Source organism: Neoarius graeffei, chromosome 20, assembly GCF_027579695.1.
Source record: "Neoarius graeffei isolate fNeoGra1 chromosome 20, fNeoGra1.pri, whole genome shotgun sequence".
Taxonomy (NCBI): domain Eukaryota; kingdom Metazoa; phylum Chordata; class Actinopteri; order Siluriformes; family Ariidae; genus Neoarius; species Neoarius graeffei.
In genome coordinates this window covers 55,938,288-56,515,003 of record NC_083588.1, presented here as the reverse complement: position 1 = coordinate 56,515,003, position 576,716 = coordinate 55,938,288, and the positions used below count along the sequence as shown (strand labels likewise).

General features: G+C 42.3%; 1 protein-coding gene across 1 annotated transcript; it reads left to right on the top strand.

The window, feature by feature from the left end:
* The first annotated feature begins 138,290 nt into the window (after nucleotides 1-138,290).
* Nucleotides 138,291-573,309, top strand: asic2 (acid-sensing (proton-gated) ion channel 2). The gene is made up of 10 exons (XM_060902047.1): nucleotides 138,291-138,959; nucleotides 443,999-444,149; nucleotides 482,027-482,154; nucleotides 514,912-515,056; nucleotides 518,606-518,662; nucleotides 538,926-539,079; nucleotides 554,606-554,697; nucleotides 554,811-554,890; nucleotides 560,923-560,991; nucleotides 571,193-573,309. The coding sequence occupies exons 1-10, from the start codon at nucleotides 138,291-138,293 to the stop codon at nucleotides 571,292-571,294; spliced, it is 1,647 nt and encodes a 548-aa protein (XP_060758030.1). The 3' UTR covers nucleotides 571,295-573,309.
* The last annotated feature ends 3,407 nt before the right edge of the window (nucleotides 573,310-576,716 follow it).

Sequence of the window (576,716 nt, the reverse complement as noted above, 5' to 3'; positions counted from 1 at the left end):
GCAGAACCTTTGTGTGTGCCTGAAATGCTAAAGTTATAAATAACCACTGATATACATTACCAGTCAAAAGTTTGTACACCCCTATTCATTGATAGGTTTTTCTGTATCATGATTGTTTTCTATATTGTAGAACAATACTGAAGACATCAGAACGAAGGAATAACATCTGGAACATGTATGGAATTATGTGGGCAACAACAAAAAAAAGTGTTAAACAAAATGTGTTTTATATTTTAGATTCATCAAAGTAGCCAGTGCTTCCCTTGATGACTCTTTGTACACTGTTGGCATTATCTTAACCAACTTCATGAGGTTGTCACCTGGAACGCTTTTCAATTAACAGCTGTGTCTCATCAAAAGTTAATTAGTGGATGGGTTTCTTTCCTTCCTAATGCATTTGAGATCAAACAGTAAATAGTAAATAATAAAAATACCCAGTTGTAAATAACCCTCTTCAACACTACAGCTGTAGTAATCCATACTGTATTATGTCAAGAACCACTTGACTAAGTAAAAAGAAACGATGTCCATCATTCCTTTAAGACATGAAGTGACTTTTTTAATTAATAAAAAATAAAGAAAAATAGATTAGAAGGTGTGTCCAAACTTTTGATTGGTATTGAATACTCACCGGCCACTTTAATAGGAACTTGTTCTTGATTCTAACACTACGTTCAGACTGCAACCTGAAACGACCCATATCCGATTTGTTGTGAAATCCGATTTTTTTGTTAGGCCATTCACATTACCAATTATATGAGACTTGTATGCGATCTCCAATATGAACGGAAAATGACCCAAAAGCGTCCCGCATGCGCAAATTGACACGTAATAAGCACATCTACGTAATACATAAACAAAAAAAAAGCGCACTCTTCAAGTTTGCAAGTAAAGCATGGAGATGAGGCGAGACCTGGCGATGTGGTTTTTGTAGCGGCGGCGGAACTCACACAATAATCTGATTAATGTGGGCAGCAGACTAATGAGACCGAAGGTGTCAAATTACTGGAAATTTCCAGAACAATCTTATAATCTTGTAATACAGGATGGTTTAAGTTATAAATCAGTTATAGAAACTGTTTTATTTAATCAGGCTAACAGATCAACATCCAGGTCCCTACCAAATCCACCATTAGCTTGATCAATTCTATAAAAGTCTATTTAAATTCTGAAAACTGTACAAATGTTGATGTTTTCCACCAAAGAGGCGGGATTAGCCAACGCAGAATAGTGACGTTTGTCTCTTGTTGATGACGTGTAGGTCGCATGAATGCGACCTGTCCGGTCAGACTGCAGTCGCATGTAAAAATAACGGCTATGCATCGGAATTAGGACCACATATCCAAGCGGCCTGGGTCGCATGTGAAAAAAATCGGATCTGTGTCATTCAGATTGTCAATAACAAATCGGATACAGGTCGCATATGGGCAAAAAAATCGGATATGGGTCGTTTCAGGGTGCAGTCTGAACGTAGTCTAAGATCCCTGTTCTTGGCTGCAGGAGTGGAACCCAATGTGTTGTTCTGCTGTTGCATGCTGAGATGCTTTTCTTCACACCACGGTTGTAAAGAGTTGCTATGAGTTACTATATCCTTCCTGGCAAAAAAAGCTCGAACCAATCTGTCCATTTTCCTCTGACCTCTCTTATCAACAAGGCGTTTGTTTCCACCCACAGAACTGTCGCTCACTGAAAGTTTTAGTTTTTCGCACCATTCTGTCTGTGTAAACTCTAGAGACTGTTGTGTGTGGAACAACCAGGAGATCAGCAGTTTGTCAAATACTCAAACCAGTCCATCTGGCTCAAACCAACACCCATGCCACAGTGAAAGAAAGTCACACTTTGAGATCACATTCTGATGTTTGAATGAAGTGAGCATTAATTAGCTGAAGCTCTTGATTTGTATCTGCATGATTTGATGCATCGTGCTGCTGTCAAGCGATCGGCTGATTAGAGAACTGCGTCAAACAGCACAGCAGGTTGGTGGATGGATGGGTGTTCCTAATACAGTGGCTAGTGAGTGGACATTGAGTATATTAATACAATCCTGAAATTTGCCTTGGCATCTTCATCTGCCCTGTTCTTGCTGTTATAAAAAGAAAGTTGCACCACATGACTCATATTCTGGCTAAATTCCGCTTCTGAAGCCGACAGTGATTTTGACTTCATCATCAAACGACCTTCAGATGATCTAATGAAGGAGCACACGGTCCTTATGATGGCAGGACCAAGAGTGCAGACATACAGACTCACAAAACTAACCTTCTTCATCTTCTGATTACACTCACACCTTGTGGTGTGGAGATATCAGCCCGGGTGACGTCTCATTTTCTTTGATAGGACTTTAATACTTTCTGGCAGCCCAGAGTTCTTGGTTTGAAATGATCCCTTGTATTGAGAGACTTAAGCTTCTTTTGCTCTCTCTCTCTCTCTCTCTGAGAAAATCTGAAGTATAGCCTCATTCTGCTCTCAAAGTATCTCACTCCATCTCCAGCACCACTCATCCCCTCACTTCAGTCCATTAACCCTTATCCTACCGTGTGGGGTCCGTTTGGACCCCGGACACTGTTTTTTGCCTGCCAAACTCTTATCGGCTATGCGATCCAGCTAAAATTTTATGAATTTGTCTGTCTTTCTAATCTTATTATGTAACCTATAGAAAAGTGAATTCGGAGCAACAACTTCTATACTATAATAATATCCTCTCTGGGGTCCAAACGGACCCCAGCAAAATCTCATCTCATCTCATTATCTCAAGCCGCTTTATCCTTCTACAGGGTCGCAGGCAAGCTGGAGCCCATCCCAGCTGACTACGGGCGAAAGGCGGGGTACACCCTGGACAAGTCGCCAGGTCATCACAGGGCTGACACATAGACACAGACAACCATTCACACTCACATTCACACCTACGGTCAATTTTAGAGTCACCAGTTAACCTAACCTGCATGTCTTTGGACTGTGGGGGAAACCGGAGCACCCGGAGGAAACCCACGCGGACACGGGGAGAACATGCAAACTCCGCACAGAAAGGCCCTCGCCGGCCCCGGGGCTCGAACCCAGGACCTTCTTGCTGTGAGGCGACAGCGCTAACCACTACACCACCGTGCCGCCCCCCCAGCAAAATATCATAGAAAACATAATATTACTTGATTATAATCATACAATTTTTCATTTTGTTACAGTGAATGATGGCTGGTAGGGGAAGAAGAGCAAGATATACAGTAGAGCAAGCCTTAAGAGCTGTTATGGAAGAGGATGATGATTCAGAGTTTGAAGATTCTGATTTTTCAAATGACGAAGTTGACCATTGCTCTGAGCCCTCTGATCAAAGTGATATAGAAACAGCAGAACCAGCTGCTGAAGGTCAGGCTTGAGTGTGCAGAATGCAAACGGGCTGTATGCTCAGACCACAGCAAGCAGCAAGTAGTCTGTAATGATTGTGCCTAAACTTTCTTGTACAGAGCTCAGAAACTCCCATCTCTGATTACTTATTATAGACCTTGTTATAGACAAGTGTGTGTGTGTTCTTTTCATATGTGTGGTTATGATGACATAGTTGTCAAGATCGACAACCACAAAACTTGAATTTAGTGACATTGTTTCAGTAATCAGACCATTTTCTTGGCTAATTGTTCTTTAAGTGTGTTCTTTATGCCTTGGGCCCTTTAGTGTATTGCTGTTATTAATACAAGATGTTCTGAACAAAACTTATCTGGTGATTTTGTCTTTATAAGCTTTAATTTTAAAGAAAAGTATTGGGGTCCAAACGGACCCCACATGGTAAGATTAAGGTGTAAAATAGCATGGTAGGATGAGGGTTAAGTGCACACTGTGGTGTGAGAGATACTGAGTGAGTGGAAAGGGTTTCAGTTCTAACATTGCTGACTAAATGCACACTCATTTCTGCTGTCCACTTCTTTTGACTGCCTTAAAAGTAGGAACCGTGGTTATAATATTTATATATTTATTTATTTTCTGACATAGACATGCCAAATGTTTTGACCTTTAAATGTGTTCGAAGTGTGGAAAATCTTGTAATTGCTTGAGTTGTGTATCCGCTTAGTTCCTGTTGTGAGAACACGTCACAGGGAAAGAGGTTTTCGGCGTAAGACACATCTGACATGCCGTCAGTCAGGGTCACTCGATTCACACCTTTCAGGATCATGAACTTATTAGGGATGGAACTGAATGTGAATCCGCGATCTGAAAAGGACACGTGTTCATTTGAACAAATGTAAGGAAGATGAACAAGTGTTTAAACAGGTATAAAGGGGAGACGCACTATTACACAAGCGAAGCTCAGGGGTGTAGGTATCATGCCGCCTTCTTGTGTCAGAACTACAATTCCCAGGCAACTTCCGTGTGACCCACGTCACGCGTGGGCGGGATCATCTACGTCATCATACATGCACGCATAAATCCAAGCGGAAGCTCTTCCATTTGGTCTCTCACGTCTAGCTTCCGATGAATCTGGACGTATAAAGAGGCGCGCTCTCCACCCCAAAAAGACGTCTTCTTTCTTGCAAGATCCATCACTCAGCGCGATTTTCCTTCTTACCCTTGGCAAAGGTAAACTCTAGAGTCGCGCGATCTTTAAACTCAACCTGAGTTACAACCGGTTTACTTGCATTAGAAGTGACGTCACGACTGCAGCCCAGGCAGTCAAAAGTTAAGAAGCGATTGAATCCTTTTTAACTCAAAGCGCTGTGCATCTTATTCTGATCAGAGACTTTTCCTCACGAACGCTGAGGTTCGGACCAAGAATCCTCTGCTTTCCACGGGAACCACCCAAGTGCTCCGCTGGACCCGAAAGTTTTCTCCGCCTCCATCCCGAGCGGCTCACGTGCTCCCACGGCGAGGCCCGAGACTACACCGGCGAATAGTTCTTCATATCTTGCTAAAGGCAGGATTAAGTAAGATTTTGGCATTTGGGCATAATTAGGATAGTCTTAGGAATTTGTTTTATTTGAAATAGTGTGAATTTAAACCCAGGTTTATCTGTTACACTGTTAGACACGCAGCGTGTTGATTTATTTTGGTTCTATGTTCTCTCAATTGTTTAATAGATAGGCTGCGCATGCTTCTCTCTCTCTCTCTCTCTCTCTCATTCTGACTAACACTAATTTCTTTATCATACATTTTGACCTTATCAAGGTTTCAGTGAGTTTGGTAATGTTATGAGTGTGGAATCTTTTTGTTACTGAGAACACGTGCTCACCAGGCCTGATACACTTTAGATAGCTTCCCTTTGTCTTTAGCCACACGTGCTCAGTAGGCCTCACCAGGCCTAACAAACACACTTTAGCTAGGCCATAGGGCCTTTCACAAACACACTAGCAACACAAGGCTAATCTAGGCCTCCACCACGTGTAGTTAGCTACACGAGGCTAAACACAGAGCTAATCCTTTGTTCTGTTTAGATAACATTATTTTGTTTAGCTACCAACAAGCTAGGCCTCCACCACGTGTAGTTAGCTACACGAGGCTAAACACATGGTTAAGTCCCACACACACACACACACACACACACACACACACACACACACACACACCTCACTGCTTGTATATATTGATTTATTGATTTATCTTTTTATCTTTGTATAATAAATTCATTTATTAAACAAACTGTTTATTTGTGTGAACAACAATATCTGAAGTCCCCAATTTTCTCAAAGAATTCAAAAAGGGTGCAAATGTTATATAATATGGTAAGTGATCTTAATAATTTGGAAATGTACCATAATTTAGCTGTTTGGTAACTTATTATTAAGCACCAGGATTAATGGTATGATTCACTAAATGATTCATTGAACGATTCACCAAATGATTCACTAAACGATTCATTGAACGATTCACTAAACGATTCATTGAATGATTCACCAAATGATTCACTAAACGATTCATTGAACGATTCACTAAATGATTCACTGAATGAGACTGATTCTATGGTATGATTCAATTCAAACGAGTCAAATTAAACGATTCAATGGGATTGATTCATTTTAATTATTAACCTTCAAAATTTAATGAGACTGATTTAACGAGATTGATCACTTAATATCAATAATTAACTGATTGCACCCACAGGGGACACACAAAGATCACATTATTAATGGAAACACAGCATTCATTCATTTCTCCTGAATATCCAGCTCTTCTTCTTCTGCTGCTTCTCCTCCTCCTTCTCCTCCTCCTTCTTCTGCTTCTTTTTCTCCTCCTCATCCTTCTCCTCCTCCTTCTTCTTCTTCTCCTCATCCACCTTCTCCTCCTTCTCCTTTTTCTCCTCCTTTTCCTCTTTCTTCTTCTCCTCCTTCTTCTCCTCCTTCTTTTGCTTCTTTTTCTCCTCCTCATCCTCCTCCTCCTCCTTCTTCTCCTCCTTCTGTTTCTTTTTCTCCTCCTCATCCGCCTTCTCCTCCTCCTCCTGCTTCTTTTTCTCCTACTCATCCTTCTCCCCTCCTCCTTTTTTCTCCTTCTTCTTCTCCTCTTTCTTCTTCTCCTCCTCCCCTCCTCCTCATCCTTCTCCTACTACATCTTCTTCTGCTTCTTTTTTCTCCTCCTCACCCTTCTCATCCTCATCCTCCACTTCTTTTTCTCCTCCTCCTTCTCCTCCTCTTTTTTCTTCTGATTCTTTTTCTCCTCTTCCTCCTTCTCCTCCTACATCTTCTTCTGCTTCTTTTTCTCCCCCTCATCCTTCTCCTCCTGCTTCTTTTTCTCCTTCTTCTTCTTCTTCTTCTTCTTCTTCTCCTCCTTCTCCTCCTCCTTCTGCTTCTTTTGCTCCTCCTCCTCCTTTTCCTCCTCCTCCTTCATCTCGTCCTCCTCAGTCATCTTCTTCTACCTATTTTTCTCCTCCTTCTCCTTCTCCTCATCCTCCTTTTTCTTTTTTCTCCTCCTCCTACTACTTCTTATTTGTCTCCTCCTCTCTTTTCTTCTTCTCCTCCTTTCTTTTCTTCTTCTTCTTCTTCTTCTTCTTCTTCTTCTTCTCCTCATCTTCACCATATCCATAAAGCTCATCTTTGGTCTTCCTTTGGTCTATCAGGCAAGAATGGGACATTTCACCCTAATCCTGTTTTTGGCATCAAATTCAAAATGAGCATACATTAAAAAAAAAAAAAAATTGTCAGTTTCAACATTTGACATGTTGTCTTTGTGCTATTTTCAATGAAACATATGGTTTCCATGATTTGCAAAACATCACATTCTGTTTTTCTTTATGTTTTACGCAGTGTCTCAACTGTTTTGGAAATGGGGCTGTACATGCACATGCAGATTTTGACATACAGAGCAATCGAGTGACTGCTTGATATGTTAATGTTTATGATCATGACAGGATGTCGATATTCAGTGTATAAACAGTGAGGCAGATCAGTTACATGTGCTTGTATTTTCTGTGAGACAGGATTGGACATTTGGAGCATGAAACAGATAGTTTCATGCTCCAAATGTCCATACATACAAATATAGATACAGATAGTGACATCACAGTACACCCTGAGTTCTTATATAACAGATCAGCTACTTAACGTTTGGTCACTTTTTATGCTTGAGGGCAAATATACAGAGTTTGACACTATACATTTTACTCTCTAACTTGTATCATTATCCACAATGCGAGAGCAGAAATGGTGTTAAGAAAAGGTGGTGATGGGGAATGTGTATTTTTGTTAGGGATTAAGAGATGAGAGACAAAGGCAGAGTAAACCACCTTTAGATTTATCATATGGAGGTGCAACAACAAAATATTTACCAAGACAAAAGTTTTAGAGGCTTTACAACTGTTCTTTACAAGCATGATCTGATAGAAGATAATATTTAGATGATATTTGATGAACCATTAAGCTGGTATTTCATTTTATTTCCTTTGTTTTTTTACATTTTCTTTGGAGAAGCTTATGAGACGTTTCACAGAGCCTATCGACAATGCAGAGATGGACAACAAAGAAAGAGAGAAGGAGCAGGTGCTCTTTGAGAAACACAATGAAAATGGGACTGGTGGAAGCAAATATAGAAGCTACACAGCAAAAAAAAAAAAAAGGAGGAAATGAAGCTAATCAAACTGACAGATGTATAGACAAATGCCATCATAGCAGCTTGCATGAGCCAGATGGGAAAAAAGAAAGACAGAATAGAAGTAGAGAAAGAAGGCTGAGGCTGAGGAGGAGGAAATAATTCAGATTAAAAAAAAGAAGAAGAAGAATGAGAATGCATTTCAGGGTTGAACATGAAAGAGAACAGCAACGCTAACTCTGGGATGGAGTTTCCTGAAACATGTCTCTGTCTGTTGCATGTGATTTTGACCTTGGGCTTGAGCTCATTTTTCTTGCATGATGTTGGCTCAAGAGTCTGGCACTACTAGCTGACGGCTTGTTGTAAGCACGATACAGTTGTGGTCAGAAGTTTACATACAGTGACATGAATGTCATCTTGGATATGGATGTCATGGCAATATTTGGGCTTTCAGTCATTTCTTTGAACTGTTCTTTTTTTGTGGCAGAATGATTGTACAGCGTACATCTTTAATAATAAAAAAAACACTAGAATTTGGTGCACAAGTTTTAATTTTCTCTGGGTTTTCTGAAATCAACACAGGGTCAAAATTATACATACGGGGTCAGAAATTTACATATGCTCACTTAGATTATTAATCCAGAGGTGCTGAAACTTCCAAAATGTCTCCAAGGCCGAGGTCTCTTAACTTCCTGTTAGTGATCATGATTGACTACAGCTGGTAGCTTCTCTGTGCCTTCATAAAAAGGGTTTGTTTACAGAACTCATTAGATTGACCAACACACAGTAAAATGGGAAAGTCCAAGGAGCTCAGTGCAGATCTGAGAAAGAGGATCGGAAATGTACACAACTTTGGAATGTCTCTTGGAGCCATTTCTAAACAACTGCAAATTCCAAGATTAGTTCAAACAATTGTATGAAAGTTATTGTGAGGTGTAGTCGCTTTGCCAAGCCACTTTGCTTCAAGAAAACCCAAAATGTCACCCTCAGCTGAAAGGGAATTGGTTCGGATGGTCAGGAACAACCTGGGAACCACCATGGCACAGCCCTGCCATGAACTGGAAGCTGATGGATCACTGTCTACAGTTTAGATCACCATGAACTAAGAGGCTGCTATCCAAGAAATAACACCCTGTTCCAAAATTGACACCTTCAAGCTTAACTAAAGTTTGAAGCTGACCACACGGACAAAGAAAAAGTCTTCTGGAGGATATCTGTATGGTCAGATGAGACAAAGATTGAGTTGTTTGGCTATAATGACCACCATGTACAGAGGGACACTGTACCAGCTGGTGATGGTGGTAGGATCATCATGCTCTGGAGCTGTTTTGCTGCCAGTGGAACTGGTTCATTGCACAAAGTGGATGGAATAATGAAGAAGGAGGACTACCTCAGAATTCTTCAGTATAAACCATCAGAAACTTAAGCACGACTTGGAACTTGGGAGTTACAACCGGACAATGAACCCAAACACACATCAGAGCTGGTTGTGGAGGAAAAAGCAGGCTAACATTAAGCTTAAAACAAGTCCTGACTTGTTTTAAGCAAAAATGTTTGGTCAAGGTGAATCTTGCAAAGAGACATTTTACCCAAATATTAGGTGTGTTATATGTATATTTCTGACCCTGTATGTATAATTTTGACCCTGTGTTGATTTCAGAAAACCCAGAGAAAATTAAAACTTGTGCACCAAATTGTAGTGGTTCTTTTTTTTAATTAAAGATGTATGCTGTACAATCATTCTGCCACAGGGGAAAAAAAAACAGTTCAAAGAAATGACTGAAAGCCCAAATATTGCCATGACATTCATATCCAAGATGACATTCATGTCACTGTATGTAAACTTCTGACCACAACTGTATATCACAAAGAAATGTATGCTTTGGGTAAAAAAAAGAAAAAAAGGAAACTATGGATATCAAGGTCATTAAATGGACTACTAATATTTAATAGACAAGCATGACACTATTCAGTAGTTAATGCTATCCTCCCTTAAATAAGTGAAGATGGTGTCTCAGATGCTTCTCTTCAAGAAGAAATCTGGCTGAGGTATGAACTACCCTGGCATAATTTATAGGGCTACAACAACGGAGCTTGGCAGGATGCAGAAATATGACGAAGTGCTTTGTGGAAATGAGCATTCTGTTCATTAGAGATCGAATGCAGTTGCACCGTCTGAACACCAGACTGTGACTCAATCTGCCAAACCATGGAGTTAAAATATATAGAGACCACGCTGGTCACATGATCACATTCTTTCATGTACAGCCTGTTTCATTTCCTTGAATCATCTGTGCTTCCAAAATGACCGATAGCATGGGATCACAACACTGGACACAAATAATAATAATAATAATAATAATAATAATAATAATGATAAATATTATTATTATTATTATAAATTTGATACTTATTTCACTCAAAATAACATTTAAATATGACCAAATGCGCATTACAGACATTAATAGATACATTATGAAACATTGTCTATTGTACAAAAAATATACAAAAAATCCTATTTTTAAAAAATCACAAATCCTGTAAAAAAAAAACAAAAAAAGTCTAAATCATGATCACATGTGATCTTGGTCACATGATCACATTCTTTCATGTACAGCCTGTTTCATTTCCTTGAATCATCTGTGCTTCCAAAATGACCGATAGCATGGGATCACAACACCGGACACAAATAATAATAATAATAATAACAATAATAATCATAATAATAATAATAATAATAATAATTATTATTATTATTATTATTATAAATTTGATACTTATTTCACTCAAAATAACATTTAAATATGATCAAATGCGCATTACAGACATTAATAAATAGATAAATTATGAAACATTGTCTATTGTACAAAAAATATACAAAAATTCCTATTTTAAAAAAAATCACAAATCCTATAAAAAACAAAAAAAGTCTAAATCTTCTCTTCTAAAAAAAATCCCATATAAACAAACTATCTAAAGCAAAACAAATTTATATTGATAATTGTCGAAAAAAATGATTTATTTATCTTTATCTTCATATAAATATTACAGTTGCAAAATTAATTAATAAAATGTTTCTATAAAAGAAAATCAGAATACGATGGAAATATCATAATAAAATATAATGATACATTAATATGATCAAATGTAATATATATTAAATTTATTCATAAGCAGCCTGAAACAAATACGTTTTAACATTAACATTTAACAGGTTATATGGTCATGCAAACATATCAAAAGTGCTCCTCTTTAGTTTTCAAATAAGAAATTCAGGAAGTCAAACACGGAAGATGGGCATTTTAGCCGACCTTGGAGCTCTATTTCTGGTTAAAGAGCTTATGATGTTTCACTCCATCATTTCCACTTGGACCAGGAGATTGTTTTTTCAATTTTCTGGGAGAATTTATAAATTCATTGATTTATTTTTAATATAATGTGAACCTGTAGTACATGTTCTTTCTAATATTAAACATTTCTTTGGAGTATTTTTTAATTAGTTGTTTATACAAACAAAAATGCAGTTTGTTGTACATTGTTTATGACTCAGAAATAATAATTTAAAAAAAATAGTGTCAGTGAGGCTGGAGCTCATACCGGCAACTATTGTTGTGTGCAAGTTTGAAATCTGATCAATCCTGTAGGAGGAGTCACAATTTTCGTGAAATTGCACGTGACCCCTGTGTAGCCTCAGCCATGGCAGGTGGTGCCACCTGGTGAACAATTATTGTTAGAATATGTCTTTAGAGTCTTCTGGGTGAGTTTCAGTGAAAACATCCTGACAGTTTACGAACAGTAGTATTTGGTGTGACGAGTCACCCAAAATTTTCAAACACCCATAAAATCGTAAATATGACAGGTGGCGCCACCATCTTGACAACTTTTATATACACCTACCTGCGGAACATTGTATGAGTTTGATCAAAATCTGATCAATCCTGTCGGAGGAGTAGCGATTTTTGTTAATTGTGGACGGACGACACGTGATCGCATAAGCTCATCCAGCCCGGCCTGCAGCCGTATGAGCTATGAGTCTTTCCAGTTAGTTTTTCCTCACACTGGTTTTTCTTCATTCAGATTTTGTTCGAAATATTTCAAGAATCTAATTGAATCATATCAAATCATCACCAGAACGTATCATTACCCCTCCAGAAATTTGCATATTCTGTATGGCACAAATCGACTTCAGACAGCTCATGGGAATAATACATAATTATCCCCATGTAAATATTAAATATTGAGGTAATTTTTGTACTTAAGTTACGAACACTGAACACGAACCAAAGTTCAACAGGGACTTGGTGTCGTAGTCTTTATCTTTATTGCTCTTATCAAATCCTCAACCTGCACATTGTATCTGTACCAACAGGAACACAGCTGGAGTTTGATGATCCATGTGCAGAGTAATTTTCTCATCTCATCTCATTATCTCTATCTTTATCCTGTTCTACAGGGTCGCAGGCAAGCTGGAGCCTATCCCAGCTGACTACCGGCGAAAGGCGGGGTACACCCTGGACAAGCCGCCAGGTCATCACAGGGCCAGAGTAATTTTATTAAAACTAAATAATAAAAAAATAAATACACCCAAAGCTAAAGAAGGCGAGACACAGCTAAGCGAGGTGAGAATTGACCGCAGAACTAAAATGTAACGGTGAGTCCAAGACAGAAAATGACCTAATGAACAGGAAACAGTATTGCCAGAGGTGCTGACAGGACCAGGAAGTACAACTGTGTCAAAATAAAAGCTCATTAAAATAAACATCACCATGTAGAGTACGAAAAAATGAAATGGTATCGTGATCTCAGCGTACATCATCATGCCAGGGTCTGAGAGGTGGTCATTGGCGTGTGCAGGCCCGCCAACAGGGGGGGGACAAACGGGTATGTTGTCCCGGGCCCAGGAATGGGGAGGGCCCAGAACTGGGCTCTCATGAAGTTGCGATTAAATTATTTTATTTCATTTCAAAATGTGTTGATTTGGGGGAGAAATGTGCTATATTTGCATTCAATAAATGATTTCTAGATCTTTTGCCTTTATTGTCTTTGAAAAAGGCGTCAAGAACTCCCTACCACCCCAATGCAAAAATGGTTTGGTCTGACTCTTTGATTAAGGGGAAAAAAACAACATCGTTCGATCATAGCGCTTCGACAATCAGCGTGCGTGCCATTTGCCAACATGCACAAGTCAGGAGCACAGAAAAGAAAAGAAAAGAGAAAAAGAGAGGAAGAAACCAAGAGACTCAGGGGCTCACTGCATAAACATTTTAAAAAAGATTCGGATGATGCAGCAGGTACTAGCAAAGGCAGTGGGGCAGCTGAGCCAGGTAAGACACAGCCAACTTTTTCCAGCCCCGTAAAGTAACCCCAACCAAGGCACGCGCGGCATGCAATTCATGTTACAAACGAGGGGAGAGCAAGTCACACTGAACACCATATCAAACGCACAGGGCATTGAATCATTTCATAACCACAACGGCTTAATAACATTGTGTTTCATATATCTGATTGAAGCTAAGAATATTCACATTAGCCCGCAATCATATCCCGCCGTTTCTCGAGCGGTGTGGTGTTCTCTGCTTTTCACACTGGACAGTACGCACGCACAGTATACTATGTTCGCCCCCAGCCCTGCCCGAAATCCCCCGTCCATCGCTGCTCCTTCAAGAGCACCCCAATCGCGTGATTATAGTAGACTATCCACGAGTTTAGGAAGGCATTGTGGGGCATTGCTGTCGCATGCAGGCTTGGGGCGTAACGGAATACATTTAATGGCGTTCGGTTAAAGGATACAAAATAACAGTAACCGCTTATTCCGTTACAGTACAGGGGGGAAAGATTCAGTGAAATTGGGGATTACTTCACAGGATCACAATGTGTGTGAGGTTGCTGGTTTTGGGCTTTTTTTTTGTTAAAATGTTAAAACTGTAAAAATGTTGAAATGCTAAAATGAAATGGTTGTTGACCGGTTGAATGGTTTTTGAATACCTGTCATTTAAGGGCTGGAGTGAGTAGAGACTGGGATAAGAGAGGTGGGTGGGTGGGTGTGTGTGTGGGTTGGCCCGGGGGGGCCCATTCAGAGCATTTTGTCCCGGGCCCAGCCAAAGCTGTCAGCGGCCCTGGGCGTGTGTGTGTGTACTAATAGGTTGCGTATAAATTCTCAAATAACTAATGTCTGCTTAAAGCTACTAATTAATTTTCTGCTTATCTCCTTTTTTTCATGCTTCCTTATCCATGAAATAACTTCTGTTCAGGTGAGTACATGCTTTTTTTTTTTTAACGAAGCAGTTTAAACTTATTTAAAAAAAAATAATAATAATTTGCTTGGAAGATATTTCTTCGTGCAAAACATACAAACCCTCCCAGAAACCAGGTTTTCTTACATGTACACTAGTGTTGTAGTGCATGAGAATGGTCTCAAGACCATTTTTTGAACGTCTCGGTCTTTATTCGACCACATTTTTACTCGGTCTTGTGTCAGTCTCAGACTGGGAGGACTCAGGATTTTATTTCAAGACCAGTCAAGACCATAAGTGCAGAGGGGATTTCACTCAATCACGTGTGCATTGTCTGATTTATTTGTGAACATCATTACTGTGATTGGATGTAAAATTTCCTTCTTCAAATGCGACCAGTAACGTGAATCATTACTAATCTGAAATTTTTCTTCCTGTTAACGGCTGCCACCCCTTCACACACACACACACACACACACACACACACACACACACACACACACACACACACACACACACACACAGGGGCACCGCTAGAAATCTTGGGCCCTATGAAAGATTAGAATTTAGGGCCCCCCCGGTAAAATTTTCAAGCTCAAGCAACTGAATTTGAAGTCTGTTTTTGGCTGGCACTTCTACTTTACTATGCATGTGATCAGCTACCTAGCAAGTTTAGGTGATACAATTATTTGGTATATGAACATTTTAAATGCAGAACTGTCAGAATTAGACTGAATAGACTGTTGCCTTAAAATGAAAATTCCATGATATATATGGAAGATATATTAGTGCTGTCAAGCGATTAAAATATTTAATCGCGATTAATGTTGCGACTGTCATAGTTAACTCGCGATTAATCGCAATTTAATCGCACATTTTTGTCACATGAAAAAACATGTAATTCTCTTATCAGCATAAAAAAGTGAATGGGCTTGCTCACCGTTCAAACTACGGGGGTACTCGGGGGATCCGAGATCCCCTGAAACAGACATGAGATCCCTTGAAAACATGATTTGGGAAATGTTGGGGGGTCTCTAAAATATTGGCAAAATGATGTTTATTGACATAGCAATCGTGTGTAATGGGAAGCATTTGCATATCCGAAGTGAGCGCGTGATGAAGATCCGTGCTCTGAGACAAGCGCAAGCACCCCCCCAAGGGAAAAAAGGGACCCCCCCCCGAAAATATTGGCATAGTTCAAACACTGGTTGTACCAATGTTTTTTTTTTTTTATTGCAGAGCATAACACGTCTTGTCATAGCCACTGCAAAGTGGGGCTGGAGCCGCCGATGGGAAAACGAAACCTAAGCCGAGCACCGTGGCTCTTCGGGGGAGGGCAGAGGACTCTGGCTGTGCGGGGCGTGGCATTACAGTCTAGCTGCTATCGTTTTTCTAAGCAAAGTCTCTGTTCCAAGTTCCTGGCAGTTTCAAAAGCTTATGAAAAACCTACATCATGTAACAGAGCATTAATCTCGCGATAAAAAAAAATTATCGCCGTTAAAATTGAGTCAAGTTAACACGTTAATAACGCGACATTTTTGACAGCACTAATATATATATATATATATATATATATATATATATATATATATATATATATATTTTTTTTTTTTTTTTTTCTTTTATGAGCAACTATTATTAGGCCACTCAGTAACCTATGGAGTTCATTCAATCCAAATGTTTGTGTTGAGAGAAATTGCATGCATCACTGTATCAGTATGGATTTATAACATTCTGTATGCACATTATGGATACTCCAGAGCCCTCCAGCAAACATCATCAATAATCAGGATTACAAAATGTATTCCTTTGTTTCCTCCATTTATTGAATGTGATCAAATGTATGCCTTGACGAATAACTACACTAGTTTTTTGATACAATTACCGAGTGCACTGCAAGAAATCCACCAAGTGTTTTTGGTTTCTTTTAGGCATCACACATTTATTAGAAAACACAGCAAATGTTCAAATATTCAAGTTAAATACTTAGCAACAGTATCAATAAATCCACACATGAACAATAGCAATGATATCTCTGACCACAGCTAATGTGCAAAATATTAAAGTTAAATACTTAACAATATCAACAAATCCACACATGAACAATGGCAAAACATCTAGACTTAATTATACAATAAAGATACCTATGAAAACAGGTGATTTTTTTTTCACACACAGTGTGATATCCGGACTTCATAATTCATCACACCTGCTCCTGCTTAGCAACTTCTAGAATGTTCACCTCTGTTGCGCGCAGAGAGAAACTGACAGCTGCTCTAAGCTGCGCTAATAGCGGCGCTGTGCGCACACGGAGCTACACATTTCACGTGTCCCGCGCCCAGAATCAGACTGTACCATTAGTAAAAAGGGTGGAGGGGTGAAATGACAATATCATAAATAATTCAAGAAAAATGTGATAGCAAATCATAACCATGTATAATTTGCATATTTTAACAGATGAAATGAAATATTTTATTTCAAAAACTTACACAAGGCAATACTATTAAAATAATATTAATTTACCCTCACAGGCCCCCCTGTCAGTACCAGGCCCTTAGAATCGTCCTAACTCCCCCCCCAGCGGCGCCCCTGCACACATACACACACACACACACACACTGGTCTGGTCCTGGTCTTGACTTGATCTCAACCCCTCAAAGTCTTCTTGGCCTTGTCTGGGTCTCAATACACTTTGGTCTCGGTCATGACTTGGTCTCGGTTTAAGTGGTCTTAAACCTCCAACACAAATGTACACACGTACACACACACACACACACACAAGGTTGTAAAAACGGTGTTGATATTGGTGGGGACATAATTTGGCCAAGCACCCCAGTGCATCATGGTTGTCGCACGAAATGTGGCCTACACTGTACAAATGATTGGTTGTCCATTCCTTTGTGTTATTTTGATTTTTAGCACCAGGTACACTTAGACTTAGGCTAACATCTGCATGTATACGGGCAATACATTATCACACAGAGAAAGTGGACATTGAAGTTGCTGTGAATTTCGCTGTAGTGGATGACCTACCCAAAATACAACAACACAATCAATCAAAATTATGTGCTGCTGCTTCATTTTCACACAACTTTTACTATTTTCACACATTTGAAACATCATGTGCTTCCTTTTGAGTTACTGCAATTTCAGAATCTGGAAGTAATGTAGGTATGGGTGGTAGAAGTGTGAAGAGTTTTGGTAGTTGTAGTGCATTTTGCAAAAAATGTTTATTCATTCAGTTGAAAGGGTTAAGTGACAATTGTTTCACATTTTTACATTTTCACATTTTATTGCAGAGGTTACATACATACGCGCATACACATGCATATATGCATATACATGCAAACGATGAGCAAGAAAAAAGTAAATATAAGTAAACATTTAGCATTACCTACAAGCATTTATTAGTGTGTGTGTGAGAGAGAGAAGGCTATTTTGTTTTGAATAGCTTACCGTTGACTGAGTAAAATAATGTCTTATGTCCTCCTTACGTTTTCTTTTATTGCCCGACATCACTGCCTGTGTGCTGTTTTGCTGTAGCAGCGAGCTGGATGCTGATTTTACCGCTTGCTACTGCTTACAGCCAGTGACAACAAAAAACCATAGCAATGTCAAGGCAACGGGAGGTGGGCCAATCAAAGCTTCATAAAGCTTTTTTACCCGTCCCCACCAATAGTCAGCCGTCTTTGAGAGGTCTGTTCACAACTGAAAATCAGCTGGAAGCGATACCACGTTTGGTGTTTTTATTCAGCGTTTCCCGCATCGCAGCTTCTCCATTCAAAAATGGTATGGACATTTTAAACTCAGCTGAATATTGGTATGGACGCATCCATACCGTCCATACGCATTTTTACGCCCATGCACATACACACACAGCATATAGCATGGTGTGAAGAGTCCACATTAGACAAAGTGCTTCCACTTGGCACTTTTACAACCGGCATCATTGGTGATTTGTGGGAGTCTGTAGTTCTGTCAGTCGCAAGTCAAACATTCTTTATGGCACCACATTGATGTAATGGTGCTCACTGAGAGTCGTGTGTGTGTGTTGGCATACTTGGGCAAAATATTGTGATTATGATTACACTATTAACTAATGAGCTATCGATATGCCTAGAACCGAAGCCAGACCTGCATTATTTCCTCCCCCCCCCCAAAAAAAAAAAAAAATTATTTCCATTTGTTGGATCATGCGAGTGTCATGATTCACCCAAACACACTCACACACTTTTCGAGTGTCTAAAATCGGTGATCACACAACACTACAAACGCTTCCTAATTGTTTAGAAAGTTTATTTTCATATTTCAGCCTTTTACCAAAGCCATATTGCAGTAATCCTTCACAAATTGTCTTCGTGTCGTTCTTTTTTCCACATGAACACATTGCTGATAAACACGTACAGTATATCCCCCAGTATACATTCTCAGTAGCACACATTTGAATTTGTCATGTCTTCCAGGCACAGATTGATTATTATGGATTAGTAAAATACGGAGTGAAAAATACTGCTCGTACGCTCACATTTGAATAACAGTAATGAGGTTATGGCACAAATCTCACTCACAAACCTCATTCATTCCCCTGAGACAGGAATACACACAAACTCACAGACTTAGATTAAGATCAGCATCCTGAAGAACATCCCATGTAAATGACTATGTGGATATTAAGGTGCCGCTGTATTATTAGGTAATATCAGGACAATATTCAAAACTTAAAATGCACAGGGAGCAAACAGCAGGCATTCAACATTATACAGCTGTATAACAATAAACCCAAGAGGTCTTTTATCATTATTGTTAAGGGAAGTTGGTGTTCTGTGTGGAGAAAACTGGAATCATCTTTTCAAAATGGACTATTATTTATGCATCTGTCTGTACAAACAAATACAAACTGCACCAGGCGGCACGGTGGTGTAGTGGTTAGCGCTGTCGCTTCACAGTGAGAAGGTCCTGGGTTCGAGCCCAGCGGCTATTGACGGCCTTTCAGTGCGGAGTTTGCATGTTCTCCCCGTGTCCGCGTGGGTTTCCTCCGGGTGCTCCGTTTTCCCCCACAGTCCAAAGACATGCAGGTTAGGTTAACTGGTGACTCTAAATTGAGCGTAGGTGTGAATGTGAGTGTGAATGGTTGTCTGTGTCTATGTGTCAGCCCTGTGATGACCTGGCGACTTGTCCAGGGTGTACCCCGCCTTTCACCCGTAGTCAGCTGGGATAGGCTCCAGCTCGCCTGCGACCCTGCACAGGATAAGTGGCTACAGATAATGGACAGATGGATGGATGGATGGATGGATGGATGGATGGATGGATATGGTCTCCCATTCAATGAAAATGAAAAAGTGAAGCTAATTTGGGACCCCAAAATTCAGACAGACAAGGTTTTAGAACACTGTAGTGGTGGAAAAAGAAAACAACATCTGTGCTGTCATAGGCGTTGCCTGCCCTTTTGATACACGGGTAAAGGACAAAGAAAAAAAGAAAGCTGGAAAAATATAATGAACTGAAGCATGAAATAAAGATAATTTGGCATTGCAGTAATGTTCTCATTATTCCTATCATTATAGGGGGACTTGGCACAGTGAGTACAAACTTCTCAGTTTGGCTAAAGAAAATTGAGTTGAGCACGAAGTTTAGCACGATGCGGAAAGCTTGTCTTTTGAGATCAGCAAGGGTCATAAGAAAGGTGCTGGATACCTAAGGTCATGGGAAATGACTTGATATCCAACAAAAGCAAACGCCAGCAGTTAATATCAAACGCTGAGGTATGGAATAATAATAATAATAACAATAATAATAATAATAAAGCTCTACTGGCAGCTCAAGTTTAACTTTTGACAGAACTCACTCTGTGACTGTGTTAGCCAAAAGGACACAGAGCAGGGATGCAGTCATTGTCGTACATTACAATTTCGGTTTGGATTGTACAACAATATTGACAAATTGTTCCTTTTTTTAAACCAGTAAAATTCTGAAATAATTCAGAATTGAGGTTTTAATGAAAAAAAAAAATTCTGCTGTCTGCACAATGCATAAATGCATTTTTTTAAAACATTTATTTATTTATTTATTTATTTATTTATTTATTGGGTCTGTCAGTAACAAAAAAAAATCACAGGAAAAAAAAAAGGATTTTAACAGACAGGACTCGTGAGATGGTTGAGGATCAATATGCAGGAGGATTTATTTACAGAGCCGAAACATAGTTCAAAAGCAGAGGCATAAATTCAGCCAAGGGTCAAACACAGAGAGGTACAATTTAATCAAATGGAGCTGGAATCCAAAAGAGGAGTCAGAGATCATTCAGCTCAAATCTCACACTCAGTCTCTGTGGTTGGCAAGACTTCGCAAGGATGCATAGCAATGCCTGAGTTAAATTTATATACTCTTCTATGAGGAAGTGCCAAGAGAGTGGTGAGACAACCGATCTCTAAGTACTTACCCAGAAAATCTACTTCTGCATCCTTATCTTTAAAAATGCAATTCTGTAAGTGCGGGTACATTTCAAGCGCTGACTCTATTAGTCACTGTCAGCTCTGTTATCGTTAAACTGGGCAATCCATTTTGCGTCTTAACTCCACACGCTAACCTCAAACTAGTGAACACACGGCATGTATAAAAACAGAATTTTATGGATTTTAATCATATTATTGTTTTTTTTTTTAATGAGTGAGAGATTCACTCCAATATCACAATAACAGATTTGATGAATGATTAACCTACTGTTGGTGTATCCTCAAGATTTTGTTCAAATTAATGAGAGAAGAAACAGAACGTACCTCACTGCCTTTCTGAAGTTTCCTGCCAGAGGAAGTGACCTCACTCGGTGCAGGTGTCATGTGTATTATTAAAAGTCTTTGTAGAGTTTATGCGGTTTTTTAACAGAGTTAACAGAGTTGACAAGAACATTGGGACGGATTAAAAAAAAATGAATAAAATTCCACATAATACAGAAAATAGACTTTCTGTGCAATAACAGTTAATAGAATAAGCCCCCAAAACAGATTGTTAGACTGAATCACTTCCTGTTTATTCGCGTTCAATGTACGAATCAGGAGTCGAAGACATCCAGTAGTGTGGGGGGAGGGGTGGGAGTCATTTAGTTAATGTTTTATGGATTAATTGGGTCTAAAATGTATATCAAGCACCGCTATTGGCGAAAGTTTGACATAATTTGCATTATTGTTCAAAACTGATTCAGTAAATAATTATTTTCTGGAAAATAACAAAAAGGATTATTTCAGAGATGCGAAATGTACCAAGAATTCGAGAATGACCCGTATATTTGCATTATATAATGCATGAGTAACTGCAGTAGTTTATGAGATCCCAAAGATAATAAAGGTAAAATTTCCATTAGAGCACTTCCTCAAGAGAGTGATGTTCAGAAGCAGTTATAAACGTAGAAGAATCATTAAGTATCAAGATAATTAAATCCAGTTACTTGTGTTTTTAAGCTGTAAAAGAGGATCTGGGGTGTGCAGGAAGCCAAACAGGATCAGACTGGAAGGGGGGGGGGGGGGGGGGAGCATAAATATGGTGCAAATTTAGTTCATTGTCTTTCATTACAGCATACATGCTAGTCAAGAATTTATTCTCAAAGACCTATGAGACAAAGATTTCAAAAAGCATTCGCGGGACGAGTGTCTGTGAAGGTTCTCAGTCATCCAGGTCTTCGTAAACCATAGGTGCTAAAGAAGGCATACAATCCTGGCATAAAAAAATACATAAAATCCACAAAGACCTTTAATAATACATATGACACCTGCACCGAGTGATGTCACATCCTCTGGCGGGAAACTTCAGAAAGGCAGTGAGGTATATTATGTTTCTTCTCTCATTAATTTGAACAAAACATTGAGGATACACCAACAGTAGATTAATTATTCATCAAATCTGTTATTGTGATCATTGGAGTGAATCTCTCTCATTAAAAAAAACATTAATATGATTACAATCCATAAAATTCTGTTTTTATACATGCCGTGTGGTCACTAGTTTGAGTTTAGCATGTGGAGTTAAGACACAAAATGGTGGAAAATGTCAATTCTGTTATTGTGATATTGGAGAGAATCTCACTCATTAACAAAAATAATAATAATATGATTCAAATCCATAAAATTCTGTTTTTATACATGCCGTGTGGTCACGAGTTTGAGGTTAGCATGTGGAGTTAAGACGCAACATGGTGGAAAATGTCAATTCTGTTATTGTGATATTGGAGAGAATCTCATCTCATCTCATCTCATCTCATTATCTCGAGCCACTTTATCCTGTTCTACAGGGTCGCAGGCAAGCTGGAGCCTATCCCAGCTGACTACGGGTGAAAGGCGGGGTACACCCTGGACAAGTCGCCAGGTCATCACAGGGCTGACACATAGACACAGACAACCATTCACACTCACATTCACACCTACGGTCAATTTAGAGTCACCAGTTAACCTAACCTGCATGTCTTTGGACTGTGGGGGAAACCGGAGCACCCGGAGGAAACCCACGCGGACACAGGGAGAACATGCAAACTCCACACAGAAAGGCCCTCGCTGGCCACGGGGCTCGAACCCGGACCTTCTTGCTGTGAGGCGACAGTGCTAACCACTACACCACCGTGCTGCCGGAGAGAATCTCATTCATTAAAAAAATAATTAATAATAATAATAATATGATTAAAATCCATAAAATTCTGTTTTTATACATGCCGTCTGGTCACGAGTTTGAGGTTAGCATGTGGAGTTAAGCTGCAACATGGTGGAAAATGTCAATTCTGTTATTGTGATATTGGAGTGAATCACACTCATTAAAAAAAATAATAATATGATTAAAATCCATAAAATTCTGTTTTTATACATGCCATGTGGTCGCTAGTTTGAGGTTAGCATGTGGAGTTAAGACACAAAATGGTGGAAAGTGTCAACTTGAAGCCAAGGATTTGTGGGAGGAGCTAACTTCCTGGCTGTCTTGGGATTTAGAAAAAAAGTATCTTGTATTATCAGGTTATGTTTAATGTTCCATGATAAAGCTTTTTCGACTGAGATTTTCTTGATGAATTTTCATCCTGCCCTTGGTCACTCTGTTCAATGAGTCTGAGCCCTGCCAGGTGTTTGAGCTTGTGAGCCCATGAGTCGAGCTGTCCTGGCCTCCAGCCCTGCCCCCCATGTTAAAGCTCGTGTCATTTTCAGATGTTGAATTCTCAAGCGTGTACAGGCTGATGACACGAGTCCTGGAAACTTTGAGACACTTTTCAAACAGATGGGAGAAAGAATGCATGCCCAGAGCAATGCCAAAACAAGGTGCCAACTCTTTTTCATCAATACTGCATCACGCAGGGGAACAACAGTGCCACAGGAATGGAGGAGAGGAAATGAAACGGAAAGAGAACGGCTTTGAAACAGGTAGACGAGCAGAGAACGAGTTGAATTCTCCTCTGCTTTATGGCAATGTCAGTAATTACTTGGAGGTGAGAGAATGTAGTGGATGATCAAATCAAAAATCAAAGTCCTTCCCACGCCCAGTACCTGGTATTCCTAGGCAGTCTCCCACTCAAGTACTAACCAGGCCCAACTCTGATATGGCGCATCGGGCGGCGCCGATCTCCGTAGCCCTCGGCCTCTCACATAGCTAGGGTTACAGTGGGGGCTAGTCCTCTGGTAACCACAAGAGTTTGACTCCCCACTCACATCTGTATTGCAGCGTGCCTTGCCAGATGGTAGTAGGTACCATTTTTATGATGGTCTTTGGTATGACCAGACCGTGAATAGAACTCCCGATCGAGAGGCGGACACGCTACCACTAGGCCACTAGCTGGTCATGTAGTGGATGAAGGGATGGTTAAATACAGTATGCTTACACCCACATGCACCCAGATATATCTCTACCACCTTCCTTCTGTCGATTTAAGAATGGAAATGTACCCCAGAAGTGCTTTATTGGATCTAATTATCCAAAGTAGTCCTTGTGTTGTAGTAAGTGAATATTGTGATCCTGTTGTTGATGTTTTTGATCCTGTGGCATATCAAGATGATATTTACAAGAATAAACACATGGAAGCCTGGCAAATTTACTTTGCTGGTAGTTACTGGAGACCCGGAACTTTGATCCTACTAATACTTTCAGAAATGAAGCTTATTTTAGCAGAGTGTGTGGATGAGTGTGTAAATAAATAACCAGTAATGTGTTCCATCAGTGCCTTCGAGAGCAGGCACGCTTAATTAAATAATCCTGGACTGTTACACCATCTTTGATCTCACACCCCACACTTGTGTGTGTGTGTGTGTGTGTTTATAGTGCATCTCAAAAAATTAGAATATTGTGAAAAAGTTCAATATTTTCCATCAGTTATTTAAGAAAGTGAAAATGTTACATATTATAGACTCATTACACATAAACTAAAATGTTTCAAGCATTTTTCTATTTTAATTTTAATCAGTATGGCGTATAGTACAAAAACAAAAAAAAAATCTCAAAATATTAGAATATTTCATTTCGAGTTTGAGTAAAACAGTATGAACACAGTGTATCTCTCGGTCTAGTTCAGTACACACAACCACAATCATGGGGAAGACTGCTGACTTGACTGTTGTCCAGAAGATGATCACTGATGCCCTCCACAAGGAGGGTAAGCCACAAAAGGTCATTGCTGAAAAGGGTGGCTGGAAAAGGTGCACAAGCAACAGGGATGGCCGCAGTCTTGACAGGATTGTCAAGAAAAGTTGATTCAAGAACTTGGGAGAGCTTCACAAGGAGTGGACTGAGGGTGGTGTCAGTGTATCAAGACCCATCACGAACAGACATCTTCAAGAAAGGGGATACAACTTTTGCATTCCTAATATCAAGCTACTCCTGAGCCAGATACAATGTCAGAAGTGTCTTATCTGGGCTAAGGAGAGAAAGAAATGGACTGTTGCTCAGTGGTCCAAAGTCCTCTTTTCAGATGAAAGTACATTTTGCATTTAATTTGGAAATCATGGTTCTAGAGTCTGGAGGAAGAGTGGAGAGGCACAGAATCCAAGGTGTTTGAAGCCCAGTGTTAAGTTTCCACAGTCTGTGATGATTTGGGGTGCCATGTCATCTGCTGCTGTTGGCCCACTGTATTTTATCAAGTCCAAAGTCAACACAGCCATCTACCAGGAGATTTTAGAGCCCTTCATGCTTCCATCTGTTGACGAGCTTTTTGGAGATGCTGATTTCCTTTTCCAGCAGGACTTAGCACCTACCCACAGTGCCAAAACTACTACCAAATGGTTTGCTGACCATGATATTACTGTGTTTGATTGGCTACCCAACTTGCCTGACCTGAACCCCATAGAGAATCTATGGGGTATTGTCAAGAGGAAGATGAGAAACACCCTGTAGCATGCCTGTATGTGATGCAGTGCTGTCTAAGGGCCCGAAGATCACGGGCACCCAGTATGGTTTTTGGGCCTTGGCCCTTACGCACAGAGATTCTTCCAGATTCTCTGAATCTTTTGATGATATTATGCACTGTAGATGATGATATGTTCAAACTCTTTGCAATTTTACACTGTCGAACTCCTTTCTGATATTGCTCCACTATTTGTCGGCGCAGAATTAGGGGGATTGGTGATCCTCTTCCCATCTTTACTTCTGAGAGCCGCTGCCACTCCAAGATGCTCTTTTTATACCCAGTCATGTTAATGACCTATTGCCAATTGACCTAACGAGTTGCAATTTGGTCCTCCAGCTGTTCCTTTTTTGTACCTTTAACTTTTCCAGCCTCTTATTGCCCCTGTCCCAACTTTTTTGAGATGTGTTGCTGTCATGAAATTTCAAATAAGCCAATATTTGGCATGAAATTTCAAAATGTCTCACTTTCGACATTTGATATGTTGTCAATGTTCTATTGTGAATACAATATCAGTTTTTGAGATTTGTAAATTATTGCATTCCGTTTTTATTTACAATTTGTACTTTGTCCCAACTTTTTTGGAATCGGGGTTGTATCCGTCTCAGAAACTGGTCTCTCATTTGGGACATTATGATCAAAAAATAATTTTTCTAATTTTACTTTTTTTTTTTGCATTTACCTAACACTCAATGTTTCTTTTGTCATGTTTAATAAGAATAAAGATAGTATCTTGCTTTATCTGGCCTCCACTGTGGAAATTTTTTTTTGATTACAATTCAAATGCTTTTGTAAAATTGATTTTCATATAAAATAACTACATCATGAAGAATTAAAGCCCCTCCTTCACAGATGAGTGAAAATATTGAATAAATTTCCTCTTTTTGATTGCTTGGGTTAAAAATGCCAAGTTATAATGAATGAATTGATTATTCACTTAAATATGAATAATATGATACATTTTGGGTATTTGATATGGCGAAATAGGACACAATGGAAAAATCAAGAACACACCGGAAAGATGAGAATAACGGCGCTGGTAAAGAACAGCGACTGTACCGGCTGAAGGTCGTGCGGGTCTCTGCTGCGGCGCGCGAGCAACAGGACATCACTACCGCACCGGACGGAGCACGAGGCGGGGGCGGGGCAAAATGACTGGCCGTAGATTCTATCAAAAGTTCAATCTAAATTGACCATGGTTGCAAAATATTGGCCAAAAATACGCAAACACTACGAAATATGAAAGTAAGATGAAAAAGAAACATTCTATTGCCCTATACTGCAAGACTAAAACAAAATAAAACTATCAAAACTCACCTTTTCAGTGATAACGTCCGAACAGATCACCCGCGTAACAGAAAGACCGCAAATGGAAGCACAATCAACTTCTAACTGTTGGAGTGGAAAATTCCATTCTACACATGCAAATTGTTAATGTGTGTCCTTCCCTGCACACAAATAACACGCTATGGTAAAAAATAGACCACAACTCATTTTATAGCTCAGAAATTCATACAAGACCAGCTACCATCGTAACATATTCTGTAAGAAACATATTCTATACCTAACTTTCAGCTTTCGTTTTAAAAAACAAAATCGCAGATTTATAACTAAATTTTTATATGGTGTAGTGATTTTAAGTTACTGCTTTTGGTGAGGTCGTGACCTCGACCCTGAGGCTTTACGTTTAGATCAAAACACACAATCGTATTGGTTTTGGGTATGCGGAAAATGGAGTTACAACGGCGATCAAATATTTTGCGTGATGTTTTATTACAGTTATGATTATTCTGTGAGCGCACCAATCCTTAGGTGTATAAAGTTACAGCTTAAAATACAATTAGTGATAACTGTAGACTATTCAGTGGACTACAAGCTTTTTAAGGGAATGCAATGTAGTCGACCATTTATCATGTCCCAGATCAAGCCGCCATTTTTCCACAAATTTGCAGAATTTTTGCCAAATTCTGAATAGAGTATTCACATCAAAGATTTAGTTTTATCTGTATTGTTTCTTTCATCATTTTATTTCAAATCAAAACCAACATCACCATTCAAAACCGTATAGTTTATTGACTGTGAGTATATTTAGTGTGGTACCCCACAGTACCCAGTTTCTGAGACAGACCCATATATATTACACACTCAGCAGCTGCTTTAATAGGAACTTGTTCTTGATTCTAAGATCCCTGTTCTTGGCTGCAAGAACACATTGGAACCCACTGTGGTCTTCTGTTTTCTGTTGCATGCTGAGATGCTTTTCTGCTCACCATGGTTGTAAAGAGTTGCTATGGGTTACTATACCCTTCTTGGCCAAAAAGCTCAAACCAATCTGTCAATTTTCCTCTGACCTCTCTTATCAACAAGGCATTTGTTTCCACCCACAGAACTGTCACTCACTCGCTCGATGTTTTTTTTGTTTTTTGCACCATTCTATGTAAACTTTAGAAGCTGTTGTTTGTGTGTGAAAACCCCAGTAGATCAGCAGTTTCTGAAATCCTGAAACCAGTCCATCTGGCTCAAACCGACACCCATGCCCCAGTGAAAAAATGTCACACTTTGAGATCACAATTTTTCCCATTCTGATGTTCGAACGTTGTGAATATTTAACTGAAGCTTTTGATTTGTATCTGCATGATTTTATACATCAAGGGATTGGCTGATTAGAGAACTGCATCAAACAGCAGGTGGATGAGTTCCTAATCGCCAAATAACATGGCCAGTGAGTATGTACGTATGCATCTATGTATGTGTATATATACACAAACACCAACCCCATTTTTAGAAAAGTCGGGATATTGTCCAAAATACAATAAAAACAAAACTCTGTGATTTGTTCATTCACATGAACCTTTATTTAACTGACAAAAGTACAAATAAAAGATTTTCAATAGTTTTACTGACCAACTTAATTGTCTCATCTCATCTCATTATCTCTAGCCGCTTTATCCTGTTCTACAGGGTCGCAGGCAAGCTGGAGCCTATCCCAGCTGACTACGGGTGAAAGGCAGGGTACACCCTGGACAAGTCGCCAGGTTATCGCAGGGCTGACACAGAGACAAACAACCATTCACACTCACATTCACAACTACGGTCAATTTGGAGCCACCAATTAGCCTAACCTGCATGTCTTTGGACTGTGGGGGAAACCAGAGCACACCCATGCGGACACGAGGAGAACATGCAAACTCCGCACAGAAAGGCCCTCGTTGGCCACGGGGCTCGAACCCGGACCTTCTTGCTGTGAGGCAACAGCGCTAACCACTACACCACCATGCCGCCCAACTTAATTGTATTTTGGAAATATAAATGAAGTTAGAATTTGATGCCTGCAACACACTCAAAAAAGCTGGGACAGAGGCAAAATAAGACTGAAACATGTATAGGATATTCAATAAGCAGGTTAACTGGTAACATGATAGGGTATAAAAGGAGCATGTACCAAAGGGTCAGTCTTTGCAAGCAAGGATGGGTCATGGCTCACTCCTTTGTGCCAAATTTCATGAGACAATTGTTAGTCAACTCAAAAAGAACATAACTAAATACAAGATTGCAGAGAATTTAGGTTTTCCAAAATCTACAGAGCATAATATTGTGAAAAGATTCAGGGAATTCGGAGACATCTCAGTGCGTAAAGGGTGAGGTCAGAAACCACTGTTGAATGTGCGTGACCTTCTGCCTGAGAAACAGTCATGCTAATGTGACAAATATAGCCACATGGGCTTGGGAGTACACATTATAGAGTCTGTTGCTGAATCCAGAAATGCAACCTGAAACTGTATTACACAAGGAGGAAGCCATTCATCAATTCTGCACAGAAACACTGCTGATTTCTCAGGGCCTGAACTCATCTCAGATGGACTGAACAACAGTGGAAACATGTTATAGTCAGATGAGTCCACATTTCAGCTAGTTTTTGAGAAAACCGAGTGTCAAGTTCTCAGTACCAAAGGTGAACATGACCCTCCAGTTTGTTTTCAGAGAAAAGTGCAAAAGCCAGCATCTGTGATGGTATGGGGGGCATCAGTGCTCACAGCATGGGTGAGTTGCATGTGTGTGAAGGTACCATTGACACGGAGGTGTATATTGGGATTTTAGAGAGACATATGTTGCTGTCAAGGCAAAAGCTCTTCCAAGGAAGTCCATGCTTATTTGAGCAAGACAATGCCAGGCCTCATTCTGCATGGATTACAACAGTATGGTTTCATAGAAACAGAGTGCATGCGCTTGACTGGCCTGCTGCTAATCCAGATCTGTCTCCTTATTGAGAATGCATGGCACATCATGAAGAGGAGAATCAGAAAACAGAGACCACAAACTGTTAAGCAGCTGAAGTCTTGTATCAAGCAAGAATGGACAAAAATTCTACTTGCAAAAATGCAATACTTAGTAAGCAATCCTTAGATCCCATGCAATTAAAACATGTTATTAAAAGGAAAGGTGATGGAATGCAGTGGTAATAATGCTTCTGTCCCACCTTTTTTTTTCCTTCTAACTTTGTTTATCTTTACAAAATACAATTAAGTTGGTCAGTAAAATGATTGAAAATCTTTTCTTTGTACTTTTGTAAGTTAAAGGAGAACCAAAGTCATTTTTAAACTTGCTTTATTTCTTAAATAACGTTATTCAATTACGTTTTTGGTTTTAGTAACCTTATATCGTGACTCGTATTGGCAACTAATTGCAATTAAATATTATACTTATAAGCCTATTTGGTCTTTAGGCATGTTGAATTTAGTTCGTTTGGTCCACAGCAGGCGTCGCTTATCCACGCAATCTTCACGAGACTTGTGCGAGATTTCGAAATGTGAAGTGTCAGCCAGGTGTCAGTGCCGCCATTTTGAAAACTGTTTCCAAACGAAATATTGCACAAAAATGAGTTTAAATGACGATTACTGCATACTTTTTTCAAACTTTCCTGATTGCTATAAAAACAAACAAAATTTCCGGCTTGATTACGTCAGCATTCGAAAGAGGGCGCGTGGGTCTTTTGACAACGTTGGCAGATGTTGGTCACTTTGATTTCCGCTGTACGTTTTACTTCCGTCCTACGGTGTCTTGCACAGGTCTCAACGAATCTCGTTTACGGCCGTTGCTTTGACATATGGACTGATATATTACATAGCATATTTCAAACACTCATAACTTGCTATAGCAGCGACAAAATAGCGATCAAAAGTGCATTCCTATATTTAATAAAATGAGAAATATAATTTTGATAATAAAAAAAATGCTTTCAGTTCTCCTTTAAATAAAGGTTCATGTGAATTAACACATCACAGATTTTTTTTAAAATTGCATTTTGGAAAATATCCCAACTTTTCCTGGAATGGGGTTTGTATATTTATATATTTGTATATTTGAAAATTGACAATGTCAAAGAAAAATGGCTGTAATTCCTTGAATTAAAGCTGAAATTCTACACTTCAGTCACATCTTCATTGCGTCATTTCAAATCTGCTGTTGTGGTGTACAGGGGCAAAATAACAAAAAAAAAAAAAGTCCAAATAATTATGGACCTGTATGTTTGTCTCAATCAGCTTTGCACATCTGGATCCTGATCTTATCATGACGTAATGTATCGGTCAAGGTTGTCACAGTACACATGTTTGAACAGGTTAGCTTGGGTGAATGCTTAACAAAGGCACAGTTCGATAACAGCACCAAGCACGATCTTTAATGGCTAATGGGGTGAAGTGAAGTGGGTTGCTGAAGTTAAAAGTCAAATGCTGGCTTTTCAGCACAGCAGTTGCTGTTGTATTACACATTTCTGACAAAATTGTACTCTGATTACAAAGATTTGTAACTATTTTAAATGAATGGCTGCAATAACTACAGTGGTTTTCAATCAAAGTGCCTTGTTCAAGGAAAATTAATTTATCTATTCAGAAACTTGAGCGGTCACTGTGGAAAGTGGTCGAAAATTGCCTCTCAAATTGAAAAAAGAAAATGTTCTTTCAACCCAAGAACTGAAAGCAAAGAAATGTTTGACGCACATTTTCGGAGAGGAGAGTTGGTGTTTTGTGTATTCAGATCTCATCTCATCTCATCATCTCTAGCCGCTTTATCCTGTTCTACAGGGTCGCAGGCAAGCTGGAGCCTATCCCAGCTGACTACGGACGAAAGGCGGGGTACACCCTGGACAAGTCGCCAGGTCATCACAGGGCTGACACATAGACACAGACAACCATTCACACCCACAGTCAATTTAGAGTCACCAGTTAACCTAACCTGCATGTCTTTGGACTGTGGGGGAAACCGGAGCACCTGGAGGAAACCCACGCGGACAACATGCAAACTCCGCACAGAAAGGCCCTCGCCGGCCATGGGGCTTGAACCCGGACCTTCTTGTTGTGAGGCGACAGCGCTAACCACTACACCACCGTGCCGCCCCCAGCTGTTTAATCATCTTCAATAAAAGAACACACATACACCATACATACAACATGAAAAAAGAGCATAAGGACGAGAATGTTTATACTTTTCAGAAATATATAAAGTTGAATATGTAAGAATTGGACTGTGTGAAGGGTTTTCAAACACCACCCATATACATACAGTACTGTGCAAAAGTCTCAAACTTTGTTATAGATTTCTCTTTTGTGACTTCTACATTATCGAGTCACAGCATTCAGAGGTGGACAGTACCGAAATACATTTACTTGAGTCCTGTACTTAAGTACACTTTTTGAGTATCTGTACTTTACTTAAGTACTATTTTTTTGGAAACGTATAACTTTAACATCACTACATTTGAAAGACAAATATCGTACTTTTCACTCCACTACATTTCTATCAAGGTCCTCGTTACTCATTAAAATGAAGCAGCTTTGAAAGTGGATGTTTTTTCTTTTCTTTTCTAAAATATGATTGTTTTTTTCACATGTGACACTGAGACACCCTATCAGTAATCACTAGGGTCACGTTACGTCCATAGACTGTATAAAATCAAGATCAGTGATTTCTCAGCAGCGTCATTTAAACACGATCAGTTGATGGAGGAATGGAAGGAGGTGGTTCTTCTGGGGAATGCACGCACTCATGGCCAATGAACCCATATTTCAGTTTTCTGAAAGGGTTAAAGATTAGTTTTATTTAAAATGTTGGCTTTGTTTGCCAAAAATGAACCAGATCACAGCCTACAAAAACTCGCCGTCCAACCTGCGGAAGCATATTGAGGTCTGTAAATGTTTTATTCCAAGAGAAAGCTTGCAATGAAGTTGTCTCTGTTTTTAGAGCTAGTGATACCGTTGCAATAGCTATACAGTCTGGTTAGTCAAATGACTTTCTATGGATTTGCCTACCAAGTTGCCATTGCCTTGTCCACAGCTAACGTTAACACATAGCTAGTTAGTTAGCATGTAAACACGGAGTTACACTAACATGAATAACGTTAACTTATCCGAAGTCCTTTCGGAAATGTTTTAGCATAATCTTGCCAAATAAACAGAATGTAGAAATCTTTCTTTTCTAGTAACATTAGCTACCCAATATGATTTTGAGTTTGAAAAGCATTTGCTACCATGTCAGGTGGCGCGTCACTGACTAGCTAGCTTAGCGTTAAACCACCATGATGGCACAGCATGCGTTCATTTTGTGAATTCACATTTTTGTCATTGGTAACGGCATTAGGTTTTGTAAGCGTTGTGGCAATAATCCAATGATGCACTGACAGTATTTTTAAAAGCAAGTACTTCAGTACTTTAACCTAAGTAAATTTTGACCAGTGGGATCTGTACTTTGACTTAAATAATGAAGTTGGGTACTTTGTCCACCTCTGACAACATTACAAAAACATTTTAGAGTTCCAAACGTTCGCTTTTTTCCAGTACAAAATTAAATGTTACAGAAGAAAAAAAATGTATCTGAGCAGCATATTCCATAAGAGAGCATATTTCAGATTAAAAAAGAAAACAGAATGAAGGCTGCTGGGTTTTGGTGCAAAATGAAGAAGCGAGTGTGACAGTCAAAGTGTCCAGAAGAACTGCGGCTGGTTCTGTAAGATGCTCAGTAAAACCTACAGCTCATTTCCGCATAAAACTGCACTCACTGGACCTCAGACTACTATATATATATTTTTTTAAAGCAAAGGGTCGTCTCACACCAAATATCGACTTTGTTTCCTTTATTATGGCTGACTGATTCCTGTTTATAGTATTTCTTTTTAATGTTGAAACATTTCATTTCATTATTTTTAAAGTGCCATCCCACCATTGGATGTATTCTTTGGCATAAAATACAATATATTTTATGACAACATGACTAGACAGAGAAATCTTTTAGCTTCAAAATGATATATCAAACATAATTTTTTGACAACGACAAGTATATTAATTTTGCGACCAAAGTCACCTACCCTTTTAATTTCCATGTGGTAGTGAAACGTGATGTCATCGGCAGGTTCCCCTTCTTGTGTACCACGTGTCGGTCTATTTTTAGACCAGGAAACCCCCAAAGTGAGAGAGTCATTTCTCCTCGTATATGGGGGCCAAAAAAATTGCGAAAAATTTTGAGTTAATCTTTCAGTTAGCTAGATTTATTGGTATTCGCTAGATTTATTGGTATTATTTTTATCGCGTTCTATCCGCCATTGCTGATAATATGTGCCACGTCACACGTCACGTGGTACACAAGAAGGGGAACCTGCCGATGACATCATGCGCGGAAATTAAAAGGGTAGGTGACTTTGGTCACAAAATTAATATACTTGTCATTGTCAAAAAATTATGTTTGATATATCATTTTGAAGCTAAAAGATTTCTCTATCTAGTGATACCATTTATATATGTTGTCAAAATATATTGTATTTTATGCCAAAGAATACATCCAATGGTGGAATGGCACTTTAAGGCATCTTTGGTCTACAGCATTTCTTTACATGTGCCTCAGACTTTTGCACAGGATAAAATAATGAAGGCTACATATAATTAACAGTTATTCCACGAAATCGAGTCGTACATGAGCTGAGTGGAATAACTGTTTTACTCTATTCACTTTCATTGGATTTTGAGAAACAGAGTGGTTTTATTTTTATTTTTTGCAAATTTGATAAATAAAAACTTTATACAAAACGTCTGACAAAATAATTTCCGCTTAGAATGTAAACAAACCGGCGAAGTGACAGGAGCGATTTGTGAAAAATGTGATAACAATAATAATTCTTGAAAAAAAAGTATTGATGTATTCAAATACATCAAATACTTCCATTCCATATTTTGTTGCTTTTTTGTGGGTTTGTTTTCGAGTAGAGTTTTTATTTTAATCCTCGGTTGGTTCAGCAACACGCTCCGCCATTTTGTTTTTCTCTACTCACAGTATATGAGCTGATAGCCTAGTAGTAGAGTAGCCAATCAGAGCACGTGATTGCTCATATCCAATGAATGTGTGTGTGTATATATATCATCTCATCTCATTATCTCTAGCCGCTTTATCCTGTTCTACAGGGTCGCAGGCAAGCTGGAGCCTATCCCAGCTGACTACGGGCGAAAGGCGGGGTACACCCTGGACAAGTCGCCAGATCATCACAGGGCTGACACATAGACACAGACAACCATTCACACTCACATTCACACCTACGGTCAATTTAGAGTCACCAGTTAACCTAACCTGCATGTCTTTGGACTGTGGGGGAAACCGGAGCACCCAGAGGAAACCCACGCAGGCACGGGGAGAACATGCAAACTCCGCACAGAAAGGCCCTCGCCGGCCATGAGGCTCGAACCTGGACCTTCTTGCTGTGAGGCGACAGCGCTAACCACTACACCACCATGCTGCCCATATATATATATATATATATATATATATATATATATATATATATATATATATATATAAAGCTGTGTCAGTATATTGAAAGAATATGGCATGAACACAGTATAGCCTCTGAAATAATCAGGAAGGTGTTTCATTTACAGCGGTGGAGGAAAGTAAGGTGTTAGCTGGGTCAGACGTGCCAGGAAAGTTAAAGGTCTCATGGGTGCATGCTCTTCATGGAAAAGCTGTTCAGAATGTCAGGATGATGCATGAACAGGTAATGGCAGTCATAGATAATGTGATGGTGGCAGAGAGAGAGAGAGAGACTGAGTAAGATTGTGAGAAAAAGTGAGAGTATGTGATGGTGAACATTAAGTTTGAGAATGAGAGAGAATTGTGAAAAATCGAGAGGGCTTCTGGGCTTAGCACTTTCCAGTTTCTCAGTAACATGAGATGAGAATGTTTCTCAGTGACTTTTTTTTTTTGTCTTAGGATTGATAGAAGAAAAGAGAGGCTGGTAAGGGAGTGGCTGTTTACAGCTGCTCGAACATAAGTGATATCAGGAGCGAATTCTTTTGCAGACGTTCCATACCATTAGACCTAAAAATAACTCAAAATATTTTTTTTTTTTTACTTTTTTTTAAAAGCACTTGGTTAGTCATAATTCAAAAATGGTACTCATTGGCGAATTGCTGTAGTGGATGAGAAATAAAATACTTCAGGACCTGCGCTTGTTGGAGAAACGTCAAGCCGTATCACATCCCACTGTTGTGGATTACTTTCCTGTGAGAGCATGCCCTGTTGTGTTTTCTGTCTTACTGTTATGCTCTTATTAAATGAAGATGCTCATACCAGAACAAGGTCATGGTGTGGAGGAGGGTATTGCTATAGCTGACATGCCAGTTGGTTTTATGTTAATGTGCTCTAAGGTCTCTACTGTGGACTGAATAATTTACTTTGAATAAATTTGCAAATTACAAATAAGTGATATTCTAGTTTCTTGGTTGACTGTTGTACCTGTACCAGTAAAATTTAGATTATGGAACTGAAGGCAAATTTTTTATCATCAAAATTCTATTTCTCTCATTTTATTAAATCTAGGAATGCATTTTTGATCGCTATTTTGTCGCTGCTATAGCAAGTTATGAGTGTTTGAAATATGCTCTGTAATATATCAGTCCATATGTCAAAGCAATGGCCGTAAATGAGATTCGTTGAGACCTGTGCGAGACATCGTAGGACGGAAGTAAAACGTACAGCAGAAATCAAAGCGACCGACATCTGCCAACGTTGTCAAAAGACGCGCGTGCCCTCTTTCGAATGCTGACGTGATCAAGCTGGGAGTTTTATTTGTTTGGATAGCAATCAGGAAAGTTTGAAAAAGTCGTCAGTAATCATCATTTAAACTCGTTTTTGTGCAATATTTCGTTTGGAAAACAGTTTCCAAAATGGCGGCACTGACACCTGGCTGACACTTCACGTTTCGAAGTCTCGCACAAGTCTCGTGAAGATCGCGTGGATAAGCGACGCCTGCCGTGGACCAAACGAACTAAATTCAACACGGCTAAAAACCGAATAGGCCGATAAGTCTCATCTCATTATCTCTAGCCGCTTTATCCTGTTCTACAGGGTCGCAGGCAAGCTGGAGCCTATCCCAGCTGACTATGGGCGAAAGGCGGGGTACACCCTAGACAAGTCGCCAGGTCATCACAGGGCTGACACATAGACACAGACAACCATTCACACTCACATTCACACCTATGGTCAATTTAGAGTCGCCAGTTAACCTAACCTGCATGTCTTTGGACTGTGGGGGAAACCGGAGCACCCGGAGGAAACCCACGCGGACACGGGGAGAACACGCAAACTCCACACAGAAAGGCCCTCGCCGGCCACGGGGCTCGAACCCGGACCTTCTTGCTGTGAGGCGACAGTGCTAACCACTACACCACCGTGCCGCCCTAGGCCGATAAGTATAATATTTAATTGCAATTTGTTGCCAATACGAGTCACAATATAAGGTTACTAAAACCGAAAATGTAATTGAATAACATGTTAATTAAGAAACTCCCCTTTAAGGTCCATGCAACAAGCAAATGACAAAGTAAGTGACTTCTCACAAGCAAGTAATCAAATGCTTCATTTAACTCTTTTTTTTTGTAATTGTATCTTGAGAACACTTGAGTAGCTGCTCATTTATTCAGTTCTCCAATCAGCCAAACATGTAGCAGATACAGATCAAGAATATCAGTTAATGTTCACATTCACATCAAACATCAGAATGAGGGAAAACCTCAGTGACGCAGTGATCTCAGTCACTTTGATCATAGAACAGTTTTGGGGTGGAGGAAGGGGGAGGCTTCTGGGACTCAAGCCCCATTTCCCCTCAGCTAGCATCCACAGAAAGTGGTTCAGCTTCAGCAACATCACCGTCAACCAATGAGCCAGAAAAAGATGTTGTTTCATGTTTGTGAATTGGTGATGTGACTAGCCTAATGGATTGCTGCTTGCTAGCTCACTAACCTGAGCTGATCGATATATACAGTAGATGACAGATGTCACATGAAGCTTGTGAGATGCGTTTGTGCTGCTGCTGGCTTGTTTCTTCAAATGGAAAATGCCAGACAAAGCAAAGTGCTGCTTTTGCATGTTCTCATGAAAGAAATGCCCAAACCAAGCAGCAGCTAATAAAGTTCCACAGGTATGAAGTTATTACTGTACCTCACCAGAGACGGAGTAAGCAGGGTAAGGTTTTGTAATCAGTGCGGTCTGTCTGTCTGTCTGTCTGTCTGTTAACAATCTAGCATCTAGACAGTTGGACTGATTGACTTCAAATTTTCAGGGTTGGTGGACGATGGTCTGTAGATAACCTGATTAAATTTTGGGGGTAATCAGGTCAAGGTCACCGGAAAGATTGGTCAAAATAACATATTATCCATTATAACTCAAAAACAGTTGCCGATAGACAGATATTTACTATTGTGAGCATATAGGAACTACCATATGGCCTTTCATTTGGCGCCATGATCTTTGACCTTGAGTGGCCTTCAAAGGTCAAACTCAAGGTCACGGATTTTCAGAGGGCTGTAACGTGAAAACGGTTGATGATGGACAGATATTTACCATTATCAACTTATAGGAAGTGCCATATGGGCTTTCATTTGGCACCATGATCTTTGACCTTGAATGACTTTGAAATGTCAAGCTCAAGGTCATGGATTTTCATAGGACTTTAACCTGACAGCTGATGACTGAGAAATATTACCATTATCAACATATAGGTATAAAATAAGTGCTGCTGGGCGAGGTTTGTTTTGCCTGGCAACACTTGTATTAGAATATTTTACTGTTATGAACATGATGAATCTTATATATGGCAATAAGTTATCATTATTTTACACAAACATAAAGTTATTGTCCTGATACTAAGTTAAGCTAACTTGGATTATGTCAGGTAAAACAAGAAGACAGTATCATCTCTATCCCCCGCCCTATATATATATATATATATATCAACTATATACCAAGTTTCAAGATATTATTTGTCACATTTTTCAAGTTCAGCTGCAGGAAACCAACCCTACTCTTTACACTGAACTCAGTAGCCCATGGCATAAACCCACCGGACCTTTGGTCCAGGTGAGCTAAAAAATAACATTTATCACATTTCTTAGTATCAAAAGGCACTTATACATTACTTAATCAACACATATACCAACTTTCAAGACCAAACCACTCATAATTTTCAAGTTCCGCGCCGGGAACAAAACCTACCCCTAAGACTAACCTGAGAGATTAAGTCTGAAATTGTTTCCATGGAAACATCTCATCTCATCTCATTATCTCTAGCCGCTTTATCCTGTTCTACAGGGTCGCAGGCAAGCTGGAGCCTATCCCAGCTGACTACGGGCGAAAGGCGGGGTACACCCTGGACAAGTCACCAGGTCATCACAGGGCTGACACATAGACACAGACAACCATTCACACTCACATTCACACCTACGGTCAATTTAGAGTCACCAGTTAACCTAACCTGCATGTCTTTGGACTGTGGGGGAAACCAGAGCACCCGGAGGAAACCCACACGGACACGGGGAGAACATGCAAACTCCGCACAGAAAGGCCCTCGCCGGCCACAGGGCTCGAACCTGGACTTTCTTGCTGTGAGGTGACAGCGCTAACCACTACACCACCGTGCCACCCCTCCATGGAAAAATTTAAATTTCTTAGTATGAAAAGGCACATCTACATCACCTTGTTAACATGTATACCAAGTTTCAAATCCATAAGGTTGTAAGATTGGACTGGAGAAATGTCACACTACGATTCTGCACAACCCCGCTGATGTGTGTGTGCGTGTATATATATATATATATATATATATATATATATATATATATATATATATATATATATATATGTGTGTGTGTGTGTGTGTGTGTTGACATAATGTGTGACTTAAAAGTAAATTAGCAAATAAATGTCATTAAGCCAGCTTGAAATCATTTATCTTTACATCCTCTTTTAACTTTAATGCTTGTTGTTATCATATCTTTTTTATCCATTAAATGTGTTTGGAAACTAATTACCTTGGGTAAGTTAAGCTAAAACATTATATTATAAATTGATTAAACAAGTGTTACTATTTACATCAGATAAAGTATTTTGGTATGAAAGTCGCATTTGTAATTCCCATGCATCCTATATCATAAATACATGTCTGGCATTTGTAACAAACTAACCCTCTAGGTTTGGGCTGAGCCCTGAATGTTTACATCATGTTCCACCCCTGGAGTGTTTCGGAAACTGCTGATCTCCTGGGATTTCCACACACAGCAGTCTCTGGAGTTTACACAGAATGGTGCAATGAATCAATGAGTGGACATTTTGCACAAGAAAATCTCATCTTGTGGATGAGAGAAGCTAGAGGAGAATGGGCAGCCTGGTTTGAGGAAGTCTATGGTAACTCTGATAGCCACTCTTTACAAACATAGTGAGCAGAAAATCAGGCTACAGAGGGGAAAAAAAACAAGAACCCCCTGATGCACCTAGAAAACATTAAAACATCGGTGTCTTATACAGGGTCAGTGTATTACATTTTATTCTATCCACATTCACTGGAGATGAGCAATCACGCACTCTGATTGGCTACTCTACTACTAGGATATCAGCTCATATACTGTGAGTAGAGAAAAACAAAATGGCAGAACGTGTTGCTGAACCAACCGAGGACGAAATAAAAAACTCTATTCGAAAACAACCCCCCCCCCCAAAAAAAGCAACAAAATATGGAATAAAAGTATTTAATGGTAAGAATATATCTCTTTTTATTTTTGAAGAATTATTATTATTATATAATTTTTCACAAATTGCTACTGTCATTTCACCCGTTTGTTTACATTTTAAGAGGAAATGACTTTTTTGGACGTTTTGTATAAAGTTTTTATTTATCAAATTTGCAAAAACTAAATATAAAAATGCTGTTTCTCAAAATGTGGATAGAATATAACAATTATTCCACTCAGTCTCGTCGTACATGGCTTATCGCTGACTCGCCTCGTCAGCTATCAGCTCATGTACCACTCGATTTCGTGGAATAACTGTTAAGTGGCTGAAGTAGGTAAAATAATATGATGTAACTTTTTGACGTTGTAAGTAAAGGTATTTTCAACCCATATTTTATTATTAGTAGTATTCTTTTACTTTATGAATTTATTTTGTACTATGTCGTTGGTGTGAAATTCTCCTGTAGTGAGTCTGGGCTGATTTTATTGACTTTAATTCTCAGACATTTATATTGATTTTGTCTGACTCAACTCAATATGGCAGTGAATTGTAACTGATTCAGATGCCACTGAAGATTGATTATGTTTTCATTAACCTATTCACTGAAATCTTATGTCCCATGTATTATCATTGCTTCCCAAGCAGTTGAATCCACCACGTGAATCCAGAGGCTGTTGCTTGGACAGTTGATGGGAAAAACATCAGCTATGGGAATAGATTGGCATCCAAACAGTACTACACTAGAACTTTTACAGGAACCAGAGCCAGCCCTTTTACAATGAAGAGGTCAGATTAGAGCTAATGAAATTATTGGGGAGGGAGTCTGGGGTAGGGCTAATACTAAAGAACAGGCATAAAAAAGGGAATGAAATAAAGAAATCCAAAATTATGTGTCCAAATGGTGAATATTCCTGTTTGTTTGAATGCGTGTAGTGGGTCCATGAGATTGGTTTTGGGTTAGCTAGCTACACTTGTTCTTGAACAAGAATGCACTTCATGGCAGTCTTTATCACTGGATAATGAACTTTCAGATTTTCCAGAGAATGTTGGAGACATTGTGGGCTCTCTTTTTTAATTTTTTTTTTTTAAAGTCAATCTAGGCCCTGTCCACACGGCAACGGATTCAGGTGAATCTGATAAAATTGTTTATTGTTTCGGCCTGGCATCCACACGGCACCGGCGTTTTGGGTGCCCCAAAACGAACTCTTTTGAGAACGGGTTCCAGAGTGGAAAAATCTGGCAACAGTGCCGTTGCGAAGTCGTCTAGATGAGTAGAACGGATTTGTTTACGATGACGTCACAACCACATGACTGTGAGTGCTTGGGTAGAAGTGTAACGAACTCGATGCGAGTTGTCAACAAATCCTATAACTTGGTTCATGAAACACGCTTACAAAATATTTTCACTGTGAATATGTATTGTGTAATGGTGCAAAGTGAGAGAGAGAGAGAGAGAGAGAGAGAGAGAGAGAGAATAGCCCTTAGGGCAGAGTCTTTAGTCCAAACACTACAGAAGCAGTATAATCAAAACCGCGTACCACCCGTGCGCTTTCCAAAAACAAAAACAATCCCGCCAGCAAAAATAGGGAAAAAAAGGAGCGATCTCACCTCTTCAGATGTTGGTTTAAGTCCGACAATACATTCCTCAAAAAGGGCATAGAAGAACAAAGTAATCCATCAACGTGTAGCATTCAATTTATTCTGGACCATTAAAGAATTCTGGAGGATATCAGAATGTTGGCATACCGGCTTCCATCTACCCCCGTTCATTCCTCTTTCCGCGTCTCCATTCCAAAAACGAGCACGTGATTTAAAGGGACTATAGCCATAGGATAGGGAGTGAGAAGGTGTGCGCGTGTGACAGTGACAGGGTGAGTGACAGGGAAGAACCCTATAGACTTCCTAGGCTCATGCTCACCCTGAATTTCTCTTAAAGTGAAGGCAGAAGAACGTTCAGCGCCTGGCCAGGCTTTCTATGTATTAATTTACATAGACGTTTTAATATGAAATATAAATAAGTGTCTTAGACAATAGATACTATTTTACGCTACTGATTAATAATCAAAACTTTATGTGGCTGATGCTACAGAAGAAGGGGTTTATGCGCATGCGTCCTACTTCTTCTATTGTTCTGGTGTCTCCGATGGGATCGTCTTACAGCGCACATAGAGGTGTGGTATGTGTATTGCATCGTTTTCAGCAAGCGTTGCGTTGCCATATGTACCTGATATTTTACTGATCCGTTGCCCATGTGGACGCGATATTAAAAAAAAAAAAATCTCGTTGCCGTTGTCGTGTGGATGTAGCCCTAGCCTCCCAGCAAGATTGCTCAGTCACTCAGTTTTGCATTATATGGCTGTGTTAACTGTACTGAGTACTTCTAAAGAAATAAATAAGGATGATGATGATGATGATGATGATGATGATGTCTTACTGGGGTGTCCAAAGGAATGGCCATTCCTTAGCGATGCTTGTGTATTTGAAACATTTTCACATCTCATTGAGTCTCCTTTCCCTCCCACTGGTTTAACATTTTCTCTCCTGAGCTCATTATTCACTTTGCCTTTCCTTGTTCATGACTGCTTATGATAATCTTGCTGATTCATGTCAGTTTTCCAGCTGTGATCTCTCCCCCTGTGAGTCTGGCTCCATATCAGTCTCTGCATTGACAAATGGGTTACACCTTTTTTCATTGGCTGTGCTCCAGTTGCATTGCCCGGACCTTTTATCTAACCCAAGATTTTAATCAGTCTTTTAGGATAATGTATGTATCTGTACTCTTTGGGTTTACTGCACATCTTCTCAGTGAATTTCAAGGACGGATCCAGAAAGATGCAATCAATGCATGTGCGTTGGTCAGAAATAGTGCACCACTTGGCATCAGTCACGGGGCGTTTGTTTACTTTACCGCTAGCCGGCTACATGGGCTATACGGTAGCCATGCTCAACCAACAGACCAATGGTTCAGGATCTGACCACTTGTGGTAAGTGGTGATGCTTACCTGACCTAATTACCTGCATTCTCATGATGCTTTGTATAGCATGACCTGAGACAAAGAATCTAGGTCAAAACAATAAAATGATCCAGAAAGAGGTCAAAACTTATTTACACATAGCTAGTTAACTTGAACGCTGTTAGTTAGCATGTAAAATCGGAGTTTTGCTAAGATGAATAACATTAACTTATCTGAAGTGCTTTCAGAAATATGTTTTAGCATAATCTTGCCAAATAAACAGAATGTAGAAATCTTTCTTTTCTAGTAACGTTAGCTACCCAATATGATTTTGAGTTTGAAAAGCGTTTGCTAGCATGTCAGGTGGCGCTTCACTGACTAGCTAGCTTAAAGGTCCCATGGCATGAAATTTTCACTTTCTGAGGTTTTTTAACGTTAAAATGAGTTCCTCTGACCTTCTTAAGTCACCCCAGTGGCTAGAAATTTCATAATGTGTAAACCAAACTATGCCCAACATTTGAGAATGGCGCGTCAAAACGGCATGTTGATAAGCTCTTCCCTTTACTACGTCAGCAAGGGAGATGATCCCCACGCCCCCCCCCCCCCCCCCCCCGGATTCCCACCCACTGTATGGATTGCCCCGCCCAGTTGTAGTGAGGAGACCATAGAGGACACAACAACATGGCATCACCTAAGCGAGCGAAACATGGAAATTGCACTGTACATGGATGTGACAACACAGAAAAGAGTCTGTTTTTACTGCCAACGGGAGAGCCCCTGAAGACGCAGTGGCTTAATTTTATTTACTTCAATAATACGCCGTCGAGTCTACCTAAGACGGTGTATGTTTGTCGGAAGCATTTTCCTGAGGAATGTTTCCACAACTTGGGACAGTACAGGGCAGGTTTTGCACATCAACTGTCACTGAAGCCTGGGTCCGTACCAAGCATCCCTGCCGCATCAGCAACAAACACCGAACAAGTAAGTGTATAACTGGTCGTTTTGCCATGTTTTAAAATTGGTGCGTTAGCCTAGCAATGGCTACGTTAGCTGTGCAGCTAACCGCTTCCTGCAGTTAGCCAGGTAATCTGCGCTACAAAACTAAAGAGCATGCAGCATGCTCTGTTAAACTGAGTTTAGTCTGGAAATTGACTGTAACTTATGAGCTTATGTTTGACTATTGCTCCACAATGCATGTCTTCTGTTGGATAAGCGATATGTTGCTGTAGTTGCTGCTTCTATCCTCTTTGGTTATGGAGTGTGTGTTCAAGCCTAGGGTATTATACGTTCGTAAACTACCACTCCAAACACTCTCACTCTCTGTTCTCTGTGTCATGTTGAGTTTACGAAAGGAGTCCGAGGGAGAACGGGGTTTTGTCTTAGCAGCGTGGCTACAGGCGCTGATAGCAGCGAGTATGTGTGTGCGCAGTTTGGTCAAGCCCCTCCCCCTCCCCCCATGGCCTGCCCCCACCCTCTACCCTTCCCCGCCTCCTGCTTCTCATTAGCAAAACGATGCACTGGGAAAAGCGCTGAAATGGGGCTTTCTCCCAGGAGGCTATATTTACGTGCCGAGGGTTCATTTCGAGAAAGGCTGCGGATATAACATCCAGAAACCTCCATGAGCCCGTTTAAAGCATCAACAAACCACCATGCCATGGGACCTTTAATGTTAAACCACCGTGATGGCACAGCATGCGTTCATTTTGTGAATTCACATTTCTGTCATTGGTAACGGCATTAGGTTTTGTAAGTGTTGTGGCAATGATACAACGATGCGTTGACAGAAAACATACTTTTAATACTTAAGTATTTTTAAAAGCAAACACTTCAGTACTTTAACTTAAGTTAAAAAAAAAAAAAATTACTGTACAACTTTCACTTGTATCAGAGTAAGATTTGACCAGTGGGATCTGTACTTTGACTTAAATAATGAGGTTGGGTACTTTGTTCACCTCTGACATCCAAGTGATTTGATGTTGATGTTGATAACATTGCTTGGTGGAGGTATGGATTCTACTGAGTGCCCTTCTAGTCTTCTTTTTATTTCATGGGATTTTCTTGCTAGCAGTGCATGCACCTCTGCATATAGCTACGTGATGCTTCTGGCCAATTGTAATGTGATTCACAAAGCTCTAAGAGGCAGTTTGTTAAATGTCATCAGAGCAAAGGATTTCTTTCATTTCTTTCTTTCCCTTCCTCCCTGCTCATGGCCACTAGTTATCTGATCAATACCATTACATCATTTGATGCCACTGCTTTTTCCCTTTCACTATAAATGATCCATGTTTTTAATCTTGTGGTTGTATATCTGACAACTGGTGGATCGTTAACACATAAATTTAAATGCTTGCCTGTGGCCTTTTCAAGTCTCTGAGCTACACACACTCTCAGTCTGTGTCTCTGTTTATATGTGTTAAGTATCTTATGTCTTTTTTTCATCAGTTATATCCCTTATGACCACTGACAAGTGAAGTGAATAACATTGATTATCTCATTACAATGGCACCTGTCAAGAAGACAGAAATATTAGGCAGCAAGAGAACTATCAGTTCTTGAAGTTGACGTGTTGGAAGCAGGAAAAATGGGCAAGTGTAAGGATCTGAGGGACTTTGACAAGAGCCAAATTGAGATGGTTAGATGACCGGGTCTAAGCATCTCCAAAACATCAGGTCTTGTGGGGTGTTCCTGGTATGAACTACTAAAAGTGGTTCAAGGATCCAAAGGACAACCGGTGAACCGGTGACAAGGTCATGGGTGTCAAAGGCTGGTTGATTCACATAGGGCACGAAGGCTAGCCCATATGGTCCAACACGGGCGATTGCTCTAAGACAACGAGGGAGGCTCAGCCTCCTCTAAAAATTCTGGATCTGAAATAGCAATGTTATAAGTTATAACATTGCTATTTCAGATCCAGAATCATAGAAATATATGTGCTCAATCCAACTACAGTGCGAAATCATTCTGTTATAACTTTCTCCAGTTCGCCTAATGTGCGCGTGAGTTTTTCCCCCTCGTGACAGCGCGATGCAGCCCAGCCTCAGTGGACTTCAATGGCATTTGGGAACTATGCGCTTTTCAATCTCAAAATGCAAGACGATTATTGGACAAATACTGCGAAAACACCCGCCCATGGACTCCCACGGACTTCCAGCCTCAGTGGACTTCAATGGCATTTGGGAGCTATGCGCTTTTCAATCTCAAAATGCAAGATGGTTATTGGACAAATACTGCGAAATGCCCGCCTATGGACTCCGAGCCTCACAGTGGGAGGGACATGGCAGTTTCCGCGAGGAGACTGGTGATTGATGAAAACGGCTGGATATTTTCTTTGATTGACAGCTCGTTTCAACTATAGACAGGCAGCGGTGAATTTCAGTTCAGTCCCATGCGGATTCGCAAGTGCTGTGGTGTATTGTAAGAGATCAGCTTACATTTCAATTTCATTCATTACATACGGTTTCTACCAGCTTTTTTAGTTTGTATATATTTTCATTGTAAATAAAGTGTAAATATAGTGTTGTCAAGTTTGCTATCTTAGTTCCAGAAATTTTGTTTATTTGAGTGACTGAACTTGAACTTGAGGGGGCTAGTCAGCTAGCAAGAAAGCTGCACATGGATGCCGAGCATTGCTGATTTAATTTTGGCGAAGCCATTTGCCAGTCTTCCTTTCGAGGAAAAAATTAAAATTAAAGAGCAGGGTAGACCAATGCCTCAAATTGACGTGGTGAAAAAGGTAGGGGATAATACTCGTTCCTTTCAGCTCTCCTGGTACGAGAAAGTGAATTGGCTAACAGCAAGTGACCCACATCAACAACAGTAAATAGGCTACTTTAGTAATATGTAATGGATGGACCAAAAATATAGAATCTATTTAAAATGTTTATGCTGAGTATATTATATTGGAATATATATTTCTCTGGATATGAATTAAACACAGCTACAATTTGGAAAACATTTTTAAACAAAAACACAGCCAAGAACATTTCACACTACAGATCTGGATTAAAAGTGAAGGGTTATCAAAATTGTCAATAAAACATTTCTCAGTCAAAATAAGTAAAATATAGGGAAAGTGTCATTGAATGAAATGTGTGGCACCCAGCTCTATGTTTGGCTCCCCAAGGTCAGTGCTTGTGCCTATTCCAGAACACTCTGCTGTTACTGCTGAGGTTCCTGACAAACAGCTGCTTTCAATAATGATCAATTTTTAAACAACATGCCACAATTTTAAAATATAAAATGTTAAAATATACCCCTCCCCCCCCAACACCACCATCATGTATATTGGACAGTAGGCTAATGGGCCAAAAGAACCTGTTATTTCACAGTTTGTGACCCTGCCAACAATCAGCCAGATCAGAGGCAAGAGTATGGGCAAAATTGAAGTGTTTTTTCATTTTTCTTTTAAAATCTGGAAATATCGTAACCGACCAGCCTCCCCTGTTTGAGAGACTACCAGCCGCCACTGTGGTCCAATCCGACAGAAGAGCTATTGTAGCACAAACTGCTGCAAAAGTTAATCCTGGAACCTTTCTGTTTTAGCCAGTATTAAATTTTTCAGCAGTTTAGCACCCCTTGACAGGTGCCATTGGAATGAGATAATCAATGTTATTCACTTCACTTGTCAGTGGTTTTAATGTTATGGCTGATCAGTATGTAAACATCAGGCTTGTAGTACTCGAGTCCGACTCATGCCCTAATTTTAAGGACTTGTGACTCGACTTGGACTTGAGCACCGATGACTCGGACTTGTGCATTAACTGCATTCGGACTCATAAATTGGAGACGAGGACTCTGATTTTTTCTTTATTTTTTGTAACATGCTATAATAATTTGACAGAAGACATTTATATCTACACTAATTTTGTACTAATTTCATGCAAGAGTGTCACACCTGCACACCTTGGCGTGTGCATCAGATAGACTCTCAAGCACGCTCTGGACAGCGCACGCGCCAAGCGGACTCGCGTGTGCCGTAAACGACTCGCACTTGTACAGGGTTAAAGCGCAATCAGTGCGCCAAAATAAAAACTGTGAAAACACACTTACTTTGAGAAGTATTGAGTTGTGTTGCTGATACATTACCGAGCCTTATTTCCTTGTTTGGTTTCCTGATCCCTGATTTCCTGTTTCTCATCTTTGATTCTGCCAAGTCTACTATAGCCTGTTTGTGACTCGCTTGATCGATTGCCTGTTTCACAGTTTTACGATTTTGCCTGCCATTCTGGATCGTTTACCGTCTTCACTTGTATTAATAAACACACCTTCTGCACTTACATCCGTCTCCCAACCATCTCTGACAGAATACTTCACACTCCCTGATAAAGAGAAGCACATTCACCTGTTCATATGTCATGTTCAGGAACAAACTAATGTTAATGGCGCTATCAATTTTGTGCCAAAATGTTCATACAATACTTTTGAAATATCAAACAAAAACGATAAATCAAAATTCAAAAAAAAAAGTCAATTTTTTTAGACTGGCAAACAAATTATTCGTGTAATCGTGCAAAATATCAGTCTATTACTTTTCAGAAACCTTTTATTTTTGTTCCGCGTCTTTCTCAGTTTTGTTTGACGTAATTTATTTTGGTTGCGATTCCAGCTTTCTCTTTTGTGCTCCCTGACTTTTTGCTTGCAGTTTTGGCACAAACTTCACACGTGGGTGGGCTGTCCAGGAATACATTCCCATTGGCTAACTTGTGTTTGACTGACAGCTACGCTTAGCCATTTCCTACTCGGATTCTGGCGGACTGTTTGACGAGTGACCGATCCATTGACGGTAAACAAGGATCGAGTGGACTTCAGTGGCAACTATGATATTGAATTAATTCAACAAAGTGTAAGTGCAGGACAAATGTGTTGTATGTGTTGCAGTAGGACACATTATACAGGTGTGTTTAATGTTAGCAAGACAGCTATTATATTGGGTAGTGGAGCTAAGCCTAACATTTGACTTGCCACAAAACGCCTGCATAATGTGTACTACTGCAACACATACAACACATTTGTCCCGCACTTACACTTTGTTGAATTAATTCAATATCATAGTCGCCACTGAAGTCCACTCGATCCTTGTTTACCGTCAATGGATCGCTCACTCATCAAACAGTCCGCCAAAATCCGAGTAGGAAATGGCCGCAACAGCCTACAGGGAATGGCTGAGTGTAGCTGTCAGTCAAACACAAGTTAGCCAATGGGAATGCATTCCTGGACAGCCCACCCACATGTGAAGTTTGTGCCAAAACTGCAAGCAAAAAGTCAGGGAGCGCAAACGAGAAAGCTGGAATCGCAACCAAAATAAATTACGTCAAACAAAACTGAGAAAGACGCGGAACAAAAATAAAAGGTTTCTGAAGAGTAATAGACTGATATTTTGCACGATTACACGAATAATTTGTTTGCCAGTCTAAAAAAATTGACTTTTTTATTTATATTTTTTGAATTTTGATTTATCGTTTTTGTTTGATATTTCAAAAGTATTATATGAACATTTTGGCACAAAATTGATTCCATAGACTCGACTCAAAAATTTTTCCCTAATGACTTGGACTTGAACACTGGGGACTCGAGACTGGACTCAGACTCGAGGTTTAGCGACTCGACTACAACACTGATAACACATGCAAAGAAAGAAAATCCCATCCCCATTATTTTTGATAAATACGAGTCCCTTTTTATATTCCACAAAATTCCATGAAATTAATAGTTAGCTGAAATTTATTGATATTGTTTACTGATTAAGCTCTTGCTCTGGGTGTGAGCACCATAATAAAGCCAAAGTTACAAGTATGCTTTTATGAAAAAGAAACTTCAAAACCAGCTATTTTCAAATTGTATGATTCAAGAAACGAGGTCAGCTCAAGGAGAGATGCAAATGCATTTCCTCTCACTATTAATTTCACACTGTACCGAAAGAACGGGAAGCAAAACTCTTATTGGATATTTATCATCGAAAGTCTTTAGTTGTTCTATTTTTACTGCTGTCTGTCTTTTTTCTTGGCATCTTTTCAACTTAAATTGTTTCCAGCCACTGTGTCCTCAATAAGGCACGTACTGTTTTGAAAGGTTAAAAACCAAATACTGGTCATATTTTCTTTTGGAATGACCTTTCCTGATAGCTTCTATTATTGCTGGTATTTTTAAAGACACAGTCATGTGCACTTAGTGGTTGCAAATAGATACACACCTGTGCAAATCTCATCTCATCTCATCTCATCTCATCTCATTATCTCTAGCCGCTTTATCCTGTTCTACAGGGTCGCAGGCAAGCTGGAGCCTATCCCAGCTGACTACGGGCGAAAGGCGGGGTACACCCTGGACAAGTCGCCAGGTCATCACAGGGCTGACACATAGACACAGACAACCATTCACACTCACATTCACACCTACGGTCAATTTAGAGTCACCAGTTAACCTAACCTGCATGTCTTTGGACTGTGGGGGAAACCGGAGCACCCGGAGGAAACCCACGCGGACACAGGGAGAACATGCAAACTCCACACAGAAAGGCCCTCACCGGCCACGGGGCTCGAACCCGGACCTTCTTGCTGTGAAGCGACAGCGCTAACCACTGCACCACTGTGCTGCCCCCTGTGCAAATCTTTCTGTGCTTAAACTTAATTCAGTATTTTCCCTGGCTAAGTGTCTAATTAGCATGTCGATCATGTCATGTAGATGTGTGATCTGCATGCAGATGCTGTTCGTCTTTATACTTTAACAGAATGATATACTGTAAATAAAACACCTTCAGATTTAAGCCTGTCACAGACTGTAGCCATGGTACACATAGCAACCTTCGTTAATGCATGATGCTCAAGGCAGCTAATCATACTCCTTATCTAAAGTTTAATTACTTTCACAGTATAACTTTGAACTGTAATAGAGTTTTAGTGATGGTGAAACCATGCACACACGAGTGAGCTTCATTTTCATTTACTTCGATTTATCTTTGGTAAGGTTGTGCCTTTAAGTGCTGATTAACCTCTAAGCTAGTCTTTTGACATCAAGTCAAATTAGCTCTCTTTAATGATTATGTTGTTTCACTTGCTCTGGTCTCTCCACAGACTAATAGCAATTTCTAAACGCATTGTGTCATGTGGAGGGGTCAGTACTCAACATGCTAAAGCTCTGTAGCTTGTTTAATAAAGGTTCATTAATGAGCAGGCATGTTGGCCGCAGGGTTCTCAGCGTAGGTGCTGCTTTTTCCTCAGATTAGCCTGTTATTGTGATGAAGACATGCGGAAACCTTTGATATGCAACTAAACAGGGTCTCAGGTGGTAATGAACTTGACAAAAGGATGTCCACCTGGGTCGAAACGAACAACAGGCTTTTTAGGTTAATATCATTTATATGCACTTTTTATGCACTTCTTGAATCATTTATATGCACTGGTTGAACATGATATTAAGCTAAACTGCATTAGTTGTGTGTGTATATATATAAAAAAGAAGGAAGACAAAAAAACAACTGGGGCAGCTAAAAAAAAGTAAGGCAGTTTTTGCTGCTCCTGCAAAATAATAATAATACATTAAAAATAAAGTATCAAAGTGTAAACACGGCGGCACGGTGGTGTAGTGGTTAGCGCTGTCGCCTCACAGCAAGAAGGTCCTGGGTTCGAGCCCCGGGGCCGGCAAGGGCCTTTCTGTGCGGAGTTTGCATGTTCTCCCTGTGTCCACGTGGGTTTCCTCTGGGTGCTCCGGTTTCCCCCACAGTCCAAAGACATGCAGGTTAGGTTAACTGGTGACTCTAAATTGAGCGTAGGTGTGAATGTGAGTGTGAATGGTTGTCTGTGTCTATGTGTCAGCCCTGTGATGACCTGGCGACTTGTCCAGGGTGTACCCCGCCTTTCGCCCGTAGTCAGCTGGGATAGGCTCCAGCTTGCCTGCGACCCTGTAGAAGGATAAAGCGGCTAGAGATAATGAGATGAATGAGATGAGTGTAAACACATCTCAAACAAATGTACAAGAATTGTAATAACTTAAAGTAAATTTCTTAAGTTAATAGAATGAGGAGATTCTGAGATAAAGTTTGGTCACCTGACACTTACTAACTAACTCTCCCCTATCACATGACAGCTCCCAACTGGAGAGGGTGAATGCAAACCAATGCACGTGTAGTATCACAGGGTAGCGTAATAACATGGAAAGGAAGTGCCCTCTTCCACATACTGGAGTTCACAGATGCCCTTGATTGGCTAGTGTCACTGTGATTGATGGTTGGGAGTGATGTATGCCCCTCCTACCCTCTGAGCACAGCCAGTTTTGCTGTGGATGGCTGCAGCATCATCAGGATTCGAATTCATGATTTCCTCATGTTTGTCTCTGCGTGTTAACCCTGTGATGACCTGGTGACTTGTCCAGGGTGTACCCCACCTCTCACCTATAGTCAGCTGGGATAGACTCCAGCTTGCCCGTGACCCTGCACAGGATAAGTGGATATATAAAAAAAAAATCTCCTTCTCACCCCCGGCGGGGGGGTGGGGGGGGTGGTATCCATGTCATCCTCAAGCTCGGGTCCTCTACCAGAGGCCTGGGAGTTTGAGGGTTCTGCGCAGTATCTTCGATGTTCCTAGTACTGCGCTCTTCTGGACTGAGGCTTCAGATGTTGTTCCTAGGATTTGCTGGAGCCACTCTCCCAGTCAGGCCCGGCGCCATGGGGGGGAGAAAGGGGGCGTCGCCCCCTCGTGGCTACAGCCCCGCCCCCTCAACGGAGACTCAGATCACTTAATTGTTTTCTTATGAAAATATAATGTATTATAGACGTATTAATAATTAGCATTTTCAAATACGAAATATTAAGTGGTTGCGCATTGCACAAAAATACATTTCACATAAATCACTACTAAAACTGGCACGGTAGAACAAATCTGATTGGTTGTTATGATTCTTACATTGCAGTCGTAGAATTCAACTGTATTAAGGTAGGATTATTTCAAAAAGCCTGAATTTAATATTAACCCTGTTTTAGACATGTGTATCAATCCTAACTACTGGGGACTAGTTATTGTGGGTGTATGTGTGAAATGCTGACACAGCCGCGCACACACAGACCTGTGATAAGGACAAGGGGCGGGGTCGTGCGGGCGGGGGGTTTACATGCACACTTACAAGTGCACTGTCTCTGCAATATCCTGTAATATGCAGTCAAATTTACGGGAGTAGTCTTCCCCCTCCGAATTAAACGAATTCAATCACAATATTGTGAATCCATTTTCTTTCTTTGTAGGCTAAGTTTATCTCCGTTTATGTTGGTGTATGGTCCGCTTTGTGCGCAAATAGCGTAAAAATATGTGTCGTTGACGTCACCCCCCTTGCAGCGTGGGTGAAAATTCATCACTTCAGAGTGTTTTGTCCCCACACGCCTAAACTGGGATCGCGGATTAAGTGGTTAGCATTGACTCGGTGCGAGTCAGGAAGGCTATTACTGGTGCAGCCGCGGGGTCTGTTGATTTTTTTAAATTATGATTTTGGCCGCCGAGCCAAGTACCTTAGACTTGCATTGACGTTTTGTTTTCATGCCGCGGAGCTATTTGTATGTATTTTAAATTTAAAGGACTTGCCTGTAGGTTTGTGTGTGTTGTTTTATGTTTGGCATCTTTCCGGTTGTAATGCGTGTCTGTGAGAAAATTGGAGGGGAGGGTTAACAGGTGGGCACGGGTGTTGATAAAACTGCCCTGGTCATATGCCACATGATTTTCCCGGACTAAAGCAACCTTTGGTGCCGTGGTTTTGTGGTTGGCGCAGTTAATTGTTTGAAACACGTTGTCAGACCGCCATCACTACTACACACTATATGAAAAATATTTGCCCCCTTGCGATTTCTAATTGCCCCCTTAGTAAACTGCTCCTGGCGCCAGGCCTGCTCCCAGTTTGGGGGTTACTGCCCCAAGTGCCCCCACTACCACGGGGACCATGCAACCCTTGACCTTCCACATCCGTTCCAGCTGCTCTTTCAACCCTTGATACTTCTCAAGTTTCTCATGTTCCTTCTTCTTGATGTTGGCGTCAGCTGGGATCGCCACATCTGTCACCACCACCCTCTTCTGCTCTTTGTCCACAACCACTATGTCCTGTTGGTTAGCCAGGATCTGTTTGTCAGTCTGAAAGCTGAAGTCCCACAGAACCTTGGCCCTGTTGTTCTCAGCCACCTTTTGTGGTATGGCCCATTGGGACTTGGGTACTTCTATTCCATACTGGTTACAGATGTTCCTGTATACTATCCCAGCCACTTGGTTGTGCCTCTCCATGTACGCTGATCCAGCTAGCATCTTACACCCTGCTACTATGTGCTGGACTGTTTCAGGGGCTTCTTTGCACATCTTGGGTCTGATCTACTCTGGTAGATCCTGGCCTCTATGGCTCTTGTGCTTATGGCCTGTTCTTGTGCTGCCATGATTAGTGCCTCTGTGCTGTCTGTCAGTCCTGCATTATCCAGCCACTGGTAGGATTTCTTGATATCAGCCACTTCCTCTATCTGACGCTGGTACATGCCATGTAGGGGTTTGTCCCTCCAGGTTGTCTGTTTCTCCTCCAGGTTGTGTATATATATATATATATATATATATATATATATATATATATATATATATATATATATATTTACGGTCCCCATCAATACTCAATACTAATGATGGGGGACTTTTCAGTGTTGTCAGGTGCTCCGCTCCTCAGCTTGCCGTTGAAGTCTCTGCTTACACAGAAGCTTGCCATTGGCTATGTGGTGCCTCCAGGTGGGATGGTTGGCCATTAAGTTATGCCAATCATTCTCCAGGTCAAAGATCTTGATGTCCTCCTTAATACACTCCTTCCACCTTTCCTTTGGTCGGCCACATGGTTTATTTCCATGAGCTAATTCACTGAAGAGGAGCTGCTTTGGCAGTCGGTAGTCTGGCATCCTACAAATGTGGCCAAGCCACCTTAAGCGATTGTCACAGATCATGGTCTCTATGGTTGTGGAGCTAGCCCTTCTCAACACTTCGACGTTGGTCACCATGTGCCACTACTTTATCTTAAGGATTTGTTGAAGAGTCTTTAGTGGGTTTGACAAAGTTTGCTGCAGTAAGGGTGCTGACCTTGCTGCTGCTAGCAAGCAGGCTGCCCAACTTCCGTACTTGTGCCTTTCTTCCAGAAACACAAGGAGTGGACTCACAGGGAGACAAAAATCGCCGGGTGCGGTACTGGAGAGAAGCGGTCAAAGGTGATATTCACCATTTGAGTCAGATGGCTGAACCTTGGCTTGGTCTGACTCAGGCAGGCTGGCCATTCTGACTTCCGATATGTTGGTGTCTCTACACCCTAAGGTAGCTTGCCCAGTACCTTTTTATATATATATAATATATATATGGGGGATTTGCATTCTGTCAGCTGGATTAATTGCAGCCTGAAAGTCTTGTGTACAAATTAGGACAACCAAAGGGCAGGCATTAAATTTGCAAGAATACAAAATTATACCATTTACCAAGGCTGAATAATTTACATAAAGTTGACATAAAGTAGGCCTTATTTGCATCTCAAAAGAAGCAGCTTCTCAAAATGATGACTAATTGTTGCCTTGGTAATATCGGTTTCATATGAGATACTCAGCACTTGTTGATGTATCACATCCTCATAGTATTAAACCATTTGGTTCTCTTAATGAAAAATCATGTTTATAAACTTTTATTTGACATCCATTTTTATTTTCCAATGTATTTTGAAGATTTTCATGCTATGTATGGGGGAAGCCATGGCCTAATGGTTAGAGAAGCAGCTTTGGGACTGAAAGGTCACTGGTTTGATTTTGTAAGCCAGCAGGAAAAGTGCCCTTGAGCAAGGCATCTAACCCCCAACTGCTCCCAGGCTGCTCTCGGTACATTGTATGTCACCCTGGATAAGAGCACCTGCTAAATGCCTTTGATGTAATGTAATGTGTGTCATTATTCATAACTGGTGTTATACTTGAGTTTCAGAGCATTCTCACTACGGTTATTGAGTACCAGAATAGCAAAAGACTAATATAATGTATCATAGAAACTATAGAAGAAATCCATTACAGGGTTTCCTTTGAATCTGCTGTCAAGATTTAATTACTTAACATCAATCCAGGCTTCTCATACTTTTATCATTTCTAATTTTGTGACGCACTGTGGTTGGACTTTAAATAATTGAGACATAATGAGACATAATGGGCTTGAATGTGAAAAAGACATCCATCTTATTTCCTCCTTTGTGACCTTCTGGGTATTACTCAGATGAGTGAAATTGCAGAACAGGTGAGTTCATTTCTTTTAAAGGATTAAGCATGAAAGGTTTAGCTATCTCCCTAATTCCAACCCCAAAACAGAAAGTCAAGACGTTATGGAAAATTCAAATAAAAAAGAAAGCAGTGATTTCTAAATTGACTTTGACTTGTATTTCATTGTAGACAGAATGAACCTAAGATATTTTATATATATTTTTTTTTTCTGGTCAATTTCATTTCATTTGTGAATATGCATCCATTCCTGCATTTCAGGCCTGTAAGGCATTCCAAAAAAAGTTGGAACGGGGCAAATAGGGCTAGTAATGAGGTAAAATCATGAAATAATGATGAGGTTTGAAATAGGTGATGTTACAATCATGATTTGGTACAAAGGCTTAGTTTTTGATCATTTGTTGGTCACATGACCATGGCATGTATGTAGGCTATACCTGTGCTCGGAACTCAGTAACTTACCTAAAGCCCTTGTAAGCATTGCTTCTCTGACAAACACATCGACATTTGATGGTTCTGTGTTTTAAACTTGGCCAGCGCTCGGAGTATTCCTGGATTGTCTTTATACTGAAGAAAAAGTACAATTCCTCTTTTCTCACAGGATATAACAGAATATTTTACACTTGGCCAAAAGGTGGTTCTCTTTTAGTTTTGGTATAAGATGAAAAAGAAAAGAGCAAGCACTTCCTGGAGTGTCTTTATACCAGAGGTGGACAAAGTACCCAACTTCATTGCTTAAGCCAAAGTACAGATCCCACCGGTCAAATGTTACTCTGATACAAGTGAAAGTTGTACAGTCAATATTTTTTTTTTACTTAACCTTCATCCTACCAAGTGGGGTCCATCTGGACCCCGCACCTATATGTTTGTTTGCCATTTTAAAAATATGTGACATACTGCCTCACCGTTTTATGAATTTGTCGGAATTTATGTCTTAATTAAAACACTAAAGCACCGGAAGATCAGCTTTTTGCATTGTGAAGGTATAATTAATTTGTTACTGGGGTCCAACCGGACCCCAGAGTAAAGTTTATCTGTCTTTCATTTTATAATTGAATAGCACACTGAAAGTTAACTTCTTTTATTTCTTTTATGTTCCATAATGAAACTACCAAGGCATTCCTTCTTGGGGTCCGTGTGGACCCCACTGCTGCAATAAGCACAGGCTGCAAAACAAAAGCCCTAAATTATTTTACAATTACTTTTTTGTTTTAAATTCTGTAAGAAAAGACCTAAGTTGTAATCCAGAATGTTTTACAGCTGCATGAGCTGCAAAAATCATGTATATAATGCCAATTTTTTTTGTGGCGCTATAATTTGCTACATGTATGCTAGTTATTGCAATATTATTGCAATGTTATTGCATTTATAATACATCATTGATATTCAGCCATAGTGGATTTTGTTCTTCAATAAAGTTATGTCTGTTTGCTGCATTGAATTGGTTCTTACTGCATTGATTTCAAGGTATTCCCTCCTGGGGTCCATACGGACCCCGCCTGGTAGTTTGTGTATGTAAAATTGGCTGGTAGGATGAAGGTTAAGTGTGTTCTTTATGCCTTGGGCCCTTTAGTGTATTGCTGTTATTAATACAAGATGTTCTGAACAAAACTTATCTGGTGATTTTGTCTTTATAAGCTTTAATTTTTTTTTTTTTTTTTTTTTTAAAGATATTTTTTTGGGCTTTTTGCACCTTTATTGGATAGGACAGTGTAGAGACAGGAAATGAGCGGGAGAGAGAGACGGGAAGGGATCGGGAAATGACCTCGGGCCGGAATCGAACCCGGGTCGCCCGCATTCATGGTATGGCGCCTTAACCACCTGAGCCACGATGCCCCCATAAGCTTTAATTTTAAAGAAAAGTATTGGGGTCCAAACGGACCCCACATGGTAAGATTAAGGTGTAAAATAGCATGGTAGGATGAGGGTTAAGTTAAAGCACTGAAGTATTTGCTTTTAAAAATACTTAAGCATTAAAGGTACATTTTCTGTCAATGCATCATTGTATTATTGCCACAATGCTTATAATACCTAATGCTGTTCCCAAAGACAGAAATGTGAATTCACAAAATGAACACTATTCATGGTGGTTTAATGTTAAGCTAGCTAGTCACTGAAGCTCCACCTGGGGTGCTAGCAAACGCTTTTCAAACTCAAAATCATATTGGGTAGCTAACGTTACTAGAAAAGAAAGATTCCTACATTCTGTTTATTTGGCAAGATTAAGCTAAAACCTGGGCTGCCAACTCTCATGCAATGAGCGTGAGACACACGCATTTGATTGTTTTCACACGCTCACACGCCATACCTCCAATTTCTCACGCTAGAAAAAAATCTAGTTTATCTATCTGATCTAGGCTACCCATTGCGTTGCGCCAACCACTTGCGATTGATCAATTACACCTTACGCACGGCTAAACAGGCAGATGATGCTGCACTTGCCGGAAGTTGGATAATTGCCTACCGTCAATTTAGAGGAAGAGGAGAGAGAAGAAGGTATCCGAGTTGAAGACGGGTCTCTCAGACAGGTTTGTACATATGCACGCCAATGTGTGGTGTTACTGGCGTAATTATGAACTTATATAAAGTTTCTTAATCGTTTTAGCCTATAAGTGTTGTAAGAATATTTAATGCCATATCGAGAGCTGTGTACTAGGCATGCTAAATCATTATAGGCCTCCTGCCGTGCCACAGCCTTTATCTTCCCCAACAAGCAGCACGGGAGAGCACCTCCTTAGCACACATTTATTAAGGCACATTTTTAGTTTGTTTACTGTATGTTATCATACTTTATGACTTTATTTGAAGCCATACTGGAAATGTTGTAAAATAAAGCAAGTAAGAGATAATATTACAAATGCAAGAAGAGCCATTAGCCACCATACCTATTGTTTATTTACAGGGTATTTATTTTTAATTATTTATGATGTATGTAATTGCTCAGTTAAAGTAAATAAAGCATGGTCACCTGTAATATCAAAGAACTTGAACTTGTGAATAATTAAAAAAAAAGACAGAGAACAATATACTGAGGAGACAGGGTTTCAAAGAGGACAAGACAGGTAGAGAATATTTGTCAGATAACAGGCCCTGACGAATGCTCTATTACCAATAAGAAACATAGATAAGAAATAAATTAATAAGAAATATATTAATATAGCTTATTTAAGTATGACCAGAATTTTTAAGCCCAACTTTGTGTGCACATTCCCACCTATGGCCAAGGTTCAGCTTTTTGTGTTTCAATACTGTTTAAACTTAATAATTTTAATGTTTCTTGTAGCACATGCACATTTTGCTTACTGTTTAAGCATTTTATTTGTTCTTTTGCAGTTGATATTTTTCCCCATGCCAATCTTCTGCTGAACCCAGTGGTGGGGAAAGCCCTTAAATGCATAATGAATAGTCAGTGAGGGACAATCTTATTTTTTGCAACAGTTATTAAAAACTTAACATTTAGTTTCAATTCAGAAGGTGTTTAGGCTTAGCTGATGAAATATTTTCAAACATGAACTTGCCTTTAAATCTGAAACACAGGTCTATAGGGCTACAGGAACATTGGCAGTCATCTGTAGTTTTCTAGTGTGGGGGCTTTTAAGCCAAAACTTGGTGCTTTTGTTGGCCACAAGCTGAAGGCCTGGCAAGTCAGGGTGTGTAAGAATGTAGGTATGGCACAGCAGGCCACTCCAAAAATCCACCAGAATGCAGGAACATCTACTAAATCCAAAATCTCAACACCCCTCCCCCCATTGTCCATCTCCAGCTGGACGACCCACAAACAAAACACTAGAATGCAGGGGGACAAGTGAATATCAAACTGAATACAAAATTCCCACTTACTGCATGGTGTGCGGAAAAAATGTTGCCGTCGACACCCCCCCCCAAAAAAAAAAAATCTCACTCCAAGGAATTTCGAAAAGTTGGCAGCCCTGCTAAAACGTATTTCTGAAAGGACTTCAGATAAGTTAACGTTATTCATGTTAGCGTAACTCCGTTTTTACATGCTAACTAACAGTGTCCAAGTTAACTAGCTATGTGTAAACGTTAGCCGTGGACAAGGCTACGGCAACTTAGCGGGCAAATCCATAGAAAGTCATTTGACTAACCAGACTGCACAGCTATTGCAACGTTATCACTAGCTCTAAAAACACAGACAACTTCGTTGCAAGTTTTCGCTTGGAATAAAAAGTTTACATCCCTCAATATGCTTCCGCAGGTTGGACAGTGAGTTTTTGTAGGCCATGATGTGATTCGTTTTCGGCAAACAAAGCAAACATTTAAAACGAAATGAATCTTTAATCCTTTCAGAAAACTGAAACATGGGTTCATGGGCCATAGGTGCGTGCATTCTCCAGAAAAAAACGTCTCCTTCCATTCTGCCATCAACTCATCGTGTTCAAATAATACTGCTGAGAAATCACTGAACTTGATTGTATACAGTCTATGGATGTAACATGACCCTAGTGATTACTGATAGACTGTCTCAGTGTCACCTGCGAAAAAACCCAATCATGTTTTAGAAAAGAAAAGGAAAAACCCATCCACTTTCAAAGCTGCTTCATAGTATCAAGTAACGAGGATCTTGATAGAAATGTAGTGGAGTGAAAAGTACGATATTTGTCTTTCAAATGTAGTGAAGTTAAATTCATTAAAAAAATAATACTCAAGTAAAGTGCAGATACTCAAAAAGTGTACTTAAGTACAGTACTCAAGTAAATACCCAGGGTCAGCTCCCCCACCGTATTGTTTACTTTCGCCTTTGTTAAACACTGTATTGTTCTGTCTAACCAGTTTTAACCATGCCTAAAGTGAACTGCTGTGTGCCTTATGCCCAGATCAGACAGCAGAAACACGCATGCTGCGACCTGCGATTGGTCAGGTGGTGACCAATCGCCGGTGGATGCAGGTGTTTTGCATCAAATCCTTCATTGTGGTCAGACGTATTGCAAGACGCAGAGATTTTAAGCTGTTACGACAGGACGCAACCAGTTGGAAGCAGACGCAGCTAGACGCAGGTGGACGCAGCACATAGAAAACCTTTAAAAGATATAAGGCCATCCATAAGACTGTTCGCAGGTTGTTGTAAACTATTTGCAGCTGAAATGCAAACAGATTGTGATCCACTTGCGACAACCTGCCCCTAATAAAGACCCTCTGCAACACTCTGCCATTATCTGCATCGCCGTGCGTCGATGCAAGACCAGTCTTGCACCTACCTGTGATTTTGTTATCGCAGGTAGACACAAGTAGTTGAAAACTAGTTGCAGCCTGCCATGAAAAATAAAGAGAACACCTAATTTGAGCTTTTATCAGCTGCCAGTCGAGAAGAAGAGAAGAAAGAAATTGATAAGTTTAATCCGCAATGACAACCATCCATCCATCCATTATCTGTAGCCACTTATCCTGTGCAGGGTCGCGGGTAAGCTGGAGCCTATCCCAGCTGACTATGGGCGAGAGGCGGGGTACACCCTGGATAAGTTGCCAGATCATCACAGGGCTGACACATAGAGACACACAACCATTCACACTCACATTCACACCTACGGTCAATTTAGAGTCACCAATTAACCTAACCTGCATGTCTTTGGACTGTGGGGGAAACCAGAGGAAACCCACGCGGACACGGGAAGAACATGCAAACTACACACAGAAAGGCCCCCTTCGGCCACTGGGCTCGAACCCAGAACCTTCTTGCTGTGAGGTGACAGTGCTAACCACTACACCACTGTGCCGCCGATATGAAAACCTTCAAACTGAATCAAAATGGACAAGTGTTTGTAGCTTACATTTCTCTAGTGGGGAAAAAGACGTACTTAAACTGTGACCCAGCAATAGGTCCATGGTCTGTGGAATGGTCTTCAGTTATAGATGATTATAACAATTGACACTGTTCATCATCTGAAACTAATGATATTCCAAAGCCTGTAAAACAAAGAAGCATTCTTCGGCCATTGCCTCTCAACATGCCGAAGCACTCGGCAGCCGAACGATCCTGTCGGACCTATAAAACTCCCAAACCGCGAAGGGTTCTCTTTCTGGTATGTATAATGTTGTGTACCTCACTAGCAGCATTTATTAACACGTCACCATCTAGGTCGCATACGTATTGACTTAATCCACTGTTTTTTAAGTCCTTCACCCCGTAAAACACACCAAAAATTAAGTTCAATCCGTGTTCAACAAATAAATCCAGATTAGATGTACAAAATAGTTTATTTCTTAAGACTACATTTAGCGAAATGATTCAAAATTAGGAATGACATTATTTAGCATACAAATTATTTATGTTGTTCGCACATTTTCGTTGATTACACCTATAAAGTTTTGCTATACCTGGCCACCAGACCTGGCAGTCAGCCTAACATGAATGTAACTTCGCCATGAACACTTTTGACATGACAGCCAATTTTGGACAGGCAACATACAATTCTCAATATTCAGATAGATTTTTTTTTTCCTCGATTAAGTTTAGCTGGTGCAGTATACGTCCTCAGAAATAAGACATTCTGAGATTTGATGTTGTTGTACAGTGTGGTAGACTCGGTCTAGACTCTTACCTTCTCACCAAGCTTGATCTGGATTCCGATTTTCCTGCTGTAAGCCCTCGACATGTTTTCCACCTCTTTAAATCACCAACTTCATTGTCTTTCATGGCAGAGCACGGCACAATCACTCTCACACCGCTGTCATGTAAAATTAATCTGACATCCGTCATATCGTTCAACTACCGACCCCGGCTATCCCCCACTGTGCATTGCGGTAAACAAGTGATGTAGTTATGCTTGGGGGCTACTTACAGAAGGTCACAAAATCATCCTGTACACCAAATACAATGACTGCAGTCTTCTTTCTGGGTGCTAAAAGATGGGATTATAGCATAATTATAACATGGATAAATATCATATTCTATCCCTGCACCATACCGGTATGTTGAATGTTAATTTAGTTTTGACCTTTTGCATTCATGCTGCTGAAAGAAAGAACATACCTTTTAATTTGCATGTCTATAACATCCATAAGGAGCTTTTTTGTTAATGATAATTCTCCTGAAGAAGTAAACTTACAAATATATTATATGAGTGATTCCACGCTTATGGGTACTGAAATGGGGACATGAACTTATTTTTAAAAATTCACCTAAAACCATTTCTTTTTTTACCATCAGGTCACAAAACATGTAATCTTTAATGAATGATATGTTAAAAGATAACTTTAATTTTCTGAGATGTAATAAAAACATTTATATGCCAAAGTCAGAACGTAACAGAAGTGTTGTGGACATATATATTCTCAATTTTAACAATGTAGAATTACTTTTTGAAACATAGGAAGGTGATGTTTTAGCAAATATAATTAATAAACATGTGTAGTAGAATAAACATACACATTCTTTCAATAAGATTAACATGGTATATAGCTAGATTGTAATTAATTTGTAACAGACGCGAGATGGACAATCATAACAGAAGTAATGTAACAGACATCATTTTGGAACTCATAGGCTTGACTTTGGCATATAAATATGTTTTTATTACATCTCAGAAAATTAAAGTTATCTTTTAACATATCATTCATTAAAGATTACATGTTTTGTAACCTGATGGTAAAAAAAGAAATGGTTTTAGGTGAATTTTTAAAAATAAGTTCATGTCCCCATTTCAGTACCCATAAGCGTGGAATCACTCATATATAGAAATATTAGCACTGAGCTGTGTGTACTAAAGAACCTTCCTTCTGAACAGTTGCTTATAATGTGTTTATAATTAAAATGTAACTACACAAATCATTTGTATTCACACAGACTTACATGGAAGCTCTAGTCAGTTTTGTAATGTATAGAATATTTAACAGTTATTCCACGAAATTGAGTTGTACATGAGCTGATAGCTGATGAGGCACGTAGCACCGAGTTGGCTATAAGCCATGTATGACGAGATTTCATGGAATAACTGTTTTATTCTACCCACATTCACTGGATTTTGAGAAACAGAGCATTTTTACTTTTATTTTTTGCAAATTTGATAAATAAAAACTTTTTATACAAAACGTCCGACAAAATAATTTCCGCTTAGAATGTAAACAAACCGGCAGAATGACAGGAGCAATTTGTGAAAAATGTGATAATAATAATTCTTGAACAATTGAAAAAAATAAGATATGTGCTTACCATCAAAAAATTTTATTCCATATTTTGTTGCATTTTTTTGTATTTTTTAAGGGTTTTTTTTTCGAGTAGAGTTTTTATTTTGTCCTCGGTTACTTCAGTGACACGCTCTGCCGTTTTGTTTTTCTCTACTCACAGTATATGTGCTGATAGCCTAGTAGTAGAGTAGAGTAGCCAATCAGAGCATGCGATTGCTCATATCCAAGGAATGTGGATAGAATAAAACAACATATCTCTGTCATATCACTGTGTGCTCCTAGAATTGTTTTTATACTATAAGGTATGGAAAAAAGTATAGCACAGTTAACATGGATCATGTAAAACTCAGACGAAGTTTGTTTCAGTTTGCCAGACCTTTGTATTAAAGTAAACTTTATCAAAATATCCTGTTCACTTACCATCCATCTTTATATTTGTCATGATGTACATTTTATTTCAAATGAAACTGCATGACATGCAGGGTCAATTCTGCAACTCTGACAAGGATAAAGCGCTTACTGAATATCAATCAATCAAACAATCAATCTGCGATTTTGTACAAAGGATACTTTTTTGTGTTGTGCCCTTCAATTACTAAAAGCCAAGTTCACTGAGCAAAACCTGTGGAGAAGGCCAGATGAACAATTATAATGAGAAGTCCCCAAAAATGAGCAATAAAACCATTAAACTTAATTAATTGCGATAAATTAAGTAAATATGATTTGTTTGCGTAAGATGTTGAGACAATTGATTCTCTGTTATAAGTAGGGAAGCATAGTAGAGTCACAGCTCGTGTTGTTTTCAGAGTCTGGACTATGTCACATGATAAGAGAGGATAGTTAAAAATGCAAATTCTGCCCACTCGCTCTTTGATTGTGCTCGAGGTTAAAGAGGAGTCGTGATTTTTTTGATTGTGGGGATTTGTGCTCATTCAGCCACAAGAGCATTAGTGAGGTCAGGCTGGAGGTCTAGTGTAAAGTTGGTGTTCCAGTTCATTCCAAAGGTGTTCAGTGAGATTGAGGTCAGGGCTCTGCGCAGGCCAGTGGGTTCTTCCATACCAACCTTGGCAAACTTTATGGATCTCAGGCTGTGCAATGGGGCATTGCCATGCTGGAACAGGTCTGGCACAAGCCACTTAGTTCCAGTGAAGGTGCAGCACACTGATGCCAGGCAAAGTGGCCTGGAGAGGGCACAATTGGCATTGCGATTCATCCCAAAGCTGTTGGTTTGAAATCTGGGCTTTGTGCAGGCCACTGGAGTTCTTCCACACTAACCTTGGCAAACCATGTCTCTATGGAACTCACTTTGTGCACAGAGACATTGTCATGCTGAAACAGGTTTTGGTCTTGTAAAGCCATCCATTGAAAAAAAAAACTGTAATGCTACAGCATGCAAAGATGATCCTATAAAACTATGTCCTTCCAACTTTGTGGGAACATCTTGGGGAAGAACTAAATATGGGTCTGATGGTCAGGTGTCCACATACTTTTGGAAATATAGTGTATAGTCAGTACTTGGACATCCCTATCAGATATACAGCCACCACCATGTGGAGAACCGACAAAGGCAAATAGGTTGGGAGATGAAGCTTGGCTATGGTCAGCATTACATTGCATTACAGGCATTTAGCAGACACACTTATCCAGAGTGGACATACAACATACCCAGAGCAGCCTGGGGAGCAGTTGGGGGTTAGGTGCCTTGGTCAAGGGCACTTCAGCCATTCCTGGTGGTCCAGGGAATTGAACCAATGACCTTTTGGTTCCAAAGCTGCTTCTTAAACCATTAGGCCATGGCTTCCCTCAACAAATGTGTCAGTGCCAGTCGTGTCCCACCACTAACTTCCTATAGATGGTTGCATTTGTTTGAAAACCCTGATACTTGCTTTTAAAATATATATATATATATATATATATATATATATATATATATATATATATATATATATATGGACCAGTATTCACACCGCTAACCTCCACACCAACAGACAGCATTGGTCAAACCCCATCACATTAAAGGAAAGAGCTTGGACTTATACCATCCATAATGTCTCTTTAAGCCAGAAGTACAGCTCAGCCTGACCTGGCCACCTTCAAGACACAAGAAAGATGGACATGAAGACTTCTCTATGCTTTTACTCAATGATGGATTCAGTCATCTCAGCCCTTTCCTGTCTTCAAATTCTGGTTGAAGACCAATCTATACATGAATAAACAATAGCTTAAGTTTTCCAAGTCCAAATCTTGATAACTTGATCTGATTGCCATGGCAATCAGGTTAAAAAAGTGTATCTTTGTGGCTTCGGTGGAATCTATTCTCACCTACAGATGTAAGGCCTGGACACTGACAGTCCAGGAGGAATCAAGACTGGATGGTTGCTACACACGCATGCTCTGAAAAGTTCACAATGCCACCTGGTGGGACCGAATTCCAAATGAAGCACTGTATGGAGATTTACCACCATTCTCATTAAAGATAAGATCAAGACAATTGCGTTTGGTGGGGCACTGTGTCCGCCACAGCGATGAGGCAGCTCACAACTTGGTTCTGTGGGAACCATGCCATGGTCAGGCTTCCCGGGGTGGACAGTGCCTGACATAGGTCAACTAGCTGATGCACGATACTGGTCTTGCTTCAGCAGATGAAATCCGAACTGTTATGGGTCACAGGCCATCCTGGCATGCCATCGCCAGTCATTCCCGAGGAGACTCGACCTAGCAGTAGTAACTTGGTCTGGATAAGAATATCTGCAAAATGCTATAAATGTACATGTCTAGGAAATTAAAGCTTGTGTGTGTTCTGAAACCACGGTGAGGAAAACAGACTGAAAAAAATGCTTTTCATCTAATACAGATAACCTTTAGGGTGTTTCATTACTAACAATTCCCTCACCAGCATCTCTGATCTAGTCCCCTGAGGCCTTGAATAATCCGGTAATGAAAGGAAAGAATGAGCCAAGAAACCGGGGGAGGAAGAGAGAGAGAGAGAGGGGAAAAAACATTTTTGAAAGGTTAATAAACATTCCTAATGTGACACTTGTATTTAAACATCTTCGAAATTATCACAGCGTGATCTCTGTTAGCAGAGTAGTTCAGAGCATAATGTTGTTTATTAGACACATGCTGCTAACATAGTCATTCATCCACTCCACAAATTGTGTTTACATGAAGTCGTTCATCCAAACTCCAATTTACAGTGCCTCAACAAAGTGCCTCAACAAGCCTTGACACCTTTCAGCGATCCTTTCCATTGGCGTAGCTATTCATTGTCAGCTTGGAGACAGATGCTATGCCCTTCTGCTTGGGATAAATAATTTCTAATCTTGTCAGTAACACAACAGGCATGTTTCTTTTGCATGATGGAAAGATATTTCTTCAAAGATCCACCTTGCTCATTCACCCTCAAGCCTTTTCTTTGTCTGGGATCAGTCCCAGAGTCAGAGTGAGTGTCAGTGGCATACACAGACTGGTACTGTTTGAGCAGATGAAGGCTCTGCTAACCAGATATCATGGATGTGAGCTTGGCATAAACATCCACTACTTTGTGGGAGCAGCTCCATGGAAACACTGTAAGGGTGGAACTATTCCAGGAATGTGATTTTATGCCTCATTTCATCATGTGTGCTGAGCTCTGGGTTGAAACTTTTCCCAGAGTTCACTGCCCCTCATTGACCTCTGAGAAGTAGCACCTCCAACCCAATCTTGGCTTTGCAGGCTGATCTGCTTCCACAGTGAAAGCATTTTGATTCGACCTGGCAAACTCTTTCAAAGCGAGTGAAAACTAATGTGGGCTGCAAGATCAGGGTTTTTTTTTTTTTTGGGGGGGGGGGGGGGGGTATTTTGTTTTTTTCTCCTGAGCAGCTTGTGAGGCACAGTTATGACTCGAAGTGTTCCTAAATTTGTATCAAGCACATACAGTATATTTCTGCTAAATGATGAAGAATGAGCAATGCAAATTTTACATCTATGGCTCTTAACATATTTCATGTACCTGAGGCAATGTTTACAGTGGTGCTTGAAAGTTTGTGAACCCTTTAGAATTTTCTATATTTCTGCATAAATATGACCTAAAACATCATCAGATTTTCACACAAGTCCTAAAAGTAGATAAAAAAAACCCAGTTAAACAAATGAAACAAAAATATTATCCTCGGTCATTTATTTATTGAGGAAAATGATCCAATATTACATATCTGTGAATAGCAAAAGTATGTGAACCTTTGCTTTCAGTATCTGGTGTGACCCCCTTGTGCAGCAATAACTGCAACTAAACGTTTCCGGTAACTGTTGATCAGTCCTGCACACCGGCTTGGAGGAATTTTAGCCCATTCTCTGTACAGAACAGCTTCAACTCTGGGATGTTGGTGGGTCTCCTCACATGAACTGCTCGTTTCAGGTCCTTCCACAACATTTTGATTGGATTAAGGTCAGGACTTTGACTTGACTATTCCAGAACATTAACTTTATTCTTCTTTAATCATTCTTTGGTAGAACAACTTGTGTGCTTAGGGTCGTTATCTTGCTGCATGACCCACCTTCTCTTGAGATTCAGTTCATGGACAGATGTCCTGACATTTTCCTTTAGAATTCCCTGGTATAATTCAGAATTCATTGTTCCATCAATGATGGCAAGCCATCCAGGCCCGGATGCAGCAAAACAGACCCAAACCATGATGATACCACCATCATGTTTCATAGATGGGATAAGGTTCTTATGCTGGGATGCAGTGTTTTCCTTTCTCCAAATGTAATGCTTCTCATTTAAAGCAAAAAGTTCTATTTTGGTCTCATCTGTCCACAAAACATTTTTCCAATAGCCTTCTGGCTTGTCCATGTTATCTTTGGCAAACTGCAGACGAGCAGCAATGTTCTTTTTTGAGAGCAGTGGCTTTCTCCTTGAAATCCTGCCATGCAAGCATTGTTGTTCAGTGTTCTCCTGATGGTGGACTCATGAACATTAACATTAGCCAATGTGAGAGAGGCCTTCAGTTGCTTAGAAGTTACCCTGGGGTCCTTTGTGACCTCACTGACTATTACACGCCTTGCTCTTGGAGTGATCTTTGTTGGTCGACCACTCCTGGGGAGGGTAACAATGGTCTTGAATTTCCTCCATTTGTACACAATCTGTCTGACTGTGGATTGGTGGAGTCCAAACTCTTTAGAGATGGTTTTGTAACCTTTTCCAGCCTGATGAGCATTAACAACACTTTTTCTGAGGTCCTCAGAAATCTCCTTTGTTCGTGCCATGATACACTTCCACAAACATGTGTTGTGAAGATCAGACTTTGATAGATCCCTGTTCTTTAAATAAAACAGGATGTCCACTCACACCTGATTGTCATCCCATTGATTGAAAACACCTGACTCTAATTTCACCTTCAATTAACTGCTAATCCTAGAGGTTCACATACTTTCACCACTCACAGATATGTAATATTGGATCATTTTCCTCAATAAATAAATGGCCAAGTATAATATTTTTGTCTCATTTGTTTCACTGGGTTCTCTTTATCTACTTTTAGGACTTGTGTGAAAATCTGATGTTGTTTTAGGTCATATTTATGCAGAAATATAGAAAATTCTAAAGGGTTCACAAACTTTCAAGCACCACTGTAGTTGTCTTTGTTATAACCTCAAAGAACAAATCCAGGTGATTGAGGCAGCAACATAGTAAAATTAGCCCTGAAAGAAAAAGGAAGAGATGAAGCGGAAGTATATGAACGAGACCATCAATGACGGTGTAGCTCACTCTGGGCCCGTCTAGTCAAGAAAGAACCAAATAAAGTGGGCCACCTTGCACAATAAATGTTGCCAGCTATATACACTATATACAATATATATATATAAGCTCTATACACCCTAGGAATACCGATCTATTTGCCAGAAAGAATCCCAAATGGCAAGGAATTGACCGAGAAGAAACAATTTTTGTTGAACTGCTCATTAAGGCTTAATTAGTCCATAACTTCATTAATAATTGTAATGAAGCAAATCTGGGTAGAAGTTATGGTATATGCACCCTGGGTACCCCTACCTTCATGCCAGAAAGAATAAAAATCGGTGAAAAATTGAGAGAAAAGATGTGATTTGTGTGGAAACTGCTCATTAGGGATTGATTAATTACTCCATATCTTCATTATTAATTGCAATTATGCAAATTTTGGTAGGAGATACAGTATATACACCCCAGGCAGACCTCCCTTCCTGGCAAAAAGAATAAAAATCGATGAAGAATTGAGAGAGAAGAAGCAATTTTCATGAAATGTGGACAATGCCAGATGGACAGATGACGGACAAAACGATGGCATAAATAGATGTTTATTTTCAGGATAAAAGTTCTGAAATCCAGTCACCAAGAAAACAGACGACACAAACATCTCCGCAAGTAATGCACTGTGAAAGCATGCAAACACCATCACAGATAAACACCCTTCCTATTATGGGGAGTTAGCTATCAACTCCAGTACACCACTCAAATGCTGCAAGACACACACAGACTAAATATTGCCAATTGGCCCACTGGTGCCGTATGTGCACCCCTGCTCATTTTTTATCCACCAGGCCCTGATGAGGATCAATTGAGTACTGATGGGCTCGACCAGTCATCTCACTGGTAGAAAAATGGAAGGTGGTACCTGGGGAAAAATACAAGCAGAAGCAAACATCCATCCATCCATTATCTGTAGCTGCTTATCCTGTACAGGGTCGCAGGCAAGCTGGAGCTTATCCCAGCTGACTATGGGCGAGAGGTGGGGTTCACCCTGGACAAGTTGCCAGATCATCACAGGGCTGACACATAGAGACAAACAACCATTCATACCTTTGGTCAATTTAGAGCCACCAATTAGCCTAACCTGCATGTCTTTGAGGGAAACCAGAGCACCTAGAGGAAACCCATGCAGACATGGGGAGAACATGCAAACTCCATACGGAAAGGCCCCGTCGGCCACTGGGCTCAAACCCAGGACCTTCTGGCTGTGAGGTGACAGTGTTACCCACTACACCACCCAGAAGCAAACATCACAAACTATATGATGTAATGGAATGAAAGAACATTCTACACAATCAAGCCAGTGACTGGTCATTACAAGTGAGGCACACCCAATCTAATTTATTCCAAGTAGTTATTTCATATAGGATTCACTAGCATATTAAACTCACCGTTCTTAGCCATTTATTGATTTGATGGTTTCATGTACAACCTGTGAAACCACAGTTTATGCTGTTGGTGCTTTGCTCAGGCAAGCTTCATGTATTTAAAGAACTTGTCTTGTTTTTAGTAGTGCCACCTACAGTAATGGAGCATTTATATGCAATGGGTATATGCAAGTTTGCACGTAGCAGCACGGTGGTGTAGTGGTTAGCACTGTTGTCTCACAGCAAGAAGGTTCTGGGTTTGAGCCCAGTGGCCCGACGGGGGCCTTTCTGTGTGGAGTTTGCATGTTCTCCCCGTGTCTGCATGGGTTTCTTCCAGGTGTTCCAGTTTCCCCCACAGTCCAAAGACATGCAGGTTAGGCTAATTGGTGGCTCTAAATTGACCGTGAATGTGAGTGTGAATGGTTGTTTATGTGTCAACCCTGTGATGATCTGGCGACTTGTCCAGGGTGTACCCCGCCTCTCGCCCATAGTCAGCTGGGATAGGCTCCAGCTTGCCCACAACCCTGCATAGGATAAGCGGTTACAGGTAATGGATGGAAGTATGCAAGTTTGTAAGGTTAGTTCCATCTTTGGGAAAACCACACATATGTCATCTATACAGTAAATATTCTGGAGCTTTATTCCAGTCAGTAAATGAGCTGGCAGTATGATTTGATCAAAGGCTTATTTCATTGTTTCTGTCTGAGTCATCTTAATGTATTTAATATAGCTGCATAATGATCTTGAAATGATAGAGCTTGAACATGGGCCATCCACCCATGGATGCTTCCATTTTTTTCTTTCTGTTTTTCTGCTTTATTTGTGTTCTCCCTTTACTCTGCTGCCCCCCCCCCCCCATCTGAATGTGACACTGAATGTCTTCAAAAGATACCTCTTGTCATTGAGTGTTGGCTCTGAGATTAAAATCTGCCAAGCATTCTGCTTCTCCACTGCTGACGTGGGTTGACTTGGAGTGCATCATGGATATGATGGATTTGCAGGGATAAACATTTGATTTGGCTCTAGCGCTGGTGCTCTCAAGCTATTCTTCAGCAAGACATCAGTCACACGTAGATGTCTGCAAGGGAACTGAAATGAAATGAAAAGAAAAGACAAATATGGTCCCTGCTTTGACAAGCTGTGCTTTGTTTTAATTATCACACCATACCACACTTCTTTCTTTCTTTCTTTCTTTCTTTCTTTCTTTTAACTTCCTGGCCTAGATCTTATGCTGTGCCGTTCTTCTTACCTTTACTGGCTCTTGTGTTGGAACTTGCTGAGTCTCCAATCTGGGCTCTTTGACAAGTAACCGCAGTTGTCGTGAGATGCTTGTCCCTCTGTTCCTCCACATGACGAGATGTGACTGTCAAATACTGTCCTCCTTTTTACATTACATGTATATCAAAGGAAAGACAGGTGGCTCTGTTATGCTGTGGGAGGCATTTATTTTCTTTTATTTTTTTAATATATTTTCCTGGAAGAGGGATGCATCAATGTGAATCATTCCTTCTGAATTACCTTTCTCCTTTGATAAATCATTTCTATCTGGATGCGAGTAGTCTTTTCCAGGACAACTCCATCCCTATCCACAGGACATGAGGCCTTACTGAATGATTTGGATGAGGGTGAAAATGATATAAATCAATTTTGGCTGTGACCTTCACAGCCTTTAAATCTCAACTCAATTGAACACTTATGAGAGATTTTGGAGTGACATGTTAGACAGTCCTTTCCACCACCATCATCAAAACATCACCTGAGGGGAAATATTTTGGAAGATGTGGTGGAATGATTGAAGGCAGGATGCAAGTGTGAAAATTGAATATCAGTTTTATTATGCCAAATCTGAATGGCATATCAAGTCCATAGCACAGCTAAAAGACACAGGCAGATGACATTAAACTAAGATGAACCATAAATCAGAAATCAGGGAAACAGCCAAGGTAAAAACCAGGAAACAAAGAACAGGGAACGTAGAAAAAATATAGATACAGAAATGCATAATAAGTCAAGTTTATTTGTATCGCGCTTTTAACAACAGACATTGTCGCAAAGCAGCTTGACAGAAAATTAAAGACTTTCAACATAAGACAATTTTATCCCTAATTTATCCCTGATGAGCAAGCCTGTGGTGATCGTGGCGAGAAAAAACTCCCTCAAACGACACGAGGAAGAAACCTTGAGAGGAACCAGACTCAAAAGGGAACCCATCCTCATCTGGGTGATAACAGATGGCGTGATTATAAATAACTCACTTCTATAACAGTGTCCTATAAAGTCACAAAGTATAACTGTGTAACCAGGAAATTCATTATAGTTTTAACATGAAGTCTGTTTTGTTGAAGTTATAAGCTGTTCATTGATGAAGACTTGAGTGCAAAACTGTTCATGACAACTGCAGTCCTAAAGTTAGCAAGTCAACTGTAGTCCTCGGGCATAAATGCATGACTGTACATGCCTTCCAAGTGTGAATTTCGACTGTCCATATGGGGCCATGGAAGTCAAACTCTTGCGGTTACCAGAGGACTAGCCCCCCCAATGCAACTCTAGCTGTATAGGTGAAAGGCTGAGGGTTATAGAAACAGAGATTGGCACCGCACTCATACGCCTTAAAGAGTCGGTTAGTACTGGGACAGGAGACTGCCTGGGAAGACCAGATTCTGGCATGAGAGGGACTTTGACTTTGATATGGGGCCGTCCTCTACAGGAGCGATGCGATGAGACCCCAGCCAGAAGTAGGGCATCAGGATAGATCAGGCAGATCCTAGGTGTCTCAGGATCGACATGGAACTCAACAGACAGGGACAGACAATAATAAGGCGTTGTCTTGAAGCACAGAAAAACAACAGGGAATAAATCGACAAGCTAATTAAATGCTTAACATGGAGCATATAAACACAATTGGGTCACACACAAATGACGGGATTGGAACAGAAATCAAAACAATAAAAACACATGCCCTGAACTTAAAACAAAATGAAATCCATCCATTATCCGTAACTGCTACCCTGTACAGGGTCACAGGCAAGCTGGAGCCTATCCCAGCTGACTATGGGTGAGATACACCCTGGACAAGTCGCCAGATCATCGCACAGCTGATACACAGAGACAAACAACCATTCACACTCACACCTATGGTCAATTTAAAGCCACCAATTAACCAAACCTGCATGTCTTTGGACTGTGGGGGAAACCAGAGCACCTGGAGGAGACCCACGCAGACATGGGGAGAACATGCAAACTCCACACAGAAAGGCCCCCGTTGGCTCGAACCCAGAACTTTCTTGCTATGAGGCGACAGTGCTAACCACTACACCACCATGCCACACACACAATGACATGAGATTGGGAATTTGTGACATCATCCCTCCAGTACAGTTCCCAAGAAGCCATTCTGGCAGTCTAATACCTTCATCCAAGAATGTACCGTATCATATTAGATTTTGCTTTAATTTGTCACCGTGGCAGCGAGGGCGTGGTCGAGTGCTGACTCGACTGTGAATGACGAGGAGTTAGGTGAACCAGCAAGTAACATGTTATGAGTTTCACCTGTGATGGTAATTTATCCTATCAGCTATAGTTTTTTAGTTGAGTACTAGGATAATTTTTATGCTCAGACTGTTTAAGAGAGGCTTTTTATTAGGGAAACAAATGACCAGTATGCTGTTTTACTTTTCCATGTTAGAGAGAGGACAGAATTGTTACTGGGCACATTAGCTACCAGGCACGCCTGTCAATAGAACATATACACACCCACATACACATGCCTTCACCTAGGAACAAGTCCCAATTGATCCATGAGTGAGTAATTTCCTCTCTGCTGTACCCAATATCCTCACTCGAAATGACATGCATGCTTTACACTAGCTTGCTCTAATCATCAGCATGATTGATCGGGAACCAGTCACAGAAAAAGGTAATAACATCGACACTGTTAGAGATGTTTTAACCCCATGCTGTTGCCTTCTGGAACATTTTCAGTTTTCTCTTGTTGCTGCTCTCATAAGATCAAAAGCATGAAGCTTTTCAACTGCTGATTAAACATCCTCAACCTAGCGACCTTATCATAACCATGCTCGATATGCTAGATGTGGCTGGTCATTTCTAATGTGCTTTTGTAATATTGCAATTATATGCAAAATGCTCTATAATTTCATGAAACAACCCAGGAAGTCACAAATACAGGTCACAAGATTTATTACATTACATTACATTACATTACATTACATTACAGGTATTTAGCAGTTGCACTTACCCAGAGTGATATACAACATACCCAGAGCAGCCTGGGGAGCAGTTGGGGGTTAGGCGCCTTGCTGAAGTCCATTTCAGCCATTCCTGCTCATCCAGAGAATCAAATCAGTGACCTTCTGGTTCTGGTGGGCAAAGCTGTCGGCACTCAGACTGTGGGAGAACTTGAACCACAACATGGTTGTCATCTTGGAGACGCTTTCGGCTTTATAAGGAATAAGTGTTTCGGAGACGAAATGGAATTGAATTGAACAGAATGGACGAAACGGACAGATATGGACGAGTGGAGTGGACGTGTAAAGACTGCGTCTGTTCGAAAGACCAAACAATCTCTATCTTATCGACATTCGGCTCCCTGAATAGCACCGGCCTCGATCAAGGCCGTTGCTGGGAAAACATTTCCCCCAGAAGGTCACTGCTGGAAGACACTCTCGCATTCTTCGCATTCCTTCCCCAATTTTCTGCGGTCGCCGTTTTTCACCCCCAGTGTGACAAGCGGGTGCATGACCAGCGCCGCTTGCATAGCAGCAGGAGCGGACGGCTGCTTGCTTGTGCTGGGTTACCTCGACCTCCTCCTCTCCCCTCCTTACCCCTTCCCCCCACCCCTGATTGCCCCTCCTTCCCCCCTTTCCCCCCCTCAAGTCCCATGTTTTAAAGTGTACTTGTGTTATTGTGTGCTTGTGCGGAGGTTTTTAAATGCTCCCACACTGTCGTCCTGATAGGAGCATAGTGGGGGGGGGGGGGGGGTGTTCTTTTTTCCTCATCTTTCCTCATGTTACTACTGTGTTTCTTTTTCTTATATCCCTGTCTTCCTGTCCTGTTCCCCCTCTGTAAGTACAGGTTGATGGTCAATTTCACTGGTAACATTGACAAGGGTTCATTCATTCAAAGCTGCTTCTCTAACCATTAAGCCATGGCTTCCCTGTTTAACCCATACATAAACCCTGTAGGCTTGAAACAACACATCATTCCTCATGATCACATTTCTCACCTCATCATACATCTAGCTAGAGAAAATATTAGCAATGTCCTATTGCTGGGTTTCAGTTACATGACTTTTCTTAGCAGTTTTACCGGAAGTGAAATAGCTGGTGGTCTAAACAGCTGCCGTAGTGCAAACAACTAGCGATAAGTTATCAGAGTATGCTCGTAATCTAGAAGCCACTGCTCACTTTAGATATATTCAGAAGATTGCTATGTGCAATGGAATCGACCCCTACAGTCTGGGAAAGAAGGATTTGTCATACGATCTCGAAAACTACCCTTCAGTCGAGTTCCCCGACATCTCGAACTATCTGGTGTTGCAGACGTCCTTCTACACCGCAAAACAGATGAAAGCGTGGAAGAGTATGGAGGCTTACGTACAACTTTTTGTATGTGGCTGGGTAAAGGACCTCGGTATCAAGTCGCTGCCGAATGAATCCTGGATTGTTTTTGCCCATGTAAGTATGTTTTTTTAAAGCGTTTTGTCCACGTCTTTACAATGAAGCGCTGCAAGTTGAAGTGTAAACAAACAACAGTTGGCTTGATTCTCACTTGTGTTGGCTCTTATCTCTCAGATAAATCATTCACAAAGATCATCAGAAACCCCTTTAAAGACCTGGATCTTAGTTCAACAAGACGGAGAAGTGATCACGGCGCATTGTAACTGTACGGCTGGGGAAGAATTTTGTTGCGACCTTCATGCATGTGGACTTTGTGAGGAGTAAACAAAGAAACAGCTGGGGACTTTAGCACTTTGTGGCTAAAAAAAAGTACTGTAAAATAACACATGGCAAGAATAGTACTTGGAAAACACTAAGGCCATAGCTGAGAGGGAAATACAAACCTTTCACCAAGGGATCACTGCAAACTCGAGCATGCTTCAACTCGGCTCCCTTCGATTTCAGTGAGAGGTTCAAAAGCCACCTTTCTCGACGTCTTTTTTTGAAATCCTGCTTGTTCACACTTTTTTATTAGTTCACGGGGAACCCTGAAGAATCTTTTAGCAGTTTCGTGGTTTGATCGATTTGAACAACCTAAAACAACGCGAGCGTAAAGTAGTTTTCATGCGAGCAATGCACCTTCTCCATATAAACGCTTTTTCAATTGAGCTTTGGTAGACCACCAGCTAAAGTTTTGAATAACTAATGAGGAGGATGTGACATCACATGAAACCCAGCAATACCCAGAGCACCCTGGAGTTAGGTACCTTTGCTCAAGGGCACTTCAGCCATTCCTGCTCATCCACGGAATCAAACCAGCAACCTTTTGGTCCCAAAGCTGCTTCTCTAACCATTAGGCCATGGCTTATTAACACTAAAGTCGGAACCCTGTATCATGTTAACAGTATTATGTGAAATACATGTGCTGACATAACTCCATAGCAACACAGCAAGACTACAGTTATAGAGATTATCAGCTTCCAATGTTTTTATGGTTTGAAAAATCAAACCTATTATAGCTTATCTTTTGGCACAGCAGGATAGTAATTAGATAATTATGAGTGCTGTGTTTGTTTTTGTTTGGCTACAGATTAAGTCTTTACCTCTTGAAAATGTGCACAATATCAAAACCAATCAGTGCATTGCACGAGCTCATTTACTGAGAAATAAGAGAAAATGAATAAAAAAATAAATAAAACAGTGTATATTATAGGACAGGTACACAACACTTTGCTTGTATGTAGTAATAATAATAAGCAATATTTTTTTGTATTACTCTGGTGCTGAGAACAATCTTGTTCTCATCTCATTATCTGTAGCCGCTTTATCCTGTTCTACAGGGTCGCAGGCAAGCTGGAGCCTATCCCAGCTGACTACGGGTGAAAGGCGGGGTACACCCTGGACAAGTCGCCAGGTCATCACAGGGCTGATACATAGACACAGACAACCATTCACACTCACATTCACACTTACAGTCAATTTAGAGCCACCAGTTAACCTAACCTGCATGTCTTTGGACTGTGGGGGAAACCGGAGCACCCGGAGGAAACCCACGGGGAGAACATGCAAACTCTGCACAGAAAGGCCCTCGCCGGCCACGGGGCTCGAACGCGGACCTTCTTGCTTTGAGGCGACAGCGCTAACCACTACACCACCGTGCCGCCCAGAACAATAATCATTTGAATAAATGTCTTTTTGTGTTAAAAATCTATTTTTGTGTGCGTGTGGGAGATAATTTCTTATTTTGATGGTGGCAGCTGTGAAGAAAAAAAACCTTTAATCTTTAAGCTTTTATTAAAATTCATCTGAATTTTTTTTTCATTTTGTTAGAGAACAGGCTGATAAGGATGCCGATGCAGATTAGTGTTTTAATTAAGATCCAAATGAGACAAATGCAAAATTTTAATCAGTGGCAAAGTCAAAGTCAGGCAAGGATCAGGCAATATACAGTACCAGTGAAATATCTGGACACACCTTTTAATAGTTACAAGTTTGCTTTTTTATTTCATGAATAGGACTCATGAAAATAATGGCAGGATTTTGCATTTGGTATATGAAACTGAGTTGTCTTTTCATGTTTGGCTGTTTGTGGCATGATTATTCATGTTTATCTCAGTCTGTGTGTGCTTTTTCAAAGAAAGATGCTTTTTTTTTGCCCCTCCAGTTTTATTTTCACCGTTCAGGAGAGCAAGAACCAAAAATTTGTTTTTCTCAGATTTCAGGAGATAGAAATTTCTATTTTTTCAATCCTGTATGTCTTTAACATCAAGGCTGGATATGACTGAACTGATATAATATGTATGATTGTATATAATCTTTGTACAAGTGATAACCAACATTATTCTATCCACATTCACTGGATATGAGCAATCACACGCTCTGATTGGCTACTCTACTACTAGGATATCAGCTTATATACCGTGAGTAGAGAAAAAAACAAAATGGTGACTTTATCAAGTATTTCTGGTCAAAGAAACTTAAATAGCTAAAAGAAAATCCCCCCCCCCATTATCTCTGGTTCTACACTCCAGCCCAGTCGGTGGCGGCAATGAACCTTTAAGTTGGCTTGCCAATCGCCAAAAAATCCTAGAAACATTGGCACATTAAAATTTGAGAATGCTATTTTCCAGAACTATCAGACAAATATTGATATTTGCAACCGTAAAGCTCATGTCACAGTATAATACACTTTCCAAATACGGCATCAACAAAAAACACCGATAATGACTTTTCACGGCATCACATATGTTGTCCAATATAATTGACGTGATGCATCTGCACATTTATTCTTTCCACATTCACTGGATATGAGCAATCGCTTGCTCTGATTGGCTACTCTACTACTAGGCTATCAGCTCATATACCGTGAGAATTTAAAAGAAACACAAATAGCTAAAAGAATATAGTTGTGTTTTTTCCCCCCCAATATCTCCTGTTCTACACTCCAGCCCAGTCGGTGGCAGTAATGCACCTTTAAGTTGGTTTGCCAACCGCCAAAAAACCCTAAAGAAGAAGAAAAAGAGGAAAACGGTGGAGCGTGTTGCTGAACCAACCGAGGACAAAATAAAAACTCTACTCAAAAACAAAACCCCAAAGAAATATGTAAAAAAGAAATAACGTATGGAATGACTGTATTTCATGGGAAGAATGTATCTTTTTTTATTTTCAAGAATTATTACTATTATTATCGCATTTTTCACAAATTGCTCCCGTCATTTCGCCGGTTTGTTAACATTCTAAGCAGAAATGATTTTGTTGGACATTTTGTGTAAAGTTTTTATTGATCAAATTTGCAAAAAATACAAAACAAAAATGCTCTGTTTCTCAAAATCCAGTGAACGTGGATAGAATAAAACCATTATTCCACTCAATCTCGTCGTACATGGATTACAGCCGACGAGGCTTGTAGCGCCGAGTTGGCTATAATCCATGTACGACAAGATTTCATGGAATAACTGTTAATTATGTTTGTAAATTATACACTATATGGCCACCCGACCATTACACTCGTGTGGACCTTCTCCAAACTTTTTGGCAAAAAGTCTTTGTAGAATTTTCTCAAATGTCTTTGTATGCTGCACCTTCACTGGAACTAAGTGGCTTGTGCCAGACCTCCAGACCTGTTCCAGCATGACAATGCCCCAGTGCACAACCTGAGATCCATAAACTCTGCCAAGGCTGGTATGAAAGAATTCACTGACCTGCACAGGAGCCCTGGCCTCAATCTCACTGAACACCTTTGGGATGAACTGGAACACCAACTTCACAACAGACCTCCTGCCTGACCTCACTAATGCTTTTATGGCTCAGTGAGCACAAATCCCACCAGCCACACTTCAAAATCTAGTGAAAAGCTTTCTCAGAAGAGTGGAGGCTATTACAAGAGCAAAGGCAAAACAACTTGATATTAACATCCATGGTTTTGGAATGGAGATGCTCAATGGTCAGGAGTCTACATATTTTTGGCTATTTAACAGTTATTCCATGAAATCAAGTTGTGCATGAGCTGACAGCCAATGAGGTACGTAGCACCGAGTCTGCTCTAAGCCATGTATGACAAGATTGAGTGGAATAACTGTTTTATTCTGTCCACATTCATTGGATTCAATCAACAAAAACTTTATACAAAACGTCCAACAAAATAATTTCCGCTTAGAATGTAAATGTGGCAGCGGGGGCGTGGTCTAGCATCGGTCTGTGACAGGAGGGCGGAGTCGGGGAAGTTAAGTGGCAGAATCATTTCACCTGTTGTTAATTGATGTTTGTGTGTCTTCCCAGGGACCGCGCCCTTCTTAAGGAGAGAGAGTGAGAACAGAGGGACGCTCTCGATAACCAGACAGCTAATGTGTGTGCGTGTGTCTGTGTGTGCGTATTTACAGCTGAAAAGCTGAATAAAGAGAGTTTTGTATGCTCAGTTCTGTCCTGCCGTCCTTCTGTGCTCCACCCCTTTACACGAACTGCCACAGTGGTGCCAAAACCCGGGAATGAGCACAGAAGACAACAGCCCCATGGAGTCCTCCACCTTCGCCGACCTGATCCACGCCTTCGCCACGGCCCAACAGAGCCAGCACCAGGGGCTGCTCGCCCTCCGAAAGGAGCAAGAACAACGGTTCGAGGCCCTGGTGCTGGCGCAACAGGAAGATCGTCGGGCGTTCCGGCACCTCCTCGCGTCGGCGGGGTCCACCAACTCCACCGCCGCGGGCCCTTCCCCCCTCACCCTCACGAAGATGGGCCCGCAGGACGACCCCGAGGCATTCTTCACGCTCTTTGAGCAGGTAGCAGAGACCTCGGGGTGGCCGGTGGAACAGCGCGCCGCGCGCCTCCTTCCCCTGCTAACAGGAGAGGCGCAGCTGGCCGCGCTACAGCTCCCCGCCGACCGCCGGCTGGCCTACGCGGACCTTCGCCGGGCCGTCCTCCAGCGGGTGGGACGCACCCCAGAGCAACATCATCAGCGTTTCCGCGCTCTGCGCTTGGAGGAAGTCGGCCGGCCGTTCGCGTTTGGCCAGCAACTCCGGGACGCCTGCTGGCAGTGGTTGAGGGCCGACAGCTGCGACGCCGAGGGACTCATCGACCAGGTGGTACTGGAACAGTTCGTCGCGCGTCTACCAGCGGGAACCGCAGAGTGGGTCCAGTGCCACCGCCCGGCGTCGCTGGATCAGGCAATCGAGCTGGCGGAGGATCATCTGGCGGCTGTCCCGACGGCAGGACAGCAGACGACCTCTTCTCTTCTCTCCTCTCTCTCTCTCTCTCTCTCTCTTCCTCCTGTGTCTTCTCCTCGCCCCATTCCCCCACCGCGGAGACGGGGGCCGGCGCCACCTCAGCCGGCCCGCCGCACCCGCGGTGCCCTTCCGTGTCTCCCTTCTGTGTCTGTCTCTCCCCCCCCTCAGGTGAGTGAGCCCCAGAGCACTAGTGCAGAGAGGAAGCCTGGGCCGGTTTGCTGGCGCTGCGGGGAACCGGGCCACCTCCAACAGCAGTGCTCGATAATGGAGGTGGGCGCGGTGGTTCGGATCCCCAACGCGCCAGGAGCCGCCCTCGATCGGGCCGGAGCGTATCGCATACCGGTGAGTATCCAAGGGGATACATATCAGGCGTTGGTGGATTCTGGCTGTAATCAGACCTCAATCCACCAAAACCTGGTGCAAGACGAGGCATTGGGGGGAGCACAATTGGTGAAGGTGTTATGTGTGCACGGGGATGTTCACAACTACCCTTTAGTGTCGGTCCACATTATTTTCAGAGGGGAAAAATTTATAGTGAAGGCGGCGGTTAATCCTCGCCTTACCCACTCTTTAATTTTGGGGACTGATTGGCCGGGATTTCGGGGTTTAATGACGCACTTGGTCAAGAGTGGGTCCTGCCATTTGACAGGGGGAGGTCCCAGTGTCGCTTTGGCGGGAGCAGCTGTCACAGAGCCGTCTACGTCATCTCCGCGCCAGAGTGAGGAGCCGCCGGCTCCTCCTCTCTCTATTGGGGAATCCCTCGCGGATTTCCCGTTAGAGCAATCGCGAGACGAGACTCTGCGGCATGCTTTTGACCAAGTGAGAGTAATCGATGGTCAAACGCTCCAGCCGAACGCCACCCCGTCCTTCCCCTACTTCGCGATTATGAAGGATAGATTATACCGAGTGACGCAGGACACTCAAACTAAAGAGCGAGTCACGCAGCTGTTAATTCCGAAGAGCCGCCGGGAATTGGTATTCCAGGCGGCTCACTTTAATCCCATGGCTGGACACTTAGGGCAGGATAAAACACTAGCCCGAATAATGGCCCGATTCTATTGGCCGGGGATTCGCGGCGATGTCCGTAGGTGGTGTACGGCATGCCGCGAATGCCAGTTATGCCGCTTTTCCACTACAAACGCGGCTGAGCCGTGCCGTGCCGAGTCGAGCTGAGTCGGGCTGAGCGGGGCTGTTGGAGTTGCATTTCGACTACAACCGGGCTGAACCGTGCTGGCTGGAAGTGGGTGGACACATTGGGTGGAGTTAGCGAAAGTGGGTGGACGTCACGTGATGTCGTTAAGCAGCGCAAACAGTGACATCAGTGACAGTGGCGGAACAAGTCAGAGCCGGGCCGGGGGCGGGGCAAATGACCGGGCACTTTATTAAAGCTTATCATAACATCATTTTAGGCTACAAAATGTCCGCAACTGCGGTGTTTACCAATTTCAACACTACCGGGTGCAACTATGTTATTTAGTACATCAAGTCCTTCAAACGAACATGTAACTCAGAAACAAAAAACATTAGGATACTGTACATGGCTCATAATAAAACATCAATAGCCTATACTGCGCACGTTATTTGAAGGGCATACGAATGAGCGCTCAGAGTGGTGACAGGAAGAGTCAGAAATAAAAGGAGGGCGGTGCAAACCTCACTGAATGCACTGTGTTTACCAATTTCAACACTACGGGGTGCAACTATGTTATTTTGTACATTAAGTCCTTCAAACGAACATGTAACTCAGAAACAAAAAAACATTAGGCGACATACTGTACATGGCTCATAATAAAACATCAATAGCCTACTGCGCGCATTATTTGAAGGGCATACGACGAGCCTTGCGCTCCGCGAACTCGTCCACGATGCTCTGTATGTCACTGATTCAGTGATCTTTTCAGCGGTAGTCTCACGACCCGAATAGTAAACAATAAACATGGAGGACATGGAGTCGTTAGTGTTGCTGGTCTTGGTGCTGTGGCTTGTTGTCACCGACAACACGGACAGATACTGGCAAGAGCGTATAGATGAGGCGAGGCGCATAAGGCTTCAGAAATTCTCGTAATTCATAATTATTCTCCTTCCGGGTTTGCGGTGTTTACAGATCCCAGCGCGCTCGTGGGGCGTGTGTGGGCATGTGAGGACACTCCTCCTCACCAATCAGTGCACAGGGGAGTGTCTGCTCACGCCCCCAACCTCAGTCGGCACGGTTTGGCTCGCTTCAGCCCCACTCCAAAACGGTGCGAGTTTTAGGGGCTAAGCAGGGCTGAAACGAGCTGAGTCGTGCTGGTTTTTGGTAGTCGAAACGCGAGCCGTGTCGGGCTGAAGTGAGCTGAAGCGAGCTGAAGTGAGCTGAAAAAGGGTAGTGGAAAAGGGCCATTAGTAAACCCAGCGGCCATTCCAAAAGCGCCTTTGCGCCCTCTCCCGTTAATCGAGACCCCGTTCGAAAGAATTGGCATGGATCTCGTCGGGCCATTAGATCGGTCAACACGAGGGTACCGCTTTATATTGGTTCTGGTGGACTATGCAACGCGATACCCGGAAGCAGTGCCTCTGCGCAATATCTCAGCACGCAGTATTGCGGAGGCGCTCTTCCGCGTCATCTCCCGAGTTGGAATCCCAAAGGAGATTCTGACTGATCAAGGCACCTCATTTATGTCACGAACACTGAAGGAACTGTATGGGTTATTAGGTATTAAGCCGATCCGCACCAGCGTTTATCACCCACAAACGGACGGCTTAGTGGAACGGTTTAATCGCACCCTTAAAAACATAATTAAGAAATTTGTAAGTGAGGACGCGCGTAACTGGGATAAATGGCTCGAACCCTTGCTCTTTGCAGTGCGAGAAGTCCCCCAAGCCTCCACGGGGTTCTCCCCGTTTGAATTATTATATGGGCGTAAGCCGCGCGGCATTTTAGATGTGCTGCGAGAAAATTGGGAGGAGGGACTTTCACCAAGCAAAAATGAAATTCAATACGTTATTGACCTGCGCGCAAAACTCCACACACTCACACAACTAACCCAGGAGAATTTGCGGCAGGCCCAAGAACGGCAAACCCGCCTGTACGACAAGGGTACGCGCCTTAGAGAGTTTGCACCGGGAGAGAAAGTACTCGTACTGTTGCCCACATCGAGCTCTAAATTAGTCGCCAAGTGGCAAGGACCCTTTGAGGTCACACGGCGAGTCGGGGACGTCGACTATGAGGTGAAACGAACGGACAGGGGTGGGGCGCTACAGATTTACCACCTCAACCTACTCAAACTCTGGAACGAGGAGGTCCCCGTGGCATTGGTGTCGGTGGTTCCAGAGAAGGCGGAGCTGGGGCCGGAGGTTCAAAAAGGAACATTAGCATCACGTCCCTCTCCGGTCCCCTGTGGAGACCACCTCTCCCCGACCCAACTCGCGGAGGTTGCCCAGTTGCAGACCGAGTTTTCGGACGTGTTCTCACCCCTGCCCGGCCGCACTAACCTCATAGAGCACCACATTGAGACGCCCCCGGGGGTGGTAGTGCGTAGCCGCCCTTACAGGTTACCCGAACACAAGAAAAAGGTGGTTCGGGAAGAACTCGAGGCCATGCTCGAAATGGGCATCGTCAAGGAGTCCCACAGTGACTGGAGCAGCCCGGTGGTCTTGGTACCCAAGGCCGACGGGTCGGTCCGGTTCTGTGTGGACTATAGAAAAGTCAACGCGGTGTCTAAATTCGATGCGTACCCAATGCCTCGTATTGATGAGTTGCTCGATCGGCTAGGCACGGCTCGTTTTTACTCGACACTGGATTTAACAAAGGGTTATTGGCAGATCCCCTTGACTCCATTATCCCGTGAAAAAACGGCCTTTTCCACACCGTTCGGCTTACACCAATTCGTCACACTTCCTTTTGGGCTGTTTGGGGCGCCTGCTACGTTTCAGCGGCTGATGGACAGGGTCCTCCGCCCCCACGCCACCTATGCGGCCGCGTACTTGGATGATATCATTATTTATAGTAACGACTGGCCGCGGCACCTACAACACCTGAGGGCCGTCCTTAGGTCGCTGAGGCGGGCGGGTCTCACGGCCAACCCGAAGAAGTGTGCGATTGGGCGGGTGGAAGTACGGTATCTGGGCAGGTGCGTCCCCAAATTAACAAGACTGCAGCAATTGCGGCCTGCCCGAGGCCCCAGACCAAAAAGGGGGTGAGACAGTTCCTGGGGCTGGCTGGCTATTATCGTAGGTTTATACCTAATTATTCGGACGTCACCAGCCCACTGACTGATCTGACTAAAAAGGGGGCACCAGATCCGGTCCAGTGGACGGAGCAATGCCAGCGGGCTTTTTCTAAGGTTAAGGCTGCACTGTGTGGGGGGCCACTTTTACACTCCCCTGACTTTTCTCTCCCTTTTATGTTGCAGACGGATGCGTCGGACAGAGGGCTGGGGGCCGTTTTGTCCCAGCAGGTGGAGGGGGAGGATCGCCCTGTCTTGTACATTAGCCGCAAGCTGTCGGTGCGTGAGGGGCGCTACAGTACCATCGAAAAGGAGTGCCTGGCAATCAAGTGGGCGGTCCTCGCCCTCCGGTACTACCTGCTGGGACGCCCTTTCACCCTCTGTTCGGACCACGCGCCCCTCCAGTGGCTCCACCGCATGAAGGATGCCAATGCGCGGATCACCCGTTGGTATCTGGCACTCCAACCCTTTAACTTCAAGGTGATCCACAGGCCGGGGGCGCAGATGGTCGTGGCGGACTTCCTCTCCCGTCAAGGGGGGGGGGGGAGTCGGCTGCGGGCCGGACGGCTGCCCGGCCTGAGTCGGGCGGTGGGGGTATGTGGCAGCGGGGGCGTGGTCTAGCATCGGTCTGTGACAGGAGGGCGGAGTCGGGGAAGTTAAGTGGCAGAATCATTTCACCTGTTGTTAATTGATGTTTGTGTGTCTTCCCAGGGACCGCGCCCTTCTTAAGGAGAGAGAGTGAGAACAGAGGGACGCTCTCGATAACCAGACAGCTAATGTGTGTGCGTGTGTCTGTGTGTGCGTATTTACAGCTGAAAAGCTGAATAAAGAGAGTTTTGTATGCTCAGTTCTGTCCTGCCGTCCTTCTGTGCTCCACCCCTTTACACGAACTGCCACAGTAAACAAACCGGCGAAATGACAGTAGCAATTTGTGAAAAATGTAATAATAATAATTCTTGTAAAACATTAAATATATGTTCTTACCAGGGCGGCACGGTGGTGTAGTGGTTAGCGCTGTCGCCTCACAGCAAGAAGGTCCGGGTTCGAGCCCCGTGGCCGGCGAGGGCCTTTCTGTGCGGAGTTTGCATGTTGTCCACGTGGGTTTCCTCCGGGTGCTCCAGTTTCCCCCAAAGACATGCAGGTTAGGTTAACTGGTGACTCTAAATTGACCGTAGGTGTGAATGGTTGTCTGTGTCTATGTGTCAGCCCTGTGATGACCTGGCGACTTGTTCAGGGTGTACCCCGCCTTTCGCCCGTAGTCAGCTGGGATAGGCTCCAGCTTGCATGCGACCCTGTTGAGGTTTTTCACCCACGTGACCAAGTCATGTGAGGCTGCCATTTTGGACGTCACGGCTCGAATCAGTTTGAATGTGAGGAAGGCGACAAACGAAAAATATAAAAGAAAAAGGAGCGAGATGCAGAAAACACCTTCACTATCCAGCGACGTAGGGCATTTACAGGGCGAGCAGAGGGAGAGGTATTTGCAAAAATTGAGGTTAGCAGGCTTAGAGAACGACGTTTACCTGCTTCCACCAGGATTGTTCACTGACAGCTAAGATTTGTTCACATTTTCATTTACTTTCGGTCCTCAGAATAAACAAAATGTTATTAAATGTCATTGAAATAACTTCTTAGTCTGTTGAGACATGGCCCATTATAAGTTTTTCCTTTACTGTATTTACTAGTTTACTGAGCTAGCGCGCTCTGGGGCAGGCTGGCGCTAGCTAGCGCGCTCTGGCACCGGCTGGCTAGCGCGCTCCGGCGCCGGCTGGCTAGCGTGCTCCGGTGCCGGCTGGCTAGCGCGCTCCGTGGCTGGAGCGCGCTAGCCAGCCGGCGCCGGAGCGCGCTAGCCAGCCTGCCCCGGAGCGCGCTAGCTCAGTAAACTAGTAAATACAGTAAAGGAAAAACTTGAGACTGAAAGGTTTTAACAGTCATCCAAATGACTGAACGTAAACGTTGCTACAGTAACATACTAGGTACTATGTTGACATTAGCTAGCTTGACGTTCAAAATGGCGGACACCGGGGCGTCACGTGACCCTGTGACGTCAGGTGAAAAACCTTGTAGAACAGGATAAAGCGGCTAGAGATAATGAGATGTTCTTACCATCAAATACTTTTATTCCATATTTTGTTGCTTTTTTTGTTTTTTTGTTTTTTTTTTTCTTTAGGATTGTTTTGCCGGTTAGCAAACTAACTTAAAGGTGCATTACCACCACTGACTGGGCTGGAGTGTGGAGCAGGAGATTTGTGGGAGAAAAAAAACCCCCAAAAAACAACTATAGTCTTTCAGCTATTTCTTTTCCTTTTAAATACTTGATAACAATTTTTGTGGTTTTGTTTTCAAGTGGAGTTTTTATTTCGTCCTTGGTTGGTTCAGCAACACGCACCGACATTTTGTTTTTCTTTACTCATGATATATGAGCTGATATCCTAGTAGTAGAGTAGCCAATCAGAGTGCACGGTTGCTCATATCCAGTGAATGTGGATAGATAAAAAGTCTCTATCTGAGATACTGCATATAAAGAAAGTAAAAGAGAGCCTGAAACAGAATAATACTGCAACAGTATTTGTTCCCATTTCACTTTTTTTTTTGCCTCCAACAATTATGTATATGAGAAATGTTAAAGTAGTATATGCGAGGTTAAAAAAAAAAAAAGAAGTGTATGTGAAAGTAGAGCAGAGTAAAATAAAAGAGTTACATTCATCTCATTATCTCTAGCCGCTTTATCCTTCTACAGGGTCGCAGGCAAGCTGGAGCCTATCCCAGCTGACTACGGGCGAAAGGCGGGGTACACCCTGGACAAGTCGCCAGGTCATCACAGGGCTGACACATAAACACAGACAACCATTCACACTCACATTCACACCTACGGTCAATTTAGAGTCACCAGTTAACCTAACCTGCATGTCTTTGGACTGTGGGGGAAACCGGAGCACCCGGAGGAAACCCACGCGGACACGGGGAGAACATGCAAACTCCGCACAGAAAGGCCCTCGCCGGCCACGGGGCTCGAACCCGGACCTTCTTGCTGTGAGGCGACAGCGCTAACCACTACACCACCGTGCCACCCTAAAAGAGTTACATTTGAATATAATTTACAGGTATTGTATAAAGAGATACAACTTTTTGCCCTTGCTATGGCAAGCTGTCTGTGTCATGCTTGGGTTTTGTGATAACGCGGTGTGTGAGTGTTAACGTGATGGTGTAATGATACAGTTGTCAGGAGATGCAGTCATGGAGAGACAAAGAGATTTTCAAAAAAGGCAGAGAGACAAAGAGAGACAGAGAAGGTGAGAAGAGAATGAATAAATCCATAGAAATGGCTGTATACAGAACTTTTGCTTTATTTCTTTCTAACTTCTCCTCCTCGTACCTCCCCTGTGAGAGGAACAGTGTAGTGATTTGAAATGTCTTGAAAAGGTCAGTTGAGACAAAGTCTGCACCATGAATAGACTTCTGAACGCATCGGAGTGTGAGTGTGGTCAGCTGGAAAAACTCAGATCGAAGACCAAGCTTTTTTTTTTTTTTTTTTTTTTGTTTTCCCCAAATCTCCAACTATCCGGCTGACGTAGCTTTGAGCAAGGATGTTTAAGAACCACGGGAAACTCTTTCCTGAGAGTGATGCCTTGCTCGTCAGTCAATTTCATTAATTGATCTCAATCGTACAATTTTTTTTTAGGGTGTATTCAGACCAGGATAGTTCGATAGTTCACTTGCTTTGGTCCGAACCAAATGTTTTTTTTATTTTTTCATTTTGGTGCAGTTCGCTTTCACACTGTACATTTTAGTAAGTGGACCAAAATCTGTCAACAAAGCCACGCGCCCTGAGGTCGTTCAGCTATTGGTCAGAGACGACACGCGCACAAAGCGTTAAGTTCAAAAGTAGTCATGGAGGCTTTCCGTGCTGTTATTCTTTTTAATGTCATCAAAGCTATATGTTTTTTCCAGCTTTTACTGTTTTCACAATTGTGCGATTACTATGCTGTTGTACAAGTAATTTACCAACGACGACGACAAAGGGCAAGGCGGCTACGGAGGATAGCGCTGATGAGCGCACATCATGTTGTGACAGTTCTGGCTCTTTACGCAATAGATGAATTTCTTTTTTGCGTCGCTAGTACTGCCACTTTTTGAAAGAATGTCCCTGATTTTAATGTAGGTCTGACGGAGTTTCTTCACTTTTAGCCGACGTTGTTCTGGGGAGCGCGTGAACCCCTTCTCCTTCATTTTCTCACTGAATACAGCAAACACGTCGGCATTTTTGTGTGTTCTCTCCAAAAGCTCAGATACTGTATGTGGACATCTGCCCATATATCCACAAGGGTATGCGTTTCTTCCTCGGCCCACGTTTGCCCCCTACTCATTTTTTGTACTTGCCTACCACTGGTGACTGAACGACCCTTGACAACCGAAACAGTGTTTGCACTTTGCGGTGGAGTGTCAAGACTCTGTTTCCCATAATGCTCGACAAACAACGGAAGCTCCCGAGGTACAAAAAAGCAAAACTGTCAGATTAGGTCCGGTCTGCTTTCACACCTCCAAAAGATCTGCACCAGGGTTCCTTTGGTCCGGACCAAGTCCGACCTTGCAGCTCGGTCTCGGTCCGCTTGTTTGGTCCGGACCAGAGTTCGGTGGTTTGTATTCAGACCAACCCAAAAGGTCCGGACCAAGGGAAATTTGGTTCGTTTGGTCGTTTGGTCCGGACCAAACAACATACTGTAGGTGTGAATACGCCCTTAAAGAATATGATAAAATGCAGCATCCATGTGCACAGTGAAGTCCTTTCTAATTTAGCATTTTTATCAGTAAACATTGGGACATTAAAATTTGAGAATGCTATTTTCCAGTGTCACCTCACGGAATCCAGGGACACGTGTCGGCCGAAACGAATCCGAGAAAATCGCAAAAGAAGCATTTTTTTTTCGAAATTTGTGATTTTCATTTTTTTTCCATAATGTGCAAGTTGAGATCTTGAAGAATGCAATCAGTATTTCAGATAATAGATTGTTTTGTTGGAAAAGCATACATTTTTTGTTGCAAATTGTCTCATTTTTGTCAGGACTGTAGCCTGCTGGGGCGGCACGGTGGTGTAGTGGTTAGCGCTGTCGCCTCACAGCAAGAAGGTCCTGGGTTCAAGCCCCGGGGCCGGCGAGGGCCTTTCTGTGTGGAGTTTGCATGTTCTCCCCGTGTCCGCGTGGGTTTCCTCTGGGTGCTCCGGTTTCCCCCACAGTCCAAAGACATGCAGGTTAGGTTAACTGGTGACTCTAAATTGACCGTAGGTGTGAATGTGAGTGTGAATGGTTGTCTGTGTCTATGTGTCAGCCCTGTGATGACCTGGCGACTTGTCCAGGGTGTACCCCGCCTTTCGCCCGTAGTCAGCTGGGATAGGCTCCAGCTTGCCTGCGACCCTGTAGAAGGATAAAGCGGCTAGAGATAATGAGATGAGATGTAGCCTGCTGGGGGCAGGGCCGTAACTACCATTGAGGACACTGAGGTCATGTCCTCGGCATTTTTTCCCACAGTATTTTTTTTTTTTCACTCAGAAATGTGAAATTAATATATGATGAAAATCGTTCTGACTTTGATCGGTGGAAAATTCTAAATTCAGCTTGCATCCCCCTGCTCTCATTTGTTTGTCTAAAAATAAAGTCCACATAATCATTTTTAAACGAAGCTGAAATATCCGACATTGGAAACATTTCATATCAGGCAGCCTCGCGATAGTCAGCTAAGCACCACGGGATATACAAGAGTTGAGAAGTGTTCTCATCAAGGTCCGACTCCGCAGCCAGTCAGTTTGTCAATTAGTCGTGGAATCTGAAAATTGGCATAAGATGAAGAAGTCTACTACACTAAAACAAACCAAACTCAGCTTTGGAAAGTCAACAAGTGAGAGAAAAAGAAAGAGGGAAGAAGGTGAGTTAATTTTGCCAGTCACTGACAGTTATGTGCCGGAATGCTTATGATCATTAACAGTGCAATTTTAATTAGCATTTCAAGCAACAACAGTCGAAGCCACTTAGCTAGATAGGATTTTCGTTTTCCAGGCGGCACAAACTCTTTTATTCTCTCTCTCGATTTGATTTGGTGCGTTTCAGATCAGAAAAGGCTGGACAGTCGTGACCTGTTGTTTATGAAGTTATTGGGTGCTGACGAGACTTGAGCTATTTTGCTAACTTACCAGACTATAGGCTAACGTGAACACAAGACACTATTGTTTTGATCATTGGTTGTATTTTTGAACGGAAATGAAAACGGGTAGCAAACTTATTATGTTCACATTTTATTTACAACATGATGTACCACCTCTGACTGCTTTCTGTCAATCATGAAGAGCCCAGCCGCGTTCACAGCTCCTCCTCCGATCACCAGCTGGAGATGAGCCTCCTCTCGGGAAGTCTTGTCCCGCCCCTCTTATTGACTCCCATCTCCAGTGAGGCTCAGTCTCCGAATGTAGCGTTTTAGTCGGTTTTGTCCAATAACCGTAAAGTATTTTGCTATTGAAAAGGGCATATATTTTTTAAAAAGCAATTGAAGTCCATTCAGGCTCGGCTAGATTGCGTTGTCACTCTCACTCACTCTCACTCACTTATTCTCACTCACTCATTCTCACTCACCCACACTCACTCACTCATGCACACACAAAATACTTTTGTGATCGTGCAGTTTTGAAATTGTTAAAATAAACATGTTCACCTACATGTTCATCTTGTTGGGCTTGTGATTTTGACTCGTTTCCAAAATGTATGAAAAGTCACCATATTAGGACTTTTTTTTTTTTTTTGGCAAATAAGATGTATCGCAATGTTTGACCTCGGTATTTGAAAAATCCTGGGTACGGCCCTGGCTGGGGGGTGTGGGTAAATTACCATATGGGCCATTCACGTGACGATTTAAGTCTTTTTTTTTTTTTTTTGGGAATCAGCTGTATGATATGAGCTGAGCTCGTGGCTACTTAAGCTGCATACAGGCATATAATTTCACTATTGAATGAATATGGAGCAAGCTAAACAGAGCGCAGAGGAGCTGAAACACTGCGAAGCAAACAGACGCACGGTATTTACATCGGAGATGACCATTTCTAGCAAAAAAACCCCAACCAAAAGGAAGTGTTCTAGGACTACATTCCATCGGAGGCATTGATGTGTGCAAGGCGACGTTTCTCTTTCTGATGGGGTAAGTTTATTAATCTAAGGTTGTGTGGTTATTTTTGCATGTAACGGAGAGTGTTGTGGTTTGGTTACATGAAACTAGCGTTGTGTTAGTTGTGTCATCATCGTGCTATCTTTCTTTCTTAGGGTGTGAGTAATTTTTCAACCACAAAACATTAAAGTATACTTTAGGACTTATTTTTGTACTTCTTAATTGTGTTGGGCATACTTTGCATGGAAGGAAAATTGACGTGGTGATCTTTGTTTACATGAAAGTAGCATCGTGCTAGCTAGTAGGGGGTAGGGCTTTCCTTAATGTCATGCAGATGAGCACCATTATGTGCCCGCCCTACACCCAGAGTAGCTGAGATGGAAAACTTTGAGGGCGATTTTCTCCCTTTCCTGTTTTAAGAAGTATACACTTTCAAAAGGCCACACATTCTTCAAATATTGTCAGATCTCCACATGGAAGGCATCATTGGAAAGCTTAGAAACTGTACTTTCTGAATCTGTCAATAACTCAAAATGCCCCCGGGCAGACATGTGTCCCTGGATTCCGTGATCTGACAATACTGATATTTGCAACCATAAAGCTCATGTCGCAGTATAATACACTTTCCGAATACGGCATCGGCAAAAAACACCGATAACGACTTTTCACGGCATCACATGTTTTGTCCAATATAATTGTCATGATGCATCTGCGCATTTATTCTTTCCACATTCACTAGAGATGAGCAATCGCGTGCTCTGATTGGCTACTCTACTACAAGGCTATCAGCTCATATACGGTACCGTGAGAATTTAAAAGAAACAGAAATAGCTAAAAGAATATAGTTGTGTTTTTTTCCCCCCAATATCTCCTGTTCTACACTCCAGCCCAGTCGGTGGCAGTAATGCACCTTTCAGTTGGTTTGCCAACCACAAAAAAAAAAACTGAAGAAGAGGAGGAAAATGGCGGAGCGTGTTGCTGAACCAACCGAGGATGAACTAAAAACTCTACTCGAAAACAAAACCCCCAAAATAAAAACAACAACAACAATAAAATATGGAATCAATGTATTTCATGGTAAGACGTATCTTTTTTATTTTTAAGAAGTATTATAACTTTTTTCACAAATTGCTACTATCATTTCACTGGTTTGTTTACTTTATAAGTGGAAATTATTTTGTCAGACGTTTTGTACAAAGTTTGTATTCATAGAATTTGCAAAAAAAAAAATGTTCCGTTTCTCAAAATCCATTGAATATGGATAGAATAAAACAGTTATTCCACTCAATCTCATCATACATGGCTTATAGACAACTCGGTGCTACGTTCCTCATCAGCTATCAGCTCATGTACAACTAAATTTCATGGAATAACTGTGAAACAGCCATAATTGCCCATTTAAAGCTAACTTCTTTACCAGGTGTGGTGCTTTTTGAGGCATTTCTTTATGTAAATGAGTGTGTAAAAGTTGAGCAATTTAGTAATTTAGTGTAAGATTTATCATTGTGTGTCACATTATGTGCAGCTGTGAGTACGCATGTGTAATAAATACCTATTTTCTCATGTGTACTGGTGGCTCTGATGGAAAATTGCCAATAAATATATCACATTGCATTCCACTGCAGTCCATTTGGACCATTTTGTTTTGGATTCATTTTAATCTCCGTGTTCTGTCACTGTTTTACATCCTAAACATTTTATGTGTATACGTACGGTATATCTTCACCACCATCATCATCATCATCATCATCACCGTGAAAAGAGGATTTCTTGAACTCTCCTGGCTCTTACTCTCCATTCATCTCTATCTTCCATCAAGGTTGGTAAGTCTTCAACTATGCACCCAGCATCTTCTGCTAACTGATCAATGAATGTCTTCTTCGGGTGACCAACTGGTTTTTGGCCATGCAAGGGTCTCCACAGAAGGACATCACTAACAACTTCATCTTTGCTACAGTACAACATGAATGACCAGCTAGGCATAGTCTTCATTCTCAAAGAACACAAGTTAATCTTGGAAGGTTTCCATAGAACTCTTCAACTGTAGGGTGTGTTCTCCAGCAAACATCTAAGATGGCTCTTAGCTTTCTTGTGTACGGTATGTCCCATCTAGAGCTTTTTCTAGTTGATGGGTCAGAACCCATGATGTTGAGCCGTACAGTAAGTAGCACAGATTCAACAGTAGGTCTAAAGAACTCCCATTTCAGGTCTTTAGGGAGATTTGACTTTTCCAAAGATTGTCAAGTTGATCAGAGCAGTCCAAGACTTTGACTTTTTGTATCTCCATATCTTTTTCAGAGGATTATATATTGCTGCCAAGATACACAAAATCATCAACAGAATTGATTTTGCTCCCATCCATAGATTTCATCGCTCCATTTTGATTAAAGCTGATGGATTAGAAGTTCTTCATTAGTTTTTCGAGTTTAACCTCTGTATTGTGAGGTCACGTCGTTCTTCTAGTGTACAATCTCACACTTTTTCATGTACTTTTGTCTGCATCATTAAAGACCATCTGTCTTTTTCATCACCTCTGCCTTTTGAAGTATTGACTTTGGTTGTACTGTATTTCACATGCTCAGACAATTCTTGGGTTTCACGTGACGTCACATCCTCCTCATTAGTTATTCAAAACTTTAGCTGGCGGTCCACCAAAGCTCAGTTGGCAAAGCGTTTGTACGGAGAAGGTGCATTGCTCGCATGAAAAATGCCTTACGCTTGCGTTGTTTTAGGTTGTCTGAATCGATCAAACCATGAAACTGATAAAAGTTTCTTCAGGGTTCCCCGTGAACTAATAAAAAAGGGTGAACAAACACAGGATTTACCAAAAAGACGTCGAGAAAGGTGGCTTTTGAACCTCTCACTGAAATCGAAGGGAGCCGAGTCGAAGCATGCTCGAGTTTGCAGTGATCACTTGGTGAAAGGTTTGTATTTCCCTCTCAGCTACAGTGCTCAGCGTAAATGAGTACACCCCCTTTGAAATGTAACATTTTAAACTATCTCAATGAACACAAACAATTTCCAAAATGTTGAAAAAATAAAGTTTAATATAACGTGTTTAGATTATAATGTGAAAGTAAGGTTAATAATATAAACTTAGATTACACATTTTTCAGTTTTACTCAAATTAGGGTGGTGCAAAAATGAGTACACCCCACAACAAAAACTACTACATCTAGTACTTTGTATGGCCTCCATGATTTTTAATGACAGCACCAAGTCTTCTAGGCATGGAATGAACAAGTTGGTGACATTTTGCAACATCAATCTTTTTCCACCCCTCTTAGAACTGCCACCTTATTGTGGTGGAGGGGTTTGTGTGCCTGAATGATCCTAGGAGCTATGTTGTCGGGGGCATTATGCCCCTGTCAGGGTTTCCCAAGGCAGACAGGTCCTAGGTGACAGGCCAGACCAAGAGCAGTTCACCAAAACCCTTATGGAGAAACCATCAAGGACCGTGACGTTGCCCAGTATGGTGCAGCCGGGGCCCTACCCTGGAGCCAGGCCTGGGGTTGGGGCTCGTATGCAAGCGCTTGGTGGCCGCTCCTTTGCGCATGGGGCCCGGCCAGGCTCAGCCCGAAGAGGTGACGTGGGCCCGACCTCCTGTGGGTTCACCACCCACAGAGATAGCAGTAGGGGACTGGTGCAGTGTGGATTGGGTGGCAGTCAAAGGCAGGGGCCTCGACGACCTGATCCCCAGACACAGCGGCTGGCTGTTGGGACATGGAATGTCACTTTGCTGGGGGGGAAAGAGCCTGAGCTTGTGTGGGAGGTTGAGAGGTACCAGCTAGAGATAGTCGGGCTCACCTCCATGCACAGCTTGGGCTCTGGAACCCAGCTCCTTGAGAGGGGCTGGACTCTCCACTTCTCTGGAGTCACCCATGGTGAGCGGCGGTGGGCTGGTGTGGGCTTGCTTATAGCTCCCCAGCTCAGCCGCTATGTGTTGGAGTTTACCCCAGTGAATGAGAGGGTCGCCTCTCTGCACCTTTGGATTGGGGAGAGGGCTCTTGCTGTTGTTTGTGCCTACGGGCCAAATAGCAGTATAGAGTATCCGGCCTTCTTGGAGTCCCTGGGAGAGGTACTGAGGGGTGCTCAGACTGGGGACTCCATTGTGTTACTGGGGGACTTCAATACTCACGTGGGCGATGACAGTGACACCTGGAGGGGCATGGTTGGGAGGAACGGCCTCCCCGATCTGAACCCGAGTGGTGTTTTGTTATTGGACTTCTGTGCTAGTCACGGTTTGTCCATAACGAACACCATGTTCAAGCATAGGGGTGTCCATAAGTGCATGTGGCACCAGGACACCTTAGGTCGGAGGTCGATGATAGACTTTGTTGTCGTTTCATCTGATCTCCAGCCCTATGTCTTGGACACTCGGGTGAAGAGAGGGGCTGAGCTGTCAACTGATCACCACCTGGTGGTGAGTTGGATCCGCTGGTGGAGGAGGAAGCTGGACAGACCTGGCAGGCCCAAATGTATGGTGAGGGTTTGCTGGGAACGTCTGGCCGAGCACTCTGTTGGGGAGGTCTTTAACTCCCACCTTCGGGAGAGCTTTTCCCAGCTTCCGAGGGAGGCGGGGGACATTGAGTCTGAGTGGACCATGTTCTCTACCTCCATTGTGGACGCAGCTGTTCGGAGCTGTGGCCGCAAGGTCTCCGGTGCCTGTCGTGGCGGCAATCCCCGAACCCGGTGGTGGACACCGGAAGTAAGGGATGCCGTCAAGCTGAAGAAGGAGTCCTATCGGGCCATGTTGACCTCCGGGACCCCTGAGGCAGCTGATGGGTATCAGCAGGCCAGGCGTGCTGCAGCTCGGGCAGTTGCGGAGGCAAAAACTTGGAACTGGGAGGAGTTCAGGGAGGCCATGGAGAAGGACTATCAGTCGGCCTCGAAGAAATTCTGGCAAACCATCCGGCGCCTCAGGAGGGGGAAGCAGTACTCTGCCAACACTGTTTACAGTGCGGGTGGGGAGCTGTTGATGTCGACTGGGGACATTGTTGGACGGTGGAAGGAATACTTTGAGGATCTCCTCAATCCCACTGTCATGTCTTCCATTGAGGAGACTGAGGCTGATGACTCAGAGGTGGACTCGTCCATTACCCAAGCCAAAGTCACTGAGGTGGTTTGCAAGCTCCTCGGTGGCAAGGCACTGGGGGTGGATGAGATCCGCCCTGAGTATCTCAAGTCTCTAGATGTTGTGGGGCTGTCTTGGTTGACACGCCTCTGCAACATCGCATGGCGGTTGGGGATAGTGCCTCTGGAGTGGCAGACTGGGGTGGTGGTCCCTCTTTTTAAGAAAGGGGACCGGAGAGTGTGCTCCAATTATAGGGGATCACACTTCTCAGCCTCCCGGGGAAAGTTTACTCTATGGTACTGGAGAGGAGAATTCGACCAATAGTCGAACCTCGGATCCAGGAGGAACAATGCGGTTTTCGTCCTGGTCGCGGAACACTGGACCAGCTCTATACCCTTCATAGGGTGCTCGAGGGTTCATGGGAGTTTGCCCAACCAGTCCACATGTGCTTTGTGGATCTGGAGAAGGCATTCGACCGTGTCCCCCGTGGTATTCTGTGGGGGGTGCTTCGGGAGTATGGGGTTCAGGGCTCTTTGCTAAGGGCTGTCCGGTCCCTGTACGAATGGAGCAGGAGTCTGGTTCGCATTGCCGGCAGTAAGTCAGACCTGTTCCCAGTGCATGTTGGACTCCGGCAGGGCTGCCCTTTGTCACCGGTTCTGTTCATAATTTTTATGGACAGAATTTCTAGGCGCAGCCAGGGGCCGGAAGGAATCCTGTTTGGGAACCACAGGATTTCATCTCTGCTTTTTGTGGATGATGTTGTCCTGTTGGCTTCTTCAAACCAGGACCTCCAGCATGCACTGGGGCAGTTTGCAGTCGAGTGTGAAGCGGCTGGGATGAGAATCAGCACCTCCAAATCCGAGGCCATGGTTCTCGACCGGAAAAGGGTGGCTTGCCCTCTCCAGGTTGATGGAGAAGTCCTGCCTCAAGTGGAAGAGTTTAAGTATCTTGGGATCTTGTTCACGAGTGAGGGAAGGATGGAGCGTGAGATCGACAGGCGGATCGGTGCAGCCTCCGCAGTGATGCGGTCGCTTTACCGGTCCGTCGTGGTGAAGAAGGAGCTGAGCCAAAAGGCGAAGCTCTCAATTTACCGGTCGATCTATGTTCCGACTCTCACCTATGGTCATGAGCTTTGGGTAATGACCGAAAGAACAAGATCGCGGATACAAGTGGCCGAAATGAGTTTCCTTCGCAGGGTGGCTGGGCACTCCCTTAGAGATAGGGTGAGATGCACAGTCACTCGGGAGGAGCTCGGAGTAGAGCCGCTGCTCCTCCACATCGAGAGGAACCAGCTGAGGTGGCTCGGGCATCTTTTTCGGATGCCTCCTGGACGCCTCCCTGGGGAGGTGTTCCAGGCATGTCCCCCCAGGAGGAGGCCCCAGGGAAGACCCAGGACACGCTGGAGGGACTATGTCTCTCGGCTGGCCTGGGAACGCCTCGGTGTTCTTCCCGAGGAGCTGACCGAGGTGTCTGGGGAGAGGGAAGTTTGGGCTTCCATGCTTAGACTGCTGCCTCCACGACCCAGTCCCGGATAAAGCGGAAGAAGACGAGACGAGACGATCTTTTTCCATTCTTCAGCAATAACCTCTTTTAGTGACTGAATGCTAGATGGAGAGTGATGCTCAACTTAATTTCCCAAAGAAAATAATTTCTTTACACCACAAAGGTGAAGGCTACAAGAACATCAGCAAAGCTTTACTTATCAGTCAGAATACTGTAGCAAAAGTGGTACAAAAATTTAAGAAAGATGGAACTGCAACCATCTCACAGAGACGTCCAGGTCGTCCATGGAAGTTAACACCTCAACAGGAGCATCTTCTGATGAGAAGCATTGAAGAAAATCGGCATGCAAGTTCACTGCAGTTATCTAAAGAAGTAGAAAGCCAACCTGGGGTGACTATTTCCTGTGACCCAATACGGCGTACACTGCAGAGGAATGGCATGCATGGATACCGTCCATGAAAGAAGCCTCTCCTAAAGCCCAGGTACAAAAAAGCCCGCCTAGAGTTTGCCAGGGCCCATGCTGACAAAGATGAAGACTACTGGGACTCTATACTATGGAGTAATGAGACCAAGATAAATGTTTTTGGAACTGATGGCTTCAAAACTGTATGGCGTCGCAAAGGTGAGGAACACAAAAAAAAATGCATGGTGCCTACAGTGAAACATGGTGGTGGCAGTGTCCTTATGTGGGGCTGCATGAGTGCTGCTGGTGTCGGGGAGCTGCATTTCATTGATGGCATCATGAATTCACAGATGTATTGCTCTATACTGAAAGAGAAGATGCTACCATCACTCCGTGCCCTTGGTCGTTGTGCACTTTTCCAACACGACAATGATCCTAAACACACATCTAAGGCCGCTGTTGGATTTCTGAAGAACAGGGTGAAAGTGATTCAGTGGCCACGTACCATATCTCTCCTGATCTGAACCCAATCGAACATCTACATATGGGGAATTCTGAAGAGACAAGTTGAGCATCACTCTCCATCCAGCATCCAGACACTAAAAGAGGTCATTGTTGAAGAATGGAAAAAGACTGATGTTGCAAAATGTCGCCAACTTGTTCATTCCATGCCTAGAAGACTTGGTGCTGTCATTAAAATCATGGAGGCCATACAAAGCACCCGGAAGAAACCCACACGGACAACATGCAAACTCCACACAGAAAGGCCCTCGAACCCAGACCTTCTTGCTGTGAGGCGACAGCGCTAACCACTACACCACCGTGCCGCCCCTTAATTGGCATTATGATTTCAATTTATTTCAACTAAACAATTTGTTGGACTGAACTTCTAAAGGCAAGGCAAGTCAACTCAACATAAAATACTCTTCTATGTGAACTTAAAATAACATTTTGGGGCATTGTGGCTCAGGTGGCTAAGACGCCATACCATAAATCTGGGGACCTGGGTTCAATTCTGACCTAAGGTTATTTCCTGGTCTCTCTCCTGCTCATTTCCTGTCTCTACATTGTCCTATCCAATAAAGGTGGAAAAAGCCCAGAATAATAATTTAGGATAACTTAATATTTTTTGTGCCAACTTGCTTTTCCAAGTTAATTGGAATGATTATTTCAATTTATTTCAACATCACAATTTGAATGCACTGAACTTGCTAAATAAAGTAAGGTCAACATAAAATACTCATCTGTGTCGATTTAAAAGAGCAAGTCAGCACAACTATTTGGCCCGGATTTGAGTTTACTCAAAATCCTTTGGCAGCAGGTTGTGTTACATTTTTAAGTTGGCCTGACTATATTTTTTTTTACAGTGTACTTTTCAAAGGGGGTGTACTCATTTACGCTGAGCACTGTATGTCCTTAGTGCTTTCTAAGTACTTTTATTGCTATTTGTTGTTATTTTACGGTACTTTTTTTGTTTTAGTCACAAAGCACTAAAGTCCCCAGCTGTTTCTTTGTTTACTCCTCACAAACTCCATATGCATGAAGGTCAAGACAAAATTCTTACCCAGCCGTACAGTTACAATGTGAATGATTTAGCTGAGAGATAAGAGCAAACAAGTGAGAATCAAGCGAACTGTTGTTTGTTTACACTTCAACTTGCAGTGCTTTGTTGTAAAGATGTGAATGAAAAGCTTAAAAAAATAAACATACTTACACGGGCAAAAACAATACAGGATTCATTCGGCAGCGACGTGATACCGAGGTCCTTTACCCAGCCACATACAGAAAAGTCGTAAGCCTCCATACTCTTCCACATTTTCATCTGTTTTGCGGTGTAGAAGGACGTCTGCAACAATCTGTAGCCAAACAAAACGTCTGTAATCTGTAGCCAAACAAAAACAAACACAGCACTCATAATTATCTAATTACTATCCTGCTGTGCCAAAAGATAAGCTATAATAGGTTTGATTTTTCAAACCATAAAAACATTGGAAGCTGATAATCTCTATAACTGTAGTCTTGCTGTGTTGCTATGGAGTTATGTCAGCACATGTATTTCACATAATACTGTTAACATGATACAGGGTTCCGACTTTAGTGTTAATAAGCCATGGCCTAATGGTTAGAGAAGCAGCTTTGGGACCAAAAGGTTGCTGGTTTGATTCCGTGGATGAGCAGGAATGGCTGAAGTGCCCTTGAGCAAAGGTACCTAACTCCAGGGTGCTCTGGGTATTGCTGGGTTTCATGTGATGTCACATCCTCCTCATTAGTTATTCAAAACTTTAGCTGGTGTGCAGGGGCGTCGTAGTGGGGGGAAAAGGGGGACGGAGTTACCAGGGCCCCAAGTGGGGGGAGGGCCCTTGAGGAGTCTGTAATTTTATTTTCCTTTAAATATCAATACCATTTAAAGATCACAATATGTGGCAGATCACAGAATCCAGGGACACATGTCGGCCCGGGGGCATTTTGAGTTATTGACAGATTCAGAAAGTACAGTTTCTAAGCTTTCCAATGATGCCTTCCATGTGGAGATCTGACAATATTTGAAAAATGTGTGGCCTTTTGAAAGTGTATACTTCTTAAAACAGAAAAGGGAGAAAATCGCCCTCAAAGTTTTCCATCTCAGCTACTCTGGGTGCAGGGCGGGCACATAATGGTGCTCATTTGCATGACATTAAGGAAAGCTCTACCCCCTACTAGCTAGCGCGATACTACTTTCATGTAAACAAAGATCACCACGTCAATTTTCCTTCCATGCAAAGTATGCCCAACACAATTATGAAGTACAAAAATAAGTCCTAAAGTATACTTTAACGTTTTGTGGTTGAAAAATTACTCACACCGTAAGAAAGAAAGATAGCACGATGATGACACAACTAACACAACACTAGTTTCATGTAAAGCCTCGGTCACAACCGGCCGTACCGTGCTCTTACGGCCGGTCTACATGCAAAAAACGCAAGAAACACACAGAGAGCGCGCATGAAACGCACGAGAGCGCGCATGAAACGCACGAGAGCGCGCGTGTGAAACGCACGAGGGCGCGCGTGTGATGTGCTGATTTTCGAGCCGCAGACCGGCCGCAGAGGTTCTTTGTCATGTCAAACAAACTCTACGGGCGCTTACGTTTTTTTCAGGTTGCAAGACAAACTTACGGCCAACGCGCGTCTTTCTCCGTGAACAAAAAAAAAAAGCAGCGATTTGGGAAACGCCAAAAATCACACGGCCAAAAAATCGTACGTCCGGTTGTGACCTTGGCTTAACCAAACCACAACACTCTCCGTTACATGCAAAAATAACCACACAGCCTTAGATTAATAAACTTACCCCATCAGAAAGAGAAATGGCGCCTTGCACACACCAATGCCTCCGATGGAATGTAATCCTAGAACGGTCCGTGTATCATCCAATCATTCAAGTATTCCATTCAATCTGGAAAACGAGGTTGCGGTTTTTTTTGCTAGAAATGGTTATCTCCGATGTAAATACCGTGTGTCTGTTTGCTTCGCGGTGTGTCAGCTCCTCTGCGCTCTGTTTAGTAACTCATTCCATAGTGAAATCACACACCTGTATGCAGTTAAGTAGCCATGCGCTCAGCTCGCATCATACAGCTGATTCGCAGAAAAAAAAAAAAAACAAATGACTTAAATCATCATGTGAATGGCCCATATGGTAATTTACCCACACCCCCCAGCAGGCTACAGTCCTGACAAAAACGAGACAATTTGCAACAAAAAATGTATGCTTTTCCAACAAAACAATCTATTATCTGAAATACTGATTGCATTCTTCAAGATCTCAACTTGCACATGATGGAAAAAAACAAAAATCACAAATTTTGAAAAAAATGCTTCTTTTGCGATTATCTCAGATTCGTTTTGGTCAACATGTGTCCCTGGATTCGGTGAGGGGTCACATATATGTTGCTAACTAATGTAAATGTAATGTTTTGGGTAAATAAATCGTTTGATTAATGGATTGAATTGTGTGTCCTAGCCTACATATCGTGTCTGGGGACAGGCACCCCCACCCCCACCCTTTGCACGAAATGGTTTAGTCCGCTTTCACCGGGCTTTTTAACTAGGCGCATTTAACGTAATGTTCATTCTGCTGAAGCAGCACTGCGCATTGTCGGCTATCTGTGCTATGGAAGATGATGCACAAGAAAACAAAATTCGGTTTTCAGAAACGAAAAGAGAGGCAGGAAAGAGACAAGAAAAGAAATGAGGGAAAGCAACTGCTCACAAACTTCTTTCCCAAGAAAGGTGAGCCCAAATGTGACAAAGCAAATAACCTACATTAAAAAGTTGTTAGATACTTTCAGCATTGTTAACTGCTGAGCTTTTTTTGGGGGGGCCCATGGCCACTGCTTGTGCACAGGGCCCAGAATTTGGTGCTACGCCCCTGGTGGCGTGCACAGACATTTTGTGGGGCAAGTGCTCTGGGGGGAAAAAGGGCACTTTTTTGCGCATGTGGAACACCTTATTATAAAAGTCTGAGATTTAACCCTCCTCTTGTGTTCATAATCATATCAAAGTTTTGGGTATTTTTCTGTAGTTCCATCTTTAAAAAGTCTGATAAAGTCTGAAAGTCTGATCTTCCCGTCACTGACTTGAGTCTCCAGACTGTGTTTATTCACAGATTTCCGTGAGATCATCTTAAAATTTGTAGCGAAATATATACACTCAATGGGCTCAATGGAGCTCTCCTTTATTTGCATAACGGCGTGCATACTAGCATAACGTGATATTCTTAATCATGTTATAAAAACAGGTCGGAATTGATGGAGAGTGGGGTTGCCTCAATGGTTTAGGCTACATTTAAAATGTTGTTCAGTTTGTTTCTCCATATGGAAAGAGAGCAAATAAGCTGGCAAAGGCTGCCATGTGCAGTTGTTTCTGTATGCGACGGGGTACTTCACGACAAAATAATTACAGCTTGGGCTTAGAGGGCAAACAATACATTTTCACTCGATTCATGTGTTACCTGGCTGGTGGGGCAGGGGAAGAGCTGACTGACTGCCCGATGTGTTGTCTGTGCTACGACAAGGCCGTGGCTTCCAGGACGCTATGCTGCTGCAACCTCACATAGAATGCACTGCACGCTTGTTCCCGTGACACAGCAAAAGAGACAGAGGTCCGGTGTGTGTGCGGAGGGGGCACACATCGGGACATTATTTTCACACACGCTTTTAATGCCGCGGCTTTTCTAAAAGATCATGTCGACATTGGCCTCAGTAAACTGTAAAAAAAAAAATTCAAAAGGGCACTTTTTTGGACAGAGGGCAGAGGGGCAGGTGCTTGAGCACCACCTCGTGTCTATCTGTGCACGCCACTGCTGGTGGTCTACCAAAGCTCAGTCGACAAAGCGTTTATATGGAGAAGGTGCATTGCTCGCATGAAAAATACTTTACGCTTGCGTTGTTTTAGGTTGTTCGAATCGATCAAACCATGAAACTGCTAAAAGTTTCTTCAGGGTTCCCCGTGAACTAATAAAAAAGTGTGAACAAACACAGGATTTCACAAAAAGACGTCGAGAAAGGTGGCTTTTGAACCTCTCACTGAAATCGAAGGGAGCCGAGTTGAAGCATGCTCGAGTTTGCGGTGATCACTTGGTGAAAGGTTTGTATTTCCCTCTCAGCTCTGTCCTTAGTGTTTTCCAAGTACTATTCTTGCTATGTGTTGTTATTTTACAGTACTTTTTTTTAGCCACAAAGCACTAAAATCCCCAGCTGTTTCTTTGTTTACTCCTCACAAAGTCCATATGCATGAAGGTCGCGACAAAATTCTTCCCCAGCCGTACAGATACAATGCCCCGTGATCACTTCTTCGTCTTGTTGAACTAAGATCCAGGTCTTTAAAGGGGTTTCTTATGATCTTTGTGAATGATTTACCTGAGAGATAAGAGCCAATACAAGTGAGAATCAAGCGAACTGTTGTTTGTTTACACTTCAACTTGCAGCACTTCGTTGTAAAGACGTGGACAAAAAGCTTTAAAAAAACATACTTACACGGGCAAAAACAATCCAGGATTCATTCGGCAGTGACTTGATACCGAGGTCCTTTACCCAGCCACATACAAAAAAGTCGTAAGCCTCCATACTCTTCCACCTGTTTTGCGGTGTAGAAGGACGTCTGCAACACCAGATAGTTTGAGATGTCGGGGAACTCGACTGAAGGGTCGTTTTCGAGATCGTATGACAAATCCTTCTTTCCCAGACTGTAGGGGTCGATTCCATTGCACATAGCAATCTTTTGAAATCTAAACCGAGCAGTGGCTTCTAGATTATGAGCATACTCTGATAAGTTATCGCTAGTTGTTTGCACTACGGCAGCCATTTTGGTTTGCTAGACCGCCAGCTGTTTTACCGGAAGTGAAATCGCAAAGAAAAGTCACATGACTCAAACCTGAGAATTGTTTGCTTTGGATTTGTGACAACACTGGGAAAACGAGACACAACAATACCCTCTACCCCACCCCACTCCACACATACACACACACAAAAAAAAGAGAAAATGATCAGATTGTAAATCCTAACTAGCCAGACAGCCCCCCCCCCTTTTTTTTTTGTAAATTGTCTATCCTCAGAAGGAAAAAAGTTTGTACAAAGAGCTTGAAGTACACTACCGTTCAAAAGTTTGGGGTCACTTTGAAATGTCCTTATTTTTGAAAGAAAAGCACTGTTCTTTTCAATGAAGATCGCTTTAAACTAATCAGAAATCCACTCTATACATTGCTAATGTGGTAAATGACTATTCCAGCTGCAAATGTGTGGTTTTTGGTGCAATATCTCCATAGGTGTATAGAGGCCCATTTCCAGCAACTCTCACTCCAGTGTTCTAATGGTACAATGTGTTTGCTCATTGCCTCAGAAGGCTAATGGATGATTAGAAAACCCTTGTACAATCATGTTAGCACAGCTGAAAACAGTTGAGCTCTTTAGAGAAGCTATAAAACTGACCTTCCTTTGAGCAGATTGAGTTTCTGGAGCATCACATTTGTGGGGTCGATTAAATGCTCAAAACGGCCAGAAAAATGTCTTGACTATATTTTCTATTCATTTTACAACTTATGGTGGGAAATAAAAGTGTGACTTTTCATGGAAAACACAAAATTGTCTGGGTGACCCCAAACTTTTGAACGGTAGTGTATCTCCTGTTAATTAAAATGGTTTACAGCATTTCTGTAGAGTCAAAGAAAGCGATTGATTTATCAACTTACGTGCTTTCATTACTGGCACTTTTGTGTAATTACCATTCCACAATCCACCTCTGCACAGACTTTAATAGTAAGACATTTATGAACACAAAACACATTACATTCTCACACACTGCTCATTAGCAGTGCCAGTAATTGGCCCAATGTATTTTGTTCTTCTCTTGTAACTTCTGGATTTTTGATTGATTTTGCATGGCTCTGCCCTTTAAAACAAGTTTACTCATTAAACATTCAAGGCACAGATTGAAGATACGAGTGCATGTGTGTATGGAAGGCTGTTGTATGGTTGCACCCATCCACTGCCTTCCCAGTTGTTCTGTTATTGTTACCTTTACTGTCCAATAAGCAGAATGACAAAGAAAATTAAAAATCCAAGGACTCACATGTTTGCTCCCTATGTTAGCTTCTGGTTGTTGTTGTTTTTTTTCCATCAGTCATTGAAAAGAAAAACACTTTTTCATGTCTAACTGAGCTGTTCAGCAACCTTTTCATCACCCCATAACATTTAGCATTTAGACAAGAGCCAATTTCAGAATATCGGGATTGGAACTGAAGCACCTAATTTCCCAGTGTCAGGTCCAGCAATTTGCTTGAGTATGTAGGAAATTCTGCATACCAAACGCATCTTAAGTGCATAGACATTACCAAGACAGAAGTTTAATTAACCGGATTACTATACAAGGCGAAAGAGAGAACATACTGTACCAGCGTGAGTATGCATGCATTAAGCCTAAGAACAATGACAAACACAAGACATCTCATCTCATCTCATTATCTCTAGCCGCTTTATCCTGTTCTACAGGGTCGCAGGCAAGCTGGAGCCTATCCCAGCTGACTATGGGCGAAAGGCGGGGTACACCCTGGACAAGTCGCCAGGTCATCACAGGGCTGACACATAGACACAGACAACCATTCACACTCACATTCACACCTACGGTCAATTTAGAGTCACCAGTTAACCTAACCTGCATGTCTTTGGACTGTGGGGGAAACCGGAGCACCCAGAGGAAACCCACGCAGACACGGGGAGAACATGCAAACTCCACACAGAAAGGCCCTCGCCGGCCACAGGGCTCGAACCCGGACCTTCTTGCTGTGAGGCGACAGCGCTAACCACTACACCACCGTGCCGCCCAACACAAGACATTTCACAGTATATTTATTTTTTTGTGTGAACTCTGTAAATGTCAGTTCTGTAGTGTAGATTGTGCAAGACAGATCAGCAATGATTACAGCTCAATACTTCATCTGAAATGGGGTGTTTGCAGGCTGGGGATGATGCTTCAGCAGAAAAAAAAAGCATTGTGAAAAGAATCATTTAGGTAGCTGTTAGTCTTGCTTTTGAGTGCCGCAAAAGGTTTTCTGGAGGAGAAGTTTAGGAATAAGTGAAATCCAGGGAAACAAGAATTTAGAAGAATGCTGGTGGTCTGATTTGAATTCCTGCAGATCTGTGAGGGATTGAAAGGTGCAGTGAATTGCTTTTCTAAGTCTGTCTTGTCAAAGTGTGATAATACCCCAGGGTCCTTTTTGATTGTCCAGTACTGGATCCTATTTTCAATGGTTGCCCTATACAGTAGATGACTTGCAACCACGTGATCAAAATGTGCTATGTCATGAGCATCCGCCATGATGGTGGATATACAAAGCAACTAGGATGGCAGCCATTGAAAGTGTGTCTGTAAACAATGCTGAATTTTCTCAGTATTACCACGATTTGAACGGTCAAGAGAAGATTCGATCCAAAGAGAAGATAGATATGTGTGGTTTTGACCCATATTATTTAAAAAAGTCAGATCTTCCTGAGGATAAGATGCTTCTACCGACCATAGAGTACGCAGATCAGTTTGGAAATCTTAAATTTATGGAAGTTTCAAAATAATATTACTTTGTTTCAGTCAAAATTAGCTGACCTGGTATTAATTTCTCAACTTTAACCGTGGTGTTTTGGATGTCTTGGAACTCCATGGGTGAGCTACCACATGCAGCTTCCACAAATTCAGCTGTCTTTCTCCTCCTTTGAGCTCTTTGGTGTTGTTCGGCTGCCGCAGAATCAAGTCCGACCTTGGATGAAACAGCCCATTTTCTGAGTGGGTGCCCAGTCTGGATTGATTCTATTATATAATTTTGCTGGTGCTCCTAGAAGCAAAGTGGTAATACACGTGTTAAAATTATAACAACAACCGAGTGAACCATGACAAGAGAGAACGCTCATTTTATAGCAAAATTCTGGCAACAGGAAATAAAATTCTTCCATGATGTTATTGAGAAAACTTTTGAATCTCACCTGAGATAAAATGATTACTGCAAACATGAGCTGTTTTGGTTTTAGTCTGTGTTAGATCAGCCCTGCTGATGTTGTTCAGCCGTGCTCATCTCCTCTCCATACTAAGCCTCAGAGTTTCCTCGCCCTCTTTCCGAATCACAGACAGAATTCTAAAAAATCGGAACATGCCATGGTCACGAGTACTGTTGTGACCACAACCATATACAGCACAAAGATATGGCATAGCTAAAAGAATGCTTAAAGCAGTGGAAAAACAAAGAGTGACTATGGATTGTTGCTGGACCCTGCATTTGTATATCCACTAACATGGCTGACATCAGGGTTTCTATTTTGCTTTGACATTACTTGCAAGTCAAGGATAGAACTGTTGCATAATTCTGAGTTTCTTTGTGTCAGGAAATGCATCCGTTTTTGTCCTTTGAAACAAAAACATCTTCTGAAATCCTGAAACATTCATGGTTCTTCTTGCCTGTGTGAACCTCTTGGGTAACAAACATATGACTATCTTCTTTTGCCTCCTTGTCAAGCACTATTGCCAGGTTGGGGTCTCTGTGGACCATACTGATCCACATTTCATATTCACGTCAGTTTTACACCTTCCTGCTGCAACAGTCCCATTTCTGGGCTTGGGAAACAACCATTCACACCTATGGGCAACTTAGAGTAGCCAGTTAACCTAACTGCATGTCTTTGGACTGTAGGGGGAAACCCATGCAGATACAGGGAGAACATGCAAATTCCACACAGAAAGGCCCCTGTCGGCCAAAGAACCCAGAACCTTCTTGCTGTGAGATGACAGTGCTAACCACTACACCACCATGTCGCCAATATACAGTAATAGTTTTGTCTCATTTATGTAATTGGGTTCTCTTAATCTACTTTTAGGACTTGTGTGAACATTTGATGATGTTTTAGGTCATATTTATGCTGAAATATGGAAAATTCTAAAGGGTCCACAAACTTTCAAACACCCTGATCTTTTATTTGGTTTCAGGGGGCTCTGTGTGCATGGCATCAACAATATTCCACAGACGGCTGGCATACTCATGGTAACATGCCTCAACCATGACAATCATCCATAGTCAGGTGGAGAATGGGGTCACAGAGAATAACATCGCTGTATGCTTGAGCTCGGTGCCTTCATGCTGATTCTTCTGACAGGCTCTTGGACTAGGTTTCAATTGAGGGATTTGCCCAATTTATTTGTGCAAACTCCCTGGCCACTGAACTTGCCTCCTGGTGCATTACATTACATTACATTACATTATGGGCATTTAGCAGACACTCTTATCCAGAGTAATGTACAATTGCAAAAGTCAGGTATAAGAAGTGCTTAATTCTAGACAAGAAAGTTTTAGTGCCAAATGAACAAGTGACAGAATAACACTTAGTGCAGAGATTCTCAAACTGTGGTACGCGGGCTCCATTCTAGTGGTACGCCAAAGAATCACTTAATTAAATATAAATAAAATTTAAAAAATTAAATAAAACGTGAAATACTATCCATAATATCCGAATGGATGAAAATATATTATCAACCGATGACAAGAAAATGAAAGGAGATACAAATTAAGTTAATAATTTTAAAAAGTTTGCAAGTGCTTCTGGGTAGCCATATGTAGCGTATGTATGCATTCCCGCCGGTTCCGCTGACAGACGGTTATCCGCCATTGGTAGACTAGGCTGTGATGGGAAAAGGTGGAGGTGGCTTTGCTAATTATGACGAGTACGACAAAATTACTGTCGTGGCTTAAATCCGCGAATGCGAGCGTGGATCAGGAGAGAGGGAGAACTGAAGAGGACGTGTGTGAGCCGAGCGCGGATGCTAACGACAGTGGCAAAACCAGCCCCAGAACTGCTAGCAAACGGCAGAAACCAGTAAGGAGGAAGTATGATGAAAAATACATAAAACTGGGATTCATTTGGAGCGGGACAGAGGAGCTGCCCAGGCCGCAGTGTGTTGTATGCGGGGACGTTCTGAGCAATGAGTCCATGAAACCATCGCATCTCAAATGGCATCTTACAACCAAACACACAGCACTAAAGGACAAACCAATGGATTTTTTTTTTTACGAAAACGTGATGAACTGAAGCAGTCCAAGTCCACCATTCTGTCCTATGGTACACCCGTAGCCAAAGCACAGGAAGCTTCATATCGTGCCAGCCTCCTGATCGCCAGAGCCGGTAAGCCGCACACAATCGGGGAACTGCTGTGTTTGCCATTAGCCAAAGAGATGACACGTATCATGTGTGGAGAGAAAGCTGCCAGAGAGTTAAACTTGGTGCCGCTTTCAAATGACACCGTGTCAAGGAGAATAAACGACATGGCTGACGATGTTAAAAAGACACTGATTGAGCGCATTAAAAACAGACCCAGAAGTTGCAGGACTGTGTTCACAGAGGCATGCACACCCATCACATTAATCTCAGTAAGTTGTCAATCAATAGTCAATCAGTCAATAGTCTGTCTATATTTAACATTATACGCTGTTATTCTTAAAGGAATACGCCACCCCCAGGTGAAATTGAGTCAGTCCCTGCAGTCCCTAGAGTTGGGTGAGTGAGCCAAAGCGTTTTGTAGCCGACCCAGCCATTGTCCTGATCTAGAAACGCCCCAGTTAGCTTTAGCTTAGCGTAGTCGCTGTAATCCGGCGTGTCCAGCTAGCATTGTCGTTGCAAAAGTGAATCAAATAACTCAAGATTTTTTATAATTATTTCTCATGACCTGTACATTCACATCGAGTACACATATCAATGCAAATTAACACGAAGGGATTTACTAGACCAATTTATATCTGGAACTATTTTCGGCCACAGCACAGGCAAAGCACCGCTGCAGGCGCAAAGACACCACGCAGCACCACAACTTCCGTCAATACACCAGTGTTACCAGCATGTAGTTGCGGTAAGAGGAGAAGAGAAGAAGTTGTAGTAAGGTTGTTACGTAAGTAGTTTGAAGTTAGTTTCACATCTACTGAGGAAAAATGGTTATTTGCTGTGTGAAGGGCTGCAATAACAAGCAGAGGACGTACACAAACATAATGTTTCACAGAATTCCAAAACCAGTGGAACGAAGAAATCTTTGGCTTGCAGCCCTCGGCATTCCTGCAACAACACCAGTGGATAAAATCAATCAATATCGTGTTTGCAATGAGCATTTCAAACTGGAGGACTATGAAGAAAAAATGCAGTATGCTACGAGAAAGGTGTTGCTACATCTGAAGGATACGGCCGTTCCATCCATTTTCAGTACAGAGGCAGAACAGAGTTCATCATCCATGCCTGTAAGTATAATTTCGATGTCATCATCTTCGTCTGTCGTGTAATCTTCCATATTCATCGCCATTACAACTCGAGAAAGCACACCTGTCAGTGTCAGCCTAGTAGCAAGGCAAGGCAAGGCAAGTTTATTTATATAGCACATTTCATACACAATGGCAGTTCAATGTGCTTTACAGAAGCAAAAACAGTAAACAATAGAGAAATAAAATTACATGAAATAATTTTATTTTTAATCTAAAACAATTAATTAAAAGAATTAAAAGAAAATAATAAGAATTAAACAACAGTAGAACTAAAATAATAAAATGCCAAAAAGAAAAAAGGAGAAAAAGAAAAAGAAACCAGCGGAATAAAATAGAATAAAATTAAAGTAAATTTAAAACATGCAGAGAAAGTAAAGATTATAAAAAAATGTAAAAATATTAATTATTTAACAGAAAGCATCTGAAAACAGCTTGGTCTTTAACCTAGATTTGAAGCTGCCAACAGCAGGAGCATTTTTAATGTCCTCTGGGAGTTGGTTCCATAGATGTACTGCATAGTAGCTAAAAGCTGCTTCACCACACTTTGTTTTAACAACTGGTTTTAATAGTAAATTTTTCTGTTGCGATCTGGTAGATCTGATTGGGTTAGGCTGCTGCAACATATCAGAGAGGTAATTGGGCCCTGCACCATTTAGAGATTTGTACACCAGCAGCAATGCTTTAAAGTCAATTCTGTAGCTTACTGGAAGCCAGTGAAGGGACCTTAGAATTGGAGTAATGTGCTCTGTTCTTTTTGTTCGTGTGAGAACCCTCGCCGCTGCATTTTGAACCAGCTGAAGTCGTTTGATGGTCTTTTTTGGCAGGCCTGTGAAAAGGCCATTGCAGTAATCAACCCGACTAGAGATGAAGGCATGTATTAGTTTTTCCAGATCATTTTTTGACATAAGTCCTCTTAGTTTGGAAATGTTTTTTAGGTGATAAAATGCCGTTTTAGTGATTGCTTTCATGTGACTGTCAAAGTTTAGCTCGCTGTCAATGAAAACACCAAGATTTTTAACCATTTCTTTAGTTTTAATCCCTTTTGTGTCAAGAATAGTGGTAATCCTGAGTCTTTCATCTTTTTTTCCAAATAGAATTACTTCTGTTTTATCTGTGTTCAACTGAAGAAAATTTTGTGACATCCAGCTATTGATTTGATCGATGCACTGGTAGAGACATTCAAGGGGGGGCATAGTCATTTGGTGATAGAGCAAAATAAATTTGGGTATCATCTGCATAGCAGTGATACAAAATTGAATTTTTATTGATAATTTGCCCAAGTGGGAGCATATAAAGGTTGAAAAGTAATGGTCCAAGAATCAGCAGTAGCAGAGAACTTAATAGTCACGCTGGTGTATTGACGGAAGTTGAGGGTTTTCAGGTGCTGCGTGGTGTCTTTGCGCCTGCAGCGGTGCTTTGCCTGTGCTGTGGCCGAAAATAGTTCCAGATATAAATTGGTCTAGTAAATCCCTTCGTGTTAATTTGCATTGATATGTGTACTCGATGTGAATGTACAGGTCATGAGAAATAATTATAAAAAATCTTGAGTTATTTGATTCACTTTTGCAACGACATGCTAGCTGGACACGCCGGATTACAGCGACTACGCTAAGCTAAAGCTAACCGGGGTGTTTCTAGATCAGGACAATGGCTGGGTCAGCTACAAAACGCTTTGGCTCACTCATCCAACTCTAGGGACTGCAGGGACTGACTCAATTTCACCCAGGGGTGGCGTACTCCTTTAATGCTTTTCCTCACTTTTGTTTGATTCTTAATCTTATTGTTCTTCCTCTGTTTGTGGGTGTGTGTTTCTGTTTCAGAAAGCAATCACTGGAGTTAAGAAACGGCAAGAACTGCAGCTATGCATAGCCTGTTTTGATTTTTTTTCAAGTACATCAAGTACAGTACTTTTTTTTACTTAACATTTAAGTACAGTACAGTTATTTAACTTTTAAGTACAGTTTCATTTAATCTTTAAGAACTGTCTTTTAATATTTATTTTAGTACAATGTTTATTTCACTTTTATGTGCAATTAATTTTATCTGATTCATTATTTAAGGACAGTGTTTTATTTTCCTATATTTAAACACAGTGTTACTGTTCAAAGTACTGTGCGTAATGTTACAGTGGCCAACAATATTAAATATACTTGTTAAATAAAACCTCCGCCTTGTTTTTAATGAATACTTAGGCCTACTACGCTACTGTATTTTAATGTTGGTCATTATGGTGGTACTTGGAGAGCCAAGTATTTTCTGAGGTGGTACTTGGTGAAAAAAGTTTGAGAACCACTGGACTAGTGTGATATTCTGTTGAAGTAACAGTCAGCAAACAGCCAAGGCAAACAAGCCAATCATACAAATGAGCTGACAAAGTACAATTAAATAGAGAAAAATAAAACCCTAATGGCTAATGCTAAGTCAGCATGACCAGGCTAGATAGTGCACAGCCTGGGTTGGTCAACACGGTTACACAGTGGGCAGGGAAGCAGAGGAGAGGCGCAGCCCGAAGAGGTGGGTCTTGAAGGTGGTCAGCTGTTCTGACCTCTATGGGAAGGTCATTCCACCAATGGGGAGCCAGGACAGACAGCAGTCTTGAGCGGGTTGGACAGGGGCAGAAAGGAGTTGGAGGGGCCAAGTGACCAGTGCAGAAGTAACGTCAGATGACAGGCATGTTTTGCCAGCAGCAGACATCGCTGTGTGCGGTCACCATAATGGAACAAGATTTTGATGACTTGACACTCCCAGAGGCCCTTTAGCACTAGGCAATTCATACACTTAACCCTCAGTTTAATTAGACTAATAAACAGAGTTACATTGGGGCTAGAATAGACATGAAAACCAGTGAATAGACCATCTGCCCAGCCATCTTACCATGCCTACCTCCAGTCCTCAGACAGAATAATCCACTTCCTAACCAAGTGATACTTGTCACTGAAGAGCTGGAGGTTTGTCATTACCTATGTTAGTTTTTTAATAAGACCAAGTCAGCTCTCCTTCCTTATACTAAATTGCTGAAAAGCCCATAGGCATGTGGTTGTTAGCTAGGCCACCACAAGATCATGACAGTACTCCACAGACAAAGGCTTTGGAAGATGAATCCATTCTCAGTGAGGCAATTCAGAATGGACTGATAAGTCCTACTTCATGGGATTTGGATGGCTTTTTCTTTGTTCCTAATAAAGATGGAGGGCTACGCTCATGTATTAAATACCGAGGGCTCAACCTAGCTGCAAATAATAAATAAATGCCCATTCAGGCAGCGTTCAACCGACTGCAAAGACACTTGCCAGTCTGAGTCTAGTATGGCACCTTTGTGCATTCTAAATGTCTGAATGTCAATGAGGATGGCACGGTGGTGTAGTGGTTAGCACTGTCACCTCTCAGCAAGAAGGTTATGGGTTTGAGCCCAGCTGCTGATGGGGGGGGGGTCTTTCTGTGTGGAGTTTGCATGTGTCTGTGTGGGTTTCCTCTGGGTGATCCAGTTTCCCCCACAGTCCAAAGACATGCAGGTTTGGTTAATTGGTGGCTTTAAATTGACCGTACGTGTGAGTGTGAATTGTTGTTTGTCTCTATGTGTCAGCCCTGTGATGATCTAGCGACTTATCCAGGGTGTATCCTGCCTCTCGCCCATAGTCAGCTGGGATAGGCTCCAGCTTGCCTGTGACCCTGCACAGGATAAGTGGTTATGGATAATGGATAATGACTTGCTGAAGGATTGCATCCAAGTGTATAGTTTACAAAGGTGTTGAAAAAATATATTCATAATGCTAAGCTAGAGAAATATGTAGTCAGGGAAGCACCTTCAGAAGGAAAAGTTTGCTGGTTGGATTCCCTGGACCAGCAGGAATGGCTGAGGTGCCCTTGAGCAAAGCACCTAACCCCCAACTACTCCCCAGGCTGATCTGGGTATGTTGTACATCGCTCTGGATGAAAGAGTCTACTAAATGCCTGTAATGTATCCCAAGCACCTGAAATTCCACAGCATTTTTTTTTTATTATTTGATGACATTATTTTTAGGGAGCAGTCCACTTGTTTTTGGTTTGATTGAACACTAGAACATCCAGTACTTCAGAAAAGCTAAACATACTGCATAAAACCAAGTCTGGCAAGGTGCAAAATGTCTGTCAGGTTTTGCTTCTGATAGTTTTAACATGAGAGAGGGTACGGTATGTCTGTTCATGTTCCATCTGCACAGCCCAGCAGGCTTTCAGTCAGGCCCCAGCGAGTCTTCTGCAAACCCTACCAATACACTTCCACTTATGGGCCCACATCTTCCTGGACTTTGTGACAGGTCTACCATCTCTGTCATTAACACCAATATTTTTGTCAATATTTTTCCCCAAGGCTTCTCACTTTGTATTATTATCTGAACTCCCTAAATAAGGAAACGTGTGGAAAAAATACTGAGTTACTGTGGTCACAGCATTCCTGCTGACATAATATCAGGGCCCACAGCATGCCTTCAGCTACTTGCAAGCTTTTTGGTTTACCATCCCTATTAGCGGCTTTCCCGATTATTACCCCATAACACATAAATTGAAAATTGCCTGTTTTGTGTTGCTCTGGTAGCTCTGAGACCTGAATATTTACACAAACAATTGGTCTGGATTTTGAAAAGCATTTTGTTTCAGTGGCATTTGGATTACTTGAGGCTGCCTGGAGGCAGTCATAAAGGTAAGAGATATTATCTTGGGTTGTTGCTTGATCTTGATATATTCATGCTGATTATTCTGCCACTGTCTTGGATGAAGGTTTGACTTATTTTATTTTGCATACTATTTGCACTTTGAACTTCCCTGGTGGATTGAGAGACTCATTTCTGGGACTGTGTTTAGATTCACTCATTTGTGAAACAACTCATTTTTTTGGAATTAATAATCAGAAATGCTCTTGATGGTGGTATGGTGGAGTACTGATTAGAACTGTTGCCTCACAGTAAGAAGGTCCTGGGTTTGAGCCCAGCAGCTGACGAGGGCCCTTCTGTGTGGAGTTTGTATCAGGGGCGATTCTAGCATCTGATCTTTGGGGGTGCTTAGCCCCCAGAGCTGACAGAGACACCTGGCTTGAACAACAGTGTTTCCACGTTTATTCCGCATTTAGACTAGACTTAACTAGACAAGAAGACTAGACAAGACTAGACTTATGCAATGTTTTAACAGAAGCTGACCCAATAAACTATGATATCTACACATTTACAACCACAAAGTATCTCGATATGGATGATAAATGTCGTTTTTATCATTCTGTTCATAGACCAGGGAACATCAATATTGCATTATGCATATTATTGTGTTGTGTTTAACAATTGTAACTCCAGTCCGTACCTTCACATCTCGCTATGCCAGTAATACTCAGGTGCTACTTCGAGTTCCTCATTGGCGTGGGATCCAGTTAAAAAAACCACCATGTCGTAGCAAGCACTCGCGCGGACAGGCAACCCAATCAGAGGGGACGCAAGGAGGAGAGGTATTTTACTGGTCATAGAACTATCACGTAACAGGTGAATTCAAGAACACACACACGCCCAAGCACACATTCATTGCGCAGTGCGCAAGGGCACTTATTTCTGAAAATTACGTCCAAAAGCAGTGTTTTTGAGGTTACTGAGCTCGTTTTTGGGGGTGCTTGAGCACCCCCCAAAATAGGCTAAACACGCCCCTGGTTTGTATGTTCTCCCCATGTCCGCATGGGTTTCCTCCGGGTGCTCTGGTTTTCCCCACAGTCCAAAGACATGCAGGTTAGGCTAATTGGTGGCTCTAAATTGACTGTAGGTGTGAATGTGAGTGTGAATGGTTGTTTGTCTCTATGTCTCAGCCCTGCGATGATCTGGCGACTTGTCCAGGGTGTACCCCGCCTCTTGCCCATAGTCAGCTGGGATAGGCTCCAGCTTGCCTGCGAGTCTGCACAGGATAAGCAGCTACAGATGATGGATGGATGGATGGATGGATGAAATGCTCTTGAGACCTATTTACCAGGTAGTGTATTCAGTGAACTAGGAAACTTGCTCATCTTCTATGCATTTGCTGACTGGACTTTGCATTAAATGACCTTTTCTGCTGCTGAGAACTTTGTGTCTTGCAAGCATGCTTGTACATAAACAAATTTAACTTTGTATTCATTGGATGTGGTACTTTTGATTTATTTAATGTTTTAATTGCATTATCTGAAAGTATCTTCAGGACAGTATTCGTTAGGCCAGCACAAAACACCAATGGTGACATTCCAGAAAATGTCAACACGAAATCACGAAAAGAGCCAGAGGCTGGAAAATGAAGGGTGGCAATGAGCTGTGTCAATGCACAGGCCTTTAGCAAAGATCTCAACCATCTAACACCTGTGAATAGAACTGCATGTGTCTCTGCCCTAAAGCTATATACTCAGAGAGACTATTCATATGCTCTGTTCTCTTTTAATGTTTTATTTATAATAAATTAAAATAAAATTAATATTAAAAATATGATGTGTGAGAAAAGAAAGAAGGCACAACTTTATTCATCACTCACTTGTGAAATTCCTCTCTGCATTTAACCCATCTGAAGCAGTGAACACACACATGCACAATGAGCACACACACATACCCAGAGCAGTGGGCAGCCATGCTAACAGCACCAGGGGAGCAGTTGGGAGTTAGGTGCCTCGCTCAAGGGCATCTCAGCCCAAGGCCATCCCATATTAACCTAACCACATGTCTTTGAACTGTGAGGGAAACCAGAGCACCCGGAGGAAACCCACCCAGACATGAGGAGAACATGCAAACTCCACACAGAAAGGCCCTCGTCAGCCACTGGGTTTGAACCCAGAACCTTCTTACTGTGAGGCAACTATGCTAACCACTACACCACCATGCCACCCAGTGTCGGTGTACTGTGCGCAAAAGTTCTTCTAGTCCAGTTACTGCAATTGATTTAAAACATGGTTGAAAATCTATTGATTCAGGTTTGGCACAGTAAAGACCTGCACATGCCAAACCTAAAATGGCCAAGCAAAAGTGCAACATAGACACAAAAATGAGAAAATATAAGTTTAAAATGAAGTCATTACTTACTGTCAGTTTTTTCCCCCTTTCAAAGAAAATACAGCATTATTGTACAAATATTTACTCTGATGAGTTGATAATTAAAGATGGCATTTTCTGAGGGAATCAAAATATGCTGTGATACCTGAACTGAAATGAATCATTTGAAATTTGAAAATGCTATTACTTAAATAATACTGGCTGGCTTTTTTCATGGTATATCAGATATATTCCATTCAGCTATCATGATACTGAACAAGTCAAAGATGAGTAGATGAATGGAATATATCTGATATACCATGAAAAAAAGGCAGCCAATATTACAACCCCGATTCCAAAAAAGTTGGGACAAAGTACAAATTGTAAATAAAAATGGAATGCAATAATTTACAAATCTCAAAAACTGATATTGTATTCACAATAGAACATAGACAACATACACTACCGTTCAAAAGTTTGGGGTCACTTTGAAATGTCCTTATTTTTGAAAGAAAAGCACTGTTCTTTTCAATGAAGATCACTTTAAACTAATCAGAAATCCACTCTATACATTGCTAATGTGGTAAATGACTATTCTAGCTGCAAATGTCTGGTTTTTGGTGCAATATCTCCATAGGTGTATAGAGGCCCATTTCCAGCAACTATCACTCCAGTGTTCTAATGGTACAATGTGTTTGCTCATTGCCTCAGAAGGCTAATGGATGATTAGAAAACCCTTGTACAATCATGTTAGCACAGCTGAAAACAGTTGAGCTCTTTAGAGAAGCTATAAAACTGACCTTCCTTTGAGCAGATTGAGTTTCTGGAGCATCACATTTGTGGGGTCGATTAAATGCTCAAAATGGCCAGAAAAATGTCTTGACTATATTTTCTATTCATTTTACAACTTATGGTGGTAAATAAAAGTGTGACTTTTCATGGAAAACACAAAATTGTCTGGGTGACCCCAAACTTTTGAACGGTAGTGTATCAAACGTTGAAAGTGAGACATTTTGAAATTTCATGCCAACTATTCATGCCAAAAATTTCATGACAGCAACACATCTCAAAAAAGTTGGGACAGGGGCAATAAGAGGCTGGAAAAGTTAAAGGTACAAAAAAGGAACAGCTGGAGGACCAACTTGCAACTCATTAGGTCAACTGGCAATAGGTCATTAACATGACTGGGTATAAAAAGACCATCTTGGAGTGGCAGCGGCTCTCAGAAGTAAAGATGAGAAGAGGATCACCAATCCCCCTAATTCTGCACCGACAAATAGTGGAGCAATATCAGAAAGGAGTTCGACAGTGTAAAATTATATCCAGGTTCCAGAGCAACATATGCTCCCAGTGTAAAATTATATCCAGGTTCTAGAGCAACATATGCTCCCATCCAGACGACGTCTCTTTCAGGGAAGACCTTGCATTTTCCAACATGACAATGCCAAACCACATACTGCATCAATTACAGCATCATGGCTGCGTAGAAGAAGGGTCCGGGTACTGAACTGGCCAGGCTGCAGTCCAGATCTTTCACCCATAGAAAACATTTGGCGCATCACAAAACGGAAGAAACAACAAAAAAGACCTAAGACAGTTGAGCAACTAGAATTCTACATTAGACAATAATGGGTTAACATTCCTATCCCTAAACTTGAGCAACTTGTCTCCTCAGTCCCCAGACGTTTACAGACTGTTGTAAAGAGAAAAGGGGATGTCTCACAGTGGTAAACATGGCCTTGTCCCAACTTTTTTGAGATGTGTTGTTGTCATGAAATTTAAAATCACCTAATTTTTCTCTTTAAATGATACATTTTTTTTCAGTTTAAACATTTGATATGTCATCTATGTTCTATTCTGAATAAAATATGGAATTTTGAAACTTTCACATCATTGCATTCCGTTTTTATTTACAATTTGTACTTTGTCCCAACTTTTTTGGAATCGGGGTTGCATTATTATTATTATTATTATTATTATTATTATTATACATGCACATTCCTTTCGGGTGTTCAACATGCCTTTCGCTTTCAAAATTCTCTCAAAGTCTTCTGTATTCAATGAAGCAAACCTGGCAGCCATGTTTGTTTACAAATTGTCACAGTCTCTCGCTAGTGTGGAAGTTTTACATCTCTGACATGTGACGTCATGTTGTCTTGATAACCATGCAATATCGGAAACCATATTCAACGCTTATTCTCCATTGGGTAGAGCAACGTAATACATGTAGGATAAGTGATATGCTAACAATATTGCATGCTATCGAACCAAACGAATGAAACCTGCTGGAAGGGAACAGAACATGTGTTTTTATTCCACTGAAAAAGTGTCCTGTATTTATATAATAATATAGTTTAATCTATCCACATTCATTGTATATGAGCAATCGCACGCTCTGATTGGCTACTCTACTACTAGGATATCAGCTCATATACCATGAGTAGAGAAAAACAAAATGGTAGTGCACATCAAGTCCGATATATCACTTTCAAGTATTTAAAAGAAACTGAAATAGCTAAAAGAATATAGTCCCCCTCCCCCCATACCTCCTGTTCCACACTCCAGCCCAGTCGGTGGCAGTAATGCACCTTTAAGTTGGTTTGCCAACCGCCAAAAAATAAATAAATAAAAACCTGAAAAAGAAGAAGAAGAAGAAAATGGTGTGTTGCATGTGGCTGAACCAACCGAGGACAAAATAAAAACTCTACGTGAAAACAAAACTCCAAAACATACAAAAAAAGCAACAGAATATGGAATGAAACTATTTGATGGTAAGAATGCATTTTTTATTCAAGAATTATTATAATAGCATTTTTCACAAATTGCGACTGTCATTTCGCCAGTTAGTTTACATTCTAAGCAGAATGTCTGACATTTTGTGGCAGATCACAGAATCCAGGGACACATGTCGGCCCGGGGGCATTTTGAGTTATTGACAGATTCAGAAAGTACAGTTTCTAAGCTTTCCAATGATGCCTTCCATGTGGAGATCTGACAATATTTGAAGAATGTGTGGCCTTTTGAAAGTGTATACTTCTTAAAACAGGAAAGGGAGAAAATCGCCCTCAAAGTTTTCCATCTCAGCTACTCTGGGTGTAGGGCGGGCACATAATGCTGCTCATTTGCATGACATTAAGGAAAGCCCTACCCCCTACGAGCTAGCACGATGCTACTTTCATGTAAACAAAGATCACCACGTCAATTTTCCTTCCATGCAAAGTATGCCCAACACAATTATGAAGTACAAAAATAAGTCCTAAAGTATACTTTAACGTTTTGTGGTTGAAAAATTACTCACACCGTAAGAAAGAAAGATAGCACGATGATGACACAACTAACACAACACTAGTTTCATGTAAAGCCTCGGTCACAACCGGCCGTACCGTGCTCCTACAGCCGGTCTACATGCAAAAAACGCAAGAAACACACAGAGAGCGCGCATGAAACGCATGAGAGTGCGCGTGTGATGCGCTGATTTTCGAGCCGCAGACCGGCCGCAGAGGTTCTTTGTCATGTCATATCGCTTACGTTTTTTTCAGGTTGCAAGACAAACTTACGGCCAACGTGCGTCTTTCTCCATGAACAAAAAAAAAACGCAGCGATTTGGGAAACGCCAAAAATCACACAGCCAAAAAATCGTACGTCCGGTTGTGACCTAGGCTTAACCAAACCACAACACTCTCCGTTACATGCAAAAATAACCACACAGCCTTAGATTAATAAACTTACCCCATCAGAAAGAGAAACGGCGCCTTGCACACACCAATGCCTCCGATGGAATGTAATCCTAGAACGGTCCGTGTATCATCCGATCATTCAAGTATTCCATTCAATCTGGAAAACGAGGTTGCGGGTTTTTTTGCGAGAAATGGTTATCTCCGATGTAAATACCGTGTGTCTGTTTGCTTCGCGGTGTTTCAGCTCCTCTGCGCTCTGTTTAGTAACTCATTCCATAGTGAAATCACACGCCTGTATGCAGTTAAGTAGCCATGCGCTCAGCTCGTATCATACAGCTGATTCGTGGAAAAAAAAAACAAATGACTTAAATCTTCATGTGAATGGCCCATATGGTAATTTACCCACACCCCCCAGCAGGCTACAGTCCTGACAAAAACGAGACAATTTGCAACAAAAAATTTATGCTTTTCCAACAAAACAATCTATTATCTGAAATACTGATTGCATTCTTCAAGATCTCAACTTGCACATGATGGAAAAAACAAAAATCACAAATTTAAAAAAAAAATGCTTCTTTTGCGATTATCTCAGATTCGTTTCGGCCGACATGTGTCCCTGTATTCAGTGAGCGGTCACTTTTGTATAAAGTTTTTATTTATTGAATTTGCAAATAATAAAAATAAAACTGTTCTTTTTTCTCAAAATCCAGTGGATGTGGATAGAATAAAACAGTTATTCCACTCAGTCTCGTCATACCGTACATGGTTTATAGCCAACTCAGTGCTACGCGACTCGTTGGTTATCAGCTCATGTACGACTCGATTTCGTGGAATAACACTTAAATCTGTGGAGGCGGGGACATGGTCACATGCCGGCTTGTGAATGGAGACCAAGGCCAAGGGAGGTGAGTGCCAAAGAGATCACACCTGAGTTTGATTAATGTTTGATTTCAGTGACGAGGGAGGGCTTAAAGGAGGAGAGGAAGAGCTGAGAGGAGGAAGAAATCGAGATCCAGTACAGAGCTGTTTGTGTGTGTCTCTCTCAGTGAGACAGTTGAATAACAAGTTAGCTGAAAAGTCCATCCATCATCCATAAACGCTTATCCTGTGCAGGATCGTGGGCAAGCTGGAGCCTATCCCAGCTGACTACGGGCGAAAGGCGGGGTACACCCTGGACAAGTCGCCAGGTCATCACAGGGCTGACACATAGACACAGACAACCATTCACACTCACATTCACACCTACGCTCAATTTAGAGTCACCAGTTAACCTAACCTGCATGTCTTTGGACTGTGGGGGAAACCGGAGCACCCGGAGGAAACCCACGCGGACACGGGGAGAACATGCAAACTCCGCACAGAAAGGCCCTTGTTGGCCGCTGGGCTTGAACCCAGAACCTTCTTGCTGTGAGGTGACAGTGACAGTGCTAACCACTACACCACCATGTCACCTAGCTGAAAAATGAATAGTAAAAATAAAAACACCCCTCAAAATACCCATCCGTCAGTGTTCCAACAGTCCTACAGTATATTATGACATCTCGAAGCTTTCAAGAGGCCCTTTTCCTCCTGTGGTTATTAGCGTGGGTGTATGTTTGAGTGTTGATGTGCTACAGTACGAGTGCATACAGCAGGTTAAGTGTTGTTTGGTGTTTCTGTTCGTCTGCTATGACTGTGACTTATTGAGATAATTTCTCTGTGGATGATATAAATACGGAATGTCATACGGTGGTTAAAAATGGCAGTAACCTTGAACAATGTGCTCTGGCAAAGCAGAGTGTGGATATGTCTCTGAAGATGTGTTCCCATGTTGTGTTCTATGTTCAGGACAGAACATCGCCTGTCTTCAATTTTATGTTTGGTCTATTTTATATTATATACAGTGGTGCTTGAAAGTTTGTGAACCCTTTAGAATTTTCTATATTTCTGCATAAATATGACCTAAAACATCATCAGATTTTCACACAAGTCCTAAAAGTAGATAAAGAGAACCCAGTTAAACAAATGAGACAAAAATATTATACTTGGTCATTTATTTATTGAGGAAAATGATCCAATATTACATATCTGTGAGTGGCAAAAGTATGTGAACCTCTAGGATTAACAGTTAATTTGAAGGTGAAATTAGAGTCAGGTGTTTTCAATCAATGGGATGACAATCAGGTGTGAGTGGGCACCCTGTTTTATTTAAAGAACAGGGATCTATCAAAGTCTGATCTTCACAACACATGTTTGTGGAAGTGTATCATGGCACGAACAAAGGAGATTTCTGAGGACCTCAGAAAAAGCGTTGTTGATGCTCATCAGGCTAGAAAAGGTTACAAAACCATCTCTAAAGAGTTTGGACTCCACCAATCCACAGTCAGACAGATTGTGTACAAATGGAGGAAATTCAAGTCCATTGGTACCCTCCCCAGGAGTGGTCGACCAAGAAAGATCACTTCAAGAGCAAGGCGTGTACTAGTCAGCGAGGTCACAAAGTAACCCAGGGTAACTTCTAAGCAACTGAAGGCCTCTCTCACATTGAGTCCCATCAGGAGAACACTGAACAACAATGGTGTGCATGGCAGGGTTGCAAGGAGAAAGCCACTGATCTCCAAAAAGAACATTGCTGCTCATCTGCAGTTTGCTAAAGATCATGTGGACAAGCCAGAAGGCTATTGAGAAATGTTTTGTTGACAGATGAGACCAAAATAGAATTTTTTGGTTTAAATGAGAAGTGTTAGATTTGGAGAAAGGAAAACACTGCATTCCAGCATAAGAACCTTATCCCATCTGTGAAACATGGTGGTGGTAGTATCATGGTTTGGGCCTGTTTTGCTGCATCTGGGCCAGGACGGCTTGCCATCATTGATGGAACAACGAATTGTGAATTCTAAAGGAAAATGTCAGGACATCTGTCCATGAACTGAATCTCAAGAGAAGGTGGGTCATGCAGCAAGACAACGACCCTAAGCACACAAGTCGTTCTACCAAAGAATGGTTAAAGAAGAATAAAGTTAATGTTTTGGAATGGCCAAGTCAAAGTCCTGACCTTAATCCAATAGAAATGTTGTGGAAGGACCTGAAGCGAGCAGTTCATGTGAGGAAACCCACCAACATCCCAGAGTTGAAGCTGTTCTGTACGGAGGAACGGGCTAAAATGCCTCCAAGCCGGTGTGCAGGACTGATCAACAGTTACCGCAAACGTTTAGTTGCAGTTATTGCTGCACGAGGGGGTCACACCAGATACTGAAAGCAAAGGTTCACATACTTTTGCCACTTACAGATATGTAATATTGGATCATTTTCCTCAATAAATAAATGTCCACGTATAATATTTTTGTCTCATTTGTTTAACTGGGTTCTCTTTATCTACTTTTAGGACTTGTGTGAAATTCTGATGATGTTTTAGGTCATATTTATGCAGAAATATAGACAATTCTAAATGGTTCACAAACTTTCAAGCACCACTGTACTATATTCTGCTTTTTATGTGGTCAAAAAAAAAAAACATTTTCCTCGGCAGAGGAAAACAATGATGAAACCTAAACTGAAATAGCAAGGAACAAATCCAAGAGTCTAAAAATGGAAAAGGAAATACTGAAAAAGACATAACTCATGGATGTGACTGAATGAAATAAACTCATGATAGTATTTCCGAATGAGACGCTGATGCAACTAAATATGGTTAACACAGTCGCCTCACAGCAAGAAGGTCCTGGGTTTGAGCCCCGGGGCCGGCGAGGGCCTTTCTGTGTGGAGTTTGCATGTTGTCCGCGTGGGTTTCCTCCGGGTGCTCCGGTTTCCCCCACAGTCCGAAGACATGCAGGTTAGGTTAACTGGTGACTCTAAATTGACCGTAGGTGTGAGTGTGAATGGTTATCTGTGTCTATGTGTCAGCCCTGTGATGATCTGGCGACTTGTCCAGGGTGTACCCTGCCTTTCGCCCGTAGTCAGCTGGGATAGGCTCCAGCTTGCCTGCAACCCTGTATAGGATAAGCGGTTATGGGTAATGGATGGATGAATAACCAAATGTACAATAGTAAGTAATATATAGATTTAGGCCATGCCTAAAAGTGGAGCTCCCATCTGTTTCTGGGTTATAGAATTTTCTTATATTATAGCCAGCCTCTTTTGTTTTATTTCTTAACCGTTATAGTTAATATACTGTTTCCTTATGTCATACAAAACGTTGGGCGGCAACAGCGGCAAGTTACTCACTACTATACTGTCCCGACTACTGCTCTACTTCACACTTTACTACTCACTTCACTAGTTGTTGGGTTTCCTGTGGTGGCAGGCACACACGGGACAGAAACCATCAGAAAACAACTCGATGGGTTTCTTTATGTATCCACACTCTATGCCTATGGGGCTGTGCGCAGGAGCTCTGCTAATACCAAAGATCAAAATAAACAAATACTATTTCAGGCATACAAAGCTATTGTTCATTTGGCCAATGCTTAAAAAAAAAAAAAAGGGGAGGGGATAATTGCGGAAAGGCCAATTTGGTAGCCAGATATCGTCTTTCTAATTATCATTTCACGTTCCCATATTACTGCCTTTTGCATTTCATTGCAGGGTTTTTCTATTCCATTTTCATCATCAAACAGTTCTTTAATATCATCTTTCAGTTGTTTTATTCCTCCTAAACACCTGATTATATATATATATATATATATATATATATATATATATATATAATATATTTTTTCCATATCATCTTTATTATCTCATCTCATCATCTCTAGCTGCTTTATCCTTCTACAGGGTCGCAGGCAAGCTGGAGCCTATCCCAGCTGACTACGGGCGAAAGGCGGGGTACACCCTGGACAAGTCGCCAGGTCATCACAGGGCTGACACATAGACACAGACAACCACTCACACTCACATTCACACCTACGGTCAATTTAGAGTCACCAGTTAACCTAACCTGCATGTCTTTGGACTGTGGGGGAAACCGGAGCACCCGGAGGAAACCCACGCGGACACGGGGAGAACATGCAAACTCCACACAGAAAGGCCCTCGCCGGCCCCGGGGCTCGAACCCAGGACCTTCTTGCTGTGAGGCGACAGCGCTAACCACTACACCACCGTGCCGCCCATCTTTATTATTATTATTATTATTATATATCATCATGTGTTGTCCATCATCTGTCTGTCATCATCCACATTTCACGAAAATTGCTTCTTCTCTATCAATTCTTCACCGATTTTTATCCTTTTTGGCAGTAAGGTAGGTCTGCCTGGGGTGTATATAGCTTCTATCCAAATTTGCATAACTGTAATTAATAATAAAGATATGGAGTAATTAATCAATCCCTAATGAGCAGTTTCCACACAAATCTCTTCTTCTCCCTCAGTTCTTCACCGATTTTGATTCTTTCTGGCATGAAGGTAGGGATACCTAGGGTGCATAGAACTTCTACACAGATTTGCTTAATTACAATTATTCATGAAGTTATGGACTAATTAAGCCTTAATGAGCAGTTCAACACAAATGACTTCTTCTCGGTCAATTCCTCGCTGTTTTGGATTCTGTCTGGCAAATAGGTCGGTATTCCTAGGGTGAAAATATATATATATCACTTGTATACTATTGTGTATGTGGGCGGCACGGTGGTGTAGTGGTTAGCGCTGTTGCCTCACAGCAAGAAGGTCCGGGTTCGGGCCCCGTGGCCGGCGAGGGCCTTTCTGTGTGGAGTTTGCATGTTCTCCCCGTGTCCGCGTGGGTTTCCTCCGGGTGCTCCGGTTTCCCCCACAGTCCAAAGACATGCAGGTTAGGTTAACTGGTGACTCTAAATTGACCGTAGGTGTGAATGTGAGTGTGAATGGTTGTCTGTGTCTATGTGTCAGCCCTGTGATGACCTGGCGACTTGTCCAGGGTGTACCCCGCCTTTCACCCGTAGTCAGCTGGGATAGGCTCCAGCTTGCCTGCGACCCTGTAGAACAGGATAAAGCGGCTACAGATAATGAGATGAGATGAGAAAATTCATAGTTTCATCAAGTCTATAGCACCCTTTAGTCACAACAGTTGTGTCTGGTTGATTTTTAGAAACACAATCATTGTGTTTGTATCACTGTAATAGCCTTAACAGCTGTAGGCTGAAATTGGTTTGAGTAAAAGTGTCTGCCAGATCAATAAATAAAAATATGAATGGAAATACAGTGCAGAGCATTGGCACGGCATGCACTGAGAGCAGAATCTGTCGTTATGTATTCATATATATATATATGAATGTGGCTTTATGGGCTACTGGAACAAGACATCGATGGACGAGGACAGAAAATACGGATTTGCTGGAATGCTACTATACAAGCAATCCCAGAGAGAGGGGATACATGCAGAGAATGTGGGACCATTGGATACTTCGAAACCCACAATCAAGGCTAACAAAGAAACAGCTATTAGCCCAGTGTTCCAACATCCGTAATCGAAATCTGCTATCACAACTAGAGATTAATGAAATACAACAACGATGCTACGGCAAGGGGGAGCCAGGAAGACAGGTCAGCGGGGAGATGTCATCATCCCCACAACCAGAGATTGGGTACCAAGCCCCAACAGCTAACAGCCTCAACACAAGAGCTGCTGACCTGAGAAGGAAGATCGTGACCCAACTGGAAACCTGGAGCCCCCGACGAATACCGAAGCTGAGTTGCCAAGTACCTTCAGAAGATCTACTAGTAGATGTGAATGCTGCTCTGAAGACAATCTCCACAAGAACCATCACTGAGACCAACAAGCTGATACACAGTACAGCAACAGTAATCATGGAGATGCTTGGACACAAGGTGGGCTCGGGACATAACAAACAGTATCCACCATGGAAGAGACGATTAGAGGCCAAGATAAAGGCAGCAAGGAGAGAAGTTAGCCAGCTAGCTGAACTACAGAAAGGGAACATGGTGAATAAAGGGGCGCCCAGGAAGTACAACTCACTCTCCATACCAGAGGCACTCGAAACTGCCAAACAGCGACTAACAGCTCTGGCCACCCGGTTGAGGAGATACACCAAGGAAGGAGAGGCCAGGAGAATAAACAAGCTGTTCTCCACTGAACCAGCCAAGATGTACTCTCAATGGCAGGGGAACATCAACCGGTCAGACCCACCAAGAGCTGAGGTGGAAAAATACTGGAAAGACATATGGGAAAGAAAGGCATCACACAACACCGATGCCCAATGGTTAGTGGACCTAAGAGCTGACCACAGCAACCTCCCAGAACAAGAACCAGTAACCATCTCAATGGCAGACGTCCAAGAAAGAGTGTCAAAGATGAAGAGCTGGACAGCACCAGGCCCCGATATGATCCATACGTACTGGCTGAAGAAGCTAACTGCACTCCATGAACGCCTAGCAGCACAGATGAACCAGCTGCTGAGGGATGGAACCCACCCAGAATGGCTAACCCAAGGCAGGACAGTCCTAATCATGAAGGACCCCCAGAAGGGACCCATCCCATCCAACTACCGGCCAATTACCTGTCTCTGCACAACATGGAAGGCCCTGTCAGGCATCATTGCGGCAAAAATGAGTAAGCATGTGGCTCAATACATGAGCGAGGCACAGAAAGGAATTGGCAGTAACACCAGAGGAGCCAAGCACCAGCTACTGGCCGATAGAACAGTCGCCCGAGACTGTAAGAAGAGACAGACTAACCTGTGCACTGCCTGGATTGACTACAAGAAAGCCTACGACTCAATGCCACACACATGGATACTGGAATGTCTGGAACTGTATAAGATCAACAGGAACCTAAGGACCTTCATACAGAACTCAATGGAAATGTGGAAGACAACCCTAGAGGCCAACTCAAAACCCATTGCCCAAGTCAACATCAAGTGCGGCATATACCAAGGAGATGCGCTATCACCACTGCTGTTCTGCATAGGCCTGAACCCCCTCAGTCAGATCATCACGAAGAGCAGCTACGGGTACCGATTCCGTAGTGGGGCAACAATCAGCCACCTGCTCTACATGGATGACATCAAGCTGTATGCCAGGAATGAGCGAGAAATAGACTCGCTGATCCACACCACCCGGATCTACAGCGATGACATAGGGATGTCATTCGGATTGGACAAGTGTGGCCGGATGGTCTCAAAGAGAGGCAAGATGATCCGGACTGAAGGGATTGACCTACCAGAGGGCAACATAGGTGATATCCAAGACAGCTACAAGTACCTTGGCATCCCACAGGCTAATGGAAACCATGAAGAGGCCACAAGGAAGTCAACCACAGCCAAATACCTCCAGAGAGTAAGGCAGGTCCTGAAAAGTCAGCTGAATGGTAAAAACAAGGTCCGAGCCATCAACATGTACGCACTACCAGTCATCAGATACCCCGCTGGTATCATAAACTGGCCAAAGGAGGAGATAGAAGCCACAGATATCAAGACTAGAAAGCTCCTCACCATGCATGGAGGGTTCCACCCCAAGTCCAGCACCCTGAGACTATACACTAAGCGGAAAGAGGGAGGCCGAGGGCTAGTGAGCGTCAAGACCACGGTCCAGGATGAAACATCGAAAATCCGAGAATACATCAGAAAGATGGCCCCAAAGGATGAACTGCTAAGTGAATGTCTCAGGCAGCAGAACCCTGATGAGAGTGCAGAGGAGGAGGAGGAACAGACAACCTGGAGAGACAAACCCCTACATGGCATGTACCACCGTCAGATAGAGGAAGTGGCTGATATCAAGAAATCCTACCAGTGGCTGGATAATGCAGGACTGACAGACAGCACAGAGGCACTAATCATGGCAGCACAAGAACAGGCCATAAGCACAAGAGCCATAGAGGCCAGGATCTACCAGAGTAGATCAGACCCAAGATGCAGACTGTGCAAAGAAGCCCCTGAAACAGTCCAGCACATAGTAGCAGGGTGTAAGATGCTAGCTGGATCAGCGTACATGGAGAGGCACAACCAAGTGGCTGGGATAGTATACAGGAACATCTGCAACCAGTATGGAATAGAAATACCCAAGTCCCAATGGGCCATACCACAGAAGGTGGCTGAGAACAACAGGGCCAAGATTCTGTGGGACTTCAGCTTCCAGACTGACAAACAGATCCTGGCTAACCAACCGGACATAGTGGTGGTGGACAAAGAGCAGAAGAAGGTGGTGGTGATAGATGTGGCGATCCCAGCTGACGCCAACATCAGGAAGAAGGAACATGAGAAACTTGAGAAGTATCAAGGGTTGAAAGAGCAGCTGGAACGGATGTGGAAGGTCAAGGGTTGCGTGGTCCCCGTGGTAGTGGGGGCACTTGGGGCAGTAACCCCCAAACTGGGAGAGTGGCTCCAGCAAATCCCAGGAACAACATCTGAAGCCTCAGTCCAGAAGAGCGCAGTCCTAGGAACATCGAAGATACTGCGCAGAACCCTCAAACTCCCAGGCCTCTGGTAGAGGACCCGAGCTTGAGGATGACATGGATACCACCCCCCCGCCGGGGGTGAGAAGGAGATTATATACACAGTGCTGAGCGTAAATGAGTGCACCCACTTTGAAAAGTAACATTTTAAACAATATCTCAATGAACACAAACAATTTCCAAAATGTTGACAAGACAAAGTTTAATATAACATCTGTTTAGATTATAACGTGAAAGTAAGGTTAATAATATAACTTAGATTCCACATTTTTTCAGTTTTACTCAAATTAGGGTTGTGCAAAAATGAGTACACCCCACAAGAAAAACTACTACATCTAGTACTTTGTCTGGCCTCCATGATTTTTAATGGCAGCACCAAGTCTTCTAGGCATGGAATGAACAAGTTGGCGACACTTTGCAACATCAATCTTTTTCCATTCATCAACAACGATCTCTTTTAGTGACTGGATGCTGGATGGAGAGTGATGCTCAACTTGTCTCTTCAGAATTCCCCATAGGTGTTCGATTGGGTTCAGATCAGGAGACATACTTGGCCACTGAATCACTTTCACCCTGTTCTTCTTCAGAAATCCAACAGTGGCCTTAGATGTGTGTTTAGTCATGTTGGAAAAGTGCACGACGACCAAGGGCACGGAGTGATGGTAGCATCTTCTCTTTCAGTATAGAGCAATACATCTGTGAATTCATGATGCCATCAATGAAATGCAGCTCCCCGACACCAGCAGCACTCATGCAGCCCCACATAAGGACACTGCCACCACCATGTTTCACTGTAGGCACCATGCATTTTTCTTTGTATTCCTCACCTTTGCGACGCTGTACAGTTTTGAAGCCATCAGTTCCAAAAACATTCATCTTGGTCTCATCACTCTAGAGTATAGAGTCCCAGTAGTCTTCATCTTTGTCAGCATGAGCTCTGGCAAACTCTAGGCAGGCTTTTTTGTGCCTGGGCTTTAGGAGAGGCTTCTTTCATGGACGGTATCCATGCATGCCATTCCTCTGCAGTGTACGCCGTATTGTGTCATGAGAAATAGTCATCCCAGTTTGGCTTTCTATTTCTTTAGATAACTGCAGTGAACTTGCATGCCGATTTTCTTCAACCCCTCATCAGAAGACGCTCCTGTCGAGGTGGTAACTTCCGTGGATGACCTGGACGTCTCTGTGAGATGGTTGCAGTTCCATCTTTCTTAAATTTTTGTACCACTTTTGCTACAGTATTCTGACTGATAAGTAAAGCTTTGCTGATCTTCTTGTAGCCTTCACCTTTGTGGTGTAAAGAAATTATTTTCTTTGAGGAATTCTGAAGAGACAAGTTGAGCATCACTCTCCATCCAGCATCCAGTCACTAAAAGAGGTCATTGTTGAAGAATGGAAAAAGATCGATGTTGCAAAATGTCGCCAACTTGTTCATTCCATGCCTAGAAGACTTGGTGCTGCCATTAAAAATCATGGAGGTCATACAAAGTACTAGATGTAGTAGTTTTTGTTGTGGGGTGTACTCATTTTTGCACCACCCTAATTTGAGTAAAATTGAAAAATGTGTAATCTAAGTTATATTATTAACCTTATTTTTTCTTAAGTTAAACAGATGTTATATTAAACTGTCTTGTCAACATTTTGGAAATTGTTTGTGTTCATTGAGATATTGTTTAAAATGTTACTTTTCAAAGGGGGTGCACTCATTTACGCTGAGCACTGTCAGAAAAATGTATTCGAGAGACAGATGAGATGAGATGAGATGAGATCACAAGCTCTGGCACTTTCTTCCATTCTCCGTCTTGTGTCTAAATGTTTAAAGGTTATGTGCATGTATGACTTTGATGTCTTTACTTCATCTACATGAGGAGATAAGAACATAGTGTGTGTGTGTATGATGTGATATATATATACATATGGCGGCACGGTGGTGTAGTGGTTAGCGCTGTCACCTCACAGCAAGAAGGTCCTGGGTTCGAGCCCCGTGGCCGGCGAGGGCCTTTCTGTGCAGAGTTTGCATGTTCTCCCCGTGTCCGCGTGGGTTTCCTCCGGGTGCTCCGGTTTCCCCCACAGTCCAAAGACATGCAGGTTAGGTTAACTGGTGACTCTAAATTGACCGTAGGTGTGAATGTGAGTGTGAATGGTTGTCTGTGTCTATGTGTCAGCCCTGTGATGACCTGGCGACTTGTCCAGGGTGTACCCCGCCTTTCGCCCGTAGTCAGCTGGGATAGGCTCCAGCTTGCCCGCGACCCTGTAGAACAGGATAAAGCGGCTAGAGATGATGAGATGAGATGATATATATATATATATATATATATATGAGACAAGGGAGTAAAGAGACTGACACTGTGGAGAGGAACTGAGCGAGGGAGAGAAAGAGGAATGGACCACGTGAATGATTAAGTAAGTGAGTGAGTAAGAGAGAGAGAGCGAGAGAGAGTTGGCAAGGAAAGAAACACTTGCTGTGTGAACACGGACAAGACCAGGAGGAGGAGAACAACAGTGGAAACATATTGCCAAAGAGAGCGCGAGCAACACAGTGCAGCAGCAGTAGCGGATCACTGAAGCACCAGAGCGAAGATGTGAACACGCACGCACGCACGCACCAGGACAAAAAGCTACTAAATCACACCTGAATTGCTTTGAAACAGCAAAGAACGGAGCAAAAGCAAAGGAGGACTCCTTTTTGATTGACATGACAAGGAGGTGGGGCTTAAAGGCAAGTTGATGAATTTGTTTTTCCAGTGTGATGTCCTGAAGCGTGATAATCCATGGATCAGGACTGAAGATTGCTGCTGATGGCGAGGAGCAAAAAGAGAGCAAAGAAAGAAGCTAGAGTGTGTCAGAACAGATTTCATATCAGCAGCGGTCAACGCTCTGCAGGCGGTATATGTGTGTGTGTGAGCTAGCGTGACGTGCAGCCTCCCGTCTCACACCAGGCAGCTGTCCTCACTCACTTGCTCACAGGAGAGGGCAGCCAGGGAGAGAAAGAGAGATAGTGGAGAAAGAGTGCTGAAGGAGAGAAGGAAAGAGAGAGACAGATGGCACAGATGGAAGTGAGAAAACAAACACAGAACAGGCAGGAGGAAGCCGGACAGAGCGACACTAAATGAGGATCAGCGATAGGCACTGAAGTGGCACCGTGGGGCGAGCTCTGAGGGACACGTAGGCACAGAAACCTGACACAGGAAACGGATGGACGGAGAGAGAGAAACCACAGTCACAGACAAGACGGATGGACAAACCAGTCTGGACTGACTCTGTTTCTCACGCTTCCTCTGCTCAGCGAGCTGGCACTAAGCCGCCCTGCACTCGTCTTCTGTTCATCATCTTTTCATTGTACCTTTCTCGTTCCTTCGTTCAAACTTTCCATATTTGCGTCCACTCGTGTATATATTTGTGTGTTCATGTCCAAGCTTGGCCAGAGGCTGCTTCTGTCCTTTCAGTCTAAAAGAGACATAGTTCCTCAGGACACGCTAATTAGATGGACTGAATGAAAGACACACGAGCAGAAAGAGAGACCGAAAGAGGGAAAGAAAGAGGGATAGGTTAGAGGTGTTGCCACTGTTCAAGCTGAATCCTCGGGGTCTTAAGTAAGGATGCGAGACCTTTTACTTTTCTACCGTGTTTGGTTTTGAGCACTAAAGGAGCTGTCATGAATGCACTTTGTCACTTCAGGGTCGGTGTAATGTTATTAGCAGAAGTAATAAACATTAGATAGCCTAGTAATGGAGATGAATGATAGATATGAAGAATACAATCGTGACTTATTCTCCATGGTTTAATCACTGGCAGGTTCTGCAGGGTGATTGGATCGGACCAGGGCGGTTCTCCTAGTTTTGTGCTCTGATTTTCTTGCTGGTGTCCTGATCAAGAACAAGAAAGAAACGGGTAGTTTAAAGGTCATGCCAGGAGGTTCACAAACAGGAGGTAGAGATGGTAGGGAACTTGAACCAGCAGTCTAAATGAGCTAATTCTTCTTTTTCATCTTAGTTTATTTAGTATCGAGCTTCAGAAAAGCAGCTCCGAATCAGAACTTCACAATGTCTGATTGAAGCATTAGTACTTTTTGGGCATTACTTGTGTGGATTCGTTATCCCTTGGGCATCCTCTTGCTGCCTGCTGCCCCATGATTGCTCCTGGCACGGCACCCTGGCTAGGAAATGAAGCCGTACCCTTTGCCGCTCTAGCAACACTGTGGACATTCATGGCTCGGGAATTCCCGCGCCCTCGCTGGTCCTCGTCCTCGGTGCCCAGTAAAGTGCCCAAACGTCGCCGCTTACCATTGGCACTTCGTACCCGCCTCCATGGCCTGCGCCACGCCTGCTCCCCGGCCTCTTCTCCAATTCGGAGGGCACTGTGGACACTGGTGCTGTGCACTGCACTGGGCCTGCTGCTGTCATGGTCCTCAAACCGTGTCCTGCACTGGTTGGCTTTGCCCACGGCCACGAGAGTACAAATGCAATGGGCACGCCAGCTTGACTTTCCCACCATCACGATCTGCAACAACAACCCAGTACGACTCCCGCACCTCACCAAGAGTGACCTGTACTTCGCTGGGCACTGGCTTGGCCTGCTGCATGCTAACGGGACAGCGCGCTCGTTAGTGCTGGAGCTGCTGCACGATGAGCGTCTTGCTTGGTTTCGCAAGCTGTCTGACTTTCGTCTCTTTCTCCCACCACGCCGCTTCCCAGGGACCAGCCTAGAGTTCCTCGATCGCCTCGGGCACCAGCTGGACGACATGCTGCTCGCCTGCAAGTATCGAGGAGAACCATGCGGTGCTCACAACTTCTCAACTGTGAGTTGATCTTTTTCTTCTATTTTTGTTCCTCTCTTCTTTTCCAAGTTTGAGCTCAAATTACAAAGGCTTCTTCTTCTTCTTCTTCTTCTTCTTCTTCTTCTTCTTCTTCTTCTTCTGCTCACTGCTTTGAAATGCTTTATAAAATTTGTTGTGAAATGCCTGATATATTTGGAGGTTCCATTTGTCACAGCATAAAGAATGTTGTGTGGTTCTTACAAAAGTTTTCATGTTCAAGTAAAGCTTCACATATTCATGTTGGAATAAATGAATATTTAACACTTTTAGCAAAAGAAGAAATAGCAAAGGAGGAATTTTGCCTTTTAGTCGCAATGGCAATGTGTTGATGAACCTCCTATACATTTGTACAGGAGAACAGCATGTTTTCATTTGGCCTTTAAAGACATTTAAAAGCATTTATATAAAACCAGTGTCGATTCAAGATTAACAACATATTTACGAAATATATTGTGAATTTTGTGTGGTTAATTTTGTGATGAGCTTTTACACTAAGCATTTGTGGGGCGGGTTAATGTTGTGTAATGCAATACACCAAACTCAGGGGCACTGCCATGTTGGTTTTTTTAGTGATATTCGTCACCGGTGCATGTGTTTTCTTGTTGTTTCCAGTTCACTCACTCAGTGTTGGTTCAATCAGCTTGAAACTCATGATTCCCACCTGGTGGTCGAATCCCTCATGTTGAATTGATTTTCCATTAAAATCGCCTGAACACTTTGCTGTCTAGTGGCCGCGAAAGATCGGAAAATACACTGAGGAAAATGTTGTATCCTTCCTAAAAATAATTCATCTCATCTCATTATCTGTAGCCGCTTTATCCTTCTACAGGGTCGCAGTCAAGCTGGAGCCTATCCCAGCTGACTACGGGCGAAAGGCGGGGTACACCCTGGACAAGTCGCCAGGTCATCACAGGGCTGACACATAGACACAGACAACCATTCACACCTACGGTCAATTTAGAGTCACCAGTTAACCTAACCTGCATGTCTTTGAACTGTGGGGGAAACCGGAGCACCCGGAGGAAACACACGCGGACAACATGCAAACTCCACACAGAAAGGCCCTCGCCGGCCACGGGGCTCGAACCCGGACCTTCTTGCTGTGAAGCGACAGCGCTAACCACTACACCAACCTGCCGCCTGAACAAAAGTTTGACGCTCTTATTTATACACAGTGCATTTGAGCACCGCCATCATTAGTCACACTTGGTGTCAACTGTTTAAAGTGAACATACCCAATACATTCTGGCATTTATGTTTAAACCCAAAGGATGGACCAATTTCATTGATGCATTACTTTTAAGCCTTCTAGGTGCATAATTGTGATCTACAAGAAGAAGCCTTTATCTGTAATTCTTAACCTGATACTCAAAACTCTAAATCTTTATTTTTGGCTTTTTGGTCTGTAAATTTCTGATTGATGGTTTTTTTTTTTCCCTCATGAATAGAAAATTAAACCAGTGGAAAACGATTGCTGGTTTGTTTTTATAAAACACTGGATTGTCAAATGTTGATAACTTTGGTTTTGTTTTTAGACATTTACACAATTAAGCAAGTTTTCAATTCAGATCTTCACACTCATTAATTTGATACATAACACAACACCATGACAACTACTTTAAAAATGGCCTGTCGTTGCTACTTTTAGTTGAAGCAGAACATAAGGCTTGAGAGACTCTCACGCCAGATCTTCAATACGAGCTATAACTTTCTTCCAGTCCTGCTGGATTCACTTCGTGACCCTTCGTTTACAGTAGGGTTCCTTCGTTTTCTATGTACGTGTGTGACATGGCAACACGATTTCAGCGGCTGCAGCAAGCGACAAAGCGACAGAGCAACAAGTGACGCTGAACTGGGAGCTCCTCGATTTATTTAATTTTTTTTAAACCTTAATTTGCAGTTTAAAATTTTACACGTCACACACACACCACACAATATGGGGAAACAATGGTGCCATATATCCAGTTCAACCTCCGATTAAATATATACAGTACTGTTCAAAAGTCTTAAGCACCATATATGCTCCATTTCTCAAAATCCATACACTACCGTTCAAAAGTTTGGGGTCACTTTGAAATGTCCTTATTTTTGAAAGAAAAGCACTGTTCTTTTCAATGAAGATCACTTTAAACTAATCAGAAATCCACTCTATACATTGCTAATGTGGTAAATGACTATTCTAGCTGCAAATGTCTGGTTTTTGGTGCAATATCTCCATAGGTGTATAGAGGCCCATTTCCAGCAACTCTCACTCCAGTGTTCTAATGGTACAATGTGTTTGCTCATTGCCTCAGAAGGCTAATGGATGATTAGAAAACCCTTGTACAATCATGTTAGCACAGCTGAAAACAGTTGAGCTCTTTAGAGAAGCTATAAAACTGACCTTCCTTTGAGCAGATTGAGTTTCTGGAGCATCACATTTGTGGGGTCGATTAAATGCTCAAAATGGCCAGAAAAATGTCTCGACTATATTTTCTATTCATTTTACAACTTATGGTGGGAAATAAAAGTGTGACTTTTCATGGAAAACACAAAATTGTCTGGGTGACCCCAAACTTTTGAACAGTAGTGTATATCCATACAGTATATCTATAAACTTGGTTATAGATTTCTATTTTATGACTTCTACATTATCAAGTCAAAAAGCATTACAAAAACATGTTGGAGTTCCAAACGTTTGTGTTCCAGCACAAAATTAAATGTTACAGAAAAAAAGTGTGTGTATCTGAGCAGCATATTTAACAGTTATTCCATGAAATTGAGTCGTACATGAGCTGATAGCTGACAAGACGTTATGTTATCCATGTTCACTGGATTTTGAGAAATGGAGCATTTTTATTTTGTGTAAATTCGATAAATAAAGACTTTATATAAAACGTCCGACAAAATCATAATAAGAATAAGAATAATAATCTCTCATCTCATTATCTCTAGCCACTTTATCCTGTTCTACAGGGTCGCAGGCAAGCTGGAGCCTATCCCAGCTGACTACGGGCGAAAGGCGGGGTACACCCTGGACAAGTCGCCAGGTCATCACAGGGCTGACACATCGACACAGACAACCATTCACACTCACATTCACACCTACGGTCAATTTAGAGTCACCAGTTAACCTAACCTGCATGTCTTTGGACTGTGGGGGAAACCGGAGCACCCGGAGGAAACCCACGCGGACACGGGGAGAACATGCAAACTCCGCACAGAAAGGCCCTGGCCGGCCACGGGGCTCGAACCCGGACCTTCTTGCTGTGAGGCGACAGTGCTAACCACTACACCACCATGCTGCCCCCCTAATAATAATAATAATAATAATAATAATAATAATTCTTGAAAAATAAAAAAGATACGTTCTTCCCATCAAATATTTTCATTCCATAATTTGCTGCTTTTCGTGGTTTTGTTTTTCAGTAGAGTTTATATTTATTTCATCCTCTCTTGGTTCAGCAACACACGCCACCATTTTGTTTTTCCTCTACTCACTGTATATGAGCAGATATCCTTGTAGTAGAGTAGAGAAGCCGATCAGAGCCCGCGATTACTCATATCCAGTGAATGTGGATAGAATATTCCTTAACAGAGCACTTTTCAGATTAAAAAAGAAAACAGAATGAAGGCTACTGGGTTTTGGTGCAAAATGAAGAAGCGAGTGTGACAGTCAAAATGTCCAGAAGAACTGTGGCTGGTTCTGTAAGATGCTCAGTAAAACCTACAGCTCATTTCTGCATAAAACTGCACTCACTGGACCTGAGATTACTATAAATCAAGCTTGGAGGGAAGTAGCAGAGATCATTGATGCCTCTGGTGACTGTATGTAACAGATTAGCCTGTTAATTTGCTCACCTACTTGGTAGTGCATGCCGTAAGTGACCACTCCCATCATTTTCCCCATTGACCATTAATTAGTGTCAGTGTTAATAATCATAATCAGCAGTGATTGAGGGGTTAAAGTTCACCACTGACCAGATTACCAGTCAGCCACTTTTAGATACTTACAGTATGTGAGACACTTGCTGCACTACTGAATTGCTGAGCTATAATATTGTATTTTGCTTTACTTGTAATCCGCTATGGATAAAAGCATCTGTCGAATGTAGGATATGAACAGAATTGTGGTCCTGCATGTGTTTTGGTTTTTCCTTTCTGTTTCTCACCACCTGTTAGAGACAAACAGAGACAAATGTTTTCTCTGTACAACCGTGATCCTGTTCTCGCTCTGTGTGTGTGCGCGTGTGGGGCATGTAGGCTATTTTCTTTCATGCTTTTAATTCACTAGTTTAACTTGTTGAAGGATAATGTCGGTGTTTAGTTCAGTGTGCGCTCCTTTAAAGAAAATGTGACCACTGTTTGAAGGAAAAACTGACCAAGTATTCATCTACTACAGCCTACATATAATTAAAGGGGAACTGAAGGCAATTTTTTTTTATTATCAAAATTCTATTTCTCCCATTTTACAAAATGTCGGAATGCATTTCTGACAGCTATTTTGTCACTGCTATAGCAAGTTATGAGTGTTTGAAATACTATATGCTCTGTAATATACAGTGGGGCAAAAAAGTATTTAGTCAGCCACCAATTGTGCAAGTTCTCCCACTTAAAAAGATGAGAGAGGCCTGTAATTTTCATCATAGGTACACTTCAACTATGAGAGACAGAATGGGGGGAAAGAATCCAGGAAATCACATTGTAGGATTTTTAATGAATTAATTGGTAAATTCCTTGGTAAAATAAGTATTTGGTCACCTACAAACAAGCAAGATTTCTGGCTCTCACAGACCTATAACTTCTTCTTTAAGAGGCTCCTCTGTCCTCCACTCGTTACCTGTATTAATGGCACCTGTTTGAACTTGTTATCAGTATAAAAGACACCTGTCCACAACCTCAAACAGTCACACTCCAAACTCCACTATGGCCAAGACCAAAGAGCTGTCAAAGGACACCAGAAACAAAATTGTAGACCTGCACCAGGCTGGGAAGACTGAATCTGCAATAGGTAAGCAGCTTGGTGTGAAGAAATCAACTGTGGGAGCAATTATTAGAAAATGGAAGACATACAAGACCACTGATAATCTCCCGCGATCTGGGGCTCCACGCAAGCTCTCACCCCATGGGGTCAAAATGATCACAAGAACGGTGAGCAAAAATCCCAGAACCACATGGGGGGACCTAGTGAATGACCTGCAGAGAGCTGGGACCAAAGTAAGAAAGGCTACCATCAGTAACACACTACGCCGCCAGGGACTCAAATCCTGCAGTGCCAGACGTGTCCCCCTGCTTAAGCCAGTACATGTCCAGGCCCGTCTGAAGTTTGCTAGAGAGCATTTGGATGATCCAGAAGAGGATTGGGAGAATGTCATATGGTCAGATGAAACCAAAATAGAACTTTTTGGTAAAAACTCAACTTGTCGTGTTGGGAGGAGAAAGAATGCTGAGTTGCATCCAAAGAACACCATACCTACTGTGAAGCATGGGGGTGGAAACATCATGCTTTGGGGCTGTTTTTCTGCAAAGGGACCAGGACGACTGATCCATGTAAAGGAAAGAATGAATGGGGCCATGTATCATGAGATTTTGAGTGAAAACCTCCTTCCATCAGCAAGGGCATTGAAGATGAAACGTGGCTGGGTCTTTCAGCATGACAATGATCCCAAACACACCGCCCGGGCAACGAAGGAGTGGCTTCATAAGAAGCATTTCAAGGTCCTGGAGTGACCTAGCCAGTCTCCAGATCTCAACCCCATAGAAAATCTTTGGAGGGAGTTGAAAGTCCGTGTTGCCCAGTGACAGCCCCAAAACATCACTGCTCTAGAGGAGATCTGCATGGAGGAATGGGCCAAAATACCAGCAACAGTGTGTGAAAACCTTGTGAAGACTTACAGAAAATGTTTGACCTCTGTCATTGCCAACAAAGGGTATATAACAAAGTATTGAGATGAACTTTTGTTATTGACCAAATACTTATTTTCCACCATAATTTGCAAATAAATTATTTAAAAATCAGACAGTGTGATTTTCTGGATTTTTTTTTTCTCATGTTGTCCCTCCTAGTTGAGGTATACCTATGATGAAAATTACAGGCCTGTTTCATCTTTTTAAGTGGGAGAACTTGCACAATTGGTGATTGACTAAATACTTTTTTTGCCCCACTGTATCAGTCCATATGTCAAAGCAATGGCCGTAAACGAGATTCGCTGAGACCTGTGCGAGACATCGTAGGACGGAAGTAAAACGTACAGCGGAAATCAAAGTGACCAACATCTGCCAACGCTGTCAAAAGATGCACGTGCCTTCTCTTGAATGCTGATATAATCAAGCCGGAAGTTTTCCCTGTGTCCAAAATCGCTCCCTACTCACTATATAGGGCACTATATGGTGTGGACGCCATTTTGTAGAGCCGTCCGAAACCTTAGTGAGGATTATGTGGGAAATGCGTTCAGTATAATACATATTTATCACAAAAATACATGCATGTATTTATTATTTTGAAAACCCACCAGCCGCCTGATCTGGCACGGTTTAATTGTGCGACAGTAATGATGTAAATACCAGCACGACGGACTCGTCCTTATCCTGTCGTCTTTCCAACTCTTCTCTACTCCATGTTGGTTTGAAGTCGTATGGAATAATCTCCATGTCACGTAGGCAAGGGAGGCGGAGCTACAGTATGTGCAGAAGTATACAGTTTAATAAAGTGCAGAATATATATACAGTGAGACAATATATACACAGGCGAACAATCCAAAACCGAAGGCTAGATCAAAAACGAGAAGACGGGCAAAAGGGTCGGTCGAGGCGCAAACAGTACATCAAAGGCTAAGCGAGGACAAGAACGAGAAACGGGCACAAGGATCATGAACCAGGAAATCAAGACAACGGGTAGAAACATTCGGTCATGTGTATCGTAATACTTCGCGATGCAAATGCATCAGCACAGACCTTAAATAGGCAAACACATAGTTCCTTAATTGAGCTCAGGTGCGCCTTGTTCACGGCGCATGCGCAGCCTAAGGCGTGCCTTCAGGTGCACGCGCTACAGCACGCAGGACTGACACTCCATCATTGATGAAGCTGGCAAATCTCAAAATTAATCTAAATTGGAATGATATGGCGATCTGTCCGCTGTGTAAACAGTTTTCAAAATGGCGGCGCTGACACTTCACGTTTGAAGTCTCGCACAAGTCTCGTGGAGATCGCATGGATAAGCGACGCCTGCCGTGGACTAAACGAACTACATTCAACATGGCTTAAAAACCGAAAAAGTTTTAATAAGTGTAATATAATATGCCAATATGAGTCACAATATAAGGTTAATAAATAATTGAATAACATGCTAATTAAGAAATAAAGCAAGTTTAAAAATGACTTCAGTTCTCCTTTAACAGTTATTCCACGAAATCAAGTCGTACATGAGCTGATAGTCGACGAGGCATGTAGCACCAAGTCAGCTATAAGCCATGTACGACAAGATTGAGTGGAATAACTGTTTTATTCTATCCACATTCACTGGATTTTTAGAAACGGAACCTTTTTTTATTTTTTTGCAAATTCAAAAAATAAAAACTTTATACAAAACATCCAACAAAATCGTTTCCGCTTAGAATGTAAACAAACCAGCAAAATGACAGGAGCAATTTGTGAAAAATGCGATAATAATAATTCTTGAAAAATAAAAAAGATGCGTTCTTCCCATGAAATACTTTTAGTCCATATTTTTTCTTTTTTTTAGTATTTTTTTGGGTTTTCTTCTTCTTCTTCTACTTTAGTTTTTTTTGGGTGGTTGGCAAACCAACTTAAAGGTGCATTACTGCCACCAACTGGGCTGGAGTGTGGAACAGGCGATATTGGGGGGCGGGGACACCCTATATTATTTTTGCTATTTCTGTTTCTTTTAAATACTTGATGACAATTTTTGGGGTTTTGTTTTCAAGTAGTTTTTTTATTTCATCCTTGGTAGGTTCAGCAACACGCTCTGCCATTTTGTTTTTCTCTACTCATGGTATAGCCTAGGTCACAACCGGACATACGATTTTTTGGCCGTGCGATTTTTGGCGTTTCCCAAATCGCTGTGTTTTTTTTTTTTTTTTGTTCATGGAGAAAGACACACGTTGGCCATAAGTTTGTCTTGCAACCTGAAAAAAAAAACGTAAGCACCCGTAGAGTTTGTTTGACATGACAAAGAACCTCTGCGGCCGGTCTGCGGCTCGAAAATCAGCACATCACACGCACGCCCTCCGTGCGTTTCATGCGTTTTTTGCACGTAGACCGTGCTCCTACGGCCGGTTGTGACCGAGGCATATATGGGCTGATATCCTAGTAGTAGAGTAGCCAATCAGATTGTATGATTGCTCATATCCAATGAATATGGATAGAATAAATACTGTTATATATCGAGGTTACATTAAGCTGTTAGGCAGTGCGTGCTCCTCGCTTGAGCTGGTATCAAACAAGAAAAATGTGCTTAAAACCAAAAAAAACCCCAAAGTAAACTCTTTTATACTGACAGATAATATCCGTACAAGCCATGTTCAACTGTTCACTCATTTACATTCGTACCTGTACACTGTGTGCAGATTTTATTTTAAAAGAAAAGCAAAAAACGTCCCATGGTGCTGCCATCTTACTCTCTCTGAGGTTCAAATATTGTGCTCTGAGAACAAATCGTGATGTCACCGAGTCCTAACATGACTCACCGAGGCTAGTGGACCTTGTGGATACGTCGCTCTAAATTGTTGCAAACAACCCTAAAAATGCCCAAGTGTCAAGTGTTTGGGTGTAAAAATAAGCAGGGCTCGACATTAACGGTTGTCCGCTTGTCCGGGACAAGTGATCCTTTATGTCGGACAAGTTCATTGTCTCAGTCACTTGTCCGATTGGACAAGTGCCAAAATACGCTGATATTCGGGTTACATATCAAATTTATCAGTTTATTCACATGATTTCCAAAGCATCTCACTCAACATATTGTTTTGATGAATCGCCGGATGTTTCTCTTCGGAAAGAGCGATGTGCACATGCGCAATATTCCGCTTGCAAAACCGGCCAATACCGCTTCATGTATTTGAGCTGAAAAGTAAACGGTCATTTAGCAGACCCTCCAGGATTTTGCGATGTTGCGATTTGCAACTTCAATGCAAATTCAACCAATCCCCGCGAATTCAGGGCGGTGTTGCAATTATATCCAATCACCGCAACTTTCCCGTAAATTTGACCAATCGTTGGCGTCGTCTTGAGGTGACGTCGACAAACTACTTTCCGCCTTACTTCCATGTATACGTACAAGAGAAGCAGCATGTGCGAGTCAGTGTTTATGTAGGCTTAAATTCTGTTACTGAAAGTGTGTTATGTTTACAGTGAAGGACTGATTGATTGGTTGATTGATTGATTGATTGATTGATTGATTATGTCTTTATTCGCAAGATAAAAAATACATTTCAAGCGTTACAAATAACAGTTAAAAATTAATAGGACAAAAAAAAACGTCTGCGCTAAGCAAGAAATATACAAGTGGCTATTTACATATATCATACTCCCGAGTTATATCTAAAAATAAGCCTATTAAAATAGCAGTTCTTAAAACGTTCTGTGTTAGTGATAGGTCTTACAATATGTTTACTGCGGAGGCGCTGTGTTGAATATATAGAGTAAGGTGTAAGAAATCCATGAAGAGGATGCGTATTTACACTTATCAAAGAGGCGCTGATCGTGATGTTGCAGTAATTCATGTATGTTATAAGGTATCGATGTGTAGCACCTCTTGAAACACCTTCTCAAAAATTGCTGTACTACATTAAGATCCGATGGACTAGCTCCGTAGACGGGCAGGCCATAGATAATCTTAGGCATAACGATGGCCTTAAAAAGATGGTCCACTTCCTCTTGAGTGTAACCCTCTTTACGGAGACTTCTAATCACATACAGGCATTTATTAGCCTCACTTAACTTAGACCCAATGTGTACACTAAATTTAGAATTTTCCTGAAAAGTTACACCCAAAAGCTTTATACTCTGATGCCGCTTTATGTTGCTAATGGCTGGATAGACACTATTGTTGCCTTTTTTCCTTAAAACCAGCTCTTTGCATTTGGCTGTATTACAGCTCATTCCATTATTTACGGTCCAATTAAAAAACTGTTCCAAAGCTAAATTCGATTTATCTGATTGGTCTCTTGGGACCTCTACTACAATTGTGGTATCGCCCGCATACTTAATTAAAGTGATTTCCGGGTGCTCTATATCTAAATCATTTAAAAATAAATTAAATAAATAAGGCCCACTCACACTTCCTTGTGTTGTGCCTTTATTTACCGATTTCCACTCGCATATTATATTATTATAGGCAACCCGTTGTTTCCTATCAGCTAAAAAGCTAATATACCATTTAATCATGTGAGGATTAAGCGGACAAAGCTTAAGTTTTTCAACCAATAGGTCATGTCTCACATTATCGAATGCCTTAGAAAAGTCCATTGTAAATAGCCTAACCGCTGCATTTTCCCTCTTATCTAGGGCTTTTAAGCTTACATGTTGCAACTTCAATAATGCATTTACACAACTGCCACCTTTACGGTAGGCAAACTGAGAATCACTTAAAAATTCCTCCACATGTTTCTTGTTAAAAGCCTCGTAAACAGGGCGGCACGGTGGTGTAGTGGTTAGCGCTGTTGCCTCACAGCAAGAAGGTCCTGGGTTCGAGCCCCGGGGCCGGCGAGGGCCTTTCTGTGTGGAGTTTGCATGTTGTCCGCGTGGGTTTCCTCCGGGTGCTCCGGTTTCCCCCACAGTCCAAAGACATGCAGGTTAGGTTAACTGGTGACTCTAAATTGACCGTAGGTGTGAATGCGAGTGTGAATGGTTGTCTGTGTCTGTGTCAGCCCTGTGATGACCTGGCGACTTGTCCAGGGTGTACCCCGCCTTTCGCCCGTAGTCAGCTGGGATAGGCTCCAGCTTGCCTGCGACCCTGTAGAACAGGATAAAGTGGCTAGAGATAATGAGATGAGATGAGCCTCGTAAACAGTTCTTTCAAAAGACCTAGCAATTACAGGTGTAACATTTATACCTCTAAAGTCCGCCTTTACCTCTGGGATATCGACCTTGGGAATAGGGCTAATATCCGCCTCTTTCCATATCTTGGGCCATGAGTGCAGACTAAGGGATGAGTTCCAGAGCGCTTCAACTACAGGTGTAAATATTGCCGCATGATCCCGCCACACCCAATAGGGGATGCCGTCAGGGCCAGTGGCTGTGCGCTTTATCTTAGACAGAGCCTGGAAAACCTGCCTTGTTGAAAGCTGTGGGATCGAGGCATCACCCGTTTGAGCTGGAATCGGGGTGATGTAGTTCTGATCTGAACAGAGCTCTCCAAAGTAGTCATTCAGTCCCCTTACAAACTCTTGATCTAGACTTGAGCTGTGATTGTTTTCCTTTCTACTACTAAGACAATCAACCTTTCTCCACCAAGCACGTGATCCAAGGGGGCCTGAGACCAGAGCGCAGCGATTTTCTGCAATTAATTGTGCAGCCTTCCTAGACCATTTTTCCAAGTCCCTTCCTCCATTTCTTTGCGATCTTGCCTTTTTCTTTAAGATAAATTTTAGTAACGGGCTCATCCAGGAGGGATCTCTCGAGGACATACACACAGTTTTGGCGGGGAAGCATTCATCCATTAAGTTTGTGATGGTAGAATGGACGGATTCCACTGCTGTTTCGAAATCATCATTGTTAGAGAATACCAATCAAGCTCTAAGAGCTTACGATGGAATGCGATTTTTCGATGCTCCCGATAATCGCGCATTGTCCGTTTTATCCTCAAGGGTTTAAGCTTGACGCCCGCTGGAGGTATGAAACCCTTGTGATCTGTTTTCATTTGCGCAACAAAGGGATAACACTTGGAGAAAAGAGATTCATTGTTCGTTAGACAGTTGTCCAGGATTGCATCACCTCTCGTAGGGAAATCAACCAGAACTTTGAGACCAGACAAAGTTGATAATTTATCTAGGTCCAACCGATTTATATCACCACCACATACAACTAGTCCATCAGGATGTAACTCGAGAAAGTCATCTACAGTGTCAATGATGTTGTCTATAAGATCGTGCTGGGAGTATTTGGGCTTTGGCGGATTATAAACTCCGCACAATAGCATTTGATGACCAGACAGCAATTCTATTTCTAAACTTATAGACTGTGTGCACTTTACATTATTTTTTTTTACTTAATACAAGAAATTAATGGATGCCAACATTTTTGCCAAAATGGTATTTTATTTTCCATTGTTTAGGCAGCTTCAGCATCATACTGTGCGATTCTGTTCAAATTGTTTTTTTTTCTTCTATGAAGCCTGAGCCATTTATTTTATTAGTTTATAATTATTGTTTAATTTAGTCTTCAGGAGAGACTGCCTGCACACAGTACTAGTATTAATAGTTTTTTTTTTCTTACATGAAAGCTGAGGCATTTCTATTATATTTTAAGGTAACTTCATGTTGTGCTGTGAGGTTCTCTGCACTTTAACTTTTGAACCAACAGGAGCATTTGGATAAGTAAAGCCTATTTTTCTGCATTTTTGTAGCCCTGGTAATCTTTTATATTGGTAAAGTTGTTTATAGGACCATTTCTCAGTGTATTTGTTTTTTTTTATCAATAGTTTTTCAATAATAACTTAATATTTAACATATCACTCAATTTTAATCACAAAAAGAGAAAATCGCAACAATTTCTCGCAACTTTCACTTCCTCCCGCAATGTAATCGCAACAAAAACCTAAAAAACACCGCAACTTTCATCGCAACCATTAAATACCATACAGAAGCCACAATGAATAATTAGACAACAACAATTAATCAGTGGAGGATATATATTCAAAGTTAATAATTTAAAAATGAAAATATACTGCATAATTTTAATTTTCTGGTTTTCAATTTCTCATAAATAACTTAATGATTGATGGAGTCCAATTTTTTTTTTTTTTTTCTGCAGTGAATAGATTGTGTTAAAGTAATTCTGGTGAAATTAGTTTATTACAAATAGTTTTTGTGTTTTTTTTTTCCTCAAAATTTTCTTCGGATAAGTCAATTTCACATTCCGACAAGTACATTTCCTTTCAACTTGCCCGACAGGACAAGTGGTTTCAAAATTTCATGTAGAGCCCTGATAAGCTCAATCATTGACCATTTTATGTGACATGCTTCTGAGACATCTTTTTAGATGGTAAGAATCACATTGCTATGGTAACGTGATTGTTTCCTCATATCTCTTTCAGTACTGTGTATAGGTTACAGGTCAGCACTGTAGGTCAGGTGGAATTCTTTAACCTAGGTTAGAATTTTTAACCCAGTTCATAATTTGCTACTTGTATTAAAGAAACTTATGATATCTAGGGGCGGCACGGTGGTGTAGTGGTTAGCGCTGTCGCCTCACAGCAAGAAGGTCCTGGGTTCGAGCCCCGGGGCCGGCGAGGGCCTTTCTGTGTGGAGTTTGCATGTTCTCCCCGTGTCCACGTGGGTTTCCTCCGGGTGCTCCGGTTTCCCCCACAGTCCAAAGACATGCAGGTTAGGTTAACTGGTGACTCTAAATTGACCGTAGGTGTGAATGTGAGTGTGAATGGTTGTCTGTGTCTATGTGTCAGCCCTGTGATGACCTGGCGACTTGTCCAGGGTGTACCCCGCCTTTCGCCCGTAGTCCGCTGGGATAGGCTCCAGCTTGCCTGCGACCCTGTAGAAGGATAAAGCGGCTAGAGATAATGAGATGAGATGATATCTAGGATTTGGGAAGATTTTGTATTTGAAACTACTTGATGACGTAATAAGACTCGACTCATGAATAAATTCAAAATATATCTCACTCCTTCCATTATAATCATTGCTGGTTGAGTGGTTAAGGTGTTGGGTTAAGTATCAGAAGGTTCTGAGTTTGAATCTTGGTTAAATATGAAAAAAGATGTTTTAAAAGATGCTGATTAGGTAGACAGACAGACAGACAGACAGACAAGAAGAAATACTTGGTGGGTGTAGACAGAGAGGAAGTGCATGGAAGAAAGAGAGACAAAAGAAGTGATGGAAAATCATTTTTTAAGAATCTTAGCTCATCCAAAATTTTACCTATGTTTGGAAATTATGAACTCAGTTAAAAATAAAAATAAAAACAAATTAAAAATCATTGAGGTTGAAATTTTTTGACTTCATAAAAGTGAAGTCGGGGCGTCACGGTGGTGTAGTGGTTAGCGCTGTCGCCTCACAGCAAGAAGGTCCGGGTTCGAGCCCCATGGCCGGCGAGGGCCTTTCTGTGTGGAGTTTGCATGTTCTCCCCGTGTCCGCGTGGGTTTCCTCCGGGTGCTCCGGTTTCCCCCACAGTCCAAAGACATGCAGGTTAGGTTAACTGGTGACTCTAAATTGACCGTAGGTGTGAATGTGAGTGTGAATGGTTGTCTGTGTCTATGTGTCAGCCCTGTGATGACCTGGCGACTTGTCCAGGGTGTACCCCGCCTTTCGCCCGTAGTCAGCTGGGATAGGCTCCAGCTTGCCTGCGACCCTGTAGGACAGGATAAAGCGGCTAGAGATAATGAGATGAGATTTTAGAATTCTAAACCTTTCTTTCCTTTATTTATCACGTACACATGACAGCACAGTGAAGTTCTTTCAGGTAGGATCATATGTATTTAAGACACGCCTCTATTTACAGTAAACTCCACCCCTTGTGCACAACTCTCGCATAACATCTGAATAGTGCTTAAGTTTGTATTTATCTCTGAGGTCTGACAAGTGGTAAGTGCAATTTCGCTAATAACCCTTAGTCAGCATGAGTAATACGGCCCTATATCATTAATACAAGGCTGAGCAGTGCAAATTACACGGAAGGAAAGAGAAATCAGCTGACAACTGCAGCTCTGTCTCATATTTTATATATATATATATATATATATATATATATATATATATATATATATACACACAGTGTATTGCAAAAGTATTCATCCCCCTTGGTGTTTGTCCCGTTTTGTAGCATTACAAACTGGAACTATAATGGATTATATGGCGGGTTAGCACCATTTGATTTACACAACATGCCTACCACTTTACATGGTGGTGTAGTGGTTAGCGCTGTCGCCTCACAGCAAGAAGGTCCGGGTTCGAGTCCCATGGCCGGCGAGGGCCTTTCTGTGCGGAGTTTGCATGTTCTCACCATGTCCGCGTGGGTTTCCTCCGGGTGCTCCGGTTTCCCCCACAGTCCAAAGACATGCAGGTTAGGTTAACTGGTGACTCTAAATTGAGCGTAGGTGTGAATGTGAGTGTGAATGGTTGTCTGTGTCTATGTGTCAGCCCTGTGATGACCTGACGACTTGTCCAGGGTGTACCCCGCCTTTCACCCGCAGTCAGCTGGGATAGGCTCCAGCTTGCCTGCGACCCTGTAGAACAGGATAAAGCGGCTAGAGATGAGATGAGATGAGCCTACCACTTTAAAGGTGCAAATTGTTTTTGTTTTTGTTTTTTAATCGTGACATAAGCAATAATTAAGATAGAAAAAAAAAAACAGAAATCTGGAGTGTGCATAGGTATTCACCCCCTTTCGTATGAAACCCCTAAAATAGAGCTCCAATTCACGTCATAAGTCACATAATTAGTTGATTAAGATCCACCTGTGTGCAATCAAAGTGTGACATGATCTGTCACATGATGTCTGTATAAATCAACCAGTTCTGGACGGACCCTCGCTGTGTCTGAAATCGGTCCTTACTCACTATATAGGGCACTATATAGTGAGGACGCCATTTTGTAGCGCTGTCCGAAACCTTAGTGAGGATTATTTACACCCTATATAGTGCGCTCAAAGTATCCCACAATGCATCACGAAAAGCAGTGTACAACGATGGTCACTAACCAAAGCAATATATCCCATCATGCATTGCGGCCGTGCTGAAACAAATCAAATTAAAAGTCTCAATAAAAGGCAGTGGCAAAGAAGAAAGTATTCAGCCTCGATTAAAAAAAAACTGAAAGGTGCAGGTACTTTGTATTGATTAATGTGGGAAATGCGCTTAATATAATATGGATTTATCACAAAAACACATGCATATATTTATTATTTTGAAAACCCACCAGCCAACTGATCTGGCATGTTTTAATTGTGCGACAGTAATGACGTAAAATCCAACGCGTTGGACTAGTGTCCGAAAGTGTTTTTTTTTTTTTTTTCATTTTCCCAATGAGCTCACGATCTTATCTCATTATCTCTAGCCGCTTTATCCTGTTCTACAGGGTCGCAGGCAAGCTGGAGCCTATCCCAGCTGACTACGGGCGAAAGGCGGGGTACACCCTGGACAAGTCGCCAGGTCATCACAGGGCTGACACATAGACACAGACAACCATTCACACTCACATTCACACCTACGGTCAATTTAGAGTCACCAGTTAACCTAACCTGCATGTCTTTGGACTGTGGGGGAAACCGGAGCACCCGGAGGAAACCCACGCGGACAACATGCAAACTCCGCACAGAAAGGCCCTCGCCGGCCATGGGGCTCGAACCCGGATCTTCTTGCTGTGAGGCAACAGCGCTAACCACTACACCACCATGCCGCCCTGAGCTCACTATATAGTCCTCAATATAGTAATTCCCTATATAGGGGATAGTCAAGTCAAGTCAAGTTTATTTGTATAGCGCTTTTAACAATAAACATTGTCGCAAAGCAGCTTCACAGAATTTTAACGACTTAAAACATGAGCAAATTTTATCCCTAATCTATCCCCAATGAGCAAGCCTGTGGCGACGGTGGCAAGGAAAAACTCCCTCAGACGACATGAGGAAGAAACCTCGAGAGGAACCAGACTCAAAAGGGAACCCATCCTCATTTGGGCAACAACAGACAGCCTGACTATAATATTAACAGTTTTAACATGAGGACAGTTTCGTTGATGTTATAAACTCTTCATTGATGGAAACTTGAGTGCAAAACTGTTCATGATAACTGCAGTCCTAAAGTTAGCAAGACAACTGTAGTCCTCAGCCATAAAAGCATTACTGTAAGAGTCCAGAGTGTCCTCCAGGTATAACCCTCAACTGTCCTCATGGGGCCGTCCTTCACAGGAGCAATGCGATAAAACTCCGACCAGACACAGGGCACCGGGATGGACCAAGCAGGCCCGAGGGGCAGAAGAGGCCAGCATCTCAATCCCAGGACCAACATAATAGGGAATAGGGAGTGAGCAATTTCAGACACAGGGCCTGACTCTGCAACACTACTAAGCAAGCAACAGGAGAACCAAGGAGCATTTCAAAGTTGTGAAGACGTATCGGGTTATAAAAAATATCCCGAACTCTGAGTGTCCCATGGAGCACCATTAAATCCATTACAGCAAAATGGAAAGAATATGGCACCATTACAAAACAGCTTTAAAGTGGTCAGCATGTTGTGTAAATCAAATGGTGCTAACCCTCCAAAAATCCATTTTAATTCCAGCTTGTAATGCGACAAAACAGGACAAACACCAAGGAGGATGAATACTTTTGCAAGACACTGTTTCGTTCTAAGAAGTCCTGTGCAGAGTTTTGCAGAAATGTTGCCATCTTGAGCTGTACTCGGGATGATTTTTGACACCATTTTGTTGATAATCCTTGGTGTCATGGCTAAATTTCACAGTGTGAGAGGTTAAATTAATGTCTGTTAAATGTGTCGTCGTGAGCTAGTTAGAGGTCGTGACAAATTAGCGTTATGGCTAGTTAGCATGGCCAGGGTGGGTTGTTTTTGGCTGAATTCAGGATGATAATTAACAACTCATTCACAGGGGCTTACATGGTGGACACTTCACATAATCTAAGGTTAATAATAAACAGATTTTTTTTTTTCAATGTTCACGTCCTGTGAGATTTTCTAGAGAGGGTCTTAAAGGAACAGCTGTTTCTAGCTATTATGATGTCAGTGCTAACAAAAACTAACTTGTCTCATAACTAGAGCTGTTGAAGTTGGTGCGATAATAATGCATTAATGCAAGTTCCATTTAACGCCATTCTTTTTTTTTTCGTGGCACAATTTACACTTGCACGTTCTATGCCCCTCCCCCATAGTTTGTTTAATCAGGAGGCGACGTAGTGCGAACGAGCAAGTGATGGATGTAGCGCTTAACTGGTTGGCATAAATCGTGATAAAGTGCACTTATGTACAGAATCAACTTATATTGTTGCATTCTGACTCATCTCATCTCATTATCTCTAGCCGCTTTATCCTGTTCTACAGGGTCGCAGGCAAGCTGGAGCCTATCCCAGCTGACTACGGGCGAAAGGCGGGGTACACCCTGGACAAGTCGCCAGGTCATCACAGGGCTGACACACAGACACAGACAACCATTCACACTCACATTCACACCTACGCTCAATTTAGAGTCACCAGTTAACCTAACCTGCATGTCTTTGGACTGTGGGGGAAACCAGAGCACCCGGAGGAAACCCACGCGGACACGGGGAGAACATGCAAACTCCGCACAGAAAGGCCCTCGCCGGCCGCGGGGCTCGAACCCGGACCTTCTTTCTGTGAGGCGACAGCGCTAACCACTACACCACCGTGCCGCCCTGCATTCTGACTGTTTTACATAAAATGTGTGTATTGTGAATATACTATTGATGATCCAGAGGGAAGAAAAGACGACGTGTTAAGATCCAGGTGAGAGTGAGAGAGCGTTTTATTCTGAGAAATGTGTGAGTGATGTGAAAGTGTTTTTATAAATGCAGCTTTTGCTCATGAATGCACTGTATATTTAACAGTGAGTTACTGGAAAATGTCTTTGAGCTGTACGCCTGAACAAATGGATTTATTTGGGTTTTGTATTTTTATTTTCGTTATGTAAAGATGCCGGGCGGCACGGTGGTGTAGTGGTTAGCGCTGTTGCCTCACAGCAAGAAGGTTCTGGGTTCGAGCCCTGGGGCCGGCGAGGGCCTTTCTGTGCGGAGTTTGCATGTTCTCCCCGTGTCCGCGTGGGTTTCCTCCGGGTGCTCCGGTTTCCCCCACAGTCCAAAGACATGCAGGTTAGGTTAACTGGTGACTCTAAATTGAGCGTAGGTGTGAATGTGAGTGTGAATGGTTGTCTGTGTCTATGTGTCAGCCCTGTGATGACCTGGCGACTTGTCCAGGGTGTACCCCGCCTTTCGCCCGTAGTCAGCTGGGATAGGCTCCAGCTTGCCTGCGACCCTGTAGAACAGGATAAAGCGGCTACAGATAATGAGATGAGAATAATGTAAAGATGCCCACTACTGTTGTCCAGAGTCCACACGACCATATCAGTTTGTTTAGTTTATTTTATTGCATAGTTTGAGGCTGGAAGTTAAGTACAGAACTAGAGTAAAATACTGGAGCGGCAGCTACAATTATCAATACCTGAAGGATCTTTTGGCCGTTGCAAAAGTAGAAAAGACTTTCAGTACGTAAATTGTGCATGAATAATTACTCAAACTTCCACTGGGAAAAAAAAAAAAAAAAAGAGTTGATTCCCGATTACTTGGCGTATCAGATCACGTGACACCGTTCCACAATTATCAACACCCAGATGATTTATTTCTATGAAGATTAAAAAAATCGGTATGTGGTATTAAGTTAACAAAACATAGGTTTTATTTAAAATTTGTTTTACATACCTGTAGACTTATATTCAGTACAAAATATATTTTATATAAATATATTGATGTTGGTCCTGACGTAAATGAGGAAGTCTCATCTCATCTCATTATCTCTAGCCGCTTTATCCTTCTACAGGGTCGCAGGCAAGCTGGAGCCTATCCCAGCTGACTACGGGCGAAAGGCGGGGTACACCCTGGACAAGTCGCCAGGTCATCACAGGGCCGACACACAGACACAGACAACCATTCACACTCACATTCACACCTACGCTCAATTTAGAGTCACCAGTTAACCTAACCTGCATGTCTTTGGACTGTGGGGGAAACTGGAGCACCCGGAGGAAACCCACGTGGACACGGGGAGAACATGCAAACTCCACACAGAAAGGCCCTCGCCGGCCCCGGGGCTCGAACCCAGGACCTTCTTGCTGTGAGGCGACAGCGCTAACCACTACACCACCGTGCCGCCCCCTAAATGAGGAAGTAATTCTAATATTTGTGAACAAATGAACTGATAATGTTTAACCTGCGTCAGAAAATCTTTGTTCCACTTTCTAAGTATTTTTGTAGATCACATTTTGTTAATCATTTGTTGTTGCTTGTATTAATTTCTAGTTTTGTAGTTTACCAATAAATATCAACAGGGAATTGACATTGTAACCGCATGAAAATCCAGTTAAAGGTCGCATGTCATTCCTCAAACCAAAAATATAAAATGTCTACTGATATTATAATATGTGGTAGATATTTACAACAAACTGCAGGAAAAAAAATTCTGAATGGAATAGAAAAATCTGAATATTTCAAGTATGTAATTTTTTTTTTTATATGCTAGGAATTTAATTCTCGTCTAATTCTATTTATTGCAATCGGATTCCAAATACTCTATCACAGCACTTTTATTTTTTACAGTACTTCATCTACTTCAACAATGTTACACAAAGATCGATCCATAACAGTTGTAAATGTCACTTAATTCCACAGGGTGTCGATAATGGTGGACACCAGTGAAAGTGATCACTATTATCGACACCTCACACACGTGACTTCTCAAACGTGCGTTTAGATACAAAACGGCGACTGTCAAACGAAAGAGTAAGAAACAAAGTAGGTTTCAACAAAGATGTCATGAAATATCGGTTAATTTGAGAAGTAAAAACATGTCCATGATCTTTCCACCATGCTTACCTGCGATGATAACGTCCGGGCTTTCTTCAAATTGCTGATCATGCTGAAAAAAATTCCATCTCAGGCAAGGATGCGTTATCCTAATGCGCTTCATGGGCAGCTGCCCGGGGCCTCGGAGGTAGCGAGATCGGAAAATATGAAACGATATTTTCAGAAGTTTTGATCATATTGATAACATTTTTGATGCATTTCGCCACCTGTAAGGAAGCCCACCTTGTCCCGTCGCATAAATCACCCGTCATTGTCAATATGATCACTGTCCACCATGTCTTCACACGCTACGCCAGCTTGAGTTCAATGATTTAATTAATGACTTCGCTTTCCAGAAAAGTAGGAAAGTGCCCTTGTAAGTTGACCCATGGCTGTCAAACTGAATGCGCAAAGCTGTGTGCCACTGCTGTTTGGGACATTACGTGTGTGAAAGGATGAAATGTTTCACACAGCCTAACATTTTAAGATTTATTTCTGAGAAGCAAGATTTTTTCTTTCTTTGTTATCGCTCTTTGTTTTCACAAGTTAAAAGTCGCCTGGATTCCAAAATGAAAACGAACGGTTATATTGAGGTTTTTCACCTGACGTCACAGGGTCACGTGACGCCCCGGTGTCCGCCATTTTGAAGGTCAAGCTAGCTAATGTCAACATCATAGTAGCTAGTATGTTACTGTAGCAATGTTTACGTTCAGTCATTTGGATGACTGTTAAAACCTTTCAGTCTCAAGTTTTTTCTTTACTGTATTTACTAGTTTACTGAGCTAGCGCGCTCGGGCAGGCTGGGAGCTAGCGTGCTCGGGCAGGCTGGGAGCTAGCGCGCTCCGGCGCCGGAGCGCGCTAGCTCCCAGCTTGCCCGAGCGCGCTAGCTCCCAGCTTGCCCGAGCGCGCTAGCTCCCAGCTTGCCCGAGCGCGCTAGCTCAGTAAACTAGTAAATACAGTAAAGGAAAAACTTGAGACTGAAAGGTTTTAACAGTCATCCAAATGACTGAACGTAAACATTGCTACAGTAACATACTAGCTACGATGTTGTTGACATTAGCTAGTGCTAACAGCTAGCTGCTAGCACACTGCTACAACACAGACACCGACCCTAATAATACAGTTCTTGGTCATTGCCTGGGAACAGCAAATTTATAACGGGCCATGTCTCAACAGACTAAGAAGTTATTTCAATGACATTTAATAACATTTTGTTTATCCTGAGGACCGAAAGTAAATGAAAATGTGAACAAACCTTAGCTGTAATAAGATGGCGACCACCGGCTCCAGGGACGACCCGCTGATGTAGGCATGTTACCCAGCCTGATACAAAATATTTGTAGGCATCCAAACTCTTATACGCTTTCAGATCAATACGTGTGTATGGCGATGGGTTTTTAACGACATAGGTATACAGATCATGTGGGCCGAAGTCAGGTAAAGACGAGGGCTTCGTGTACTTCCGTACGTCAGTGAACAATCCTGGTGGAAGCAGGTAAACGTCGTTCTCTAAGCCTGCTAACCTCAATTTTTGCAAATACCTCTCCCTCTGCTCGCCCTGTAAATGGCCTACGTCGCTGGATAGTGAAGGTGTTTTCTGCATCTCGCTCCTTTTTCTTTTATGCTTTTTGTTTGTCGCCTTCCTCGCATTCAAACTGATTAGAGCCGTGACGTCCAAAATGGCAGCATCACATGACTTGGTCACGTGGGTGAAAAACCTCAATACCAAATGAATGTTCTTGTTCTGAATGCTAAAGAAACTGTTGTAGGCCGAGGTTATGTTCTTGACATGTTGTTCATTGACTCACTCATTCAAAGGCTTCTTGAGGCTAAACTTTAGTTAACCAGACTTGTTAACCGTGATGTCTGATGGATTTTTTCACCATGCAATTGCCTATTTCACCATTGCTTTTTCTCGATTAAATAGGTGTTGATGGATATAAAGTTTTATCGTTCAATAGTATTTCTGATTGTGCCACTGTCATTATTTAAGTTTCTGTGTCTAGTTAGACAGGCACGTCTGATATGGAATCAATTTTGTGCCAAAATGTTCATACAATACTTTTGAAATATCAAACAAAAACGACAAATCAAAATACAAAAAAACAAAAAAAAGTCAATTTTTTTAGACTGGCAAACAAATTATTCGTGTCATCGTGCAAAATATCAGTCTATTACTCTTCAGAAACCTTTTATTTTTGTTCCGCGTCTTTCTCAGTTTTGTTTGGCGTAATTTATTTTGGTTGCGATTCCAGCTTTCTCGTTTGCGCTCCCTGACTTTTTGCTTGCAGTTTTGGCACAAACTTCACATGTGGGCGGGCTGTCCAGGAATGCATTCCCATTGGCTAACTTGTTTGACTGACAGCTACGCTCAGCCATTCCCCCAGAGGCTGTTGCGGCCATTTCCTACTCGGATTTTGGCGGACTGTTTGACGAGTGACCGATCCATTGATGGTAAACAAGGATCGAGTGGACTTCAGTGGCGACTATGATATTGAATTTACACTTTGTTGAATTAATTCAATATCATAGTCGCCACTGAAGTCCACTCGATCCTTGTTTCCCGTCAATGGATCGAAAATAAAAGGTTTCTGAAGAGTAATAGACTGATATTTTGCACGATTACACGAATAATTTGTTTACCAGTCTAAAAAAATAGACTTTTTTTGTTTTTTTGTATTTTGATTTGTCGTCTTTGTTTGATATTTCAAAAGTATTGTATGAACATTTTGGCACAAAATTGATTCCATAGTCTGAGGGGGTGAATTTGCTGAGCGCAGTTGACAACAGGCGGGGGTGAGGCCTAGGGGGTGTGTCTGCCCAGGGCCTCGGCAAGGGTTAACGCGGCCCTGATCTCCGGTAACGAGCTGTGTCATCAGACAATAAGATCAAACAGCGATGGGGGGGTCTTCCGGTTGATTAATTAACCAGTAATAACTTGTAACTGAAACTCACCATTGTAAAATAGTTTGTTTTGTTTTTTTTATTGGTAAATCAGGAAAGGTGTCGATAATTATGGACTGTTGATAATTGTAGCCGCCGCTCTATATTTTGTTCACACCGAATTGTTCTAAACCCTCAATTATAAAGTTAACCCTGCTTTATTATTTTTATTTTTTTTCTGCAGTGGGGGAATAAAATATCCACAAAAATAATTTTTGCTGTGTCCGGTCTTATCCTTCTTGCCCCGGCCACATAGATTTACATAAAGCAAGCGTTTGTCCACTCCCACTCAGCAAAAATATGAAAAATATCCTTTAAGGTACATTTAGAACAGATGTGAAAATGTGATGAATTTGTGATTAATCATGAGACAATAATGTGATTAATCACAATTAAATATTTTAATCGATTGGCAGCCCTACTCATAACTATGAATTGTAAAAATAGATGGTTAAAATAAATGGATGAAGAACTTGCTGTTATGGGAAGGTGAATTATTTTTCAATCACAGTGCATTGTGTTGTGTTTAATTTCTTACACATCATACACCTTAAATTCTCTTATTTATTTTATTCATTTATTTTTTGTCTTATTTCTTCCCATAAAATGAGAAGTTTAAAATAAAGGTTGAAAGAAAACTGAAGTAATTTTTAAACTTGGTTTATTTCTTAATTAACGTGTTATTCAATTATGTTTTCAGTTTTAGTAACCTTATATCATGACTCATATTGGCAACTAATTGCAATTAAATATTATACTTATCGGCCTATTCGGTTTTTAGCCGTGTTGAATTTAGTTCGTTTGGTCCACGGCAGGCGTCGCTTATCCGCGCGATCTTCACGAGACTTGTGCGAGACTTCGAAACGTGAAGTGTCAGCCAGGTGTCGGCGCCGCCATTTTGAAAACTGTTTTCCAAACGAAATATTGCACAAAAATGAGTTTAAATGACGATTACTGCCGACTTTTTTCAAACTTTCCTGATCGCTATCAAAACAAACAAAACTTCCGACTTGATTACATCAGCATTCGAAAGAGGGCGCGCGCGTCTTTTGACAACGTTGGCAGATGTCGGTCACTTTGATTTCCGCTGTACGTTTTACTTCCATCCTACGATGTCTCGCACAGGTCTCAACGAATCTCGTTTACGGCCATTGCTTTGACATATGGACTGATATATTACAGAGCATATTGCAAACACTCATAACTTGCCATAGCAGCGACAAAATAGCAATCAGAAATGCATTCCTATATTTAATAAAATGAGAAATAGAATTTTGATGATAAAAATTGCCTTTAGTTCTCCTTTAACCTCTGCATTATTATTATTATTATTATTTTTTTTTTTTTTTGTCTCCAAGAAACAAGTTGACACTGAACGCTTCATCAGCAGAAATGCATCTGTAAGAAGTGAGGGAGCGAAAACCAAGCATGAGATTAATATGCAGAAATCAAGGCTCACTTTCCTGAACATATATTGTCTATGATTTGATTTATTTACTCATTACTGTACTTGGAAGCATTTATCCTCCTGTTCATGGCGTAAAAATTCCCATAGCAACTAGAAAAAGGTCGAGCTGAGTGTAAAAAGAAACACGTACACCTCCTACAGAAAAGCAAGATGTTGTACAAGGGTGTCCAATTCATGAAAGAAACATTCTGAGTAAACCTGAATATGAATCATGAATAAATAAATAAAGTGACAGTCAAAAATAGAAATGCATTTAGTCAGTGAAGTCTTTGTGAACCTTTCAGTATTGTGTTCTGGAGGAAATAAATTAACATATTGGAACAAATTAGTGGCTTGTTATGGAATACACTAATAAAAACAAAAGAGTAAAATACATCTTCAATCTCTGCACAATATCAAGATGGACATACACAATCTGTTTTTAACAATTTGACACTTATAATGCAAAGAAGTTTGTGTATCCATATTAGATTTCACCTTTCACCCAAGTCAACGAATGAGCAAATTCATAGAAACATATCTTTCCTGTTATGAATCGAGAATTCTCTCTCTCTCTCTCTCTCTCTCTCTCTCTCTCTCTAATGGTGTTTTTGTGTATAATTGTTGTAGCAGACTGTACTGTATATTAGCTATCTCTTACATACAAATTAATTACATCCATTTACATTTTTTTTCCTCAAGTACACACAAGCTAACCTCAAGCAAATCATTTGAGACATAATGATTGGGATAACACACAAGGCGAAATAAACATTGCAATTGAATACTGTTTTTTGTTTTTGTCAGATTTCAATTATTTAAATTTCAGCTAGCTTTTATCAAGCAACTAACATCGAATCTGTCTATGAACCCAGATCAGATTACATCATGGGCTACACAGCTATCATATCACCAAGGCAACAACCCGATTGTAACATACCGTACTTTATTCTATCCACATTCACTGGATATGAGCAATCGCGCGCTCTGATTGGCTACTCTACTACTAGGCTATCAGCTCATATACCGTGAGTAGAGAAAAACAAAATGGCAAAGCGTGTTGCTGAACCAACTCAGGATGAAATAAAAACTCTACTCAAAAACAAAACCCCAAAAAATAAAAAGCAAAATATGGAATAAAAGTGCTTGATGGTAAGAACGTATATTTTTTTTAATTATTTTTGAAGAATTATTATTACAGCATTTTTCGCAAATTGTTCCTGTCATTTCACCAGTTTGTTTACATTCTTCATTTTTAAACATTAATTTTTTTTTGTTTTTTTTTTTGACTGGTTACAAAGCTCAAAGAAATTTGAAAACTAGAACTGTGAGTAAACTCACTATAGAATAGTGGAACTGTGTGTGAACTTAACTGATACCCCTGCAACACCATGATTCAAATTCCTATTGGTCATTCATCTCAATAATACATAGGGTTTAAATCCATTTGGTACAATTTCATGGAGTGGAACATCAGCCACATCACCACATAATGACATATGTAAGAAATAAGTATCTTTAAGACCTTGGTTCAGATTATTATTCTTCATGCACATCTTCAGGTGGTATACTGCAACCATGTAAAGTTTCATCAAAATCCATCCATCTATTATCTGTAGCTGCTTATCCTGTTCTACAGGGTCGCAGGCAAGCTGGAGCCTATCCCAGCTGACTACGGGCGAAAGGTGGGGTACACCCTGGACAAGTCGCCAGGTCATCACAGGGCTGACACATAGACACAGACAACCATTCACACTCACATTCACACCTACGCTCAATTTAGAGTCACCAGTTAACCTAACCTGCATGTCTTTGGACTGTGGGGGAAACCGGAGCACCCGGAGGAAACCCACGCGGACACGGGGAGAACATGCAAACTCCACACAGAAAGGCCCTCACCAGCCGCTGGGCTCGAACCCAAGACCTTCTTGCTGTGAGGCGACAGTCCTAACCACTACGCCACCATGCCACCCTTCATCAAAATCCACCAAACCGTTTAGGAGGAGTTGCACTGGATAGATGGACGCCTATATACACCCCCAAACTTTGTTTGCAGGGGGTATAATTACACAACTGAAATGTCCAAGGAAGAATTAAATAAATATTTAAAGCTATTCTATAGGGGCGGCACGGTGGTGTAGTGGTTAGTGCTGTCGCCTCACAGAAAGAAGGTCCGGGTTCGAGCCCCGTGGCCGGCGAGGGCCTTTCTGTGCGGAGTTTGCATGTTCTCCCCGTGTCCGCGTGGGTTTCCTCTGGGTGCTCCGGTTTCCCCCACAGTCCAAAGACATGCAGGTTAGGTTAACTGGTGACTCTAAATTGAGCGTAGGTGTGAATGTGAGTGTGAATGGTTGTCTGTGTCTATGTGTCAGCCCTGTGATGACCTGGCGACTTGTCCAGGGTGTACCCCGCCTTTCGCCCGTAGTCAGCTGGGATAGGCTCCAGCTTGCCTGCAACCCTGTAGAACAGGATTCAACAAAAAATACAGCACTTTCAACAAAAAATAACACTAAAGTCAACTTGTGCAGCTATCAATAGGTTTTTAAGAAGTCAACCTAAGTGGAAATGATTTTGTTGGACATTTTGTTGTAAGTTTTTATTTTTTCAAATTTGCAAAAAATAAAGATGCTCTGTTTCTCAAAATCCAGTGAAACGTGAATAGAATAAAACCGTTATTCCACTCAATCTCATCGTACCCATACATGACTTATAGCTGTCAGCTCATGTATGACTCAATTTCGTGGAATAATTATCAATTATATCATGAAATGTTTGGTTAGATGAATATGGACCATTCACTCGGTCAACAGCAACATAAGTTGAAGTGATTTTGATCATTCTCTCTCTCTATGTGGTATGTCACTAAAGTGGCGTGGTCTCGCTGACTTCCTTCTGAGTTTTCTCTCTTTTACTGTACAGTACAATTTTTATGGTACAGATTTCCCGTTGACTTCTACTGGATCAAACAACCAGTCTCACACACACATTCATGTCAAGTTCGTGGCAGCCTTCAAACATGGCCACTATGGACTACAATTCCCAGGCACCACAGTGCCCTCTGTCTTCAGAGTATTGATTGAGAGCACACCTGTTCCTCACCAGCTCTCCCTATTGAAGGACTGCACACACTCATGCTCTCTGCGAAGTATCATTCTGTGTCCCCGTACCTGACTATATGGAGTCGTTTGTTGGTTAATTCTAGTTATATTGACCTTCGCTACGTTACTATTCTGACTCTGAGACTGTGATTTACACAGACTCTGATATCCTGTTCACACATAAACTGACCTTTGGCTTGTTCCTGACTTTGATTCTCATCTCATCTCATTATCTCTAGCCACTTTATCCTGTTCTACAGGGTCGCAGGCAAGCTGGAGCCTATCCCAGCTGACTACGGGCGAAAGGCGGGGTACACCCTGGACAAGTCGCTAGGTCATCACAGGGCTGACACATAGACACAGACAACCATTCACACTCACATTCACACCTACGCTCAATTTAGAGTCACCAGTTAACCTAACCTGCATGTCTTTGGACTGTGGGGGAAACCGGAGCACCCAGAGGAAACCCATGCGGACACGGGGAGAACATGCAAACTCCGCACAGAAAGGCCCTCGTCGGCCATGGGGCTCGAACCCGGACCTTCTTGCCGTGAGGCGACAGCGCTAATCACTACACCACTGTGCCGCCTGACTTTGATTCTCATTTCACAATTTGGATTAGTTCACCAGTTTGTGATGCACCCGCTCTCCCTTGCAATTGCATCCCTAAGTGCCTACACTCCCTGATAATTCACACCTATGGGCAATTTAGAGTAGCCAGCACCCAGAGGAAACCCATGTAGACATGGAGACAGCATGCAAACTCCACACAGAAAGGCCTCACATCAGCCACTGGGATCAAACCCAGAACCTTCTTGCCAGGCTTGTAGTACTCGAGTCCGACTCGTGCCCTAATTTTAAGGACTTGTGACTTGACTTGGACTTGAGCACTGATGACTCTGACTGGTGCATTAATTGCATTCAAACTCGTAAATTAGAGTAGAAGACTTGGATTTTTTCTTTCCTTTTTTGCAAAATGCCATAATAATTTGGCATAAGATATTTATATCTACATTAATGTTTATACTAATTCTGTGCAAGAGAATGCACATTCACCTGTTCATACATCATGTTCAGGAACAAACTAACGTTATTGGCGCTAAAATGCCTGGAGAGACGCCGCTAGGATTGTCCGCTTTGCTTATACAGACTTCTCGTGCAGTGGGAAAAAATGCACTGCTATGTGTTCCATATGTAGAAGAACTATTGAGGAGACAACGGGGACAACCACGAACTTCAATCATCATTTGGTAAGACTCCACCCAGAGAAGGAGGTGACATGCTATGTTCATTGCTCTGTTGATGGTGTCAGCTTCCTTGCTGAGTGATGAACTAGCTAGTGTTAACCCTCTCTCATGTTATTTGCCCTGTTGATAGTGGGCGGGGCTTGCTGAGCAATGAACAGGCTTTTATTTGTAGCCTGTTAACTAAAATGGGGCAGTCGAGCAGTAACGTTCATCCAACGCAGTAGCAGAGACGTTTTCACATAAAGGCAGCAACAGCCACCGTTCAATGGTGCGGTTGGAGTCTTGTTCTCGGACTCAACTCGAAATTTTTCATGACTCGGACTTGAACACTGGGGACTTGAGACTGGACTCGGACTCGAGGTTTAGTGACTTGACTTTCAACACTGCTTCTTGCTTTGTGAGGCGACAGTGCTGACCACTGCACCACCGTGCCACCTTTTTGAGCATTTACCTCCCTTTTACTGAACTTGATTGGCTCTTATTTATTTTTCCTACGAAGCACAATTGGACCTTATTGTTTCTGAACATGATTTTGGTTCTTGCACTCCGTCACACCATGGATACAAGTAGAAGCTTGAAGCTGAAGTTCATGAATGTGCTGGAATGTCTTGTTTTTGTTTGTTCCTTAACAGAGCTTGACAGAGTTTCTCCAAAATTGAACCACCAAGGTCAGGAGGAAGTCAAGTTTCATACACTTCATTATATTGTTGTGAACTTAAGAACTTCAGCCATTAAAAAAATAAAATAAAATAAATAAGCACTGTATCATACGGTACATAAAGGAATCAATATATTGAACCTTGAGGCAGAAGAGCTACAAAAGCAAAAGCCCACATCTGGTTTCACTCTCTGTCAGACAAAGACAGGAAACCAAGGCTCCAGTGGGCACAGGGTCACTGAAACTTGGAAGGTTGAGTACTGGAAAAAAAAAAAAAGACTAGGTTATTTGTTCTTCAATGGTCCAGTTGCAGATATGTTATTCCCTCTGTAGCCTCAGGTTCATGTTCTTGGCTGACATCATGTGGTCTTCTTCTGCTGTTGTACCGTAGCTCATCCACCTCAAGGGTCAATGTGTTGTGCATTCTGAGATGTTTTTCCCACTCACCACACTTATAAAGAGCAGCTATTGGAATAACTGTGGACTTCCTGCCAGCTCCAAACAGCCTGGATAGAGCCAGTGATGTGTTTATATGTTATATAGACACGAGTGTTTAACTGGGAAATACACCACTCATATATATATATATATATATATATATATATATATATATATATATATTTTTTTTTTTTATATGAGCTTCATCCAGGACATGGAGAACCAAAACCATGACATAAATCTCTATGACAGTTGTGAGGAAATCGATGAATTGTTTTGATACATTTGGGGACTTTTTGATTGTGAATGTGTCTATCTAATAAAAAGAATCATTTGTTGGCTTGAAGATATGATGCTTATCTTCTCATGTTGAAAAACTCACATTTTTCATATGAAATACATCACAGATCTGAGTGACATATTTAAATAACATGCGACGCCATATAGTTTTGAAGCCATCAGTTCCAAAAACATTTATCTTGGTCTCATCACTCCAGAGTATAGAGTCCCAGTAGTCTTCATCTTTGTCAGCATGGGCCCTGGCAAACTCTAGGTGGGCTTTTTTGTGCCTGGGCTTTAGGAGAGGCTTCTTTTGTGGACGGCATCCATGCATGCCATTCCTCTGCAGTGTATGCCGTATTGTGTCACGGGAAATAGTCACCCCAGTTTGGCTTTCTACTTCTTTAGATAACTGCAGTGAACTTGCAATGTGATTTTCTTCAACCCTTCTCATCAGAAGACGCTCCTGTCGAGGTGTTAACTTCCGTGGACGACCTGGACGTCTCTGTGAGATGGTTGCAGTTCCATCTTTCTTAAATTTTTGTACCACTTTTGCTACAGTATTCTGACTGATAAGTAAAGCTTTGCTGATCTTCTTGTAGCCTTCACCTTTGTGGTGGAAAGAAATTATTTTCTCTGGAGAATTCTGAAGAGACTAGTTGAGCATCACTTTCCATCCAGCATCCAGTCACTAAAAGAGGTCATTGTTGAAGAATGGAAAAAGATTGATGTTTCAAAATGTCACCAACTTGTTCATTCCATGCCTAGAAGACTTGGTGCTGTCATTAAAAATCATGGAGGCCATACAAAGTACTAGATGTAGTAGTTTTTGTTGTGGGGTGTACTCATTTTTGCACCACCCTAATTTGAGTAAAACTTAAAAATGTGTAATCTAAGTTTATATTATTAACCTTTGTGGTAAGTTCCCTATGGGTGGGTGGAGCACAGAGGACGGCAGGACAGAGATCAGGATTCAATTCAGGCTTTATTGCCACACTTTTCAGTAGACAATTTCAAACAGGAGACAGAGACAAACACACACACACTGCAGTCTCGTCCGGGGAAGCTCTCCCTCTGCTCTCCCTCTGCCTCCTTAAATAGGGCGCGGTTACTGGGAAGACACACAAACACAGGTTAATTGCCGTCAGGTGTAGTGATTCTGCCACTCACCTTCCCTGACTCCGCCCTCCTGTCACAAACCGGTGCTTGACCACGCCCCCGCTGCCACATACCCCCACCGCCCGACTCAGGCCGGGCGGCTGTCCGGCCTGCAGCCGACTCCCCCCCCCTTGACGGGAGAGGAAGTCCGCCACGACCATCTGCGCCCCCAGCCTGTGGACCACCTTGAAATTGAAGGGTTGGAGTGCCAGATACCAACAGGTGATCCGCGCGTTGGCATCTTTCATGCGGTGGAGCCACTGGAGGGGCGTGTGGTCCGAACAGAGGGTGAAAGGGCGCCCCAGCAGGTAGTAACGGAGGGCGAGGACCGCCCACTTGATCGCTAGACATTCTTTTTCTATGGTGCTGTAGCGCCCCTCACGCACCGACAGCTTCCTGCTGATGTACAGGATGGGGCGGTCCTCCCCCTCCACATCCTGGGACAACACCGCCCCCAGCCCTCTGTCCGACGCGTCGGTCTGCAACACAAAAGGGAGAGAAAAGTCAGGGGAGTGTAATAGTGGCCCCCCACACAGTGCAGCCTTTACCTCAGAGAAAGCCCGCTGGCACTGCTCCGTCCACTAGACCGGATCTGGTGCCCCCTTTTTAGTGAGATCAGTCAGCGGGCTGGTGACGTCCGAATAATTAGGTATAAACCTACGATAGTAGCCAGCCAGCCCCAGGAACTGTCTCACCCCCTTTTTGGTCTTGGGCCTCGGGCAGGCCACAATTGCTGCCGTCTTATTAATTTGGGGACGCACCTGCCCGTTGCCCAAGTGGAAGCCCAGATACCGTACTTCCACCCGCCCAATCGCACACTTCTTCGGGTTGGCAGTGAGACCCGCTCGCCTCAGCGACCTAAGGACGGCCCTCAGGTGTTGTAAGTGCCGCTGCCAGTCGTTACTATAAATGATTATATCATCCAGGTATGCGGCCGCATAGGTGGCGTGGGGGCGGAGGACCCTGTCCATCAGCCGCTGAAACATAGCAGGCGCCCCAAACAGCCCAAAAGGAAGTGTGACGAATTGGTGCAAGCCAAATGGTGTGGAAAAGGCCATTTTTTCCCGGGATAATGGAGTGAAGGGGATCTGCCAATATCCCTTCGTCAAATCCAGTGTCGAATAAAAGCGAGCCGTGCCTAGTCGATCGAGCAGCTCGTCAATACGAGGCATTGGGTACGCGTCGAATTTAGACACCGCGTTGACTTTTCTATAGTCCACACAGAACCGGACCGACCCGTCGGCCTTGGGTACCAAGACCACCGGGCTGCTCCAGTCACTGTGGGACTCCTCGACGATGCCCATTTCGAGCATGGTCTGAAGTTCTTCCCAAACCACCTTTTTTTGTGTTCGGGTAGTCTGTAAGGGTGGCTACGCACTACCACCCCTGGGGGCGTCTCTATGTGGTGCTCTATGAGGTTAGTGCGACCGGGAAGGGGCGAGAACACATCCGAAAACTCGGTCTGCAACTGGGCGACCTCCGTGAGTTGGGTCGGGGAGAGGTGGTCTCCACAGGGGACCGGAGAGGTACCTGATGCCAATGTCCCTTTTTGAACCTCCGGCCCCAGCTCCGCCTTCTCCGGAACTACCGACACCAATGCCACGGGGACCTCCTCATTCCAGAGTTTAAGCAGATTGAGGTGGTAAATCTGTAGCGCCCCACCCCTGTCCGTTCGCCTCACCTCATAGTCGACGTCCCCGACTCACCATGTGACCTCAAAGGGTCCTTGCCACTTGGCGATCAATTTGGAGCTCGACGTGGGCAACAGTACGAGTACCTTATCTCCCGGAGTGAACTCTCTAAGGCGCATACCCTTGTTGTACAGGCAGGCTTGCCGTTCCTGGGCCTGCCACAAATTCTCCTGAGTTAGGTGGGTGAGTGTGTGGAGTTTTGCGCGCAGGTCCATAATGTACTGAATTTCGTTTTTACTTTGTGAAGGTCCCTCCTCCCAATTTTCCCGCAGCACATCTAGGATGCCGCGCGGCTTACGCCCATATAATAATTCAAACGGGGAGAACCCCGTGGAGGCTTGGGGGACCTCTCACACTGAGAACAGCAAGGGTTCGAGCCACTTATCCCAATTACGTGCGTCCTCACTCACGAATTTTTTAATAATATTTTTGAGGGTGCGGTTGAACCGTTCTACTAAACCGTCCGTTTGTGGGTGATACACACTGGTGCGGATCGGCTTAATCCCCAACAACCCATACAGTTTGTTCAGTGTACGTGATATAAACGAGGTGCCTTGATCAGTCAGAATCTCTTTCGGGATTCCAACTCGGGAGATGACGCGGAAGAGTGCCTCTGCAATACTGCATGCTGAGATATTGCACAGAGGCACTGCTTCCGGGTATCGCATTGCATAGTCCACCAGAACTAATATAAAGCAGTACCCTCGTGCTGACCGATCTAATGGCCTGACGAGATCCATCCCAATTCTCTCAAACGGGGTCTCGATTAATGGTAGAGGGCGCAAAGGCACTTTTGGAATGGCCGCTGGATTTACTAACTGGCATTCGCAGCATGACGTACACCACCTACGGACATCGCCGCGAATCTCCGGCCAATAGAATCGGGCCATTATTCGGGCTAATGTTTTATCCTGCCCCAAGTGTCCAGCCATGGGATTAAAGTGAGCCGCCTGGAATACCAATTCCCGGTGGCTCTTCGGAATTAAAAGCTGCGTGACTCGCTCTTTAGTTTGAGTGTCCTGCGTCACTCGGTATAATCTATCCTTCATAATCGTGAAGTAGGGGAAGGACAGGATGGCATTCGGCTGGAGCGTTTGACCATCGATTACTCTCACTTGGTCAAACGCATGCCGCAGAGTCTCGTCTCGCGACTGCTCTAATGGGAAATCTGCAAGGGATTCCCCAATAGAGAGAGGAGGAGCCGGCGGCTCCTCACTCTGACGCGGAGATGACGTAGACGGCTCTGTGACAGCTGCTCCCGCCAAAGCGACACCGGGACCTCCCCCTGTCAAATGGCAGGACCCACTCTCTACTAGGCGCGTCATTAAACCCCGAAATCCCGGCCAATCAGTCCCCAAAATTAAAGAGTGGGTAAGGCGAGGATTAACCGCCACCTTCACTATAAATTTTTCCCCTCTGAAAATAATGTGGACTGACAACAAAGGGTAGCGGTGAACATCCCCATGCACACACAACACCTTCACCCCTTGTGCTCCCCCCAATGCCTCATTTTGAACCAGGCTTTGGCGAATTGAGGTCTGATTACAACCAGAATCCACCAACGCCTGATATGTAGCCCCTTGGATACTCACCGGTATGCGATATGCTCCGGCCCGATTGAGGGTGGCCTCTGGTGCGTCGGGGATCCGAACCACCACGCCCACTTCCATTGCTGTGCATTGCTGTTGAAGGTGGCCCGGCTCCCCGCAGTGCCAGCAAACTGGCCCGGGCTTTCCCTCTGCACCGGTGATCTGGGGCTCACTCACCTGAGGTGGGGGAGAGACAGACACAGAAGGGAGAAACGGGAGGGCACCGCGGGTGCGGCGGGCCGGCTGGGGTGGTGCTGGCCCCCGCGGTGGGGGAATGGGGCGAGGATGGGACACAGGAGGAGGGGGAGAGAGAGAGAGAAGAGGAGAGAAGAGAAGCTGCCATCTGCTGTCCTGCTGCCGGGACAGCCGCCAGATGATCCTTCGCCAGCTCGACTGCCTGATCCAGCGACGCCGGGCGGTGGCACTGGACCCACTCTGCGGTTCCGGCTGGTAAGCGGGCGATGAACTGTTCCAGTACCACCTGGTCGACGATTCCCTCGGCGTCGCGATTGTTGGCCCTCAACCACCGCCAGCAGGCGTCCCGGAGCTGCTGGCCGAACGTGAACGGCCGGCCGACTTCCTCCAATCGCAGCGCGCGGAAGCGCTGGCGCTGTTGTTCCGGTGTGCGCCCCACGCGCTGGAGGACGGCCCGGCGGAGGTCCGCGTAGGCCAGCCGGCGGTTGGCGGGGAGCTGTAGCGCGGCCAGCTGTGCCTCTCCCGTTAGCAGGGGGAGGAGGCGCGCCGTGCGCTGCTCCATCGGCCACCCCGAGGCTTCGGCGACCTGTTCGAACAACGTGAGGAACGCCTCGGGGTCGTCCTGCGGGCCCATCTTGGTGACAGTGAGGGGAGACGGGCCCGCGGCCGGAGCGCTGGTGGACCCCGCCAACGCGAGGAGATGCCGGAACGCCTCGCGATCTTCCTGCTGGGCCAGCACCAGGGCTTCGAAGCGCCGCTCTTGTTCCTTTCGGAGTGTGACGAGCGCCTGGTGCTGGCTTTGCTGAGCCGTGGCGAGAGCGTGGACCAGGTCGGCGAACGGGGAGGATTCCATGGGGCTGCTGAGTTGGTGCTCCACTGTCCCGGGTTTCGGCACCACTGTGGTAAGTTCCCTATGGGTGGGTGGAGCACAGAGGACGGCAGGACAGAGATCAGGATTCAATTCAGGCTTTATTGCCACACTTTTCAGTAGACAATTTCAAACAGGAGACAGAGACAAACACACACACACTGCAGTCTCGTCCGGGGAAGCTCTCCCTCTGCCTCCTTAAATAGGGCTCGGTTACTGGGAAGACACACAAACACAGGTTAATTGCCGTCAGGTGTAGTGATTCTGCCACTCACCTTCCCTGACTCCGCCTTCCTGTCACAGACCGGCGCTTGACCACGCCCCCGCTGCCACAACCTTATTTTCACGTTATAAGTTAAACAGATGTTATATTAAACTTTGTCTTGTCAACACTTTGGAAATTGTTTGTGTTCATTGAGATATTGTTTAAAATGTTACTTTTCAAAGGGGGTGTACTCATTTATGCTGAGCACTGTATATAAATATCCATTCACCACTTGAAGATAAACTTCATATCTTTGCGACCATGTAATATCCTCTATGTGAAGAGTTTCAGAGATTTAATGACCTGAGCATTCATTCCTCTTTAATAATTGCTTCATCCTGGGAGCACCGTGCATGAGGCAAGAATGCACCCTGGATGGGAGGCCAGTCCATCCCAGAACACCATACAAGAACACTTTCATACCTCAGCACAATTTCACATAGTCAGTCTCCCTAGCGGAGTTGGAAGGAAACTGGAGAACCTGGAGAAAACCCCTTGGCAACAGGAAGAATGTGAAACTCTGAACCTCATGTCAGGTTTGAACTCAGGGCTCTGGAGCTGTGAAGCAGCAATCAGACCTACTGCACCACCATACCATCCTGACCCGAACATCATATTGATTACATATATTGAGTGCATTAAGTTTTATTTTGGTCTTTTTATTGCCTTTTTATTATGGCAGTTCTGCCCTACAGTACGAGTCAGAAGTTTGTACACCCTTATTCATACTAGGTGTTTCTCTATTTTGTATTTTCTTCATTGTAGAACAATATTGAAGACAACAAAAGTATGGAATAACATGTGGAACATGTATGGAATTATGTGTTAAACAAAACAAAAATATTTTAGATTCTTCACCATATCCAGTGTTTACATTGATGACGCTTTACGCACTATTGGCGTTATCTTAACCAGCTTCATGAGGTCGTCACCTGGAACACTTTTCAATTGGACGAGTTTGTTTCTTCTTTATGCGTTTGAGATCAAATAGTAAATAATAAAAAATACAGTAAATAGCCCTATTCAACACCACAACTGTAGTAATCCATATCATGTCAAGAAGCGCCCAGCTAAGTAAAGAGAAACGACATCCATCATTACTTTAAGACATGAAGTGACTTTCAGTTTGTTTCAGTCAGGCACCACCCCAACTGATCACATTATCAGCGTTTCTTTGGCTAATCAGACACAAGGTACACCACCACTCTTGCCAGAGCAGTTGGGGGTTAGGTGCCTTGCTCAAGGGCACTTCAGCCAGTCTTACTGGTCCAGGGAATTGAACCAGCAACCCTTTGGTCCCAGAGCTGCTTCTCTAACCATTAGGTCATGGCTTCTCCTTCTTTTAACGTTTAAAAAAGAAAGAAAGAACGCAAAAGGTGAATTTGAAAGTGTGTCCAAACTTTTGATTGGTCCTGTATACAATCTATAAAGATGTCCTTGTGTTTCTAGTACTGAACTCAACGTTAGAGTAGAGGTCACTAAAGTTTGCAGACAAGCAAGGTCTTCTTTCAGGAAAAATCCAACTCACGTTCCAGTCACAAATACACTATAACATGGCCTCCTTTGAAATCAAGTATGAGGAAAGCTCAAGTGGTTCTGGCATGAAATATAAATGCATTGCCTTGCTCTTACCTCGGATAATTTTTTTTTTTAAAGAGTTCAGGGTTCATAACTAAGAGAAACATTCAAGGTCTTAGTTATTTCTCTTTTATTCAGTGTACTGTTTGCTTGTTCTGAAACCGAGAGCAGTCATAACTCTGAAAATCAACAGGGAATCTCAGGATCGATGTTGCTGCCGATACACTGACCATGTGCTTTAATTTCAAAGCTGATATAATCTACCATTAGATTTGTGGGAGTCTTTTCTCCTCAGAATGATTTGATATAAAGGCATCAATGACATCTGGAAAAAAAAATACGGCAATTCAGGCTTAGTCAACTAACCAGGTTTAGTCAACACAAATTTATTTCCATACATAACTCGGGTTACTTTGCCATTACAGTGATAACAGGAGCATAGAAACTTGGTAGATCAGGTTTTGATCAGAAGAATATAGGTTCCTTTCCTAAAAGGAGAAGAGACCATTGGGCTGTCAAACAACCATTAACTCTTATTAAATGTGCATAAAAGTTCTTCTGTTTGTTAAATTACAGACATTTAGCAGACGATCTTATCCACAGCGACCTGGGGAGCAGTTGGGGGTTCGGTGCCTTGCTCAAGGGTACTTCAGCCATTCCTGGTAGTCCAGGGAATCAAACCAGTGACCTTTTAGTCCTAAAGCTGCTTTGCTAACCATTAAGCAATGACTTCCCCCTTTAGCAGTGTTGTAGTCGAGTCCAAGTTCAGTCTTGGGTCCCCAGTGTTCAAGTCCGAGTCAAGTCCAAGTCATTAAAGAAAATTTCGAGAACAAGACTCCAACTGCACCATTTGATGGTGACTGTTGCTGCCTTTATGTGAAAGCATCTCTGCTGCTGTGTTGGATGAACGTTACTGCTCAACTGCCCTATTTTAGTTAGTAGGCTACAGATAAAAAGCTTGTTTATCACTCAGCAAGCCCTGCCCACTATCAACAGGGCAAATAACATGAGAGAGGGTTAACACTAGCTAGTTCATCACTCAGCAAGCAAGCCCCGCTATCAACAGAACAATGAACGAAGCGTGTCACTTCCTTCTCTGGGTGGAGTCTTGCCAAATAACGATTGAAGTTCGAGGTTGTCCCCGTCGTCTCCTCGATAGTTCTTCTACATATGGAACACATACTGTAGCAGTGCATTTTTTCCCACTGCATGAGAAGTCTGTATAAGCAAAGTGGGCAATCCTAGGGGCGTTCTCTCCAGGCATTTTAGTGCCATTAACGTTAGTTTGTTCCTTAACATGACACATGAACAGATGAATGTGCATTCTCTTGCACAGAATTAGTATAAAAATTAGTGTAGATATAAATATCTTATGCCAAATTATAGCAATTTACAAAAAAAAAAGAAAATCTGAGTCCTCGTCTCCAATTTACGAGTCCGAATGCAGTTAATGCACGAGTCCGAGTCCAAGTCTGAGTCATCAGTGCTTGAGTCCAAGTCAAGTCACAAATCCTGGACTTGAGTACTACAAGCCTGCCCTTTAGTAATTGCTTTATCCTGGTGAGGGGGTGTAGGTCCAGAGTTTGCTCTGTGAAGTCAGAATACACCCTGGATGAGACGCCAGGACATCTGTGTCTGATTGTGAAGGTGTACGATTGGTGCCTCATTGGACTTTTGGGAGAGCTCTCTCTCTCGCATTATCTCTAGTGACTTTATCCTGTTCTACAGGGTTGCAGGCAAGCTGGAGCCTATCCCAGCTGACTACGGGCGAAAGGCGGGGTACACCCTGGACAAGTCGCCAGGTCATGACAGGGCTGACACATAGACACAGACAACCATTCACACTCACATTCACACCTACGGTCAATTTAGAGTCACCAGTTAACCTAACCTGCATGTCTTTGGACTGTGGGGGAAACCGGAGCACCCGGAGGAAACCCACGCGGACACGGGGAGAACATGCAAACTCCGCACAGAAAGGCCCTCGCCGGCCACGGGGCTCGAACCCGGACCTTCTTGCTGTGAGGCGACAGCGCTAACCACTACACCACCGTGCCGCCCTTTTGGGAGATCTCTCTCTTTTTTTTTTTAATTAACTCACATACAAGCTTGCTTTTGGCTTCAGGGTCAACGTTTTCATCCTGCCTTCACTTCCAAACCATTTCCTCAACTTTGTAATGAGTGAAGTCAGTAAGTGAAGACAGGATGCAGGTCTGATTTATTTAGGGAAATTAAAAAATCATAATTGGGGTCAAAACACAGGCATGGACAACATAATTGTTGGCATAGGTTTATAAGTGGTTTTGTGGTGTGGGTGTGCGCATGCACGCATGTGAACTACTGACCTAAGGCTAATTGGTTAAAGAAAGAAAAAATATTTAGTGATGCAGGGTTTTTTTTTTGTACAAATCTCAGTTTGATCTTGAATTCTGTAGTATGTGGATGGATGGATAAACTGCTGAAGCTATGGCTGTAACTGATCAGTTTCGACTCTCCAGCTCACTCCTCTTACACAACTCTCATCCAGTTGAGATATTTTGGAGCATGGGAAACCCCTCAACACCCCTCACAGTGCAGGAAATTGTCCTTGATCAGGATTGGTCAAAGTCATAGACGTTTGAATTCTGGGAAGGATTTATAAATCTCCTGCCATCGTCACATTCACAAAAGCCCCAGAGCTCTCATTACCACTCCATTGTAACTCCCGAGCATTAAACAGTGAGGTGCAATCAGTCAGCTTTAGAACCTCTTAGACTTTACTGAGAACTTGCATCATTTTCTGGAACGTGTGTGTTGCTCCGAGGCTAATAGGAATCCATCTCTGGACTCTCCAACTAATGTGTTTTCTGTTTTTGCTTCAGAGATGCTGTGCAAAAGCAATACAGTAAGGAGGAGTTTGGGAACTGCCTCACTATCTCATGGACAACACTACCAAATGAGAGCAACACAGCTGCTAATAGCCGAGTAATAGGAAAAATTACAACACTCAAGGCCATACTCAGAGTGGGGTTATGCATGTGGAATGAGGATTTCGGGAAGAAATTACATTGGTCTTAGCAGGAGGTGGCACGGTGGTGTAGCACTGTTAGCCTCACAGCAAGAAGGTTCTGACAGGGGCATTTCTGTGTGGAGTTTGCATGTTCTCTGCGTGGGTTTCCTCCAGGTGCTCTGGTTTCCTCAAAAGACATGCAGGTTAGGCTAATCGGTGGCTCTAAATTGACCGTAGGTGTGAATGTGAGTGTGAATGGTTGTTTATGTGTCAACCCTGCAATGACCTGGCGACTTGTCCAGGGTGTACCCCATAGACATATAAACATAGACGCCGCATTCTGCGTAGAATCATACGTCATCCTCGCCGCCATATTGGATGTGGCAAAGTGGAGATTCTTCAACCGTCTCTGGTATAGCGTCTAGACAGTAGCCGAGAATAAAGATGCCTCATTCGTGTGCTGCGTTTAACTGTACCAACAGGTTTACCGTCCAAACGAGATCACATGGGATTACCTTTCACAGGTGAGACTGGAAAAATACTTTTCATTGTATTTGGTCATTATAACAATTTTACGAACAGATTTTTCTGACTTTGTGGCTAATATGAAGTCTCGCGCATAATAGCCGCTCGGTGAAACCTGTCTCCAAACAACGAAGTATTTCCTTCGTAACTACGCTGATTGTTGTTAGTTGCTTAGCTAACTTTTCACATACTATGTAGGTTTCCCAAAAATAAAGACATGAAAAAGCAGTGGGAGACAGCTGTGCGACGGGAAGGGTTTTCTGCTACTCCGTCATCCATGCTCTGCAGTGAACACTTCAGAACGGAGGATTTTGACAGAACAGGTCAGACAGTCAGGATCAGAGAGGGAGCTGTTCCTTCAGTCTTCAGTTTCCCAGCTCATCTCCACCGGGTAGGTGTAGAGTTATAAGCAGTGAGAATTAGATAATACAGTGTCACACTACGATGAACGTTTTTGAACGTATGATGAATGTTTTTAACCTTTCTGAATGTGAAGGAATCAGTGATGTATTTTGTTTTGCTATGACGTTAGAACCTGGCCGAACTCAGTTTGGCGGTCATTCAGCTCACTTTATTCAACGAGAGTAGGTCTGTGTGGTGACTCAATAAATAAAACAGTAAATTTTTATTTTCATTCACTATTTCCAGTTTTTCCACTATTTCCATCATTTATCATATTCAGTCTTGTAGGTTGGTTATTGTGGCCTCAGGTTTTGGTAGCTTGCTACGGTATGCTGACTGATTAGCTTACCTGAGCTATGTATCGCGTATCTGTCACTAGTTTGCAGTGTACAGGGTACTTCGCACACTATTTATAACCATCACATTAAAAGTTACATATGTTGTTTTGATGCCTGTTTGTTTCCCAAATATATACGTGTGTGTCTTAATGGGTGAATAAAAGGCATCGAGTTAAATATTATTGTAGAAAGGGGCTTTATGAAGTTCAATCCATTTACTTGCATTGGTTTACGGGGAAGATTTGCCACATCCAATATGGCGGACACTCTGACGTATCCCAGCAACGGGGCCACCAATTCAATGCGGCGTCTATGTTTATATGTCTATGGGTGTACCCCGCCTCTCACCCATAGTCAGCTGGGATAGGCTCCAGCTTGCCTGTGACCCTGCACAGGATAATCAGTTACGGATAATGGAGATATATATGGAATTCCATATATATGGAACGTCACGTGAAACCCAGCAATACTTGTAACTTGAGGACTCAAGTCGTCAATTCTGAATCTGGCCCTCCAAGAACCGTGAAGCAAACCAGTGAATGCAACACTGTGAAATCCACTCAGCTAATGAGAGAAAAGGGATTACAGAACAGTTGGTGAACTAAAACAAACTGAAAGGCACTTCTTTAACTTCACAGGACATCAGCTCATCACTTGTTATTTAAGATGAGGAGTGCCTCACACTTCCCTTCCTCCTTCTCCCAAAGCAATGTTTTTGCAGATGAGCTGTGTGTATCTAGAAGCCAGCTGACTGTTTGTAGACACACACTTCATATTTCACAGCAATCCAAGCCAAACATGGCACTGACTGATGACAGCATGCAATAATCTGTCCTTACCGTCTCAAGAAGCTCATTTGGTTGCTCTGTTTCACAAATACTACGAGAAGAAGGTATTACCACAGCAACAGGAGTTAAACTACCTGGCTGTACAAAACCTCTGCGGCATTCTTAATACTGTTTAGCATTCACAAGCAGGGCAAACTCTATGTGTTCTGTGAAAGCTTTTTTTTTTTAATCATAAATCTCTGAAGGTTGCTTAATTTACTTTCCTCTTCATTAATTATAAGGTCACCTTGAGTCAATGAGTCAGCTTTATTACAAGATAAGTATTGTCATTATCACATCGTATATGATCAGGCAAGACTTTGGTATTGCCTGGACAGAATGGCAACTTAAAACTCTCCACTTTACCCAGATAGAATGATTAAGTTTGTGTTATACTGTATGTACGGTATGCACATCTGCTCAGCATGTACGAATAATGACCTGGCAAAAATGATTAAGCTCTGACTAATTTGCATTTAAGCTTAATAGTGCAGATGCAGCGTTTAATCTTAAATACGTTTACAGCACTGTGCTGCAAAGTGACTGGGGGCAGGGAGATAAAGAAGAGTGGTGGTACAGCATTGCGGATTTGCATTGCAGCGGACAGCCACTGTCGTAATCAATATTTCAAATAGAACAAAATCAGAAACACTTGAAACTATGCTTGGGCAACAAGGATAAAAAAAGCTTACTGTGCACCTTTGATATAAGACAAAGGCAAGAGCACTGCTTCTCAATGCACCAATTGATATTTCCTTGCCTTCTTCATCTAATAATTGATCACAGGCCACCATAAGTAAGGACACAGTGATTGTTTAAATATATATGGTGGAATCTGAGAAAAGAGGCAGAAGAGAGGCGACTCAATGAAAGACAGATTTGATATAAGAATATAATATGAATTCCATACCACAACAAATAAATAACTAACAATTACATTACAAACGCCACCAACACCATCACCACCACCAATCACCAACAACCCTAACAACACCATTCACACTACCAAACATCAATAACAACACCAAAAACAACACTGCTGCTGACATCAATAACAACACACTACCACCACCATCACCACCAATAACACCAAAAGCACCATTGCTGCCACCACCACAACCAAACATAACACCAACACTGCCACCACCACCACCACCACCAGCAACAACCCTAAAAACACCACCATCACCACCACCCAAACCAAAACCAATAACAACACACTATCACCAACAACACTATCACCAACAGAAACCTTAACACCACCAGTAACACCACCACCAACACTATCACCAACAACAGCAACCCTAACAACAGCAGCAGCACCACCAATAACAATACCAAAAACAACACTGCCACCACCGCTGCCAACCATAACACCAACGCTGCCACCACCACTATCACCACCAGCAACAACCCTAACAACAATACCACCACCAATAACACTAAAACCAACACTACCATCACCAAGAACAGAAACCCTAACACCAAAACTAATACCAAAAACAACACTGCCCCATCACTGTCAACCATAACACAAACACCATCAACGCTGCCACCACCACTATTGCCACCAGCAACAACCCTAACAACAATACCACCACCAATAACACTAAAACCAACACTATGAATGAATGAACCCTTTATTATCACTGTACCAGTGAAATTGACCATCATCCTGTCCTTACATACATACATACATACACATAATTGACAGAGGGGGCGTAGACAGGACAGGAATACAGGGAAAAAAGAAAATTACAGAGTAACAAAAGGAAAGGAGAGGAGAAAAAAGCGACCCCCACCCTATGCTCCTGTGAGGAGTACAGTGTGGGAGCATAAAAAAAAACCTCAGCACATAATAACAAAAAAAACCCACAAGTACACTTTACAACATGAAAACCACATAAGCACAAAATAACACAAGTACACATTACAACATAACACTACCATCACCAAAAACAGAAACCCTAACACCAAAACTAATAACACCAAAATCAACACTGCCCCACCACTGCCAACCATAACATCAACACCATCAACACTGGCACCACCACTACTGTATCTCCACCAGCAATAACCCTAACAATACCATCACCACCCCCACCAATAACATTAAAATCAACACTACCATCACCAAGAACAGAAACCCTAACACTAAAACCAATAACACCAAAAACAACACTGCCCCCACCACTGCCAACCATAACACCAACACCATCAACACTACCACCAATAATAATAATAATAATAATAATAATAATAATGATCTCATCTCATTATCTCTAGCCGCTTTATCCTGTTCTGCAGGGTCGCAGGCAAGCTGGAGCCTATCCCAGCTGACTATGGGCGAAAGGCGGGGTACACCCTGGACAAGTCGCCAGGTCATCACAGGGCTGGCACATAGACACAGACAACCATTCACACACACATTCACACCTACGCTCAATTTAGAGTCACCAGTTAACCTAACCTGCATGTCTTTGGACTGTGGGGGAAACCGGAGCACCCAGAGGAAACCCACGCGGACACGGGGAGAACATGCAAACTCCACACAGAAAGGCCCTCGCCGGCCACGGGGCTCGAACCCGGACCATCTTGCTGTGAGGAGACAGCGCTAACCACTACACCACCATGCTGCCCTGATGATAATAATAATAATAATAATAATAATAATGGGTTACAAAAAACACCCTGTGAATACGGTATCAATTGTTCTGTCTTCATATCCTCAGAGGGAGGAAATGAGTAGAAACCATTGCTATTGGGTTAACATCAAAATACTAATGCGAGAGGTGAGAGATCCTGCTGGGGATAATGCACAAAATGATCAGGTCTAGCCAGCTGGGTACAGGACCCATGGAAAATAGTGAAAAACACACATGAGTGGCTGGTGTAGGTTGTTATCCTGTTTTTGGTTATCCTGTATGGCAGGGGTGTCCAATTTCATCCACAACATGCCTGCAGGTTTTCTTTCCAACTTCTGCAGAAGCTATACCTGACCCTGACATCAGTTATCTGAAAACTGAGACCAATCAATTAAACCAGTGAAATTAGGTGCAACTCTTGCCTGGGTTTGCCTTTTGCAGATAAAATTAGACACCATGCCTGAGGCTTACATAACTCCCCATCCTTCTATTTTGGGTAAGTCCTTTATCTCAAAAGTACTGTTACATTCTGTATGGTAGGACCATCTTAGGAAGGTTCAAGTAAGCATGTTAAGTGGGATTTGGAGTACCACATATGGCTCAAGTCAGCTTAATTAAAGTCTAGTGTAGCAGATTTCAATTTCAGGGGCGCAGATAGGATTTTTGAACTGGGGGGGAATGAGCTGTCAGCAAATGATTCCATTTTGTGTGTGTGTGTGTATATATATATATATATATATATATACACGGCGGCACGGTGGTGTAGTGGTTAGCGCTGTCGCCTCACAGCAAGAAGGTCCTGGGTTCGAGCCCCGGGGCCGGCGAGGGCCTTTCTGTGTGGAGTTTGCATGTTCTCCCCGTGTCCGCGTGGGTTTCCTCCGGGTGCTCCGGTTTCCCCCACAGTCCAAAGACATGCAGGTTAGGTTAACTGGTGACTCTAAATTGACCGTAGGTGTGAATGTGAGTGTGAATGGTTGTCTGTGTCTATGTGTCAGCCCTGTGATGACCTGGCGACTTGTCCAGGGTGTACCCCGCCTTTCGCCCGTAGTCAGCTGGGATAGGCTCCAGCTTGCCTGCAACCCTGTAGAAGGATAAAGCGGCTAGAGATAATGAGATGAGATGAGATATATATACACACTACCATTCAAAAGTTTGGGGTCACTTTGAAATGTCCTTATTTTTGAAAGAAAAGCACTGTTCTTTTCAATGAAGATGACTTTAAACTAATCAGAAATCCACTCTATACATTGCTAATGTGGTAAATGACTATTCTAGCTGCAAATGTCTGGTTTTTGGTGCAATATCTCCATAGGTGTATAGAGGCCCATTTCCAGCAACTATCACTCCAGTGTTCTAATCAGGGCTTTGAACCAGAATTTTTTTCCTATTGGTTCGTTCCCAACAGAAACGGAATTTTAACGTTTCCAGTTTTGGGTTCCACCATTAAATAGACGTTCCCGAACCGGTTAGAACAAAAAAATTTCGTTCCCGGAACGGTTAATTATGTTCCCTGTCAGCTGTTTAACAAATGGCTATAAAATTATGTCTCTGTCTCATCCAGCTTAAGCCAAATGTAGGCTAATTCTATTACAACCTTCATTAAATAAGACAAGAAATAATTCAAAACAATTATTATTTCAAATGTTGGCGATTTGGATTCTCAGTATGTCTTCCCATCTACACAAACAGAAAAAGTGCCAAAAATGAAAAGATAATTCGTTTAGTGTGTTACCAAAGGCTAGTCAGGCCCTATAGAGGGCTACCGCATGACGTCACCGCGCCGCGAGATTTTGTTAGGCGCCATATTGGAAGACCAAGTACACATCTATGCAAGTACATACATACATAAAACAAACTACACCTGAAATGTAGCCAGGGCCGGTTCTGCCCTAATCTGGACCCGGGTGCAACATCGCGCAACCCCCCCAAAAAAAAAAACACCAGTCTAAATCAGGACAACCATCACATAACTATAACTATAAACATTTTATATCAACTATTTTAACTAAATGGGCTATAATAAATAAGCCTGCAGGCAGCCACGGCGGGCTGCCTCAGAAAAGTAACCATTCAATGACACAACTGAAAGCCTGCAGCCACGGTGGGCTGTCTTAAAAAGTAACCATTTGTCCTACCTTAAAACTTGTTTTGCATTTTCTGCCTCCTTTTTTGTATTTTCGACCCTCCGTTTATTTTCTTTCCTTTTCTGAAAACCCGATTTGTGTCCAGACATTTTGTTCTGCTACCAACGAACTAACTCGTCAGGTCTCGTCTCTCGAGCCCGCGATGATTCCCGTGGGAAGGGCAACAATTGATACATTTTTACAAACAGCCAATAGGGAGGTTGCATCGTTCAGGCTCTTCTTTGCTCAGACACTCAGTAATGCAATTACTCACTTTATCACGTGGAGACGTGATAGCAGTCCACCCTCCCGCTCTCTCCATTCAGTCAGCGAACGTCACACAGGAAGTGAACCCCAGCGGGTCATACAAACTTGTGCAGGAGAAGAATGGCTTTTTTATTTGTAGGCTACGGAAACTTTGAGGAACGAAATAAAACCCGGTATTAACCGGTTACCATTATTTTTAATAAGCATTTCTGTTCCGGAACATAAAAAATAATAAAGTTTCTGGTTTCGTTTCTGTTCCATGTGAAATAGAAAAAGTTCCCGGTTTTCGTTTTCGTTCCTTGAACCGGTTCAAAGCCCTGGTTCTAATGGTACAATGTGTTTGCTCATTGCCTCAGAAGGCTAATGGATGATTAGAAAACCCTTGTACAATCATGTTAGCACAGCTGAAAACAGTTTAGCTCTTTCGAGAAGCTATAAAACTGACCTTCCTTTGAGCAGATTGAGTTTCTGGAGCATCACATTTGTGGGGTCGATTAAATGCTCAAAATGGCCAGAAAAATGTCTTGACTATATTTTCTATTCATTTTACAACTTATGGTGGTAAATAAAAGTGTGACTTTTCATGGAAAACACAAAATTCTCTGGGTGACCCCAAACTTTTGAACGGTAGTGTGTATACATGTTGTTATTTCACCTCCCTCACTGCCATCACCAGGAACTACCTGCAGGCCAGGACAATGATAACATTTTAACATAGCCTATGGAAATCCAAAGTTTACACATTATCATCACGCACAGAAATTGCAAAACTGCAAAACTAGTTTTAAAACCGCTAAGTTCCAACTGTTAAACATAGCGAGAGGCTGGGCTACGTGTGTGTGTGTAAAGTGTAAACCAGTGCATCCTGACTTTCTAACTATGCCTGTGTGTTGCGTGAGCGGCAGTCAGTCAACAACTCTTCGCAGAGTTTCCTTATGAAACAATATGCTCGCTGAAATTATGGCAGGGAACGCCAGATTAAACATTAAAACTGCCTTCTGAGCACTGTATCTACAGGCTACCACCGAAAGAAGGAGGCTACCAGAAAGGCATCTCTACTCTGTACGATTTTACTTTCACTACGACATTACTTTGAACAGACTATCAAAAAATTGCAAGGTGATATGATAAAGTAAGGCACAGTTTACTTACAGTCGTTTTTTTTTTTTAAAAACGATGCAATCGTTTTCTGCCTTTTGGCACCCTTCATCATGCCGTGTTGGGGTCCTGAACTAGGAGGAGCTGTCCCCGATATGCCTGTCAAACTTGTGGGTAACCATAGCAACCAAGCTCGAGCTCGCAACCTGTGCAGTCTGCGCAGTTGCAACTATGTATGTACTGCTGTGCACCTCAATAAACCGAATGGTAATTAGTCTTTTGATTTTTCCGTGAGGTTTGCCTTATGCAAAGAAAGACAGCATAGACGTTTTTTCCTCCCTATAAGTGGGGGGGACCGAACGAGGTGAATTTAAATCTGGGTGGGACGAATCCCCCCCGTCCCCCCCTCTATCTGCGCCCGTGTTCAATTTGTTTTACAGGAAGACCTGTCCCAGTTCTGACATGCCTTCAAATAAAATACAACTATAATCTGATATCTTTAGTATAATATTTATAATGATTAAACATTGTCTTATTGTACCAGAACTCCTATTTAGCACTTAGCGACAAGGCTTGACTACTGTATTACAAGTCTATACCACAACACTGTTTAATTCTTAAATCTGATTGGTCTGAAGGTGTTGATTCATTTTCAATAACATTCATATCGCTCTTATCATTTCTATAGTAACATCTCATCTACGGGGACTTGTATAGTGGACACGCTACAGTCTCCAGTATCAGAACTATGTAACAGTTAGTATGATTTCCTCTTCAGAACAGAGGAGTTTGTGCTGCCCAGTTTCTTGCAGAACAAATTGTAGTTCTTTGTTTTATTAAAAGCAAGTCTGATGAACGATGACGGGAAGAAACTTGTTTTCAAAGACAACCCGCAACATTAAAGGTTGATGTTTTCATTGGCAAATTGCTGTGGGCTAAGAGGAATAAAATACTTCAGGACATGCTCTTATAGAAAAACAATCAACTTTGGGTGGTAATAATCATTTTTGTCTTGTGTCAAGCTGCATTCGCTCCACCTTTTCTTTGATTATTTTCGTAAACATTTTGCTGTTGTTCCGATAACATCATTCCCCATTGCATTTCATCCCTTTTCTAATAGATCAAGAAAGAAAGACATTGCAAGAGAAAAAAATGTTGGTATTAGTATATCAGAAATGAGTTACTTAAAATCCTGACGACTACTTTACAGATAGGTGATGGAAGTTCGATATTTGGAACTTAAAGGTCCCATGGCATGAAATTTTCACTTTCTGAGGTTTTTTAACGTTAAAATGAGTTCCTCTGACCTTCTTAAGTCACCCCAGTGGCTAGAAATTTCATAATGTGTAAACCAAACTATGCCCAACATTTGAGAATGGTGCGTCAAAACGGCGCGTTGATAAACTCTTCCCTTTACTACGTCAGCAAGGGAGATGATCCCCACGCCCCCCCTCTGGATTCCCACCCACTGTATGAATTGCTCCGCCCAGTTGTAGTGAGGAGACCATAGAGGACACAACAACATGGCATCACCTAAGCGAGCGAAACATGGAAATTGCGCTGTACATGGATGTGACAACACAGAAAAGAGTCTGTTTTTACTGCCGACGGGAGAGCCCCTGAAGACGCAGTGGCTTAATTTTATTTACTTCAATAATACGCTGTCGAGTCTACCTAAGACGGTGTATGTTTGTCGGAAGCATTTTCCTGAGGAATGTTTCCACAACTTGGGACAGTACAGGGCAGGTTTTGCACATCAACTGTCACTGAAGCCTGGGTCCGTACCAAGCATCCCTGCCGCATCAGCCACAAACAGCGAACAAGTAAGTGTATAACTGTTAAGTCGTTTTGCCGTGTTTTAAAATCGGTGCCACGTTAGCCTTGCAATGGCTACATTAGCTGTGCAGCTAACCGCTTCCTGCAGTTAGCCAGGTAATCTGCGCTACAAAACCAAAAAGCATGCAGCATGCTCTGTTAAACTGAGTTTAGTCTGGAAATTGACTGTAACTTATGAGCTTATGTTTTGCCGTGTTTTAAAATCGGTGCGTTAGCCTTGCAATGGCTACATTAGCTGTCCAGCTAACCGCTTCCTGCAGTTAGCCAGGTACTCTGCGCTACAAAACCAAAAAGCATGCAGCATGCTCTGTTATAATAGCCAATCAAAACAGTTTTTACAAAGACACCCACATTCTTTTTTTAAGTCACTCGTTCATTTTATTTGTTTGTTTGTTTGTTCAGTAAAAACCCAAACATTTGTTGAATTTATTTTATTTCCTCGCGTCGCACCTTAATGACGTCAGCGCGCAGTATTTTTCCCTTCGCGGTTTGTTCCTTCTCTCTCGCCATAGTAAGACACCCACATCCGCTTGTTCTGACCCACTGGAGGTAGCGTCACAGTGCTGTTAGCCAATCAGAGGTAACATGTTTACATGTCATGAATATTAATGATAAGACCCACCCCCACCCTCTACCCTTCCCCACCTCCATGCTTCTCATTAGCAAAACGACGCACTGGGAAAAGCACTGAAATGGGGCTTTCTCCCAGGAGGCTATATCTACGTGCCGAGGGTTCATTTCGAGAAAGGCTGCAGATATAACATCCGGAAACCTCCACGAGCCCGTTTAAAGCATCAACAAACCACCATGCCATGGGTCCTTTAAGAAAAACAAATCTCAAAGATTGATTCATCCAACCACCCCCTGCAAAATGTAAGAGCTCCCAAAGTTAGGTCAATGTACTTCCGGGTCAGTTTAGCAATGTGGAAGCGGGGCTGTACTGGAGGGTAAAGGCATAAATGTTTTTTTATGCACTTCCTACTTTCTGAAAATAGAGTTCATGCGACTTTTAATTCTGCTAGCATTAGCATTCCCTATTGTTTTACCAGCACAAGCTGGAGTATATTCAAAACCATGCTGCATTATGAGCATTTACTACAGTGGCCGGGAAGTGCAAAACAAAATTACATTAGCAAAACACGTTTACCAAGGACAAAACAAATTCACAACTTAGAAAACAAACTGACAAGACGCGAAACACTTTTACGAGCACTGAGACAAATTTACAAGTGGCAGAACACTTTTACCAGTCCCAAAACAAATTTACAAAAAAATATTCATGGAAGGGGAATGTACCAAATGCCGCAAGCAACCCGGAAGTGATAGGGTGAGTTGTCAATTCGTGTTGTCTTCTATGGAGTTTATGGTGACGGAACGTCGACTGTGACCGAATGATGTTTTGCCCCTTTTGTGGAGAACACATGAACCGCTTAACATAGTTCATGTGGACAGTCTGGAGAATTTTTAAAGGACACGGACCAGACCGAAGGACCAAGCACATTCCGTTGGCTGTGTCCGAAATCACTCACTCATTCACTATTCTTTACTCACTCTATAGGGAATTCTATATAGAGGACAATATAGTGAGTAGTGAGTGATTTCGGACACAGGGAACACAAATTGACCGCTAACTCTATCGCTTCCCAGCCACCGTACTTCTGGCATTCGGTACGTTGCCCTTCCGTGAAGATTTTAATTTGTAAATTTGTCTCAGCGCTCGTAAAGTGTTTAGTGTCTTGTCAATTTGTTTTCTAAGTTGTCAATTTGTTTTGTCCTTGGTAAAAGTGTTTGCTAATGTAATTTTGTTTTATAAAATGTAGTGTTTCACATTTTGTAATTCTGTTTTGCACTTCCTGGCCACCGTAATTTAAGGTTTCTAGACTGTGTGACTAATCACATCGTCTCTTGTTAGAGGGTATGCATGTGATGTCATCATATGCAGATGTCACTGTGGCTCCACTCACTGAGTGGCAGAATGTCTCACTTATTGAGTGGCACAGTTAGCATTCAATTCGAATGCTGTGAAAATGCACAAAAAAAATTACAAAATGGATTTCATGTCTTTTTTTTTTCAGTTGAGGCCAATTTCAAACTTCTATGAACCTCTCCAACTGGTGTGTGTACTTCATTGTTGTGGTTTCCATGTTGCAGAACTGACCTGGAAGTACACGGACTTAAACTTCATCTCATCTCATCATCTCTAGCCGCTTTATCTTGTTCTACAGGGTCGCAGGCAAGCTGGAGCCTATCCCAGCTGACTACGGGCGAAAGGAGGGGTTCACCCTGGACAAGTCGCCAGGTCATCACAGGGCTGACACATAGACACAGACAACCATTCACACTCACATTCACACCTACGGTCAATTTAGAGTCACCAGTTAACCTAACCTGCATGTCTTTGGACTGTGGGGGAAACCGGAGCACCCGGAGGAAACCCACGCGGACACGGGGAGAACATGCAAACTCCACACAGAAAGGCCCTCGTCGGCCACGGGGCTCGAACCCGGACCTTCTTGCTGTGAGGCGACAGCGGTAACCACTACACCACCGTGCCACCCCAGACTTAAACTTGAATGAAAAAAAAAAAAAGTTTTGCAGGATCTTGCAAAATACATATTTATTTTCCCTCCATGTCCTTTCCGGGACTCTGTACTTTAAAAAAAAAAGTATTCCAGAAATTACACCTTGCTCTGACCTTGACTCTTTTTGGATGAATTCCAAACGCGTGTCAGCAAACTAAGCATTGAATATTCGCAGACAGGTTTGGGAATACTTCCCGAAGTTTGGGGAAGAATCGCCACCAAACGCCACATTTTCATCGATAACCCATTGCAAAGCATTGCGAGCTATAGTGTGATTGTAGCCTAAGAAGCTAGCTCGATCCAGTTTTTTTTTTTTTCCACTTGCTTCTCTTGATTTTTTCTTATAAAATGTTGATGGCCTGGAGTGTGCGATGCTAGTGTTGCACAGCTGAGCTGACAAAACATGCTCTAACTACCTAAACATAGCCTAAAAGGGGTGAAGCCATGGCCTAATGGTTAGAGAAGCAGCTTTAAGGCCAAAAGGTTGCTGGTTTGATTCCATGGACCAGCAAAAATGGCTGAAGTGCCCTTGAGCCTTGAACCCCAACTGCTCCCCAGGCTGCTCTGGGCATGTTGTACATTGCTCTGGATAACAGTGTCTGCTAAATGCCTGCCATGCTGGTGACATTGAAGAGTCCATATAAATCCTACAAGCAATCTATCACTCATTTTTAAAATGGTGTGCTAATGAGAATCTAGGATGGATGGATAGACGGACAGACAGAGAGACAACCTGAAAACCTATTGCTTCCACTAATCAAAATGATTAGATGATCCACCTACAGTATTGTGTACCCTATGTATGGTAATCTTGTGTAATCCAATCAATCTTAATTAATTTCTTTTCTTTATAACCCCATTGAACCTTTGTGTATCGATAGCTTTATTTGTTTTCTTCTTCATTCTGTTATTTCAGTTTAAATGAATAGTTGTGCTTTGGCTTATATCTCCATGGCCTACCCTGCTCAGCCCCACAATTAATCAGATACTCATTCAGCCAAAAAATATCTCCGTTCAACATCACACTTCTCACTGGCTTCGATACAGCTTAAAACTTATTACTCCAATGCCACTCACTTCATTTTCATTTCCTCGACTCATACCTCCGTCAGTGTTTGTTTCAATTTTTACAGTCCGTATGCACTCAGTGTTGGCACTTCATTTTACTTCAGCCAGCCTGGATATGGTTTGACCTTTCAGTCCAACAGATTCCGTTCCAGCTGATCTTTTGCCATCTGTGTTTGTGGTTGGGCTTATCAAATCAACAGCTTGCCTCATGGTCTTCTGTGTCCTTGAACCTGTGCCACCGTTCTGCTTAAAAAATATCAGTAACCAGCGAGAGAATATCAACTATAGGATTTAGATTTCTGATTCTTGCTGAGTGGCAGCATGGTGGTGCAGTGATCATTACTGTTGCCTCATAGCAAGACAATTATGAGTTCCAACCTTGTGGCCAAATGGAGCCTTTCTGTGCAGTTTGCATGTTCTCCCTGTGCTTGTGTGGGTTCCCTCGGAGGGCTCAGGTTTCCTCCCACAATCCAAATATATGCCGATCAGGTCAGCCCAAATTTGTCTGCAGGTGTGAATGTGAGTGTGAATGGTTGTTCATCTCTGTGTGACCTGCCCAGGGTGTACACCACCTCTTACCCAGAGGTCAGCTGGGATTGGCTCTGGCTTCCCACATGATCCCGATGGATAAGTGGTATAGAAAATGAACTGTGGATGGATTCTTGCTGAAAGTATGGGTGAGATATTCTGTGTCAGGGTGAGATTTAGCGGGTTAGGATACTTTGTAGGCGGCAGAGTGGTACAGAGGTTAGCACTGTCGCCTCACAGCAAGAACGTTCTGGGTTTGAGCCCAGTGGTCGACAGGGGCTTTTCTGTGTGGAGTTTGCATGTTCTCCCTGTGTCTGCGTGGGTTTCCGGCGGGTGCTCCGGTTTCCCCCATAGTCCAAAGACATGCAGGTTAGGCCTGTGAATGTGAGTGTGAATGGTTGTTTGTCTCTATGTATCAGCCCTGTGATGACCTGGCGACTTGTCCAGGGTGTACCCCGCCTTTCGCCTATAGTCAGCTGGGATAGGCTCCAGCTTGCCCATGACCTTGCACAGGATAAGCAGTTATGGATAATGGATAGATGGAGGATACTTAGTGGGTGGCACGGTGGTACAGAGGTTAGCACTGTCACCTCATAGCAAGAAGGTTCTGGGTTTGAGCCCAGTGGCCGACGGGGGCCTTTCTGTGTGGAGTTTGCGTGTTCTCCCCGTGTCTGTATGGGTTTCCTCTGGGTGCTCCGGTTTCCCCCACAGTCCAAAGACATGCAGGTTAGGTTAACTGGCTACTCTAAATTGTCCATAGGTGCGAGTGGTTGTTTCCCAAGCCCGGAAATGAGAGGACTGTGGCAGGAAGGGCATCCAGTGTAAAACTATGCGCCAGTTAATGATGTGGATCAATCTGGTCCACATGGCAGCAACCCCACACACATAAGTGGGACAAAATGGAAGAAGTGAGGATGCTTGCTTTGTGGGTTTTCATGAGACTTAGACATAAATGATTCATGCTCCTCTTGCACTGTATAGATGTAGAATAGTCTGCATTAGCATGCACACATGCACACACAGGATACTGCAACATTTTGCTTTGCTCCTACACAAATCCACATGATTTTATAATTCACACCAAATGCTAATCCGTACCAGCCTTGTCACTCGCCATTTTTTCACGTCCTTGAACTGAAACACAAATCTGTTTTCACTGCGTGTGTGTGTGTGCCTGGCTGAGTTTTTTTTTTTTTTTTTCTGCACAATCACATGAGACACACTACACTAGATATAAATCCAGTCATCTTCAGGAATTATTGGCGCATTGATATATTTACATGAATAAGTGAGAACACACACATACCCTGCAGGATTCTACAGAATAAATAAAGCAATGCTAATTACAGTATGTGTAAATTGACATGGATTTGGGTTTGTTTACAAGTGCTAATCGTCATCTAATTGCCCAAAACTCACATATGGAAATGCTATCTTTGTGAAATATTTGTCTTTACATGATAGCTGCATGTTGCTGACTGTCTTTTTACACAGTTAGGCTAAATATGAAGCAAATTTTATTTTTTCACGACTGTTAATATGACAGTGGTGCTTGAAAGTTTGGGAACCCTTTAGAATTTTCTATATTTCTGCATAAATATGACCTAAAACAGGGGCGGCACGGTGGTGTAGTGGTTAGCGCTGTCGCCTCACAGCAAGAAGGTTCTGGGTTCGAGCCCCGTGGCCGACGAGGGCCTTTCTGTGTGGAGTTTGCATGTTCTCCCCGTGTCCGCGTGGGTTTCCTCTGGGTGCTCCGGTTTCCCCCACAGTCCAAAGACATGCAGGTTAGGTTAACTGGTGACTCTAAATTGACCGTAGGTGTGAGTGTGAATGGTTGTCTGTGTCTATGTGTCAGCCCTGTGATGACCTGGCGACTTGTCCAGGGTGTACCCCGTCTTTCGCCTGTAGTCAGCTGGGATAGGCTCCAGCTTGCCTGTGACCCTGTAGAAGGATAAAGTGGCTAGAGATAATGAGATGAGATGACCTAAAACATCAGCAGATTTTCACACAAGTCCTAAAAGTAGATAAAGAGAATCCAGTTAAACAAATGAGACAAAAATATTATACTTGGTCATTTATTTATTGAGGAAAATGATCCAATATTACATATCTGTGAGTGGCAAAAGTATGTGAACCTTGAGGATTAGCAGTTAATTTGAAGGTGAAATTAGAGTCAGGTGTTTTCAATCAGTGGGATGACAATCAGGTGTGAGTGGGCACCCTGTTTTATTTAAAGAACAGGGATCTATCAAAGTCTGATCTTCACAACACATGTTTGTGGAAGTGTATCATGACACGAACAAAGGACATTTCTGAGGACCTCAGAAAAAACTGTTGTTGATGCTCATCAGGCTGGAAAAGGTTACAAAACCATCTCTAGAGAGTTTGGACTCCACCAATCCACAGTCAGACAGATTGTGTACAAATGGAGGAAATTCAAGACCATTGTTACCCTCCCCAGGAGTGGTCGACCAACAAAGATCACTCCAAGAGCAAGGTGTGTAATAGTTGGAGAGGTCACAAAGGACCCCAGGGTAACTTCTAAGCAACTGAAGGCCTCGCTCACATTGGCTAATGTTAATTTTCATGAGTCCACCATCAGGAGAACATTGAACAGCAGTGGTGTGCATGGCAGGGTTGCAAGGAGAAAGCCACGGCTCTCCAAAAAGAACATTGCTGCTCGTCTGCAGTTTGCTAAAGAGCACATGGACAAGCCAGAAGGCTATTGGAAAAATGTTTTGTGGATGGATGAGACCAAAATAGAACTTTTTGGTTTAAATGAGAAGTGTTATGTTTGGAGAAAGGAAAACACTGCATTCCAGCATAAGAACCTTATCCTGTCTGTGAAACATGGTGGTGGTAGTATCATGGTTTGGGCCTGTTTTGCTGCATCTGGGCCAGGACAGCTTGTCATCATTGATGAAACAATGGATTCTGAATTATACCAGTGAATTCTAAAGGAAAATGTCAGGACATCTGTCCATGAACTGAATCTCAAGAGAAGGTGGGTCATGCAGCAAGATAATGACCCTAAGCACACAAGTCGTTCTACCAAAGAATGGTTAAAGAAGAATAAAGTTAATGTTTTGGAATGGCCAAATCAAAGTCCTGACCTTAATCCAATGGAAATGTTGTGGAAGCACCTTAAGCAAGCAGTTCATGTGAGGAAACCCACCAACATCCCAGAGTTGAAGCTATTCTGTACAGAGGAATGGGCTAAAATTCCTCCAAGCCGGTGTGCAGGACTGATCAACAGTTACTGGAAATGTTTAGTTGCAGTTATTCTATTGCTGCACAAGGGGGTCACACCAGATACTGAAAGCAAAGGTTCACATACATTTGCCACTCACAGGTATGTAATATTGGATCATTTTCCTCAATAAATAAATGAACAACTATAATATTTTTGTCTCACTTGTTTAACTGGGTTCTCTTTATCTACTTTTATGACTTGTGTGAAAATCAGATTATGTTTTATGTCATATTTATGCAGAAATATAGAAAATTCTAAATGGTTCACAAACTTTCAAGCACCACTGTATTTAGTCTGGTTTATAGTCCTTGGATTTGAGGGTATAAAAGGTACAATCCCCTCCAAGTGTTTTGCAACAGCAAGACCAATTCTTTAGTTTTTGCTATAGCTGAAGCCATGTGGGTTTGAGATCAAATGATGGATGTTATATTACATTGCAAGCATTTAGCAGATGCTCTGTAACATCCAGAGTGATATACATCATATCCAGAGCAGTATGGGGAGCAGTTAGGGGTTTGGTGCTTTGCTCAAGGGCACGTCACCCATTCCTGCTGATCCAGGGAAGCAAGCCTGTCACCTTTTGGTCCTAAAGCTATGTATTTCTCTTACTATTAGGCCATGGCTATAGCACATTGCTATTGTGCAAGAACTCCAGTTTTACCCATTATACACTTTAAACACAACTCTAAAATGGTGTCAGCTTGTTTAGTGGGTGTACCGGCTAGCTCCTTTTTTAGTACCCATTTGCAGGCTGATGGTAGTTTGGTCATAAGCCTGGTCTGTTTGGGTCATGAAGATGTCTCCAGGTGCCATAAGCAGTCATGGTTCGTACATTTGTTAGTCCCCATCTGAAGTCCAAGAACATGAGACAATGGAGCAGAATCCATCCATCCATTATCTGCAGCCGCTTATCCTGTACAGGGTCACAGGCAAGCTGGAGCCTATCCCAGCTGACTATGGGTGAGAGGCGGGGTACACCCTGGACAAGTCACCAGATCATTGCAGGGCTGAGACAAACAGCCATTCACACTCACATTCACACCTACGGTCAATTTAGAGCTACCAATTAACCTAACCTGCATGTCTTTGGACTGTGGGGGAAACCGGAGCACCTGGAGGAAACCCATGCAGACATGGGAAGAACATGAAAACTCCACACAGAAAGGCCCCCATTGGCCACTGGGCTCAAACCCAGAACCTTCTTGCTGTGAGATGACAGTGCTAACCACTACACTACCGTGCCGCCCCATTAACAAATAAATTAAAATAAATAATACTTCCGATTTGGTTGCATACCCCTTGCTTGCAGTAACTGCATCAAGCTGGTGACCCACTGACATCATCAAACTGTTGCATGATTTTCCAGGCTGTGTTTCTGCATTCCTTTCCGAATTACAATCTGGCCTACAGAGTCTTAATGCTGATGAGTGGGTTGCGTCTTGTGGTATGTCCTCTATATTTCTGCTCTCAGAGTGGATTGTATACCTTCTCTCCTGCCCTGTGGACGTTGTTGGTGGTGCCATTGACTCCTCTCCCCACCCCCAGTTCTCAGAATATTTCAGTCATCAACTGCTGTTGCACTTGTCCAGGGTGTACCCCGCCTTTTGCCCATAGTCAGCTGGGATAGGCTCCAGCTTGCCTGCGACCCTGTTGAACAGGTTAAAGCGGCTAGAGATAATGAGATGAGAACTGCTGTTGCTTTCCTCAGCCGACCTGTTCTTTGTCTAGTTGTTAGTCCACCAGTGGCTCCTTTCTTTTTCAGGACATCTTAAATTGCTGTATTGGCTGCACAAAATACTTGTCCAGTGACTATGATTTGATTTTTTTTTCTCAACTCCCTTATATTCACAAATGGCTTCCCAAAGACAGCTCACTGGTCTTCATGTTGGTTTATCTTTCTTTTTTTTTTTTTACAAATGTAGTCTTCACAGGAAAAAATACCAGGGCTCAAGCCATGAATAAGCTGTCCATCCATCCATTAACTATAGCCGCTTATCCTGTACAGGGTCGCAGGCAAGCTGGAGCCTATCCCAGCTGACTATGGACGAGAGGCGAGGTACACCCTGAACAAGTCGCCAGGTCATTGCAGGGCCATGAATAAAATATTACTTGTTTGAAATGTTGATATGTTTGGGCCTTCTCTGAAGGACTAGAAGGTCTTGACGGTTCCCCTCTGGTGGTGAACAGAAAAGCATCTCAGCATGCAACAGCAGAAGACCACATTGGGTTCCACTCCTACAGCCAAGAACAGGAGTAGAATTAATCCCATATATAAACTTTATACCATGGACCTGCTCAAATCACTTCCAAACACTATCACATGTCATTTTTTCCTCTTGCTCTGCCATTCAGTTATTTTAAACAATGAATCAGTGACATAAATGCTTACTGTACTCTCTGCAATCTCGAACTTTTTGTCCCCAGGGATGCCATTAACACTTAAACAAATTCCTCAGCACAGGTTTATTTCATGAACATTGAAATATACAATAAGATTTGGGCTCTAGCCATAGCGCTGCCTACTAACAGGATACATTAAACCCAAGTGTACATTATTTATGGATCTGCCTGTGTTTGATTAACTGAGGTTTGGAGTAATTCATGCTTAATACCAGACAACAAAACAGTTTTATTTTGGTAATTCAGAGGAAGATTTATCTCCTTAATGAACGGGCCAGAGGTATTCAATTTACATATGCTTCATGGATCCTTGCGGACCCCAGTGTCTCCGACAGTATTGGAATGGCAAAGCCGATTATTTTCTTTTTCTTATAAAATGAGGACATTTGAGTTTGAGATCAAGCGACGAATATGAGATGACAGATCGGAATTTCAGCTTTCATTCCCTGATGTTTACATTGACATGCATTAAACAACTTAAAGCATGGCACCTTTTGTTTGAACCCACCCATTGTTCAAGTGATCATAAATATTGGAACACATAACTAGGTGTTTGGTACCCAGGTGTGCCCTGTTAGATTGACTGCTTAAACGAGTAATAGTTTATTCATGGCCCTGCGATGACCTGGCGACTTGTCCAGGGTGTACCCCGCCTCTCGCCCATAGTCAGCTGGGATAGGCTCCAGCTTGCCTGTGACCCTGTAGGACAGGATAAGCGGCTACAGATAATGGATGGATGGATTGTTTAAGCAGTCAGTCTAACAGGGCACCCCTGGGTAACAAACATCCAGTTGTGTGTTCCAATATTTATGATCACTTGAAAAAATGGGTGGGTTCAAACAAAAGATGCCATGCTTTAAGTTGTTTAATGCATGTCAATGTAAACATCAGGGAATGAAAGCTGAAATTCCGATCTGTCATCTCATATTCATCGTTTGATCTCAAACCCAAATGTCCTCATTGTATAAGAAAAAGAAAATAATTGGCTTTGCCATTCCAATACTGTCGGAGACACTGGGGTCCGCAAGGATCCATGAAGCATTATGTAAATTGAATACCTCTGGCCCGTTCATTAAGGAGATAAATCTTCTTCTGGATTACCAAAATAAAACTATTTTGTTGTCTGGTGTTAAGAATGAATTACTCCAAACCTCAGTTAATCAAACACAGGCAGATCCATAAATAATGTACACTTGGGTTTAATGTATCCTGTTTGTAGGCAGCGCTATGGCTAGAGCCAAAATCTTATTGTATATTTCAATGTTCATGAAATAAACCTGTGCTGAGGAATTTGTTTAAGTATTAATGGCATCCCTGGGGACAAAAAGTTCGAGATTGCCGAGAGTACAGTAAGCATAAAAGAATTGAATGGCAGAGCAAGAGGAAAAAAATGACGTGATAGTTTTTGGAAGTGATTTGAGCAGGTCCATGGTATAAAGTTTATATATGGGATTAATTCTAAGATTCCTGTTCTTGGCTGTAGGAGTGGAACCCAATGTGGTCTTCTGCTGTTGCATGCTGAGATGCTTTTCTGCTTCCCACCAGAGGGGAACCATCAAGGCCTTCTAGTCCTTCAGAGAAGGCCCAAACATATCAGCGTTTCAAATGTTATATTACATTTCTTTCATAATTTTATTACAATTCTCTTCTAATTATAATTTGGCCTCATTTTCTATCAAATTTGCTTCAGAAATGAAAGGGTTACTGTCCTGAAAACATTAAAATCGAGTTATCCAGTGAGATTTTTTTGTTTGTTTGTTGTGTCTAGGCTGAGAAGAGTTTAGAGCTGGCTCACTTCATTGCCGAGACAGAAGGCCATGGTAATGTATGTTTATGTAGGAAGTGACAGATGAATTAACCAATCAGATTTTGACTTATAGTTGGAGGGACCAGAAACTTCTCGAAGGCCAACGTGAGCTTAACCGCAAGTCGGCGCCGTCAGCGCAGCAGTGAAGTCTCCTTCCAGCCGGTGTAGCGTTCATCAGTAGTGTTAGCGAATGCTAATAAAGTGGTCAAGCCAGTGCTATCGAGAGCAAGTAGCACAGGCTGACGACCGAGAAACTAAGATTTCTGTCTCCAGTCTCTTCTTCCACGCTGCACGCTCGCTACAGTATTTTTCACTCAGATTTACGTATTCATTTCCCTGTGTAGTTTATTTAGTTACTTTTAAAATCATCAACAGCTACACACAACAGAGCGACCTGACAGCCTGCCGCTAATCCCTTACAAAATCCTTTGCCCTGTTGCTTTTTTTTGGTGTGTCTGGCTAAGTTTTGGCTGAGCTCAAGTCCAAGCTCTAATAGTAATGGTTCACTACTGCTCACCACGGTTGTAAAGCGTGATTATACGAGTTGCAATATCCTTCCTGGGAGCTCAAACCAATCTGTCACTCACTCAATGTTTTTAGTTTTTCGCACCATTCTGTGTAAACCCCAGGAGATCAGCAGTTTCTGAAATACTCAAAACAGTCCATTTGGCTCAAACCAACACCCACAGTGCCACAGTGAAAGAAAGTCACACTTTGAGATCACTTTTTTTTTTTAATTTTCCCATTCTGTTGTTTGAAGTGAACATTAACTGAAGCTCTTGATTTGTATCTGCATGATGTGATGCACTGTGCTGCTGTCAAGGGATCGGCTGATTTGATAACTGCATAAAACAGCTGCAGGTGGGTGGGTGTTCCTAATAAAGTGACCTGTGTGTGCAGCCGCAAAAATCAAAGGCCAATCTCATGATAATGAACAAGAAATTACACAAGTTACAACTGCTAAAAGATATTGTAGTCAATTTGTCATACTATTATATACTAGTATGCTCATTATATTTCCTGTTCATATTTTATTGTTTGCCATTACGTTGGTGAGAAATGAGGTAAATACCTCATTTGTAACACCGACTGGATGCTGAATAGCTTTTCCCCGTAGATTTCTCTCTCGCTCCACGTAAATGTTATGTGATATTTCAACCCATTTTAATTAAATCTGCTGCTTTACATAACCAGCAGCGAACTTCTTTATGTCTCAGAGAAAGATGGAGAAAGACAAAAAACATCCACATGCACAGATTATGTAGTTAAGTCCCAGTTGGGTATTTATTTATTTACATCCAGGAGAGGTTGGAGATGTAAGTAGTTCCCAGTGAGTTCAGGGACTTTTGTTAATGAATTCTTGAGTGATGATACCGGTCCATCTTCTATGATACTGACGTTCCAAGTCTTTTATCCTTCATTTCTGTAGGTGTCTTTGAGGCTGTTTTCACACTTTAACCTTTTTCCTGTTCAAGTGTGAAAACTTTGGGGGAAGCCATAGCCAAATGGGGGGAAGCCATGGCCAAATGGGGGGGGGGGGGGGAGCCATGGCCAAATGGGGGGAAGCCATGGCCAAATGGGGGGAAACCATGGCCAAATGGGGGGGAAACCATGGCCAAATGGGGGGAAACCATGGCCAAATGGGGGGGAAACCATGGCCAAATGGGGGGGAAACCATGGCCAAATGGGGGGGAAACCATGGCCAAATGGGGGGGAAACCATGGCCAAATGGGGGGGGGAACCATGGCCAAATGGGGGGGAACCATGGCCAAATGGGGGGGGGGGGGGGAAGCCATGGCCAAGTGGTTAGAGAAACAGCTTTGGGACCAAAAGGTTGTTGGTTTGATTCCCTGAACCAGCAGGACTGGCTCAAGTGCCCTTGAGCAAGGTACCTAACCCCCCACTGCTCTGGCAAGAGTGGTGGTGTACCTTGTGTCTGATTAGCCAGAGGAAAAACTTACGATGTGATTATCAGTTTGGGCAAGAACCTGGCCATAACTAAAACTAAGTGTGTGTAGTCCTGGTAACTTGGCTCTAACTGAAAAGTGGTATGGGGTTTGTTTGAGACAAATGGGGTACTGACTGCACAACATGTAAAAGTGGTTAGTTTAATTTTTTCTAAGTTGCTTACAATTTCAGGTTTCACAATGCAGGTCCTGTAGATGAACAAGAATGCCTGTCTTCTCATTCTTATTATACCCTGTAGAGTGAAGAAGACACTTACATGCAGCTTTATCCACAACAGAAAGCCATTTGTCTTGTCATTGGGATATCACAAGTTTGAATCTTGATGGTGCCACAGCAATCTGTGGTTGAAATCCAAGGAAGCAAAGTTGGCTTGGTGGGAGAGATTGGATCAACATGACAAATGTGAGGTCATGTATGGAGAAGAGGGCAGATAGTGCTTTCATTTGAATTATGCTGTCCTGTGAGGCAGCATGAGAAACCGTTAAAGTTGCAGTTGACTGGTTTCATGTGTCTCGGAAGAAGCATATGTTCACTGTTTGTTCAAAGTAGAGCCCTGCACTCCTGCGGGAGTCCCGCGGGACTCGCGGGACCCTCTGCAAAGCAGTGCGGCGCGGGACAAATTTTGAAAGCTCATTGCGGGCGCGGGCGGGACCGGAAGTGCACATATGCGCGCGCGGGCGGGAGCGGGAGTGCACATATGCGGCGCGGGCGGGAGCGGTGATAAGCTGCAGTCCCGCTAACTAAAAACGTGTTTGAAATAAAATTTATAAATTATTAATTTATGTCTATCATATATAATTTGTGCTGGATATTTTATTTGACATTAATAAAAACATTTTAAGATGCCTAAATTTGCAGAGAGAGTCAGATTGCCAGATTGAGTGAGGAATGGCATCTTAAATTTGCCATTGATCACTTGCCTTGCCTAACAGGAAATCCTTTGATCACTCTAATGACTCGCAGTTCACACCCAGCCTCCAATAACCCACACTAACATGATGCCTCAATGACACCTTAGATGAGCTGGTCATCAGAATTATGATTCTGATTCTGATCCAGGAGAGGATAAATATCTCTCGTTCGTTTCTCGATTCTTTTCCTCTTCCGTGTTTGAGATCTCCGATCATGGCAGAAGAGCAGAGCTCCTTTACTGAATCTCACAGTGCTTCAAAAGTTATTATTATTATTAGTGCTGTAAAAAAAATGTTGCGTTATCGCATTAACTTGACTCAATTTTAACGGCGATAATTTTTTTTTATCGCGAGATTAACGCTCTGTGACATGATGTAGGTTTTTCATAAGCTTTTGAAACTAGTAGAGATGGGATTTATGGCTCTTTGATGGGATCCACATCTTTGTGATCCGTTCTTTGAAAAGAGCCATTCAAAAGACTGGCTCATTTGGCTCTTTTTAAATATTTATTCAGTTTTAAGAAGACAGCGTCTGTAAACTCAATGCTATCCCAGAAATCCTTCCTGTAATATGCAAATTTGGCCGCCTCTGATTGGACAGCGCGACGCATCAACAGGCAGAAAAAGTGTAAAAGTACGAAATGTGTTAAGTGAGATGAAACAGTAAAGATCAGATTCAATGCAATATTTATCAACGAACAACTTAAAGTTAATATAATAGTGTATATTATAATCAAGCATGTCAAGCCTACCGTCACTGTGTAACCTACAGTGTCTCTCTGATAGAGCTGTAGACTAACTCAAGCGGTAAATCACTTCACTGAGTGAAGTGGAAGAAGAGTGAAGTTCAATTCTCTTGCTAGCTCTGCTTTGCGATAAAAAAAAAAAAAACTACACCCTTGGTACAAAGCAAGCCCATTCACTTTTTTATGCTGATCAGAGAATTACAATGGTTTCTCATGTGCTAAAAATGTGCGATTCGCGATTAAATATTTTAATCGCTTGACAGCACTAATTATTATTATTAGAGACACTACATGCTGAATTCAGAAACAAGGTAAATAATAATAAACGTGAACGTGAGCTGTAGATATTTATGCTCAAATCCACTCAAAGTAGGGGGCGGGGCACCATCACGCTGTGTCAAGACAAGAACTTTCCTGAGAAATAACGCGAACGTCTGCATCATGCGGGATTTGCGGGCGGGAGCGGGACAAAATATGGCAGGCGCGGGCGGGAGCGGGACTGAAAATCATAATTTTTTTGTGGGCGCGGGCGGGAGCGGGACTGAAAAATCCGACCCGCGCAGACCTCTAGTTCAAAGTCCCTTCCATGCTAGAACCTGATCTTCCCAGGAAGTCACCCATCCCAGGACTAACCTAACGCTTACTGGTGGTGCCAATCTCCATTTCTATAGCCCTCAGCCTCTAGTCTATTACATAGCCAGGGTTACATTGGGGGGCTGGTCCCCTGGTAACTGAATTTTACTCCCTACTCACATCTGTATTGTGGAGCCTCACAAGATGGCAGTAGGCAGCATTTTTATGATGGTCCTTGGTATGGTATGGTTGAGAGGCGGACTTGCTAACCACTAGGCCAGCTCACGGCTCACTATGTGATAGCTGGTGTATAACAGAGAGCTGGCTGTATTGTGGAGAAAAATTGCGGGGATTAAACAGCATAAAGCCAGCATGCTCTAGTAGCCCAGGAAATTCAGGCAAGAGTGGTCAATCATCCAAAGCAAACAAGTCCATTTTTTTTTTCTTATAGATCATGCACAGGCAGTGCTGTTTGTTCTTCTTTTTTATTATTTCAAAACCAGTCCAATAAAAGTTCTCATCTTTATTCTTTCTGAGCTAAAAATATTTTGACTCAAGTCACCCGTGTCACTGATGGATTCCTATTCAATGCATAATATCACTTAAAGTGCACCTGACACCAAAAAACATGTTAATTTGTTAATTTCCGCCATATTAAGTTGAATAAAATGACAGATTTACTTCACACATCGCGCGACAGAATAGTAAGAAACATTGTTTTGAATGGCCCGCCACGCAGATAAATCGATATCACGGCGAGCCAACCCACGGCCGAGGAAGAAGGCGGATATGACATCACATGCAGAACCGCTGACAGACATTTTCTCAGCTTCTCGTTGTTCACCAGTGCTTTTGCAAGTGAATATTTTTGCATCTGACTTGTGGATTTTGGTGAATATGCCTGCTCGTTGTGTGGCTGGGTTTTGCTCCAACACCAGGGAAGCCGGGTATAGTCTGTATACCTTTCCCAAGGATCCCATCAGATGCGAAGAGTGGGCAAAACAAGTGCGCCGGACACGGGACATGTGGACTCCCAATGACAGGTGGGCCTCTGACAGACTTGTGACACTTGTTTGATTAGCTGTTGATTGATGATTTTTTGGTGTAGATCTCCATCTTGTAATGAGATATTTACTACTAAATAATAGCAGTAGGTGAATTTGTTCATGATTCAAAGTTCTGCCACAGTTCCGCTGCAATACCGTGTTGGCTGGACCTTATAGGCCTAACATGCAATTGCATTTCATCAGTTCATAGAAGTTTTTATTCTTATCAAATAAAAATGTGACAAAATAGCCAAAATCTAAAAGACCATGAACTTTCAAGAGAGCATATTTTTTTAAAAGGAAATCAGTGCGGTAATATTGTCAATGATTGTCAATTTTATATGATAGAAGTATTTTATCCTGTTATCATTTACCACCTAAAGCCTAGGTCACAACCGGACGTACGACTTTTTGGCTGTGCGATTTTTGGCATTTCCCAAATTGCTGCGTTTTTTTTGTTCATGGAGAAAGACGCACGTTGGCCGTAAGTTTGTCTTGCAACCTGAAACAAACGTAAGCGCCCGTAGAGTTTGTTTGACATGACAAAGAACCTCTGCGGCCGATCTGCGGCCAGTCTACGGCTCGAAAATCAGCACGTCACACGCGCGCCCTCCGTGCGTTTCTTGCGTTTTTTGCACGTAGACCGGCCGTAGGAGCACGTATGGCCGGTTGTGACCAAGGCTTAAGACACGGCCAATTTTTCAATGAAAAATAACATTTTGTATTATGAATATTCATAATAACACAATAATTCGCAAATTACTGAATCTTCAAATCTTCAATCTTCAAATTTGACGTGAATCGAAGGGTTTGTATGCAAACCTAAGGCGATTTTTGGTAATTATATCAATGAAAACCAATCCAATGCATACAAATAGGATGTTGTCGTATAAGATATGGGCAATCTTACTACTTGCATGGATATTTCACAGTATTGTCTCTTGAGAGAAATCTTGAGAGAATTCAACATACTAACTCTGTTTAACAGGAAGTGATTAACACAAACAAGTGAAATGACCTAATCATTATCACATTGCCATTGATGGCAGGATGTGTAAGGTAAACAAATCCCGCTCAGGCGGCAGACGGGATGTGTAACTCACCAATCCCACTGTCAATGGCAACCAGGAAATTGTTGCAGAATAATACTATTATTCTGTATTAATAATCCGACATGTCCAGCGTCAACCTCAAAAAGGGCCTCAGTTTCTGAAGACTGATCAGAAAATCGCTCTGTTTCGTCGGCCATAGCTGCATAGAAGGCCGAGCAGTCGTTCTGCATGTGATGTCACGGCAAATATGGCGGCCACTGACAGCGGCTTGGTGCTTGGCCAGATTGATGCAGCTGCGCACAAAGAGTTTCGTTCTGTTGGTGGTTAGTTCTATCATGAAAGTGATCAGTGGTGTTTGTAGTTTTATTACAGAAACCTATTTTAGAACATGGCGGCACGGTGGTGTAGTGGTTAGCGCTGTCGCCTCACAGCAAGAAGGTCCGGGTTTGAGCCCCGTGGCCGGCGAGGGCCTTTCTATGCGGAGTTTGCATGTTCTCCCCGTGTCCGCGTGGGTTTCCTCCGGGTGCTCCGGTTTCCCCCACAGTCCAAAGACATGCAGGTTAGGTTAACTGGTGACTCTAAATTGACCGTAGGTGTGAATGTGAGTGTGAATGGTTGTCTGTGTCTATGTGTCAGCCCTGTGATGACCTGGCGACTTGTCCAGGGTGTACCCCGCCTTTCGCCCGTAGTCAGCTGGGATAGGCTCCAGCTTGCCTGCGACCCTGTAGAACAGGATAAAGCGGCTAGAGATAATGAGATGAGAGATGAGATTTTAGAACATAATTTTGCTGTCAGGCGCACTTTAAATAAACATGAAACTGTAGAGTAGGAGTCCATTTCTGTCCCCCAAGATACAGTCTACACTAATATACCCCCTAGGGCTCATTACTAGAGCTCAAGGTAACTTTGTGTGCCTTTTTAAGGACAAAAATGTACACATGTTCCCAAGCAGTATATAAAGGGTGCAAATTCATACCAGTGTTGTAGTTGAGTCACTGAACCTTGAGTCCGAGTCCAGTCTCGAGTCCCCACTGTTCAAGTCCGAGTCAAGTCCAAGTCATTAAAAAAATTCAGAGTCTGAGTCGAGTCCACTATTGATCTGAGTCAAGTCTGAGAACAAGACTCCAACCGCACCATTTGACAAGGGCTGTTTTAGCGCCATTAACATTAGCTTGTTCCTGAACATGACGTATGAGCAGGTGAACATGCTTCTCTTTATCAGGGAGTGTGAAGTATTCCGTCAGAGATGGTTGGGAGACGGATGTAAGTGCAGAAGGTGTGTTTATTAATGCAAGTGAAGGCACATAAACAATCCAGAATGACAGGCAAAATCACAAAACAGCGAAACAGGCAATAGGTCGAGTGAAGCACAAACAGGCTATCGTAGACTTAGCAGAATCAAAGACGAGAAACAGGAAATCAGGGATCAGGAAAGCAAACAAGGAAATAAGGCTCGGTAATGTGTCAGCAACACAAGTCAATACTTCACAAAGTAAGTGTGTTTTCGCAGTTTTTATATCGGCGCATTGATTGCGTCTTAATCCTGTGCAGGTGCGAGTCATTTAGGGCGCGTGTATGAGAGTCCACTTGGTGCGCGCGCTCTTCGGAGCGCACTTGAGTCTATCTGATGCACGCGCCAAAGCACGCAGGTGTGACACTCTTGCATGAAATTAGTACAAAATTAATGTAGATATAACTATCTTATGCCAAATTATTATGGCATGTTACAAAAAATAAAGAAAAAATCTGAGTCCTCGTGTCCAATTCACGAGTCCAAATGCAGTTAATGCACGAGTCCAAGTCCGAGTCATCAGTGCTCAAGTCCAAGTCAAGTCACGAGTCCTTAAAATTAGGGCACGAGTCGGACTCGAGTACTACAAGCCTGATTCGTACCTTAGAGGGTCCTGCCCCAGCGACAAGCCATTGTACCCCTAAAGGTACAATAATGTACTTTATTTTCTGAGCGTGTATATTTTACTAACAGTTTAAACAAACCACTAATAGTAACTTTCTTGAAGTGAACTCTTCTCTGAATCAGTCCTGGGTATTTGGACTTGTGTTATACAGCATACTTGCCAACCCTCCCGATTTTGACGGGAGGCTCCCGATTTTAGCCTCCGTCTCGCGCCTCCCGATCGTATTTGTTAAAAACTGGATAATCTCCCAGTTTGGGTAAATCCCTACCGCCAAGTTAAAAATACTCCCGATTATGTCCAATCAGAATCGTATGAGAAACACTGCTGACATCAACTGATTTTTAACCAATCAACGAACAGAACGACAGTCACTTCCGTAATGTAGGATTCACCCAGGCTGTCCGACGTTTTTTACAAGCAGTCATTCATCATGGCCACTAAACCAAATACCCAACGGCAAAAATGTGAATGCAAATACCAGGTTGCATGGGAGAATGAATTTCCATGGATAAGCAAATGTTTGACCAGCTAGTTACACATTTTAAGGTAAAGATGCCTTAAATCAGAATATAATGGACATCTGAGTGTGAAACTAAACTAGTCTTCCATACCATTTCAGAAACAAACTGTACAACTTCTAAAGTGTTTAGTGAAATTTTGCATGACAGAGAATTTGTTTGGTGAGTGTATTTGAATAGTGTCATAGTGTCTTAGTGCTATTTTGAATTTATGTTTGAAAGTTTTAAGTGAATGTTTTAAGACTACGTTCAGACTGCACCCTGAAACGACCCATATCCGATTTTTTTGCCCATATGCGACCTGTATCCGATTTGTTATTGACAATCTGAACGACACAGATCCGATTTTTTTCACATGCGACCCAGGCCGCTTGGATATGTGGTCCTAATTCCGATGCATATCCGTTATTTTCACATGCGACTGCAGTCTGACCGGACAGGTCGCATTCATGCGACCTACACGTCATCAACAAGAGACAAACGTCACTATTCTGCGTTGGCTAATCCCGCCTCTTTGGTGGAAAACAACAACATTTGTACAGTTTTCAGAATTTAAATAGACTTTTATAGAATTGATCAAGCTAATGGTGGATTTGGTAGGGACCTGGATGTTGATCTGTTAGCCTGATTAAATAAAACAGTTTCTATAACTGATTTATAACTTAAACCATCCTGTATTACAAGATTATAAGATTGTTCTGGAAATTTCCAGTAATTTGACACCTTCGGTCTCATTAGTCTGCTGCCCACATTAATCAGATTATTGTGTGAGTTCCGCCGCCACCACAAAAACCACATCGCCAGGTCTCGCCTCATCTCCATGCTTTACTTGCAAACTTGAAGAGTACGCTTTTTTTTTTTTAATGTATTACGTAGATGTGCTTATTACGTGTCAATTTGCGCATGCGGGACACTTTTGGGTCGTTTTCTGTTCATATTGGAGATCGCATACAAGTCTCGTATAATTGGTAATGTGAACGGCCTAACAAAAAAATCGGATTTCACAACAAATCGGATATGGGTCGTTTCAGGTTGCAGTCTGAACGTAGTGTAAGTGAATTATCTGGAAAGTGATTGATTTTGATCGAGTTTTGAGGTTTTAAGTGAAAGTTTATTAGTGAGTGTATTTGGGTCGTACTAAAATTTTGCATTCGAGTGAATTTCTTTGTGGAGTATATTTTGATATTATGGTCGTATTTATAGAGCCATTTTTAAATTTTGTTTGAAAACTTTCAGTCAAAGTTTGCAAATGAGCAAATTCCTTCCATGCATTCCGATAGGATTTCTAGTGCTTTTTAAAAATTCTGTTGGAAAGTGTTTAGTGAGAGAGATGCATTTTAGTCGTAGTAAGACAGTGCAGCATTTATTTAATTGAGTTGTTACTACTTTGGTTAAATCTTATTAAAATTTTATTTAATTTATATATGATATTATAGTTCTCTGTATTTTTACATGAGCTTACAGAAGGAAAACACATTTGATGCAATCTAATAATACTTTCATTCACTGTGACTATTTTAAGAAATGATAAACATTCTGGGTGGCACGGTGGTGTAGTGGTTAGCGCTGTCGCCTCACAGCAAGAAGGTCCGGGTTCGAGCCCCGTGGCCGGCGAAGGCCTTTCTGTGTGGAGTTTGCATGTTCTCCCTGTGTCCGCGTGGGTTTCCTCCGGGTGCTCCGGTTTCCCCCACAGTCCAAAGACATGCAGGTTAGGTTAACTGGTGACTCTAAATTGACCGTAGGTGTGAATGTGTGTGTGAATGGTTGTCTGTGTCTATGTGTCAGCCCTGTGATGACCTGGCGACTTGTCCAGGGTGTACCCCGCCTTTCGCCCGTAGTCAGCTGGGATAGGCTCCAGCTTGCCTGCGACCCTGTAGAAGGATAAAGCGGCTAGAGATAATGAGATGAGATGAGACTACTTTGGTTAAATCTTATTAAAATTTTATTTAATTTATATATGATATTATAGTTCTCTGTATTTTTACATGAGCTTACAGAAGGAAAACACATTTGATGCAATCTAATAATACTTTCATTCACTGTGACTATTTTAAGAAATGATAAACATTCTGGGTGGCACGGTGGTGTAGTGGTTAGCGCTGTCGCCTCACAGCAAGAAGGTCCGGGTTCGAGCCCCGTGGCCGGCGAAGGCCTTTCTGTGTGGAGTTTGCATGTTCTCCCCGTGTCCGCGTGGGTTTCCTCCGGGTGCTCCGGTTTCCCCCACAGTCCAAAGACATGCAGGTTAGGTTAACTGGTGACTCTAAATTGACCGTAGGTGTGAATGTGAGTGTGAATGGTTGTCTGTGTCTATGTGTCAGCCCTGTGATGACCTGGCGACTTGTCCAGGGTGTACCCCGCCTCTCACCTGTAGTCAGCTGGGATAGGCTCCAGCTTACCTGCGACCCTGTAGAAGGATAAAGCGGCTAGAGATGATGAGATGAGAAAAACATTCTTCTAAAGCATCACTTGTGTTATTTTCTGTGGGTCTCTGTATGTATACAATATTCAGGCAGGAGATTTTTCAGCTAAAAATCTGATTTAAGACTTCCCTTTCATTGTTGTTATATTAAAATTCAAGACAAGTATTATTTCAGATTTTTCACTCCGAGCTATCTCATGCCTGATACATGAATCCCATAACCTAGAGTAACTGATAGAACAATATCAACAATTCAAGAACTCTTTAATTGTATAAATTTCAAATGGTTTGCAATTAATTGGGATCCACTGTTTTTATCGTTTCAACTGCGCATCATACCCTCGTCCAATTGAAAATGTCGTTCACGCACTTTTCTCCCCCATGAGAATTTTGAAAAGTTGGCAAGTATGATACAGACTCGAGTGTTTGCACCAAATGCCCTTAGTCATCTCAGAACTGACTGCCAGCGCGGAAGGATGATTCAGTTGATTACTCTTCAAGCATGTCTGTTTCTGCATTTGTTTACATTCTTGTGGGAGGTGGTACCCTTGAAACTCAAAATATCGCAAGTACGGCACCGATCTCTTCAGCTGATCTACCTACAGTCCCTTCCCAAAGATCCAACATTGCAGCTAGAGACCGTTTCATCAAGTGGAGAGAGGGGGAAAAAAAAGTCAGTTGTTGTATGGCTGCTGAGTTTATTTTCCTGTTTTGACAGTCAGAAAAATGCTAAGTCACCAGCTCACTAAGTATCTTCTAGCTACACTCAGCTATTTCATCAGTGAAACTAAAGCATCATCATAAAAGTACAGTTTATACATAATAAAATGTAATGCTGTATACGTTTCCCTAGCTCCCCTCCACCTTGTTCATCGTTGAAAAAGGACCACCACTTGCCAGATATTCTTACGACAGCAGTAGCAATGACATGGTGTGTGTGTGTGTGTGTGTGTGTATGTGCATGCATGTTTTTTATATACTACTGAGGATCAAATGTCCCCGCAAAGATAGTAAAATCTGACAATTTCAACCTTGTGGGGACATTCGGATGGTCCCCACAAAGACAAAGTTTCCTTTTCATTATTGACATTAAGGTTAGGTTTAGGTGCAGGGACAGCATTTTAATTAACGGCAAGAATAATTATGTCAATGGAAGGTCCTCATAAGGATAGTGAGGTGTGTGTGTTTATATACTACTGAGGACCAAATGTCCACACAAGGATAGTAATATCTCATCTCATTATCTCTAGCCGCTTTATCCTGTTCTACAGGGTCGCAGGCAAGCTGGAGCCTATCCCAGCTGACTACGGGCGAAAGGCGGGGTACACCCTGGACAAGTCGCCAGGTCATCGCAGGGCTGACACATAGACACAGACAACCATTCACACTCACATTCACACCTACGGTCAATTTAGAGTCACCAGTTAACCTAACCTGCATGTCTTTGGACTGTGGGGGAAACCGGAGCACCCGGAGGAAACCCACGCGGACACGGGGAGAACATGCAAACTCCGTACAGAAAGGCCCTCGCCGGCCACGGGGCTCGAACCCGGACCTTCTTGCTGTGAGGCAACAGCGCTAACCACTACACCACCGTGCTGCCCTGGATAGTAAAATCTAACAATTTCAAACTTGTGGGGACTTTCGGATGGTCCCCACAAGGAAATTGCTGTTGTGTGGGTTGTTTTGGGGTTTTGTTTATTTCAACAAAAATTGAAAAAAAATAAGAGCCAAAAAGTTTCCTTTTTATTACTGACATTAAGGTTAGGTTTAGGTGCAGGGACGGTATTCATTAACGGCAAGAATAATTGTCAATGGAAGGTCCTCACAAAGATAGTGAGACAAGTGTGTGTGTCCGCGCATGTTTTTATATACTACTGAGGACCAAATGTCCGCACATGGAGAGTAAAATCTGACAATTTCAACCTTGTGGGGACAACTGGACGGTCCCCACAAGGAAATTGCTGTTTTGTGTGTGTGTGTGTGTGTTTAAACAAAAATTGAAAAAAAAAATTAAATAAGAGCCAAAACGTTTCCTTTTCATGACCGACGTAAAGGTTAGGTTTAGATGCAGGGACAGCATTAATTAACGGTAAAAATAATTGTCAATAGAAGGTCCTCACAAGGATAGTGAGACGTATGTGTGTACACGCATGCATATGCTTCATATGACTAGATTATGTTTAGCAGTGGTGCAGAGTGTTACTCTTTTTTCCCCCAGATCAACACCTACTAAAGCCAGCCATGATGTAATGAGCTAAATCAGGTGTGTTCAAGCAGAAAGCTCATCTTTGACCTACAGAACCCCTTTCTGTGTTCACTGAACTGTGGAAATAACTCTAGTAGCAGCTCAGGCTTTGAGTAACTCATTCTCGGGCTTGTCACACCACACTGTTACTGGGGGAAAAAAAAGCATTAGTCTGCTTTTAATTACACCAGTACTGCAATGAAGCATGACAAGGAGAGAGAGAGAGATTTGCTTATTAAAATGATCCAAAGAGTTGGATAAAAATGATCTCAGCTTCCACGTAAACCAGTCACTATTTTGTCAGACTGCAGGACGTTGCTGGAGTTACAATTCATCTTTGATTCCAAGCATTGTATGTGCTTTAGAGGATAATGTACAGCAACCCGGTCGCTGATGCAGATAATGAATCACCATGAAGGGTTTTTATGCAATAATGACCAGCTTGCTGTAAGTTATCCCGATTATTACAAGGCTACTTACCAAAGAAATCAAGAGTTTGAGACTAAATAGGTATTCAAAAGATTGTATTGCTTATGCTAATGACATAATCCATAGCAACAATCTGTTGCTAATGACATGGTGACATAGTCTGTCGCTAATGATGCGGTCTGCTGAAGTTTGTTGCTAATGACATGGTCCATAGCAACAGTCTGTTATTCATAGGAACAGTCTGTTGTACAGAAATAACAGGCTGGCCAATTAGGGCATTTGACAATCAGAGTTGAGTATTGAAACAGCCATGTGATAAGTTATTCCACGTAATCGAGTCATACATGAGCTGAAAGCCAATGAGGCGCGTAGCACCGAGTCGGCTATAAGCCATGTATGACGAGATTCAGTGGAATAACTGTTTTATTCTATCCATATTCACTGGATTTTGAGAAACAGAGCATTTTTCTTATTATTTTTTTGCAGATTCAATAAATAAAAACTTTATAAAAATGTCTGACAAAATCATTTCCGTTTAGAATGTAAACAAACCAGCGAAATGACAGTAGCAATTTGTGAAAAATTTGATAATTCTTGAAAAAAATGTTAGGACTTGGGACTATCTGGGCCTCTAGAGGCCACTATTTTACCCTTGTCTTATGTTTGTTTTGACAGCTAGAGGCCGCTATTGTTTCTGTGTTTTGTGTTTGTTTTTGACAGCCATGTGCTCCTTTGTTTTCATGTGCCTTTTGCCCCACCTATTCTTTATTTTCTGCCCCGCCTAGTTTCTTAATTACCTTGGGTATTTATACTTCCTCAGTTTGGTCTCTGGGGCGGCACGGTGGTGTAGTGGTTAGGGCTGTCGCCTCACAGCAAGAAGGTCCTGGGTTTGAGCCCCGGGGCCGGCGAGGGCCTTTCTGTGCGGAGTTTGCATGTTCTCCCCGTGTCCGCGTGGGTTTCCTCCGGGTGCTCCGGTTTCCCCCACAGTCCAAAGACATGCAGGTTAGGTTAACTGGTGACTCTAAATTGACCGTAGGTGTGAATGCGAGTGTGAATGGGTGTCTATGTATCAGCCCTGTGATGACCTGGCGACTTGTCCAGGGTGTACCCCGCCTTTCACCCGTAGTCAGCTGGGATAGGCTCCAGCTTGCCTGCGACCCTGTAGAAGGATAAAGCGGCTAGAGATAATGAGATGAGATGAGTTTGGTCTCTAGCTACTGAGTCTTTGTTCTGTTTATGGCTAGTCTCCTCTGTTCTGTGTGCCTTTGCTTGTGTTTTTGGGATTTTGTTTTCTTGGGACTTTTTGGACTGTTTATTTGCCATTTTGTATCTTCTGAGCATTGGGATTTTTGCCTCTTCTTTTCTTGTTTTGGATTCTTGGACTTTGAACTTTTGGATGTTTTGTTTTTCCTTGTATCTCCTGTAAGTTTGGATTTGACTTTTGTGGATTTTTTTTTTTTTTTTAAAGACTTTTCTGATCTAAGCATTGGCAATAAACTGTTTTTCACTCCTCTGCACTTGAGTCATTCCCCTGGTGGCTTAGTGGGGGTTTGCTGGATTACCACACCAGCGACCCGGGTTTGATTCCCAGCAAAACGTAACAAAAAAACATATAATTTTTATTCCATATTTTGTTGTTTTTTTAATTTTTTTTTTTTTTTTTGGGGGGGGGTTTGTTTTCGAGTCGTGTTTATTTCATCCTCGGTTGGTTCAGCAACACGCTCTGCCATTTTGTTTTTCTCTACTCACGGTATATGAGCTGATATGCTAGTAGTAAAGTAACCAATCAAAGAGTGTGATTGCTCATATCCAGTGAATGTGGATAGAATAAAAGGAGACATCAAGGTGATTTTGGTGAAAAGATAGAGAATGGAATGTTAAATATAACTCCATGGGGGTTTCTATCACCTTTATCACTAGGAGAGAGAGAGAGAGAGGTGGCAGAGTTGAACAGGTCGCAGAAAGTATAACACACACACTGATTTGTATTTTGGGGGTCTTCTTCAGGGTTTTTTGGCAGTTGGCAAAACAACTTAAATGTGCATTACCACCACTGACTGGGCTGGAGTGTGGAATAGGAGATATTGGGGGGGGGACGGGACACTCTTCTTTTAGCTATTTCTGTTTCTCTTAAATATTTATTTTGGGGGGTAGAGATTTTTTCATCCTCGGTTGGTTCAGCAACACACTCCACCATTTTGTTTTTCTCTACTCGCGGTATATGAGCTGATAGCCTTGGAGTAGAGTAGCCAATCAGAGTGTGCCATTGCTCATATCCAGTGAATGTGAATAGCATATTTTATACAGCTTTGGGTTAAGTTGAAGATTAGTTAAGGCTTAGGCCAGGGATTATCAACTGACAAAGTGCAAAAAAAAAAAAAAAAATCAGCAAACCAAGCATGTGAAAAATACTGTATATAATTGTGTAATGAATATACATAAATTCCTGCTGATCATTCTTGTTTTTTGTTTTTAAAGATGAACCATCAGTGTTTCTGGAGCAGATCTGTTGTTTTGGCTGATTACATGCATCATGTAACCTATTTAACAGAAGGCAGCCAACGTGGCTTGTTTAAAAGCATGGACAAAAAAGCCCTGATTGTTTAAAAATGAGAGAGAGAGAGAGAGAGAGAGAGAGAACAGACCTCTGCCAATGCCAAATGCTGTATATTGCGACATTAGCAAAAGGGAAAATAAATTTGTGTCTCCGTACTGTGACTCGGAGGTACTCCAAAATGTACTGGGTTCTTCCTCGTCCCATGCCACATCCTTCCACCAAGTTTCATGAAAATTGGCTTGGTAGGTTTTGTACAATTCAGGCAAACAAAACGCATTCAGAAACATTCAACCTTCTTGGTGGAGGTAAATGTGTTTATTTTCCTGTTTTGAGATCACGGCACTAGTTAAAATTGCTCACGTGCAAAATTGCAGCTACAAACACAACATAATGACTTCAACTTGTCTTTATTACTCAGCATGACCTATTCACTCATGGTTAAACATTCAATGTTGTCATCAGTCAATCAGGTTAGTTGCTCAAATGGACCTTTGTAAGGAAGAACATTTATGTCTGTGGATCGTCACAAACTTTAGTTGAATACCCCCAAGTCTTAATTTATTTATTTATTCAATATTGAAGTCTAGCTATTCTGACTGAAGTTATGATGAAGGGGAAAAATGATACCCTTTCTGGTGTGCTTTTTCATTAAAAATAGAAAGCAAGAACAAAACAAAACATGGTTTCAGCAAAGGAGAAGGTCGAGACCAGAATATCAAAGCAAATGAAACCAAACTTAAAGCAGGCAAACTGTAAAACTCTCTAAACAAGCAGACATGGTCATCACTATCCCCCACCACGAGCATTTTATGAAGACCTCTGAACACTTACGTCCTTCTAAGCCCATTGGTTTAATATTGACTTATGATGTAAGTGCTATGACACCTCCATAAAACGCTACCCAGCTTTTTCTCAGTCGTTTGAGCACGCAAAGTTTCATTGATGGAGCTTATGTAGTTTCTGAGAAAACTTGTCCAGATTGAGCCCACTTGTACAAAGTCCAATAATGAAAATCAAGGGCCATAACTCTGAAAATAATAATTTCTTGTAAATGATTTTTGAACTCAACTTAGATTATGAATAGTAATATGAGCACGCAAAGTTTCATTGATGTAGTTTCTGAGAAAACTTGTCCAAATTGAAATGGAAGGGTGGACGGACTCCATTCCTATATCCGCCTGCGCACTTCGTGGCAAGGGATAATAAGCATAAAATCAGGCACATTGCACACCATCTTTGTTGGCTGTGAAAGTAATCAGAGAAGTAGCTTATTTTATAACTGTTTGCTGGCTTACACTGATTGCATCCCATCCACTCACAAAATACTTGTGGCTTTCTGTGGCTGATAAAAGGAAAGACGGGCTTACAATTTTGTTCAATTGCATACAGGATTTTCTGAAAGGTCGATAACAACATGACTTTAGAGGTGTCGAGGATGAGCCATTAGCAGTGTTGAAAACTAGAACAAAAAGAAAACATTTCTGAACAGCCCTATTTCTATGATCATAATGAAACGGTAGTGAAATAAACATCAATTTATATTTTAATTGCATTCCAAATCTACGATTAAATACAAGTGTTGCCAGGCAAAACAAACCTCACCCGGCAGCACTTATTTTATACCTATATGTTGATAATGGTAATATTTCTCAGTCATCAGCTGTCGGGTTATAGTCCGATGAAAATCCATGACCTTGAGTTAGACATTTCAAAGTCATTCAAGGTCAAAGGTCATGGCAGCAACTGAAAGCCCATATGGGACTTCTTATATGTTGATAATGGTAAACATCTGGCTATCATGAACCATTTTCAAGTTATAGCCCTTTGAAAACCCATGACCTTGAGTTTGGCCTTTCAAGGTCACTCAAGGTTAAAGATCATGGTGCCAAATGAAAGCCCATATGGAAGTTCCTATATGCTCATAATAGTAAACATCTGTCTATCATGAACCATTTCAAAGTTATAACCCTTTGAAAACCCATGACCTTGAGTTTGGCCTTTCAAGGTCACTCAAGGTTAAAGATCATGGCGGCAAGTGAAAGCCCATATGGGACTTCTTGTATGTTGATAATGGTAAACATTTGACCTGTCATGAACTATTTTCAAGTTACAGCTCTCTGAAAACATGACCTTTCAGGTTTTTGACCTTTCAGGGTCACTCAAGGTTAAAGATCATGGCGGCAAGTGATAGCTCAAATGAGGCTTCTTATATGTTGATAAGGGTAAACATCTGGCTATCATGAAGCATTTTAAAGTTATAGCCCTTTGAAAACTCATGACCTTCAGTTTGACCTTTCAAGGTCACTCAAGGTCAAAGATCATGGTGCCAAATGATAGCGCATAGGGCACTTCCTATAAATTAATAAGGGTAAATATCTGTCTACCACAGGGGCGATTTCTCAGAGACAACAAGGGAAGCCGAGCTTCCCCTAAAATTCTCTCCCCAAACTGCGGCGTCTACGACGTTGAATTCTCATTAAAACAATAACTCGCATAACATAATATATGCCCAAGATTGTATTTACGTTCATAACTATCCTGTAACTTATTTGAGTGATGTCTGACGAACTTGCAGTTCGCTACGAGAATCACCTTTGCTGCCAGGCTGTAATCAGCGTTGCCAGATACTGCTGACGTTTTCCAGCCAAAATGTGTTCAAAACCCGCCAAAATGCACTTAAAACCGCCCAATCTGGCAACACTGGCTGTAACCTTTCTTATTTCAATGGGCTCTATGGCTGGCAGCCGGGTATCCGTTGCAGTCTATGAGAGGGCTCTGAACAGCCAATTTCGGCTAGTTGTTATTGGTTAAAATCGACAAAATCGTCACTTCCAGGGAAGCCGGGCTTCTCTGGGACTAAACGAGACAGTGGGAGGGACAAGAAGCCAGGCTGATGAAGGATTATTGGAGGTAGTGTTTGAAAGACATGAGGAGGGCGGGCTCTGTACTTCGGCGTCGGCGAGGAACACGGAAGTATGATCAGTCAGTCCCTAGCGGATGTCGAGAAAGTGTAGTCGTGTGCTAAAGTGCTGTCCGACTTTCTTTTCATATAAACGTTTCTTCTCATTGATGTCTCTGTACATTACTCTGTAAATAAATGTAAATATTACTCGTTGTGCTCCGTTAACTTTCATCCATTCTATCAGTTTGATCATTCGCGAATTCACTCATTTATTTCATTTGTAGTTCAATCTGGTTGTAGGCTAGCTTGAGCCTTATTGGGATCTGCAGTGCTAGCTGCTAACAGAAATTGGTGAAGTCTCTGGAAAGCACAACCAGCTGGTATGACAGGGTCACAGACCATTTTCTGGAAAAGGAGCGGAGGGCAGAATTTGTGTATAAATAGTGTTCATGTTCATGAATCTGAAGTGTGTATATTGTTCAGTAATGTTAAGAGAATGGTGGGCTCTGTGTTATAGGTTATACCTGGGTATGATATTCAAGGTTCTGTGTGTTGCATAGCCTACCTGGTTATGAATTTCCAGACTGTGTTGCAGAAGATGTTCAAGGATGTGTTGCACAGCTGGGTGTTGTGTTAAAGACTCTGTGTTGCATATCAGGGTATGATGTTCAAGGCTCTTCGTTGAATAGCCAGTGATTTTTGGATGTTTGATATTTTTGATTAAGGATATGAGGCACTAGCCTGGCAAGCCAGACTATAACATGAAATGTACAAGCAAAAATACTTTCTGCCACTAGGTAGCGTTGTCTAGTTCACTATGCTAATGGGGCACACCTTTCTATGCTTTGATATCCGGCCTACAGGTTTTACGATGAATGCGTAAAATGGGCTTCCCCTGTTTTAAAAACCAGCAGCCGCCACTGGTCTACCATCAACCATTTTCAAGTTACAGCCCTCTGAAAATCCTTGACCTTGAGTTTGACCTTTTAAGGTCACTCAAGGTTAAAGATCATGGTGCCAAATGAAAGGCCATATGGGAGTTTCTGTATGCTCATAATAGTAAACATCTATCTGTCAGCAACCGTTTTTGAGTTATAATGGAAAATGTTATTTTGACTGAAAGGTTGACCTTTCCGGTGACCTTGACCTTCACCTTGACTCCCAAAATTTAATCAGGTAATTTACGGATCATTGCCCACCTACCTTGAAAATTTGAAGTCAGTCGGTACAACCGTCTAGACGCTAGATTGTTAACAGACAGACACACAAACAAACCACACTGATTACAATAGGTCGTCCCGCTGACTCCGTCACCGATGAGGTAACAAGGATTTCCTCAACAAATAAAGTCAGTATTGCTCAGATATCCGAAAGCACATTGTGAAATGTTTTGCATTAGTTGTCGTTCCGTTAATTTTCCACCTGCAGATCACTGAACCAGCTGTCCTGACGGGGATGTTTTAGGTCTTCGCTGTAGTTCTGTTGTGTTTTCCGTTCGAGCGTTACTAATAACGTTGTCCCTGAGAGCTGTAGGAAGCTTCTTCACCTTCAGCCTGATTGCTGCTGCTTGCTGTGTAAAATCTTCTCAACCAACAGCAACGTCTTATATAATGACACCATTTCCATGAGAACATTTTTTGCACTATTTATATCTAGAATTAGATCTTTGTACATATACAGATCTCTCGAAGCTGAGATCATTTCTTTAGGCGTCACGTTAACTGATTTCTGCTGCTGAAGGAGCTGTACAGAGCTTTAGGAAACATTGAGTCGTTCCATCTGTGTTTGTTTATTTGTACAGCAGAAGCAGGAAGACAGAGGAAGGCTGCAGTTATTTCAGAAGGTGTATCATCTATCATCACTGAGTCTTTTCTGCCCTCTTCGTCTTCAATGGTGCCACCCACGGCGACCCATAATGCACCTGTCATTTTGTTCTCCAGAGAGAGAGAGAGAGAGAGAGAGAGAGAGAGCGCACTAGGCAGGGTGAAGATCGTTCTGTCATTCTCTTCAGCTCACTGATCATGGGGTTACGGATTTACATCGTCCCACCTTCTCACTTATCCGACTCACTCATTCTCAGTGTTCTTCAGCTACCTTTAACCTTGAGCATGTCAGTCTGGATGCTTTCCATTCTCTCTCTCTCTGTCTCTCTCTCTGTCTGTCTGTCTGTCTCTCTCTGTCCCTGTCTCTGTCTGTCTTCCTGTCTCTCTCTCTTTCTCTTTCCCTGACTCTTTCTGTCGGTCTGTCTGTCCGTCTCTCTCTCTTTCTGTCCCTGTCTCTCTGTCTCTCTCTCTCTCTGTTCCTGTCTCTCTGTCTGTCTGACTCTCTCTCTCTGTCTCTCTGTCTGTCTGACTCTCTCTCTCTGTCTGTCTGACTCTCTCTCTCTGTCTCTCTGTCTGTCTCTCTCTCTCTCTGTCCCTGACTCTGTCTGTCTTCCTGTCTCTCTCTCTTTCTCTTTCCCTGACTCTTTCTGTCGGTCTGTCTGTCTGTCTCTCTCTCTCTTTCTGTCCCTGTCTCTCTGTCTCTGTCCCTGTCTCTGTCTGTCTTCCTGTCTCTCTCTCTTTCTCTTTCCCTGACTCTGTCTGTCTGTCTGTCTGTCTGTCTCTCTTTCTGTCCCTGTCTCTCTGTCTCTCTCTCTCTGTTCCTGTCTCTCTGTCTGTCTGACTCTCTGTCTGTCTCTCTGTCTGTCTGACTCTCTCTGTCTGTTTGTCTGTCTCTCTCTCTCTCTGTCCCTGACTCTGTCTGTCTTCCTGTCTCTCTCTCTTTCTCTTTCCGACTCTTTCTGTCGGTCTGTCTGTCTCTCTCTCTCTCTTTCTGTCCCTGTCTCTCTCTCTCTCTCTCTCTCTGTTCCTGTCTCTGTCTGTCTGACTCTCTCTCTCTGTCTGTCTGTCTGTCTGTCTGTCTGTTTGTCTCTGTCTGTCTGATTCTCTCTCTCTGTCCCTGCCTCTCTCTCTGTCTGTCTGTTTCTCTCTCTCTCTCTCTCTCTCTCTCTCCCCCCTCAATTTTATTCTTGAGTAAAGTGATCTTAAAAGAATTTCCAAAATAACCAAAAAAAAAAAAAACATTGCTTTTTTCCTGGACACTTCAGGAGGGGGAAAAACAAAACAACTTGTAAACGGTAAATTATTGAATTATTGGCACCCTTCATGTTATGTACATTAAATATATTAAATTAATATTTTACACAATCCACCCAATCCACACTGCACCGGCCCCTGGTGAACCCACAGGAGGTTGGGCCCACGTCACCGCTTCGGGCTGAGCCCGGCTGGGCCCCGTGGGCAAAGGCCCGGCCACCAAGCGCTCGCATACGAGCCCCAACCCCGGGCCTGGCTCCAGGGTGGGGCCCTGGCTGCGCCATACCGGGCGACGTCACGGTTCTTGATAGATTGTTATCCATAAGGGGTTTTGGTGAACTGCTCTTAGGCAGCTGGGCCATAGAAGGTTCACGCTGCACGCTGCATGCTGCACGCTTCACGCTACATGCGTGTAAAGAAAAGTGGACAAACGTAGCATGACTTGCTCTGGGCCATAGAATGGCGTTCACGTTGCATGCTGCACGCTGCACACTTCACGCGTGAAGCGTGAAATGAACATGCACACTTTTTTCTAGGCGTGAAGATGGAAATTCCAGTCAATGCATGCGGTCACCGCCGCGCCAGCCAATCAGAACGGGTCTAGGGAGATAACTCTATGCTTTCAGGGAAAAACTTCAGAAAAAATATAATTGAATGGTATAATTGAAAAATAGTTCTTCATCGGGATTGTCAAGCAGATTATAGAATGTTCGGTGAAATTCACCACGGGTTTCTCTCAGAAGGAAGTGTTCTCGGCTCCAAATTCTGTTCCTTTTTCTCTTCCTCTGTCTCAGTAAAAGCAGAATGAGGCAATCGTCGTCATCCGAAGAGTCCATATTGTTGGTTACTCGGTCAAAGTAGAACAGACGCAACACGTGAACATCCAAGCATGAAGTTTAATGGCCCAGGGTCCGGTTCTTCACGTGAACGTGTAGCGTGCAGCGTGCAGCATGCAGCGTGAACCTTCTATGGCCCAGCTGCCTTAGTCTGGCCTGTCACCTAGGACCTGTCTGCCTTGGGAGACCCTAACAGGGGCGTAATGCTCCCGACAACATAGCTCCTAGGATCATTCAAGCACGCAAACCCCTCCACCACAATAAGGTGGCAGTTCTAGGAGGGGGCTGGTGCAGGGTGGATTGGGTGGATTGTCACAAAGTTAAATTATTTAGATTTCCTTTAACCGAACACAATTGTCTAACTTCTGGGAACATGTCAATCTAAGGTTTGGTAATAAACTATTTTTAAATAATATTGGCTGGTCTTGTCCTGCGATGACCTGGAGACTTGTCCAGGGTGTATCCCGCCTCTCGCACATAGTCAGCTGGGATAGGCTCCAGCTTGCCTGCAACCCTGCACAGGATAAGTGGCTACAGATAATGGATGGATGGATGGATGGATGGTCTTGAGTGGTATCAGGTTTATTCCATTCAGAATGAATATATCTGATATACGTACCATGAAAAAAGCTGCTATTATTATTATTATTATTATTATTATCCATACAGTACACTTTTTTTCCAACGGAATAAAAATGTGTTCTATTCCCTTATAGCGGGTTTCAGTCATGTGGTTTGATAGCATGCAATATTGTTCGCATATTGCTTATCCTACGTGTATTACGTCACTCAATTGAATGGAGAATGAGTGTTGAATATGGTTTACAATATTGCATGGTTGTTGAGACATGACGTCACACGTCGGAGACGTAAAACTTCCGTGCTAGTGAGTGACTGTGACAATTTGTAAACAAACATGGCTTCCAGGTTTGCTTCGTTAAATACAGAAGATTTTGAGGAATTTTGAAAGAGAAAGACGCATTGAACACCCGAAAGGAATGTGTATGGATAATAATAATAATAATAATAATAATAATAATAATAATACTGGCTGGCTGGCTTTTCATGGAATATATCTGATATACCATTCAACACCAACCAATATTATTAAATTATTCTGTCCACATTCACTGGATATGAGCAATCGTGCGCTCTGATTGGCTACCCTACGACTAGGATATCAGCTCGTATACCACAAGTAGAGAAAAACAAAATGGCGGCGCGTGTTGCTGAATCAACCAAGGATGAAATAAAACCTACTCAAAAACAAAACCCCAAAAAATACAAACAAACAAACAAACAAGCAAAAAAATATGGAATAAAAGTGTTTGATGGTCAGAATGTGACTTTTTTTATTTTTCAAGAATAATTATCACATTTTTCACAAATTGCTCCTGTCATTTCGGCAGTTTGTTTACATTCTCAACAGAAATGATTTTGTGAGACGTTTTGTGTAAAGTTTTTATTTATCAAATTTGCAAACCTTAAACATAAAAATGCTCCGTTTCTCAAAATCCAGTGAACATGGATCGAATAAAACAGTTATTCCACTCAATCTCGGTGCTACGCTCCTCGTTGGCTATCAGCTCATGTACGACTCGATTTCATGGAGTAACTGTTAATTATGTACGGTAATACTTATCAATCACTAATGAACGATTAATATTAATTCGTGCTTACGGAATTGATTTATCAGTCATTACATGGTGCAAGTATAAAATTGTGTTTATAAAGGTTTTGTAATTTATTGAGCGTTGTATCTGTAATTTGTGGTTAAATAAGTTTTGTTATTTGTCAGGCTTAACTCCAGTCTTAGAAACCAACTGTCCTGCACATTTTCAAGCGTCCTCTGATCCACACACTCCTCAACATCCTAGTAACGATATCAAGAAGGAAGATTTCATGAGCCAGATCAGGTGTGGAAAAGGAAAGAACAAAACAAGCAAACAAATGATAGCTTGAGTACATTCAGTACTTTTGTCTTGTTAACTTGAATAGAAAGGAAAAAAATGGAGGCAGGAGAAGGATTTCCTGTTTTTGTCAACTATAATGGCCCTTTTCCACTACCCTTTTTCAGCTCGCTTCAGCTCACTTCAGCCCGACACGGCTCGCGTTTCGACTACCTCAGAGCAGCACGACTCAGCTCGCTTCAGCCCTGCTTAGCCACTAAAACTCGCACGGTTTTGGAGTGGGGCTGAAGCGAGCCAAAGCGAGCCGAGTGAGGCTGGGGGCGTGAGCAGACACTCCCCTGTGCACTGATTGGTGAGGAGGAGTGTCCTCACATGCCCACACACGCCCCGCGAGCACGCTGGGATCTGTAAACACCGCAAACCCGGAAGAAGAAGAATTACGAATTACGAGAATTTCTGAAGCCTTATGCGCCTCGCCTCATCTATACGCTCTTGCCAGTATCTGTTGGCGTTGTCGGTGACAACAAGCCGCAGCACCAAGACCAGCAACACTAACGACTCCATGTTTATTGTTTACTATTCGGGTCGTGAGACTACCGCTTAAAAGCTCACTGATGTCACTGTTTGCGCTGCTTAACGACATCACGTGACGTCCACCCACTTTCGCTAACTCCACCCAATGTGTCCACCCACTTCCAGCCAGCACGGTTCAGCGCGGTTGTAGTTGAAATGCAACTCCAACAGCCCCACTCAGCTCGACTCAGCACGGCACGGCTCAGCCCAACTCAGCCGCGTTGGTAGTGGAAAAGCGGCATAACAGAAGTGATAACAGGAAGTAACTTATTTGACTTGTTCCATAATGTCAAATGTAACTGTAAATGGATAAAAATCATATGTTTAAAAAAAAAACTCTGTGATAAGACAAATAAAACAGTTCAGGGTGTGACGTTACAGGAAGATAATTAACTTCTGAATGGGATGAACTCTGAATCCTACTGTTGATTTTCTTCCTAAACCAGCGTGAACCCTAAACCTCTCACATTATATTTATAGGATCATCTCATCTCGTTATCTCTAGCCGCTTTATCCTGTTCTACAGGGTCGCAGGCAAGCTGGAGCCTATCCCAGCTGACTACGGGCAAAAGGCGGGGTACACCCTGGACAAGTCACCAGGTCATCACAGGGCCGACACATAGACACAGACAACCATTCACACTCACATTCACACCTACGCTCAATTTAGAGTCACCAGTTAACCTAACCTGCATGTCTTTGGACTGTGGGGGAAACCGGAGCACCCGGAGGAAACCCACGCGGACACGGGGAGAACATGCAAACTCCACACAGAAAGGCCCTCGCTGGCCCCGGGGCTCGAACCCGGACCTTCTTGCTGTGAGGCGACAGCACTAACCACTACACCACCGTGCCGCCTTCTTCTTAATATATATATATATATATATATATATATATATATATATATATGTGTGTGTGTTCCAAAAGTATGAGTATACTGCATGACAAAAGTATTGGTACCCCTAAAGAATACAAAACCCTGTCATCATGGAAAACATTGTGGCTTTAAAGAAGTGAATTATAATTAATAGGAAAAATATTTCTTTCACCATGTACTGTATTTATTTATTTATTCCTCTCTCTCTCTCTCTCTGATCTCACTGAGAGGATGTGACACTGCCCCGCTGCTTCTGCCCAAATTGCCAGCAATCTCTGTGTATCCCTGGCAACCACCTCAAAGGGTCCGGCATGCAGGGTGTGTGTGGTGTGTGAGAGAGATGATCTGAGGTTCTAACGGTCCAAGAAAGCCAAATTAACAGGATCAGGAAAAGATTTACTTAGTACCGCCTAACGTACTGTGTGTGTGTGTGTGTGTGTTTTCTCTTGCCTGAACTAATCCTTCCCCTCCATAAAAGTGTCTCTGCAGGCTGTAGTGTGTTCTGCAGTGTTTGCAACTTTAATCGGCTTTCAGAGCTTCGTACATTTTAATTAATGCCAATAATCTCTCTCTGTCTCTCTCTCTCTCTCTCTCTCTCTCACCCTCACTTGCACCTGCCTCTTTGCCCTATAATCTCTCCTGATATTAGACACGGCCAGTGGGACACGGCTGTGTTTAATAACAGTCAGTTAGAGGTTATGGATTTGAGAGGCAGTGATATGGTGTGTGTGTGTTCAGTATAATAAATCTCATGAATTAAATTGACACTTAAATTGCAGTAAAGTGATTAAGAGCGATCGGAATCACATTTCACTCTGATGAATTAAGGTGGATAATGAGTTGAATAATTGATTGAAGAGAAGACTAATCACTGAAGAATCTGATTTTCTCAGACACTCGGGATCTTTGATGCGTTCTGTCTGCGTATTTGTGTTACGATTTACGCTGATCAGTGTGAGCTCTGTGTTTTTGTGCGATGACGGTTGGAACTTTCAGCTCACACTTTGATTCCGATTCAGAGCGGCTAACAGTTTGTTCAGTAAAGTGTTTGGGGTTTTTTTGTTTTTTGTTCCTCTATCCTGATCCAATCCAAGCACTTACTGGATCAGCGTATGAGTGCACTAGTGCAGTGTTGCAGTGCTGTCTAACACAATACACAGTGACATTTAGTTTTACGATCTGTTCAGGGATTAGTGAAGTGAAGCTCATGGAAGAGTGTTTAGTACTGCGACAATTCCATTAATTGTCATAATTGTATTTCTCTCTCTCCGTTTCTCTCTCTGTTCCTCTCTCTCTCTCTCTCTCTCTCTGGGCCAGATGTGATAAGCTGTTTGCACCTGTTTTGAGGCATAATTAGATGGTTTTCTCTGAGAGAAAAAAAAAAAGCAGCTTGTTGTGTAATAAACTGATGTATGAGTCTAAACATGCAATTTAAGCACTGTCCACATTGCAGCATGTAATTTGCATTTTAGGCAGCATCACACAGTAAACTCAGCAGATTATATTAACATAATAAACTCTAGCAACTTGTTTCAGGTGTGTGTGTTTTATATATATATATATATATATATACATATATATACACAACCCCGAATCCAAAAAAGTTGGGACAAAGTACAAATTGTAAATAAAAACGGAATGCAATGATGTGGAAGTTTCAAAATTCCATATTTTATTCAGAATAGAACATAGATGACATATCAAATGTTTAAACTGAGAAAATGTATCATTTAAAGAGAAAAATTAGGTGATTTTAAATTTCATGACAAAGACACATCTCAAAAAAGTTGGGACAAGGCCATGTTTACCACTGTGAGACATCCCCTTTTCTCTTTACAACAGTCTGTAAACGTCTGGGGACTGAGGAGACAAGTTGCTCAAGTTTAGGGATAGGAATGTTAACCCATTCTTGTCTAATGTAGGATTCTAGTTGCTCAACTGTCTTAGGTCTTTTTTGTCATATCTTCCGTTTTATGATGCGCCAAATGTTTTCTATGGGTGAAAGATCTGGACTGCAGGCTGGCCAGTTCAGTACCCGGACCCTTCTTCTACGCAGCCATGATGCTGTAATTGATGCAGTATGTGGTTTGGCATTGTCATGTTGGAAAATGCAAGGTCTTCCCTGAAAGAGACGTCGTCTGGATGGGAGCATACCGTATGTTGCTCTAGAACCTGGATATACCTTTCAGCATTGATGGTGTCTTTCCAGATGTGTAAGCTGCCCATGCCACAAGCACTAATGCAACCCCATACCATCAGAGATGCAGGCTTCTGAACTGAGCGCTGATAACAACTTGGGTTGTCCTTCTCCTCTTTAGTCCGAATGACACGGCGTCCCTGATTTCCATAAAGAACTTCAAATTTTGATTCATCTGACCACAGAACAGTTTTCCACTTTGCCACAGTCCATTTTAAATGAGCCTTGGCCCAGAGAAGACGTCTGCGCTTCTGGATCATGTTTAGATACGGCTTCTTCTTTGAACTATAGAGTTTTAGCTGGCAACGGCGGCTGGCATGGTGAATTGTGTTCACAGATAATGTTCTCTGGAAATATTCCTGAGCCCATTTTGTGATTTCCAATACAGAAGCATGCCTGTATGTGATGCAGTGCCGTCTAAGGGCCCGGAGATCACGGGCACCCAGTATGGTTTTCCGGCCTTGACCCTTACGCACAGAGATTCTTCCAGATTCTGTGAATCTTTTGATGATATTATGCACTGTAGATGATGATATGTTCAAACTCTTTGCAATTTTACACTGTCGAACTCCTTTCTGATATTGCTCCACTATTTGTCGGCGCAGAATTCGGGGGATTGGTGATCCTCTTCCCATCTTTACTTCTGAGAGCCGCTGCCACTCCAAGATGCTCTTTTTATACCCAGTCATGTTAATGACCTATTGCCAATTGACCTAATGAGTTGCAATTTGGTCCTCCAGCTGTTCCTTTTTTGTACCTTTAACTTTTCCAGCCTCTTATTGCCCCTGTCCCAACTTTTTTGAGATGTGTTGCTGTCATGAAATTTCAAATGAGCCAATGTTTGGCATGAAATTTCAAAATGTCTCACTTTCGACATTTGATATGTTGTCTATGTTCTATTGTGAATACAATATCAGTTTTTGATTGAGATTTGTAAATTATTGCATTCCGTTTTGATTTACAATTTGTACTTTGTCCCAACTTTTTTGGAATAGGGGTTGTGTATGTGTGTATATATATATATATATATATATATATATATATATATATATATATATATATATATATATATATATATATATATACACAGTGGTGCTTGAAAGTTTGTGAACCCTTTAGAATTTTCTATATTTCTGCATAAATATGATCTAAAATATCAGATTTTCACACAAGTCCTAAAAGTAGATAAAGAGAACCCAGTTAAACAAATGAGACAAAAATATTATACTTGGTAATTTATTTATTGAGGAAAATGATCCAATATTACATATCTGTGAGTGGCAAAAGTATGTGAACCTTTGCTTTCAGCATCTGGTGTGACCCCCTTGTGCAGCAATAACTGCAACTAAATGTTTCCGGTAACTGTTGATCAGTCCTGCACACCGGCTTGGAGGAATTTTAGCCCATTCCTCCGTACAGAACAGTTTCAAATCTAGGATATTGGTGGGTTTCCTCACATGAACTGCTCGCTTCAGGTCCTTCTACAACATTTCGATTGGATTAAGGTCAGGACTTTGACTTGGCCATTCCAAAGCATTAACTTTATTCTTCTTTAACCATTCTTTGGTAGAACGACTTGTGTGCTTAGGGTCGTTGTCTTGATGCATGACCCACCTTCTCTTGAGATTCAGTTCATGGACAGATGTTCTGACATTTTCCTGTAGAATTTGCTGGTATAATTCAGAATTCATTGTTCCATCAATGATGGCAAGCCGTCCTGGCCCAGATGCAGCAACACAGGCCCAAACCATGATACTACCACCACCATGTTTCACAGATGGGATAAGGTTCTTATGCTGGAATGCAGTGTTTTCCTTTCTCCAAACATAACGCTTCTCATTTAAACCAAAAAGTTCTATTTTGGTCTCATCCGTCCACAAATATCTTTCCAATAGTCTTCTGGCTTGTCCACATGATTTTTAGCAAACTGCAGATGAGCAGCAATGTTCTTTTTGGAGAGCAGTGGCTTTCTCCTTGCAACCCTGCCATGCACACCATTGTTGTTCAGTGTTCTCCTGATGGTGGACTCATGAACATTAACATTAGCCAATGTGAGAGAGGCCTTCAGTTGCTTAGAAGTTACCCTGGGGTCCTTTGTGACCTCACCGACTATTACATGCCTTGCTCTTGGAGTGATCTTTGTTGATCGACCACTCCTGGGGAGGGTAACAGTGGTCTTGAATTTCCTCCATTTGTACACAACCTGTCTGACTGTGGATTGGTGGAGTCCAAACTCTTTAGAGATGGTTTTGTAACCTTTTCCAGCCTGATGAGCATCAACAACACTTTTTCTGAGGTCCTCAGAAATCTCCTTTGTTCGTGCCATGATACACTTCCACAAACATGTGTTGTGAAGATCAGATGTTGATAGATCCCTGTTCTTTAAATAAAACAGGGTGCCCACTCACACCTGATTGTCATCCCATTGATTGAAAACACCTGACTCTAATTTCACCTTCAAATAAACTGCTAATCCTAGAGGTTCACATACTTTTGCCACTCACAGATATGTAATATTGGATCATTTTCCACAATAAATAAATGACCAAGTATAATATTTTTGTCTCATTTGTTTAACTGGGTTCTCTTTATCTACTTTTAGGACTTGTGTGAAAATCCGATGATGTTTTCGAGCATATTTATGCAGAAATATAGAAAATTCTAAAGGGTTCACAAACTTTCAAGCACCACTGTGTGTATATATATATATAAATATAATTTAATTTTTTAAGTATTTACTCGTCACTCCTGAGTCTGCAGTGATGAGTGATTTACTGTAGTTTTTATTTTGCAATTTGCACTTAATTTTCACAGGCGTGTGCCAGGCACAGTTTGCATGATTATCTCCAACCTTACTAAACTGAAAATTAATTTATGATGCACACAGAGCGTATTTTGTGGCCAAGCTGTGTTTTATGCTGCACATTTTCATATTTATTTGCATCTGGCCTCTTTTTTTTCATTTGGAGTATTTAAGCAGGCAGCTCTTATCGTTTTCCATACACAAATAAACTCAGATTATTTGCTTCTTAAATAAATTTGTTTCTTGGGGATATTTAATTGCTGTAATGGTCTTGTTACAGTTGGCTAAAAGTGTGTGTGTGTGTGTGTGTGTGTGTGTGTGTGTGTGTGTGTGTGTGTGTGTGTAAAAGAGAGAGGGAGAATGGTGATTTGCTGATAAAGTAGCATGCTGTTTCCCGGAAGTTCACCTTGAGACATGAGATGGTGACTAATACAGCTGTATTTCATACACAGACGAGATATTGCGCTACACTGACTACGCAACTCTCTAACAATGGCTGAAATTCCCATATACACTCACTCCTATTGCACACACTCCTCTCTGCAGCTTTTGTCAATAATTATTGTTTGTCTGTTTGGGTCTAAGGGTATACCCTCACCGGCCAGTTTAACGGGAACTTGTTCTTGATTCTAAGATCCCTGTTCTTGGCTGCAGGAGTGGAACCCAATGTGTTCTTCTGCTGTTGCATGCTGAGATGCTTTTCTGCTCACCACAGTTGTAAAGAGTTGCTATGAGTTGCTATATCATTCCTGGCCAAAAAGCTTGAACCAATCTGGCCATTTTTCTCTTTTATCAACAAAGCGTTTGTTTCCACCCACAGAACCGTCACTCACTCACTCGATGTTTTTTTTTTTTTTCACACCATTCTATCTGTGTAAACTCTAGAGACTGTTGTGTGTGAAAACCCCAGAAGATCAGCAGTTTCTGAAATATTCAAACCAGTCCATCTGGCTCAAACCAACACCCACAGTGCCACACTGAAGGAAAGTCACACTTTGAGATCACAATTTTTGCCATTCTGATGTTTGAAGTGAACATTAATTAGCTGAAGCTCTTGATTTGTACGGTATCTGCATGATTTTATGCATTGTGCTGCTGTCAAAGGATCGGCTGATTAGAGAACTGCATCAAACAGAACAGCAGGTGGATGTATAGGTGTTCTTAAGAAAGTTGTCGGTGACTGTAGTAATTGATTTTTGGAGGAAATGAGCTATTTGGAAAGGAAATTAAAATAGAAACCTGTAGGTATTTCAGTGCACATGGTAGATGATGTGTGTTCGAATGAGCTGCAGGTCTCGTGCACTTTTTTTTTTTAAACCTTCTGCAAGCAATTAAATAAACCAAACCTACACCAGCACTCACAACTCACTGTTAAGTGAGTCCATTTTTCTGCAGATGGATATGTTAAAGGGCTAATGGACCGAGAGATTGGATGACAGTCCAAGCTTCGTCATGTCACCCAGCTATCCTTCAGTTATGATCCTATTCACCCTTAATTTTTATCCCCCGCAGATATAGAAGCTGGGTCCGTCCGTCTGGTGATGGTTTCATTTCCAGACCATATCTTTAAAACTACTGAAGATATCTTCATGAAACTTTTGTATACATATCAAGCAACATGTGAATAGCCTTTTGCTAATTTGGATTTTTGAAAAAAAAAGTATTTTTCAAATATTAACATAAAAAAATAGATTTTGACTCAGTTTCTAAGAGTAGTGTTCGTTCCCGGAGCATATATCCAAAACTATTCATGATACGGATTTGAAACTTGGTATGCATGTTAACAAGGTGATGTATATGTGTCTTTTCATACTAAGAACTTTGAGAAATTTTAATTTTTCATGTTTCCATGGAAACAATTTCAGACTTAGTCTCTCAGGGTAGTCTTGGGGTAGGTTTTGTTTCCAGAGCAGAACTTGAAAACTATGAGTGGTTTGGTCTTGAAAGTTGGTATATGTGCCTTTTGATACTAAGAAATGTGATAAATGTTATTTTTTTGCTCACCTGGACCAAAGGTCCAGTGGGTTTACGGTATGCCATGGGCTGCTGAGGTCAGTGTAAAGAGGTAGGGTTGGTTTCCTGCAGCCGAACTTGAAAAATATGGCAAATAATATCTCGAGACTTGGTATATACAGTGGTTGGTATACAGAGCAGAGGATATCGATGACTCTGTCTTCTTGTTTTTTATTCTTGTTATTTATATTACAACGTTCATCCATTCTCCAATGGCTCCTCCATTTGTTATCCTGTTCATCCACTTCCTGTTAGTGTACATTAAAATGTCACTGTGGGATTTAGTTTTTACCTCCTTCATAATCTACAACGTTCCTGTGTGGCGAGTCGTGATTTTGCTTTTATTTTATTTGAGCTGGGCTGAACTATCGGAAATAAATCCTGACTTTTTATTCGAGCAGGTTTTATCTATGGGACACACAGTTACAGTAGAGCGACAGTATCGCCACCAATAGTGCTGCAATTAATCATGTGTGAAGGGTTTCCAGCTTTAGTCTTACTTCTAGTTGGTTCGCTATGTTCATTTCATACCGCAATGCTTTTGTAGCGTGTGTAACCCACTCCTGGTTTATACACTGATAATCAAGGTTCGTAAGGAGCTAAGGGAACGGACTGTAATAACCACACAGGAAAGCACACGGACGACAAGGTAAGTTGCAACTGGTATATTTTAGTATAGTGAACTAACAGGTGATTCACCCAACAGGGCGGCACGGTGGTGTAGTGGTTAGCGCTGTCGCCTCACAGCAAGAAGGTCCTGGGTTCGAGCCCCGTGGCCGGCGAGGGCCTTTCTGTGCGGAGTTTGCATGTTCTCCCCGTGTCCGCGTGAGTTTGCTCCGGTTTCCCCCACAGTCCAAAGACATGCAGGTTAGGTTAACTGGTGACTCTAAATTGACCGTAGGTGTGAGTGTGAATGGTTGTCTGTGTCTATGTGTCAGCCCTGTGATGACCTGGCGACTTGTCCAGGGTGTACCCCGCCTTTCGCCCGTAGTCAGCTGGGATAGGCTCCAGCTTGCCTACGACCCTGTAGAAGGATAAAGCGGCTAGAGATAATGAGATGAGGTGAGAATTCACCCAACATGAAGATGAAGAATACAAATGAATGACAATAAAATAAAATGGGCCCTTCAAAGTAATTAGTCTGGTCTGTCAAAAAAAAAGTCAGTTGAGTCTGTGTGTACTGTGGTCACTGTCACAGTAAAGTGTCTTTCAAATCCATCCTCTGAAGATTTATTATTCAAGTGTCCGGTGTTCTCATGAATGTTCCTGGGATATGAGTGAATGTATGTAAATGTATGACAGCCCTGGCGACTGGCACCACCCTACCACCAGGTGGAATATTCGAGGGAATCAGTTCTGAGCTCCAATCAGGATCACGCTGGGAAGCTCGCCATCAATTTGAATGGCTCTCCTGCAGAACTCTCACTCCATCCATAAGACCTGACCTGTTTGTTTACAAAAAGGAATTTAACATCTTATCTAATCTATTTGTTGTACAACTATAACCGAAGCATAACAACAAGGTAACACTAAGCATAACAAAGTATAATACTTAATCATTACATTTTAAGGCCTTTCATTACACTTCAGTTCAATAACTTTAAATCTCAATCAACATCTGAATCATTGTTCAGTAATATTATATAATCAGCATACATTACTGTATTTTACCGTAATGATTGTAGCTGTGGGCGGCACGGTGGTGTAGTGGTTAGCGCTGTCACCTCACAGCAAGAAGGTCCTGGGTTCGAGCCCCGGGGCCGGCGAGGGCCTTTCTGTGTGGAGTTTGCATGTTCTCCCCGTGTCCGCGTGGGTTTCCTCCGGGTGCTCCGGTTTCCCCCACAGTCCAAAGACATGCAGGTTAGGTTAACTGGTGACTCTAAATTGACCGTAGGTGTGAATGTGAGTGTGAATGGTTGTCTGTGTCTATGTGTCAGCCCTGTGATGACCTGGCGACTTGTCCAGGGTGTACCCCGCCTTTCGCCCGTAGTCAGCTGGGATAGGCTCCAGCTTGCCTGCGACCCTGTAGAACAGGATAAAGCGGCTAGAGATAATGAGATGAGATGAGATTGTAGCTGTATACTGGCAAATATGGCTCTGCTGACATTTGCAGTACCCACTTTCAAGTGAAAATACAAATGCATTTAAATAACTCACATTCCTCACAAGAAATTGTTTAACCATTCACATATTCCAAAGAATAACACAATAAAATGAACATGTTATGGTATTTCAATACCCTCTTCTCATATAATACTGTAAAGTTGACTAATTAGCAGCATTTGCATTTTGTTTGATATTAGCAACTAGGCTGCTAGCATCGACCAATTCACAACAGCCAGGCTGCTTAGCATGGCATACACAATTAACAATGCTGCTATCTTACCGAGATCGACCGAGGAAAAAACAAGACTTTCCCCCTCTGGACCCTCTTCAGGTAATTGGCTAATTTTCCATACAGATTCACTGGTAACTATGAGTTTTAGCAACCATAAACATAACTTAATTTTCTTCTCTTCTCCTCATTTCTTTCACACACACACACACACACACACACACACACACACACACACACACACACACACACATCGGATCATGGCTGCCCACTCCCCTCCCTGATGGACATTTACACCTCCTGCTGCCTTAGCAGAGCTAAGAATATTATCAAGGACAGCTCCCACCCTGGCTTTGATCTGTTCGATCTGTTGCCCTCAGGGAGGCGCTACAGGTGCTTCAGGGCAAAGACAAATCGATTAAAAAACAGCTTCTTCCCAAAAGCCATAACCGCCCTGAACTCAGATATGCTCTGACTTTATAGTCTATTTTATTTTACTATTTTACTACTTTATAAATGTGCAGTACTTTATAAGGCGACTCTCTATACAATACTTTTTATAATGTGCAATACCACACCCCAAAATGTGAAATGCAACACATGCACCTCAGGACTGTGCACCTTACACACAACACATACACCTCAGGACTGTGCATCTTACACACAGCACATACACCTCAAGTCTGTGCACCTTACCTTACCTTGCAATAATTCAAATGTGTAATATTTTATCCTATAATGTGACTCTCTCGTGCAATAATTTATAATGTGACTATCTCTGTGCAATACTTTATATGTGCAATACCTCACTCCATAATGTGTAACACAACACATACACCTCAGACTGTGCACCTTACCCCCCCTTTTTTTCCTTCCTCTTCCCCCCTTCCTCTCTCTCTCTCTCTCTCTCTCTCTCTCTCTCCACGCTGTTTGCACTGTAATTGGAGATGCTTTAATCTCATTGTACATGTGTATAGTGACAATAAAGGCATTCTATTCTATTCTATGCCGTGACCTGTCTATCACGCTCAGACGGAGGCGGAGCATAGAAATAGCACACCTAGATTTGCATAACACCACCCCCAACCCATTTTCTCTTCACTGGGTTACACTTTTAAATTCCAAATTCTGATTGGCTGGAAGATGTTGATTCGTTTTTTGCAATAGCAATTAAAACCGGGCGGCACGGTGGTGTAGTGGTTAGCGCTGTCACCTCACAGCAAGAAGGTCTGGGTTCGAGCCCCGTGGCCGGCGAGGGCCTTTCTGTGCGGAGTTTGCATGTTCTCCCCGTGTCCGCGTGGGTTTCCTCCGGGTGCTCCGGTTTCCCCCACAGTCCAAAGACATGCAGGTTAGGTTAACTGGTGACTCTAAATTGAGCGTAGGTGTGAATGTGAGTGTGAATGGTTGTCTGTGTCTATGTGTCAGCCCTGTGATGACCTGGCGACTTGTCCAGGGTGTACCCCGCCTTTCGCCCGTAGTCAGCTGGGATAGGCTCCAGCTTGCCTGCGACCCTGTAGAACAGGATAAAGCGGCTAGAGATAACGAGATGAGAATGAGCAATTAAAACCCTGATGGGTTGGTTTTTTTTTTTTTTTATTTAATTTAATTTTTTTTAGTGCTGCAAGGTGAAGCATAGTTTGAGGTTATCCTTTCTATAGGAACTGACTTCTCTAGACTTTTATGGCAAATGTTCAAGTCATGGCATGGTTGGAGACTGATGCAAGGAGTATTTTATTTAAAGTGAAACACAAGCATGATGCAAGAAACGCAGACAGAAACAACAACCCCAAATCAGAAAACAGTTGGGACGATATGTTGAAATTGAAATTAAAACTGAAAACGATGATATGATTTGCAAATAATCTATGACGTGAATTACACTCAAAACAGTTGAATTATTTTTCTAAAACAGTTACACCCCCCCAAGTGTTTCATTCCTGATTTAATCCTCTCTTATTGCTCCATATTGAATACACAGTTCCCAAAGTACACAAGTCCAGGTGGACAATAAACCGTGGCAATATTTCTCTCAGACTGTCGCGAACTAATCCTGGGCTTTTCCATCTGTTTGCATCCCTTTCAGATATCTGCTATAAATCTGATACAAGACGTCTCACTCTAAAAGTGTGAGCAAGCATCAATCAAAAATCAGCGGGATGGAAAATTATGAAACGGTTCAGTGAAGGTATAAAGAGAGAAAGGTGCGAAAGCAGAAGCTGGTCTCAGCGATGAGAGGAAGAAAAAAGCTCTGCATGTTCTCTCTTTCTTTCTTCTTTCTTTCTTTTCTTTTCTTTCTCAGTGTCTCTGATGGAACTGGAATTTATCTGCAATGTTATATTTCTTCGACATTCCCCACAACCCGGCCCCAAATCCCCTCAATCCCTTCTTTCTCAAGTGACAAAATTTCTCTCCGAGCCTTTTCCTCTCATCTCATTATCCTTCTACAGGGTCGCAGGCAAGCTGGAGCCTATCCCAGCTGACTACGGGCGAAAGGCGGGGTACACCCTGGACAAGTCGCCAGGTCATCACAGGGCTGACACATAGACACAGACAACCATTCACACTCACATTCACACCTACGGTCAATTTAGAGTCACCAGTTAACCTAACCTGCATGTCTTTGGACTGTGAGGGAAACCGGAGCACCCGGAGGAAACCCACGCGGACATGGGGAGAACATGCAAACTCCGCACAGAAAGGCCCTCGCCGGCCACAGGGCTCGAACCCGGACCTTCTTGCTGTGAGGCGACAGCGCTAACCACTACACCACCGTGCCGCCCCAGAGACTACTCGAAATTATTAATTTGTGGACAAGTAAAAGTCACACAGGCTTTTTAAGGGGCGGTTTGTAATATTTAAAGCTCGGCCACCTGCAAGGAATTACAATTGCACTGAAAATATTGGCACACTTTTTTTCTTTCCTGAACCCTCTGTTGAAACTACAAATCATGAAAAATTGAAAGGATTGAATTGGATTAAATGGAAATGGATTCCAGATGGGTGTGGAGCTTCTTTCTGGGCTGGAAAAAATATAGTCAGTGATTGAGAATTAAAATGAAGGCCCTGGACACGCTATAGCTCATGATGAGTTTGTGAATACTTGGTGATGAAAAATTGGTAGCGTTGCCACCAATCATGCGATGCACAGCGAATGTTCTCTGAGCTCCGCAAGTTGTTTTTTGGTGTCTCCACCTCATGAGTGGCCAAAAACATCACGAAAACCTTCATTGAAATTTGGTAGCGAAATTTGGTTTTCGTCGGCAGATACTCGCAGATGGATTTTGGAATACTTCCTGAAGCTTTGGGAAGCATCGCCAACAAACGCCTCATTTTCATCAATCAAACTGTGGTGTGACCGGAGCCGAAGAAGCCAGCTAGATCCAGATTTTTATTCTTTTGATTATCTTTTTTTAAAAATGTTGATGGTCTGGAGTGTGCTCTAACAACCTAACCATAGCCTAAAAGAGGTGAACCCATGGTTTAATGGTTAGAGAAGCAGCTTTGGGACCAAAAGATCGCCAGTTTGATTCCCTGCACCAGCAGGAATGGCTGAAGTGCCCTTGAGCAAGGCACCTAACCCCTAACTGCTCTCCAGGCTGCGAAACATATGTTGTATGTTGCTCTAGATAAGAGCATCTTATTGAGACTTAAGGCCCGGTCCCACTGCACTTACGGATGCAAAGAGGATGTAAAACGTAAAAAAATCTTTGCCATCCGTTGGAAAACGCTATGCATCCGTTGTGTACTCATTGCATACGTGCTTCATACGCTCTATCCATCGAGCATCCGTCCCCTGTGATTTCATCCGCGCAAAGTTTTGAGCTGCACAAAACTTTTAGAACGGATGAACTTTCCGCCGTGTACGATGTAAATCCGCGACATATACGAGCAACAAACGTTCTATGTCCGTTATCATCCGTTAAACGTCTGCTGTATCCTCTCTGCATCCTCTGGGCATCCTCGCAACTCACATCCGCTGCAGCTGAAAACGGAAAGAGGGAGGAAAGATAAGGTACATGAAACGTCTATTCATCGTTAGTAGCACGGAAATAGAAAGGATGTAAGCGTATGCATCTCGTATATAAAGTATTCAAAACGGACAAAGCGTTTATATCTGGGATGTATCTCGTATATTTAGGATGTCTGGAGTATGTCTAGAGTATGTAGAAGGACACCTAGCGGACAATCGATATTTTGTATAAAAAGGGGGAGAAAATCATCTGGATCTCTCGATGTAGCCGCCAGCACGTCTTTCCGCTTTATGCTGACGGCGTGCGTGCTGCATCCCTTTATATCCACAGAGCAGACGCAATTCATACCCCCCGCATGCGCAGTGAACGGTCTGCATCCGATATACATCCGCGCAACATCCCCTTTGTTTCCGTTAGGCGTATGTGATGCATCCCCTTCAATCGCTATGCATCCGCTCTTTCTGCTATGCGTCCGCTTCTCAGTTATCACCGGTAACCCCTTCGGAGCTGTCATCCACTTCCATCCGCTTTCATCCGCTAGGCTTCCTATGAACATGCGTTTAACATCCACGCTATATACTACCCACGTCTGTTTCTGTTTTCGCCAATTTTGTCCATTTCTGGAGCGGATGAAAACGGATAGAGCCACCCCCGAAATTTTGCTCGTCCGCTGTGTCCTTTTTGCATATGTTTTGTGTCCATCGGTCAGTGGGACCGGGCCTTTAAACGCTCCTGCCTCTTGCAACGCATGAGGCAGTCACGCTTGTCCAGTACTTTCAGTCCACAGCCAGTGTTATCGCGTCTTTCCATCCTCTACCAACTAGTTGCAAGTCTGTCAATTGTTTGGCGCCAGTTCATTTTTGGATGTCCCCTCCAACGTTGTCCCTAGGGATTCTATTGTAGAACTTGGTTGGCAAGTCTTGTTTTCGGGAGTCTAACAACATGTCCCAGCCAGCTCAGTCATCCTTTACAGATGATCATGGATACTGGCTGTTGGTTGGGCCGAGATCTGACTTCCTTGTTTGTGATGAAGTCACTCCATTTGATGCCCAGGATTTTTCGGATGCACTTGCTGTCAAAAGCATCTGCTTTCTTTTCTTGACTGATCATGTGCCAAGTCTCACACCCATACAAGAGGGTCGAGAACACATTGCTGTTCTAGAATCGCATCTTAGTTTTGAGTGAGAGTTTATTACTTCTCCAGGTCCTGCCAAGCTGGTTGAATGCGGCTGAGGCTTTCCCATTCTACAGTCCAGTTCTTTATCCCTGTTTCCTTCGCTGTTAATGGATCTCCCAAGCTTTGTGAAGTTGTCCGCCACCTCCACTTCATTCTTCATAAGAGCGCCTGCTAAATAAATGCCATTAATGTAATACAGTGGAATGTAAAGTAAAATGCTCTATCTGTCCCTCTCTTTCTCTCTCTGTCCCAGCTCTCTCTCTGTCCCTGTTTCTCTCTCTGTCTGTCTCTCTCTCTGTCTCTGTCTGTCCCTCTCTCTCTCTCTGTCTGTCCCTGTCTGTCTCTCTCTCTCTGTCTGTCCCTGTCTCTCTCTCTCTCTCTGTCTCTCTCTCTGTCTGTCCTTCTCTCTCTTTCTCTTTCTGTCTGTCCCTGTCTTTCTCTCTCTGTCTGTCTCTCTCTCTGTGTCTCTGTCTCTCACTCTCTCTCTGTCTGTCCCTGTCTCTCTCTCTCTCTCTCTCTCTCTCTCTTTCTCTCTGACTGGATCTCTCCAGGCTTCCATCTGCACTTTAACATTCCGCATAACCACAACATTGGCTGTGTGAAAAAACGAAATTGAGTTCTGTCCTGAAAAAAGACCGTTTTTGAGTCTCCATTAAAAAGTGAAGTGTGAAAAAGGAGCACTTGAGATTTCCATAATGTCTAAGTAAAAGCATTAGTCTTGTCCTCTCATGCGCTGTCTCTCTTTGTCGACTTATCTTTGTAATACACTGCCCTATAGGCTGAGCTGTACTCAATTATTGTGTTTTATGTAGAAAGACTTTGTCATGTTCTGCTGATTTGGGTTCCTGGAAATGTAAAAGGAATCAGGATAATATGTCGATGTCAAGCTTTGTGTGAGTTCGATACTGAACCTGTAAGGTTCTTGGTGGTATTAATCAGTAGATCAAACTGTGTAATGTTTTCAAAATAAATTGCCTACGCAAAAATGTGTGTCAACTCCAATGTGGTTACAGTGTTTGGAAAGGCACTGGTGTTTTTAAGATGTGTCATCAGGACAGGGCTTTCCCAGTATTCAGACTGTAAAATCGTCTCACTCCACTGCAAAAAAATGATATCTTAGCAAGGGGAAATATCTTGAAAATTGTTGAAACGATCTCGCATTTCCTATTAGAAGAATACAAGACACCAATTCTGAAATTATTAAGCCTAGTTCTAGATCGCAACCAACTTATTCCAAGATGTCTTATCAAGTAAAAATGTCTGTCCATGCAACAAGATATCACTAGTATTAAGTAATTTTCTCCTCAAATTCAGTTTTAAATTTTTTGCAGTGTCTAGAGGACCACAGTGTCAAAGCTGTAAGAGACTGTTTCAAGGTAATCATGTCTGAGGGCTGTTTTACAGAAGGGAACACACCAGGAGTAGAGAGGATCAGAATGACACGTTTAATAAACCCAAAACTGTAGGTATTATTTATAGTCAAGTCTATTTATTAATCTATTATTATTATTATTATTATTATTATATTCATGGGGCGGCACGGTGGTGTAGTGGTTAGCGCTGTCGCCTCACAGCAAGAAGGTCAGGGTTCGAGCCCCGTGGCCGGCGAGGGCCTTTCTGTGTGGAGTTTGCATGTTCTCCCTGTGTCTGCGTGGGTTTCCTCCGGGTGCTCCGGTTTCCCCCACAGTCCAAAGACATGCAGGTTAGGTTAACTGGTGACTCTAAATTGAGCGTAGGTGTGAATGTGAGTGTGAATGGTTGTCTGTGTCTATGTGTCAGCCCTGTGATGACCTGGTGACTTGTCCAGGGTGTACCCCACCTTTCGCCCGTAGTCAGCTGGGATAGGCTCCAGCTTGCCTGCGACCCTGTAGAAGGATAAAGCGGCTACAGATAATGAGATGAGATGAGATAAACTCAAACATAGATGTGCAATAAATGAATGGATGAATGCCTTTACTGTCATTGTATAAAGTACAACAAACTTAAATTTGCTAGTTGTCCCCTGGAACAAATGCATATTCTGTGTAAAAATATTAAGTGTCCTGGTTCTGACACCAAGCACTTCACCCAGTTAACAGAACCCCACACTGGTCCAGGTTGTTCCAACATGGCATCCTTACCCAGTCTCCAGCCTGGCGTCTCTGAAAGCGAGTCGGCTCATTGACTCTAAAGGCCATGAAAGCACTCCCAGGCTCACGTGCTTAACTTCAATGAGCTTTCAGAATCCCCCGTTTGCACTTTCTCGGTTTGATTTGGGGATGAGCACATTAGATGTGATGAGGATGATGTAATGATCAGCAGGAAAGAAAGGTGAAAAAGTGCCCTCGTCATCCCACAGCACATTGTGTCTTGTTTAAATTCACACTGCATCACATTTTCATCACATGGGCGGCATGGTGGTGAAAATGTGACGCAGTGTGAATTTAAACAAGACACAATGCTGACTAGACACGCGTTGTCGAAATGGCGAACCGGTTCAAAATTAAAATTCGATTAACTTGCAGGGTGGCGCGGTGGTGTAGTGGTTAGCGCTGTCACCTCACAGCAAGAAGGTTCTGGGTTCAAACCCAGCGGCCGGCGAGGGCCTTTCTGTGTGGAGTTTGCATGTTGTCTGTGTGGGTTTCCTCCGGGTGCTCCGGTTTCCCCCACAATCCAAAGACATGTAGTTAGGTTGATGTGGGGTGGCCTTGGGCTGAGGTGCCCTTGAGCAAGGTACCTAACCCCTGACTGCTCCCCAGGTGCTCTGGTGTGGCTGCCCACTGCTCTGAGTGTGTGTGTGTGTGTTCACTGCTTTAGATGGGTTAAATGCAGAGGATGAATTTCGCTGTGCTTGAAGTGTGCATGTGACAAATAAAGGTTTAAAAAAAAAAAATCACCAAGTTTTGAAGTGAAACTTGACCAGATGCGTGTGAGAACATAGTTGTAAACTGCATTTCATTCTGGAGAGAAAGTCTGAGCTTATTGCACACAAAAAAATTTTTTTTTTTTTTTTTGGGGGGGGGGATAATCAGGGCGGCACGGTGGTGTAGTGGTTAGCGCTGTCGCCTCACAACAAGAAGGTCCGGGTTCGAGCCCCGTGGCCGGCGAGGGCCTTTCTGTGTGGAGTTTGCATGTTCTCCCCGTGTCCGCGTGGGTTTCCTCCGGGTGCTCCGGTTTCCCCCACAGTCCAAAGACATGCAGGTTAGGCTAACTGGTGACTCTAAATTGAGCGTAGGTGTGAATGTGAGTGTGAATGGTTGTCTGTGTCTATGTGTCAGCCCTGTGATGACCTGGCGACTTGTCCAGGGTGTACCCCGCCTTTCGCCTGTAGTCAGCTGGGATAGGCTCCAGCTCGCCTGCGACCCTGTAGAACAGGATAAAGCGGCTAGAGATGATGAGATGAGATGAGAAAATAATCAGCTCTTTTATTTCCTTCGGGGACTTTTCAGCATTCCGATGTAACCTGCTTGTGGAACACAGCCCATTATGAGTAACAAATGAGAATAAGCAGCTGTTCACATCTTCAGCTCTTTCTACAAACCTGCTTCCTTTATTTCTGTGTTTCGTGAGCTTTTGGCACAAAACTGGTTTGAACAAGGCAGTGTGGGGTTTTTTTTTGTTTGTTTGTTTTTCCTCTCTTTTTCTGTGTTCAAATTTCAGAATGTGAACGCTGTGTGTATTTTGACTACCACTTCTCACCGGAACTTTTTCTTTTTCTTTACCTGGGGGCGAGGTATTGTAATCAGTGCTGTTTGTTTGTTTGCTTGTTCGTGTGTGTGTCTGTCTGTGAACAATCTAGCGTCTAGACGGTTGCACCGATTGACTTCAAAATTTCAGGGTAGGTGGGCAATGGTCCGTAGATTACATGAATCAATTTTGGGGGTAATCAGGTCAAGGTGAAGATCAAGGTCACCGGAAAGGTCAACCTTCCGGTCAAAATAACACATTTTCCATTATAACTCAAAAACGGTTGCTGACAGACAGATGTTTACTATTATGAGCATATACCATAGGAACTCCCATATGACCTTTCATTTGGCACCATGATCTTTGACCTTGTGTGACCTTGAAAAGTCAAACTCAAGGTTATGCGTTTTCAAAGGGCTATAACTTTAAAATGGTTCATGATAGACGGATGTTTACCATTATCAACATATATAAGAAGTCCCATACGGGCTTTCAGTTGCGGCCATGACCTTTTGACCTTGAATGACCTTTGAAATGTCAAACTCAAGGTCATGGATTTTCGTAGGACTATAACCTGACAGCTGTTGATTGAGAAATATTACCATTATCAACATATAGGTATAAAATAAGTGCTGCCAGGCGAGGTTTGTTTTGCCTGGCGACACTTGGTTTTTTTGCTTTTCCCCCCTCTTTTTTTTTTGTTCTGTGTTTGTATGGTTTGATGTTTGTTCTTTGTTTGAGTGTTTTGTCCGCCGGTTGTGGCGTAGCTCAAGACCCAGTTTTAGGTGCCTGTTCACTTCAGGCCTTAGTCCGCTGTGGGTGATGCCTGTGCTCCTCGCTATGGATTGCAGTGAGCTCATTGATCTTTTTAACATTGGGGTTATCTAGCGCTCTGTGTGGCGGTGCTTCTGTGCTTGGTGCGGTGTTCCGAGCGATGTTGCTTGGTGGCATTGTAGGGGCTATGGAAGCGGTTTGGGACGTATTAGCGCTCTGTGTGGCGATGCTTCTGTGCTCGCTTTGTGGATCCATGGCGCGGTGTTCCGAGTGATGTTACCTGGCGGCGTCACGGCGGCTGCGCAGGCGGTGTAGGACATACCTTTGGGTACCTTTTGGTGGGACTGTGAGCAGCTACACCACTGGAATTCCATACTGACCCTCGTATGGTGGAGTCTTTTTTTTTTTTTTTTGCAATTGTAAAGTGACCATGGGTGTGAGAAAGAGGCTATATAAGTTGAACTTGTTATTAATTTGCGCTAGCAGTGCTGCTGCAAATTGTTACTCTCACTCAGGATCTTTCTTTCTTTTTTCTTATTCTTTTTATAATAATAATAATAATTATTATTAGTATTATTATTATCCTAACAATTTTTTAGGATGCTATTTCTCCCTCAGTTTTCAACCAATCATCACCAAATTTCACATGAAGAATACCTCTGGGCTGAATTAAGTTGCTCTGATTTTTGGTGCTGATCCGGATAACCAAACCGGAATGACCCATGAAAAATGGGATTTTTTTTCTCCTCATTAAGCATCATTCTCTATCTCTTACCGTTCCGGATTTATAGGGCACGGTGACCAGACATCCAGGTTTGTAAAAGCTAGTGCAAATCACTTTGACTTTAGTCACAGTCTCCATCTAGTTATTATTATTATTATTATTCATCTCATCTCATTATCTCTAGCCGCTTTATCCTGTTCTACAGGGTCGCAGGCAAGCTGGAGCCTATCCCAGCTGACTACGGGCGAAAGGTGGGGTACACCCTGGACAAGTCGCCAGGTCATCACAGGGCTGACACATAGACACAGACAACCATTCACACTCACATTCACACCTACGGTCAATTTAGAGTCACCAGTTAACCTAACCTGCATGTCTTTGGACTGTGGGGGAAACCGGAGCACCCGGAGGAAACCCACGCGGACACGGGGAGAACATGCAAACTCCGCACAGAAAGGCCCTCGCCGGCCACGGGGCTCGAACCCGGACCTTCTTGCTGTGAGGCGACAGTGCTAACCACTACACCACCATGCAGCCCCTTATTATTATTATCCTAAAAAATATTTAGGATACTATTTCTCCCTCAGTTTTCAATCAATCATCACCAAATTTCACATGAAGAATACCTCTAGGCTGAATTACGTTGCTATGACTTTTGGTGCTGATCTGGATCGCTGAACTGGAATGATTCATGAAAAATTGATTTTTTTTTTCAATCATATAACTCTGTCAATTTTCATGTGGTTTTTTTTTTTTTTTTTTTTGTTCAGGGCAGCAAGGTTCAACTTTTCTTCACTAAGCATTATTCTCTATCTCTTACTGTTCCAGATCTATAGGGTACAGTGACCAGACGTCCTGGTTTGTAACAGCTAGCACAAACTACTGTGACTTTAGTCACAGTCTCTATGCTGCTGCTGTTGTTTTTGGCACGGACTTTCTACACTTTCAGAATAACATAGAGACCATTTCAGAGCTCTATCTGATTTGAATGAGTGAATGAAGTGTACACGATTGGTCAAGGTGGATAAAGGCCGAAGAGTTAACCTGAAGTGTTGAAAACACAAAGGACTTTGTCTCATCATAGGACCTCAGAGAGAAAATGAGGGAGAGTGAAGTCCTTTTCCTTTTGCTACATCCTCCACTCATTTGCATGCTTTTGTCCATTTCAGTCTGTTTTTCTCACCTTTTTTCCACCTGTCTCTCTGTGTGACCTTCCTATCATTATCTCCTCGCATCTGCTTTCACCGACCACACTTTAACTCACTTACTTCCTTTCACCTTCTGTCTCTTTCAATCTTTTACACAGCCATTGCATTTGTCTTCTCTCTCTCTCTCCGTCACATAGTATGAAAGTAACACACATGATGGAGATGCTCTCCTCACACATCATTCACAATAAACTAACTCAGTGCACAGGACTGCAACTGGTATCTAATAAACCCCCTGGAGATCTTCTACCTTATTTACATACCCCGCGTACATCTCATTCTCTGCCTCTCTCATCCAGCAGACCGACTCCAATTTAAGCTGAGGAACTCTAGGGTGATTTTTGTTCAACTTCATACCAATTCAAATTTGAAGAAAAGCTACGACTGCTTTGTAATGTGAGATACTTAACAACACGTTACCTTGATTTCCTTAACAAGGTTTTAGAATGCCATGTGACAGCAAACAACACTTTAGTTTAAGAAAAAATACTCATTAATTTCATCTCATCTCATCATCTCTAGCCGCTTTATCCTTCTACAGGGTCGCAGGCAAGCTGGAGCCTATCCCAGCTGACTACGGGCGAAAGGCGGGGTACACCCTGGACAAGTCGCCAGGTCATCACAGGGCTGACACATAGACACAGACAACCATTCACACTCACGTTCACACCTACGCTCAATTTAGAGTCACCAGTTAACCTAACCTGCATGTCTTTGGACTGTGGGGGAAACCGGAGCACCCGGAGGAAACCCACGCGGACACGGGGAGAACATGCAAACTCCACACAGAAAGGCCCTCGCCGGCCACGGGGCTCAAACCTGGACCTTCTTGCTGTGAGGCGACAGCGCTAACCACTACACCACCGTGCCGCCCACTACTCATTAATTTATTAAGCTCAAATAACTAAATCATTCTAGCTAGCGCTTAGCTATCTTAAGGCCCAGTCACACAGCCAAAACTTACGATTTACGCATGAATTGCGCATAAATTTCGAGTTGTGCGCGATTCATCAGTGCTGTGCGTAATTCATAAGTTTTTTTGACGTGGAGCATCAGTAGTTGTCAGTGGATGTTCGACGAATCGGGTTTGTGCGCGATTCCAGGTTTTGAGCTGCTAAAAAATATTGATCACGCACAAGTATGCACGATTGTGCGCCGTTTAACGTAATTCGTGCGTCCTTTACCGTAGTTCTGACGCGGACAATGCGCGACATATGCGTGGACCGTTAGTGGTTGATCGCAAGAAATTTACCGCTACCGCGCACGTCGATGACTTTTCACTGACGAATAATGCACATATCACGCATGTCTCACTGTAGTAACACGTACATTTCACTGATATCCACTGACATGCGCGCTCTATGCGTCGTTCATCAGTGCTAGTGTGCGGTTCATGCGTGCTTATACGTGGTTCATACGCAGTTTATGCGTGGAGTGTTCGTCAATAAAAAACAGAAATTGTCCCTCTCTTGACCCTATGCGCTGATGTGCGTGATTTGTAAGTGATTGTAAGTGATTTGTACGTAGTTCATGCGCAATTAATCGGTGATTTTCGACCATGCACACCCCCAAAAAATGGTCAATTTCTCCACTGACAATCACGCACAAGCCAACTTTATACGTGATTTATACGTGATTTATGTGTGATCGGCTGTGTGACTGGGCCTTTAGCCTTAGAATGCATGGGCTCGACTCCACAGTAGCGAGTATGGAGTTATACACCTAATGGTTTGATCTTGCAGAGAAAGAAATAACACAAAAGCAGGAACAGAGAAAAGATCTGTTTATTCATCTTTTGTTTCACAGATCTATTCACGAATGTCAATCACAAAGTACATCCCTGCGACTCACAACTCTCCGAGGTCGATGCAGAGTCACAGTGTTTTCCACGTGTCGCCATCTTGGTGTGACGCAGTGCCATAGTTATGCTAGTTAGTTAAAGCTCCTTGCGTTCGGCTGTTTCCTGTTTCCATAGAGCCGTACTGTTTAGCTCAAGAGGGAGGAAAACGGTCCCAAAATGGAGAAAAGTGACCCTCAGGACATCAAAATGATCACATCTCGTCTGCATGATATCGTTCTTGCGAGACAAAAGAAAATGCCATGCAGAATAAGAATAAACAAATTTCAGATGACTTTGCAGTCAGCACCTTTTAATTTCCTGTTAGTGCTCATGACTGACTACAGATGGTAGCTTCTCTGTTCCAAAATAAAAAGGGTTTGTTTGACAAGTTCAAATTATTAGGAGGTGTAGCCACTTTGCTAGGATCTAGAAGAAGGCACATATTCTTCTAAACCTTAGCAGCATCTTCTAGACCTTAGCAAAGTGGCTACACCTCCCAATAACTTGAACAGTCATGCTCTGCTGAGAGGAACTTGGTTCGATTGGTCAGGAGCAACTCAAAAACCACCAAGACCCAGGCCTGCCATGAACTGGAAACTGCTGGAACACCAGTGTCACTGTCTACAGTCAAGTGAATTTTATATCGCCACAGACTGAAAGGCTGCTGTCCAAGAAAGAAGCTCCTGAGATAAATTCAATATCATCGAGCTTGACTGAAGTTTGTATCTGATGACATGGACAAAGAAAAAGCCTTCTGAAGGAAAGTTTTATGGTCAGATAAGACAAAGGTTGAACTTTTTAGCCACAATCATGATAGGTATGTCTGGAGGAGTAAAGGTGGGGCTTTCAACCACAAGAACACTGTACCACCTGTTTCACAGCTATTAAGCATGGTTCAACAAAGTGCATGGAATAATGAAGAAGGAGGGCTACCTTGGAATTCTTCAGCATAAACTCAAACCACCAGCTGGACATTTGAAACTTGGTCATAATTGGGTGTTCCAACAAGGCAATAACCCCAGTCACATCAAAACTGGTTGGTGAATGGATAAAGCAGGCTAACATTAAGCTTTTGGAATGGCATTCCCAAAGTCCTGACCTCAAACATATTGAAAATATGTAGACTGTACTTAAAAACTGGGTCTATGCCAGTGCTGTAGTAGAGTCAATAAACCTCGAGTCAGAGTCCAGCCTCAAGTCCCCAGTATTCAAGTCCAAGTCATTCAATAAAATTTCAAGTCAAGTCTACTATTCATCCAAGTCGAGTCCAAGACTCCAACCGCACCATTTGACGGTGGCTGTTTCAGCGCCATTAACATTAATTTGTTCCTGAACATGACATATGAACAGGTGAATGTGCATTCTCTTTATCAGGGAGTGTGAAGTATTCTGTCAGAGATGGTTGGGAGACAGATGTAAGTACAGAAGGTGTGTTTTTTAATACAAGTGAAGACAGTAAACAATCCAGAACAGCAGGCAAAATCATAAAACAGTGAAACAGGCAATAGGTTGAGCGAGGCACAAACAGGCTATTATAGACTCGGCAGAATCAAAGACAAGAAACAGGAAAACAACCAAGGAAGGAAGGAAGGAAGGAAGGCTCAGTAAAGCATCAGCAATGCAACTCAATACTTTGCGAAGTAAGTGTGTTTTCACAGTTTTTATATCGGCACACTGATTGCACCTTAATCCTGTGCAGGTGCGAGTCGTTTATGGTGTGTATGTGAGCGTCCACTTGGCGTGTGCGCTGTCCGGAGCGCACCCGAGAGTCTATCTGATGCACGTGCCAAGGTGAGCAGGTGTGACACTCTTACATGAAATTAGTACAAAAATTAATGTAGATATAAATGTATTATGCCAAATTATTATGGCATGTTACAAAAAAATAAAAAAAACTGAGTCCTCGTCTCCAATTTATGAGTCTGAATGCAGTTAATGCACGAGTCCGAGTCCAAGTCTGAGTCACCAGTGCTCAAGTCCAAGTCAAGTCATGAGTCCTTAACCCTTTGATGCAAAACATACGCACACCCCTTCTAATGCACAACATGGGTCAAAAATGACCCACATTCATTTTCCAGGTTATTTCATGCTGACTGAGTTTTTCTTTGCTCTGTCTTTTGAAATCAATTTATTTTATGATTGAATGTTCCAAGTATTCTTTAAATATCTTGTTTTTAATTACCACAAATCATTCATTTATTTTTTTTCTTTCCTACTTTATGAACAAAAATACTTTTTATATTACTACACATGGGTCATCCAAGCGTGATTTAAAATTAAATGTCTTAATACTATAATAATAATTTGTTCCAAGTAATTACTTTAGCGGGGCGGCACGGTGGTGTAGTGGTTAGGGCTGTCGTGCGGAGTTTGCATGTTCTCCCCGTGTCCGCGTGGGTTTCCTCCGGGTGCTCCGGTTTCCCCCACAGTCCAAAGACATGCAGGTTAGGTTAACTGGTGACTCTAAATTGACTGTAGGTGTGAATGTGAGTGTGAATGGTTGTCTGTGTCTATGTGTCAGCCCTGTGATGACCTGGCGACTTGTCCAGGGTGTACCCCGCCTTTCGCCCGTAGTCAGCTGGGATAGGCTCCAGCTTGCCTGTGACCCTGTAGAACAGGATAAAGCGGCTAGAGATAATGAGATGAGATAATTACTTTAGCAGTGAATGGGGCCAGTTATTTATTTATTAACTATGTAGTTAGCTAAGCCAACTACAATAAAATTAGCTAACTAAAGTAGAATATGTCAACAGCTCGGTAGCTAATAGTAATTACTTGTAACTTTCTGACAAGTAATCTACTCACTCTCAAGGGAACCTAAAAATAATCAGTTTTTTTCTAAGGTAATGTTAGAACAATTGAAAAACATTACTTCCATGTATTAGATGGGCAAAGGGCGCTGTGCTGAGCTGTGAAATGTCTGACACAAGCACAATTCACAGTTCCCACCAAACGCTGGAGTAAATGCATGCGGGTCGGTTCTGACCCATGTGTGTAAACTTGATGTAGAATTACAAAAGCTGTGCTTGTTCATAACTTAAGAAAGGAAAAATAAAAATGATGATTTGTGCGAAACAAAAACAAGATATTTACTGCATATTTGGAAAAGTAAATGACAAAATGAATTTATTTCAAAAGTATATCATAGAAACACTCAGCCGTACATGAAACAACCTGGAAAATGAATGCAGGTCGTTTTTGACCCATGTTGTGCATTAGAAGGGTAGTGATACAAAAAGGGTTTTTATTCAAAAAGTACGAAAGGAAAAAATAAAATAAGGATGTATGATGATCAAAAACAAGTTAATTGAGGAATACCTTGAATACTGAATGATGAAATTAATTTATTGCAAAGATATAGAAGATAAAAACTCAGCCGGGTCACTTTTGACCCATGTTTTGCATCAAAGGGTTAAAATTAGGGCATGAGTCGGCCTCGAGTACTACAAGCCTGGTCTATGCCAGGAAACGAACAGGTTTACTTGAACTCTACTAATCCCACCATGAAGAGTGGTCACAGATCCAACCAGAATTCTGCCAGAAGTTTGTTGATGGCTACCAAAAGCATCTGTTCAAGGTGAAAGGATGTTTGCCAAAATATTTGGTGTGCCGTATGTATATTTTTGACCCTGCATGAATAATTTTGATTTCAGAAAACCTAAATAAATTATTAAAACCATTGTACCAAATTCTTGTTTTCCCCCTATCAAAGCTCTATGTTGTACAATCATTCTGCCACAGAAAAAGAGCAGTTCAAAGAAATGATTGAAAACTGTGAATTATTGCTGTGTCCTTCATGTCCATGATGAGTCCTGAAATTTAAATATGTTCTCTCTGACGATGCTGTGAAAGTGTTTCAAGCTGAATTGGAGGTTAGAGAAGTGAAATTTTACTCCTGAATGCCTGAAAACCTTTCTCTATTTTGCACAAGAGTTTGACAATTTATGCTAATGTGAGTTATCATTCATAAAAGAGCAGTAATCTCTTTGAAAATGGCAGATGAGTGAATCTGGAAGGATTGACAGTTGCACAGGTGTTTTGAATGTTCCAGTGTTGGTATGATGATCTTATTTTGGAATGCTGTGATAGCCTTATGCCAGATGTACCAGGACCCATGTCTTCCAAAAAGTTCTATTTTTGACTCATCAGTCCACAGAATATTATCCCAAAAGTATTGGGGTCATCAAGATGCTTTTTGGCAAATGTGAGATGGGCCTTTGTGTTCTTTTGGGTCAGCAGTGGTTGGTTTGCACCTTGCAACTCTCCCATGGATGCTATTTTTGCCCAGTGCCTTCCTTATTGTAGAATCATGAACACTGACCTTAACTGAGGCAAGTGAGGTCTGCAATTTTTACATGTCTGTTGGGGTTCTTTTGTGACCTCCTGGATCAGTCATCGAAGCACTTTTGGTTGAATTTTGGAAGGCTGGCCACTCCTGGGAAGGTTTGCCACTGTTCCAAGTTATTTTTTTTTTCCATTTGTAGATAATGGCTCTCACTATGGTTCACTGGAGTCCCAGAGCCTTGGCAATAGCTTTGTAACCCTCTCCAGACTGCTAGATTTCAGTTATTTTGTTGCACATCTGTTCTTGTAACTCTTTACTTGCGGCATCTTTTTATGATCTATAAGCCTACCTAATTGCCATCCTGGTTCTATTTATGTGATATTTAGATTGAATATGTCTGGCAGTAATCATGCCTGGGTGTGGCTAGTGAAATTGAACCCAATTATCAATTAAATTTGGTGAATTGTTTGTTTGGTTGAGGTTGATTGGTTGAGGGGGTAATTACTTTTTCACATATGCCCAGGTAGGGTTGGGTAACTTTTTTTTTTCCATCAATATTTAAAAACTGCATTTTGTGTTTACTTGGGCTATCTTTGTCTAATCGAACAAATCAGTAAGGGGGCAAATACTTTTTCACAGCACTGTATATACAAGGATTTACGGTAACTTCAGGAAAGCTGGCAAATTTTGTCTGTATTAGTTAAAGCTAAAGTCTCACGTAGCCAGAATCACTTCACGGTAAACGCCAGTAGACGATTGAGCCTTCTGGGGGTCAACCGGCACATGTTCCAGGCCCTTCCGTCAGAACATGCGATAGCTGGGGAGCTACCGTCACAACTACCATGGCTTTATTTACATATTTACTCTACCCACATTTCTGCGACGGATCACCTCCAAAATCTGCCGAAATGGCCACAGTAGCCCCAACTACGGTTCTCACGGATCAACCAGCAATGCGTGACCTTACCAGGGGCGCAGATAGGATTTTTGAACTGGGGGGGACTGAGCTGTCAGCAAATGATTCCATTTTGTGTGTGTGTATATATATATATATATATATATATATATATATATATATATATATATATATATATACACACTACCATTCAAAAGTTTGGGGTCACTTTGAAATGTCCTTATTTTTGAAAGAAAAGCACTGTTCTTTTCAATGAAGATCACTTTAAACTAATCAGAAATCCACTCTATACATTGCTAATGTGGTAAATGACTATTCTAGCTGCAAATGTCTGGTTTTTGGTGCAATATCTCCATAGGTGTATAGAGGCCCATTTCCAGCAACTCTCACTCCAGTGTTCTAATGGTACAATGTGTTTGCTCATTGCCTCAGAAGGCTAATGGATGATTAGAAAACCCTTGTACAATCATGTTAGCGCAGCTGAAAACAGTTGAGCTCTTTAGAGAAGCTATAAAACTGACCTTCCTTTGAGCAGATTGAGTTTCTGGAGCATCACATTTGTGGGGTCGATTAAATGCTCAAAATGGCCAGAAAAATGTCTTGACTATATTTTCTATTCATTTTACAACTTATGGTGGCAAATAAAAGTGTGACTTTTCATGGAAAACACAAAATTGTCTGGGTGACCCCAAACTTTTGAACGGTAGTGTGTATACATGTTATTTCACCGCCCTCACTGCCATCACCAGGAACTACCTGCAGGCCAGGACAATGATAACATTTTAACATAGCCTATGGAAATCCAAAGTTTACACATTATCATCACGCACAGAAATTGCAAAACTGCAAAACTAGTTTTAAAACCGCTAAGTTCCAACTGTTAAACACAGCGAGAGGCTGGGCTACGTGTGTGTGTAAAGTATAAATCAGTGCATCCTGACTTTCTAACTATGCCTGTGTGTTGCGTGAGCGGCAGTCAGTCAACAACTCTTCGCAAAGTTTCCTTATGAAACAATATGCTCGCTGAAATTATGGCAGGGAACGCCAGATTAAACATTAAAACTGCCTTCTGAGCACTGTATCTACAGGCTACCACCGAAAGAAAGAGGCTACCAGAAAGGCATCTCTACTCCGTACAATTTTACTTTCACTATGACATTACTTTGAACAGACTATCAAAAAATTGCAAGGTGATATGATAAAGTAAGGCACAGTTTACTTACAGTCGTTTTTTTTTTTTTTTTGGAAAAAATGATGCAATCGTTTTCTGCCTTTTGGCACCCTTCATCATGCCGTGTTGGGGTCCTGAACTAGGAGGAGCTGTCAATATGCCGGTCAAACTTGTTGTGGGTAACCATAGCAAACCAAGCTCGAGCTCGCAACCTGTGCAGTCTGCGCAGTTGCAACTACGTCTGTACTGCTGTGCACCTCAATAAACCGAATGGTAATTAGTCTTTTGATTTTTCCGTGAGGTTTGCCTTATGCAAAGAAAGACAGCATAGACGTTTTTTCCTCCCGATAAGTGGGGGGGACCGAACGAGGTGAATTTAAATCTGGGTGGGACGAATCCTCCCCGTCCCCCCTCTATCTGCGCCCGTGGACCTTACCATAAGATATAAACGCTGGAATTTGTGCAGACACAGTCTGTGAACAAGAGTGCACAGTGTACTGAAATAAATAGTAGGTGTCGTGTCTGAGCAATCCTCTCCAGATATAAAAATCAGATGAAGCAGCAGCACCCTTTGACATAGGCAGGTTTGCGACTGTTCCCCTGCATTAAGCTTTTATAAAGGGTGCTTTCTAGAACATGGTGTTTCTTTCAGTATTGTTTGACCTTTCGTGTGTCAGCATGTTTCTTCGCTAAGGATTAAAGTGTGAAGACATTTGTCCCTGGTGTACCAAAAAGCTTCCTTTTCAGGATTGAGGATTGCTATCTCAGGCTTTCCGTGTCAGATGCCTTTCTTCAGGTTCTTTTGTGTTGGATGAGTGACCTGGTAAATGAAGAATGGCAGATACATAAGGTTTGGTAATCGCACACTTGTACAGTCAAAAAGTCAAAGTCCCTCCCATGCCAGGATCTGGTCTTCCCAGGCAGGCTCCTGTCCCAGTACTGCCCAGGTCTTTGAGGCGTGTGGGTGCAGTGCTGATCTCCATTTCTGTAGCCCTTGGCCTCTCACCTGTTATATAGTTAGAGTTACAGTGAGGGGTTGGTCCTCTGGTAACCACGAGAGTTTGACCCCCTACTCACATCTGTATTGCGGCATACCTTGCCAGATGGTAGTAGGTACCATTTTTATGATTGTCTCTGGTATGACCCAACCACGAGTAGAACTCGCGAGCTCCCGGTCAAGAGGCGGACACACTAACCACTAGCCCAGCTCACAGTCACTTTTACAGGACTGTGCAGAAATCTTACACACCCTATTATTAGCTCATCCGGCTGATAGGTGATGAGCTTATGCCATCTTGTGTTGTCTGTCCAGCACCCGGTGTCGTCCACATTTCACAAAAATCGCTTCTTCTCTCTCAATTCTTCACTGATTTTTATTCTTTTTGGCAGGAAGGTAGATCTGCCTGGGGTGCATATACTGTAGCTTCGACACAAATTTGCATAGTTGCAATTAATAATGAAGATATGGAGTAATTAATCGATCCCTAACAAGCAGTTTCCACACAAATCGCTTCTTCTCCCTCAATTCTTCACTGATTTTGATTCTTTCTGGCATGAAGGTAGGGGGACCTAGGGTGCATAGAACTTCTACCCAGATTTGCTTAATTACAATTATTCATGAAGTTATGGACTAATTAAGCCTTAATGAGCAGTTCAACAAAGATCGCTTCTTCTCAGTCAATTCCTCGCTGTTTTGGATTCTTTCTGGCAAATAGTTTGGTATTCCTAGGTTGGATATCGCTTCTATATAGTGTATATAGCTTGCAACATTTATTGTGCAAGGTGGCTCACTTTAGATCGTTCCTTCTGGACTACAGTGGTGCTCGAAAGTTTGTGAACCCTTTAGAATTTTCTATATTTCTGCATAAATATGACCAAAAACATCATCAGATTTTCACACAAGTCCTAAAAGTAGATAAAGAGAACCCAGTTAAACAAATGAGACAAAAATATTATACTCGGTCATTTATTTATTGAGGAAAATGATCCAATATTACATATCTGTGAGTGGCAAAAGTATGTGAACCCCTAGGATTAGCAGTTAATTTGAAGGTGAAATTAGAGCCAGGTGGTTTCAATCAATGGGATGACAATCAGGTGTGAGTGGGCACCCTGTTTTATTTAAAGAACAGGGATCTATCAAAGTCAGATCTTCACAACACATGTTTGTGGAAGTGTATCATGGCACGAACAAAGGAGATTTCTGAGGACCTCAGAATAAAGCATTGTTGATGCTCATCAGGCTGGATAAGGTTACAAAACCATCTCTAAAGAGTTTGGACTCCACCAATCCACAGTCAGACAGATTGTGTACAAATGGAGGAAATTCAAGATCATTGTTACCCTCCCCAGGAGTGGTCCACCAACAAAGATCACTCCAAGAGCAAGGCGTGTAATAGTCGGCGATGTCACAAAGGACCCCAGGGTAACTTCTAAGTAACTGAAGACCTCTCTCACATTGGCTAATGTTAATGTTCATGAGTCCACCATCAGGAGAACATTGAACAACAATGGTGTGCATGGCAGGGTTGCAAGGAGAAAGCCACTGCTCTCCAAAAAGAACATTGCTGCTCGTCTGCAGTTTGCTAAAGATCACGACAAGCCAGAAAGACTATTGGAAAAATGTTTTGTGGACGGATGAGACCAAAATAGAACTTTTTGGTTTAAATGAGAAGCGTTATGTTTGGAGAAAGGAAAACACTGCATTCCAGCATAAGAACCTTATCCCATCTGTGAAACATGGTGGTGGTAGTATCATGGTTTGGGCCTGTTTTGCTGCATCTGGGCCAGGACGGCTTGCCATCATTGATGGAACAATGAATTCTGAATTTTACCAGCAAATTCTAAAGGAAAATGTCAGGACATCTGTCCATGAACTGAATTTCAAGAGAAGGTGGGTCATGCAGCAAGACAACGACCCTAAGCACACAAGTCGTTCTACCAAAGAATGGTTAAAGAAGAATAAATTTCATGTTTTGGAATGACCAAGTTAAAGTCCTGACCTTAATCCAATGGAAATGTTGTGGAAGGACCTGAAGCGAGCAGTTCATGTGAGGAAACCCACCAACATCCCAGAGTTGAAGCTGTTCTGTACGGAGGAATGGGCTAAAATGCCTCCAAGCCGGTGTGCAGGACTGATCAACAGTTACCGGAAACGTTTAGTTGCAGTTATTGCTGCACAAGGGGGTCACACCAGATACTGAAAGCAAAGGTTCACATACTTTTGCCACTCACATGTATGTAATATTGGATCATTTTCCTGGATAAATAAATGACCATGTATAATATTTTTGTCTCATTTGTTTAACTGGGTTCTCTTTATCTACTTTTAGGACTTGTGTGAAAACCTGATGATGTTTTAGGTCATATTTATGCAGAAATATAGAAAATTCTAAAGGGTTCACAAACTTTCAAGCACCACTGTAGATGGGGCCAGAGTGAGCTACACTGTCATTGACGGTCTCGTCGTTATTATTATTAGTAGTATAAACTTTGTTATAGATTTTTATAGTTTTCCAAACATTCGTTTTCCAGTAAAGTAAAGAAAGCAGCATATTACGTAAAAGATCACTTTTCCAGCAAAAGCATAATAAAGGCTCCTGAGTTTTGCTGCAAAAAATAAGAAAGCAAATGTGACAAAGTGTCCAGAAGATGTGAGTCTGGTTCTGTACGTTGCTCAGTAAAATGTCCAGCTCATTTCCTCATCATAAAACTGCACTAATTATACCTGAGGGTTATAAAAAGGGAAGAAGGGTCATCACACCAAATATTGACTTCATTTCATTTATTACTGTTGACTCCTCATTATAGTTTTTTTTTAATGTAAAATGTTTAATTTGATTATTTTTGATGCCATATTTCCTCTACAGCACACACCTAAGACTTTTCCACGAGACTCTGTACACTGAAGAGCTTTGATCTGCGAGTGCTTGAAGCTTGCTGTGTGAAGGAATACCTGTTCTCTATCGAGAGATGAAAAGAGAAAGAGGAGAAAAAGCTGATGGAGTGGCAGCGTTTTCATTTAAAATGTTCTCACAGCGTGGAAAAGTTGCCTCGTACGTGATGCGCACGTGTTTGTGGTGAACCACATCGTAAATCATTCACCAGAAGAAGTTTTCTTTCTCACGGTTTGCTTTGTTCTGACATCCTCCAGGAGTCGACAAAGGAGGTCAAAGAACGAAAATAGATCCGGGCTGAACTTATTAAAAACATATCATTCTACAATTACTGTACATCCCAGAATGCATCAGCAACAACAAAAACAGTCCGTGTAACCCGGATAAAACCGTGAGGTATTAAAGGTAGAAGGAGGATGAAGAGCTCTCAGTAATGTCACTGATTATTATTATTATTAATGGGGCGGCACGGTGGTGTAGTGGTTAGCGCTGTCGCCTCACAGCAAGAAGGTCCGGGTTCGAGCCCCGTGGCCGGCGAGGGCCTTTCTGTGTGGAGTTTGCATGTTCTCCCCGTGTCCGTGTGGGTTTCCTCCGGGTGCTCCGGTTTCCTCCACAGTCCAAAGACATGCAGGTTAGGTTAACTGGGGACTCCAAATTGACCGTAGGTGTGAATGTGAGTGTGAATGGTTGTCTGTGTCTATGTGTCAGCCCTGTGATGATCTGGCGACTTTTCCAGGGTGTACCCCGCCTTTCACCCGTAGTCAGCTGGGATAGGCTCCAGCTCGCCTGCGACCCTGTAGGACAGGATAAAGCGGCTACAGATAATGAGATGAGATGAGATTATTATTAATGGTTTATGTCAGTGACTGATGCATGTGGAAGAAACAGAATACTTTATCAGCTTGTGGTCTATTCAGTATTTCAGGCCATGCAAATAAATAACTCGTTTTCTCGACAGAACGTGAAACTCACTTTTTCTTTCAATGAGCATCAGACTTCAAAGACTGAGAAGAGTTAATTCTCTCATTATTTTTCCATTTCATTGCCTGCTTTAGCGCAGTGTTCCACGGTGTTGCCCAGATACACTGTGTGTGCTCAGAAATGTTCAGAGATGCTAACTACAGATAATACTTTGAAGATCTCCTCATATTCTGCCAGCTGTCCATAAAATATCTTTTGTTGAAAAATGCACAATGGTGATGGTTCTGTTTCATTTTGGTCAGTTGGTTTTCTTTGGATTTCTATTACTTAAGACAGTGATGCAGCAGTGTTTTAGTACTTTACTCTGTCTAGGCACATGGCTCCAGCAGATCAGGTTCTAAAGTTTCAACAATCACACTAAGGGCCTCTGCATGCTCTTGCGACAAGGCTTTCGCAGATAGCTTTTCGCAGACAGTTGTAATTTATCGTTGAGCGGGGAGTAATAGGCGTGCGCGATGTTATTCACCGCTACAACGCAAGGGGGCGCAAAGTCGCGAAATCGCTAGGAGTAGTTGGTGGGTGTGGTTAGTGGAGTGTTTATCCTCCGGTTACTTATAATGACTAGAACTGGAGTCGTATAGATGTACGTACTTCCTCACTTCCTCGATCAACCGCTCTTCGTGCTGCTCCATCTTCGCTTGTGTTTTTAAAAATGCCAGTCGTGAAAACAAACCAAACCGGGAAAGTAGGGAAGCGGAAGTGCGTGTACAGTGGATGTAGAGTGGACCAATCAGAGCCCTCTTGTCTGCGACGCTGTCTGCGAGGCTTCTGTGGTGGTCACAATTTTTGGGAGGTGCGCGCAGAGCGTCTGTGAAGGTGGGGGGGCTACGCAGACACTATCTGCGACGCCGTCTGCGAGGACTGGGTTGTCAGCATAAATTGGCCTTAACACTACTGTAAGCATTACATTACTTTACAGGCATTTAGCAGTCGCTGTTATCCAGAGCAGCCTCTGGAGCAGTTGGGGGTTCGGTGCCTTGCTCAAGGGCACTTCAGCCATTCCTGCTGGTCCAGGGAATCGACTCAGTGACTTTTTGGTCCCAAAGCTGCTTCTCTAAACATTAGGCCAGGGGTTCTCAAACATTTGTGATCTGGGCCCCCCCGACTGTAGCAAGTGTACTTTGAGGGACCCCCCCCCCCCCCCCCCCGAAAAAAGATAGATAAGCTATTATTATTATTATTCATCTCATTATCTCTAGCCGCTTTATCCTGTTCTACAGGGTCGCAGGCAAGCTGGAGCCTATCCCAGCTGACTACGGGCGAAAGGCGGGGTACACCCTGGACAAGTCGCCAGGTCATCACAGGGCTGACACATAGACACAGACAACCATTCACACTCACATTCACACCTACGGTCAATTTAGAGTCACCAGTTAACCTAACCTGCATGTCTTTGGACTGTGGGGGAAACCGGAGCACCCGGAGGAAACCCACGCGGACACGGGGAGAACATGCAAACTCCGCACAGAAAGGCCCTCGCCGGCCACGGGGCTCGAATCCAGACCTTCTTGCTGTGAGGCGACAGCGCTAACCATTACACCACCGTGCTGCCATTTATTATTATTATTATTATTATTATTATTATTGGGCTGTTTTTTTATTGTTGTGTATCATTGTATTATTACGATGCTAGACAACACAGTCCGAGACTGAAACTGTTCAATTTTGCCCTATATCCTTTTAAAAATTTCTGGATCCAGACGTGGTTCCGGATCACCACCAGAATTTAAGTTCTTCATTGGGCCAAGACACGTATCTCATAAAATTTTCATGAAAATCTGTCTGTACCTTTTTTTTTTCTGCAAAGTGGCTAACAAACAAACATGAACAAATAAACTCTACCGGAGTACCGGAGGTAGTGTTAACGAATGTCTCAGTGTGACACATGAGCCTGCTTTGTTTGGCAGAGTTCTTGAATTCTCGGCTCAATTTTAGCTAAACGCAGCCTCAGGTCATCCTCAATCTGTGCACAATTACAGTACACGGTGTTTTGAGCACGATCAGTTTTGAAAAGCCTGCCTCACACAAGTATGTTGACGAGAAAGGTAGGAGAATTTTTTAAGGCAGCATCACAGAGCTGGGGGTCCTCCTGCACCACTGTTACCCAGAAGGATGTAAGAGAGCAGGTGCTAAGTAGGTGCTTCAGCCTGCTGTCACTCTTCAGCACAATAAGCTGCTCTTGCATTTGCAGTGACAAATCATTTGTGGTGCAAACAAATGGGTCCCAAACCCATGAAAATGACCGATAGTCCTCCTTGAAATAAGAAACTAACTGATGCTGAAGCCCAGACAAGTGTTTCATGCTGTCACTGGCAAGCACCTCTGCACAAATAACACATTGTGGACGTGGTTCCAGTGTGCCAGGAACAGAAAAAAATGTATTGTAAATAACTTTCGTCATATTTGCGGAGTATGGGCGGCATGATGGTGTAGTGGTTAGCGCTGTCACCTCACATCAAGAAGGTCCGGGTTCGAGCCCCGGGGCTGGCGAGGGCCTTTCTGTGTGGAGTTTGCATGTTCTCCCCGTATCCGCGTGGGTTTCCTCGAGGTGCTCCGGTTTCCCCCACAGTCCAAAGACATGCAGGTTAGGTTAACTGGTGACTCTAAGGCTACGTTTACATTACGTCGAATCAGCGGATCATCAGATTAACGTTCTTAAAATGATTCGCGTTTACACTAAAACCGTTAGCCGTGCACACAGCAACACCAATACGCGGATACGCTCGGCTCCGCAGGCATCCTGCGCTCCAAATCACTCCACCCGGAACAGCGAGTGCCCTCTGGAGGGTGCGCACTCCGGCCCTGCGCAGCTCACAGAGTGCGCGAGTGAAGTGAACAAGCCACGATTCGGGACTGAGCCGCTGTGTGTGTGATCCCAGCGCATATCACTTACTACTTGCAAGTGGAAGGATGGCAAGCCTAAAGACAATCATAACTACACAGTGGGCAGTATTTGCATCAGTATTTGCAGTATTTTCATACTTTTATACTCTTTAATGAAAGGTGATACAAGGCGGAAGTCCGCGCCGTTTTTCAGCAGTCGCGTCACATGACCAACGCCAGCGAATCAGGAAGGTGGATGTCACAGTGACGTTGTCCAATGAGACGCCAGCTAGAGCTCAGCACAGCGTATTCGCGTATTCTGAATGTTTACACAGCACCGGAGCTGATACGATCTAGATTGAATACGTGGACGCTGGCGGATTCCCGTTTCCCCGCTTTTCCAGGGGGGTTAATGTAAACGGACAGTGCATCCGCGAAGAAAACGAGACAGATACGGTCTAGTGTAAACGTAGCCTAAATTGACCGTAGGTGTGAATGTGAGTGTGAATGGTTGTCTGTGCCTATGTGTCAGCCCTGTGATGACCTGGCGACTTGTCCAGGGTGTACCCCGCCTTTCTCCCGTAGTCAGCTGGGATAGGCTCCAGCTTGCCTGCGACCCTGTAGAACAGGATAAAGCGGCTAGAGATAATGAGATGAGATGAGATGAGATATTTGCGGAGTTTTGTTTTTTTTGGGAACTGGTGCATCAGTGGGACCAGCTCTTTTTTCACGAATTAGAAATTTGTCCATATTGTTTATTAACCCAATAAAAGATCGTTATACTGTAAGTGTGAATGTAGCAAAGGGACTTGCTTAGCTAAGAATGCTAGCACCTTACCACCACGTACCAGACTTAGCTCCGCTAAAATGAGCAATCTACAAACCGTGCTTAATGTAAGTAAGTTAAAATATAATTAACTGTGATACGGTGTTGGACCTTACAATTTTTAATCGAAGAAAAAAGGTGGAGGAAAGAGAGAAAAAAGTAGGAGAAAGATTAAAGAAAGGAGAAAGAGTAGGTTGACAAGTAGGCAAAGGAGATGAAGGAGAAAGTAAGTTGAGAAGTAGGAAAGAGAGATGGTAAGATTGGATTTAAATGGAGTTTTAAAGTCAGACAAGAGGGCTGAAATAGTCTTTAAAAAGACTGTTTAAATTATTACTGCAGTAGCAGTGCTGGAAGGCTAGCTATATATGTAAGGATATAGGCTGTTGGTAAAAGGTAATTGAAAAGCTAATAGTAGGCTATATGAACGCTGCAATGGTACGAGCTTGACTTGATTGCAAAGTGGTGTGTGTCCGATGTCTGTGATCACTTATGTACTTGAGGTGTGTCTATAAAAGTTCCTTGCTGAGATTTCAAATAATAACTCTCCGTATTCATTGGCTGGACTGAAGACAAAGATGTTCGTTATTTGTTGGTGCAACTGTAAACCAGCCCCTTGCATTTGCCACTGAGCAGTCTGTGACCACACGCCCCACTCACCGAGTGTCCGCACGCCCCCCAGTTTGAGAACCACTGCATTAGGCCATTGCTAATCTCCATTATTTCCTCACTTGTTCCGAGTCTCTGCTGTAACTCAGTGCTCAATGTTGAATAGCTGCATTGAATTCTGGGACGCTGAGTCCAATATTTGCTCCAAACTCTCCACTATTTCTACATTTTTTTTATCTGAGTATTGGTATGACGGCATATTGGGGTCACTGTAGGCTGTGGTACCGTATATTTAAAAAAATAATGAAAATAAATAAAGCAATTCAAAAAACAGAACTAAGGTGGGGGATAAGATTCTGAGGGAAAAAAACTCAGAAAAAAATTATGAGATTAAAGTTATTCTCCAAGATTAAAGTCATAAACTTGCAAGGAAAAAAAATCAGGAATTTTGAGATTAAAAAGTCAGAAATTCCAAGATTAAGAAGTCACAAATTTATGACAGAAAAAAAAGAAAAAAAAAAGTCATGCTTCCTGGCTGCAGTGCATTCTGGGTGATGTAGTAGAAAATCTCTTACTGCTTTTTTTTTTTTTAATATTGTAAGATCAAGGAGGAAAGACTTCATTTCCTATAAATGCTCAACCATGGCTTCTGTGGTGTGATGTTAATCCAACCTCACACAGTCAAGTGATCTGATTCCTTGACCAAAACACGCACTTTATTTTTCCAAGGTTTTTTTTTTTTTTGGTGACTTTATGATCTCCGATAACATCTGAGGCTTTTTTTTTCTTCTCATAAATATTTGACTTTAATCTTGGAAATTCTGAGGGTTTTTTTTTTCTCTCCTCAGAATATACAGTAAATGACAATAAAAAAGAAGCTGTCATTCTTTTCTTTGGATGAGCAAAACCTGACTGTTATTCCGTAAATTTGAGCTTGTTGTATTTTGATCCTCCTGTTAAAAGTAGACGGCCTTTCGATTTCATAAAATCGGTGAAATTTAGTTCCCTTTGAAATGTGGTCATTGTGATATACGTTTTTTTCTGTCATATCCAGGCTTTCGTCTAAACGGGGGAACAGGGGCGCTGCGCCCTCTTACTCTCGGCGTGCGCCCCCTTACCGACTCCGTGAAAACATCCCAGCAACACCACATGACAATGTGTCTGATCATCAAATACGTTATAATTGCTCCAAAAATATTCCAATCATAGTAGATACACCGCCAGACGGTGCAAAAACAATCCGAATTGGCGTTTTCCAGACCGAGGCGCCATGTTGTTTAGTTGTTTACTTGTCGCGGCTGCTCTCGCGAGATTTGACATGGGTTGCATACAAGGTCAGCTGACTTGTAGAGTGAGATTTCTCGAGACTGAATGACCTTTCACCCACCGGCATGGGAGCTTTTGACAGAAGTAGTTCGCGAGTTGTTTTTGTTGACACTTGGGCATTTAAAGATGTCATCCCGCGGCACGAAGCGGAAGAAAGCCAAAGACTGTCCGGGGCAGAAGATGATTAGGCCAAAAAAAAAAAAAAGTGTGTTTCCGGTAACATGAAATACTAAAATAAGGTCAGTAGGTAGGAAAGTTTTTTTTTTTTTCTTAATTTTTTTTTATTTTGTTCGAAAAAATTAACACAAGTAAACATCTTACAAAATAGTATTTTGGCACAGAATCCTTTATACCACACATCATAATAAAATAAGTGTTTTAAATCTGTAAACGAATAAAAAAATATCGCGAGAGTTCGAGTTATGATCTACGGAAGCGATATTTCATGATATTTTCATGTAATAACGTGAAAATAACGTCCTAGGCTAGGCTACTTCCATTAAAAGCAGACGGCCTAGCCTAGCCTACTGTAGAACTTGGGTCGAGCAAAAACATGGCTGAATCCTGAATGACTCCTATTTGTATAAATAGGGGACTACATAGGCGGCAAAATGTAGTGTTTTTCCCTGCCATGGAAGTGCACTTGTATACTGAAAAGGAAGCAATTTGCATTACAGCCTTGAATGAGGATTCAAAATGGCGGCTCGGCTCAGTTTATGCAGGAGGGCTGATAGAAGTGGCGAAACATTTTACTTTTTATCGTTTCTTTCACAACTTGAATGCGTTGAAACAAAAAATTATGACAAACCAACGCCGCTTACACTAAAATATCGAGGGAAATTTGTAATAAAAACTTTACGGTCGGCAATTTCGACGCGGAAATTCTCGATTGGTCGGGTTACCGGAAACACACTATATTTTTTTTTTTATTTGGCCTTACTTCTTTCTTTTTCAATGTTGACAGACAATCTGTTACAATTTCCCTCTCAGATAGCCTCAGAATGTCCCATTGGAGCATTTTTCAAAGGCTTTGCACGGCGGGGGGGGACAACCGGCCCCCCCATGGTGAGCGCCCTCATACTAAAATTTTCAAGAAAAAACCCTGATATCTAAAAAAAAATTAAAAAACCAGGCCATTCTGTGGCTGGAAAGCTATTTAATTTGATGGGATTAAAGCAAATAATGTGTATGAAATTGCTTGCTTTGCGCAGTCAAGCAGACAGAGGAAGTCCATGTGCGCATGCGCAGGTTTACCTTTCGGCGTCATCGTCTTCTTCTTCTTTTGGGTTTTACAGCAGCTGGCATCCACAGTGTTGCATTACTGCCATCTACAGGTTTACCTTTGACCGTGCACTGAGAGTTCCATCATTCTGTCGCTTAACGAACAGCTGATCATACCGAGGTGCTCGCTGACCGCCAATATTTATTAGTTTGGTGCTGTGTTTCCTTTCCTTCATATATAACAAAGTATTTTCTTCTTGCTTTCTGTTTACTGTAGTCGGTCTTTCATGTTTTATTCGCACACTCACGTCCTCCATTTTTCTCTCCTGTTTCAAATTTGTATCCCACAATGCCTTGCACGAACGGGGAAAGCCCACCAAGTCACACATGACGTATTATCTTGTATTGCATCATGGTGAAGCAGGAAAAAATAGCTGAGAATTTACGCCCACGTGGCTCTAAATTCATTAATTCATCTCATCTCATTGTCTCTAGCCGCTTTATCCTGCTCTACAGGGTCGCAGGCAAGCTGGAGCCTATCCCAGCTGACTACGGGCGAAAGGCGGGGTACACCCTGGACAAGTCGCCAGGTCATCACAGGGCTGACACATAGACACAGACAACCATTCACACTCACATTCACACCTACGGTCAATTTAGAGTCACCAGTTAACCTAACCTGCATGTCTTTGGACTGTGGGGGAAACCGGAGCACCCGGAGGAAACCCACGTGGACACAGGGAGAACATGCAAACTCCGCACAGAAAGGCCCTCGCCGGCCACGGGGCTCGAACCCGGACCTTGTTGTTGTGAGGCGACAGCGCTAACCACTACACCACAGTGCCGCCCAATTCATTAATTGTTCTATTAAAAAAATAATAATAATAAAATTGGAAGTCTGTGATTCGAATTCAGTAGCTTTCGGTCCACTAAACAAAAATAATTAGGTGTCGGGGAAAATTCTTTTTATGGCCTACACTTGAAAAATCTGAAAGGCAGTCTTGCTTTAAACATCGTTGTAACAATGCCAATCATAATCATGACTGCTAACCTCACCCAGAAATAACGAAAATACTGCTGTAACTAAACAAATTAGCGCCACAGTCACTAAACACATCACAAATACTTAAATATAAATATGTGTAATGTATTTCATAGTGGCGGCACGGTGGTGTAGTGGTTAGCACTGTCGTCTCACAGCAAGAAGGTCCAGGTTCGAGCCCCATGGCCGGCGAGGGCCTTTGTGTGTAGAGTTTGCATGGTGTCCACGTGGGTTTCCTCCGGGTGCTCCGGTTTCCCCCACAGTCCAAAGACATGCAGGTTAGGTTAACTGGTGACTCTAAATTGACCGTAGGTGTGAATGTGAGTGTGAATGGTTGTCTGTGTCTATGTGTCAGCCCTGTGATGACCTGGCGACTTGTCCAGGGTGCACCCTGTCTTTCGCCTGTAGTCAGCTGGGATAGGCTCCAGCTTGCCTGCGACCCTGTAGAACAGGATAAAGTGGCTAGAGATAATGAGATGAGATGAGGTGGAGTTTTCCATTATCGACTACGGATGAGGTGGTGGTGAAACGTCTTTTTTTTTTTTTAGGTGATTTTTTTTTTTGAGAAATGGCAATAGCAGGAGATAATTAGGTTTGGATTTGGTTTTAGTCACATAAGACATTACTTCTAACGTTATGCTTGAAAAAAAAAGACTCAGAGGTTTTCACAGGTTAACTGTGGGTGGTAGAAATGGGCAACTGGACTTGCTTGAAGATCCTTGAAAACGTTTCACCTCTCGTCCAAAAGGCTTCCTCAGTTCTGTCTGACTAATAGGGAGTATCAGATATTTATCTTCTCCTGGATCAGAATCAGAATTCTGATAACCAGCTCAAGGTGTCATTGAGGCATCATGTTGGTGTGGGTCACTGGAGGCTGGGTGTGAACGGCGAGTCATTAGGGTGATCAAAGGATTGCCCGTTAGGGTGATCAATGGCAATCTGACTCTCTCTGTCCTCCTGTGAGAGAGAGTCAGCTTGCCATTGATCACCCTAACGGGCAGTCCTTTGATCACCCTAATGACTCGCCATTCACACCCAGCCTCCAGTGACCCACACCAACATGATGCCTCAATGACACCTTGAGCTGGTCATCAGAATTCTGATTCTGATTCTGATCCAGGAGAGGATAAATATCTGTAAACCCACAGTTTACTATGACCTGGATGATTGAGAATCTTCACAGACATGTTTTCACAGGTTGTTTTACATCTTTTAGTCCAGGCTTTAGTCCTTGACCTGCTACCTTCCTTCATTAGCTTTGAGCTGATGAAGAGGTGTAATGGCGTACATGAGATAAAGGAAATTACTTTTAGTTCTCTGAAAGAATGATACGATACAAGACAGCTGCTCCTTTGTCACAGCATGAGTCAGGATCCAGTGTCTGCACAAGAAGAAATGTTCCACCGCACATGATGAAATTGTCACTGATGTCTCATCGCCTCTCTGTTCTTGTTCGTGACATGTGGCTTCACCATTAACGTAGTAACAGAGGATTAGAGTTAACTGTCCCTCAAGTATCAAACACAAAGCTGTCGAACACCCTCGGGCAGTATTCCCTTCTCCACAACCTTCCCGACTTTAATTATTCCGAGTCGTGGTTCTATAATCAAAGCTGTGAAACATTTCACAGCAAACTTCTTCCTTCATGAACACTAATCCAGTTGTAGGCTTAGATTCCTCGGAGCTATATTTACCATCTCACGAGCTTTTTTTTTTTTTCTGCCTGTCTTCATTATTCCTCCCTGCTTCCTCTAGCACATTCATAACAGCAAAATAAATAAATAAATAATTCTGTATTTTTAAATATCCAGAAATATACTGAAGGTTTTTTTTTTTAATTCATTTCTTCACAGCGGTGCTAATTAGAGAAGGACAGAACCTTATTATGCTTCTCTCCAGCATTAAACATCCCTTTGCATTTCAATTTCATGTCTTGTTGAATATTTAAGGTGTTGATTAATTTTCCAGAACAGCAACTCTGACAGCAGTTCCATCCATAAGGAAGGATCACAAGTTTATATTCATGGACTCATGCTAATTGATCACACTGGTCTACAGCCAACATGCTTCTGAAATAAATATAGTCAAACTTTATGAATTCTGGGTCGCTGAGAATGAAACTTAAAATTGTTCATTGGCTCTAGTTTTCAAGATTGGCTCGATGAATAAATCTATGATTGGGTTTGGATAGTACTTTCTTTTTTGGCAAAACAATGAATGATGTGATCTGAAGCCGGTGTTCCATCATACATGATATCATGTTACTCCTAGAAGTCACTGATGATGCAATCATAAGTCAACTTATATCACTCTGCTGAACAAATTGCCCTAAATCAGCTCAAAAAAAAAAAGACAGAGTCATCTATACCCCCCGCCCGATATACCAACTATATACCAAGTTTCAAGATATTATTTGTCACATTTTTGAAGTTCTGCTGCAGGAAGCCAACCCTACCTCTTTACACTGACCTCAGCAGCCCATGGCATAAACCCACAAGACCTTTGGTCCAGGTGAGCTAAAAATTGAAATTTCTCACATTTCTTAGCATCAAAAGGCACATATACATTACTTAATCAACACATCTACCAACTTTCAAGTCCATACCACTCATAGTTTTCAAGTTCTGCTCCGGAAACAAAACCTACACCTAAGACTAACCTGAGAGACTAAGTCTGAAATTGTTTCCATGGAAACATGAAAAACTAAAATTTCTCAAATTTCTTAGTATGAAAAGGCACATCTACATCACCTTGTTAACATGTATACCAAGTTAGTAAATCTGTATCATGAATAGTTTTGGGTATATGCTCCAGAAACGAACATCGCTCTTAGAAACTGAGCCAAAATCTATTTTTTATGTAAAAATTTGAAAAATACCTTTTTTTTTTTGTAAATATCCAGAATAGCAAAAGGCACCAGTTCACATGTTGCTTGATATGTATGCAAAGTTTCATGAAGACATCTTCAATAGTTTAAAAGACATGACCCGGAAACAAAAACGTGACCGGACAGATAGATGGACGGACCCAGTTTCTATATCCCCTGTCAAACCTTGTTTGGGTGAGGGATAATCATACAGTGCTATGCACTCGAGATTAAGTCTTTGCTTGACAAGTTTGACAAGAGATGCTCCGTTTCATGAATACAAGAGACAAGCTGCCAAAAAGCACTGAGTACACACTGAATAAGGACTAAACCTAGTTATGCATAATTGTGTTTTGCCATTTGGTTCATAATACATTTTATTATCCCCCGCCCAAATGAAGTTTGGCGGGGGATATAGAAACGGGCTCCGTCTGGTCACGTTTTCTTTTCCAGCCCATATCTTTTAAAACTACTGATGATATCTTCATGAAACTTTGTATACACATCAAGCAACATGTGAACTGGTACCTTTTACTATTCTGGATTTTGGAAAAAAAAAGAGTATTTTTCAAATTTTTACATAAAAAATAGATTTTGACTTAGTTTCCGGAGCATATATCCAAAACTATTGAGGTTTTTCACCTGACGTCACAGGGTCACGTGACGCCCCGGTGTCTGCCATTTTGAAGGTCAAGCTACATACTAATGCTGCAGACAGAGAGGGAGAAACAGCTTGAAAAAAAAGTGTTACAGACACCGGATCCAGTGTAAATAGCTGCCGGAGCGCGCTCCGGCTTGCTCCCCCTCAAATTAAGCAGCGCGCTCCGGCTTGCTCCCGGAGCGCGCTGCTTAATTTGAGGGGGAGCAAGCCGGAGCGCGCTCCGGCAGCTATTTACACTGGATCCGGTGTAAATAGCTGCTGGATCATAATTACAGTAAACTAGTAAATACAGTAAAGGAAAAACTTGAGACTGAAAGGTTTTAACAGTCATCCAAATGACTGAACGTAAACATTGCTACAGTAACATACTAGCTATGATGTTGTTGACATTAGCTAGTGCTAACAGCTAGCTGCTAGTACACTGCTACAACACAGACACCGACCCTAATAATACAGTTCTTGGTCATTGCCTGGTAACAGCAAATTTATAACGGGCCATGTCTCAACAGACTAAGAAGTTATTTCAATGACATTTAATAACATTTTGTTTATCCTGAGGGCCGAAAGGAGATGAAAATGTGAACAAACCTTAGCTGTAATAAGATGGCGACCACCGGCTCCAGGGACGACCCGCTGATGTAGGCATGTTACCCAGCCTGAAACAAAATATTTGTAGGCATCCAAACTCTTATACGCTTTCAGATCAATACCTGTGTATGGCGATGGGTTTTTAACGACATAGGTATACAGATCATGTGGGCCGAAGTCAGGTAAAGACGAGGGCTTCGTGTACTTCCGTACGTCAGTGAACAATCCTGGTGGAAGCAGGTAAACGTCGTTCTCTAAGCCTGCTAACCTCAATTTTTGCAAATACCTCTCCCTCTGCTCGCCCTGTAAATGCCCTACGTCGCTGGATAGTGAAGGCGTTTTCTGCATCTCGCTCCTTTTTCTTTTATGTTTTTCGTTTGTCGCCTTCCTCGCATTCAAACTGATTCGAGCCGTGACGTCCAAAATGGCAGCCTAACGATGCATCACATGACTTGGTCACGTGGGTGAAAAACCTCAATTCAGAGAGGAAGAGAGACAAAGGGAGAGAGACCAAGAGAGGGAGAGAGAGAGACAAAGAGAGAGAGAGGTGGCAGAGTTGAACAGGATGCATGAATTCAGAGCAGAAAGGAACACACACACACACACACACACACACACACACGGCATAAAACAATTATACTGACATAAAAACTAATATTCCACATATATAGGAAACCACTAAAAGATAAAGTGAAGAAAAAAAACTCTCATTGAGAGAAAGGAGAGGCTGGTGAGGGAACGAGTGTCTCTACTGATAACAGGAACGAACTTGTTTGACTTGCATTAAATGTAATTAGAAATGGATAAAAGGTACAATGTGTGGCAAACTGCTGTAGTAAGAGAGGAGTAAAACTGTCAGACATGGCTTGTATTGGAAAATAATCAACATCAACTCGGCAACAGTAACGCCAATTTATTTGTTTCAGGCCACACCACCCCATCACTGATTACTTTTCTAGAACAGCATGCCCCCAAGTGTTTTATTCTTCACGTACGTTATCTGAAAAATACCAAAAATTGTATTTCGAAGAGCGCCATCTTCACTCAGACAAGATATTTACTTTTGATTTCAAAATACAGTTACAACACATTTGAATAAAGAAGTCACAACGTATCCAGATAAATAGGGATGAAACATCAGGTGGTTTTTTTTTTTCAAAATTTTAAATAAGCATGTAACAATGAACCCAATTCACAATTCAATTTGATTCACAATATTGGTCTCACGATTCAATTTTCCCATTATCTCATCTCATCTCATTATCTCTAGCCGCTTTATCCTTCTACACGGTCGCAGGCAAGCTGGAGCCTATCCCAGCTGACTACGGGCGAAAGGCGGGGTACACCCTGGACAAGTCGCCAGGTCATCACAGGGCTGACACATAGACACAGACAACCATTCACACTCACATTCACACCTACGGTCAATTTAGAGTCACCAGTTAACCTAACCTGCATGTCTTTGGACTGTGGGGGAAACCGGAGCACCCGGAGGAAACCCACACAGACACGGGGAGAACATGCAAACTCCACACAGAAAGGCCCTCGCCGGCCCCGGGGCTCGAACCCAGGACCTTCTTGCTGTGAGGCGACAGCGCTAACCACTACACCACCGTGCCTTTTCCCATTATATTTTTGAAAAAAAAAAAGTAATGAAAATTTTATTCCCCCCCCAAAAAAGGCGACATTGATTTGCTATTCTTTATTAATTTAAATATTCGTTTCTCATCTCATCTCATCTCATCTCATTATCTCTAGCCGCTTTATCCTTCTACAGGGTCGCAGGCAAGCTGGAGCCTATCCCAGCTGACTACGGGCGAAAGGCGGGGTACACCCTGGACAAGTCGCCAGGTCATCACAGGGCTGACACATAGACACAGACAACCATTCACACTCACATTCACACCTACGGTCAATTTAGAGTCACCAGTTAACCTAACCTGCATGTCTTTGGACTGTGGGGGAAACCGGAGCACCCGGAGGAAACCCACACAGACACGGGGAGAACATGCAAACTCCACACAGAAAGGCCCTCGCCGGCCCCGGGGCTCGAACCCAGGACCTTCTTGCTGTGAGGCGACAGCGCTAACCACTACACCACCGTGCCTTTTCCCATTATATTTTTGAAAAAAAAAAAGTAATGAAAATTTTATTCCCCCCCCAAAAAAGGCGACATTGATTTGCTATTCTTTATTAATTTAAATATTCGTTTCTTAAATTAAAAAAAAAAATGTTCCGTTTGTAAGCGATGGAGTAAAATATAATAGCCTGTTAACTAAAATACTCATTTGATTAAAAATGAAAAAGTTTAATAATGAATAGGCCTTTTCTTCATAAACTTTTAAGAACATTGTGTACTATCTCTCTTTGCTTCTCTTTTCTTTATCTTTCAGCAGTCTGTAAAAAGAGAGTTCTGATTTCTTTTTAAATCTGTTTGTACAATCACACAACAGCTCTGTCCCATTTTACATCTCTTTTTTTTTGTGCGTTTTCATGGCATTAGAGCTGTGTTACTTCCACCTACAGTGAAGCCATATGCATTCCTGTTGTTTAAATAATATTGGTTAGCATTGAGTGGTCTATCAGAAATATTCCATTCAGCTAACATGATATTGAAAGAATCAAATATATCTGATATACCATGAAAAAAGCCATTATTATTATTATACATTCCTTTCAGGGGCGGCACGGTGGTGTAGTGGTTAACGCTGTCACCTCACAGCAAGAAGGTCCGGGTTCGAGTCCCGTGGCCGGCGAGGGCCTTTCTGTGTGGAGTTTGCATGTTCTCCCCGTGCCCGCATGGATTTCCTCCGGGTGCTCCGGTTTCCTCCACAGTCCAAAGACATGCAGGTTAGGTTAACTGGTGACTCTAAATTGACCGTAGGTGTGAATGTGAGTGTGAATGGTTGTCTGTGTCTATGTGTCAGCCCTGTGATGACCTGGCGACTTGTCCAGGGTGTACCCCGCCTTTCGCCTGTAGTCAGCTGGGATAGGCTCCAGCTTGCCTGCGACCCTGTAGAACAGGATAAAGCGGCTAGAGATAATGAGATGGAGATGAGACATTCCTTTCAGGTGTTCAACATGTCTTTCTCTCAAACGCTTCCATATTTAACAAAACAAACCTGGCGGCCATGTTTGTTTACAAATTGTCCCAGTCACTCGCTAGCACGGAAGTTTTACATCTCCAATGTATGACGTCACGTTGTCATGACAACCATGTAATATCGTAACCATGTTCAATGTTCATTCTCCATTGGGTAGAGTGACATAATACACGAAGAATAAGCGATATGCTAACAATATTGCATGCTCTCAAATCAAATGACTGAAACCCGCGAGAAGGGGATAGAACACGTTTCCATCGAAAATGTGTCCTGTATGTATAATAATGTACGGTATTGCACCCTGTACTGTCTAAAGAACACAATTACAGCTAGAAGAACATAAGCGAGTATGCAGGCTGATAATAAATGCCATTATTTTTTTTTTTTATTTCATTTATTTCAGTAAATGTTTGATTATGTTCTGAAAAATGTTCAAAACCGTATCCCCTGTTGCCATGGCCTCTTCACGACTTGTTCAGTGTGTGAGCTCAACAGTTCTCTTATTTCCACATAATCGTCTTGTTTTCTTGGCCAGGTTGTTACATTCTAATACGATTATTGGATAATTACTGAAATTACAGTTATTGACCTCAATGCCTCCTGTTATTATTAATGCCACATTTCACTGATTTGGCTGTCTTTTTTTGTATCATTCAGTTATCAGCAGAATACAAATGTGACCTCATTTCTTTGAGACCACGGGTCATGTCCTGTATAATTTAATGATTATTTTGGTTGTTGTTGTTGTTTTGTTTCAGATTTGCTGGCTAATCACAGGAGCATAAAGATTCAACTGCACTTCAGTTGGTGCATTTGAGTCCAAGTCTGCTTCTGATTATTGTTTTTTTTTTCCTCCAACTTTTTTATTTATCGTTTCAAAGAACATTTTACGACTGCATATAACAGGGGTGGGCAATTATTTTTTCCATGGGGCCACATGAAAAACAGAATTTTGTGGAGGGCCGGACCAAAAGGCTGAACTAAATTCTGCATAATATTAATTGTATTTCTTTATATAAAGCAGTAAATAACATTGTTTTTACAAGCTGCTAAGACTGGTAAGAGTACGGAAAAAACGAGGTTGCCTTACAAAAAATGTCATTTATTCAATCAAATTTCCCAAAACAATGGTTAACAAAATGTGAACGTTTGTACCATTTTTTTTCAGTCACATTCACCCCAAAACACAATAAAGACATCACAATATTGTCTTTCTACTCCAAATATCAAGCAAGATACATCATATTATAATAATGATGCCCACATTTGTAGTCTAATCACCTCATTTGGTGTTTTTCATTTGGTAATGCCGACTCAAATTGTAGTCTTTGAACACTGCGATCTGCTCTCCGCAAACTAAACACACTTCTTCATCTCTGACTTCAGTAAATAAAATACTTAGCAGTCCATGTTTTGTCGAAAGCCCTGCATTTGGCATCTACCTTTCTTCTTTTTGCGGACATTTTGGGGACTAAAGTCTTCTTGTGATCTGCTCGCAACAACTTCGATTCGGTGTAGGTATCAGATCTACAGATCGGCTCGGGCTCCAGCGCCTGCTAGTGACGTCACACTATGTGATTGGCTGGACCGTTTGAAGGATGACGTACAAGTTTGTGGTTGGTCTGGACAAATTACGGAAGTAGTTATTGCGGGATTAGGTTTCGTGGGATTTCATGTCATGCTCATGTCGTGTGCATTGCGTTTTTGTTGAACACAACTTCAAAATAAAAGCAATGCACATTCAGTCCTTGCATGAGGTAAAATTAGAAAATACGTTTATTTTGTAATTTCTAATTAACCTTACGCGGGCCGGTCAGAATGAACCAAAGGGCCGGATGTGGCCCACGGGCCGTAAAATGCCCAGGTCTGGCATATAAGGACCATTTTAGGTTAAAATAAATAAATAAATAAATAAATAAATAGTTCATGGAAGGGGAAATATTCCAAGAATAACTGAGGGGGGAACTCAGAAATTATGAGATGAATTTTCACAAAAGAAAAAAACTCTGATTCTCTTTCTGAGGCAACAATCACATGCTTCCTGTATGCAATGCATTCTGGGAAATGCAGCTGAAATCTCTTCTCTTTATTCTTTTATATTGCATGATCTAGAAGGAAAGGCCACATGTCCTTTAAATCTCGGCTCAGCCGGGCGTCTATGGTGTGATGAGGTTCATCCAATCTTGCGAACTGATATGATCGGTTTCCTTGAAATTTTTTACTTGTTTTTTTTTCTGTAAATTTGTGATATTTTAATCCTGGATTTTTGTTTTCCTCGCAAATTTATGACTTTACAATCTCAAAGAATAGTCAAGTGTTTTTTTTTTTTTTTTGGTAGTTTTTTTATGTCAAAGTGTAGCCAAGTCTTTTTTTTTTTTCTTTTAAATTTATGACTTTCATCTCAGAAATTCTGAGGTTTTATTTTTCCCCCCTTTGGAATATTACACACACACCCTGTTTCGTATTTCTTTTTTTTTCTTTTTTCCCTTTTTTTTTGTCCTTTTGTCCCCCCTCCCCCCCTTTTGTTTTTCTTTTACCTACAATAGCCCTAAGGGTAGTATCTCACTGGGCTGCAACAGCCCGCGACTAGTTGGAGACATAACAATTGCGATAAAATATGCGAATTAGTGACAATTTTCACTTGGAATCACACTGAATTGATATTCGCATATTTTACCGCAATTGTTGTGTCTCCAACTAGTCGCAGGCTGTCGCAGCCCGGCTTTCCCTCGGCAGGCAGGGAAGTAAAGGAAGCCTCATGGAAACTTACTTGAGAAGGGTTCGCGACGGCTTTGCGACACCAGCGACGCATTTTCGGCTATTTTGAGAGAAGTTTTGTCGCACAAATTTTTTGAACATGTTCAAAATTTCAGCGAAGAAGGAGCGACACTTTGCGACTCATGTGAGGAAATTGAGAAGCCCCGCGAATGTTTCAAGACACTTTTGAAACTCTCTCGCGAATGACGTTCGCAATTTGTCACAAGCTGTCGCAGCCCAGTGAGACACTGGCTTAACATCCCATTGTAACTTTCAGGTTCTGTCTCCCCCCAACTTGTGCTTTCTGAACTTGACGAATGTACTTGCTACAGTGTTACTGCCTCACAGCAGGGTTTGATCCTAAGTTTGGATTACAGTTGTGTTCACATGGGTTTCCTCCAGGTTCTCTGGTTTCCTCCCTGTCCAAAAGCACGCATGTAGGTGGATCAGCGATGTTAAATTGCCCCTAGATGTGAATGAGTGTGAATAGTGCTCTGCAATGGACTGGCATCCCATCTGAGGTGAATTTTCCCACCTTGCTTGCAGTGTCAATGGTAATGATTAACTATATATTTCTTGGCGTATATGAATATTAAAATTCAGCAGAAGACAAATCTCTACTTATGACAAGAAATGTACTTTTAGTGACTGTATGAGATGGGGCTCTAGGAGACAGTATGTGACCGCCATTATCCCCATCGTTATACAGACACTGTCATGGTGTGCCAAAAAATACTGATTTGATTTCCATGAGAACATTTACCATGCTAAAAGATGTCCAAGTGTTCTGTTTCTCTGCATTCAGATCAGGAGTGAGAGAACAGTTCATGGCAGTGTTGAAAGCACAGACAGAGCCAGGGGGGAAAAAAAACCTCACTGTAATGGCGGGAGCCCAGAAAGTATGTTCAGCTGTACAACAGCCATCAGCTAAAGTGCAATGGATTGCTTGACAAAAATACACTCTGAGTTCTGGAGAGAAAAAAAGACTAAGAGCAAGGAAAATAACCGGTTCAAGTGGGTATCCACCTTTTGAATGCAGCCATCTGCCAGAACACATCGATGACTGCTTCCAATGTTTTACTGACACAACTCAGGAACAAGTAAAAGGAGACTAGTAGCAGCAACTGGTTAATGCGGCTTCAAATACACGTGTCTTAGCCTACTTTAGGCCAAGTTTACATTAGACCGTACCGTATCTGTCTCATTTTCTTCGCGGATGCACTGTCCGTTTACATTAAAACGCCGGGAAACGGGAATCCGCCAGGGTCCACGTATTCAATCCAGATCGTGTCTGGTCCGGTGCTGTGTAAACATTGAGATACGCGGATACACTGTGCTGAGCTCTAGGTGGCGTCGTCATTGGACAACATCACTGTGACATCCACCTTCCTGATTCGCTGGCGTTGGTCATGTGACGCGACTGCTGAAAAACGGCGCGGACTTCCGCCTTGTATCACCTTTCATTAAAGAGTATAAAAGTATGAAAATACTGCAAATACTGATGCAAATACTGCCCATTGTGTAGTTATGATCGTCTTTAGGCTTGCCATCCTTCCACTTACAAGTGGTAAGTGACGCGCATGCCCGATATGCACTGAGATCACACACACAGCGGCTCAGTCCCGAATCACTGCTCGTGCGCTTCACTCGCGCGCTCTGTGAGCTGCGCAGGGCCGGACTGCGCACCCTCCAGAGGGCACTCGCTGTTCAGGGCGGAGTGATTTGGAGCGCAGGATGCCTGCGGAGCCGAGCGTATCCGTGTATTGGCGTTGCTGTGTGCACGCGAATCGTTTATTGGCATTGCTGTGTGCACGCTAATCGTTTTAAAAACGTTAATCTGATGATCCGCTGATACGGTCTAATGTAAACCCCACCTTAGGTACCGTCCTTATTTCTTAGCTCTAGTAAACAAAGCAGCTAGATGTACTTTGTTGATCTGAAAATATTCCCAGACTACATGAAGCCAGTTATACAGCTAACAGGTCGACTTTTTTTTAAGACTTTGATTTCATTTTGCATCAAATGGAGAGGCGTCCATAAGATCCTGATTCCGAAGGATTTCCTCCAGCATTTACTTTTGGTTTTATTTTCTTTTAAAGCTAAAAAAACAAGCCGCTAAAAATCCTTCTGCCGTGACCGTCACTGTGTGAAAGAGCACTTTCCGAGCAGTGGGTTGCTTTAACTAGCTTCGAGTCAGATCAGCAGCACATGCCAGCTCGGAGAGATCTAAACCAGACTTGTGGAAAATCCTGCCAGATGCTGCTGGATACATCACATCCTCCAACCATCATTAAACTATAAGGAGCGTCCATGCTGCGCGCTCTCAGTTTCAGAATCAACAGTGTGCGCTGAGCCACCAGTTGAACCAAACAAGTGCATTTGAAGAAGTGGTACATCCTTAAGTAGTGTAATAGCAGAGTTCCATACTTCAGAGAATATAGTAATAATGCATCGACATGATGAATGACGTACGTGTACCACCACAGAGAACCCGACCGTAAATGCAAGGTGACATATCTCGTAAACACTTGACCACTGGAAAATGAAATTTGTATCTTTACATAAGATAGATGGGTTTTTATCCAGAAGTTATTTTTAATTTGCTTTTTAAATTAACTTGGAATTATTTACGAAAACATTTTATGGAAAATATTCATGACAGTTTCATATAAAACTAGTTAAAGCAGTTTTATTACTCCACTAGTTTGTTGGACAGTTGACAGTTTGTGTCATGTAAGGGTGATAGACGGATGTAAGTGCAGGAAGAGTTTTAATGAAAACTTGCTTGCCAACAGATCCAAAATGGAGACAAAGGCAGAGTTGAAAAACACAGATAGGATATCAGAAGTAATACAATAGTCAGAAAAGTCCAAAAACACAAGCAGGGTTAAAACCAGAAACATGATACAAAATACAAGGCTTTCGCAAAGTCTGTGTGTTATTCACAGTCCTTATACTGTATGTATGCGCTGTGATTGCACTCTAATCAAGAACAGGTACATGGTGATTAGTCCTAATGGCGTGCACACACTCTGCAATCTGTGGCTGCACTCCGAACTCCAAAGCACATGGATGTGAGAGATGTAACCAGACAACTGTTTGACATATAAAGTTTAATATTTAAATAATATTGGCTGGCTTTTGTTCATGGTATATCAGATATATTCCATTCAGCTAGCATGATATAGAATGAGTTGGAGAGAAGTTCGGTATCATGCTAGCTGAATGGAATATATCTGATATACCATGAAAAAAGCCAACCAATATTATTATTATTATTATTATTATTATTATTATTATATCTACACATTCCTTTCGGATGTACAACGCATCTTTCTTTTTCAAAGTTCTCTCAAAATCTTCCATATTTAAAGAAGCAAACCTGGCAGCCATGTTTGTTCATAAATTATCACAGTCGCTTGCTAGTGCGGAAGTTTTACATCTCCAACGTGTGATGTCATGTTGTCTTGACAACCATGCAATATCATAAACCATATTCAACACTCATTCTCCATTAGATAGAGTGACGTAATACACATAGGATAAGCGATATGCTAGCAATACTGCATGCTATCAAACCAAATTAATGAAACCCGCTAGAAGGGAATAGAACACGTTTTTATTCTACTGAAAAAGTGTCCTGTATGGATAATAATGGATGGTGACTAAATAGTAATGATGTAAAGTGAAAGTGCTGCTTCACTGCTGTCCACCAGGCACCCAGCAGTGTCACCATAATAAATGTCGCTGTGTCAAAGAAAGGAATGAATATGTATTTGTAACTGTGATGTGTATCTCATTATTGGTATCATGGTGACAAGACAATGCAGCGATTTATTGATGTGAAATACATGACACTACGCAGCTCCATGGTTCATTCATGGCACTATAATATTATTCTATTCAGGTTGATTTTGTCCCCTTGCAAATATTTTGCTCATGCACTCCACTTATCAGGAGCTCTGCTTTTAGGCAGTAATTACGTATCTATATTATGATACACAGATTTATTATTTTGCATTCTTATTGTACCGATTTATATACTTACATGATGAACAGTGTAGCCAAAAAAAAAAAAAGCAGTCAAGTTGGAAATGTAGCCTCTCACCTATGTGGCTGTTAACTGTTTGACGTATTCTTTGCTACACCAAAAAGTAATGATAAAATTAGCATTGTCCTGAAGGTTTTTGCTTTAACTATGGCTTACTTATAAAATATATTTGTGCGACCGTTACTTGTCACACTACTTTATGTTAACATCCGTAGGATCCGCCCTTTTCTTACCACCTGCTCAACTCAGCTTCTGGTCCAAGCGCTGATCCTCTCCCGCTTGGACAACTGCAACTCTGTCCTTACTGGCCTTCCAGGTTCTTCCATCAGACTCCTACAGCTCATCTGGTCTACAACCTCCCTCGTTCTTCCCATGGCACCTCTCTGCTTGGTGTCCTGCACTGGATACCTATCGTAGCTCGGATCAAATTTAAGACATTGGTGTGAGATTACCAGGCTGTCAAGGGGTTAGGGCCAGCATACCTCCAGAGTCTGATCCACCCTTACACCCCAGCCAGATCCCTTTGCTCCACAACTACTGGTTGCCCGGCCCCTCCTCCTCTCTGCTTTGGCCCAGCCTGCTCTAGACTGTTGTCTGTCCTGGCTCCCCGTTGGTGGAATGACCTTCCCATTGAGATCAGAACTACTGACTCCCTGACCACCTTCAAACACAGACTGAAGACTCGCTTCTTCAGGCTGCACCTGTTCCCTGCCCACTGTGTAACCACAGTTTAGTCTAGACCAACCCAGGCTGTGTTCTGTCTAGCCTGGGGTTAGCCGTTTGAGTTCTCTCTTTAGTTGTACCTTGTATGGTTGGTTTGTTTCCTTGGCTGTTTGAGTATTGGTACTTCAACAGAACATTACACTAGGTATTGCTGTCACTTGTTCAGTTAGCACTAGAACTTTCTTGTCTAGAAGTTATATGTGGAACTCATTGTATGTTACTCTGGATAAAAGTGTCTGCTAAATGCCATGTAATTTAATGCGAAGTTTTGTATTGTCTGTCTAACACGGCCTTCACCGTCGGATTGGTATTAGATGCTCTTGCCCAGAATAAATCAGAAATCCAATCAGCTTTGCAAAATCGTTTGTGCTCTAATAGACAAGGCTCTAGCCAGACTGCATTGATTATTCAAGGACAGATGTCTGTTCAAAAATTCTTACCACTACTTGAAGGCAAAACAAAGTGAATCTAATCTAGCCTTGCTGACGTATTACATACAAGTCTTATGTATGAGTAAACACTGCTGTGCATTATAAATTTGCTATTTATATCTTTAGTTAACATTGATTATGCATTTTTTTAATTCTATAGGTGACCAATTAAGTCTTTATTCTTAAAATGTCCTGCGTTTGAGATTGTTAGCATAAGGTACTGAAAAGTACGGAAGCCGCGAGAGGCCCTTCATTTAATCTTTTTTTATTCACCTTGTTATCCCGAGATAACGACATAATTAATTCAGGATCTCGAGAAAACAACACAACTAATTTGAGATCTCGAGAAAACAAAACAATTATTCCGTGATCTTGAGAAAACAAAACAATTATTTCATGATCTCAAGAAAACAGCTGAGATTTCTAGCAGAGCTGCACCCCCTGTGGGTCAGACAACGAAGACTTAGAAATTGGCGAACATGTAACAGAGCAGAAACAGAGCAGAAATGGCTTTTTACGATGCCTTGAGAGAGAGGTGGGCCAGTCTTGGACTAATTTTGAAATGATCCCTTATTAAAAGACTTAATGCAATCTCTCCCTGTGTCAACCCCTGATCAAAATATTGCCTTATTAGGTGATCGATTATTCCAGACATTCTAATGACCAAAGTTGCGTCTATGGACCCTTTTCACGTGACGTCACGACAAACGCGGCCGCCATTTTGGACATGTACTACCAGTAGTTTACCACAGCCAACATTGAGGAACGGCAGCAAAGAAAGTTTTTACTTTCAGCAAGACTTCCATCATGCCACTATATTGTTGTGCACCTGGATGTAGTAGCCATCAACAAACAAGGCAAGGTTTATCATTTTATCGGATCCCGACAGCGAAGATGGATAGCGGCCATTAACAGCAAAGATTGGCAGCCCTCGGCATACCAACGCTTGTGTAGTGACCACTTTGTTGGAGGTAAGACGAATAAAATTAGCCAGAAAAGGCATTACATTGCTGTTAACATTCTGTGGCGGCGAGTGTGTAACCAAATAGGTTAAAATAACCCATTGTAACCTCTTTGTTCTTCTGTAGTAGCTATTGTTGACTAGCTAATATCAACAACATAGTAGCTAGTATGTTACTGTAGCAATGTTTATGTTCAGTCATTTGGATGACTGTTAAAACCTTTCAGTCTCAAGTTTTTCCTTTACTGTATTTACTAGTTTACTGTAATTATGATCCGGCAGCTATTTACACCGGATCCAGTGTAAATAGCTGCCGGAGCCAACGTCCGAGGTTCCGGAGCGCGCTCCGGCTTGCTCCCCCTCAAATTAAGCAGCGCGCTCCGGCTTGCTGCCACTCAAATTAAGCAAGCCGGAGCGCGTTGCTTAATTTGAGGGGGAGCAAGCCGGAGCACTCCTGGAGCAAGCCGGAGCGTGCTCCAGAACCTCGGACGTTGGCGTGTATGTGTATGGCGATGGGTTTTTAACGACATACAGTAGGTATACAGATCATGTGGGCCGAAGTCAGGTAAAGACGAGGGCTTCGTGTACTTCCGTACGTCAGTGAACAATCCTGGTGGAAGCAGGTAAACGTCGTTCTCTAAGCCTGCTAACCTCAATTTTTGCAAATACCTCTCCTTCTGCTCGCCCTGTAAATGCCCTACGTCGCTGGATAGTGAAGGTGTTTTCTGCATCTCGCTCCTTTTTCTTTTATGTTTTTCGTTTGTCGCCTTCCTCGCATTCAAACTGATTCGAGCCGAAGTCCACTACATGTCCAAAATGGCGGTCGCGTTTACGAAGGTTACGTGACTGAAAAGGGTCTATACAGAATGAGAAATAGCCCCAAAGTCAGCATATCACAAGTCTCTTGGCGCACCCGAATGAACCATTTCTCAGCTGTTTACTCGAGATCATGAAATAATTGTTTTGTTTTCTCGAGATCATGGAATAATTGTTTTGTTTTCTTGAGATCTCGAAATAACAGTTTTGTTTTCTCGAGATCTCGACTCAGTTGTGTTGTTTTCTCGAGATCCTGAATTAATTATGTCGTTATCTCGGGATAACAAGGTGAATAAAAAAAAGGATTATATGAAGGGCCTCTCTCGGCTTCTGTAGAAAAGAAAGCAGACTTGGTTGATTTGATTGTGTTTTAATGAGGAACAGAGTGACCGATTTCTGGTTATTGAACATTTTCTGCTGCAGTGTGGTAAATGCTGATACAGAGCAGCTAATGAGGATCTTCTCAAGGCTGGACAGTTACAAACTTGCTGAACGAACAACCAAAGTCTGAGTGAGCAATTACAGATTCGCTGAAGGGTTGATGTCAAAGTGTTTACTTACTTCACTTCGTTCCAAATGTTAGTTCCACACTCTCAGAAAATGGCACTACACAGGGCTGGATAAATTATAAATGCATTTGATAACCTAAGCAAGTAAACACTACGGAGTGAATGCCCAGGTCCATGATTTGGTGAATCCTAGCTGACTCAAAGAAGGTAGCTTTTTTTTTTAATTATACCAACACAAAGGTTACACAATATAACAAAACAAAGATGATAGACAAAGACAATAGTGCATAGACAATGAATACAAGATTTGTAATGAACCAAAGGAAGAGGTAGAGTTTTAAAGTGCAAATTAAGTCCTTAAGTGATTTACACAGTATCAGTGATTTGTAGTATATATGCCACACCAGTCAAAAGTTTATACACCCCCCTTTGTAGGAACTATGTGACAAAAAGTCTCATCTCATTATCTCTAGCCGCTTTATCCTGTTCCACAGGGCCGCAGGCAAGCTGGAGCCTATCCCAGCTGACTACGGGTGAAAGGTGGGGTACACCCTGGACAAATCGCCAGGTCATCACAGGGCTGATACATAGACACAGACAACCATTCACACTCACATTCACACCTACGCTCAATTTAGAGTCACCAGTTAACCTAACCTGCATGTCTTTGGACTGTGGGGGAAACCGGAGCACCCGGAGGAAACCCACGCGGACACGGGGAGAACATGCAAACTCCGCACAGAAAGGCCCTCGCCGGCCACGGGGCTCGAACCTGGACCTTCTTGCTGTGAGGCGACAGTGCTAACCACTACACCACCGTGCCGCCCGTGACAAAAAGTATTTTTAAAAAATATATATATTTTAGATTCTTCAAAATAGCCACTGTTTATCCCCTCTTCTTCTTTGCCAACACCTTATTATTCCCCTGGTTGGGGGTCGGTGGCCATGATCCCCCTCCTCCATTTCTGCCTCTCCTCGGCGTCCTGTTCGTTCAACCCTAGTTCTTCCAGTCTCTCACTCAGTCCATCTTTCCATCTCTTCAACTGGTGCCCTCTGCTCCTCTTTCCCCTCACTGGCTCTTCCCATGCCTGTTTCACCACCTCCTCCTTCTTTTTCCTTAAAATATGACCGTACCAGCGGAGCTTATTTTGTTCTATTACCGTTACTACACTTGCCATCACTGTTGTTCTTCGTCTCACTTCCTCGTTTCTTAGCCTGTCACACAGTGTCACTCCCAGCGTCTTCGGAGCATGCTCATCTCTGTTGCTAGTAGTTTTCTTTGATCTTTCTTCTTTAAGCCCCAGCATTCTGACCCATAAGTCAACACTGGCCTGACTACGGTTGTACTGTATAGACCTTTGCTTTCAGTCTCATTGGCATCCTTTTGTCAATTATAAGTGGCTTAACCTCCTTCCATTTCATCCAGCTGGCACTCACCCTCGCTTGTACCTCCTTTTCACACCCTCCTCTATCAGCGACTAGCGATCCCAGGTATTTGAAACAATTTACCTGCTTCAGTTCCTCTCCATGTCTGTCTCTGATGGTAACATTCTCATCTCCTTTCTTACTGCACACTAACACCTCTGTCTTTTTAGCATTCACCTTCAACCTGTATCTTTCCAGACTCTCCTGCCATCTCACCGTTTATCCCCTAAACGATGGATAATATCCCCTAAATGGGGGGAGGGGTATAACGGTAGCTATCTTAATATAATAGCATATGATATAGCAAGCTGGTTAGGAAGAAAATAATGGCTTCAGGTTTATTACCTTGGTGCCAGCTAGCAAACTAGCTCATGTTTTCACCAGAACTATTGTAATAAAGATATATGATGGACAAAGGGTGTTGCACAATACACAACTGGAGTAAACAGCCCCCTCCCCCCCCCACACACACCAGGATCTGGTCTTCCCAGGCAGTCTTCTGTCCCAATACTAACCAGGTCTTTGAGGCGCATGGATGCAGCGCTGATCTCTGTTTCCATAGCCCTTGGCCTCTGGCCTATACAGCTAGGGTTACCATGGGGGGCTGGTCTTCTGGTAACCACCAGAGTTTGATTTCCCTACTCATACTCACATCTGTATTGCAGCGTGCCTTGCCAGATGACAGTAGGTACCATTTTTATGATGGTCTTTGGTATGACCTGACCATGAGTAGAACTCGCAATCTCCAGATCAAGGTCTCTGTATTTCTCTGGGCTGCATGGTGATGTAGTGGTTAGCAGTGTCACCTCACAGCAAGAAGGTTCTGGGTTTGAGCCCAGTGACTGACAGGGGCCTTTCTGTGTGGAGTTTGCATGTTCTCCCCGTGTCCGCGTGGGTTTCCTCTGGGTGCTCCGGTTTCCCCCACAGTCCAAAGACATGCAGGTTAGGTTAACTGGTGGCTCTAAATTGAGCGTAGGTGTGAATGTGAATGGTTGTTTGTCTCTATGTGTCAGCCCTGTGACGATCTGGTGACTTGTCCAGGGTGTACCCCGCCTCTAGCCCATAGTCAGTTGGGCTAGGCTCCAGCTTGCCCGCACCCTGCACTGGATAAGTGGTTACAGATAATGGATGGATGGATATATTCCTCTGCTTACTATATTTTCTCCTGATCTTTCAAAAACATGCCTTGATTAATTACTTTCTCGGGGGGGATTTCCAGAATTCTTTAACTCTAAACTTTAATGACAGATTATATCCCTGAGGGTGAGGTCACCCATAACTGTTGAATCTACAGCATTGCAGTGCAGGGGTGGGTTTCCCAAAAGCCTCTTAATGCTAAGAGCCTCTTCACGAGGAGAGAGAGTGTTCGTTATGCTGCTCGCTCTACCATTTAATGATGATCTTTGTGCTACAATGCTTTTGGGAAACTCAGCACAGAGCAGTTGCTCATGCTCTGTTTCTCTCTCTCTCTCTCTCCAGGTGATCTGTAAATGCTTTTGAAAAGGCTTTACAATGTACAAGTTCCTGTGGTTATTGATTTTGTGCTTCGTTGAGCAGCTTTCCTTTTATTAGGAATTATATCACTTCAGGGCCTGCGCTCATTAGCATTTTTCAAGCAAAGCTCGAGTCAGATTTATTTAGTGGTGTGGTACATTAATCTCTCCATCCATATTCTGTCCTTTTTATTCGATAAATTATTCATTTATTCTTGTTTAGTAACCGACTCTTCCTGGGCTGTGGAGCAGTGGATCTGGAGATTATGCCAGAGACACTGTGTGTGAGGTTACACATTCTTGGGTTAATTCACTGACTAGCATGTTTAAGCTCAGGGTTCGAACCAGGAACCCTCAAGCTGGCAATTTTCAGTAAACAATCTCATAATTCCTCTGATTATATCCTCCATGTTAGTCACTTTTCCTGAGTTCTTTTTTTTTTAACTCACAACATTTACTTCTTCAACCTTTTGCCCATTTAACTTACTTTCCGGCGGCATGGTGGTGTAGTGGTTAGCGCTGTTGCCTCACAGCAAGAAGGTCCGGGTTCGAGCCCCGTGGCCGGCGAGGGCCTTTCTGTGTGGAGTTTGCATGTTCTCCCCGTGTCCGCGTGGGTTTCCTCCGGGTGCTCCGGTTTCCCCCACAGTCCAAAGACATGCAGGTTAGGTTAACTGGTGGCTCTAAATTGAGCGTAGGTGTGAATGTGAGTGTGAATGGTTGTCTGTGTCTATGTGTCAGCCCTGTGATGACCTGGCGACTTGTCCAGGGTGTACCCCGCCTTTCGCCCGTAGTCAGCTGGGATAGGCTCCAGCTTGCCTGCGACCCTGTAGAACAGGATAAAGCGGCTAGAGATAATGAGATGAGATGAGAACTTACTTTCCTAAACTCTAGTGATCTGAATCACTTTTCAGAGATGTTATACTAAATTAAGACCTAGAAATGTGAACAATTTAAAATGACTCAGAATTCTTGGGTTTCAGTCACATGACTTTTCTTAGCGATTTCACTTCCGATAAAATTGCTGGTGGTCGAGCAAACCAAAATGGCTGCCGTAGCGCAAACAACTAGTGATAACTTATCAGAGTATGCTCATAATCTAAGAGCCCCTGCTCGCTTTAGATATATTCAGAAGATTGCTATGTGCAATGGAATCGACCCGTACAGTCTGGGAAAGAAGGATTTATCATACGATCTCGAAAACTACCCTTCAGTCGAGTTCCCCGACATCTCGAACTATCTGGTGTTGCAGACGTCCTTCTACACCGCAAAACAGATGAAAACGTGGAAGAGTATGGAGGCTTACGACTTTTTTGTATGTGGCTGGGTAAAGGACCTCGGGATCAAGTCACTGCCGAATGAATCCTGGATTGTTTTTACCCGTGTAATTATGTTTTTTTTAAGCTTTTCGTTCACATCTTTACAACAAAGTGCTAAAAGTTGAAGTGTAAACAAACAACAGTTGGCTTGATTCTCACTTGTGTTGGCTCTTATCGCTAAGGTAAATCATTCACAAAGATCATCAGAAACCCCTTTAAAGACCTGGATCTTAGTTCAACAAGACGGAGAAGTGATCACGGCGCATTGTAACTGTACGGCTGGGGAAGAATTTTGTCGCGACCTTCATGCATATGGAGTAAACAAAGAAACAGCTGGGGACTTTAGCGCTTCGTGACTAAAAAGAAGTACCGTAAAATAACGACGCATAGCAAGAAAAGTACTTGGAAAACACTAAGGACAGAGCTGAGAGGGAAATACAAACCTTTCACCAAGTGATCACTGCAAACTCGAGCACGCTTCGACTCGACTCCCTTCGATTTCAGTGAGAGGTTCGAAAGCCACCTTTCTCGACGTCTTTTTGTGAAATCCTGTGTTCGTTCACCCTTTTTAATTAGTTCACGGGGAACCCTGAAGAAACTTTTATCAGTTTCATGGTTTGATCGAGTCGAACAACCTAAAACAATGCAAGCGTAAGGCATTTTTCATGCAAGCAATGCACCTTCTCCGTACAAACACTTTGTCAACTGAGCTTTGGTAGACCACCAGCTAAAGTTTTGAATAACTAATGAGGTGGCTGTGACGTCAGGTGAAACCCAAGAATAAGGCTTTTTCAAAAGAAAATGGTTTCCTTAAAGCTGTCTGTATTGATCACAGATCTTTCTAATGAATCATAAAACATTGCGAAGTCCAAACCAGCAGAATTGTATCGTTCAAAAAACTGAACACACGGCTGCTTGACACCGCCCTCCCCCCACCCCCATTGTTATCATACCTCAATTTAGCTGCTCGCTCATACATCATGGAATTATTCAAGTGGATTCTTTAAACAGCACGAGGCGTGAAACATGTGTCGGATGAAGGTAGCAGCTGTGCTGATGATCCAGTCGAAGGGCTGCAGCCGATAACTCTGAGTAAAGAATGTGTCCCTGAGCTGCTTTCCATCATAATCAATTGATGTGGAAGACCACTGTGATCAGGAAAGGAGATGGAAAGAGGAAAGCGTGAATGAACACAGGGGAGATCAGATGATTTCCAATTTACCAGTGAAGATAGAAATGGGATAGGGGTTTTAAAATATTTTCTGTATTTTTATACGCTCTGTATGCTGAAGAATCGATAAAGTTTGGAATATGCTTGCATCAATCAGATGAAAAATAAATGCGCATAATAAAGAACAGCTTTTGATTCCTGTTCCAAAGGTAATATTGTGAGGGGGGGAAAAGAGGGAAGGATAAGGAGGGGTGGAAAAGTTGAAATAAAATGAAGGGATGTGGAGTTTGAACAACTCTGAAATATTTTATGACCGGTACAAATGCTGTAGATGTGCTCAAGACACATACAATACAATGCAGCAAGTTACTATGTCGCATATATATTTTTCTATCGACATTCACTAGATACGAACAATCGTGTGCTCTGATTGGCTACTCTACTACTAGGATATCAGCTCATATACCGTGAGTAGAGAAAAACAAAATGACGGCGCGCATCAAGTCAGATATATCATTTTGTTGTCAAATATTTAAAATTAACAGAAATGGCGAAATAAAAGAATATAGGGGTTTTTTTCCCTCCCTAATATCTCCTGTTCCACACTCCAGCCCAGTCGGTGGCAGTAACACACCTTTAAGTTGGTTTGCCAACTGCCAAACAAAGAAGGAAAGAAAACGGCGGTGCGTGTTACTGAACCAGCCGAAGACAAAATAAAACCACTACTTGAAAACAAAACCCCAGAAAATACAAAAAAAACCCAAAAAAGCAACAAAATATGGAATAAAAGTATTTGATGGTAAGAACGTTTTTTTTAAAAAGAATTATTATGGCATTTTTCACAAATTGCTCCTGTCATTTCGTCGGTTTGTTTACATTCTAAGCGGAAATGATTTTGTCGGACGTTTTGTATAAAGTCTTTATTTATCAAATTTGCAAAAAAAAAGAGAAAATATAAACGCTCTGTTTCTCAAAATCCAGTGAATGTAGATAGAATAAAACAGTTATTCCACTCAATCTTGTCGTACATGGCTTATAGCCAACTTGGAGCTACGCGCCTCATTGGCTATCAGCTCATTTACGACTCAATTTCGTGGAATAACTGTTAATATATATATATATATATATATATATATATGGAAATGAGTGTTTTACTGGGAAACATCTCATTATCTGTAGCTGCTTTATCCTGTTCTACAGGGTCACAGGCAAGCTGGAGCCTATCCCAGCTGACTACGGGCGAAAGGCGGGGTACACCCTGGACAAGTCGCCAGGTCATCACAGGGCTGACACATAGACACAGACAACCATTCACACTCACATTCACACCTACGGTCAATTTAGAGTCACCAGTTAACCTAACCTGCATGTCTTTGGACTGTGGGGGAAACCGGAGCACCCGGAGGAAACCCACGCGGACACGGGGAGAACATGCAAACTCCGCACAGAAAGGCCCTCGCCAGCCACGGGGCTCGAACCCGGACCTTCTTGCTGTGAGGCAACAGCACTAACCACTACACCACCATGCCGCCCACTGGGAAACATGCCACTTGTATTTTTCATATGAACTACATCTGTGACATAAATCTCTTATCATATGACCCGTACGTACACGCGCACACGCTCTCAATAAAACCACTGGGAAAAGTTACATGACTGGGCAGATACGGATTTTTGAATCTAGTCCAGAAAAATCCGTATGCGGCCCTGGACCCATTTCCTCTCGCTTCCATCGTTTTCATTTTGCTCTGAATTGTTACTTTGCAAAATGAGCGACACAATTGAGCACAATGAAAGTGAATTTTCTTATCCAGATGATTTATCAGACCCAGATCGAATTGAACAAGCTGAAATTGTCAAAGAAAATGAAAAAAGGTGCTTTCAAGCAAAGTAATTCACTTGTTTATATAAGGACAATAACAAGAAAACACTGTTTAAAAAAAGGCATCTAAGTACGACATGAACGTTTTCAAAAGATTTCTTGCTGAAGTGAAGGAGGAAAGAGATATAACTCCCTCTAAGGAGCTCGACAGCTTGCTATGTAGCTTCTGCACTACCGTTCAAAAGTTTGGGGTCACCCAGACAATTTTGTGTTTTCCATGAAAAGTCACACTTTTATTTACCACCATAAGTTGTAAAATGAATAGAAAATATAGTCAAGACATTTTTCTGGCCATTTTGAGCATTTAATCGACCCCACAAATGTGATGCTCCAGAAACTCAATCTGCTCAAAGGAAGGTCAGTTTTATAGCTTCTCTAAAGAGCTCAACTGTTTTCAGCTGTGCTAACATGATTGTACAAGGGTTTTCTAATCATCCATTAGCCTTCTGAGGCAATGAGCAAACACATTGTACCATTAGAACACTGGAGTGAGAGTTGCTGGAAATGGGCCTCTATACACCTATGGAGATATTGCACCAAAAACCAGACATTTGCAGCTAGAATAGTAATTTACCACATTAGCAATGTATAGAGTGGATTTCTGATTAGTTTAAAGTGATCTTCATTGAAAAGAACAGTGCTTTTCTTTCAAAAATAAGGACATTTCAAAGTGACCCCAAACTTTTGAACGGTAGTGTATATGCAAGCGAAGAAAAAAGGAAATTTAGACAATGACTCTGACACTTTGTCTTCCTTTTCGCGAAGTATTCAAGGCTATCTTGACAACAACAGTAAGATAAACATCCTGAAAGCCAAAGACTTTAAAAACTCCAGGGAAATCCTTACCGGTAAGTCCAAACACAGAGAGCTCAGAAAAAAATGGAAAAGGCAACAAACTAAATGCCACAGAAGCCTTGACTGGTGGAAATAAATTGATTGGTTCATTTTTCACACACCGTTGTTCATTGTTTTCCACTGTGTATGTTAGTTAAAAAGGTCATATGATAAAATGCTTATTGACCGAGTTAGGTCGGGCCGGACGGGAAAATATTTGGCACTTGGTCATTTGTACGGACCTCACTGAGCTCCTATGATTGATATGATTGTGACTGTGTACCACCACCACGGCCTCTGCTACTGTCTTGCATTTAATCACAAAGCAGTTGTACAGATCACATATTGATTTTACACACACACAGCTGCACAAAGCCATATTATAAGGCTACAATGGATATAAAAAGTCTACACACCCCATTAAAATGATAGGTTTTTCTGATGTGAAAAAATGAGACCACGATAAATAATTTCAAAATTTTTCCCACCTTTAATGTGACCTATAACCTGTACAATTCAATTGAAAAAAATCTGTTTGGGGGGGAAACATCTCATCATCTCTAGCCGCTTCATCCTTCTACAGGGTCGCAGGCAAGCTGGAGCCTATCCCAGCTGACTACGGGCGAAAGGCGGGGTACACCCTGGACAAGTCGCCAGGTCATCACAGGGCTGACACATAGACACAGACAACCATTCACACTCACGGTCAATTTAGAGTCACCAGTTAACCTAACCTGCATGTCTTTGGACTGTGGGGGAAACCGGAGCACCCGGAGGAAACCCACGCGGACACGGGGAGAACATGCAAACTCCACACAGAAAGGCCCTCGCCAGCCCCGGGGCTCGAACCCAGGACCTTCTTGCTGTGAGGCGACAGCGCTAACCACTACACCACCGTGCCGCCCAGGGGAAAACATAAAAAATAAAAAATGTACAATAAACTGGTTGCATAAGTGTGCACACCCTTAAACTAATACTTTGTTGAAGCACCTTTTGATTCAATTACAGCATTCAGTCTTTTTGGGTCGGAGTCTATCAGCCTGCCACAGCTAGACTTGGCAATATTTGCCCACTCTTCCTTGCAAAAGCGCTCCAGATCTGTCAGATTGCGAGGGCGTCTCTTGTGCACAGCCCTCTTCAGGTCACCCCACGGATTTTCAATTGGGTTTAGGTCTGGGCTCTGGCTGGGCCGTTCCAAAACTTTTTGGGGTCACTGTCATGCTAAAAGATGAAATTCCTCTTCATCTTCAGCTTTCTAGCAGACACATGAAGGTTTTGGGCCAAAATTGACTGGTATTTAGAACTGTTCATAATTCCCTCTACCTTGACTAAAGCCCCTGTTCCAGCTGAAGAAAAACAACCCCAAAACATGATGCTGCCACCACCATGCTTCACCGTGGGTATGGTGTTCTTTTGGTGATGCGCAGTGTTGTTTTTGCACCAAACATACCTTTTGGAATTGTGGCCAAAAAGTTCAACCTTGGTTTCATCAGACCATAACACATTTTTCTAAATGCTTTTGGGAGAGGTGATGTACAGTATTTTTTTTTTTACAAAATTTAGCCGGGCCTGGATGTTTTTCTTTGACCCTACCTCATAGTCCAGACATATGGAGAATACGGGAGATTGCTGTCACATGTAGTGCACAACCAGTACTTGGCAGAAACTCCTGCAGCTCCTTCAGTGTTGCTGTAGGCCTCTTGGCAGCCTCCCTGACCAGTTTTCATCTTGTCTTTTCATCAGTTTTGGAGGGATGTCCAGTTCTCGGTAACGTCACTGTTGTCCCATATTTTCTCCACTTCTTTATGATGGTCTTCACTGTGCTCCATGGTATATCTAATGCCGTGGAAATGTTTTTGTACCCTTCTCCTGACTGATACCTTTCAACAATGAGATCCCTTTGATGCTTTGTAAGCTCTCTGTGAACCCTGGCTTTTGCTGGAGGTTGCAACTGAGTAAATGTCTGAACTTTATTTGGGGTTAATCAGAGTCATTTTAATTGATGGTAGGTGTGAATCCAAAAAGACTGAATGCTGTAACTAAATCAAAAGGTGCTTCAACAATGTATTAGTTTAAGGGTGTGCACACTTATGCAACCAGCTTATTGTAGGTTTTTTTTTTTATTTTTTATGTTTTTCCCCCGTAACAGATTTGTTTGTTTTTCAATTGAATTGCACAGGTTGTAGGTCACATTAAAGGTGGGAAAGTTTTTTAATTATTTATCGTGGTCTCATTTTTTTTTTTTACATCAGAAAAACCTATCATTTTAATGGGGTGTGTACACTTTTTATATCCACTGTATATAAGGTTTACCCATTTAAAGCCGCTGTAAGTTATGTTTGCAGTTTTGCCAACTTCCGCCAAATTTAAGCGAAGTCTTTCCCTTCTGTTCCACGCCTGCTGTCCAAACCTCTCTCTAAACACAGCTTCAAAGACAGTTACTACATACGGTATCATTATATAAAATGATGTAAGTGCAGGCTTTGGTTCCTGGTAAGAAATCACTCACCTGATTCCAGATAAAAAAAACAAAAAAACATTGCAATCCATACACTGATTAAATTCATGATGTTAGCTTGGCGGGCTAAAAAGTTTCTCCCTACAGCTACAGCCAACCAAGTGGGAAAAACAAGCCTGGTTAAAAAGAATCGATTTACAGCAGTTTAATCTTGGAATGAACTTCAGATTAGATAAATTCTGTGAATGAAAAGACATGACCACTCCTCATTTCTGTATACAAGACTAATAAATGATCTCTCAGCTTCAGAGCATAAAGCAACTCTTCATGAAATTATAACAAAATGGAACTTTCAAACCCATTGCTGCACAGAGCCTATTGTTCTCGCTCAGCTCCTGGAATCTCATTTCTCTCCTCATGCTCTCATCACACACTACATAACGGTGAGCAAGCACGAATTGAACTCCATGTTTAAATCACGCTGATCTATTACTATTGTACTCACACACCCAATAAAACCATTACCCTGCATCGTTCAGTATCCACTCTTGCTTTCAGTGCTTTGAGCTTTCTAATTTGGTTTGAAGATTCAGGAATAATGGCTGAGCCACATGCACACTTTATTTATTTATTTATTTATTTATTTATGTTTAAGTAATTTGATTCCAAAAAAAGAAAGAAAGAAATGCTGTGAAGCTCCATGCATTGATCTAAATTTTCACGAATTGAATTAGTTCATTAACATATTTTTCTAAGAGGAAACGTGGAAGTCTTCATCTCCATTTTGATGATTGTGGAGATTTTCATAGCTCCTAATAATGATTCATTTGAATCATTCAAGCAAAATGAATCAATCGCTCTGAAATCTCTCAGCCATGGGGAAGCCATTTGCCTAATGGTTAGAGAAGCAGCTTTGGGACTAAAAGGTCGCTGGTTCTCTCCCTTGGACCAGCAGGAATGGCTGAAGTACCCTTGAGCAAAGGCACCTAACCCCCCTAACTGCTCCCCAGGCTGCTCTGGGGATTGGACATTGCTAATATTTTCTCTTGTTAGATGTATGATGAGGGTGGCATGGTGGTGTAGTGGTTAGCGCTGTCGCCTCACAGCAAGAAGGTCCGGGTTTGAGCCCTGTGGCCGGCGAGGGCCTTTCTGTACGGAGTTTGCATGTTCTCCCCGTGTCCGCGTGGGTTTCCTCCGGGTGCTCCGGTTTCCCCCACAGTCCAAAGACATGCAGGTTAGGTTAACTGGTGACTCTAAATTGACCGTAGGTGTGAGTGTGAATGGTTGTCTGTGTCTATGTGTCAGCCCTGTGATGACCTGGCGACTTGTCCAGGGTGTACCCCGCCTTTCACCCGTAGTCAGCTGGGATAGGCTCCAGCTTGCCTGCGACCCTGTAGGACAGGATAAAGCGGCTAGAGATAATGAGATGAGATGAGATGTATGATGAGGTGAGAAATATGATCATGAGGAATGATGTGTTGATTCAAGTCTACAGGGCTTAAATACAGGTTAAATGGGGAAGTCATGGCTTAATGGTTAGAGAAGCAGCTTTGGGACCAAAAGGCTGCTGGTTCAATTCCCTGGACCAGCAGGAATGGCTGTAGTGCCCCTGAGGCGAGGTGTGTAACCCCAGGCTGCTCTGGGTGTTAGAGATTGCTAATATTTTCTCTTGTATGATGAGGTGAGGAATGATGTGTTGATTCAAGCCTGCAGGGCTACGTATACAGGTTAAATGGGGAAGTCATGGCTTAATGGTTAGAGAAGCAGCTTTGGGACCAAAAGGTTGCTGGTTTAATTCCCTGGACCGGCAAGGATGGCTGTAGTGCCCCTGAGCGAGGCACCTAACCCCAGATTGCTCTGGGTGTTGGATATTGCTAATATTTTCTCTCGTTAGATGTATGATGAGGTGAAAAATGTGATCACGAGGAATGATGTGTTGATTCAAGCCTACAGGGTTCATTTATGGGTTAAATGGGAATGCCATGGTTTAATGGTTAGAGAAGCAGCTTTGGGACCAAAAGGTTTTCAGTTCAGTTCCATGGATGAGCAAGAATGGCTGAAGTGCCCTTGAGCAAGGCGCCTAACCCCCAACTGCTCTGGGTTTGTTGTACATCACTCTGGATAAGAGTGTCTGCTAAATGCCTGTAATGTAAATGAATAGTCATTTCATGTTGCAGATATGGCATGGTGCATAAGCAAAGCCATGAAAATCATCTAAGAATATTAGCTTTCTGCATCATTGTAAAGTATGATACAGAACAAGGTGGATTATTGTACAATATGTCTCCTTCAGATGTATAATGTCAGGTTATTAAAGATTGAAAATTAACACAGTGTTCACTTGAGACTGACTGAATGACAGATTAATACTGGCAAACAAGTGAAGCATTTCTTTCCTCGATATTAAACCTCCTGCTTCAAAACATCCGGCGAAATTAAATAAAAATGAGACATTCTCAATCTCACAGTACCATGGTGGGGTGGGGGAGAAAAAAAAAGCCACCAAGTTTCTCAGTTCTTATTGGATTCATTTTTATTCTTGTATTTTTTTAATCTAATTAGGTTTATTTCAGTGGATGGGTGATGCAGTTTTAAAAAGGGTTTATTAGAGTTAATTTTATTAGAATATATATATATATATATATATATATATATATATATATATATATATATATATATATATATATATATATGATATTGTCAGTCCTGCGTGCTGTGGCGCGTGCACCTGAAGGCACGCCTCGGGCTGCGCGCCTGCCAAGTGGACTCCAGCACGCACGCCGTGAACAAAGCGCACCTGAGCTCAATTAAGGAACTATGTGTTTGCCTATTTAAGGACTGTGCTGATGCATTTGCATCACAAAGTACAGTGGTGCTTGAAAGTTTGTGAACCCTTTAGAATTTTCTATATTTCTGCATAAATATGCCTAAAACAACATCAGATTTTCACACAAGTCCTAAAAGTAGATAAAGAGAACCCAGTTAAACAAATGAGACAAAAATATTATACTTGGTCATTTATTTATTGAGGAAAATGATCCAATATTACATACCTGTCAATGGCAAAAGTATGTGAACCTTTGCTTTCAGTATCTGGTGTGACCCCCTTGTGCAGCAATAACTGCAACTAAACATTTCCGGTAACTGTTGATCAGTCCTGCACACCGGCTTGGAGGAATTTTAGCCCATACAGAACAGCTTCACCTCTGGGATGTTGGTGGATTTCCTCACATGAACTGCTCGCTTCAGGTCCTTCCACAGCATTTCCATTGGATTAAGGTCAGGACTTTGACTTGGCCATTCCAAAACATTAACTTTATTCTTCTTTAACCATTCTTTGGTAGAACGACTTGTGTGCTTAGGGTCGTTATCTTGCTGCATGACCCACCTTCTATTGAGATTCAGTTCATGGACAGATGTCCTGACATTTTCCTGTAGAATTTGCTGGTATAATTCAGAATTCATTGTTCCATCAATGATGGCAAGCCGTCCTGGCCCAGATGCAGCAAAACAGGCCCAAACCATGATACTACCACCACCATGTTTCACAGATGGGATAAGGTTCTTATGCCGGAATGCAGTGTTTTCCTTTCTCCAAACATAACGCTTCTCATTTAAACCAAAAAGTTCTATTCTGGTCTCATCCATCCACAAAACATTTTTCCAATAACCTTCTGGCTTGTCCGCGTGATCTTTAGCAAACTGTGGATGAGCAGCAATGTTCTTTTTGGAGAGCAGTGGCTTTCTCCTTACAACCCTGCCATGCACTCCATTGTTGTTCAGTGTTCTCCTGATGGTGGACCCATGAACATTAACATTAGCCAATGTGAGAGAGGCCTTCAGTTGCTTAGAAGTTACCCTGGGGTCCTTTGTGACCTCGCCGACTATTACTTGCCTTGCTCCTGGAGTGATCTTTGTTGGTGGATCACTCCTGGGGAGGGTAACAATGGTCTTGAATTTCCTCCATTTGTATACAATCTGTCTGACTGTGGATTGGTGGAGTCCAAACTCTTTAGAGATGGTTTTGTCACCTTTTCCAGCCTGATGAGCATTAACAGTGCTTTATTCTGAGGTCCTCAGAAATCTCCTTTGTCTGTGCCATGATACACTTCCACAAACATGTGTTGTGAAGATCAGACTTTGATAGATCCCTGTTCTTTAAATAAAACAGGGTGCCCACTCACACCTGATTGTCATCCCATTGATTGAAAACACCTGACTCTAATTTCACCTTCAAATAAACTGCTAATCCTAGAGGTTCACATACTTTTGCCACTCACATATGTAAAATTGGATCATTTTCCTCAATAAATAAATGACCAAGTATCATATTTTTTGTCGCATTTGTTTAACTGGGTTCTCTTTATCTACTTTTAAGACTTGTGTGAAAATCTGATGATGTTTTAGGTTATATTTATGCAGAAATGTAGAAAATTCTAAAGGGTTCACAAACTTTCAAGCACCACTGTATTACGATACGCAAGTACGCATTACTGAGCCTTTCTACCTGTCTTCTTAATTTCCTGTTTCTTGATTTTTGTGCCTGTTTTCCGTTCCCCTTCTAGATTTGCCTCTGATATCCTGCTTGCGCCTCGCCCGACCCTTTTGCCTGTTATCACGTTTTTGATCTAGCCTGCCATTATTTGGATTGTTTGCCTGTGTGTATATGTCTCTGTATAGTTTTGCACTTTGTACATCACTGCACTCATCATTAAACTGAAACTTCTGCATTTACATCCGCCTCCCTTGCATACCTGACAAGTATTCATATATTCACTGGATATGAGGAATCGCATGCTCTGATTGGCTACTCTACTACTAGGATATCAGCTCGTATACCATAAGCAGAAAAAAAAAACAAAATGGTGGAGCGTGTTGCTGAACCAACCGAAGATGAAATAACAACTCTACTCGAAAACAAAACCCCAAAAAACACAAAAAAGAAAGCAACAAAATATGGAATAAAAGTAGTTGATGGTAAGAATGCATCTTTTTTTTATTTTTCAAGAATTATTATTATTATTATTATTATTATTATTATTATTATAGCATTTTTCACAAATTGCTCTTGTCATTTTGCCGGTTTGTTTACATTCTAAGTGGAAATTATTTTGTCGGACATTTTGTATAAAGTTTTTATTTATCGAATTTGTAAAAAAAAAAAAAAACAATAAAATGCTCTGTTTCTCAAAATCCAGTGAATGTGGATAGAATAAAACAGCTATTCCACTCAGTTTCATTGTATATGGCTTATAGCCGACTAGGCGCTACGCTTCGGCTATCAGCTCATGTACGACTCGATTTCGTGGAATAACTGTTATGCAATATATATGTGCAGTGGTTCATACTATTGCCTCACAGTAAGAAGGTTTTGGGTTCGGACCTCATGGCCGACTGGAGCATTTCTTTGTGGAGTTTGCATGTTCTCCTCGTGCCTGTATGGGTTTCCTCTGGGTGCTCCGGTTTCCTCCGACAGTCCAAAGACATGCAGATTAGGACATGCTATAAATTGCCCAGAGGTGTGAAATCTTGCTCTCTGTGTTAGCCCTATGATAGATTGGTGACCTGTCCAGGGTGTATCCCACCTCTCACCCAAAGTCAGCTGGGATTGGATCCAGCTTTCCCCACGACCCTGATGGATAAGCGGCAGAGATAATGGCTGGATAGATGATCCAGCTCCTTGCTGCTTGCTGTTGTTGAATGTCTTTTCATTTGTATGCAGTTTTAGTCTTGTAATCGTAGTCATTGCATCCACGAGCAGCAGAAGCCCGGATAATTCTGATCGGAGCGTTCTGAGAACATGTGCTTCGAGCTATTTCAACAAGAGTTTTGCTTTGAGAACAACACTTCAAGTAAAATCAAAAATCTCAATGGGCAACTTGGTTTCTTTCCATCCACGGGAAGCTCTGAGTGTGTGGTGTGACTTTGTTAGTACTCACACACCTGCTGAAGCATTGTGCCAGGTTACACTGTCCAGCCCAATACCTTTTCTCACAGGTACATGGAAAACTCTCAGGCAGACAGACATTTTTAGACAATAGAGAATGATTGTGCCCATTAGATGAAGTTTTTTTTTTCTGTTTTCCTGGCTTTCACCGGGTGTCTGTCATCATCCATTCAGTGTTTATCACTGCGGGGAAATAAAAATGTTTCAAAATCCATAATCATGTGGTCAGATAAGTTGTTGAAGGCAGTATAGGAAGAAGAAATTGTGTAGTAAACTAAAACCTCCTGGTTTAAATTAAACATAATGTCATGATCTGCCCCGGACGTCCACTCTGTAGATTTACTATCTCCCAGTTCAGCGCAATCTGGATCCGGGACAGGACTTCCATCTTGCCGGCATTCACTTCCTGGTCTGCTCTGCTGTGTATAAGTAGGCCGTTCTCAGAAGGGGACTTTGCCAGAATGTCTTGTTTGTTTCTCATGTTGTCTCTGTGCCATTTTTTTCCTCCTGGATTTTTGCTCTCTGTTTTGCCTAGTCTTAGGTACAGTTTTTTGCACTCACGTTTTGTCAGTTTTTCATGTTTTTTGCTCTACATTTTTTGTCTCCAGTTTTTGTCAGAACTATTTTTCATGTTAGCACTTTGTCTACCTCGTTGTTCTCATCTCATCTCATTATCTCTAGCCACTTTATCCTGTTCTACAGGGTCGCAGGCAAGCTGGAGCCTATCCCAGCTGACTACGGGTGAAAGGCGGGGTATACCCTGGACAAGTCGCCAGGTCATCACAGGGCTGACACATAGACACAGACAACCATTCACACTTACATTCACACCTACGGTCAATTTAGAGCCACCAGTTAACCTAACCTGCATGTCTTTGGGGGAAACCGGAGCACCCGGAGGAAACCCACGCAGACACGGGGAGAACATGCAAACTCCGCACAGAAAGGCCCTCGCCAGCCACAGGGCTCGAACCCGGACCTTCTTGCTGTGAGGCAACAGCACTAACCACTACACCACCATGCCGCCTACCTCGTTGTTGTCTGGATTATTTTTGCTATTTTTGTTCGTTGACTCTTTTTGGACTTTAATTAAATCATTTTTTCTTCATTGGATTTTCTGGTTTGTGTTCTGCTATTGGATCCTAACTCTCCACATCTCGCCACCCTTAACAGTACATTCTGGCCAACATGGATCCAGCTGAACTTAACCATCTGAGAATGGCTATGCAGCAGCAAGGAGCCCTCCTTGGGACCCACCAACAGGAACTCAGGCAGGTCACTCAGAACCTGGCCATCCTGTCCGACTCACTCAACCTCCTAGCCACACAACTCCAGCACTCCCAAGCCGTGCCTACCCCTGCCCAGCCATCTCTTTCTTCACCTCCCACCACCGCCACTCTCCATGAACCAAGACTCCCTTCGCCTCAGCCCTACAGTGGAGAACCAGGTACCTGCAGATCTTTTTTGTCAGTGTTCGCCGATCTTGGAGCTTCAACCTCTGGCTTTCCCCGCAGAACGCTCCCGGGTAGCCTATACCATCACGCTCCTCACCGGCAACGCCAGGGAATGGAGGAAAGCAGTCTGGGACAACGACATGCCCTGTTGTTCCAGCTTCAAGGAATTCTCTGAGGAAATGAGGCGAACATTTGAACATTTGCCGGGAGGCGGCAAGAGAGCTCATGGAGCTGCAGCAGGGGTCCTGATCTACCTCGGATTATGCCATTGAGTTCCAGACATTGGCAGCATCATGCGGTTGGAACGAGCATGCCCTGGTCGACGCGTTCCTACATGGCTTATCCGACGCCATCAAGGATGAACTCGTCTAGCAGGAATTGCCGTTGGACCTCTCCAGCCTGATGGACCTTGCCAATCGTATTGATGCGCGGGTCCAACAACGGAGGAGAGAGAGGAGTTGCTGCAACTTCAACCCCTCTCCACCACCCGCCTCATCCATCGAACCCATGCAGGTAGATCGGGTATGGGTGTCAGCGGAGGAACGAATGCGCCGACGGAGCATGGGGGCTTGTTTCTACTGCAGTCAGCAGGGACACATCTGCCAAGCCTGCCTGCTAAAAGGACGAGCCCACCAGTGAATCAAGGGGCCCTGGTGGGCAATTCTCGGAACCAGTCCCCAGCCGACTGACCGTTGCTCCCCGTCATCATCACTCTCAACAATAGGCAATCACAGAGCTTTGCTCCATGCTCTCACGGAAGGTGGTCGCATTTCTCTGCCTCTCCCTTCCCTCATCTTTCCTGCTTCTGCTTCTGCTGTCTCGTCTGTCTATTGTCTATACTTTTGAGAGACTCTCTCCCCACTGCTCTCCAAACTAAAAATCATGGAATTGATAAACTGGTCTCTTCATGCAGTTGACACAATCTTCTCGACAAGAAGTCTGGGTTCGGGGGAACCAGCCTGTCCTGCCGGAACATTCGCAGCTGGCTATACGATGGATGCATGGGAGAGGTGGCGGGTCGTGTGCCTGGTGGTTCTTTCTGTGGAGGACATTGAAGACATCTACCTATTCGGAACCATGATTACAGGACTTTTGCTGATTGGATTAGGCATTGCCCTGGTTTATTGAGGAAATCAGAAAATGGTGACAGCTGTCCAAAGCCGCATAAAGCTGCCTGACATGATTGAAGCGGTGGGCAGAGCTGTCAGCACTCAGACTGTGGCTATTCAGAACTTGAACCACAACATGGATAACATCATGGAGAAGCGTTTGGCTTTGCAAAGGAAAATGGATCGATTCAGAGACCAGAATGGACTGACAGAGTAGTCGTGTAAAAGAATGAGTCTGCTCACCCCAAGACCAAACAATCCCAATCTAATCTGCTTTCGGCTCCCTCAGCCAGCACTGGCCTTGGCCAAGGCCATTGCTGGGACAACAACTCCCCTGAAGAATACTGCTGCTTAGACTCTTTCATATTCCTTCCCCCACTTCCCGCGGTCGCCGCTTTTACCCCCAGTGTGACAGGCGGGTGCGCTTGTCAGCGACCAGCACCATCATGGCTGCAGGAACGGACAGCTGCTTGCTTGCGCTGGGTTACCTCTACCTCCACCCTTCCCCCCCACCCCTGATCGTCCCCCTCCCCCCTCAAGTCCCAAGTTTTCATGTTGTAAAGTGTACTTGTGTTATTTTGTGTTTATGTGCTGAGGTGTTTTTTTTTAATGTTCCCACACTGTACTCCTCACAGGAGCATAGTGTTGGGGTTGCTTTTTTCTCCTCCCCTCTCCTCATGTTACTCTGTATTTTTTTTCTTTTTATCCCTGTTTTCCTGTCCTGTCTACTCCCCCTCTGTCAATTGTGTGTATGTGTGTATGGACAGGTTGATGGTCAATTTTGCTGGTACTTGTGACTAGTGACAATAAAGGATTCATTCATTCATTCACCATCTTCAGGCGCTCATCAACTCGAGGGTGGGTGGAGAGGAACCTGATCTGCTCCGCCCCCGCCAAGAATCTTGGAATCCCGTTACATGCCCTCGAGGTCCCTCTCACTGTCCTGACACTCAGTGGCACTGGCTTGACCACCATCACTCACCTCACCACCCCGCTCACCCTAAGGATTTCAGGCAATCACTCCGAAACTATACAACTTCATGTCATGAACAACCCTCACGTTCCCGTTATTCTTGGATTACCCTGGTTGATGCAGCACAACCCCCACTTAAACTGGACTGACCACACCATCTTAGGCTGGAGTCTTTCCTGCCTGGCTTCCTGCCTGAACTCTGCTCGGCCTCCTGCCAAACCACCTCAGCCCTCAGCCAGCGAGTTTCTCGACCTTTCTCATGTGCCTCTGGAATATCTGGACCTCAAGCCTCTCTTCAGTAAGACCCGAGCAGTGTCCCTTCCCCCTCATAGGCCCTATGACTGTGGTATCGACCTCCTGCCAGGGACAACGCCATCCAAGGGACGTCTCTACTCTCTTTCCCCCGCCGAGAGACAAGCCATGGAGAAATACATCACTGAGTCTCTGGCAGCTGGGATCATCCGCCCTTCCTCCTCCCCAGCAGTGGCGGGATTCTTCTTTGTGGAGAAGAAAGACAAGTCGCTCCACCCCTGCATTGACAATCGAGGTCTCAACACCATCACAGTCAAGAACCGCTACCCGCTACCGCTCATGACTACAGCCTTCAAACTACTCCAGGGAGCTAAGGTGTTCACTAAACCGGACTTATGCAATGCCTATCACCTAGTTAGGATCAGGGAAGGGGGCGAGTGGAAGATGGCCTTCAACACCACCACAGGCCACTATGAGTACCTCGTAGTCCCTTTCAGCCTGACTAACGCGTCCGCAGTATTCCAGGTTTTGGTTAATGATGTCTTGAGGGACTTTCTTAACACCTTTTGTTCTTGTTTACCTGGACGATATCTTGATTTTCTCTCGCTCCCTGGAGGAACATCAGGGTCACGTCCGGCAGGTTCTTCAACGCCTGCTGGAGAATAAGCTGTTCATTAAGGCAGAGAAGAGCGAGTTCCACCAAGGCTCTGTCTCATTCCTGGGGTTCATCATTTCATCAGCCAAGATCCAGATGTACCCCCTCAAGCTGGAGGCAGTCGCTGACAGGCTCTCAAGAGCTCCAGTGCTTCCTGGGGTTCACCGTCTTTTACAGGCATTTCATCTGCAACTTCAGCACGGTGGCCGGACCTCCGGTTTCCCCCACAGTCCAAAGACATGCAGGTTAGGTTATTTTGCAGGTTAAATTGACCGTAGGTGTGAATGTGAGTGTGAATGGTTGTTTGTCTCTGTGTGTCAGCCCTGTGATGATCTGGTGACTTGTCCAGGGTGTACCCCACCTCTCGCCCATAGTCAGCTGGGATAGGCTCCAGCTTGCCTGCGACCCTATAATGGATGTATTATTTTAATACATTTAATGTTGTGGAACATCCACAAAACAAGTTAGTTCTTGTTATCTCTTACATCATAGCAGCTACAAACAGTCGTTCCTTCACCATACTCTGTTTTCCTATCTCTTGAAGTTAACAAGGCAGAAGAACGTAGCTTGTCATGTTACCAAGAAACCACAATGCCTAAACTCCTGCACTGGCAAACTTTGAGTTACAGTTGTTGTTGTTGTTGTTGTTTTATTATTATTATTATTATTATTATTATTGGCATCATTTAGCATTTGCATATTTATAAACACTTTTTCCTCACTTGCCTGGTGTTTTTTGATGTTTTGCAGCTTTCAAAGGATTAGCTGCCGAATCTTTCATTAATTCAGGATTATACAATACATAAAAAACCAAATGATTCATACCGACTACTTTGAAAAAAATATCAGAGTAGTATTTCATACTTCAGGGTGTCTCAGCAAGCTATGTTATAAGCAGGTCTTCACTTCAAACATTTTTTTTCTCCCTTTCTGGATCTGAATCCTGCACGAGTCAGAACAGTTGTTCCATTTCAGACACAGTGTTTCTCTGTCTCCGATTGTGTTTTACCGTGTGTCTAAAAACTAGCACTGTTCTGTGTGCTGAGTTAAAATCTAAAGGGCAGTAAGAGTGTGAGGACAGACAAGTTTCTGAGGAAGGAGACTGAGAGACAGACAGAAACTGATGGAGCAGGAAATTGTTGTTTGCCCATGTCAGTGCTCAATTTGTCTGGAGCAGCAATGCTCACACATACTAAATGCTGAATGTTTACTTCAAGTGCTAGTCATACATACATACATACATACATACACACACATGTGCACTGCTGCCTGCATGCTTTGCACAATTGATTGTGCTGTAATTATACTCTTCTAAAGCAGAACACAGGTGAAAAGCCTCCAGCATAGAGAGACCACTGTGTAATCATCTCAGCAAATGAAATGTGAAGTTTTATCAACATGTCTGTGAAGGTTCTCCGTCATCCAGGTCATTATAATCTGTAGGTGCTAAAGAAGGCAACTGAACTTGCTTGAAGTCCTTGAAAACGTTTCACCTCTCATCCGAAAGGCTTCTTCAGTTCTGTCTGACTACTGGGGAGTTCCAGGTATTTATCCTCTAGTGAACCAAATGCAACCGTAAGGAGAGTCATTGAGGTCATATGTCAGTTGTTGAGGTCTCTCAGTCATCTTGTAGGTTCTTTGGGTCACTGAAGGCTGGGTGTGAATGGTGTTAGCAGCCTATAGGGAAATCACTTCAACACATCAACTGTAGGTGGTAAAGCTGATTACAGGATTTATTCTGGGCTATTCTTATCCTGTAGGCTGTGAACGCCATTCACACCTGGCCTCCAGTGACCCTAACAATCTACAGGATGACTGAGAGGGTCAATGACCCATGTGACCTCAGCGACTCTCCTTAGGGTTGCTTTTGGTCCACTAGAGGATAAATACCTGGAACTCCTCACTAGTCAGACAGAACTGAAGAAGCCTTTTGGATGAGAGGTGAAACGTCTTCAAGGATTTCAAGCAAGTCCAGTTGCCTTATTTTGCACCTACAGTTTTGTCAACATGTTGATGTGATTTCCCAGCTTTTGGATGCTGCTTTCCCACTGGTTTTGATTGGTTTAATGGGCTTCTAGAGGGTCATCAAGTGAGACCTGCTCTTAACTATATTAGTCCTCCTGCTTGTTCTACACATTTACCTCTTTCCATCTCAGCAGAGAGCTGGTAGCTGAAAGTCACCACTCCAGTATGCAAAATCTGGTGTGTGTATGTCTTGTTCGAAGCTGTGAGTGCAACAATATTCTCAGATGTTCAAGTGCCTATGGGTGCTACCCAGGTAAAGTTTTTACTGTATGTAACTCCAGGCACAGGGGATAGTGCAGTAGTTCTAAGGTCCCTGGTTTGATCCTGAGCTCAGATTACTGTCTGTGCAATATTTCATCTGTTCTCATATCTTTGGGTTTTCTTCAAGGTTATTCGGTTTCCACCTTCCAAAAATATACCAGTTAATATAACTTTATCCTGGTCAGGGTTGACTATTCTGAGAATCCTGGGCACAAAAGGCAAGGACACACCCTGTATGAGATACCAGTTCATTATTATTATTACCAGGTTACCTGCCTGAACTGATAATCACATCAACAGTTTTTCTTTGGCTAATCAAACACAAGGTACACCACCACACTTGCTGGAGCAGTTGGGGTCAGGCGCCTTACTCAAGGGCACTTCAGCCAGTCCTGCTGGTCCAGGGAATCAAACCAGCAACATTTTGGTCCCAAAGCTGCTTCTCTAACCATAAGGCCATGGCTTCTCCCAATTCATCACCCCTGATTATCAAGCAAGGGCTAACTATGGTGAGGAAGCACATCTCAGAACTGAAGAAGCCTTTCGGGTGAGAGGTGAAACATCTTCAAGGATTTCAGTCAAGTCCAATTGCCTTCTTTAGCGCCTATTGATTACAATGACCTGGATGACTGAGAACCTTCACAGACATCTTTCTCTGGTCAACTCTAGGTGAAACCAGGTATAATCAGGTTATCCACCGAATTCTGTGACTAACAGCCTCAACATAAAAAACATAAGTCAGGTAGACTGCAATGATGTCCAATCCCATCAGCGTTTTTTGGAAAGCATGAGTGTTGGAGGTTTATTTACTCACACCCAGGTGAATTGTATTGTATGTGTATTGATTGCTTGTGCTTGAGCCTCTATCAGTCATAGCGGGGATAATACACCAGTGGTATACTAGAAACCAGAACAGGGGCAGTGTATCAGGGCCGTCTTACATCAGGATCGGATTCTTACACCAGCATCATATCAGGCAGAGGAAGCATGGGTATTATTTGATGGACAAAAATACCAGGTTGTAAGGTGTGATGGGTGTGCATGGTAAAGAGTACAAGCAAGGACTCTGGGCAGTTCTGAATTTTGACAACTTAAAAAAAAATGAAGGAAGGAAGCAAAGACACGAAGGCACCCTTAGACCCCTGCATGCAACTATCAACAAATGTCTCTCAACTGCCATATATGCAGCATTCATTTATGGAAAATGTTGTTAATAAATCCATCCATTATCCGTAACCACTTATCCTGTGCAGGGTTACAGGCAAGCTGGAACCTATCCCAGCTGACTATGGGCAAGAGGCAGGATACACCCTGGACAAGTTGCCAGGTCATCACAGGGCTGAGACATACAAACAACCATTCACACCTACAGTTAATTTAGAGCCACCAATTAGCCTAACCTGCATGTCTTTGGACTGTGGGGTAAACCGGAGGAAACCCTAGTCATGGGGAGAACATGCAAACTCCACACAAAAAGGCCCCCGTCGGCCACTGGGCTCAAACCCAGAACCTTCTTGCTGTGAGGTGACAGTGCTAACCACTACACCACCATGCCACCACTGTTGTTAAATATGAGGCTAAAGTCAAGGCAGATATTTGAGCCTTGACTTAATAATTGAGATACACAGAAGACTTTCTAGGCGGCACGGTGGTGTAGTGGTTAGCACTGTCACCTCACAGCAAGAAGGTCCTGGGTTCGAGCCCCGGGGCCGGCAAGGGCCTTTCTGTGTGGAGTTTGCATGTTGTCCGCGTGGGTTTCCTCTGGGTGCTCCGGTTTCCCCCACAGTCCAAAGACATGCAGGTTAGGTTAACTGGTGACTCTAAATTGACCGTAGGTGTGAATGGTTGTCTGTGTCTATGTGTCAGCCCTGTGATGACCTGGCGACTTGTCCAGGGTGTACCCTGCCTTTCGCCCGTAGTCAGCTGGGATAGGCTCCAGCTTGCCTGCAACCCTGTAGAAGGATAAAGCGGCTAGAGATAATGAGATGAGATGAACATCTGATTATAAGGTAGACTATTTTGGATTTCTGTCGATCAACAAAACCACCAATTTAAAAAAAAAAAAGCCAAAAGATATGAAAAAGCAATGCTGGGGCTCATTTCTTTCTAGCCCAGACTGTAGATTCATGCAGCCTATCAGAAACTGCTATATCAGATGCCTACACAGGGTGGCATCCATCCACATGAGCCACATCATTAATTTATTTCCACATATGATTTTTAAAAATGATTTATTCATTTATTTTTACATATGAGGTTGAGGTCAGGGATCTGTGCAGGACACTCGAGTTCTTCCACGCCAACCTTAACACACCACATCTTTATGGAGCTTGCTTTGTGCACAGGGGCACTGTCATGCTGGAACAGGTTTGGGTCTCTTAGTTCCAGTGAAGTGACAGCAGTTTGGAGAAGGCCTACATATGGCCTTATGGTCAGGTAGGCGTTCACATACTTTTAGTAATATAGTGTCGGTCTTAAAGGTTTAATGATTTGAGTTCCTGAGCTTACAGATGACTACTTGGTAACACCTACACTAATTAGAACAGGCGACATGAGTGCAAGAACATGAGCTGCTCAGTGTTTTGCGATCCTGAGGTGGGTGGATGCAGTGAAGCGCCAGCTTGAGAGCATGTGCTGTGCTGTTGAGAGTAATGCGATGTGTGATAACCGTCACACTGTTATTCTGGTGATCTGACACCTACACAGACATATGGTCAGTGCATAGGGAGTGGGATGAGAATGAGAGGTTTGGAATATCAGCAAAGTGTCGCCGTTTTCGCAGAAGACTCCCCAGACAGAGGAGTTGTGTAAAGCCTGTTATTGTATACATCTCGAGAGTAGGACGAAATAAATAATAAATACAATAAACACTTGGACACAGTGGATGGTTAACTGCAGAATATAACAAACAGGAAGACCAGGGGTGTCGAAACTACAAACTTTTTGTGGCCTTCTGCTGCATTGCGGTATTTTAGAAAAAAAATAAAAACGAATTGGAAAGTAGCTGTGCTGTTTTGCTACATAGTGCATTAAGTGATTCAACTTGTCTTTTTTCCTCTACTTAAATCTCATCTCATCTCATTATCTCTAGCCGCTTTATCCTGTTCTACAGGGTCGCAGGCAAGCTGGAGCCTATCCCAGCTGACTACGGGCGAAAGGCGGGGTACACCCTGGACAAGTCGCCAGGTCATCACAGGGCTGACACATAGACACAGACAACCATTCACACTCACATTCACACCTACGGTCAATTTAGAGTCACCAGTTAACCTAACCTGCATGTCTTTGGACTGTGGGGGAAACCGGAGCACCCGGAGGAAACCCACGCGGACACGGGGAGAACATGCAAACTCCACACAGAAAGGCCCTCACCGGCCACGGGGCTCGAACCCGGACCTTCTTGCTGTGAGGCGACAGTGCAAACCACTACACCACCGTGACGCCCGATCTAGATTTTTTTATTTTTAATTTTGTGCTCTGGCAGCCACTGAGTTTTATTTTTGGGCCTGCGTTGCAATTGCATGCTCGTTTGTCGATGGCAATGCTCTCCACTTAACTGTTTAACAAATAGCTGGCAAAACTTTTGCGCATTTCATTTTCACATCATCCCGTCGTGCTTGCTGATGGCCGATATTTATTAGTTTGGTCCAGCGTTTCCTTTCCTTCTCAACATAATGTCTTTTTTTTTCTTGCTTACCATTACTGTAGTCGGTCTTTCACATTTCTTTTGCACACTTGCGTCCTCTATTTTTTTTCTCCTGTTTCAAATTTCTATCTCCCAATGCTTTGCGCACAATGGGGAAAGCCCACCATGTGATATATGGCGTAGTTTTTTTTTTAAATGGGTCATGTCAAAGCAGACAGGAATGGCAGAGAATTTAGAGGCACATGCCCCTAAATTCATTAATTGATATTAAAAGCTAAAAAGGTAATAAAGTTGGAGGTATATGATTCTGGTTCAGTAGCTTTCAGTCCACGAAACAAAAACAGCCGGGTGTCATAAAAAAGGAAATTCTTTTTATGACCTACACTTGAAAAATCTGAAAGGCAGTCTATCTTTAAATGTAAATATAAAACGGTTAAAATGTGCATTCATTAATAACAGGAAGTGTTAAACTCAATCACTTGGGTAAACAGGCAGTGTCGGTCAGGTGGTACTCAAGTACGCCCATTACCGTATGAGGCCGACAGGAGATGAGCTTATACCATCATCTGTTGTCTGTCGTCATCCACATTTCATGCAAATCGCTTCTTCTCCTTCAATTCTTCACCAATTTTGATTCTTTCTGGCATGAAGGTAGGGGTACCTAGGGTGCATATAACTTCTACCCAGATTTGCTAAATTACAATTATTAATGAAGTTATGGACTAATTAAGCCTTAATGAGCAGTTCAACAAAAATCGCTTCTTCTCGTTCAATTCCTCACCGTCTTGGATTCTTTCCGGCAAATAGGGTGGATATCACTTCTATATATAGCTTGTATATATCTTATAACATTTATTGCACCCGGCGGCACGGTGGTGTAGTGGTTAGCGCTGTCGCCTCACAGCAAGAAGGTCCGGGTTCGAGCCCCGTGGCCGGCGAGGGCCTTTCTGTGCGGAGTTTGCATGTTCTCCCCGTGTCCGCGTGGGTTTCCTCCGGGTGCTCCGGTTTCCCCCACAGTCCAAAGACATGCAGGTTAGGTTAACTGGTGACTCTAAATCGACCGTAGGTGTGAATGTGAGTGTGAATGGTTGTCTATGTGTCAGCCCTGTGATGACCTGGCGACTTGTCCAGGGTGTACCCCGCCTTTCGCCCGTAGTCAGCTGGGATAGGCTCCAGCTTGCCTGCGACCCTGTAGAACAGGATAAAGCGGCTAGAGATAATGAGATGAGATCATTTATTGCACCCATTAGGTGGCCCACTTTAGATCGTTCCTTCTGGACTAGATGGGGCCGGAGTGAGCTACGCCATCATTGATGGTGTCGTTTCTCAATAAGGCCCTAAAGTTGTGTCTCCATGTAGCTTCCCCCCCCGGCAAAAAAGTACTAACAGGGCACCAGGCGAGGGAGCGCTTCATCCCAGCATTTCATCAAAAATGTGCTCCTTTTGGTTTTGAGCCTCGGTTTTGTTTCTGCGACAACGATATTTTGAAACATGTCAACACTCTAACCGCTGTATGATTGGTCGTAAGAAAAAGAGCAGCAATGATGATACCAGTGGCTTTCTGAAAATTTGAGCAATTTTCAACTCAAAGTGTTCGGAGTGGCTGCAAAAAAATGTGGAGCGCTGTGGGGGAGAAAAAAAAAACCTTGTTTTCTCTAGACGACTGCCTGTGGCAGCACATACTCTATCCTCATTGGGAACAACTGAAAAAGACACTGGTGCTCAGGAAAAGAAAAAAAATGCTATGTGGACATGCACACTAGCAAGAAGAGTTTGGACACATAGATACCTATTCTAACCAGGAGGAGATTTAGATTGGCTGCTGAATCTAAGATGGGATGGGGGGGACTCGGGTCACGCAGGGCCACAGTACTCCAGCGCACGCAGCATTCCACTTCATTTCCCACTGTTTTATCTTATCAGGAATTCCCAAGGCCTTCATGAGTTCAATTTGGTGTGTTAGAGGAAGGAAAGCACCTGACACGCCTGATCTACGATAAGGAGATGGAAAGCCATTAAAGTCGTTTGCACTTATGACTGTGCAGCGCTTATACTATGACATTGACCTCGACGTTAACCTGCATTAACCTTAATATTATATTATTTCTTTAGCATGAATGATTAAGTGTGAAGTTATAATGTTGTCATTTATTAGATCACAGTCAGTTATATCTTTATTATCCTTCTAATCTTAGTGTGAAATGTTTATTCCTTCTTGCAAAATTCTGCCTCAAGCATGAAGGACATTTGGTTCCTGTGCTTTCTTTGCACGTTCAGGACACACACACACACACACACACACACACACACACATGAGCAGATTCTACAGAGATCTGACAGTAATTAAGAGCCAATTAGAAGATGAGGATCTGGGTCATTGATCAGCTAAACGGACAAGTCGGAGATGGCGGAAGTTGTAGGACATCCTTTCATCTCATTTATTCACGCTGACACTCCATACTCTGTCTTTGTCAGAATCCATGGGGTTACGTTGGAAATCACTGGGTTTTCTAAACCATAGGGAAATGTGCCTTGGTTACAAGTGCCCTTGAAAATCAGCATCTGCTCTTTGTAGTGTTCTTTAACTCAAGGGGGAAGAAAAAAGCCTGATGTTTGCTTGTCAGTCACAAGCTAGTTCTTTTGCACTTGTGCCTCTAAGTGTACAGCAAACATATGGACAAGTGTGTATGCAATGGAATAAAACACTTGGAGGCATAGAACTTCTCATCCCATCTCATTATCTCTAGCCGCTTTATCCTGTTCTACAGGGTCGCAGGCAAGCTGGAGCCTATCCCAGCTGACTACGGGCGAAAGGCGGGGTACACCCTGGACAAGCCGCCAGGTCATCACAGGGCTGACACATAGACACAGACAACCATTCACACTCACATTCACACCTACGGTCAATTTAGAGTCACCAGTTAACCTAACCTGCATGTCTTTGGACTGTGGGGGAAACCGGAGCACCCGGAGGAAACCCACGCGGACACGGGGAGAACATGCAAACTCCGCACAGAAAGGCCCTCGCCGGCCACGGGGCTCGAACCCGGACCTTCTTGCTGTGAGGCGACAGCGCTAACCACTACACCACCGTGCCGCCCCGGCATAGAACTTAAAAGAAAATAATCAAAGATTAAAGTGGAACAAGGAAGTTAACAAGATAGTAATGAGGTGCTTTTATCAGAGTGAACCATCAAGAAGGGGATAAGAACTTCAAGGCATCGATAAACAAAATTGGACTGAATGACAGCACTGCGTTGCTTCAGAAAGCTTGCTTGTTGGGAACAGCAAAGATTAAGAACGTCACTAGACACCTTAGGCTATAGGCTAGAGTTTGTTGTCTAGATTACAAAAACTGTGTTAATAGCTTACCGTGTGAATTGCTATAATAATAATAATATCCATCCATCTATCCATTATCTGGAGCCACTTATCCTGTACAGGGTCACAGGCAAGCTGGAGCCTATCCCAGCTGACTACGGGCAAAAGGCGGGGTACACCCTGGACAAATCACCAGATCATCGCAGGGCTGACACATAGAGACAACCAACCATTCACACTCACATTCACACCTACGGTCAATTTAGAGCCACTGATTAGCCTAACCTGCATGTCTTTGGACTCTGGGGGAAACCGGAGCACCCGGAGGAAACCCACACAGACACGGGGAGAACATGCAAACTCCACACAGAAAGGCCCTCATCAACCACTGGGCTCGAAGCCAGAACCTTCTTGCTGTGAGGCGACAGTGCTAACCACTACACCACTGTGCCGCCCAATAATAATAATAATATCATCAGAGTTTCCACAAATACGGCTCTTCACCTGGTAAAAACGCTAAATATACATACTCTACTAATGTTAAAAATCTTAAATACTAATTGTTAACCTTATGATACCAAATATAAAAGATAATAATAAAATTTCCTCACCTGAGGAGAAAAAAAAACAGAACTTTACTTATAATACTAAATGTTGGAGATATATGAAAACTCAGTCAAATTTAAAATTTGATCAGTACTATGATAGTAATAGAGGAAAAATTATCTGAGACAGTGTGAAGGAATTAAACAATACAATTGCCTAATTGATCAAAAAATGTGTAAATGTAACAGCAATAGTATAATGAGGGAGAAAAAGGCTGTGTAGTAATAATAATAATAGAAGAAGCACTGGTGACACGGTGGTGTGGTGGTTAGCACTGTCGCCTCACAGCAAGAAGGTCCTGGGTTCGAGCCCAGTGGTCAACAGGGGCCTTTCTGTGTGGACTTTGCATGTTCTCCCCATGTCCGCGTGGGTTTCCTCCGGGTGCTCCAGTTTCCCCCACAGTCCAAAGACATGCAGGTAAGGTTAACTGGTGACTCTAAATTGGCCGTAGGTGTGAATATGAGTGTGAATGGTTGTTTGTCTCTATGTTTCAGCCCTGTGATGATCTGGCAACTTGTCCAGGGTGTACCCCGCCTTTCGCCCGTAGTCAGCTGGGATAGGCTCCAGCTTGCCTGCAACCCTACACAGGATAAACAGCTACAGATAATGGATGGATGATAATAATAATACAACCCCGATTCCAAAAAAGTTGGGACAAAGTACAAATTGCAAATAAAAATGGAATGCAATAATTTACAAATCTCAAAAACTGATACTGTATTCACAATAGAACATAGACAACATATCAAATGTCGAAAGTGAGACATTTTGAAATGTCATGCCAAATATTGGCTCATTTGAAATTTCATGACAGCAACACATCTCAAAAAAGTTGGGACAGGGGCAATAGGAGGCTGGAAAAGTTAAAGGTACAAAAAAGGAACAGCTGGAGGACCAAATTGCAACTCATTAGGTCAATTGGCAATAGGTCATTAACATGACTGGGTATAAAAAGAGCATCTTGGAGTGGCAGCGGCTCTCAGAAGTAAAGATGGGAAGAGGATCACCAATCCCCCTAATTCTGCGCCGACAAATAGTGGAGCAATATCAGAAAGGAGTTCGACAGTGTAAAATTGCAAAGAGTTTGAACATATCATTATCTACAGTGCATAATATCATCAAAAGATTCAGAGAATCTGGAAGAATATCTGTGCGTAAGGGTCAAGGCCGGAAAACCATACTGGGTGCCTGTGATCTTCGGGCCCTTAGACGGCACTTCATCACATACAGGCATGCTTCTGTATTGGAAATCACAAAATGGGCTCAGGAATATTTCCAGAGAACATTATCTGTGAACACAATTCACCGTGCCATCCGCCGTTGCCAGCTAAAACTCTATAGTTCAAAGAAGAAGCCGTATCTAAACACGATCCAGAAGCGCAGACGTCTTCTCTGGGCCAAGGCTCATTTAAAATGGACTGTGGCAAAGTGGAAAACTGTTCTTTGGTCAGATGAATCAAAATTTGAAGTTCTTTATGGAAATCAGGGACGCCGTGTCATTCGGACTAAAGAGGAGAAGGACGACCCAAGTTGTTATCAGCGCTCAGTTCAGAAGCCTGCATCTCTGATGGTATGGGGTTGCGTTAGTGCGTGTGGCATGGGCAGCTTACACATCTGGAAAGACACCATCAATGCTGAAAGGTATATCCAGGTTCTAGAGCAACATATGCTCCCATCCAGACGACGTCTCTTTCAGGGAAGACCTTGCATTTTCCAACATGACAATGCCAAACCACATACTGCATCAATTACAGCATCATGGCTGCGTAGAAGAAGGGTCCGGGTACTGAACTGGCCAGCCTGCAGTCCAGATCTTTCACCCATAGAAAACATTTGGCGCATCATAAAACGGAAGATACGACAAAAAAGACCTAAGACAGTTGAGCAACTAGAATCCTACATTAGACAAGAATGGGTTAACATTCCTATCCCTAAACTTGAGCAACTTGTCTCCTCAGTCCCCAGACGTTTACAGACTGTTGTAAAGAGAAAAGGGGATGTCTCACAGTGGTAAACATGGCCTTGTCCCAACTTTTTTGAGATGTGTTGTTGTCATGAAATTTAAAATCACCTAATTTTTCTCTTTAAATGATACATTTTCTCAGTTTAAACATTTGATATGTCATCTATGTTCTATGCTGAATAAAATATGGAATTTTGAAACTTCCACATCATTGCATTCCATTTTTATTTACAATTTGTACTTTGTCCCAACTTTTTTGGAATTGGGGTTATAATAATAATAAAAAAGTACTAAGATACAAATGGGAATTATACTGATAAAGTTAAACTAGATTACTAATTATTATTGTTGTTGTTTGCACAATGGTTTCTAAGGATTTCGTAGGTTTCTCTAGAGAAAGTCCGAGCATCTACACACGATTTTGTCTTAAATGGAAGGGAATTAAATAATGTTGCAGCACAGTCCTAAAATGTATTAGATACTAATGGGATGACTAAATTAAAAAAAAAATTAACAAAATTAAAAATTAGTTGCAAAGAACTCCTTGTACCAAAAAACCCGAACGAAACCTCTGTCATGAAACCAGAAACCTCATTATTACAACACACTGGCACTGGAGAATGGTTTAAAAAAATACTGAAAAAAAGACCATTTCCTAAATTGATTGTATGGTTTTTCTTTGTTACATAACATTTTTAAATTTTTATTTTACATTATGTGATTAAATGGCAGTCTGGATGGGAGTATGTGTAACACTCAGTTCAGTGTGTTTGACTGTTGGAGGTGAGGTTTTGCTGTACACCGTCAGAAACCGGGCTAGAGTAGGAGTCCATTTCTGTCCCCCGAGGTATAATCTACACTAATGTACCCCAGGGCTCATTACCGGACCTCAAGGTAACTATTTGTTCCTTTTTAGGGACGCAAAGGTACTTATATGTGCCCAAGCAGTATATAAAAGGTACAAATAAGTACCTTCAAGAGTCCTGCCCTAGTGACAAGCCATTGTACACCTAAAGGTACAACAATGTACCTTATTTTCTGAGTGTGTACTGTGTGAGCGTGCTGCTTTCCCTATACATTCTTCAGAGTTAAATCACACTTCCTGTAATCTTGCCATAAATGTCACCTTCTTTACTGATTCTCCTTGCATCACTGCATTTTCTTCAGTGACCGTTTTTTGACCTACAGTGGTGCTTGAAAGTTTGTGAACCCTTTAGAATTTTCTATATTTCTGCATAAATATGACCTAAAACATCATCAGAGTTTCACACAAGTCCTAAAAGTAGATAAAGAGAACCCAGTTAAACAAATGAGACAAAAATATTATATTTGGCCATTTATTTATTGAGGAAAATGATTCAATATTACATATCTGTGAGTGGCAGTTAATTTGAAGGTGAAATTAGAGTCAGGGGTTTTCAATCAATGGGATGACAATCAGGTGTGAGTGGGCACCCTGTTTTATTTAAAGAACAGGGATCTATCAAAATCTGATCTTCACAACACGTTTGTGGAAGTGTATCATGGCACGAACAAAGGAGATTTCTGAGGACCTCAGAAAAAGTGTTGTTGATGCTCATCAGGCTGGAAAAGATTACAAAACCATCTATAAAGAGTTTGGACTCCACCAATCCACAGTCAGACAGATTGTGTACAAATGGAGGAAATTCAAGACCATTGGTACCCTCCCCAGGAGTGGTCGACCAACAAAGATCACTCCAAGAGCAAGGCGTGTAATAGTCGGCGATGTCACAAAGGACCCCAGGGTAACTTCTAAGCAACTGAAGGCCTCTCTCACATCGGCTAATGTTAATGTTCATGAGGCCACCATCAGGAGAACACTGAACAACAATGGTGTGCATGGCAGGGTTGCAAGGAGAAAGCCACTGCGCTCCAAAAAGAACATTGCTGCTCATCTGCAGTTTGCTGAAGATCACATGGACAAGCCAGAAGGCTTTTGGAAAAATGTTTTGTGGATGGATGAGACCAAAATAGAACTTTTTGGTTTAAATGAGAAGCGTTATGTTTGGAGAAAGGAAGACACTGCATTCCAGCATAAGAACCTTATCCCATCTGTGAAACATGGTAGTGGTAGTATCATGGTTTGGACCTGTTTTGCTACATCTGGGCCAGGACGGCTTGCCATCATTGATGGAACAATGAATTCTGAATTATACCAGTGAATTCTAAAGGAAAATGTCAGGACATCTGTCCATGAACTGAATCTCAAGAGAAGGTGGGTCATGCAGCAAGACAACAACCCTAAGCACACAAGTCGTTCTACCAAAGAATGGTTAAAGAAGAATAAAGTTAATGTTTTGGAATGGCCAAGTCAAAGTCCTGACCTTAATCTAATTGAAATGTTGTGGAAGGACCTGAAGTGAGCAGTTCATGTGAGGAAACCCACCAACATCCCAGAGTTGAAGCTGTTCTGTACGGACAAATGGGCTAAAATTCCTCCAAGCCGGTGTGCAGGACCGATCAACAGTTACCGGAAACGTTTAGTTGCAGTTATTGCTGCACAAGGGGGTCACACCAGATACTGACAGCAAAGGTTCACATACTTTTGCCACTCACAGATATGTAATATTGGATCATTTTCCTCAATAAATAAATGACCAAGTATAATATTTTTGTCTCATTTGTTTAACTGGGTTCTCTTTATCTACTTTTAGGACTTGTGTGAAAATCTGATGATGTTTTAGGTCCTATTTATGCAGAAATATAGAAAATTCTAAAGGGTTCACAAACTTTCAAGCACCACTGTACACAGAGCAAATAGTCAGTAGTCGCACCACTACCACCCACCCACACACACACACACACATATATACATACATACATCTTTGCTGGGTTTTGTATAGACATAAGCTCATGCAGAGAAATCAATCTGACTCGCTGAGAAGACCCCGGGCTGTGAACAAACTGACAGCTGTCTTCTTTATCCTGGTCAGGATAGTTTAAAGAAAACAATCAGCAGGAATAAAATGTATGCAAGGATATATATATATATATATATATATATATATATATATATATATATATTAGTGCTGTCAAGCGATAATGTCGCGACAGTCATAGTTAACTCGCGATTAATCGCAATTTAATCGCACATTTTTGTCACATAAAAAAACATTGTAATTCTCTGATCAGCATAAAAAAGTGCATGGGCTTGCTTTGTACCAATGTTTTTTTTAATTGCAAAGCATAACACGTCTTGACACAACCACTGCAAAGTGAAACCTAAGCCGAGCACCAGCGCAGGGCTAGCAAGAGAACCATGAGTGAAATGATCTACTGTTGAATTATCCATCTTTTTTTTTTTATCTCTGTTGTTCGTTGATAAATATTGCATTGAATCTGATCTTTACTGTTTCAGCTCACTTAACACATTTTGTACTTTTACACTTTCTGCCTGTTGATGCGTCGCCCTGTCCAATCAGAGGCGGCCAAATTTGCATATTACAGGAAGGATTTCTGGGATAGCATTGAGTTTACAGTTCAGAGGGATCTGGCTTCTTTAGACGCTGTCTTCTTACAACTGAATAAATATTTAAAAAGAGCCAAATTAGCCAGTCTTTTGAACGGCTCTTTTCAAAGAACGGATCACAAAGATGCGGATCCCATCAAAGAGCCATAAATCCCATCTCTACTAGCGCGCCCTGCCCGTGCTGGTTCTTTGGGGGAGGAGGGCAGAGGACTCTGGCTGTGCGGGGCGTGGCATTACAGTCTAGCTGCTATCGGTTTTCTAAGCAAAGTCTCTGTTCCAAGTTCCTGGCAGTTTCAAAAGCTTATGAAAAACCTGCATCATGTCACAGAGCGTTAATCTCGCGATAAAAAAATTATCGCCATTAAAATTGAGTCAAGTTAACGCGTTAATAACGCGACATTTTTGACAGCACTAATATATATATATATATATATATATATATATATGAGTGATTCCACGCTTATGGGTACTGAAATGGGGACATGAACTTATTCACCTAAAACCATTTCTTTTTTTACCATCAGGTCACAAAACATGTAATCTTTAATGAATGATATGTTAAAAGATAACTTTAATTTTCTGAGATGTAATAAAAACATTTATATGCCAAAGTCAAGCCTATGAGTTCTAAAATGATGTCTGTTACATTACTTCTGTTACGATTGTCCATCTCGCGTCTGTTACAAATTAATTACAATCTAGCTCTATACCATGTTAATCTTATTGAAAGAATGTGTATGTTTATTCTACTACACATGTTTATTAATTATATTTGCTAAAACATCACCTTCCTATGTTTCAAAAAGTAATTCTACATTGTTAAAATTGAGAATATATATGTCCACTTCTGTTACGTTCTGACTTTGGCATATAAATATGTTTTTATTACATCTTAGAAAATTAAAGTTATCTTTTAACATATCATTCATTAAAGATTACATGTTTTGTGACCTGATGGTAAAAAAAAAAAAGAAATGGTTTTAGGTGAATTTTTAAAAATAAGTTCATGTCCCCATTTCAGTACCCATAAGCGTGGAATCACTCATATATGCGCAAGGAATATATATATATATATATATATATATATATATATATATATATATATATATATATATATATTCCTTGCGCATATAGTGAGTGATTGAGTGATGATATGCCTGAGGATTGAGAATGTATTGAATACTGGGGCTCTGTTAGTAGTATCTTCTTTTCTCCAGGGCTCTCATTTATCAATACGTCCGACATACAGCCATTTGCATAAATTGTAGACATTTTTGGATGCTATTTTTCAACCGCAGTTAATTAGAATTAATTTTGAAGTCTGTTACTGTTTATTTGATGTTGATTTAATGTAAATACGCTGATTTAATTTGTTTAAATACACTGCAACCCCACTATAATGATTGTCCTATGCATGGCAAATATTCTCTGAGTTTTTTTTTTTTTTTTGGTGTGTCTCCATCTCATGAGTGGCCAAACACATCGCGCAAAATTTAGCGCATGCACTGAAATTTGGTGGCAATGTTTTTGTTGGCAAACTAAGCAGTGAATACTCGCAGATGGGTTTGGGAATACTTCCTGAAGCTCAGCGAACCTCTGACGAGCCTGTCGAGATGTATTTATCTGGAATCCATGTCCCCGATGCTCACGGGAGCCTCATTAACACAGCGGCTTGGCACAGCCTAACCTTCACTGAGACTTCAAAAGTGCACTTACATTCAGTGATACTTCAGAGTGCGTTGTGCACACACTTGGGACCCAGTTGTTATGGGAAACACCTGATACTGATTTGAGTGCAATCAGCATGCGCATATAAGGGCGCTGTTTTCACAGAGACTTTGAAGTATTCTGTCAGGTATGTGGTGGGTGATGGATCGATGTGCCGGAAGAGCGTTTATTAGCAGGCATGATATTTACACAAACAAAACATGAGGCAAGGTCAGAGTAACGAAACACAAATGAAACCAAAAGCAGAGTCATAAACATGGCTAGAAACAAGTGTGATGGTGATAATTATAATACTTTTCAAAGCCTCTGTGTCCTTATATGTGCGAGCCGATTGCACTCAAATCAGCATCAGGTGTTTCCCATAACAACTGGGTCCTGTGAGTGAGCATGGCCATTCGAGTATGCGAAGGTGTGATAGTCAAGTGTTCGCCTGCTGTGTGACCACAACTTTTAGCTCGCTTGTATATCGCCATGCATCGTCACCAAAATGGCTCATTTTCATTGATAACCCATCACAATGCGTCGCGAGCTGTAATGTGACCATAGCATGACACTTGTACAGATTACATAAACATACCTGTTTATGGACATGATAAATGATGAATTGTTAATGATGAAATGTTATTGTGCATACAAGAATTCTAAATTGTATGTGCTGAAAAAAATGTAAAACTGTTCTACTGGCACAATAATAATAAATGAGGCTATGTGAGGAGTATTTCTAGGTTCTGAGATGGAACTGGGTGTACCAACGAAGGTCTTATGATGGCAAAATAGATGATGTTGCAGACTTCAGGGGTGGCACGGTGGTGTAGTGGTTAGCACTGTCGCCTCACAGCAAGAAGGTCCTGGGTTTGAGCCCAGCGGCTGGCGAGGGCCTTTCTGTGTGGAGTTTGCATGTTCTCCCCATGTTTGCGTGGGTTTCCTCCGGATGCTCTGGTTTCCCCCACAGTCCAAAGACATGCAGGTTAGGTGAATTGGTGGCTCTAAATTGACTGTAGGTGTGAATGGTTGTTTCTCTAGGTGTCAGCCCTGCGATGACATGGCGACTTGTCCAGGGTGTACCCCGCCTCTCACCCATAGTCAGCTGGGATAGGCTGCAGCTTACCTGCAACCCTGTACAGGATAAGTGGCTACAGATAATGGATGGATGGATGCAGACTTCAGTCTTTGACCTATTGAAGGTTGTTCCAGTTTGACATGGATGGCCCTTTTTTTTCATTCACTGAAGGCAAATCCAAGAAACAATACAATAGTTGCTTGTGACATGCTTAAGACTCCAGCACTAAGTGTGAACACAACACTGCCTGTAGAAGACAGCTGGGCCCTCAAGGAATTTTTATTGACTGGAAATGCTTTTAATGGTAATGGAAGGAAAAGAAGTGCAGGGCGTCTCTTCATGGAGTGCCTTGATGTGGTCAACATCATCAAGTTGCACCTGATGCTCTTATGAGGGATCTCAGAGCAAAGCCTACTGGTGGCTCAGGAGCAGGCTGGGGGTCCTCAGGGGAATCTGTAGGAATAAAAAAACAGATAAAGCTTCTCTGTCTATTTTCTTTCTACATTCCTGACACTAAGCAGCTAGGTGGGAATGCCGAGGCACTTGAGGCACATTTCCATTGAATAAATGTTTATCAAGGTTCCAGGATTTTTTTTTTTCAGAAGCAAAAGAATTTTAATTTGCATTTAGACCAAAAAAGAAGGCTTGGTTTGGTTCTTGGGCTGTAGTTCCAGAAGCTCTGATAGCTAGCTAGCTAGCTAGCTAGCTAGCTAGATAGATAGATAGATAGATAGATAGATAGATAGATAGATAGATAGATAGATAGATAGATAGATTGATTGATTGATTGATTGATTGATTGATTGATGGCATTTAGCAGACACTCTTATCCAGAGCAACGGACAACATACCCAGAGTAGCCTGGGGAGCAGTTGGGGGTCAGGTGCCTTGCTCAAGGACACTTCAGCCATTCCTGCTGGTCCAGGGAATTGAACTAGTGGCCTTTTGGTCCCAAAGTTGCTTCTCTAACCATAAGTCCATGGCTTCCCATGATTGATTGATTTGATTTGATTTGATTTGATTTGATTTGATTGATTGATTGATTGATTGATTGATTGATTGATTGATTGATTGATTGATTGATTGATTGATTGATTGATTGATTGATTTACTTTATTGATCCTACCTTAGGTCCTACCTTAGTTCAGATACTTGGCTGTTAACCAGAACTACAGTGGTGGAGCTTTCCATCAATTATCATTCAAATACAAGCTTCTCAGAATGACAGACTTGCTTACCTGGCTAATGGTCAATTTTCACATCATTATTTTTTGTTTTTACAAAATTGGTAAGTTAAAATATTGCGGCCCAACAAATTAATACCAGTAAACAGCAGCACAATGTCATTTTCAACCTCTTCCATGTTTACTCTATTTTATTTGCTGACATTTTGGTGCTTCTCATCAGTTGTACAGTTCATATCTACTGTACGTATTGACCAGGACAACCAGACGGTGATCTAGGAACCATTCTCATTCAGGATTGCTCTAGAACCATTTTTAGTTCCTTTATAAGGTTCTTGAACCTTTTAGTATCCTCCATCTGTGCATACTTGTTTAGGGGAAGCCATGACCAAATGGTTAGAGAAACAGCTTTGGGACCAAAAAGTTGCTGGTTTGATTCCCTGAACCAGCAGGATTGTGTCAAGTGCCCTTGAGCAAGGCACCTAACCCCCAACTGCTCCAGCAAGTGTGGTGGCATACCTTGGGTCTGATTAGTCAAAGAAAAACTGATGTGATTATCAGTTCGGGCAAGAACCCAGCCATAATAAAAATAACAATTTGTGATCAGTGCCACATTTATTTTCATGTATCTAGGTTGTTGGTACTTAAGTGAGAGACCAAACATCAGCACCAAATGTTCAGAATGCCAGAAAGACATAACAGGCCCAGAAGGACAGTTGAGAGCAAGACATTTCAGAAATGTATAGATATCAGTGTGAATCCATAATGAGATTGACGGTGGACACAAGAAGACAGGGCGGGGCCAGTGTGTTGTAATGCTAAGGTCAAATGTAACTGGTTGATCCATGAAAACCATGGATGGGGCTACCGTGGCCGTTCTGGCAGATTTTGGAGGTGATCCATCACATAAATTTGGGTGGCGTGAATATGGATATGAAGCCACGGTAGTTGTGACAGTAGTGACGGAAGATGCCAGGAAAACCGATAGTGGCAGTGACGTATGGCGATGTATTGCCTTACAGCAATGACGGCAGTGTGAATGGTTTTCATGGCTGCAGTACGGCACAGCCATGGAAAGACAAAATAAGCCATGCCCCCGAGGCAAACTTTTCACTTTCTGCAGAATGTTGTTCCATGAACATTTTGAGCCTGATGGTTGCGACAGAATGCTATGGTAACCCCTGGTAGCTCACATAAGCTTCATGTGTGCATCAAAGATGCTCAAGGATGCTCACGTATACCTTAAGGATGCTCATGAATGCCTTCACGGTTGTGATGGAATAGTTCATCTGGCGCTTGTCAAGTCCCTCCCATGCCAAGACCTGGTCTTCCCAGGCAGTCTCCTGTCCCAGTATTAACCAGGCCCTTAAGGTGCATTGGGTGGTGCTGATCTCCGTTTCCATAGCCCTCGGCCTCTCGCCTATTTCATAGCTAGGGTTGTAGTATGGGGCTGGTCCTCTGGTAACCACAAGAGTTTGACTCCCTACTCACATCCATATTGTGGCATGCTTCACCAGATGGCAGTAGTTACCATTTTTATGATGGTTCTTGGTATGACCTGACCGTGAATAGAACTCATGATCTCCCAGTAATCTGGCACTTGACCCATGGCAATTTTCAACCTGATGAAACTTTCCGGTTGTCAAGGTAGCTCCCTGGCTCTCACATTTTCTGACAGAAGGGCCTGGAATGTGTACCGGTTGACTCCCGGAAGAGTCAAAATCATCTACTGACACCTACAGTGAAGTGATTCCGGCTATGTCAGACCTTAGCTTAAGCTGACAATGCCTACTGCTGATCGGCCAAGTTTAAGAGGGTGTAGGAGAAGGAATGTGAGAAAAGCTGTGGGCAAAGAGCAGGAAAAAGTGGAGAAAGACATTGCTATCTATTGATATGATCTATTTTATTGGCTGCGTGTTAGTATGATTTATTTACTATTATGTCACTGAGAAATGAGATGAGGCAGTGATTCATCCATCGAGGAGATTAAAGTGAGATCTATAAAGCAGGATGTACACCACAAGCCCAATTATGCTAATACGCTTGACTCTGAAGATGCTTCATGCTAGGAAATTCACATTAATGTATGGTGAAAATGGAGAGTGTTGAAAGGAAGGACTGTTATTCCCTCAAATTGTTGCCTGATCCAAGACAGATGGTATGTCACCGAAATGGAGGAAGAAAAAGATTTTAATCAAGAACAAAAGTCAGGCAGTCAGTGTGAATATTGAGAAAGGGGCTGGGCTCACAAAATAATGAAAGTTAAATTAAATAATTACAAGAGAAATATACCGTATATGGGGCCGTCCTCCACAGGAGCAATGTGATGAGACTCCAGCCAGATGTAGGGCATCAGGATGGATCAGGTGGGTCCGAGGAGCAGAAGAGGTCAGGATGTAACTCAGAGGGACAGACAGAGTGAAGGGGTGGGGGATGGGGAGAGAAAGGGAGAGAGAGAGAGAGAGAGAGAGAGTTGAGAGTTCAAAAAACTTTATTACAATAACTTAAAAGACATTACAATGTCAAATTGTCATCTTAAAGATCTCATCTCATCTCATTATCTCTAGCCGCTTTATCCTGTTCTACAGGGTCGCAGGCAAGCTGGAGCCTATCCCAGCTGACTACGGGCGAAAGGCGGGGTACACCCTGGACAAGTCGCCAGGTCATCACAGGGCTGACACATAGACACAGACAACCATTCACACTCACATTCACACCTACGGTCAATTTAGAGTCACCAGTTAACCTAACCTGCATGTCTTTGGACTGTGGGGGAAACCGGAGCACCCGGAGGAAACCCACGCAGACACGGGGAGAACATGCAAACTCCACACAGAAAGGCCCTCGTCGGCCACGGGGCTCGAACCCGGACCTTCTTGCTGTGAGGCGACAGCGCTAACCACTACACCACCGTGCCGCCCCATCTTAAAGATAATAATTAAAAATTAAATAAATAAATGACACAGTTAAAAATATTAAACAGCAGATACAGAAACCTCTAACAGGTTATTAAATTGCATTTATCCTCCATGACCATACACAAAGCACTTTCCTGACACCATATATTCTCAAAAGTTTCAAGATCACTCATTTCCTTATAGAAACGAAAACCAATTAAAATCCTTGATTTCACCAGGGTTGCAAAAACTATCATAAGGTCATGCCCTGAGTTATGCTCAACCTTATTTCTCCTACTAACATATATAGACATTTTAGCCTGCCCAATGATAAAATTCAACAGTTGACACTTATATCTTCGCTTCCATGCATATTTAAGACCAAAAATAAACATTTCCAATGAGAAAGTCTCATTAAAAAAAGAAAATAATATCTGTAAAGTGGAAAATATAGGCACCAACCGTGTGCATTTCATGAAGGCGTGAAAAACAGTTTTTCTGTCAGTCCAAAATGGGCACTCATGCCTCACATCAGAATTTAAAACATAAATTAAAGAATTTACAGCAACTGCACCATATAAGATCCTCCATTGTAAGTCCCCAACCTTTTTAATTAATGGTGACTTGTAAAAGGATCTCCAGTGTGGTTTGACGTCCTGTTCTACCTGTAGAACAGCACGCCAAGGTGCGTCAACTCTAGACTCCAAACACTTCTTATTTAGAGATTTCACACAAATATTGTAAAGCGCCTTTCCAGAGGCTCAATTTGGACCCAGAAAAATTAAGTTTTAATTCTTCAAAAACACATTTGAAATTTCAGAGGACACACTAATACATGGCTCAAGATCATACTCATTAGGGATAACTAGACCCCTGATGTACTGATCCAACATTTATTAAACTCTCGTCTGTTAAACGGGATCGCAAATCTAAAGCCTAGGTCACAGCCGGACGTACGATTTTTTGGCCGTGCGATTTTTGCCGTTTCCCAGATCGCTGCAGGGTTTTTTGTTCGTGGAGAAAGACGCACGTTGGCCGTAAGTTTGTCTTGCAACCTGAAAAAAACGTAAGCGCCCGTAGAGTTTGTTTGACATGACAAAGAACCTCTGCGGCCAGTCTACGGCTCGAAAATCAGCACATCACATGCGCACCCTCCGTGCGTTTCACACGTGCCCTCCGTGCGTTTCTTGCGTTTTTTTCACGTAGACCGGCCGTAGGAGCACGTACGGCCGGTTGTGACCGGGGCATAAGAGGTAATTTTTAACTACACGGATAGATCTCATTTTCAAGAACTCTGCCACTCCCGCAGCATTCTCAAAACCCGGCCCTGCTAAATTCAGAAGGTCCTTCAGAATAAAGACCCCAGCTTTACAAAACACCCGATGAAAGGAAGGAAAATACTTCTCTTGTGTGAGATCCAACAATGACCCATGTATCAGTGGTTCCTGCAGAAGCCAAAAAAGAGAGCTTGTATTGAGTGGTCTCCATACCTTTACAAGATTCCATATTTTAAAAACATTACAATAAAACACAGGGAGCTTGTTTAAGTTCATTAAGGTAGGGTTCATCCAGAAAAGGGTCCGATCCAGACCCAGGCCATCAAAAGTCCTTAAAATAGCACAAGCAACAGCCTTCCAACTGGAGTTTACAGGTCCATCCAAAAGTCTCTGTATGAACTGAAGACGAAAGGCTGCTGTCCTACTTTGCAGATGGACTAGCCCTTGTCCACCCTCATCTTTGGACAGAAAAAGCACACCCTGTTGAACCCAGTGTAAACCATCCCAAAAAAAATCAACTAAAATAGATTGTATTTTGGACAAAACAAGTACTGGAGGGTCTATACAGGCAGGTCTGTGCCAAAGGGGTGATGCCACCAGGTAATTAATTATTAAAACACGGCCCCTGTAGGACAATTTTTTTAATCAAAAAAATCCACTTGCCAAGTCAGCCCTTGACCTTCTCAACCATCCCCTCAAAATTCTTAAGTACAAAATTTTCATCACCAAGAAAAACACCCAAATATTTAAACCCGTCCCTAGACCAGGTTAAACCGCCTGGAAAGCGCAGTGTGCCATCTGGCCACTTCCCAGCCAACAAGGCCACACTTTTTCCCCAGTTAACTCTAGCTGATGATAGAAGACTAAAATCATTAAAAACCTCCAACATGGTGTCCACATCCGTTTGACTTCCAATCAAAATAGGTACATCATCAGCATAAGCTGATAGCTTCAAAGAGAGGTTACAATCAGGAAGCGTTACACCCTTCAATTTGGCTCTTAACTGTATTAACAGGGGCTCAATGGCTAAGGAATAGGCCATGACAGACAAGGGACATCCTTGCCTAATTCCCCTAAAAACCCTAAATGGAGCATACAAGTCACCATTAATTTTCAGAATACTTTCACTGTCACAGTATAGAGCTCTAATTTTGTTTATAAAATCAAGATTAAAACCAAAAGCAGTCAAGACGCTCCATAAATAATTATATTCAATTCTATCAAATGCCTTTTCCTGATCAACAGAAATAATGCCAAAGTTAGGGCGGCATGGTGGTGCAGTGGTTAGCGCTGTCACCTCACAGCAAGAAGGTCCGGGTTCAAGCCCCGTGGCCGGCGAGGGCCTTTCTGTGCGGAGTTTGCATGTTCTCCCCGTGTCCGCGTGGGTTTCCTCCGGGTGCTACGGTTTCCCCCACAGTCCAAAGACATGCAGGTTAGGTTAACTGGTGACTCTAAATTGACCGTAGGTGTGAATGTGAGTGTGAATGGTTGTCTGTGTCTATGTGTCAGCCCTGTGATGACCTGGCGACTTGTCCAGGGTGTACCCCGCCTTTCGCCCGTAGTCAGCTGGGATAGGCTCCAGCTTGCCTGCGACCCTGTAGGACAGGATAAAGCGGCTAGAGATAATGAGATGAGATGAGATGAACAGAAATAATGCCAAAGTTAGGGTGGCACGGTGGTGTAGTGGTTAGCGCTGTTGCCTCACAGCAAGAAGGTCCGGGTTCGAGCCCCGTAGCTGGCGAGGGCCTTTCTGTGCAGAGTTTGCATGTTCTCCCCGTGTCCACGTGGGTTTCCTCCGGGTGCTCCGGTTTCCCCCACAGTCCAAAGACATGCAGGTTAGGTTAACTGGTGACTCTAAATTGACCGTAGGTGTGAGTGTGAATGGTTGTCTGTGTCTATGTGTCAGCCCTGTGATGACCTGGCGACTTGTCCAGGGTGTACCCTGCCTTTCGCCCATAGTCAGCTGGGATAGGCTCCAGCTTGCCTGCGACCCTGTAGAACAGGATAAAGCGGCTAGAGATAATGAGATGAGATGAATGCCAAAGTTCAAATGTAAAAGTTTACCAATCTCCAAAACATCTCTAATAAAAGAAATGTTATCATAAATAAGTCTGCCTGGCACACAGTAGGTCTGGTCAGGTACAATAACTTCTCGCAAAACTTCACTGAATCTATTAGCAAGAACTTTAGAGAGCAGCCGATAATCCGCACAGAGAACAGACACAGGTCTCCATGACCTGATATCCTTCAAATCTCCCTTCTTTGGCCAAGCTGTTCCTCAACACAACCAGGAGGTCTGCACCTATTTCTGTCCAGAAAGACTTATAAAAGTCAATCGGCAGACCATCAATCCCCGGTGCCTTGCCACACTCCATAGCCTGAAGGGTCTTGTCCAACTCGTCCAGGGTGATCACCCTTCCAAGATCGATATTAGCTTCTCTTGATACCTTGGGAAGATTCATCAGAAAAGGACTGTCAAGGGCCTGCTCGTAGGAGATTTCACTCCTAAACAAAATTTCATAGAAATCTACTGCTCTCTTACGAATTTATTTATGGTCAGATAAGAGGGTTCCAGTCTCTGAAACCAAAGCATGTATAAGCCATTTTTGGCCATTTTTCCTTTCCAGATTAAAAGAGAATTTGGAGGGTGCATCCATTAATTCCGCACTCTGGAAACGAGACCTGACCAGAGCTCCTTGTGCTTTGATGCCCTGCAAATTGGCCAAAAAGTTCTTTTTTAATTTTAAATTTTCCATATAAAACTGATTTCCTATGCTTTCAGCTAAACCTTGGAGCTCCATTATATCATTTTCCACAATTTTCATACGTTGAGCTATATATCTCATGACATAGGAAGTATACTGTTGACACAACTGTTTTATCTGAGCCTTTCCAAAATCCCACCACTGTTGCACAGACTGAAAAACATGCTTTGTGGTTCTAAAATCCCTCCAAAAAAACTTAAAAACATCCCTAAAATGACAATCGTTTAAAAGACTGGTGATAAAATGCCAGTATGCACTCTTATGTCTAGTGGCACGAAAAAAAAAAACATACAAAGCACCATACTATGATCCAGTGGCGGCTGGTAGTCTTTCAAACAGGGGAGGCTGGTCGGTTACGATATTTCCAGATTTTAAAAGAAAAAACATCAATTTTGCCCATACTCTTGCCTCTGATCTGGCTGATTGTTGGCAGCATCACAAACTGTGAAATAACAGGTTCTTTTGGTCCATTAGCCTACTGTCCAATATACATGATGGTGGTGTTGGGGGGGGTGTATTTTAACATTTTATATTTTAAAATTGTGGCATGTTGTTTAAAAATTGATCATTATTGAAAGCAGCTCTTTGTCAGGAACCTCAGCAGTAACAGCAGAGTGTTCTGGAATAGGCACAAGCACTGACCTTGGGGAGCCAAACATAGAGCTGGGTGCCACACATTTCATTCAATGACACTTTCCCTATATTTTACTTATTTTGACTGAGAAATGTTGTATTGACAATTTTGATAACCCTTCACTTTTAATCCAGGTCTGTAGTGTGAAATGTTCTCGGCTGTGTTTTTGTTTAAAAATGTTTTCCAAATTGTAGCTGTGTTTAATTCATATCCAGAAAAATGTATATTCCAATATAATATACTCAGCATAAACATTTTAAATAGATTCTATATTTTTGGTCCATCCATGACATATTACTAAAGTAGCCTATTTACTGTTGTTGATGTGGGTCACTTGCTGTTAGCCAATTCACTTTCTCGTACCAGGAGAGCTGAAAGGAACGAGTATTATTCCCTACCTTTTTCACCAAGTCAATTTGAGGCGTTGGTCTACCCTGCTCTTTAATTTTAATTTTTTCCTCGAAAGGAAGACTGGCAAATGGCTTCGCCAAAATTAAATCAGCAATGCTTGGCATCCGTACGCAGCTTTCTTGCTAGCTGACTAGCCCCCTCAAGTTCAAGTTCAGTCACTCAAATAAACTAAATTTCTGGAACTAAGATAGCAAAGTTGACAACACTATATTTACACTTTATTTACAATGAAAATATATACAAACTAAAAAAGCTGGTAGAAACCGTATGTAATGAATGAAATCGAAATGTAAGCTGATCTCTTACAATACATCACACCACTTGTGAATCCGCATGGGACTGAACTGAGATTCACTGCTGCCTGTCTATAGTTGAAACGAGCTGTCAATCAAAGAAAATATCCAGCCGCTTTCACCAATCACCAGTCTCCTCGCGGAAAGCTTTGCCATGTCCCTCCCACTGTGAGGCTGGGAGTCCGGTGGGCGGGCATTTTCACAGTATTTGTCCAATAACCGTCTTGCATTTTGAGATTGAAAAGCGCAGAGCTCCCAAATGCCATTGAAGTCCACTGAGGCTGGGAGTCCGTGAGACTCTGTGGGCAGGCATTTTCGCAGTATTTGTGCAATAATCATCTTGCATTTTGAGATTGAAAAGCGCAGAGCTCCCAAATGCCATTGAAGTGCACTGAGGCTGGGCTGCATCGCGTTGTCACGAGGGGGAAAAACTCACGCACACATTAGGTGAACTGGGGAAAGTTATAACGGAATGATTTCGCACTGTAGTGGGTTGAGCACATATATTTCTATGATTCTGGATCTGAAATAGCAATGTTATAAGGTCGGCTATAACATAAGCCTAGCGCAATTCATCCTACACGATGTTCGTTATTTTTAGAGGAGGCTGAGCCTCCCTCGCTGTCTTAGAGCAATCGCCCGTGCTATGATCAGAGAATCCTACTGGGAGGATGAAACAACTTCTAAAACAATTGAGCTGATGTTTAAAAGTATAGAATCTATCCAATCTTGCCAGAGATAGCATATTATATGAATGAACCCATGTATACTATTTCTGTTTCATATGAAAGTTTCTCCATAAATCAGAGAGATCATTGGACTTCATTATCTCAATGAGCCTTCTACGTGATGGCATATGAGGCTCTACATGATTCCTATCTATATCCAGCTCAGTACAGTTGAAGTCCCCACCAAGAAATAAAAACTCCCCAGAATCACAGTTATGTAACATGTCATCCACGATATTTAAGAAAATCATTCTCTCCCTTCCAACAGTTGGCACATAAAGACAAACAAAAACAAAGAAATTATTCTCAAATTGAGCTGTGACTCTCAATAGTCCACCTTTAATAACTTCATCAACCTCATAAAAACAAGGGATACAATTATTTGAAAAAAGAATAGCAACACCACCACTAGTGGAAGTATTATGGCTTAAGATACACTACCGCTCAAAAGTTTGGGGTCACTTTGAAATGTCCTTATTTTTGAAAGAAAAGCACTGTTCTTTTCTATGAAGATCACTTTAAACTAATCAGAAATCCACTCTATACATTGCTAATGTGGTAAATGACTATTCTAGCTGCAAATGTCTGGTTTTTGGTGCAATATCTCCATAGGTGTATAGAGGCCCATTTCCAGCAACTCTCACTCCAGTGTTCTAATGGTACAATGTGTTTGCTCATTGCCTCAGAAGGCTAATGGATGATTAGAAAACCCTTGTACAATCATGTTAGCACAGCTGAAAACAGTTTAGCTCTTTAGAGAAGCTATAAAACTGACCTTCCTTTGAGCAGATTGAGTTTCTGGAGCATCACATTTGTGGGGTCGATTACAGTAAGTGCTCAAAATGGCCAGAAAAATGTCTTGACTATATGTGGCAGATAACGGAATCCAGGGACACATGTCAGCCCGGGGGCATTTTGAGTTATTGACAGATTCAGAAAGTACAGTTTCTAAGCTTTCCAATGATGCCTTCCATGTGGAGATCTGACAATATTTGAAGAATGTGTGGCCTTTTGAAAGTGTATACCTCTTAAAACAGAAAAGGGAGAAAATCGCCCTCAAAGTTTTCCATCTCAGCTACTCTGGGTGCAGGGCGGGCACATAATGCTGCTCATTTGCATGACATTAAGGAAAGCCCTACCCCCTACGAGCTAGCACGATGCCACTTTCATGTAAACAAAGATCACCACGTCAATTTTCCTTCCATGCAAAGTATGCCCAATACAATTATGAAGTACAAAAATAAGTCCTAAAGTATACTTTAACGTTTTGTGGTTGAAAAATTACTCACACTGTAAGAAAGAAAGATAGCACAATGATGACACAACTAACACAACGCTAGTTTCCTGTAAAGCCTCGGTCACAACCGGCCGTACCGTGCTCCTACGGCCGGTCTACATGCAAAAAATGCACGAGAGCATGCGTGAAACGCACGAGAGCGCGCGTGTGATGCGCTGATTTTCGAGCCGCAGACCGGCCGCAGAGGTTCTTTGTCATGTCAAACAAACTCTATGGGCGCTTACGTTTTTTTCAGGTTGCAAGACAAACTTACGGCCAACGTGCGTCTTTCTCCGTGAACAACAAAAAAAACCGCAGCGATTTGGGAAACGGCAAAAATCACACGGCCAAAAAATCGTACGTCCGGTTGTGACCTAGGCTTAACCAAACCACAACACTCTCCGTTACATGCAAAAATAACCACACAGCCTTAGATTAATAAACTTACCCCATCAGAAAGAGAAACGGCGCCTTGCACACACCAATGTCTCCGATGGAATGTAATCCTAGAACGGTCCGTGTATCATCCAATCATTCAAGTATTCCATTCAATCTGGAAAATGAGGTTGCGGGGTTTTTTGCTAGAAATGGTTATCTCCGATGTAAATACCGTGTGTCTGTTTGCTTTGCGGTGTTTCAGCTCCTCTGCGCTCTGTTTAGTAACTCATTCCATAGTGAAATTACACGCCTGTATGCAGTTAAGTAGCCATGCGCTCAGCTCGTATCATACAGCTGATTCGCGAAAAAAACCAACAAAAGACTTAAATCATCATGTCAATGGCCCATATGGTAATTTACCCACACCCCCCAGCAGGCTACAGTCCTGACAAAAACGAGACAATTTGCAACAAAAAATGTATGCTTTTCCAACAAAACAATCTATTATCTGAAATACTGATTGTATTCTTCAAGATCTCAACTTGCACATGATGGAAAAAAACAAAAATCACAAATTTCGAAAAAAAAAATGCTTCTTTTGCGATTATCTCGGATTCGTTTCGGCCAACATGTGTCCCTGGATTCGATGAGGGGTCAGATATTTTTATTCATTTTACAACTTATGGTGGTAAATAAAAGTGTGACTTTTCATGGAAAACACAAAATTGTCTAGGTGACCCCAAACTTTTGAACGGTAGTGTAGATAACCCCCCAAATTCCATTGCCCAATCAGCACTATTACTCGCATCAGTATGGGTTTCCTGCGCAAAAACAACATCAATCGCTTTTTCTTTCATTGTTCCAAAGAGCATCGCCCTCTTTCCACATTCTCTTGCTCCATTTAAATTTAACGAAGCAATTTGAAACCCACTCATAAGTAAAAAGTAAAAAGTGCAAAAAAAGAACATATTTATTGTAAATTAAACAGGGTCTGGGGTAGACTGACTGTCAGTGTTTAACAGAGCTCTAAGTTTTGTAAGAAATTTATTCAAATGGTAGATCTCTTGCTTAGTAAAGCTCCCTTCAGCCATATATAATTTCGTTTTTTCCATAAATTGTTCAACATCGGGAAAATATTCATCAACTTGAACAAGTCTGACATTTTTAGTCTGCCTCAAAAAAGTTTTAATGTCCTCTACGCGGTACTCGCGACCTGTATAGCCGCTTTGACAAAGACTGCAGGTTAAGCTACAATCAGAGAATTCACCCTCACTCTCTGCATCAGTAGAATTAACATCAATCAATTCGTTCTTTTTAGTCTTTTTATCAGATCCAGATTTTCCCCTTCCCCTCTTCTGACCTTTCGGAATTTTAAACGGATTTTCCTCCATTTCCATGACCTGACTGTCATCCCCACAACCTTCATCCAAGTTATCCAATACATTTCTATTCTGCGAATTATCAGTAATATCTTCCAAAGCCCGGCCCCGTTCTTCCCACCCTCTACTGTCTCATCAGACACATTTTGATCAGATGGTCTAACTTCAGGTGCATCAACACTAAAGGAACTTTCCCTCGGTGGCTGATCGCTATCCCCCCCAGCCTCTTCACCATTTGTAGGTGCATTACCACTGGCGGCCTGTCCCTCTCTGGCACTTTCATTTCGCTCATTTAGGCCATTAACATTGGCAGAATCACTGCGTTTTTCGGGACAGGCTCGCACTAGGTGACCCGTCAATCCACACCCAAAGCATCTCATGAAGTTACTTGTAACATATATCGTATAATTAAAATCATCAACTTGTACATTCAAAATCAGATCCAGATCTTGTGCGTTATTATTCAAAACCATATTGCCTAAAGGACACCACATGCTTTAAAAGTGGGGACTTGGTAGAAATGGCAATCTTTTTGATTGAAGAAACTAGTTTACCATAACAAGATAAAGACTGGACAAGGATGTCATCATTAATAAAAGGTGGAACATTTGAAAGGATTATTTTCTTAGATGGGGCAGACAATGGGAGTACCGAAGTAAAGATTCCATCAATCACTACCCTGCGCTCAACCATTAAATTAGCCAACTCCACAGACTCAAGGAACAAAACAATTGCTTGAGTCATACGAGCCGCAGACAAAATTTTGTCATGCCCAACAATTTCCCCTAAGGCCAGGCTGCACACTTCAATGCTGGCAGTAGAAGAGATCTTAATGACAGGCCGCCGCGTGAGACAATCAAACTTCTTCATAGTGTTACCTGAGGCAGCCATACTCCCAACCCGGGAGCTGACGCTCAGGTAAGAGCACAAAAAACACCCACCCAAAAAAAACTAGAACCCCTTTAAACCCAAAACACACAAACAAAAATGTTAGATTAGAAAGAAAGAAAGAAAGAAAGAAAGAAAGAAAGAAAGACAAATAGAGGAAAAGACAAGCAGGAAAGGTATAGCCATAGACATATAAACATAGACGCCGCCTTCTGCGTAGAATCATACGTCATCCTCGCCGCCATATTGGATGTGGCAAAGTGGAGATTCTTCAACCGTCTCTGGTATAGCGTCTAGACAGTAGCCGAGAATAAAGATGCCTCATTTGTGTGCTGCGTTTAACTGTACCAACAGGTTTACCGTCCAAACGAGATCACATGGGATTACCTTTCACAGGTGAGACTGGAAAAATACTTTTCATTGTATTTGGTCATTATAACGTAACTTTCCGAACAGATTTTTCTGACTTTGTGGCTAATATGAAGTCTCGCGCATAATAGCCGCTCGGTGAAACCTGTCTCCAAACAACGAAGTATTTCCTTCGTAACTACGCTGATTGTTGTTAGTTGCTTAGCTAACTTTTCACATACCGGTACTATGTAGGTTTCCCAAAAATAAAGACATGAAAAAGCAGTGGGAGACAGCTGTGCGACGGGAAGGGTTTTCTGCTACTCCGTCATCCATGCTCTGCAGTGAACACTTCAGAATGGTGGATTTTGACAGAACAGGTCAGACAGTCAGGATCAGAGAGGGAGCTGTTCCTTCAGTCTTCAGTTTCCCAGCTCATCTCCACCGGGTAGGTGTAGAGTTATAAGCAGTGAGAATTAGATAATACAGTGCCACACTATGATGAACGTTTTTGAACGTATGATGAATGTTTTTAACCTTTCTGAATGTGAAGGAATCAGTGATGTATTTTGTTTTGGTATGACGTTAGAACCTGGCCGAACTCAGCTTGACGGTCATTCAGCTCACTTTATTCAACGAGAGTAGGTCTGTGTGGTGACTCAATAAATAAAACAGTACATTTTTATTTTCATTCACTATTTCCAGTTTTTCCACTATTTCCATCATTTATCATATTCAGTCTTGTAGGTTGGTTATTGTGGCCTCAGGTTTTGGTAGCTTGCTACGGTATGCTGACTGATTAGCTTACCTGAGCTATGTATCGCGTATCTGTCGCTAGTTTGCAGTGTACAGGGTATTTCGCACACTATTTATAACCATCACATTAAAAGTTATATATGTTGTTTTGATGCCTGTTTGTTTCCCAAATATATACGTGTGTGTCTTAATGGGTGAATAAAAGGCATCGAGTTAAATATTATTGTAGAAAGGGGCTTTATGAAGTTCAGTCCATTTACTTGCATTGGTTTATGGGGAAGATTTGCCACATCCAATATGGCGGACACTCTGACGTATCCCAGCAACGGGGCCACCAGCTCAATGCGGCATCTATGTTTATACACGGAGTGCAGAATTATTAGGCAAGTTGTATTTTTGAGGATTAGTTTTATTATTGAACAACAACTATGTTCTCAATCAAACAAAAAGACTCATAAATATCAAAGCTGAATATGTATGGAAGTTAGAGTGGGGTGTTTTTAGTTTTGGCCATTTTAGGAGAATATGTATGTGTTCAGGTAACTTTCACTGTGCAGAATTATTAGGCAACTTAATAAAAACCAAATGTGTAGCCATTTCACTTATTTATTTTCACCAGGTACACTGATATGACAACTCCAGATTTGCAAATAAACATATCTGACATTCAAACACAAAACAAAAACAAATCAGTGACCAATATAGCCACCCTTCTTCATGAGGACACTCAAAAGCCTTCCATCCATAGATTCTGTCAATTTATTTTTCTGTTCACGACCAACATTGTGTGCAGCAGCAACCACGGCCTCCCAGACGCTGTTCAGAGAGGTGTACTGTTTTCCCTCTTTGTAGACCTCACGTTTTATAATGGACCACAGGTTCTCTATGGGGTTTAGGTCAGGTGAACAAGGGGGCCATGTCATTATTTTTTTCACCTTTCAGACCTTTACTGGCTAGCCACGCAGTGGAGTATTTGGACGCATGAGATGGAGCGTTATCCTGCATGAAAATCATGTTCTTCTTGAAAGATGCTGACTTTTTCCTATACCACTGCTTGAAGAAGGTTTCTTCCAGGAACTGGCAGTAGGTCTGGGAGTTGAGTTTGAGTCCATCCTCAACTCGAAAAGGTCCAACAAGCTCGTCTTTGATGATACCAGCCCATAGCAGTACTCCACCTCCACCTTGCTGGCGTCCGAGTCGGAGTGGAGCTCTGTGCCCATTACTGATCCAGCCACAGGCCCATCCATCTGGCCCATCAAGAGTCATTCTCATCTCATCAGACCACAGCACCTTAGAAAAATCAGTCTTAAGATATTTCTTGGCCCAGTCTTGACGTTTTATCTTGTGTGCCTTACTCAGTGGTGGTCGTTTTTCAGCCTTCCTTACCTTGGCCATGTCCCTCAGTATTGCACACCTTGTACTCTTTGACACTCCAGGAATGTTGCAACTCTGGAATATGGCAGAACTGGATGCTAATGGCTGCTTGTTAGCTTCACGCTTGATTTTCCGCAGATCATGTGCAGTTATTTTGCGCCTTTTTTTTCCCCACACGCTTCTTTCGATCCTGTTGACTATTTGCAATGAAACGCTTGATTGTTCGGTGATCACGTTTCAACATCTTCGCAATTTCAAGAGTGCTGCATCCGTCTGCAAGACATCTCACAATTTTATACTTTTCAAAGTCTGTCAGATCTCTCTTCTGACCCATTTTGCCAGAGGAAAAGAGGTTGCCTAATAATTATGCACACCTGATATAGGGTGTTGATGTCATTAGACCACACCCCCTCTCATTACACAGATGCACAGCACCTGATATACTTAATTGGTAGTAGGCTTTCAAGCCTAAACAGCTTGGAGTGGGACAACATGCATTAAAAGGATGTTGTGGTCAAAATACTCACTTGCCTAATAATTCTGCACTCAGTGTATGTCTATGGGTACAGCGACCTCACTCAAACAGCACTCACTCACAAACGCTCCGGCTCCGCCCACTCACTCAGTCCATGCACACACAGCGAGAGAGAGAGAGAGAGAGAGAGAGAGAGAGAACACAGGTTTTTAGGTAAACACAGGATGTTGGGTACAACCTGTTGCATGGGTGCAACAGTCGAACGTCACATTTGGAAGACACTCTGGACACTTACAGTAATGCTTTTATTCCCGAGGACTACAGGTGACTTGCTAACTTTCGGACAGCGGTTGTCATGAACAGTTTTGCACTCAAGTTTCCATCAATGAACAGTTTATAACTTCAACAAAACAGAATTCATGTTAAAATTAGAATGAATTTTCTGGTTACACAGTTATAATTTGTGACTTTATAGGACACTGTTATAGAAGTGAGTTATTTATAACCGCGCTATCTGTTATCACTCAGATGAGGATGGGTTCCCTTTTGAGTCTGGTTCCTCCTGAGGTTTCTTCCTCATGTCGTCTGAGGGAGTTTTTCCTCTCCACCATCACCACAGGCTTGCTCAGTGGGGATAAATTAGGGATAAAATTAGCTCATATGTTTAAAGTCTTTAATTTTCTGTCAAGCTGCTTTGCAACAATGTCTGCTGTTAAAAGCGCCATGCAAATAAACTTGACTTGAGAAGAGAAATAACGAAACAGCAGTAGCATATGAATTAGGAACTGAGAGAGTAAGTTTTTGCCCTGAGTGCTAAACAGATGTTTGATTTATAATTATAATTAAGCCATGCGATGATTCCAGATCATGCTTCATGCTTGCTGTCTAGGGACCTCAACCTACATAGCAACCAGAGAACATGTTGTCTTGCTAACTTTCGGACTGCAGTTGTCATGAACAGTTTTGCACTCAAGTTTCCATCAATGAAGAGTTTATAACATCAACGAAACTGACTTCATGTTAAAACTGTTAATATTATAGTCAGGCTGTCTGTTGTTGCCCAAATGAGGATGGGTTCCCTTTTGAGTCTGGTTCCTCTCGAGGTTTCTTCCTCATGTCGTCTGAGGGAGTTTTTCCTTGCCACCGTCGCCGCAGGCTTGCTCATTGGGGATAGATCAGGGATAAAATTAGCTCATGTTTTAAGTCGTTCAAATTCTGTAAAGCTGCTTTGCGACAATGTTTATTGTTAAAAGCGCGATACAAATAAACTTGACTTGACTTGGCTTGACTTGACATGTAAAAAGGGTCAAATGAGACATAACAAGAAGAATGTCCTGAAGAAATGTGAGTTTTTTGTTATTGTTTTTTTCACAAAGAACATCACTCAGACAATGTTTCTACTCAGACAAAATTAAATAATAATAGGATGATGGAAATTCTGTGTTATTGTTGAAGAGAATATTTGCTAACCTGAAAGTTATAAGTTCAAACTAACTAAAATTATAACTTATAAATGACTGAAATGAAAAAAAAAGAGTATTAATGATGTGTCACTCAGAAATAAAATACTTTTTATGGGAAGATATTCAACAACGGGGGTGGTGTCACATGACCCTGTGAGAAGCCGAAGTACTATTAGAACACCAAAAGCTTATTATTTTCCTTTAACAACCCGTCCTGAAATGTTTTGTTACTCTTGTGAAAAAAAAGAAAAGATAAAGACATGCTTTTATATCTATTCATAGTTACATTTAATGTTCCGGGCGGCACGGTGGTGTAGTGGTTAGCGCTGTCGCCTCACAGCAAGAAGGTCCGGGTTCGAGCCCCGTGGCCGGCGAGGGCCTTTCTGTGCGGAGTTTGCATGTTCTCCCCGTGTCCGCATGGGTTTCCTCCGGGTGCTCCGGTTTCCCCCACAGTCCAAAGACATGCAGGTTAGGTTAACTGGTGACTCTAAATTGACCGTAGGTGTGAATGTGAGTGTGAATGGTTGTCTGTGTCTATGTGTCAGCCCTGTGATGACCTGGCGACTTGTCCAGGGTGTACCCCGCCTTTCGCCCGTAGTCAGCTGGGATAGGCTCCAGCTCGCCTGCGACCCTGTAGAGCAGGATAAAGCGGCTAGAGATAATGAGATGAGATGAGATTTAATGTTCCAGAGCATCTCTGAGACCAGTTAGCCAAGTCAAGTCACCTTTATTTATATCGCACATTAAAATGATAATGAGTGTTGGCCAATGTATAGAGTGCTGTACATCATCTCTAAGCAATGAAATAAGTAAATAAAACTAGATTAAAACATCAAATAAAAGAATAAAACGAATAAACTAAAGCAGTAAATCAAAGGAGAAATAAAAACATTAAAAGACAAAACCACAGTTAAAAGGAAGGACAAAAACAGAAAACCTGATACTATCGATCTTAAAGACTTAAAGAAGTTAGCGCTTGTTATCACTTAACTTATTAACGCTTTAAGCAGTTTTTCTGTCACTTTCTCTAGATCTTTTTCTTCAACAGAAAGCATAGCTCATTATGGAGAAAATGCAAAACTGCAACTTGAACCCTTGCAGGGTGGAAAACTTAATTATCAGAAACTGCTGACAGACACTGGAGAGTCCTTCCTTTCTTTGGCAAATAACAACACGCTTATAATCGAGAAACGATAATGTATTAGAAAGAGTGCTTTAATTGCTGGGTTTCACATGATGTCACATCCGCCTCATTAGTTATTCAAAACTTTAGCTGGTGGTCTACCAAAGCTCAGTTGACAAAGCGTTTGTACGGAGAAGGTTCATTGCTCGCATGAAAAATGCCTTATGCTTGCGTTGTTTTAGGTTGTTTGAATCAATCAAACTGTGAAACTGATAAAAGTTTCTTCAGGGTTCCCCGTGAACTAATAAAAAAGGGTGAACAAACACAGGATTTTACAAAAAGACGTGGAGAAAGGTGGCTTTTGAACCTCTCACTGAAATCGAAGGGAGCCGAGTCGAGGCATGCTCGAGTTTGCAGTGATCACTTGGTGAAAGGTTTGTATTTCCATCTCAGTTATGTCCTTAGTGTTTTCCAAGTACTTTTCTTGCTATGTGTCGTTATTTTACGGTACTTTTTTTTAGTCACGAAGCGCTAAAGTCCCCAGCTGTTTCTTTGTTTACGCCTCACAAAGTCCATATGCATGAAGGTTGTGACAAAATTCTTCCCCAGCCATGCAGTTACAATGCGCCGTGATCACTTCTCCATCTTGTTGAACTAAGATCCAGGTCTTTAAAGGGGTTTCTGATGATCTTTGTGAATGATTTAGCTGAGCAATAAGAGCCATCAAGCCAACTGTTGTTTGTTTACACTTCAACTTGCAGCGCTTCGTTGTAAAGACGTGAACGAAAAGCTTAAAAAAAACATAATTACACGGGCAAAAACAATCCAGGATTCATTCGGCAGTGACTTGATACCGAGGTCCTTTACCCAGCCACATACAAAAAAGTTGTAAGCCTCCATACTCTTCCACGCTTTCATCTGTTTTGCGGTGTAGAAAGACGTCTGCAACACCAGATACAGTAGTTCGAGATGTCGGGGAACTCGACTGAAGGGTAGTTTTCGAGATTGTATGACAAATCCTTCTTTCCCAGACTGTACGGGTCGATTCCATTGCACATAGCAATCTTCTGAATATATCTAAAGCAAGCAGTGGCTTCTAGATTACGAGCATACTCTCTGATAACTTATCGCTCATTGCTTGCACTACAGCAGCTGTTTAGACCACCAGCTATTTCACTTCTGGTAAAACTGCTAAGAAAAGGCACATGACTGAAACCCAGCAATAGTGAGGCTCCCTGTGAGTAAAGTGTGCAGAGTGATGCTCCATACTTAAGAGAATATGGTAATGCATCAACCTTTGTGACCATGGCATCCATGCATACAAATGACGTATGTGTACCACCACAATCAACCGGATCGTAAGTGCAAGGCAATGTATCGCAAACACTTGACCACCTGATAATGACATTTGTATCTTTATTTCCATAAGATAGATGGGTTTTTTTTATCCAACATGTCTTTTTAATTTGCTTTTTAAAAAATAATGTGGAGTTATTTATTAACACTGTAGCAGCCCTTGGCATTGAGGTTTTTCACCCACGTGACCAAGTCATGTGAGGCTGCCATTTTGGACGTCACGGCTCGAATCAGTTTGAATGCGAGGAAGGTGACAAACGAAAAACATAAAAGAAAAAGGAGCGAGATGCAGAAAACACCTTCACTATCCAGCGACGTAGGGCATTTACAGGGCGAGCAGAGGGAGAGGTATTTGCAAAAATTGAGGTTAGCAGGCTTAGAGAACGACGTTTACCTGCTTCCACCAGGATTGTTCACTGACGTACGGAAGTACACGAAGCCCTCGTTTTTAACTGACTTCGGCCCACATGATCTGTATACCTATGTCGTTAAAAACCCATCGCCATACACAGGAATTGATCTGAAAGCGTATAAGAGTTTGGATGCCTTCAAATATTTTGTCAGGCTGGGTAACATGCCTACATCAGCGGGTCGTCCCTGGAGCCGGTGGTCGCCATCTGATTACAGCTAAGGTTTGTTCACATTTTCATTTACTTTCGGTCCTCAGGATAAACAAAATGTTATTAAATGTCATTGAAATAACTTCTTAGTCTGTTGAGACATGGCCCGTTATAAATTTGCTGTTACCAGGCAATGACCAAGAACTGTATTATTAGGGTCGGTGTCTGTGTTGTAGCAGTGCACTAGCAGCTAGCTGTTAGCACTAGCTAATGTCAACAACATCATAGCTAGTATGTTACTGTAGCAATGTTTACGTTCAGTCATTTGGATGACTGTTAAAACCTTTCAGTCTCAAGTTTTTCCTTTACTGTATTTACTAGTTTACTGTAATTATGATCCGGCAGCTATTTACACCGGATCCAGTGTAGATAGCTGCCGGAGCGCGCTCCGGCTTGCTCCCCCTCAAATTAAGCAGCACGCTCTGGGAGCAAGCCGGAGCGCGCTGCTTAATTTGAGGGGGAGCAAGCCGGAGCGCGCTCCGGAACCTCGGCCGGAGCACTCCGGGAGCAAGCCGGAGCGCGCTGCTTAATTTGAGGGGGAGCAAGCCGGAGCATGCTCCGGCAGCTATCTACACTGGATCCGGTGTAAATAGCTGCCGGATCATAATTACAGTAAACTAGTAAATCCAGTAAAGGAAAAACTTGAGACTGAAAGGTTTTAACAGTCATCCAAATGACTGAACGTAAACATTGCTACAGTAACATACCAGCTATGATGTTGACATTAGCTAGCTTGACCTTCAAAATGGCGGACACCGGGGCGTCACGTGACCCTGTGACGTCAGGTGAAAAACCTCAATTAAGAACAACAGCAGAGTCTCTGACGGGTGCAGATGCGTTTTATTTCTCTTGAACCCGAGTATAGCGTCAAACAGCAAGCACCATGAAAACTAAAGAAAACAAAAACAGTTATAATTAACGAAACATGGTTGTAAACAAATACACAATTTTACAGAGTCATGTTTACAGACTCTGCTCTGAATGTTCCACAACGTGTTCTGCTCAACCAAGGGTGCAAACTTCTACAAGTTAGACAAACGTGCACCATTAGCCTCTGTGCTAAACCACAGTTCAACCAATGCACCCAACACAAACAAAACACACTCAATAAACAGCACACAAACTTTACTTTGTGCATGAATGGCACATCAGGATGACCGACAGCAAAGCTTTATAGCATACTGTGCTAAACCTTTGACAGAGGCACATGGTGAACATAAACACAGCAGCGAGAGTCTGTAACGTAACAAATACAGTTTTCTGGGTTGACGGCTCTGCCCAGAACATGAATAATGTGCGACGGTTCTAGCCACCATTTACACACATTTTACACTCATCAGGAGCTTTTGAGACAGTGCTGAAATTATATAATATTACATGATTGCGCGATGATATAAAGTTTATTTTCGAGTGGTGAACGTATTCACAAGTGAGTGAAGCGAACATGTGAAAATATTTTCAACATGAGAAGATAAACTTCATATCTTCATGCCACCATGTAATGTTCTTTATATTATATGGACACATCCAAAAAAAGGCAAGTTAATCATCCATCCATTATCTGTAGCCGCTTATCCTGTTCTACAGGGTCGCAGGCAGGCTGGAGCCTATCTCAGCTGACTATGGGCGAGAGACAGGGTACACCCTGGACAAGTCGCCAGGTCATCACAGGGCTGACACACAGAGACAAACAACTATTCACACCTACAGTCAATTTAGAGTCACCAGTTAACCTAACCTGCATGTCTTTGGACTGTGGGGGAAATCGGAGCACCCAGAGGAAACCCACGCGGACACGGGGAGAACATGCAAACTCCGCACAGAAAGGCCCTCGCCGGCCACGGGGCTCGAACCCAGGACCTTCTTGCTGTGAGGCGACAGCGCTAACCACTACACCACCGTGCCACCCTGCAAATTAATCAAAAGAATTTTAATTTTGAACCGGTTCACCATTTCGACAACGCGTGTCTAGTCAGCAGGAAAACACTGAGAGTGATGTCATTGGAGTGAAATATTGGGAAATATGTCACTCAGATCCGCGATGTATTTCGTATGAAAAATGTGTGTTTTTCAACACGAGAAGATAAACTTCATATCTTCAAGCCAACGTGTGATTTTCTTTTTATTTCGACACATTCACAAACAAAAAGTCCCCAAACTTATCAAAACAACTCATCAATTTCCTCATGAGTGACACATGTTATTTACCAGCTGGGAGGTCCGTATGGTGAAATACTGTGACCGAGGTTTTGAAAGTCCTGGCAAGGCCCTCTGGGTCGAGGTCAGTATTCAAGGCCGAGGTTACGGTATTTCACCATGCAGACCAACCTTAAACTGGTAAATAATATATTTATTTTTTTCTTTCCCAAATTCTAACAGAAAACGAGAGCGCCCGAAAGGGAAAACCGAGCCGAGCCGCCATTTTGAATCCTCATTCACGGCTGTCATGCAAATTGCTTCCTCTTCGGTATACAAGTGCACTTCCATGGCAGGAAAAAAAACTACATTTTACTGCCTATGTAGTCTCCTATTTATACAAAATTGAGTCATTCAGGATTCAGCCATGTTTTTGCTTGGTTTTAGCAAGTTACAGGTTTTTAGCTTTCTCCTGAAATGTTTTCTTTTATTTCTTCTTCCTCAGGGTAGTAAACTCGCTTTCACTGTGAACACTGTCATTATCGCTATCCATGCTGTAAAATTAATGCTATTCTCCTGAGAAATGCTGGCAAAAATGTACAAGATTTTTGATAATCTTATAAATAAATTTATTTAAAAAAAAAAGATAAATGCTGACAAAAAATGCTGCTATATTTGTTGTTATTGTGAACAAGCGAGTCGCCAGACGTCCGTAACCAGGGTCAGTAACTGGGGTCCGTACCGTAGGATACGGACCTGCTCATCAGCCAATCAGAGTGCAGGATTTGGACCGCGAAAAAAATAGAGATTTACAGTATGTCACAGTTTTGGTTCTCCATGTCCCGGATGTAGCTCGTATGAAAAATACGAGTGGTGTATTTCCCAGTAAAACACTCAGGCCCATATAATGTAACCTTTTATTACATGGTTTTGTTGAATACTTGATTCTGATTGGTCGATTGCAGCATTTAGCTTTCTCTGAGGGTTTATTTAAAGAATATTGTTTGGCTTTTTTTCGTGGTATATCAGATATATTCCATTTGGCTCACATGATATTAAACGAGGCAAAGACAAATAGCTGAATGGAATATATTTGATATACCATGAAAAAAAAGCCAGACATTATTATTATTATTATTATTATTATTATTATTATTATCATCCATACACATTCCTTTCAGGTGTTCAACATGTTTTTCTCTTTCAAAATTCTCTCAAAATCTTCCGCATTTAATGAAGCAAACCTGGCAGCCATGTTTGTTTACAAATTGTCGCAGTTGCTCGCTAGCAAAACATTTTTACGTCTCCGATGTGTGACGTCATGTTGTCTTGACAGCCATGCAATATCGTAAACTGTATTCAACGCTCATTCTCCATTGGGTAGAGTGACGTAATACACATAGGATAAGCGATATGCTAACAATATTGCATGCTATCAAACCAAATGAATGAAACCTGCTAGAAGGGAATAGAACACGTTTTTATTCCATCAAAAAAGTGTCCTGTATGTATAATAACTTGCGATAATGCCCGGCATATTCTACATTATCATTTTACATGACTCACATTCGGGAGAATTCTGAGTTTCTTTCGAATTTATGCAGCATGGTACCATGTGGTTTTCAGGTCGATGTTACTTAATCTTTGTGCTAATTATAGTACCGTAGTTGACAACAGCTATGCACAAAAATCTTATAGGTTATAGAGTATTAGACTCATTTACTCAGTTGATATAAATGTAGGGTGACCAGATTTCCCTAGTCTAAAACCGGGACACTTTTGCGCGCGACCATGCTCCATACATGTCAACCTATACGGAATGTCCGTATTTTATACGGATTTGATTCAATAAACGTAGTATATGGGCGTATAAATAAAGTTATACGGATTCTTTAAAAAAACTTCAATATTTATTTAGAGCTATAATCAATTCCCACAATGATAAAAGCGCGCATAACATTTACAAACGTACTGTACACCACAGGCAGCCAGTAAAGAGTCTTATGAAATCGCGCGTTATCTTGTGGTAGCGAGATTTCGTTCCACTTTTTATCATGCGCACACCGCATTGCGAGAATCCCGCCAACCGGGAAGTCATAGACATATAAACACAGACGCCGCCTTCTGCGTAGAATCATACGTCATCCTCGCCGCCATATTGGATGTGGCAAAGTGGAGATTCTTCACCCGTCTCTGGTATAGCGTCTAGACAGTAGCCGAGAATAAAGATGCCTCATTCATGTGCTGCGTTTAACTGTACCAACAGGTTTACCGTCCAAGCGAGATCACATGGGATTACCTTTCACAGGTGAGACTGGAAAAATACTTTTCATTGTATTTGGTCATTATAACGTAATTTTACAAACAGATTTTCCTGACTTTGTGGCTAATATGAAGTCTCGCGCATAATAGCCGCTCGGTGAAACCTGTCTCCAAACAACGAAGTATTTCCTTCGTAACTACGCTGATAACACTTTGTGTTTTTGTCAAACATTGGAGCTTTGTATTCATTCTGAAGGTTTATTGTTATTAATATTGAATAAAAAGTAACAGGGATATCTCATTTCATCTTATTATCTCTAGCCGCTTTATCCTTCTACAGGGTCGCAGGCAAGCTGGAGCCTATCCCAGCTGACTACGGGTGAAAGGCAGGGTACACCCTGGACAAGTCGCCAGGTCATCACAGGGCTGACACATAGACACAGACAACCATTCACACTCACATTCACACCTACGGTCAATTTAGAGTCACCAGTTAACCTAACCTGCATGTCTTTGGACTGTGGGGGAAACCAGAGCACCCGGAGGAAACCCACGCAGACACGGGGAGAACATGCAAACTCCGCACAGAAAGGCCCTCACCGGCCACGGGGCTTGAACCCGGACCTTCTTGCTGTGAGGCGACAGCGCTAACCACTACACCACCGTGCCGCCCTAACTGGGATATATGATTGTTAATTATCATTCAAATGTTAGGCAAATTATTTTAATTTGCATCTTATATGGATTTTATAAGGGAAATACGGATTTTGGAGGTTGGTTATACAGGTTTGATTGACCAAAGGTTGACATGTATGATGCTCGTGCACGCACACCTTTTTTTTTTTTTTTTGCGTAAATGTGACACTCAGAGAGGTGCTCTTATCATTTTGTTGAAGCTCACATTTATCAACATCTCACATGAAATAAAACAAACAGGCATTTTGTTATCTAGTAGCATAGTGGTATACAGATCAGTTAAATTATGGTCAGACAACAGATTTTGTAATGGCTGAGAATAGGCCAGGCTATGTCCATAGGCCAAATTTAAACTGATTTATTTCACCTGTTTGTGAGAACACCAAGAAGAATGCATATGCACATGTAGGCTATATCTCTAAAATTGTATGCACTATAGCATGAACTTAAAAAGTAGATATGTGACCTCAACATAGCCTAGGTCAGAATCAATCTTACTAACCATTCCCCACAACTGAATGAATAAAGCAAGAAGATGTGGACAAAAGTGAACACTTTAATGGAAGGTGCAACAAGCTGTTCAACACAGCAATATGGCCAAACTGTCAGAATGGTATGTTAAACAGAAACAAAAAAGAGACAAGTGATTTGAGAATATACACTCAAACAAAACAGCAATAAAGGAGGAGAAGGGCGACAGCCCGAGGAAAGCCCCCACAGGAGCGCACAGCATTTGCAACATAGGCTACCCAACTCAGTACAAGAACAAAACACAGGAACAAAGCTAAGGCGACTGTCAATCCACCCGCCCTAAACAAAATGCATTAGCCTACGTATATTTACAAGAAGAGTTTTAATGTGATCCTGTATATCGGCGTTACCACCGTGGGCTACGGAGAAGGAACACTTACAGTGTGTGCAGTCGGCTTTGTGCGCATTGTTCTGCGCCTCTCGGAGGAAGGGGTAGGTGCCCTGTAAATCTTTGGAAAAGGCACATTTTCTTTTCGGCATAATTGCTGCAGCATTACTGCTGCTGGCTGCTAGACAAAGAACATTCGCGCCAGTTAATGTTTATTTTATTGTTGCATGGCAACACGTTCTGTTGTCTGGAATAATGCGGCTAAATAAACACCCATGCCACAGGGCCAGGGGGCAGTAACCAGGAAAGTTTGCGATTCCTGTCAATTCATCAAAATAGTAAATGCAGACATTTCTCCGCTAATGATTCCCACGCTGCTCAGTCGCAAACGTCACGAGTGGCGAAAACCGGGACATATCTGTGTCCCGACAGACTTTTGTCAGGACTCGGGACACACAACCCCAAATCGGGACTGTCCCGGTAAAACCGGGACATCTGGTCACCCTAAAATGAAAACTCACTTTTTTTCTTCTTAGACATAGTAAGAGAAAGGTAAAGTTTTCCCTTTATTAGTTTCAACATGAAATACATAGACAAAGGTTGCAGAAATTAACTGATGTGAACCCACACCCATAAGTGTTCTGATATCACACCCACACCTGTCCACATGTAGATGGATGGCGAGCACTGGATTCTTATCTCTGTCCTCTGCGGCTCTCATTAATTTTTGCAGATGTTAATAAATATCATTATTCATAAGATTCCTCCCTCATATCCAGGGCTCATTCTCTGCCTCTCGCTTCCATTGTTCTCCCTTTGTTTACCCTGGAATAATGGCTAATAATGAATGTGGCCACTTGCAGTCCCAGCATGCTCCCTGTGATGATGATAAAGCCTCGCTGTCATGGTTGATGGGTCACTGTCCTGTCGAGAGCAGGACGGATGTGTCGCAGACAGACATGCTGATATGCTCCAGGCTTACAGGGGGAACATTTCAACATAATGGGGTCAAATAACTCATTTTATCATACACGTATAAATATTTATCTCATCTCATCTCATTATCTCTATATTTATTTCAAAATCTATTGTTTCGGAGCAATCAGTATGTTCCTGTAGCTGTAACCGGCGCTCCATACCAGCTTGTATACACTATTTGCATCCTCAGCATCATCCACTACCTACGTTTCTTGCCACCTGTGTGATTAAAATGATGCAAAATCCTTTTTTTTTTCTTTTTCTGAGCCTGTGTAATCAAGGCAGCGCATGCATTCTTGTCCGAGTACACAAATCTCAAGCGCCACTGGCACCTAATTGCATTTTAATGAGATGTTTCCAGCAAGTCGCAAACACCTGTCCCAGATGTAGTTTAACTCAGTACACATACAGGTCTAGAAGCAATGTATTTATAAAATAGTGTTTTCATTTTCACGGTTTTGAGACATGAAAGGATTGTTTTTCAGTGAAAATATCTTTCCAGTGTAATCTCCACCAACCCGGGAGACAACGGGACAGTCCATTATGTCCAGGTCACGTGAGACTACGTATGCTGCTGAGAAATCACTGATCTTGATTTTATAGTCTATGGATGTGACATGACCCTAGTGATTACTGATTTTTTTTTTCACAGGTGACACTGAGAAAGCCTATCACGTTTTAGAAACGAAAAGAAAAAACATCCACTTTCAAAGCTGCTTCATAGTAACGAGGACCTTGATAGAAATGTCGTGGAGTGAAAAGTACGATATTTGTCTTTCAAATGTAGTGAAGTTAAAGTCATAAGTTTCCAAAAAATACCTACTCAAGTCAAGTACAGATACTCAAAAAGTGTACTTAAGTACAGTACTCAAGTAAATGTACTTCGTTACTGTCCACGTCTGGTATTGTTCCACTCCTTAAAAGATTCTCTTTGTATGAGGAAAGGCAGGGTGATGCAGTTAGCTAGCTACAATCAGTTAGCTGGATATCACAGCTTTGCATTGGTGTTGGTGGATTGGCGTTCACATTTTCCTCATTCTGCCAGAGACTGTCTCATGTGTGTTCCATCATGTGCCAAGAACAGCTCAACACTTTGGTGATTATCTCCATTGAGAGCCAACTGGCCGAGAAAGTCAACTACAGAAAAGCTTATACTGTAGACTTTGGTAGAAAGATGGTAGATGACAGATGGCGCTGGATAAAGTAAATAAGACAGCTTAGAAGGAACACGTTTAATAGTGGAGCTCCTGCGTGAGCCGAAGGCCCGTTCGAGCGGAGCCCCATAGGCATAGAGTGTGGATATATAAAGAAACCCATCGAGTTGTGTTCCGATGGTTTCGGGCCTGTGCATGCCTGCCACCATACCAGTGTTTGTAATTACCAGTCATACACACCGCCTAGGGCGGCACGGTGGTGTAGTGGTTAGCACTGTCGCCTCACAGTAAGAAGGTCCTGGGTTCGAGCCCCGGGGCCGGCGAGGGCCTTTCTGTGTGGAGTTTGCATGTTCTCCCCGTGTCCGCGTGGGTTTCCTCCGGGTGCTCCGGTTTCCCCCACAGTCCAAAGACATGCAGGTTAGGTTAACTGGTGACTCTAAATTGAGCGTAGGTGTGAATGTGAGTGTGAATGGTTGTCTGTGTCTATGTGTCAGCCCTGTGATGACTTGGCGACTTGTCCACGGCGTACCCTGCCTTTCGCCCGTAGTCAGCTGGGATAGGCTCCAGCTTGCCTGCGACCCTGTAGAAGGATAAAGCGGCTAGAGATAATGAGAATGAGACACACCGCCTAGTGGCCAGTGTTAGTAATTACCAGTTGCACACACCTCCTAGTGGCCAATGTTAGCCGGTAAAGAAATAAAACAAAAGAGGCTGGCTGTGAGATAAGAAAATTCTACAACCCAGAAACAGATGGGAGCTCCGCTTTTAGGCAGTGCCTAAATCTATATATTATTTTTATCCTTGGTTTCTAGGTTGATGACTGACTGTTGAATATGGTATTAAAATACGTTTTGAAGATGTGTTCCAGTGGGCTGCACAGTGGTGTAGTGGTTAGCACTATTGCCTCACAGCAAGAAGGTCCGGGTTCGAGCCCCGTGGCCGGCGAGGGCCTTTCTGTGCGGAGTTTGCATGTTCTGTCCGTGTGGGTTTCCTCTGGGTGCTCCAGTTTCCCCCACAGTCCAAAGACATGCAGGTTAGGTTAACTGGTGACTCTAAATTGACCGTAGGTGTGAATGTGAGTGTGAATGGTTGTCTGTGTCTATGTGTCAGCCCTGTGATGACCTGGCGACTTGTCCAGGGTGTACCCCGCCTTTCGCCCGTAGTCAGCTTGGATAGGCTCCAGCTTGCCTGCGACCCTGTAGAACAGGATAAAGCGGCTACAGATAATGAGATGAGATGCGTTCCAAACTTTTACATTTTGTGGATGTTTCCTTGATGGGCCAAAATTCAAAGCAACTGGCTTGTCCCAGGTCTGGGTCGCACGGTGGTGTAGTGGTTAGCACTGTCACCTCAGAGCAAGAAGGTTCTGGGTTTGGGCCCAGTGGCTGACAGGAGCCTTTCTGTGTGGAGTTTGCATGTTCTCCCCATGTCTGCATGGGTTTCTTCTGGGTACTCCGATTTCCCCCACAGTCCAAAGACACGCAGTTGGGTTAACTGGCTACTCTAAATTATCCTCAGGTGTGAATGTGTGTGAGAGTGCACAGGAAGGAACTGGCCATCCTCCTGCTGCAATTCAGGCCAAGCCAACTAAACATGGTTCACCCCGAACCTTGCTCGCGTCCGGCAGTGATGATGATGACGATGTCATAAATCAAGTATTCATGATTACCACTGCCAAAAATTTTGACCTATTCACTTGAAGCCATGGCTTAGTAGCTTTAGAACCAAAAGGTCACTGGTTTGATTTCCTGGATCAGCAAGAATGGCTGAAGTGCCCTTGAGCAAGGCGCCTAACCCCATCTGCTCCCCAGGCTGCTCTGGGTATGCTGTACTTTGCTCTGGATAAGCGTGTCTGCTAAATGCCAGTAACATAATGAATCTACAACATGTAAGGCTCAAAACTTACTTATGATAGAAGAGCAGTTCTTGGGCCATCAATTTACATTTATGCATAATATATTTCCAAAGAAGGCTCCTATCCTTTCACAAATGTGCAAGCCTAAATAGCAGAAGTTATTTTCAATCACGTCCTGTCATAATTATAATTATAGTAATTAACAATTTTGCAAAAACCATCCAAGTGTTTGTTAAACTCCTCAGTCTACCTCATTCTGACAAGAAGGTACTATTACTCTGTTGCTCCAGCATTGGATATTTAAAACGCCATAAGAGCAACACTGGTAAGATTTTCTCTTACGTATGCTCAATCCTGGGGTGGCACGGTGGTGTAGTGGTTAGCGCTGTTGCCTCACAGCAAGAAGGTCCAGGTTCGAGTCCCGTGGCCGGCGAGGGCCTTTCTGTGCAGAGTTTGCATGTTCTCCCCGTGTCCGCGTGGGTTTCCTCCGGGTGCTCCGGTTTCCCCCACAGTCCAAAGACATGCAGGTTAGGTTAACTGGTGACTCTAAATTGACCGTAGGTGTGAATGTGAGTGTGAATGGTTGTCTGTGTCTATGTGTCAGCCCTGTGATGACCTGGCGACTTGTCCAGGGTGTACCCCGCCTTTCGCCCGTAGTCAGCTGGGATAGGCTCCAGCTTGCCTGTGACCCTGTAGAACAGGATAAAGCGGCTAGAGATAATGAGATGAGATGAGATGCTCAATCCTAAGATATTTATTCCTGTGGTTTTGAGTTTATATTGTGTAGTTTCCTGGAGAGGCTTCAACTTAGACCAGACATGTGCATTAATCCAGAGAAAGGTAATCAAGGATTTCTGAAAGTCATTCAAAAGTGTCATGTTTCTTTTTTTTTGTTATTTACACAAGATTCGTCACTTGAAGGCTTGCAGTTAGTAAGTTTACAGACCATATAGTCCTGATCTAAATTAAACTAGATTGTGTTTACGATAAATCGCGTATGCAAATGTAGATTAGTGTTTTTGAAGATGTGTTTTTATGACCTAAAACATCATCAGATTTTCACACAAGTCCTAAAAGTAGATAAAGAGAACCCAGTTAAACAAATGAGACAAAAATATTATACTTGGTCATTTATTTATTGAGGAAAATGATCCAATATTACATATCTGTGAGTGGCAAAAGTATGTGAACCTTTGCTTTCAGTATCTGGTGTGACCCCCTTGTGCAGCAATAACTGCAACTAAACGTTTCCGGTAACTGTTGATCAGTCCTGCACACCGGCTTGGAGGAATTTTAGCCCATTCCTCCGTACAGAACAGCTTCAACTCTGGGATGTTGGTGGGTTTCCTCACATGAACTGCTCACTTCAGGTCCTTCCACAACATTTCCATTGGATTAAGGTCAGGACTTTGACTTGGCCATTCCAAAACATTCACTTTATTCTTCTTTAACCATTCTTTGGTAGAACGACTTGTGTGCTTAGGGTCGTTGTCTTTCTGCATGACCCACCTTCTCTTGAGATTCAGTTCATGGACAGATGTCCTGACATTTTCCTTTAGAATTCGCTGGTATAATTCAGAATTCATTGTTCCATCAATGATGGCAAGCCGTCCTGGCCCAGATGCAGCAAAGCAGGCCCAAGCCATGATACTACCACCATCATGTTTCACAGATGGGATAAGTTCTTATGCTGGAATGCAGTGTTTTCCTTTCTCCAAACATGACGCTTCTCATTTAAACCAAAAAGTTTTACTTTGGTCTTATCTGTCCACAAAACATTTTTTTTCCAATAGCCTTCTGGCTTGTCCACATGATCTTTAGCAAACTGCAGATGAGCAGCAATGTTCTTTTTGGAGAGCAGTGGCTTTCTCCTTGCAACCCTGCCATGCACACCATTGTTGTTCAGTGTTCTCCTGATGGTGGACTCATGAACATTAACATTAGCCAATGTGAGAGATGCCTTCAGTTGCTTAGAAGTTACCCTGGGGTCCTTTGTGACATCGCCGACTATTACACACCTTGCTCAGAGTAACCTTTGTTGGTCGACCACTCCTGGGGAGGGTAACAATAGTCTTAAATTTCCTCCATTTGTACACAATCTGTCTGACTGTGGATTGGCGGAGTCCAAACTCTTTAGAGATGGTTTTGTCACCTTTTCCAGCCTGATGAGCATCAACAACACTTTTTCTGAGGTCCTCAGAAATCTCCTTTGTTCGTGCCATGATACACTTCCACAAACATGTGTTGTGAAGATCAGACTTTGATAGATCCCTGTTCTTTAAATAAAACAGGGTGCCCACTCACACCTGATTGTCATCCCATTGATTGGAAACACCTGACTCTAATTTCACCTTCAAATTAACTGCTAATCCTAGAGGTTCACATACTTTTGTCACTCACAGATATGTAATATTGGATCATTTTCCTGAATAAATAAATGACCAAGTATAATATTTTTGCCTCATTTGTTTAACTGGGTTCTCTTTATCTACTTTTAGGACTTGTGTGAAAATCTGATGATGTTTTAGGTCATATTTATGCAGAAATATAGAAAATTCTAAAGGGTTCACAAATGTTCAAGCACCACTGTATATATAGAAGCTATATCCACCCTAGAAATACCGATCTATTTGCCAGGAAGAATCCAATATGGTGAGGAATTGACTAAGGAGAAGCGATTTTTGTTGAACTGCTCATTAAGGATTAATTAGTCCATAACTTCATGAATAATTGTAATTAAGCAAATCTGGGTAGAAATTATATGCAGCCTAGGTACCCCTGCCTTCATGCCAGAAAGAATAAAAATCAGTGAAGAATTGAGAGAGAAGAAGCGATTTTTGTGAAATCTGGACGACGACGGATGACGGACAACACATGATGGCGTAAACTCATCACTTTACAAGATGGCGAATATCAAGTTGGTTTAAGTTTCAGGTTTTGGGTCAAACATGAACACTTGTGCTCTGAAAGTGAAATGATTAAAGGTAGACTGTGTTTCAGATTTTTCAAGTTTAGGTCATAAAGAGAATTTTCCCTGACGTTGCCTGATACTGAATTCGAATCAAAACTTCCAGTTTTATTAGTTTTTTTTTTTTTTTATAGAACAATTTAATGAATTTAGGGCCACGTGGCCCAAAACTCTCCGCTATGTTTTCCTGCTTCACCATGACCCAATTCAAGATACTACTGTACATCAGGCATCATGTGGTGGGCTTTCCCCGTTTGCGCAAGGCGTTGTGGGATACAAATTTGAAACGGGAGAGAAAAATGGAGAACGCGAGTGTGCAAATGAAATGTGAAAGACCGACTACAGTAACGGAATGCAAGAAGAAAAGATGTTATGTTGCGAAGGAAAGGAAATGCAGGACCAAGCTAATAAATAATGGCGCTCAGCGAGCACCTCGGTGTGATCAGCTGTTCGTTTAGCGACAGAATGATGGAACTATCAGTGCATGCTCAAAGGTAAACATGTAGATGGCAGTAATGCAACACTGTGGATGCCAGCTGCTGTAAAACCCAAAAGAAGAAGATAAACCTGTGCATGCGCACACGGACTTTCTCTGACTGCTTGACTGTACGAAGCGAGCGATTTCATGCACATTATTTGTTCAGGAATCCCCTCAAATTAAATAACTTCCCAGCCACAGAGTGGCCTGATATTTTGTGAGATATTACAGAAATAAACATATATATATATCACAATGACCACATTTCAGAGGGAACTAAATTTCACCGAGTTTTATGAAATCAAAAGACCATCTAGCTTTAATGTATGTATACAAACGCAATCTCAAAATACAAATCATTTATTTGTATAGAGGAATTCAAGCCGCAAGGGTAGAAGAAAGGGAGATATAATTCTTCCATGTCCAGAAACAAACTACACTAGGTACAGTACGTCATATGATACAGAGGAGCAATAGCATGGACCAGTCCATCTAGAAAGGAACCAACAGCCAATTACTTGAATGAATTCAAGCGTTTACTAGCTAAATTTGAAATTAGTAGAATAAACTATGATCCTACTGTCACTGTAAGTAAAGAAAGACAATAGTTATGCATACTATTATTAATTTAATGTGAAGATAATTAACAGATAATCAACAGATTTTAATTACCTTGCTGGCAACGGAGTAAGCAGGGTGAGGTATTGTAATCAGTGTGGTTTGTTTGTTTGTGTGTCTGTCTGTTAACAATCTAGCGTCTAGACGGTTGCACCGATTGACTTCAAGTTTTCAGGGTAGGTGGGCAATGGTCCATAGATTACCTGATTAAATTTTGGAGGTAATCGGGTCAAGGTGAAGGTCAGCAGAAAGGTCAACCTTTTTGTCAAAATAACATATTTTCCATTATAACTCAAAAACGGTTGCTGATAGACAGATGTTTACTGTTATGAGCATATAGGAACTCCCATATGGCCTTTCATTTGGCACCATGGTCTGTGACCTTGAGTGACCTTGAAAGGTCAAACTCAAGGTCACGGATTTTCATAGGGCTGTAACTTGAAAACGGTTGATGGTAGATAGATATTTACCCTTATCAATGTATAGGAAGTGCCATATGGGCTTTCATTTGGCACCATGACCTTTGACTTTGAGTGACCTTGAAAGATCGAAATGAAGGTCATGGGTTTTCAAAGGGCTATAACTTTAAAATGGTTCATGATAGCCAGATGTTTACCCTTGTCAACATATAAGAAGTCCCATATGGGCTTTCAGTTGCCGCCATGACCTTTGACCTTGAATGAGTTTGAAATGTCAAGGTCATGGGATTTTCATAGGACTATAACCTGACAGCTGATGATTGAGAAATATTACCATTATCAACATATGGGTATAAAATAAGTGCTGCCAGGTGAGGTTTGTGTTGCCTGGCAACACTTGTATTTTTTTAAAGATTGTATATATTTTTAGTCTTTTATATTTGTAATTATTTGTATCTGTACATGCATGACCCCACCAGGTCTACTGATCAACTTATCGTGTTTAATGTCATTCATTCATTCATTCATAGATTGCGGTGTCTGATCAATTTCAGTTTGCCTGATGCTTTCTTCAATGGTGAGGAGTTTGGTGCCATTGTTCTGAGCAGTCTCAGGGCTGTTCAGCTGTCTGGATTCATGCAACAGCATTCCGAGTGTAGTCTGTGTGGGCCATACTGGCGTTGTGGTAATTCAGTGACACCATGATCAGCTACACTTCTGAAATTAGATCAGAGCATCTTTTGCTAACCATTACTGCCCATTGGGGGTGGCATGATGGCACACTGTTGCATCACAGCAAGAAGGTTCTGGGTTTGAGCCTAGTGGCCGATGGGGGCACTTTCTTTGTGGAGTTTGCATGTTCTCTCCATGTCTGCATGGGTTTCCTCTGGGTGCTCCGGTTTCCCCCACAGTCCAAAGACATGCTAATTGGCTACACTAAATAGCCCATACCATAGGTGTGAATGGCTGAGAGGATTAAACCTCTAGAAATAATCTAGTAGAATGCAACTGGAAAGCACTACTGTAAGGCTACGTTTACATTAGACCATATCTGTCTCGTTTTCTTCGCGGATGCACTGTCCGTTTACATTAAACTACCTGGAAACGCCGGGAAACGGGAATCCGCCAGCGTCCACGTATTCAATCCAGATCGTATCTGGTCCGGTGCTGTGTAAACATTGAGTTTCGCGAATACGCTGTGCTGAGCTCTAGCTGGCGTCGTCATTGGACAACGTCACTGTGACATCCACCTTCCTGATTCGCTGGCGTTGGTCATGTGACGCGACTGCTGAAAAACGGCGCGGACTTCCGCCTTGTATCACCTTTCATTAAAGAGTATAAAAGTATGAAAATACTGCAAATACTGATGCAAATACTGCCCATTGTGTAGTTATGATTGTCTTTAGGCTTGCCATCCTTCCACTTGCAAGTGGTAAATGATATGCGCTGGGATCACACACACAGCGGCTCAGTCCCGAAAACACTGCTAGTGTGCTTCACTCACGCGCTGTGTGAGCTGCGCAGGGCCGGAGTGCGCACCCTCCAGAAGGCACTCGCTGTTCAGGGCGGAGTGATTTGGAGCGCAAGATGCCTGCGGAGCCGAGCGTATCCGCGTATTGGTATTGTTGTGTGCACGCGAATCGTGTATTGGTGTTGCTGTGTGTACACTAATCGTTTTAAAAATGTTAATCTGATGATCCGCTGATACGGTCTAATGTAAACATGGGCTAATTCTTCCCGAGAAACATGGATCTGCCATCAAGCAGAACACTAAAGAAGAGAAGACTGCCCCTACACTGAAAGTTTTTGTTTTGACACACAGCATGAAACTGCCTCATTAGTGTTTAAATTATGTTACGTTAATGACATTTGGCAGACATTCTTATCCACAGCTACGTACAACATACCCAGAGCAGCCTGGGGAGCAGTTGGGGGTTAGGTGCCTTGCTCAAGGGCACTTCAGCCATTCCTGCTGTTCAGAGAATTGAACCAGTAGCCTTTTGGCCCTGAAGCTGCTTCTCCTAATCATGAGGCCATGGCTTCCATTCTATGAGAATTTGTTTTTCTCCTGGGCTCCCCCTACAGTTGTGGAATGTAACTCACTTTTCCGCCACTGACATAACAAGCAGTGCTTTGAGCTCCCCATGTTCATTTGTTCACAAGCTGACAGATACAGAAAAGGCAGAAGCCAAAGAAATATGTCAACTAACAACTTAGAGTAATATTCCAGGATTTTACACAAATCTGATTGACCCAACATTTCAGCATGAGGTTTGCATGCTACCCTGAGACAGGACTGAGGCTAGATGACTTCTATCATTCAGAAAACTACAAATCTCCATGAAACAGAGATAACATAGGTAAGGTTAGAGCCTACAGTGCAATCTTTCATTAAATACCTTGGCAAGGAGGTAACTCTGCTGTCAGATTGTCATGGTTTTCCTGTTAGCTGTGAGACAAATCACTACTACTTATGTCTTTTAGTAAACATGCACGCTCAGATTTTTTTTTGGCCATGCTATAAGAACTTGGAACATACAACTTGTAATAGCAGCATGCTAAGCCCACATAACCAGAAAAGTCAAAGTCAGTCCCATATACGTTTTCATACGTACGTTGGGGAGTGCCTGTTAGAGAGCACACTCTGTCTAGGCTACAGCATGGTGAGGTAGGGTGGCCAGTTCCTTTCCTCACCACCTTTTTAACTTCCCCAGTGTTTCCACCAGGTCCCCATTCACTGCTGGGTGGACAGGAGGCAAGCCCCAGATCATCGTCCGAGATGAGGCTCGAACCAGGGACCATTAGCTTAGTGGTCAAGCGCTCTAACCACTTGGCCACTTCACCTCTAGAACCATAGTAACACTAATAAATATCTAATGCTCCAGGATGCTAACAGACAAAGAACAGCTAGTCAACTAAATTAATCATACAAAACATGGATACCCCGACACAAAGTGATGCAAAGTTGGGTGGCAAACTTGCCAACAAAGCTCGTCGGCTGTCTATTGCTAGCGATGATGACTGCTTCATTAGGATGTGGAGAAACGCAGATGGACTGTGAGGCCCACACCAGAGCAACAGAGTCACCGGCAGCGGCGGCACGAACAGCCTGGCTGAGCTGCCATGGAGTGTCTGGCCTCATGAACTCTCACATACTATTCTCCTCTCCTAACAAAGCACCTTGCACAGTAAGGTAAGACAAACAATGTCATGCATCCATTGTGTTGTCTCTCTGGACCTCCAGACCTGATGCCAAGTGGTGCACAAAAGTGCCACAGACCTGACGGGTATGGAAGTTGCCCCGCAGTGACAACTGACTTGCCGAGTGATGCCATCCATTGGCCATTTGAGTGGCTCTTCTGCATGCCATCAGGTGGTGTGCCATTGACCCTGTTGGGTTCATCTGCCACATCTCACTAAAAAGCGCCCTGCTGGTGATGTATTATTTAACCCATAGCTGGAACCCAGGCAGGTGCTACCACTCCGGGTAAGAGCGGACCTGGGAGCAATGGTGATTAAGGGGTATCTCCACTTTCCCCAATACTCAAGTCCTCCCAGACCTGAGACTCACCACCGGGTGCAGCTTAAAGTCATACCCAGGACATGCCAACAAAGCTAGACAGCAGCCGACACAAGAGCACTTATTACTAGTACCAATGTCTGAGTGTTATCTCATACGTTTTCTAACATTGCCTCAAAATGTGACTAGCAGCTGAACCTCTGTCAAAATGGTCTGACTTGGCTTTTGATCAAAAGCCAGCAAGTCGACAACTTTGCTGACAGCCAAACATCAAGCAAGTGCAACAACACAACACGCAGCAAGGCAGCTCATGTAATATTACTGACTAGTTCAACAGAAAGAAGCCCAGATCAGCATCTACGTATCTTGCAGCATTTTATCTCTTTTTAGCTCTCACAAAGAGTAAATTCCAGTCCAAGATTTACTCTCGTCCAGTCTCTTGCTCTGTTACTTTCTCTCTTTTTTTCTCTTCCTGGCTTCCTCTGACAGCATATTTTTTTGGTCTCTTTGCTTGTGTTATTATGACAGAACTGAGAATACTGATTTAGCTTTTTCTTCTTCTTATCGGTAGGGTCACTACCTCCTTTTGGAAGTTGCTTGCTGTGTTGTAAAGCGTTATGCAGTTCTTTTGAAAGGTCTCAGAGATGCACCATCCAAGTTACATAGTGCTAAAACTGGTGAACCAAGTATGGACTCGGAATGGAAGACAAGCCGTTCTCCCGATTACAAGTCAATGTACTATTAAAATGATTTTGAAGCTGATATTTTAAGGTAAGGGGGCGGCACGGTGGTGTAGTGGTTAGCGCTGTCGTCTCACAGCAAGAAGGGCCGGGTTCGAGCCCCGTGGCCGACGAGGGCCTTTCTGTGCGGAGTTTGCATGTTCTCCCCATGTCCGTGTGGGTTTCCTCCGGGTGCTCTGGTTTCCCCCACAGTCCAAAGACATGCAGGTTAGGTTAACTGGTGACTCTAAATTGACCGTAGGTGTGAATGTGAGTGTGAATGGTTGTCTGTGTCTATGTGTCAGCCCTGTGATGACCTGGCGACTTGTCCAGGGTGTACCCCGCCTTTCGCCCGTAGTCAGCTGGGATAGGCTCCAGCTTGCCTGCGACCCTGTAGAACAGGATAAAGCGGGTAGAGATAATGAGATGAGATGAGATTTTAAGGTAAAATTCCTACCTAATGTTGCTTTAAGCTCTTCGAGTGACATTAATGTTTTATTTGGATGGCAGATCATTTAAATATAGATTATGCAAAATCTACACCTGTGTTTATATGGACATATCTGGTGATTCTGGTGCTAATATAGTACAGCTACAATGGTATTAAAACAGAAGAACGTTAATCATTGCGCTCAGGCATAAGTGATAACTGATGGGAAAGGCTCGATTCGTTAGTGATCTGTGAGACGGCATTAATGTCAGCATTAGTGTGGAAATTGGAGCTTTGGGTGCTGATCTGTTTGAGGAGAGTCTACAGATGAGGAAGTTGGAAATACTCAAGGAATAAAGCAGCACTCCAATCCTCTCTTAAGTAGACAGCCTTATTATGGCCAGGTTCTTGCCTGAACTGATAATCACATCATCAGTTTTTCTTTGGTTAATCACTCACAACATACACCACCACTCTTGCCAGAGCCAGTCCTGCTGGTTCAGGGAATTGAACCAGCAACATTCTCATCCCAAAGTTGTTTCTCTAACCATTTGGCCATGGCTTTCCCTTTCAAGTTCATAAAACTGGTGAAATTTAGTTTCCTCTGAAATTTGGCCATTGTGCTACATGTTTATTTCTGTAATATCTAAAAAAAAAAAAACAGCCTTCATTATGTTTTCTTTTTTAATCTGAAAAGTGGGCCCTTATGAAATATGCTGTTCAGATACAAACTTTTTTTTTTTCCCTGTAACATTTAATTTTGTGCTGGAAAAATAACGAATGTTTGGAACTCTAAAATGTTTTTGTACTGACTCAATCATGTAGAAGTCATAAAATGGAAATCTATAACAAAGTTTGTATGAAAAAATAAATGGGGGGGGGGGGGTCAAGACTGTCGCACAGTACTGTATAGTATATCAATAAAACCAGACACACTAGCTGCCACTTTGGAACTTTATATCACTGATAAACAGTTCTTGGTTTGAGTTAATCCGTTTCTCTGGACAACTTTCCTTGATTAATAGAACTTGAAATAATCCATGTCCAGCTTCAGTGTATAAAAGAATAAATACAAAGTGAGTCTGCGCTACTTTACACAACTTCTCAAAAGACTTTCAAAAATGCCCTTGAATTTCCGTCTTACCTGGGGTGACAGACCATTCCATCTTTTTTGCAATCATAAATATTCATACTTCATCCTTCTGGAATGAACAGCAGAAGACCTTCAAATTAAACATTGCTGGGCTATTTTAAATATTAAACCATGAGCCTGGTTGGATTTGCCTGTATATGTTAAACAATGCAGGGAAAAATATTGTCCTGCCAGTTGTATTTCATGTTTTGTTTTGTTTTTAAGTGAATTTTTTTGAAGCGAAACCCAACGGAAGCACCTGGATCTCACCAAAACAATCATAGGAACTCAACAAACATCCATGTATTGCATGGATGAAGTTATAAGACATGTGACCATGAAACTCACCCACTCTCACCTTAGCATAATTTGACTACTTGTGAGATGGTTTGTGCAAATTTAGAGACCATGCTGAAGAAGAAGTGGTTCTCTGTAGCAGCTTGTGGCTTGCTTTGTTGAGCAAATCACAGCCCTCTTTCAAGAAAGATGATGTTCAAATGTCTGGACCAAGACATGGAAAATGGTGCCATGCACCCCAAATCAATGTCTTTACAAAATCCTTCTGCTTCCTTGAAATATAATCAACTAGTATAATAACAAGAAGACAGAGTCATCTATATCCCCCACCCTACACTGCAAAAAATAAAAATCTTAGGAAGTTTATTTGTCTATTTTTTTTTCGTTTCCATTTCCGGTTGAGAGTACGTCGTGCACATTCTGGCTGTCGCTTCTCACCAGAGCTTTTTTATTTTATTTATTTATTTTTTCTTTTTCTATTTTCATTTTATTTATTTTTTTGTGTGTGTTTGTGTAGTTTGATGTTTGTTTGAGTGTTTTTGTCCGCCGGTTGTGGTGTAGCTCCGGACCCAGTTTTGGGCGTCGGTTCCCTCCAGGCCTTGGCTCGCTGTGGGTGATGCCTGCGCTCCCAGCTATGGACTGCAGTGAGCTCGTTGCTCATTTTACATCGTGGTTGTCCAGCGCTCTGTGCTTTAACGCTTGGCGTGATGTTCCGAACGATGTTGCTCGGTGGTGTCGCGGCAGCTGTGCAGGCGGTTTGGGACACACCAGCGCTCTGCGTGGCGGAGCTTCTGTGCTCGCTTTGTGGATCCATGGCGTGGTGCTCGAGCGATGTTGCTGGCGGCGTCACGGCGGCGGTGCTGGAGATGTGGGACTCATTTTTATGCGCCTTTTGGTGGGACTGTGGCTGCTACACCACGGGAATTACATCCTGACCCCTACTTGGTGGACTTTTTATTTTTATTTTATTTAATTATTTTTTTTCTTTATTATTTATTTATTTTTTCTTTCCTGGTCTATATTGTAAAGCGTCCTTGGGTTTCTTGAAAGACGCTATATAAATCTAACTTATTATTATTATTATTATTATTATTATTATTATTATTTTCAAGTCAAAACATCTAGCCACCCTTATTATAAGACATAATTGCCCAACAAGCAAAACCTCATTTAGCTAGAAAGGCTAGTTTTTAGACAGTCCATCTTGAAAATCTTGTATAGACAAAGGCTATGTTCACACTGCAGGCTGAAGTGACTCAAATCCGATCTTTTCGCCCATATGTGACCTGTATCCGATCTTTTATTGACAATATGAACGACACAGATCTGATTTTTTCAAATCCGACCCAGGCCGTTTGGATATGTGGTCCTAATTCCGATTCCTATCCGCTCTTTTCATATGCGACTTCAGTCTGAACCGCCAGGTCGCATTCATCCGACTTACATGTCATCAACAAGTCACAAACGTCACTATTCTGCGCTGAAGTAGGCAGCGGGTCTCTCAAAAAAAGTTACAACAACATGGCGCATATGACATCAATGCGAGGGACGCTTCGGGCTGTGAAGGTTCTGAATCTTCTCAGTGGAAGGACGCAGAGGGTAGGGAGCTGATTTCCATTTGGGGGGATGCAGCTATTCAAGCTAGATTGGATGGGTCATACCGCAACCGGGCGGTTTTACTTCCGTAAACACTGGCCATGCTCACTGCGTGTGACGTCGTCGTATCCTGCAATGCGCATGCGGAACACTTTTAGGTCGCTTTTCGTTCATACTGAGGATCACATACAAGTCACATATATTTGTTAATGTGAACGACCTCACAAAAAAATTGGATTTCACAAAAAAAATCGGAATTGAGCCTTAAGCCTTGCAGTGTGAACGTAGCGAAAATGTCTTGAAAAAGTCTTATTTGGAGCACCTTTGAAAATAAAACAAGTTTTTTTTAAAACAAGTAAGTACATTTTGGACACTTGTCAAATGCGGATCATCATGTTTCAAGAAAAACAAAACAAAAGTACCGTATGCTTGTTTTGGGAATAAATGAACTTTACTGAAATCTTTGAATCTAGTGCCCCCAAACTGCATTGTTGTGGCTCAGGTGGATAAGGCACCATGCCATAAATCCAGGGACCTGAGTTCGATTCTGACCTGAGGTCATTTCCCAATCTCTTCCCGTCTCTCTCCTGCTCATTTCCTGTCTCTACACTGTCCTATCCGATAAAGGTGGAAAAGGCCCCAAAAAATGGCTAAATGTAAGAAGTGTGATCTTGTTATAAGAATTATTTTGAGTTAATCAGATCTCGCATAATAAGTTCCCCAATCTTATTTTGGAATTATTTCATCTAAAAACAGGTTAGATTTTTCATCTTACTTTAAGAAATCTTACCAAGTCAAATTTGACTAGTTCCATTGGCAGATTTTTTTCACCTGATTCAAGCAAATATGCTTTATTTTAATCTTTTATTTCTTATTTTTGAAAGGCCATTTATTGCAGTGTATATACCAAGTTTCAAGATATCATTTGTCACATTTTTCAAGTTCTGCTGCAGGAAACCAACCCTACCTCTTAACACTGACCTCAGCAGCCCATGGCATAAACCCACCAGACCTTTGGTCCAGGTGAGCTAAAAATTTAAATTTCTCACATTTCTAAGTATCAAGACCATACCACTCACACCCTGTGTCTGAAATCGCTCACTTGTTCACTACTCCCTATATAGGGAATTACTATACAGAGGACTATATAGTGAACTCATTGGTAAAATGAAAAAACGCTTTTGGACACTAGTCCATCACGCTGGTATTTACGTCATTATTGTCACACAATTAAAACATGCCAGATCAGTTGGCTGGTGGGTTTTCAAAACAATAAATGCATGCATGTTTTTTTGTGATAAATACATATTATACTGAGCATATTTCCTACATTAATCAACATAAAGCACCTGCATCTTTCAGTTTTGTTTTGTTTTTTAAATCAAGGCTGAATACTTTCTTCTTTGCCGCTGCCTTTTATTAAATCAAATTTGAGACTTTAAATTTGATTTTTTCAGTGCACCCGCAATGCATGATGGGATATATTGCTTTGGTTAGTGACCATCGGTTGTACACTACTTTTCGTGACGCATTGTGGGATACTTTGAGTGCACTATATAGGGTGTAAATAATCCTCACTAAGGTTTCGGATAGCACTACAAAATGGTGTTCCCACTATATAGTGTATCTAAGTGAGTAGGGAGCGATCTTAGATACAGGGATAATTTTCAAGTTCTGCTCCGGAAACAAAACCTAGCCCCTAAGACTAACCTGAGAGACTACGTCTGAAATGGTTTCCATGGAAACATGAAAAATAAAAATTTCTCAAATTTCTTAGTATGAAAAGGCACATTTACGTCACCTTGTTAACATGTATACCAAGTTTCAAATCCGTATCATGAATAGTTTTGGATATATGCTCCGGAAACGAACGTTGCTCTTAGAAACTGAGTCAAAATCGATTTTTTATGTAAAAATTTGAAAAATACTTCTTTTTTTTTTCCAAAATAGTAAAAGGCACCATTTCCACATGTTGCTTGATATGCATATGAAGTGTCATGAAGATATCTTCAATAGTTTTAAAGATATGGCCCAGAAACGAAAAATTGACCGGATGGACGGAACCAGTTTCTATATCCCCCGCCAAACTTCTTTTGGGCAGGGAATGATAACTTTCACATTACAAAGCCAAAGTGTATTTATTCATTCATTCATCTTCAGTAACTGCATTGCCCTGGTAAGGATCGTAGCAGAACCGGAGCATATCCTGGGAACACTAGGTTTGACACTAATCCAGAGGTGACTGCTCTAAGACTACAAAGGAAGCCCAGCTTCCTGTAAAATGAATTGAGAAGGAAATCATCAATAATAGAGTTGTCATTAATGTTAGCTGGATAACTTATTGCTAAGCTACTCGCTATCATCTGCTGATTAACTTGTTGCTAAGTTACTTGCTTATTGTCCGCTGTTTGTGCATTACAATTTCAGTCCAAAGTGTCGCACGGAGGTTTACATTTCACAAACAGTACCAAAAGCAGCTCAGGCCTGTAACTGTAAAAGTGCACTTAAAGTAGCTTTTTAGGAGGTTTATATATTACAGAAATGCAAAAGACAGAGCAAACAAAAAATGCTTTCATAGACACGACCATTTTTTTTGTTTTGTTTTTTACACTTTGAATGGACGTTATTAACATTTTGCAAATGTTCTTGCTGTCGCCTCACAGCAAGAAGGTCCGGGTTCGAGCCCCATGGCCGGCGAGGGTCTTTCTGTGTGGAGTTTGCATGTTCTCCCTGTGGACACAGGGAGAACATGCAAACTCCACACAGAAAGGCGTGGGTGTGCTCCGGTTTCCCCCAAAGACATGCAGGTTAGGTTAATTGGTGACTCTAAATTGCCAGAGGGCTGTATGGAGAACAGTCCGTTATGTGAATGGGTGGGGTCTTTTATAATGTTCTAAGCCCTGGTCAGACAGCGTTTGACTGCTGTCTGACCATGGCTTGTTCATGGTTGTTCATTTCTGGACCAGCAACACCTAACATAAACCTGCAAAGAAATATGTGGAACGTCTTTGTGATGAGTGGGGATCTTCTATTTAACTTGTTGAGCTGAGTGTTTTACATCCTGTAGTCACCAAATCTTTTCTGTCAAAGCATCTAAGATAAAAATAATTAAGGATGTACGGTAAGACAATGGTATATAGATGTATTTGTGCGTTGTGCTGTAGCAATCTTCACAATCTTGAGTATCGTCTCAAAAATGGAAATGTGTGACGACATATTAGGGCTGTCTTAGGTTAAATAAATAAAATAAATAAATAAATTGCAGAGCTGAGGGAGGGGCTGGGAAATTCAGAAAAAAACAAAAATAATTCCCAAGATGGGGTGGCATGGTGGTGTAGTGGTTAGCGCTGTCACCTCACAGCAAGAAGGTCCAGGTTCAAGCCCCGTGGCTGGTGAGGGCCTTTCTGTGTGGAGTTTGCATGGTGTCCGCGTGGGTTTCCTCCGGGTGCTCCGGTTTCCCCCACAGTCCAAAGACATGCAGGTTAGGTTAACTGGTGACTCTAAATTGACCATAGGTGTGAATGTGAGTGTGAATGGTTGTCTGTGTCTATGTGTCAGCCCTGTGATGACCTGGCGACTTGTCCAGGGTGTACGCCGCCTTTCGCCCGTAGTCAGCTGGGATAGGCTCCAGCTTGCCTGCGACCCTGTAGAACAGGATAAAGCGGCTAGAGATAATGAGATGAGATGAGAAACTAATTCAAAAGAAAGCTATAATAAGATGAGACTACATGATTACTTTTCTTCTGCCTCAGCACTGTGAAAGCTCCCAAATTAGACGACTGCTCATTGATTCAGACACCACATTATTATCATCATCTTCATCCTCCTCCTCTCTCACAGATTGGGACAGTAGATACTGTAGGAACTGTCAGACCGAGTAATAATCTGACTAACAAGTCTTTTGTTCTGTAGCCACAACCGACAGCTTTACTTCTTCATCTTTATCGTGAAAAAATCTTGTCGTTAGAATCTTTGGCAGCTTCAGATGAAAGCGACGTTGACATTTACCCTTTCTACCTGCATTTGAAAGTGACCTTTTCTACGGCCACCATTCAAGTTTTATGTACTCAGATGTTGCTGGCTAGAAGGCACAGTTACTCAGACACGAACAACATGAACTTGTGAGCTTGTGGTGATGAACATCAGATATATGCCTGCTGAAGTAAATCACCACTTCAACACTTGTTGGGTAGAATTTAAATCATCTGGTATTCATCCAAAGTTATAGCCAGTGTGAAAGGCAAAGGGACACAAAGTTTGCAGTTGTACATTAACCACGAAAGTTTACGCCATTTGAATGGACTGGTGTATGGGGTATTTGTGTGGATTTGCCAATAGTGTGCATGTGTACAGCATTACTGATAGTGTTTTCAATAAACACAGGTTTCCTATTCACTCAGATTGTACACACTTCTGTATTGTCAGCTAATTTGTTCTTAAAAATATTACACCCACATGATACCATGCTTGTTATTACTCGTTGCCTTATATGCAGTCCCTGTTTCGATCTTTGTAATTTTTAACTTCCTTTGTCCACAAGTTATGCTTCAGCTACCCTTTGGCGAGGTCTGTAGCGTGCCTATTTGAATTACAAATAGGGATTTGTGGAACGACTTGGATTCAGTTGCCTCTAATCCCCATGCAATACACATGATCTCCTTGAAGCTCCAGTGGAAACATTCATTTTATACAGATTTGAGAAAGCTATCCTTCCGCCCCATGACTTTTGTTTTCATATGATTGGTCTAAGAGTGGGCAGCACGGTGGTGTAGTGGTTCGCACCATGACCTCACAGCAAGAAGGTTCTGGGTTTGAGCCCAGTGGCCAATGGGGGCCTTTCTGTGTGGAGTTTGCATGTTCTCCCCGTGTCCGCGTGGGTTTCCTCCGGGTGCTCCGGTTTCCCCCACAGTCCAAAGACATGCAGGTTAGGTTAACTGGTGACTCTAAGGTGGGGTTTACATTAGACCATATCAGCGGATCATCAGATTAACATTTTTAAAAACGATTCGCGTGCACACAGCAACGCCAATACACGATTCGCGTGCACACAGCAACGCCAATACACGGATACGCTAATCACATGACTAATTCGGCACGTAAGTTGAAATGTGTCAGTGCGGCTCATCGCTTCCTCCTCAGCAGCTGCACTCCAAATCACTCCGCCCTGAACAGCGAGTGCCCTCTGGAGGGTGCGCACTCCAGCCCTGCGCAGCTCACAGGGCGTGCGAGTGAAGTGCACGAGCAGTGATTTGGGACTGAGCCGCTGTGTGTGTGATCTCAGTGCATATCGGGCATGCGCAAGTCACTTACCACTTGCAAGTGGAAAGATGGCAAGCCTAAAGACAATCATAACTACACAATGGGCAGTATTTGCATCAGTATTTGCAGTATTTTCATACTTTTATACTCTTTAATGAAAGGTGATACAAGGCGGAAGTCCGCGCCGTTTTTCAGCAGTCGCGTCACATGACCAACACCAGCGAATCAGGAAGGTGGATGTCACAGTGACGTTGTCCAATGACGACGCCAGCTAGAGCTCAGCACAGCGTATCCGCGTATCTCAATGTTTACACAGCACCGGATCAAATACGAACTGGGTTGAATACGTGGGCTCTGGCGGATTCCCGTTTCCCGGCGTTTCCCAGCGTTTTAACGTGAACGGACAGTGCATCCGCGAAGAAAACGAGACAGATACGGTCTAATGTAAACTTGGCCTAAATTGACTGTAGGTATGAATGTGAGTGTGAATGGTTGTTTGTCTCTATGTGTCAGCCCTGTGATGATCTGACGACTTGTCCAGGGTGTACCCCGCCTCTCGCCCATAGTCAGCTCCAGCTTGCCTGCGACCCTGCACAGGATAAGCGGTTACAGATAATGGATGGATGGTCTAATGGTGGAGCAGTGGTAAACACTGTTGTTTCAGAGAAGAAGGTTCTGGGTTCTGGTGGTTGACTGTGTGGGTTTCCTCTGGGTGCTCTGGTTTCCTCCTATAGTCCATAGATCAACTCTAAATTGAATGTGAGTGTGGATGGTTGTTTGTATCTGTGTTAACCCAGGGTGTACCCTGCCTCTCACCCAAAGCCAGCTGGGATTGGTTCTAGCTCCCCCCCAACCCTAACGGATAAGTGAAACGGCTGGATGGATAGATGATTGGTCTATTCAGCATGCATCATTACATAAAGATGACTGTTCTCTAAAGAGATACCCACAGGCTTGGGGGCCTCATACAAGTGGTATGATAATGTTCTCATTGACCATAACCATGCCCCACACCTCCAACCACCTCCCCAGATCATATTTGCATTTTCTACTACTAAAGATACACTTACTTTGGCACGGGAATAGAAATCTCTTTACATCTGTCTTGCAATTATCTAATCAGCCATTAATGTGGCACTAGCGCCATGCATAAAATCATGCAGACACACATCAAGAGCTTCAGTTAATGCTCACACCAAACATCACAATCGGGAAAAATGTGATCTCGGTGCCGCTCACCATGACATGGCTGTTGGTGTCAGATGCAGATGGGTTCTTTTGAGTGTTTCAGAACCTGCTGATCTCCTGGGATTTTCATGTATGACAGTCTCTCGAGGGGCGGCACGGTGGTGTAGTGGTTAGCGCTGTCGCCTCACAGCAAGAAGGTCTGGGTTTGAGCCCAGCAGCCGACGAGGGCCTTTCTGTGCGGAGTTTGCATGTTCTCCCCATTTCCGCGTGGGTTTCCTCCGGGTGCTCCGGTTTCCCCCACAGTCCAAAGACATGCAGGTTAGGTTAACTGGTGACTCTAAATTGACCGTAGGTGTGAATGTGTGTGTGAATGGTTGTCTGTGTCTATGTGTCAGCCCTGTGATGACCTGGCGACTTGTCCAGGGTGTACCCCGCCTTTCGCCCGTAGTCAGCTAGGATAGGCTCCAGCTCGCCTGCGACCCTGTAGAACAGGATAAAGCGGCTAGAGACAATGAGATGAGACAGTCTCTCGAGTTTATTCCTACAGAACAGGGAGAGAAGCAAAAAGCATCCACTGAGCAGCGGATTGTCAGGCAGAAGAGCTTAGTTAATGAGAAAGGAAGAATGATCAGACTGGTTTAAGCTGACAGGAAGGTTTCTGTAACTCAATTAACTACTCTTTACAAGCGTGCTGAGCAGAAAAGCATCTCACAATAAACAGCATGCTGAATTTTGAGACGAATGGGCTATGTTGAGCAGAAGACCACATTAGATTCTACTCCTGACAGCCAAGAACAGGAACCTGGGGCTACAGTGGACAGGTGAAGACTGGAAAAACATTACTCGGATGTTGTCAGATACTGGTGGATAGTGAGAATTCAAGACATCAGTTTTACACTCATTTACACACAGTTTTATCTGGACTTTTCCTCCGTGAAGTAATTACTTGTTCCATTCAAGGCACGTTGTGTGTGGTTTTTTTTTTCTCCACCAAGTTGTTGTTTTTTTCAACCTTCAGATTATTACCCTTGAATAAAAAGGGAGGATGTGGAAAAAATAAATAAATTGTATACCAAATGTGATGCATAATTATCGCATTACTCGCTGACAAACAAACTGCCTAATGTGCAATTGAAAGCACAGATTAGTTAGATGCTTTCAGCAGGATGAATGTGGTCAAGTCTTTTCTTTCACATCACTGACAGCTCTCTAAAGAGGTTGACGTGAGACACTGGATAGAAATAGATAATTTTCAAACCTTTCAAAATGTATTTTCCAGCCTCACTCACAACCAGTGGCATGACACACAGCTGTAAATTGCATGTCAAGTTTGTCAGGATGACAGGATTATTAAAAAGGAGAGACAAAGACGGCACACAATCCTTTTCTTCCCTGTGGTGGCATGGCGAAGTGTTTGGATGGATTCTCTCGGGTTCACAGCTTAGTGATGCTACACGCTGTCTGTATCGATAAAGGCAGAAATAAATTGGTCTTCCTGACCATCTCTTAGACTGGTTTATATCCTACTTAAGCGATCACGAATACAAATTTGCACTGAGTCCTTGAGTTTCCAAGCATGAATCTCCCAAGGCTCAATTCATGGACCTTAATTATTTAAGCTTTATATAAATGCCAGGCTGAGAACAGAGAGTATACTGTACAGGTCTATTTGTCCTTCACACCCGGTGGTGCGGATTACATGCCACGATAGTGAGAATTTCCGACATTTTTAAATTAGGTAAAACATGAAGGAGGTTAAACCTCTTCCTCTTCTTCTTCCTCCATTAAGAGGTGGCATGGTAAAGTTTCTAGGAATGGGAGGATTTGGGTTTGTGCTGCCAGCTATACTGCATACTGCATATATTCATTACACATCAACCCTGAGGAGTGGGTGATATTTCTCTTCCTTCTTCTCTACTGTATACAGGAGGAAACATTTCGACTGAATTTATTGATGTGAAAACATACTGCCATGGCTCGGTGTTTGAATAGATATAATGTTGTTTTTACATTGTTCCCCGAGGATAGAGAGAACTTGCTTTGCAAAAAGTTTAGCTGGTGAAGATTTTCTTTCCTGGTTTGCAATAACTTAACATATGACCACATAGATTTATTTTTTAGACTAACTACCTCATAAAGTTAGTTAGCCTAAATTAGTTTAGTAAATTAGTTATATTAGTCAGTGCGTTTACATGCACATCCAAATTTAGCTACTGTCGGTAATCGAGCTAAGGGTCCCAGCAGGGGTGCCAGAGAAATCCAATCCTACATGCACACAAGGAAATCGAGCTATTGTGTGAGGTACATTGTGCACCCGAGCCACAGGTGGCGCTACACGCCCCATCGTGTTGGTACACTTCCAGTTGTCGTCATGAAGAAGAGCTATTCAAGAGTATAAACAAAGTTATCAGTTCCGTGTTCACAAGAAGAACGACGAGGACAGCAACATCGAGATATATATTCAACTCCTTAAGCCGAATGAGCATGAACTCTATCTCCTCATTGCTCCAGAAGTGCACGTTTCTACTACTGTTGTCATGCCGACCGAGGCTGTTGTGTTTCCCGCTGGTGGTCTCGTCACTTCCGGAAGGGGCAGTGCTGAAGTAAGTAGCTCGACTACGTAGCTCGATAGGGTTTACATGCACTAAGTAGCTCGGCTACAATCGCATAACCTAGGTCGCGTAGCTCGATTACGAGAAATCCAGTTCGGTTCGATTTCAGCCGAGCTAAGGTGTTTCCATGGCATTTAGAACTTCGATTTCAGTCGAGCTACGGCAGAAATTCGATTTTCTCTATGTGCATGTAAACGCACTGAGTAATATAGACCACTTCAATTTTTTTCTTAAATCAGCATCGCTCTGTACTGTAGGGCAGCCATTTCGTTCCAGTGTCTGTGCTGGAATTCCAACACAAGCACACCCTAATTTTACTTAATGAGTTACTGATTAGGTGATCACCTGAACCAAATCTTATTTAACAAGGAAAAGTATCAAAACCACTGCTGTGGTCATCACTATCCTCTTGCAATTCTTGGGTTTCATGTGACGTCACATCCGCCTCATTAGTTTTTCAAAACTTTCGCTGGTGGTCTACCAAAGCTCAGTTGACAAAGCGTTTGTATGGAGAAGGTTCATTTCTCACATGAAAAATGCCTTACGCTTGCGTTGTTTTAGGTAGTTTGAATCGATCAAACCATGAAACTGATAAAAGTTTCTTCAGGGTTCCCCGTGAACTAATAAAAAAGGGTGAACAAACACAGGATTTCACAAAAAGACGTGGAGAAAGGTGGCTTTTGAACCTCTCACTGAAATCAAAGGGAGCCGAGTCGAAGCATGCTCGAGTTTGCAGTGATCACTTGGTGAAAGGTTTGTATTTCCATCTCAGCTATGGCCTTAGTGTTTTCCAAGGACTTTTCTTGCTGTGTCGTTATTTTATGGTACTTTTTTTTTTAGTCACGAAGCGCTAAAATCCCCAGCTGTTTCTCTGTTTACTCCTCACAAAGTCCATACGCATGAAGGTCATGACAAAATTCTTCCCCAGCCGTACAGTTACAATGCACCGTGATCACTTCTCCGTCTTGTTTAACTAAGATCCAGGTCTTTAGAGGGGTTTCTGATAAATCATTCACAAAGATCACCTGATAGATAAGAGCCAAAACAAGTGAGAATCAAGCAAACTGTTGTTTGTTTGCACTTCAACTTGTAGCAGTTTGTTGTAAAGACGCAAATGAAAAGTTTTTTTTTTTTTAAATACTTACACGGGCAAAAACAATACAGGATTCATTCGGCAGTGACTTGATCCCGAGGTCCTTTACCCAGCCACATACAAAAAAAAAGTTGTAAGCCTCCATACTCTTCCATGTTTCCATCTGTTTTACCGTGTAGAAGGACGTCTGCAACACCAGATAGTTCAAGATGTCGGGGAACTCGACTGAAGGGTAGTTTTCAAGATCGTATGACAAATCCTTCTTTCCCAGACTGTAGGGGTCGATTCCATTGCACATAGCAATCTTCTGAATATATCTAAAGTGAGCAGTGGCTTCTAGATTACGAGCATACTCTGATAAGTTATCGCTAGTTGTTTGCACTACGGCAGCCGTTTTGGTTTGCTCGACCACCAGCTGTTTCACTGGAAGTGAAATCGCTAAGAAAAGTCACGTGACTGAAACCCAAGAATAGGACTGGTTTGGATGGCAAAAACAGTGCTAGTAGGACCTTAAATTGAATTGGAATACAAAAATATCTATTCATCATGCCTAAAGAGTTAAAAAGAAAAGTTTTGAGTGAGAAAAAGAAGGGTTTGATTCTGGCTTTACTGGCAGAGGGATAGAGTGAGCGTCAGGTTGTTTCCATCCTCAAAATTTCCAAGACTGAAATTCATAAGAACAAGCTCAAGCAGCAGATATTTGAGACAAGAAAGTTACAGACTGGCAGAGGGTGAAAACAACTCTCCACTGACTGGGATGATCATCAACTGCTTCGAATGGCACTCAACAACCATAGGATGACATCACGTGACCTATAAAAAGAATGGCAAATGGCAGCTGAGGTTAAGTGCACAGCAAGGACGGTTCAAAACAGGCTCCTCTGGGCAGGGTTGAAGTCATGCAAAGCTAGAAAAAAGCCCTTCATCAATGAGGAGCAAAGAAGAGCCAGACTGAGGTTTGCTAAAGACCATAAAGATTGGACCAGAGGCTGTAGCGTAGTTTGGGGGGGGGCATCGGCGCCAAAAACCCAGGGCCTCACCACTAGGGGGGGCCCCTGCCAATCACCGGACGTGCTGGTCAAACTTTATTTACACTATGTGCCTGCGCCGGTGGCGTCTACACATAACGTGGAATATGGTTATATAATTATTCTATTTTCTGTGACGAGACAGCTTATATCAAGGTAAGACACACTAGGCCTACTGGCACTGACATAGGCTTATGGCTTGTTTATGCGTACCCTCCAGATTCTGAAGTTGCCCCTGCGCAGTGGTCCATGCTGCTCAGGATTCTAATGCTATGGTTACTCAAACAAAGAATTAATCTGCTAGCTGAGTTGTGGTGTGGTGATGGTACGGTTTTCTTAGTGTTAAAACAAGTATGAGGCGGTTTAAATCCGGCGCACGTAAAAGGAGAGAAAGATTAGAGGAGCAACAGAGGAGAGATGCTGTGACTTCTAGCTGTGCTCCACTGACGAGATATTTTCGCCAGGCTACGGTTGATGCTACACCTGAGGTGAACGAGACAGGCGGATGTGCTGGTACTAGCACTGTGGAAAATGATATTTTGCCACTGGTTTGTACTTGTTTGCAATGCGCAGTTCCAGTGCGCTACGCAGTGCTGCAGAGTTCGAATGATATAATCACCCAGAGCGAGCTGTATGATTTATAATTGATGTGAAATAAAATTAAAGCCTGTTAGTTTGCACTTATTGTCATGCGTGAGTCTGTTGCTGAAGATTATGGTCGCATTTTCGAAATTGTAAAAATGCCTTTATCGCCGGTATTTTATGAGGCTATAGCCTAGGATATGGGTAGGGGGGCCTCTGAAACATCTACCGCCCCCCCCTGTCACAATACCCAAGCTACGCCCCTGACCAGAGGACTGTAAAGGACTGGAGTAAGTTCATCTTCTCTGATGAGTCCAGTTTTCAGCTTTTCCCATCAGCTTATTGTCTGATGGTTAGACAGACACCTGGAAAGGCCTACAAGCCACAATGCCTCAAACCCATTGTGAAATTTGGTGGAGGACTGGTGATGATCTGGGAGTACTTCAGCAAGGCTGGAATAGGGAAGATTTTTGTTTGTGAAGGACACATGAATCAAGCCATGTAGAAGGTTATCCTGGAAGAAAACTTGCTTCCTTCTGCCCTGACAAAGTTCCCTAACTTTGAGGATTGGGTTTTCCAGCAGGACAATACTCCATGCCACACAGCCAGGTCAATTAAGGTATGGATGGAGGACCACAAGATCAAGACCCTGTCATGGCCAGCCCAATCTCCAGACCTGAACTCCACTGAAAACCTCTGGAATGTGATCAGGAGGAAGATGGATGGTCACAAGCCATCAAACAAAGCTGAGCTGATTGAATTTCTTTGCACCAAGAGTGGCATAAAGTCACCCAAGAGCAACGTGAAAGACTGGTAGAGAGCATGTCAAGACACGTGAAAGATGTGATTAAATCTCAGGGTTATTCCACCAAATGTTGATTTTTGAGCTCATCTGAAGTTCAAACATGAGTATTGTGTTGTTTAAAATTGAATATGATCTCATCTCATCTCATTATCTCTAGCCGCTTTATCCTTCTACAGGGTCGCAGGCAAGCTGGAGCCTATCCCAGCTGACTACGGGCGAAAGGCGGGGTACACCCTGGACAAGTCGCCAGGTCATCACAGGGCTGACACATAGACACAGACAACCATTCACACTCACATTCACACCTACGGTCAATTTAGAGTCACCAGTTAACCTAACCTGCATGTCTTTGGACTGTGGGGGAAACCGGAGCACCCGGAGGAAACCCACGCGGACACGGGGAAAACATGCAAACTCCGCACAGAAAGGCCCTCGCCGGCCATGGGGCTCGAACCCGGACCTTCTTGCTGTGAGGCGACAGCGCTAACCACTACACCACCGTGCCGCCGGACCAGGTGTCATTTTCTGCAATTAAATGCTCTAAGTGACTTTTTTTTTATGTGGAATTTGGGGGAAATGTTATCAATAGTATATGAAATCAAACAAAAATGTTAATGTTCCTCAAAACACAGACCTATACAGTAAATATTAAAGCCAGAGAAACAGATAATTTTACAGCAGTCTCTTAATTTTTTCAAGAGCTGTACATATACTGGTATACCCTCACTGGCCACTTTAATAGGAACTTATTCTTGATTCCAAGATTCCTGTTCTTGGCTGCAGGACTGGAACCCAATGTGTTGTTCTGCTGTTGCATGCTGAGATGCTTTTCTGTTCACCATGGTTATAAAGAGTTGCTATGAGTTACTATATCCTTCCTGGCAAAAAAGCTCAAACCAATCTGTCCATTTTCCTCGGACCTCTCTTATCAACAAGGCGTTTGTTTCCACCCACAGAACTGTCGCTCACTCACTTGATGTTTTTGGTTTTTCGCACCATTCTGTGTAGAGACTGTTGTGTGTGAATACCCCAGGAGATCAGCAGTTTCTGAAATACTCAAACCAGTCCATCTGGCTCAAACCAACACCCACAGTGCCACAGTGAAAGAAAGTCACACTTTGAGATCACAATTTTTCCCATTCTGATGTTTGAAGTGAACATTAATTAGCTGAAGCTCTTGATTTGTATCTGAATGATTTGATGCATCGTGCTGCTGTCAAGGGATTGGCTGATTAGAGAACTGCATCAAACAGCAGGTGGATGGGTGTTCCTAATAAATAAATGAATAAACACCACACCACACATACAGTACTGGTCAAAGATTGGGCACACCTTCTAATTCACTGTTTTTTCTTTCTTTATTAATTAAAAGCCACTTCATGTCTTAAAGTAATGATCGATGTTTTTCTTAGTTGAGCAGTTCTTGGCATAGTATGGATTTCTACAGCTGTGGTGTTGAATAGAACTATTTACTGTATTTTTATTATTCACTATTTACTGTTTGATCTCAAACGCATTAAGAAGGCAAGAAATTGCACTAATTACCTTTTGACGAGGCACCTGTTAATTGAAAAGCATTCCAGGTGACTGCCTCATGAAGCTGGTTAAGATAATGCCAATAGTGTCCAAAGCGTCATCAAGGTAAACGCTGGCTACTTTGAAGAATCTAAAATACGAAACATTTTGTTTAACACCTTTTTTGTTTACCACAATCCTATATATGTTCCATATCAGTGGCGGCTGCTGGTTTTTAAAACGGGAAGCCCATTTTACGCATTCATCGTAAAACCTGTAGGCCGGATATCAAAGCATAGAAAGGTGTGCCCCATTAGCATAGTGAACTAGACAACCCTACCTAGTGGCAGAAAGTATTTTTGCTTGTACATTTCATGTTATAGTCTGGCTTGCCAGGCTAGTGCCTCATATCCTTAATCAAAAATATCAAACATCCAAAAATCACTGGCTATTCAACGAAGAGCCTTGAACATCATACCCTGATATGCAACACAGAGTCTTTAACACAACACCCAGCTGTGCAACACATCCTTGAACATCTTCTGCAACACAGTCTGGAAATTCATAACCAGGTAGGCTATGCAACACACAGAACCTTGAATATTATACCCAGGTATAACCTATAACACAGAGCCCACCATTCTCTTAACATTACTGAACAATATACACACTTCAGATTCATGAACATGGACACTATTTATACACAAATTCTGCCCTCCGCTCCTTTTCCAGAAAATGGTCTGTGACCCTGTCATACCAGCTGGTTGTGCTTTCCAGAGACTTCACCAATTTCTGTTAGCAGCTAGCACTGCAGATCCCAATAAGGCTCAAGCTAGCCTACAACCAGATTGAACTACAAATGAAATAAACGAGTGAATTCACGAATGATCAAACTGATAGAATGGATGAAAGTTAACGGACCACAATGAGTAATATTTACATTTATTTACAGAGTAATGTACAGAGACATCAATGAGAAGAAACGTTTATATGAAAAGAAATTCGGACAGCACTTTGGCACACGACTACACTTTCTCGACATCCGCTAGGGACTGACTGATCACACTTCCGTGTTCCTCGCCGAAGTACCGCCCTCCTCATGTCTTTCAAACACTACCTCCAATAATCCTTTATCAGCCCGGCTTCTTGTCCCTCCCACTGTCTCGTTTAGTCCCAGAGAAGCCCGGCTTCCCTGGAAGTGACGATTTTGTTTATTTTAACCAATAACAACTAGCCGAAATTGGCTGTTCAGAGCCGTCTCGTAGACTGCAACGGATACCCAGCTGCCAGTCAGTGTTGCCAGATACTGCTGACGTTTTCCATCCCAAAATATGTTCAAAACCCGCCAAAATGCACTTAAAACCGCCCAATCTGGCAACACTGCTGCCAGTCCATAGAGCCCATTGAAATAATAAAGGTTACAGCCTGGCAGCAAAGGTGATTCTCGTAGCGAACTGCAAGTTCGTCAGACATCACTCAAATAAGTTACAGGATAGTTATGAACATAAATACAATCTTGGGCATATATTATGTTATGCAAGTTATTGTTTTAATGAGAATTCAACGTCGTAGACGCCGCAGTTTGGGGAGAGAATTTTAGGGGAAGCTCGGCTTCCCTTGTTGTCTCTGAGAAATCGCCCCTGTTCCATATGTCATTTCATAGATTTGATGTCTTCAGTATTGTTCTACAATGTAGAAAATACTCACAATACAGAAAAACCTATGAATGAGTAGAGTAGGGGTGTACAAACTTTTGACTGGTACTGTATATCTATATAAACATTCAGTTTTTATCAGGCATTCCTTTGAGAGCTCTGCAACGCAGGACGTCCCAGAGGTCTGTATTCGGTTGGTCGGATACGTCAGACCTTTCATTCCAGTTCATCTGAGACCATTTTAACTGGCTTAAAGCTGGGTGACTAGGCAGGCTATTTCATTCCATGCAGCGCTGCCTCTTTTCTCTCCAAATATCTCTGGCTGGTACAGCTTTGGAATTTGAAGCTGAAAATCAAATTTTAGTCAAAGCCATCTTCAAAGAAGCAAAATGAGGAATTAAACAATACTCTTGGTGTGGCTGTGTGTGTGTGAGATATAACTGTTTGAATAAACCAATTATTAAAGCTGTTAAAAGACATCAGTGTACAGTGGATATAAAAAGTATACACACCCTGTTAAAATGATTTTTTTTTTTTTACACCAGAAAAATCTATGAGACCATGATGAATAATTTCAAAACTTTTCCCACCTTTAATGTGACCTATAACCTGTACAATTCAATTGAAAAACAAACAAATCTGTTACAGGGAAAAACAAAAAATGTACAATAAGCTGGTTGCATAAGTGTGCACACCCTTAAACTAATACTTTCTTGAAGCACCTTTTGATTTAATTACAGCATTCAGTCTTTTTGGGTCGCAGTCTATCAACCTGCCACATCTAGACTTGGCAATATTTGCCCACTCTTCCTTGCAAAAGCGCTCCAGATCTGTCAGATTGCGAGGGCGTCTCTTGTACACAGCCCTCTTCAGGTCACCCCACGGATTTTCAATTGGGTTTAGGTCTGGGCTCTGGCTGGGCCGTTCCAAAACTTTTTGGGGGTCATTGTCATGCTGAAAGATGAAATTCCTCTTCATCTTCAGCTTTCTAGCAGATACATGAAGGTTTTGGGGCAAAATTGACTGGTATTTAGAACTGTTCATAATTCCCTCCACCTTGACTAAAGCCCCTGTTCCAGCTGAAGAAAAACAACCCCAAAACATGATGCTGCCACCACCATGCTTCATTGTGGGTATGGTGTTCTTTTGGTGATGCGCAGTGTTGTTTTTGCACCAAACATACCTTTTGGAATTGTGGCCAAAAAGGTCAACCTTGGTTTCATCAGACCATAACACATTTTCCCAAATGCTTCAGGGAGAGGTGATGTTTTTTTTTTTTACAAAATTTAGCCGGGCCTGGATGTTTTTCTTTGACCCGACCTCATAGTCCAGACATACGGAGAATACGGGAGATTGCTGTCACATGTAGTACACAACCAGTACTTGCCAGAAATTCCTGCAGCTCCTTCAGTGTTGCTGTAGGCCTCTTGGCAGCCTCCCTGACCAGTTTTCGTCTTGTCTTTGCATCAATTTTGGAGGGATGTCCAGTTCTCGGTAACGTCACTGTCATCCCATATTTTTCCACTTCTTGATGACAGTCTTCACTGTGCTCCATGGTATATCTAATGCCGTGGAGATGTTTTTGTACCCTTCTCCTGACTGATACCTTTCAACAATGAGATCCCTTTGATACTTTGTAAGCTCTCTGTGAACCCTGGCTTTTGCTGGAGGATGCAACTGAGTAAATGTCTGGACTTTATTTGGGGTTAATCAGAGTCGTTTTAATTGATGGCAGGTGTGAACCCAAAAAAGACTGAATGCTGTAACTAAATCAAATGGTGCTTCAACAAAGTATTAGTTTAAGGGTGTGCACACTTATACAACCAGCTTATTGTACGTTTTTTTTATTTTTTATGTTTTTCCCCTTAACAGATTTGTTTGTTTTTCAAATGAATTGTACAAGTTATAGGTCACATTAAAGGTGGGAAAAGTTTTGAAATGATTTATCGTGGTCTCATTTTTTTTTTTGCATCAGAAAAAAAAATGTCATTTTAATGGCGTGTGTACACTTTTTATATCCACTGTAGCTCTGTATGGAGCCATGATAGTCCATTACATTGTTAGCTACTGAAAAATCCTGTTTTTCAAAAGGGCAAGTTAATTAGCCAGACAAATGTTCCTATATGAGAAAAACATGGCAAAATGTCCTTTAATTATGTCATCTAAAGCATAGTCTTTTTCCTGGTACTGTTGGGTTGTTGTTGTTGATTTTTTCTATCAGTCCTTAAGACCTTTTCAGTTTTATGAATCTCCTCTCATCTCATCTCATCTCATCTCATTATCTCTAGCCGCTTTATCCTGTTCTACAGGGTCGCAGGCAAGCTGGAGCCTATCCCAGCTGACTACGGGCGAAAGGCGGGGTACACCCTGGACAAGTCGCCAGGTCATCACAGAGCTGACACATAGACACAGACAACCATTCACACTCACATTCACACCTACGGTCAATTTAGAGTCACCAGTTAACCTAACCTGCATGTCTTTGGACTGTGGGGGAAACAAGAGCACCCGGAGGAAACCCACGCGGACACGGGGAGAACATGCAAACTCCGCACAGAAAGGCCCTCGCCGGCCCTGGGGCTCAAACCCAGGACCTTCTTGCTGTGAGGCGACAGCGCTAACCACTACACCACCGTGCCGCCCAGTTTTATGAATATTAATATTAAAATAAATTGCTATATCTCCCAAAAAATTGTAATACACACTCATTTTGTACTACTGGGAAACCTAAAGTATCCCAGTGTAACTGGATTTACAACAGATAGTTCCTTCATCACGTTACTATGGAGATCAAGAGTACACCTACAAGTGTAGATGGCATTTACATACATTTGCACACAAAAAAAGGAAAAAAAGGCACCTCTGTACTCCACTGACGCTGGTTAATTAATTTTAGACAAGTTAATTCACAGCTGTATGCCAGCAGTCCTGACAGTTCAGCCTCTTCTCCAGAAGTGTGCATGTTTATGCACTGTGTGTCTGCATGGGTGTGTGCTTGCATATTTTTCCTAAAGTACACCTACTCTCGTTCATGTTAGCTCTTTGGCCCTGGCACTACAGGATCATATGCATTATTTATTGGTGCTCCAAGCAGCTTTACTCCTTAGTAGAAGAGGAGAGAACCGAGTTCATTTATATGGCTAGTAAAGTGTTTATTCTCCCTCTGAAGCTGTAGCTCAAATGGCAGTCTGCAGAGGAACTCGGTTTTTTACTGGCCTTTAGTTGAGGGTATTGGAAGATTTCAGATAAGATGATTTTTTTTTAAAAGCATTAAAACAGAGTAAAACGATAGATAGAGAAAAGGTGTGTTTTCCACTTTCCCTTGCTGCAGGTTTTACAGATTTTGATTAAAAAGAGATTGTCGATTTTAAAGATTATGCTTGTGTTACATATTGGCGTTTCAGCCTTGCGTACCGTATGTACGGCGTATCAGGATACATGGCAGTAAGAAAGGAACGTCACAGCATCGCCAGCTTACATAGCCAGTACTCTAGGATGCATAATACGATCTCCTTGTACGCCAGGGTGCGGTGTGTTTTTAAGTCCGCACTTAAAAATCCGTAGCACACACACTACCGTTCAAAAGTTTGGGGTCACTTTGAAATGTCCTTATTTCTGAAAGAAAAGCACTGTTCTTTTCAATGATCACTTTAAACTAATCAGAAATCCACTCTATACATTGCTAATGTGGTAAATGACTATTCTAGCTGCAAATGTCTAGCTACATAGGTGTATCGAGTAGCCTAGTAAACTAGACCCACCCGCCTAGCGGCCAAAAATATTTTTGCCTACGAGTGGGTCTAGCCTCGCACCATATCAACAAAACACCCCGGGCATCAAATCGTGCCCGCCAATCACAACGCAAGGTTTTTGTTTGGATTCTTTGGGCGGGCTTTTGCAGGAGTGACGACAAAGCTGCGCGACGCTGGAGAAAGCACAGCAGGAAAGATGGCTACGGCTAGTGAACAGCACTCGTTTGACTCCGCTTTGGAATCAGTTTTAGAAGAATTAGACTTGGAGTTTTCGTTGAAACATGAGCAGGAAGAGGCTCTCCGCTCATTCCTTTTCAAGAAGGACGTTTTCGCTGTTTTGCCGACCGGCTATGGCAAAAGTCTGATCTACCAGCTGGCTCCGCTCATAGCCAAAAGGATGGGGCTAGTTTGTGCAGTACGAAGAATTAATAAACAGCTTTGAAACATTACTTTTTGATTGTTTCTTATTTTCCCATTATTTTAAATTTAAGGGAAATTATTTCACCAAACACCACTAAATAAAAATAAAAACTCTCAAACAGTTTAAGCAAACCCTTGAAAAACACTTGAAAAAAAAAAGAGTGTATGTTAAGTATGTGGTACAGACTCCAAACTTGTGGTCATTATCTCCAAACTTCTTAATATCTAGAACCTGTTTATTAATTAATACGCATTTTGAAAAATTATTTATTTCAAGGCCTCCCCCACTGCTTTCTGTCGCTCTGACTACGTCACAGTTGCGCTGATTGGTCAGAGCGTTGGCCTATACGCACAGAGACAGTTTGAAAGACAACGGGTTGTTCCTCCCACACCCTTCGGAAATGTCTACGACCGAGACCGGACTAAATATTCACGTTTAGTCTGGCTTGCCAGGCTATGTATAGAGGCCCATTTCCATCAACTCTCACTCCAGTGTTCTAATGGTACAATGTGTTTGCTCATTGCCTCAGAAGGCTAATGGATGATTAGAAAACCCTTGTACAATCATGTTAGCACAGCTGAAAACAGTTTAGCTCTTTAGAGAAGCTATAAAACTGACCTTCCTTTGAGCAGATTGAGTTTCTGGAGCATCACATTTGTGGGGTCGATTAAATGCTCAAAATGGCCAGAAAAATGTCTTGACTATATTTTCTATTCATTTTACAACTTATGGTGGTAAATAAAAGTGTGACTTTTCATGGAAAACACAACATTGTCTGGGTGACCCCAAACTTTTGAACAGTAGTGTATGTAACAGCTTTGATACATCACACATACGTTACATGTACGCTGTAAAAACGAAAGCTACGCAGCAGTGAAGCAGCAGGAACGTTGCTCGGACACACTATTATGCCGTGCGAACGCTTTAGTTGACATGTATCTGATGAAGGTGGCTCTGGGGCTGGCTGGGTGGATGCGGCTGATGTCGTCCTTCTTTCTTTGCCCTTCTTGGGTTCTGACTTCTTCGCTGGCATGATGCTTTCTTGACTGTGACGAATGACAACGAATGCAGTGTGGGGCCCCCTTTTATACCCACCTGTGAACGCCACGCCGCAGGTATGCAGCAGCAACGTCACATGTAAGAATGAAACGGTTATGCCGCGGCAACGCATCATACGACACACATACACCAAAGTACGCCATAACTTTACATCTCTTGAACCACATACAAACCCCAGATATACCACAGGAATGCCACACATACACCGTGTATGTCACAGGACTTTAATTTTGGACAAAATATGCCTCATTTCTTGGTATTTGACCCACACGCTGCTTACGTGGCAAGATACGAGACAGTGTGACACAAGCATTAAGAGCAACCTGACATTGTGGTTCAATTGGAACTCCTTATGATCTTCCTCCTTTGTTCATTCATTCATCTTCGGGAAGTGCTTTATCTTCATCAGAGTGGATCCAGAGCTTATACCAGAAGTGGTGAGGTGGGAATGCACCTTGCATGGGACGCGAGTCCATCACAGGGTATCTCTCTCTCTCTCTCTCTCTCTCAAGAGCAAAATAGCAAAGACAATCCAACTATGAGTATGTTTTTGGGACATGGAAAAGAACCTGGAGGAACATGGTCACAGGGAGAACTTGCAAAATGCCACACTGAGAGTGAACCAAGCTCAGGATTGAAGCAATGACTCTGGAGGTGTAAGAGGGGAAATACTACCCCCACTCTCACACCACCATGCCATCACACAAGCTTCCTGTTTTACTCTTCTTACTCAGATTTGAAACTTTATGATAAGTGTCTATAATATGAACATTCTAACACACTGCAAGCAAACTGTCAGTATGACTTGTTCACTGAGAGTTTTCTGAATTTTATCGCCAGTGGTCACACAACAGGGTGGGTAATGTAGTGGTTAGCACTGTCGCCTCACAGCAAGAAGGTCCTGGGTTCAAGCCCAGCAGCCAATGAGGGCCTTTCTGTGTGGAGTCTGCATGTTCTCCCCGTGTCTGCGTGGGTTTCCTCTGGTTTCCCTCACAGTCCAAAGACATGCAGGTTAGGCTAATTGGTGGCTCTAAATTGACCGTAGGTGTGAATGTGAGTGTGAATGGTTGTCTGTGTCTATGTGTCAGCCCTGTGATGACCTGGCAACTTGTCCAGGGTGTACCCCGCCTTTCGCCCATAGTCAGCTGGGATAGGCTCCAGCTTGCCTGCGACCCTGTACAGGATAAGCAGTTACGGATAACGGATGGTCACACAACAGCTGAATAAAATGTCTGTGAAGATTCTCAATCATCCAGGTCATAGTAAACTGTGGGTGGTAGAAAAGGGCAACTGGACTTGTTTGAAGATTCTTGAAAACGTTTCACCTCTCGTCCAAAAGGCTTCCTCAGTTCTGTCTGACTAATAGGGAGTATCAGATATTTATCTTCTCCTGGATCAGAATCAGAATCAGAATTCTGATGACCAGCTCATCTAAGGTGTCATTGAGGCATCATGTTGGCCTCCAGTGACCCACACCAGCATGATGCCTCAATGACACCTTAGATGAGCTGGTCATCAGAATTCTGATTCTGATCCAGGAGAAGATAAATATCTGATACTCCCTATTAGTCAGACAGAACTGAGGAAGCCTTTTGGACGAGAGGTGAAACGTTTTCAAGAATCTTCAAGCAAGTCCAGTTGCCCATTTCTACCACCCACGGCTGAATAAAATGGAGAACAACCACAGCAAGTCCTCCAAGTGGCAGTGAAAGAATGTGATTCTTTCAGATTCTAGAAAGTGAAACTCCTGTGCCACTAATCGCAATACATCCAAATGAATTGGACAAAATGGTAAATGCTATTGTCTGGCCTGACTCCTTAAAACTAATAGGGAGTATCAGATATTTATCTTCTCCTGGATCAGAATCAGAATCAGAATTCTGATGACCAGCTCATCTAAGGTGTCATTGAGGCATCATGTTGGTCTCCAGTGACCCACACCAGCATGATGACTCAATGACACCTTAGATGAGCTGGTCATCAGAATTCTGATTCTGATCCAGGAGAAGATAAATATCTGATACTCCCTATTAGTCAGACAGAACTGAGGAAGCCTTTTGGACGAGAGGTGAAACGTTTTCAAGAATCTTCAAGCAAGTCCAGTTGCCCATTTCTACCACCCACGGCTGAATAAAATGGAGAACAACCACAGCAAGTCCTCCAAGTGGCAGTGAAAGAATGTGATTCTTTCAGATTCTAGAAAGTGAAACTCCTGTGCCACTAATTGCAATACATCCAAATGAATTGGACAAAATGGTAAATGCTATTGTCTGGCCTGACTCCTTAAAACTACATTTTCATTCCGGACCTAGTTTTCAAACACTGATTAGTTCAATCCGACTCTGCTGGCTGTGTTCAAATAATTCACCAGGAATTAAGCTTTAAGCTTTTCAGACATTGATAAATCACAAATAGGCCTGGGTAGAAAAAGAAATAAAAACAAACAAACAGAAATCTTTCATGAGCTACAAAGAGCAAATTGGAATGAACAATAAGCTAACTACCTGCTTTGTTTTCCACTGGCACTGATCTCATGATTCCATGAGAGATGGGAGTCCACTGGGTTGTGGATTGAATGCAATGGTACCGTATGTGTATTGCTTCATGATTTGCAAGAAAATTGTCTCTACGCTTCTCCTTTATCTCTTTATTTGCTGTGTGGTACATGTGCAAATATGCTTTTTGCCCCTTTCTTAAAACTGGCTCTTCCTAGTAGAGCCACGGCTCCATATCGCCCACGCAGACCACACACTGTGCACAGATAAACATCGCTCTACTGGGGTTCCAAAAACACTTGCATTTAATTCAGTTAAATAAAAAAAAAAAAAAATTTGCCTTGGTTTAGAGATATTCACTTCGCCTTTGGTGAGTAATTGTTACATGTAAGGAGTAGAAAGTACAGATATTTGTGTTAAAATGCAGGGCGTAAAAGTAAAAAGTTGTCAGAAAAATAAAGACGCAAGTAAATAACAAATTCCTGAAAACACTATGTACGGTAAGTACAGTAACGAAAGTACTCCATTATTCCCGCCTCAGAAACAGATCAGATATTGATGTTTATTTTGTCCACATTCACTGGATATGAGCGATCGCACACTACTCTACTACTAGGATATCAGCTCTTATACCATGAGTAGAGAAAAACAAAATGGTGGAGCGTGTTGCTGAAACAATCGAGGACAAAATAAAAACTCGACTTGAACACAAAACCCCAAAAAATGCAAAAAAAAAGCAACAAAATATAGAATAAAATTATTTGATGGTAAGAACGTATATTTTTAAAATTTTTTCAAGAATTATTATTATTATTATTTTTATTATTATTATTATTATTATTATTAGAGCATTTTTCACAAATCATTTTGCCGGTTTGTTTACATTCAAGGCAGAAATGATTTTGTTGGGTGTTTTGTATAAAGTTTTTATCAAATTTGCAAAAAATAAAAATGCTCCGTTTCTCAAAATCCAGTGAATGTGGAAAGAATAAAACAGTTATTCCACTCAATCTTGTCGTCCTTGGCTTATAGCCGACTAGGCACTACAAGTCTCGTCGGCTATCAGCTCATGTATGACTCGATTTCGTGGAATAACTTAATTGTAGCACTAAACTAATACAGATAGTGTCGTTAGGTAAACCCGTACAGTTAACCAAGTGGATTTTTGTTGCTTACTTTGGTAGAAAAAAAACAGCAATATCACCACAAGTGATGCTCAATAAAAAAGTAGTATCTGGGACTGATTTCTTTCTAGATCAGACTGTCGAATCAAACAGCTTATCGGTGTCCATCCAGAAGAGTGATTCATCATCCTTTGGGGCTAATTTCCATCCATTATCTGTAACCGCTTATCCTGTGCAGGGTCGCAGGCAAGCTGGAGCCTATCCCAGCTGACTACGGGCGAAAGGCGGGGTACACCCTGGACAAGTCGCCAGGTCATCACAGGGCTGACACATAGACACAGACAACCATTCACACTCACATTCACACCTACGCTCAATTTAGAGTCACCAGTTAACCTAACCTGCATGTCTTTGGACTGTGGGGGAAACCGGAGCACCCGGAGGAAACCCACGCGGACACGGGGAGAACATGCAAACTCCACACAGAAAGGCCCTCATTGGCCACTGGGCTTGAACCCAGGACATTCTTGCTGTGAGGCGACAGTGCTAACCACTACACCACCGTGCTGCCCTTACTTACTTACTTATGCCTCTCACCCCTCCTGGGGCATAGGCCGCCAACAAGGTCTCTCCAGCCGTCCTTGTCCTGGGCGAGCCTCTCCAGCTGTCCCCAGGTGTGGCCCAGTTTCTTTGCGTCGGTCTCAAGGTCGCGACGCCAGGTGTTTCTCGGCCGGCCTCTCCTCCTTTTTCCCTGGGGGTTCCATCTGAGGGCTTGCCTTGTGGTGTTGTTTGCTGGCTTGCGTAGAGTGTGGCCTATCCATCTCCAGCGGCGTTGTTGGATCTCCACTTCTGCAGACTTTTGCTTAGTCCGCTGCCACAGCTCCTCGTTGCTGATGGTGTCAGGCCAGCGTATCCTGAGGATCTTTCTCAGACAGTTGTTGATGAACGTCTGGATTTTCTTGGTGGTCGTCACTGTGGTCCTCCAGGTCTCTGCTCCATAGAGGAGTACTGGTTTTATGTTTGTGTATACTAAAGGACCGTGCCGCCCTGGGACTAATTTATTGAAGTCAATTTTGCTAAAACATCCATAACATACCGGTAGCAATGACTGAGAAAATGAATGTGAACTATAATAGAGTGTCTCAGAAACATGACTCCGGTCCATTACATTCTTGATCGGTGATTATTATTATTATTATTTTTTAATTTATTATTTTTTTTAAACTGCTTTTGGAAGAGAAGCTTGAAGTGAACGCACAACAAAGCAAGTGTCATAAAATCAAAGTACAACAACGGACCCATATGTTTTGTGTGGTTTGAATAAAAGAGCTGTCTGACAAACAGGTTCAGCAATACTGGCTTAATAATAGTATGAAGGAGTTACTGATAGATGGTAGAGGAGTGTTTTTAGTCCTCGGAGTCAATATCATGATTCATGAAGGACGAGTTATATTACATTAATGACATTTAGCAGATGTTCTTATCCAGAGCGACATACAACATACCCAGAGCAGCCTGGGGAGAAGTTGGGGGTTAGGTGCCTTGCTCAAGGGCACTTCAGCCATTCCTGCTGGTCTAGGGAATCGAATCGCTGACCTTTTGGTCCCAAAGCTGCTTCTCTAACCATTAAGCCATGGCTTCCCCAATTAATGATTGGGGTCATGGCACCATTTTTCGAAGATGATTAGGAAGACTGATGAACTCAGGTTAGGGTCGCTGCTTGATAAGTGTCTAGGAATAGACTTTCCCTGTGTCTGAAATCACTCCCTACTCACTATATAGTGGACCATATAGTGAGGTCGCCATTTTGTAGTGCTGTCCAAATGTATCGTGAGAATTATTACACCCTATATAGTGCACTCAAATTATCCCACAATGCATCATGAAAAGTAGTGTACAACCGATGGTCACTAACCAAGCAATATATCCCATCATGCATTGCAGTCATGCTGAAAGAAATCAAATCAAAAGCCTCAAATCTGATTTAATAAAATGCAGCAGCAAAGCAGAAAGTATTCAGCTGTGATTTAAAAGAACTGAAAGATGCAGCAGACACAAAGTGCTTTGTATTTATTAATGTGGGAAATAGGCTGAGTATAATATGGATTTATCACAAAAATACATGCATGTATTTAATCTCATCTCATCTCATTATCTCTAGCCGCTTTATCCTGTTCTGCATGGCTGCAAGCAAGCTGGAGCCTATCCCAGCTGACTACGGGCAAAAGGCGGGGTACACCCTGGACAAGTCGCCAGGTCATTAGATTAGATTAGATTAGATTCACTTTATTCATCCCACATCGGGGAAATTCACGTGTTACAGTAGCAAGAAAATGTCACACAGATAACAAATAAAACTGAAATAAAAATTAGACAAATGAATGATTAAATACAGAGGGCTATTTGCATTATCTACCGTGAAAAAGTACAACCCCGATTCCAAAAACGTTGGGACAAAGTACAAATTGTAAATAAAAACAGAATGCAATAATTTACAAATCTCAAAAACTGATATTGTATTCACAATAGAACATAGACAACATATCAAATGTGGAAAGTGAGACATTTTGAAATTTCATGCCAAATATTGGCTCATTTGAAATTTCATGACAGCAACACATCTCAAAAAAGTTGGGACAGGGGCAATAAGAGGCTGGAAAAGTTAAAGGTACAAAAAAGGAACAGCTGGAGGACCAAATTGCAACTCAGTAGGTCAATTGGCAATAGGTCATTAACATGACTGGGTATAAAAAGAGCATCTTGGAGTGGCAGCGGCTCTCAGAAGTAAAGATGGGAAGAGGATCACCAATCCCCCTAATTCTGCGCCGACAAATAGTGGAGCAATATCAGAAAGGGGTTCGACAGTGTAAAATTGCAAAGAGTTTGAACATATCATCATCTACAGTGCATAATATCATCAAAAGATTCAGAGAATCTGGAAGAATCTCTGTGCGTAAGGGTCAAGGCCAGAAAACCATACTGGGTGCCTGTGATCTTCGGGCCCTTAGACGGCACTGCATCACATACAGGCATGCTTCTGTATTGGAAATCACAAAATGGGCTCAGGAATATTTCCAGAAAACATTATCTGTAAACACAATTCACCGTGCCATCCGCCGTTGCCAGCTAAAACTCTATAGTTCAAAGAAGAAGCCGTATCTAAACATGATCCAGAAGCGCAGACGTCTTCTCTGGGCCAAGGCTCATTTAAAATGGACTGTGGCAAAGTGGAAAACTGTTCTGTGGTCAGACGAATCAAAATTTGAAGTTCTTTATGGAAATCAGGGACGCCGTGTCATTCGGACTAAAGAGGAGAAGGACGACCCAAGTTGTTATCAGTGCTCAGTTCAGAAGCCTGCATCTCTGATGGTATGGGGTTGCATTAGTGCGTGTGGCATGGGCAGCTTACACATCTGGAAAGACACCATCAATGCTGAAAGGTATATCCAGGTTCTAGAGCAACATATGCTCCCATTCAGACGACATCTCTTTCAGGGAAGACCTTGCATTTTCCAGCATGACAATGCCAAACCACATACTGCATCAATTACAGCATCATGGCTGCGTAGAAGAAGGGTCCGGGTACTGAACTGGCCAGCCTGCAGTCCAGATCTTTCACCCATAGAAAACATTTGGCGCATCATAAAACGGAAGATACGACAAAAAAGACCTAAGACAGTTGAGCAACTAGAATCCCACATTAGACAAGAATGGGTTAACATTCCTATCCCTAAACTTGAGCAACTTGTCTCCTCAGTCCCCAGACGTTTACAGACTGTTGTAAAGAGAAAAGGGGATGTCTCACAGTGGTAAACATGGCCTTGTCCCAACTTTTTTGAGATGTGTTGTTGTCATGAAATTTAAAATCACCTAATTTTTCTCTTTAAATGATACATTTTCTCAGTTTAAACATTTGATATGTCCTCTATGTTCTATTCTGAATAAAACATAAAATTTTGAAACTTCTACATCATTGCATTCCGTTTTTATTTACAATTTGTACTTTGTCCCAACTTTTTTGGAATCGGGGTTGTATAGAAAAATTGCCTTATTGAGAGGCTCGGAAAAATTGCACATTACAGGTAGACTCTGTATATATACACACATATATACATACACACACACACACACACACACACACACATATATATATATAATTTAAGTATGTATAAAAATAGTTTAGGGCCTATATTATTGCACATAATAATTGCATCGATGAGAGATGGCAGAGGTAGTAGTGGTGAATTAGTGCAAATATAACGACAAACAGGTTATTGGTGCTACATTACAAGTTGTGGGTGTTATACAGTCTGACAGCAGCAGGTATGAATGACCTGCGGTCCCCCTCCTTCTTACACCGTGGGTGTAGCAGTCTACTACTAAAAGAGCTGCTTAAAGCCCCCACAGCCTCATGTAGGGGGTGAGAGGGGTTATCCATGATTGAGGTCAGCTTGGCTAACATCCTCCTCTCACCCACCACCTCAATGGAGTCCAGAGGACAGTCCGAGACTGAGCCAGCCCTTCTGACCAGTTTATTAAATTTCTTCCTGTCCCTCTCTGAACTTCCACAGCCCCAGCAGACCACAGCGTAGAAAATCGTTGATGCTACCACAGAGTCATAAAAAGTCCTAAGCAGTGTCCTGCACACACCAAAAGACCTCAGTCTTCTCAACAGGTGGAGACAGGACATCTGTGTTGTTAGTCCAGTCCAGTTTGTTGTTGAGGTGAACACCCAGGTATTTGTACTCCTCCACGATCTCAATGTCCAAACCCTGGATGTTCACTGGTGCAATTTGAGGAACGGTCCTTCTGAAATCGATCACCACCTCCTTTGTCTTGCTGGCGTTGATGCGCAGGTGGTTCAGTTCGTACCAGGCGACAAAGTTGGTGATGACCTCTCTGTACTCCAGATCGTCCCCCTCTGACGCACGTCCTAAGACGTTTGCACAGGACTGTATATCACAGGCAACACTAAATGAATACCACTTGCTCAATTTTTATTCTGTATCCTCAATTCTACTTGTGAGTTGAACCCTGTGTCCAAAACCACTCATTCACTTGTTCACTACTCCCTACTCATTATATAGGGAATTACTATATAGAGGACTAGTGAGCTCATTGGTAAAATGAAAACAACAACAACAAAAAAAACACTTTCGGACACTACTCCGTCATGCTGTTATTTACGTCATTACTGTTGCACAATTAAAACGTGCCAGATTAGTCAGCTGGTGGATTTTCTTTCAAAATAATAAATACATGCATGGGGCGGCACGGTGGTGTAGTGGTTAGCGCTGTCACCTCACAGCAAGAAGGTCCGGGTTCAAGCCCCGTGGCCGGCGAGGGCCTTTCTGTACAGAGTTTGCATGTTCTCCCCGTGTCCGCGTGGGTTTCCTCCGGGTGCTCCGGTTTCCCCCACAGTCCAAAGACATGCAGGTTAGGTTAACTGGTGACTCTAAATTGACCGTAGGTGTGAATGTGAGTGTGAATGGTTGTCTGTGTCTATGTGTCAGCCCTGTGATGACCTGGCGACTTGTCCAGGGTGTACCCCGCCTTTCGCCCGTAGTCAGCTGGGATAGGCTCCAGCTTGCCTGCGACCCTGTAGAACAGGATAAAGCGGCTAGAGGAGATGAGATGAGATGAGCTGTAGGTTTTACTGAGCATCTTACAGAACCAGCCACAGTTCTTCTGGAGACTTTGACTGTCACACTCACTTCTTTATTTTGCACCAAAACCCAGTAGCTTTCATCCTGTTTTCTTTTTTAATCTGGAAAGTGGGTTCTTATGGAATATGCTGCTCAGATACAATTTTTGTTTTTCTGTGACATTTAATTTTTTGCTGGAGAAATAACGAACTTTTAGAACGCTAAAATGTTCTTGTAATGTTTTGACTCGATCATGTAGAAGTCGTAAAATAGAAGTCTATAACAAAGTTTGTATGAAAGAAAAAAAAATTAGGATGCCTGAGACTTTTGTGCAGTACTGTATGTGGGTGGCACAGTAGCGTAGTGGGTCGATCCTGAGCTCAGGCTCCTATCTGTGCAGAGTTTCACATGTTCTTGGTGTATCAGTGTGGGTTTCCTCTCAGTTCTCCAGAAAATATTCTGGTAGGCAGATTGGTTACGCTCAATGGTCCCTTGGTATGAATGAATGTATAAATGTGTGTGTGTGTGGGGGGGGAGGTATGGCCTGGCATGTATTCCCAGTGCTCCCTGGATACTCTCGACTTGGAAAAATCAGGATAAAGTGCTTACTGAAGATGAACGAATGCAAGTCATGTGACTGGTATGGCATATTCATACATCTCGTGCATCATTTGTTGTAGCTTTAACACTAACACACGAACAAACAACATCGACTCCAAAACTCGATATTTTCCTCCATTTGAGTCTTCACTGTAAGAAATTAGCGTACAGTAGGAGTCCATTTCTGTCCCCCAAGGTACAATCAACACTAATGTACCCCAAGGGCTCATTATTGGACCTCAAGGTAACTATGTGTACCTTTTTAGGGCCAAAATGGTACATATATGTTCCCAGTCAGTATATAAATGGTACAAATAAGTACCTTAGAGGGTCCTGCTCGAGTGACAAGCTGTAGTACCCTGAAAGGTACAATAATGGACTTTATTTTCTGAGAGTGTTTGAGATCTGCTGCTGGATTTCTGGATTTGGACTACAGTGGTAACTTGTGTATTCAGAGACATCTTGAGACAGATACAGGTTTCATTCATTCATTTATTTATTTATTGGCTAAGTGAAATACCACACTGCATTGACATTCAAATGAATGGATTTGTCAAGCGGTTCTACTCTGTGATAAAAGTTCAATTCTTGTGTAACCCCTCCCCGAGTGTTTTAATCTACACTGAGGTCACACTCATTCAAACAAACAGGATCCTGAGTTTCCAGCTGGTGATGGTGAATTGACTGGATTTCCTGTCTACCATTAAAGTTAGCAGATACCGTACAGTGGTGCTTGAAAGTTTGTGAACCCTTTAGAATTTTCTATATTTCTGCATAAATATGACCTAAAGCATCATCAGATTTTCACACAAGCCCTAAAAGTAGATAAAGAGAACTCAGTTAAACAAATGAGACAAATATGTTATACTTGGTCATTTATTTGTTGAGGAAAATGATCCAATATTACATATCTGTGAGTGGCAAAAGTATGTGAACCTTTGCTTTCAGTATCTGGTGTGACCCCCTTGTGCAGCAATAACTGCAACTAAACGTTTGCGGTAACTGTTGATCAGTCCTGCACACCGGCTTGGAGGAATTTTAGCCCGTTCCTCCGTACAGAACAGCTTCAACTCTGGGATGTTGGTGGGTTTCCTCACATGAACTGCTCGCTTCAGGTCCTTCCACAACATTTCCATTGGATTAAGGTCAGGACTTGAACTTGGCCATTCCAAAACATTCACTTTATTCTTCTTTAACCATTCTTTGGTAGAACGACTTGTGTGCTTAGGGTCGTTGCCTTGCTGCATGACCCACCTTCTCTTGAGATTCAGTTCAGGGACAGATGTCCTGATAATTTCCTTTAGAATTCGCTGGTATAATTCAGAATTAATTGTTCCATCAATGATGGCAAGCCGTCCTGGCCCAGATGCAGCAAAACAGGCCAAAACCATGATACTACCACCACCATGTTTCACAGATGGGATAAGGTTTGTATGCTGGAATGCAGTGTTTTCCTTTCTCCAAACATAACGCTTCTCATTTAAACCAAAAAGTTATATTTTGGTCTCATCCGTCCACAAAACATTTTTCCAATAGCCTTCTGGCTTGTCCACGTGATCTTTAGCAAACTGCAGACGAGCAGCAATGTTCTTTTTGGAGAGCAGTGGCTTTCTCCTTGCAACCCTGCCATGCACACCATTGTTGTTCAGTGTTCTCCTGATGGTGGACTCATGAACATTAACATTAGCCAATGTGAGAGAGGCCTTCAGTTGCTTAGAAGTTACCCTGGGGTCCTTTGTGACCTTGCCGACTATTACACACCTTGCTCTTGGAGTGATCTTTGTTGGTCAACCACTCCTGGGGAGGGTAACAATGGTCTTGAATTTCCTCCATTTGTACACAACCTGTCTGACTGTGGATTGGTGGAGTCCAAACTCTTTAGAGATGGTTTTGTAACCTTTTCCAGCGTGATGAGCATCAACAACACTTTTTCTGAGGTCCTCAGAAATCTCCTTTGTTCGTGCCATGATACACTTCCACAAACATGTGTTGTGAAGATCAGACTTTGATAGATCCCTGTTCTTTAAATCAAACATGGTGCCCACTCACGCCTGATTGTCATCCCATTGATTGGAAACACCTGACTCTAATTTCACCTTCAAATTAACTGCTAATCCTAGAGGTTCACATACTTTTGCCACTCACAGATATGTAATATTGGATCATTTTCCTGAATAAATAAATGACCAAGCATAATATTTTTGTCTCATTTGTTTAACTGGGTTCTCTTTATCTACTTTTAGGACTTGTGTGAAAATCTGATGATGCTTTAGGTCATATTTGTGCAGAAATATAGAAAATTCTAAAGGGTTCACAAACTTTCAAGCACCACTGTATAGTATCAAAATTAGAATTGGTAAGTACTGTATGAGTTTAGTCAATAACTAGCACGGTGCCTCCAATGAAGAAATACTTTACCAGAAAGTGTCAACTATACTACAATAAAGCAATGCCACACTTCAGATAAATTAACAAACAGATGACATTTATTTTACCCGAGTGTAAGAATGTGAGAATAAAAGTGTGCATGTAAATAAATGTAAAGAATATATAGTTGACTAAATGCGAAATAAAAAATAAGAAGCCTCAATTCACTTCCCTCACCTTCGTACAGAACTGTATAATGAACTAAAACGTATCACAAATCCTGACAGTACCCCTATTCAACCACTATGCTGAGTGGCGCTATTAATCCCACTACTCATCTCATCTCATTATCTCTAGCCACTTTATCCTGTTCTACAGGGTCGCAGGCAAGCTGGAGCCTATCCCAGCTGACTATGGGCGAAAGGCGGGGTACACCCTGGACAAGTCACCAGGTCATCACAGGGCTGACACATAGACACAGACAACCATTCGCACTCACATTCACACCTACGGTCAATTTAGAGTCACCAGTTAACCTAACCTGCATGTCTTTGGACTGTGGGGGAAACTGGAGCACCCGGAGGAAACCCACGCGGACACGGGGAGAACATGCAAACTCCGCACAAAAAGGCCCTCGCCGGCCACAGGGCTCGAACCCGGACCTTCTTGCTGGGAGGCGACAGCGCTAACCACTACACCACCATGCCACTAATCTAGGGTGACCAGATTTCCCTAGTCTGAAACCGGGACACTTTTGCGCGCGACCATGCTCGTGCACGTACACCTTTTTTTTTTGCGTAAACGTGACACTCAGAGAGGTGCTCTTATCATTTTGTTGAAGCTCACATTTATCAACATCTCACATGAAATAAAACAAACAGGCATTTTGTTATCTAGTAGCATAGTGGTATACAGATCAGTTAAATTATGGTCAGACAGCAGATTTTGTAATGGCTGAGAATAGGCCAGGCTATGTCCATAGGCCAAATTTAAACTGATTTATTCCACCTGTTTGTGAGAACACCAAGAAGAATGCATATGCACATGTAGGCTGTATCTCTAAAATTGTATGCACTATAGCATGAACTTAAAAAGTAGATATGTGACCTTAACATAGCCTAGGTCAGAATCAACCTTACTAACCATTCCGCACAACTGAATGAATAAAGCAAGAAGATGTGTACAAAAGTGAACACTTTAATGGAAGGTGCAACAAGCTGTTCAACACAGCAATACGGCCAAACTGTCAGAATGGTATGTTAAACAGAAACAAAAAAGAGACAAGTGATTTGAGAATATATACCTACGGAAGCCGAGAGAGGACCTTCATATAATCCTTTTTTTTAATTCACCTTGTTATCCCGAGATAATGACATAATTAATTCAGGATCTCGAGAAAACACCACCACTAATTCGAGATCTCGAGAAAACAAAACCGTTATTTCGACATCTCGAGAAAACAAAACAATTATTCCGTGATCTCGAGAAAACAAAACAATTGTTTCATGATCTCGAGTAAACAGCTGAGAAATGGTTCATTCAGGTATGCCAAAACACTTGTGATATGCTGACTTTGGGGCTATTTCTCATTCTGTATAGACGCAACTTTGGTCATTAGAATGTCTGGAATAATCGATCACCTAATAAGGCAATATTTTGATCAGGGGTTGACACAGGAAGAGATTGCATTAAGTCTTTTAATAAGGGATAATTTCAAAATTAGTCCGCGGCACCTCCACAGAAGACTGGCCCGGCTTCGTCTCTACCGACGGAGATACAGCGATCCAGCTGAGATCATGAAATAACGGTTTTGTTTTCTCGAGATCTCGAATTAGTTGTGTTGTTTTCTCAAGATCCTGAATTAATTATGTCGTTATCTCGGGATAACAAGGTGAATAAAAAAAAGATTACATGAAGGGCCTCTCGCGGCTTCCGTAAATATACACTCAAACAAAACAGCAATAAAGGAGGAGAGGGGCGACAGCCCGAGGAAAGCCCCCACAGGAGCGCACAGCATTTGCAACATAGGCTACCCAACTCAGTACAAGAACAAAACACTTACAGTGTGTGCAGTAGGCTTCGTGCACATTGTTCTGCGCCTCTCGGAGGAAGGGGTAGGTGCCCTGTAAATCTTTGGAAAAGGTACATTTTCTTTTCGGCATAATTGCTGCGGCATTACTGCTGCTAGCTGCTATACAAAGAACATTCGTGCCAGTTAATGTTTATTTTATTGTTGCATGGCAACACGTTCTGTTGTCTGGAATAATGTGGCTAAATAAACACCCATGCCACAGGGCCAGGGGGCAGTAACCAGGAATGTTTGCAATTCCTGTCAATTCATCAAAATCGTAAATGCAGACATTTCTCCGCTAATGATTCCCACGCTGCTCAGTCGCAAACGTCGCGAGTGGCGAAAACCAGGACATATCCGTGTCCCGACAGACTTTTGTCGGGACTTGGGACACACAACCCCAAACCGGGACTGTCCCGGTAAAACCAGGACGTCTGGTCACCCTACGCTAATCCCACTAATGGAAAAGAAAAAAAAATACTCTTCACAAAAGGTTAAGTGATGAATGCAAAACAGTCAATAATAGTCAGTTCAATAAGTCTCTATGAAATTACAATAGCAAGCTTGCGTGGAAAAAAAAAAGTAGGGGCCCATTAAACGTTGGTGCACATGAGGGGGAAAAAAAAAAGAAGTAATCCACAATGCAAGTTCCTATGGCAGATGAAAGAATAAAAGTACACTCACGCTGTTACCATGCTTGGTGGATGAATCGGCAGTTGAGCTTCAAACAAACTACTCACGAACTTGGCAGTCCAGGATGCATGGTGAATAAGATGATGGCAATGGAGGCTAGCTCCCTGTAGCAGCAGGCAGTCCAGATGATAAGCCTTTGATGAGCGAGCTGTTTTTCCAAACGTGGCTTCGCTAGCTTTAGCGGAGTTCATGTTCACTTAGTCTGCGGTCTTGTTGCAATGAAGAAAGTTCAAACTTGACATTTTTCTTGCCGTTACAACATATGCTAGAGCACTCGATATATCCACGAATACAGGAAAAAAAAACTGTGAAAATGATTAGTCTGGCAGCCCACTTTCAAACTCAACAGGTGAAAGCAAACACTCTGGAGCCTATCTCTACAGACACTTAACATTTGGGCCAGTAACCCATTAGCTGTACTCCGTCTCCAAAAATGTGAAATAAACCTCTTTGTATGAACTTACGGTAACTCCTCCAGCTCTCAACTCTACATCCGTGAATTTCGTACCCCAAAACGTATTCTGGCCTCTTGCATCTGCGTATTCAGTAGCTGCAGATTCTCCATCCCCTGTCCCAAATTCTAATTGGCCCAATTCATACCACCACTTCCAAACCTACACAGGATTGGTTACACCATGAACATTTTAGCACGAAACATACATAAATGTCCAAATGACAAACATTGCATTGTGGTACTTGCAGTCACCATCAATAATGAAATGTAATAAACTATATTATCATCTTACATTTGTAAATACCTTAATGAAACACGAGGCTACTATTTTAGTAGAACCTTACACACTCCCCCCACCAAATTACAGCATGCCCCCATGCTGTTCAAGCGGGTATCTCAAGCCAGTGTAGGTTCAAACACAAGGAAAAGAGAAAAAAAAAGAAAAAAATATTAAGAGGTATAGTCTTTGAGGTCACACTATACAATGAGTGCAGGGGAAAGGTTAGGCAACATGATGCAGTTCCCACATAAAGCTTGAGGAGTGCACCACCATGTATGTAATCTATTAAAGTTATCTGGAAACTGAACTGTTTTGGCAGTAACTAAATGATCACTACAACTCTGAGGAATCAACACAGTTTCCCTAGTAGGCTCTCCTAAAGTCTCGTCTCATCTCGTCTTCTTCCGCTTTATCCGGGTCCGGGTCACGGAGGCAGCAGTCTAAGCATGGAAGCCCAAACTTCCCTTTCCCCAGACACCTCAGCCAGCTCCTCGGGAAGAACACCGAGGCGTTCCCAGGCCAGCCGAGAGACATAGTCCCTCCAGCGTGCCCTGGGTCTTCCCCGGGGCCTCCCCCCAGGGGGACATGCCTGGAACACCTCCCCAGGGAGGCATCCAGGAGGCATCAGAAAGAGATGCCCGAGCCACCTCAGCTGATTCCTCTCGATGTGGAGGAGCAGCGCCTCTACTCCGAGCTCCTCCCGAGTGACTGTACTTCTCACCCTATCTCTAAGGGAGCGCCCAGCCACCCTGCGAAGGAAACTCATTTGGGCCGCTTGTATCCATGTTCTTGTCCTTTCAGTCATTACCCAAAGCTCATGACCAAATTACAGCATGCCCCCATGCTGTTCAAGAGGGTATCTCAAGCCAGTGTAGGTTCAAACACAAGGAAAAGAGAAAAAAAAGAAAAAGAAAAAAATATTAAGAGGTATAGTCTTTGAGGTCACACTATTGAGGTATTTCACCTGACGTCACAGGGTCACGTGACGCCCCGGTGTCTGCCCTTTTGGACGGCAAGCTAGCTAATGTCAACAACAGTAGCTAGTATGTTACTGTAGCAATGTTTACGTTCAGTCATTTGGATGACTGTTAAAACCTTTCAGTCTCAAGTTTTTCCTTTACTGGATTTACTAGTTTACTGAGCCAGCGAGCCCCGGAGCGCTAGCTAGCCGGCCAGCGAGCCCCGGAGCGCTAGCTAGCCGGCCAGCGAGCCCTGGAGCGCTAGCTAGCCAGCCAGCGAGCCCCGGAGCGCTAGCTAGCCGGCCAGCGAGCCCCGGAGCGCTAGCTAGCCGGCCAGCGAGCCCCGGAGCGCTAGCTAGCCGGCCAGCGAGCCCCGGAGCGCTAGCTAGCCGGCCAGCGAGCCCCGGAGCGCTAGCTAGCTAGCGCCAGCCAGCCAGCCCTGGAGCGTGCTCAGTAAACTAGTAAATACAGTAAAGGAAAAACTTACAACGGGCCATGTCTCAACAGACTAAGAAGTTATTTCAATGACATTTAATAACATTTTGTTTATCCTGAGGACCGAAAGTAAATGAAAATGTGAACAAATCTTAGCTGTCAGTGAACAATCCTGGTGGAAGCAGGTAAACGTCGTTCTCTAAGCCTGCTAACCTCAATTTTTGCAAATACCTCTCCCTCTGCTCGCCCTGTAAATGCCCTACGTCGCTGGATAGTGAAGGTGTTTTCTGCATCTCGCTCCTTTTTCTTTTATGTTTTTCGTTTGTCGCCTTCCTCGCATTCAAACTGATTCGAGCCGTGCCGTCCAAAATGGCAGCATCACATGACTTGGTCACGTGAGTGAAATACCTCAATACATTGAGTGTAGGGGAAAGGTTAGGCAACATGGTGGAGAAGTCCTGCCTCAAGTGGAGGAGTTTAAGTATCTCGGGACCTCTCCTAAAGTGTCATAAGTAAATCTTTCAGCGGGTTTCCTCTCCCATTGTGATCTTCTACCCATATATGGGGGATCAACACTTCCTACATTTACAGTAAGTCTTCTGTAGGCACACCCTCTGAAACACAGTTGTGATTCCCTACAGTTTCATTCAAAACCCCATCTGCCCCCTCCCCTTCATCTTGAACAGCAGATTCACACTCATCACCCTCAGACTCAGCTGGGTAAGAGTCTATTCCCAGCAAATCGGCAATAGGATGAAACTCTTAACATATCAGCAGCCAGTTCAAGCTTTACTACTGGCAAATCACCTGTAGTTTCTATAACTTCTGTCCCTGCTGTCCCTATGACAGACTCATCATGTTCTAGAGGTACTGCGCCCTGCATACCCGGTCTAGTAGTCTCGGTCAGATTGAAATCTCCAGGATAATATCCAAATTCAGACTCTGAGTCCGAAGAATAACATTCTCTCTGAAGTACATCAGACAAGGGGTCAGAATTCTGTGCAGAATGTCCACCTCGTTCTTTAGCCTTCCTACATCTAATGGCTCTGGGAGAAGAAACAGGCTTTGGATCATTCTCGGTATTCAGTCTAACTTCTTGTCCTAAGGGCAGAATGTGATTTCGATGCATCACTTTCACAGGTCCACTGTGAACATTTTAGCACGAAACATACATAAATGTCCAAATGACAAACATTGCATTGTGGTACTTGCAGTCACCATCAATAATGAAATGTAATCTCATCTCATTATCTCTAGCCGCTTTATCCTTCTACAGGGTCGCAGGCAAGCTGGAGCCTATCCCAGCTGACTACGGGCGAAAGGCGGGGTACACCCTGGACAAGTCGCCAGGTCATCACAGGGCTGACACATAGACACAGACAACCATTCACACTCACATTCACACCTACGCTCAATTTAGAGTCACCAGTTAACCTAACCTGCATGTCTTTGGACTGTGGGGGAAACCGGAGCACCCGGAGGAAACCCACACGGACAACATGCAAACTCCGCACAGAAATGCCCTCGCCGGCCACGGGGCTCGAACCCGGACCTTCTTGCTGTGAGGCGACAGCGCTAACCACTACACCACCGTGCCGCCGCAATGAAATGTAATAAACTATATTATCATCTTACATTTGTAAATACCTTAATGAACCTTACACTTGGAATGGAGTTAAGTGTGGTAGGAGGAAAGCAAGCACGTTTCAGCTTCCCACATGCTAACAGAGAAGCAGAAAGACAATGATAGAGGTCTCACTATTAAGCTCAGCTCACTGTGATAGGTACAATCTTTCAACCTGCCTTCTGGCACAAAACTGCAAGGAAGTGGCAAACCGCTCGAGGATTACACTCTGACTAGAAAATAGAAAACAGCAAAACAACTTGCTTTACTGTAGGACTTTTAGGCTCGAATAATACTTGTTCAGAAATGTACTGTAAATATGCAAATACATCAATATTCAGACCACATAAGACTACTCCGAGTCACCAGGGAGCCAAGAGAAGAGAAGGAGCAAGGTAATGAGGCCACTGCAAACTCATCTGCACTTCTCTCATTACTGAGCAGTTCATTTTATCATTGCAGGTCACAGCAGTTATTCCACATTCCACATTTAAATGCCAGTGAGCATTTAAGTTCAGAGATGGTAGACACACTCAGACACACTTGGAACACTTCCAGAACAATTTAGTTTGCTATGAGATTGTAATGCTTGACCACGGCTTGGTAAGGAAGACGTGGAAATGAGATCATTAAGCCATAGAAATGAAATAATGAAGTAATGGCCATGACTTAGAAGCATAACGGAATGAGATTCTGACATAATTACGGCCACATCTTAATAACACATGGTTATCGTTATTGGCATAAATATTGTTTTTTCTTCACAGTGTAAACTCGCATAGTGGAAATAGAATATCTGATGCAATGAAAATGCAAGAATAGTCCAGGAACAACATTAGGAAGCACGAGCCCAAACAAGAGGAGGTTGCAAAAAGATTCTGAATTTAAACATATTTTTACGTAGCGCAAAATCACAAGTAGAAAAGAGTACCATAATCATAAAGGTCATGGTCTTGGAATGTTTGGTGTTTGATACAAGTTTGTTCAATTATAATATATATATATATATATCATCTCATTATCTCTAGCCGCTTTATCCTGTTCTACAGGGTCGCAGGCAAGCTGGAGCCTATCCCAGCTGACTACGGGCGAAAGGCGGGGTACACCCTGGACAAGTCGCCAGGTCATCACAGGGCTGACACATAGACACAGACAACCATTCACATTCACACCTACGGTCAATTTAGAGTCACCAGTTAACCTAACCTGCATGTCTTTGGACTGTGGGGGAAACCGGAGCACCCGGAGGAAACCCATGCGGACATGGGGAGAACATGCAAACTCCACACAGAAAGGCCCTCACCGGCCACGGGGCTTGAACCCAGACCTTCTTGCTGTGAGACGACAGCACTAACCACTACACCACCGTGCCGCCCATATATATATAAAATTTATTTTATTTATATAGTGTTAATTATCAATAACTACAGTAAATAGACCATTTTAATGGTAAGAGCTCTACTCTGTGTTCTTTAATAAGAAATTAGTTCATTGTGAAAATGAATCGAGTCTTCTGTAAAGATGTCTTCAATAAGATTTCAATATGACTTTGTTTAAAAAAAATATATAAAATGTAGGTCTTCCATCAAAACATCATCGGTTTAATCTTTTATCTTATTACAGTTTGTGCAAATCTTTTGAACTCTCCAATAATAAATAAATAAATATATGAGCAATCACACGCTCTAATTGGCTACTCTACTACTAGGATATCAGCTCATATGCCGTGAGTAGAGAAAAAAAAATGCCAGAGCGTGTTACTGAACCAACCAAGGATGAAATAAAAACTCAACTCGAAAACAAAACCACAAAAAATACAAAAACATCAACAAAATATAGAATAAAAGTATTTGATGGTACGAACGTATTTTTTTCCAAGAATTATGATAGCATTTTTCACAAATTGCGACTGTCATTTCGCCAACTCGTTTACATTCTTCATCCTTAAGCATTAAAATTTGTTGAATTTTCAAATAAAAATGCTCTGTTTCTCAAAATCCAGTGAATGTGGATAGAATAAAACAATTATTCCACTCAATCTCATCACACATGGCTATGCACCTCGTCGGCTATCGGCTCATGTATGGCTCCTAATGAATGTAAACTGTGTTAGTAAATAATCCCATGTTATTTTTAAAAAGTGAATTTAAAAATCAGCCCTGGATAAAAACCCATCTCCATCCATTTTGGCATACCACTACAGTGACATGGCCACTCTGACAGCTTCAGCCATCAAAGCGTCTAGGGAACATTACAGCTGTGGTTTCCCATTGCCTTCTACTGGATTATTATAGCATGCTTACCGACTTTTCAAAATTCTCATAAGGGAGAAAAGTGCGTGAACGACATTTTCAATTGGACGAGGGTATGATGCACAGTTGAAACGATAAAAACAGTGGATCCCAATTAATTGCAAACCATTTGAGATTTATACAGTTAAAGAGTTTTTGAATTGTTGATATTGTTCTATCAATTACTCTAGGTTATGGGATTCATGTATCAGGCATGAGAGAGCTCAGACTGAAAAATCTGAAATAATACTCTTGTCTTGAATTTTAATATAATAACAATGAAAGGGAAGTCTTAAATCAGATTTTTAGCTGAAAAATCTCCTGCCTGAATATTGTATACATACAGAGACCCACAGAAAATAACAAGTGATGCTTTAGAAGAATGTTTATCATTTCACTTGTAAACTTTCACTTACAACTTTCAAACATAAATTCAAAATAGCACTAAGAATGAAATTTCTGCGACACAACTGCAAAAAGAAATTCTCAAGAGTTAAAAACACTTCAATATGATAAATATATTTCGTTTGGGGCGGCACGGTGGTGTAGTGGTTAGCGCTGTCGCCTCACAGCAAGAAGGTCCGGGTTCGAGCCCCGTGGCCGGCGAGGGCCTTTCTGTGTGGAGTTTGCATGTTCTCCCCGTGTCTGCGTGGGTTTCCTCCGGGTGCTCCGGTTTCCCCCACAGTCCAAAGACATGCAGGTTAGGTTAACTGGTGACTCTAAATTGACCGTAGGTGTGAATGTGAGTGTGAATGGTTGTCTATGTGTCAGCCCTGTGATGACCTGGCGACTTGTCCAGGGTGTACCCCGCCTTTCGCCCGTAGTCAGCTGGGATAGGCTCCAGCTTGCCTGCGACCCTGTAGAACAGGATAAAGCGGCTAGAGATAATGAGATGAGATGAGATATTTAGTTTATACAGAGGTGCAGATCCTACTGTATATGCAATTTAATTATACTTCTTACTACAAAAAAAACAAAACATAATATAAAACTTAAGTTAATTTCAATGTCTCATAAGTACTTGTTACATACACGTACAAATGATCAACTATTTTTAATTAAAAAAATAAAGATAAAATTAAGAATTTACATAAAAGGGTGTGAATGACCTCTTGTAGTTTTGAAGAATATGTAATTTACCTGCTTTTACCCCACCATAAGTTTGGGATAATTGAATCGCAATTGAATAATTGGGATAAATGAATCGCTTTGTAGTCTTACCTTGCAAAATGTGTTGGTCTGGCTGGTCGAACATTTGCTCATTCATGGAAATTCATTGTCCCATGCAACCTGGTATTTGCATTCATATTTTTGCCATTTGGTATTTGGTTTAGTGGCCATGATGAATGACTGCTTGTAAAATATTTCGGACAGCCTGGGTGAATCCTACATTACGGAAGTGACTGTTGTTCTGTTCGTTGATTGGTTAAAAATCAGTTGACGTCAGCAGTGTTTCTCATACGATTCTGATTGGACATAATCGGGAGTATTTTTAACTTGGTGGTAGGGATTTCCCAAAACCGGGAGATTATCCAGTTTTTAACAAATATGATTGGGAGGCGGGAGACGGAGGCTAAAATCAGGATCCTCCCGCCAAAATTGGGAGGGTTGGCAAGTATGTTATAGAGGTTTTCTCCTCTCAACCATTCACACTCACATTCACACCTACGGTCAATTTAGAGCCACCAATTAATCTAACCTGCATGCCTTTGGACTGTGGGGGAAACCCATGCAGACACAGGGAGAACATGCAAACCCCACACAGAAAGGCCCCCGTCGGCCACAGGGCTTGAATCCAGAACCTTCTTGCTGTGAGGTGACAGTGCTAACCACTACACCACCGTGCTGCCAAAAACCTCATGTATCTCATATAAATAAAGATACAAATTTTGTTGTCTGGTGGTCAAGTGTTTATGAGATATGTTGCCTTGCACTAGAGATCGGGTTCCCTGTGGTGGTACACGTACATCGTTTGTATGTACAGGCATCGTACTGTCAAAAGCCATCAAAAATCATATTGGCCAAAGTCAGCTGGGATAGGCTCCAGCTTGCCTGCGACCCTGTAGGACAGGGTAAGCGGCTACAGATAATGGATGGATGGATGGATGGATGGATGGATGGATGGATGGAGACAAGTTTATGGTTACATTTATGATTTTATCCAAAATAACTTACAACTGAAAAGGATACAAATGAGAAGTTGAATGTTAAGGGTCTTCCTAATCATCTTCGAAAAATGGTGCCGTGACCCAGATTATTACTTGGGGAAGCCATGGCTTAATGGTTCGAGAAGCATCTTTGGGACCAAAAGGTTGCTGGTTTGATTCCCTGGACCCATAGGAATGGCTGAAGCGCTTTTGAGCAAGGCACCTCACCCCCAACTGCTCCCCAGGCTGCTCTGGGTATGTTGTACGTACATCGCTCTGGATAAGAACATCTACTAAATTCCATTAATGTAATGTAATGTAATCACCCAATGCCTTAACCACTGAGCCATGACTATCGTCGTTAATGTCAGTTAACTATACATTATTTAATTGGGATGACACTGAAATTTTTTGGTTAAAATGATCAAAAACAGCACTTTTATTTTGGCCACAGAGGGAAAAAAAAATTAAAATAGCCCTACAATGAAGTGCTTGGTTAAATCTGCTGCAGTAGAAGCTGTTGTGTGCATTTCTCCTCTTCCTAATTACTGATTCATTATAAATTCACATCACAATCTCTGTTCATTACGACAGCTTGTTCCTGTGACCAGCCAAAATCTTTACTATTGATTGTATTGTGTCCCGGCTTTGACCCTTTGTGTTTAGTTATGGTTTGTAGTTCTAGTTTGCTTTACCTGTTTATTGACCTCCTGAACCTTTGCCTGTTCATGACTTCGACTCCGTCTTTGCCTTTGTGGTTTGTCTGCTTTGCAATTTGCATTAATAAACCTGCACATGCATCCAAACCATGTGTATATTTGAAAAATTTAAAAAGAATACGTTAATTCATGGGTGGCATGGTGGTGTAGTGGTTAGCGCTGTCGCCTCACAGCAAGAAGGTCCGGGTTTGAGCCCCGTGGCCGGTGAGGGCCTTTCTGTGTGGAGTTTGCATGTTCTCCCCGTGTCTGCGTGGGTTTCCTCCGGGTGCTCCGGTTTCCCCCACAGTCCAAAGACATGCAGGTTAGGTTAACTGGTGACTCTAAATTGACCGTAGGTGTGAATGTGAGTGTGAATGGTTGTCTGGGTCTATGTGTCAGCCCTGTGATGACCTGGCGACTTGTCCAGGGTGTACCCCGCCTTTCGCCCGTAGTCAGCTGGGATAGGCTCCAGCTTGCCTGCGACCCTGTAGAAGGATAAAGCGGCTGATAATGAGATGAGACGTTAATTCATTTGGTCATAATGTTCAGTAAACGCTTTCTGATGGGGCAATTCACTGGGCTCAAGGTGGGCAAATTCAGACAGGTTGGGATACCAGGCCACCAGTCCATCTCAAGGCATCGTTCACACACACATTCAGACAGATTCACACTGAGGGGCAACATACCAAGGGGCATCCAGTCCAATTTCCTGCATGAGCTCGCGATGCTTTGCGATGGGTTATCGATGAAAATGAGGCGTTTTAGTTATGACGCACAGTGATAGACAGGTGAGTCAAAAGTTGTGGTCATACAGCAGGCAAACACTTGACTGTCACGCCTTCATGCGCTTGAGCGGCCACGCTTGCTCACAGGACCCACTCATTATGGGAAACACCTGATGCTGATTTGAGCACAATCAGCACGCGTATACCATATAAGGATGCTGTTTTCACAGAGACTTTGTGAAGTATTATCATTGTCACTGTCATGTTTGTTTCTAGCTATGTTTACAACTCTGGTTAAATACTCTGACTTATGGCTTTGCTTTCTGTTTTGCTTTTGATTTTGTTTTTGTAAATATCACAACTGCTAATAAACACTTCCTGTACTTAGATCTGTCTCCTGCTGCATACCTGACCGAATACTTGCAAAGACTCTGTGAAAACAACGTCCTTATATGTGCATGCTGATTGCGCTCAAATCAGCATCAGGTTTTTCCCATAACGACTGGGTCCCAAACGTGCACACACTGCATTCCAAAGGATCCCTGAATGTAAATGCACTTTTTAAGCCTCGGCGAAGGTTAGGCTCTACCGAGCCGCTGTGTTGACGAGGCTCCAGCAAGCATCAGGGATGTGGATTCGTGACAAATACCGGTACATCTCAAGAGGCTCAACAAAGGTTCCCTGAGCTTCGGGAAGTATTCCCAAACCCATCTGTGAATATTCACTGCTTAGTTTGCCAATGAAAACATCACCACCGAATTTCAATATATGCACTGAAATTTTTCACAATGTTTTTGGCCACTCACAAGCCAGAGACGCACCAAAAAAAAAAGAAAAAAAAAACCCACGAAGCTCAGAGAACATTCACCGTGTATTGCACGATTGGTGATGATGCTAGCAGTTTTTCATTGCCAAGTATTCACAAATCCATCTCGAGCTGTAGTGTGACCAGGGTCTAAGGTGGCATCAGTTCTCACAGAGCCACCATCCCGCAATTCTTCCTTTCGTATTCATCTTTTTGTCACTTTGTTCCATCCATATACTGTATTTTGTTCACTGTCAAGTCTCTCTTCACTTTCGATTCTCTCACTGGTGGCCCCATTTCAGATGCTTTCACTTGCCTTGGCTTTGGATGGATCTCCTGCACTCTGTCTGCAGGTAGCTCGGAACAATTGGCCTCTAATGGAAATCAGTTCAATGGAACAATAACGGAACACATCCACACAACACAATAAAGCACTTGTGTTCCAGTTCCACTTGTCCTTTCACACTCATAAAAGCACTTGACTAGCTCGTGGTTGCTACTCCCCGTTTCAATTTGCATGCCATTCTTTTGCCTACATACACGGTACTGTGAAAAGAAGTCTTTCAGTACCTGCTGCTGTAATGGGAACACATCCTAACAGGCGTCTAAATGTCTTTCAAAGTAATGATGACACTGGCTTTAGCTTAGACTTGATGGGATGGCTTTTTTTGGGGGGGTGGGGGTGGGGGGGTAGGAAAACTGATTTGAAAATAACATATAGAGATCATATAGTAGGAATTGAATAAACAGTCAGCTCTGAGATGAATAGTAGCCATCTCATAACAGTGAGCTGTCTGTGCTATAAATGTAGCCTGGCAACTGTACAAAATGTGTCATGGATCAAATCCCAGCTGTGTCATTGGCTGTCCTTTGGTCTAGAGTTTGAAACAAGGCAACTGGGTGAGATTAGATGAAAGTGAGGTTCTTCTCTCTCCTTCTCTGAGTGATCTACAGCCACACAGTCATGTCGTAGATGCTGTGACTAGCATACTGATCTCCTCCATGCATACTAAAACAGCCAGCGATGTTACACAACTGAGCTGGGAAAGAGACGCATTAGCAGGCACCATGTATGGGTTTGCAATATTTGCAACCAGCTCTGTGTGTGTGTGTGTGTGTGTGTATTTGTGTATATATTAAATTATATTTACAAATGCCAAAGTGCATTGAGAAGACTTCTAAAAATAGTTAGAGCTTTGCATCATAAAAACGCCAACCAAGCTGGATGTTCAAGATGTGCTATAAACACCTCTAGATAAAGCCCCATGCTACAGCTGTGAGCAGAATTCATAAAGAATTGTTCTTGGAGAAAAGCTGCCACTACGGTACCATTTTCTGCTGAAACAAAAAGCAGAATTCAGCCAATTTCTGCTAATAAAACATGGCACAACTACCAGTGATGGAAAATCTTCTGCAGTGATGACTGTGTAATTTGCTATTTTTGTTTCACAACGGCGGCAGCTTGTCAGAAGATGAGCTGGAGGGAAAATGTCTTTTCTGTCACTACTCTGCCTTGGTTTTGATTGATTTAACCAGTGCTGAAGTGATGTAGGATAATGACTCCCAGTGGAGGACAATTATGGTTTAAAATCAGCCATCTTAGACCACTGACATGAAGACATGAGCACTTGGATATGCAAAGGAAGCCCAAGGCAATTTTTTTATCCCAAGAACCTTTCAGAACGCTGGTAGGTTTACATTCCGGGTCAGCTTGCCTCATTTTTATCCACCAAAGACAAAAAAAAACATTAGCATAAAAAGTCTACTTATTAACGCTACCCATGAGGAAAGGGTTTGATGTTTATATTGAAAAACATAGTGGCTGAGCTACTGATGGATGAGGATGGACATTCATTTCAATCACATTATTTATTCTATCCACATTCACTGGATATGAGCAATTGCAGACTCTGATTGGCTACTCTACTACTAGGATATCAGCTCATATACTATGAGTAAAGAAAAAGAAAATGGTGGCGCATGTTGCGGAACCAACCGAGGACGAAATACTCAAAACTCTACTCAAAAACAAAACCCCAAAAATTATCAAGTATTTAAAAGAAACAGAAATGGCTAAAAGAATTTTGTTTGTTTGTTTGTTTGTTTTAATCTCCTGTTCTGGTTTAATAATCTCAGAATTGATGTCTTGTATTCTTCTAATAGGAAACACGAGATCGTTTCAACTATTTTCAAGATATTTTCACTTGCTAAGATATTTTTTGCAGTGTATAAAGTTTTTATTTATCGAATTTGTAAAAATAAAAATGCTCTGTTTCTCAAAATCCAGTCAATGTGGATCAAACAAAAGAGTTATTCCATTCAATCTCGTCGCATATGGCTTATAGCTGACTCGGCACTATGCGCCTCATTGGCTGTCAGCTCATGTCCGACTCGATTTCATGGACTAACTATAGCTTTCCTTCACAAAATGTGGAAATATATATCCCAGCCCTGGTACAGCAGTCCCTTAAATGTGCAGAAGACAGAAACAAAACCCAGTACACTACACACATCATTGGAAGCAGGATTACTGCTACATAGCTCACAGGGTTCACAGACGCCTCAGATTGGCTTGAGTCTCTCTAACTGAGGGCAGAGAGAGTATACCATCGTTCCTATCCAGAAAGTATGGACAATGTTGGCTTCAATCGGGTTCAAACTTGCAATCACCCAACAAAAAGGCAAATGCTTTTTTTGTTAAACCACTTGGAAGCCCTGAGGATGGAAACTTTGAGTAGGGAAAATTTTCAGAGCAGTGGGTAGCACGACGGTGCAGTGGTTAGCACTGTCACCTCCCAGCAAGAAGGTTCTGGATTTGAACCTGGTGGCCAACTGGGTGAGGCCTTTCTGTTTGGAGTTTGCATGTACTCCTTGTGTCAGCGTTGGTTTTCTCTGGGTTCTTAGGTTTCCTCCCACAGCTTTGGTCAACTGGCTACTCTAAATTGCCCGTGAGTATGAATGGTTGCTTGTCTCTGTATTAGCGACTGTGTTAGATTGCCCATGGTGTCCCCTGCCTCTCTCCCAGAGCCAGCTGGGATTGTCTCCAGCTTCCTTAACGACTGTGACGGATAATCAGTATAGATAACGGACGGATGGATGAATGAGTCTCACAGTATTAGGTGGAATCCAATGTAGACGAGTCCAAATGCAGATACCATCTGCGAGATTTACCTTTAAAGGATCGAGATGATGATACTGAATAATTGATTTGGACATTTTAATGATTTCAGAGGGCTTTAAAGTACTTATTATTCTGTGTAGGTGTTCTTCCTACTGTGCCAAATGAATGTGCCAAATTAGAAGTTATAAGGGATTTTGTAACGGAGTATCACTTTGAGATAGATATAATATTACTGAGAGAAGGCTTTAATGCCAGGAGGAAACAGGTAAAAAAACTTGCATTGTGAAGCTTAATTAACAGTTTGGATCACAGCTATATCCAAATTAGGTCAAATTCCATTTAGATCAAAACTGTTGCAATCTTTTAACTCAAAATCTACTTTTGAGCACCAGAGTAGAATGCCTGTGAAGGTTCTCAGTCATCTAGGTCATTGTAATCCATAGGTGCTAAAGAAGGCAACTGGACTTACTTGAAATTCTTGAAGATGTTTCACCTCTCATCCGAAAGGCTTCTTCAGTTTAGTTCAGGGAGTACATGCTCCAAACTCCAAACCAGAACTGAAGAAGCCTTTTGGATGAGAGGTGAAACATCTTGAAGGATGTCAAGCAAATCTAGTTGCCATCTTTAGTGCCTACGGTCAGAGTACAGTTAACTGGTAATAATATCAGTCCAAGATTGGTTTCCACCATCATTAACAGACATAAGTGCTTCTCTTAGTACAGTATGCCTTTGGTGCAATGTCTTTTCTTGGATAAGACAAGTGATTTAAACAGGACCATTAGATTAATATCATGCATGACATTTTAAGTATGATGGGATTTAAAGAGGACTAACTTGACAGGTCCTGACAACAAATCAACAGGAAATATTTTGAGCAGAGAAGGTTTGTATAGCAGCGTCTAGAATAGAAACACTTATCAAATCCTCCATTTTAATCAGTCCTTTCTCACAGTGCTGTGTAATGTACAGATTTTACACAAGCATCATATCAAACTGTCTTCCCAGTAGTATAGAAACCTATATCCTGATACCTCTTGAGTAATAAAGATTGATCATGACTGTCATCCCTCTTCCAAGCTTTAGGTGTTATCTACAGCCTGAGAAATATTACAGTTTATGGAAGCTTTTGTAGTTGGGCGATGAGCAGCTTTACACCTCTGAATTAAGTGATGTGTTCTATGTGAAGAAAACAAGAGTTTGATAACAAGAACATTTAAGAGATTTACCCTTGATGTATCCCCTTTCATGCCAGAATCTGGTCTTCCCAGGCAGTCTCCTGTCCCAGTACTAATGAACTCTTTAAGGCGTATGGATGCGGTGCCGATCTCCATTTCAATAGCCCTCGGCCTCTCACCTATACAGCTAGGGTTACAGTGGGGGGCTAGTCCTCTGGTAACCACAAGAGTTTGACTCCCTGCTCAATCTGTATTGCAGCATGCCTTGCCAGAGGGTAGCAGGTACCATTTTTATGATGGTCTTTCGTATAACCCGACTGCAAGTACTGTAGAACTTGCTATCCCCCGGTCAAGAGGCAGACACGCTAACCACTAGGCCAACTCGCAGTACTCTTGATGTATAGTACCAGTCAAAATTTTGGACATACTTGGCCATCCATAATAATGAAGAAGCGTGCCCAAACTTTTGACTGGTACTATATATATATTTGGTGATGGAAAAATGTCTTGTTAAAAAGCCATTAACTCTGAGTCAAAAAGTCAAAGTCCCTCCTGTTTCAGCACCTGGTATTCCCAGGCAGTCTCCAACCAAGTACTACCCAGGTTAATGCACACCGGGTGGTACCAATCTCCATTAAGGCCCAGTCGTACAATACCGATAACTACAACTATAACAATAACTATGAATAAATCGGTCCCCTGCAGTTTGTGGTTGGTGCTCACACCAGACCAATAATGAGACCTATAGCCCAGGCCTAGATTTATCCCTATCGGTGAGATTGCTTCTGGAGGATTTTTCCAGATCTGAACCTAATCCGATAAAACATCTGACCAATCAGGTAATTGTTTACATGTGACATTGTCTGAGCACATGCTATTTTCCCCAGGCATCTTTGTACATCCTTGTTGCATCATGAAGTCACGGAATACAGATTCACGGAAACTAAAAAAATATAATACAAAGCACAGATCTTTTATTCATGGATATGTGATTTTCCATGAAATATCAATAGTAAATTAATAAAAAGTAAACATAAGTGCAGGTAAGATATTTTAATTATGAACTTCAGCAGTCCAAACATTTAAATGTTTTAGACTTCTGCTAAATTTTTATCTATGATGCATCATCCGTATGAAATCAGTAACCAATCTGTAATATACTGAAACATGCGTGATGAATCTGTAAATTATTAGCATCCGTGATGCATCCATATTAAAATCCATAACCACTCCATATTTTGTACCCTTTTTTATTATATTTCCGTAGTCAGTGACCTACCCATGTTATATCAACCACCAGAATGTGTACATGGGTTGTTTTGAAGTCCAGGCTGTACAGTATCACCTGGAATAATGTGCTACTACTTGGAAAAAACTTCCATGACTATTCCTAAGTTGCATTCATTTATTTACCTAAGTGTCAGGACCAAGCAATGTTGTAGTCAGGATTATAGTTGTGGTGTTTCTGCTCCAGACTGGAACTAAATTCAGGCAGAGGGATAGTCAGAGTTTTAGGTATAGATAGAGTTATAGTTATCGGTGTTGTGGGACCGGGCCCTTACAGTGGGGGGCTGGTCCTCTGGTAACCACAAGAGTTTGACTCCATGCTCACATCTTTATTGTGCCGTGCCTCACCAGATGACAATAGGTACCATTTTTACAATGGTCTTTGGTATGACCTGACTGCAAGTAAGACTCGCAATCTCCCAGTCAAGAGACAGACGCACTAACCACTCGGCCATAACTCTGAGTGTATCGTGTGATATATAATATGATATAGGATAAAAAATGTCGACCACTGAAACCTTCCACGCTTTTAAAAAAAGATATAAAATTGTCTACTTTGCTAAAAACATTGTCTTTGTTGAACGATAGAAAGCCAACATTTAGTTTGTGTCTTTTTACAATGTTAATGTCTCTTAACAAGAAAAGATGATCAAAAGAGTATTTATTTTTAGGATGCAAAAAAAACCTGGTCTTCATGAGTCATCCATCCATCCATCCATCCATCCATCCATCCATCCATTATCTGTAGCCGCTTATCTTATGCAGGGTCACAGTCAGGCTGGAGCCTATCCCAGCTGACTACGGGCGAAAGGCGGGGTACACCCTGGACAAGTCGCCAGGTCATCACAGGGCTGACACATAGACACAGACAACCATTCACACTCACATTCACACCTACGGTCAATTTAGAGCCACCAATTAGCCTAACCTGCATGTCTTTGGACTATGGGGGAAACCGGAGCACCTGGAGGAAACCCACGCGGACACGGGGAGAACATGCAAACTCCATACAGAAAGGCTCTCGTCGGCCACGGGGCTTGAACCCAGGACCTTCTTGTTGTGAGGTGTCAGTGCTAACCACTCTTCACGAGTGTTGGGGTTCACCCAGTCGGAAACGGTCAACTTACTTCTCGGGACCCCCGCCATCGTACCACCCAGAGTTCTGGGGGGGTCAGTCGCCAAGAAAGACAGGAACCCCAATGTAGTTCACATCTTTATTCGCAAGTTCCCCCCTCCATTGGACAAGAATACAGAGGGTTATTATATACAAGTGTTATCTGTGTGTAAATGACATCACTGTCTGATATCTATGTGTGTGTGTGCATGAATGTGTGTATGTGTGTGTCTATGGGGGGTGTGAGTGAGTGACATCATTTTGATATCTGTGTGTGTGTGTGTGTAAGGCTAGGCTGACACTTGCACAATTCCGTGGCACGCATTGGCACGACTCGAGTCGTGCCAGTGCGCAAACTAGTCGTAAACTGGCGTGAAGTGTGCGTAAACCCGTCGTGACTGCGTGCCATGTCGGGACGAGAATTTTGAAATGTTCAAAATTTTGGTCACGACAAAATTTCGTGACCGGGTCGTGAACTATGCGCAAACTGTTCGTGATCGCGTCGTGAACTCGTCAGGACGATGCGGGAGGATGCATGCCAGTGCGTGGAAGTGCGCGCCATGCCACGACTGTCACGAACTGCCACGAATAGTTCACGAACAGCTCACGTCGAGTTCACGAGTAGTTCACGACATGTTCACGAATTGGTGCGCGTCGCAGCGTGGCCGTGCCTTCCCACTGACACGGTCATGCATTGATGGCACAAGCAGTTCACGACTAGTTTACGCACATCACGAACAGTTTGCGCATGGCACGAGCAGTTCACGACGAGTTCACGAGCAGTTCACGACTACTGCGTGACAGTGGCGCTCGCGTCGGTGCGGGGGTATATATAGGGCTTCCCGGACACTTCTCGCCATTCGCAATTTTTTTCTTGCTTTTTTCTTTAATGTCTTTTATTTTCTCTTCCTTCATGACTTTTTTTTTTGGGGGGGAGTTTCGTTTCTTTTATTTCAAAAATGGAACAACTGTGGATGCAGCTCATGAAGCTACTACCATTCTTTCTTGCCAAGGAACAGCACCAGCAGGGGACATGTAGTAATGTGACAGGTAGTCTCGCTGATCCTTTGCATTCTTCTGGGTATGATGGCCGGTTAGAGGCAGCAGCCCCTGCAGGTGTCGGTCAGTCCTCCATCCACCAGGGATCAGATCGTGTGTCTGGATCTTCGCGGTCCACTTCTGAAATTGCGTGTGGGTATCTGATGAGGATGAGGTTGTGCATGACACAGGCGTGCCCAAGTCGGCACGACACCGTCCGAATTGCGCAAACTCGTCGTGCCAATGCGGGAAGTGCGTAAACTATGCGCAAACTATGCGTGAACTCGTCGTGCCAGTTCGTGAATGTGGACGGGCACGCATTCGTGAACTCATCGTGAACTATGCGTGAACTAGTCGTGAACAGTGCGGGAGCCTCCCAGTTCGTGCCCCAAAATGGCACGACTTGCCACGACAAAATCGTGGCCAAAAGTCGTGCAAGTGTCAGCCTAGGGTAAGTCACATTTTAATTACATCACTGTTCTGATGGAATGTTCAGATGTATGTGTGTGTGTTTGACTTGCGTGCAAGTGAGCAGCTTGATCTTGGGGCAGGTCAAATAATCTCCATCAGTGTGTGTAAATCATAACATAATGACATATTTCTGATGATATGACATGATAGCAAGGTACAGACAGATTTTAAAGGTCTTTGCTTACGTACACCCCTTCAGGTCAGATATAACATAGGGCGATATGTACTTAAGATAGTGATGGAATTTTTAAACACAGATATGTTATAAGAAAGTAAACAAAAAATAAGAACAAACCTAAACAAAGACAGTCATAAGCAAAACATCTCATATCAAGAATATGTTCTTAACATTAGAATCATAAAGTCTTAACAATCCTAAATTATATTCTGTAATTATAAAACTAACTTAAATCATTGAATGCATCTTAGATCTAACAATTAAATCTAAATCACTGCCATAGTATATGCAATAGTCCAAAATAATAAAGGATCTTAACACTTTGTGCAGCAATAAGGCTACCATTACATCCAACATTCAATCATTTCAACTTCAGATTCAACATTAAAGAAACTGGTTACCTCTAACAATCTTAACCTCCTAAGGCCCAAGCTGTTTTTTTTTACATGCATTTTTTTATTTCTCTTTGCTATTTGGGCTTATTAGAACCTGATTAGAATAAAAACTAAGCATCATCTTTTGATAAGATGCACTTTTAGAGAAAAAGTATGTCCACATATGTGGATTCTTGTTCCGAATTTCCATAAAGTGCTGTCCACGCATGTGACCGCTAAGCCCTAGGAGGTTAAATCACAATCCTAGCTATAAACTAACTTAAATCATGGCTTTAAATCTAACTTTTAATTCCCAATACACATTGGCTATGCAGCTGTGGTTGTGTGTGATATCAAAGGCCATTGTGAGTGTGTGTGATATCATCGCAGACCCTGTCACCATCTAGACACATCTCTGATCAACAATACACATTTCATATCAAAACAAGCAAAATGTTCCCAAACAATGTCCAGCCGAGACATAAGGTCATTTTAACTAAGAAATTAATCCTTAATTTGGTCACAAATAAATTACTGCCTTCTTGGTCAAGAATAATACTTATATAAACCTAACAATGAGTAATTTTTTCGTCAAATTTTTTGTCAGTTTTAAACTGCACAAGGAGGAGGTACATCAGGTACCAGTGCTTTAAAACTTCAAGGTCTCCTTTTTATGCTAACATCATCAAACCTGACCATTCAAGGAAAACATCCCCTGATCCATGTACTCTCATCGTACATCATGAAAGCTCCACAAACATTTATAAAAGTCTGACTGACAGATTATCACGCCCAGGTGATTTTTCATTATTTTATTCCTGGCAGCCCTTGTCAACTCAGCAAATGTCAGGGTTTTCTCTCTTTGTGGGAGCTGTGGTATGCCAAATAATCTCAGCACTTGCTACCAAGTCACGTAGGAATGGAGGATGGGGCTTTTCATATACAGAGATCTCAAAAGACCAGCTTTCATGCTGCTGTCATGCCTATCTTTCAAGCCTGTAGTAAAAGGCAGTAGATGCATCCATATCATCCAATTGGCAGACACAGGACAGGCTCTAACAAGTGCTCCCTTGCCTTGCTCTTCCAGAAAATTCTTTAATAGAAACTCCTCTCAGAGGCGAAACTGGCATTTGAGATATCACTAATGTTGGAGCTTCTTTGTTTAGGAATTTTTTATTCGAAGAGATGTGGCGCAATGTGCAGTGTCTCGCTGACATTTTATGTGCACTTTTCTCACATATCCCACCACTGAGATAATGTTGGTGAGCTAGCTTTCTTCTCTCTACTGTATATACAACCCCAATTCCAAAAAAGTTGGGACACTGTGTAAAACATAAATTATAACAGAATGTGAAGGTTTGAAAGACATGGAAAACCTACATTTCATTGAAAATAGTATAAAGACAATATATCAAATGTTGAAACTGAGAAATGTTGTTGTTTCTTGAAAAAGATATGCTCATTTTGAATTTGATGTCAGCAACATATTTCAAAAAAGTTGGGACGGGGCAACAAAAGACTGACAAAATTGTGTAATGCTTAAAAAAAAACTAATTTGGTTAACTGGCAACAGGTCAGTAACATGATTGGGTATAAAAAGTGCATCTCAGAGAGACTCAGTCTCTCAGAAGTAAAGATGGGGAGGGGTTCACCGCTCTGTGAAAGACTGCATGGGCAAACAGTGCAACAATTTAAGAATAACGTTCCTCAATGTAAAATTGCAAAGAATTTGGGGATCACATCATGTATGGTACATAATATCATTGAAAGGTTGAGAGAATCTGGAGAAATCTCTGTATGCAAGAAACAAGGCTGAAAACTGACATTGGATGACTGTGATCTTCAGGCCGTCAGGTGACACTGTATTAAAAGCAGACGTGTCTGTAGTGGAAATCACTGTATGGGCTCAGGAACACTTCAGAAAACCATCGTCTGTGAAAACAGTTCATTACTGCATCCACAAATGCAAGTTAAAACCAGATATACACACAATATCCAGAAACACTGCCACCTTCTCTGGGCCCGAGCTTTTTAATGATGGACTGAGGCGAAGTGGAAAATTGTCCCAAGGTCTGACGAATCAAAATTAGAAATTATTTTTAGACATCCTAGACATCATGTCCTCCAGGCTAAAGAGGAGAGGGACCATCTGGCTTGTTATCAGTGCACAGTTCAAAAGCCAGCATCTGTGATAGCATGAAGGTGCATTAGGCTGCTGGGCCATAGAAGGTTCACGCTGCACGCTGCATGCTGCACACTACACGCTACACGCGTGTAAAGAAAAGTGGACAAACGTAGCATGACTTGCTCTGGGCCATAGAACGGCGTTCACGTTGCACGCTGCACACTTCACGCGTGAAGCGTGAAATGAACATGCACACTTTTTTCTAGGCGTGAAGATGGAAATTCCAGTCAATGCATGCGGTCACCGCCGCGCCAGCCAATCAGAATGGGTCTAGGGAGATAACTCTATGCTTTCAGGGGAAAACTTCCGAAAAAATATAATTGAATGGTATAATTGAAAAATAGTTCTTCATCGGGATTGTCAAGCAGATTATAGAATGTTCGGTGAAATTCACCACGGGTTTCTCTCAGAAGGAAGTGTTCTCGGCTCCAAATTCTGTTCCTTTTTCTCTTCCTCTGTCTCAGTAAAAGCAGAATGAGGCAATCGTCGTCATCCGAAGAGTCCATATTGTTGGTTACTCGGTCAAAGTAGAACAGACGCAACACGTGAACATCCAAGCATGAAGTTTAATGGCCCAGGGTCCGGTTCTTCACGTGAACGTGTAGCGTGCAGCATGCAGCGTGCAGCGTGAACCTTCTATGGCCCAGCAGCCTTAGCACACATGACATGGGTAGCTTGTACATCTGAGAAGGCTTCATTAATGCTGAATGATATATACACGTTTCAAAGCAATATGCTGCCATTCAGATAAAATCTTTTTTGGGGAAGGCCTTCCTTCTTTCAGCAAGACAATGCCAAACTGTTTTCTGCACATATTAAAACTGCATGGCTCCGTAGTAAGAGTCCAGGTGTTAAACTGGCCTGCCTGCAGTCCAGATCTGTCTCCCATTTAAAACATTTGGCACAATATGAAGTGCAAAATACGACAAAGAAGACCCCAAACTTGAGCAACTGAAACTGTATATCAGGCAAGAATGGGGCATTTGTCTTTCAAAACTACAGCAATTGGTCTCCTCAGTTCCCAAATGTTTACAGAGTGTTGTTAAAAGTAGAGGTGATGCAACACAGTGGTAAACATGTCCCTGTCCCAATTATTTTGAAATGTGTTGCTGGTATTAAATTCAAAATGAGCATATATTTTTTTAAAAAACAATAACATTTCTCAGTTCCAACATCTGATATGTTGTCTTTGTACTATTTTCAGTGAAATAAAGGATTTCCATGATTTGCAAATTATCGCATTCTGTTTTTATTTACAGCTTACACAACATCCCAACTTTTTTGGAACTGGGGTTGTATAAAAATTCCAGAAAAGACAGGAAAAGTTCAGAGATCCTACAGTAAGTGCCAGTGTGAGTAATGAGATCCAGATGATCTGTTAGAGAATCTGTTAAGGAAAAAAAAAAAAATTCTATCTTGGTTTTGAGCTTCTGTATATAGATGACTCGCAACCATGTGATCAAAATGTGCTATGTCATGAGCATCCGTCATGATGGTGGATATACAAAGCAACTAGGATGGCAGCCTCTGAAAGCATGTCTGTAAACAATGCTGAATTTTCTCAGTATTACCACGATTTGAACGGTTGAGTGAAGATTCGATACAAAGAATAGATAGATATGTGTGGTTTTGACCCATATTATTAAAAAAAATCAGACTTTTCTGAAGATAAGATGCTTCTACCAACCATCAAGTACCCAGATATCATGTCCTATCTGGTTTGGCTGCCGAAGAATCAAGTCCGACCGTGTACGAAACATAGCCCATATGCTGAGTGGGTGCCCAGTCTGGATTGTTTCTATCATATAATTTTGCTGGCGCTCCTCGAAGCGAAATGGTAATACACATGTTAAAATTATAACAACGACCGAGTGAACCATGACAAGAGAGAACGCTCATTTTATAGCAAAATTCTAGCAACACGAAATAAAATTCTTCCATGATATTATCGAGAAAGCTTTTGAATCTCACCTGAGATAAAATGATCACTGCAAACACGAGCTGTTTTGGTTTTAGCCTCTGTTAGATCAGCTCTGCCGATGTTGTTCAGCCGTGCTCGTCTCCTCTCCTCTCCGTACTAAGCCTCAGAGTTTCTTCGCCCTGTTTCCAAATCACAGACAGAATTCTAAAAAATCAGAATGTGCCACAGTCACGAGTACTGTTGTGACCACAACCATATACAGCACAAAGATACAGCATAGCTAAAAGAACACTTAAAGCAGTGGAAAAACAAGGAGAGTTGCGCACGTGTGACTGTTTTGTATGGGATGACCCCGCATTTGTATATCCATCAACATGGCCGACATCCGGGTTTCTATTTTGCTTTGACGTCACTTGCAAGTCAAGGATACCATAAAAGCGTCCAAGCCATACTCCGGACTCAGGGTTAAGGATCACTAGAGGAGGAGTACCTTTCCTAGTGGTCTATAAGTGTCCGAGACTGGTCTCCCTATATCCAGCACCCTGTGAAGCGCAACATAGGGTCGCTCAAGAGCTGACCACACTACCCTCTCCATGGTGAAGACTGACCATGTGTCCTACTCATCGTGCCGCTTTTACTATCGCAGAACATGGTGGATCTTGGGGAGTAAACCCTGAAAACAAATCCCTCCTCACAGTTTGGTAGTGCAACAAGTCTTCTGTGTGACTGTTTCAGCCTTGCTGTCCTGTCGAGCAACAGGGATTACTTGCCAAGGGATACTATTCTGCACCATTTAGTGTCGACATCGAAGGTGCAGCCTTACTTTTTAAAACTGCCTGTGGACAGTGTAAGGCCGGTAATGGTCCCCGCCCCACCGGGGCCACGGACTTTTCAGAGTTGGGCTGTTTGGGAATACAGCCCAAAGAGGGTGGTAATCTCCAAGTCTAAATACATACTCCGGACACATAAACTAAATGAACTTTTAACCACATGATTTGAATGAACGTTTATGAAGTCGCTTTTCAATTTATCGCTATTGTCAAGTATCTCTTCAAAAACCCTAAGTGAACCCTATAAGTTGTGAGCATATTTTTAAATTTTAATAATTATAAAATCAGTGAAATGTTTCCACTCATCAACTCCTCTTGATACCACTACACATACCCTCACCGGCCACTTTAATAGGAATTTGTTCTTGATTCTAAGATCCCTGTTCTTGGCTGCAGGAGTGAAACCCAATGTGTTGTTCTGCTGTTGCATGCTGAGTTGCTTTTCTGCTCACCACCATTGCAAAGAGTTGCTATGAGTTACTATATCCTTCTTGGCAAAAAAAATAAAAAGCTCAAACCAATCTGTCCATTTTCCTCTGACCTCTCTTATCAACAAGGCCTTTGTTTCCACCCACAGAACTGTCGCTCTCTCACTTGATGTTTTTTGTTTTTTGCACCATTCTGCGTAAACTCTAAAGACTGTTGTTTGTAAAACCCCCAGGAGATCAGCAGTTTCTGAAATACTCAAACCGGTCCATCTGGCTCAAACCAACACCCATACCACAGTGAAAGAAAGGTCACACTTTGAGATCACAATTATTCCCGTTCTGATGTTTGACATGAACATTAATTAGCTGAAGCTCTTGATTTGTATCTGCATGAGTTGATGTTTTGTGCTGCTGTCAAGGGTTTGGCTGATTAGAGAACTACATCAAACAGCACATGAATGGGTGTTCCTAATAAAGTGGCCAGTGAGTGTACACACCAATAGAGAATAATATATATATATATATAGAGAGAGAGAGAAGGACAGCTTTAAGTAGCCATAATTCATTCATTCATTCATTCATTCATACAGAAGCTGTAAACCTTATCTTGTAGCCAAGCTATTAGTATTTCAGCCTTCCCCCCTCTCTCTCTCTCTGCAGCATTTTGTAGCCACTTTTAAGAAGCACTGATGCTTGAATTATTGCACTCTGATAATTTATGCTGGTGATCCGGGCGAGTGGTTGGCAGCTTTCTCTGGGCCTTGGTGATGTGTGTGTGTGTGTGTGTGTGTGTGTGCGCGCACGCGCACATTTGGCTTGTGTCTGTGAATGTACGTGTTGTAAGGATTCAAAGCTTTGTGGGTCTTGATAAGGTGTCTACAGTTAGCTTTCTCAATGTGTTATCAATGATATCAGTGTGTGTTCAGGAACTACAGCAGAGGTCAGTGAGGTGTGTGTGTGTGTGTGAGTGTGTGTGTGCACTGAGAACATACGGTACAAAAGTGTGATCGGTGTGACACAGCAGTCAGTCAATAAATCAAACAGTGGTTCATGTGAGTCTGTCAAAGTGTCCAAAGCAGCTTTACAGAAATTTAAAGACTTAAAACATGAGCTGGGCGGCACGGTGGTGTAGTGGTTAGCGCTGTCGCCTCACAGCAAGAAGGTCCTGGGTTCGAGCCCCAGGGCCGGCGAGGGCCTTTCTGTGTGGAGTTTGCATGTTCTCCCCGTGTCCGCGTGGGTTTCCTCCGGGTGCTCCGGTTTCCCCCACAGTCCAAAGACATGCAGGTTAGGTTAACTGGTGACTCTAAATTGACCGTAGGTGTGAATGTGAGTGTGAATGGTTGTCTGTGTCTATGTGTCAGCCCTGTGATGACCTGGCGACTTGTCCAGGGTGTACCCCGCCTTTCGCCCGTAGTCAGCTGGGATAGGCTCCAGCTTGCCTGCGACCCTGTAGAAGGATAAAGCGGCTAGAGATGATGAGATGAGATGAAAACATGAGCTAATTTTATCCCTAATTTATCCCCAATGAGCAAGCCTGTGGCAATGGTGAAGAGGAAAAACTCCCTCAGACGACACAAAGAAGAAACCTCAAGAGGAACCAGACTCAAAAGGGAACCCATCCTCATTTGGGTGATAACAGACAACGTGATTATAAATAACTTCCGTCTATAACAGTGTCCTATAGAGTCAAAGTATAACTGTGAAACCAGGAAGTTAATTCTAGTTTTAACATGAAGTCTGTTTTGTTGACATTATAAACTGTTCATTGATGGAAACTTGAGTGCAAAACTGTTCATGATAACCGCAGTCCTAAAGTTAGCAAGTCAACTGTAGTCCTCGGGAATAAAAGCATTACTGTAAGTGTCCAGAGCGTCTTCCATGTGCAACTTTCGACTGTCTGTATGCGGCCGTCCTCTACAGGAGTGACGTGATGAGACTCTAGCCAGAAGTAGGGCGTCAGGATGGATCAGGCAGGTCAGTTGTTGTATACAATGGTAACTGTAATAATCATCGCTGCACAGGATGTACTTGAAAATTTGAACTTAATTTGAACTTAACATACATCACAGACATTTCAACAGTTTTTCACTTTGTATCCCTCACTCTTGTGGTGGTCAGTTTTAAAAATATACTACGTATACGCCTCTTCTCAGCACAGTAACACACCCAGTATCTGACCTGTAGCTCCGAAATTCTGCAGTTCATTTCCATCTCAAAAGCTTATTTTTGGCAGCAGAGGAGCAAACATCTGAGCTTTGAATTTTGGACTATCATAGACCTGAAAAGTTTACCCTAACTGCAAAACAGCCCTAACTAGAAAAGCACTCAGAGAGCGCAGACCTCCGCCAAGAATCCTTTAAAAAAAATCCGGGATCCAGAAGGTGATCCGGATCACCGCCAAAATTTAATGGATTGTTACTTGTGCCCAGTCACACCTCTGGAAAAAATTTCAGAGCAATCCGTTCTTAATTTTTCCGTAATGTTGCTAACAGACAAACCAACCAACAAACAAACAAACGCTACCAAAAACATTACCTCCTTGGCGGAGGTAATAATGAATTAATTTGTGAAGAAAATGTACACAAACATTTCTTACAATTGCCACTGATTTATTTAACTTCAGACTTTCTTTCTGGTTGCTCCTCTGTCTTGACAAGTGCACTGGAAAATTCCAAAAAATTTATATTGGCCCAACATGCCGATTCCATTTCAGGTCCATTTATCCAACCCAGCATCCGTTATTGACCATTAAGAACCCAAGTTGGGTCACAGTAACCCACTACCTGACCCAACAAGCTTAACCTAACAACTCAGTTGTTAAGGCTACTATCACATTATCTCGTATCTTGCCACGTAAGCGACGTATGGGTCAAACGCCAAGAAATGAGGTGTATTTTGTCCAAAATTAAAGTCCTGTGACGTACACGGCATATGTGTGGCATTCCTGTGGCATATCTGGGTTTGCATGGGGTTCAAGGGACGTAAAGTTATGGCGTACTGAGGCATATGTGTGGCGTATGATGTGTTGGCATGGCGTTTTGTTCTTGTGTGACATTGCTGCTGCATACCTGTGGCGTTCACAAGTAGGTTTAAAAGGGGGCCCCACGCTGCGTTTGATGTCATTCATCACAGTCAAGAAAGCATCATGCCATAGAAGAAGTCAGGACCCAAGAAGGGCAAGGGAAGACATCAGCCGCATCCACCCAACCAGCCTCAGAGCCACCTTCATCAGACACATGTCAACTAAAGCGTTCGTGTGGCGTAATAGGTGTCCGAGCAACGTTCCCGCTGCGTCACTGCTGCATAGCTTTTGGTTTTATGGCATGCACGTGATGTATGTGTGACATATCAAAGCTGCTACGTATGTGCTACGGATTTTTAAGTGTGGATTTAAAAATACGCCACACCCTGGCGTACAAGGAGATCGTATTACGCATCCTAGAGTATTAGCTATGTAAGCTGGCGATGCTATGATGTTCCTTTCTTACTGCCACGTATCCTGATACGCTGTACATACGCAAGGCTGAAACGCCAATGTGTGACACAAGCATAAAATAACCCAGCATTTCTTTTTTTTTTTATTTGAGTGTAGATATAGCTCAAAGATGTTCTGAAACATTCATGATTATCAAGTTTTACTTATTAAGCTTGTCACTGTTTTTTTTCCCTTTCTTTTTCATGTACTTATTTATTTATTTAAACTTGCTAGAGGTAAGGTTTGCCTTTGAAAAATCACTTTTGAAATGAAGGCTTTGAGATTGAAAAAAAAATAAATAAATATATATATATATATATATATATATATATATATATATATATATATATATATATATATATCTGAACCCTAAATTCAAATCTCAATGTCAAATTTTAAATATACAGTTTTTAGGTAATTTAGCCCAAAGCTGAAGCATTCAAGATTTCCATGGACAAGTTGCCACTTGTGGTGTAGTGGTTAGCACTGCCACCTCACAGCAAGAAGGTCCTGGGTTCGAGCCCAGTGGCCAGCAAAGGCCTTTCTGTGTGGAGTTTGCATGTTCTCCTCGTGTCTGTGTAGGTTTCCTCCGGGTGCTCCGGTTTCCCCCACAGTCCAAAGACATGCAGGTTAGGCTAATTGATGGCTCTAAATTGACTGTAGGTGTGAATGGTTGTTTGCTATGTGTCAGCCCTGCAATAACCTGGCAACTTGTCCAGGGTGTACCCCGCCTCTCTCCCATAGTCAGCTGGGATAGGCTCCAGCTTGCCTGCGACCCTGTAGAACAGGATAAGCGGCTACAGATAATGGATGGATGGAAGTTGCCACTTGTCAGTATTGTCAATGAATAAAAAATAAAAATAGTCAATTCAGTTTTGTCAAATTAATAATAAAAGGAAAGTTTTCAATTCTGCACAAATAGCTAGTTTTCTACAGCGATGTTAAACACTTAATGCTAAGTATATGCTTAGTGTCACTATTTCAGGAATGTTCTAGCTAGTGTTAACCAGTGTTGTAGTACTCGAGTCCGGTCTTGAGACCACTTTTTGAAGGTCTTGGTCTTGTCTCAGAATTGACTGCATTTTTACTCAGTCTTGTCTCGGTCTCAGACAGAGAGGACTTGGGATTTTATTTCAAGACCGGTCAAGACCACAGCTGTAGGGATTTCACTAAATCACCTGTGCACTGTCTGATTTATTAGTTAACATTGTTACTGTGATTGGATGTAAAATTTCCTGGTTCAAATGCAATCAATAACAAGACTCACTGCAAATTTGAAATTTTCATAACTGTTAATGGCTGTCACCCCTCCCCTGCTCACCCCTTCAAACACACTGGTCTGGTCCTGGTCTTGACTCGGTCTCGCCCTGGCTTGGTCTTGACTCAATCTCAACCCTTCAAAGTCTTGCTCTTGTCTTGGTCTCAATACACTCTGGTCTCGGTTATGACTTGGTCTCGGTTTAGGTGGTCTTGACTCCAACACTTGACTGTCAGTTGTTAGCAGCTAACAGACAAAATTCCAGTAGCAGCTTGATAGAAATGTAAGTATTTCAACAGAACAAAAACTTTCTATGAACTTACCTCATTATGGTTCAGCTCTTCCATTTTGATTCCACTTAACTCAACCCCACATTTCCTCAATTCATTTCATGGATGCGATGACTTATTATACAAATTACATTACTGGCATTTAGCAGATGTTCTTATCCAGAGTGGAATACAATATACCCAGAGCAGCCTGGGGAGCAGTTGGGGTTTAGGTGCCTTTCTCAAGGGTACTTCAGCCATTCCTGCTGGTCCAGGGAAATGAATCAGCAACGTTTTGGTCCCAAAGCTGCTTCTCTACCCATTTGGCCATGACTTCAAATGCTGATGTTAAACTCTCTGAAAGTGTTTAGTTTTCCCTCGGAATCTGGAAGATTCAACTTTGGCCTAACTTTTTGTAACATATGCATTTTTAAGAATACTGTGGGTGGTAAAAGAGGGCAACTGGACTTGCTTGAAGACATTTCACCTCTCATCCGAAAGGCTTCTTCAGTTCTGTCTGACTAGTAGGGAGTATCAGGTATTTATCCTCTCATGGATGAAAAGCAATCCTAAGGTGTCGTTGAGTCATCCTGTTGGTGTGGGTCACTGGGGGCTGGGTGTGAACGGCCTAGAGAGTTGTTGGGGTGATCAATGGATTGTTGGTTCTCTCTGTCTTCCTGTGAGTCACTGAAAACAGCTGGGTTTTGGTGTGCATTTGGGTTGTCTGGGAAGTGTGCCAAGGACTGCATTGTAGGTGACTGATAAATGATGTCTTAGACCACCACCTCTGTTCAGTGATTCCAGGTTGACAAAAATGGCTTTTTTAACTCCTCACTCATACCAATGATCCTCTCTGGCTAAAATGCATACGTTGCAATCCTGAAATGAGTGTCCTTTGTTGTTAAGATGAAGATGGACCAGGTTCTGCTTCAGGGTGTTACTGGGTCTAAAATGTACCGGAATGTTGTGTTTGTAGAAGATCCTCCTAAGTTTCTCAGATAGACCAGAAATGTAGGGAATGACAATGTTCTTGCATTTGTTCCTGTTATCCTCCTTGTCCGTTATGTTCCTTTTTCTGCTCTTGAAGAAAGCCCAGTTGGAATACCCACAGTTCTGAAGTGTTTTCTTGATGTGATTCTGCTCCTTCTCTTTTCCCTCTACTGTTGTAGAAATGTTCTGAGCCCTGTGTTGCAAGGTCCTAATGACCCCCAATTTGTGTTCCAGTGGGTGGTGTGAGTTGAAGAGTAGGTACTGGTCTGTGTGTGTGGGTTTCCAGTAGACCTCGATGCTAAGTCTTCTGTCTTGTCTAATGTGTACATCACAATCCAAGAAGGCTAGATTATTCCCACTGACGTCCTCCCGAGTGAAATTGATGTTGATATCCACTGCATTGATGTGCTTAGAGAAGGCTTCCACCTCATGGGTTTTGATTTTAACCCAGGTGTCATCCACATATCTGAACCAGTGGCTGGGAGCAACTCCTGAAAAAGTGGTCAAGGCTTTATGTTCTACTTCCTCCATGTATAGATTGACCACAATAGTGGACACCGGTGAGCCCATGGTGCATCCATGCTTCTGTCTGTAAAAACTTTCATTAAACTGGAAGTAAGTGGTAGTCAGGCAGAGGTCAAGCAGGGTGCAAATCTGGTCCGTGGTGAGGTTCGTTCTATCCAGTAAGGTGCTGTCTTGAAGGAGTCGTTTTCTAACAGATTCGACTGCTTCTGTGGTGGGAATGCAGGTGAAAAGAGAAGTGACATTGTAGGAAACCATGGTTTCATCGGAGTCTAGTTTAAGGTCTGCAACTTTAGTAGCAAAATCTTGGGAGTTTTTGACGTGATGTGGCATGTTCCCAACAAGAGAAGCCGGGATGGTGGTTAGGTGTTTGGCAAGGTTATAGGTGACAGAGTTTATACTACTGATGATAGGTCTGAGTGGAGCTCCTTCCTTGTGAATCTTGGGGAGTCCGTATATGAGAGGAACAGCTTCCCCAGGGTACAATCTGTAGTACAGAGATCGGTTGATGGCTGGGTCCTTTTCTAGTTGTTGCAGGCAGCTAACAACTTTCTTTTTGTGACAACTGGTGGGGTCCCGCCTCAAGGTTTCATAGGTGGTTATGTCGCTGAGGAGACTGGTCACAGTTTACTATGACCTGGATGACTGAGAATCTTCACAGACATTTTTAAGAATAGAATTTTGGGGATTTGTATTTAGGTTTATGTGGCAGCGGGGGCGTGGTCTAGCATCGGTCTGTGACAGGAGGGCGGAGTCGGGGAAGTTAAGTGGCAGAATCACTACACCTGTTGTTAATTGATGTGTTTGTGTGTCTTCCCAGTGACCGCGCCCTTCTTAAGGAGAGAGAGTGAGAGCAGAGGGACTCTCTCCACAACCAGACGGCTGATGTGTGTGCATGTGTCTGAGTGTGGAGAGAGTCCCTCTGCTCTCACTCTCTCTCCTTAAGAAGGGCGCGGTCACTGGGAAGACACACAAACACATCAATTAACAACAGGTGTAGTGATTCTGCCACTTAACTTCCCCGACTCCGCCCTCCTGTCACAGACCGATGCTAGACCACGCCCCCACTGCCACAGTTTTGTTGTTTGTTTTATCTTTTTTCTCAAAGCTATCTATATAATAAGCGGCAAAGTTTGTTTGTCTTGAGCTAACGTCACCATTTCTTGACGGATTTTCACTAAATTTGCCAAGTAGGTACAGGAGAAAGCCACAATTTGGCAGAACTCAAAAATACCATATTTGGCCCCCAGGGGGTCCCTGGTGGGCCCCTGGGTGGTGGATGTTTGGATTTTTGTTTGTCTTGGGTTAACATCGCCATTTCTCAACAGATCTTCACTAAATTTGACATGGAAGTCTAGGGGCAACCCAGAATTTTGCAAAACCCAGGCAATGCCTGGTAACCTGCTAGTAACCCATAATTTGCAGTGATATGTTTTTAAAGACAGTGTAGCTCCCCCAGTAACACGCAGACACGAAGTTTTCAATTAAAACACAGGGAACTCCTTTATTACATCGTTGTTCAATTTGTCCCATGAAAACTGATAATAAAACAACAATTAAACTGTTGCTAATCTCATTTAACAGACGTCATTAAATTAACATAGCCAACTAGGTTAGCTAACTATTACAAACATTAGATCTCATACCTCGCTGGCAGCTTATCACCAAAGGAGCTAATAACTTCCACCTTTCTTCACGATGGCTTCCAGAACAATACTTAAAAGTTAATGCAAAGCAACATAAAACCATTCACTTTAAGAATACTCTCCTTTCCCACTGTTACACCAAACATCTCTGTTTACATCTGTGTTCCCAAATTTATGTCCCACAGGAAGTGGCTTCCAATGAAAGGTTCCGCCCCAATGCAACATAGCATAGACATCCTATTATTACATAGACGGAGCATCCAACGTAAATTCTAAAAGCGCTGACAAGACACGGGGCCGCCATCTTGGAGTGGTGATACGCTGCACTCAGTGTAATGCGCTGGCAGCGCTGGCTCGCATTTTTTTTGTCATACATGTAGCTATGATAAAGGATAGCGGTGGGGTTATTATTCATAGTTGGCTTCACGTTAATAGAATATCCTGATATTAAGTGAACAGACGTCGGAGATTGTTGAAGTTGAGGAAACGGTGATTAATATCCTACAAAAAATGTGTGAATACTAAATACATTAGATATAAACAGCTTAACGTTTTTCTATCGGCTACAACCACCAATCTGTTGCAATGGATAGGGTAAATTCAGGTAAAGTGGGACACTTTTTTTTTTAAATAAAATGCGGTTTTAACAATTTCAATCCATTATAATGATTCAAATGTGTGTATGTTTTCTTTAAATATATTGTTAAGAACATATCAAAGGGGAAATTAATCTAGTCAGTGAATTTATAAGAGATGGCGAAGTGTAATCTTGTAGCATTTCCTCTACTGTTATTTACAGGTTACTTTAACCGACAAACTTTTTTTTTTGAACCCGAGAAAAATTTGACAGGTTAACGTAGGTTAACAGCCCTACCCCAACACAATCTAGACTGTACATTTATACCCGTTGGCGTTCACAATCATCATAATTTCTTCATCATTTATTTCGACTTTATCATATTTAATTTCATTCGTGTCTATTATTGTCATACTCTTATGTATTAGACTAGTGCTACCTGATGACGATTTAAGTCTCTTAGCTCCTTCTCAGCTCTGGTAATATACTATTTAAAAAAAACAACAAATAGTACGGTAATGTTAAATCTTACTTGTGAAAAGTAATCCCCCTGCTTCTGTTTGAAACGGTTCGCTCGTTTGAGCAGGAGTACGCTGAGCACCAGCCTGGCATCTTGTCTCTTGTCTTCTTCTTCAGTCGTGTAGTATGGTGCAGTAATAGACGTTACCTTGATATATATGAGTATCTCGCGCTTATCTCACCACTCCAAGATGGCGACCGTATTTCTCGCGTCAGAACAGCCAACGCTCCATCTACGTAATAATAGGATGTCTATGCAACCTAGAACCTATGCATATTATAATACACACAAACATACTGTTCACAAAATGAACACAGAAACCAGAAGATTAATTTCTACCCTCAATATTCAAAATATGATTCATACTATTAAAGTAACTGATGACCGTTATAGACAGGTCTCATCTCATCTCATTATCTCTAGCCGCTTTATCCTGTTCTACAGGGTCGCAGGCGAGCTGGAGCCTATCCCAGCTGACTTCGGGCGAAAGGCGGGGTACACCCTGGACAAGTCGCCAGGTCATCACAGGGCTTATAGACAGGTCTTACCCCTAAAAATGTATTTAATGTTCTACAGATATAATTCAAAAATCTGAAACTTGGATTCAGGATGGCTTCAGTGCTTGGTACAGAGTAAACATTACCACATAAGAGAAACCATTTCACCATCCGCTCAAACAACGACTCCATGAAAAATTTTATTTTGAAACTCTGTAGGAAATAGAGTTTGTTGGATGGGTGAAGTTTATAGAAAATGCTGATGACCACTGTGGCAACATCATCCTGAATCTACTTGTCTGTCGGGCAACTGTGAAAAAACAATAGCTCGGATATGTAATGTGCTTGTCCCAAGCTAGTGATTTGTCTGCCAGTGACAGGCAATAGGGTTTTGTACGAGTGAAAGCTGATTTTCTCAAGAGTTTCTTGCTGTGTGTGCTCTGTGCTTTTGACCCCCTTTTTTTTTTACTTCCAAGCACAAAAGCTTTGGCCAGCTCTTGATTAGTTTTCTTGCTTTTCTTCCAACTGCTCTCTGTACACCATTACATGTCCACAATCAACCACAAGCCACTGTCTCCCTGGGGCTTCTAATGAGAAGGACAAAGAGAGAATGATTGGGAGAGCGAGCGAGAGGGAGAAAGGACGAGAAGGTGGCATGTTTGTCCTCATGCTCCATTACCTCCTAATGGGATGGATTTGTCCTTATTCAGTCTGCTATGTAAAGCCGAGGGCTATAAAAACAGAGCCGTCATTTCCTCCCCCCTCAGTTTGAGACGGTCTAATTCCCAAAGCAGAGTTCATTCTAGATTCGGGGGTACTGATGGAGAAAGCATGACTCAGGGGCAGACTGGATTGCCTCTTCTCACTGCAATCCATTTGCATCTTTTTGCATCATCACTACTGCAAGCCTGCAGCTCTGTCTGTCCAGCAGGAGTGGGGTGAAATATAACTGCTGCTGAACTTCCTGATGCAATATTTTATCACATATTTTTGAAGCTAAACATTACATTACATTACAGACACTTAGCAGACGCTCTTATCCAGAGCAACATACTAGGGAGCAGTTGGGGGTTAGGTGCCTTGCTCAAGGGCAGTTCAGCTATTCCTGGTGGTCCACACTGCAAAAAGTAAAATCTAACCAAGATTAAATATCTTAAATCAAGACAAAATATGCTTGTTATTTGTCTGCCAAGATAATTCTCCTTTCCAGGCAGGTTTGTGTAAGAGTATTTCACTTACTTTAAGCATTTTTTTTCCCTCAATTATCTTAATAAGGTATTATAACTTGTTATTGAGATTTTATTACTGGTTATGAGTAAAGGCCTCTGCATGCTCTTGCGACAAGGCTTTCGCAGATAGCTTTTCGCAAACAGTTGTAATTTATTGTTGAGCGGGGGAATAGGCGTGCGCGATGTTATTCACCGGCACAACGCAAGGGGGCGCGAAGTCGCGAGGAGTAGTTGGTGGGTGTGGTTAGTGGAGTGTTTATTCTCCGGTTACTTATAATGACTAGAACTTTTTTTTTTTTTTATAATGACTAGAACTGGAGTCGTATAGATGTACGCACTTCCTCAATCAACCGCTCTTCATGCTGCTCCATCTTCGCTCGTGTTTTTAAAAATGCCGGTTGTGAAAACAAGCCAAACCGGGAAAGTAGAGAAGCGGAAGTGCGTGTACAGCGGATGTAGAGTGGACCAATCAGAGCCCTCTTGTCTGCGGCGCTGTCTGCGAGGCTTCTGCGGTGGTCACAATTTTTGGGAGGTGCGCGCAGAGCGTCTGCGAAGGTGGGGGGGCTACGCAGACACTGTCTGCGACACCGTCTGCGAGGACTGGGTTGTCAGCATAAATTGGCCTTAAGTTTTGTCTTAAAATGAGAATTACCATAATTTCACCGGTGTTATATTAACCATGACAAGTTTGTCAAAGTCAGAATTTCTTATTTCAAGCATCTTATCCTTTCTTTTAATCTCCTAACACAAAACAGATAACTAAATTAGATGAATTTTTGTATTGTCAATCTGGCAACAAAAATAGGCTACAAAATGGATTGGTTTGTTGTTTTGATTGTGATTTATTTGGCGGTGTCAGTTGGTATAAACACTTATGCCGCTTTTCCACTACAAACGCGGCTGAGTCGGGCTGAGCCGTGCCGTGCTGAGTCGAGCTGAGCGGGGCTGTTGGAGTTGCATTTCGACTACAACCGCGCTGAACCGTGCTGGCTGGAAGTGGGTGGACACATTGGGTGGAGTTAGCGAAAGTGGGTGGACGTCAGGTGATGTCGTTAAGCAGCGCAAACAGTGACATCAGTGATCTTTTAAGCGGTGGTCTCACGACCCGAATAGTAAACAATAAACATGGAGGACATGGAGTCGTTAGTGTTGCTGGTCTTGGTGCTGTGGCTTGTTGTCACCGACAACGCCAACAGATACTGGCAAGAGCGTATAGATGAGGCGAGGCGCATAAGGCTTCAGAAATTCTCCTAATTCGTAATTCTCCTTCTTCCGGGTTTACGGTGTTTACAGATCCCAGCGCGCTCGCGGGGCGTGTGTGGGCATGTGAGGACACTCCTCCTCACCAATCAGTGCACAGGGGAGTGTCTGCTCACGCCCCCAGCCTCACTCGGCTCGCTTTGGCTCACTTCAGCCCCACTCCAAAACGGTGCGAGTTTTAGGGGCTAAGCAGGGCTGAAGCGAGCTGAGTCGTGCTGGTTTTTAGTAGTCGAAACGCGAGCCGTGTCGGGCTGAAGTGAGCTGAAGCGAGCTGAAGTGAGCTGAAAAAGGGTAGTGGAAAAGGGCCATTACTTAAACAGAGCACACCAATATGCCCAGATGAAATAGTCAAACTGTTGGTTGGGGGACAAAGTATCTAGCATGTTAAAATGAGTAGTACAACTTTACTTGTTTTTAGTATAAATACACTAGTTTTAAGACATCTGTGGGGTTTCTAAAGCTAGATATATTTACTTGTTTTTAAAAATCTTGCCAAGTCAAATTTTCTTGTTCTGTTGGCAGATAATTTTGCTTATTTTAAGTAAAATATTCCTAATTTTATTACTTTTTTTTTCTTGTTTTTGTAAGCCGGGTTTTTGCAGTGCAGGGAATCAAACTGGTGACCTTTTGGTCCCAAAGCTGCTTCTCTAACCATTAGGCCATAGCTTCCCCTAAACCTTCATGCTACCTCATATTTAATGGACTGCTACACTCACGTTACTCTCTCTCTTCTCTTCTGTGCAGGTTTTTACACGATATGGGAAGTGTTATATGTTCAACGCAGCTGAAGAAGGCAAGGCTTTGAGAACCACGATGAAAGGAGGAACTGGTAATGGCCTGGAGATTATGCTGGATATTCAGCAAGATGAGTACCTGCCTGTGTGGGGCGAGACAGGTACACGCACTCTCTCTCACTCACACACAATGACACACATACAGTATAAACCTAAATCTACACACTACACTAAATTTAACCCTTACCTTCACCTCAGCAACCACACGGAAACATTTTGGTACCAGTCTCCGATGTCTCAGATGTCCTTGTGGGGACATTTTGTTCCCAGCCAAGATATAAAATCATGTCCGCATATACGGTACATATCATATTTTCTTTTTTGGTTATTAACTGGTTTCACCTTGAATGAACTTCATTCTACTTGTGTGTTATTTTAACACTCCGATGGATTAGCACTTGGCACTCTAATGCAATATGAATGTGACACTACCTGCAAAGAATTTCACAAACTTGTCCAAGTCTCCCCGCTCTCCCCTACAGTAATAGTCAAAAGTTTGGACACACCTTCTAATTCAGCTTTTTTCTTTTTTTTTTATTAAACATCACTTCATGTCTAAAAGTAATGATGGATGTCTCATCTCATCTCATTATCTGTAGCCGCTTTATCCTGTTCTACAGGGTCGCAGGCAAGCTGGAGCCTATCCCAGCTGACTACGGGCGAAAGGCGGGGTACACCCTGGACAAGTCGCCAGGTCATCACAGGGCTGACACATAGACACAGACAACCATTCACACTCACATTCACACCTACGGTCAATTTAGAGTCACCAGTTAACCTAACCTGCATGTCTTTGGACTGTGGGGGAAACCGGAGCACCCGGAGGAAACCCATGCGGACACGGGGAGAACATGCAAACTCCGCACAGAAAGGCCCTCGCCGGCCACGGGGCTCGAACCCGGACCTTCTTGCTGTGAGGCGATAGCGCTAACCACTACACCACCCATGATGGATGTCATTTCTCTTTACTTAGTCAAGTGGTTCTTGACATAATACAGTATGGATTACTACATTTGCAGTGTTGAATATGGCTATTTACTGTCTATTTATTGTTTACTATTTACTGTTTGATCTCAAAAGCACTAAAAAGGTAAGAAATTTGTCCAGTAATTAACTTTTGATGAGACAAACCTGTCAATTGAAAAACATTCCAGGTGATGACCTCATGAAGCTGGTTAAGATAATGCCAGTAGTGTGCAAAGCATCATCAAGGTAAATGGTGGTTACTTTGAAGAATCTAAAATATGAAACATTTTGTTTTCTAACATTTTTTTTTTATTTACCACATAATTCTATATATGTTCCAGATGTTATTTCATAGTTCTGATGCCTTCAGTATTGTTCTACAATGCAGAAAATACTCACAATACAGAAAAACCTATGAATGCAATGCAAAAAATGGCCTTTCAAAAATAAGAAATAAAAGGTTAAAACAAAGCATATTTGCTTGAATCAGGAGAAAAAAATCTGCCAATGGAACTAGTCAAATTTGACTTGGTAGGATTTCTTAAAGTAAGATGAAAAATCTAACCTGTTTTAGATGAAATAATTCCAAAATAAGATTGGGGAACTTATTATGTGAGATCTGATTAACTCAAAATAATCAAAATAGTTCTTATAACAAGATCGTACTTCTTACATTTAGCCATTCAAGTCATTTTTATTTACAACCCCGATTCCAAAAAAGTTGGGACAAAGTACAAATTGTAAATAAAAACGGAATGCAATAATTTACAAATCTCAAAAACTGATATTGTATTCACAATAGAACATAGACAACATATCAAATGTCGAAAGTGAGACATTTTGAAATTTCATGCCAAATACTGGCTCATTTGAAATTTCATGACAGCAACACATCTCAAAAAAGTTGGGACAGGGGCAATAAGAGGCTGGAAAAGTTAAAGGTACAAAAAAGGAACAGCTGGAAGACCAAATTGCAACTCAGTAGGTCAATTGGCAATAGGTCATTAACATGACTGGGTATAAAAAGAGCATCTTGGAGTGGCAGCAGCTCTCAGAAGTAAAGATGGGAAGAGGATCACCAATCCCCCTAATTCTGCGCCAACAAATAGTGGAGCAATATCAGAAAGGAGTTTGACAGTGTAAAATTGCAAAGAGTTTGAACATATCATCATCTACAGTGCATAATATCATCAAAAGATTCAGAGAATCTGGAAGAATCTCTGTGCGTAAGGGTCAAGGCCAGAAAACCATACTGGGTGCCCGTGATCTTCGGACCCTTAGACGGCACTGCATCACATACAGGCATGCTTCGGTATTGGAAATCACAAAATGGGCTCAGGAATATTTCCAGAGAACATTATCTGTGAACACAATTCACCGTGCCATCCGCCGTTGCCAGCTAAAACTCTATAGCTCAAAGAAGAAGCCGTATCTAAACATGATCCAGAAGTGCAGACGTCTTCTCTGGGCCAAGGCTCATTTAAAATGGACTGTGGCAAAGTGGAAAACTGTTCTGTGGTCAGACGAATCAAAATTTGAAGTTCTTTATGGAAATCAGGGACGCCGTGTCATTCGGACTAAAGAGGAGAAGGATGACCCAAGTTGTTATCAGCGCTCAGTTCAGAAGCCTGCATCTCTGATGGTATGGGGTTGCATTAGTGCGTGTGGCATGGGCAGCTTACACATCTCGAAAGACACCATCAATGCTGAAAGGTATATCCAGGTTCTAGAGCAACATATGCTCCCATCCAGACGACGTCTCTTTCAGGGAAGACCTTGCATTTTCCAACATGACAATGCCAAACCACATACTTCATCAATTACAGCATCATGGCTGCGTAGAAGAAGGGTCCGGGTACTGAACTGGCCAGCCTGCAGTCCAGATCTTTCACCCATAGAAAACATTTGGTGCATCATAAAACGGAAGATACGACAAAAAAGACCTAAGACAGTTGAGCAACTAGAATCCTACATTAGACAAGAATGGGTTAACATTCCTATCCCTAAACTTGAGCAACTTGTCTCCTCAGTCCCCAGACGTTTACAGACTGTTGTAAAGAGAAAAGGGGATGTCTCACAGTGGGAAACACGGCCTTGTCCCAACTTTTTTGAGATGTGTTGTTGTCATGAAATTTAAAATCATCTAATTTTTTCTCTTTAAATGATACATTTTTTAAGTTTAAACATTTGATATGTCATCTATGTTCTATTCTGAATAAAATATGGAATTTTGAAACGTCCACATCATTGCATTCTGTTTTTATTTACAGTTTGTACTTTGTCCCAACTTTTTTGGAATCGGGGTTGTATTTCATTTTAAGGGTATTTCACTTAAATTCATGACAAAGTCTTAGCAGTAAAAACTGAATTTAAGATATGTATACTAATATTAGGATTGTTAAATTCTACAACTAAGCATTGCTAGCGGCGGCACGGTGGTGTAGTGGTTAGCACTGTCACCTCACAGCAAGAAGGTCCTGGGTTCGAGCCCCGGGGCTGGCGAGGGCCTTTCTGTGTGGAGTTTGCATGTTCTCCCCGTGTCCGCGTGGGTTTCCTCCAGGTGCTCCGGTTTCCCCCACAGTCCAAAGACATGCAGGTTAGGTTAACTGGTGACTCTAAATTGACCGTAGGTGTGAATGTGAGTGTGAATGGTTGTCTGTGTCTATGTGTCAGCCCTGTGATGACCTGGCGACTTGTCCAGGGTGTACCCCGCCTTTCGCCCGTAGTCAGCTGGGATAGGCTCCAGCTTGCCTGCGACCCTGTAGAAGGATAAAGCGGCTAGAGATGATGAGATGAGATGAGCATTGCTAGCTTAAAAGATTCTCCTTTTGTGACCTGTAATTAGTAAAATACTCTAGATATGAGACCAGAGACTATCTTGAATCAAGTTGACAACACGTGTAGCATTGCAACAAGTTTATTTTTTTCCCATTTCAACATTCAAACATTAAAACATCTCTTAAGATTCCACTTCCCCAGGACCTCAGGCACCAAAAAAAAAAAAAATTCTACGCATTTTGACTTACAGTGCTTACACAACGCCAAAGCAACAGTGCATTTTGGGGGCACTGACTATTCATGTGTACGAGGGGTTTATAAGATCAGGCAAAAAACAAACAAACAAACAAACAAAAAAACACTGAACTTAACTCACAGCATTCCAAAAAGACGTCACTAAAACGCCCTCCACTCACTCATAGCCTTTTTGAAGGCACTTGTCTGGTCTAGAGTCTGTACAGCATCTAGAAGGAGCTCACTCTGAATGACTGAGAAAACAGTCGCAGTAAACTTAGGATCTGTACGGTGGAGTTGAATTGTTATGAAAGATTCAAAGATTTCAGTAAAGTTCATTTATTCCCAAAACAAGCATACTTTGTTTTTTTTTTCTTGAAACAAGATGAACTGCATTTGACAAATGTCTAAAATGTACTTACTTGTTTAAAAAAAAAAACTTGTTTTATTTTCAAAGGTGCTCCGAATAAGACTTTTCCAAGACATTTTGTCTATACAAGATTTTCAAGATGGACTGTCTAAAAACTAGCCTTTCTAGCTAAATGAGGTTTTGCTTGTTGGGCAATTATGTCTTATAATAAGGGTGGCTAGATGTTTTGACTTGAAAATAGACAAATAAACTTCCTAAGATTTTTATTTTTTGCAGTGTGAGTAGAGTAGGGGTGTACAAACTTTTGACGAGTACCATCAGTTCGCCTTCTTTCTCTCAGTAGTATAATAATACAGCAGTTCAATGCTCTGTCATTGTTTTCAGTGGGAGTTCAGCTCTCCTGGGAACATTACACACAGTAAAGAGGTTCTTATTGCTTCACTGACATTCACTCAGCCACTTCATTCCCCTTCCGACGGGATCGTTTTGTGCTCTTCATTAAGATGTGTGCTCTCACGCCTCTCAATAGTGCTATGCCAGCTACCATAATATCACTAAAGGCACATTTTACACCATTTATTCACACTATAGCATGCAATTCATTAATTCTGACATTTTATCATTACAAGTACGTCATCATAATGGGCAATTTTCATAGGAACTAACCAAATTTAGTTCTGTTTTAGTGTTTTATTGCTTTCGATGAATTTTCCAGTGTAGACACACTACAGTCTGGAAACCAATGACAACATGTCAGGTGACTGATAAGGCTACGTTTACACTAGACCGTATCTGTCTCGTTTTCTTCGCGGATGCACTGTCCGTTTACATTAAACCGCCTGGAAACGCCTGGAAACGGGAATCCGCCAGCGTCCACGTATTCAATCCAGATCGTGTCAGCTCCGGTGCTGTGTAAACATTCAAAATACGCGGATACGCTGTGCTGAGCTATAGCTGGCGTCTCATTGGACAACGTCACTGTGACATCCACCTTCCTGATTCGCTGGCATTGGTCATGTGACGCAACTGCTGAAAAACGGCGCGGACTTCCGCCTTGTATCACCTTTCATTAAAGAGTATAAAAGTATGAAAATACTGCAAATACTGATGCAAATACTGCCCATTGTGTAGTTATGATTGTCTTTAGGCTTGCCATCCTTCCACTTGCAAGTGGTAAGTGATATGCGCTGGGATCTCACACACAGCAGCTCAGTCCCGAATCACTGCTCGTGCACTTCACTCGCGCGCTCTGTGAGCTGCGCAGGGCCGGAGTGCGCACCCTCCAGAGGGCACTCGCTGTTCAGGGCGGAGTGATTTGGAGCGCAGGATGCCTGCGGAGCCGAGCGTATCCGTGTATTGGCGTTGCTGTGTGCACGGCTAACGGTTTTAGTGTAAACGCGAATCGTTTTAAGAACGTTAACCTGATGATCCGCTGATTCGACGTAATGTAAACGTAGCCTAAGCAGCCTGTGAACTTGACTTAAACACTTGAGCGACAATTGTTGATGTTTAGTGCAGTGATTCTCAAACTGTGGTACGCGTACCACTAGTGGTACGCGGGCTCCATTCTAGTGGTATGCCAAAGAATCACTTAATTAAATATAAAAAAAATAAAAAAAATAAAATAAAACGTGAAATACTATCCATAATATCCGAATGGATGAAAATATCTTATCAACCGATGACAAGAAAATGAAAGGAGATACAAATTAAGTTAATAATTTTAAAAAGTTTGCAAGTGCTTCTGGGTAGCCATACGTAGCATACGTACGCATTCCCGCCGGTTCCGCTGACAGACGGTTATCCGCCATTGGTAGACTAGGCTGTGATGGGAAAAGGTGGAGGTGGCTTTGCTAATTATGACGAGTACGACAAAATTACTGTCGTGGCTTAAATCCGCGAATGGGAGCGTGGATCAGGAGAGAGGGAGAACTGAAGAGGACGTGTGTGAGCCGAGCGCGGATGCTAACGACAGTGGCAAAAACAGCCCCAGAACTGCTAGCAAACGGCAGAAACCAGTAAGGAGGAAGTATGATGAAAAATACATAAAACTGGGATTCATTTGGAGCGGGACAGAGGAGCTGCCCAGGCCGCAGTGTGTTGTATGCGGGGACAGTACTTTTTTTTAACTTAACATTTAAGTACAGTACAGTTATTTAACTTTTAAGTACATTTTCATTTAATCTTTAAGAACTCATCTCATTATCTCATTATCTCTAGCCGCTTTATCCTGTTCTACAGGGTCGCAGGCAAGCTGGAGCCTATCCCAGCTGACTACGGGCGAAAGGCGGGGTACACCCTGGACAAGTCGCCAGGTCATCACAGGGCTGACACATAGACACAGACAACCATTCACACTCACACCTACGGTCAATTTAGAGTCACCAGTTAACCTAACCTGCATGTCTTTGGACTGTGGGGGAAACCGGAGCACCCGGAGGAAACCCACGCGGACACGGGGAGAACATGCAAACTCCACACAGAAAGGCCCTCGCCGGCCACGGGGCTCGAACCCGGACCTTCTTGCTGTGAGGCGACAGCGCTAACCACTACACCACCATGCCGCCTATCTTTAAGAACTGTCTTTTAATATTTATTTTAGTACAATGTTTATTTCACTTTTATGTGCAATTAATTTTATTTGATTCATTATTTAAGGACAGTGTTTTATTTTCCTATATTTAAACACAGTGTTACTGTTCAAAGTACTGTGCGTAATGTTACAGTGGCCAACAATATTAAATATACTTGTTAAATAAAACCTCCGCCTTGTTTTTAATGAATACTTAGGCCTACTACGCTACTGTATTTTAATGTTGGTCATTATGGTGGTACTTGGAGAGCCAAGTATTTTCTGAGGTGGTACTTGGTGAAAAAAGTTTGAGAACCACTGGTTTAGTGCATAGTCTATATACAAACTGTAGACTATCAACTCATACCTTTCACTTTATTTGGATCGTCCAGATTGTTAGATTGTTGATGATGTTGTGGAAGTCGGAACCTCAAAAGTAACCAAAAATACACTTCCATGAAGGAAAGAAGTAAATTTAGTGTGCCTTTATCAGGGTTCTCCAGAAAATCTGAAGTAGCTAGATTAAAAAAAACAAAAAAAGTAGTAGGCAGCTCTGGAATTTGTGGTTGCAAAGCCAAAGGTACAGTATGCTAATGCTAGTGGGGTATGGGGGCATGCCCCTCGAGAAAATTTTGAAATTTACATGCCTTCTGAAAGCTTCTGGTGCATTCTCAGCTAATACATTTCTCACCATTTCCCTGTAAAATACTTGCAAAATATGTATGAAATTTCCTTCCAGATGTGTGTGCGCGCGCGCTTGGCTTTCTCAGTTACCCTCTGTAGTATGCTGCCTGGCTCTGTAACATAACTACATGGCAGGCTTGTAGTACTGGATTCCAGGACTCAGACTCGAGTCCGACTCGTGCCCTAATTTTAAGGACTCGTGACTTGAATTGGACGTGAACACTGATGACTCGGACTTGGACTTGGACTCATGCATTAACTGCATTCAGACGTGTAAATTGGAAACGAGGCCTCTGATTTTTTTCTTTACTTTTTTGTAACATGCCATAATAATTTGGCATAAGATATTTATATCTACATTAATTTTTATACTAATTTCATGCATCATGAATGCACATTCACCTGTTCATATGTCATGTTAAGGAACAAACTAACGTTAATGGCGCTAAAATGCCTGGAGAGAACGCCGCTAGGATTGTCCGCTTTGCTTATACAGACTTCTCGTACAGTGGGAAAAAATGCACTGCTATGTGTTCCAGATGTAGAAGAACTATCGAGGAGATGACGGGGACAACCTCGAACTTCAATCGTCATTTGGCAAGACTCCACCCAGAGAAGGAAGTGACACGCTATGTTCATTGCTCTGGTGATAGCGGGGCTTGCTGAGCGATGAACTAGCTAGTGATAACCCTCTCTCGTGTTATTTGCCCTGTTGATAGTGGGCGGAGCTTGCTGAGCGATGAACAAGCTTTTTATCTATAGCCTATTGACTAAAATGGGGCAGTTGAGCAGTAATATTAGTCCAACACAGTAGCAGAGACGCTTTCACATAAAGGCAGCAACAGCCACCATCAAATGGTGCGGATGGAGTCTTGTTCTCGGACTCGACTTGGATCAGTAGTGGACTTGACTCGAAATTTTCTTTAATGGCTTGGACTTGACTCAGACTTGGCCACTGGGGACTCGAGAATGGACTTGGACTTGAGGTTTAGTGATTCGACTACAACACTGCTACATGGTGTCACATAACTACGGTACATAGGCTACAGTGTGGTCACGTGGTCCGGCTTAGCCAATCAGAGTGTGAGAATTGATCAACAAATATGGCATCGTTTCTGGCAATTGAAAACAATTTTGTGGTAAAATAATTGGATTTGGAGTTGCCAGCACTTGTGGACATCTCTGCTTTATTGTGTAGAAACAGTGCAAGCACTGAGTGTCTCCCATAATAATAATAATAATAATGGCGGCACAGTGGTGTAGTGGTTAGCGCTGTCGCCTCACAGCAAGAAGGTCCGGGTTCGAGCCCCGTGGCCGGCGAGGGCCTTTCTGTGCGGAGTTTGCATGTTCTCCCCGTGTCCGCGTGGGTTTCCTCCGGGTTCTCCGGTTTCCCCCACAGTCCAAAGACATGCAGGTTAGGTTAACTGGTGACTCTAAATTGACCGTAGGTGTGAATGTGAGTGTGAATGGTTGTCTGTGTCTATGTGTCAGCCCTGTGATGACCTGGCGACTTGTCCAGGGTGTACCCCGCCTTCGCCCGTAGTCAGCTGGGATAGGCTCCAGCTTGCCTGCGACCCTGTAGAACAGGATAAAGTGGCTAGAGATAATGAGATGAGATAATAATAATAATATGTTCAATTTATATAGTGCCTTTCTCAAAACCCAAGGTTGCTTTACAATTATAGGAGAAAAAAAAAAGCTCACCAAATAAAGGTCAGGATGTCATTCCAATGGTGTAGCAGCCACAGTCCCACTAAAAGGCACACGAAAACAAGTCCCACACTGCCAGTACAGCTGCCGTGATGCCGCTGGGCAACAACACTCGGAACATCATGCCATAGAGCCACAAAGTGAGCACAGACGCACTGCCACGCAGAGCACCGATAAGCCCCAAACCACCTGTACAGCTGCCGCGACGCCACCGAGCAACATCGCTCGGAACATCACGCCAAGCACTAAAGCACTGCTGCACAGATCGCTGGACAACCACGATGTTAAAATGAGCAACAAGCTCACTGCAGTCCATAGCAAGGAGCACAGGCATCACCCACGGCGAACCAAGGCCTGGAGGGAACCGACGCCCAAAACTGGGTCCGGAGCTACACCACAACCGGCGGACAAAACATTCAAACAAAACCAAACATCAAACTACACACACACACACACACACACAAACAAAAGCTCTGGTGAGAAGCGGCAGCCAGAATGCGCACAACGTACTCTTAACCAGAAATGGAAATGACGTGAATACACTGTAAAGATGGCAATAACTTTAAACGCTCTGACCCAGTACAAAACACCTCCCAAGAACCGCCCCAAAACAAAATAGAGGCTCCTGTTCAAATCATTGTAAAAGAACTCTTTGTTTGAACACAGACTTCTGATTGGCTACGCAATCCAAGTTTCTTGTTTGCTAAAGTACACCTGTGACTCTCAGCATCTGACATCTTAAGGTTTTAACTACACAATAATGAGTCTGTCTTTAATACACTGAGTGCAGAATTATTAGGCAAGTTGTATTTTTGAGGATTAGTTTTATTATTGAACAACAACTATGTTCTCAATCAAACAAAAAGACTCATAAATATCAAAGGTGAATATGTATGGAAGTTAGAGTGGGGCATTTTTAGTTTTGTCCATTTTAGGAGAATATGTATGTGTTCAGGTAACTTTCACTGTGCAGAATTATTAGGCAACTTAATAAAAACCAAATGTGTAGCCATTTCACTTATTTATTTTCACCAGGTACACTGATATGACAACTCCAGATTTGCAAATAAACATATCTGACATTCAAACACAAAACAAAAACAAATCAGTGACCAATATAGCCATCCTTCTTCATGAGGACGCTCAAAAGCCTTCCATCCATAGATTCTGTCAATTTCTTTATCTGTTCACGACCAACATTGTGTGCAGCAGCAACCACGGCCTCCCAGACGCTGTTCAGAGAGGTGTACTGTTTTCCCTCTTTGTAGCCCTTACGTTTTATAATGGACCACAGGTTCTCTATGGGGTTTAGGTCAGGTGAACAAGGGGGCCATGTCATTATTTTTTTCACCTTTCAGACCTTTACTGGCTAGCCACGCAGTGGAGTATTTGGATGCATGAGATGGAGCATTATCCTGCATGAAAATCATGTTCTTCTTGAAAGATGCTGACTTTTTCCTATATCACTGCTTGAAGAAGGTTTCTTCCAGGAACTGGCAGTAGGTCTGGGAGTTGAGTTTGAGTCCATCCTCAACTCGAAAAGGTCCAACAAGCTCGTCTTTGATGATACCAGCCCATAGCAGTACTCCACCTCCACCTTGCTGGCGTCGGAGTGGAGCTCTGTGCCCATTACTGATCCAGCCACAGGCCCATCCATCTGGCCCATCAAGAGTCATTCTCATCTCATCAGACCACAGCACCTTAGAAAAATCAGTCTTAAGATATTTCTTGGCCCAGTCTTGACGTTTTATCTTGTGTGCCTTACTCAGTGGTGGTCGTTTTTTAGCCTTCCTTACCTTGGCCATGTCCCTCAGTATTGCACACCTTGTACTCTTTGACACTCCAGGAATGTTGCAACTCTGGAATATGGCAGAACTGGATGCTAATGGCTGCTTGTTAGCGTCACGCTTGATTTTCCGCAGATCATGTGCAGTTATTTTGCGCCTTTTTTTCCCCACACGCTTCTTTCGACCCTGTTGACTATTTGCAATGAAACGCTTGATTGTTCGGTGATCACGTTTCAACATCTTCGCAATTTCAAGAGTGCTGCATCCGTCTGCAAGACATCTCACAATTTTATACTTTTCAAAGTCTGTCAGATCTCTCTTCTGACCCATTTTGCCAGAGGAAAAGAGGTTGCCTAATAATTATGCACACCTGATATAGGGTGTTGATGTCATTAGACCACACCCCCTCTCATTACACAGATGCACAGCACCTGATATACTTAATTGGTAGTAGGCTTTCAAGCCTAAACAGCTTGGAGTGGGACAACATGCATTAAAAGGATGTTGTGGTCAAAATACTCACTTGCCTAATAATTCTGCACTCAGTGTACGTTAAGTGCTTTTGCAATGATTATGGTTGGCGGTAAATTAAACACAATCATGGTTACACACACAATCCTCTAAATATTTAATAGTTATTCCATGAAATCGGGTCGTACATGAGCTCATAGCTGTAAACCATGTACAACGAGATTGAGTGGAATAACTGTTTTATTATATCCACATTCACTGGATTTTGAGAAACAAAGCATTTTTGTTTTTATTTTTTATTTTTTGCAAATTCGATAAATAAAAACTTTGTAGAAAGCGTCCAACAAACTCATTTCCACTTAGAATGTAAACAAACCGGGGAAATGACAGTAGCAATTTGTGAAAAATGCTATAATAATTCTCATTTCATCTCATTATCTCTAGCCGCTTTATCCTGTTCTACAGGGTCGCAGGCAAGCTGGAGCCTATCCCAGCTGACTACGGGTGAAAGGCGGGGTACACCCTGGACAAGTCGCCAGGTCATCGCAGGGCTGACACATAGACACAGACAACCATTCACACTCACATTCACACCTACGCTCAATTTAGAGTCACCAGTTAACCTAACCTGCATGTCTTTGGACTGTGGGGGAAACCGGAGCACCCGGAGGAAACCCACGCGGACACGGGGAGAACATGCAAACTCCGCACAGAAAGGCCCTCGCCGGCCACGGGGCTCGAACCCAGACCTTCTTGCTGTGAGGCAACAGTACTAACCACTACACCACCGTGCCGCCTCTCATGGCTTGGATTCTTCTAATTATTATTCCATTTCTTCCCTTTTTTATTTGTATTTTTGTTTTGGGTTTTGTTTTTGAGTAGAGTTTTTATTTCGTCCTCAGTTGGTTCAGCAACACGCTCCACCATTTTGTTCTTCTTTAGGGTTTTTTGGCTGTTGGCAAACCAACTTAAAGGTGCATTACTGCCACCAACTGGGCTGGAGTGTGGAACAGGAGATATTGGGGGGAAAAACAACTATATTCTTTTAGTTATTTCTTTTCCCTTTAAATACTTGATAACAAAGTGATATATCTGACTTGATGTGCACCGCCATTTTGTTTTTTCTCTAGTCATGGTATATGAGCTGATAGCCTCGTAGTAGAGTAGCCAATCAGAGCATGTGATTGCTCACATCCAGTGAATGTGGATAGAATAACTGAACTTATAAAGTGTTCCTTGGCTCACGTAATCGCCTAGTGACAGAAAAAACCCTAAGTAGAGACAGTATCATGAATTCAGGTGACGTAATACAACATCATTTCTCAATGATCTTTGAAAAATATTTGTAGCAGGCGAATGCACCTTTGTGGAACAAAAATGCATTCCACAGTTTGACCTGTTGACCCTTGTATTGCAGAGAGCCTCACACAAACTCTAAATACATTTTGGAGACTTACAGTAATCTCGAGGTATAAAATAATCCTACAATGTTTCACAGATTATCTATTGGCTCTCACGTCGTATCACGATTTCAAATGAGTTGTGTGGTGTGTTGGTGAGAATTGGCTGCTTCCTGACTTCCTATAGATGCTTTGTTAAGTCATCTATAGGAACTATCTATAAATGGTCAGCCAAATAACACACCACTTAGACTTTACAGTACTTCTCTGTTACAACCCCGATTCCAAAAAAGTTGGGACAAAGTACAAATTGTAAATAAAAACGGAATGCAATAATTTACAAATCTCAGAAACTGATATTGTATTCACAATAGAACATAGACAACATATCAAATGTCGAAAGTGAGACATTTTGAAATTTCATGCCAAATATTGGCTCATTTGAAATTTCATGACAGCAACACATCTCAAAAAAGTTGGGACAGGGGCAATAAGAGGCTGGAAAAGTTAAAGGTACAAAAAAGGAACAGCTGGAGGACCAAATTGCAACTCATTAGGTCAATTGGCAATAGGTCATTAACATGACTGGGTATAAAAAGAGCATCTTGGAGTGGCAGCGGCTCTCAGAAGTAAAGATGGGAAGAGGATCACCAATCCCCCTAATTCTGCGCCGACAAATAGTGGAGCAATATCAGAAAGGAGTTCGACAGTGTAAAATTGCAAAGAGTTTGAACATATCATCATCTACAGTGCGTAATATCATCAAAAGATTCAGAGAATCTGGAAGAATCTCTGTGCGTAAGGGTCAAGGCCGGAAAACCATACTGGGTGCCCGTGATCTTCGGGCCCTTAGACAGCACTGCATCACATACAGGCATGCTTCTGTATTGGAAATCACAAAATGGGCTCAGGAATATTTCCAGAGAACATTATCTGTGAACACAGTTCACCGTGCCATCCGCCATTGCCAGTTAAAACTCTATAGTTCAAAGAAGAAGCTGTATCTAAACACGATCCAGAAGCGCAGACGTCTTCTCTGGGCCAAGGCTCATTTAAAATGGACTGTGGCAAAGTGGAAAACTGTTCTGTGGTCAGACGAATCAAAATTTGAAGTTCTTTATGGAAATCAGGGACGCCGTGTCATTCGGACTAAAGAGGAGAAGGACGACCCGAGTTGTTATCAGCGCTCAGTTCAGAAGCCTGCATCTCTGATGGTATGGGGTTGCATTAGTGCGTGTGGCATGGGCAGCTTACACATCTCGAAAGACACCATCAATGCTGAAAGGTATATCCAGGTTCTAGAGCAACATATGCTCCCATCCAGACGACGTCTCTTTCAGGGAAGACCTTGCATTTTCCAACATGACAATGCCAAACCACATACCGCATCAATTACAGCATCATGGCTGCGTAGAAGAAGGGTCCGGGTACTGAACTGGCCAGCCTGCAGTCCAGATCTTTCACCCATAGAAAACATTTGGCGCATCATAAAACAGAAGATATGACAAAAAAGACCTAAGACAGTTGAGCAACTAGAATCCTACATTAGACAAGAATGGGTTAACATTCCTATCCCTAAACTTGAGCAACTTGTCTCCTCAGTCCCCAGACGTTTACAGACTGTTGTAAAGAGAAAAGGGGATGTCTCACAGTGGTAAACATGGCCTTGTCCCAACTTTTTTGAGATGTGTTGTTGTCATGAAATTTCAAATCACCTAATTTTTCTCTTTAAATGATACATTTTCTCAGTTTAAACATTTGATATGTCATCTGTGTTCTATTCTGAATAAAATATGGAATTTTGAAACTTCCACATCATTGCATTCTGTTTTTATTTACAATTTATACTTTGTCCCAACTTTTTTGGAATCGGGGTTGTACTTTCTCTCAGTCCATTGTGAGTTATTGATCCGAGCTGATCATTAGTGACATTACCAAGCATTTACTATTGACTGCACTCAATTCTGGTTTGGATCCTGCTTGCTTAGTTATCGAGTTTGCTCTGCCCATTTGTTGATCAATGAATCTTTGCCTGTTGATGTCTTCGATGACATCATTGCCCATGGGATTTATCTGCTGTTCCATTTACATCAACAATCCTTCATTTGCACCTCAACCCCTGTTCATACCTGACAACAATCCAAATAAAGATGTACTTTCGTTTCTAATCAAATGTATAATTTCCATAAATATACAGTACTGTGCAAAAGTCCTAGGCAACCTATATTTTTTTTCATTGAAACTTTGTTATAGATTTCTATCTTATGACTTATACATTATCAAGTCAACAACACAAAAACATTTTAGAGTTCCAAACGTTTGTTTTCCAGCACAAAATTAAATGTTACAGGAAAAAAATTGTATCAGAGTAGCATATTATGTTTTATTATACATACGGGCCACTTTTTCCATTGAATAAAAACATGTATTCTATTCCCTTCTATCAGGTTTATTGATGGCATGCAATATTGTTATCATATCGCTTATCCTCGATGTATTACACCACTCTCCCCAATGGAGAATGAGCATGCAATATTGTTATTATATTGCACGTTGTCAAGACAACACATCACACGCGAAGCTCCAATGACAAAACTTTTCTGTTTTGCATGTGCACAATTATTTCTTTGTCAGCCGGGAGAGAGAGAAGACGGGGTTGATTCAGTGCTTGGATTAAGCACTAAATACCGGTAAATAAACTGAAACTAAAGATGCACTGAACACAGGAAAGGCTACCAAAATTTCATTATATATCCTTCACGCATATTTACAAGAGAAAAACATACCAACGGACATCGAAAAACTGGAAAAGAGACACATCGGAGACGTAAAATGTCCATGCTAGTGAGTGACTGGGACAGTGTGTTCACAAAAATGGCCGTCATATTTGTTTCATTAAAAGCGGAAGATTTAAAGAGAAAGACGCACTGAACACTTGAAAGTCTACAAAAACTTCACTGGATATTCTTCACGCATTTAATCTTCTGCATTAAATATATCGAAAAACTGGAAAAGAGACACGTTGGAGATGTAAAAGTTCCACACTTATGAGTGACTGTGACAGTTTGTGAACAAACATGGCCGTGAAATTTGCTTCATTAAAAGTGGAAGATTTAAAGAGAAAGACGCGCTGAACACCTGAAAGGCTACCAAAACTTTACTGGATATTCTTCAAGCATATTTACAAGAGAAAAACATACCAACGGACATCAAAAAACTGGAAAAGAGAGCAATCGTGGAAATATTGCCAAAGTTCTACTTGGAGGTGAGGAAAAGGGACGGAGACTTTTACAAGAGGACGTCACTCGTGGACTTCACTCAGTAAAGCTCTTTTGTTTTAAACAACTGCAGTGTAACAATTAACTCTGACCAAAAGTAACTGTGAACTGTCACCCTGTATATAGTTTGTATATAAGTTGGGTTGTTGTTCAGGCTTTTTGGACTTGTACCATTTTTATTGTTAGAACTTTGACTTTGTACACTGACAGAACATTGAATTACATTCGATCAGAATCAACATTCAATATTGGTAAGTCACCGCCCTGTTCTTAACTTTTTGTCTCACCTCATCTCATCTCATTATCTCTAGCCGCTTTATCCTGTTCTACAGGGTCGCAGGCAAGCTGGAGCCTATCCCAGCTGACTACGGGCGAAAGGCGGGGTACACCCTGGACAAGTCGCCAGGTCATCACAGGGCTGACACATAGACACAGACAACCATTCACACTCACATTCACACCTACGCTCAATTTAGAGTCACCAGTTAACCTAACCTGCATGTCTTTGGACTGTGGGGGAAACCGGAGCACCCGGAGGAAACCCACGCGGACACGGGGAGAACATGCAAACTCCGCACAGAAAGGCCCTCGCCGGCCACGGGGCTTGAACCCGGACCTTCTTGCTGTGAGACGACAGCGCTAACCACTACACCACCGTGCCGCTGATAATAATAATAATAATAATAATAATAATAATAATAATATTGGCTGGCTTTTTTTGTGGTATATCAGATATATTCCATTCAGCTACTCATCTTCAACTTGTTCAATATCATACTAGCTGAATGGAATATATCTGCTATCCCACTCAATGCCAGCCAATATTATTTAAAGAGAGCACTTTTCAGCTGGAAAAAGAAAACGTAATGAAGTTCTACTGGGTTTTGGTGCAAAATGAAGAAGCGAGTGTGACAGTCAAAGTGTCCAGAAGAACTGCGGCTGGTTCTGTAAGACGCTCAGTAAAACCTACAGCTCATTTCCGCATAAAACTGCACTCACTGGACCTCAGACTACTATTTCTTTTTTAAAGCAAAGGGTCGTCTCACACCGAATACTGACTTTGTTTCATTTATTATGGCTTACTGATTACTGTTTTATAGGATTTTTTTTTTAATATTGAAACATTTAATTTCATTATTTTTAAGCCATTTTTGGTCGACAACATTTCTTTACATGTCCCTCAGACTTTTACACAGTACTGTAGATTGTAAACTCTTAACCATGGAAGGATTATGTTTGCTCATTTTAATAGAAAGTGGCACTTAGGAAGCTGTTCAGCTAAATATTATGCCAATCTGATGCTTTTTTCCTCTTTTACAAACACAACTTATTATATGAAACAAAAATAGCTGAATAGTGCATTAGCTAAAAGAGAATATTACAATTGTTCATCCATCCATTATCTCTAGCCACTTATCCTGTGCAGGGTCGCAGGCAAGCTGGAGCCTATCCCAGCTGACTACGGGCGAAAGGCGGGGTACACCCTGGACAAGTCGCCAGGTCATCACAGGGCTGACACATAGACACAGACAACCATTCACACTCACATTCACACCTACGCTCAATTTAGAGTCACCAGTTAACCTAACCTGCATGTCTTTGGACTGTGGGGGAAACCGGAGCACCCGGAGGAAACCCACGCAGACACGGAGAGAACATGCAAACTCCACACAGAAAGGCCCTCGTCGGCTACTGGGCTTGAACCCAGAACCTTCTTGCTGTGTGGCGACAGTGCTAACCACTATATCACTGTGCCACCTTTTACAATTATAGAATGTGAAAATTGGGATTTTGGTTTATATGATAGTAAAATCAATGAAAATTAAAAAAAAAAAAAGAATAAAATCCAGTAAGCAAAACAGAATAAATGGTAATGAATAATAAATATAGACTGAGACAGCTTAAGCAATACATCTCACAATTGGGGGCAAGACAAATGAGCATGGATTTCCTTTTTAGTCTGCTTCCTCTAAAGGTTTCGCCTTAATGATGTTTCGGGGAGTTTTTCCTCACCACTGTCGCTTCCGGCTTGCCCATTAGTGACTGAAATCTATATCTGGATCTCTGTAAAGCTGTAAATACATTGTAATGTTCTGCACGGAGGATTGGTCCATGATCCTCTCCAATGCATTGTCACATTTGGTAGTCAATAGAGGAACAGGCTCAAGGTTGTTCTTCTCTCCAGAAGAGGTTTCACCAGTTATTATTTGTGTGGGTGCTGATCATTTTGAAACTAGTGCATGCAAGTGAGAAAATGTTTTATAGCGTGCTCAGAATTTCACTCGCTGTATTCGCTGTTCATTTTTTCTCGTTTCATCTCATTATCTCTAGCCGCTTTATCCTGTTCTACAGGGTCACAGGCAAGCTGGAGCCTATCCCAGCTGACTACAGGCGAGAGGCGGGGTACACCCTGGACAAGTCGCCAGGTCATCACAGGGCTGACACATAGACACAGACAACCATTCACACTCACATTCACACCTACGGTCAATTTAGAGTCACCAGTTAACCTAACCTGCATGTCTTTGGACTGTGGGGGAAACCGGAGCACCCGGAGGAAACCCACGCGGACACGGGGAGAACATGCAAACTCTACATAGAAAGGCCCTCGCCGGCCATGGGGCTCGAACCCGGACCTTCTTGCTGTAAGGCGACATCGCTAACCACTACACCACCGTGCTGCCCTGTTCATTTTTTATATACTTATTTTCATAAAGGGAGCCAATAATTCTGAAACGGATTGTTGAGGAGAAGTGGAAGCACTGCATTCGAGTCAACAGAGTGTGGACAGTGAGGAGTGTGTGGGGATTACAGCTGAACACACTGAGCTGTGTTGATCCCCTCTGCTTTCTCAACATTATCTACCCAAGCCACCAGGCTGCCCTCCATCTCCACTCCACCCCTTCTCGCCCCATCATGCTGTCTTACTCTAGAAAAGAGAGAGAGAGAGAGAGAGAGAGAGAGATGGAAGGGTGCAAACAAAAATCAGAAATGCAGGATGCAAAGTGGAAGTGTGCGCATGCATATGCAATGCTGCCGATGTCTTGCAGCGGCCAGAAAACGTTTTGCAGTGCGATTCAGCGGCAGTAAGGTGGGTGGGTGGGTGGAACTCAACAAATTATGTAGACTTGTTTATTAACACAGTGTTGATGTTTGCTGGTTTTGCAAAAGAAATATTTTATTTCATCCACACATATTGGAAGTGTTACGAAAGAATGCTGATGAACCTCCAGTTTATTCCAGTAGACAGAATATAAAGTGCTTTCACTATTTGAAGGCCGTATTTCCAAAATCTGCTAAAACTATATTAGTGTAATCAGAGAACAATAAAAAAAATAATGTAATCTTTGACAGTTTCAATATTTGTGAGAAGGTGGACCTAACTGATGTTCATATAGATAAAATGAGATGTTTCCAGGGGGCTCATATCAATGGATTAGCAAGGCCTTGTGTCGTTCACAGGTTAAGGAAAAATTCATGGGCATCCACATCATCTTATCTGCGCTTAACAAACATTTTAAAGAGGATTGGGGGTTTTTTTGTTTGTTTGTTTTATTTTTTTAAACTATAAAAAAAAACCACACACACACAGAATAATATGAAGCGATGCTGTGGGCTAACTGAAACAAGCCCAGTGTCGTAGGTTCATCCAGCCAATCAGCAACAGTCATTGTGTCATGTGACTACACAGCATGACACGCCCACCTAGTTTTGAGCTCCAATGGACTAATATATTTCATTCTATCCACATGCACTGGATATGAGCAATCATGTGCTCTGATTGGCTACTACTAAGCTATCAGCTCATATACCATGAGTAGAGAAAAACAAAATGGCGGAGCGTGTTGCTGAACCAACTGAGGACAAAATAAAAACTCGACTCGAAAACAAAACCCCCAAAAAATACAAAAAAAATCCCAACAAAATATGGAATGAAAGTATTTGATGGTAAGAACGTATCTTTTTTTTGTTTTCCAAGAATTATTATTATCGCGGGTGGCACGGTGGTGTAGTGATTAGCGCTGTCGCCTCACAGCAAGAAGGTCCGGGTTCGATCCCCGTGGCCGGCGAGGGCTTTTCTGTGTGGAGTTTGCATGTTCTCCCCGTGTCTGTGTGGGTTTCCTCCGGGTGCTCTGGTTTCCCCCACAGTCCAAAGACATGCAGGTTAGGTTAACTGGTGACTCTAAATTGACCGTAGGTGTGAATGTGAGTGTGAATGGTTGTCTGTGTCTATGTGTCAGCCCTGTGATGACCTGGCGACTTGTCCAGGGTGTACCCTGCCTTTTGCCCGTAGTCAGCTGGGATAGGCTCCATCTTGCCTGCGACCCTGTAGAAGGATAAAGCGGCTAGAGATAATGAGATGAGATGAGTATTTGATGGTAAGAACGTATCTTTTTTTTGTTTTCCAAGAATTATTATTATCGCGGGCGGCACGGTGGTGTAGTGGTTAGCGCTGTTGCCTTACAGCAAGAAGGTCCTGGGTTCGAGCCCCGGGGCCGGCGAGGGCTTTTCTGTGCAGAGTTTGCATGTTCTCCCCGTGTCCGCGTGGGTTTCCTCCGGGTGCTCCGGTTTCCCCCACAGTCCAAAGACATGCAGGTTAGGTTAACTGGTGACTCTAAATTGACCGTAGGTGTGAATGGTTGTCTGTGTCTATGTGTCAGCCCTGTGATGACCTGGCGACTTGTCCAGGGTGTACCCCGCCTTTCGCCCGTAGTCAGCTGGGATAGGCTCCAGCTTGCCTGCGACCCTGTAGAACAGGATAAAGCAGCTAGAGATAATGAATGAATGAATATTATTATCGCATTTTTCACAAATTGCTACTGTCATTTTGCCGGTTTGTTTACATTTGAAGCGGAAATGATTTTGTCGGACGTTTTGTATAAAGTTTTACTTTATTGTATTTGCAAAAAATAAAAATGCTCCGTTTCTCAAAATCCGGTTTCCACGCAATCTCGTCATACATGGCTTATAGCCAACTCGGTGCTACACGTCTCATCGGCTATCAGCTCATGTATGACTCGATTGCGTGGATTAACTGTTAAATAGCCAGAATCCAATTTGTTGTTTTTGTTTACATACAGGCCTTGTTTTGAAAGCATGTCACCACTAGTCTTTTCGCTCTCAGTGCAGCAAAATATCAGCAAACTCACTGTTAGTGATCCATCGAAATCTTTCTCGAACAGTGGAATGACCATGAAGAAAAAAAACATGGAATGGATCAGTTGAAAGAATTTATAATATGACTACTTTGACAAAATATCTTCAATTTCACATTACAGTTTAAGATCTACGGCCTAGCACGTCGCCAAATTGTTGTGGATTGTTTTTGGAATATCGCAACCATCAAAAGTGGCCACTCACTACTTGAAGCAGAGGATTCTGGGAAGGGTGAGCCACTCCTTTAATGAACTCATTCTAATACTAGATGGACACTTGGTAGAGTGCATACCTCTGCCAAGCTACATATTCAGATTTGCATCAAAATCGAATCAAATGTTCCTTGGCCCATGGCCCACCTTTCCTCAAACTTTCATCAAAATCTGTTCACTACTTTTTGAGTTATGTTGCGAACAAACAAACAATCAGAGATGAAAACAAACTCGTAACAACGTACACAAGGACGTCTATGGTGGACGCAAACGCAAAGCAATCGCGTGAAAAGTGTGTAATAGACCCCTTCGCATGTTTGTAAACAAACCAACCGTTGCCAGGATGCGCGCGCAGCCTGGACCCAGAAACAATGGCGCTGCCCATAGACCGGCATTATGAGCTGTCAGATTATGCCAAACAATTGTCGTTACAAGATCGAGAATGCTACATAAATAAGTTAACTCTAACAAGTGGACATCGCCTACCGGATCCGCATTTAATTAAAGAGTGGACGGACGATGTTAAGGCCCGGTCCCACTGGCCGATGGAGACAAAACGTATGCAAAAAGGACACAGCGGACGAGCAAAATTTCGGGGGTGGCTCTATCCGTTTTCATCCGCTCCAGAAATGGACAAAAATGGCGAAAATTTGCGAAAACAGAACGAAAAAGAACGGACGTGGGTAGTATATAGCAGCGATGTTAAACGCATGTTCATAGGAAGCCTAGCGGATGAAAGCAGATGGAAGTGGATGACAGCTCCGAAGGGGTTACCGGTGATAACTGAGAAGCGGACGCATAGCAGAAAGAGCGGATGCATAGCGGATGAAGGGGATGCATCACGTACGCCTAACGGAAACAAAGGGGATGTTGCGCGGATGTATATCGGATGCAGACCGTTCACTGCGCATGCGGGGGGTATGAATTGCGTCTGCTCCGTGGATATAAAGGGATGCAGCACGCACGCCGTCAGCATAAAGCGGAAAGACGTGCTGGCGGCTACATCGATACATCTCTACTACATCTCGTTTTTGAAGAAGGCTACATTGATACATCTCTACTGAGATCCAGATGATTTTCTCCCCCTTTTTATACAAAATATCGATTGTCCGCTAGGTGTCCTTCTACATACTCTAGACATACTCCAGACATCCTAAATATACGAGATACATCCCAGATATAAACGCTTTGTCCGTTTTGAATACTTTATATACGAGATGCATACGCTTACATCCTTTCTATTTCCGTGCTACTAACGATGAATAGATGTTTCATGTACCTTATCTTTCCTCCCTCTTTCCGTTTTCAGCTGCAGCGGATGTGAGTTGCGAGGATGCCCAGAGGATGCAGAGAGGATACAGCAGACGTTTAACGGATGATAACGGACATAGAACGTTTGTTGCTCGTATATGTCGCGGATTTACATCGTACACGGCGGAAAGTTCATCCGTTCTAAAAGTTTTGTGCAGCTCAAAACTTTTTGCGCGGATGAAATCACAGTGGACGGATGCTCGATGGATAGAGCGTATGAAGCACGTATGCAATGAGTACACAACGGATACATAGCGTTTTCCAACGGATGGCAAAGATTTTTTTACGTTTTACATCCTCTTTGCATCCGTAAGTGCAGTGGGACCGGGCCTTTAGTAAGTTCCCTGGTATACAATGGGAAGATATATACTCGTACCTTATTGACAAGACTTCAGTGTACACCCACGAAAAACTTCGTGCCTACAAGTCTTTAGACGCATATGATTGTTATGTGCGGGCATGTACAACTTGATTAACAATGGGACATTCATATTCATTTTGTTTTAATCAAATTATGCCAGTGATGTGATGGCAATGTGGCTTTAGCTACAACAGCAAATCCCAACACTAAACAGCAATTTGCAGGAGGTAATGGCATGAAAGGAATGATAGTGTAAAGAGTGCAGCTAAGAGAAATCAGAGCTGCGTAAAAAGCGAGAGGCAGAGAGCAGAAATGAAACTGAACGGGGCGGGAGCTAGGTTAGAGCAGTCAACGTAAGTTGGCATTTAGAGTGAGGGCACACAATTTTACCTTTCCATCCTTGCTTTAAAATTGTGATTTTCGGCATACACAAGTAATGATGGCACAAAATCTGGACTGCTTGAGTCAAGCGAGACCTCTCCTACAAACACAATTGCATGCAAAGCTAAGTTAACATGCTAACAATATTCATTACATTGTGTAACTATGACCCAGCTAATCAGACAAACGTTACCAAAGTATTTTGCTACATCAATAAACGAAGACTAGAAAGAATAAAAAAGAAAGATTTAATAAATAGCCTGATCTTACCTGTGATGAAGTGGGCGCTGCAAACCCGCGCATTTTTGATGGTGCTTTCATCCCAGTCTACACGTTTGATGGCTTGTAGCCATAGACGTCGGCAAATTTTTTGGAATGGGTGAGATCCTGCTGGAATTCTGAACATTTTAACCCCATCACTGCTACGATTCTGACACCCGACAACACAACAACTAGGCATTTCTGAGTCTTTTTTGGGTCCAGGCTGCGCGCGCAATTTCCTCTTACGTATGAATGACGTTTACTGCGAAGGGGTCTATTACTAATGTGGTGAAGTTTTCTCAAAGGAGATGTTTATTTCATTAGCTTCATGAGAGATAAAATGGGAGTCTGGTGAGGAAAAGTGCCTCTAAAAATTACGACATCCTTTAAACAATAAAAATTGTCAGCAACAAAAAATCATTATAAAATGTAACCCATCTTGGGATGTGCTGTTATTGGAAGAGTTAGAACACTCGCTGGACGATGGCGCTTTTGTATTTGCATTGCCCAAACTATGGAACAAATTACCTCGGGAGCTTCGCAAAACAGGATCTGTAGATATTTTTAAGAAATTACTTAAGGCTCATCTTTTTAAAGAGGGTTTTCGTCATTAATGTTTATCAGCTCATCTGGCAGAGCGGTGAAGAGTTTACACCATCATGTGTTGTCTGTCATCCATCCGGCAGCGTCCACATTTCTCAAAAATCGCTTCAATTCTTCACCGATTTTTATTCTGTTTGGCAGGAAGGTAGGTCAGCCTGGGATTCATATAGCTTCTACCCAAATTTGCATAATTGCAATTAATAATGAAGATATGGCTTAATTAATCAATCCCTAGCAAGCAGTTTCCACACAAATTGCTTCTTCTTCCTTAATTCTTCACAGATTTTGATTCTTTCTGGCATGAAGGTAGGGGGACCTAGGGTGCATATAACTTCTACCCAGATTTGCTTAATTACAATTATTCATGAAGTTATGGACTAATCAAGCCTTAATGAGCAGTTCAACAAAGATCGCTTCTTCTCGGTCAATTCCTCGCTGTTTTGGATTCTTTCTGGCAAATAGGTCGGTATTCCTAGGGTGGATATAGCTTCTATATATAGCTTGTTTATCAAAGTCAAAGTCCCTTCCCATGCCATGTGGTGCATAGGGTGGCGCCAATCTCCGTTTCCGTAGCCCTTGGCCTCTCGCCTATTACATAGCTAGGGTGACAGTGGGGGGCTAGTCCTCTGGTAACCACGAGAGTTTGACTCCCCACTAACATCTGTATTGCAGCGTGCCTTGCCAGATGGCAGTAGGTACCATTTTATGATGGTCTTTGGTATGACCCGACCGTGAGTAGAACTCACGATCTCCCGATCGAGAGGCGGACACGCTAACCACTAGGCCAATTTGTGGTATATAGTGTCTATAGCTTGCAATATTTATGGCACCCATAAGGTGGCCCACTTTACATCGTTCCTTCTGGACTAGACGGGGCCGGAGTGAGCTACGCCGTCATTGACGGGTCTCAATTTATTATCATGGTTTTAAATAATTTTGGGTTATGTTCTAGGTTTTCCTTTTAAGCAATTTTGGGGTTAAATTTTGTGTAATGTTGTTGTTGTTGTTGTTTACATATTTAATTATTATAATGTGCATGTTTTTATGTGGGCGGCACGGTGGTGTAGTGGTTAGCGCTGTCGCCTCACAGCAAGAAGGTCCGGGTTCGAGCCCCGTGGCCGGCGAGGGCCTTTCTGTGCGGAGTTTGCATGTTCTCCCCGTGTCCGCGTGGGTTTCCTCCGGGTGCTCCGGTTTCCCCCACAGTCCAAAGACATGCAGGTTAGGTTAACTGGTGACTCTAAATTGATCGTAGGTGTGAATGTGAGTGTGAATGGTTGTCTGTGTCTATGTGTCAGCCCTGTGATGACCTGGCGACTTGTCCAGGGTGTACCCCGCCTTTCGCCCGTAGTCAGCTGGGATAGGCTCCAGCTTGCCTGCGACCCTGTAGAACAGGATAAAGCGGCTACAGATAATGAGATGAGATGTTTTTATGTTTTATTTGTATGAAACGTGGTAATCAACTTTGGAGCGCTAACAGTAAATCTGCTTCATGTCATCCTGCAACATTAGAAGAAGAAGCCTTTATCTGTCACATGCACACTCAAGCACGGTGAAATACATCCTCTGCATTTAACCCATCTGAAACAGTGAACACACACATACACACGTACTGTAAGTGAGCAACGAGCACACACACATGCATACATACATATCCAGAGCAGTGGGCAGCTATGCTACCACACCCAGGGAGCAGTTGGGGGTTCGGTACCTTGCTCAAGGGCACTTCAGCTTAAGGCTGCCCCATGTTAATCTAACCACATGTCTTTGGACTGTGGGGGAAACCGGAGCACCCGGAGGAAACCCACACAGACACGGGGTGAACATGCAGACTCCACACAGAAAGGCCCTCGCCGGCCGCTGGGCTCAAACTCAGAACCTTCTTGCTGTGAGGTGACAGTGCTAACCACTACACCACCGTGCCGCCCCGTGTTGTTGATTATTTTCCTGTAACAGGACATCCTATGATGGTTCATTCCTCGCCTCTCTTCTCCTATTGTCTTTTCTCATCTCATCTCCTCTTTCCTCTTCTTCTCTACCCCTCTCACTCCCTCTCCCCTCATCCTTTCTCTTCCAAAAAGATGATTTGCCCTTCTGAGCAAGGAAAAACACTTGGCCTTGGTCTCCTTTTAATAGACGCACGCAAAAAATGTTATATATATATATCACTCTGTACACTGAGCAGTGCAACAGACTGAACCGATCAGGCCTTCAAAATCCATGTTCCAGCCTTTTGTTGCTTGTTTCTCATTTGCTCTCTTGCACTCTCGGTAACTCCAGGCCATTTTCGTTCTGCTCAGCACACAGCTTTTGCTTTCTCCACACATTTGGACAAGATGGGGACACACACACACACACACACACACATATATATATATATATATATATATATAAGAGTGATTCTACGCTTATGGGTACTGAAATGGGGACATGAACTTATTTTTAAAAATTCACCTAAAACCATTTCTTTTTTTTACCATCAGGTCACAAAACATGTAATCTTTAATGAATGATATGTTAAAAGATAACTTTAATTTTCTGAGATGTAATAAAAACATATTTATATGCCAAAGTCGGAACGTAACAGAAGTGTTGTGGACATATATATTCTCAATTTTAACAATGTAGAATTACTTTTTGAAACATAGGAAGGTGATGTTTTAGCAAATATAATTAATAACCATGTGTAGTAGAATAAACATACACATTCTTTCAATAAGATTAACATGGTATATAGCTAGATTGTAATTAATTTGTAACAGACGCGAGATGGACAATCGTAACAGAAGTAATGTAACAGACATCATTTTGGAACTCATAGGCTTGACTTTGGCATATAAATATGTTTTTATTACATCTCAGAAAATTAAAGTTATCTTTTAACATATCATTCATTAAAGATTACATGTTTTGTGACCTGATGGTAAAAAAAGAAATGGTTTTAGGTGAATAAGTTCATGTCCCCATTTCAGTACCCATAAGTGTGGAATCACTCATATATATATATATATATATATATATATATATATATATATACACTCACCGGCCACTTTATTAGGTACACCTGTCCAACTGCTCGTTAACACTTAATTTCTAATCAGCCAATCACATGGCGGCAACTCAGTGCATTTAGGCATGTAGACATGGTCAAGACAATCTCCTGCAGTTCAAACCGAGCATCAGTATGGGGTGAGAAAAGGTGATTTGAGTGACTTTGAACGTGGCATGGTTGTTGGTGCCAGAAGGGCTGGTCTGAGTATTTCAGAAACTGCTGATCTACTGGGATTTTCACGCACAACCATCTCTAGGGTTTACAGAGAATGGTCCGAAAAAGAAAAAATATCCAGTGAGCGGCAGTTCTGTGGGCGGAAATGCCTTGTTGATGCCAGAGGTCAGAGGAGAATGGCCAGACTGGTTCGAGCTGATAGAAAGGCAACAGTGACTCAAATAACCACCCGTTACAACCAAGGTAGGCAGAAGAGCATCTCTGAACGCACAGTACGTCGAACTTTGAGGCAGATGGGCTACAGCAGCAGAAGACCACGCCGGGTGCCACTCCTTTCAGCTAAGAACAGGAAACTGAGGCTACAATTTGCACAAGCTCATCGAAATTGGACAATAGAAGATTGGAAAAACGTTGCCTGGTCTGATGAGTCTCAATTTCTGCTGCGACATTCGAATGGTAGGGTCAGAATTTGGCGTCAACAACATGAAAGCATGGATCCATCCTGCCTTGTATCAACGGTTCAGGCTGGTGGTGGTGGTGTAATGGTGTGGGGAATATTTTCTTGGCACTCTTTGGGCCCCTTGGTACCAATTGAGCATCGTTGCAACGCCACAGCCTACCTGAGTATTGTTGCTGACCATGTCCATCCCTTTATGACCACAATGTACCCAACTTCTGATGGCTACTTTCAGCAGGATAATGCGCCATGTCATAAAGCTGGAATCATCTCAGACTGGTTTCTTGAACATGACAATGAGTTCACTGTACTCAAATGGCCTCCACAGTCACCAGATCTCAATCCAATAGAGCATCTTTGGGATGTGGTGGAACGGGAGATTCGCATCATGGATGTGCAGCCGACAAATCTGCGCCAACTGTGTGATGCCATCATGTCAATATGGACCAAACTCTCTGAGGAATGCTTCCAGCACCTTGTTGAATCTATGCCACGAAGAATTGAGGCAGTTCTGAAGGCAAAAGGGGGTCCAACCCATTACTAGCATGGTGTACCTAATAAAGTGGCCGGTGAGTGTATATATACACACACACACCAGACACGCTGTGTTTAGAGGCTGCAGTTGAGAAACACCCAGAGTTTTCTCAGTGGAACTGAAAACAGAAAAGCTCGGAGAAATGTAAAACAGTCAGAGAGCAGATAAGGAATAAGTAGACGACGCAAAAGAGACCAACTTTTAAATAAAGCTCTTTATCATTTCTCTCTCTCTCTCTCTTTACTTTGATCTCTGAAATATTTCATGTCACTTGAACAAAAAAAAAAAAAAGGTGAAACTTCACAAGCAGAACCGTGCCGATTTTCAGAAGCTTTACCTGCCTCTGGCTCTGTGTGCATCTGAAGTCTATCTTATTTGTAGTCTTCACATTTTACACACACACACGACAAATTCTCACAAAGGCTGAGTATATGTTTGCATTAACTCCATGACCTACAGCAGTAATATGATTATATTTCTGTTATGTTGCTTTAATCCATGTTTCATGATAAAAAAAAAAAGCATTTGTCATCTGACTGTCGCTAATGTGTTTGCATAGAAGTCAGTTCTGCGCCACTGCCTGACACTGTGATAAATATTGATAGTGTGTGTGTGTGTGTGTGTGTGTGTGTGTGTGTGTGTGTGTGTGTGTGTGTGTAATATTTGGTTTGTTTGGCTCTTCCTGTGTCTGTGCTGCAGTTTAGTGCAGCTCATGACACAGCTTGAGAGATAATATAAGTTGGCAGTTTCCCAGAAATGTGAGAGCACTCAAAGCTAAGGGGCGAAGCAAATCTGAAATGTCAGAGAGAGAGAGAGAGAGTGAATGAATGAACAAATGACACCACAGAGCTGGAGAGGGTGTTATGTCAGTTATGGTCAGCATTGGAACTGTTAGAGCTGCATGACATGAACCAGCGTTTAGTCATAAGGTGACATCAGTGGGATCTGAAGAACCAAATCCCACCATGCTGACTGGATACAAAACCTATCGTAGACATTTAAAAGCATCATCATCAGACACGTCGAAAAAAAGAGTGGATATTCACGTGGCCCAGGACACAACTAAACCCTTACACTTTCACTTTTTTTGCACTAATATATTTTTGTGGCTACTGCCTCATAGAGGCAAAGCGAGGCAGTAGCCACTATTGCCACTTTTCCACTACCAACGCGGCTGAGTTGGGCTGAGCCGTGCCGTGCTGAGTTGGGCTGAGTCGAGCTGAGCGGGGCTGTTGGCGTTGCATTTCGACTACAACCGCGCTGAACCGTGCTGGCTGGAAGTGGGTGGACACATTGGGTGGAGTTAGCGAAAGTGGGTGAACGTCACGTGATGTCGTTAGGCGGCGCAAACAGTGACATCAGTGATCTTTTAAGCGGTAGTCTCACGACCCGGATAGTAAACAATAAACATGGAGGACATGGAGTCGTTAGTGTTGCTGGTCTTGGTGCTGTGGCTTGTTGTCACCGACAACGCCAACAGATACTGGCAAGAGCGTATAGATGAGGCGAGGTGCATAAGGCTTCAGAAATTCTCGTAATTCGTAATTCTTCTTCTTCCGGGTTTACGGTGTTTACAGATCCCAGCGTGCTCGCGGGGCATGTGTGGGCATGTGAGGACACTCCTCCTCACCAATCAGTGCACAGGGGAGTGTCTCCTCACGCCCCTAGCCCCACTCGGCTCGGCTCGCTTCAGCCCCACTCCAAAACCGTGCGAGTTTTGGGTGCTGAGTAGGGCTGAAGCGAGCTGAGTCGTGCTGCTCTGAGGTAGTCGAAACGCGAGCCGTGTCGGGCTGAAGCGAGCTGAAGTGAGCTGAAAAAGGGTAGTGAAAAAGGGCCATATGTCATCGTACTATAAGAATGTAAGAACGAGTGGAACAATAGCGCACTGCGCATGCGCATACGCATAAGCATTACAATCACCAGAACGGCGAATCGTGATCTGGTGATACGAACAGTTGATCTCGTGTTATCAAAGGTACATAAGAACGAGTGGCAAAGCCACAATGTCATCATGTTGTAAGAATGAGCGTAACAATAGCGAAACTTCGTAACCAATCAGCACTTATCCTGATCAAGTTCGATTACCCGTTCTACTTCTTGATAAACTTCGGAACCAATCAGAACCAGAAACGAAATAAGAGACACCTCGTTATAACTTCATAGTATCGGAAGATAATCAGCAGATAAAAAGATGAACGACGTTCACCTCGTGGTTCGCCAAGGCTACTGATTAGATATTAAGTAAGTGGTGTTTATTTTTAAAAAAAATTGACCTTTTGATTATCACAGCTTTTGTTTGGGTCTTCTGAAAGGTCAAATGAAGGGTTTTGTAAGGTTTTTTGAGCGTTTTGGCAGATATATTGAAAAGCCGATATCAAACTTCTGCCATTTGTTTGAATTGTTTTTCTCATCTCATCTCATTATCTCTAGCCGCTTTATCCTTCTACAGGGTCGCAGGCAAGCTGGAGCCTATCCCAGCTGACTACGGGCGAAAGGCGGGGTACACCCTGGACAAGTCACCAGGTCATCACAGGGCTGACACATAGACACAGACAACCATTCACACTCACACTCACACCTACGGTCAATTTAGAGTCACCAGTTAACCTAACCTGCATGTCTTTGGACTGTGGGGGAAACCGGAGCACCCGGAGGAAACCCACGCGGACACGGGGAGAACATGCAAACTCCACACAGAAAGGCCCTCGCCGGCCCCAGGGCTTGAACCCAGGACCTTCTTGCTGTGAGGCGACAGCGCTAACCACTACACCACCGTGCCGCCCTGAATTGTTTTTATTTTATTTTTTTTATTTTAGACTCTACACTACACTTGTGAAACAAAATGTGCACCTTCATACTAAATAATGCTTCTAAGACAATTCATGAACAAGTGCTTTCTTACTAGTTTGAAAATAGATCTAGTTTACAGCACTGTATTTTGAACAAAACACAGTAAACAAAATTGGTAACCAAAATACTCCAAGCCCTGATGCTGCTCACAGCTTGGTGATGCTTGCAAGAGATGAGGCGAGTATCACTGATAACATGTATATATGCGATATTTACTGTATGGACATGGGATCAGAAAACTATTTCATTTATAAGCAGTAGCCACATGGACCCACAGAGTACCTATTTTTGAACATGTAAAGAGCAAAAACCATCAAACATTCATCTCATCTCATTATCTCTAGCCGCTTTATCCTGTCCTACAGGGTCGCAGGCAAGCTGGAGCCTATCCCAGCTGACTACGGGCGAAAGGCGGGGTACACCCTGGACAAGTCGCCAGGTCATCACAGGGCTGACACATAGACACAGACAACCATTCACACTCACATTCACACCTACAGTCAATTTAGAGTCATCAGTTAACCTAACCTGCATGTCTTTGGACTGTGGGGGAAACCGGAGCACCTGGAGGAAACCCACGCGGACACGGGGAGAACATGCAAACTCCGCACAGAAAGGCCCTCGCCGGCCACGGGGCTCGAACCCGGACCTTCTTGCTGTGAGGCGACAGCGCTAACCACTACACCACCATGCCGCCCATCAAACATTAATTTCTCAATGCATTTGAAGCTTGTTACAACTTACAGATTGCATGTAGTGTCTTGCATAAGTATTCACACCTCCCTTGACCATTTCCACATTTTTTGTATTGTTCAAACTTGGAACGGAAATGGACCTTTTTTTTAGTCAAGTTTACTGTATAGCGCTTTTAACAACAGACATTCTAGCAAATCAGCTTTAAAGAAAAATAACGACTTTAAGCATATGAGCTACTTTTATCCCTATTAAAGTTATTTATCCCTGATGAGCAAGCCTGTGGTGACAGTGGCAAGGAAAAACTCCCTCAGATGACACAAGGAAGAAACCAGACTCAAAAAGGAACCCATCCTCATCTGGGTGATAACAGATAGCGTGATTATAAATAACTCGCTTCTATAACAGTGTCCTATATAGTCATAAAGTATAATTGTGTAACCTGGAAATTCATGATAGTTTTAACATGAAGTCTGTTTTGTTGAAGTTATGAACTGTTCATCAATTGATGGAGACTTGGGTGTAAAACTGTTTATGACAACTGCAGTCCTAAAGTTAGCAAGTCAACTGTAGTCCTCAGCCATAGATGTATTACTGTAAGTGTCCAGAGCCATCTTCCAAGTGTGACTTTTGACTGTCCATATGGGGCCGTCCTCCACAGGAGCTCCATGAGATGAGACTCCAGCCAAAAGTAGGGCATCAAGATGGATCAGGCAGGTCCGAAGAGACTTTTACCATTTGATTTGCATATGTGTAATACTTGTAGGTGCAAATACTGTATGTATATATATATTTTTTTAATCATGAGCTAAATGATACTGTAAGATGAGATTTATTTTTGTGCAATTTGTTTGGTGAATGATCCAATTTTCCTCTTTTAATGAAAGAGTTGGCATAATTTCATTAATGGTAATTACAGCACGCTGCATACTATATATGTGGAGGCTATGTTCTGTTCCTTCCTTTAGATCAGGAACTACTTAATATGGTACACGTTGCCTGTCAGGTTAGTAATGGTTAAGTTTTGTGGAATGATATGGTGTAAGGTTACCATATATAAGGTTGTTTATCGCATTGTTGAGTTGTGAGTTGTCCTAGCATTGTGGCGGACATTAAAGTGAATCAAGTGAGCAGAAAAGCTTTCCTCGCATTTTCTCTTCTCTCATGGCCTGAAGTTAACTTTTAAAAGCCAATACTTCAACAAAAGTAATTTGCAAATTGTTGGTTGGTTGCATCAGAACTCATTTAGGTGATTCACAGCACTGGGGGGGGTGAATATTTATGCAATCCCAATGTTACGTTTTTGTTTGAAATTATTTCATTATAAACTATATTTTTAGTCACTCCACTTAAATATTATGAAGTATTTCATGTAGATTCCTGACATATAATCACAATTAAGTCCATTTCACTTCCGGGTTGTAACATGACACAATATGGAAAAGTTCAAGGGGGACGAATACTTATGCACTGTATTAAAGCTCATCATCTCATCTCATCGCATCTCATTATCTCTAGCCGCTTTATCCTGTTCTACAGGGTCGCAGCCAAGCTGGAGCCTATCCCAGCTGACTACGGGCGAAAGGCGGGGTACACCCTGGACAAGTCGCCAGGTCATCACAGGGCTGACACATAGACACAGACAACCATTCACACTCACATTCACACCTACGGTCAATTTAGAGTCACCAGTTAACCTAACCTGCATGTCTTTGGACTGTGGGGGAAACCGGAGCACCCGGAGGAAACCCACGCGGACACGGGGAGAACATGCAAACTCCGCACAGAAAAGCCCTCATCGGCCACGGGGCTCGAACCTGGACCTTCTTGCTGTGAGGCGACAGCGCTAACTACTACACCACCGTGCCGCCAAAGCTCATCATAAAAGATCTAAATCAGACAGTAAGATAGAGCTCTTTTCTTTCCTTTGGTCATAAGATACACAGATAAACCAGAACTTCAAGGCCGTAGAAGCTCATCTGACCTGCCATTGAAACAACCATGACAACCAAAACGCCAAACAGAACTGAAATGTGACAATGCGAGAGAGGACCGACCTCCACGACAAATTATTTATAACAGAAAAATCAACAAAGGAGTTAATTTTATTCCCCGAGGGAAGCTCGACCCAAGACATTGATCAGAACTTAAATCGGGTGAGAACTGCGAGAGAAGATACAATTCTAATGAGAAGTCCCAAAACTTGTTAAGTTGATCTAATTATGTTCATGTTTTTTACAAACAGAAATGTGTTCAAGGTGTGTCCCAATGTCACAGTAAATGGGCAAAAAATTGAGAATGTAAATAAATTCAAATATCTAGGGGTTACTCTTGATCCAACCCTCACGTTTAAACATCACGTGAAAAAGTTGGCAAACACACTGAAATTCAACTTAGCCAATTTTAGATTCATAAGAAATTCTCTTTCCATTGAGGCCTCCAGCATGTATTTAAATGCCATGATCATACCACATTTTCTGTATTGTATTACAAGTTGGTCCCAGTCAAATAAAACTATTCTAAAACCACTTAAATCATTATATAACAGTGCCTTCAAAATTCATGATAAAAAGCCACATCATTACCATCATTGTCAGATACTTAACAAATATGGTATTCTAAATTTTGATAACTTAATCAAGCATTCAAATGTTTATTTGCTTTTTAAAATCATTCATAATGCTGTCGCTCCCCCTTTGAAAAAATTTGTTACTCTTCGTTCTGAGCGATCAACAAGAAATACAAGATCTGTAACAAGGGGTGAGTGTAGTGTACCCCAACGTCTCATCTCATCTCATTATCTGTAGCCGCTTTATCCTGTTCTACAGGGTCGCAGGCAAGCTGGAGCCTATCCCAGCTGACTACGGGCGAAAGGCGGGGTACACCCTGGACAAGTCGCCAGGTCATCACAGGGCTGACACATAGACACAGACAACCATTCACACTCACATTCACACCTACGCTCAATTTAGAGTCACCAGTTAACCTAACCTGCATGGCTTTGGACTGTGGGGGAAACCGGAGCACCCGGAGGAAACCCATACAGACATGGGGAGTACATGCAAACTCCACACAGAAATGCCCTCGCCGGCCGCGGGCTCGAACCCAGACCTTCTTGCTAACCACTACACCACCGTGCCGCCCCTCAAAGATCTTGATTCCTAAATAATAGGTCTGCAACCTTTTAGTCTTTTAACATACACTTGCTGACTTGCTCACCATTTATCCCTGCTGCCATTTTAAGGGTTGTTTTAACATTTTATTAGCTCAACAGGGTCTATGGAGGCCTTGTTATATAGCCATTAGAGAGTGAGGGATCAACTCAAAATAACTATAAAACAGCCAGCAAAGCTGTTTGTATATATAAACAAGTGATAAAATCCTTCATAGTTCAAAAAAGAGCATTTCTCACAACTCACTTCATTATTTTCTTCCACTGGCAACTTAGCAAGCTGATATGACTTCGTCCAGCTGTTCAAATTGGCAAGGAAATTCCTTCAGCTACACTGTTTTTGCCACTAAGTTTAAGTGTGCTCCCAACCATCTGCTTCTTCACATGTGCTGTGAAGTGCCTCTGAAACCAAAATAAGTCTTTCAGATCAGAGCTCTTCAGACCTGGTGTTAGTTTTGGAGATATTAATTGATCATTTTAGACTTCCTTAAAAAGTCTCATCTCATCTCATTATCTCTAGCTGCTTTATCCTGTTCTACAGGGTCGCAGGCAAGCCGGAGCCTATCCCAGCTGACTACAGGCGAAAGGCGGGGTACACCCTGGACAAGTCGCCAGGTCATCACAGGGCTGACACATAGACCCAGACAACCATTCACACTCACATTCACACCTACGGTCAATTTAGAGTCACCAGTTAACCTAACTTGCATGTCTTTGGACTGTGGGGGAAGCCGGAGCACCCGGAGGAAACCCACGCGGACACGGGGAGAACATGCAAACTCCGCACAGAAAGGCCCTCGCCGGCCACGGGGCTTGAACCCGGACCTTCTTGCTGTGAAGCGACAGCACTAACCACTACACCACCCTGCCGCCCTCCTTAAAAAGTCATCATTTTTAATTTTATGCCCCTAACAGTCAAATGATTGCATTTGTTGAGGACTCATGCCTATACAACATTCCATCTCCAGAATGGACAGAATACATGATATGGCCTGACCATCACATCTATATCTGTTGGGTGGCACGGTGATGTAGTGGTTAGCACTGTCGCCTCCCAGCAAGAAGGTTCTGGGTTTGAGCCCAGTGGCCGACAGGGGCCTTTCTATGTAGAGTTTGCATGTTCTCCCTGTGTCTGCATGGATTTCCTCTGGGTGCTCTGGTTTCCCCCATAGTCCAAAGACATGCGGTTAGGTTAACATGGGGCAGCCATGGCCTGAAGGTTGGGCTGAAGTACCCTTGAGCAAGACACATAACCCTCAACTGCTCCCTGGACGCTGTAGTATAACTGCTAACTGCTCTGGGTGTGTGTGTGAAGTTTATTTGTATAGCACTTTTAACAATAGACATTGTCGCAAAGCAGCTTTGCAGAATTTGAACGACTTAAAACATGAGCTAATTTTATCCCTAATCTATCCCCAATGAGCAAGCCTGTGGCGACAGTGGCAAGGAAAAACTCCCTCAGACGACATGAGGAAGAAACCTCGAGAGGAACCAGACTCAAAAGGGAACCCATCCTCATTTGGGCAACAACAGACAGCCTGACTATAACATTAACAGTTTTAACATGAGGACAGTTTCGTTGATGTTATAAACTCTTCATTGATGGAAACTTGAGTGCAAAACTGTTCATGATAACTGCAGTCCTAAAGTTAGCAAGACAACTGTAGTCCTCAGCCATAAAAGCATTACTGTAAGAGTCCAGAGCGTCCTCCAGGTATAACCCTCAACTGTCCTCATGGGGCCGTCCTTCACAGGAGCGGTGCGATAAAACTCCGACCAGACACAGGGCACCAGGGTGTGTTCACTGCTTCAGATGGGTTAAATGCAGAGGATGAATTTCACTATGCTTATGTCTGTGCTTGACTGTACATCTGATAAATAAGGGCTTCTTGTCTTTCTGGTTTTGTTCATCCCATTCCAGATTTATTATAATAATCTCCACTCTTCTGGAGCAGTGTAGCTATGGGGATTTGTGCTCGTTCAGCTACAGGAGCATTACTGAGATCAGACACTGATTTTGAGTGAGGAGGTCTGGGGTGCAGTCAGTGTTCCAGTTTATCCCAAAGGTGTTCAGTGGGGTTGAGGTCAGGAATCTGTGCAGGCTAATCCAGTTCTTCCGCACCAATATCAACAGCACGCCAAGACCTCCACACCTGGCATCAGTGATTTATGGTTAATGTTCTAAAGCCTTCCCAGAAGAATAGAGGTTATTATAAGAACAAAGAGGGACTATGTAAATCTGGAATGGGCTCCCAAACAAGCACATGGGTATGACTGATCAGGTGTCCACATACCTTTGGCAAAATACCTTTTTTTTTCTTTTTTTTTCCAGAAAATCTTCTGAATTGGTCTTATTGATGCCTCTGCTTCATTTCATATGATGTTCTGGATGCATCAACAGCTTTATCTGTGATAAATATATTGTTTTTAGAGGGTGCATTTGTTGTAAATAGACATGGTATCAATTTCTTCCTTTCTTCTCTTTCTTTGTATGTCACTCTTCCTGATATAGAGGAGACAGCATTTGAGGCAGGCGTGAGGGTGCAGATCCACAGTCAAGCTGAGCCTCCGTTCGTCCATGAGCTGGGCTTTGGGGTGGCTCCAGGGTTTCAAACTTTCGTAGCCACTCAGGAACAGCGCGTGAGTAACGAGTGTTCATCTTCTCCCTTGTTTTGACTCTTTAGCACATCATATCTCAGACTACATTGGTTGTCCTTGCTGTAATGTATTCTTGTAATTCTTTTGGAGCGTTTCTGTTTTATTAGCTTCCACTTGGTCCAGTTGTTTGAGTTCAGCACTGAACAAACTTTTCAGCAATATACTGTATGTGTTTGATAAGTCGTTTTGTCTGCACATTAATCTTATTCTGTGCCATGCTTCTTTCATCACCCAACTATCCAATATCCAATGTTGAGACTTTCAAGTGAACATATCCTTCATTTATTTTTCTGTTTTTTGCCAGCCTTTTGTGTTTTATGGTCTCTGTCTATGACCATGCACTCAACTGTCTGTCTCAATGCCAGACATTGTATTGTTAGCTGCTCTGTCTGGCTGAATGATTTAAACATTTTAGACCCATGGCATTGTGCACTGCTCTCCACACTAATGTCTAATTTCACACCAGCATGGTTAATTGTTGCCCACTAATAGCCCAAGCTAATCAGGGCCACTGAACATCATAGTGTGCCTATCCATTCCTGCAGTTTAACCTTGTAATGTCAGTGTGTTATGAGTTGTTTGTTTTCCCTGCCTCATCTTGCTAATGGTCTTTATTGTGGACATTTGACTGCTTCATGTATTCAACTGTCTAGCCACATATTATGTGTAAAGATCTAATGAAAACTGTTGTGCTGCTAAAGCAACATCTACTGAAAATTACTGGAGTAAATAATATATTTTGGTATCACAAAAGAGGCAGAAAATGTGGGTCTTAAGTCTGGTAGATTCACTGTGCAAAGCAAATATAAAGGTTTTGGCTACTAATGTGGTTCAGCGTTGAGGAGGTCACTCAGGTGGGTCAGTGATGTTGAGAGTCTAGTGGTGATGAGGAGATTCAATATTGATGAAGTATTGAAGTGGTAGTGAGGTTCTATGGTGGTGAGTGAGATCAGTGATGGGGAGGAGGTTCAGTGGTAGTTGGGTGATGCTATAAAAGGCAGTTCAGTGGTGGGGAGGCAATGAGGTGGTGATAAGATGCTTCAGTTGTACAACCCCGATTCCAAAAAAGTTGTGACAAAGTACAAATTGTAAGTAAAAATGGAATGCAATGATGTGGAAGTTTCAAATTTCCATATTTTATTCAGAATAGAACATAGATGACATATCAAATGTTTAAACTGAGAAAATGTATCATTTAAAGAGAAAAATTAGGTGATTTGAAATTTCATGACAACAACACATCTCAAAAAAGTTGGGACAAGGCCATGTTTACCACTGTGAGACATCCCCTTTTCTCTTTCCAACAGTCTGTAAACGTCTGGGGACTGAGGAGACAAGTTGCTCAAATTTAGTGATAGGAATGTTAACCCATTCTTGTCTAACGTAGGATTCTAGTTGCTCAACTGTCTTAGGTCTTTTTTGTCGTATCTTCCATTTTATGATGCACCAAATGTTTTCTGTGGATGAAAGATCTGGACTGCAGGCTGGCCAGTTCAGTACCCGGACCCTTCTTCTACGCAGCCATGATGCTGTAATTGATGCAGTATGTGGTTTGGCATTGTCATGTTGGAAAATGCAAGGTCTTCCCTGAAAGAGACGTCGTCTGGATGGGAGCATATGTTGCTCTAGAACCTGGATATACCTTTCAGCATTGATGGTGTCTTTCCAGATGTGTAAGCTGCCCATGCCACATGCACTAATGCAACCCCATACCATCAGAGATGCAGGCTTCTGAACTGAGCGCCGATAACAACTTGGGTCGTCCTTCTCCTCTTTAGTCCGAATGACACGGCGTCCCTGATTTCCATAAAGAACTTCAAATTTTGATTCATCTGACCACAGAACAGTTTTCCACTTTGCCACAGTCCATTTTAAATGAGCCTTGGCCCAGAGAAGACGTCTGCGCTTCTGGATCATGTTTAGATACGGCTTCTTCTTTGAACTATAGAGTTTTAGCTGGCAACGGCAGATGGCACGGTGAAATGTGTTCACAGATAATGTTTTCTGGAAATATTCCTGAGCCCATTTTGTGATTTCCAATACAGAAGCATGCCTGTCTCCACTATTTGTCGGTGCAGAATTAGGGGGATTGGTGATCCTCTTCCCATCTTTACTTCTGAGAGCCGCTGCCACTCCAAGATGCTCTTTTTATACCCAGTCATGTTAATGACCTATTGCCAATTGACCTAATGAGTTGCGATTTGGTCCTCCAGCTGTTCCTTTTTTGTGCCTTTAACTTTTCCAGCCTCTTATTGCCCCTGTCCCGACTTTTTTGAGATGTGTTGCTGTCATGAAATTTCAAATGAGCCAATATTTGGCATGAAATTTCAAAATGTTTCACGTTCGACATTTGATATGTTGTCTATGTTCTATCGTGAATACAATATCAGTTTTTGAGATTTGTAAATTATTGCATTCTGTTTTTATTTACAATTTGTTCTTTGTCCCAACTTTTTTGGAATCGGGGTTGTAGTAAGGTGGCTCATTAGTGATGAGGTGGTTGATTGCTGAGGTAGTTCAGAGGTTCATCAATGGTGACGGGATAGTTAAATGGTGGTAAAGTTCAATGGTGCAGTGGTGAGGTGGTTCAATAGGGACGAGGTAGTTTAGGAGTAGTGAAATGGTTCAGTGATGGTGAGTGGGTTAAACAGCATTGCGGTGGTTCAGGGTTGAAGAGGTAGTTTAGTGGTTGTGAAATAATTCAGTGGTGATGAGGAGATTCAATATCAATGAAGTATTGAAGTGGTAGTGAGGTTCTGTGGTGGTGCATGAGATCAGTGATAGGGAGGAGGTTCAGTGGTAGTTGGGTGATGCTATGAACAGCAGTTCAGTGGCGGGGAGGTGAGGATGTGGAGATAAGATGCTTCAGTTGTAGTGAGGTGGCTCATTGGTGATGTGGTGGTTGATTGCTGAGGTAGTTCAGAGGTTCATCAATGGTGATGGGATAGTTAAATGGTGGTGAGGTACAGTGGTGTGGTGGTTCGGGGTGAAAAGTTAGTTTGGGGTGGTGAAATGGTTCAGTGGTGCTGAGGGGGTTCAATGGCATTGAGGTGGCTCAGGGTTGAAAAGGTAGATTAGTGGTGGTGAAATGATTCAGTGGTGATGAAGGGATCCAATATTGATGAAGTATTGAAGTGGTAATGAGATTCTGTGGTGGTAAGTGAGATCAATTATGGGGAGGAGGGTCAGTGGTAGTTAGGTGATGCTATGAAAGGCAGTTCAGTGATGAGGAGGTGATGATAAGATGCTTCAGTTGTAGTAAGGTGGCTCATTGGTGATGAGGTGGTTGATTTCTGAGGCAGTTCAGAGGTTCATCAATAGTGATGGGGTAGTTAAATGGTGGTGAGGTTCAGTGGTGCAGTAGTGAGGTGGTTCAGTGGGGATGAGGTCATTTCAGGGTGGTGAAATGGTTCAGTGGTGGTGAGGTAGTTCCAAGATTATGATTTGGGTCAGTGGTGGTGAGGTGGTTTAGCAATACTGAGGTAGTTCAGTGGTGGTTAGGTGGTTCAGTGGGGTGAAGTTTCTTTGTAGTGTTGATTAAATGGATTTTTTAATCACTCTGGCTCCCAGGCATTCCTGCTCACAGAACATCAGCATGGCCAATTACAGTGACACTAGCTAATCATGACCATCTATGAGGTCATGTGTTCGGAGATGGGTGGATAGTGCTTTTCTCTGAGTTTGTGACATTGCATAGGCAGCAGTTCAGAAAGATGCAGTCAGCTGGCATCACATGCCCCAGAGGAAGCATATGACAGCCTTCGCCCTCTCTGGTTGGTAGCTGTCATGTGATGGGGGAGAGCTGTCTGGCAGGTGGGAATTGGCTATGAATAAATTTGGTAGAAAATTGGGGGAAGGGGGAGATTCAACGTGGTCTTCTCTATTTTTTTTCCATTGTATCAGACTATTTTGTCTAACAAGTGAATAACCTTGTCTTGCTAAGATAAGGACTTCATTCTGAACAGTTGTTAAAGGATGACTACAATTGGCTTGCAAATTTGGGAAGATGCAAGAATTTAAAGAACTGTAGATGTAAAATGCATTTTTATTCTACTAGTATCTGCATGGAAGATCTGCTAAGGGCAAGGATGTAAAAAAAAAACCCTTGTGTGTGCCTTAATAATTCCTATGTTCAATAAAATCTTTGTTCCTTCAGTCTTGAAAAGTAGTTGCATCACAGTGTATGTGATGATGCAATCTTTAATAATGTGAAGTTGTCATTTTTATGGCAAAAGTTAACATTGATGGATCACTGTTTTATATGATATGCTAAACTTTTTTCCAGATTAATTGACTATTATTATTGTTGCTGTATACCTATTTCAGATGTGAAATAATCAGTAGGCATCTACAGTGGTGCTTGAAAGTTGGTGAACCCTTTAGAATTTTCCATATTTCTGCATAAATATGACCTAAAACATCATCAGATTTTCACACAAGTCTTAAAAGTAGATAAAGAGAACCCAGTTAAACAAATGAGACAAAAATATGACACTTGGTCATTTATTTATTGAGGAAAATGATCCAATATTACATATCTGTGAGTGGCAAAAGTATGTGAACCTTTGCTTTCAGTATCTGGTGTGACCCCCTTGTGCGGCAATAACTGCAACTAAACATTTCCGGTACTGTAACTGTTGATCAGTCCTGCAGGAATTTTAGCCCATTCCTCCGTATAGAACAGCTTCAACTCTGGGATGTTGGTGGGTTTCCTCACATGAACTGCTCACTTCAAGTCCTTCCACAACATTTTGATTGGATTAAGGTCAGTACTTTGACTTGGCCATTCCAAAACATTAATTTTATTCTTCTTGAACCATTCTTTGGTAGAACGACTTGTGTGCTTAGGGTCGTTGTCTTGCTGCATGACCCACCTTCTATTGAGATTCAGTTCATGGACAGATGTCCTGACATTTTCCTTTAGAATTCACTGGTATAATTCAGAATTCATTGTTCCATCAATGATGGCAAGCCATCCTGGCTCAGATGCAGCAAAACAGGCCCAAACCATGATACTACCACCACCATGTTTCACAGATGGGATACGGTTCTTATGCTGGAATGCAGTGTTTTCCTTTCTCCAAATATAACGCTTCTCATTTAAACCAAAAAGTTCTGTTTTGGTCTCATCTATCCACAAAACATTTTTCCAATAGCCTTCTGGCTTGTCCACATGATCTTTAGCAAACTGCAGACAAGCAGCAACATTCTTTTTGGAGAGCAGTGGCTTTCTCCTTGCAACCCTGCCATGCACACCATTGTTGTTCAGTGTTCTCCTGATGGTGGATTCATGAACATTAACATTAGCCAATGTGAGAGAGGCCTTCAGTTGCTTAGAAGTTACCCTGGGGTCCTTTGTGACCTCGCCGACTATTACACGCCTTGCTCTTGGAGTGATCTTTGTTGGTCGACCACTCCTGGGGAGGGTAACAATGGTTTTGAATTTCCTCCATTTGTACACAATCTGTCTGACTGTGGATTGGTGGAGTCCAAACTCTTTAGAGATGGTTTTGTAACCTTTTCCAGCCTGATGAGCATCAACAAGAGGTCCTCAGAAATCTCCTTTGTTCGTGCCATGATACACTTCCACAAACATGTGTTGTGAAGATCAGACTTTGATAGATCCCTGTTCTTTAAATAAAACAGGGTGCCCACTCACACCTGATTATCATCCCATTGATTGAAAACACCTGACTCTAATTTCACCTTCAAATGAACTGCTAATCCTAGAGGTTCACATACTTTTGCCACTCACAGATATGTAATATTGGATCATTTTCCTCAATAAATAAATGACCAAGTATAATATTTTTGTCTCATTTGTTTAACTGGGTTCTCTTTATCTACTTTTAGGACTTGTGTGAAAATCTGATGTTGTTTTAGGTCATATTTATGCAGAAATATAGAAAATTCTAAAGGGTTCACAAACTTTCAAGCACCACTGTATTTGAATAATGTTAATAGAACTGGCAGGACTGACAATCCAATCCAATTGGTAGCACAATTAACAAATTGGTTATTCAATCTTCTTTAGAGCCTGTGGAGCTATTTTTGTCAGTCAAATCCAGAATGCTCACCATTCAAAGGATTGCCAAAGATGGTATGCAATTACAAGACACAAAATGTGACACATTAATGAGATTTATTGTATGGAAACCATCCTTGAAGCAAAGCATAGGGAGGTAAGGCTGATGGGCTAGTGTTTTGTTTCTCCTTTTAATTATTATTTAACTGTTCTCCAACCAGAAAGGTCAATTGCCAACCAATTATCATTAGCAGTGATGGCGTAGCCAGAGGGAGGAATGAGTCATGGATGCAGCCTTGCTTAAGACCCACAGTGACAGGATGAGGGAGGGAGAGAGCGTGTGTAGGAGAACAAATGAAAGAGGGGAATTGAATGAGCTTTTTTTGGTCTGGCATGATGAGGAATAAAGCCAGTACTTATTTGGATGAAGACGTGCAACTACAGATAAGTTCGTTTAAAAATTTGAATTATCGGCTTAGTAACAGCCTTTCCCTAACTAATGTTATTTACAACATAATAAACCATGAACTGCAGTATAAATAAATTGTAAATATTACATATAGAATCAACAATGTAGTTAATTATTTTTGAAATAATGTTTGTTTTAAAGTATTGAAATAATGAAAACTTGTATTCACCGATGTTTTTTCCACTAATAACTAAAATAAACCCATGTCAATTAACATAAAATAGAATAGAATAGAATGCCTTTATTGTCACTATACACATGTACAATGAGATTAAAGCATCTCCAATAACAGTGCAAACAGCGTGTAGAGAGAGAGAGAGAGAGGAAGGGGGGAGAAAAAAAGGGGAGGTGTAAGGGGGGTAAGGTGCACAGTCTGAGATGTATGTGTTGTGTTACACATTATGGAGTGAGGTATTGCACATATAAAGTATTGCACAGAGACAGTCACATTATAAATTATTGCACGAGAGAGTCACGTTATAAGATAAAATATTACACATTATGAAGTATTGCAAGGTAAGGTAAGGTGCACAGATTTGAGGTGTATGTGTTGTGTGTAAGGTGCACAGTCCTGAGGTGAATGTGTTGCGTTTCACATTATGGAGTGAGGTATTGCACATTATAAAAGTATTGCATAGAGAGTCATCTTATAAAGTACTGCACATTATAAATTAGTAAAATAGTAAAATAAATAGACTATAAAGTCAGAGCATATCCGAGTTCAGGGCAGTTATGGCTTTTGGAAAGAAGCTGTTTTTTAATCGATTTGTCTTTGTCCTGATGCACCTGTAGCGCCTCCCTGAGGGCAACAGGTCGAACAGATCAAAGCCAGGGTGGGAGCTGTCCTTGATAATGTTCTTAGCTCTGCTAAGGCAGCGGGAGGTGTAAATGTCCATCAGGGAGGGGAGAGGGCAGCCAATGATCTTCTGTCTACAGCAGTGCAGCTGCCGTACCATACTGTAATACAGTACGTCAGCAGGCTCTCGATGGATGAGCGGTAGAAGGTCAGCAGCAGGTTGGAGTTTACTGTAGGTTGTGCTTCCTGAGGACTCTCAGGAAGTGTAGCCGCTGCTGAGCCTTCTTAATGACTGCTGTAATGTTTGCTGACCAGGAGATGTCAGCGGAGATGAGGACACCGAGAAACTGGAAGGTGTGGACCCTCTCCACATACACGTTGTTGATGTAGAGGGGGGCTAGGTCGGTGCTGTGCTTCCTGAAGTCAACAATGAGCTCTTTGGTTTTCTTGGTGTTCAGAGCGAGGTTATTTTCTGAAAATAAAGTGCACCCTATTAGTAAATGTTGATTATCAGCCAGTTACTGGATGTAAACTTTGGAACCTGCCATTCACAGCCTCATTTCAGATCTCCATTAATTAACCACTAATGTTATCCATTAATTCACCATATATTAATTACAGCTTTAATACATAATGTATTGCTCATTGGGAACTGCAATGGCATAGACATTAGTTAGTGCTGGTGTTCATTATTTAAACAGACATCAGTTAAATGGTAAATAGTTTGGGTCATCTTCATAGTTGGTGACTTAAGTCAGAAACTTAAATATATTTACTATTTACATACACGGAGTGCAGAATTATTAGGCAAGTTGTATTTTTGAGGATTAGTTTTATTATTGAACAACAACTATGTTCTCAATCAAACAAAAAGACTCATAAATATCAAAGCTGAATATGTATGGAAGTTAGAGTGGGGTGTTTTTAGTTTTGGCCATTTTAGGAGAATATGTATGTGTTCAGGTAACTTTCACTGTGCAGAATTATTAGGCAACTTAATAAAAACCAAATGTGTAGCCATTTCACTTATTTATTTTCACCCGGTACACTGATATGACAACTCCAGATTTGCAAATAAACATATCTGACATTCAAACACAAAACAAAAACAAATCAGTGACCAATATAGCCACCCTTCTTCATGAGGACGCTCAAAAGCCTTCCATCCATAGATTCTGTCAATTTCTTTTTCTGTTCACGACCAACATTGTGTGCAGCAGCAACCACGGCCTCCCAGACGCTGTTCAGAGAGGTGTACTGTTTTCCCTCTTTGTAGACCTCACGTTTTATAATGGACCACAGGTTCTCTATGGGGTTTAGGTCAGGTGAACAAGGGGGCCATGTCATTATTTTTTTCACCTTTCAGACCTTTACTGGCTAGCCACGCAGTGGAGTATTTGGACGCATGAGATGGAGCGTTATCCTGCATGAAAATCATGTTCTTCTTGAAAGATGCTGACTTTTTCCTATATCACTGCTTGAAGGTTTCTTCCAGGAACTGGCAGTAGGTCTGGGAGTTGAGTTTGAGTCCATCCTCAACTCGAAAAGGTCCAACAAGCTCGTCTTTGATGATACCAGCCCATAGCAGTACTCCACCTCCACCTTGCTGGCGTCCGAGTCGGAGTGGAGCTCTGTGCCCATTACTGATCCAGCCACAGGCCCATCCATCTGGCCCATCAAGAGTCACTCTCATCTCATCAGACCACAGCACCTTAGAAAAATCAGTCTTAAGATATTTCTTGGCCCAGTCTTGACGTTTTATCTTGTGTGCCTTACTCAGTGGTGGTCGTTTTTCAGCCTTCCTTACCTTGGCCATGTCCCTCAGTATTGCACACCTTGTACTCTTTGACACTCCAGGAATGTTGCAACTCTGGAATATGGCAGAACTGGATGCTAATGGCTGCTTGTTAGCTTCACGCTTGATTTTCCGCAGATCATGTGCAGTTATTTTGCGCCCTTTTTTTTCCCCACACGCTTCTTTCGACCCTGTTGACTATTTGCAATGAAACGCTTGATTGTTCGGTGATCACGTTTCAACATCTTCGCAATTTCAAGAGTGCTGCATCCGTCTGCAAGACATCTCACAATTTTATACTTTTCAAAGTCTGTCAGATCTCTCTTCTGACCCATTTTGCCAGAGGAAAAGAGGTTGCCTAATAATTATGCACACCTGATATAGGGTGTTGATGTCTTTAGACCACACCCCCTCTCATTACACAGATGCACAGCACCTGATATACTTAATTGGTAGTAGGCTTTCAAGCCTAAACAGCTTGGAGTGGGACAACATGCATTAAAAGGATGTTGTGGTCAAAATACTCACTTGCCTAATAATTCTGCACTCAGTGTAGACTATAATTCAACGGTATGTTTTGGAGGTGCTTAATTTACTTTTCAGATGATTAAAATGACATGAATACAGTTCATGCCTTTGAGGTTGACAAATTTCCGTCAGTGGTGTTGAGGTGGTTTAATGGTGGTGAAATGGATCAGTTGTGTTGAAGTGGTTCAGTGGTACTGAGGTGGTTGAGTGGTGATAAAGTAATTTAATTTAGAGGTGAGGTGGTTCAGTGGTGATGAGGTAGTTTAGTGGTGGTGAAATGGATCAGTTGTGTTGAAGTGGTTCAATGGTATTGAGGTGGTTGAGTGGTGATAAAGTAATTCAGGGGTGGTGAAATGGTTCAGTGATGATGGAGTAGCTCCATGGTAGTGATGTTGGTCAGTGCTGATGAGGCAGTTTTATGATTGTGAGATGGATCAGTGGTTTGAAGTAGCTGAGTGGTGATGAGGTATTTCATTGGTGATGCAGAAGTATAATAGCGATGAGATGGTTCAAAGGTGATAACTGGTGGTCGTGGTGGTGAAGTGGTTCAGTGGTGATAAGTGGTGGTGGGGAGGTGGTTCAATGGTGATAAATGGTGGTGGGGGAGGTGGTTCAGTGGTGATGAGGAGGTTCAGTGGTGATAATTGGTGGTGGTGGTTCAGTGGTGATAACTGGTGGTGTGTGAGGTGGTTTAATGGTGATAAATGGTGGTGAGGTGGTTCAGTGGTGATAAGTGGTGGTGAGGTGGTTTAATGGTGATAATTGGTGGTGAGGTGGCTTAATGGTGATAAATGGTGGTGAGGTGGTTCAATGGTGATAAGTGGTGGTGGGGAGGTGGATCAGTGGTGATGAGGTGGTTGAGTGCTGAAGAAGTAGTTAATTGGTAGTGATATGGGTCAATGGTTTTGAGAGAGTTCAGTGATGGTTAAATGGTTCACCTGTGGGAATGATGGTTAGGTTGTTCAGTCTGGGTGAAGTTTCGTATAGTTTTGATATAACTATACTCTATTTGGTTAGGAGTTCTCTTTCTTGGTATGAGTTTTTCAACAGCACATCTCTTTTAAGAAAAAAACTTCAGGATAGTCAAATGCAGTAAGATTATAGCATAAAATCAAGAAACAGTAAAAAATACCATTTAGAATAACATGATGATATACAAATAAGAATTCAAATAAACATCACATCCATAATTCTAGTATTAAACTCGCATTTCCTGCACTGAACTTTGAACACAGCATTTTGTAAGGAACCATTACTCATGGTTTATTCTTACTGAGGATTATGGTTTGTTAACGTTTAACTAAAGTCTTAGCTTTTATATTACTGCATTACTTCACTTCCAATGTTCATGGCTGAAGATGAGAAAGGGATGGTGGTGTGAGTGGTGGTGTGTTGAAGTGAATTTAATATCAACTAATGAATTTTCTTTCAGGCTTCTTACCCCTAAAGCAGAATGTGAGACTTCCTGTAAGAATATTTCATTTTCCTCCTTCTCTCACAGTTTTGGGTTTGTTCAGTCTTTTGGCCCCTTGGTGAGGCTTTCTAATTAGACTCTGGGTCTGAGTATGTAGAATGTATGGAGGTCTGAGAAAACCCATCAGATGAAATGTGGCTGAAATCTGTAAAACGGCCAAACATAATCAAAAGATCAGGTTTTGACAAAGGTTCTTGCCCATTATACTTTCCCATCTTTACAGAACTGAGCGAATAAATCAGAGATTTATCCCATTGATGTTAGAGTGAACAGAGATCAGTGGCGTGAAAGGATGATGATGAGGTTCATATCTAAATTCTGCAAGTGATTTTACCTCAAGTGATGAGATAGAAACTCAGCTGATGTGGATGAGAGGCTGATGATTTGTAAATGTATTATTCTTATCCTCTTTTTTGGCAGCAGTGGTGTTTTTCCCTGAGTAGATTAGTTTTTAACTGTAGAGGTACTCTATGTATGGTGTCTTTCAGTGAATTGAATTCTTGAAATGTAATATTTTAAATTTTTAGTTTTGGGTGTTAAAATGCTAAAACATTATGTCTGGTAGATCTTTACCTCCACCACCTTTGTTGGAGGAGGTTAGGTTTTCGCCTTCATTTGTTTGTTTGTCTGTTCCCAGCATAACTCAAAAAATAGTGAACAGATTTTGATGAAATTTTGAGGAAAGGTGGGCCATGGGACAAAGAACAATTCTTTCGATTTTGACTCAATTCCAGATATGTACAGTATGTGGATCCAGGATTTTTTTTGGTCTGTTCCCAATGTAATTCAAACAGTAGAACAGATTTGGATGAAATTTGGTGGACAGCTTTAGTCTTATCCTAGGTTCAAATTATTTGATTTTGATGTTGATATGTGGCTTGGTGGAGGTATGCACTCTGCCGAGTGCCCTTCTAGTTATTTCTGAGATGCATGCAAATGAGAAACATTTCAGTTGAGGAAGGTCTGTCTTTTTGACCATGTTTTCTCAGGGTAATGTAAAATAAAAAAGGTCACTCCCCTGGGTGGCATGGTCATGTAGTGGTTAGTGCTGTCGCCTCACAGCAAGAAGGTCTGGGTTCGAGCCCTGTGGCCGGCGAGGGCCTTTCTGTGCGGAGTTTGCATGTTCTCCCCGTGTCCGCGTGAGTTTCCTCCGGGTGCTCCGGTTTCCCCCACAGTCCAAAGACATGCAGGTTAGGTTAACTGGTGACTCTAAATTGACCGTAGGTGTGAATGTGAGTGTGAATGGTTGTCTGTGTCTATGTGTCAGCCCTGTGATGACCTGGCGACTTGTCCAGGGTGTACCCCGCCTTTCGCCCGTAGTCAGCTGGGATAGGCTCCAGCTTGCCTGCGACCCTGTAGAACAGGATAAAGCAGCTAGAGATAATGAGATGAGATGAGGTCACTCCCCTATATACGACTTCTGCCAAAATATCCATTGTTCTCCCCAGAGCGCTTTTGCGTGTCAGAGCCAACACGCTTTAATTTCATGCAGACACACTTTAAATTTGCGACACACTATTTTTTTGCTCTGACACTCGCTGAAAAATCACGTCAGGTTCCTGCCTTGCGATGTTTGGTGCATATTTTGAAGGAAAATCAGTGTCTTGGGCTGGTTTTCTGCCATGATGCACTCAAGCAGACCAGAAATACCCCTGGGAAATCCCCAATCACAACAAACAAACTCAATTACTTGGCTGCTGTACTGGTACCATGACATTTCAGTGCATAGGCGAGATTGTGGTTTATGGTTTTTGTGTGGTGAGTATACATCTCCATATTTCAAACATGCCAAAAAGAGGCACGAATGGCGCTCAGCACCCCATAGATTCATATTTTTGACAGCTAAATGAGAGTAGAACAGAAGAGCCAGAAAGAGATGAAGAAAGAAGTGAAACCGAAGACATTATTCTAAGGTGCTTTTATTAAGGTGCTTGAAGGTGTTTGAAGTATTAAGTTGGGCTAAGTATAAAGGTGCTACTCAAGATTATGGCATGTGTTCAGTAAATGCAGTCTGCGGGGGGTATTTATTTTTTCTAACTGCAACAGAACTCATTGAAATTTTTGGTTAGTGGTGTTCTGGCAGTGGTTCAGGTAATAAAACAGCATTATTATATACTACATTGTTGTCAGATGATGACTTTATTTATTGCTCATGTGAACCCCATGCTGCAAACCATAGCATCACAGACCTTCACTTGTTGTAGCAACCTTTTCAACCATGTTAATAGTAAAAAGTGACAGTGTCAGTACCACCATAAAATGCTCCTAAAAGTCACCAGATGCCACCAAATGGGCTCCCTTTTTTCAAAATTTTCCGGGCGAAACCCCCCCTCATACTCTCCCCCTGTAAGCCATTGGTGCATGGTGGCCTGTGGCCACCCAAAAGTTAGGCCTTTAATTTAATCCTGGGGAGAACACAGATATCCTATATTAGAATTTCAAACCTGATTGACTGCATTTTTCAACAGAGTTATAAACCACTATAGACTCTCAGAAAATAAAGTACATTATAGTACCTTTAGCAGTACAACAGTTTGTCACTGGGGCAGTACCATCTAAGGTACTTATTTGTACCCTTTATATACTGCTTGGGAACATATGTGTACCTTTTTGGCCCTAAAAACGTACACATATTGCCCTTTTCCACTACCCTTTTTCAGCTCACTTCAGCTCGCTTCAGCTCACTTCAGCCCGACACGGTTCGCGTTTCGACTACCTCAGAGCAGCACGACTCAGCTCGCTTCAGCCCTGCTTAGCCCCTAAAACTCGCACCGTTTTGGAGTGAGGCTGAAGCGAGCCAAACCGAGCCGAGTGAGGCTGGGGGTGTGAGCAGACACTCCCCTGTGCACTGATTGGTGAGGAGGAGTGTCCTCACATGCCCACACACGCCCCGCGAGCACGCTGGGATCTGTAAACACCGTAAACCCGGAAGAAGAATAATTACGAATTACGAGAATTTCTGAAGCCTTATGCGCCTTGCCTCATCTATACGCTCTTGCCAGTATCTGTTGGCGTTGTCGGTGACTACAAGCCACAGAACCAAGACCAGCAACACTAACGACTCCATGTCCTCCATGTTTATTGTTTACTATTTGGGTCGTGAGACTACCGCTTAAAAGATCACTGATGTCACTGTTTGCGCTGCTTAACGACATCACGTGACGTCCACCCACTTTCGCTAACTCCACCCAATACACCCACTTCCAGCCAGCACAGTTCAGCGCGGTTGTAGTCGAAATGCAACTCCAACAGCCCCGCTCAGCTCGACTCAGCCCGGCACGGCTCAGCCCGACTCAGCCGCGTTTGTAGTGGAAAAGCGGCAATAGTTACCTTGAGGTCCAATAACGAGCCCTAGGGGTACATTAGTGTAGATTATACCTTGGGGGACAGAAATGGACTCCTACTGTAGCCTTATTCCTGACAGTGTTTATGTATGTATGTGCATTATATATGTAGTATAAGGTTGTGGTTTTATATTAGTGTCTGCAGCTCCCATTTAACAGTAACAGATTGCAAACTAAGCAGTAAGGACAGCTCTGTATGGCATGGTCAGAGCACATTTCAAATCCATTAGTAGTCCATCTGTTGAGGGCATTAAGTCCATCCATCCATTATCTGTAGCCGCTTATCCTGTCCTACAGGGTCGCAGGCAAGTTGGAGCCTATCCCAGCTAACTATGGGCGAGAGGCGGGGTACATCCTGGACAAATCGCCAGGTCATCGCAGGGCTGACACATAGACACAGACAACCATTCACACTCACATTCACACCTACGGTCAATTTAGAGCCACCAATTAACCTAAACTGCATGTCTTTGGACTGTGGGGGAAACCAGAGCACCTGGAGGAAACCCACACAGGCATGGGGAGTGCATGCAAACTCCACACAGAAAGGCCCCTGGGTTCGAACCCAGGACCTTCTTGCTGTGAGGTGACAGTGCTAACCACTACACCACCGTGCCGCCCGGCATGAAGTCTCATCTCATTATCTCTAGCCACTTTATCCTGTTCTACAGGGTCACAGGCAAGCTGGAGCCTACTGTATCCCAGCTGACTACGGGCGAAAGGCGGGGTACACCCTGGACAAGTCACCAGGTCATCACAGGGCTGACACATAGACACAGACAACCATTCACACTCACATTCACACCTACAGTCAATTTAGAGCCACCAATTAACCTAACCTGCATGTCTTTGGACTGTGGGGGAAACCGGAGCACCCGGAGGAAACCCACACAGACATGGGGAGAGCATGCAAACTCTACACAGAAAGGCCCATGGGTTTGAACCCAGGACCTTCTTGCTGTGAGGCAACAGTGCTAACCACTACACCACCGTGCCGCCCGGCATGAAGTCTATTTTTATGAAATCTTAAAAAAAAAAAAACTTTAGAATCTTGTGCCTTTTATGCACTTTAGCTATGAAGAAAGGTATTTCATTAGTTGGAGAGAGACTTGAGCAGACAAGATGGCTCTGCTGCCTTGTGCCCTTGATCGGCCTGCCATTCTAACCTGCTGGTTACCAAGGCAATGGAACCAACATCCTTACAAAAACACCCCAGTCCATCCATTCCACATGTCATTAAATGTCTTTTTTATGCCAAAAGGACCCAATTATTTTTTGACATTTACAAAATAAGAGCACTTAGCTCTCCTTAGGAGCTGACTCTTATTTAGATTAAGCTGTAAGGGAAAGAGGGAGGGAGAGAAGGAAGGCTTACCAAAAGCCATTCTAAACCAAGTGGAAAATCATTTATGGCTATGATAAAAGAGCAGAAAAGATTGCGCAATCATCTAATCTAATTGCTGATGGTAATGTGGCTAAAATACACTTTGAACTTAAAAGGTAGTTTCACAAAAAGATCTACAGAAGAAAGGAGGAAAGAAACATAAAACATAAAACAACATATTAATCAGGTCTTAGGCCACTAAAAGCTACCAGAAAAATCAAGTCAGTTTATTTGTATGACGCTTTTAACAACAGACATTGTCACAAAGCAGCTTGACAGAAAATTAAAGACTTTGAGCTAATTTTATCCCCAATGATCATGCCTGAGGCGACATTGGTAAGGAAAAACTCCCTCAGATGACATGAGGAAGAAACCTCGAGAAGAACCAGACTCAAAAGTGAACTCAACCTCATCTGGGTGATAACAGATAGGATCATTATAAATAATTCTCTTCTATAACAGTGTCCTACACTACCGTTCAAAAGTTTGGGGTCACCCAGACAATTTTGTGTTTTCCATGAAAAGTCACACTTTTATTTACCACCATAAGTTGTAAAATGAATAGAAAATATAGTCAAGACATTTTTCTGGCCATTTTGAGCATTTAATCGACCCCACAAATGTGATGCTCCAGAAACTCAATCTGCTCAAAGGAAGGTCAGTTTTATAGCTTCTCTAAAGAGCTAAACTGTTTTCAGCTGTGCTAACATGATTGTACAAGGGTTTTCTAATCATCCATTAGCCTTCTGAGGCAATGAGCAAACACATTGTACCATTAGAACACTGGAGTGAGAGTTGCTGGAAATGGGCCTCTATACACCTATGGAGATATTGCACCAAAAACCAGACATTTGCAGCTAGAATAGTCATTTAGTTTAGTTTAGTTTAGTTTAGTTTAGTTTAGTTTAGTTTAGTTTAATTTATTTGTCACATAAAATATAGATTACACATAAAGTATAAATTACAACAAAAAAATAAATATATACATGTGTATAGCAAAAATAGGGGGAAAAAAAAAGATACAAATGTGACAGGAGAAGAAAACAGGGCGTAAGCCCCAATTGACATTCAACCCCCACAGATTACAAAAATATAAAGACTTATGACGCATTTAGGATAATAAAAAAAAAAAAAAAAAGGGGGAGGGAAAAAAAAATCATACATTACGGAGGATGGTACAAAGCGAGTTTCTCAAAGAAGTGAACAGATATTTGTCTTTTGAAGGAGATTGGCGTGGGGGAGAATTTTATAGCAGATGGAAGGCTGTTCCATAATTTAACAGTTCTTGGAAAGTAAGAGTTCCGATAGTAGTTTTGCTTGTGATTGAAGAAGAAGCGGAGATCAGCTGGATGGAAGTTTCTGGTGCAATATCTAGATGTAGTTGGAACGAGCAAACTAGCTAAACTATCACTAACAGTACCGTTTTTGATTTTGTAAAGCAAGACAGCGTCACTGATTTCTCGGCGATACTCTAAAGGGAGAAGACTGAGCGACTTAAGGCGATCAGTATAGGACACATCAGGGGGGTAGTTCAGGATAAACTTTGTGGCGCGGCGCTGAATGTTCTCTAAAAGAGCCTTGTGCTTAGCAGTTGAAGGTGACCATATGCTTGAGGCATACTCCAGGCGAGGCCTAACTAATGTGCAATAAAGCAATTTCCTTGTACTTTGGTCATAGATGTCGTGACAGACCCGCCTCACCAGCCCAAGCATCCTGTTAGCTTTTGCACACATGAGCTCTATATGTGGACCCCAGGACAGATCGTTTGTTACAGTGACTCCGAGGTCTATTACTTGCGCTGCTGCATCCAAAGTGCGGCCACACAGCTGGTAACAGTGCGGTGGACGCTTTGTCGAACGCTTCTTGGACATATGCATAACCCTACACTTAGATGCGCTGAACTCCATACCGTGCTCTATACTCCAATTGTACAGTGAGTCAAAGTCACCCTGCAAGGAGAGAGACGCACTTACAGACTCTATAGAGTGGTAGAGCTTGGAATCATCAGCATAAAGGGCAATATCCGAACCATGCTGCACGTAGTTTGGCATGTCGTTTGCGTAAATCAAAAACAGCAGGGGCCCGAGGATAGATCCCTGCGGGACCCCTGATGTCACCGGCAGCCAAGAGGAGGTAACACCCTCAAGGACAACGCGTTGTCGTCTTCCGCCCAGGTAGGACTCAAACCATTTCAACAAAGGACCTGCAATCCCATACCGCTGTAGTTTGAACAAGAGCAGATGGTGAGGGACCTTATCAAAAGCCTTTGAGAGATCTAGATAAATAACATCAATGTCATCCCCTACTGCTAACCTGTTCACAATGTCATGATAGACTTCGACAAGTTGTCGTCATTTACCACATTAGCAATGTATAGAGTGGATTTCTGATTAGTTTAAAGTGATCTTCATTGAAAAGAACAGTGCTTTTCTTTCAAAAATAAGGACATTTCAAAGTGACCCCAAACTTTTGAACGGTAGTGTATATAGTCAAAAAGTATAACTGTGAAACCAGGAAATACATTATAGTTCTAATATGAAGTGTTTTGTTGAAGTTATAAACTGTTCATTGATGGAAACTTGAACGCAAAACTCAACTCATGACAACTGCGGTCCTAAAGTTAGCAAGTCAACTGTAGTCCTCAGACATAGATGCAATACTGTAAGTGTCCAGAGTGTCTTCCAAGTGTGACTTTCAATCTGTCCATATGGGGCCATCCTCCACAGGAGCACCGTGATGAGACTCCAGCCAGAAGTAGGGCATCAGGACAGATCTGCTCCCAGAAGCAGAAGAGGTCAGGATCCCAACAAGATATTTACTCACTTGGTGTTTTGATGATGTTGGTAGAAAGCACTGTGGAATGCATTGCTCCAAAAATCTCCCATAGGTGTATCATTGATATATAAATCATATCATTTTCACTCTCATCAAACCAGCCCTGGTGTCCTGAGGATGGGGCAGAGTCATCCTGGGAGAGAGTACTCCCATCAGGATAGGAATGTTGATCAGTCAGAATAACTTTGTATTGATCTGCAGTGATGCTTCTCTCTAAAGGGACATATGGATCGAACATGTGTGAGCGTTTTCAAAAAAGAAAAAAAAATGCCTCCATAGCATATAGAGCCAGTGTTTTTCTTTCACTTGTCACCTACACTACCGTTCAAAAGTTTGGGGTCACTTTGAAATGTCCTTATTTTTGAAAGAAAAGCACTGTTCTTTTTAATGAAGATCACTTTAAACTAATCAGAAATCCACTCTATACATTGCTAATGTGGTAAATGACTATTCTAGCTGCAAATGTCTGGTTTTTGGTGCAATATCTCCATAGGTGTATAGAGGCCCATTTCCAGCAACTCTCACTCCAGTGTTCTAATGGTACAATGTGTTTGCTCATTGCCTCAGAAGGCTAATGGATGATTAGAAAACCCTTGTACAATCATGTTAGCACAGCTGAAAACAGTTGAGCTCTTTAGAGAAGCTATGAAACTGAGCCCATGTTTACATTAGACCGTATCAGCGGATCATCAGATTAACGTTTTTAAAACGATTCGCGTGCACACAGCAACACCAATACACGGATACGCTCGGCTCCGCAGGCATCCTGCGCTCCAAATCACTCCGCCCTGAACAGCGAGTGCCCTCTGGAGGGTGCGCACTCCGGCCCTGCGCAGCTCACAGAGCGCGCAAGTGAAGTGCACAAGCTGTGATTCGGGACTGAGCCGCTGTGTGTGTGATCCCAGCGCATATCATTTACCACTTGCAAGCGGAAGGATGGCAAGCCTAAAGACAATCATAACTACACAATGGGCAGTATTTGCATCAGTATTTGCAGTATTTTCATACTTTTATACTCTTTAATGAACGGTGATACAAGGCGGAAGTCCGCGCCGTTTTTCAGCAGTCGCGTCACATGACCAACGCCAGCGAATCAGGAAGGTGGATGTCACAGTGACATTATCCAATGACGACGACAGCTAGAGCTCAGCACAGCGTATCCGCGTATCTCAATGTTTACACAGCACCGGAGCTGACACGATCTGGATTGAATACGTGGACACTGGCGGATTCCCGTTTCCCGGCATTTCCAGGCAGTTTAATGTAAACGGACAGTGCATCTGCGAAGAAAACGAGACAGATACGGTCTAATGTAAACTTGGCCTGACCTTCCTTTGAGCAGATTGAGTTTCTGGAGCATCACATTTGTGGGGTCGATTAAATGCTCAAAATGGCCAGAAAAATGTCTTGACTATATTTTCTATTCATTTTACAACTTATGGTGGGAAATAAAAGTGTGACTTTTCATGGAAAACACAAAATTGTCTGGGTGACCCCAAACTTTTGAACGGTAGTGTACCTGTACCTTGTATGTTATTCAAGCACATACCAGATTGATAATCCCTGAAATCTACACGCACTCTTGTTGTTTTTTTTTCTTTATCTTAATAAATTTGGTCATTCGTTGATGCTTCGTGTGTGGCAGCTGTGTTGAACAAGGAGCAGTGAGGAGTCTTAGCCTGAGAGTTATGATTAAAAAATGTCATCTGGCTGAGCAAGGAGTGGAAGCTTATCTGAAGGTTTAACAACACACACTGCATGAAGAGTTGCCATATTGACCTTATCCTTCTTTAAATATGGCATAATTGAGTCATGAGACACAGCGAGTGGGTAGGTCAGTGTGAAGGATCAAAGGTTTTATTAAAACAGTGACTCATCGGTCTAAATGTGCAGGAGGATTGAAACTGAGCTGAAAAGAAGAAAACCATGTACTGGCCTCTTGCTGTGAACTGATAGAGAATTCTGGTTATATTGAATTGTACTGCTTTGTTGTTTACATGATGCTTAAAAGACCTATTTATTATTTCAATTTAGTTTAGACCATCATTCGTGACTGCAAACTTTATTAAGCTTATTTATTAAGAAAAAGTCTATTACTTTATTTCTTATATCAGTTGTTATTCAGTTGTACCTTGAATTTTTATGCAGCTGCCGCTAGATGAAGGACGTGTTCCGTTCCGTGTTCCGGTTGTCCGTCAGTCCAATCGTCTGTTTGTCAGTGTAAGATTATCAGGAACGAATGATTGAATGTTTGTAGGATTTGTATGGAATTATCGCTGTAACCAGCAGATGAACTTTACCTCGCCCGCGACAGAGTGGTATTGTTTTGGGTTTTTTTGTTTGTTTGTTTGTTTGTTTGTTTGTTTGTTTGTTTGTTTGTTTGTATGTATGTATGTCTATTAACAATCTAGCATCTAGACGGTTGGACCAATTGACGTCAAATTTTCAGGGTAGGTGGGCAATGGTCCATAGATTACCTGATTAAATTTTGGGGGTAATCGGGTCAAGGTGAAAGTCAAGGTCAACCTTTCGGTCAAAATAACATATTTTCCATTATAACTCAAAAACGGTTGCCGATAGACAAATGTTTACCATTATGAGCATATAAGAACTCCCATATGGCCTTGTGCTGGAAAACAAATGTTTGGAACTCTAAAATGTTTTTGTAATGTTTTGACTCAATAATGTAGAAGTCATAAAATATAAATCTATAACAAAGTTTTTATGAAAGAAAAAAATAGGGGGTCTAAGTACTGTACTTCTACAAACATAGCCTTTACTTAGGGCAGTGGGCATGTGCCATACTTGACCACCATGCAATGGAGTAGTAAGGTGTCTCCTTCCCTCCACTAGCTTGGGGTGGTGCCTTGAGCAAGCACTAGTAACCCCTCGCTCCCCCTGGTCAGGGTTATGACCAAAGACTGGACTTGGCAGACTGCATGAAGGAGACCACCACCTGGTGGTTCAACAGGCAGGAAGGCGGACCCTGCAAAGCGTTTGTGGAGCACGATCAGGGCACAGTGCAACACGTAGAACACTGCTGACCATCCACTGCATCCCGACCTAGCTCCAACCATCTTGCCCCTAGACCAAGTTAGGTCAGGACGAGAGAGTGAGGCTGACGGCTGCATAACTCTCTCTCACTCTAATCCAAGGCATGTGCAAGTCATGACTTCAAATTCAAATTCAAGTCCTGTGGTGATGGGCAAGTGGCGAAGCAGCAGGTGCGGAAACAATGGAAGCTGTAGTCACGAACCTGCACACAGGCGGCCCAGGGCATAGGGTCACTCTCTGCTGGAATGAAGCAGCAGTGGATTTCAGCAGCCCCCTGGGTGTTTGAGCAGCCCTGTTTAGGATGCGCTCTGCTCACCTCCATGGAGGAAGGGGCTAGAAAAGGTGCCCCAAACATAGCTTACTTCACCTCACCCTGGTCAGCACACCGTGGCTGGTGGGGATCCCACTCAGCAGTCAAAATACAACAAAAAGATGGTGAAGGTACTCAACCTTGGCACGTGGAATGTCGACATGTAAGTGTACCTTCAAATTCCGGATTGGCCTCAGCAGTCACTTCTGGACCCACAACCACCACCCAACAAATTGAAGTCATGGTCATCTTCAACCCTGAAAGATGAACATCATCACCCTTTCTGTGATGTGACGTGATTCTGTACTTACTTTTTCTTAATCCTTATTCAACCCTGCAATTATCCATCCATTCATTGTCCATAGCCGCTTATTCTGTGCAGGGTTACAGGCAAGCTGGAGCCTATCCCAGCTGACTATGGGCGAGAGGCGGAGTACACCTTGGACAAGTCACCAGGTTATCGCAGGGCTGACACATAGAGACAAACAGCCATTCACACTCACACCTACGGTCAATTAGAGCCACCAATTACTAACCTGCATGTCTTTAGACTGTGGGGGAAACCAGAGCACCTGCAGGAAACCTGCACAGACACGGGGAGAACATGCAAACTCCGCTCAGAAAAGCCCTCGTTGGCCGCTGGGCTCGAACCCAGGACCTTCTTGCTGTGAGGTGACAGTGCTAACCACTGCAACACCGTGCCGCCCACCCTGTAATTTAAAGTGTTACTTATCATACAATTTATTGTAGTTAGAAAGTACACATGCACATTTATTTATTAATTTATAATGTCGAAGCTATATTGTATTGTGCCATTTGTTACTGTCTCTTGGAGGTAAGATTGTTACTGGACTGTATGTAACAGACACATTGCTTTAGAAATAATAATTTCACTTCAGAAATAATGATCACTTGAGGAACTTTCAGGCTGCTGTATTTTGAAAGGAATTTGCTCTAACCTCAGAGCAAACTGCCGGCTAAAGCAGTTAGTACTGAGTTAGAGCTAAATGCACTAATCTGTGACTAAGTGGTCTTTTGAGTTTCTGCCCCATGACACTGACTTTCAGCTCTGATTTGCTCTTTTTCTTCTTGTCATACATGGGCTAATAGGATAAGCCATAAGTCATGTCCTCTTCCTCAGCTGATATGCGTAGCTTTGATTTAATCTCTGGCAGTGCTGGAAAAATTTCATTTCCCCCGCAGATATAATTTTCTGATAGGGATCAGGTTGGATATTGGTTCATTTAATGCGGGACTGCGAGGCATAGTTTCTTCTCCTCACACTCACATGAGAAGACCGTGGACAACACTGTAAACATTTTACTGTAGTATACAAAAAGTGTCTCCTAAAACAAGTTAACATCAGGACTAACATCAGGGCTAACATCGGGCATCAGGTTGTGCGACTGGGAAGCGAGAGTTTGTTACAGAAAACAGATACTGTATACCAGATCTGTTATTTTGCTTAAAATTGATTGAAAAAATATCTATATATATTTTGAAAAAAAAGAGAGAAGTCTTGAGAGAACAAAGATGAGTGAATTACACTGTGAGAAATAATATGCAATATTTCTTATAGATCTTAGGGTTTATATCAAAATCCCTTCCATGCCTGTCTGGTCTTCCCAGGCAGTCTCCTGTCCCAGTACTAACTGGCTCTTTGAGGCGTATGGATGCAGTGCCAATCTCCATTTCCATAGCCCTCGGCCTCTCGCCTATACAGTTAGGGTCACAGTGAGGGGCTGGTCCTCTGGTAACCATGAGAGTTTGACTTCTCTACTCACATCTGTATTGCAGTGTGCCTTGCCAGATGGTAATAGGTGCCATTTTTATGATGGTCTTTGGTATCACCCGACCATGAGTAGAACTCACGATCTCCCGGTTGAGAGGCAGACACGCTAACCACTAGGCCAACTCGCGGTCTTAGGGTTTATGTAATTGTAAATTAATTATCATTAACTTGCCAAGAACAAGTCAGGACGAGACCAAGTCAAGACCAGGACCAGACCAGTGGGTGTGAAGGGGGGCATGGAGGAGGAGAGGTGACATCCGTTAACAGGAAGAAAACATTTCAAAATAGCAATGAGTCACATTCTTGATTAGCCTGGGCCTGCCCATCCTAAGCGTGATGCAACACGAGGGCCTGTTGCGAGCTTAGTCTGGCCAGGCAAGCTATCTACAGCTCTTCCAAGCTCCCGAAAAATTGGGAACCAATCAACTTTGAGCATCTCCAACGGCCCTGGGTAAAGGCATGTTCAAGGCACTGACGTAGTAGAACTGCGACCGGAAGCCATAGATTGTTTACAGAATCTATGCCAGAAGCGCTTCATTCACGCTTCCGCATCTATTACGCATAGATGCTGTATTGAAAGCATGCAACGGGAAGTTCTCATTGAAAATGGAGCAAAGAGCAGCCCTGAAGGTATTTATTGAAAGGAAGGACGTTTTCGCCTTGCTCCCAACCGGCTTCGGTAAGAGTTTAATCTACCAGTTAGCCCCGTCGCGTCGCATACGTCAGAGGAAAGAGTGATGTGATTTGGTTTAAGCTTCGTCACAGCCTTTTCTGGCTTCGACCAGTAGCAAACTGAGGCATTTCAGGGAGGCGGGTCAACCACGGGCTCTGGGAAACGGTTGGGCTTAATATCTTGGCCAGACCAATAGCTCGTAGAGCTTTGTCACGTTAGCCAGACTAATTCTTGATTGCATTTGAAGCAGGAAGTTTTACATCCAATCACGGTAACAATGTTAACAAATACAATAAATTAGAAAATGCACAGGTAATTTAGTGAAACCCCCACTCCCATAGTTGTGGTCTTGACCAATCTTGAAATAAAATTGAGTGTCTATGTCTGAGACTGAGACAAGACCGAGTAGAAATGCTATTGATTCCGGGACAAGACCAAGTCCTTCAAAAAGTGGTCTTGAGACTAATATGAGAGAGAGAGAGAAAACTCAGGTGACATCAAAGCAAAATAGAAACCCGGATGTCGGCCATGTTGGTGGATATACAAATGCGGGGTGAAGCAACATTCCATACAAAACATAGTCACGCGTACACAACTCTCTTTGTTTTTCCACTGCTTTAAGCGTTCTTTTAGCTATGCCATATCTTTGTGCTGTATATGGTTGTGGTCACAACAGTGACCATGGCACGTTCCGATTTTTTAGAATTCCTTCCGTGATTCGGAAAGAGGGCGAGGAAACTCTGAGGCTTAGTACAGAGAGGAGACGAGCACGGCTGAACAACATCGGCAGGGCTGATCTAACAGAGGCTAAAACCAAAACAGCTCGTGTTTGCAGTAATCATTTTATCTCCGGTGAGATTCAAAAGCTTTCTCTATAATATCATGGACGATTTTTATTTCGTGTTGCTCGAATTTTGCTATAAAATGAGCGTTCTCTCTTGTCGTGGTTCACTCGGTCGTTGTTATAATTTTAATACGTGCATTACCATTTCACTTCTAGGAGCGCCAGCAAAATTATATGATAGAAACAATCCACACTGGGCACCCACTCAGAACATGGCCTACGTTTCGTACACGGTCGGACTTGATTCTTCGGCAGCCAAACCAGATATAGTAGAACGCGATATCTGGGTGCTGAATGGTCAGTAGAAGAGTTTTATTTTCAGAAAAGTCTGACTTTTTTAAATAATATGGGTCAAAACCACACACATCTATCTTCTCTTTGTATTGAATCTTCACTCGGCCGTTCAAATCGTGGTAATACTGAGAAAATTCAGCATTGTTTAGAGACGCTTTCAGCGGCTGCCGTCCTAGTTGGTTTGTTTATCCACCATCATGGCGGACGCTCATGACGTAGCACATTTTGATCACATGGTTGCAAGTCATCTATACATCCATTGCTTAAAAGAGGAATGAATAAAGAGAGATTTCCTTCTTTTGCTTCACCTAAGTTTCACATGCTGTACTTTCTAATAATCACCATTTTCTTCTCCTCCAGTCTTTATCTCTGGTTGCATTCACTCTTTCTTAACCACCAGTACACAATGTATATGTAACTCAATGTGAGGAGGCTGCAAGGTGGACAGGATGAGTTCTTTTATGAAATGCATTTAGTGGAAAGAAAGCTTTATGGAACATTAAGCTCTTTATCGCTTGACCAATCAGATCGCAGCTCAGGGGGGCAAGCAAAAAAAAAAAAAAATGAGCATGGAGGACAAAGTGTTGGTGAAATGGTTCGTTTTATTAGTGAGTGCATATAGAGAGCTGTTCAGCTGAAAATATTCCAATGAAAAATAAGTGTGTCTATTCCATATAGTACGCGAGGTTAGTTTCCTAACCAATAATAGCAAGAACTACTAAGAGCTTTTCTTCTCATGGTTACAGTGTGTGAGATGATTTTTTTTTTCTTTCCCTACTTTCATAGCACAAATCAGCGTGCTGGGCAGCACTTTTTTTTTTCTATAGAAAGGAAAAAAGGCCAAGTTTATTACTTTTTCTTTCAGGCTCAGAACGCAATGGATGTTCGATTTGTTGTGTGTGTGTGTGTGTGTGTGTGTGTGTGTGTGTGTGTGTGTGTGTGTGTGTGTGTGTGTGTGTGTGTTACATTCAATTGCATTAAGATTTCCAAAGATTTGCAGCTCTGACTTCTCAGAAGCCACATGACATCTGTACGACCAATCATTCCTATTTTCTGTGCTTGCTAACTGTGGCACAGAAGACATCTGTGACTTGAGAGACCTTCAAACTCAATGTTTTTTTCTTTAATTACGGCGTCCGCGACAGAATAAGCGGGCCGAGGTTTTGTAATCAGTGCGGTGTTTGTCTGTCGGTTAACAATCTAGCGTCTAGACCAGGGGTGGGCAAACTTTTTGGCCCAGGGGCCACATTGACTTTTGAAATTTGCCAGGCGGGCCGGGCCAACACCAAATTCATACATATCGAACGTAAACCGGAAAAGCTTTAGTGTTATTGAAAGGCCTTCACTGACAGAGACCCAAATGCAGATCAGATTGACATTTATTTTAGTTCTCAGTCAACGAAGGCAGAGCAGAAAAATATTTGCAGTTCAATAGATTGGCACTGGATCCATCCAGAAAAGTAATACACACACACACACACACACACACACACACACACACACACACATGACAGTAAGAAAAGTCTCATCTCATCTCATTATCTCTAGCCGCTTTATCCTTCTACAGGGTCGCAGGCAAGCTGGAGCCTATCCCAGCTGACTACGGGCGAAAGGCGGGGTACACCGTGGACAAGTCACCAGGTCATCACAGGGCTGACACATAGACACAGACAACCACACTCACATTCACACCTACGCTCAATTTAGAGTCACCAATTAACCTAACCTGCATGTCTTTGGACTGTGGGGGAAACCGGAGCACCCGGAGGAAACCCACGCGGATACGGGGAGAACATGCAAACTCCACACAGAAAGGCCCTCGCCGGCCACAGGGCTCGAACCCGGACCTTCTTGCTGTGAGGCGACAGCACTAACCACTACATGACCATGCCGCCCAGGGGAGTGACCATTTTTTTTACATTACCCTGAGAAAACATGGTCAAAAAGACAGACCTTCCTCAACTGAAACATGTTTCTCATTTGCATGTATCTCAGAAATAACTAGAAGGGCACTCGGCAGAGAGCGCTAACCACTACACCACCGTGCCGCCCAGTAAGAAAAGTAGCACACTTAATTCTTAAATTACATCTTTGAGCTGCCAGGATGAGTAGGATGCCAGTGTATTTGTATATTTGTATCATTTTATACATACAACTAAATTGCATATCATTAAATTGAACTAAATTACATATCAGTACATATCATTTTTGTACATTTCACTGAACTCGTAGATTTACACTTGAGTGTTTTTTTTTTTAACCATCCACTTCCAGCCTGCCAGTACAACCAACCACCATTAGTAGGAGAGGTACCACACCATTCCAAAATGTTTGCAGTTCAACAGTTTGGGTACCACACCATGCCAACATGTTTGCAGTTCAGTGGTTTGGCACTGGATCCATCCAGCCCACAAAATCAAACAAAACAGCTCAAGAAAGCAAAAAACTCCAAACTGGTTTTCAGGTTCAAAGTCACTCACTGAAATATTTCCAGTCCTCAAAAAATCAAAACACAGGTTCCAAACAGGTTTTCATATTCCAAAAGGCCACTCATAGACCAGAATAACCTCCACAGGCAAAAGTCCAAGAACAGATATAAGCAGAAGCAAGGTCAGCTGCTCATAATACACCTATAATAGCAGACAGGGACATAAATGAGGGGAGGAGCAGACACCCAAAAGCACACGGTACTTAAAAACAAACACCAGCACTACAGCAGCCACCCACGACAACCAAAATTACTAAGAGTTATACTTTTTATATTATTATTGTCTGTAAACATGTGACTACCATCTTATTACAGCTCCAACATAGTTTTAAAAAGAGAAAGTGTTAATACTCACATTCACTTCGCAACCGCTGAGCTGTATTCGTCCGTGCTTGCGCTGACTGGTTGTTAGCATAATTAGCATGCTTGGAGGAAAAGTGCCGTTTGATGTTATATTCCTTTAAAACTGCAACGGTTTCTTTGCAAATAAGGCATACAGCCTTTGATCAGACTTCAGCAAAAAAATATTTAGTTGTCCATTCTTTATTGAACACCCTGCACTCACTGTCCACTTTTCTTTTTTTAGGACCACTCATTGTAAAGTTTTATCCTGTGTTCTTGAGATCATCAGTGGCACGGGCGCCAGAATGACTTCCATGGCACGCGCTGCACCACTCTGCAAATGTAATCTCGCGTGAATACGACTGACTGGAAAGACGGATCTCTAGAACACCTGTCTACGTGATAACACTGCTGCTTATAGTTTATAGATCTGCTCAATCGTGTTTATATGATTGTCTTCCGCGGGCCGTAGTTTGCCCACCTCTGGTCTAGACGGTTGCACCGATTGACTTCAAATTTTCAGGGTACGTGGGCAATGGTCCATAGATTACCTGATTAAATTTTGGGGGTAACTGGGTCAAGGTGAAGGTCAAAGTCCCCGGAAAGGTCAACCTTTCGGTCAAAATAACATTTTCTATTATAAATCAAAAACGGTTGCCAATAGGCAGATGTTTACTATTAAGAGCATATAGGAACTCCCATATGGCCTTTCATTTGGCACCATGATCTTTGACCTTGAGTGACCCTGAAAGGTCAAACTCAAGGTCATGGGTTTTCAAAGGGCTATAACTTCAAAATGGTTCATGATGGCCAAATGTTTACCATTATCAACATATAAGAAGTCAAATATGGGCTTTCATTTGGTAACATGATCTTTGACCTTGCGTGACCTTGAAAGGTCAAACTCAAGGTCATGTGTTTTCAAAGGGCTATAACTTTATACCGATTGACTTCAAATTTTCAGGGTAGATGGGCAATGGTCCGTAGGTTACCTGATTAAATTTTGGGGGGTCATTGGGTCAAGGTAAAGCTCAAGGTCACTGGAAAGGTCAAAATAGTTTTTGGGGTTTTTTTGTGATAACTTTCTTCACATTCATCATTTTGATTTCAATCCAAAATGTGCATCTTTCAATTCTGCTTCCAGCCAATTGCTGCATGATGGGGTAGCTTGGACAATCTCCATAGCAGTTGAGGTTAAAGGTCAGGGGGGTCAAGGTCATTGGTCAAAATAACAATATTTTCCATTATAACTCAAAATCGGTTGCCAATTGACAGATGTTTACTATTATGAGCATATAGTGGCAGCGTGATCTTTGACCTTGACTGACCTTGAAAGGTCAAACTCAAGGTCATCGGTTTTCATAGGACTATAACCTGACAGCTAATGATTGAGAAATATTACCATTATCAACATATAGGTAGAAAATAAGTGCTGCCGGGTGAGGTTTGTTTTGCCTGGCAACACTTGCTATTAATTAAAAGTCACTTCATGTCTTAAAGTAATGATGGATATCATTTCTGTTTACTTAGTCGAGCCGTTCTTGACATAAAATAGTATGGATTACTACAGTTGTGGTATTGAATAGGGCTTTTTACAACTGGGTATTTTTTATTATTATTTACTGTTTGATCTCAAACTCATTATAAAGGCAAGAAACTCTTCCACTAATTACCTTTTGATGAGGCGCAGCTGTTAATTGAAAAGCGTTCCAGGTGACGACCTCATGAAGCTGGTTAAGGTAATGCCAATCGTGTGCAAAGCATCATTAATGTAAACACCAGATACTTTGAATAATCTAAAATGTGAAACATTTTGTTTCTTTAACACTTTTTTTTTGTTCACCACATAATTCCATATATGTTCCATAAGTTATTTCATAGTTTTGATGTCTTCAGTATTGTTCTACAATGTCGAAAACGATCACAATACAGAAAAACCTATGAATGAGTAGAGTAGGGGTGTACAAATTTTTGACTGGTACTGTATGTTCTGCTATAGCCACTTTGTTTTAGTTGGCAAACTGCTAAAAAAAATTAAAAGTTCATTTTCCATGAATGAAATAACTCGAAGAGCATGGTCTAAGTGAACAATGCTGCCACACAGAGTAAAAATTGGCACATTTACGCCGATAAACCCATTTTGTTTCCACGGTTTTGTGGTTCGGGGAGTTTGTGGGAACATGTGCTGATACAGGATATGGGATGTGATCACTGGACATGGACAACCTGCAGAAACATACAGTAGCTCCTGTCTGAGGGATTGGGTTCGTTTTATATCAACCAGTGTTTTGAACTTTTCATTTAGATCCAAAAGGTCATCAGTTGAGATCTTGGCAAAGTGATACAGCGCAGATTATTGAGTTTTTTTATTGAGTATTTGAATATAGATTGCTGATGGCGTGAGTTATTTTTCATTGCTGTGGTTAGTTACCGCTAGTAAAATCTGTGATCAGGTTTCACACGACTAGGTAGAACAATGTACTGTCCGTGCCTATGGAGCGACCAAAAATCTAGTTTTAAAGTAAAGTACTTGTAGTTTACAACTAAGTAGTTGTAAACTAATTACATCTCTCTCTCTCTCTTGCTCTCTCTCTCATGTGCTTGCTCTCTTTCTCTCTCTCTCTCTTGCATTCTCTTGCTCTCGGTCTCTCTTATGCTCTCTCTCTCACTCTTGCTGTCTTTCTCTCGCTCTCTCTTGCTCTCTCTCTCTCTCTCATTCTCTTGCTCTCTGTCTTTCTTACTCTCTCTCTTGATCTTGCTCTCTTTGTCTCTCTCTTTTGCATTCTCTTGCTCTCTCTCTCTCGCATTCTCTTGCTTTCTGTCTCTCTCTCTCTTACTCTCTCTCACTCTCTTTCGTGTGCTTGCTCTCTTTCTCTCTCTCTTGCATTCTCTTGCTCTCTGTCTCTCTTATGCTCTCTCTCTTTCTCTCACTCTTGCTCTTGCTGTCTTTCTCTCGCTCTCTCTTGCATTCTCTTGCTCTCTCTCTCTCATTCTCTTGCTCTCTGTCTTTCTTACTCTCTCTCTTGATCTTGCTCTCTTTGTCTCTCTCTTTTGCATTCTCTTGCTCTCTCTCTCTCGCATTCTCTTGCTTTCTGTCTCTCTCTCTCTTACTCTCTCTCACTCTCTTTCGTGTGCTTGCTCTCTTTCTCTCTCTCTTGCATTCTCTTGCTCTCTGTCTCTCTTATGCTCTCTCTCTTTCTCTCACTCTTGCTCTTGCTGTCTTTCTCTCGCTCTCTCTTGCATTCTCTTGCTCTCTTACGCTCTCTGTCTTTCTTACTCTCTCTCTTGATCTTGCTCTCTGTCTCTCTTTTGCATTCTCTTGCTCTCTCTCTCTCACTCTTGCTGTCTTTCTCTCGCTCTCTCTTGCATTCTCTTGCTCTCTCTCTCTCATTCTCTTGCTCTCTGTCTTTCTTACTCTCTCTCTTGATCTTGCTCTCTTTGTCTCTCTCTTTTGCATTCTCTTGCTCTCTCTCTCTCTTGCATTCTCTTGCTTTCTGTCTCTCTCTCTTACTCTCTCTCACTCTCTTTCGTGTGCTTGCTCTCTTTCTCTCTCTCGCATTCTCTTGCTCTCTGTCTCTCTTATGCTCTCTCTCTTTCTCTCACTCTTGCTCTTGCTGTCTTTCTCTCGCTCTCTCTTGCATTCTCTTGCTCTCTTACGCTCTCTGTCTTTCTTACTCTCTCTCTTGATCTTGTTCTCTGTCTCTCTTTTGCATTCTCTTGCTCTCTCTCTCGCATTCTCTTGCTCTCTGTCTCTCTCTCTTGCATTCTCTTGCTCTCTGTCTCTCTTATGCTCTCTTTCTCTCACTCTTGCTGTCTTTCTCTCACTCTCTTGCTCTCTCTCTTGCTCTCTCTCTCACATTCTCTTGCTCTCTGTCTCTCTTTGTCTCTCTCGCATTCTCTTGCTCTCTGTCGCTTACTCTCTCGCTTTCTCTCGTTCTCTCTTGCTCTTTGTCTCTTACACTCTCGCTCTCTCTCGTTCTCTTGTTCTCTCTTGCTCTCTGTCTCTCGCTCTTGCTCTCTTCTCTCTCTCTCTCGCATTCTCTTGCTCTCTGTCGCTTACTCTCTCGCTCTCTCTCGTCCTCTTGTTCTCTCTTGCTCTTTGTCTCTTACACTCTCGCTCTCTCGTTCTCTTGTTCTCTCGCTCTCTGTCTCTCTTACTCTCTTGCTATTGCTCTCTTGTTCTCTCTCTCTCGCATTCTCTCTCTCTCTCTCTGTCTCTCTGTCTCTTGCTTGCTGTCTCACTCGCTCTCTGTCTTGCTCTCTCACACATTCTCTCTCTCTCTCTCCTGCAGTTGACGTACTTGCCGCCTCCATGGGGAGAGTGTGTGTCCCAGGCTCTGGGCTTCTTCGAGGTCTACAGTGTCACAGCGTGCCGTATCGAGTGTGAGACACGCTACATCGTGGAGAACTGTAACTGCAGGATGGTGTACATGCCTGGTCCGTTTCTAACACTCTCCATCCACAACATTTCCAGTTTACTCTATTTCTTTTTTTTTTTTTATATTGTCATTATAGCAGATGGCATCAGGTTGACCGCTGTGTAACCTGGTTATATCTGTGTCATGATTCAGGGTCAAAGGAAAGTGATTTTACTCTTAACACTCTATAATCATTGGCTACTTTATCAGTTGTTGTAGCTCACTTTGTAGAACTGCACTTAATGACGGGGGAATCGATTTGTTATCCTTCTGTACGCTTTGTCTCAGTGGAACAAAAGCAGAATGGAACTGCTGCTGCTAGTGAGATAGTGTTTGAGTGGTGGATAAATTGACACCTTGATTAGAGGAAATTAATCAATGATGGGGTGGTGTGATGTGGCCCAACATGAAGCTGAGTTACTGTTACCACCCAGAAGTTGATTATTTTCCAATAACCGCACATTATCAAGTCTTTAATTCCACTTACAGTACAGCAGTTTGCAACCGATACAATCGTTTTATCAGTTAACAGTCACAGTTAATGTTCTGGAACGTCTACAAAGGTCTATAAATTACTTCCTGTTATCACTTATATGATAGTGACGGCTGTATATACAGTCGTTCCCTCACTAGCTTCGCTTTTTCCTGTCTTGAAGTTGAAAAAAAATCAACTTGTGCGAGTGAGAAACAGAAGACTTTCCTGTGTGTGAAAACATAACGATGTACACTACCGTTCAAAAGTTTGGGGTCACCCAGACAATTTTGTGTTTTCCATGAAAAGTCACACTTTTATTTACCACCATAAGTTGTAAAATGAATAGAAAATATAGTCAAGACATTTTTCTGGCCGTATTGAGCATTTAATCGACCCCACAAATGTGATGCTCCAGAAACTCAGCCCATGTTTACATTAGACCGTATCAGCGGATCATCAGATTAACGTTTTTAAAACGATTAGCGTGCACACAGCAACACCAATACATGATTTGCGTGCACACAGCAACACCAATACACGGATATGCTCGGCTCCGCAGGCATCCTGCATTCCAAATCACTCCGCCCTGAACAGCGAGTGCCCTCTGGAGGGTGCGCACTCCGGCCCTGCGCAGCTCACAGAGCGCGCGAGTGAAGCGCACAAGCTGTGATTCGGGACTGAGCCGCTGTGTGTGTGATCCCAGCGCACATCACTTACCACTTGCAAGTTGAAGGATGGCAAGCCTAAAGACAATCATAACTACACAATGGGCAGTATTTGCATCAGTATTTGCAGTATTTTCATACTTTTATACTCTTTAATGAAAGGTGATACAAGGCGGAAGTCCGCGCCGTTTTTCAGCAGTCGCGTCACATGACCAACGCCAGCGAATCAGGAAGGTGGATGTCACAGTGACGTTGTCCAATGATGACGCCAGCTAGAGCTCAGCACAGCGTATCCGCGTATTCTCAATGTTTACACAGCACCGGACCAGACACGATCTGGATTGAATACGTGGACCCTGGCGGATTCCCGTTTCCCGGCGTTTCCAGGCGGTTTAATGTAAACGGACAGTGCATCTGCGAAGAAAACGAGACAGATACGGTCTAATGTAAACTTGGCCTCAATCTGCTCAAAGGAAGGTCAGTTTTATAGCTTCTCTAAAGAGCTCAACTGTTTTCAGCTGTGCTAACATGATTGTACAAGGGTTTTCTAATCATCCATTAGCCTTCTGAGGCAATGAGCAAACACATTGTACCATTAGAACACTGGAGTGAGAGTTGCTGGAAATGGGCCTCTATACACCTGTGGAGATATTGCAACAAAAACCAGACATTTGCAGCTAGAATAGTCATTTACCACATTAGCAATGTATAGAGTGTATTTCTGATTAGTTTAAAGTGATCTTCATTGAAAAGAACAGTGCTTTTCTTTCAAAAATAAGGACATTTCAAAGTGACCCCAAACTTTTGAACGGTAGTGTAGCTTTACCTTGGATTCATAAGAAGCCCTGAAACTGGAGACTCCTTCCATAAATATTTAACAATCATTTGTCGAAGGTGACGTGAATATTGGTGAATAATGACTGAGATGAATTTGAGGCTATTATTCACCGATATTCACTGAGCCTGAGGCGGATAATTGTTTTAGTATCAATACATGGATGATTTTTTTTAATTAATTGTATTCAAAATTTAAAAAAATAATTTATTTCAATCTTCAAAAGTAAAAAAATTTAGACACATGGCAGTAATGACATTTTGGTATATTTAGGCCAAATAAAATGTTTGCAAATGCAGACAAGTTGTCTCTTTTTTTTTTAACTGCTCTGTTAAATTCTTTCTTAAAATAAATACACTACCGTTCAAAAGTTTGGGGTCACTTTGAAATGTCCTTATTTTTGAAAGAAAAGCACTGTTCTTTTCAATGAAGATCACTTTCAACTAATCAGAAATCCACTCTATACATTGCTAATGTGGTAAATGACTATTCTAGCTGCAAATGTCTGGTTTTTGGTGCAATATCTCCATAGGTGTATAGAGGCCCATTTCCAGCAACTCTCACTCCAGTGTTCTAATGGTACAATGTGTTTGCTCATTGCCTCAGAAGGCTAATGGATGATTAGAAAACCCTTGTACAATCATGTTAGCACAGCTGAAAACAGTTGAGCTCTTTAGAGAAGCTATAAAACTGAGCCCATGTTTACATTAGACCGTATCAGCGGATCATCAGATTAGCGTTTTTAAAACGATTAGTGTGCACACAGCAACGACAATACACGATTCGCGTGCACACAGCAACATCAATACACGGATACGCTCGGCTCCGCAGGCATCCTGCGCTCCAAATCACTCCGCCCTGAACAGCGAGTGCCCTCTGGAGGGTGCGCACTCCGGCCCTGCGCAGCTCACAGAGCGCGCGAGTGAAGTGCACGAGCAGTGATTCGGGACTGAGCCGCTGTGTGTGTGATCCCAACGCCAGCGAATCAGGAAGGTGGATGTCACAGTGACGTTGTCCAATAACGACGTCAGCTAGAGCTCAGCACTGCGTTTCCTCGTTCCTCAATGTTTACACAGCACCGGACCAGATACGAACTGGGTTGAATACGTGGACCCTGGCGGATTCAAGTTGTTCCGCCTGTGGAGTCGTTTTAATGTGCACGGACAGTGCATCCGCGATGAAAACGAGACGGATACGATCTAATGTACGGTAAACACCACCTGAGTTTCTGGAGCATCACATTTGTGGGGTCGATTAAATGCTCAAAATGGCCAGAAAAATGTCTTGACTATATTTTCTATTCATTTTACAACTTATGGTGGGAAATAAAAGTGTGACTTTTCATGGAAAACACAAAATTGTCTGGGCGACCCCAAACTTTTGAACGGTAGTGTACGGTACATAGAGAGCGAGGACGTCTGGATTTAGAGGGGGGAAACAAAACTAACTTCATGTTTAAAACTGAATTTGTCACATTTTCTGAGAATGGCTCGGTCCTGTTCTCAGAAAGTGATCCTGATGAACACAGAAGGGTCGAGGACAAAAACGATGAGCTGTAATTATATAATAAATGAGTATTAACTCTCTTTACAGGAGACTCTCCGTACTGCACTCCTGAACAGTACAAAGACTGTGCTGAACCTGCACTCGGTAAGTGTCGCATCTCCTCACACACACACACACACACTTCAACTGACTAGTTACAAGCACTTTATAATCAGACTCCTGGCTCACACTGCATGGAAGAGAGCAGAGGAAGGAGCCAGACTCTGAATTTTAATATTTCATCTCATCCTTATTCATTTGACTCTCTGAAATATAATGAGCTGCTCAAGATGCATACACATCCCTTATCAGACAACACACGAGCACGTACACACACACGAGTATAAATAAACATGAGGGGTGTTCACACGGCAACTTTTACTCCAGTGTAGCACCGGGGCTGCCCCGGTAGAGCGTTCACACGGTACAAAGTTATCCCGGTGTAGCCCCTGAAAGCTGCTTAAACCAGTGCAAATCTAACCCTGCTCGGGAGGGGGTTTAAGAAATTTACTCCGGAGTAAATGCTAGTTTGCGGAGCAGCACCGATATAAAATGGGCCGTCTGAACGCTACAGGGGTAGACTCGCTACGCGTGAGGAGAGTTGATTACATACGGGCATTGCATAATTTGCATCCTGGTATTTTGCGCTTCCAAAATGGCGAATATCAACAACAACAGAACTGCGTGTCTTCCAGTGTTGCCAGATTGGGCAGTTTTAAGTGCATTTTGGCGGATTTGAACATATTTTGGGCTGGAAAACATCAGCAGTATCTGGCAACACTGGTGTCTTCATCCACGTTGTTTTCCTGGCGCTTGGTGATGCCATGACAACCGGGAAAAGGAAGTACATTTTCACGCATGCGCATATTTAATTTCCGCATTATTACTATCGCAAATGATAGTAATAAAAGGAAATGATATCAAAACTTTATTACTATCAAAAGAAATGATAGTAATAAAGTTTTTGCTACTATTGCACGGTCGCAGAAACTGCCGTGTGAACGCAAGTGGGGCTGCACCGGTGCTAACACGCTTCTCTCTAGTAAGCAGGTTTGTGACGTGTGAACGCTGCGCAAAATTTACACCGGTGTAAGATATATCGCAACAAAATACATCGGTGCAGCATCGATGCAAATATGTGCCGTGTGAACACCCTAATGGACTGTAAAGACATGCCTGGTCACTTTATTAGGAGCACCATGCTAATAATGAGTGGGATCCTGTTTGCTCTGAGAACAGCCTCGATTCCTCGTGACACGGACTGGACCATTGTTTTGAGATTCCGGTCCATGATGTCTCATCTACTTACTGTAGATTTTTCAGCAGCACATTCATGATGCAAATATCCCATTCTACTATGTACACCCCAAAAAAGTGCTCCACCGGATCCTGGTCTGGTGGCTGTCCAGGCATTTGAAGTACATTGACCTTCCTAACCTCTGACCTCTTGCATCAATAAGGCACTTCCATCTGCAGAACTCGTACAATGTCGTCGTTGTTGATGTTGATGTTGTTTTGCCTGTTGGGTGTGAAAAGTTTAGAAATTCCGCACTTTCTGAAACACTTAAAGCAACACATCTGGCCCCAGCGACCATGTCGTGACAACCAAAGTCACTGAGGTCACATTGTTTTCCCTTCATTCTGTTTGTGAATGTGATGTGAAAATTTACTGAAGCTTTTGACCTGTACTGTATGTGCATGTACTCTATTTAATAAGACGAAGAATTTTCTTCAGCTTTCTCTTAAAGATGCAAATCACACTTTGTACTGTGATGAAATGCATCAATGCTGGTGTTAATATTGACAAAATTCCCTTTTTTTAATAAAAAAAATGCATTTTATGGGTGAAAATGGCTCAAAACGCCATCTCGGGGTTAAAATCATCCGGGACGTTGCGAGGCCGATGCTGACATAGAATGGACCGTCTGGTACTTTATCGTGATTTTTTTTTAATTAAAAAAAAAAACAAAGAATGCTATTTAACAATTATTTGCCGAAGGTGAGGTGAACATCAGTGAATAATAACCGAGATGAAGTTGAGGTTGTTTTAATTTACTGATATTCACTGAGCCTGAGGCGGATAATTGTTTTCACCTAAATACACCAGCAATTATTAAAAAATGAATAAATAAATAAATAAATAAATCATATTAAAAGAAATAATTTATTTCAAACTTCAAAAGTGGCACTTAAATGTAATAACGGCACAGCGCAGACTTGTGTCACTTATCGACACCAAGTCATATGAAATCCTTTGTTTTGAAATGGAGAAAATAAATCCCAATCCCAATTTACCTTTGAATAGTTTTAGACCAAACTTCATAGCATGTTTAGGGCTTTTAGGAACAGCATTTTCTTTCATAATCTGTAATTCTTCCTCACTTACGGTGACAAAGCAATTGGCCGCCATTTTACCGAGTCACTCAAGGAGGTGATTATCGAGAAATAGTCTGAATTTCTCAACCAATCAGCGCATGCGATTTCCCATAATCACCTCCGTATTTACACCAATGCCCTTTAATCAGAGGTGGGCAGCCCACCTCTCCCAATCCCGCCCCTTAGTGTGAGTCTGTGGAGGATCACTTATTTTCAAACACATGCTAATCGACACTTACTGAGCAATCCCCGCCCCTTGCTCAACCCCTCCCCCACTTCTTATATTTTTCATAATGACACAGTGGGTGGCGGCACGGTGGTGTAGTGGTTAGCGCTGTCGCCTCACAGCAAGAAGGTCCGGGTTCGAGCCCCGGGGCCGGCGAGGGCCTTTCTGTGCGGAGTTTGCATGTTCTCCCCGTGTCCGCGTGGGTTTCCTCCGGGTGCTCCGGTTTCCCCCACAGTCCAAAGACATGCAGGTTAGGTTAACTGGTGACTCTAAATTGACCGTAGGTGTGAATGTGAGAGTGAATGGTTGTCTGTGTCTATGGCTACATCCACACGACAATGGCAACGAGATGTTATTTAAAAATATATCGCGTCCAAATGGGCAACGATCATTAAAGTATCAGGTCTATATGGCAACGCAACGCTCGCTGAAAACGATGCAATACACATGCCACACCTCTAGGGGCGCTGTAAGACGGTCCCTTCGGAGACACCAGAACAATAGAAGAAGTAAGGACGCATGCGCATAAACTATAATGCGCGAGACTTCATATTAGCTACAAAGTCAGGAAAATCTGTTCGTAAAATTACATTATAATGACCAAATACAATGAAAAGTATTTTTCCAGTCTCACCTGTGAAAGGTAATCCCATGTGATCTCGTTTGGACGGCAAACCTGTTGGTACAGTTAAATGCAGCTAATCTTTATTCTCCGCTTTGACCTATCCAATATGGCGGCGAGGATGACGTATGATTCTACGCGGAAGGCGGTGTCTTTAATGGTCCGGAATAAATTGAATGCTACACGTTGATGGATTAATTTGCTCTTCTACGCCCTTTTTGAGGAATGTATTGTAGGACTTAAACCAACATCTGAAGAGGTGAGATCGCTCTTTTTCTTCCCTATTTTTGCTGGCGGGATTGACTCTGCCCTAAGGGCAGAATCTCTCTCTCTCTCTCTCTCTCTCTCACTTTGCACCATTACACAATAAATATTCACAGTGAAAATATTTTGTAAGCGCATTTCATGAACCAAGTTATAGGATTTGTTGACAACTCGCATCGAGTTCGTTACACTTCTACCCGGCGTGAAGCACTCACAGTCATGTGGTTGTGACGTCATCGTAAACAAATCCGTTCTACTCATCCAGACAACTTTGCAACGGCAACGTTGCCAGATCTTTCCACTCTGGAACCCTTTCTCAAAAAGATTGCGTTTTGGGCACCCAAAACGCTGGTGCCGTGTGGACGCCAGGCCTAAACGATAAGCTATTGTATCGGAGTCACCTGAATCCGTTGCCGTGTGGACAGGGCCTTATGTGTCAGCCCTGTGATGACCTGGCGACTTGTCCAGGGTGTACCCCGCCTTTCACCTGTAGTCAGCTGGGATAGGCTCCAGCTTGCCTGCGACCCTGTAGAACAGGATAAAGCGGCTAGAGATAATGAGATGAGATGAGATGAGACACAGTGGGTGGAGTTCGGCTCAGAGCTGGGGGTGAAGCTACACTTTATCCTTGATCTCAGTAACCATAAAGAAATGGTTTTACCGTTTCATCGGATTTAACATTTCTCAATAGACAGTTAGTAAAAGACGAGACCGTTCTTCAGAAAGTAGTTACGTTCTTTTAAACAATACGTGCTGTGTATGTTTGTGTGGTTTATTTATTTAGGGCCCGAGCCCTATGGGCGAAGGCCCTATTGTTCTTGTAAGAGTTCACTATTATTATTCTTCCGTCTTCTTCTTCTTCTTCTTTATTTTTCTCCGCTGTTGGGCCATTTTCGGGGCGCTTGCCATGGGCGAAAACGCACGAAATTTGGCACCAGTTCCGAGAATTGCCACCGCTACTCAGAACCAGAAGCCCAAACTTGGCCGGGCCTCAGGGCCTCCATAGCGCCCCCTAAGTCGTTGTGATTTTGGCCTCTCGCATTAAGGTGCCTGGTTGCCATATAGTTTGTAGTAGTGGCATGCCATTTGGTACGCATATGTATCTCACTAAGCCGGACAAAAATGTAATGCCAATGCATTAGCCACGCCCAACAGGAAGTGAGGTAATTTCACTTTTGTGCAAAATGCATGGCCACGAAGACGGCACAACTCCTCCTAGACCGTTCATAGGAATGTCACCAAAATTGATACACATCATCTACAGACATGGCTGACAAAAGTTACTAAATACGTTTCATGTAGGATTAACCGTTCAGAAGATATACGTCAATCAATTTTCGATGCAAAATTTTACATGCTTAAAAATTCATAACAAATCTTCTGATTGCTCAAAACTGCTCATACTTCACACGCAAATCACTCATTGGGCTTCTGACATGTTACCCAATTTCTGTGATATTTCGCCACTGGGGGCGCTATTTTTGGGCAAAAATTCCAATCTTTCCTCAATTTTGGTCAAACTTCACGGCCACCCTCTTACTACCTCCCATGTCATGTATACCACGTTTTGGAAATTTTCGTCCATGGGGGGCGCTGTTTTTGGCCGACGCAATTGCTCCAAAACGGGTTTTTGGTAAATAATTCCATAATGCTTTTCCTTCACACCACTTCCTTGTCATAGTACGTTGCTGTTGTAGACACTTATTTTTCCAACTCATAATCGCTCATGTACAGCATAGCGCCACCTACTGACATGGGAAAAACCAAAAAATTTATTCTTCAAAAATCTATATCTCATCTTCTATTTATTCAATTGTCATCAAACTTCATACGCAAACTCTTCATAGCTCACCTGACGTCTAGGCCAAATTTTGTGCACTTTCGCCCCTGGGGGTGCTGGTTATGGCAAAAATGATATTGCAGCTTCTGATTTGTCAAACTTGCCAAGCAAACTCTTTACAAGACCCTTATTGGGGCGCTTGCCATGGTCGACAACGCACGAAATTTGGCTCCTTTTTCTGAGACTGCCACCGCTACTGAGAACCAGAAGCCCAGATCCAGGCGGGCCTCAGGGCCTCTATAGCGCCCACTAACTCGTTGTGATTTTGGCCTCCCACATTAAGGTGCCTGGTTGCCATGTAGTTTGTAGTAGTGGCATGCCATTTGGTATGCATATGTATCTCACTAAGCCGGACAAAAATGTCATGCCAATGCCTTAGCCACGCCCAACAGGAAGTGAGGTAATTTCACTTTTGTGCAAAATGCATGGCCACGAAGACGGCGCAACTCCTCCTAGACCGTTCATAGGAACGTCACCAAAATTGATACACATCATCTACATACATGGCTGACAAAAGTTAATAAATGGGTTTCACGTAGCATAAACCGTTCAGAAGTTATACGTCAATCAATTTTCAATGCAACATTTTACATGCTTAAAAATTCATAACAAATCTTCTACTTGCTCAAAACTGCTCATACTTCACACGCAGATCACTCATTGGGCTTCTGACATGTTACCCACTTTCTGTGATATTTCGCCACTGGGGGCGCTATTTTTGGGCAAAAATTCCAGTCTTTCCTCAAATTTGGTCAAACTTCACGGCCACCCTCTTACTACCTCCCATGTCATGTATACCACATTTTGGGAATTTTCGTCCATGGGGGGCGCTGTTTTTGGCCAACGCAATTGCTCCAAACCGGGTTTTTGGTAAATGATTCCATAATGCTTTTCCTTCACACCACTACCTTGTGATAGTGCGTTGCTGTTGTAGACACTTATTTTTCCAACTCATAATCGCTCATGTACAGCATAGCGCCACCTACTGACATGGGAAAAACCAAAAATTTTATTCTTCAAAAATCTATATCTCATCTTCTATTTACTCAATTGTCATCAAACTTCATATGCAAACTCTTCATAGCTCACCTGACATGTACGCCTAATTTTGTGCACTTTCGCCCCTGGGGGTGCTGGTTATGGCAAAAATGATATTGCAGCTTCTGATTTGTCAAACTTGGCAAGCAAACTCTTTACAAGACCCTTATTAGGGCGCTATTATTATTAGGGCCCGAGCACCGTACAGTGCGAGACCCTATCGTTGCCATGTGTCCAATTCTGTTCTTTGTCGCCATTGCGGGAGTAATGTCTCTTGCCGAAGAAGCTGTGGAAGGTATTTCGCGGGGACGCATGCCCCCGCCCCCCTTGGCCGCTGGCGCGAGGGCCCGTCGAGGCCGCTTGCGGCTTTAATTATTTATTACAATTTTGAGAACACACCCAGCAAAACCCATCTCTTTTAATTAGCAGGATGCCTCTTTGTTGATTAGTTTTGAGAATGAGAATATTGTATGGCTTATACTGTATCTCTTTGTTGTTTAAAATGAGTATAAGAATAAAATGACAAGCTTGTGTTTCACTTCCACGTGCTCAAAATAAATACAGCGCTACATAAGTATTAGCGTAGCTAGAAGAGTCGAGATCGAACTCCAGCGCTTTGAGGAAAGGTATTTATTTATTTAGTTAGTTTCTGTACAGTCGATAAACAATTGGGAGTTCAATAGTGTTAGATTAAAAAAAAAAAAAACTCTTTGCAAAATGAGCCTCAAGCCTTCAACATGAACCACAGCTATTTCCGCACTCTGGCAAAAATACAAACAGAGTGATGGACTGCCAAATCCACCGTATCTCCCTTCCTCCATTTTGTGCTTTTGAAGCCGTAAAGCCTCACATAGATACGGAGTACTGGATGTATGACCAGTGTGACTGACTGGCAGTATCAAGAAAATGTGTAGAAAGTGTTACCAAGACTTTATTTTTTTATTTTTAACATGTAGGCGTTAAAATATCTCCTATCATGCAACTTTGTGTTAATGGATAAGTCGGATTCCTTCTTTATCTCTGTATCTCTTCATCTAACCTTCAACATAGACAGTTGGATGTTTAAATGTTCTTTGGAGCTGTATATTGTTGGTTGATGGTGTATATTCATCACCCCCAGGCCAGGCATTAGCTTAATGCACCCTTAATCCTGCAACAAGATAACAGTCCAAAGCACGACGTACAATCAATAGTGTGAAGAACCAGAAGAAAGAAGTTTTGTCACAATACTGTTCTCATTTTCCAGACGAGACAACAGTGTGTGTGTGAGAGACATCTGACAGCGTTAAAAAAAAGATGTCAAGGACAATGGGCGAAGAGTGGCAAAGTAATCTGGCAGAGTGAGGACAGAGATGTCAGGCAGAAGTGAAGCGTGGGCTGAATGTTACAGCTGAGAGGATCCAAATGCTATAAAAAGCATTTCTTAAAGTAAAGGGCGGACGTCTAAGTTAGAGTTTTGTTCACTGTTATTATCTGATATAACAGTGCTTTTGAATTCTCGATTCTGATTGGTCGGATGATGAATGAATGAATGAATAATGACCTTTATTGATGATGCCAACATCATAGTGATTTACAGAAGGGTCCTCAAAAATATCTCATCTCATCTCATTATCTCTAGCCGCTTTATCCTGTTCTACAGGGTCGCAGGCAAGCTGGAGCCTATCCCAGCTGACTACGGGCGAAAGGCGGGGTACACCCTGGACAAGTCGCCAGGTCATCACAGGGCTGACACATAGACACAGACAACCATTCACACTCACATTCACACCTACGGTCAATTTAGAGTCACCAGTTAACCTAACCTGCATGTCTTTGGACTGTGGGGGAAACCGGAGCACCCGGAGGAAACCCACGCGGACACGGGGAGAACATGCAAACTCCACACAGAAAGGCCCTCGCCGGCCACGGGGCTCGAACCCGGACCTTCTTGCTGTGAGGCGACAGCGCTAACCACTACACCACCGTGCCACCCCGTCCTCAAAAATATAAATCAATTAAAAACAATAAAAATGATCTATATAATAAGCAGCAAAGTTTGTTTGTTTGTTTGTTTGTTTTGAGCCAACGTCGCCATTTCTCGACAGATTTTCACCAAATTTGCCAAGTAGGTCCAGGGATGACCCGGAATTTTGCAGATATAAACAGAAGTCATGTATGGGCCCCATGGAGGTCCCTTGGGGGGGCACAACATCCATCCACCCCCTCCCTCAATGCCTTTCACGTTACATTTATCAACACAAACTCTCAACAGGTCTTCATTAAACTTGGCAAACGGGTACAGGAGATGGCCACAATTTGGCAGAACTCAGAAATTCCATATTTGGGCCCCATGGGGTCCCCAGTGGGCCCCTGCATGGTGGATGTTTGAATTTTTGTTTGTCTTGGGTTAACATCACCATTTCTCAACAGATCTTCACAAAATTTGACATGGAAGTCTGGGGGCGACCCAAAATTTTACAAAACCCGGGCAACGCCGGGTAACCTGCTAGTGTAATATAAAGTATGAAAAACACAAGTTAGTGGAGTGGTTTATATCAACCCATTAAATAAAGTGTAACTGTGAATAAAGGTAAAGAACACGGGTCCGGCTAATCAAGTCAGCAGATTACAGACCATCAAAAGAAAAATCTACAACTGAAGTACAAGAAGCTAAAACAGATTAACTTCGATTTCAAGGGTTAATGAAAATCACACCACTAAAAATAATAATATACATGAGATAAAGTAAGTTTTTCTTCTTCCTTTTTCCTTTTCGAGAGAGACTATTTCAGCAAAACATGCTCAAAAACTACTTTGCAGAGGCCTTTATTTAAACTTTCTTAATGATGTCACTTCCCTCAAGGACGTCTCGGACTGAATAATGATACGGAATAATTTCCTGTAATGGCAGCTCTGACAGAAGTTCCAGCTCGTTTTAATCATTTCTGTAGTAACAGCTCATACACGACAGACGCTCCTCGTAATCTAAGATCAATAATACTGTAAATAACATTTTAGAAAGTGTGTTTAAGTTTTCATCCGCAGGTTTGGGTTTCCTGTGGTAATACGACAAGATGCATTTGTTTATAGGATTAACATCAAGAAAGAAATAAGAGAGGCTGCTGAAGGAACGACGGTTTATAGCGGCTATAGCATAAGTTGTAAGAGGAACTTGTTTCGTGGAAGTTGCACAACGTTTAAATTTAAATATTTAATTTAAACGTAATATTTAAATAGAAATATTTTGTAATTATTAAATTACATCAAACAATTATTAAATTACGAAATATTAAAATGTAAATATTATGTAATTATTATATGTATGTCATAAATGTAATATTTAAATGTAAATGTGTAAATATTATATGCATGTATTAAATAGAATATTTCAATATAATCATGGCATAAAATAATTTAGATTATCAAATAAATATTTAAATGTAAATATGTAATTATTATATACATGGATTAATTATAATATTTAGATATAGATATTATGCAATGGTTAAATAATATTAAATATTAGGTAATTGTAAAATTACATAAAATAGGCGTGTGTGTGTATATAATATACATATGTAATAAACATAATATTTAAATATACATGGATAAAAAAAACAGCATTCACAGAAAATTACTGTGGTATAAAAAGACAATGTGACATGCGTTTATTAGAAAATAATAATCTTTGGGTGGGAATTAATTCCATGCAGTGTTGAATTGTGTCAGATCACACCCTGATTATTTTCCTGCCACAGCATTCCCCCAAAGTGTTTTATTCCTTACCTGACATACAGTCTCATCTCATCTCATTATCTCTAGCCGCTTTATCCTGTTCTACAGGGTCGCAGGCAAGCTGGAGCCTATCCCAGCTGACTACGGGCGAAAGGCGGGGTACACCCTGGACAAGTCGCCAGGTCATCACAGGGCTGACACATAGACACAGACAACCATTCACACTCACATTCACACCTACGGTCAATTTAGAGTCACCAGTTAACCTAACCTGCATGTCTTTGGACTGTGGGGGAAACCGGAGCACCCGGAGGAAACCCACGTGGACACGGGGAGAACATGCAAACTCCACACAGAAAGGCCCTCGCCGGCCATGGGGCTCGAACCCAGGACCTTCTTGCTGTGAGGCGACAGCGCTAACCACTACACCACCGTGCCCCCCCTGACATACAGTATTTGCTATTTTTTTTACTTGCAGTAATGAATGAATAGATAAATCAAACGCATTAAAAGGTATAAGATTTCGTTATCATCTTCATTTTGTCCGAAATGAATGCATAATTTCCTCTTGTGCCCTTCTTGATGGTAGCTCAGACATTAGGACCGGAGGGAATAAGAGGACAGTTAAAGCAGAAAACTATAGATAAGAAGTTAAAAAGTAGAAGCAGGAGGTGAGACAGAGGCAGAGGAGGAGTATAGTTTTTAAAATGTCACTGAGAAAGGTCAGGTCGTAGCTCGAGGTTTTGAGTGAATTATAATTGGGGGTGTGGGTTAGATATCAGCGAAAGGATTTATGCTTCCAGCATGCAGATGAATCATAAACAAAACCTGAAGTTATCTGATGAAATGAAGTGAAGCTGCGTTATTTAGGACAAGAAAAACCACGCGGGTGAAAATACAGCCCTGCATTCACCTTAAAAGTGTTTCAGAAGCTCAGGGTTTAACCTGGTCGAAATATTGAACTTTACAAAGTGGAACTCTGGGACCGTTCATATTGTAGAATGGGTTTCATGGTGAATGATGGCTAAATGTCAGCCGAGTCTTAAAGGAAGAGTTTAGCTTTTAAAAAGTATCATTTTTCACAATTTTCTCCAAGTTGCTTTCGCAGCTGCGCCTCCTTATTTATAGTGAGGGGAAATAAATATTCAGACGCTTTTGTTTTGTTTCTAAATAGGCATGGAATGATATATTGTGTGGCCGGCACGGTGGTGTAGTGGTTAGTGCTGTCGCCTCACAGCAAGAAGGTCCGGGTTCGAGCCCCGTGGCCGGCGAGGGCCTTTCTGTGCGGAGTTTGCATGTTCTCCCCGTGTCCGTGTGGGTTTCCTCCGGGTGCTCCGGTTTCCCCCACAGTCCAAAGACATGCAGGTTAGGTTAACTGGTGACTCTAAATTGACCGTAGGTGTGAATGTGAGTGTGAATGGTTGTCTGTGTCTATGTGTCAGCCCTGTGATGACCTGGCGACTTGTCCAGGTTGTACCCCGCCTCTCGCCCGTAGTCAGCTGGGATAGGCTCCAGCTTGCCGCCGACCCTGTAGGACAGGATAAGCGGCTACAGATAATGGATGGATGGATGATATATTGTGCAATAATAAATCTGAATTCAAATTTATAAAGATTCAAATCACTGAAATAAAAACTGCATCACGATTATTATCAGGCTGCGTAATCTTAGTTTTTCTGAGCTGTAATTACATTGTTTAGACAGCACAAGGTGCAATAACAGACACTATTCTATCCACATTCACTGGATATGAGCAATCACGCGCTCTGATTGGCTATTCTACTACAAGGCTATCAGCTCACATACCGTGAGTAGAGAAAAACAAAATGTCGGAGTGTGCTGCTGAACCAACCAAGGACAAAATAAAAACTCTACTTGAAAACAAAACCCCAAAAAATACAAAAAAGCGACAAAATATGGAATGAAAGTATTTGATGGTAAGAACGCATCTTTTTTTTTTTTTTCAACAATTATTATTATCGGATTTTTCACAAATTGCTACTGTCATTTCACTGGTTGGGTGGCACGGTGGTGTAGTGGTTAGCGCTGTCGCCTCACGGCAAGAAGGTCCGGGTTCGAGTCCCATGGCCGGCGAGGGCCTTTCTGTGCGGAGTTTGCATGTTCTCCCCGTGTCCGCGTGGGTTTCCTCCGGGTGCTCCGGTTTCCCCCACAGTCCAAAGACATGCAGGTTAGGTTAACTGGTGACTCTAAATTGACCGTAGGTGTGAATGTGAGTGTGAATGGTTGTCTGTGTCTATGTGTCAGCCCTGTGATGACCTGGCGACTTGTCCAGGGTGTACCCCGCCTTTCGCCCGTAGTCAGCTGGGATAGGCTCCAGCTTGCCTGCGACCCTGTAGAAGGATAAAGCGGCTAGAGATAATGAGATGAGATGAGATTTTGTACAAAATTTACAAAATAATTATCGAATTTGCAAAAAATAAAAATGCTCTGTTTCTCAAAATCTCGTGAATGTGGATAGAATAAAACGGTTATTCCATTCAATCTTGTCTCATATGGCTTATAGCCAATTCAGTGCTACGCGCCTCATCGGCTATCAGGGCCTTCTAGGCATTCAGAGAAGGCCCAAACATATCAGCGTTTCAAATGTTATCTTTAATTTCTTTCACTCTTTAATTTCTTTCATAATTTTATTATAATTCTCCTCTTCTAATTCTAATTTGGCCTCATTTTCTATCAAATTTGCTTCAGAAATGAAAGGGTTACTGTCCTGAATACATTAAAATAAAGTTATCCAATGAGATTGTTTTGTTTGTTGTCTCCAGGCTGAGAAGAGTTTAGAGCTGGTCACTCATTGGTTAGGACTTCATTGCCGGGACAGAAGGCCATGGCAGTGTATGTTTATGTAGGAAGTGACGGGTGAATTTACCAATCAGATTTTAATTTATAGTGGGAGGGACATAAAATTTATCGCCCTAGGCCTTCTCGAAGGCCAGCGTAGGCTTAACCGTGAGTCGGCACTGTCAGCGCAGCAGTGAAGTCACCTTCCAGCCGGTGTAACGTTCATCAGTAGTGTTCGCGAATGCTAATAAAGCAGTCAAGCCAGTGCTATCGAGAGCATATTGTATACTTGATCATTATCCATCAAGCTGAAAATAATGTGGAGAAAGGGCAGGGGTCATAACTAAAAAGATGAAAAGGGTGAAAGTTTCAAGACCATGACCAATGGAGTTGGTGTTGCAACCTAGAGATATTTTAAACATTATACATTTCAAGGAACTGGAATAGATAAGGTAGCGAAAGGAAAATACATTTTCATTTTATTGCAGTTCCATTATTCAAATATTCTGTATTATTCTCCCTCATGTTATTGCCAAGAGATGTCATCAGTGTGTGCTGTCCAGAAAAGAGTAGAGCCGAGCTGAGTCGGCAGGGTTGTGTGAGCGTCACAATTTCTTTGTGAAAGAGAAATACAGAACCAAGGAGAATAAAGTTGCCGAAAGGAAGATGGAGTTATGTCTGATTGAGAGTGCAACATCAGAGACAAAAGTGAGTATGGTGGGGGCAAGAACAAAAGACCAACACCACACATGGCCGAGTCAATGTCAAGTCCGAGAGCCGACGTGTTGATTAGATGTGTTAATTTTTGCTGGTTGTACTATCTTCCTAACCTGACAAGAAGCTTCTACTGAATTAACTAAAATAAACCCATCTACTCTGGTATTATCATTTTACAGATACAGTGGTGCTTGAAAGTTTGTGAACCCTTTAGAATTTTCTATATTTCTGCATAAATAGGACCTAAAACATCATCAGATTTTCACACAAGTCCTAAAAGTAGATAAAGAGAACCCAGTTAAACAAATGAGACAAAAATATTATACTTGGTCATTTATTTATTGAGGAAAATGATCCAATATTACATATCTGTGAGTGGCAAAAGTATGTGAACCTTTGCTTTCAGTATCTGGTATGACCCCCTTGTGCAGCAATAACTGCAACTAAACATTTCTGGTAACTGTTGATCAGTCCTGCACACCGGCTTGGAGGAATTTTAGCCCATTCCTCCGTACAGAACACCTCACATGGGCTTCCTCATATGAACTGCTCACTTCAGGTCCTTCCACAACATTTTGATTGAATTAAGGTCAGGACTTTGACTTGGCCATTCCAAAACATTAATTTTATTCTTCTTTAACCATTCTTTGGTAGAATGACTTGTGTGCTTAGGGTTATTGTTTTGCTGCATGACCCACCTTCTCTTGAGATTCAGTTCATGGACAGATGTCCTGACATTTTCTTTTAGAATTCGCTGGTATAATTCAGAATTCATTGTTCCATCAATGATGGCAAGCTGTGCTGGCCCAGATGCAGCAAAACAGGCCCAAATACTACCACCACCATGTTTCACAGATGGGATAAGGTTCTTATGCTGGAGTGCAGTGTTTTCCTTTCTCCAAACATAATGCTTCTCATTTAAACCAAAAAGTTCTATTTTGGTCTCATCCGTCCACAAAACATTTTTCCAATAGCCTTCTGGATTGTCCACGTGATGCTTAGCAAACTGCAGATGAGCAGCAATGTTCTTTTTGGAGAGCAGTGGCTTTCTCCTTGCAACCCTGCCATGCACACCATTGTTGTTCAGTGTTCTCCTGATGGTGGACTCATAAACATTAACATTAGCCAATTTGAGCAAGGCCTTCAGTTGCTTAGAAGTTACCCTGGGGTCCTTTGTGGCCTTTCTGACTATTGCACGCCTTGCTCTTGGAGTGATCTTTGTTGGTGAACCACTCCTGGGGAGGGTAACAGTGGTATTGAATTTCCTCCATTTGTACACAATCTGTCTGACTGTGGATTGGTGGAGTCCAAACTCTTTAGAGATGGTTTTGTAACCTTTTCCAGCCTGATGAGCATCAACAACGCTTTTTCTGAGGTCCTCAGAAATCTCCTTTGTTCATGCCATGATACACTTCCACAAACATGTGTTGTGAAGATCAGACTTTGATAGATCCCTGTTCTTTAAATAAAAAACAGGGTGCCCACTCACACCTGATTATCATCCCATTGATTGAAAACACCTGACTCTAATTTCACCTTCAAATTAACTGCTAATCCTAGAGGTTCACATACTTTTGCCACTCACAGATATGTAATATTGGATCATTTTCCTCAATAAATAAATGACCAAGTATAACATTTTTGTCTCATTTGTTTAAATGGGTTCTCTTGATCTACTTTTAGGACTTGAGTGAAAATCTGATGATGTTTTAGGTCATATTTATGCAGAAATATAGAAAATTCTAAAGGGTTCACAAACTTTCAAGCACCACTGTAAGTACACAGGACACTTAGGACCTCCTATGCCATTCTTCTAGCCACCACTGCAGTGTAATCCTGTTTCATATCAATGCACTGGGAGGTTATGGAGCATGAGTGAGGGAAATTAAATGACACAGAGCTTGCCACTGAGACAAAAAATTGTCTTTTTTTAAATAAATGCAACAGCATATTTCTTTTGATTTAAGCACACAGCAGGTAAACACAATGGAAAATAACCTCAAATTTGTTTTGTCTCATAGAACTTTCTGAGACCAAATACAGCTGGGCAGGACACATACTTGTGCTATACTATTTTTAAACATAAGAAAATGAAGTATTTTGAAATTAAAGGAGAACTGAAGGCAAATTTTTTATTATCAAAATTCTATTTATTAAATATCGGAATGCATTTTTGATCGCTATTTTGTCACTGCTATAGCAAGTTATGAGTGTTTGAAATACGCTATGTAATATATCAGTCCATATGTCAAAGCGACAGCCGTAAACGAGATTCGCTGAGACCTGTGCGAGACATCGTAGGACGGAAGTAAAACGTACAGCGGAAATCAAAGCGACCGACATCTGCCAACGTTGTCAAAAGACGCGCGTGCCCTCTTTCGAATGCTGACGTAATCAATCCGGAAGTTTTGTTTGTTTTGATAGCAATCAGGAAAGTTTGAAAAAAGTACGCAGTAACTGTCATTTAAACTCGTTTTTGTGCAATATTTCATTTGGAAAACAGTTTTCAAAATGGCGGCACTGACACCTGGCTGACGCTTCACGTTCCGAAGTCTCGCACAAGTCTCGTGAAGATCGCGCGGATAAGCGACGCCTGCCGTGGACCAAACGAACTCAATTCAACACGGCTAAAAACCGAATAGGCCGATAAGTATAATATTTAATTGCAATTAATTGCCAATACGAGTCACAATATAAGGTTACTAAAACCGAAAACGTAATTCAATAATACATTAATTAAGAAATAAAGCAAGTTTAAAAATGACTTCAGTTCTCCTTTAAAACCCCTGAAATTAAAAATTAAAAAAATTAAATACTAGATTTTGAGAATAAATCCTATTATGTCTACATTCACTAGATATGAGCAATCGTGTGCTCTGATTGGCTCCTCTACTACTAGGATATCAGCTCATATAATATATTGTGAGTAGAGAAAAACAAAATGGCGGAGCGTGTTGCTGAACCAATCGAGGATGAAATAAAAACTCTACTCAAAAACAAATCCCCAAAAATACAAAAAAAAAGCAACAAAATATGGAATAAAAGTATTTGATGGTAAGAACATATTTTTTTAAAAAAAATTCAAGAATTATTATTATTAAAGCATTTTTCACAAATTGTGACTGTCATTTCGCCGGTTTGTTTACATTCTAAGCGGAAATTATTTTGTCATACGTTTTGTGTAAAGGTTTATTTATTGAATTTGCAAAGAATAAAAATAAAAATGCTCTGTTTCTCAAAATCCAGTGAATGTGGATAGAATAAAACAGTTATTCCACTCAGTCTCATCATACATGGCTTATAGCCGACTTGGTGCTACGCGCCTCATTGACTATCAGCTCATGTACAACTCGATTTTGTGGAATAACTGTTAAATATCTCATTACAGTGGCATCTGTCAAGGGGTGGGATATACTAGGCAGCAAGAGGACAGTCAGTTCTCGAAGTTGATGTGTTGGAAGCAGGAAAAATGGGCAAGCGTAAGGATCTGACCGACTTTGACAAGGGCCAAATTGTGATGGCTAGATGACTGGGTCTGAGCATCTCCAACATGGCACATCTTGTGGTGTGTTCCTGGTATGCAGTGATTAGTACCTACCAAAAGTGGTCCAAGGATCCAAAGGACAACTGGTGAACCAGCGGCAGGGTCATGGGTGTCAAAGGCTCACTGATTCGCATGGTGCACAAAGGCTAGCCCATATGGTCCAATCCCACAGAAGAGCTACTGTAGCACAAACTGCTGAAAAAGTAAATGCTGACACCTTTCTGTTTTAGCCAGCGTTAACTTTTTCTGACACCGAAACTGAGGCCATTGATTCAAGGCGGGTCTCAAGTACCATAAGACTACAAACTAGCATGATAAAACAATACAGTGCTACACAAGCACATATAGCAATCTTAAAACAATAACATCTCATCTCATTATCTCTAGCCGCTTTATCCTTCTACAGGGTCGCAGGCAAGCTGGAGCCTATCCCAGCTGACTACGGGCGAAAGGCGGGGTACACCCTGGACAAGTCGCCAGGTCATCACAGGGCTGACACATAGACACAGACAACCATTCACACTCACATTCACACCTACGGTCAATTTAGAGTCACCAGTTAACCTAACCTGCATGTCTTTGGACTGTGGGGGAAACCGGAGCACCCGGAGGAAACCCACGCGGACACGGGGAGAACATACAAACTCCACACAGAAAGGCCCTCGCCGGCCCCGGGGCTCAAACCCGGACCTTCTTGCTGTGAGGCGACAGCGCTAACCACTACACCACCGTGCCTCCTAAAACAATAACATCTCATCTCATCTCATCTCATTATCTCTAGCCGCTTTATCCTTCTACAGGGTCGCAGGCAAGCTGGAGCCTATCCCAGCTGACTACGGGCGAAAGGCGGGGTACACCCTGGACAAGTCACCAGGTCATCACAGGGCTGACACATAGACACAGACAACCATTCACACTCACATTCACACCTACGGTCAATTTAGAGTCACCAGTTAACCTAACCTGCATGTCTTTGGACTGTGGGGGAAACCGGAGCACCCGGAGGAAACCCACGCGGACACGGGGAGAACATGCAAACTCCGCACAGAAAGGCCCTCGCCGGCCACGGGGCTCGAACCCGGACCTTCTTGCTGTGAGGCGACAGCGCTAACCACTACACCACCGTGCCGCCTAAAACAATAACATAAAATACAAAATAAACAGAATAAGCAACATATACAGGACATTAAATTGGGAACTGGGCGACTGCTTGGAAGGTTATCATTACGAATCCTAGCATTGCCAAGCTACCACTGTTTGTTTTTAGCAAGACACTTAACTCTCAGGACAGCACGGTGGTGTAGTGGTTAGCGCTGTCGCCTCACAGCAAGAAGGTCCGGGTTCGAGCCCTGTGGCCGGCGAGGGCCTTTCTGTGCGGAGTTTGCATGTTCTCCCCGTGTCCGCGTGGGTTTCCTCCGGGTGCTCCGGTTTCCCCCACAGTCCAAAGACATGCAGGTTAGGTTAACTGGTGACTCTAAATTGACCGTAGGTGTGAATGTGAGTGTGAATGGTTGTCTGTGTCTATGTGTCAGCCCTGTGATGACCTGGCGACTTGTCCAGGGTGTACCCCGCCTTTCGCCCATAGTCAGCTGGGATAGGCTCCAGCTTGCCTGCGACCCTGTAGAACAGGATAAAGCGGCTAGAGATAATGAGATGAGATGATAATTGAAGCAAATTGATATGCAAATTGCACTTGCTTGAAAAGCACAAAAACACTACAGTGTTTTACCTTAAAAGTGACATACCCCTTTTCCACAAGTTGACACAGTCCCCTGAGGTCTTAATGAAATGCTTGTGATGTGCTTTGGTCAAAATACCACAAGGATAAAGCACCATGGCCATACATGTCAACCTATACGGAATGTCCGTATTTTATACGGATTTGATTCAATAAATGTCGTATACGGGCATATAAATAAAGTTATACGGATTCTTTAAAAAAAAAACTTCAATATTTATTTAGAGCTGTAATCAATTCCCACGATGATAAGAGCGCATAACATTTACAAACGTACTGTACACCACAGACAGCCAGTAAAGAGTCTTATGAAATCGCGCGTTATCTTGTGGTAGCGAGACTTCGTTCCACTTTTGATCATGCGCACACCGCATTGCGAGAATCCCGCCAACCGGGAAGTCATAGACGCCGGCTTCTGCGTAGAATCATACGTCATCCTCGCCCGAGAATAAAGATGCCTCATTCATGTGCTGCGTTTAACTGTACCAACAGGTTTACCGTCCAAACGAGATCACATGGGATTACCTTTCACAGGTGAGACTGGAAAAATACTTTTCATTGTATTTGGTCATTATAACGTAATTTTACGAACAGATTTTCCTGACTTTGTGGCTAATATGAAGTCTCGCGCATAATAGCCGCTCGGTGAAACCTGTCTCCAAACAACGAAGTATTTCCTTCGTAACTACGCTGATAACACTTTGTGTTTTTATCGAACATTGGAGCTTTGTATTCATTCTGAAGGTTTATTGTTATTAATATTGAATAAAAAGTAACTGGGATATATCATTGTTAATTATCATTGAAATTTTAGGTAAATTATTTTAATTTGCATCTTATACGGATTTTATAAGGGAAATACGGATTTTGGAGGTTGATTATACAGGTTTGATTGACCAAAGGTTGACATGTATGCATGGCTCGCTTCTCACCCTGTCTAAACAGCCCTGTTCAAAATGGCTGATTTGAGTGCCTGTTCCTTTAAATGATAATGAGGCGCTGCTCATCCCACCCCCCACCCCCTTCTGCCAGCTAATCAAATAGCACTTTCATAATGAATATTCACTCCCAAAGGAATTCTCAAGCGGAGATATTCAGATGAGGGGACGGGATTATTCTAATGAGCCCCATATGTGACATAGAAAGGGGAAGTGAATCTGAACGTCTCCTTGAAGCGTGTTTTCTGAAATAAGCAGCCCAAAAGAAACTAAATGGGTGTCTTATTTCAGAGTATACGGTACGGGTTGGCAGACACTCCAGATACCCAGTTGTGTGTGCACAAGCACTGAAAAAGTGAGTTTTTCTTAAGACGTCCCTTCCCCTTTAATGATCTCCAGACTGAAATATCATAGAAAATAATAGAAAATTCTTGTTGCCTTGAAAAATGAGCGAAGCACATAAAGCCATTTAAAAAAAAAAATCTTTGAAACCTCTCATCGTTTTCTCATTGACCGTCTCTTCATTGTTTTCTCGCTGTCTCCGTGCAGCCGCTCTTTCTTCAGTGGAGGGCAGCAGCTGCATGTGCAGGAACCCGTGCAACATGACCCGCTACAACAAAGAGCTCTCTATGGTCAAGATCCCCAGCAAGACGTCAGCGCGCTACCTGGAGAAGAAGTTCAACAGATCAGAGAAGTACATCACGTGAGTGCTCACAGCCAGTAATGTTTCACTTTAGTCCCCCCAAAAAATGTCTAAGGCCCTGGTCACACTATAGCTCGTGATGGGTTTGCAAATACTTCGCGATGAAAAATCGGTAGCATTGCCATCAATCGTGCGATATAGGGTGAATGTTCTCCGAGCTTTGCGAGTTGGTTTTAAGTGTGTCTCTACCTCATGATTGGCCAAAAATGTTGCAAAAAATTTCAGTGCATGCACTGAAATTTGGTGGCGATGTTTTTGTTGGCAAAATAAGTAGCCAATACAGTACTCTCAGATGGGTTTGGGGATATATGGAATGGAATATATCTGATATACCATGAAAAAAACATTATTATTATTATTATTATTATTATTATTATTATTATGCATTCTTTTTGGGTGTTCAACACGTCTTTATCTTTCAAAATTCTCTCAAAATCTTCCGTATTTAACGAAGCAAACCTGGTGGCCATGTTTGTTTGTAAATTGTCACAGTCACTCGCTAGTGCAGAAGTTTTACATCTCTGACATATGACGTCATGTTGTCTTGACAACCAGGCAATATCATAAACCATATTCAACCCTCCTTCTCCATTGGGTAGAGTGACGTAATACACGTACCGTAAGACAAGCGATATGCTAACAATATTGCATGCTATCAAACCAAATGAATGAAACCTGCTAGAAGGGAATAGAACACGTTTTTATTCCATCAAAAAAGCATCCTGTATGGATAACAATTCCCGATATTTCACTCTGATGACGTCACTCCCAGTGTTTTCCCATTAACTAGACGTGTGTTGTCAAAATGGCAAACCAGTTCAAAATGAAAATTCTTTTGATTAACTTGTGTAATTTTTTTGTGTGTGTGTGTGAATGTGTCCATATAATATAAAGAAGATTACATGGTGGTGCGAAGATATGAAGTTTATCTTCTCTTGTTGAAAATATTTTCACTCGTTCACTTCACTCACTCGTGAACATGTTCACCACTCGAAGGTAAACTTTATATCTTCGCACAACTGTGTAATATCATCTATATATATAGTCCGTTTTTCCCCCCACCAAACATATTCACTGTTTTCCATTCAATTAATAATATTAATAATAATAACTAGACAGGGACACTCTAACGAGTGCAAACCCCGCCTTTTCCCTATTAAAATACATTGGGCAAAAATTTCGAAGTTCTGCCATGACCTTGACCTTTGACCTTTGACCTCCAAAATTTAATGGTTTCCTTCCTGGGTGATTGGCAACACGTACAAAATTTGGTCCAAATCGATCCATTGGTTCTTGAGATATCTTGCAGACACACAGACAGACAGACAGACAGACAGATACACACACACACAGACTGACGCAGGTGAAAATAATAACCCCTCCGACTACTGTTGGCGGGGTTAATAATAATAATAATAATAATAATAATGAGAAGACACATTATCTGAGAAATTAGATAGCTAGTGAAATAAAACCAGGTGTCAGATTCAGACTATTGGACTCTCTCTCACACACACATCACTGATCCGTGAGTTTGACAAAAACATAATGAAGGTACGCTCAAGCTTCTCAGCTTTTTTCTAATGGGTTCCATTTTGATGACAGTCTAGACGTGTCTCATACAGTCTCGTAATTGTTTCTGACCAGGGGCTATGTTCCAATCCATGTTCCCATAATAACAATAAGGTCTATAATGGCATTTTGCTGAGATGCTGGACATGAAAATCTGTTATTATTAGAAGTCTGGTACGAGTTCCATCTTCCAGCCAAACACTGTTTTTTTATATATATATAAAAAACCAGGCGGCACGGTGGTGTAGTGGTTAGCGCTGTTGCCTCACAGCAAGAAGATCCGGGTTTGAGCCCCGTGGCCGGCGAGGGCCTTTCTGTGTGGAGTTTGCATGTTCTCCCCGTGTCCGCGTGGGTTTCCTCCGGGTGCTCCGGTTTCCCCCACAGTCCAAAGACATGCAGGTTAGGTTAACTGGTGACTCTAAATTGACCGTAGGTGTGAATGTGAGTGTGAATGGTTGTCTGTGTCTATGTGTCAGCCCTGTGATGACCTGGCGACTTGTCCAGGGTTGTTACGTACTGGTAATTATTTAAGCTTTTCATAGAAATAGGAAAATCACAGCTTAGTAACAGAAAGAATTTGGTAACCAACAGACATATAACAAAACAATATGTATTTGAAAAATAATATATTTTGAATAGTGCTGTCAAGCGATTAAAATATTTAATCGCGATTAATGTTGCGACTGTCATAGTTAACTCGCGATTAATCGCAATTTAATCGCACATTTTTGTCACATGAAAAACCATTGTGCAGTAAGTGCAAATTACTTTAGTTTTATCTACCGAGTCATCTTTTAATGTTTTAAATTGAAACTTTCCGTCTAGAAGTGTTCGTCCTGCTTCCATTTCAACTTGTCTGCTCAGTTGGGTTCTTCTTTGTTGGCTGTTTGCAACTGTATCGCTCAGTACCGCCACCCTGTGCGGGGCGTGGCATTACAGTCTAGCTGCTATCGTTTTTCTAAGCAAAGTCTCTGTTCCAAGTTCCTGGCAGTTTCAAAAGCTTATGAAAAACCTACATCATGTCACAGAGCGTTAATCTCGCGATAAAAAATTATCGCCGTTAAAATTGAGTCAAGTTAACGCGATAATAACGCGACATTTTTAACAGCACTAATTTTGAACAAATTTACACTAAATAATACATATAAAGTTAACTACAACAATATTTACAAATTACAATATATACAAATATTTATAATAATGTGCTATAAATATCAACTAGTATGACGTCAACAGGCCTGGTGAGAGTTATGATGTCCTTAGCTGCCTGACTCGAGTCAGTTGGTGAGTCCAGAGAGATGATGATGAGGTGAATCCACGATGTAATCCAGAGGGATTATTCCTGACGTGTATCAGGGTGTGTAATTCCGACAGTAGATTGTTTAATGGAGAACTGCGCGTTGCATCAGCTCCTAAAATGGTCGCCGGCCGTGTGTGCGAGCTACAGGAACAAGAGATGAGCAGCGGCAGCGCAAGACTGCAGGTCAACTTGATAACCGTGTATTCCAAAGGCGACTGACTGAAAGTAACTCGTGTTTGCTTGCTCGCGAGACCACGATGTAGAAAAAGAAGGAGACGCCAAAAATGGCCCGTGCAATCCGTGTCCCAACCAGAAACCAGTCTCAAAACCCGGAAACCAGTCTCTTTCCTCACACTACTACAACTGGCCCCCTAGTGTTTAACTCTATCACATCTAATAAATACTAAACAAAACAACTATACAGACACAGATTACACAATGACACACTGCAAATAATATGCACTGCAAATAATATGAAATTGTCTGTTTATAATAAAAATATAGGTAACAAGGGTGTACCCCGCCTTTCGCCTGTAGTCAGCTGGGATAGGCTCCAGCTTGCCTGCAGCCCTGTAGAACAGGATAAAGCGGCTAGAGATAATGAGATGAGATATGAGTGATTCCACGCTTATGGGTACTGAAATGGGGACATGAACTTATTTTTAAAAATTCACCTAAAACCATTTCTTTTTTTTACCATCAGGTCACAAAACATGTAATCTTTAGTGAATGATATGTTAAAAGATAACTTTAATTTTCTCAGATGTAATAAAAACATATTTATATGCCAAAGTCAGAACGTAACAGAAGTGGACATATATATTCTCAATTTTAACAATGTAGAATTACTTTTTGAAACATAGGAAGGTGATGTTTTAGCAAATATAATTAATAAACATGTGTAGTAGAATAAACATACACATTCTTTCAATAAGATTAACATGGTATAGAGCTAGATTGTAATTAATTTGTAACAGACGCGAGATGGACAATCGTAACAGAAGTAATGTAACAGACATCATTTTGGAACTCATAGGCTTGACTTTGGCATATAAATATGTTTTTATTACATCTCAGAAAATTAAAGTTCTCTTTTAACATATCATTCATTAAAGATTACATGTTTTGTGACCTGATGGTAAAAAAAGAAATGGTTTTAGGTGAATAAGTTCATGTCCCCATTTCAGTACCCATAAGCGTGGAATCACTCATATACAAAACCAGTGTTTGTGGACTCAATCTGGACGTTTTCTCAGAAAATACATAAGCTACATCAGTGAAACTTTGTGTGCTTATACTACTGAAAAAAGAATTATATATAAAAGAAGACATGGTCATCACTATCCCCAACCACGAGCATTTTATGAAGACCACTTAACACTTACACCCCTTCTAAGCTCATTGCTTTAATATTGCCTTATGATGTTGTAAGTGCTATGACACCTTCATAAAACGCTACCCAGCTTTTTTCAGTAATATGAGTACACAGATGTAGCTTATGTAGTTTCGAAGAAAACTTGTCCAGATTGAGTCCACTTGTACAAAGTCCAATAACGAAAATCAAGGGCCATAACTCTGAAAATAGTACTCTCATAAATAATTTTCGAACTCAATTTAGATCATGAATAGTAATATGAGCACGCAAAATTTCATTGATGTAGCTTATGTAGTTTCTGAGAAAACTTGTCCAGATTGAAACGGACGGACGGATGGACGGACTCCATTCCTACATCCCCCTGCGCACTTCGTGGCATGGGATAAAAATACAGCTTTTGGTGAAGTCGCTTCATCTCACACTGAAAAAATAAGAAAAATCCAACCTTTAATTGAAATAAATTTATTCAGAAAAAGAAATTCTTGCATCTTTTTTTTTTTTTTAACAAAAACACGTCACTGTTATTGGCATTCCTGCACTGCAAAAAGTAAAATCTAACCAAGATTAAATATCTTAAATCAAGACAAAATATGCTTGTTATTTGTCTGCCAAGATAATTCTCCTTTCCAGGCAGGTTTGTGTAAGAGTATTTCACTTACTTTAAGTATTTTTTCCCCTCAATTATCTTAATAAGGTATTATAACTTGTTATTGAGATTGCATTACTGGTTATGAGTAAGTTCTGTCTTAAAATGAGAATTACCATAATTTCATCGGTGTTATATTAACCATGACAAGTTTGTCAAAGTCAGAATTTCTCATTTCAAGCATCTTATCCTTTCTTTTAATCTCTTAACACAAAACAGATAACTACAGTGGTGCTTGAAAGTTTGTGAACCCTTTAGAATTTTCTATATTTCTGCATAAATATGACCTAAAACATCATCAGATTTTTCACACAAGTCCTAAAAGTAGATAAAGAGAACCTAGTTAAACAAATGAGACAAAAATATTATACTTGGTCATTTATTTATTGAGGAAAATGATCCAATATTACATATCAGTGAGTGGCAAAAGTATGTGAACCTCTAGGATTAGCAGTTAATTTGAAGGTGAAATTAGAGTCAGGTGTTTTCAATCAATGGGACGACAATCAGGTGTGAGTGGGCACCCTGTTTTATTTAAAGAACAGGGATCTATCAAAGTCTGATCTTCATAGCACATGTTTGTGGAAGTGTATCATGGCACGAACAAAGGAGATTTCTGAGGACCTCAGAAAAAGCGTTGTTGATGCTCATCAGGCTGGAAAAGGTTACAAAACCATCTCTAAAGAGTTTGGACTCCACCAATCCACAGTCAGACAGACTGTGTACAAATAGAGGAAATTCAAGACCATTGTTACCCTCCCCAGGAGTGGTCGATCAACAAAGATCACTCCAAGAGCAAGGCATGTAATAGTCGGTGAGGTCACAAAGAACCCCAGGGTAACTTCTAAGCAACTGAAGGCCTCTCTCACATTGGCTAATGTTAATGTTCATGAGTCCACCATCAGGAGAACACTGAACAACAATGGTGTGTATGACAGGGCTGCAAGGAGAAAGCCACTGCTCTCCAAAAAGAACATTGCTGCTCGTCTGCAGTTTGCTAAAGATCATGTGGACAAGTCAGAAGGCTATTGGAAAAATGTTTTGTGGATGGATGAGACCAAAATAGAACTTTTTGGTTTAAATGAGAAGCGTTATGTTTGGAGAAAGGAAAACACTGCATTCCAGTATAAGAACCTTATCCCATCTGTGAAACATGGTGGTGGTAGTATCATGGTTTGGGCCTGTTTTGCTGCATCTGGGCTAGGACAGCTTGCCATCATCGATGGAACAATGAATTCTGAATTATACCAGTGAATTCTAAAGGAAAATGTCAGGACATCTGTCCATGAACTGAATTTCAAGAGAAGGTGGGTCATGCAGCAAGACAACGACCCTAAGCACACAAGTCGTTCTACCAAAGAATGGTTAAAGAAGAATAAAGTTCATGTTTTGGAATGGCCAAGTCAAAGTCCTGACCTTAATCCAATCGAAATGTTGTGGAAGGACCTGAAGAGCAGTTCATGTGAGAAAACCTACCAACATCCCAGAGTTGAAGCTGTTCTGTACGGAGGAACGGGCTAAAATTCCTCCAAGCCGGTGTGCAGGACTGATCAACAGTTACCGGAAACGTTTAGTTGCAGTTATTGCTGCACAAGGGGGTCACACCAGATACTGAAAGCAAAGGTTCACATACTTTTGCAACTCACAGATATGTAATATTGGATCATTTTCCTCAATAAATAAATGACCAAGTATAATATTTTTGTCTCATTTGTTTAATCAAGTTCTTTTTATCTACTTTTAGGACTTGTGTGAAAATCTGATGATGTTTTAGGTCATATTTATGCAGAAATATAGAAAATTCTAAAGGGTTCACAAACTTTCAAGCACCACTGTAAATGAAATTAATTTTTGTATTGTCAATCTGGCAACAAAAATAGGCTACAAAATGGATTGGTTTGTTGTTTTGATTGTGATTTATTTGGCGGTGTCAGTTGGTATAAACACTTACTTAAACAGAGCACACCAATACGCCCAGATGAAATAGTCAAACTGTTGGTTGGGGGACAAAGTATCTAGCATGTTAAAGTGAGTAGTACAACTTTACTTGTTTTTAGTATAAATACACTAGTTTTAACACATCTGTGGGGTTTCTAAAGCTAGATATATTTACTTGTTTTTAAAAATCTTGCCAAGTCAAATTTTCTTGTTCTGTTGGCAGATAATTTTGCTTATTTTAAGTAAAATATTCCTAATTTTATTATCTTTTTTTCTTGTTTTTGTAAGCCGGGTTTTTGCAGTGTGGAAACGATAGTGAACACAGTGTAACTGAAGCTTGTTTCCCATTTAAACTGTACAGCATTTTTGAGTTGATTGGAGTGTGTAGGAACTTTCAGGCTGTAATCCATGCCTTCCTGTTTAACTGGGGAACACATATGAGGTGACACAGAGGACAAATTCCCTTAGTCATCGTTCAACATGGGAAAGATGAGAGAGAACACACAAACTTAATGACGGAGAAGTGTGTTGACCTTCATAAGTCAGGGAATGGTTAGAAAAAAAGCTCCTCACCTGAAAATGTCCATTTCCTATGTCCTGTTAGGACAATCATAAAAAAGTGGACACCAACTGGAAGTGTTACAAACTCGCCTGGAAGAGGACTCAAGTTTATTTTGCCCCTACGTACAGTGAGGAGGAGGGTAAAAGAGGCAAAACTTCCCCAAGGATCACTGTTAGTGAATTATAAGAAAAAGTAAAATCTTGGGGTTTCCAAGTCTCCAGAACCACCATCAGACTCCACCTCCATGCCAAGAGATTATTTGGAAGGTGCCAGAAAAAAATCTTATGTCAGTTAACCACAAACGTAAGCATGTGAAGTTTGCAAAATGCTACAACAACTTTGACTGGAACCGTGTTCTCTGGTCTGATGGAACAACAGTGGAGCTTTTTTGGTAATTAATACTCAATGTGGGTTTGGCGTAAAAAGAAGGATGGCTATAATGAAAAGAACCCAATCCCTACTGTAAAATATGCTGGAAGTTCTATGATGTTTTGGAGCTGTTTTTCCTCCAAAGACCTTGTTAGGGTCTGTGGCATCATGGACTCCATGAAATCCCAGGACATTTTAAAGGAGTACCAAATATAATATATACAGTTGCTGATGTGACAAAGTAACGTATTCTTAAGTATTCTATCAAATTTATATACTAGAAAACAACGAAATATCTTGGTAATTGTAAATAGAATACTTTATACGCTAAACCGCACAAGAGTCGCCATTTTTAAAAGACCGTGACGTCAGCGCTACCCACTGCACTAGCGGAACTCTCTGAAATAGCGGAGATAAGCGTGTAATCATGGCGCCGGGCGCATCAAGTGAAAGCGACAGCTCTGTCGAATCATACGAAGAGATCCCGCAAGACACACTGCAAGCAGGCTATGGCTTAGAAGGGTACCAGTTTGAACCTAGGAGAGGTACGCTCGACTCCGGTGATGAAATAAGAGAAGAAAGCTCGGATGATGGCGAGGATGAGACTGATGCTGACCATGGGCATGGCGAGCGTGGGGCAGAGCGTCTGCGTGCAGGTGACACGGCGTGGTGCTCGTGCGGAAAATGTAACGTGGAGTTGCTCACGAGTCCAGCAGAATTTATTTGCTGCAATGAGATAGGCGCCACCCGTGGACTTGCGAAATCGTCGCAAGAGGCAGAAACAGGTATTTCACACGTGCTATTCCCAACCTCAATGAGCCAACACAACTGGGCACGTACATACGTCATGAGTGTTACGCAGAGAAAATGAACGTGCATTCTGATTGGATAAAATTAATATCATGGCGGGCTGTTCAAACTGCGGAAATAGTTTGCTCGAGCTACTTTCAGAACACTATTACTTTCCAACCTTAGAACAAAAAACTTTTGTAAGTCTCGAATAAGGTTCGTTAATGTGTGTTTTATTGTTATATTTACTCTATATATTGCCCTCTGTTCCCCTTTAAATCAGAATCTGGCTGCCTCTGCCTCTACCAGGAAACTAAAACTGGGTCTTCATTGGATCTTCCAACAGGACAATGATCCGAAGCGTATGTCCAAATCAACACAAACGTGGTTCACTGAGCACAGAATCAAGCTTCTGCCCTGGCCGTCTCAGTCCCCTGACCTGAACCCCAGTGGAAACCTGTAGGCTGAACTGAAGAGGAGAGAGCACAAGAGAGGGCCTCGGGCCCTGGATGATCTGGAGAGATTGTGTAAAGAGGAATGATCTCGGATGCCCTGCTGTGTATCTTCAACCTTATAAAATGTTATACAAGAGACTCAGTGCTGTTTTACTAGTAAAAGGAGGATGTACAAAGTATTAAATTGGGTTTTTTTGGCATATGCAGGCAGAGTCAGCTGGTATAAATGGGCTCACATACATAAAACATTTTGCGGTCTATATCGTGAAATTCAATAGTAGGTAGAATAATTCATTTCTGCTTTTTGAGATTGCCTTTGGAGAAGAAGCTCAAAGTAACCAGACTAGGCATAGATTCCTATCAAAGGACAAAGTTCCCCAAAGGTGCAAATTACACAAATGTAATTTTTGTGTGAAAAAAAACCCCCAGGCTAACAGGATGTGCAAGTTTTCTTGATAAACTTGACTTGAAAAATAGGAAGCACAAATGGTGTTGCCTTTCACCAAGTGTGTTTAAGCTCAAATGTGTTTGTGTAATGGTTTAATTCTCAGCCATAATGGTAATAATCTATAGTACTGTACAAAAGTCTTAGGCACATGTAAAGAAACGCTGTCGACCAAAAATGGCTTAAAAATAATGAAATGAAATGATTCAACATTTAAAAAAAAATACTATAAACAGTCCCCTCCTAGAACTGCCACCTTATTGTGGTGGAGGGGTTTGTGTGCTTGAATGATCCTAGGAGCTATGTTGTCGGGGGCATTATGCCCCTGTTAGGGTTTCCCAAGGCAGACAGGTCCTAGGTGACAGGCCAGACCAAGAGCAGTTCACCAAAAAACCCCTATGGAGAAAAAATCCAGGACCGTGACGTCGCCCGGTAGGACGCAGCCGGGGCCCCACCCTGGAGCCAGGCCCGGGGTTGGGGCTCGTATGCGAGCGCTTGGTGGTCGGGCCTTTGCCCATGGGGCCCGGCCGGGCTCAGCCCGAAGAGGCGACGTGGGCCCGACCTCCTGTGGGTTCACCACCCACAGAGGTAGCAGTAGGGGTTTGGTGCAGTGTGGATTGGGTGGCAGTCGAAGGCAGGGGCCTCGACGACCTGACCCCCGGACACAGCGGCTGGCTGTTGGGACATGGAATGTCACTTCGCTGGGGGGGAAGGAGCCTGAGCTTGTGCGGGAGGTTGAGAGGTACCGGCTAGAGATAGTCGGGCTCACCTCCACGCACAGCTTGGGCTCTGGAACCCAGCTCCTCGAGAGGGGCTGGACTTTCCACTTCTCTGGAGTCGCCCATGGTGAGCGGCGGCGGGCTGGTGTGGGCTTCCTTATAGCTCCCCAGCTCAGCCGCCATGTGTTGGAGTTTACCCCAGTGAACGAGAGGGTCGCCTCTCTGCGCCTTCGGATTGGGGAGAGGGCTCTTGCTGTTGTTTGTGCCTACGGGCCAAATAGCAGTATAGAGTATCCGGCCTTCTTGGAGTCCCTGGGAGAGGTACTGAGGGGTGCTCAGACTGGGGACTCCATTGTGCTACTGGGGGACTTCAATGCTCACGTGGGCGATGACAGTGACACCTGGAGGGGCGTGGTTGGGAGGAACGGCCTCCCCGATCTGAACCCGAGTGGTGTTTTGTTATTGGACTTCTGTGCTAGTCACAGTTTGTCCATAACGAACACCATGTTCGAGCATAGGGGTGTCCATAAGTGCACGTGGCACCAGGACACCTTAGGTCGGAGGTCGATGATCGACTTTGTAGTCGTGTCATCTGATCTCCGACCCTATGTCTTGGACACTCGGGTGAAGAGAGGGGCTGAGTTGTCAACTGATCACCACCTGGTGGTGAGTTGGATCCGCTGGCGGAGGAGGAAGCTGGACAGACCTGGCAGGCCCAAACGTATGGTGAGGGTCTGCTGGGAACGTCTGGCCGAGCACTCTGTTGGGGAGGTCTTTAACTCCCACCTCCGGGAGAGCTTTTCCCAGCTTCCGAGGGAGGCGGGGGACATTGAGTCTGAGTGGACCATGTTCTCTACCTCCATTGTGGACGCAGCTGTTCGGAGCTGTGGCCGCAAGGTCTCCGGTGCCTGTCGTGGCGGCAATCCCCGAACCCGGTGGTGGACACCGGAAGTAAGGGATGCCGTCAAGCTGAAGAAGGAGTCCTATCGGGCCATGTTGACCTCCGGGACTCCTGAGGCAGCCGACGGGTATCGGCAGGCCAGGCGTGCTGCAGCTCGGGCAGTTGCGGAGGCAAAAACTCGGAACTGGGAGGAGTTCGGGGAGGCCATGGAGAAGGACTATCGGTCGGCCTCGAAGAAATTCTGGCAAACCGTCCGGCGCCTCAGGAGGGGGAAGCAGTACTCTGCCAACACTGTTTACAGTGCGGGTGGGGAGCTGTTGACCTCGACTGGGGACATTGTCGGGCGGTGGAAGGAATACTTTGAGGATCTCCTCAATCCCACCGCCATGTCTTCCACTGAGGAGACTGAGGCTGATGACTCAGAGGTGGACTCGTCCATTACCCAAGCCGAAGTCACTGAGGTGGTTTGCAAGCTCCTCGGTGGCAAGGCACCGGGGGTGGATGAGATCCGCCCTGAGTATCTCAAGTCTCTGGATGTTGTGGGGCTGTCTTGGTTGACACGCCTCTGCAACATCGCGTGGCGGTCGGGGACAGTGCCTCTGGAGTGGCAGACTGGGGTGGTGGTCCCTCTTTTTAAGAAAGGGGACCGGAGAGTGTGCTCCAATTATAGGGGAATCACACTTCTCAGCCTCCCAGGGAAAGTTTACTCCAGGGTACTGGAGAGGAGAATTCGACTGATAGTCGAACCTCGGATCCAGGAGGAACAATGCGGTTTTCGTCCTGGTCGCGGAACACTGGACCAGCTCTATACCCTTCATAGGGTGCTCGAGGGTTCATGGGAGTTTGCCCAACCAGTCCACATGTGCTTTGTGGATCTGGAGAAGGCATTCGACCGTGTCCCCCGTGGTATTCTGTGGGGGGTGCTTCGGGAGTATGGGGTTCGGGGCTCTTTGCTAAGGGCTGTCCGGTCCCTGTACGAACGGAGCAGGAGTCTGGTTCGCATTGCCGGCAGTAAGTCAGACCTGTTCCCAGTGCATGTTGGACTCCGTCAGGGCTGCCCTTTGTCACCGGTTCTGTTCATAATTTTTATGGACAGAATTTCTAGGCGCAGCCAGGGGCCGGAAGGAATCCTGTTTGGGAACCACAGGATTTCATCTCTGCTTTTTGCGGATGATGTTGTCCTGTTGGCTTCTTCAAACCAGGACCTTCAGCATGCACTGGGGCGGTTTGCAGTCGAGTGTGAAGCGGCTGGGATGAGAATCAGCACCTCCAAGTCCGAGGCCATGGTTCTCGACCGGAAAAGGGTGGCTTGCCCTCTCCAGGTTGGTGGAGAAGTCCTGCCTCAAGTGGAGGAGTTTAAGTATCTCGGGATCTTGTTCACGAGTGAGGGAAGGATGGAGCGTGAGATCGACAGGCGGATCGGTGCAGCCTCCGCAGTGATGCGGTCGCTTTACCGGTCCGTCGTGGTGAAGAAGGAGCTGAGCCAAAAGGCGAAGCTCTCAATTTACCGGTCGATCTACGTTCCGACTCTCACCTATGGTCATGAGCTTTGGGTAATGACAGAAAGAACAAGATCGCGGATACAAGCGGCTGAAATGAGTTTCCTTCGCAGGGTGGCTGGGCGCTCCCTTAGAGATAGGGTGAGAAGCACAGTCACTCGGGAGGAGCTCGGAGTAGAGCCGCTGCTCCTCCACATCGAGAGGAACCAGCTGAGGTGGCTCGGGCATCTTTTTCGGATGCCTCCTGGACGCCTCCCTGGGGAGGTGTTCCAGGCATGTCCCCCCGGGAGGAGGCCCCGGGGAAGACCCAGGACACGCTGGAGGGACTATGTCTCTCGGCTGGCCTGGGAACGCCTCGGTGTTCTTCCCGAGGAGCTGGCCGAGGTGTCTGGGGAAAGGGAAGTTTGGGCTTCCATGCTTAGACTGCTGCCTCCGCGACCCGGTCCTGGATAAGCGGAAGAAGACGAGACGAGACGAGACTATAAACAGTAATCAGTAAGCCATGATAAATGAAACAACATTGATATTTGGTGTGAGACGACCCTTTGATTAAAAGAAATAAAAAATAGTAGTCTGAGGTCCAGTGAGTGCAGTTTTATGCGGAAATGAGCTGTAGCTTTTACTGAGCATCTTACAGAACCAGCCGCAGTTCTTCTGGACACTTTGACTGTCACACTCGCTTCTTCATTTTGCACCAAAACCCAGCAGCCTTCATTCTGTTTTCTTTTCTAATCTGAAAAGTGCTCTCTTATGTAATATGCTGCTCAGATACAATTTTTTTTTTCTGTGATATTTAACCCTTTGATGCAAAACATACGCACACCCCTTCTAATGCACAACATGGGTCAAAAATGACCCGCATTCATTTTCCAGGTTATTTCATGCTGACTGAGTTTTTCTTTGCTCTGTCTTTTGAAGTCATTTTATTTTATGATTGAATATTCCAAGTATTCTTTAAATATCTTGTTTTTAATTACAACAAATCATTAATTTAATTTTTTCTTTCCTACGTTATGAACAAAAATACTTTTTATATTACTACACATGGGTCATCCAAGTGTGATTTAAAATTAAATGTCTTAATACTATAATAATAATAATTTTGTTTCAAGTAATTACTTTAGCAGTGAATGGGGCCAGTTATTTATTTATTAACTATGTAGTTAGCTAAGCCAACTACAATAAAATTAGCTAACTAAAGTAGAATATGTCGACAGCTCGGTAGCTAATAGTAATTACTTGTAACTTTCTGACAAGTAATCTACTCACTCTCAAGGTAACCTAAACATAATCAATTTTTTTCTAAGGCAATGTTAGAACAATTGAAAAACATTACTTCCATGTATTAGATGGGCAAAGGGCGCTGTGCTGAGCTGTGAAATGTCTGACACAAGCACAATTCACAGTTCCCACCAAACGCTGGAGTAAATGCATGCGGGTCGTTTCTGACCCATGTGTGTAAACTTGATGTAGAATTACAAAAGCTGTGCTTGTTCATAACTTAAGAAAGGAAAAATAAAAATGATGATTTGTGCTAAACAAAAACAAGATATTTAGTGCATATTTGGAAAAGTAAATGACAAAATGAATTTATTTCAAAAGTATATCATAGAAACACTCAGCCATACATGAAATAACCTGGAAAATGAATGCAGGTTGTTTTTGACCCATGTTGTGCATTAGAAGGGTAGTGATACAAAAAGGGCTTTTATTCAAAAAGTAAGAAAGGAAAAAATAAAATAAGGATGTATGATGATCAAAAACAAGTTAATTGAGGAATACCTTGAATACTGAATGATGGAATTAATTTATTGCAAAGATATAGAAGATAAAAACTCATCCGGGTCACTTTTGACCCATGTTTTGCATCAAAGGGTTAATTCTGTGCTGGAAAAAAGCGAACGTTTGGAACTCTAAAATGTTTCGTAATGCTTTGACTCGATAATGTAGAAGTCTCATCTCATCTCATTATCTCTAGCCGCTTTATCCTTCTACAGGGTCGCAGGCAAGCTGGAGCCTATCCCAGCTGACTACGGGCGAAAGGCGGGGTACACCCTGGACAAGTCACCAGGTCATCACAGGGCCGACACATAGACACAGACAACCATTCACACTCACATTCACACCTACTATCAATTTAGAGTCACCAGTTAACCTAACCTGCATGTCTTTGGACTGTGGGGGAAACCGGAGCACCCGGAGGAAACCCACGCGGACACGGGGAGAACATGCAAACTCCACACAGAAAGGCCCTCGCCGGCCCCGGGGCTCGAACCCAGGACCTTCTTGCTGTGAGGCGACAGCGCTAACCACTACACCACCGTGCCGCCCAATGTAGAAGTCATAAAATAGAAATCTATAACAAAGTTTGTGGGCGGCACGGTGGTGTAGTGGTTAGCGCTGTCGCCTCACAGCAAGAAGGTCCTGGGTTCGAGCCCCGGGGCCGGCGAGGGCCTTTCTGTGTGGAGTTTGCATGTTCTCCCCGTGTCCGCGTGGGTTTCCTCCGGGTGCTCTGGTTTCCCCCACAGTCCAAAGACATGCAGGTTAGGTTAACTGGTGACTCTAAATTGACCGTAGGTGTGAATGTGAGTGTGAATGGTTGTCTGTGTCTATGTGTCAGCCCTGTGATGACCTGGCGACTTGTCCAGGGTGTACCCCGCCTCTCGCCCGTAGTCGGCTGGGATAGGCTCCAGCTTGCCTGCGACCCTGTAGAACAGGATAAAGCGGCTAGAGATAATGAGATGAGAGATGAGAACAAAGTTTGTATGAAAAAATAATAAATGGGGGCTAAGACTTTTGCACAGTACTGTAAGAGTAATTGCACACAGGCATACACAACGCACAGTGTCACGATCGTGTCCTCATGGCCCAAAAGTGATCAAACGTGTACGTTCGTGACTACAGCCTAAAATCCTCAAAGCTTTAGAGTAAAGCTTTTCATTCTCTCTTCTCACAGAGACAACATCCTGGTGCTGGACGTCTTCTTTGAGGCTCTGAATTACGAGACCATTGAGCAGAAGAAAGCGTACGAGGTGGCTGGACTGCTAGGTACAAAATGCAGTCGAGATCCGAACGATACACTCTTCCAACCTGTCTCACACTCCTCAGTCTGGTCCTTTGTTCCGGCTTTATTCATTCTGACCATGTTTGCTTCTTTGTAGGGGATATCGGAGGTCAGATGGGGCTGTTCATCGGCGCGAGCATACTGACAATCCTCGAGCTATTTGACTATGCCTATGAGGTCTGTCACAAGCCCTTTTTTCTCTTTCACTTTTTTTTTTGTATTTCAAACAAATTTCTGAAGCTCTTGGAGACTCTCTCTCTCTCTCTCACACACACACACACACACACACACACCCTCAGGGACTTTTTGCACATCCTGAAATAAAAGAAAGGAAAAAAAAAAGAATATCCAAAATATTTCCCTAATATTTGAAAATATAGGCGAAATTATTGTACATATTCACCTATAATACATTCCTTATTCCAATATACAGCAGTAAAAAAAATAGTGTTGCATGTTTTTATAATAGTCTACTCAAGTTTATAATTAATAAATGAATGAGAGCTGAATAAAATATGAGAAGGGTACATAATGTCCCCAAGGCCCAGACGCTTACCCGAAAATCCCACACACTTAACAAGCAGTGGCACACACTCAGACAGCGAAGAACACAAAGATATTCCACACAAATATGTTTTTCATACATATATGCATACGGACACACGTACACATACACACACACACCCTTCACTTATGCGTTCCCTGTGTGCATAGTGCATTAATGTGGGCAGAGAACTTCTGAGACTTTGTCATTTTTCCACGTTCGAGCCCCCTGGCTTTCACAGCTACCATCCCGAATGATTCAGTGGAGGTGTAAGGTATAATAAACATTGTTATAAATCACACACACACACACACACACACACACACACACACACACACACACACACACAAAGTGCAAACCCAGGAGATACCGTAATGTCAAACATTGACATCTTCATGAACTAAACCATTATAAATAACCGATATACAATATTAAACTGTTTATTACCTTTTATTGTTATTGCCCTCGAAAACACTCAGAATAGCAGGTTCCTTGGCTTAAAGGTTATAGATTACATCTGGACCTGGAATGTCCGGACCTGCTAACATGAGTTATCACACTCAGTGCAAATACCAATACTAAAATGTATCTACTACTTCAAACTAAAATGTATATAGGTAGAATTATACGTGCATGGGGAGGCATTTTTTTTTTTCTATTTTATCATTTTTGTTAAAGGTATACCAGACCCAGTTGCAGTTCCCAGTAACAGGGTCAACCAGTGAGATTCCGTGCGGGGGCAAATTATACAAATATACAATATATACAAAAGAAACAGGACATTTCAAACTAAAATGCTTCGTCAGCTGCATATATTCTATTCACAATCACCGGATATAAGCAATCACATGCTCTGATTGGCTACTCTACTACTACGGTAGGATATCAGCTCATATACCGTGAGTAGAGAAAAACAAAATGGCAGAGCACATCAAGTCAGATATTTCACTTTGTTATCAAGTATTTAAAAGAAACAGAAATAACTAAAAGAATATAGCTTCCCCCCACCCTCCCCCATATGTCCTGTTCCACACTCCAGCCCAGTCGGTGGCGCCAAACTGCCAGAAACCCTAAAGAAGAAGAGTGAGTTTGTGCAAATCTTTTGAAATCTCCAATAATATATATTTCTATCCACATTCACTCAATATGAGCAACTGCACACTCTGATTGGCTACTCTACTACTAGGATATCAGCTCATATACCGTGAGTAGAGAAAAACAAAATGGCAGAGCGTGTTGCTGAACTAACCGAGGATGAAATAAAAACTCTACTCGAAAACAAAACCACAAAACATACAAAAAAGCAACAAAATATGGAATAAAAGTACAACCCCAATTCCAAAAAAGTTGGAATGCTGTGCAAACTGTAAATAAATAAGAATGTGATAATTTGCAAATCCTGGAAACCTGATATTTCATTGAAAATAGTACAAAGACAACATATCAGATATTGAAACTGAGAAATATTATTGTTTTTTGAAAAATATATGCTCATTTTGAATTTGATATCAGCAACGCATTTCAAAAGAGCTGGGACGGGGCATGTTTACCACTGTGTTGCATCACCTCTACTTTTAACAACACTCTGTAAACGTTTGGGAACTGAGGAGACCAGTTGATGTAGTTTTGACAGAGAAATGTTGTCCCATTATTGCATGACATACAATTTCAGTTGCTCAACAGTTCAGGGTCTCCTTTGTTGTATTTTGCGCTTCATAATGTGCCAAATGTTTTAAATAGGAGACAGGTCTGGACTGCAGGCAGGCCAGTTTAGCACCCGGACTCTTTTACTATGGAGCCATGTAGTTTTAATATGTGCAGAAAGTGGTTTGGTATTGTCTTGCTGAAAGAAGGAAGGCCTTCCCTGAAAAAGATTTTGTCTGGATGGCAGCATATTTCTCTGAAACATTGTATATATCATTCAGCATTAATGATGCCTTCCCAGATGTACAAGCTACCCATGGCATGTGCATTAATGCCCCCTCATACCATCACAGATGCTGGCTTTTGAACTGTGCGCTGATAAAAAGCCGGATGGTCTCTCTCCTCTTTAGCCTGGATGAGGTGGTGTTCATGGTTTCTAAAAAGAATTTCTACTTTTGATTCATCAGACCTTGACAATGTTTCACTTCGCCTCAGTCCATCGTAAAAGAGCTCAGGGCCAGAGAAGGTGGTGGTGTTTCTGGATATTGTTTATATCTGGTTTTAACTTGCATTTGTGGATGCAGTAATGAAGTGTTTTCACAGACGATGGTTTTCTGAAGTGTTCCTGAGCCCATACAGTGATTTCCAATACAGACACATGTCTGCTTTTAATGCAGTGTCTCCTGAGGGCCTGAAGATCACAGGCATCCAATGCCAGTTTTCAGCCTTGTCTCTTGCATACAGAGATTTCTCCAGATTCTCTGAATCTTTTAATGATATTATGCACCGTAGATGATGTGATCCCCAAATTCTTTGCAATTTAATATTGAGGAATGTTCTTCTTAAATTGTTGCACTGTTTGCCCACACAGTCTTTCACAGAGCGATGAACCCCTCCCCATCTTTACTTCTGAGAGACTCCGCCTCTCTGGGATGCTCTTTTTGTACCCAGTCATGTTACTGACCTGTTGCCAATTAACCAAATTATTATTATTATTATTTAGCATTACACAACTTTTTCAGTCTTTTGTTGCCCCGTCCCAACTTTTCTGAAACATGTTGCTGACATCAAATTCAAAATGAGCAGATATTTTGCAAAAAAAACAATTTAATTTCCAGTTTCAGTGTTTGATTTGTTGCCTTTGTACTATTTTCAATGAAATATAGGGTTTCCATGATTTGCAAATTATCGCATTCTGGTTTTATTTATGTTTTACACAGTGACCCAACTGTTTTGGAATTGGGATTGTATTTGATGGTAAAAACATATCTTTTTTTATTTTTCAAGAATTATTACACTGAGTGCAGAATTATTAGGCAAGTTGTATTTTTGAGGATTAGTTTTATTATTGAACAACAACTGTTCTCAATCAACCAAAAAGTCTCATAAATATCAAAGCTGAATATGTATGGAAGTTAGAGTGGGGCGTTTTTAGTTTTGGCCATTTTAGGAGAATATGTATGCGTTCAGGTAACTTTCACTGTGCAGAATTATTAGGCAACTTAATAAAAACCAAATGTGTAGCCATTTCACTTATTTATTTTCACCAGGTACACTGATATGACAACTCCAGATTTGCAAATAAACATATATCTGACATTCAAACACAAAACAAAAACAAATCAGTGACCAATATAGCCACCCTTCTTCATGAGGACGCTCAAAAGCCTTCCATCCATAGATTCAGTCAATTTCTTTATCTGTTCACGACCAACATTGTGTGCAGCAGCAACCACGGCCTCCCAGACGCTGTTCAGAGAGGTGTACTGTTTTCCCTCTTTGTAGACCTCGCGTTTTATAATGGACCACAGGTTCTCTATGGGGTTTAGGTCAGGTGAACAAGGGGGCCATGTCATTATTTTTTCACCTTTCAGGCCTTTACTGGCTAGCCATGCAGTGGAGTATTTGGACGCATGAGATGGAGCGTTATCCTGCATGAAAATCATGTTCTTCTTGAAAGATGCTGACTTTTTCCTATACCACTGCTTGAAGAAGGTTTCTTTCAGGAACTGGCAGTAGGTCTGGGAGTTGAGTTTGAGTCCATCCTCAACTCGAAAAGGTCCAACAAGCTCGTCTTTGATGATACCAGCCCATAGCAGTACTCCACCTCCACCTTGCTGGCGTCCGAGTCGGAGTGGAGCTCTGTGCCCATTACTGATCCAGCCACAGGCCCATCCATCTGGCCCATCAAGAGTCACTCTCATCTCATCAGACCACAGCACCTTAGAAAAATCAGTCTTAAGATATTTCTTGGCCCAGTCTTGATGTTTTATCTTGTGTGCCTTACTCAGTGGTGGTCGTTTTTCAGCCTTCCTTACCTTGGCCATGTCCCTCAGTACTGCACACCTTGTACTCTTTGACACTCCAGGAATGTTGCACCTCTGGAATATGGCAGAACTGGATGCTAATGGCTGCTTGTTAGCTTCACGCTTGATTTTCCGCAGATCATGTGCAGTTATTTTGCGCCTTTTTTTTCCCACACGCTTCTTTCGACCCTGTTGACTATTTGCAATGAAACGCTTGATTGTTCGGTGATCACGTTTCAACATCTTCGCAATTTCAAGAGTGCTGCATCCGTCTGCAAGACATCTCACAATTTTATACTTTTCAAAGTCTGTCAGATCTCTCTTCTGACCCATTTTGCCAGAGGAAAAGAGGTTGCCTAATAATTATGCACACCTGATATAGGGTGTTGATGTCATTAGACCACACCCCCTCTCATTACACAGATGCACAGCACCTGATATACTTAATTGGTAGTAGGCTTTCAAGCCTAAACAGCTTGGAGTGGGACAACATGCATTAAAAGGATGTTGTGGTCAAAATACTCACTTGCCTAATAATTCTGCACTCAGTGTATTATTATCGCATTTTTCACAAATTGCTCCTGTGATTTCACCGGTTTGTTTGCATTCTAAGCAGAAATGATTTTGTCGGACGTTTTGTAGAAAGTTTTTATTGATCGAATTTGCAAGAAATAAAAATGCTCCGTTTCTCAAAATCCAGTGAATGTGGATAGAATAAAAGAGTTATTCCACTCAATCTCATCATACATGGCTTATAGCCAGCACAGCTATCAGCTCGTGTACAACTCGATTTCATGGAATAACTGTAATATATATAGTTGTTGTTGTTTGTTTGTTTTTTTAAATCAAACTCATATGGAATGTTCCCCAGGTTGGTTTGTATAAAAACTGTCAAGACGGTGGTGCCACCTGTCATATTTCCAATTTTATGGGTGTTTTGAAATTTTTGGGTGACTCATCACATTAAACGCTGATCTTCATAAACTGCTGGAGCGTTTTCACTGAAACTCACCCAGAAGACTCTAAAGACATATTCCAACAAGAGTTGTTCACTAGGTGGCGCCACCTGCCATGGCTGCAGCTACACAGGGGTTATATGCAAGTTCACAAAAATCGCTACTCCTCCTACAGGATTGATCAGATTTCAAACTCGCACACAACAACAGTGGCTGGTATGAGCTCCAGCCTCATTGAGGCTATTTTTTTTTTACATTTTATAACACTCTGATCCATTTTCTCCCCTGCATCAATGGTCAGAAAGATACCAAAAAAATACCATGATGACAAACATCGATCCTATGTTGCTTGCTAAGACTCAGCTCACAACTCGATATGAGCTAACGCCTGGGATGAGTTTCTCCTCCACGTCATTATCAGCGTGAATAACTGAAGGAAGCACTGTCCAAACCGTCTGACATGATCTCACTCTGTCGAGCTTTTTCTTTCTTTTGACCAGACGACTGAACAGAAATGTTTATGCATGCTGTGCGTCCATGTTCCTGTTAAAATTAATAGCAAGAATTGCAGGTGTAGTGTAGTGGAGCTGCCATTTAACCTCACAAGGATCATTAAATAGATCAGAACACAGTGTGCTTTCTTAATCTGAGATCAACAGGTACAGACACGCTTCTATTATCAAGCCTCTGTCTGACTGATGTTGAGTCAGCGTGACTGGTGTGTTTTCGGTGTGCTATAAAGTGTATGTGCACTTGCAGGTGGTGAAGGACAGGATCCTGGATCTGCTGAGTCGAGGCGAAGAGGAAGAGAGTCGAGGGGAAGATGTGGTAATGTAGATTTGCTTCATGTATTAAAGGCAGATTTATGTCTTCTACTTCTGCTGCCGTTTCTATTTGGTGATCATAGTGCATGGTTTACTGAAGCATTTCTGACAGATCCGGATCAGAATTATGATCGCTTATTAGAAATCTACATGATAAAATAAGCCTTGATGTTTATTTAGAAGGCAGCTGCTCTGGGCTTTCCTTCAAAAGTAAATATATTTTGAAGACATAATCAGACAGACGGATGCAAGTGCAGCGTAAACCTTTCAGGCAATAACCAAAAAGTCTGATATAAGGGTCAGAAGTGAGACTTTGCAAGGTTATGAGAGACAGCTCAGAGTTTATCATGGCGTTCTCGTTGCACTCAGGTGTGTATGATTCAAAATCTGCTGACACCAAAGTAACGAGAAGTGGATGGTGAGTCCAGTCACAATAATATGTAGTGTTCTATAAGGTGACCCATAATAATGCAGTTAACCCTGATTATTAGTAGCCTAGATGAGGCATGGAATGATTCACCCAATTCAAGATTCAATTCGATCTACAGTATTGGGTTCACGACCCGATTTTTTCCCACAAAAAATGAATGAAAATTTGATTACCAAAAAAAAGCAACATTTATTTTCTTCATCTCATCTCATCATCTCTAGCCGCTTTATCCTGTTCTACAGGGTCGCAGGCAAGCTGGAGCCTATCCCAGCCGACTACGGGCGAAAGGTGGGGTACACCCTGGACAAGTCGCCAGGTCATCACAGGGCTGACACTTAGACTACATTCAGACTGCACCCTGAAACGACCCATATCCGATTTTTTTGCCCATATGCGACCTGTATCCGATTTGCTATTGACAATCTGAATGACACAGATCCGATTTTTTCACATGCGACCCAGGCTGCTTGGATATGTGGTCCTAATTCCGATGCATATCCGATATTTTCACATGCGACTGCAGTCTGACCGGACAGGTCGCATTCATGCAACCTACACGTCATCAACAAGAGACAAACCTCACTATTCTGCGTTGGCTAATCCCGCCTCTTTGGTGGAAAACAACAACATTTGTACAGTTTTCAGAATTTAAATAGACTTTTATAGAATTGATCAAGCTAATGGTGGATTTGGTAGGGACCTGGATGTTAAACCATCCTGTATTACAAGATTATAAGATTGTTCTGGAAATTTCCAGTAATTTGACACCTTCGGTCTCATTAGTCTGCTGCCCACATTAATCAGATTATTGTGTGAGTTCCGCCACCGCCACAAAAACCACATCGCCAGGTCTCGCCTCATCTCCATGCTTTACTTGCAAACTTGAAGAGTGCGCTTTTTTTTTGTTTACGTATTATGTAGATGTGCTTATTACGTGTCAATTTGCGCATGCGGGACACTTTTGGGTCGTTTTCCGTTCATATTGGAGATCGCATACAAGTCTCATATAATTGGTAATGTGAACGGCCTAACAAAAAAATTGGATTTCACAACAAATCGGATATGGGTCATTTCAGGTTGCAGTCTGAACGTAGTGATAGACACAGACAACCATTCACACTCATATTCACACCTACGGTCAATTTATGCTACGTTCACACTGCAAGGCTTAATGCTCAATTCCAATTTTTTTGTGAAATCCGATTTTTTTGTGAGGTCGTTCACATTAACAAATATATGCGACTTGTATGTGATCCTCAGTATGAACGAAAAGCAACCTAAAAGTGTTCCGCATGCGCATTGCAGGATACGACGACGTCACACGCAGTGAGCATGGCCAGTGTTTACGGAAGTAACCTAAAGTTTCCTGTGTATGACAGTAGCCAGCATGGAGTACCTGGCGATGATGCAGTTGTTGTTGCGACGGAGCCAGAACATGCACAATAGCCTGATGTTAAGGAGGAGGTTGAGAAGGAAGAGGGCAAGGGTTTTGGCTCAGGCGTTCTGCGGAGTAGTGACTGCAACCTCCGTTCAAAGGAACATCAAAGCCATGTTTTTGTAACTTTTTTGAGAGACCCGCCGCCTACTTCAGCGCAGAATAGTGACGTTTGTGGCTTGTTGATGACGTGTAAGTCGGATGAATGCGACCTGGCGGTTCAGACTGAAGTCGCATATGAAAAGAGCGGATAGGAATCAGAATTAGGACCACATATCCAAACGGCCTGGGTCGGATTTGAAAAAATCGGATCTGTGTCGTTCATATTGTCAATAAAAGATCGGATACAGGTCACATATGGGCGAAAAAATCGGATTTGAGTCACTTCAGCCTGCAGTGTGAACGTAGTGTTAGAGTCACCAGTTAACCTAACCTGCATGTCTTTGGACTGTGGGGGAAACCGGAGCACCCGGAGGAAACCCACACGGACAGAACATGCAAACTCCGCACAGAAAGGCCCTCGAACCCAGAACCTTCTTGCTGTGAGACAACAGCGCTAACCACTACACCACCGTGCTGCCCATTTATTTTCTTTTTTTTTTTTTTATCAACTTAAACATTTCTTTTGTTAAAGTCGCACAGGTCGATGTATTAAAAAGATGAATAGTACCCTGTGGAGCTCAAATAACCCCTCAGTACTTGAATCACACGCTCTATTGCGTGCTGCCTCATGCCTGTGAAGGAGAATGAGCTGGAAAAACACGGCGCGCTAATGTTCACACTTGGGTACAGAAACGGCTGAAGTTTATGCTCATTATCCTCATTATAGTATTATAATGAGCGAGGTTGCAACAAACATGGCAGAACCGCCAGAACACAGAAGCGAGCGCTCGAGAGCCTTCAAGCTCACAGGTGCGTTTAGATTTGGAATATTTCAATTCTAACCTGTATAAAAGTTGATGTTTCTCAAAGTGCAAACTCTTTTGTCACTCACCTGTCCCGCAGCATCTTGGCAAAGTTGGCATCAGATGCCGCATTTGTTTTTGCATTTTTTTCAGCCCTCCATTGGGAAAGCTGGCCAGAAATATTTACTCGGTGTGTTTGCCATGTTTTTCCCCCCTCTCTCTTTTCTGGTGCATTTTTCGTCCGACAATGTCAGAAACTTCCTTAAAGTCATTGGTTTTGTCTCAATTTAGGACTCTTCATTCGATCTGGGTGATCCACCATGTTTGCGGCAGCTCCACGGTCACGACCTCTGACCCGCGCACGACTTCACGTGACTTTTCCGAACTGGCTGCTGAGCGAGCAGTTTGTAAACAGACTAACGTGGTTAGGACGCCCCACATTAGGAAATAAAATATATTGAAACAAGACGATGCGTACCAGATATGGGGATGGGTATCAGCTCAAACAATTCAGAAAGGGGAGTGGATTAAATGATTCCTGAACCAGCGCATCAACCTGTGTCGCTTTAAGCTGTTGTTGTTATTATTATATATTGTTATTAATTTTTTTATTAAAATTTTCTTCATAACCAGAAGTAATTATTTACCCACATTTGTAAAGGTTAAAATAAAATATGCATAGCCTATTCACTAAAATGTTCCTTTTATTATAAATGAAAAAACCTAATTTAATAACAAATAGGCCTTCTTAATAAATGTTCATGAACATTTTGTTCTACCTCCATTTGCTTCTCTTTTCTTTACTTTTCGACATTTAGTTAAAAGAGCGCACCGATTCCTCATTAAATCTATTTGTACAGTGAATCACACAACAGCTCTGTCCCATTTTAGATCTGGGTTTTTTGTGTGTGTGTGGTTTCATGGCATTAGTACGGAAGCCGAGAGAGGCCCTTCATATAATCCTTTTTTTTATTCACCTTGTTATCCCGAGATAACGACATAATTAATTCAGGATCTCGAGAAAACAACACAACTAATTCGAGATCTCGAGAAAACAAAACCGTTATTTCGAGATCTCAAGAAAACAAAACCATTATTTCGAGATCTCGAGAAAACAAAACAATTATTCCGTGATCTCGAGTAAACAGCTGAGAAATGGTTCATTCAGGTACGCCAAGAGACTTGTGATATGCTGACTTTGGGGCTATTTCTCATTCTGTATAGACGCAACTTTGGTCATTAGAATGTCTGGAATAATCGATCACCTAATAAGGCAATATTTTGATCAGGGGTTGACACGGAGAGATTGCATTAAGTCTTTTAATAAGGGATCATTTCAAAATTAGTCCGCGGCACCTCCGCAGAAGACTGGCCCGCCTCTCTCTCAAGGCATCGTAAAAAGCCATTTCTGCTCTGTTACATGTCCGCCAATTTCTAAGTCTTCGTTGTCTGACCCACAGGGGGGCGCAGCTCTGCTAGAAATCTCAGCTGTTTTCTCGAGATCATGAAATAATTTTGTTTTTTCGAGATCACGGAATAATTGTCTTGTTTTCTCGAGATCACAGAATAATTGTTTTGTTTTCTCGAGATCTCAAATTAGCTGTGTTGTTTTCTCGACATCCTGAATTAATTATGTCGTTATCTCGGGATAACAAGGTGAATAAAAAAAGATTATATGAAGGGCCTCTCGTGGCTTCCGTACATTAGAGCTGTGTTACTTCCACCGATGGTGAAATCACGTGCCTTCCCACTATTGTGTGTTATTGTGCCCTCTGCTCTTTAAACAATGCAACTACAGCTAGGAAAAACGAAAAACATCACGCAGCTTGATAATAATCGTGATTCATTTTTTTACATTTCAATTCAAATTGTCATAAATTTGTATCGTGATTTATTGTCTCATGATATATTGTTACATGCCGAACCTAGACACTGTTTAAACATTTCAAACCACACCAGGGTTGTGAGTTTTTAATTCCTAGTGCTGGGCCCCTGAGCGAGCCCCTTCCCCCCAATACACTTTGAAAAAAAAATGTCAGCAAAATCTAATAAATGCAAATGTAAAGGGGTGAAATGAATGAAGCGCAATTAATAAGAACTAACAAGTAGAACTTGATTAAAGGCAGCGGCTTCAACAGAGTGATGCTTCCGCTGCCATGTTATCATGTTAGAACAAGATAAATAGTATATTAGGATAAATATGAAGGTGATTATCGGAAATTGCATGCACTGATTGGTTGGTTGAGGGATTCGGACTATTTCTCAATAATCACCTCCTCAAGTGACTCGGCAAAATGGCGATCAATCACTTTATCACCATAAGTGAGGAAGAATTACAAATGATGAAATAAAACACTGTTTCTAAAAGCACTAAAGATGCTACAAAGTTTGGTCTAAAACTATTCAAAGGTAAGGTGGAACTGTGATTTATTTTATCGAGTTCTTAACAAAGGATTTTATTTGAGTCAGCGTAAATAAGTGACACAAGCCTGCACCGCGCCGTTATTATTTCTCATCTCATTATCTCTAGCCGCTTTATCCTGTTCTACAGGGTCGCAGGCAAGCTGGAGCCTATCCCAGCTGACTACGGGCGAAAGGCGGGGTACACCCTGGACAAGTCGCCAGGTCATCACAGGGCTGACACATAGACACAGACAACCATTCACACTCACATTCACACCTACGGTCAATTTAGAGTCACCAGTTAACCTAACCTGCATGTCTTTGGACTGTGGGGGAAACCGGAGCACCCGGAGGAAACCCACGCGGACACGGGGAGAACATGCAAACTCCGCACAGAAAGGCCCTCGCCAGCCACGGGGCTCGAACCCGGACCTTCTTGCTGTGAGGCGACAGCGCTAACCGCTACACCACCGTGCCGCCCCTCATTATTATTTTATTAAATAAATTATTTTTTGATACGATTTTTTAAAAATAATCACACGTGTACTTACACTAAAACAGTTATCCACCTCAGGCTCAGTGACTATCAGTGAATAATAACCTCAACTTCAGCTCGGTTATTATTATTCACCGATATTCACATCACCTGTGGTGAATAATTGTTAAATAACAAGAAAAAGTTCTCGTTATAACATGATCAGTTTGTACATCATAATAATGTGAAAATATCTTGTTAAAATATGAAAAACATCTTGTTACAACAATAAACTGTCAGCAATAGCACTGAAAACATGAGTTCAGAGCAGCCTCCAAACAAACACGGCCGCTCCGGGCTACACTTCCCAAGCACCACAGTGCCCCTCATCTAAGGAATTCTAGGACGTGCACCTGTTTCCCATTTCCCCATTTTCACTTCCCTATATACAGTGATGCTTGAAAGTTTGTGAACCCTTTAGAATTTTCTATATTTCTGCATAAATATGACCTAAACCTTCATCAGATTTTCACACAAGTCCTAAAAGTAGATAAAGAGAACCCAGTTAAACAAATGAGACAAAAATATTCTACTTGGTCATTTATTTATTGAGGAAAATGATCCAATATTACATATCTGTGAGTGGCAAAAGTATGTGAACCTCTAGGATTAGCAGTTAATTTGAAGGTGAAATTAGAGTCAGGTGTTTTCAATCAATGGGACGACAATCAGGTGTGAGTGGGCACCCTGTTTTATTTAAAGAACAGGGATCTATCAAAGTCTGATCTTCACAACACGTTTGTGGAAGTGTATCATGGCACGAACAAAGGAGATTTCTGAGGACCTCAGAAAAAGCATTGTTGATACTCATCAGGCTGGAAAAGGTTACAAAACCATCTCTAAAGAGTTTGGACTCCACCAATCCACAGTCAGACAGATTGTGTACAAATGGAGGAAATTCAAGACCATTGTTACCCTCCCCAGGAGTGGTCAACCAACAAAGATCACTCCAAGAGCAAGGCATGTAATAGTCGGCGAGGTCACAAAGGACCCCAGGGTAACTTCTAAGCAACTGAAGGCCTCTCTCACATTGGCTAATGTTAATGTTCATGAGTCCACCATCAGGAGAACACTGAACAACAATAGTGTGTATGGCAGGGTTGCAAGGAGAAAGCCACTGCTCTCCAAAAAGAACATTGCTGAAAAAGGGATTAAAACTAAAGAAATGGTTAAAAATCTTGGTGTTTTCATTGACAGCGAGCTAAACTTTGACAGTCACATGAAAGCAATCACTAAAATGGCATTTTATCACCTAAAAAACATTTCCGAACTAAGAGGACTTATGTCAAAACATGATCTGGAAAAACTAATACATGCCTTCATCTCTAGTAGGGTTGATTACTGCAATGGCCTTTTCACAGGCCTGCCAAAAAAGACCATCAAACGACTTCAGCTGGTTCAAAATGCAGCGGCTCGGGTTCTCACACGAACAAAAAGAACAGAGCACATTACTCCAATTCTAAGGTCCCTTCACTGGCTTCCAGTAAGCTACAGAATTGACTTTAAAGCATTGCTGCTGGTGTACAAATCTCTAAATGGTACAGGGCCCAATTACCTCTCTGATATGTTGCAGCGGCCGAACCCAATCAGATCTACCAGATCGCAGCAGAAAAATTTACTATTAAAACCAGTTGTTAAAACAAAGTGTGGTGAAGCAGCTTTTAGCTACTATGCAGTACAGCTATGGAACCAACTGCCAGAGGACATTAAAAATGCTCCTGCTGTTGGCAGCTTCAAATCTAGGTTAAAGACCAAGCTGTTTTCAGATGCTTTCTGTTAAATAATTAATATTTTTACATTTTTTATAATCTTTTTCTCTGCATGTTTTAAATTTATTTTAACTTTATTCTATTTTATTCTGCTAGGTTCTTTTTCTCTTTCTCTTTTTCTCCTTTTTCTTTTTGGCATTTTAATATTTTATTTCTACTATTGTTTAATTCTTATTATTTTCTTTTAATTCTTTTAATTCTTTTAATTAATTATTTTAGAATAAAGAAAATTATTTTATGTAATTTTATTTCTCTATTGTTTACTGTTTTTGTTTTTACTTCTGTAAAGCACATTGAACTGCCATTGTGTATGAAATGTGCTATATAAATAAACTTGCCTTGCCTTGCCTTGCCTTGCTGCTCGTCTGCAGTTTGCTAAAGATCATGTGGACAATCCAGAAGGCTATTGGAAAAATGTTTTGTGGACGGATGAGACCAAAATAGAACTGTTTTTTTATGCAGAAATATAGAAAAATTCTAAAGGATTCACAAACTTTCAAGCACCACTGTAAGCCCAACATTCACACATAGTCACCACGAAGTATTGTTCTGTGTCCTGGTGCCTGATCATGCCGAGCCTTCTGACTTCCTGCCTGACTTCTTATGTTTTCAATTTTGTTTACGTTGAATTCTATGATTTCTTGCCTGCCCTCTGACATTCTGTTTGTGTATTGACCGATCCTTGCCCATCCCCAACTACATCTTCAGATTGCGGTACTGATTTTGGTTACCAGTCTGCAATGCACCCGCTCTTCCCTGCGCTTGGATCCTGCACCCTGACCTAAACTTTGACGTTATAACATGATACTGATACAGTGGTGCTTGAAAGTTTGTGAACCCTTTAGAATTTTCTATATTTCTGCATAAATATGACCTAAAACATCATCAGATTTTCACACAAGTCCTAAAAGTAGATAAAGAGAACCCAGTTAAACGAATGAGGCAAAAATATTATACTTGGTCATTTATTTATTGAGGAAAATGATCCAATATTACATATCTGTGAGTGGCAAAAGTATGTGAACCTTTGCTTTCAGTATCTGCTGTGACCCCCTTGTGCAGCAAGAACTGCAACTAAATGTTTGCGGTAACTGTTGATCAGTCCTGCATACCGGCTTGGAGGAATTTTAGCCCATTCCTCCGTACAGAACAGCTTCAACTCTGGGATGTTGGTGGGTTTCCTCACATGAACTGCTCGCTTCAGGTCCTTCCATAACATTTCCATTGGATTAAGGTCAGGACTTTGACTTGGCCATTCCAAAACATTCACTTTATTCTTCTTTAACCATTTTTTGGTAGAACGACTTGTGTGCTTAGGGTCGTTGTCTTGCTGCATGACCCACCTTCTCTTGAGATTCAGTTCATGGACAGATGTCCTGACATTTTCCTTTAGAATTCACTGGTATAATTCAGAATTCATTGTTCCATCAATTATGGCAAGCCGTCCTGGCCCAGATGCAGCAAAACAGGCCCAAACCATGATACTACCACCACCATGTCTCACAGATGGGATAAGGTTCTTATGCTGGAATGCAGTGTTTTCCTTTCTTCAAACATAACACTTCTCATTGAAACCAAAAAGTTCTATTTTGGTCTCATCCATCCACAAAACATTTTTCCAATAGCCTTCTGGCTTGTCCACGTGATCTTTAGCAAACTGCAGATGAGCAGCAATGTTCTTTTTGGAGAGCAGTGGCTTTCTCCTTGTAACCCTGCCATGCACACCATTGTTGTTCAGTGTTCTCCTGATGGTGGACTCATGAACATTAACATTAGCCAATGTGAGAGAGGCCTTCAGTTGCTTAGAAGTTACCCTGGGGTCCTTTGTGACCGCGCCGACTATTACACACCTTGCTCTTGGAGTGATCTTTGTTGGTCGACCACTCCTGGGGAGGGTAACAATGGTCTTGAATTTCCTCCATTTGTACACAATCTGTCTGACTGTGGATTGGTGGAGTCTAAACTCTTTAGAGATGGTTTTGTAACCTTTTCCAGCCTGATGAGCATCAACAACGCTTTTTCTGAGGTCCTCAGAAATCTCCTTTGTTCGTGCCATGATACACTTCCACAAACGTGTGTTGTGAAGATCAGACTTTGATAGATCCCTGTTCTTTAAATAAAACAGGGTGCCCACTCACACCTGATTGTCATCCCATTGATTGAAAACACCTGACTCTAATTTCACCTTCAAATTAACTGCTAATCCTAGAGGTTCACATACTTTTGCCACTCACAGATATGTAATATTGGATCATTTTCCTCAATAAATAAATGACCAAGTATAATATTTTTGTCTCATTTGTTTAACTGGGTTCTCTTTATCTACGTTTAGGACTTGTGTGAAAATCTGATGATGTTTTAGGTCATATTTATGCAGAAATATAGAAAATTCTAAAGGGTTCACCAACTTTCAAGCACCACTGTACATTTTTCTTTTTCTGGTGTGGCACCAGCACCAGCTTCTATGATTTATTAATATAAGAAAATTATACACATTTATTTTATTTACAAGGCCAGTTCCTTACTGTACTTGTACTTGACTATAAAGATACTCTGAAGACATTTGAGCTTTAAAAACCTGCTCTGGAAGCCACTCATGTCCTCAGGTATTTAAAGATGTTTGAAGATGCTAAATTGTTAAGAGCTTCCTTCATAAAGGGATTTTGAATTCAGTGGATGTATTTAAGCATTTATATTTATGTGTGTGTGTGTGTTTTAATATTCTCAGAGCACGTGTGATCCAGTCGTGAATCATTCAGAGACGATCAGCCACACAGTCAGTGTTCCTTTACAGACCACTCTGGGGACGCTGGAGGAGATCGCCTGCTGAGTGCACTTCCCCTCCAGAGCAGCAGGAGGAGACAGCAAATCCTCCTCTCTGCCCCTGCTGCACAGGAACACAGTCTGGGGAAGAGACACGAAATTTTAAATAAAAGTGGAAGGAAAATGATTCATTTTTCCAATTTCGGTGAAACTGCGACATGATCATTCTGTACAAAGCCACAAAGAAACAATGATGGCAGCTTTGCCAGGCAGGACAAGTCCACTGAAATCTCTCACACACTTTATCTCTCTCTCTCACACACACACACACACACACACACACTGACTGTCTTCTCCAAAGTCTTCTCCAAAGCTGAAACTGACACTTACAGACAAGAAGTGAAACTTCACATGAACTTCAGACTAACGTGAGAACGTGAAAATGTGAACTGACACAGGATACGAGTGTGTAAATGCTTCGTCTGTCTGCTCGGCTGCCATTTTCAAGTCCACTGCCAAAACTCGAACAACACCAAGCGAGCGCAGGACAAGGACCTTTGCATGTGTCAGTTTCTCTGGCTGAGCTGCGTTTCTCTCTCGCCGAGAGCCTCATTCCGCTTCCGTTGTGTGTTTCCGTGTCTACGTGCCGTTCGGGATCCGAACCCAACCCACAGCAGCACTCTATCCTTTTCTGCTTTTCACGCACTCCTATCTGATTTCTGTTGCTGTATCAGAAAGCACTCTGGATCTGAGAGATGTCATCACCTCATCATGTGACTGGTTGATAAAGGCATTTCTACCAGCCTTCAAATTTCCTGAAAGAAGGAAAACAAAGGAAGGAAATGGAAAAGTGTGTCATTTAATCAGAGAGATGAAGCCATAATTTCTGTTTATCTTACAGCGAAACGTCTTATCCCATACGTACAGCTCATTAAATCAGATCTTTCTTTGGATCTTGGTCATTTCTGTACATTTTCAACCCTGAAATCGAACCAGAGCAAAGAAGTCAGTCAGGTGCTGTGAGGAACACAAGAGCAAGAGCACAGTCACATACCGGTATGCAGTCTGTTGAAATCAAACCCTAGTGTGTTTACGCTGACAGGAAGTGATTGCCTTTATGGTTCAAGGCTGCCTAGTGCAGTCTGAACACAAGTCATCCCCGATTCAAGTTTAACCCGCGTGCAGAAATTAACAAACGAACAAAAGACGCTTTCATTCATATTTCTTTTGTTTCCCAGTCTGCTTTCAGTTGTAAAGTGAGCTACTATGGTGGTGCGTAAGTGTAAACAAATAACCGACCAAACCAAAAGTGCAACGGCAAATCAGAAAACACATCAAACACAAAACGGCACATTCTGAACCACGACAGAAAAACCACACTGTACATGTAAAGATATCCTGAATAAAGGAAAGGTTGTATTTATTCTAAATTACCGTATATGGACATGAGTGTTTTACTGGGAAGTACGCCATACGAGCGCCATCCGGGACATGGAGAACCAAAACCAGGACATAAATCTCTATATGTCAGTCGTGAGGAAATCAATGAGTTGTTTTGATAAGTTTGAGGACTTTTTGTTTGTGAATGTGTCGATATAATAAAAAGAAAATCACATGTTGGCTTGAAGATATGAAGTTTATCTTCTCGTGTTGAAAAACTCACTTTTTTCATTATGAAATACATCATGGAGCTGAGTGACAGATCCGTATCGTGAAATACCGTGACCGAGGTCTTATTCAAGGCCGAGCCTAAGCTGGTAAATAATATATTTATTTTTTTCTTTACCAAATTCTAACAGTAAACGAGAGCGCCCGAAAGGGAAAACCGAGCCGAGCCGCTGTTTTGAATCCTCATTCACGGCTGTAATGCAAATTGCTTCCTCCTCGGTATACAAGTGCACTTCCATGGCAGGAAAAAAACTACATTTTGCCACCTATGTAGTCCCCTATTTATACAAAATTGAGTCATTCAGGATTCAGCCATGTTTTTGCTCGGCGTTAGCAGCAGTTAGAGGTTTTTAGCTTTCTCCTGAAATGCTTTCTTTTATTTCTTCTTCCTCAGGGTAGTAAAACTCGCTTTCGTTGTGAACACTGTCGTTATCGCTATCCATGCTGTAAAATTAATGCTATTAATGCTGAGAAATGCTGGCAAAAATTTATAAGATTTTTGATAATCTTATAAATAAATCTTATAAAAAAAATATAAATGTTGACAAAAAATGCTACTATGTTTGTTGTTGTTGTGAACGAAATGAGCGAGTCGCCAGAGGTCCATAACTGGGGTCTGTAACTGGGGTCCGTATCGTAGGATACGGACCCGCTCGCCAGCCAATCAGAGTGCAGGATTTGATGGAAACTGGACCATGAAAAAAATAATTAACAGTTATTCCACAAAATCGAGTCATACATGAGCTGATAGCTGACGAGGCGCGTAGTGGCAAGTTGTCTATAATCCATGTACGACAAGATTGACTGGAATAACTGTTTTATTCAATCCACATTCACTGGATTTTGAGAAACAGGGCATTTTTATTTTTTTGCAAATTCGATAAATAAAATCTTTATACAAAATGTCTGATAAAATCATTTCCGCTTAGGCGGAATTCTTAAAAACCTATCAATGGCTGCACGAATTGACTTTAGTGGTGTTGTTTTTTTGGAGAAAATCCCATCTTGCTGTCGTGTCGAGGTATAGAACAGCTTTAGACATTTATTTCATTCTTTCTTGCACATTTCAGTTCTGTAATTTTTAAACTTCTTTGAGCTTTTGAACCAGTCTAAAAAAGTTCAACAAGTTTTTATGCTTAAAGATGAAGAAAGTAAACGAACTGGCGAAATTACAGAAGCAATTTGTGAAAAATCCTATAATAATAATAATAATAATAATAATAATAATAATAATTCTTGAAAAATATGTTTTTACCATCAAATACTTTTATTCCATATTGTGCTGCTTTTGAGAGAGAGAGAGAGAGAGAGAGAGAGAGAGCGCAAGTATAGGACCATGTAACCTATTTCTAGATATATTTGCTCATTTTAATTAAAATAGTCTTATTCTTTTGTCAGATGGTCTTTCATTTTGCATACAGTAAGCTAAATTTAAGCTTGATAAGAATGCAAACAAAATATCTAAAACTGGGCGTAATAATCGTCAGGTTGTTAAAACATTTTAATAAAGAGAGTAGTTGAATTTGCCTATATTCAAGATATCTTTACTTGCAAAAAAAACCAAACACATTTTTGCATTTTTTTCAGTGCAAATATCAGTCACATGCTCGTTGCTGATTGTACATGGCGTACGATGATCACAAGGAAAAAAGTCTCCCTTTTCAATCTTTAGTCTAGTTCAATCTAATTTATCTCGTTTAGTTTTTCATTTCCTCAAATTAATGAATGCAGAGTTGACAGCTTTTCGAAAATAACATCATCATCCCCTTCATAAACATAAACCCAAATGAAAGCATCAGTCGATTCGTTTATTCTTGTGTGTCCTCTGACTCCAGCCCTCCAGTTTTCTCCGTTGTGAAACTGACGCACACTGCAGCCAATCAGCAACCAGCACGCGCTGTCCAATAAACACCAACCCTTTCCTTTCCATTTTGACTTAATGTTCATCCGTTTCTGAATTTCTGTGGCATTTTTGGTTTGTTAATTTGTTCTGATAATTTGTGTACGTGTGTGTGTTCAATAATTCTAATCAACAAACGAATGACATCATTATTCTGTGATCATATTGTATCAACAATCTGGATAATCATTAAATTATTCATAATTGTCTGATTATTTATTGACTAAATATTTTTAAGTCATTTTAAAGTGCTTAAAGTATCATTTATTGGATGTTTGCTTCAATTATTGACAATATGTAAGAAATAAAACACTTGGGGCCATGCTATTATCGGAAAATAATCAACTTTTCAGTGATAGTCGCCTTTCTGCACACACCACCTTGTCGGTATGTTATATTATTTTCCCATTCCAAAGTGTTTTATTGCTCTTGTACGATTCACCAACGATTGCAAAGTTTTTTTCAGAATGACACGTCATCGTCATAGTTACGTTTAATGCTGTAAACTTTGATGCCATTATCACTTATATTATTGTAGCTCTACATCAATAACTCTTTTGTCTTGAGCACTTGATTCTGATTGGCCAGAAGGTGTTGATTTATTTCATCAGTGCTCGAAATGTTTGCACTTTGCGGTTTCTTAGGCGCTGGTCACACTACAGCTCGCGATGGGTTTGTGAACACTTGGCGATGAAAATTTGGTAACATTGCCACCAATCATGCAATACACAGTGAACGTTCTCTGAGCTTTGTGTATTGTTTTTTGGTGTGTCTCCGCCTCATGACTGGCCAAAAACATTGCGAAAAATTTCAGTGCATGCACTGAAATTTGATGGAGATGTTTGCGTCGGCAAACTAAGCGACAAATACTTGCAGATGGGTTTGGAAATATTTCATGAAGCTTGGGGAACCACTGTCGAGCCTCCTGAGATGTATTTGTCTTGAATCCATGTCCTTGATGCTCAAGGGAGCCTCATCAATGCAGCGGCTCAGCAGAGCCTAACCTTCACCGAGACTTAAAAAGTGCATTTACATTCAGGGATCCTTCAGAGTGAGTTGTGTGCGTGCTTGGAACTGTTAGGACTAGGACTGTTTTGGCCTCTAGAGGCCGCTGTTATTTCCTTTTCATGTCGTGTTTATTTTGGCCTCTAGAGGCCGCCACTGTTCCTGTGTTTTGTGTTTGTGTTAATTGCCTAATTATCTTCACCTGTGTCCTTAATTAGTTTGTCTATTTATACCCCTGAGTTCAGTCCTCTTGTCACGGAGTCTTTGTGCTGTTATGTTTATCTCCAGTTTCCTTTGTACTGTGTTTTTTGATCTTCTTAGCTTTTGTATTTTTGCACTTTGCTTTTCTTTTGGATTATACTCTTTGTTTTTTTTTTGTCTTTTGTTTTGCCCTGTATATAGTGTATATAGTTTAAATAAACCTTTTGATTCTTTTTCTACTTCCGCCTCACGCCTCTGCATTTGAGTCATCCCCCTGGTGGCCTAGTGGGGGTTTGCTGGATTATCACACCAACGAACCAGGTTCGAATCCCAGCAAAACCCTAACAGAAAGACTCCGTCATGACCGACTCAGCAGAGGCTGCTTCAACTGTCTACCCGGCCAACCTTCAGGGAATTATGGCAGCTTTGACACGCTTCGGAGCAACCATGGACGCTCATGGACGTACGCTCACCAGCCAACGTGAGGCCCTCGCTCGCCACGAGGAACTGCTTCAGCAAATTGGGAAAACCCTGGCACAGCTGACATCTCTGCCTGCATCTCCTGCTCCTGATCCAGTTCCTGATCCAGCTCCCACTCCTGCTCCAGTGCCTCCTGCAATGCTGCCTTCTTCACCTCGCGAACCCAGCCTTCCTGCACCACAGAGGTATGACGGCAAGCACAGTGAGTGCCGAGAGTTCCTCACCCAGTGTCAAC

What these genes read in the sequence shown, in the direction of transcription:
- asic2 (XM_060902047.1), top strand. Translation starts at nt 138,291, where the DNA reads ATGATTGCTCCTGGCACGGCACCCTGGCTAGGAAATGAAGCCGTACCC. An exon ending in GTGCTCACAACTTCTCAACT is followed by an intron (nt 138,960 to 443,998) that starts GTGAGTTGATCT and finishes TCTTCTGTGCAG; the next exon opens with GTTTTTACACGATATGGGAA. An exon ending in CGAGGTGGCTGGACTGCTAG is followed by an intron (nt 554,698 to 554,810) that starts GTACAAAATGCA and finishes GCTTCTTTGTAG; the next exon opens with GGGATATCGGAGGTCAGATG.